This window comes from Oryctolagus cuniculus, chromosome 2, assembly GCF_051225735.1.
Source record: "Oryctolagus cuniculus isolate XC-2025 breed Fujian yellow rabbit chromosome 2, ASM5122573v1, whole genome shotgun sequence".
Lineage (NCBI taxonomy): Eukaryota > Metazoa > Chordata > Mammalia > Lagomorpha > Leporidae > Oryctolagus > Oryctolagus cuniculus.
In genome coordinates this window covers 144,357,285-144,934,000 of record NC_142868.1, presented here as the reverse complement: position 1 = coordinate 144,934,000, position 576,716 = coordinate 144,357,285, and the positions used below count along the sequence as shown (strand labels likewise).

The following is a 576,716-nucleotide window of genomic DNA, read 5'->3' as shown; positions in this document are numbered from 1 at the left end:
TTTGAAAAATGTCTTGTTTAAGTCCTTTTCCCATTTCTTAACTAGGTTGTTGGTTTTGTTTTTGTAGAATTTCTTGATTTCTTTATATATTCTGATTGTTAATACTTTATCAGTTGAAAATAATTTCTCCCTCTTGTCCTGATGGTTGATGTACAATGTAATACTTTATCCATTTTAGTATTTTTTTTTGTTCTAGTACCATTGGTTGAACTCTGTAATTAACACACAATTATTCTTAGGTGTTTAAATTTTAACTGAAAAGTGATCCCTGTTAGGAATTTGGAAAACATTATGCTGAGTGAAATAAGCCAATCCCAAAGGGACAAATACCACATGTTCTCCTTGATAGGTGACAACTAACTGAGCACCAAAAAGGAAACTGTTAAAGTGAAATGGACACTATGAGAAGTGGTGACTTGATCAGCCCTCATCCTGACTGTTGATGAACAACTTAATATGTTATCCCTCTTAGTATTTTTTGTTTGTTTGTTCTACTTAATACTTTTGGTTGAATACTGTAATCAATACACAATTCTTCTTAAGTGCTGAAACTTAACTGAAATGTGATCCCTGTTAAGCATAAGAGTGGGAATAAGAGAGGGAAGAGATGTACAATTCGGGCCATGCTCAAGCTGACTTACCTCAAACAGTAGAGTTAGAAACATACCAGGGGACTCCAATTCAATCCCATCAAGGTGGCATGTACCAATGCCATCTCACTAGTCCCAGTGATCAATTTCTGTTCACAATTGATCATAATGAAAGGAAAAAGAACCAAAGGGATCACATAAACAAGAATAGTGCCTGCAAATACTAGCTGATAGAATAAAAAAGGGAGAGAATGATCCAACATGGGAAGCGGGATACACAGCAGACCCATAGAATGGCAGATGTCCTAAACAGCACTCTGGCCTCAGAATCAGCCCTTAAGGCATGCGGATCCAGCTGAAAAGCCCATGAGAGTATTTCAGGCATGGAAAGCCAAGACACTCTGGGGGAAAAAAAACCTAAATGAAAGATCTCTGTGAATGAGATCCCAGTGGAAATAACGGGTCATCAAAGAAGGTACCTTTCTCTGAAGGGAGGAGAGAACTTCCACTTTGACCATGGCCTTGTCTAAATATGATCAGAGTCGGTGAACTCAGGGGGCTTCCATAGCCTTGGCAGCTCATGACAAGAGCCTAGGGTGATTACTGATGCCATAAACAAGAGTGTCAATTTGTTAAGTCAACAACAGGAGTCACTGTGCACTTACTCCTCATGTAGGATCTTTGTCCTTAGTGTGCTGTACATTGAGACTTAATGCTATAACGAGTACTCAAACAGTATTTTTCACTTTATGTTTCTGTGTGGGAGCAAACTGTTGAAATCTTTACTTAATGTATGCTAAACTGATCTTCTGTATATAAAGAGAATCAAAAATGAAAAAAAAGGAAAATAATTTCTCCCATCTGTCAGTTCCCTCTTCACTTTCCTGAGTGTTTCTTTGCAGTACAGAAGCTTCTCAATTTGTTTTTTTTTAACATTTTTTTAAAACTTTTATTTAATGAATATAAATTTCCAAAGTACGACTTATGGATTACAATGGCTTCCACCCCCATACCATCCCTCCCACCCACAACCCTCCCCTTTCCCACTCCCTCTCCCCTTCCATTCACATCAAGATTCATTTTCGATTATCTTAATATACAGAAGATCAGCTTAGTATACATTAAGTAAGGATTTCAACAGTTTGCTCCCACACAGAAACATAGAGTGAAAAATAATAGATGATTTTTTTTTAAATGATGATGAAATCAGATCAGACCTATTGTCATGTTTAATCCCAGTGAGAGTCAAGTTGGGAGTTGATAATTTCTTTTCTTTTCTTTTCTTTCTTTCTTTTTTTTAATTTTTTTACAGAGGATCAGTTTAGTATGCATTAAGTAAAGATTTCAACAGTTTACACCACCATAGAAACACAAAGTGAATTATATTGTTTGAGTACTCGTTATAGCATTAAATCTCAATGCACTGCACATTAAGGACAGAGATCCTACATGAGCAGTAAGTGCACAGTGACTCCTGCTGTTGGCTTTACCAATTGACACTCCTGTCTATGGCATCAGTAATCTCCCTATGCTCCAGTCATGAGTTTCCAAGGCTATGGAAGCCCTCTGAGTTCTCCGACTCTTATCTTGTTTAGACAAGGTCATAGTCAAAGTGGAGGTTCTCTCCTCCCTTCAGAGAAAGGTACCTCCTTCTTTGAAGACCTGTTCTTTCCACTGGGATCTCACTCACAGAGATCTTTTGCCAGAGTGTCTTGGCTTTCCATGCCTGAAATACTCTCATGGGCTTTTCAGCCAGATCGGAATGCCTTTAGGGCTGATTCTGAGGCCAGAGTGCTATTTAGGACATCCGCCATTCTATGAGTCTGCTGAGTATCTCGCTTCCCATGTTGGATCACTCTCCCCTTTATTTATTCTATCGGTTAGTGTTAGCAGGTACTAGACTTGTTTATGTGCTCCCTTTGACTCTTAGTCCTTTCATTATGATCAACTGTGAACTGAAATTGATCACTTGGAATAGTGAGATGGCATTGGTACATGCCACCCTGATGGGATTGAATTGGAATCCCCTGGTATGTTTCCCACTCTACCATTTGGGGCAAGTCAGCTTGAGCATGTCCCAAATTATACATCTCTTCCCTCTCTTATTCCCACTCTTATGTTCAACAGGGATCACATTTCAGTGAATTTTCAACACTTAAGAATAACTGTGTATTAACTACAGAATTAAACCAGTCATACCAAGCAGAACAGACAAAAAAACTACCAAGAGGGACAACGTACCAAGTTGCCCACCAACAGTCAGGGCCATGCTGATCAAGTCACTGTTTCTCATAGTGTCCATTTCACTTCAGGAGGTTTTCTTTTTTTGGTGTTCAGTCAGTTGTCACCGATCAGGGCGAACATATGGTATTTGTCCCTTTGGGACTGGCTTAGTTCACTCAGCATGATGTGTTCCAGATTCCTCCATTTTGTTGCAAATGACTGGATTTCATTGTTTCTTACCGCGGTATAGTATTCTAAAGAGTACATATCCCATAATTTCTTTATCCAGTCTACCGTTGATGGGCATTTAGGTTGGTTCCAGGTCTTAGCTATTGTGAATTGAGCTGCAATAAACATTAGGCTGCAGACCTCTTTTTTGTTTGCCAATTTAAATTCCTTTGGGTAAATTCCAAGGAGTGGGATGGCTGGGTCGAACGGTAGGGTTATCTTCAGGTTTCTGAGGAATCTCCAGACTGACTTCCATAGTGGCTTGACCAGTTTGCATTCCCACCAACAGTGGGTTAGTGTCCCTTTTTCCCCACATCCTCACCAGCATCTGTTGTTGGTAGATTTCTGCATGTGAGCCATTCTAACCGGGGTGAGGTGAAACCTCATTGTGCTTTTGATTTGCATTTCCCTGATTGCTAGTGATGCTGAGCATTTTTTCATGTGCCTGTTGGCCATTTGGGTTTCCTCTTTTGAAAAGTGTCTATTGAGGTCCTTGGCCCATCTCTTAAGTGGGTTGTTGGTTTTGTTTTTGTGGAGTTTCTTGATCTCTTTGTAGATTCTGGTTATTAACCCTTTATCTGTTGCATAGTTTGCAAATATTTTTTCCCATTCTGTCGGTTGTCTCTTCACTCTCCTGACTGTTTCTTTTGCAGTACAGAAACTTCTCAATTTGATGCAATCCCAATAGTTGATTTTGGCTTTGACTGCCTGTGCCTCCTGGGTCTTTTCCAGAAACTCTTTGTCTGTGCCAATATCTTGAAGGGTTTCTCCAATGTTCTCTAGTAACTTGATGGTGTCAGGTCGTAGATTTAGGTCTTTAATCCATGTTGAGTGGATTTTTGTGTAAGGTGTAAGGTAGGGGTCTTGCTCCATGATTCTACACGTGGAAATCCAATTTTCCCAGCACCATTTATTGAATAGACTGTCCTTGCTCCAGGAATTAGTTTTAGATCCTTGATCAAATATAAGTTGGCTATAGATGTTTGGGTTGATTTCTGGTGTTTCAATTCTGTTCCATTGGTCTATCCATCTGTTTCTGTACCAGTACCATGCTGTTTTGATTACAACTGCCCTGTAGTATGTCCTGAAATCTGGTATTGTGATGCCTGCGGCTTTGTTTTTGTTGTACAAGATTGCTTTAGCTATTCGAGGTCTCTTGTGCCTCCATATGAATTTCAGCACCATTTTTTCCAGATCTGAGAAGAAGGTCTTCGGTATCTTGATTGGTATCACATTGAATCTATAAATTGCTTTTGGGAGAATGGACATTTTGATGATATTGATTCTTCCAATCCATGAGCATGGAAGATTTTTCCATTTCTTGGTATCCTCTTCTATTTCTTTCTTTAAGGTTTTGTAATTTTCATCGTAGAGATCTTGAACGTCCTTGGTTAAGTTTATTCCAAGGTATTTGATTGTTTTTGTAGCTATTGTGAATGGGATTGATCTTAGAAGTTCTTCCTCAGCCATGGCATTGTCTGTGTATACAAAGGCTGTTGATTTTTGTGCATTGATTTTATACCCTGCTACTTTGCCAAACTCTTCTATGAGTTCCAATAGTCTCTTAGTAGAGTTCTTTGGGTCCCCTAAATAAAGAATCATGTCATCTGCAAAGAGGGATAGTTTGAGTTATTCCTTCCCAATTTATATCCCTTTAATTTCTTTTTCTTGCCTAATAGCTCTGGCTAGAACCTCCAGAACTATATTGAATAGCAGTGGTGAGAGTGGACATCCCTGTCTGGTCCCAGATCTCAGTGGAAATGCTTCCAACTTTTCCCCATTCAATAGGATGTTGGCTGTGGGTTTTTCATAGATTGCTTTGATTGTATTGAGGAATGTTCCTTCCAAACCCAGTTTGCTTAGAGTTTTCATCATGAACGGGTGTTGTATTTTATCAAATGCTTTCTCGGCATCTATTGAGATAATCATATGGTTTTTCCTCTGCAGTCTGTTAATGTGGTGTATCACATTGATTGTCTTGCGCACATTAAACCATCCTGCATACCAGGGATAAATCCCACTTGGTCTGGGTGGATGATCTTTCTGATGTCTTGTTGCATTCTATTGGCGAGAATTTTATTGAGGATTTTTGCATCTATGTTCATCAGGGATATTGGTCTGTAATTCTCTTTCAGTGCTGCATCTTTTTCCTGCTTAGGAATTAAGGTGATGCTGTCTTCATAGAAAGAATTTGGGAGGATTCCCTCTTCTTCGATTGTTCTGAATAGTTTGAGAAGAATTGGAGTCAGTTCTTCTTTAAATGTCTGGTAGAATTCAGCAGTGAATCCATCTGGTCCTGGGCTTTTCTTTGTTGGGAGGGCCTTTATTACTGTTTCAATTTCTGTCTCAGTTATGGGTCTGTTTAGGTTTTTGATGTCTTCCTGGTTCAATTTAGGTAGGTTGCATGTGTCCAGGAATGTATCCATTTCTGATAGATTTCCCTGTTTGCTGGCATACAAGTCCTTGTAGTAATTTCTGATGATTCTTTTTATTTCTGTGGTGTCTGTTGTTATGTTTCCTTTTTCATCTCTGATTTTATTGATTTGGGTCTTTTCTCTTCTTTTTTTAGTTAGTTGGGCCAATGGGGTGTCAATTTTGTTTATTTTTTCAAAAAACCAGCTCCTCGTTTGGCTGATTTTTTGGAATGTTTTTTTGGATTCAATCCTGTTGATTTCTTCTCTGATTTTAATTATTTCTCTTCTCCTACTAGATTTGGGTCTGGTTTGCTGTAGGTTTTCTAGATCCTTGAGGTGAATTGAAAGCTCATCTATTTGGTGCCTTTCCAATTTCTTGATGTAGGCACCTATTGATATAAACTTTCCTCTTAACACTGCTTTTGCTGTACCCCATAAGTTTTGGTATGTTGTGCTGTTATCCTCATTTACTTCCAGAAAGTTTTTGATTTCTCTTTTAGTTTCTTCTATGACCCATTGTTCATTCAGGAGCATGTTGTTCAATCTCCATGTGTTTGCGTATGCTCTAGGGATTCCTGAGTTGCTAATTTCCAACTTCATTCCTTTATGGTCTGAGAAGCTGCATGGTATGATTCTAATTCTTTTGAATTTGCTGAGACTTGCTTTATGGCTTAGTATGTGGTCAATCCTAGAGAAGGTTCCATGTACTGCTGAGAAGAATGTAAAATCTTTAGCTGTAGGATTGAAAGTTCTGTATATATCTGTTAGATCCATTTGGGCTATAGTGTCGTTTAAATCTACTGTATCCTTGTTGATCTTCTGTCCTATTGATCTGTCTATTTCTGATAGTGGAGTATTGAAGTCCCCCAGTACTATTGTATTGGGGTCTAAGTCTCCCTTTAAGTCAGTTAATAAATCTTTTAGATAAACTGGTGCCCTGTAGTTAGGTGCATATACATTGATAATTGTTATATCTTCTTGCTGTATTGATCCCTTGATCATGATATAGTGTCCCTCTTTGTCTCTCTTAACAGTTTTTGTGGTAAAGTTTATGTTGTCCGATATTAAGATGGCTATGCCCGCTCTTTTTTCATTTCTGTTGGCATGGTATATCTTTTTCCAGCCTTTCACTTTCAGTCTGTGTGGATCTTTATTGGAAAGATGTGTTTCTTGTAAGCAGCAAATAGATGGGTTTTGTTCCTTAACCCAATCAGCCAATCGGTGTCTTTTAACTGGACAGTTCAGGCCATTCACGTTCAATGTGACTAATGATAAGTGGTAACTTTGCCCTGCCATTTTCCAAAGATAAGTTCTAATATATGCTTTGAATTCCCTGTGATCTTTTGCAGTGAGGTTTCCTTCCTTTACCTTCTTTCATGTTGATGACCGTGTTTCTGTGTTTCTGTGTGTAACACATCTTTAAGCATCTTTTGCAGGGCTGGACGAGTGGCAACAAATTCTTTCAATTTCTGTTTGCTATGGAAAGTCTTTATTTCACCTTCATTCACAAATGATACCTTTGCAGGATATAATATTCTGGGCTGGCAGTTTTTCTCTCTTAGTACCTGGGCTATATCTCGCCATTCCCTTCTAGCTTGTAGGGTTTCTGATGAGAAGTCAGCTGTGAGTCTGATTGGAGATCCTCTGAGAGTAATCTGATGTTTCTCTCTTGCACATCTTAGGATCTTTATGTTTCACTGTGGAGAGTTTAATTACAACGTGTCGTGGTGAGGATCTCTTTTGGTCATGTTTATTAGGGTTCTGTGAGCTTCCTGTACTAGGATTTCTCTGTCCTTCTCCAAACCTGGGAAATTTTCTGCTAATATCTCACTAAAAAGGCCTTCTAATCCTTTCTCCCTCTCCATGCCTTCAGGAACTCCTAGAACCCAAATGTTGGGTTTTTTAATAGTATCCTCTGGATTCCCAACAATATTTTTTAAATTTCTAATTTCCTCTTCTTTTCTTTTTTTTTTTTCCTAGATACTTTTTTTTATTTTTTATTTTATTTTTTATTTTTTTAAACTTTTATTTAATGAATATAAATTTCCAAAGTACGACTTATGGATTACAATGGCTTCCCCCCCATACCGTCCTTCCCACCCACAACCCTCCCCTTTCCCACTCCCTCTCCCCTTCCATTCACATCAAGATTCATTTTCGATTGTCTTAATATACAGAAGATCATCTTAGTATACATCAAGTATGGATTTCAACAGTTTGCTCCCACACAGAAACATAAAGTGAAAAATAATAGATGATTTTTTTTAAATGATGATGAAATCAGATCAGACCTATTGTCATGTTTAACCCCAGTGAGAGTCAAGTTGGGAATTGATAATTTTTTTTTTTACAGAGGATCAGTTTAGTATGCATTAAGTAAGGATATCAACAGTTTGCACCCCCATAGAAACACAAAGTGAAATATATTGTTTGAGTACTCGTTATAGCATTAAATCTCAATGTACAGCACATTAAGGATAGAGATCCTACACGAGGAGTAAGTGCACAGTGACTCCTGTTGTTGACTTTACCAATTGACACTCCTGTCTATGGCATCAGTAATCTCCCTATGCTCCAGTCATGAGTTTCCAAGGCTATGGAAGCCCTCTGAGTTCTCCGACTCTTATCTTGTTTAGACAAGGTCATAGTCAAAGTGGAGGTTCTCTCCTCCCTTCAGAGAAAGGTACCTCCTTCTTTGAAGACCTGTTCTTTCCACTGGGATCTCACTCGCAGAGATCTTTTGCCAGAGTGCCTTGGCTTTCCATGCCTGAAATACTCTCATGGGCTTTTCAGCCAGCTCCGAATGCCTTTAGGGCTGATTCTGAGGCCAGAGTGCTATTTAGGACATCTGCCATTCTATGAGTCTGCTGAGTATCTCACTTCCCATGTTGGATCACTCTCCCCTTTATTTACTCCATTGGTTAGCGTTAGCAGGTACTAGACTTGTCTATGTGCTCCCTTTGACTCCCAGTCCCTCCACCATGACCAACTGTGAACTGAAACTGATCACCTGGAACAGTGAGATGCCATTGGTACATGCCACCTCGATGGGATTGAATTGGAATCCCCTGGTATGCTTCCAACTCCACCACTTGGGGCAAGTCAGCCTGAGCATGTCCCAAATTATACATCTCTTCCCTCTCCCATTCCCACTCCCATGTTCAACAGGGATCACATTTCAGTTAATTTTCAACACTTAAGAATAACTGTGCATCAATTACAGAACTAAACCAGTCATATTAAGTAGAACAGATAAAAAATTACTAAGAGGGATAATGTATTAAGTTGTTCATTAACAGTCAGGGCTATGCTGATCAAGCCACCGTTTCCCATAGTGTCCACCTCACTCCAACAGGTTTCCCTCTTGGTGTTCAGTCAGTCGTCACCGATCAGGGAGAACATATGGTATTTGTCCCTTTGGGACTGGCTTATTTCACTCAGCATGATGTGTTCCAGATTCCTCCATTTTGTTGCAAATGACTGGATTTCGTTGTTTCTTACCGCGGTATAGTATTCTAAAGAGTACATATCCCATAATTTCTTTATCCAGTCTATCGTTGATGGGCATTTAGGTTGGTTCCAGGTCTTAGCTATTGTGAATTGAGCTGCAATAAACATTAGGCTGCAGACCTCTTTTTTGTTTGCCAATTTAAATTCCTTTGGGTAAATTCCAAGGAGTGGGATGGCTGGGTCGAACGGTAGGGTTATCTTCAGGTTTCTGAGGAATCTCCAGACTGACTTCCATAGTGGCTTGACCAGTTTGCATTCCCACCAACAGTGGGTTAGTGTCCCTTTTTCCCCACATCCTCGCCAGCATCTGTTGTTGGTAGATTTCTGCATGTGAGCCATTCTAACCGGGGTGAGGTGAAACCTCATTGTGCTTTTGATTTGCATTTCCCTGATTGCTAATGACCTTGAACATTTTTTCATGTGCCTGTGGCCATTTGGATTTCCTCTTTTGAAAAGTGTCTATTGAGGTCCTTGGCCCATCTCTTAAGTGGGTTGTTGGTTTTGTTTTTGTGGAGTTTCTTGATCTCTTTGTAGATTCTGGTTATTAACCCTTTATCTGTTGCATAGTTTGCAAATATTTTTTCCCATTCTGTTGGTTGTCTCTTCACTCTCCTGACTGTTTCTTTTGCAGTACAGAAACTTCTCAATTTGATGCAATCCCAATAGTTGATTTTGGCTTTGACTGCCTGTGCCTCCCGGGTCTTTTCCAGAAATTCTTTGCCTGTGCCAATATCTTGAAGGGTTTCTCCAATGTTCTCTAGTAACTTGATGGTGTCAGGTCATAGATTTAGGTCTTTAATCCATGTTGAGTGGATTTTTGTGTAAGGTGTAAGGTAGGGGTCTTGCTTCATGATTCTGCATGTGGAAATCCAGTTTTCCCAGCACCATTTATTGAATAGACTGTCCTTGCTCCAGGAATTGGTTTTAGATCCTTGATCAAATATAAGTTGGCTGTAGATGTTTGGGTTGATTTCTGGTGTTTCAATTCTGTTCCATTGGTCTATCCATCTGTTTCTGTACCAATACCATGCTGTTTTGATTACAACTGCCCTGTAGTATGTCCTGAAATCTGGTATTGTGATGCCTGCGGCTTTGTTTTTGTTGTACAAGATTGCTTTAGCTATTCGAGGTCTCTTGTGCCTCCATATAAAAGACAAAGAGCAGACGCCATCTTGGACATACGTCATAAGCAGAGCGACCTCAGGTCTGCACCGGCCCTGAGCCTAGCAGAAAAACCTGACTCTGGGCGGGGCGAATTAACAGGAGATTAGGACCTAGTAAATTTGTGGTGCTACTGAACTGAGACTGTGAAAAAAGAGACGGTGGGGGAGAGAACTCACGGAATTCACGTGAGCACTCTCCAGAGATGCTACAATTCCATAACTTTGGCAACCCAGTGGGAGGCTGAAGGAGAATTTGAGCCCACTCTGAGGGCCGAACAGATTCCCTGTGTGGTCCTTGGGAAAGAGCTTCCGATCTCTGGCTCCTGTGGGTATATCATTTGCCTGCTAACTACCTCCAACTTCGTTCAGCTGTGCAGAATAACTTCCCTTTTGAATCAAAAAAAAAAAAGAGAGAGAGAGAGAGAGAGAGATTTACCACACCTAACCTGGGAGTGTCACCTTTGGCACACCAAACAGAGCTCTCAGGCCACACCCATCTCAAGCCCTAAGGCTCCATCAAAAACAGATAGTCCACTTAATCTAGAGTCATAGTATAACAAGAAAAAGCACCACAGTGAAGAAACCAAATATCTCCAATATGCCAAATAACAAACGCAAAAACCGAGGTAATAAAAACAAGGAAGTCACCATGAAGCCCTCAAATGAAAAAGACACCCCAATTCAAGATTATGAAGATGATGACATAGAAGAAATGCAAGAAGCAGATCTCAAAAAATTGATAAGAACATTAAGAAGTTCTCAAAAACAAATTCTTGAACTACAGAAATCCTTAATGGACAATATAGAAAATCTCTCTCGTGAAAATGAAATATTAAGGAGGAATCAAAATGAAACGAAACAACTAGTACAACAGGAAACTGGGATAGTGACTGAAGTGAAGAATTCAATAGATCAAATGAAAAACACAATAGAGAGCCTTACAAACAGAATGGGTGAAGCAGAAGAGAGAATATCGGACTTAGAAGACAGAGAACAGGAAAGGATACAGTCAGACCAAAGAAAAGAAGAGGAAATTAGAAATCTAAAACATATTGTCGGGAATCTTCAGGATACTATTAAAAAACCCAACATTCGGGTTCTAGGAGTTCCTGAAGGCATGGAGAGGGAGAAAGGATTAGAAGGCCTTTTTAGTGAGATATTAGCAGAAAATTTCCTCTTCTTTTCTTTGGTCTGACTAGGTCCTAATCTCCTGTTAATTCGCCCCGCCCAGAGTCAGGTTTTTCTGCTAGGCTCAGGGCCGGTGCAGACCTGAGGTCGCTCTGCTTATGACGTATGTCCAAGATGGCGCCTGCTCTTTGTCTTGCTCGCCCTTGAGAGGTGAGCGGAGAGAGAGAAACCCGTGTCCATACCAGTCACCTTTTTTTTTCCTCTCTCTCTCTTCCAGGTAGCCTGGTGAACTCCCCCCCCCGGGGGGTCGTTCCCTCTAGTCTCCTCTCTCCGCTTGCCTGCGGGTGTCTCGGGCTATTGAGGTTCGGCTCACCTCGTGTTCCAGCGCTGGTGTGTTGAGTCTGCCGCTGGTGTCCCAAACTGTGGGCTCCCATGCTCTCCTCGCAGGTCCGCTGTGAATCACGTGTTCCGGAAGAGTTTCTTCTGCTGTTTCCTCCCCTACTCTTCCTTGAACCTGCAGTATCTCCACTTTTATTAAACTATCTCTCCCCGGACTATCAGTGTGCTCCCTTCCTATTCCGCCATCTTGCCTCCTCCCTCAATTTGTTTTTTTTTTTTTTTTAAGATTTTATTTATTTGAGTGTAGACTTACAGACAGTGAGAGGAAGAGACAGAGAGAAAGGTCTTCCTTCCATTGGTTAACTTCTCAAATGGCCACAATGGCCAGAGCTGTGCCAATCCGAAGCCAGGAGCCAGGAGCTTCCTCCCAGTCTACCATGTGGATGCAGGGGTCTAAGCACTTGGGCCATCTTCTGCTGATTTCACAGGCCATAGCAGAGAGCCTGATTGGAAGAGCAGCAGCCAGGACTAGAACTGGTGCCCATATGGGATGTCGGCGTTGCGGGCGGAGTATTAATCTACTGCACCATGGCACTGGCCCTGAAGCATCTCAATTTGTTGTAACCCCATGGGTTAATTTTGGCTTTGATTGCCTGTACCTCTGGGGTCTTTTCCAAGAACTCCCTCCCTGTGCTAGTGTCTTGTTGGGTTTCCCCAATGTTCTCTAATAATTTGATGGTATCAGCTCATAGATTTAGATCTTTAATCCATTTTGGATGGATTTTTGTATAAGGTTTAAGATGGGGCTTTGTTTTTGTTGTGTACAATTGCTCTAGCTATTCAAGGTCTCTTTATTTCAGCAGCATTTTTTATATCTGAGAAGTATGTTTTATTTTGATTGGTACTGCATTTAATCTGTAAATTGCTTTCAGAAGAATAGACATTTTGATAATATTGATAGTTCCATCCCACGAACATGGAAAATTTTTCCATTTTTAATATCTTTTTATTTCTTCTTTATATATTTCTTTCTTTAATGTTTTGTAATTTTTGTTATAGAGACCTTTGACATCCTTGGTGAAATTTATTCCAAGGTTTTTTTTTTTTGGTAGCTACTGTGAATGGGATTGATCTTAGAAGTTCTTTCTCAGCCATGGCATTGTCTGTGTATACAAAGGCTGTTGACCTTTGTGTTTTTATTTTATATCCTGCTAATTTACCAAACTCTTCTATGAGTTCCACTAGATTGTTGGTGGAGTCTTTTGGATCCCCTGTATATAGAATGATGTCATCTACAAATAAAGATTGTTTGACTTCCTCTTTTCTAATTTGATCCCTTTGATTTCTTTTTCTTGCCTAAAGCTCTGGCTAAAACTTCCAGAAGTATATTGAATAGCAATGGTGAGAGTGGGCATCCTTTTCTGGTTATGGATATCATTGGAAATGCTTACAACTTTTCCCTATTCAATAGGATGCTAGCTGTGGATTTGTCACAAATTTCATTAATTGTGTTGAGGAATGTTCCTTATTTTTATCATAAAAGAGTGTTGTATTTTATCAAATGCTTTCTCTGCATCTATTGAGAAAATCATATGGTTTTTGTTCTTCAGTTTGTTAATGTGATCTATCATATTTGATTTTGTTAATGTTGAACCATCTCTGCATACCAGGGATAAATCCCACTTGGTCTGGGTGAATGATCTTTCTGATGTGTTGTTGGATTTGATCAGCTAGAATTTTGTTGATTTTTGTGTCAATGTTCATCAAGGAAATTGGTCTGTAGTTCTCTTTCTCGGTTGCATCTTCTCCAGGTTTAGGAATTTAGCTGATGCTGGTTTCATAGAAAAAATTTGGGAAGATTCAATGGTTTTGAACAACCTGAAAATAATTGTAGTTCTTTAAATGTCTGGTAGAATTCAGCAGTGAAGCCGTCTAGTCCTGTGCTTTACTTTGTTGGAAGGGTCTATATTACTGATTCAATTTCCATCTTGGTAATGGGTTTGTTTATGTTTTCCATGTCTTCATGGCTCAGTTTTGGTAGGTTGTATATATCCATGAATCTATCCATTTCTTCTAGGTTTCCGAGTTTAATGGCGTACAGCTCTTTCTAGTAATTTCAAATGATTATTTTTCTTTCTGTGGTGCCTGTTGCATTTCCTTTCTCATCTCTAATTTTATTGATTTTAGTGTTCTCCCTCCTCTTTTGGTTTGTTGGGCCAATGTTGTTTCAAATTTGTTTATTTTTTCAAAAAAATCTGCTCTTCATTTTGGTGATCTTTACTATTTTTTTTATTTCAGTTTTGTTGGTTTCTTTTCTAATTTTAATTATTTTGTTTCTCCTACTAGTTTGGGGTTTGATACTGTTGTTTTTCTAGATCCTTGAGATATATTGATAGCTCTCTTATTTGGTGCCTTTCCAATTTCTTGATGTGGGCACCAACTGCTATAAACTTTCCTCATAACACTGCTTTTGCTGTTTTGATATGTTGTATTGTCATCTTCTTTTGTTTCCAGAAATCTTTTGATTTCTGTTTTGATTTAACACTGACCCACTGTTCATTCAGGAGTGTGTTGTTCAGACTCCATGTGTTTGCATATGTTCTAGAGATTCCTGAGTTGCTGATTTCCAGCTTCACTGCATTGTGGTCTAAAAAGATGCATGGTATGATTTTATTTTTTTTGAATTTGCTGAGCCTTAATTTGTGGCCTAGCATGTGGTCAGTCCTAGAGAAAGTTCCATGCACTGGTGAAAAGAATATGTATTCTGTGGTTGTAATGTCAAAACTCTGTAGGCATCTGTTAGGTCCATTTGGTCTTTAGTATAGATTAACTCTGTTGTTTCCTTGGTGATTTTCTGTCTGGTTGATCTGTCCATTGCTGAAAGTGGGGTATTCAAACCCCACATTACTATTGTGTTTGAATCTGTATCTCCCTTTAAATCCATTAACATTTATTATAAATAGCCAGCTTCCCTGTAATTAGGTACATATACATGTATAATAGTCACATCTTACTGTTCAATTGATCCCTTAATCATTATATAGTGCCCTTTTTGTCTCTTCTAATAGTTTTTGTGTTAAATTCTATTTTGTCTGATACTAGGAATGGTTACACCAGTTGGTTTCTGTTATCATGAAATATCTTTCTCCATCCTTTCACTTTCAGTCTGCATGCATCTTAGTTGGTGAGATGTGTTTCTTGTAGGCAGCAAATAGGTGGGTTCTGCTTTCTAATCCATTCAGCCAGTCTGTGTCTTTATTAACTAGAGTTGTTGAGACCATTTACATTCAGGGTGACAATTGTTAAGTAATGACTTTGCCTTGCCTTATTTCCATTAATAGTCCTAATTTTTTAGTTTGGGTTTCCTTTGTAGTTTTTGGATAATTTTTTGCCTTAACCTTCTTTTGTAGTGATGTTCCTATTTCTGTGTGTAACACATCCTTGATCATCTTATGTAGGGCTGGTCTTGTAGTTACAAATTCTTTCAATTCCTGTTTGTTATGGAAGGTCTTTATTTCACCTTCATTCATAAATGAGAGCTTTGTAGTGTAGAATATTCTTGGTTGACAGTTATTTTCTCTTAAGATTTGGAATATATCTTATCATTCTCTCCTTGCCTGTAGGATTTTTGATGAGAACTCTGGAGTGAATTGATTTGGCATTCCTCTGAACAAGATTTGGTGTTTCTCTTGTGCGCCTTTTAGGATGTTTTCTTTATGTTTTATTGTGGAACATTTTACTACAATGTGTCGTGGTGTAGATATTTTTTGTTCGTGTCTATTGGGAGTTCTGTGTACTTTGGATATCTTTCTTTCTTTCTACAGATTGGGGAATTTTTCTGTTGTTATTTCATTAAGGGGGCCTTCTAATTCTTTCCATGTATTCAGGAACTCCTAGGACCTGTATGTTGGCTTGTTTGATAGTATCTTGTAGATGTCCAACAGTTTTTTTCTCATTTCTTCTTCTTTTTGGTCTGACTTTAAAATTTCCAGAAATTTGTCTTCTAGTTTTGGTATTCTTTCTTCTGTCTCCCTATTCTGTTGTTATGGCTTTCCACTGCATTTTTATTTCATCTATTGAATTCTTAATTTGCAGTATTTCATTCTGACTTCTCTTTAATATTTTAATTTCATGGGAAAACTTTTCATTTAGTTTGTGAATTTTCTTTTGATTGTGTCTATGTAATTAATTCAGATAAATTTTATGAATTCCATATCTGGCATATCCTTGATCTCTTCATTTTAACTTTCTACTGTTGAAGTGTTGTAGTCTTCCTTATTCTTTGCTTTGCTTTTTGGCATTAGTGTATTTTTTTTTAATCTGGTTGCTTTTCACTTTGATTTGTGTCTTTGTGGTTTAGTCTGATATCTATACTTTCAGTAAGTACCAAGAGGTGTGTGCTCAATGCGGCTTGTGTGCTCTGTTCAGTATTCTTGGGTAGAGCAGGTATCCAAGGTAAGGCCCCTGTGGGGCTTTGTAACTTTCTTCTGGTTACTTGGTTGGATGAGGTTGTTAACTTCTGTTTGTGTGAACTGCCCTTCTCCTCACAGTTACGGATGCCCCAGTGTCCGTCTCTGGTATGTTCAGCTCTATAACACACTGCCTAACAAACTGTACCTCTAATCTGTGGAGAGTTTCCTATGGGCACGGTTTCCTGTGTTATGAGCTGCTGTGGGTCTGTGTGTTGTGAGTGGGTGTGCAGAGCCACCATTTGTTTTAAAACCATCCTTTCTCCACTGAATTGCCTTTGTACTTTGGACAAAAATCAATTGGGCATCTTTGTATTGGTCTGAATTCTGTATTCTGTTTTACTCATCTATTTAATCCTTTGCTAACATCTTAATTTCTTGATTAGTTTAGCATTAGTGTGGGGGATAGGAAACCACAATCCATGAGTAAAATATTGTTGTGAATAAAATTTTATTAGAATGTACTCCCATCCATTCATTTACATGTTATCTACTTTATTACTGTAATTAAAGTTAAGTAGTTGTGATAGAGACCACACACCTGAAAAACCAAAAATGTTTATTAATGGCCCTTAACAGAAAAATATCTGCCCACTTTTACCTTAAACTATCCTAAAATCATGCGTGATTTCTCCAATATTATTTGTTTTTCAAAATGCTATCATCAAATACCCTTAGTTTTCCTTAAAAAATTGAGTAGTTTAAGCCATTATTGTCTCTGCTGAACTCCCCCTCATCTCAGCATCATAGTCTTTTTCTCACCCTTCTAGGACATAATGTCATGAATGTTAGGCCTTTTAGCATGGTCTCACAGGCCTTTAAGGCTATGTTGTTATTTTTAACATTTTTCTCTTTGTTATTCATTGGATATTGTCCTTTTTAAAAAATTTTTTTTGAGAGGTAGAGCTACAGAGAGAGGGAAAGACAGAAAGTTCTTCCATCTGCTGGTTCACTTCCCAAATGGCTGCAAGAGCTGGAGCTGCATCTATCTGAAGCCCTAATCCAGGAGCTTCTTCTGGGTCTCCCATGCTGGAACACTGGCCCAAGCACTTGGGCCATCTTCCACTGCTTTCCTAGGCCATAAAAAGAGCTGGATTGGAAGAGGAGAAACCAGGACATGAACTGGCGCCCATATGGGTTGTTGGTGCCACAGGTAGAGGCTTAGCCAAGTATGTAACAACACTGGCCCTGGATATTGTCTTTTTGAAAAATTTAAAAACTTATTTGAGTGGTAGAAAGACAGAAAGATAGACATAGGAAGAATTCATATCTGCTGGTTCACTCCCCAGTGTTCACAACAGTTAGGACTGGGCCAAAGCCAAGAACTGAGAATTCATCCCTTATCTCTCATACAGGTGGCAGAAACCCAACTTCTTGAGCTATCTCCACTGCCTCCCAGTATCAGCATTAACAGGAAGCTGGAGTCAAGAGCTAGAGGTGGGCATTGAACTCAGGGATTCAAATATGAATGTGGGCATCTTAACCTCTAGGCTAAACATGTGCCCTCATTGGATAATTTCTAATGATCTGCTTTGAAGTTTACTGATATTCCTTTCATACCTTTATTTTACTATTATTGAACCTATCAGAGATTTTAAAATATTTTTGGCTATTGTATTTTGCTTTTTAAAAAATATTTTGAAAGTTAAGCACATTCTCCACAAATATTTTGTTTGTTTGAAAGGCAGAAAGTCACAAAGAAACAGAGATTTCTCATCGGCTGGCTCATTCCTCAAATGCCTGCCAGAGCCAGGGCTGTGCCAAGCTAAATCCAGGAGGTAGGAACACAGTCTGGGTCTCCAGTATGGGTGACAGGGATCTAAGCACTTGAACCAACACCTGCTGCCTCTCAGGGTATGCATTAGCAGGAAGCTGGATTTGGAAGAGCTATCTAGAACCCAGGAAGTCTAACATAGGATGTCGGCCTTTCAAGTAGCACCTTAACCACGATGCAAACACCTGTTCTTGTCTTTTGTTTTTCATTTGTTTCTTCTCTGTAAATTCTATTTTTTCATTTGTTTTAACAGTTTTGATTTTGGCAGTGAAAAAATGTGCCTGTTTCCCCTCTACCAGCCCACTCTCCAAATGCTCAAAATTGCCAAGGAGGCTGAGGCTGGAAGCTGGAAACTCAATGTAGGTCTCCAGTATGGGTGGTGAAACCTAATCACTTGAGTCATTACTGCTGCTTCCTAAGATGTGCACTGGCAGAAAACTGAAATGAGGAGCCAGGACTGATAGTCAAACCCAAGCACTCCCATGTGGGATAGGGATGTCCTAAATGATGTTGTTATTCCTGTTGTTGTTTTTGATTATCTTTCCTCAAGTGAGCTGAGCTTTTTCCCAATCTCTTTATATGCCAAATAATTTTGGATGCCCTGAGCATTTTAGTTTGGTCTTGCTGAAATTCTGTGGTGAATATTGATATTTTTGTTTTAGCAGGTAATTATGTCATTGGATTTAGACTTGAAGTGACAGTGCACATCTGTAAGCTGTGATTCCAGCATCAATTCAGTTTACCAAGGATTTGCAGTGATATTTCTAAGTGCTTTTTTGATTTGACAGGTAGAGTTATAAACAGTGGGAGAGACAGAGATAAAGGTCTTCCTTCCATTGGCACTGCACCAATCCAAAGCCAGGATCCAGGTGCTTCCTCCTGGTCTCCCATGCAGGTGCAGGGGCCCAAGCACTTGGGCCATCCTCCACTGCCCTCCTGGGCCACAGCAGAGAGCTGGACTGGAAGAGGAGCAACCGGGACTAGAACTGGCACCCATATGGGATGCCAGTGCCGCAGGCGGAGGATTAACCAAGTGAGCCACAGCGCCGGTCCCTTATAGTGCTTTTTGATGTTACTTGCAGTGATTTTGGTATGTGTGTCACTCAGTGACCAATATGTGTGACCTTCGTGATAGTAATCAGATAGTTTAGATCTGAAAGTGTTTTGTTTTCTTTTGACACATATTTTAATTACAACTGGTATCAGTCTTACTTTAGAAATGAAAAAGTTTAACTACCCAAAGCCTTTAAGTGCTGGTGTTACCTCTAACACACACTTTTTATGGTGAGTCAGCAGTAATCCATGCCCCTCACACCCTGAATTCCTAGAAGCTGTTAAGTGGGTTCTCAGTGTAGAGATAGGGATGTAGAAGAAGTCAAAGAATCTACATTCAGATCACCAGAGGACAGCATATATTTTACCATTTAATGAACCACATGGCTTCAAGCAACTAGGACACAGCCCACCTCCATCCACTCCATCCTTATTCTTCTCCTCAGCTCTATTGCTAAAGAATTTGGCCTTTACAATCATAAGCTGCTTTGGGAGCTCTCCCTTGCCCAGAACTTTGTAATAGCCTCATCATACTACAACAGTGTCTAGTAATAGCAATAGATAGAATTAAAAAGGAGAGAAAGTTGCAACATGGGAAGCAGTCCACACAGCAGACTCATAGAATGACAATCGCTTTAAGTAACATTCTGATCTCAGAATCAGCCTTTAAGGACTTCCTGGGCTGGCTGAAAAGCCCATGAGAGCATTTCAGGCATGGAAAGCCAAGACACTGTGGCAAAAAATGTTTTACATGAAGGATCTCTGTGAATGAAACCCCAGCAGAAAGAAGTGGCCATCAAAGAAGGATGCACTCTTCTCTAAAGGGAGGTGAGAACTTACACGTTGCTTGTGGCCTTGTCCAGATATTGATGGAGTTTGTGAACTCAGAAGGCTTCCATAGCCTGACAGCTTATGTCAGGAGCCTTGGGTGGTTACTGACATTATACATAAGGATGTTAATTGTAAAATTAACAACAGGAGTCACTGTGCACTAACCCCCCATGCAGGCAGGAATCTTTCCTCAATGAATTTTATTATGAGAGTTAACTGTAAAACTAGTTCTCAGGGTTTTTTTTATGTGTGGGGGTTTGTAAATTGTTGAAATTTTCCCTTAGTATAGAGTTGGTCTTCTGTGTACAAAGTTAATTGAAAAGGAATCTTCATGGAGAATGGGACTGTGAAGGGGAGAGGGAGGAGGAGGAGGGGTGGGAGTGTGGGTGGGAGGGCACTATATTCCTAAAGTTGTACTTATGAAATCTGTATTCCTTTAAAAATAAATTTAAAAAAAGGATGCATTCAGGTCAATGTGGAAAATTCTGTAGGACAAATAACCAATTTCTTCAATAAATGTAATAACCAATTTCTTCAATAAATGTATAATATATATTATATATTAAAAATGGGGTTAAATCATAGTAAATAGTGACAATTTTATTAAAAAATAAAAGGTATAAAACAGATACATTTACTTTATATTAATAAAATATCTAAGTTCAACTGCAGAAATTCATAGAAGGAGCAAAATGTAAATCAATTTGATTTGCAGTGTGGGAAGCAGTCCTATTTTTTCTGACTAAATTGTCTAATAGCATGATATAACATCTTTAACTTCATATTTGACTTTCATAGAGGGCCATTTTTTAGAAAAACAGACCAGGACTTTGGTCCTTTTTACCAAGGGCTTCTATCAGTACTTTGATAGCAGATACATGTCATTCTTTTATTCATTGTCCTTGTGGAATTTTATTAATTGGCCTAAGTTCCATAATTTCATTTTACATGAGACCTGAACATTTCTCCAGTGTTTCTTGATTGACTTTCTGAACTGTAATTTCTATTTTTCAAGGTTTTCAGTTATTTTGAAATATACTTTTGTAAGGGATGGCTAACACTTTTCTGTAACAGCATAGCCAAAATGAGAGCTTAAATTATGTTTTCACAGGTAGGTTTAATTTGCTGTGGGCACAGTAAACAGGCAAAACCTCGCTTTCAGACCAAACAAAGGGAGAGAAAGTTTTAAAGTGAAGATATAGCTTTTCTCATAGGCATTGTCTATTTCAAAATAAACCGCTATTAGAACATGCCTGTGACTACAGACTTCTAGTTTAGGCCACCGAAGATTAGAGATAGGACTTGAGAGCACCCCCTTGACTTGCATCCTCTGGTCTGCTTTAACAAAAACCAGGAGGAAAAAGAAAGCTAGGCAGCAGAAGCAATGTAAAGATAGGTGGCAGGCATATTAAAGCCTGTTCTATACAGTCATCTATCAAGGAGAACCAACAGGCCAGTCCACTGCACTGGATTTTGATGTGGAAAGCCAGGGTTTAAGCAGAATTCAGCTTATGAAGAGCCCTGGAAGCTCTGCCAGCAAAGAGTTGGATCACTGGAAATAGAACTGCCCTGGAGTCGAAGGACACCCAGGTCAGAGCCACAGATCTTGCTGGCTCCAAGCTGAAAAGCCTTTCACTCAGCCTAGCTTCCAAAGTGACCACTGCTGCTGAGGTGGTGGCCAAGTAGGGTCAGTAACATTGCAGGCAGAAGAAGTCACCTGCCTTTACCTGGCCAGCTCTTCTCCCAGGCCAGCTAGATAATGGAAGTCAACAGGGTGCCTTACCAAGGAGGTACCCCATGTGAAGAGATAGGTAGGTCTGGGCATCCTAACAGACAAGGCCTTAAAGCCCACCAGATTATTATCAGGCCCCTTTTGTCACTTTCTGCTTGCCTCTCAATTGGAGAACTTATTTGTGGCTTAGACAGCACCTCTCTTAGGTCCTCTAGTAATGACTCTGTCCTTTGTTCTAGACCCTGTCAAGCCCACTTGGGATCTCATTCCTTTATATTCATAGCCTCTACTCTAATGTCAATGGCTCTACTCCCAACCTGTATATATTGATGATCCTCTTCCCCACTTAATGTTGTATGCTTGTTCAGAATTTCTCTACAGACAAACCCCTCTACCTGCAAAAAGATGAGTGGCTTTTCTCCCAGTCTTGATTGGGATCAGCTTTAAACCACGTCCATTAAACAGTCTTCACAAGGGTCCAGAGCCCCCCCCCCCGCCATTTCCTCTCCTCTATGAAATCCTCTCATTACTTGGTTAATGCCTCTCTTTGGATAACTGGTTGCTATTCTCACCCCGGCTTTTATACTATCTTGTCTGTTTAAGTGTTTATAGGAGGTGATAATGGAACAAACCAAAGCCTTTACTCATCCAGCAGTCAACCAAATGCTGCTACAGGGATATATTTAGCTCCCCACTCAGGAGACAGCAGCTTGAGACATCGCCCCATGCCAGCGAAGAGTACCTTGTCACCCCGTTTCAACAGGAAATAGCTCTAAAGATAGATCATCGTCCCTCTATCCCTCCTGGACTTTTGGGACTAATGTAATCCCATACAACTCCTGCTTTATAAAAAGCAAAAAGGGGAAATGTTAATAAAATGGTGTATCCTGACACCATCCTAGGCTCTAGCCCCCACCGCCATTGCTGGAAGCCAGGTAGCCACATGGCCCAACCACTGGTGTCAGCCCCACCCACATCTTAATGGGATTCCCTCTCCTACTTCCCTGCCTGCCTCCCAGCAAAGTTTTAAAAGGACCTGCTCCAGAATATGTGGCTCTGTTTCTCTCCATCTCCTGATCTCTCCCTGTCTCTCTCTCTCTCTTATGCTCTCCTCTCACTTTTCCTTCTTCGGCCCTTCCTTCATGTCTGTCAGGTTTTCTCCAATAAACCCTTTCCCTTGCAGAAAAAATATATATACTTTTGCATTGTGTTGCTATTTGGAGTGTTTAAGTAATAATCAATGAAAACATATGAACTAATACTTCATGTGTAGGAATTAATGATAGTATCACTGGGTATGTGTCGCTCCCCCTCTTCGTGGAGGAACGACACAGGACCCTGCGCTGTTCTTTCGTCTGCTCGGCCCTCCCCGGGTTTGCTGCTGGTTCTTCCCGGGTTGGCTGCTGGTCCTTCCCGGGTTGGCTGCTGGTCCTTCCCGGGTTGGCTACTGTCCCTTCCACCTCCGTGGAAGGGCGGTTCCCCCTGCCACATTCCCCACTTCCACAGGGGAGCGGCACACTGCCGGCCGGCTCTCTCGGGGGCTGCACAGGTGTTCCCCTTAGATGTTCCTGGTGCATGCCGTCTCTCTCCTCCTTTATAGTCCTCCTCTGCCAATCCTAACTTGGCTGCCCACACGCCGAGTACGCTGCTCTCCTCCAATCAGGAGCAGGTCCTGCAGCTTGTCAAGTTGATGAGAGGCAGCTGTGTAGAAGCTGTTGCCTCCTCTCCCAGCGCCATATTGTGGGAGAGCAGATGCATAGAATAAGTCTTAATTCCAGTAACTTAGTCTAGTCCGAGTTGTTCCCCAAAGGTATGGATTTTTAAAAGGAGACTGTATTTACAAGAGTTAATTTATTATTAAGTTTTTCATATTATGTGGACTGTTGAGCTCTATGTAAACTCAGAGCTACAGGGTCTCAGATAATGAAGATATCAGTAATAATATCTTCTATAGCTGAAAGTTTATAAAGTTAAGAGTATAAAGACTTTATATATGAGGTTATACATTCATGTTTTTCCCTTAACTTAGTTAATAAAAATAAAATGATACATTCCTGGACAAAACACTACTCCTTATTTATTTTCCAGCTTTGGCTTTTCTATGGTTTTTATTATTCCGATTTTATTACCAAGGAACAAAAGTTCTATAGAAGAGCTATGATTCTATAAATCTGTTCATTTCCCACATTTTTTTAGGACATATTAAACCCATAGTAAAATGTAACTTCTCTTTCTTTTTTTTTTAACTTTTATTTAATAAATGTAAATTTCCAAACTACAATTTATGGATTACAATGGCTTTTCCCCCACAAACTTCCGTCCCATCTACAACCTTCCCATCTCCTGCTCCCTCTCCCATTCCATTTGCATCAAGATTCATTTTCAATTATCTTTATATACAGAAGATCGATTTAGTATATATTAAGTAAAGATTTCAATAGTTTGCGCCCACACCGAAACACAAAGTGTAAAATACTGTTTGAGTACTAGTTATAGCATTAATTCACATTGTACAGCACATTAAGGACAGAGATCCTACATGAGGAGTAAGTATAGAGTAACTCCTGTTGTTGAAATAACAAATTGACACTCTTGTTTATGGCATCAGTAATCTCCATAGGCTTTTGTCATGTGTTTCCAAGGCTATGGAAGCCTTTTGAGTTCGCCAACTCTGATCTTATTTAGACAAGGTTATAGTCAAAGTGGAAGTTCTCTCCTCCCTTCAGAGAAAGGTACCTCCTTCTTTGATGGCCCGTTCTTTCCACTGGGACCTCACTCGCAGAGATCTTTCATTTAGGTTATTTTTTTTCCAGAGTGTCTTGGCTTTCCATGCCTAAAATACTCTCTTGGGCTTTTAAGCCAGATCTGAAAGCCTCAAGGGCTGATTCTGAGGCCAGAGTGCTGCTTAGGGCAGCACTACAGTTCTATGAGACTGCTGTGTATCCCGCTTCCCATGTTGGCTAATTCTCTCCCTTTTTTTTTATCCTATCGGTTAGTATTCGCAAACACTAGTCTTGTTTGTGTGATCCCTTTGACTCTTAGACCTATCAGTGTGATCAATTGTGAACAGAAATTGATCACTTGGACTAGTGAAATGGCATTGGTACATGCCACCTTCATGGGATTGTATTGGAATCCCCTGGTACATTTCGAATTCCACCATTTGGGGTAAGTCTGAATGAGCATGTCCCACATTGTACATCTCCTCCCTCTCTTATTCCCACTCTTATATTTAACAGGGATCACTTTTCAGTTAAATTTCAACACCTAAGAATAATTGTGTGTTAATTACACTGTTCAACCAGTAGTATTAAGTAGGACAAAAAATACTAAAAGGGATAAAGTATTAAGTTGTACAGCAACATCAGGACAAGGGCTGATCAAGTCACTGTTTCTCACAGTGTCCATTTCACCTCACCAAGTTTCCTTTTTGAGCTCGGTTAGTTGTCACTGATCATGGAGAACATATGATATTTGTCCCTTTGGGACTAGCTTATTTCATTCAGTGTGATGCACTCCAGATTCCTCCATCTTATTGCAAATTACCGGATTTCATTGTTTTTATTGCTGTATAGTATTCTATAGAGTACATGTCCCATAATTTCTTTTTTTTTTTTGACAGGCAGAGTGGACAGTGAGAGAGAGAGAGAGAGACAGAGAGAAAGGTCTTCCTTTGCCATTGGTTCACTCTCCAATGGCCGCCGTGGCCGGCGCACTGTGGCCGGCGCACCGCGCTGATCCGATGGAAGGAGCCAGGTGCTTTTTCCTGGTCTTCTCATGGGGTGCAGGGCCCAAGCACCTGGGCCATCTTCACTGCACTCCCGGGACACAGCAGAGAGCTGGCCTGGAAGAGGGGCAACTGGGACAGAATCCGGAGCCCTGACCGGGACTAGAACCCGGTGTGCTGGCGTCGCTAGGCGGAGGATTAGCCTAGTGAGCCACGGCGCCGGCCTCATGTCCCATAATTTCTTTATCCAGTCTACTGTTGATGAGCATTTAGGTTGATTCCCAGTCTTAGCTATTGTGAATTGAGCTGCAATAAACATTAAGGTGCAGACAGCTTTTTTGTTTGCCAATTTTATTTCCTTTGTGTAAATTCCAAGGAGTGGGATGGCTGGTTTGTATGGTAGGGTTATATTCAGGTTTCTGAGGAATCTCCAGACTGACTTCCATAGTGGCTTGACCAGTTTGCATTCCCACCAAAAGTGAGTTAGTGTCCCTTTTCCCCTACATCCTCATCAGCATCTGTTGTTGGTAGATTTCTGCATGTGAGCCATTCTAACCGGGGTGAGGTGAAACCTCATTGTGGTTTTGATTTGCATTTCCCTGATTGCTAATGACCTTGAACATTTTTTCATGTGCCTGTTGGCCATTTGGATTTCCTCTTTTGAAAAATGTCTGTTGAGGTCCTTGGCCCATCTCTTAAGTGGGTTGTTTGTTTTGTTTTTTGGAGTTTCTTGATCTCTTTGTGGATTCTGGTTATTAACCCTTTATCTGTTGCATAGTTTTCAAGTATTTTTTCCCATTCTGTCAGTTGCCTCTTCACTCGTCTGACTGTTTCTTTTGCAGTACAACTACTTCTCAATTTGATGCAATCCCAAATGTGAATTTTGGCTTTGAGTGCCTGTGCTTCCGGAGTCTTTTCCAGGAAATCTTTCCCGATACCTATATCTTGCTGGGTTTCTCCAATGTTCTTTAATAATTTGATGGTGCCGTGTCATAGATTTAGGTCTTTAATCCATGTTGAGTGCATGTTTGTGTAATGTGAAAGGTAGGGGTCTTGCTTCATATTTCTGCATGTGAAAATCCAATTTTCCTAGCACCATTTATTGAATAGACTGTCCTTACTCCAGGGATTGATTTTGGATCCTTGATCAAATATAAGTTGGCTGTAGATGTTTGGATTGATTTCTGGTGTTTCTATTCTGTTCCATTGTTCTATCCATCTGTTTATGTACCAGTACCATATTGTTTCAATTACAACTGTCTTGTAGTATGCCCTGAAATCTGGTATTGTGATTGATTTTTGTGCATTGATTTTATATCCTGCTACTTTGCTAAACTCTTCTATGGATTCCAATAGTCTCTTAGTAGAGTTCTTTGTATCCCCTATATAAAGAGTCATATCATCTGCAAAGAGGGATAATTTGACTTCTTCCTTCCCAATTTGTATCCCTTTAATTTCTTTTTCTTGCCTGTTGGCTCTGGCTAAAACTTCCATTACTATATTGAATAGCAGATGAGAGTGGGCATCCCTGTCCGGTACGATCTCAGTGGAAATGCTTCCAACTTTTCCCCATTCAATAGGATGCTGGCCATGGGTTTTTAATAAATTGTTTTGATTGTATTGAGAACTGTTCCTTCTGTACCAGGTTTGCTGAGGGTTTTCATCATGAAAGGGTGTTGTATTTTATCAAATGCTTTCTCTGCGTCTATGGAGATAATCATATGGTTTTTCTTCTGCAGTTTGTTAATGTGGTGTATCACATTGATTGTTTTGTCAACATTGAACCATCCCTGCATACCAGGGATAAATCCCACTTGGTCTGGCTGGGTGATTTTTCTGATGTGTTGTTGCATTCTATTGGCCAGAATTTTATTGAGGATTTTTGCATCTATGTTCATCAGGGAAGTTGGTCTGTAATTCTCTTTCAATCCTGCATCTTTTTCCAGCTTAGGAATTATGGTGATGCTGGCTTCATAGAAAGAATTTGGGAGGATTCCCTCTTCTTCGATTGTTCTGAATAGTTTGAGAAGAATTGGAGTTAGTTCTTCTTTAAATGTCTGGTAGAATTCAGCATTGAATGCATCCGGCTGTGTGCTTTTCTTTGTTGGGAGGGCCTTTATTACTGTTTCAATTTCTGTCTCAGTTATGGGTCTGTTTAGGTTTTTGATGTCTTCCTGGTTCAATTTAGGTATGTTGCATGTGTCCAGGAATCTATCCATTTCTGATAGATTTCCCTGTTTGCTGGCATATAAGTCCTTGTAGTAATTTCTGATGATTCTTTTTATTTCTGTGGTTTCTGTTGTTACGTTTCTGTTTTCGTCTCTGATTTTATTGATTTGGGTCTTGTCTTTTTTTAGTTGTTGGGCCAATGGGGTGTCAGTTTTGTTTTTTGTCAAAAAAAGCTCATACTTTGGGTGATTTTTTGTAATCTTTTTTTGATTCAATTCTATTGATTTCTTCTTCTGATTTTAATTATTTTTGTTCTCCTAGTAGATTTGGGTCTCATTTCCTGCAGATTTTCTAGATCCTTGAGATGCATTGAAAGCTCATTTCTTTGGTGCCTTTCCAACTTCTTGATGTAGGCACCTATTGATATGAACTTTCCTCTTAACACTGCCTTTGCTATATCCCATAATTTTTGGTACATTGTGCTGTTATCCTCATTTACTTCCAGAAAGTTTTTGATTTCTCTTTTGATTTCTTCTATGACCCAATGTTCATTCAAGAGCATGTTGTTCAGTCTCCATGTGTTTGCATATGCTCTAGGGATTCCTGAGTTACTAATTTCCAACTTCATTCCTTTATGGTCTGAGAAGCTGCATGGTATGATTCTAAATCTTTTGAATTTGTTGAGACTTGCTTTATGGCCTAGTTTGTGGTCAGTCCTAGAGTAGGTTCCATGTACTGCTGAGAAGGATGTAAATTATTTAAGTGTAGGATGAAAACTTCTGCAGATACCTGTTAGATCCATTTGGGTTATGGTGTTGATTAAATGTGCTATTTCCTTGTTGTTCTTCTGTCTGGTTGACCTGTCTGTTTCTGAGAGTGGAGTATTGAAGTCCCCCAGTAGTATTGTATTGGAGTCTCAGTCTCCCTTTAAGTTCCTTAACATACCTTTTAAATAAACCAGTGTCCTGGAGTTAGGTGCATATATGTTTACAATAGTTACATCTTCCTGTTGAATTGATCCCTTAATCATTATATAGTGCCCCTCTTTTCTCTCTTAACAGTTTTTGTGTTAAAAATCCACTCAACGTGGATTAAAGACCTAAATCTACGTCCTGACACCATTAAGTTATTAGAGAACATTGGAGAAACCCTTCAAGATATTGGCACAGGCAAAGAATTTCTGGAAAAGACCCGGGAGGCACAGACAGTCAAAGCCAAAATCAACTATTGGGATTGCATCAAATTGAGAAGTTTCTGTACTGCAAAAGAAACAGTCAGGAGAGTGAAGAGACAACCAACAGAATGGGAAAAAATATTTGCAAACTATGCAACAGATAAAGGGTTAATAACCAGAATCTACAAAGAGATCAAGAAACTCCACAAAAACAAAACCAACAACCCACTTAAGAGATGGGCCAAGGACTTCAATAGACATTTTTCAAAAGAGGAAATCCAAATGGCCAACAGGCACATGAAAAAATGTTCAAGGTCACTAGCAATCAGGGAAATGCAAATCAAAAGCACAATGAGGTTTCACCTCACCCCGGTTAGAATGGCTCACATGCAGAAATCTACCAACAACAGATGCTGGCGAGGATGTGGGGAAAAAGGGACACTAACCCACTGTTGGTGGGAATGCAAACTGGTCAAGCCACTATGGAAGTCAGTCTGGAGATTCCTCAGAAACCTGAAGATAACCCTACCGTTCGACCCAGCCATCCCACTCCTTGGAATTTACCCAAAGGAGTTTAAATTGATAAAGAAAAAAGCGGTCTGCACCCTAATGTTTATTGCAGCACAATTCACAATAGCCAAGACCTGGAACCAACCTAAATGCCCATCAATGGTAGACTGGATAAAGAAATTATGGGATATGTATTCTTTAGAATACTATACCGCAGTAAGAAGCAACGAAATCCAGTCATTTGCAACAAAATGGAGGAATCTGGAACACACCATGCTGAGTGAAGTAAGCCAGTCCCAAAGGGACAAATACCATATGTTCTCCCTTATCGGTGACAACTGACTGAACACCAAAAAGGAAACGTCCTGAAGAGAAATGGACACTATGAGAAATGGTGACTTGATCAGCATAGCCCTGACTGCTAATGGACAACTTAATACATTATCCCTCATAGTATTTTTTTTTGTCTGTTCTACTTAATATGACTGGTTTGATTCTGTAATTATCACACAGTTATTCTTAAGTGTTGAAAATTAACTGAAATGTGATCCCTGTTAAACATAAAAGTGGGAATAAGAGAGGGAAGAGATGTAGAATTTGGGGCATGCTCGGGCTGACTTGCCCCAATTGGTAGAATGGGAAACATACCAGGGGATTCCAATTCAATCCCATCAAGGTGGCATGTGCCAATGCCATCTCACTATTCCAAGTGATCAATTTCAGTTCACAATTGATCATAATGAAAGGACTAAGAGTCAAAGGGAGCACATAGACAAGTCTAGTATCTGCTAACACTAACCGATAGAATAAATAAAGGGGAGAGTGATCCAACATGGGAAGTGAAATACTCAGCAGACTCATAGAATGGCGGATGTCCTAAATAGCACTCTGGCCTCAGAATCAGCCCTAAAGGCATTCGGATGTGGCTGAAAAGCCCATGAGAGTATTTCATGCATGGAAAGCCAAGACACTCTGGCAAAAAGATCTCTGTGAGTGAGATCCCAGTGGAAAGAACAGGTCTTCAAAGAAGGAGGTGCCTTTCTCTGAAGGGAGGAGAGAACCTCCACTTTGACTATGACCTTGTCTAAACAAGATAAGAGTCGGAGAACTCAAGGGGCTTCCATAGCCTTGGAAACTCATGACTGGTGCATAGGGAGATTATTGATGCCATAAACAGGAGTGTCAATTTGTAAAGTCAACAACAGGAGTCACTGTGCACTTACTCCTCATGTAGGATCTCTGTCCTTAATGTGCTGTACACTGAGGCTTAATGCTATAACGAGTACTCAAACAGTATATTTCACTTTGTGTTTCTATGGGGGTGCAAACGATTGAAATCTTTACTTAATGTACACTAAACTGATCTTCTGTAAAAAAAAAAAAAGAAATTATCAATTCCCAACTTGACTGTCACTGGGATTAACCATGACAATAGGTCTGATCTGATTTCATCATCATTTAAAAAAATCATCTATTATTTTTCACTTTATGTTTCTGTGTGGGAACAAACTGTTGAAATCCTTACTTAAGGTATACTAAGCTGATCTTCTGTATATTAAGATAATCGAAAATGAATCTTGATGTGAATGGAAGGGGAGAGGGAGTGGGAAAGGGGAGGGTTGTGGGTGGGAGGGAAGTTATGGGGGGGAAAGCCATTGTAACCCATGAGTCGTACTTTGGAAATTTATATTCATTAAATAAAAGATAAAAAAAAACAGTTTTTGTGTTAAAGTGTATTTTGTCTGATATTAAGATGGCTATCCAGCTTTTTTTTGTTTCTGTTGGCATGGAATATGTTTTTCCAGCCTTTCACTTTCAGTTTGCATGCATCTTTGTTGGAAAGATGTGTTTCTTGTAAGCAGCAAATAGATGGGTTTTGTTCCTTAATCCACTCAGCTAATCTGTGTCTTTTAACTGGAGAGTTGAGGCCATTAATGTTCAATGTGACTATTGATAAGTAGTAACTTTGCCCTGCCATTTTCCCAAAGAAATTTTCTAATATATGCTTTGAACTTCCTGTGATCTTTTACTGTGAGGTTTTCTTCTTTTACTTTCTTTCATATTGATGGCTGTGTTTCTGTGTGTAATACTTCTTTAAGCATCTCTTGTAGGACTGGATGAGTGGTGACAAATTCTTTGAATTTCTGTTTGCTATGAAAGGTTTCTATTTCACCTTCTTTCGCAAATGAGAGCTTAGCAGGATACAATATTCTGGGCTGGCAGTTTTTCTCTCTTAGTACCTGGGCTATGCGTCACCATTCCCTCCTAACCTATAGGGTTTCTGATGAGAAGTGTGCTGTGAGTCTAATTGGAGATCCTCTGAGAGTAATCTGACATTTCTCTCTTGCACATTTTAGAATCTTTTCTTTATGTTTCACTGTGGTGAGTTTGATTACAACATGTTGTGGTGAGGATCTCTTTTGGTCATGTTTACTAGGGGTTCTATGAGCTTCCTGTACTAGGATGTCTCTGCCCTCCTCCAAACGCAGGAAGTTTTCTGCTAGTATCTCACTAAAAAGGCCTTCTAATCCTTTCTCCCTCTCTTTTCCTTCAGGAACTCCTAGAACCCGAATGTTGGGTTTTTTTAACAGTATCCTGTGGATTCCTGACAATATTTTTTAGATTTCTAATTTCCTCTTCTTTTCTTTGGTTTGTATACTTTCCTGTGCTCTGTCTTCTAAGTCCGATATTTTCTCTTCTGCTTCACTTATTCTGTTTTTAAGGCTCTCTAATGTGTTTGTCATTTGATCTATTGAATTCTTCATTTCATTTTGATTTCTCTTCACTATCATAATTTCATGTTCTGGTAGTTTCTTCATTTCATTTTGATTCCTCCTTAAAATTTCATTTTCCCGAGAGAGATTTTGTATCCTGTGCAGTAAGGGTTTCTGTAGTTCAAGAATTTGTTTTTGAGAACTTCTAAATGTTCTTATCATAAATTTTTTGAAATCCGTATCTTGCATTTCTTCTATCTCTTGATCTTCATAATCTTGGCTTGGGGTGTCTTGTTCATTTGAGGGCATCATAATGTTTTCCTTGGTCCTGTTTCTTCAGTTTCTGCATTTGTTGCTTGGCATTCTGGAGATATTCTTGATTTCTTCTTTTTTTCCTTTGCTGTGGTGGCTTTTCTTGGTATACTATGACCCTAGATTATGTGGACTTTCTGCTTTTGATGGATCCTTAGAGGCTTGTGATGGGTGTGGCCAGCGAGCTGTGTTTGGTTCTTCAGGGTTAAGGGTGTGCCAAAGGTGACACACCCAGGTTAGACGTGGTAAATCTGCTCTCACTCTCGCTTTCTCTTTTATTCAGAAGGGAAGTAAATCTGCACAGCTGAGCAGAGTTAAAGGCAGTCAGTGTCTGAGCTCTGGCGCCTGTGGGTATAATATTCATCTGCTCTGTCCCAAGGACCACACAAAGGAACTGTTCGGTCTTCAGTGTAAGCTCAAATTCCCATTCAGTCTCCCACCGGGTTGCCAAGATTGTGGTGTCTCTGGAGAGTTCTCACGTCTCCGGTACTCCATGAGTCCTCTCACGTACTCTCTGTTTTTTTATTTTTCACAGTCTCAGTTCATTAGCTCCACACATTCCCTAGGTCCTAACCTCCTGTTACTTCCCTCTCCACCAAAGTCAGGTTTTTCTGCTTGGCTGATGGTGGATGCAGCTTTTATGTGTGTCCAAAATGGTGCCTGCTCTTTGTCTTGCTCACCTTTGTAAGGTGTATGGAGAGAGAGAATTGTGTCTATACTGGTCCCTTCATATATATATATATATATATATATATATTCTCTCCTGTAGTTAGGCTGGTGAACTTTCCCCCCCGGCTTTCAAGCTTTGTTCCCTCTAGACTCTTCCTTCCGCTTTCCCGCCAGTGTCTTGGGCTACTGAGGTTTGGCCTCACCTTCCTTTCTAGTACTGGTGCGTAGATTCGGTGGCTGGGGTCCCGAGCCATGGGTGCCCATGCCTTCCACATAGGCCCAATGTGTCCCACTAGTTCTGGAAGAGTTTCCTCTGCTGTTTTTTCCCTAACTCTTCCCTGAACCTACAGTATCTCCACTTTTATTAAACTGTCTTTTCCTGGACTATCAGTGTGCTCCCTCCCTATTCTGCCATCTTGGAGCTCCCTCCGTTAACTTCTCTTCCATGAAGCTTTAGTGGGTCAGAAAAAAATTTAAAGACATGGATCAGATTTAGGTTTGATATAAAATGGAAATTATTGTTGTTCTTTAGTTCTCTTTATAACTTTATCTTGATAAGGTTTCTTAAACATAGCTGTAGATTAAGTTAAAACCTGTAAATATTTTTAGGGTCCTGATTGCTGATAACTTTTTATTTTTATATTTTAAAAGAACTTAAGATTGTCTAGTTTCTTTGGAGATAAGTTAAAAAGCATCCAGTTTTAGTCATATACCAGAGCTTAAAGATATTTTGTGGCTGGCTTTGTGGCACAGTGGGTTAAGCTGCTGCTTTCAACACCAGCATCCCATATCAAAATCCCAGTTCAAGTACTGCCTGCTCCATTTCCAGTCCAGCTCCCTACTAATGCACCTGGGAAAACAATGGATGATAGCCCAAGTATTGTGCCCTTTCCATCCACACTGGGGAGCCAGGTGGAGTTCTAGGCTATGGGTGTTGCCTGGCCTAGTTCTGATTGTTGTGGAGTGAATCAGTGGATGGAAGATCTCTTTCTCTTGTGTCTCCCTCTCACTCCCTTTCAAATAAATGAAATAAAAAAAGATTGATGTGTAGTGAGTTACAGATAGTAAGTGTAAAATAACTAGTGGGAATGAACTTAACCAGCTCTATTTCATATACAATAAAGGTATCTTAAGAGCTTAACACACTGAAAATGCTAAGTATACTACATTTATTTTGGTTCAAGATGCAGAAATGGACTTCGTAGACATATACCATATGTTCTTCTCTTATGCCAAGTTAACAAGAATTAAAAGACTGAGATGAAAAACAAGGTCAACTTAGCCTGCGCCAAATTAGACAACAGAATAATTGTCAGATTTTCTGTTGGCAGGGACAGTTTGTTTTGAGCCAATCTTCATGAAGTATAGGCTGTAATTTTTTTCCTGGTAAGTTTACTGCCAGGCACTCTGTTGACAATTTTTTGTTTTGTAAACACTGAAAATTTTCATCAATTATATTGTTTATAGGCGTGTACACATTATGATACTGAATATAGGGTATTTTTTGTTCTAATTTGAAGGAAAATTGCTAAGATAGGAATAAAATGATACCAAGCCAAGTTTAACAACTTTTAACAAGCTAGTATTTAATTTGGAGTTTCTTAGATATAAATTCAGATTAAAATATAATAGGAAACTATCAAGTATTGCCACTAATTTATGACAGTAAGTATTAGTATAGATAAATTATTGAAAATACAAGTTTTGTTTCCTATACAATTAAAAAATCTTAGAACTTGAAAAGGATAATCTAATACAAGTGAGAAAATTGAGGCAACTAGATAATTGACTTACTTGAAGTAGAATAACTAGTTTAAGGGCATTACTGAATCTATTTTTAGTTTAGTCCTATGATCCTTTAAAAATGTTTTAATTAATTAATTGACAGACATCTTTCATCCGCCCATTCATTCCCCAAATGTCTGTGACATCCAGAGCTGGGCTACACCAAATCTGGAAGATAGGAGCTCTGTCCAGGTCTCCCACATTAGTGACAGGAACTTAAGTACTTGCCATCATCTTCTGCTTGCCAGGTGTATTTGCAGGAAACTGGATCAGAAGCAGAGATGAGACTGGATCCCAGGTACTAGGATATGTGATGACAGCTTCCCAAGTGATGGCTTAACCTGCTGTATCACAATGATAACAACTCCAGGATCATTTATTTTAGTCATACGTTGCCCTTCTCACTCTAATTTTTCCCCATCCAAGTTGTTCTTTCTTTTTTAAGTTGTCAGTTCTAAATATGAAAAACAAACCATTTAAATATAATATAAATGCATTTGAATAAAAGTAATAATGACCTATGAAGAATAAAATCTCAGCAAGCCAGCTGAAAAAGATGAAAACAAGCCATATGAATATAGTATTAATGACATAATTCCAAAGAGGTCTCATAAATTCACAGAAGAATCATTTATAATTTAGGTGTTAACTACATTATTCTGAAAGCTCTTGATTCTTTGGTATATCTAAAATGCCTATTTTATAAACTAGAGAATCAATTTTCTTGTCTTTATGAACTTTTTAGAAGTCACTATGTTCTTTGACTTCATGGCCTGCTTCCTATGTTTTCAAAGCCAGCAATGTGTCCTCACATTGAATCACTCCAATGATGACTTTTCTTCTTTTTCCATATTTAAGGATTACAGTGACCCTATCTGTATAATCATTAATATCCCTATTTAAAAGTAATATGATTAGCAACCTTAATTCTTTTTTAAAAAAGATTTATTTATTTATTTGACAGGCAGAGCAACTAAGAGATTTTCTACCTTCTGGTTCACTCCCCAAATGGCTGCAATAGCCATGTGTGAGCTAGGCTAAATCCAGAATCCCGGAAAATTCTACCGAGGTCTCCTATGTGGGTGGTGAGGCCCATTGCCTTCCCAAGAGCATTATCAGGGAGCTGGATCAGAAGGCAAGTAGCTGGGACTCAGACCAGCACTCATGGGATGCCAGCATTGCAAGCAGCAGCTTAACTTACTGTGCCACAACACCAGCTGTAGTAACCTTAATTCTATCAGCTACCTTATTTCCCTCCTGCCCTGTAATTCACAAATCCTAGAGATTAGGACATGAATGTCTTTGGGAGCTATTATTGTGACTATTATGACTGCTACACATTTTGGTGTCATTCAATGCCCTCTCACTGCAGTGAATTCCTAATTGCATGGCTTACTGAAGTCCTAAATGAGTTAATATTTTCTGCCCCATTTCAGTGTAGCTATATTGGCTTTTTGTTACTTGAACGTCTCCTACTTGTTTCTACCATAGTGTCTTAGCATATATGGTTTTCTCTCCCAGTCACCTCATCACATTTTCACCTTGTCAGTCAGGTTTGAACTATCATCTTGTTGGTGAAGATTTCTCTGATCACCAATTCTTTGTGTGTTGCTTAGTGCTTACCATTAATTAAAAGACTTTTTTGCTTGTCTCTTGCCTGTGTCATTGCTCTTTCCAGCATACTTGAGTGAGAAATCTAAGAGACCAATAAGCCTAATAAAAATATATTGCCTATCTACTATGTGTACCAGACATTTTAGTATGTTTTGGGGATAGCTGTGGTGGTTCCTGCCTTCAAGGAGCTTATAGATTAATGAGGAAGCAGATATTAATCTAATAATCATATAAGAGGATAAAATTATAAATGTGACAACTTTATAAGACTTTATGTTTTAATATCTAATACGACTAGTCCTGCCTGATTTTCTTTTTAGTGTTTTCCTACTTTGTATGCTGGTTGTATTATAGGAACTTTAATATTAACTTGTGTAACTCCAAAAAATGTTTTTTGTTATTTTTATTGGGATTACATTGTTTATTAACTTAGGAGGAGATGACATTTTTATAATGTTTAATCACCCTATCCAAGAAAAGATATCTTTGCATTGTTCAAGGCTATGTCTTTCAAAGTGTGTTAAAGTTTTCCTATTATAGATTTTTACATATTTGTTTATTCTTAAGTATTTAATTTTCTTCATCGATATTTAAATAGGGTGTTCTCTACCATCATGTCCTATTACTGATGATTGCTTGTATATGTTCTGTCAATTATATCCTCCATTTTATTGAATTTTTAAAACTATTTGATTTAGTTTTATCACCGGTTCTCTGGGGCTTTCAGTTATATTGTCACAACATTGCAAAAGGAATTTTATCTTCCTTTTTTTATTTTTTTATTTTTTTTTATTTTTTTTAACTTTTATTTATGAATATAAATTTCCAAAGTACGATTTATGGATTACAATGGCTTCACCCACATACTGTCCCTCACACCCACTACCCTCCCCTTTCCCACTCCCTCTCCCCTTCCATTCACATCAAGATTCATTTCAATTATCTTAATATACAGAAGATCAGCTTAGTATACATTAAGTAAGGATTTCAACAGTTTGCTCCCACTCAGAAACATAAAGTGAAAAATAATAGATGATTTTTTTTAAATGATGATGAAATCAGATCAGACCTATTGTCATGTTTAATCCCAGTGAGAGTCAAGTTGGGAATTGATAATTTCTTTTTTCTTTTTTTATTTTTTTTACAGAGGATCAGTTTAGTATACATTAAGTAAAGCTTTCAACAGTTTGCACCCCCATAGAAACACAAAGTGAAATATATTGTTTGAGTACTCGTTATAGCATTAAATCTCAATACACAGCACATTAAGGACAGAGATCCTACATGAGGAGTAAGTGCACAGTGACTCCTGTTGTTGACTTTACACATTGACACTCCTGTCTATGGCATCAGTAGTCTCCCTATGCTCCAGTCATGAGTTTCCAAGGCTATGGAAGCCCTCTGAGTTCTCTGACTCTTATCTTGTTTAGACAAGGTCATAGTCAAAGTGGAGGTTCTCTCCTCCCTTCAGAGAAAGGTACCTCCCTCTTTGAAGACCTGTTCTTTCCACTGGGATCTCACTCACAGAGATCTTTTGCCAGAGTGTCTTGGCTTTCCATGCCTGAAATACTCTCATGGGCTTTTCAGCCAGATCGGAATGCCTTTAGGGCTGATTCTGAGGCCAGAGTGCTATTTAGGACATCTGCCATTCTATGAGTCTGCTGAGTATCTCACTTCCCATGTTGGATCACTCTCCCCTTTATTTATTCTATTGGTTAGTGTTAGCAGGTACTAGACTTGTTTATGTGCTCCCTTTGACTCTTAGTCCTTTCATTATGATCAATTGTGAACTGAAATTGATCACTTGGAATAGTGAGATGGCATTGGTACATGCCACCCTGATGGGATTGAATTGGAATCCCCTGTTATGTTTTTAACTCTACCATTTGGGGCAAGTCAGCTTGAGCATATCCCAAATTATACATCTCTTCCCTCTCTTATTCCCACTCTTATGTTTAACAAGGATCACATTTCAGTTAATTTTTAACACTTAAGAATAACTGTGTATTAATTACAGAATTAAACCAGTCATATTAAGTAGAACAGACAAAAAAACTACTAAGAGGGATAATGTATTAAGTTGTTCATTAACAGTCAGGGCTATGCTGGTCAAGTCACCATTTCCCATAGTGTCCATTTCACTTCAGGAGGTTTCCTTTTTGGTGTTTAGTCAATTGTCACCGATAAGGGAGAACATATGGTATTTGTCCCTTTGGGACTGGCTTATTTCACTCAGCATGATGTGTTCCAGATTCCTCCATTTTGTTGCAAATGACTGGATTTCGTTGTTTCTTACTGTGGTATAATATTCTAAAGAGTACATATCCCATAATTTCTTTATCCAGTCTACCGTTGATGGGCATTTAGGTTGGTTCCAGGTCTTAGCTATTGTGAATTGAGCTGCAATAAACATTAGGCTGCAGACTGCTTTTTTGTTTGCCAATTTAAATTCCTTTGGGTAAATTCCAAGGAGTGGGATGGCTGGGTCGAACGGTAGGGTTATCTTCAGGTTTCTGAGGAATCTCCAGACTGACTTCCATAGTGGCTTGACCAGTTTGCATTCCCACCAACAGTGGGTTAGTGTCCCTTTTTCCCCACATCCTCATCAGCATCTGTTGTTGGTAGATTTCTGCATGTGAGCCATTCTAACCGGGGTGAGGTGAAACCTCATTGTGGTTTTGATTTGCATTTCCCTGATTGCTAATGACCTTGAACATTTTTTCATGTGCCTGTTGGCCATTTGGATTTCCTCTTTTGAAAAATGTCTATTGAAGTCCTTGGCCCATCTCTTAAGTGGGTTGTTGGTTTTGTTTTTGTGGAGTTTCTTGATCTCTTTGTAGATTCTGGTTATTAACCCTTTATCTGTTGCATAGTTTGCAAATATTTTTTCCCATTCTGTTGGTTGTCTCTTCACTCTCCTGACTGTTTCTTTTGCAGTACAGAAACTTCTCAATTTGATGCAATCCCAATAGTTGATTTTGGCTTTGACTGCCTGTGCCTCCCGGGTCCTTTCCAGAAACTCTTTGCCTGTGCCAATATCTTGAAGGGTTTCTCCAATGTTCTCTAGTAACTTGATGGTGTCAGGTCGTAGATTTAGGTCTTTAATCCATGTTGAGTGGATTTTTGTGTAAGGTGTAAGGTAGGGGTCTTGCTTCATGATTCTGCATGTGGAAATCCAATTTTCCCAGCACCATTTATTGAATAGACTGTCCTTGCTCCAGGAATAAGTTTTAGATCCTTGATCAAATATAAGTTGGCTGTAGATGTTTGGGTTGATTTCTGGTGTTTCAATTCTGTTCCATTGGTCTATCCATCTGTTTCTGTACCAGTACCATGCTGTTTTGATTACAACTGCCCTGTAGTATGTCCTGAAATCTGGTATTGTGATGCCTGCGGCTTTGTTTTTGTTGTACAAGATTGCTTTAGCTATTCGAGGTCTCTTGTGCCTCCATATGAATTTCAGCACCAATTTTTCCAGATCTGAGAAGAAGGTCTTCGGTATCTTGATTGGTATTGCATTGAATTTATAAATTGCTTTTGGTAGAATGGACATTTTGATGATATTGATTCTTCCAATCCATGAGCATGGAAGATTTTTCCATTTCTTGGTATCCTCTTCTATTTCTTTCTTTAAGGTTTTGTAATTTTCATCGTAGAGATCTTGAACGTCCTTGGTTAAGTTTATTCCAAGGTATTTGATTGTTTTTGTAGCTATTGTGAATGGGATTGATCTTAGAAGTTCTTCCTCAGCCATGGCATTGTCTGTGTATACAAAGGCTGTTGATTTTTGTGCATTGATTTTATACCCTGCTACTTTGCCAAACTCTTCTATGAGTTCCAATAGTCTCTTAGTAGAGTTCTTTGGGTCCCCTAAATAATCATGTCATCTGCAAAGAGGGATAGTTTGAGTTATTCCTTCCCAATTTATATCCCTTTAATTTCTTTTTCTTGCCTAATAGCTCTGGCTAGAACCTCCAGAACTATATTGAATAGCAGTGGTGAGAGTGGACATCCCTGTCTGGTCCCAGATCTCAGTGGAAATGCTTCCAACTTTTCCCCATTCAATAGGATGTTGGCTGTGGGTTTTTCATAGATTGCTTTGATTGTATTGAGGAATGTTCCTTCCAAACCCAGTTTGCTTAGAGTTTTCATCATGAACGGGTGTTGTATTTTATCAAATGCTTTCTCGGCATCTATTGAGATAATCATATGGTTTTTCCTCTGCAGTCTGTTAATGTGGTGTATCACATTGATTGTCTTGCGCACATTAAACCATCCTGCATACCAGGGATAAATCCCACTTGGTCTGGGTGGATGATCTTTCTGATGTCTTGTTGCATTCTATTGGCGAGAATTTTATTGAGGATTTTTGCATCTATGTTCATCAGGGATATTGGTCTGTAATTCTCTTTCAGTGCTGCATCTTTTTCCTGCTTAGGAATTAAGGTGATGCTGTCTTCATAGAAAGAATTTGGGAGGATTCCCTCTTCTTCGATTGTTCTGAATAGTTTGAGAAGAATTGGAGTTAGTTCTTCTTTAAATGTCTGGTAGAATTCAGCAGTGAATCCATCTGGTCCTGGGCTTTCTTTGTTGGGAGGGCCTTTATTACTGTTTCAATTTCTGTCTCAGTTATGGGTCTGTTTAGGTTTTTGATGTCTTCCTGGTTCAATTTAGGTATGTTGCATGTGTCCAGGAATGTATCCATTTCTGATAGATTTCCCTGTTTGCTGGCATACAAGTACTTGTAGTAATTTCTGATGATTCTTTTTATTTCTGTGGTGTCTGTTGTTACGTTTCCTTTTTCATCTCTGATTTTATTGATTTGGGTCTTTTCTCTTCTTTTTTTAGTTAGTTGGGCCAATGGGGTGTCAATTTTGTTTATTTTTTCAAAAAACCAGCTCCTCGTTTGGCTGATTTTTTGGAATGTTTTTTTGGATTCAATCCTGTTGATTTCTTCCCTGATTTTAATTATTTCTCTTCTCCTACTAGATTTGAGTATGGTTTGCTGTAGGTTTTCTAGATCCTTGAGGTGATTTGAAAGCTCATCTATTTGGTGCCTTTCCAATTTCTTGATGTAGGCACCTATTGATATAAACTTTCCTCTTAACACTGCTTTTGCTGTACCCCATAAGTTTTGGTATGTTGTGCTGTTATCCTCATTTACTTCCAGAAAGTTTTTGATTTCTCTTTTGATTTCTTCTATGACCCAATGTTCATTCAGGAGCATGTTGTTCAATCTCCATGTGTTTGCGTATGCTCTAGGGATTCCTGAGTTGCTAATTTCCATCTTCATTCCTTTATGGTCTGAGAAGCTGCATGGTATGATTCTAATTCTTTTGAATTTGCTGAGACTTGCTTTATGGCCTAGTATGTGGTCAATCCTAGAGAAGGTTCCATGTACTGCTGAGAAGAATGTAAAATCTTTAGCTGTAGGATTGAAAGTTCTGTATATATCTCTTAGATCCATTTGGGCTATAGTGTCGTTTAAATCTACTGTATCCTTGTTGATCTTCTGTCCTATTGATCTGTCTATTTCTGAGAGTGGATTATTGAAGTCCCCCAGTAGTATTGTATTGGGGGTCTAAGTCTCCCTTTAAGTCTGTTAACAAATCTTTTAAATAAACCAGTGCCCTGTAGTTAGGTGCATATACATTGATAATTGTTATATCTTCCTGTTGAATTGATCCCTTAATCATTATGTAGTGTCCCTCTTTGTCTCTCTTAATGGTTTTTGTGGTAAAGTTTATGGTGTCTGATATTAAGATGGCTACGCCTGCTCTTTTTTCATTTCTGTTGGCATGGTATATCTTTTTCCAGCCTTTCACTTTCAGATCTTTGTTGGAAAGATGTGTTTCTTGTAAGCAGCAAATAGATGGGTTTTGTTCCTTAACCCAATCAGCCAATCGGTGTCTTTTAACTGGACAGTTCAGGCCATTCACGTTCAATGTGACTAATGATAAGTGGTAACTTTGCCCTGCCATTTTCCAAAGATAAGTTCTAATATATGCTTTGAATTCCCTGTGATCTTTTGCTGTGAGGTTTCCTTACTTTACCTTCTTTCATATTGATGACCGTGTTTCTTTGTTTCTGTGTGTAACACATCTTTAAGCATCTTTTGCAGGGCTGGACGAGTGGCAACAAATTCTTTCAATTTCTGTTTGCTATGGAAAGTCTTTATTTCACCTTCATTCACAAATGAGAGCTTGGCAGGATATAATATTCTGGGCTGGCAGTTGTTCTCTCTTAGTACCTGGGCTATATCTCGCCATTCCCTCCTAGCTTGTAGGGTTTCTGATGAGAAGTCAGCTGTGAGTCTGATTGGAGATCCTCTGAGAGTAATCTGATGTTTCTCTCTTGCACATGTTAGGATCTTTTCTTTATGTTTCACTGTGGAGAGTTTAATTACAACGTGTCGTGGTGAGGATCTCTTTTGGTCGTGTTTATTAGGGGTTCTGTGAGCTTCCTGTACTAGGATGTATCTGCCCTCCTCCAAACCCGGGAAATTTTCTGCTAATATCTCACTAAAAAGGCCTTCTAATCCTTTCTCCCTCTCCATGCCTTCAGGAACTCCTAGAACCCGAATGTTGGGTTTTTTAATAGTATCCTGTGGATTCCCGACAATATGTTTTAGATTTCTAATTTCCTCTTCTTTTCTTTGGTTTGACTGTATCCTTTCCTGTTCTCTGTCTTCTAAGTCCGATATTCTCTCTTCTGCTTCACCCATTCTGTTTGTAAGGCTCTCTATTGTGTTTTTCATTTGATCTATTGAATTCTTCACTTCAGTCACTATCCCAGTTTCCTGTTGTACTAGTTGTTTCGTTTCATTTTGATTCCTCCTTAATATTTCATTTTCACGAGAGAGATTTTCTATATTGTCCATTAAGGATTTCTGTAGTTCAAGAATTTGTTTTTGAGAACTTCTTAATGTTCTTATCAATTTTTTGAGATCTGCTTCTTGCATTTCTTCTATGTCATCATCCTCATGATCTTGAATTGTGGTGTCTTTTTCATTTGAGGGCTTCATGGTGACTTCCTTGTTTTTATTACCTCGGTTTTTGCGTTTGTTATTTGGCATATTGGAGATATTTGGTTTCTTCACTGTGGTGCTTTTTCTTGTTATACTATGACTCTAGATTAAGTGGACTATCTGTTTTTGATGGAGCCTTAGGGCTTGAGATGGGTGTGGCCTGAGAGCTCTGTTTGGTGTGCCAAAGGTGACACTCCCAGGTTAGGAGTGGTAAACCTCTCTCTCTCTCTCTTTTTTTTTGATTCAAAAGGGAAGTTATTCTGCACAGCTGAACGAAGTTGGAGGTAGTTAGCAGGCAAATGATATACCCACAGGAGCCAGAGATCGGAAGCTCTTTCCCAAGGACCACACAGGGAATCTGTTCGGCCCTCAGAGTGGGCTCAAATTCTCCTTCAGCCTCCCACTGGGTTGCCAAAGTTATGGAATTGTAGCGTCTCTGGAGAGTGCTCACGTGAATTCCGTGAGTTCTCTCCCCCACCGTCTCTTTTTTCACAGTCTCAGTTCAGTAGCACCACAAATTTACTAGGTCCTAATCTCCTGTTAATTCGCCCCGCCCAGAGTCAGGTTTTTCTGCTAGGCTCAGGGCCGGTGCAGACCTGAGGTCGCTCTGCTTATGACGTATGTCCAAGATGGCGCCTGCTCTTTGTCTTGCTCGCCCTTGAGAGGTGAGCGGAGAGAGAGAAACCTGTGTCCATACCAGTCACCTTTTTTTTTTTCCTCTCTCTCTCTTCCAGGTAGCCTGGTGAAGTCCCCCCCCCGCCGGGGGTGTTTCCCTCTAGTCTCCTCTCTCCGCTTGCCTGCGGGTGTCTCGGGCTATTGAGGTTCGGCTCACCTCGCGTTCCAGCGCTGGTGTGTTGAGTCTGCTGCTGGTGTCCCGAACTGTGGGCTCCCACGCTCTCCACGCAGGTCCGCTCCCCTTCCAGCGCTGATGTGTAGACTCGGAGCCCTGGACGTCCCAAGTCTCCCCGCTGTTTTCTCTGTGGCACGCACTCCCCTTCGAGCACTGGCCGGAATTTTATCTTCTTTACCAATTCTTATGTGTCTAGTTCAGAGACCAGCAAAATTTTTCTGCAAAGGACCAAATAGTAAATATTTAAGATGTTATTAGCCATATGATCTCTGTCTCTACAACTAAGCCATATACAATAAACATCAAGTGCTATGTTCCAACAAATCTTCATTTATAAAAAAAAAAAAACAGTAGATGAGGTTTGCTCTGGACAGTAATTTGCCAACCCTTGCTCTAGTTGATTTATTTAAATATATTGGTGAATGCCTCTTGCACATTGTTGACTAGTAGTATAGATAGTGGGCATCCTTCCCTTATTTCTGATCTTATCTTAAACACTTCCCCATTAAGTAGGATATTGGCATTACAATCAGGTTACATATATTTTCCTATTTTCTTGAGTATTTTTATCGGGAGTAATAGTTGACTCATAGGCTTTTTCAAGATCTGCAACTATATAATTTTTATCAACTTTGGTTTATTAGTGTGGTATGTTATTAATGAATTTGATAACATTTCTGAGGATACAGAGTTGATTCATAGATCTGGTTGTTGGATTTCATTTATTAATATTTAATGTTTTTACATTTCTATTCATATATGATACTGGTCCATAATTTTTAGTACTATGGAAAGTTTTTGTTTTCAGTGCTTTGGAACAATTTGTAGAGCACTGGGAGTATATGGATTTTTAGGTTTGGTAGAATTTCTTCTGTTAAACCATGTAATCCTGGTGCTTATTCACAAGGTAGTTCCCTGATAATGGAAATTGGTATGGTGGCCACTTTTGGCAGTCTGCATTTTTCTAGGACATTATCTTAGCCTAGATTTTCAAATTTATTTGCATAGAAATATATAAAATAGTTCCTTATGATTAAAAATATCTGCCCACTTAAATAATTTCTCCATCTACCATTTCTTCTTTATGTTTATATTTTGTCTCTTGATAAAGTGTGTCTGTTTTGTTAATTTTTTTTCAAATATCTGGAGTGGATTTCTTGATTAAGTACATACTGTTTTTGTTTTGTTTTGTTTTTGGTGTGTCTTCTTTCTTAGGTATCAATAAACTATGATCTGTGGGCCAGCTACCTATTTTTGTAAATAAAGTTTTCTTAGACCAGGGCCATATCAATTGATAATGCATATTCTATGCTTGCTTTTTTTGATTGATTGATTTGTTTGAAAGGCAGAGTCACAAAGAGGCAGGAGCAGAGAGAAAAAGAGACATTTTCCATCTGCTGGTTCACTTCCCAAATGGCCACAACAGCTGGAGCTGGGCTGATTGGAAGCCAGCAGCCAGGAGCTTCTTCCAACTATGTGAGTGCAGGGGCCCAACAACTTAGGCCATCTTCTACTACTTTCCCCAGCCATAGCAGAGAGCTGGGTTAGAAGTAGGGTAGCCAGGACTCAAACTGGTGTCCATATGGTATGCTGGCACTGCAGGCATTGGCTTTACATACTACCCCACATCCATGGTCTCTGTGCTTACTTTTTAGCTACAACAGAACTGAGAAGCAGCAGAGAACATAGTGCTCACAAGCCTAAAATAACTACAATGGCATCATTTAGGAAAAAAATTAGCAATCCCGGTTCTGCTTCATTAATTTGTGCTTTTATCTTTACTATTTCTTGTGATTTATTTTGTTTTAGTCACCTATAAGATTTTGAGTTTGAATTAATTAATTCATTTTATTCTTTTTTTTCTGAAACAAAATATTGAGTGCTGGGACTTGGCACTGTGGCCTAGTGGGTTAAGTCTTTGTCTGCAGTGTTGGCATCCCATATGGGCTCAGGTTTGAGTCCCAGCTGCTCCACTTCTCATTCAGCTCCCTGCTAATGTTCCTGGGAAACCAGCAGAGGGTAGCCTAAGCCCTTGGTCCCTCACACCTTGTGGGAGACCCAGAAGAAGCTCCTGGCTTCAGTCTGGCCAAAGCCCAGTGACTGTGGCCATTTGGGGAGTGAACCAGCAGATGGAAGACCTCTTCCTCTGTCTAGTGCAGTAGACTCATTAATATAACAAAGTCTTCACACTTTTTGGTGTAAGGACTCAAGCCCTCACATTTGTGGTTGATTTTTGACAAAGTTGCAAAAGTATTTCAATGGGAGAAAAGGATTTTTACAATAAATGTTACTGGGAAACTTGGACTTCCATGTACCAAATAGTGAATTTAAACTCATATCACAGCATACATAAAAGTTAACTCAAAAGAGACTAAAATGTAAGAGCCCAAACTGTAAGACTTCTAGAAGAAAACAAAATAATCAGAATCTTCAGGTTAGAAAGAAAATAACACAAAAATCAAAATCAATGAGAGAAAAAAATTTCCAAGTTCAGTTTCACCAAACTTTGAAGTATTTTGCACTTTAAAAGACATCATTAAGAAAACAAAAAGGTTGGCCGGCGCCACGGCTCACTAGGCTAATCCTCTGCCTGCGGCGCTGGCACATTGGGTTCTAGTCCAGGTCAGGGTGCCGGATTCTGTCCCAGTTGCTCCTCTTCCAGTCCAGCTCTCTGCTGTGGCCCGGGAGTGCAGTGGACGATGGCCCAAGTCCTTGGGCCTTGCACCCATGTGGGAGACCAGGAGAAGCACCTGGCTCCTGGCTTCGGATAAGCATGGTGCACCGGCCGCAGCTGCGCCGGCCATGGTGGCCATTGGAGGGTGAACCAACGGAAAAGGAAGACCTTTCTCTCTGTCTCTCTCACTGTCCACTCTGCCTGTCCAAAAAAAAAAAAAAAATTAAAACAAAAAGGTGCACTTGGAGAAAATATACAAATGCGATATTTGCTAAAGGACATGTATTCACAATATGTAAGTAAAGAAATCTTTTTTTTTTTTTTTTGGACAGGCAGAGTGGACAGTGAGAGAGAGAGAGACAGAGAGAAAGGTCTTCCTTTGCTGTTGGTTCACCCTCCAATGGCCGCCGCGGCCGGCGTGCTGCGGCCGGTGCACTGCGCTGATCCAAAGGCAGGAGCCAGGTGCTTCTCCTGGTCTCCCATGGGGTGCAGGGCCCAAGCACTTGGGCCATCCTCCACTGTACTCCAGGGCCACGGCAGAGAGCTGGCCTGGAAGAGGGGCAACCGGGACAGAATCCAGTGCCCCGACCAGGACTAGAACTCAGTGTGCCAGCGCCGCAAGGTGGAGGATTAGCCTAGTGAGCTGCGGTGCCAGCCAGTAAAGAAATCTTACAATTCAATAATAATACATTCCAACTAAAGAATGGACAAAAGATTTGAACAGAGTTGAGCTTTTGGCATAGCTGTTGATATTTCTTGGGACACCCACCTCTCATGTTGGAGTACCTACCTTTTAGTCTTGGTTCTGCTGCTGAATCCAGATTCCTGCTAATGTATATCCTGAGAAGCAGCAGATGCTATATCAAGTAGCTGGATCCTTGTCACCTACATGGGAGACCTGCATTGAGTTCCAGTCTCCCTGCTTTGGCCTGGCCTAACCCTAGTTGTTGCAGGCATTTGGGGAGTGAATCAGCAGTTGGGATAACATTCTATGTCTCTGTTTCTCTGCCCTTCAAATAAATAAATAAATAAATAAGTCTTATATAAAAAGATTTTGAATAGAAATGTCACCAAAGATACCTTTCTCTCCCTGTCTCCCTCATTCTTTATGTGTGTGTGTCTGTCTCTCCTTCTCTCTCTGTTACTCTGCCTTCCAAAAAGAAATTTTGAAGAAAATGAAAAGCTTGGAAGCCTATAAACCTAAAATGATTATACAAAAAGCTTGCTGACCCTTGCTTGAGGGCATTATCATCTTATATATGTATATCATATAATTAACCTTATAGTTATCACTGTAAATAATACTGTATCACTGTAAGTAACATGCTTTTAATTTCACATTCATTATTTCCAATTTACCTTAATTCTTTGTGACTAGCTGGATAGGTATTTAAATTATCATTTTTTAAATTTCAAAAATGGTAGGCTCATAGTAAAGAAGTATGGTTAGATAAATTATTCAACTGCATATTTCAAACATTAATACTCATTAATGTAATCTCATAATCCTATTTAGCAGCAAAATAAAGAGTTCATGTTATTATAATTTCATTATTCTAGAGTATTCATTCAATAATAATCTTTTGAGTATTTATTTTTATATTTGAAAGGCAGAGCGAGAGAGACAAAGAGATATCTTGTATCTGTTGGTTCATTCCTCAAATACCTGTGATAGCCAGAGCTAGTCCAGGCAAAAGTCAGGAGCCAGGAACTCCATCCATATCTCTCGTGTGGGAAACAGCAGCTCAAGTATGCCAGCCATCAATTGCTGCCTTTCAGGATGCATTACCAAGAAACTGGTTGAGAAGCAGAGCAGTTAGGACAAACCAGCACTCTGATAATGGGACGCTGACACCTAGTAGCAGGCTGACTTGTTGAGCCCCTATACATGCCCCCAGTAATTTTTTTCTCTTTACTGTCTTAATAATTTTAACCATTTAAAAAATTCTAACTTATATAAGGTGAACAGATTTCATGTATTTCGTATATAGATTTAAGAGCACAATGACACTTCCCACCCTATCCTCCCTCCTGCCCACGCTCCCACCCTCTCTCTTCCTACAATCTTATTTTTTCTTTTAATTTTTATAATGACATATTTTGTTTACTTTATAATCACAAGCTTAACCCTCCACCAAATAAAGAATTCAACAAAGTAGTAAGTAGAAAAACAGCTGTTCTTCCAGAGTATAGACAAGGGCTGTAAACAATAATTAAATTTTAAAATGACAATTTTGCTCATATACATTATGTTCTTTAATACTCTGTATATTAGTTACCACAAATCAGGAAAAATACATGATATCTGTCTGGTACTGGTTTATTTTACTAAGCATAATCATTTCCAGTTACATCCATTTTGTTGCTAAAAAAACAGGATTTCATTCTCTTTTGTGGCTGAGTGGTATTCTATAGTGTATCTATACTACATTTTCTTTATCCAGTCATCAGTTGATGGACATCTCAGTTGATTCTGTATCTTAGCTAATGTGAACTGAGTTGTAGTCATATGCTTATTTCATTTCATTTGGATAAATTTCCAAGAGGGGAATGGCAGGGTCATACGGTATATCTATTTTCAGATTTCTGAGGAATCTCCATACTGTCTTCCATACTGGTTGTACTAGCTTACATTACCATGAACAGTACATTAGGGTACATTTTCCCCACATCATCACCAGCATTTTTTATTTTATTTTTTGATGATAGACATTCTTAACTGGGGTGAAGTGAAAATGTGGTTTGTATTTGCATTTCCCTGATGGCTAGTGATCTTGAGCATCTTTTCTTTTCTTTTTTTAAATTTATTTGACAGGTAGAGTTACAGAGAGACAGAGAAAAAGGTCTTCCTTCCATTGGTTCACCCCCAAATGGCCACTATGGCCGGTGCTGTGCTGATCTGAAACCAGGAGCCAGGTGCTTGTCCTGGTCTCCCAGGCGGGTGCAGGAACCCAAGCACTTGGGCTATCCTCCAATGACCTCCCAGGCCACAGAAGAGAGCTGGACCAGGAGAGGAGCAACTGGGACTAGAACCCGGCACCCGTAAGGAATGCCGGCACCGCAGGTGGAGGGTTATCCAAGTGAGCCACGGCGCCAGCCCCTGGGCATCTTTTCATATGTCTGCTGGCCATTTGAATTTCATCCTTTGAAAAATACCTGCTCATGTCCTTGACCCATTTCTTTTTTTAAAAAAACTTTTATTTAGTAAATATAAATTTCCAAAGTACAGTTTATGGATTACAATGGCTATTTCCCCCCATAACTTCCCTCCCACCCACACCCCTCCCATCTCCCGCTCCCTCTCCTGTTCCATTCACATCAAGATTCATTTTCAATTATCTCTAGATGCAGAAGATCGATTTAGTATATATTAAGTAAAGATTTCATCAGTTTGCACCCACACAGATCATAAAGTGTAAAATACTGTTTGAGTACTAGTTATAGCATTAATTCACATTGGACAACACATTAAGGACAGAGATCCCACGTGAGGAGTAAGTACACAGTGACTCCTGTTGTTGACTTAACAATTTGACACTCTTGTTTATGGCGTCAGAAATCTCCCTATGCTCTAGTCATGAGTTTCCAAGGCTATGGAAGCCTTTTGAGTTTGCCAACTCTGATCATATTTAGACAAGGTCATAGTCAAAGTAGATGTTCTCTCCTCCCTTCAGAGAAAGGTACCTCCGTTTTGATGGCCACATTCTTTGCAGAATGATCTCACATGCAGAGATCTTTCATTTAGGTTTTTTATTTTTTTCCCCAAGAGTGTCTTGGCTTTCCATGCCTAAAATACTCTCATGGGCTCTTCAGCCAGATCTGCATGACTTAAGGGCTGATTCTGAGGCCAGAGTGCTGTTTAGGACATCTGCCATTCTATGAGTCTGCTGTGTATCCGGCTTCCCATGTTGGATCATTCTCTCCCTTTTTGATTCTATCAGTATTCGCAAACACTAGTCTTGTTTGTGTGATCCCTTTGAATCTTAGACCTATCAGTGTGATCAATTGTGAACAGAAATTGATCACTTGGACTAGTGAAATGGCATTGGTACATGCCACCTTGATGGGATTGTATTGGAATCCCCTGGTACATTTCGAACTCCACCATTTGGGGCAAGTCCGAATGAGCATGTCCCACATTGTACATCTCCTCCCTCTCTTATTCCCACTCTTATTTTTAACAGGGATCACTTTTCAGTTAAATTTCAACACCTAAGAATAATTGTGTGTTAATTACACAGTTCAACCAATAGTATTAACTAGAAGAAAAAAATACTAAAAGGGATAACGTATTAAGTTGTACATCAACAGTCAGGACAAAGGCTGATCAAGTCACTGTTTCTCATAGTGTCCATTTCACCTCACCAAGTTTCCCTTTTGAGCTCAGTTTGTTGCAACTGATCAGGGAGAACATATGATATTTGTCCCTTTGGGACTGGCTTAATTCACTCAGCATGATGCGCTCCAGATTCCTCCATCTTGTTGCAGATGACCGGAGTTCATTGTTTTTTATTGCTGTATAGTATTCTATAGAGTACATGTCCCATAATTTCTTTATCCAGTCTACTGTTGATGGGCATTTGGGATGGTTCCAGGTCTTAGCTATTGTGAATTGAACTGCAATAAACATTTAGGTGCAGACAGCTTTTTGTTTGCCAATTTAATTTCCTTTGTGTAAATCCAAAGAATGGGATTGCTGGGTTGTTTGGTAGGGTTATATTCAGGTTTATGAAAATCTCCAGACTGACTTCCATAGTGGCTTGACCAGTTTGCATTCCCACCAACAGTGGGTTAGTGTCCCTTTTTCCCTACATCCTCATCAGCATCTGTTGTTGGTAGATTTCTGTATGTGAGCCATTCTCACTGGGGTGAGGTGAAACCTTATTGTGGTGTTGATTTGCATTTCCCTGATTGCTAGTGATCCTGAACATTTTTTCATGTGCCTGTTGGCCATTTGGATTTCCTCTTTTGAAAAATGTCTGTTGAGGTCCTTGGCCCATCTCTTAAGTGGGTTGTTTGTTTTGTTTTTTGGAGTTTCTTGATCTCTTTGTGGATTCTGGTTATTAACCCTTTATCTGTTGCATAGTTTTCAAGTATTTTTTCCCATTCTGTCAGTTGCCTCTTCACTCGTCTGACTGTTTCTTTTTCAGTACAGAAATTTCTCAATATGATGCAATCCCAAATGTGAATTTTGGCTTTGAGTGCCTGTGCTTCTGGGGTCTTTTCCAAGAAGTCTTTGCCAGTACTTATATCTTGCAGGGTTATATCTTCGGTTTCACTGAAGACAGGCACGAATTAACACCAATAAGTCTCCCCACAATACGGCAATGAGAAGACTTGGGTTCGGTTTGCCTGATAGGACTTGTAAGCACCTGCAGGCAGTTCTAGCAGAGCAGAGCATGCGCTGCAGGGCACCAAACACAGGCACGCATCAGCGCCTAAAAACCTCCTCACAACATGGCGAAGAGAGGACCCGGATTCGGTTTGCCTGATTGATAGGACTTGTAAGAACCTGTGGGCAACTCTAGCAAGCAGAGCAGAGTGTGTGCCATGGGGCACCGAAGACAGGCGCGTATCAACGCCAAAAATAAAAAGAAAGGGGGATCTGTGGGGAGCAACTGGGAGCAACTCGGACTAGACTAAGTTACTGGAATTAAGACTTATTCTATGCATCTGCTTTCCCACAATATGGCGCTGAGAAGGGAAACAGCTTCTACACAGCTGCCTCCAGTTCAACCAATAAACTGTGGGACCTGCTCCTGATTGGAGGAGAGCAGCGTACTCGGCGTGTGGGTAGCAGAGTTGGGATTGGTGGAAGAGGACTATAAAGGAGGAGAGAGACGGCATGCACCAGGAACATCTAAGGGGAACATCTGAAGGAACACCTGTGCAGCCCCCGAGAGAGCCAGCCGGTGGTGTGCCGCTCCCCTGTGGAAGTGGGGAATGTGGCAGGGGGAACCGCCCTTCCACGGAGGTGGAAGGGTCGGTAGCCAACCCGGGAAGTACCAGCAGCAAAGCCGGGGAGGGCCGAGCAGACAAAAGAACAGCGCAGGGTCCTGTGTCGTTCCTCCACGAAGAGGGGGAGCGACAATATTGAATAGCAGTGGTGAGAGTGGGCATCCCTGTCTAGTACCAGATCTCAGTTGAAATGCTTCCAACTTTTCTGATTTAATAGGATGCTGGCCATGGGTTTTTCATAAATTGCTTTGATTGTATTGAGGAATGTTCCTCTGTACCCAGTTTGCTTAGGGTTTTCATCATGAACGGGTGTTGTATTTTATCAACTGCTTTCTCGGCATCTATTGAGATAATCATATGGTTTTTTTTCTGCAGTCTTTAATGTGGTGTATCACACTGATTGTTTTGCGAACATTGAACCATCCCTGCATACCAGGGATAAATCCAACTTGGTCTGGGTGGATGATCTTCCTGATGTGTTGTTGCATTCTATTGGCCAGAATTTTATTGAAGATTTTTGCATCTATGTTCATCGGGGATATTGGTCTGTAATTCTCTTTCTCTGCTGCATCCTTTTCCAGCTTAGGAATTAACGTGATGCTGGCTTCGTAGAAAGAATTTGGAAGGATTCCTTTTCCTTCGATTGTTCTGAATAGTTTGAGAAGAATTGGAGTTAGTTCTTCTTTAAATGTCTCATAGAATTCAGCAGTGAATCCATCTGGTCCTGGGCTTTTCTTTGTTGGGAGGGCCTTTATTACTGTTTCAATTTCTGTCTCAGTTATGGGTCTGTTTAGGTTTTCTATGTCTTCCTGGTTCAATTTAGGTAGGTTGTTTGTGTCCAGGAATCTATCCATTTCTGATAGATTTCCCTGTTTGCTGGCATACAAGTCCTTGTAGTAATTTCTGATGATTCTTTTTATTTCTGTGGTGTCTGTTGTTACGTTTCCTTTTTCGTCTCTGATTTTATTGATTTGGGACTTTTCTTTTTTTAGTTAGTTGGGCCAATGGGGTGTCAGTTTTGTTTATTTTTTCAAAAAACCAGCTCCTCGTTTGGCTGATTTTTTGGAATGTTTTTTTGGATTCAATCCTGTTTATTTCTTCTTCTGATTTTAATTATTTTTGTTCTCCTCGTAGATTTGGGTCAGGTTTACTGCAGATTTTCTAGATTCTTGTGATGAACTGAAAGCTCATTTATGTGATGCCTTTCCAATTTCTTGATGTAGGCACCTATTGATATAAACTTTCCTCTTAACACTGCCTTTGCTGTGTCCCATAAGTTTTGGTACATTGTGCTGTTATCCTCATTTACTTCCAGAAAGTTTTTGATTTCTCTTTTGATTTCTTCTATGACCCAATGTTCATTCAGGAGCATGTTGTTCAGTCTCCATGTGTTTGCATATGTTCTAGGGATTCCTGAGTTATTAATTTCCAACTTCATTCCCCTATGGTCCAAGAAGCTGCATTGTATGATTCTAATTCTTTTGAATTTGCTGAGACTTGCTTTATGGCCTAGTATGTGGTCAATCCTAGAGAAGGTTCCATGTACTGCTGAGAAGGATGTAAATTATTTAAGTGTAGGATGAAAAGTTCTGCAGATACCTGTTAGATCCATTTGGGCTATAGTGTTGTTTAAATCTACTGTCTCCTTGTTGATCTTCTGTCCTGTTGATCTGTGTGTTTCTGAGAGTGGATTATTGAAGTCCCCCAGTAGTATTGTATTGGGGGTCTAAGTCTCCCTTTAAGTCCCTTAACAAATCTTTTAAATAAACCAGTGCCCTGTAATTAGGTGCATATACATTGATAATCATTATATCTTCCTGTTGAATTGATCCCTTAATCATTATGTAGTGCCCCTCTTTGTCTCTCCTAACAGTTTTTGTGATAAAGTTTATGTTGTCCGATATTAAGATGGCTATGCCCGCTCTTTTTTCATTTCTGTTGGCATGGTATATCTTTTTCCAGCCTTTCACTTTCAGTCTGCATGCATCTTTGTTGGAAAGATGTGTTTCTTGTAAGCAGCAAATAGATGGGCTTTGTTCCTTAACCTGATCAGCCAATCAGTGTCTTTTAACTGTACAGTTCAGGCCATTAACGTTCAATGTGACTATTGATAAGCAGTAACTTTTCCCTACCATTTTCCAAAGATATTTTCTAATATATGCTTTGAATTTCCTGTGATCTTTTGCTGTGAGGTTTCCTTACTTTACCTTCTTTCATATTGATGACCATGTTTCTGTGTATAACACATCTTTAAGCATCTTTTACAGGGCTGGAAGAGTGGCAACAAATTCTTTCAATTTCTGTTTGCTATGAAAGGTCTTTATTTCACCTTCATTCACAAATGAGAGCTTAGCAGGATACAATATTCTGGGCTGGCAGTTTTTCTCTCTTAGCACCTGTGCTATGTCTCGCCATTCCTTCCTAGCCTGTAGTGTTTCTAATGAGAAGTCTGCTGTGAGTCTAATTAGAGATCATCTGAGAGTAATCTGACGTTTCTCTCTTGCACATTTTAGAAACTTTTCTTTATGTTTCACTGTGTTGAGTTTGATTACAACATGTCGTGGTGAGGATCTCTTTTGGTCATGTTTACTAGGGGTTCTATGAGCTTCCTGTACTAGGATGTCTCTGCCCTCCTCCAAACCCGGGAAGTTTTCTGCTAGTATCTCACTAAAAAGGCCTTCTAATCTTTTCTCTCTCTCTCTATGCCTTCAGGAACTCCTAGAATCTGAATGTTGGGTTTTTTAATAGTATCCTGTAGATTCCCTACAATATTTTTTAGATTTCTAATTTCCTCTTCTTTTCTTTGGTTTGACTGTATACTTTCTTGTTCTCTGTCTTCTTAGTACAATATTCTCTGTTCTGTTTCACTGACTCTGTTTTAAGGCTCTCTAATGTGTTTGTCATTTGATCTATTGAGCTCTTCATTTCACTTTGATTTCTCTTCACTATCACACTTTCCTGTTCTACTCGTTTCTGCATTTGATTCCTCCTTAAGGTTCTTTTTCTCGAAGGAGATTTTCTATCGTGTCCAGTAAGGAATTCTGTAGCTCAAGCATTTGTTTTTGAAAACTTCTAATTGTTCTTACCATAAATTTTTTGAAATCCGTATTTTGCATTTCTTCCATCTCATCATGTTCATAATCTTGAATTGGGGTGTCTTGTTCATTTGGGGGTGTCATAATGTCTTCCTTGTTCTTGTTTCCTTGGTTTCTGCATTTGTTGCTTGGCATTGTGGAGATATTCTTTGGATTCTTTTTCCCTCGCTGTGGTGTTTTTTTTTTTTTTTTTTTTTTGTTATACTATGACTGTATAAGTGGACTGTCTGGTTTTGATAGAGTCTTAGAGGCTTAAAGTGGGTGTGGCCAGAGAGCTCTGTTTGGTTCTTCAGGGTTAAGGGTGTGCCATTGGTGACACTCCCAGGTAAGGCATGGTAAATCTCTCTCTCTCTCTCTTTTTTTGATTCAAAAGGGAATTAATTCTGCACAGCTGAGTGGAATTGGAGGTAGTTAGTAGGCAAATGATATACCCATAGGAGCCAGAGTTCGGAAGCTCTTTCCCAAGGACCACACAGGGAATCTGTGCTGCCCTCAGTGTGGGCTCAAATTCTCCTGCAGTCTCCCACTGGGTTGCCAAGGTTACTGAATTGTAGAGTCTCTGAAGAGTATTCACGTGAATTCTGTGAGTTCTCTCCCCCACCATCTTTTGTCACAGTCTCAGTTCATTAGCACCACACATTCACTAGGTCCTAATATCCTGTTATTGCAGCCCCCCACCCTGAGTCAGGTTTTTCTGCTTGGCTGAGGGTGAGTGCAGACCTGAGGTCACCCCGCTTATGATGTATGTTCAAAATGGCGCCTGCTCTTTGTCTTGCTTGCCTTTGAGAGGTGAGCAGAGAGAAACTCGTGTCTCTATTGGTCACTTTTTTTTTCTCTCTCTTCTAGTTAGCCTGGTGAACTTTTCCCCACTGGGTTTCAAGCCTCATTCCCTCTAGTCTCCTCTTTCCGCTTGCCCACCGGTGTCTCGGACTATTAAGGTTTGGGTCACCTCGCGTTCCAGCGCTGGTGTGTTGATTCTGCCACTGGTGTCCCAAACTGTGGGCTCCCACGCTCTCCATGCAGGTCCACTGTGAACCACTAGTTCCAGAAGAGTTTCTTCTGTTTCTTCCCCTACTCTTCCTTGAACCTGCAGTATCTCCACTTTTATTAAACTGTGTCTTCCCAGACTATCAGTGTGCTCCCTTCCTATTCCACCATCTTGCCGCTCTCCTGCTCATATCGGCATTTATAGAATTTTTTCTCTTTGGTTAGATCTGTGGCTCACAGGCATGCAAAGTACCCACCCACTGTAGCCCTGCTCACTTCTCTCAGTTGTGCTTGGCAGGTTCCAGATTCCTGCAAGGGGCGCTTTCCCTCTGTAGGGGTGGTTCCCCATTGTGGTGCCATTGGCACAGTAGTTGGGGCAGATGCCCCCTGCCTATGTCAAAAAATGGTGTCAGCTCTTGTGGGGAGGGGGGAGGAGGAGAGACAAACCACCTTTTTTCTGCCTCTGTGCAATTGGTTGCCTGCTCTTTTGGGGGATTTGCGTACAATTCCAAAAGCAGTTCACTAAGCTCTCCCTCTCATTGTATCAGCAGCACTGTGGGCCCATGGAGTCTCCTCTCACCTGGCTTATCAGGATCCTCCCCAGATCAAAGTTGGTAAAGTTGGTAGGTCTTCTGTTTTGTATTTGTTCTCTCAGCACAGGTCTGGATAGCCTACACTACTCTGGCATGGTCTTCCTCCGTGGCTCTCCTGCAGCTTTTTACTAGGGGTGTACTCTCTCCCATTTTTTAAATATTAATTTTGCTCTGCATAAATCAGATGATCCTGTCACTATTCTGCCATCTTGGAACTCCCATCCTGTGTTGATTTTATATCCTGTAATTTTACAAACTTTCTTATGAGTTCCAGTAGTCTCTTAGTGGAGTCTTTTGGTTTCCTATATATTGGATTTTGTAATTTGCAAACAGGAATACTTTGACTTCCTCCTTTCCACTTTGTTTCCCTTTGATTCTTCTTCTTCTTCCTACTGGCTGTTGCTAAAACTTCCAGAACTATTGAATAGCAGTGGTGAAAGTGAACATCCTTATGTGGTTCCAGAGATTAGTGGAAACACTTCCAACTTTTCCCCATTCAATAATATGCTGGCTGTGTGTTTTTGTTATATATTACCTTGTTGTCTTAAGGAATGTTACTTCTATACCCAATTTGCTTTTTATCATGAAGTGATGTCGTATTTTATCAAATGCTTTCCTTCAATCTATTGAGATAACCATTTAGTTTTTATTCTTCAATTTGTTAATATGATGTGTCAATTTTATGGATTGTGTATGTTGAACCATCTTTGCATACCAGATGTAAATCCCAGGTGGTCCCAGTGAATTATCTTTCTGATGTGTTGTTGGATTTGGTTCTGTGTTATTTTGTTGAGGATTTTTTGTATCTCTGTTTATTAGGGATATTGGTCTATGGGTATCTTTCTTAGCAGTATCTTTCTGTTTTGGGAATTAATGTGGTGGTGGTCTTATAGAAAGAGTTTGGAAGGATTCCTTCCCTTTCAGTTGTTTTGAATACTTTTAGAAAAATTGGAATTAGTTTGTCTTAAGGGTTTGATATTATCATATAAATTTCAAACACTAGTTTCAGTTTTTCTCATTTTTCTTTTTTTTTTTTTTCTCTGAGATAGTTCCAAACATTGTCTTTTGTGTTGGATATTCTTTCTTCTGCCTCACCAACTCTGTTGTTATGGCTTCCTGCCCCCCCCAACCTCCATATTTTTTATTTGACATACTGAATTCTTCAGTTCTAATATTTCAGTTTGATTTCTCTTCAATATCTCTATCTTCTGGCAACATTTTTTTATCCTTGTCCTGTATGGATTTCTTTTACTCATGAATTTTCTTCTCACTGTTTTTAGTAATCTTATCATTCTTTTGAATTCCCTTTTAGGCATTTCACTAATGTCTTTGACTTCACACTTTAACATTGAAGTGTTGTTGTGTTCCTTTTTGGAGTCATATTGTCTTCTTGTTCACGTTTCTTATATTGCTACATTTATTTTTAGGCATTTGTGGAAGCACTTGTCAGTTTTCTTCTTGATGGCTTTTATCTTTGAAATATTCCTCTGTAGTTTAGTGGAGTGTCTGCTCCTTCAGTGGATATTCAGAAAGGTGTGCTTGGTGAGACCAGCGAGCTCCACTGGTGCAAGAGGGTGGTACAAAAGTCCAGGTTTACACCCCAGTTAGGCATGGTATATCTCTTCAATTGTCTGCAGTGGAGAGGGTAAGATCACATTGGTTGGTGTGATAACTGCCTCACCTTTTCTCTGCCAAGGTGATCAATGCCCACAGTGAGCCCAGAGTGGCTACACACCCCATCCATGCAGGCACATGAACCATAAAAATGATCTGTGCTGTACTCAGTGTGAGCAGAGAACCCTCTGCACTGACCAACCCCAGGCACTCAGTGAGCTCTGAGCCTCTGAAACCAGACACAGTGATTACCAAGAGACCCAGTTATACCCCATGCCCTATTATACAAAGAATTCCCTAGTCCTAGTGTGTATGGTTCTCACAGTCACAGGGATAAGGGCATCCACTCTCAGCTCCATGAACCTTCTCAAGTCCACAGAGAGAGCTGAGGCATTCCCAGAGCTAACTGCCTGTTATTCTGCCTAAGCAGTTGAGTTTGGGCACCTGTGAAAGAGTGAGGGGAGTGGAGTGCCTCTCAGTCCTAAGTAGGGATCAGCCCCTGCCAACCCTTCAGGACAGAGTCAAAAGTCAGTGAGGACCACAGATTTATCCCTCAGATAAAATATCCTAGTTGTGTACAAGCTGTGGAATGCTGTACTTGTCTTATTAAAATGGTGCTTCTTCCCTGCTAGTTGCTGGGAGACTTTGGGGGAGGGGTTAGGAAGGAGGCAATGTGCTCTCCTTTCAGAGGGTTAATTGGGCACCCTGCCCCTGGCCAGCCCTCCAGGCTGGACTCAAAGTCAGTGTGGCTCACAAGGTTCTCCCTCAGGCAGTATCAGTATGACAGGGGTTGCTGTAGACTCCTCTCACTTCTAAGAAGGTGATGTCCTCTTCTGACTGATTCTGATGCCAGTAGGAACAGAACAGAGGTGTACTGCCCAACTTATTGCTGAGCATGGCACTTTGTGGAAGTCAGGGAGGGGAAGGAAGCAAGGCTATTTCCCTCTTCCAAGCATGGCAGTTGCTTAAACTCCCATCAGCTCCCCAGGCTGAGATAGAAGTCAGTGTGTGACTGTAGAATTCCCTCTCAGCTAAAACTGTGAGTGTCAGGGTGGGCAGCAATTTCTTCCTTCCTTGACATGGTATGATTGTAGCTCATTGCCAGCAGCTGGCTACAGTGTTGTCGTCTTCTATTTTCTCACCTTTTGCTTCATTGTTTTTTTTCCATTTGAAAATTTCTGTCAGCCCCCTGGAAATGTGGTCCTTCCTTTATTCTTTTCATATCCCAGAGCATCTGGAGTTTCTGTGACTGTATCCTAGTCAGCCATCTTGGATTCAGTCCCCAACAATATTTGTTTTACATTCACCTCTGCCTCCATCATGCCTATTCTGTGTGACGAAACTGCAGTAAAGTCTTAGCCATGAAAAAAATGCAGATTTTTCCCTTGATATTTTGAAATATACTTGCTTAGCTATTAGCTTGCATTTGAACCAGGAATATTAAATAGCTTATTACTAAATACTTTCCTTTACAGAGCAATTTTTGTCACTAAGGACTTTCCTATATAGAGCAATTTCAACATATTTTACCAATGAGAGGAACCATTCAGTGCTGTTTGTTGATTATGTGTGTGAAATTAACCAAAGGAAGGGAGATTATCTGGAAAGGAGTCTTCCTCTTGAGGTGCTAAAGATAAGCCAACAAAAGCTTCATTTAGCATATCCCCTCTGTCCAAGGGGCCCAGGAGTTCTGTTAAAAAGATGAAAATATGAGTCAAATACAAATATGATTTCTACTCACCTCATAAGATTATAGAAAATCTTTCATATCCCAGTGGAGCTTTTTTTATTTTGTAAATTTTCTATGTAACATATAATAAAAATCTTATAGTCCCTGTCCCCTTATTATTTCTGTAACTTTTTTACTTACCTCATTCAGTGGAGTTTGATAACTGAAAAATGAATGCTTTCACGTTCATATATATGTGTGTGTGTGTATGTGTGTATATGTATATATATGTATGTATGTATTTAAATATTTATTTATTTATTTGAAAGAGAAAAAGGGAGAGACAGAGATAGATCGTCCATCCGCTGGCTCACTCCCTAGATGGCTGCAACAGCCAGGGCTAAGTTAGGCTGAAGCCAGGAGCCTGGAAGCACATCAGTCTCCCACATGGGTGGCAAGGGCCCAGACACCTGGGCTATCCAATGCTGCTTTACCACTATGCCATAATGCTGGCCCCTATTTTTAAATATTTATTTATTTTGAAAGTCAGAGTTACAACGAGAGAGAGAGAAATTGATTGATTCTATCCACTGGTTCACTCCCAAGTTGACCACAGTGGCAAGCTCTGGGCCAGGATAAAGTCAGGAACTAGTAGCTTCTTCAGGTCTCCCATGTGGATGATAGGGGCCCAGGTACGTGGGCCATCATCCGCTGCTTTCCCAGGCAATTAGCAGGTGGCTGGATTAGAAGTGGAGTAGCTGGGATATGAACAGGTGCCCATATGGGATGTGGGCCTCACAGGAAAAAGCTTTATCTGCTGTGCCCTAACACCAGCCCCATCACATTCAAATTTTAAATCCCATCTTTCTTATTTATAGTATTTTTTGCCAGAGCCTTATTCAGATATTTTTTATTAGCCGATTACTGGAATATTTTATTATCTTGAGATGCTGTAAGAAGTGGATTATTTTACTCTATCAAATACAGAACACAATTTGAAAAAGTAAAAATATCCAATATTTTCTTTCAGTTAGCATTTAAAGTGTATAGAATAGAGAAATATACTTCTACTTCATTCAAATGTATAACAGTATTAGAGAAATAATGGTGACTTTGACAGGACATTGTTTAAAAAAATTATGAGACATAACTGAAAAAATATTTTTTTAAAGATTTGTTTTTTGAGAGGCACAGTTACAGACAGAGAGGAAGAGACAGAGAGAAAGGTCTTCCATCCATTTGTTCACTCCCCAAATGGTCGCAACTGCTGGAGCTGGGCCAGTTGGAAGCCAGGAGCTGGGAGCTTCTTCTGGGTCTCTCACACGGGTGCAGGAGTTCAAGCACCTGGACAATCTTCTACTGCTTTCTTAGGCCATCACAGGGAGCTGAATTGGAAGTGGAGCAACCAGGACTTGAACTGGTGCCCACATGGGATGCTGGCACTGCAGGGGGCAGCTTTACTTGCTACACCACAGCACAAGCCCATGAACAATGTTTTTGTTATGACAAACAAACCTTATTAAAAATTCAAAAAATTCTTAGGGCTACTGTATATGTGTATGTGCATGTGTGTAATTGCAGAGAAAACATTTAATTTTTATAACTTTCAAAATATACATTTCAGTAGTGCTAAGTGTATTTGCAGTATTATATACTGTGTCTCTAGAGCTTTTTCATCTTCAAAAACTGAAATTATACCTGTTAAACATCAATTTCCCCTTTCCTCTCTGTAGCCTCTGATAACCACCATTTTATTGTTTTTATGAATATGATGATTTTAGATACTCATGTGAGTGACATTATACAGTATTTGTATTTTTAAAAATTTATTTATTTGAAAGGTTGATTGAGAGAGAGAGAGAGAATATGAGAATCTATCTTTGATCCACTGGTTCACTACTCAAATGGCCATAACAGCCACGGATGAACCAGAGCAAAGCCAAGAATGAGGAACTCCATCCTGGTCTCCCCCACATGCGTGTCAGGGGCCTAAGCAGTTGGGCCATCTTCCACTATCTCCCCAGGAGCATTAGCGGGGAGCTGGTTCAGAAGTGGAGCAGCCAGGTCTTGAACCAGCACTCTAGTAAGTGGCTTAACCCACTGTGCCACAATGCCAGCCCTCAGTATTTGTGTTTTTCTGATTGGCTTATTTCACTTAGCATTATGTACTCAAGGTTTATCCATGGTGTAGTACATGACAGGATTTCTTCCTTTTTAAGGCTGAATATCAGTATACTCATTGTGTGTGTGTATGTGCATGTGTATACACACACACATAGCACATTTTACTTGTTCATCCATTTATGGAGATTGTTGATACTTCTACCTCCTTACTATTGAGAATGATTGTTATGAACCTGGGCATGCAAATATCTTTTTGAGAACCTGCTTTCAGTTATTTTGGATATATACTCAGAAGTAGGATCACCATATCCTACTATAGATCTATTTTTGTTTGAGGTAACAGTGCACAGAGATTCTAATTTCCCCATATCTTCATCAACACTTGCTATTTTTTGGGGGGGGGAACCATTCATCCTAATGGGTGTGAAATAATGTTTCATTGTGGTTTTGATTTTCATTTCTCTAATGCTTAGTGATGTTTAGCATCTTCTGCTTGTTGACCCTTTGTTTTATTTTAATTTATTTGAAAGGCAGATGGACGGAGATGGAGCTCTTTCATACTCTGATTCCCTCCCCAAGTGCCTGTAATAAGCAGGGGTGGGCCTGACCAAAGCCCAGTTTGGTGGGTTTCCCATGTGGGTAGCAGGGACACAAATTACTGGGCCATCACTTGCTGCTTCCCAAGGTGCACATGAGGAAGAACATGGAATTGGAAGTGAAACTGGAATTCAAATCCTGGGACTCTGAGACATTCCAGAATGGGCTGTGAGTGTTCCAATCAGTGTCTTAAGTGCTGTGCCAACCACCATGCCCCTTGATGACTCACTCTCTCTCCCTCCCTCTCTCTCTCTCTCTCTCTCTCTAAATGTCAATTCACATCCTTTTTTCATTTTCACTTTTTTGTTGAGAGTAAGAGTTGTTTATATAGTCTAGATACTTAATCCTTTATCAGATACATGATTTGTAATTTTTTATCAGAAAAGACTTATTTAATGGGATGTTTTAGAACTTGATCCCATGTAATTTTACCTAGTAGAGCATATGCATATGGCATGATTTTTAGCACTTTATAAATATACAAGAGATGCCTCTTATCCTCAGTTTCACTTAACTGCTGGCAACTGTGGCCAAAAATATGAGTATTGGGCTTGACCCTTCAAAGAGAGATTATGCTCAAATAACTTTCATTACAGTACCTAATGATTATGCCTAATTTACAGGTTAAACTTCATTGAGGTATGGATGTACTGGAAAAAAACACAGCATAAACAGGGTTTGGTACTGTGCTGGTTCTAGGCATCCATTGAGGTCTTAGAATGGAGCCAAGGTTGGTAAGAGGGGAAACTGTAACAGTTCTCAGAGGAATCCTCCCTTCCAGCATCCAAAATGACAGTTGACTTGCAGTCATTTGCAGGACGCTGACTTGGAGGGCAAGGATGCACGCAGGGCTGGGCTGAATTCCCTGTCCCAGGGACTGGGCAAACTTGAGGTAGAGCAAGTCATAACATGCTGGTCGCAGGCACATTGACTGCCCTCATGATTTATAAATATTTTCTTCCATTCCACAGATTGTTTTTATACTTTGATACTTTATTGTGTCCTTTGATGCAGTTTTAAAATTTGATACCATCCCATCTCTAGTACCATTTTTCCACATTTGCTTTTGGTACCATATCCAAGAAGTCACTGCCATGTCCAATATCATGAAATCTTTGTCCTAAGAGTATCATACTTTTAGGTTTGTATTTGGTATAAGATAAAGGTCCAGCTTATTCTGTTGCATGTGGCTATCCAGGTTTCTCAGTACCGCCTGTTGAAGACATAGTCATTCTTTTTCCACCAAATGGTCTTGATATACTTATTTAAAATTATTTGACCATATATTTAAGAGTTTGTGTTCTCAATTTTGTTCTATTTCATTGGTCTATAGATCTTTTTTTTTGGGGGGGGGGTCTCTATTGTTTGTTTTTTAACTATTTGTGACCTTGGAGAAGTCATTTAATCTCTCCGAGCTTGTATTTTCATATCTGTTTAACATAAGTGGTACTTTAGTTGATCACTGAACTATTTCTCACTTTGAATTTGATGAAGTAGTCAACAAAGAAGAGATACACTTGGTGAATACAATTAAAAGGACAAACACTAAAGAATGATTAAGATAGTCATACTTGTTAGGTAGGTAAGATAGAATAATAATTCTATATAAATTGTGTAACTCAATACACTATTTATATATTGAGTTACACTATTTATACATATAGAATCTCTACTTTTCATAATGACCATATAAAGTAGGTATCATTACCCAATTTGCAGATATAGAAACCGAGGGTCAAAGAGATTAATTGCCTTGCACTGAACCAATATCTATTAAGTGGCAAAAAATGTCAGGATTCATACTTGAGATGGCTGGCACAAAGCCAATTTTGTTCTATTTCAACAAAACACCTGAGTTAAGAGAGAAATACACTAAGGGAACTTACTGCTATTATACATGGGTCTTCTGAAATAAATGGCATTACTTCTTTGGTGATAATATAAATTATTCTTTAAATATATCTATTCTTTTGTTAGCCTTGTCCCTTCAAAGGAGGTATTCTTTCCAACCTAAAATCTCCAGAGGATTTTCAGGGTAAAACACAATTCAAGATGTGCAATCACATGGAAGAATGAAAATCTTTTATAATATTATTTGTTAAACTGAGAGCTCTACTTAACAGAAGCCATTAAAATATTTACAAAGTAGCAGCTGCTCTTGTAAAAAACGACAGGTTTTTAGAGGCATAAAAATAAACAACTTGATGAGTACAAGATAAGCCATTTGACAGCTTCTTTGTGTACATTGCACAATATATAGAAAATTCTGATATTTACATAGCAATTATACTATAAAGCCTTTTAAGTTAAAAGGACACAGAACCAGTAAGAACGGAACTTTTACAAGAATTTTTCATACTGTTCTTTCAAACCATCTAGGGAGCCCCCAAACATAATGTTTTAAGAAGGGTTAGGTTTTTGATTAAAAAAATAAGCTTTGTTCTTAGAAGTTAGTTGTATGTGGATGAACCTTGGTTGAACTCAGTTGAGTTCTCTCTTGTACTTGAATTTGAGTGAGACCTCTTACTAAGATCATTAAAACTTGCGGTAAATAAATCAACAGAGAAAATCAAAATATGTTAACAAACACGTTTTAAAAGTAACTGAATGTTTGCATTTTACTTCTTTTTAAAAAGTTTATTTATTTGAAAGGCAGACTTACAATTTAGGAGAGATAGTCAGAGATCTTTCATCCTCTGCGTCACTTCCCCTTGGCTGCAACAAGTTAGGAGTCTTGAATGACATCCAATTCTCTCACGTGGGTGGCAGAGACCCAAGTACTTGAGCCATATTTTGCCTTCCCAAGCACATTAGCAGGGGGCTGGATGGCAAATGGAGCAGCTGGGACTTGAATCCGCACTTCCAGATGGGAAGGCAGTGTCATAAGCAGCAGCATAACCCACTGCACCCCAAAGCTGGCCCCTATGTCTTATTATTTAATCTGTTGTGGTACAGTGGGTTAAGCTGCCATTTGCAATGCCAGCATCCCAAATGGGTACCGGTTCATGTCCTGCTGCTCCACTTCCAGTCCAGCTTCCTGGTAATGTGCCTGGGAAAGCAGTGGAGGATGGCCCAAGTGCTTGGACCCCTGCCACCCATGTGGAAGACCTAGATGAACTGCCTGGCTCCTGGATTCAGCCTAGTCCAATCTTGGCCTTTTACACCATTTGGGGCATGAGCTAGCAAATGGAAGATTCTCTCTTTCTATCTGTCTCCCCCCCTTTTTGTAACTCTGCCTTTTACCTTTCAAACAGTTTAAAAAAAATCAGAGTCTTAGGATTATATTTCAGTAGTATTGGTTTTCTTTGGTTGAAATGTAATGGCAAGACACTAGTTATTACAGTTTTATTTCTATGATGGGTCTTCAAAAAACTCATGGAAAGATGTGTATTATGAAAAAAGTGTGCATGAATTGCAAAATTTTTTAAATAAAATTTATTCTTCAATCCTATTTTTCTTTTTTAAAAAATGGCTTGTATATTTATTTATTTGAAATGCAGAATGAAGAGTGAGAGAGAGAGCCTCCATCCAATGATTCACTCCCAAAATGGCTGTCACAGCCAGGGCTAGGCCAGGCTGAAGTCTGGAGCTGGGAACTCTGTCTGGGTCTTCCACATGTGTGGCAGAGGCTCAAGTACTTGAGCCATTATCCACTGCCTTTTCAGGCACATTAGCAGGAAGTTGGATTGGAAACAGAGTAGCCAGGACTTGAACCAGCATTCCAGTATGGGATGGTGGTGTGGTAAGTTGTAGCTTAACCCATTGCATCATAACACTAGCCCATCAATCCCATTTTCCATTAATTTTTTGAAGCACCCTCTTACATATTGGTAAATTTTAAGTCTTGACGAAATGATTTAGTAATAGCTATCACATTTTAAGGATTTTTAAAACTATTATTAGAAATATTCTCATTTTGGGGATTTTCATCTAGTATCTAAATTTTTATTAACATAACTAGGAAGAAAAAATTTTAATTGGAAGACAAGTCAAAAGCTGTAGATAGTCTGTGTTTTGTATGAACAAATTAAAAAACTGCCAATTAATAAATGGTACTGAGTCAGTATAATTACTGACAACTATCTGAGGTTTAGTCTAGGTTCTGCATGTAATCCACTTGATCCTGTAAAGTTTCAGTGGGTATTACAATTGTTGGTAATTTATCCCCATACCTTTATATTTTGGGGTTCATAAGAATACGTTGTCACTAAGTTTTGTTGTAGATGCTGTCTACATGAGGTTCACTATGCTAATTACTCTTTCTGTTTTGACAGGTTACTGGAAGACTATAGCACTATAGTGATTCCATCTTTTTCAGAATTCTCTGGCAGCACTGATTTTAATAAAAACAGGTAATAATCCAAACATCTATCCATAGGATTCTGGTTAAACAGATTATAATATATCCATACAACTGAATAATCTCTTTATAAAAAAGTGGGGCATGAGCGATCAGACTACATATACTGCTTTATAACCTTCTAAAATATTTTTTTAAAAACAGCTAGTAATATATCAAGGGGCTGGCACCATGGCACAGTAAGTTAATCCTCTGCCTGGGGCTCCAGCATCCCATATGGGTGCCGGTTCTAGTCCCAGCTGCTCCCCTTCCAATTCAGCTCTCTGCTATGGCCTGGAAAAACAGTAGAAGATGGCCCAAGTCCTTGGACCCTTGCAACCGCATGAGAGACCAAGAAGAACTGCCTGGTTCCTGGCTTTGGGTTGGCGCAGCTCTGGCAGTCGTGGCCATTTGGGGAGTGAACCAAGAGAAGGAAGACCTTTCTCTCTGTCTCTTCCTCTCACTGTCTGTAACTCTACCTCTCAAATAAAATCTTAAAAAAAAAACAGCTAGTAATGATCTTATTACCATTATGTGAAAGAAGGAAATCTAGAAAATCTATAATATTTTAAGATTCCTTTCTTGATGAATGGCATTATACAGAACTCTTATTTTCTAAATTAACATTACTGACATTTAAATTTTATGTATTTCATATGTATTGTTCTAAGAAAGAATAATGGTTAAAATAGTGGTTTTGTATAAAATACGCATATACAGTTATATAATATTTACATATTCTTATAACTGGTAACATTACTTTCCTCTGAGAGGAACTTTGTAATTACAGAATAGACTTGAGAATAGAACTTTTAACTAGAATGTATTTTGTACTTTTTGAATCCTAAACCATGTGAGTATCATTATTAAGAGAAATATAATTTAAAATTTCAAATATTACATGAATTAAAATTGTGTGAAATTAATGTTTCATAAACTGAGAACTCATCTAAATAGGTAATTTAGAAAATGGTTGGCCAGCGCCATGGGCTCACTTGGCTAATCCTCTGCCTGCAGCGCTGGCATCCCGGGGTTCTAGTCCTGGTTGGGGCACCAGATTCTGTCTCAGTTGCTCCTCTTCAGTCCAGCTCTCTGCTGTGGCCCGGGAAGGCAGTGGAGGATGGTCCAAGTGCTTGGGCCCTGCACCCACGTGAGAAACCAGGAGGAAGCAACTGGCTCCATGCTTTGGATCAGCGCAGCGTGCCAGCTGCAGCATGCCGGCCATAGTGGCCATTTGGGGGTTGAACCAATGGAAGGAAGACCTTTTTTTCTGTCTCTGTCTAACTCTGCCTGTAAAAAAAAAAAAGAATCATATCATCTGCAAAGAGGGATAATTTGATAATTTGACTTCTTCCTTCCCAATTTGTATCCCTTTAATTACTTTTTCTTGTCTAATGGCTCTGGCTAAAACTTCCAGAACTATATTGAATAGCAGTGGTGAGAATGGGCATCCCTGTCTAGTACCAGATCTCAGTGGGAATGCTTCCAACTTTTCCCAACTCAATAGGATGCTGGCCATGATTGCTTTGATTGTATTGAGGAATGTTCCTTCTATATCCAATTTGCTTAGTGTTTTCATCATGAAAGGGTGTTGTATTTTACCAAATGCTTTCCCTGCATCTATTGAGATAATCATATGGTTTTTCTTCTGCAGTCTGTTAATGTGGTGTATCACATTGATTGATTTGTGAACATTGAACCATCCCTTTGTACCAGGGATAAATCCAACTTGGTCTGGGGGATGATCTTTCTGATGAGTTATTGCATTCTATTGGCCAGAATTTTATTGAGGATTTTTGCATCTATGTTCATCAGGGAAGTTGGTCTGTAATTCTCTTTCTCTGCTGCATCCTTTTCAGGTCTAGGAATTAAGGTGATGCTGGCTTCATAGAAAGAATTTGGGAAGATTCCCTCTCTTTCAATTGTTCTGAATAGTATGAGAAGAATTGGAGTTAGTTCTTCTTTAAATGTCTGGTAGAATTCAGCAGTGAATGCATCCGGCCGTGTGCTTTTTTTGTTGGGAGGGCCTTTATTACTGATTCAATTTCTGTCTCAGTTATGGGTCTGTTTAGGTTTTCGATGTCTTCCTGGTTCAATTTAGGTAGGTTGTTTGTGTCCAGGAATCTATCCATTTCTGATAGATTTCCCTGTTTGCTGGCATACAAGTCCTTGTAGTAATTTCTGATGATTCTTTTTATTTCTGTGGTGTCTGTTATGTTTCCTTTTTCATCTCTGATTTTATTGATTTGGATCTTTTCTTTTTTGGTTAGTTGGGCCAATGGGGTGTCAATTTTGTTTATTTTTTCAAAAAACCAGCTCCTCGTATGGCTGATCTTTTTAAATTTATTTTGGATTCAATCCTATTGATTTCTTCTCTGATTTTAATTATTTCTATTCTACTAGTTTTGGGTCAGGTTTACTGCAGTTTTTCTAGATCCTTGAGATGCACTGATAGTTCATTTATTTGGTGCTTTTCCAATTTGTTGATGTAGGCACCTACTGCTATAAACTTTCCTCTTAACACTGCTTTCCATGTATCCCATAAGTTTTGATATGTTTTGTTATCATCATTTGCTTCCAGAAAGTTTTTGATTTTTCTTTTGATTTCTTCTATGACCCAGTGTTCATTCAGGAGTATGTTGTTCAGTCTCCATGTGTTTGCATATGTTCTAGGGATTCCTGAGTTGTTCATTTCCAGCTTCATTCCATTGTGATCTGAGAAGATGCATTGTATGATTTGATTCTTTTGAATTTGCTGAGACTTGCTTTATGGCCTTGTTTGTGGTCAATCTTTGAGTAAGTTCCATGTACTGCTGAGAATAATGTGTATTCTGCAAGTGTAGGATGAAAAGTTCTGTAGATACCTGTTAGATCCATAATTTGGTCTATAGTGTTGATTAAATCTGCTGTTTCCTTGTTGATCTTCTGTGCAGTTGATCTGTCCATTGCTAAAAGTAGAGTACTGAAGTCCCCCAATACTATTGTATTGGAGTCTAAGTCTCCCTTTAAGTCCCTTAACATATCTTTTAAATAAACTGGTGCCCTGTAATTAGGTGCATATCTGTTTATAATAGTTACATCTTCCTGTTGAATTGATCCCTTAATCATTATATAGTGCCCCTCTTAACAGTTTTTTTGTTCAAGTTTATTTTGTCTGATATTAAGATGGCTATGCCCGTTCTTTTTTCATTTCTGTTGGCATGGAATATCTTTTACAACCTTTGACTTTCAGTCTGCATGTACCTTTGTTGGAAATATGTGTTTCTTGTAGGCAGCAAATAGATGGGTTTTGTTTTTTAATTGATTGAGCTTTCTTGCCTGTTAACTGGGGAGTTGAGGCCATTAATGTTCAATGTGACTATTGATAAGTAGTGACTTTGCCCTGCCATTTTTCCAAAGATATTTCTAATATATACTTTGATCTTCCTGCCATCTTTTACTGAGAGATTTCCTTCCTTTACCTTCTTTCATATTGATGACCGTGTTTCTGTGTGTAACACATCTTTAAGCATCTTTTGTAGGACTGGACGAGTGGTGACAAATTCTTTGAATTTCTGTTTGCTGTGAAAGGTCTCTATTTCACCTTCATTCACAAATGAGAGCTTTGCAGGATATAATATTCTGGGCTGGCAGTTGTTCTCTCTTAGTACCTGGGCTATGTTTCGCCATTCCCTCCTAGCTTGTAGGGTTTCTGATGAGAAGTGTGCTGTGAGTCTAATTGGAGATCCTCTGAGAGTAATCTGACATTTCTCTCTTGCACATTTTAGAATCTTTTCTTTATGTTTCACTGTGGTGAGTTTAATTACAACATGTTGTTGTGAGGATCTCTTTTGGTCATATTTATTAGGGGTTCTATGAGCTTCCTGTACTAGGATGTCTCTGCCCTCCTCCAAACCTGGGAAATTTTCTGCTAATATCTCACTAAAAAGGCCTTCTAATCCTTTCTCTCTCTCTCTATGCCTTCAGGAACTCCTAGAACCCGAATGTTGGTTTTTTTAACAGTATCCTGTGGATTTCTGACAATATTTTTTAGATTTCTAATTTCCTCTTCTTTTCTTTGGTTTGACTGTATACTTTCCTGTGCTCTGTCTTCTACGTCCGATATTCTCTCTTCTGCCTCATTGTTTTTAAGGGTCTCTTTACTTGTTCTATTGAATTCTTCATTTCATTTTGATTTCTCTTCAATATCTCACTTTCATGTTCTACTGAATTCCTCAATTCATTTTGATTCCTCCTTAAGATTTCATTTTCATGACAGAGATTTTCTTTCATGACCTGCATGGATTTCAGTAGTTCATGCATTTGTTTTTGATTACTTCTAAATATTCTTATAAATTTTTTGAGTTCCATTTCTTGCATTTCTTCTATCATTATCTTGTATTGGAGTATCACGTCCTTTTGGGAGTGTCAATTTGTCTTCCTTGTTCTTGTTTCCTTGTCTTTTGCCTTTGCTGTTTAGCATTGTGGAGATATTCTTGGGTTTCTTTTTTTTTTTTTTCTTGCTGTGGCAGCTTTTCTTTTTATACTATGACCCTAGATTAAGTGGACTGTCTGCTTTTGGTGAATCTCTAGAGGCTTGTGGTGGGTGTGGTCAGAGAGCTCTGCTCAGTTCTTTAGGGTTAAGGGTCGTGCCTAAGGGGACACACCAGGTTTGGCATGGTAAATCTTCTCTCTTTTTTCTCTCTCTTTTTTTAATCAGAAGGGAAGTAATTCTGCTCAGCTGAGCTATTCTCCTCAATGGCGACCAGCCCAGTGGATATAATTTTTTTGCTCTGTCCCAAGGACCAGACAAAGGATCTGTGCCATCCTCAGTGTAAGCTCAGATTCCCTGCAGTGTCTCTCACCGGGTATCCAGGGCTGCCTGAACTTGTGGCGTCTCCCACCGAGAGTACTCACGTCCTAGCCACATTGTGAGTTCTCCCACACACCCTCAGTTTTTCTTTCACAGTCCTGGTTGATAAGCTCCACACATTCACTAGGTCTTAGTCCTCTCTTATTACTCCCCACCAGAGTCAGGTTTTCATGTTTGGCTGAGGGCAGGCACAGCCCCAAGCTGGCGCAGCTGTTACTTATATCCAAAATGGCAACTGCTCTATTGGCTTGCACACCTCTAAGGTGAGTGGAGAGAGAGAATCGTGTCCATACCGTCCCTTTTATTTTCCCCCACAGGGCTTCAAGGCTTGTTCCCTCTAGACTCTTTTTGCTGCTTTTCTGCCAGTGTCTTGGGCTACTGAGAGGTTTCACCTCACCTCTCTTTCCAGTGTTGGTGCATAGGTTAGGCAGCTGGGGTCCCGAGCAGTGGGTGCCCATGCCCTCCACATAGATCCACTGTGTCCCTCTAATTCCAGAAGAGTTTCCTCTGCCATTTTTTCTCTAACTCTTTGCTAAGACTACACTATCACCACTTTTATTAAATTATCTTTTCCTGGACTATCAGTGAGCTCCCTCCCTATTCTGCCATCTTGGAACCTCTCTTAGCACTTCTGTTATGATCAATTGGCTTTTTATTTAACTTTTATTTAATAAATATAAAATTCCAAAGCACAGCTTTTGGATTACAGTGGGTTTTTCCCAACATAACTTCCCTCCCACCTGCAACCCTCCCAACTCTCGCTCCCTCTCCCATTCCATTCACATCAAGATTCATTTTTCAATTATCTTTATTTACAGAAGTTCAAATTAGTATATACTAAGTAAAGATTTCAACAGTTTGCACCCACACAGAACATAAAGTGTAAAGTACTGTTTGCGTACTAATTATAGCATTAATTCACATTGTACAACACATTAAGGACAGAGATCCTACATGGGGAGTAAGTGCACAGTCATTCCTGTTGATGATTTAACAATTGCACTCTTGTTTATGGTGTCAGTAATCACCCTAGGCTCTTGTCATGAGCTGCCAAGGCTATGGAAGCCTTTTGAGTTTGCCAACTCTGATCTTATTTAGACAAGGCCATAGTGAAAGTGGAAGCAGACACTGGTCTTGTTTTTGTGATCCCTTTGACTCTTAGACCTATCAGTGTGATCAATTGTGAAATGAAATTGATCACTTGGACTAGTGAGATGGCATTGGTACATGCCACCTTGATGGGATTATATTGGAATCCCCTGGCACATTTTAACTCCATCATTTGGGGCAAGTCAGCTTGAGCATGTCCCAAATTGTACATCTCCTCCCTCTCTTATTCCCACTCTTATTTTTAACAGGGATCACTTTTCAGTTAAATTTCAACACCTAAGAATAATTGTGTGTTAATTACACAGTTCAACCAATAGTACTAGAACAAAACCAAAAAAATACTAAAATGGATAAAGTATTACATTGTACATCAACAGTCAGGACAAGAGCTGATCAAGTCACTGTTTCTCATAGTGTCCATTTCACCTCACCAGGTTTCCCCTTTGGTGCTCAGTTAGTTGTCGCCGATCAGGGAGAACATATGATATTTGTCCCTTTGGGACTGGCTTAATTCACTCAGTATAATGTTTTCCGGATTCCTCCATCTTGTTGCAAATGACCAGATTTCATTGTTTTTGACTGCTGTATAGTATTCTATAGAGTACATGTCCCATAATTTCTTTATCCAGTCTACCATTGATGGGCATTTGGGTTGGTTCCAGGTCTTAGCTATTGTGAATTGAGCTGCAATAAACATTAAGGTGCAACAGCTTTTTTGTTTGCCAATTTAATTTCCCTTGGGTAAATTCCTAGGAGTGGGATGGCTGGGTTGTATGGTAGGGTTATCTTCAGGTTTCTGAGGAATCTCCAGACTGACTTCCATAGTGGCTTGACCAGTTTGCATTCCCACCAAGAGTGGGTTCGTGTTCCTTTTTCCCCTTTCAGATAAATAAATCTTGGAAGGGATTGGGAGGGGAGGAAAGTGCAAAGTGGGATTGGGGAAGGGAAGGAAAGGAAAACTCACTGCAAGAATTGGCTATACAAATTCAGAAGGCTCTGATATTTTAAATGTAGCATGTACATTATTTATATCTCTTTAGTATTAAGACTAAAAATCAGAACAGTTGGGACTGGCACTGCAGAGCTGGCATCACATATGGGCACCAGTTTGAGTTCTAGCTGCTCGACTTCTGATCCAGCTGCCTGCCAACATGCCTGGGAAAGCAGTGGAAGATAGCCCAAGTCCTTGGGCTCCTGTACCCACATGGGAGACATGAAGATTTCCTGGCTCCTGGTTGGCCTGGCCAAACCCTGGCCATTAAGCCACTTGAGGGGTGAAACAGCACTGCTCCTACCCTTATCTGTATGTAACTCTTTCAAAAAAAAAGATAAACTATGATTGTTTTTTTTTTTAAAGAAGAACAGTTATAACATTAATATGTTGAGATAGGCATTATAGAAAGATGTAAAGTAGAACATCACAAATTCATAATGTAGGGATGAATGGAGTGCATGTGTGGTATTTTATATCTGTTTTTCCCTATGTTATGATCAGTGTTAAGCTTGTATTTCAAAATAGTTTGTTATAAGCAAAAGTTCTTTATTTGCCTCATGATAACCACAACGGAAGATTATAAGAGAAGCAGAAAGAAAGGAACTATAATAGAACTGGGAAATAGTTATCACAATGGTAGTACTAAGACCTTACCTATCAATAATTACCTAAAGTATAAGTGAATTCAATTCTCTAATTAAAAGACAAACAATGACTGAATAGGTTTTTTTAAAAAAGACTATCTGCTGCATACAATAAACTCATTTCACCTCTTAGGGCATGCATAGACTGAAAGTGAAAGGATGGAACATGAATTTCCATGTAAATGGAACCCAAAGACAAGAAGGAGCACCCATACTTATTTTCAGATAAAACAGTTTTTAAATCAAAAGCAGTATGAACAGAAAAGGAAGGTCATACCACAAAAGAGGTCAATTCAGCAAGAAGAAATATCATTTGTAAACATGTGTATTTATACTCCAGTATTGGTGTACCCAAATACAAGCAGACCTAAAGAAAAGTATCACAATACAGTAAAAGTAGAGAATGTTAACACCCCACCTTCAATAATAGACAGATCATACAGAGAAAAAGTCATCATTGTTAAATTATACTCTAGATGAAATGGATCTAACAGAGATCTGTAAAACATTCAAGCAAGTAGCTTCAGGTCATGCATTCTTTTTACCACACATGGAATATTCTCCAAGACAGATCATATGATAATTACCAAATGAAAAAAAATCAGTATTTTTTCTAACCACAAAAACAAACTAGATATAAATGATAAGAAACACTTTGGAAATTAAACATTGCTTTCCTGAACAACCAATGGATCATGAAAGTTAAGAAATTTTAAAAATTATTAAAACAACTGATTATGGAAACACAACATACCAAAACCTGTGAGATACAGTAAAAGCAGTACCAAGACAGAATTTTCAGGCAATCGGGCCTATATCAGTAAAACAGAAAAATCTCAAATAAACAACCCATCACTTGCATGTAAACAACCTAGAAAAATAAGAACAAACCAACAGAAGAAAAAACCAAACTAGTAGAAAAAAAATTGAATACCAGAACAGAAATAAGTAGAAACTAGAAAAAAAATTACAAAAGATGAGCAAATCAAAAGAGCTGGTTCTTAGGAAAAATAAAACTGACAAACCCTTAGACTAATAAAAAGAGGAAGATGACTCAAATAAAATCAGGATGAAAAGGGAGAGATTACTACCGACATCACAGAAACACAAAAGATCATTAGAGATTACTGTGAACAACTAGATGCCAACAAATTTGATAACCAAGAAGAGATAGATAGATTGCTGTGAACACATTACCAAAACTGAATCATGAAGAAATAGAATTCCTGGACAGGCTAATAATGAAGAATCAGCAGCAAAAAGTCTCCCATCAAAGAAGAACCCAGACTAGATAGCCTCACTACTGAATTACACCAGAAATGTTTTAAAAAATATTTTATTCATTTGAAATGCAGAGTTAGAGAGACAGGAAGGGAGAAATAGAGACAGCACCTATTTAAAAAAGAAATGTGAATGGATCCAAAGGGAGACATAGACTCCAATACAGTAGTAATGCAGGACTTCAACACCCCACTTTCATCAATGGAAAGATCAACCGTATAGAAAATCAACAAAGAAACAACAGAACTAATCAACACTGTGGACCAAATGGACCTAACTGCTATCTACAGAACTCTTCATCCACAGTTGCAGAAGACACATTCTTCTCACCAGTGCATGGAACTTTCTCTTGGAGAGACCACATGCTAGGCCATAAAGCAAGGCTCAGCAAATTAAATAAAAATCGAATCATACTATGCATCTTCTCTGACCACAATGAAATAAAGATGGAAATCAACAAGAATCTCTAGAACAGATGCAAACATATGGAGAGTGAAAACAACATGCTCCTGAATGAACAGTGGGTCATAAAAGAAATCAGAAGAGAAATAAAAACATTTCTGGAAACGAATGTAGACAACAATACAACATATAAAACTTATGGGATACAGCAAAAGCAGTGTTAAGAGGAAAGTTTACAGCAATTGGTGTCTACATAAAGAAATTGTAAAGGCACCAGATAAATGAGCTATCAGTGCATCTTAAGGCCCTAGAAAACGATGATAAACCAAACTCAGAATGAGTATGAGGAGTGTAATAAACAAAACAAACAACAACAACAACAACAAAGAAGGTCAGTGAAAGGGCCTGTGTTGTGGTGTAGGAGGATAAGCCTCTGCCTCTGGTGCCAGAATCCCATATGGGCACTGGTTTGTTTCTCAGCTGCTCTTGGAATCCAGCTCTCTGCTTATGGCCTGGGAAAGCATTGGAAAATGGCCCAAGTTCTTCGGCTCCTTCACCAATTTGAGCATCCCAGAAAAAGTTCATGGTTGCTGGCTTCAGATCAGATCAGGCATAGCCATTGTGGCCATCTGTGAGTGAAACAGTGGATGGAAGACCTGTCTCTCCTGTCTATAACTGTACCTCAAAAAATATATAGAATCTTTAAAAAAAAGATCAGTGAAATTAAGAGCTGGTTTTTTGAAAAACCAAACAGAGTGATACACCATTGGCACAACTAACCATAAAATAAGAAGACTCAAATCAATAAAATCAGAGATGAAAGAGGAAATAGAACAACAGATACCACTGAAATAAAAACAATCATCAGGAATTACTATGAAGAGCTGTATGCCAACAAATTGGAAAACACAGACGAAATAGATTGTATATGTCCAGGAATTTATCTATCAAAATTGAGTCATGAAGACATAGAAAACCTAAACAAACCAATACCAAGATAAAGCCTGAATCAGTAATATAGACCCTCCTAACAAAGAAAAGCCCAACACTTGATAGCTTCACTGCCAAATTCTACCAAACATTTAAAGACAAGCTAATTACAATTCCTCTCAAGCTATTCAAACAGTTGAAAGTCAGGGATAATAAATCTTTAAAAAAAAAAAAAAAGAAAGGGTTGGTGCTGTGGCATAGGGGGTAAAGCCGCCTGTGGTGCCAGCATCCCATATGGTTGCCAGTTCAGGACCCGGCTGCTCCACTTCTGATCCAGCTCTCTGCTATGGTTTGGGAAAGCAATTAGAAGATGGCCCAAGTCCTTGGATCCCTGCATCCATGTGGGAAACCTAGAGGATTCTCCTGGCTCCTGGATTTGGATTGGTGCAGCTCTGGCCATTGTGGCCATCTGGGCAGTGAACCAGTGGATGGAAGATACCCCTCCCTCCCTCCGCCCCCCCATTTAACTATGACTTTCAAGCAAAAAAAAAATAAATCATTAGAGGGAGGGAATCCTCCCATACTCCTTCTTTGAAGCCAGTACCTTAATTCCTAAACCTGAAAAAGACACAACAGACAAAGAATTATACTCCAACATTCTTGATGAACACAGATGCAAAAATCCTCAGCAAAATACTAGCTAATCAAATCCACAACATATCAGAAAGATCATTCACCTGCACCAAGTGAGATTTATCCCTGGAATTAAGGAATGAGTCAGTATTTGCAAATCAATAAATTTGATACATTACATTAACATAATGAAGAACAAAAACCATATGATTATTTCAATCAATGCAGAGAAAGCATTTGATCACATGCAATGTCATTTCATGATAAAAACCTTAAGCAAACTGAGTATAGAAGCAACATTCCTCAATACAAAGTAATTTATAACAAATATACAGTCAGCATCTTACTGAGTGGAGAAAAGTTGGAAGCATTCCCACTAGGATCTGAAACCAAACAAGAATACCACTTTCACCACTGCAATTCATTACAGTCATGGAAGTTTAAGCCAAATCCATTAGGCAAGAAAAAGAAATGAAAGGGATACAATCAGAAAGTAGGAAGCCAAATTATCCCTATTTGCAGATGACCTGATTCTATATACAGGAGATACAAAAGACTCTACTAATAGATTGTTGGAACTCATAAAAGAGTTTGATAAAGTTTCAGGATATAAAAAGAACCAAAAAATATCAATAGTCTTTGTATACACAGACAATGCCATGGCTGAGAAAGAATTTCTGAGATCAGTCCCATTCACAGAGCAACAAAAAATTAAGTACTTTGGAATAAATTAACCAAGGATTTCAAAGAGCTCTACGGTGAGAATTACAAAACATTAATGAATAAAATTAAAGAAGACACAAAAATATGGAACACTCTTCTGTATTCATGGATTGGAAGAATTATTATCAACATGTCCATATTACCCAAAGCAATTTACAGATTCAATTCAATACCAATCAAAATACCAAGGACATTCTCAGATCTAGAAAAAAATGCTAGCTGGCGCTGCGGCTCACTAGGCTAATCCTCCGCCTTGCGGTGCCGGCATACCGGGTTCTAGTCCCGGTTGGGGCGCCGGATTCTGTCCCAGTTGTTCCTCTTCCAGGTCAGCTCTCTGCTGTGGCCCAGGAGTGCAGTGGAGGATGGCCCAAGTACTTGGGCCCTGCACCCCATGGGAGACCAGGAGAAGTACCTGGCTCCTGCCATCGGATCAGCACGGTGCGCCAGCCATGGCGGCCATTGGAGGGTGAACCAACGGCAAAAAGGAAGACCTTTCTATCTCTCTCTCTCACTGTCCGCTCTGCCTGTCAAAAAAACTAAACTAAAATTTATATGGAAACACAAGAAAGCCCAAATAGCTAATGCAATCTTATAAACAAAAACAAAGCTGGAGGCATCACAATACCAGATTTCAAGACATACCACAGAGCAGTTAGAATCAAAACAGCCTGATATTAGCAATACACGCACATGCACGCACACGCACACACACACACGTAGACCAATGGAACAGAATAGAAACTACAGAAATCAATCCATGCATCTGTAACCAACTTATCTTTGACAAAGGAGCTAAAATCAATCCCTGGAGCAAGGACAGTCTCTTCAACAAATGGTGCTGGGAAAAATCGGTCTCCACATGCAGAAGTATGAAACAAGATCACTACCTTACACTTTACATAGCAACCCATTCAAAATGGATCAAGGAACTAAATCTATGACCCAATACCATCAAATTACTGGAGAACACTGGGGAAATTCTGCAAGACATGAGCATAGGCAAAGCATTCTTGGAAAAAAACCCAGTGGCACAAGCAACCAAAGCCAAACTTGACCAATGAAACTACATCAAATTGAGAATCCTTTGCACTGAAAAAGAAACATTCAGCAAAGTGAAGAGGCAACTGACAGAATGGGAGAAAATGTTTGCAAACCGTACAACTGATAAAGGATTAATATCCAGTGTCTATAAAGAGCTTAAGACACTTAACAACAACAAAACAATCCAGTTAATAAATGGGCAAAGGATGAACAGGCATTTTTCAAGAGAGGAAATTTATATGGCCAATGGACACTTGAAAAAATTCTCAGGATTAGTAGTCATCAGGAAGATACAAATCAAAACCACAATAAGGTTCCATCTCACCCCAATTAGAATGGCTCTCAAACAGAAATCAACAAACATAAATGTTGTCAAGGATCTGGGGAAAAAGGTACCTTGGTCCACATTTAGTGGGAATGTAAACTGTTGCAACCAATGTGGAAGACAGTATGGAGATCTCAGAAATGTGAATATAAACCTTAAATAAAACTTTTAAAAGGAAGAACTAATACCAAATTTTCTTAAATTGATTTAAAAAACAAAGAAGAGGGCAATGTTTAAAACTCATTCTACCTTGAGACCAAAAGTAGTTAAGGACACACACACACACCCCCAAAAAAGAAACATATACGCCTACATCTCTGATGAATATAGGTACAATAATCCTCAACAAAATAGTAGCAGATTGATCTAACAGCGTATTAAAAATATTATTCATCATGATTGAGATATATCCCAACATGATACAACATATGTGAGTCAGTAAATATGACATACTACATATATCAATAAATATAGAAAAAGCATTTGAAAAAAACATTCAACATCCATTTGGGATAAAATCTCTAATGTAGAAGGAACATGCGTTAACATAATAAATACCTTATAAAGCAAGCTAACAACTACCATCATATGGAATGGGAAAAAGCTGAAGGCTTTGTCAGAACTGTTGAAAAGAAAAAAAAGATGCCCAGTTTTACTAGTTTTATTCAGTATAATACCAGAAGTCCTAGTCAATGCAACAGGGCAGCAAGTGCAAGGAAGAAAGGGCATCTAAACTGGAAAAGACAAAGTCAAATTGTCACTGTTTGCGAATGACATGATCTGATTTATATAAAATTTCAAAGACTCCACCAAAAAATTATTACAAATAATAAATTAATCCAGTAGTTATACAAAACCAACTTACAATCAGCAGCAATGCTATATAACAATAGTGAATTATCTGAAAGGGAAATAAGAATGACAGTCCTATTTCTAATAACTGCAAAAATATGATACACATATCAAAGAGGTGAAAGCTCTACATTGATAACTGTAAAACTTTGATGTAAGAAACTGAATACAACACAAAGAAATGGAAAGATATCCTATGATCACATATCAGAAGAATCAGTATTTAGATTGTCCATATTACCCTAAGTGATCTACATATTGAATGCAATCCTTATCAAAATACTAATGATATTTGCCGCTCCCTTGCCTGCAAAGGAACGACACTGTTCGCAGCTTATCGGTCTTCAGTAGACTTTTAATGAGAAAAATTAAAAGTGACAGTGACAGAGAAAGAATGAAGGGAGAAGAGTGGACAGAAAAGCCCCCTCCTTCCTCAGCACACAGCTTATATACAAAATCTGGCCAATTGCAAGCAGGCTCAAGTCCATGCACGGAACACTCCAATCCGCTGTCTGTTCACGCAGTGTGCACGCGTCCTCGGGCCAATCAGATGAGGTGTCACGCAGCAGGCAGGCTCACCGCGCGGTCCTCAGTGCCATCTTGTTGTTTACAACATTCTCAACTCCTCTGGAAAGTCCCGACCGTGGGAAAGCATTGCCCTAACCGAAACTGGCAACATTCACCTTGTGATAAAGACACAGCAACAGCTATCAGACCGACCTTGACGTGGGGGCTCCATGGCTGTGCATCCCATGGAGCCCCACAGATATTCTTAACAAAAGTAGAAAAAATGGTCCTGAAGTTCACATGAATTGCAAAAGACACTGAATAGCCAAAGCAAACTTGAGGTAAAGGAACAAAAAAATCATACTACCTGACTTTGAAATATATCACAAAACTATTATAATTAAAACAGCTTAGCATTGTCATAAAAACAGGCACAAAGACTGGTGAAATAGAATATAGATCTTAGAAACAGATTCAGGAAAGATGGCTGTATAGCAGCGGGATATTCTGAGTTGTACAGGGAAAATGGATAATTAATGAGTAGAAGAGATATAAGCAGGCAGTGCAATCACAGAAAGTTAACGCAGAGTGACCTGGGAGTTCACCAGAGAGTGCCCAAATCCACGCCAGGGAAAATGGAGAGGTGCCTGAAGTGAAGAAAAGGAATGGCAGAGACCCAAAGAGACAGCTGCCACGCCCTCAGTGAACCAGGTGAGAGGGTGCAAACCCACCGAGAAGCAGACATGGATGAGTGGGGAAATTTAGTGAACAGTGCTCAGTGCTTTAAGTGGGAAGAAAGAGATTCTGGGGGATGGGCAGAGAGGTTGAACATGCCTCAGTGTCTTTCCCCTCCCCGCAACTGGAGCTGCAGCCAGTGGAGAGAGGCCATATTGATTATTTACATTTTTTTATTTGCTCAAATTTTTATTATTAACCTTGGAACAATAATAATAATTCCTTATAGGTATATAGCATTTTACAGCTTTGAAAGAACTTTCATGTACACCAGTTGCACCCTCACATCATCCCTGTGAGATGGGCAGGGTAGGTGTTAATTTCCTATTACTAGTGAAGAGAACAAGGCTCAGAGGTGAATTAAGGTCATACAGTTGGTAAATGATGGAGCCAGGTCTAGAACTAGGCCTTCTAACATGCTGCCTCCCTGAGAACATTCAAGTAATGACATCCTGTGCTACATAATGAACAGTTCTCTCCTTTGGTGTGATCAATTTGTTCTTTAAGTTTAATAACATATTCCCTGAACATCCAAAAACATTCAAACTGTGCTGAGACATTTCTCTCTGATGAGACTCTCTTATTAGATGTATCAGGCACCATCCTAAGATGAAACTTTCATTTAAGTTTTGAGGATCCTTGGCTATAAATTCTAAATTATGTTATGAAATGTTATTTCAGAGAAGTTTACAAGTTTTTCTACACTGAACTTAAACTAAACAAAAACAAGGGATGCCTATATTCTCAAGAGCTTTGCAATCTTTCCCAATAAGATCGTTAGAGGTGTACAAATGGAAAGCAGGGAAAGCAATTATTACATTACTAGCAAACCTATGCAGAGTGCACCTAAATTTAAGTTGCTTCAAACTTCTTTGTTTTCCTTATTGGCATTACAGAGGAAGGAGAACCATTAGTGTCAACTCCCAGGTTTGATCCCTTCTTATATGTGACATCCTTAGCTACAAGCTAAAGATATGAACTGAATTATACCAATAGGAGTGTTCAGGCAGTAGTGATTAAAGCATGTATGCATGTGGTAGAAAAGAAGTAAATGCTCTCAGTGGTTTTGCCTAGGTCTAGTGTAAATACTTAATCATGGCAGATTTTAAGCTTATAGCCTCTCCTTGTTAAATTTAGAAATGTCAAATATGGTGGAGTTATCAACTTGGAATACAACAGTGAAACAAATGTAACTGATCCAGAACTACCTGTCAAAGCAGATTAAAGCTCAACCGGCAAAAAGGCCTGATAAAGCCCAACTGCTCTGGTCTGGAGTGAAAAACAAAGAGCAAATGCAAATCTTCAAGTTAAAGTGAACCATAGACCATCAGGCTTGCAGAGCATATTTTCAAAATATGAAAATGACATTGATCTGTATTATCAGGAATGATTTTTAAAATTCCAGTTACAGCCTTTAAATTTAAGAGCAACAAGGGAAAACAAACTTACAGGGTAACCTTATAGAAAACAGATGGAATACCCGGTTAGAATGGCTCACATTCAGAAATCTACCAACAATAGATGCTGGCGAGGATGTGGGGAAAAAGGGACACTAACCCACTGTTGGTGGGTATGCAAACTGGTCAAGCCACTATGGAAGTCAGTCTGGAGATTCCTCAGAAACCTGAATATAACCCTACCATACAACCCAGCCATCCCACTCCTAGGAATTTACCCAAGGGAAATTAAATTGGCAAACAAAAAAGCTGTTGCACCTTAATGTTTATTGCAGCTCAATTCACAATAGCTAAGACCTGGAACCAACCCAAATGCCCATCAACAGTAGACTGGATAAAGAAATTATGGGACATGTACTCTATAGAATACTATACAGCAGTCAAAAACAATGAAATCTGGTCATTTGCAACAAGATGGAGGAATCCGGAAAACATTATACTGAGTGAAATAAGCCAGTCCCAAAGGGACAAATATCATATGTTCTCCCTGATCGGCGACAACTAACTGAGCACCAAAGGGGAAACCTGGTGAGGTGAAATGGACACTATGAGAAACAGTGACTTGATCAGCTCTTGTCCTGACTGTTGATGTACAATGTAATACTTTATCTATTTTAGTATTTTTTTGTTTTCTTCTAGTACTATTGGTTGAACTGTGTAATTAACACACTATTATTCTTAAGTGTTTAAATTTTAACTGAAAAGTGATCCCTGTTAAATATGACTGGGAGTAAGAGAGGGAGGAGATGTACAATTTGGGACATGCTCAATCAGACTTGCCCCAAATGGTGGAGTTAGAAATGTACTGTAGGACCCCAAAAGCGGTGTCCTCTTGTGACGACCCCAGAAACACAGACTCCGGACCAGACGATGCAATAGAACAGGAGGTAATTTTATTTCATTTGTACAAATGGGCCCCCTACTGCTGCAAGCAGCAAGCAAGTGAGAGGAGCCCCGAGCAGCTATCTCACACAGCTTTTAAAGGGCAAAACCACAAAATTAACATATTATAGGCTGGCGTAAGTTCATTGGATAATTTTCAGTAGCGGGCCTTGTATGGCAGTCTAAAGTGGTAATGTCGGTGGAAAAGTACTAGGTCAAAGGGATACATTAGGGGAGGGGGTTTCTAGGAGAGAGGAATAGGTTGCTATGTGCCTTGTAGCTTTTTTAGTTAACCTTGAGCAAGCGTAGGGAAGGGGCTTATCTACAAGGCAGGTGTTCTGCGTATCTCTGGTCAGTAGCTGACTGCTTTCTCTGTGAACCGGTTTACTCCCCATTTCCCAAGGCCGTCTCTGGAACGGTTTGTCTCAGGAGCCCCATTTTTTTTTATGGTGGCTCTTGGCTCCTTTCATTCCCCCATTTTCTCTTTGAACTAATTTTAATCTTAAAATTGTGTGCCGTTAATGAGGGGTTTTAATACGGTCACTGGTGGCCAGGGCTTGATAGTGTTGCGTGAGGACTAATGCCAATGATCAGCAAGCCAGGCCTTAGCATGTGGGCCCATGGCCAGCCATGGGTCCCTACATTTCCCCCTTTTTTTATTAAATTGAGAATGGCCTCTGTCTTAGGTTGCCCTCAGTCATCTCTGTCCTTACCCGTCATCGGTAACTCTGGCAGCTTGGCCTAGAGCCCTGTCTTAGGTTGGTACAGGATGCTGAGCGTCTTACCCGTCTTTGAGTACCATTCCAGCCCAACATTAGGTGAGAGATGAAACATACAGCCAAATATTAATTATTTTGATTACAAAGGAGGCTTGGTACGAAGTTTTAAATGATGAATCTCAGTCCATTCATACTATAGGGAAGTCAGCATAAAATGCAGAACACACAGAATACATCCCATACAAAGTAAGAAGAGCAGTAACAGTTCAGCCAACATTAATAACCAATGAATCCATTGAAACCCTTTAAATGAATAGTGGGTTAGTAATAAACATATGTTGCATTTCACTCTTAAGTTTATCAATAACAGACTCTATATATGGCACATTGTTAGTAATGTTAAAATAACATCCCCCAGGTACAGATTTACAACTTATATGATTTTTTTAACAGCAAGTAATTGTTAGCTGTATGGCTTAAAAGCACTCCTGAGTGAACTTGATCCAATTCTTTGGCTATATTGGATAGCACAGTAGCAGTAAGATTGATTGCTTTGGTCACTAAACATGTAAGCCTTCATAGTCCACGATTATTTCCAAAAGCCAGTCCAGGAACACTTACTACTGATGCAGCCATGGCAAGGGCAGTGTCCTCTCCTATTAGGATGATTGTTATTGTAGTCTTCAGGTAAAGCACGCCACTGACGTGCTCTATCCGCTGCTGTAAATACAGATGTTAGCATCAGGGCCACACGGCCCAGGGAGCAATTGCAGAAAGGCATGTTGGTTACATGGAAAAGCCCATCCCTTAGGAGCCCTTGTCCCATACCAGTACTGGATCAGGTCTATTCCATTGATTGGTGATAGGATCCCTTCATTTTACTATTGCTCTTTTTACAGCTGTTTTTAAGCAGTTAGAATTCAACAGAGACATCAAGAGAACATAATAGATTACTTTAACTCATTGCTTTAACAGAGGATCAGATTTTGATTTTATGTCAAAGAAAATAACCAAAGATTTCTTCTTCCCATAACATTTTGCGACTTTCTCACACCTTCTGTAACTTGCTCAAACCTTTCTCTTCTCCCCCCCCTTTTTTTCATTCCAGTATAAACCAACCATTAAGATAAACAATTTTTACAAATCATATCCTTTTAAAAGTATCTCTTTTTTTAACTTTCCTTATCAAGAACACGCTTTTATGTTTGTGACCTTTTACATTAAAATGATGGTATCTGGGACTGTAGCAGTCAATGGGAGAGTAACTTTGTTTAATTCCCTGTAATTCACAGTCATTTTTCAGGTTTCATCTGATTTCTTAACATGCCAAATTAGATAATTCCTTTTAGTGATTATGGGAATCATCACTCCAGCACTAAGATAATTTTTTTACTGTTTTAGATATTTCCTCATATCCACCTGGAATTCTGTATTGTTTACACTGAATAACCTTAGTTGGCCCTGGCAGCAGTACAGGAGCTTGATATAATTTTTTTACCACTATCTAGCAGTTTGACTCCAAAGGGCAGCATTTTTTTTTCCCAATTTACATTTATCCTGTACTTATTTTTCTAATTGCTTACACATGCATCAGTATGCAGATAACAAAATCCATTCTCACCTCCCCAAAGCCTATAGTTCATCCCCCTTTTCCACCGGCACTGATAGCAAAACCTCAATAACTTGTGGAGGCTGTGCACTCTGTAACTTGCCATCCCAATTCTCACTCGATTCTGAGCAGAGAGCCCATTCCTTCACCAAAGAGGCGAACTGAAGGTCTTTTCAGCCAGGAACATCACAGGTTACACATGCAACTTCAGTTTTTCTTTTAAAGAAAGGCATTGCTTTGCATACTTGCAGATCCTGCCAACTACGCCAATTTGTGACAGTAAATTACTTTTTAGCTGTCTGCTGTGCACAGACTTAGTTACTTTTAATCTGCAAGAAATACGCTGCAAGCCTTGTAGTGCACACTAAAATTATTTACAGGAAAGATGGTAAAGGAGCATAGATTAACAGAATGTTGCAATAAACATGGCTCCATTGCTTTAATGATACTATAGCAAGATGGTCCACTGATCCCTGTAGGGAGGGCCTGAGGCTGGCCCTGCTTCCAGTTTCCTGAACTCTGTTTTTTTTTTAATGAATTACCTTTTTTATCAGTTTTGGAGTGACATTTATTGGCCCAATGCCTTTCCCTTTAGCACTGGAAGCAAATCCCAGGAAGAGCCTTATTTTGATTTTTGACTTCTGGACAATTTTTGTACATGTCCCTGTTGCCCACATTTATAGCACCCTCATTTATCAGGCATAGCCCTCCTTGATGATTTTTGTAATGACATACCAAGCAGAGCGTCAGGTCCTGAATGTCCTGTTATTAATCCATTTTGTTAATTTTTCATTAAAGGGACTGTCACAGAACACCTCAATCACAGTAGCCAATTGATCATGTAATCATTACGGGCATATTTAACATTCAGCTTGACTGCGTGTTCCCCCAGGATGAAACAGCAGCAACAGAGGCTTGCTCCGGCTCCCCCCTAAAGCCTCCAAGGACAAGGGTGGCTCATTGCCAAGATTTTAGGCAAGCAGTGCGTCCCATCTCGGGTCTTGGCCAGAGAGCCGAGACATGAAGCATGCCCACCTGTTTATCAGAAAACATTCCTTTATCCTCCTCCCCGGGAACTGGCCAGGCTCCCAAGGAGCAGGAGAAGGTCATTCGGCAGCAAAGTTTCTTGGTTACCAGAGCCAAATCTAGGTACAAGCCTCTCCAGCCCAAAAATTTGTCCTTACATTTGGCCCTAGAGTTGCATTGAGAGGTAGACATAATTAACACATTATAAGAATACAATACACATTTTTCATACAAGTATACATCTAGCAATCAAACACAACAATAAAAACAGATGGGGGAGACAGTAAGAGATAAAGGACAACAAAAACAGTGACACACAGAACACAAATCACAAGCCGCGCGGCAACAGACCAAGACAAAACCGAAACTATCAGAAGGGAGCGGCAGTCTAGCCAGGCTCTCCCCTGGAAGAAAGGAAATTCCCTCTTTCCCTCCTTCCCAGACCACCACCGGAGCGTTCTCCAGGGTTGAACCAGGGGTCTCAGGACACGTCTGAAATCACAAGCCGCGCAGCAACAGACCGAGACAAAACCAAAACCAGAATTTCAGAAGGGAGCGGCCGTTTGGCCAGGCTCTCCCTTTGAAGAAGGGAAACGCTCTCTTTCCCTCCTTCCCAGACCACCACTGGAGCGTCCTCCAGGGTTGGACCAGGGGCCTCACGACACGTCTGTCTCCCCCTTTGGTCCAGTCAGTACTGAGCCTGTACAGGCGCCCCAGGACGGATTCCACGTCGTCCTGGCAGACAAGGACAAACAGTACAAACCACAGTTACAACAATACACAAATAAGCAAACTTACCTCCGTCTGGCCGATGGAGTGTGGGAGTCTGGGGTCCCCCAAATCCCGGACGAGCCCCCATATGTAGGACCCCAAAAGCGGTGTCCTCTTGTGACGACCCCAGAAACACAGACTCCGGACCAGACGATGCAATAGAACAGGAGGTAATTTTATTTCATTTGTACAAATGGGCCCCCTACTGCTGCAAGCAGCAAGCAAGTGAGAGGAGCCCCGAGCAGCTATCTCACACAGCTTTTAAAGGGCAAAACCACAAAATTAACATATTATAGGCTGGCGTAAGTTCATTGGATAATTTTCAGTAGCGGGCCTTGTATGGCAGTCTAAAGTGGTAATGTCGGTGGAAAAGTACTAGGTCAAAGGGATACATTAGGGGAGGGGGTTTCTAGGAGAGAGGAATAGGTTGCTATGTGCCTTGTAGCTTTTTTAGTTAACCTTGAGCAAGCGTAGGGAAGGGGCTTATCTACAAGGCAGGTGTTCTGCGTATCTCTGGTCAGTAGCTGACTGCTTTCTCTGTGAACCGGTTTACTCCCCATTTCCCAAGGCCGTCTCTGGAACGGTTTGTCTCAGGAGCCCCATTTTTTTTTATGGTGGCTCTTGGCTCCTTTCAGTACCAGGGGATTCCAATGCAATGCCATCAAGGTTGCATGTACCAATGCCATCTCACTAGTCCAAGTAATCAATTTCAGTTCACAATTGATCACACTGATAGGTCTAAGAGTCAAAGGGATCACACAAACAAGACTAGTGTCTGCTAATACTAACTGACAGAATCAAAAAGGGAGAGAACGATCCATCATGGGAAGCAGGATACACAGCAGACTCATAGAATGGCAGATGTCCTAAACAGCACTCTGGCCTCAGAATCAGCCCTTAAGTCATTCAGATATGGGTGAAGAGCCCAAGAGAGTATTTTAGGCATGGAAAGCCAAGACACTCTGGAAAAAAAAAAAGACCCTCTGTGAGTGAGATCCCAGTGGAAAGAATGGGCCATCAAAGAAGGAGGTACCTTTCTCTGAAGGGAGGAGAGAATTTCCACTTTGACTATGACCCTGTCAGAATAAGATCAAAGTAGGTGAACTCAAAAGGCTTCCATAGCCTTGGCAACTCTTGATTAGAGCCTATGGAGATTACTGGCACCATAACAAGAGTGTCAAATTGTTAAGTCAACAACAGGAGTCACTGTGCACTTACTCCTCATGTGGTATCTGTCCTTAATGTGTTGTCCAATGTGAAGTAATGCTATAACTAGTACTAAAACAGTATTTTACACTTTACGATCTGTGTGGGTGCAAACTGATGAAATCTTTACTTAATATATGCTAAATTGATCTGTATATAAAGATAATTGAAAATGAATCTTGATGTGAATGGAAGGGGAAAGTGAGCGGGAGATGGGAGGAGTGCGAGGGGGAGGGAAATTATGGGGGGGGAAGCCATTGTAATCCATAAACTGTACTTTGGAAATTTATATTTACTAAATAAAAAATACAAAAAAAAAAAGAAAACAGATGGAATCTAGAAAGGGAGTTGAGGTGGTAAGTTAGGAATAATAAAAAACTTAAATACAATCAAAATGGATCTATAATCCTTCTAAACCTACCCTATCCAAAAATGTTCCTTAAATTGAGAAATTTGGTCAAAAAAGTTAGTGACGGTAAAAGTGACTATTTTATCTTACAAAAGAAAGTACTATGTAAATGTGGATTACAAATTATGCTGTTAAAAATTAGTCTACTGACCAAGCAGTAGAAATTGAAACTTAAGACTTGCTGTCAGTGATACATGGTGGAAATCTGCTTTCCCACATAAAATTGCCATAGTAGGCCTCCACATTAATGAAACTATTAAGAAACAAGTACTTGAAGCCTAATTAAAAACTGTACTCTTAAAGAACACTAACAGTTTCAATTAATATGAAAACATTGCAGCTACATTCTTCTAAGACAAAACTTAAGATACAGAATGTTCAAATTCAGTATTCTGGAATCAAAAACAACTTCACTTTTGAATTGTTTCTAGACTAGACTATATTCACATAGTATCATTGTCAAATTCACAATAGCTAAGTCATGCCCATCACCCAAAGACTGGATAAAGAAATTATGGGATATGTACACTATGAAATACTACATGGCAGTAAAAAAAAAAAAAGATGAAATCCCGTCATTTGCAACAAAATGGAGCAAGCTGGAAAACCTCATACTTAATGAAATAACACAGTCTCAAAGAGACAAATATCATATGTTTTCCCTGATTTGGGGGAATTAATAGCACTCCTAAAATGAAAGCTATAGAAGTGAAATTGACACTTTTAAAAATCAAAGACTTGGATAGTCCTTGACCTGACTGTCGAGGGACAGTTTATTATTGATACTTTATATTTTTATATCCTCTTTTTTTCCTGTTTTCTTCCTTTTCCTTTTCTCTTCTTCACACTGCATGTTGAAATCTTTTTTTAACACAGAGTTAATTATATGTATTTTAAGTCAATTGGGAAAAGATGCCAGTTAAAAACAAGAGGGGAAATAACAGAAGGAGAAGGTAGTCTGTACCTGTAAAGCAGTATAGGTCTACATACAGTCCTACAGACTTACCTCTAAGGGTACAGACTAAAAACTAGACATGGAACTCCAAACACATAAAATTCGGTGGTATAAATGCCATCTTAACTGTTAAAATGATCATATTAAATGTTAAAGTCAACATATAGATAGGCTTAAGTGTAAAAGTGATCATTTACAAGTGCCTGGTAATAATAATGTAATTAAAAAGGAAGGAAAGCCCAACATGGGAAGCAGTCCACACAGCACACTCCTAGAATGCCATTTGCTGTAAATGACACTCTGACATCAGATCAACCCTTGAGGCTTCCTAGTCTGGCTGAAAGGCCTGTAAGAGAATTTCAGACATGGAAAGCCAAGACTCTGAGACAAAAAATATCCTACACAGAGGATCTCTGTGAGACCTCAGTGGAAAGAATGTGTCATCAAAGAAGGATGTACTATTCTCTGAAGGGAGAAGAGAACATCCACTTTGCTTATGGCTGTGTCCAAATACCGATGGAGTCTATGATCACAAAACACTTCCATAGCCTTGGAAGCCCATGACAAGAGCCTTGGGTGATCACTGACATCATAAATAAGAGAGTTAAATGTTTTTTTTTTTAAATTTTATTTATTTATTTATTTATTTATTTATTTATTTAAGAGATAGTGAGAGGAAGAGACAGAGAGAAAGGTCTTCCATCTTGCTGGCACCCCAAATGGCCACAATGGACGGAGCTGCACAGATCCAAAGACAGGAAACGGGAGCTTCCTCCAGTCTCCCACACTGGTGCAGGGACCCAAGGACTTGAGCCTTCTTCTACTGCTTTTCCCAGGCCATAGCAGAGAGCTAGATTGGAAGAGGAGCAATCAGGACCTGAAACAGCACCCATATGGGATGCTGGCATCACAGGCAGAGGATTAACCCACCGTGCCACAGTGCCAGCCCCAGAGTGTTAACTATTAAAGGAATAACAGAAGTCACTGTGCACTTACTCCCCAAGTAAGACCTCTGTCCTTAATGAGTTGTACCATGTGAATCAACTGCAAATTTTGTTCCCAAACTTGACTATATGTTGTGTGGGTGGGTGGGTGCAAACTGTTAAAATCTATGCTTAACATGGAGTTGGTCTTCTGTATATAAAATCAAACTAAAAATGAGATGGGAGAGGGAGAGGGAGGTGGGATGGGAATTGGGGTGGGAGGGTGAGTATGGGGGAAAGAACCACTATATTACTAAAGTTGTATATATGAAAAATGCATTCATTAAATAAAAACTTAAAAAAAAAGAAATAAACACACATCGAAAGCCAATTGATCATACACTAGCAATCAGGGACATGCAAATCAACACCACAATGAGGTTTCACCTCACCCCAGTGAGAATGGCTCAAATACAGAAACCTACCAACAACAGATGCTGATGAGGATGTGAGGAAAAAGGGACACTAACCCACTCTTGGTGGGAATGCAAACTGGTAAAGCCACTACAGAAGTCAGTCTGGAGTTACCTCAGAAACCTGAATATAACCCTACCATACAACCCAGCCATCCCATTCCTTGGAATATACCCAAAGGGAATTAAATTGGCAAATAAAAGAGCTGTCAGCATCTAAATGTTTATTGCAGCTCAATTCACAATAGCTAAGACTTGGAATCAACCCAAATGCCCATCAACAGTAGACTGGATAAAGAAATTACGGGGGAGAAGGTCCAGCAAGATGGCGGAATAGGAAGGGAACACACTGATAGTCCGGGAAGACAGTTTAATAAAAGTGGAGATACTGCAAGTTCAAGGAAGAGTTGTGGAAGAAACAGCAGAGGAACCTCTTCTGGAACTAGTGATTCATGGTGGATCTGCATGGAGGGCACGGGAGCCCATAGCTCGGGACACCAGCCGTGGAATCTACGCACTAGCGCTGGAACACAAGGTGAGCCAAACCTCAGTAGCCTGAGACACCTGCAGGAAAGCAGAAGGAGGAGCCTAGAGGGAACGAGGCTTGAAGCCCCGTGGGGAAAAGTTCACCAGGCTAACTAGAAGAGAGAGAGAGAGAGAGAGAAAAGGGACTGGTATGGACATAAGTCTCTCTCTCTCCACTCACCTCTCAAAGGCGAGCAAGACAAAGAGCAGGCGCCATTTTGGACATACATAAAAGCTGTGCGACCTCAGGGCTGTGCCCATCCTCAGCCAGCAGAAAAACCTGACTCTGGGGGTGGGTGAAATAACAGGAGGTTAGGAAATAGTGAATGTGTGGTGCTAATGAACTGAGACTGTGACAAAAGAGACAGTGGGTGAGAGAAGTCACGGAGTTCACGTGAGTACTCTCCAGAGATGCTACAATTCGGTAACCTTGGCAACCCAGTGGAAGACTGCAGGAGAATTTGAGCCCACACTAAGGGCAGCACAGATTCTTTGTGTGGTCCTTGGGAAAGAGCAGGCAAATGTTATATCCACAGGAGCCAGAGATCAGAAACTGACTAACTTCAATTCCGCTCAGCTGTGTGGTATTACTTCCCTTCTGAATCAGAGAGAGAGAGAGAGAGGGAGAGATTTACCACAGCTAACCTGGGAGTGTCACCAATGGCACACCCTTAACCTGAAGAACCAGAGCTCTCTGGTCACACCCATCTCAAGGCTCTAAGGCTCCATAAAAGCAGACAGTCCACTTAATACAGTCATAGTATAACAAGAAAAAAACACCACAGCGAGGGAAAAAGAATCCAAAGAATATCTCCACAATGCCAAGCAACAAACACAGAAACCGAGGAAACAAGAACAAGGAAGACATTAAGATGCCCCCAAATGAACAAGACACCCCAAGCAAAGACAATGAAGATGATGAGATAGAAAAATGCAAGATACAGATTTCAAAAAATTTATGATAAGAACATTTAGAAGTTTTCAAAAACAAATTCTTAAACTACAGAAATCCTTACTGGAAGGATAGAAAATCTCTCTCATGAAAATGAAATCTTAAGAAGGAATCAAAATGAAAGGCAGAATCTAGTAAAACAGGAAAGTGTGATAGTGAAGAGAAATCAAAATGAAATGAAGAACTCAGTAGATCAAATGACAAACACATTAGAGAGCCTTAAAAACAGAGTCAGTGAAGTAGAAGAGAGAATTTCAGACGTAGAAGACAGAGCACAGGAAAGTATACAGTCAAACCAAAGAAGGGGAAATTAGAAATCTAAAAATATTGTTGGGAATCTACAGGATACTATTAAATAACCCAACATTCGGGTTCTAAGAGTTCCTGAAGGCATGGAGAGAGAGAAAGGATTAGTAGGCCTTTTTAGTGAGATACTAGCAGAAAATTTCCCAGGTTTGGAGGAAAACATCATAGTACAGACATCATAGTACAAGAGACATCACAGTACAGGAAGCTCACAGAACCCCTAATACATGACCAAAAGATATCCTCACAACGACATGTTGTAATCAAACTACCCAGAGTGAAACATAAAGAAAAGATTCTCAAAAGTGCAAGAGAGAAATGTCAGATTACTCTCAGAGGATCTCCAATTAGACTCACAGCACACTTCTCATCAGAAACCCTACAAGCTAGGAGGGAATGGTGAGACATAGCTCAGGTACTAAGAGAGAAAAACTGTCAGCCCAGCATATTATATCCTGGCCAGTGCCATGGCTCAGTAGGCTAATCTTCCACCTAACGGTGCCGGAACACCAGGTTCTAGTCCCAGTTGGGGTGCCAGATTCTGTCCCGGTTGCCCCTCTTCCAGGCCAGCTCTCTGCTATGGCCCGGGAGTGCAATGGAGGATGGCCCAATTGCTTGGGCCCTGCACCCCATGGGAGACCAGGAGAAGCACCTGGCTCCTGCCTTCGGATCAGCGTGGTGCGCTGGCCGCAGCACACCGGCCGAGGCGGCCATTGGAGGGTGAACCAACGGCAAAGGAAGACCTTTGTCTCTCTCTCACTGTCCACTCTGCCTGTTAAAAAAAGAATATTATATCCTGCAAAGCTCTCATTTATGAAGTTGAAATAAAGACCTTTCGTAGCGAACAGAAATTGAAAGAATTTGTCACCACTTGTCCAGCCCTGCAAAAGATGCTTAAAAACGTGTTACACACAGAAACACAGCCATCAGTATGAAAGAAGGTAAATGAAGGAAACCTCACAGCAAAATATCACAGGAAATTCAAAGCATATATTAGAAAATATCTTTGGAAAATGGCAGGGCAAAGTTACTACTTATCAATAGTCACATTGAAGGTTAATGGTCTCAACTCTGCAGTTAATAGACACAGATTGGCTGATCGGGTTAAGGAACAAAACCCATCTATTTGTTGCTTACAAGAAACACATCTTTCCAACAAAGATGCATGCAGACTGAAAGTGAAAGGCTGGAAAAAGATATACCATGCCAACAGAAATGAAAAAAGAGCACGCCATTTTAATATCAGAAAAAAATAAACTTGAACACAAAAACTGTTAAGAGAAACAAAGAGGGGTACTATATAATGATTAAGGATCAATTCAACAGGAAGATGTAAGTATTATTAATGTATATGCACCTAATTACAGGACACTGGTTTATTTAAAAGGTATGTTAAGGAACTTAAAGGGAGACTGAGACTCCAATACAATAGTACTGGGGGACTTCAATAATCCACTCTCGGAAATAGACAGATCTACTGCACAGAGGATCAACAAGGAAACAGTAGTTTAAATGACACTTTTGCCCAAATGGATCTAACAGATATCTACAGAACTTTTCATCCTACACTTAAATAATTTACATTCTTCTCAGCAGTACATGGAACCTACTCTAGGATTGACCACATACTAGGCCACAAAGCAAGTCTCAGCAAATTCAAAAGAATTAGAATCATACCATGCAGCTTCTCAGACCATAAAGGAATGAAGTTGGAAATTAGCAACTCAGGAATCCCTAGAGCATATGCAAACACATGGAGATTGAACAACATACTCCTGAATGAAAATTGGGTCATAGACCGATAGAATAAATAAAGGGGAGAGTGATCCAACATGGGAAGTGAGATACTCAGCAGACTCATAGAATGGCGGATGTCCTAAATAGCACTCTGGCCTCAGAATCAGCCCTAAAGGCACTCGGATCTGGCTGAAAAGCCCATGAGAGTATTTCAGGCATGGAAAGCCAAGGCACTCTGGCAAAAAGATCTCTGTGAGTGAGATCCCAGTGGAAAGAACAGGTCTTCAAAGAGGGAGGTGCCTTTCTCTGAAGGGAGGAGAGAACCTCCACTTTGACTATGACCTTGTCTAAACAAGATAAGAGTCGGAGAACTCAAGGGGCTTCCATAGCCTTGGAAACTCATGACTGGTGCATAGGGAGATTATTGATGCCATAAACAGGAGTGTCAATTTGTAAAGTCAACAACAGGAGTCACTGTGCACTTACTCCTCATGTAGGATCTCTGGCCTTAATGTGCTGTACACTGAGGCTTAATGCTATAACGAGTACTCAAACAGTATATTTCACTTTGTGTTTCTATGGGGGTGCAAACGATTGAAATCTTTACTTAATGTACACTAAACTGATCTTCTGTAAAAAAAAAAAAAAAAAAAGAAATTATCAATTCCCAACTTGACTCTCACTGGGATTAAACATGACAATAGGTCTGATCTGATTTCATCATGATTTAAAAAAAAATCATCTATTATTTTTCACTTTATGTTTCTGTGTGGGAACAAACTGTTGAAATCCTTACTTAAGGTATACTAAGCTGATCTTCTGTATATTAAGATAATCGAAAATGAATCTTGATGTGAATGGAAGGGGAGAGGGAGTGGGAAAGGGGAGGGTTGTGTGTGGGAGGGACGGTATTGGGGGGGAAAGCCATTGTAACCCATGAGTCGTACTTTGGAAATTTATATTCATTAAATAAAAGATAAAAAAAAAAGAAAATTGGGTCATAGAAGAAATCAAAAACTTTCTGGAAGTAAATGAGGATAACAGCATAACATATCAAAACTTGTGGGATACATGGAAAGCAGTGTTAAGAGGAAAGTTTATAGCAATAGGTGCCTACATCAAGAAATTGGAAAGGCACCAAATAATGCATCTCAACCTAGAAAAACTGCAGTAAACCCGACACAAAACTATTAGGAGAAGAGAAATAATTAAAATCAGAGGAGAAATCAATAGGATTGAATCACAAAAAACAATACAAAAAAATCAGCCAAACGATGAACTGGTTTTTTGAAAAAATAAACAAAATTGACACCCCATTGACCCAACAGCTAAAAAAAGAAAAGATCCAAATCAATAAAATCAGAGATGAAAAAGGAAATGTACAACAGACACCACAGAAATAAAAAGAATCATCAGAAATTACTACAAGGACTTGTATGCCAGCAAACAGGGAAATCTATCAGAAATGGATACATTCCTGGACACATGCAACATACCTAAATTGAACCAGGAAGACATAGAAAACCTAAATAGACCCATAACTGAGACAGAAATTGAAACAGTAATAAAGGCCCTCCCAATAAAGAAAAGCACACGGCTGGATGGATTCACTGCTGAATTCTACCAGATTTAAAGAAGAACTAACTCCATTTCTTCTCAAACTATTCAGAACATTCGAAAGAGAGGGAATCCTCCAAATTCTTTCTATGAAGCCAGCATCATCTTAATTCCTAAGCTGGAAAAAGATGCAGGATTGAAAGAGAATTACAGACCAACTTCCCTGATGAACATAGATGCAAAAATCCTCAATAAAATTCTGGCCAAGGCACCGTGGCACACTAGGCTAATCCTCCGCCTTGCGGCGCTGGCACATCGGGTTCTAGTCCCAGTCGGGGCACTGGATTCTGTTCCGGTTGCCACTCTTCCAGGCCAGCTCTCTGCTGTGGCCAGGGAGTGCAGTGGAGGATGGCCCAAGTCCTTGGGCCCTGCAACCCATGGAAGATCAGGATAAGTACCTGGCTACTGCCATCATCAGCACGGTGCGCCGGCCACAGCATGCCGGCCGCGGTGGCCATTGGAGGGTGAACCAATTGGAAGGAAGACCTTTCTCTCTGTTTCTCTCTCTCACTGTCCGCCCTGCATATCAAAAAAAAAATTCTGGACAATAGAATGCAACAACACATCAGAAAGATCATCCAGCCAGACCAAGTGGGATTTATCCCTGGTATGCAGGGATGGTTCAATGTGCGCAAATCAATCAATGTGATTCACCACATTAACAGACTGCAGGAGAAAAATCATATGATTATCTCAATAGATGCAGAGAAAGCATTTGGTAAAATACAACACCCGTTCATGATAAAAACCCTAAGAAACTGGGTATAGAAGGAACATTCCTCAATACAATGAAAACAATTTAGGAAAAACCCACGGCCAGCATCCTATTGAATGGGGAAAAATTGGAAGCATTTCCACTGAGATCTGGTACCAGACAGGGATGCCCACTCTCACCACTGCTATTCAATATAGTTCTGGAAGTTTTAGCTAGAGCTATTAGGCAAGAAAAATAAATTAAATGTATACAAATTGGGAAGGAAAAAGTCAAACTATCCCTCTTTGAAGACGATATGATTCTTTATTTAGGGGTTCCAAAGAACTCTATTAAGAGAATACTGGAACTCATCGAAGAGTTTGGCAAAGTGGCAGGATATAAAATCAATGCAGAAAAATCAAGAACCTTTGTATACTCAGGCAATTCCACAGCTGAGAAAGAACTGCTAAGATCAATCCCATTCACAATAGCTGCAAAAACAATCAAATACCTTGGAATCAACTTAACCAAGGCCATTAAGATCTCTACTATGATAATTACAAAATCTTAAAGAAAGAAATTGAAGAGGACACCAAAAAATGGAAAAATCTTCCATGCTCATGGATTGGAAGAATCAACATCATCAAAATGTCCATTCTCCCAAAAACAATTGATAGAGTCAATGCTATACCAATCAAGATACCAAAGACATTTTTCTCAGATCTAGAAAAAATGATGCTGAAATTCATATGCGACACAGGAGACCTCAAATAGCTAAATCAATTTTGTACAACAAAAAGCCGGAGGCATCACAATACCAGATTTCAAGACATACTACAGGGCAGTTGTAATCAAAACAGCATGGTAGTGGTACAGAAACAGATGGACAGACCAATGGAACAGAATAGAAACACCAGAAATCAATCCAAACATCTACAGCCTACTTATATTTGATCAAGGATCCAAAACCAATCCCTGGATTAAGGACAGTCTATTCAATAAATGGTGCTGGGAAAATTGGATTTTCACATGCAGAAGCATCAAGTAAGACCCCTACCTTACACCTTACACAAAAATCCACTCAACATGGATTGAAGACCTAAATCTATGACAGAACACCATCAAATTATTAGAGAGCATTGGAGAAACCCTGCAAGATATAGGTACCTGCAAAGAATTCTTGGAAAAGACCCCAGAAGCACAGGCACTCAAAGCCAAAATTCACATTTGGGATTGCATAATATTGAGAAGTTTCTGTACTGAAAAAGAAACAGGAAAGTGAAGAGGCAACTGACAGAATGGGAAAAAATACTTGAAAACTATGCAACAGATAAAGGGTTAATAACCAGAATCCACAAAGAGATCAAGAAACTCCACAACATCAAAACTAACAACCCACTTAAGAGATGGGCCAAGGACCTCAACAGACTTTTTTCAAAAGAGGAAGTCCAAATGGCCAACAGACACATGAAAAAATGTTCAGGATCACTAGCAATCAGGGAAATGCAAATCAACACCACCATGAGGTTTCACCTCACCCCAGTGAGAATGGCTCACATACAGAAATCTGCTGATGAGGATGTGGGGAGAAAAGGACACTATCCCACTGTTGGTGGGAATGCAAACTGGTAAAGCCACTATGGATGTCAGTCTGGAGATTCCTCAGAAACCTGAATATAACCCTACCATACAAACCAGCCATCCCATTCTTTGGATTTACACAAAGGGAATTAAATTGGCAAACAAAAAAGCTGTCTGCGCCTTAATGTTTATTGCAGCTCAATTCACAATAGCTAAGACCTGGAATCAACCCAAATGCCCATCAACAGTAGACTGGAATAAGAAATTATGGGACATGTACTCTATTGAATACTATACAGAAGTAAAAAAAAGAACAACAATGAAATCCGGTCATTTGCAACAAAATGGAGGAATCTGGAGCATATCACACTGAGTGAAATAATCCAGTCCCAAAGGGACAAATATCATATGTTCTCCCTGATCGGTGACAACTAACCAAGCACCAAAAAGGAAACCAGTTGAAATGAAATTGACACTATGAGCAACGGTGACTTGATCAGCCCTTGCCCTGAATGTTGATGTACAACTTAATACGTTATCCCTTTTAGTATTTTTTTCTTCTAGTTAATACTATTAGTTGAACTGTGTAATTAACACACAATTATTCTTAGGTATTGAAATTTAACTGAAAAGTGATCCCTGTTAAATATAAGAGTGAGAATAAGTGAGGGAGGAGATGTACAATGTGGGACATGCTCAATCAGACTTGCCCCAAATGGTGGAGTTCGAAATGTGCCAGTGGATTCCAATACAATCCCATGAAGGTGGCATGTACCAATGCCATCTCACTAGTCCAAGTGATCAATTTCTGTTCACAATTGATCACACTGATAGGTCTAAGAGTCAAAGGGATCACACAAACAAGACTAGTGTCTGCTAATACTAACTGATAGAATCAAAAAGGGAATGATCTAAATGGGAAGCGGGATACATAGCAGACTCATAGAATGGCAGATGTCCTAAACAGCACTCTTTCCTCAGAATCAGCCCTTAAGGCATTCGGATCTGGCTGAAGAGCCCATGAGAGTATTTTAGGCATGGAAAGCCAAGACACTCTGGGGGAAAAAAAAAAACCTAAATGAAAGATCTCTGCATGTGAGATCATTCTGGAAAGAACGTGGCCATCAAAATGGAGGTACCTTTCTCTGAAGGGAGGAGAGAATTTCCACTTTGACTATGACCCTGTCAGAATAAGATCAAAGTAGGTGAACTCAAAAGGCTTCCATAGCCTTGGCAACTCTTGACTAGAGCCTATGGAGATTACTGGCGCCATAAACAAGAGTGTCAAATTGTTAAGTCAACAATAGGAGTCACTGTGCACTTACTCCTCATGTAGGATCTCTGTCCTTAATGTGTTGTACAATGTGAATTAATGCTATAACTAGTACTCAAACAGTTTTTTACACTTTGTGTTTCCGTGTGGGCGCAAACTGTTGAAATCTTTACTTAATATATACTAAATCGATCTTCTGTATATAAAGATAATTGAAAATGAATCTTGATGTGAATGGAATGGGAGAGGGAGCGGGAGTAGGGAGGATTGCAAGCAGGAGGGAATTATGGGGTGAAAAAGCATTGCAATCCATAAACTGTACTTTGGAAATTTTTATCTACTAAATAAAAGTTAGTAAAAAAAGAAAGGCAAAGTTGCAGAGAGAGGTTGATTTCTCAACCGCTGGTTCGATCCCCAAATGGCTACAAAGGCCAGGGTTGGGCCATGGTGAAGCCAGGAACATGGAATTTCATCCAGGTATCCAATGTGGGTTGTAGGACCTCAAGCACTTGGACCACTTTCTATTGGTTTTGTCGGGCATTAGCAAGGGACTAAATCAGAAGCGGAGCAGCCAGGACATGTACCTGTGTCTGTATGGGATGTCACTATCACAGGTGGCAGCTGACCCACTGTGCCACAACATGGTCTCCACCAGTGACTTTTCTATCTTCCAATAATGTCTTCTTACCCAGTGGACTCTCACTTTAATTTGAAGAACTCCGTTTAGCATGTGTTGCAAGTTTAGTCTAGTGGTGCTAAATCTAATAAATTCTTTAAGTTACTGGCTTGTCTGGGAATATTTTTATTCCCCTCCCCGCCTCCCTGCCCCCATATCTGAAAGATAGCATTTCTGGGTATTCTTTTTTTTTTCCTTCAGTATTGTAAAAAATCCGATCTGGTTCTCCATGGCCTGTAAAGTTCTGCTGAGAATTCTGCACTAAGGCAAATGGGATACTCTGATATGTTTTGTTCTTTTCTGTTGCAACTTTGAGCATCTTCTCTTTAAACACAAAGAGCTTGATAGCAGTTAAGTCTTAGAGTAGACTTAGAATCAGACTGGCAACGTCTGACCTCCTTTCCTGTAATTTGACTGTTTTATCTTTCTCTAGGTTTCAGAAGTTTTCTCTTAGCTCTTTGAATAATTTTTATACCTATTTGGCATCCTCAAGTTTCTAATGAACACCAGTAACTTGGATGTATTCTCTTAATGCTGTCCCAAAGTTTCATTCCTTTTCATTCCTTTTTTTTTCTCCTCTGATGGTATATTTTCAAATAGCCTGTCTTTGAGCTTTCTGATTCTTTCTTCTGTTTGATCTGTCCTGCTATTGGTGCCCTCTATTATGTTTTAAATTTTGGTTAGTATACTTTTCAGCTCAAGGATTTTATTTTTATAAATTACTTCAGTCTGTTTCTGCTAGAGAACTAAATTGTTTCCCTGTGTTTTCTCGAATTTCAGCAAATTTCCTTAAAACATCCATTTTGAATTCTCTATCCAAAAGTTTGCTATAGCTAGCAGTTGCTATATAGTTGGTTTCTGGTGCTTTACTTTGTTAGGTGAGGTCATGGATCCCTGAAATATCTTCGTGCTTATTAGAGCATGATGTCATCTGCATAATGAAGGATCAGGTATTTATTCCAGAGTTCATACTCTTGCTTTGTTTGTACCTGTCCTTCAGGAATTCTATGCAGTCTGTTTATTTCCTCCAAGCCTGTAGGGACTTCTGCTATTTCAACACTAAATGGTGCCCTATATTTAAGGTTGCCATGAGTCTGTAGCTGGGATGTTGTCACTTTTTAAGCACTGGATGGGGCCTTAATACCTAGGCTTTCTTAAATCTCCAGTTGGTGTGTTTTTTTGAAATGAACTAAAGAAGTTCATTTCCAAGATGCATTGCTGTGCTCATTTTCCTGCCCCAACTCCAGCAGCTGGCGTCTTCCCCCAGCCACCTCACAATGGCATGCAGCAACCAGTTAAGAGAGGGCAGGTACCATTTTGGACCTAAGTAGGTAGCAGCTGCTGCAGTCTTGTGCATGCACCCAGCAACTGGTGGGGATAGTCATCATCCTGTCAGCAGGGGCAACAGCAGCAGCTCAGTGCATGAACTGGGAATTGGAAGGGGAGGAGCCATTCCAACATTAGTACTGGTTTAAGAGACTCTTGTACATGTGCAACACAATAGTGAAATGAGTATGGTTACAGCCCTGTTTTGCACGCATGTGATCCATGATTTTACCAGAGAGAAAAATCCACGTTCCTCACTGACTTCGAGTCTGCTGGGGTCGGGGGGCTGGACACACACATATGACTGCAAGGTGCCCCCAGCCTCAACATATCACAGGTTCTGGGGCTAAGGACTCAAAGAAACAAGGCAGAGCACCCACAGGCAGCTGGCTCTGGAAATGTCCCCGCCTCTTTGTGCATGGGACTGGCTAGCAAGGCCGAGTGGATCCTCTGCATGCCATGATGGTGGGAGCCCTGAGTGCTGAGGCTTTGGAAATTCTGAGATTATATCAGAGGGTGCAGGGCATAGCTGGGCAACTGGGAAATCACTGTGGGCACCTCCTGTTCAGAGTTCCTTGATTACCTTGGGTGGGTCATTGTAGCAGGATCTGTACCAACACTGAGAACTGCTTTGTGGAGTTCGTGCAGAAGCATGGATGAGGGTTGCACAAACTCTGGGCTAACACCCGGACATTGAAGGTGTGATTATGCCAACAGAGGTGACCATAACCCCCACTTTGTTAACAAGAGATGCCCAACCATGACCAACATGGGTGTCAGTCTGGATACTTCTCCCACCCTAGAGCACTGACCACAGCTCCCTGGCCACACCAGCATACACCTCTGGTTATTCATTGAAAGAGAAAATACTCCACTAAGCCACAGAGGCATAGTTCAAAGATAAAAGGCATCAGAAAAAAAAATACCAACACATATCTCCACAAATGCCTAAAAATAAATGCAGAAATTCAAGAAACAAGATTAAGGAAGACAAAAGCCCCTCCCCCAACAAAGGAACACAACATCACTTCAATATTAGAATGTGAAAATGAAGAGATTGGTGAAATGCTGAAACGGAATTCAAAAGATTTATCATAGGATTACTCAGAAGCAATGAGAAGAAAAGCCATGAATTAAAGAAATCCATACATGACATGAATGAAGATTTTTCCCATGAAATTGAGATTTTAAAGAGAGATCAAAATGAAATACTAGAAACAAAGAATTAAATACATCAAGTAAAAAATGCAGTGGAAAGCCTTAACAACAGGCTTGTTGAGGCAGAAGAGAACGTCCAAGCTAGAAGACAAATCTTTTGAAAATTTTCAGTAAAAAAGAAGAAGAAATTAGAAAAATTAAAAACAGTGTTGGGATTTATGGGATATTGACAAATGACCCAACATATGGGTCTTAGGAGTTCCTGAATATGTGGAAAGACAGAATGGATTAGAAGATCTTTTTATTCAAATAATTGCAGAAAACTTACCCAATTTGGAGAAAGGGACATTTAAATACAGAAAGCATATAGAATTCTTAAAAGACATGACCAGAAAAGATCTTCAACACAACACATTGTAGCCAATCTTTTAACAGTAAAACATAAAGAAAAGATTCTAAAATGTTCATGAGAGAAAGACCAGATTACTTTCAGAGGATCTCCAATTAAGACTCACAGCTGACTTCTCATCAGAAACTACAGGCTACAAGAGAATGCAGAAACATAGTCCAAGTCTTAAGAGAAAAAACCTTCTAACCCAGAATACTGTACCCTGCAAAGCTCTCTTTTATGAATAAAGGTGAAATAAAGATCTCTTGTAACAAACAGAAATTGAAAGAATATTTCATCACTTGTCCAGCCTTATGAAAGATGCTTAAGGATGTGCTGTACATGGAAACAGAAGACAGTCATGATGATGAAAGAATGTGAAGGCAGAAAATCTCCCAATAAAACTACAAAGGAAATCCAAAGTAAACAATAGCAATATTTATGGAAAAATGGCAGGGCCAAGTCATTACTTAAAATAGTAACCTTGAAGGTAAATTGCCTAAACTCTCCAGTTAAAAGATACAGACTAGCTGAATTGATTAAAAAGACCAATCTATTTGCTTCTACAAGAAACAATCTCACCAACAAGGATACATACAGACTCAAAGTGAAAGGATGGAAAAAAGATATTCCATGCTAACACCAAAAAAAGAGCTGGTGTAGCCATCCTAATATCAGACAAAATAGACTTTAACACAAAAAGTGTTAAAAGAAACAAAAAAGGGGAATATGTAATGATTAAGGGATCAATTCAACAGGAATATGTGAGTATAATAAATGTATATGCAACTATTAACAGGTGCCTGTCTATTTAAAAGAAATGTGAATGGATCTAAAGGGAGACATAGACTCCAATACAGTAGTAATGCAGGACTTCAACATCCCACTTTCATCAATGGAAAGATCAACCATATAGAAAATCAACAAAGAAACAACAGAACTAATCAACACTGTGGACCAAATGGACCTAACTGCTATCTACAGAACTCTTCATCCACAGTTGCAGAAGACACATTCTTCTCACCAGTGCATGGAACTTTCTCTTGGAGAGACCACATGCTAGGCCATAAAGCAAGGCTCAGCAAATTAAATAAAAATCGAATCATACTATGCATCTTCTCTGACCACAATGAAATAAAGATGGAAATCAACAAGAATCTCTAGAACAGATGCAAACATATGGAGAGTGAAAACAACATGCTCCTGAATGAACAGTGGGTCATAAAAGAAATCAGAAGAGGTCCTTAGCCCATATCTTAAGTGGGTTGTTGGTTTTGTTTTTGTGGAGTTTCTTGATCTCTTTGTAAATTCTGGTTATTAACCCTTTATCTGTTGCATAGTTTGCAAATATTTTTTCCCATTCTGTTGGTTGTCTCTTCACTCTCCTGACTGTTTCTTTTGCAGTACAGAAACTTCTCAATTTGATGCAATCCCAATAGTTGATTTTGGCTTTGACTGCCTATGCCTCCCGGGTCTTTTCCAGAAATTCTTTGCCTGTGCCAATATCTTGAAGGGTTTCTCCAATGTTCTCTAGTAACTTGATGGTGTCAGGTCATAGATTTAGGTCTTTAATCCATGTTGAGTGGAATTTTGTGTAAGGTGTAAGGTAGGGGTCTTGCTTCATGCTTCTGCACGTGGAAATCCAGTTTTCCCAGCACCATTTATTGAATAGACTGTCCTTGCTCCAGGAATTGGTTTTAGATCCTTGATCAAATATAAGTTGGCTGTAGATGTTTGGGTTGAAAATGTTCAAGGTCACTAGCAATCAGGGAAATGCAAATCAAAACCACAATGAGGTTTCACCTCACCCGAGTTAGAATGGCTCACATGCAGAAATCTACCAACAACAGATGCTGGCGAGGATGTGAGGAAAAAGGGACACTAACCCACTGTTGGTGGGAATGCAAACTGGTCAAGCCACTATGGAAGTCAGTCTGGAGATTCCTCAGAAACCTGAAGATAACCCTACTGTTCGACCCAGCCATCCCACTCCTTGGAATTTACCCAAAGGAATTTAAATTGGCAAACAAAAAAGCGGTCTGCACCCTAATGTTTATTGCAGCACAATTCACAATAGCCAAGACCTGGAACCAACCTAAATGCCCATCAACGGTAGACTGGATAAAGAAATTATGGGATATGTACTCTTTAGAATACTATACCGCAGTAAGAAACAATGAAATCCAGTCATTTGCAACAAAATGGAGGAATCTGGAACACATCATGCTGAGTGAAATAAGCCAGTCCCAAAGGGACAAATACCATATGTTCGCCCTGATCGGTGACAACTGACTGAACACCAAAAAGGAAACCTCCTGAAGTGAAATGGACACTATGGGAAATGGTGACTTGATCAGCATGGCCCTGACTGTTAATGAACAACTTAATACATTATCCCTCTTAGTAGTTTTTTTGTCTGTTCTACTTAATATGACTGGTTTAATTCTGTAATTAATACACAGTTATTCTTAAGTGTTCAAATTTAACTGAAATGTGATCCCTGTTAAACATAAGAGTGGGAATAAGAGAGGGAAGAGATGTACAATTTGGGACATGCTCAAGCTGACTTGCCCCAAATGGTAGAGTTAGAAACATACCAGGGGATTCCAATTCAATCCCATCAAGGTGGCATGTACCAATGCCATCTCACTATTCCAAGTGATCAATTTCAGTTCACAATTGATCATAATGAAAGGACTAAGAGTCAAAGGGAGCACATAAACAAGTCTAGTACCTGCTAACACTAACCGATAGAATAAATAAAGGGGAGAGTGATCCAACATGGGAAGTGAGATACTCAGCAGACTCATAGAATGGCAGATGTCCTAAATAGCACTCTGGCCTCAGAATCAGCCCTAAAGGCATTCGGATCTGGCTGAAAAGCCCATGAGAGTATTTCAGGCATGGAAAGCCAAGACACTCTGGCAAAAGATCTCTGCGAGTGAGATCCCAGTGGAAAGAACAGGTCTTCAAAGAAGGAGGTACCTTTCTCTGAAGGGAGGAGAGAACCTCCACTTTGACTATGACCTTGTCTAAACAAGTTAAGAGTCGGAGAACTCAGAGGGCTTCCATAGCCTTGGAAACTCATGACTGGAGCATAGGGAGATTACTGATGCCATAAACAGGAGTGTCACTTGGTAAAGTCAACAACAGGAGTCACTGTGCACTTACTCCTCATGTAGGATCTCTGTCCTTAATGTGCTGTACATTGATACTCAATGCTATAATGAGTACTCAAACAGTATATTTCATTTTGTGTTTCTATGGGGGTGCAAACTGTTGAAATCTTTACTTAATGCATACTAAACTGATCTTCTGTAAAAAAAAAAAAAAGAAATTATCAATTCCCAACTTGACTGTCACTGGGATTAACCATGACAATAGGTCTGATCTGATTTCATCATCATTTAAAAAAAATCATCTATTATGTTTCACTTTATGTTTCTGTGTGGGAGCAAACTGTTGAAATCCTTACTTAATGTATACTAAACTGATCTTCTGTATATTAAGATAATCGAAAATGAATCTTGATGTGAATGGAAGGGGAGAGGGAGTGGGAAAGGGGAGGGTTGTGGGTGGGAGGGACGGTATTGGGGGGAAGCCATTGTAATCCATAAGTCATACTTTGGAAATTTATATTCATTGAATAAAAGTTAAAAAAAAAAGAAATCAGAAGAGAAATAAAAACATTTCTGGAAACGAATGTAGATGACAATACAACATATAAAACTTATGGGATACAGCAAAAGCAGTGTTAAGAGGAAAGTTTATAGCAATTGGTGTCTACATAAAGAAATTGTAAAGGCACCAGATAAATGAGCTATCAGTGCATCTTAAGGCCCTAGAAAACAACATCAAACCATACTCAAAATGAGTAAGAGGAAAGAAATAAAATTAGAGAAGAAATAGGTAAAACTGAAACAAAAAAATACAAAAGAGCAGTGAAATGAACAGCTGGTTTTTGAAGAAATTAAATAAAATTGATACACCGTTGGCCAACTAACCAAAAAAAAAAAAAAAAAAGAGGGAGAAGACCCAAATCAATAAAATCAGAGAAGCAAAGGGAAATATAACAACAGATACCACAAAAGTAAAAATAATCATATATACAAAAAATTTGCAAAACCTAGAATAAATGGATAGATTCCTGGCACATAGAATCTACCATAATTGAGTCATGAAGACATAGAAAACCTAACTAGTTAGGTCCAGTAAAGAAATGGGCAAAGGACTTGAATAGACATTTTTCAACAGTGGGAATTCAGATGGCCAACAAACACTTGAAAAAATGTTCAGGATCACTAGCCATCAGGGAAATGCAGATCAAAACCATAATGAGGTTTCTCCTCACCCCAGTTAGAATGCTTGTGAAATGGTGGTGAAACAGGTATCCTAATCCAGTATTGGTGGGAATGTAAACTAGTACAAGCATTATGAAAGACAGTATGGGATACCTCAGAAATATGAACATAGACCTATCATATGATCCAGCCATGCCATTCCTGGGAATTTACCCAGACATTAGCAAATGAGTGATCTGTACCCTTATATTCACTGCAGCTCGGTTAACAATAGCTAAGATATAGAATCAACCCAGATGTCCATCAAATGAAGACTGGATAAATAAATTATGGTATCTGTACACTATGGAATACTGCACAGTGGTAAAAACAATGAAGTCCTGTAGTTTGCAAAAGGGATGTAACTGGAAATCATTATATTTAATGAAATAAGCCAGTCTCAAAAAGACAAATACCATATGTTCTCTGTGATCTGTAGTAACTGAGTACCTAAAAGGTAATCTGTAGGAGTAAAATTGACACTTGGAGATGCGATGATTTTTACCAGCCCTTGTCTTGACTGTGAGGAACAGTGTTTGCTTTCTTCTTCTTCATATTGCTTGTTGAACTCTTTACTTAGTAGACGGCTAATCTTATGAGTGTAGAGTTAACTGAAAATAGAACTTTGTAAGAAAAATAAGAATGGGAATGGGAGAGGGAGTAGAAAGAAGGATGGGTTTATGGGTGGCAGGGAGGACAGGGTGTAAAGTATCATATGTTCCTGAATCTGTATATATGAAATTTGTATAACTTAGATGAAATAAAAAAAAAAAACAGGAGTCACTAAACAATGGTCAAATCCAGTCTTTTACCTGTTTTTCTGTAATCTGTGAGCTAAAATTGGCTTTTACAATTTTTCTGGTTGGAAAAACATCAAAAGGAGACTTTTGTGTGATATGACAACATTAAATGAAGCTTATAATTGTGTCCATAGGTAAGTTTTGTTACAACTCAGCCTTAAATGCTTATTTAGTATTGTCTGTGGTTACCTTTTCAGTACAATAGCAGAGTCGAATAGTTGTTACAAACTGTATGGCCCACTAAGCCTAAAATACTTACTGTCTGACTCTTTACAGATAAAATTTGCTGACTTATGCTGTAGAATATTTCATTAACCTAGAAAAGCTGGTTACATTATAATTGCAGTTTTTAATCCTTTCCACTTTTTTTAAAGTTCTGACAGAGTGATCAAAGAAACAATTGGTTTGAGTCTCAATTACTAAAGCTTATTTTCATTCATAAGCTAGGTGAATTCCTGAGACCAAAAAAATAAAATCAAGTATTTGAAATAGCTTTCTTTGTGCTGAACTAAAATCTTACCTCACAGCTGTCATCTTAGAGTAAAAAGGAAGACTAACATATCATTTTGTGCTAGGCCATATAATTAATGGACCAGTGAACACATTGATGGGTTTAGATGAAAAGTGACTGAAATTTGAACTATTAGCTTTCCCTTTCTTGTTACTTCAAAACTAGTTTGGGCTTTACACATCAACTTACAGGTGTTTATCTTTTCTTACTTGTCAGATAAATAGACTTCCTGAGACATAGTTTTGTGGTCCACTTCAGAAAGGAAAACCCAAGACTCCCACAATTGAATCCACCAATAAAGACTAGACCACTCCGTGTCTTTTAAGATTGCTTTTATGAACATATTCTCCTGAAATGAAAAATTAGAAGTATCACTACTGAATACCAAGTTACTGAGCAGTTATACAGAGTCATTATTTGAACATTTGAGCATGGACCTGAATTTGACTTGATAATTTATGGTAAAAGAATTAAAATATGCAATACCTATGTAAAAGCTAAACTTTAAATCATTACTTTATTGAATTTTAAACCACAAAAATTTGTTGCAAGTAAGATTTTTGGTCAAGGAGGAATGAAGAAATGATGGAGGGTTTTCACAGAGTATATAGTTTTCTGTGCAGTATGAGGGTTTTTTTTTGGTTGAGTTTATATTGTTTTCATTATTAAGAGTAAGGTATCAAATTATATTCAGAAATGAATACTCAGAATATTAGAAAGAAGTTAGTTACGATATTCTAATTCTTTATTTCAGTTCAAAATTGTCACAGATATTTAAAAAGTGTGATGTGAACATATGATTGTTTCTATTTTAATATTTTAAAGTAAACGTGGGCATTTCTCATAAAATATAGCAAGAGTTAAAAAGATCATTCTACAGTAAGAACTAAAGTTAGTAAAGATCACCAATGAAGCTTTTGTATAAATAGCAATTTTAACACAGTATATTAAAACTTGTCACAAAAGTTAATAGAATGATTTTCTTTAATTTGAAACAATAGTTTCTGATTTATAAAGAAGGTTAAATTAGATAATTGATGGTTAAATTTATAATTTATATGTATGCAATAGTATCATAAATCTTTTTTGCATTGGTCTTTTCTATTAGGGTTTGTGATTGGGTTTTTCCATTTGGATACTTTTATGAGCCAAAGCACAGGAGTATTTTCTGAACTTATCTCTAGGCACTAAAACAAAAGAAATAGTAGTATAACCTGACTTGTTTAAAACATCACTATTCTACTCTGAATGACAGTTTACAATTTACAATTAGGGTGTGGCTAATAAAGTCACTGAAGCAGACATAAGCATAGGTTTTCCTTTATATACACTCCTGGCTTGTCAATCACATCTTCTAAATGCTTTGTTGCACAGGCATGCTGATAACTAAAACCACATTTTATCAGTATTTTGCCCAAAGGCTTTTAAAAGGCCATTCAGCCCTATCAGTTTGAAAACTCCAGATTAAAGTTACTCAAGCAAAGACATTAATTTCACCTAAAAGAGTAAAATCCTTATATTTTCAAGCTAATCTGTATAAGAATGATATAAATTATTTAATAAAATTATTAAAACATTTGTTGTAAAGTACTTGTTCTGTCTTTATATACTTTTTCTACATAGTAATTTTTACACATCTGGAAGATGTTAATATGAGTGACTTAGGATATATCATTTTCAGTGTTCTCATGCAGATTTATGTATATTAAAAGCTAAGCAACAGCAAAAATCTATGACTATATTCCCTTCTCCTGCTGCTCCCAAAATGGCATCCTTAGTACTATCTTGTTGGTGACAATTTGGTACATAGTTTTAACTTAAAGGCAAAGACTGGGGTTGCAGGAACATAATTGAATCCAATAAAACCTGTGCATATGTTTAGCACTTTGTAGTTCTAGAAAATAGGTTCCCATTAGCAGATTTCAAAGCTGGACATGGGGCTATTGGGAGTTTGTTACTTCTTGCAAACATTCTTAGATTGAAGTGTGGACTAAGAAAGCAATGAGAGGTAGGGAGCAGCACAGAAGGAGGTGAATCTGACTGCACATATATGGTTGTAGGCCAACTATGAGATGGCTGGTTACATTTATGGCCCTGAATGGCTAGAGGGTTTTTAACTATAATATATAGTATATATATATATATATATATATACACACACACACACACAGATGTTTCCTGCAAAAGTCTCTCCAGGACTGTTTCCTGGTAACTATTATCTGTTGCTTCACACAGTAGGTTTATTCACACAATAAGTATCTTTGCCTTAGTCCTTCCTAGCTATTGACTGGTGAGGGCTTGTGACATTATCCCATGGTAGGAAGAAAAAGTAGGTATTGAAGTAAAAATCACTATGCAGTAAAATTCTGTGTAAATGAACAAACAAATTATTATATATAATTCAAAGATCACATAAGGGAGCCAGGGGTATTATCGATATCATATGAATTTGTAGAGATATATTCTAGGACTGAGTTAATATATGTACTCATTGTCTCTTTGCTTCCTTTGAATAATGACTAGAATGCATACTTTCCCCTGCTGAGGATGTGAACTGTGGAGTAAGGGATGCGGCTGTAAGTTAATGGTGAGAGAAAACTTGGATGAATGTACTGATAGTAGCTAGGAGCCAGTAGGCCCACACATCCTTGAGGAAGACAGATTTGTTGTAATATCCTTAACAGTGGTTTCCTAAATATATTTTGGAGGCAGTTCAAATGTAGCAACTTCTTGGACCTTCTAGGTCTTGTGGGAGGGACACAATTCACAGGTGTTGTACATTGAATGGCAAGCTAGAATTTCAGGCTAATAACCCTCCAGTGAAGGACTTAACAATTGACCTTTTCTTTTAGATACAAAGAAGTGTGTTGGCAGATGATTTCCCCATCTTTTGACCTGCATTCCTTATCTCTAGGGGCTTATCTCTAAAACAAATTAAAATTGGAAAACTTTTAAAGGCAGAGAGAGATCTCCCATTTGTTGATTTGCTTCCAAAATGTTCAGAATAGCCAAGACTGGACCAAGCTAAAGCTAGGAGCTTGGAACTCACTCCAGCTCTCCTATGTGACCTGCTACCTTCCAGGGTGCACATTAGCTGGATGCTAAAATCAGGAGTAGAGCAAGACTTGAGCCCAGGCACTCCAGTATGGAATGCGGATATCTTAAGTGAGCTCTTAACTGCTATACCAAGTGCCTGTCCCCTTTATAATGGTCTTTTTTTTTTTTAATTTAATGAGCATAAATTTCCAAAGTACAGCTTATGGATTACAATAGCTTCCTCCCACCCACAAAGCTCCCCTCTCCCACTCCCTCTTCCCTTCCCTTCACATCAAGATTAATTTTCAATTATCTTTATATACAGAAGATCAATTTAGCATATATTAAGTAAAGATTTTCACATTTTGCTCCCACACAGAAACACAAAGTGTAAAATACTATTTGAGTACTAGTTATAGCATTAATTAAACACCTAAGAGTAATTGTGTATTAATTACAGAGTTCAACCAATAGTTTTAAGTAGAATATAAAATGCAACTTTTGTATTGTTGTGGCTTCCCCCCACAACCAACCTCCCTCCCTCCCGTGGCCCTCCCCTCTCCCACTCCCTCTCCCATCCCACCCTTCATTGAGTTTCATTTTCAATTACCGTCATATACTGAAGATCAACTTAGTATATATTAAGCAGGGATTTCAACAGGCTGCACTCACACAACCAAACCAGGTATAGGGTATTGCTGGACTAGTAGTGTTGTTTTTGAGTTTCATAGTTAAACACATTAAGGACAGAGATCCTATGTGGGGAGCATGAACCCAGTGACTCCCGTTGTTGATTTAACAATTGGCACTCTTATTTATGATGTCAGCAATCACCCGAGACTCTTGCTATGAGCTGTCTAGGCTATGGAAGCCCCTTGAGTTCACCAACTCTGAATTTGTTTAGTCAAGGCCGTATCACAGTGGAGGTTCCTTCCTCCCTTCAGAGAAAGGCGCCTCTCTCCTTGATGGCCTGATCCTTCTGCTGGGGTCTTGTTCACCAGGATCTTTCATTTAGATTATTTTTTTGCCACCATGTTATGGCTTTCCATGCCTGTGAGACTCTCATGGACCCTTTAGTCAGATCCGAATGTCCCAAGGGTTGATTCTGAGGCAGGAGTGCTGTTTTGGGCGTTTGCCATTCTATGAGTCTGCTGTGTGTCCTGCTTCCCCCGCAGGATCATTCTCTCCCTTTTGATTCTATCCTTCATTATTTGCTTACACTGGTCTTATTTGTGTAATCTCTTTGACACTTACCCTATCTTTTTGATAGGTTGTGTATTTATACTTATCACTTTACCAAGTGTGCTGACATTGGTACCTGCCTCCTTGGTAAGGTTGAGTTGAAATCCCCTGGCACATTTCTAGTTACACCATTGGAGGTAAGTCCGAGTGAGCATGTGCCAACCTATATATCTCCTCCCTCTCTTATTCCCACTCCTATGTTTCATAGAGATCAATTTTCTGTTAATTTTTAAACGCTTAAGAATGGTTGTGCATTGATTGCAGAGTTCAACCAGTGGTCTTGTGTAGAGCAAACCGAGCAACAACAACAACAACAAAAATACTAAAGGAACAAAATAGTAAGTTGTTCATCAACAGTCTAGACAAGGGCTGCTCATGTAATTGTCTCTCATGGTGTCTATTTCACTTCAATGGGTATCATTTTAGGTGCTCGTTTAGTTGCCATCGATCAGGGAGAACATGTGATATTTGTCCCTTTTGGACTGGCTTATTTCACTCAGCATGATGTTTTTCTAGCTTCCTCCATTTTGTTGTAAATGCCCGGATTTCATTTTTTTTTTTACTGTTGTATAGTGTTCCATAGAGTACATATCCCATAGTTTATCCAGTCATCCGTTGATGGACATTTAGGTTGATTCCATGTCTTAGCTATTGTGAATTGAGCTGCAACAAATATTGAGGTGCAATGGCTTTTTTCTCCCCTTTAATTCCATTTGGGTATATTCCAAGGAGCAGGATGGCTGGGTCCTGTGGTAGTGCTATATTCAGGTTTCTGAGGACTCTCCAGACTGTCTTCCATAGTGGCTTTACCAGTTTGCATTCCCACCAACAGTGGATTAGTGTCCCCTTTTCGCCACATCCTCGCCAGCATCTGTTGGTTGATTTCTGTATGTAAGCCAATCTAACCGGAGTAAGGTGGAATCTTATTGTGGTTTTGATCTGCATTTCCCTGATGGCTAGGGATCCTGAGCATTTTCTCATGTGTCTGTTGGCCATTTGGATTTCCACTTTTGAAAAATGTCTGTTAAGGTCCTTGGCCCATTTTTTTATTGGGTTGTTTGTTTTGATTCTGTGGTGTTTTTTGATCACTGTGTAGATTCTAGTTGTTAATCCTTTATCTGTTGTGTGGTTTGCGAATAACGTCTCCCCTTCTGTTGGTTGCCTCTTCGCTTTCCTGTTTCCTTTACTGTTAAGAAACTCTTCAATTTGAGATAATCCCATTTGTTTATTTTATCTTTGATTACCCGTGCCTCTGGGGTCTTCTCCAGGAATTCTTCGCCTATTCTGATATCTTGAAGGGTTTCCCCTATGCTCTCAATTAGTGTCATGGTGTCGTGGCACATCTCTAGTTCTTTGATCCATGTTGAGTGGATTTTTGTATACGGTGTAAGGTAGGGGTCTTGCTTCATATTGCAACATGTGGACATCCAGTTTTCCCAGCACCATTTGTTGAAGAGGCTGTCCTTGTTCCAGGGGTTGGTTTTAGGTCCTTTGTCGAATATGAGTTGGTTATAGATGTTTGGATTGATCTCTGGTGTTTCTATTCTGTTCCATTGGTCTATCCATCTTTTTTTGTACCAGTACCAGGCTGTTTTGATTATAACTGCCCTGTAGTATGCCTTGAAGTCTGGTATTGTGATGGCTCCGGCTTTGTTTTTATTGTAAAGGATTGCTTTAGCTATTCTGGGTCTCCTGTTTCTCCATATGAATTTCAGCATTGTTTTTTCTAGGTCTTTGAAGAATGACTTTGGTATTTTGATTGGTATTGCATTGAACTTGTAAATTGCTTTTGGGAGAATGGACATTTTGATGATATTGATTCTTCCAATCCACGAGCATGGCAGGTTTTTCCATTTTTTTGTGTTGTCTTCTATTTCTTTCTTTAGTGTTTTGTAATTTTCATCACAGAGGTCTTTGACCTTCCTGGTTAAATTTATTCCACGGTACTTTATTGTTTTTGTGGCTATCATGACTGGGATTGATCTTAGTAGTTCTTCCTCGGCCCTGGCATTGTCTGTGTATACAAAGGCTGTTGATTTCTGAGCGTTGACTTTGTATCCTGCTACTTTACCGAACTCTTCTATGAGTTCCAGTAGTCTCTTATAGGAGTTTATCGGGTCCCCTATATATAGTATCATGTCATCTGCAAATAGGGATAGTTTAACTTCCTCCTTTCCCATTTGTATCCCTTTAATTTCTTTTTCTTGCCTGATGGCTCTGGCTAACACTTCTAGGACCATATTGAATAGCAATGGTGAGAGTGGGCATCCCTGTCTGCTGCCAGTTTTCAATGGAAATGCCTCCAACTTTTCCCCATTCAATATGATGCTGGCCGTTGGTTTATCATAGACTGCCTTAATTGTGTTGAGGAATGTTCCTTCTAACCCCAATTTTCTTAGGGTTTTCATCATGAAAGGGTGTTGTATTTTGTCAAATGCTTTCTCTGCATCTATTGAGATAACCATATGATTTTTGTTTCTCAATTTATTAATGTGATGTATTACATTGATTGACTTTCGAATATTGAACCATCCCTGCATACCAGGGATAAATCCCACTTAGTCCGGGTGAATGATCTTTCTGATGTGCAGTTGTATTCGGTTTGCCAGAATTTTGTTGAGTATTTTTGCATCTATGTTCATCAGGGAGATAGGTCTGTAGTTTTCTTTCTCTGTTGTGTCTTTTCTGGGCTTAGGAATTAAGGTGATATTGGCTTCGTAGAAAGAATTTGGAAGGATTCCCTCTCTTTCAATCGTTTTGAATAATTTGAGAAGAACTGGGGTTAGTTGTTCTCTAAATGTCTGCTAAAATTTGGCAGTGAAGCTATCCGGGCCTGGGCTCTTCTTTTTCGGTAGTGTGTTTATTACTGCTTCAATTTCTTCCATGGTTATGGGTCTGTTTAGATTTTCTATATCTTCACGGCTCAGTTTAGGAAGGTTGTATTTGTCCAGGAATCTATCCATTTCTTCCAGGTTCCCCAATTTGTTAGCATACATCTCTTTGTAGTAGTTTCTGATGATTCTTTTTATTTCTGTTGTGTCTGTTGTTACATTTCCATTACTATCTTTGATTTTACAGATTTGGGTCTTCTCTCTCCTTTTTTTTGGTTAGTTGGGCCAATGGTGTGTCGATTTTCTTTATTTTTTCAAAGAACCAGCTCCTAGTTTTTTTGATCTTTTGTATTTTTTTTGTTTCAATTCTGTTTATTTCTCCTCTGATCTTTAGTATTTCTTTCCTCCTTTTGGATTTGGGCTTGATTTGCTGCTGTTTTTCTAAATCCTTGAGGTGCATGGAGAGTTCATTTGTTTGGTTCCTTTCCAGCTTCTTGATGTAGGCACTAATTGCTATAAACTTTCCTCTTAGCACTGCTTTTGCTGTGTCCTACAGGTTTTGATATGTTGTGTTATCATTTTCATTTGTTTCTAGAAATCTTTTCTCTTTTAATTTCTTCAATGAACCACTGTTCATTTAGAGATCATGTTGTCCATTCTCCAAATATCTGCATATGGTGTAGAGATTCTTGGGTTGTTGATTTCGAGTTTCACTGCACTATGGTCTGAGAAGCTGCATGGTATAGTTTCAATTTTTTTGAATTTGTTGAGGCTCCCTTTATGGCCTAGCATATGGTCAATCCTAGAGAATGTTCCATGTATTGGGGAGAAATACATGAACTCTGCATCTGTGGGGTGGAAGGTTCTGAAGATATCTATTAGGTCTATTTGGTCTATGGCGTCAATTAGCTCAGTTGTTTCCTTGTTGAATTTCTGTCTGGTTGATCTGTCCATTGGTGAGAGTGGGGTGTTGAAGTCCCCTGTTACTATTGTAGTTGAGTCTATATCTCCCTTTAAATCTTTTAGTAATTCTTTCAGGTAGCCAGGCGCCCTGTAATTAGGTGTGTATACATTTATAATAGTGATGTCTTCCTGTTGGATAGATCCTTTAATCATTATATAGTGCCCTTCTCTGTCTCTCTTAGTAGTTTTTGTGTTAAAGTCTATTTTGTCTGATATTAGGATGGCCACACTAGCTCTTTTCTGATTTCCGTTAGCTTGGAGTATCTTTTTCCATCCTTTCACTTTCAGTCTGCGTGCATCTTTGCTGACAAGGTGTGTCTCCTAAAGGCAGCATATAGATGGATTTTCTTTCTTGATCCAATCAGCTAGTCTATGTCTCTTTGTAGTGGAATTAAGACCATTCACATTCAGTGTGATTACTGTTAAGTACTGTCTTTTCCCATTCATGTTTCCTTGAAATGAGCTGTTTATGTATTTTGAACTTTGTTTGTGGGTTACTCTACATTCAATTTTTTTGTAGTGAAGTTCTTGTTTTTGTATTTCTGTGTGCAGCACGTCTTTGAGCAAGTGTTGTAGGGTTGGACGCGTGGATATAAATTCTTTCAGTTTCTATTTGTCATGGAAGATCTTTATTTCCCCTTCATTCATAAATGATAGCTTTGCAGGGTATAGTATTCTAGGTTGGCATTGTTTGACTTTTAAAACTTGAAATATCTTGCCATTGTCTCCTTTACCTGTAGTGTTTGTGATGAGAAGTCTGGGGTGAGTCTGATTGACTTACCCCTGAATGTGATTTGTCGCTTTTCTCTGGCACATTTTAGGATTTGTTCTTTGTGTGTCACTGAGCTGAGTGTTGCTACAATGTGTCATGGTGAATTTCTCTTCCGGTCTACTCTGTTTGGAGTCCTGGCTATCTATTGTATTTGTGTGTTGTTATCCAGCTGCCTTTGTTTGAAGTTTTCTGATATTTTCTCATTGAAGACACCTTCCAATCCATTCTCTTTCCACCCCCCTCAGGGACTCCTATTAACCGAACATTACACCATTTGATTGAATCTTGTAGGTCTCTGACCGTATTTTTTAATTTTTTCTTCCTGCACCCTGACTGTATTATTTCTGGAAGTTTGTCTTTGAATTCTGATATTCGGTCTTCTACTTCATCTGTTCGATTTCCGAGGGATTCCACGGTGTTTTTTATATGGTCAATTGAGTTTTTCAGTTCTAGTATTTCATTCTGGCTTCTCTTCAGGATCTCTAATCCTTGGGCTTGTTTTTCATTCGGCTCTTGACACTGTTTCTCATTATTTCTAAGTATTCTGATTATTAATTTTCTGAATTCTTTTTCTGGCATGGTTTCAACTTCTTCTTCAGCCTCTGTTATGGTTGGTTTAGCCTGCTCCATTGGCATGTTTATATGTTCTTCTATATTCTTATTGTGGGTTTTTGTTTTGTTTTTTGGCATTCCATCTGGGTGGTTTTTCAGGTTGATTTCCCTCTGCTATAGGCTGCTGTGAGTCTGTACCAATATCCAGTGTAAGCAGGCTGCTCTACACAGCCTGAACGTAGACAGACAGGATGGCTGCTCTCTGCCCGCTGCAGCTCTGATTATGGGTTGGGCGGCTCCTGTTGATTCCTCAGTTCTGGATCCTGCCCTTTTCCCGCAGGCGCTATTCAATTTTTTTTTCCTTTTAACTTGAGTAGACGGGCGTCAGGGCTTTGAGCTGCCCTCCCTCGATGCCCGCCCCTGCGCAATAAATGTCCTGTCGCTCCGCTCCACCTTTGGGCTCCACCTCTGAAGGTTAGTGTTGAGGCAAAGACAGTTCTCCTTTAAGCCCGAATGTAAACAGACAAAATGGCTGCTTCCCGCCTGCTGCAGCTCCGAGGAGGCGCCAAGAGATACTGGCTTACTCAGTCTCTCAATTAGTACCCCTGAATCGTGCACTCTTTCCGCAGGCGCCACTCACTCTGTTCCGTTTTCTATTTCCTCCCCCACTCAGTCGTGTGTGTCTCAGTGTCCGTCTCAGGGTGGGTTGGGGGAGGGGCGGCGGTGGCTGTTGCCACGGTGCTGGGCAAGCACCCCATCTCACCTCAGCTTCCAGCGCTGGTGCGTACACACTCCTGCTGGTGTCCTGCGCCTCAGGCGTCCGCGTCCTTCTCACGGGTCCACCCTGTCTCCCCAATTTTGGGAAGAGCTTCTTGTTCCCCAAAACTACAAATTCTCACCCCTCTTTGAACCTTCCCTTCCCGGACCTTCGGTGTGCTCCCTCCCTATTCCGCCATCTTCCCTGAAATTTATAATGGTCTTGATTAGATAGGTATTGCTGTGTGGAGATATCCATTGTTGTTGATTCATAATTATCTCCGTTAATGAAAACTCTGTGAAGAATTTATGACCTGAAATCAAGTGAAAACTTATACAGGTTGACTACTGCTTATCTGAAATGTTTGGAATCACACATGTTTTAAATATCTTTGGATTTTGGAATATAAGTATATGATGAAATATCTTGGGGATAGAACCCAAGTATAAACATGAAATTCATGTATGTTTCATATATACCTATTTATGTTTTTATTTATGTTTTCATATATACATATAGCCTAAAGGTAATTTTATATAGTATTTTTAGTGTACCCATATTTTGACCACTCTATTACATGAGTGGTTATGTGTAAATTTTCACATGAAGATCATGTTGACACTCAAAGGTTTTGGATTTTGGAGCACTTTGGATTTCAGATTTTTGGATTTGGAATGCCCAACATGTGCTCTTATGAGAAGGTTCAATTTAGCAGAACAATGAGGTTAGGAAAATTAAGGATGAAATCATGAATATGAGGAATGTTTAAATATTTTTGATGAGGGTTGTGGGTTGTCTCTATCTGGATTATCTAAGTTTCAACCATATATATGATTACTCCTAATGTAAAAGATCAAATTTTAGATCTTGGGGTCTGACTGAAGGGCCTGATATATTTAAGAGCACCACAAGTTAGTTTTAGCTTAAGAGTGTCTGGTGGGCTATTATGGCATAGTAGGTAAAACTGCCTCCTGTAATGCTGGCATCCCATATGGATGCCAGTTCAACTCCCAGCTATTCCACTTCTGATCCAGGTCTTTGCCAAATTGCCTGCGAAGGCTATGGAAGGTGGCCCAAGTGCTTGGGCTCCTGCATCCACATGGCAGACAAGGAGGAAGCTCTTGGCTCATGGCCTAGGCTTAGTCCGGTCCTAGCCACTGCTGCTATTTGGAGAGTGAACCAGTGGTTGAAGATCTTTCTCTCTCTGTGTGTGTGTGTGTAACTCTGCCTTTTTCAAATAAGTGTCTGGAAGTCTTTTCAAGTTAAAATTCTACCATATGAGTCCAGCTTCAAGACTTACACTATCAGAAGGATGGGCTGTTGGTACAATAGGAGTTGCCCATTATAAGATTTTGGGATAAAACAACGATCTCATGTACCAAGGTCACAGATCAGGGATAAAGAAATGAGGGTCTCTGGCCAAGCACCAGTATTTAATTTGCCATACTAGTGACAAGGTAATTCATTTCTTTCCTTGTCTGAGAAGCTCTCATGGGAAGTCCTTTGTCTCATCCCAAAGTTGCTGCTGAGAAGTCCAATGCCATTCCGATCCTGTTTATTTTAGTGTCAGGTTTATTGCTAGAGTTATAAAATTTTAATTTTACAGTGATACGCCTTAATTGGGGGGTCTATTTTATCCATGCTGCTGAGTACTTTGCATCTCTCTCTCTCTAAGATATATTTATTTGAGTTACAGAGTGGGGAAAGGCCAGAGGAGACAGGAGACACACACAGAGACAGAGAGAGACAGAGAGAGAAAGATTTTCCATCCACTGGTTCACTCCCCAAATGGCCACAATAGGGATTAGGCCAGGCCAAAGCCAGAGCCAGGAGCTTCTTCTGGGTCTCCCACATGGGTAGCAGGGGCCCAAGCCACTTAGACCATCTTCAGCTACTTTCCTAGGCACATTAACAGGGAGCTAGGCCAGAAGTGGAGCAGCCAGGACTCAAACCGGTGCCCAAATGGGACACCAGAGGTACAGGTGGTGGCTTAATCCACTATGGCACAGTGCCAGCCCTGCATTTTGCAACTCTTGTAATTCACTTTCAAAAGTTCTATTTTTTTTAAAGATTTATTTATCTGAAAGTCAGAGTTACGAAGAGAGAGGAGAGGCAGAGAGAGAGAGAGAGAAAGTCTTCTATCTGTTGGTTCACTCCCCAGTTGGCTGCAACAGCCAGAGCTGTGCCAATCTGAAGTCAAGAGCCAGAAGCTTCCTCTGGGTCTTCCACGTGGGTGCAGGGGACTTAGGCCATCTTCTACTGCTTTCCTAGGCCATAGCAGAGAGCTAGATCAGAAGTAGAACAGCTGGGTCTTGAACCGGTGCTCATATGGGATTCCAGAGCCTCAGGCAGGTTGTTAACCCACTGCACCACAGCACCAGCCCCTCAAAAGTTCTATTTTAACATTGTTGATTGTTTCCTCCCCTTTATCTTCTTTTTGGGACTGATTATTTAAATGGTTACTATACCATATTTTTATTGCTTATAATGGTTTCTATTTCCTGAAAGATTTCAGTCAGTTGATCAAAAAACTTTTATACAGTTTAGGATCATATTTTTATTTCTGAAAATACCTTTTAGTTCTTAGTTTTTTTAAAATAGCTTCCTGTTCTCATTTCATGGATATATTATCTTCTCTAACCACTCTGAGAATACTGATGATAGTCTTTTTTATTCTTTTGAAGCATGCTTTCTATTCTCTGTCATGTTGCTGTTTTTACTCTGTCTATAAATGGCTTTTTTGAAGTGTCTTTACTCTTGGTTATCTGATAAAGTGGCAGACTAAAAAGATGAACTGGAAACTCAGAGAGCTTGAGTAGATTGGAGCTACACATAGGGTAATTTGGGGGTTAAGGGAAGATTATGTGTTGGAGAACTCAAGATGTTAGAAATTTTTACTACTAGTCAGATTTGTTTTGAAGTCTGCTGCCTAGAAAGTTAGATACTCTGTCAGTGAAAGAAAGCCAGGGATCGTACCATTCCTCACTCAGTTGTACACTGTCACTTCATTCCCATTTTTGTGAAATGTTACTCACCCTAGAGTCTCTTATCCTCTTCCTCAGGAGTAGAGGAAGGCAGTCATCCAGTAGGCTGAAGATCAAACTGCTTCCTACATGGCTTTCTCCTTTATTGTCCTTTTTAACCACCTCCTTTCCTAACCTGATTTCATAGTTAATCTGTATTTCCAATTCTTCAGCTTTTTAAAGAGTCTTCCATTATACTTTGAGAATTCTAGTGAACAATCTACTTCTCTTGAGAATTTTTAAAATGCTTATTAATTTTTCATCTATTTGAAAGAGAAACAGACACTTTTTATGCTCAGATTTACTCCATAAACAGCCACAACAGTCAGGGCTGGGCCAGCCTGAAACTCCTTATTTTTCATGAACACATCACATAATTTCCCAAAGTCTTTGCTTTTGTTATTAAGTCTTCTTTGTGTGTCTCTCAAATGCAGCCTTGTAAAAATAGATTCATGAACCACTTATATTAAAAAAGAAAAACTCACCTCTTCATCATTGTCCAAGTATTTTCTCCTTCCTTTGATTCTTTGTTCTTTGTAGTATTTATTCTCCATATGACATAACACAAAGGTACTTCAAAAAGTTTTTGGAAATCTTGGTGCAAAAAATTCAAATTCATGTACAGCTTTTTTCATAACATGCATTTCCATGAACTTTTTCATAAGCATGCATTTCAATTTTTTTTGCTCAAATTATCCTTTTATTCCATTTTCCACAACTTTTTGTGGTATTCTGTTTTCTAAAAACTTATTTTAAAGATAGAGTGACAGAGAAACAAGGAGGAGAGAGGGAGTGATAGCAGAGGGATTGCTGAGGCTGGGCCAGTGCCAGGTCAAAGCCAGGAGTCTAGAACTCTCTCAGAGTCTCTCAGTGTCTTTTCCCAAGGACATTAGCAGGGAACCATATGAGAAGCAGAGCACCTGGTAACCGAACCATTCTCTATGATACAGGATGCCAGCATCACCAACAGCAACTTAACTTGCTGTACCACAATTCTGGCCTCTGTATCCTCTTATTTATGTCTACCTCTTTGCATTCAATTGTAAGGCTTTTATCTCCTTTCTTGCTATTTCTGTGATGCTTAGAACAATGCTTGGTACAAGCAGAATTCAATAAATACTGAATAAACAAAATAACAAATTAATTAAGGCTATAATGACAGAAACCACGCTCATTTATATAGTACTTACTCTGTGCCAGTACTATGGTAAGCATTTTAAACATATTAATCCATTTAATTCATACAACAATCCTTTGAAGTAAGTATTATTACCGTCATTTTACAGATGAGGAAGCTCAAGCACACAGATGTTAAATGATTTATCCAAGATTACCTAGATGGGAAGTAGTAAGACGGGATTCGGACCTAAGTAGTTGGCTCCAAAGACCACATTCAAAATGATTCTACTGTACTGATGCTTGTCTGAGTCACAACCAGACTTCAGAGTTCCAGACATCAGGTGACACCAGGCAAAGTCTGTTAATCCTGGGGAGTCAGTAGATTTGGAGAAGCCAATTGAAAAAGGAAATTATGAATCAAGGGGCCAGCTTAATAATTTAACAGCTGGTTAAAATGCCACCTATGATGCTGGCATCCCATATGGGTGCTGGTTCAAGTCCCAGCTGTTCTGCTTTTAATACAGCTCCCTGCTAACATGCCTGTGAAAGAAGCAGAGGATGTCCCAAGTGCTTGGGTTCCTGTGACCCACATGGGAGACCCTTGTGGAGTTCCTGGATCCTGGCTTCAGCCTGGCCTAGCCCTGACTGTCATGAACATATATTGGTTCACTTTCCACATGGCTGCAGTAATCAAGGGCTGGGCCAGGCTGAAGCTATGCCACAACACCCAATTCAGTGTTATAAAATGCCAGTTCTCCACAAATTGATTTACAGAGTGAATGAAAACCCAAAGTTCTAACAGTATTTTTTTTCACTACCCAATCTTCTCTAAAAATTAAGAGTCATTTTAAGTTCATACCAAAATTAAGTAAGAGGTATAGACTTCTAATATACTTCCCTGCTCCCACATATGTATAGCCTTCTGTCTTACTAACCTTCCCAACATCATTGGTATATTTGTTAAAACTGGTGAATCTACATTTACCTGTCACCCAGAATCATAGTGTGCATTAGGGCTCACTGTTATTTTTTTTTAAAGATTTGTTAATTTACTTGAAAGAGTTACAGAGAGGCAGGGAGGCAGAGAGAGAGAGAGAGAGAGAGAGAGAGAGAGAGAGTCTTCCATCTGCTTGTTCACTCCATAAATGACTGAAATGGCTGGAGCTGGGCCAATCTGAAGCCAGGAGCCAGGAGCCTCTTCCAAGTTTCCCACATGGGTTCAGGGGCCCAAGGACGTAGGCCATCTTCTACTGATTTCCCAGGCCATAGAAGAGAAGCTAGATTATAAATGGAGCACCTGGGACTCTAACTAGTGCCCATGTGGGATGCCAGTACTGCAGGTGGAGGCTTTACCTGCTGTGCCAAGCACCGGCCACCATCTTATCGATTGTCTTATGGGTTCTGACAAATGTCCAGTGAAATGTTGTCTATCATTAAAGTATCCTAGAGTAGTTTCAGTGATTTAAGAAATGTTCTGTGGGGATGGTGTTGTGACATAGTGGGATAAGCTACCTCCTTTGCTATCCAGATCCCATATGGGCATTGGTTCACATCCTTGCAGCTTCATTTCTGATACAGCTCCCTGCTTATGCACCTGGGAAAGCACTGGAAGATGACCTAAGTATTTGAGCCCCTGCCACCCATGTGGGAGAATTGGAAGAAGCTCCTGGCTTCAGGCTCCCACCTGGTTCAGATCTGACTATTGCAGCCATTTGTGAAGTGAGCAAGCAAATGGAAGACTGTCAAACTTAGAAAAGGAAAACATAAAAAATACTAAAATATAGTATCTAATACTAGCTAATGGAATCCAACAACACAACAGAATGATCATTTGTCTGAATCAAGTGGAATTTACAAAACAAAAAAGAAGAAACAAAGGAAAAACCTTCCATGTTTGTGGATTTGAGGAATTAATATTATCAACATATCCATACAACCAAAAAGCATTTTATAGGTTCACTGAAATCCCAATCAAAATACCAACGACATTCCTTGCAGATCTGGACCAAGTTTCTAAAATTCATATGAAATCATGAAACCCTGAATACTTTAAGCAAGAATAGCTAAAGCCATCCTAATCATTAAGAACAAAGCAGAGGCATCACAATACCAGATTTGAAGACATACTACTGGGCAGTTATAATAAAAACAGCCTGGTACTGGAACAACAGACATGTAGACAATGGAACAGATTAGAGAGCACAGAAATTAATTCACACATGTATCACCAACTAATCTTTGACAGATGAGCTAAAATAACTCCCTGGTGAAAAGACAGTCTGTTCAACAATTGGTGCTCTGACAAATGGATCTCTGTATGCAGAACTATGAAACAAGCCCCCTACCTTAAAACTTATGCAAAAATAAACTCATAATGGATCAGGGATCTAAATCCAAGACCTGAAAACATCAAATTACCAGAGGAAAACATTGGGTAAATACTGCAAGTCATTGGCACAGGCAAATTCTTGGATAAGACCCCAGAAGCATAGGCAATAAAGGCAAAAAGAAACAAATGGGATGACATCAAACTAAGAAGCTTCTGCACAGCAAAGCAAACACTCAGCAAAGAGGCAACCAACAGAATGAGAGAAAATTTGCAAACTATACATTTGATAAAGGATTACCATCCAGGATATATAAGGAGCTAAAAAAAACCTCAACAATAAAAAAATAAGCAATTCATTTAAGAAATTAGGTAAAGATATGAACAGAAATTTTTCAAAGGACGTAGCACAAATGGCCAACAGACACATGGAAAGATGAACATAATGGAACTGAAAAATGCCAATCACCTAGTTATGCTGCAGGCATCATTACAGCATAGCACACTGGATTACTCACATGTTAACAGTGATTCTGGTTTAAGCAAAACTTGTGCTGCCAGCTGTATAAAAAGTATAGCTTATACAATTATGCATAGTACATAATCCTTGACAGTGATAAAATTGCTAATTGTTTATTTATCATACTATATTTTAAAATAATTTATTTTTATTTTTATTTCTTGACAGGCAGAGTAGACAGTGAGAGAGAGAGACAGAGAGAAAGGTCTTCCTTTGCCATTGGTTCACCCTCCAATAGCCGCTGTGGCTGGCGCACTGCAGCTGGCGCATCATGCTGATCCGATGGCAGGAGCCAGGTACTTATCCTGGTCTCCCATGGGGTGCAGGGCCCAAGCACTTGGATCATCCTCCACTGCACTCCCTGGTCACAGCAGAGAGCTGGCCTGGAAGAGGAGCAACCGGGACAGAATCCGGCGCCCCAGCCGGGACTAGAACCCGGTGTGTTGGCGCCGCAAGGCAGAGGATTAGCCTAGTGAGCCGCGGTGCTGGCCTTAAAATAATTTTTAAAAAACCTTGTTTCTAGTTGAAAGGTGGGGATGGGGACCTTCCATACTCTGATTCACCCCCCAAAAGCCCCCATTCAGAGCTGGGCCCAGCCAAAGCCAGAAGCTGAGAACTCTATCCAGCAAGCATTTAAGCCGTTATACACTGCCATACAGGATGCTTTACAGGGAGCTGGACCAAAAGAGTGGAGCCAGGACTGCAATGGGCACTCCAACAGCAGATGTGGACACTGCAAGCAGAAGCTTAAACACTGTGCCACAATGTTGGACCATAAAGATTATTTTAGAGCATACTTTTACTCATGAAGAAGTTTTACTGTAAAACAATATGGTGTGTTACAACAGCAGCAGCCTCATATATCTTGTGCTTATTGTGAGTGGCCTATACCACCTAGATTAAGTGTGCTCTGTGATATTTACACAGTGATGAAATAATTTATTAAGACATTTCTCAGCATCCTATGGGTGACACATGACCATTTGTTAATAATTAAAAATATCAGTTTTTAGAAGAAAGTATTTTTTTAACATTTATGTTTACTTGAGATGTAGAGTTATAGACAGAGAGAGAGGTGTTCCATCTGCTGGTTCACTGCTTAAATGCACGCAATGGTAAGAGCTCGGCCAGGATCTTCTTCTAGCTTCTCCCACATGTGTGCAGGGGCCCGGGCACTTGTGCCATTTTCCACTGCTTTTCAAGCCATCATCAGGGAGTTGGATTGCAAGTGGATCAACTGGGACTCGAACTAGCGCCCATATGAGATACTTGTGCCACAGGCAGATGCTTAACCTACTATACCACTGCAATGACCCCAAAAGACAGTATTAAAAAATAGAAAATGGGGGCCAGTGTTGTGGCATATTGGGTTAAGCCACCACCTGCAATGCTGGCATCCCTTATGGGCACCAGTTCAAGTCTTAGCTGCTCCACTTCCCATCCAGCTCTCTGTTAATGCACCTGGGAAAGCAGCGGGAGATGATCCAAGTCCTTAGGCCCCTGCACCCACATGGGAGACCTGGAAGAAACTATTATGCCTGGCTTTGGCCTAGCCTAGCTCTCACCATTGTGGCCATTTGGGGAGTGAACCAGTGGATGGAAGCTCTCTCTTTCTCTCTCTCTTCTCTGTGTGTGTGTGTGTATGTGTCTCCATTTCCCTCTTTGTAACTCTGCCTTTCCAATAAATAAAATAAACCTTAAAAAAAACAAAAAAGAAAATGTGACCCAATAGTAGGAAGAAATGTTTGCAGTACATACATCCAACAAAAGACTTGTATAAGGAACATATAAAGAACTGCAAAGTACAAGACAAAGGCTGATGACTCGATAGAACACTGGACAGAAGTCTTGAAAGGGCACTTCACAAGAGCTATTTATATCCAAATGTCCAATAAACAAAAATGTAGTCAACCTCATGAGTCATATGGAAATGCAAATTCAATTAACAATGTAATATTACTATTTGCCCTCCAGAATGAGTAAAATGTACCAAGTGTTAGCAAATATGAGAATTAAATGGAATGTTCACGTTCACATGCTGACAGAATATAAACAGCTATAGTTATTCTGCAAAAATGTTTGATGATACCTATTAAAACTGAACATATGCATTTCATAAGACTCAGCAATTATGAAAGTCCAAGAATTATACCCAAATTAAATCACTATATTAATTCACAAAGGCCATGCAGAAGAATGCTTATATTACCTTTAAACTAGAAACCATCCAAATGTTCATCAATGACATGAATAAACAGTGAAGTACAATAGCATTGCATATGTAACAATATGGGTACATTTCACCAATAAGTCAGAACCACCTACTTCAACACAGACATGAGGATCCAAATAGTCATTACTATGTAGCACCCTAACTTACAAATATATGTGTGTACATATTTCTAGGTAAGGATACACAATTCTCTTTCAAAACTAGGTAAAAGGAAGTTATAGTATTAAATGAAAAGAGAATTTATCCTTTGGAGGTATGAGAAGGTGGGACAAAGGAGCCTTTTGGACTACAGGAAAAACTGTTTCACAATCTGGATACCAGTTACATAGGTATGTTCATGTAGTCAAAATTCTTTGAGTTTTGTATACTCTTCCAATTGTATGTTATACTTTACCATTTTTTAAATTTAAATTTTATTTAAGGAATGCAAACTTCATGCATTTAATATATACAAATTTAGGAAGATAGTGATTGTTACCAACCTACCCTCCCTCCTACACTTTCTCCTCATCTCTCTCCAATTCTCACCTTTTTTTTTTTTTTTTTACAAAGATCTGTTTTCAGGTAACTTTATATTCAAAAGATTAAGCAAACACTAAGAGTTAAACAAATAGTATGAATATAAACAAAAAAGGTTCCTCAACAGTCGAGTCAAGGACTATTCAGAATTGTTGCATCTCAAAGTGGCAGTTTAATATCTACTTTAATAAGTACTTATTTTCCTATGATAGAAACCCAATTTGGCACTTCAGAAGTTTTGATTTTATTTGAAAGGAGAGAGAGAGAGAGAGAGAGAAATCTTCCATCTGCTGGTTCACTCCCCAATTGGCCAAAATGGCTGGAGCTGTGCCATTCCGAAGCCAGCAGCCAGGATCTTCTTCCGGGTCTCCCATGTGGGTGCTGGGGCCCAAGGACTTGGGCCATCTTCTACTGCTTTCCCAAACTATAGCAGAAAGCTGGATTGGAAGTGGAGCAGCCGAGTCTCGAACCAGCTTCCATATGGGATGCCGGCACTGCAGGCGGCGGCTTTACCCACTACACCAAAGCCCTGGCCCCAGTAAATCTTTTAATTTAAAACATTTTCAATTTATTTAATCATACTTGAAAAGCACAGGCACGTAAGGAAAGAGGGAGGGTGAGAAAGACATATTGGACCAACACTGAGATCTCTTCCATCTGCTGTTTCACTCTCTACATGCCCCCAACAACTGTGGCTGGGCTAGGCTGAAGTCAGGAGTCCTGTTCTGAACTTCTGTCTCCCATGTGGATAGTAGAATCCAAGTTCTTGAGCTGTCATCTGCTGGCTCCCAGGCAGGCATTAGCAGGAAGCTAGAATAGAAAGTGGAGCTGAGATTCAAACCCAGGCACTCTGATAAGTGATGTATGCATCCCAAGTGGATGTAACCACTGCACCAAATACCTACCTCCAAACCTAACTTTTTGATCAACTCATCTACCTCTATCCCTTTTGAAACCTCTTCATTTGTGGCAGGAGTTTGTGACACCAGCTAAACTGCAGAAGCTTTAGGGGAAAAAAGGAGAAGCACATCGAAGTACATTGAGGAAAACATTATCTTATCACTTGAATTGTTTGGCAAAGCAATTGATGTATAGCTCCCACTGCTGGAAAGCACTCTAACCCAGAGAACCTAGAGACTCCTTCCCCTTCTTCATTTGCCAGATACTCCTTTTTTTCTGAGTAAAAGACTTAACTAAACTTTTGTGCATTTTTTTAAATGACAGAACTAATTTAAAACCTTTTTGAAGGTACTGTTTTCAAGAAATTTTTTTGAAATTACTGACCTGAGTCATCACTGTGATATGTCATACCTTGTCACATCAAGTTACCTTACGCTGAATAAACAAAAGGAAGGTTATAACAACTTAGCATGCATACCTCCTGATGTGAAGATATTTGCCAGCTATTTCTTCTGCTTAAATGAATGCAATTTCAAATACCTTGGCTTGGAAAAACTTTCAATTTTACAAAATAATGAAACAGTCTTTTCTGTATATTACTATAGCTCATATGTTTATAAGTACTGCTAATTCTAGAGATGGAGACTTTTACTAGAAACAGTATGTTTCTCTTTCACAATTTGTCTTTTATCTTTGCACATGAAGCATGCATACAAACTTAGTTTAATTTCCTTCTTAGAAGCAGTCTTACACAGAATATGGTACCTAGTGCAAGAGGCATTTAACCAGAAAATTAAAAAAAAAGTGAAATTTAACAGGAAATGTATACAGGAAATGAAACTTAAATCAAAACACCATTTATCATAAAAAAGCATTATGAAGATCTCCGTGACCTAGAAGGACTCTAGATACTTTATTTCTGAATACTAAGGCTACATGAATTGAAAAGTTCAGATGGATATTAAGGTCATGTAGGAAAAAGAAAACAGAATTTTGCTCAATGAGGAAAATTAATCCCTCTACATGCACACAATCAACTCTTTCCATTAATGTAAATTATTTAGCTATAGTAAGATGATTTCCTAAACAGTGCTTAATCTTCAGTCTCATGTTTTACTGCAAATAGAACTTTAAATCAAAATGTCCACTGAGTGAATGGTTTGGTTTCCTTTAGTTCTAAGGGAATTGCAGAAGTTTCCCATTTTATAAGTAAAGATACTGCTTAAATAGAGGTCGAAGGTAAGAATGTGGAGTTCTACATTAGTATTATAGACTGTCACCTTATCACCAAAGTGTAACACCCAAGGTATTACAGAGACTGTATGAGACAAAGCCAGGTTCCTGCACTGTGCTATGGAAGTGATGAAAGCACCTGCTTTTGGCACTGTTAGTATAATATGGTAAACAAAGGGACAAAGGAAATCTTTCTTGTTAACTTCTTAATGCCAAACACTTTTTAAAAAGCCCAACTGTAATAAATTAGTAATAAGCAATATGGCAGCAAGGAATATAGGAAAAGGCAGATGATTGAAATAAAAAGGCAGAATGGCAAAGTGATTGTAGTTATATAGGTATGGTTTTAAATTCTGCCTTTGACACTCTGAGTCTTTGCGTTCTCATTTATAAATGTGAAAACTTATATTTAACTCTTATGGTTATTGTGAATATGAAAAATGACTATCATAGTCCTTGGCATACTGCCTGGAAAATAACATGTACTCACAAATGTAGTTATTTTTTCATGAAGATGGGTTCCTTTATTCTTGTAATAATATTCCATTTTTAGAATTACCATAAAAGAACCTATGAAGCTACTTCAAAAAGTTAGTGGAAAGTGTTTATTATGAAAAAACTATACACGAATTCTAAAAATTTTTGCACTAAAATCAACTTAACGGGGCCAGCTTTCAGGTGCAGTGAGTTAAGCTGCTGTTTGTTATGCCCACATCCATCTTAGAGAGCACAGTGAAGTTCCAGCTGTTCTGCTTCTAATCCAGCTCTGTGCTAATGTGCCTGGGAAAGGCAAAAGATGGTGCCCAAAGTACATGGGCCCCTGATACCCACATGGGAGACATGGATGGAGCTGTTGGCTCGTGGCTTCAGTGTGGTTTGGGCCTGGCCATTGCAGCCATTTGAGGAGTGAACCAGTGGCTGGATGACTCCTTTTCTCTCTGTCTCTCCATCTGTCATTCTGTCTTTCAAATAAAATGTATTTTTAAGTGAATTCATCTTTTAATTCAATTTTCCATTTTGTTTTTGAGTATGTCTTGAAGTATAAACAATCTTTGTGTAACATACTTTATTTTTTTTTAAAAAAATATTTATTTGAAAGGCAAAGAGATTAAGGGAGGAAGGGAAAAAGGAAGAGAAACAGATTTTTCCATCTGTTGGTTCATTCTTCAAATACACATAACAGTCAGGTGGGGCCAGGCAGAAGCCAGGATCCAGGAATTCATTTTAAGTCCCCCAGGTGGGTGGTGGGGAACCAAATATTTGACCATCTACTTTTGCTTCTTAGGGTGTGCATTAATGAGAAGTTAGAATCAGAAATGGAGCTGGGACTTGAACTTAGGCACTCTACTATAGGATGCAGCATCCCAACGGACATCTTAACCACTGAACCAAATGCTCACTCTTGTGCAAGTCTCTATGCATCGTACCTTTTCTTTACTGTAAAACAGCTATGTTGTGAAGTTGTTGTAATCATTAATGTAATACACTACCATGCTCAATATATCCTTCAATATATATTAAGCACTTGATACATAGTGGCTAAAATCACAAAACCTGGATATTAGTTCTAATTTTTCCACTGATCGCTATGTTAACTTTGTACAAGTCACTCAGCCTTTTAGTTTCATCCAGAAAATTAACAGTACCTGTCCTGTTTATATTTTAGTGTTGTTGAAGTAATAAAAAGATGTAGATAAGATATGCAGGTACAGTTAAATGAATTCATTGTTAAATAACATGGCAAGCCAAAATGGTAGCTGCCATAGTATCATATATAATCACTTTGTGATTATAACAATAACTAGTGTTTCTAGTATCAAATCACCATAGCTATTAAGCCTTCATTCTTTAGAGGTTATATTGTCTCAGAAAATTGAGGCACTAGAAGGTGAAATAATTTGATGCCACTCTTCAAACTGGTACAGAATAAGGCCGTAGCTTCTGGGACTCAAGAATTACTGATGCCATCTGGCTGCATTCTCCAACAAGGTAACCACTATTGCCTGTTGGCACTGAATCTTGAAATGTAACTAATGTGAATGGGGAACTGAATTTTAAATTTTTAATTTTCGTTAAATTTAAAACCTGGTATTTTCAGAATTCAAAAATTATCATATAATATTTAAATAATAGAATGGTTCTGGCCGGTGCCAGGGCTCACTAGGCTAATCCTCTGCCTGCGGCACCGGCACCCCGGGTTCTAGTCCCGGTCAGGGCACCGGATTCTGTCTTGGTTGCTCTTCTTCCAGTCCAGCTCTCTGCTGTGGCACGGGAAGGTGGTGGAGGATGGCCCAAGTGCTTGGGCCCTGCACCCACATGGGAGAGCAGGAGAAGCACCTGGCTCCTGGCTTCAGATCAGTATGGTTTGCCTGCCATAGCGGCCATTTGGGGGGTAAGCCAATGGAAGGAAGACCTTTCTCTCTGTCTCTCTTTCTCACTAACTCTGCCTGTCAAAAAAAAAAAAAATAGAATGGTTCTAATTAGAGAATCGATACCCAATACTCAATCAATACCCAAGAGAAAGATTTATGTTTATGGTAATTAAGAATTAGTACAATTTATTATTATGTCACATTCTGTGATTGACATTATGTTTTTACAAAGAAAGGAATGAAGGTTTGATAATCATGATCTTCTTGTAACTTTATTGAAAACTGTACATCTATGAGGTTATTAAAGTACTGTGGTCTTTTCGAATAGACTTCTGCAGCCAAGAAAACTAGTTAATCTTTGATGTTATTATTATTATGAAGGGTTTGGAACCGTATCTTAAGGCACATATGCCCATAGCTAGGGAGGTATAGAGCAAAACAGATCATGACATAATACAGGAATATAGGTGAAGTGTACTCGAGTAGGTTGGCATAAATATATCTCCTAAGGTAAACAAGTAATATAACTAATTCTCAAACACAGTAAAGGAAGTTAAACAGTTAACCATATTTTCAGTTCGTTATAGAATTAAAAACATCTTTTGAAGATTAATTTTAGAAGAGTATCATATAAGTATTTATAAAAGATATTTAAAGTAGAAGAGCAAATCTTTCACTCATATCATCTGGATATAAATTTTATACATTTGTTAACAGTACCATGATTTTATTGTAAAACTAAAAAGTCATTTCAGGGAAAAGACAACATCAAAAATTCAAGCTTTTGCATGATTTTTTAATGACATAGGAAAGTGGTCATAATATACCATTGGGTAACACATAAAATAGTCTAATTTTATCAGCTATCTCAGGGTGACAATATAAGGAAGGATCTTTATTCTGTATCCTTTATATGCCATTCTCCGAAGTTATTCATTAGACAAAAATAAGCTTTTATATCACAATTTTAAAATACATTTTACAAGGAGTTAAGAACTTAAAAGCTACAGTTTTTTTTATAGAATAGTATCTGAAAGATCATAGATGTGATAAGTATATTTTGAAATATAATGCATTTGGAAGAATTTCATAATATGCAAATGTGTAATGTGGCTGGGATGTCTTTGAATAGGATTTCTTTTATATTTTTATTTCTTTGCATATTAGGATATATAAAAGAAGTTGTTTCTCCATTTTTCTTTTCTATTCCTAAATACTGTTCTTCAAATCTCATTGTAACTGGTTGATTGCTAGCTGTCTCTCCAATGACTTTTGCTTTTATAGTAACAGATGTTCGGCAGAGTATATGATCACTCCACCAAGTTATTTCCAAGATTTTCCTCGTGCAACTTTATGAACTGGTTATGTCCAACAGGATATGAGCAGAGGAAATGTGTAACAATTCTGGGTTTTATCTTGAGCACGAAGAGTATGCCCTCCTTCTTGTAGACTGGAATGCAAATCTTTAGTGCTGTAGATGATGGCTATATACCCTAGATATGGCAAAGCAACATGATAGAAGGAGTCTGTAATCTGATACCATGCTTGTGGCTTACCAGTCTTGAACATGTCCCAGAACTGCTAGGTAAGAAGGAAGAAAATTCTTTCTTTGTTAAGGGCTCACAAGCACAAAAACTTGTTTTAGAACCACCTAGACTATTCTATACCTTATACATCTTTGTCATTATATCACCACTAGTGCAACTCTTTTAGAGCTGACCAACAATGAAGGTGCAAGAACATAGATTTTACTTTATAGTTTGTATTATGAAACAGACAGATATCAATCTAACTTCTCAGGCTTACACTGGAAATAATTATAAAAATGTAGTTTTCTATTAAGGAAAAGCTTATTGGATTCCTATTCCTACTATGTTTCTGATACAAGTGGCTTATTAGATTCCATATTTAATAAATAATGCCAAAATAGGTAGGAATTAAGATATAACCAAGAAGAATCAATCAATGTCATTATTTTACACCTGTTATATCTTTATTTAAATTTTTTTTGAGAGGTAGAGTTACAAACAGAAAGAGTGAATTAGAGAGAAAGGTCTTCCATCCGCTGATTCACTCCCCAAATGGCCACAATGGCCAAAGCTGGGCTGATCCGAAGCCAGGAGCTTCCTTTGGGTCTCCCATGTGCGTGCAGGGGCCCAAGTACTTGACTATCTTTGACTGCCTTCCCAGGCCATAGCAGAGAGCTGGATTGGAAGAGGAGCAGCCTGGACACAAACCGGCACCATATGGGATGCTGGTGCTGCAGGGAGATGCTTAGCTTACTATTCCACAGTGCCAGCCCCTACTTGTTATATCTTATCACCCAAGAATGTTTGTTACATATATTTTAATTTTTAAAGGCACTGTTAAGGATTCCAAGGTGGCAGAATAGGGACAGAGTGGTCAGCTCTAGGTTAGGGGAAAATAGCAACAACAACAACAACAACAACAAGCAGAGAAAGTAAATTCTCAGGGGAGAGCAGGAAGGAAAACTGCAGTGGCGATTCTGCAGAAGGAGGAGTGATGCTATGGACCTGTGTGAAAGGTACAGAGACGCAGCAATGAGCATGGACAGAACAAATGAACCCAGCAGCACTGAGCTGGAGAAAGCACCAGCTATGGAGAGCAAGGTGAGATTGGACTGCAGTGGGCTGTGCCAGTGGTGATATACCCAGAGGGTGAGTCTAGCAGACTACACTGTCTTTCAATACAGCTCAGATTCCTGAGGAGACAAGGGTACATACTCGCCCAGAGGGGGAAAAAAAAGGACATGTTTCTTTCTCCCCATCCCCCAACAATGACACCTGGCAACCAGCTGAGAGAGAGGGCAGACAGGTGCCATTTTGGACATAAATAGGTAGCAGCTCTACAGAAGCTATTGTGTGCATACCCAGAAACTGGCAGGGACAGACACCATCTTGTCAGTAGACGCAACTGCAGCAGCTTAGGTGCAACCGGCAGGTCCAATGACCATCTTGTCAGCAGAGGCAACCTCAGTGCAATGGACCCAGGGCTGGGGGGGTAGCCATTACGACATTAGTACCAGCTACAGATACTCTTGCAAGTGCCGAGCATGACTGTGAAACAGTTTGAAGCTTGTGGGTACTGTGCATGCACATGATCCAGAGATTTTACCAAAGGGGAAAAATCCACATTCCATACTGACTTTGAATCTGGCTTGGAAGACTGGAAAGGGGCTGGGTACCCACCTATGACTATGAGATTCCCCCAGCCTCTCAACATATGAGAGATACTGGGCTCCAGGGCTCAAACTGCCTAGGTGGAGCACCCAAAAGCACCTAGCTCTGGCATGTCCCAGTCTCTATGTGGATGGGACTGGCTAGCAGGGCAGAGTGGATCTTCACCCTGACTCTTGGAGCCCTGAGTGCTGAGCCTATGGAGACTCTGACTGCATGAGAGGGTGCAGGGTGTAGCTGTGTCTCTGGGTAATCACTGTGGGCAGCTCTGCATGCTCAGAGCTCCCTGATGCTTGGGGTGGGTCAATGCAGCAGCATCCATTAAGGACTGCACAGATCCTTAGGCAGTTTGTAAGGAAGCGCAGATGAGTACTGCACTCACTAAGGGCTAACATCCAGTCATTGATCACTTAGAAGAGAGGAGGAACACAACACTTTAATACTAGAATGTGAAGATTAAGAGGTTAATGAAATATATGAAGCAGACTCAGAAGCAATGAAAAGGAAATCCACTAATTAAAGAAATCCATACATGACATGAATGAAAATTTTTCCCACATAATTGAGATTTTAAAGAGAAATCAAAATGAAATACTAGAAGTGAAGAATTCAATAGATCAAATAAAAAAATGTGGCAGAAAGCCCTAACTTCTGCTTGATCAGGCAGAAGAGAATATCAAAGCTAGAAGACAAATCTTTTGAAATTTTTCAGGCAGACCAAAAAAAAGGGTCTTCAGAGTTTCTGAAGGTTTGGAAAGAGAATGGATTAGAAGACCTATTTAGTGAAACAATTACAGAAAACTTCCCAAATTTGGAGAAAAGAAAGCTACATCCAGAGAAAGCAAATAGAACTCTAATAGACATGACCAGAAAAGATTTTTAGCATGACACATTGTAGTCAAACTTTGAACAGTAAAACATAAAGGAAAGATTCTAAAATGTGCATGAGCAAAAGGCCAGATTACTTTCAGAGGATCTCAAATTAGACTCACAGCTGACTTTTCACCAGAAAGCCTACAGGCTAGGAGAGAATGAGGAGACATAGTCCAAGTCTTAAGAAAAAAAGCAAAACAACAAACAAAAAAGCAAAACAACAACAAAGAAAACAAACCCAAAAACCTATCAAACCAGAATACTGTACCCTGCAAAGCTGTCATTATGAATGAAGGTGAAATGAAGACCTTCCAAAATGAACATAAATTGAAAGAATTTATCACCACTCATCCAGCCTCATGACAGATACTTAAGGATGTGCTACACCGAGAAACACAGAGGATAATCACAATTATGAAACAATGTCAAAGCATAAAATCTCCCAGGAAAAGTACAAAGGAAATCCAGAGCAAACAATAGGAATATTTATGAAAAAATGGCAGGGCCAGGTAGTAACCTGGAATGTAAATGGCCTAAATTCTCCAGTTAAAAGACACAGACGGGCTTAGTGAATTAAAAAACAAGACCCATCTATTTGCTGCCTACACCTCACCAACAAAGATACACACAGACTGAAAGTGAAAGGATGGAAAAAGATATTCCCTGCCTAATGGAAAGCAAAAAAGAGCAGATGTAGCCATTCTGATATCATTAAAAATAGACTTTAACACAAAAAGTATTAAAAGACAAAAAGAAGGGCTCTATGTAATGATTAAGGAATCAGTTCAACAGGAAAATGTGACTATAATAAACATATATGCACCCAAAGACTCCAATACAACAATAAAGGGGGACTTCAACATCCTACATTCATCAATGGACTTGTTAACTAGACAGAAAATCAACAAAGAAACAGATTAGGTAACCCAGACCAAGTGGGATTTATCCCTGGTATGCAGGGATGGTTTAATATGCGCAAAACAATCAATGTGATACACCACATTAACAGACTGCAGAAGAAAAACCATATGATTCTCTCAATAGACGCCAAGAAAGCATTCGATAAAATACAACACCCGTTCATGATGAAAACTCTAAGCAAACTGGGTTTGGAAGGAACATTCCTCAATACAATCAAAGCAATCTATGAAAAACCCACAGCCAACATCCTATTGAATGGGGAAAAGCTGGAAGCATTTCCACTGAGATCTGGTACCAGACAGGGATGCCCACTCTCACCACTGCTATTCAATATAGTAATGGAAGTTCTAGCCAGAGCTATTAGGCAAGAAAAAGAAATTAAAGGGATACAAATTGGGAAGGAAGAACTCAAACTATCCCTCTTTGCAGATGATATGATTCTTTATTTAGGGGACCCAAAGAACTCTACTGAGAGACTATTGGAACTCATAGAAGATTTTGGCAAAGTAGCAGGGTATAAAATCAATGCACAAAAATCAACAGCCTTTGTATACACAGACAATGCCATGGCTGAGGAAGAACTTCTAAGATCAATCCCATTCACAATAGCTGCAAAAACAATCAAATACCTTGGAATCAACTTAACCAAGGACGTTCAAGATCTCTACGATGAAAATTACAAAACCTTAAAGAAAGAAATAGAAGAGGATACCAAGAAATGGAAAAATCTTCCAAGCTCATGGATTGGAAGAATCAATATCATCAAAATGTCCATTCTCCCAAAAAAATTTATAGATTCAATGAAATACCAATCAAGATACCGAAGACCTTCTTCTCAGATCTAGAAAAAATGATGCTGAAATTCATATGGAGACACAGGAGACCTCGAATAGCTAAAGCAATCTTGTACAACAAAAACAAAGCCAGAGGCATCACAATACCAGATTTCAGGACATACTACTGGGCAGTTGTAATCAAAACAGCATGGTACTGGTACAGAAACAGATGGATAGACCAATGGAACAGAATTGAAACACCAGAAATCAACCCAAACATCTACAGCCAACTTATATTTGATCAAGGATCTAAAACCAATTCCTGGAGCAAGGACAGTCTATTCAATAAATGGTGCTGGGAAAGCTGGATTTCCACGTGCAGAAGCATGAAGCAAGACCCCTACCTTACACTTTACACAAAAATCCACTCAACATGGATTAAAGACCTAAATCTATGACCTGACACCATCAAGTTACTAGAGAACATTGGAGAAACCCTTCAAGATATTGGCACAGGCAAAGACTTTCTGGAAAGGACCCGGGAGGCACAGGCAGTCAAAGCCAAAATCAACTATTGGGATTGCATCAATTGAGAAGTTTCTGTACTGCAAAAGAAACAGTCAGGAGAGTGAAGAGGCAGCCAACAGAATGGGAAAATATATTTGCAAATTATGCAACAGAAAAAGGGTTAATAACCAGAATCTACAAAGAGATCAAGAAACTCCACAAAAACAAAACAAACAACCCATTTAAGAGATAGGCCAAGATCCTCAATAGACATTTTTCAAAAGAGGTAATCCAAATGGCCAACAGGCACATGAAAAAATGTTCAAGATCACTAGCAATCAGGGAAATGCAAATCAAAACCACAATGAGGTTTCACCTCACCCGAGTTAGAATGGCTCACATACAGAAATCTACCAACAACAGATGCTGGCGAGGATGTGGGGAAAAAGGGACACTAACCCACTGTTGGTGGGAATGCAAACTGGTCAAGCCACTATGGAAGTCAGTCTGGAGATTCCTCAGAAACCTAAATATAACCCTACCGTTCGACCCAGCCATCCCACTCCTTGGAATTTACCCAAAGGAATTTAAATTGGCAAACAAAAAAGCGGTCTGCACCCTAATGTTTATTGCAGCACAATTCACAATAGCCAAGACCTGGAACCAACCTAAATGCCCATCAATGGTAGACTGGATAAAGAAATTATGGGATATGTACTCTTTAGAATACTATACCACAGTAAGAAACAACGAAATCCAGTCATTTGCAACAAAATGGAGGAATCTGGAACACATCATGCTGAGTGAAATAAGCCAGTCCCAAAGGGACAAATACCATATGTTCACCCTGAATGGTGACAACTGACTGAACACCAAAAAGGAAACCTCCTGAAGTGAAATGGACACTATGGGAAACGGTGACTTGACCAGCATAGCCCTGACTGTTAATGAACTACTTAATACATTATCCCTCTTAGTAGTTTTGTCTGTTCTACTTAATACTATTGGTTGAATTCTGTAATTAATATACAGTTATTCTTAAGTGTTCAAATTTAACTGAAATGTGATCCCTGTTAAACATAAGAGTGGGAATAAGAGAGGGAAGAGATGTACAATTTGGGACATGCTCAAGCTGACTTGCCCCAAATGGTAGAGTTAGAAACATACCAGGGGACTCCAATTCAATTCCATCAAGGTGGCATGTACCAATGCCATCTCACTAGTCCAAGTGATCAATTTCAGTTCACAATTGATCATAATGAAAGGACTAAGAGTCAAAGGGAGCACATAAACAAGTCTAGTACCTGCTAATACTAACCGATAGAATAAATAAAGGGGAGAGTGATCCAACATGGGAAGCGAGATACTCAGCAGACTCATAGAATGGCGGATGTCCTAAACAGCACTCTGGCCTCAGAATCAGCCCTTAAGGCATTCCGTTCGGGTTGAAAAGCCCATGAGAGTATTTCAGGCATGGAAAGCCAAGACACTCTGGAAAAAAAAAAAAACAAAAACCAAAAACCAAAAAACAAAAAACAAAAAAAAACAAAAACAAAAACAAACAAACCTAAATGAAAGATCTCTGTGAGTGAGATCCCAGTGGAAAGAACAGGTCTTCAAAGAAGGAGGTACCTTTCTCTGAAGGGAGGAGAGAACCTCCACTTTGACTATGACCTTGTCTAAACAAGATAAGAGTCGGAGAACTCAAGGGGCTTCCATAGCCTTGGAAACTCATGACTGGTGCATAGAGAGATTACTGATGCCATAAACAGGAGTGTCAATTGGTAAAGTCAACAACAGGAGTCACTGTGCACTTACTCCTCATGTAGGATCTCTGTCCTTAATGTGCTGTACATTGATACTTAATGCTATAACGAGTACTCAAACAGTATATTTCACTTTGTGTTTCTATGGGGGTGCAAACTGTTGAAATCTTTACTTAATGTATACTAAACTGATCTTCTGTAAAAAAAAAAAAAAAGAAATTATCAATTCCCAACTTGACTGTCACTGGGATTAAACATGACAATAAGTCTGATCTGATTTCATCATCATTTAAAAAATCATCTATTATTTTTCACTTTATGTTTCTGTGTGGGAGCAAACTGTTGAAATCTTTACTTAATGTATGCTAAACTGATCTTCTGTATATAAAGAGAATCGAAAATGAATCTTGATGTGAATGGAAGGGGAGAGGGAGTGGGAAAGGGGAGGGTTGCGGGTGGGAGGGACGTTATGGGGGGAAGCCATTATAATCCATAAGCCGTACTTTGGAAATTTATATTCATTAAATAAAAGTTAAAAAAAATAAATAAAAAAATAAAAATAATTATTAAACAATTAGAGCAAAAAGATCCACTGTACAGTAGAAGAATGGGAAAGACATTAAAAAGAATTCACAAGGCAAATAAAAAAACAGTTCTAAACTCAAAAAAAAAAAAAAAGAATATTTGATTAGGTAATAGGAATACCTGAAAAATCAAATAGTTAAAAAAGCAGACCAGTGCAGATGCAGTAACATAGTATTTTAAGCTACCTCCCACTTCTTGCCAGCATTTCTTATGAGCACTGGTTCCAGTCACCAGCTGCTCCACTTCTAATCCATCTCCCTGCTAATGTGTCTGAGAAAGCAGAAGAAGATGGCCTCAGTACATGGGCCTCTGCTACCCATATGCAAGACCTGGATGGATTCCCACACTCCTGGGTTTGGCTTGGCCCAGTCCCAGCATTGTGGCCATTTGGGGAATGAACCAGCAGACATAAGATCCATCTCTCTGTCTCTGTCTCTCTGTAAATCTGTATTTCAAATAAATAAATCTTAAAATACATCATCAAACTCTCAATTTAGTAAAAAAATTTATAATATTTAAAAGGCTTATGTATTTAGTTGAAGGGCAGTTAGAGATTTCATCTGTTGGTTCATGCCCCAGATGGCTACAACAGCCATGGCTACGTCAAGCCAAAGCCAGGAACCTGGAACTTTATTTGGGTCTACGCATGTGGATGGCAGGGGGTCATCCTCTCCTGCTTTTCCAGTCTCATAAGCCGGCTGCTGAATTGGGAGTGGAGCATCCAAGTTTGCAATTGGTGCTCATGGGTGATGCCAGCATCTCATGTGGTGGCTTAACCTGCTGTGCCACCATGCTGGCCTTTGCGGATATTTTAAAAATTTATTTATTTATTCCAAAGATAGAGTGACATGGAGACAGGGAGAGAATCACAGAGATACTCCATCTGCTGGTTCACTCCTGAGGGCTGGGCCAGAAAGAAGCCAGGAGTTGGGAACTCCATCTAGGTCTCTCAAACGGTTGGTGAGGATTCAAGTACTTGAGCCATCATCTACTGCTTCCCTGGTACATGAGCAGGGAGTTGGATGGGAAACACAGTAGCCAGGACCAGAAACACCTCTCTGATATGGAAGGTAGGCATCTCAAGCAGTGGCTTAATCCATTATGCCACATTGCTAATCTCTATGCTGCTTTAATTTACATTATGATTATACTATTAGTAGTAATACCAGATTTCTACTTGTATCTTTTTCAAAGTAATTTAACATCTAAATCACATTCTCTACATGTCCTTCTTTGTTTTAGCTCTCCTTCTCTTTTGTCATTCTACGAAGAAAGGTAATTAAAATTTGCATTTGGAATTAAAGGAAAGAAAATGCAAAATGGAATTGAATATTTTAAGTTTCTTACTGCTATGATTAAATGCTTGTTAACTCTTGTTTTATAGGCATTAAGCATATGGGTATGTCATGTCAAAGTTTACTACAGGCTTGCCCCTTCCAAGCTAGTATGTACTTCATATATGAATAGTATACCTGAAGTAAAACAAGGCTGTTTAAAGGAAGAGAATAAAACTAAAAGCTAGAAAAACTATTATAAATTTATATTTTGTATACATGATACTACAAGTGTACATCAAAAAGTTCCTGAAAGAATGGAATTAAGAGAAAAAGTTATTTGGGTAAAAAACTTTTTGAAACCTATGCATAATTTTAAATATTTATCCTCCATTGCATTTTTGAAGATCCTGTACATACATGCATGTGTTATTCATTTCACATATTACACTGAAAAACAAATTACCAGAAAAATATTATAAATGGGCTTATCGCTTATTGGTTAGAAGTAAATATGAGGATTTTATGTCTTCATTCTCATTTAAAAATTTTTTTTTGCCCATAGAAATCTTTCATTGAATGAGTACAAATTTCATAAGTACAACTTTAGTGATTCTTCCCACCATACTCACCCTCCCAACCTCACTCCCTCCCCACACCTACTCCCTCCCCACACCTACTCCCTCTGCCATTTCCAGCCCCATTCTCCACTAAGATTCATTTTCAGTTAGCTTTATATACAGAAGACCAACTCTAAATACTAAGTAAAGATTTCAATAATTTGCACACACACACACATAAAATGGAGAACAAGTTTTAGAGTTAATTCTCATAATACAACTCATTGAGGATAGAAGTCCTGCATGGGAAGTAAGTTCACAGTGACTCCTGCTGTTAAATTAGCAATTAACACTCTTATGTATGATGTCAGTGATCACTGAAGGCTCTTGATATGAACTACCAAGGCTATGGGAGACTTTTGAATCCACCAAATCTGTCAGTATTTTTAAAAAAGATTTATTTATTTGAAAGAGTTAGAGAGGTCTTCCATCCAGTTTTTCACTCCCTAGATGGCCTCAATGGCCACAGCTGTGCCCAGAAGCCAAGAGCCAGGAGCTTCTTCCAGGACTCCCACATGGGTGCAAGGGTCCAAGGACTTGGGCCATCTTCTACTGCTTTCCCAGGCCATAGCAGAGAGCTAGATCAGAAGTGGAGCAGCCGGGACTTGAATTGGCGTCCATATGGGATGCTAGCACTGCAGGCAGCGGCTTTACCCGCTATGCCACAGTGCCAGCTCCAACTCTGTCAGTATTTAGACAAGGCAATAAGCAAAGTGAGGTTCTCCCATCAGAGAAAAGTACCTTTCCAGTGGGATCTCTCTCACAGAGATCCTTCATGTAGGATTTTTTTTTTTTTTTTTTAACCAGTGTCTTGACTTTCCATTCCTGAAATGCTATCATGGGCTTTTCAGCCAGACCAGAATGCCTTAAGGGTTGATTCTGAGGTCAGAGTGCTATTTAAAGTTACTGTGATTCTATGATTCTTCTGTGTGGATTACTTCCCATGATGGAACATTCTCTCCTTTTTAATTCTATTATAACTAGACCCTTAATCTTATATCTGCTTTAGCTGTATCCCAGTTTTGATATGTTGTGCTGTTGTTTTGTTTCCAGAAACTTTTTGATTTCTCTTTTGATTTTTTCTGTGACCTGCTCTTCATTAAGGAGCATGTTGTTCAGTCTCCACGTGTTTGCTTATGTTCTAGAGATTCCTGTGTTGCTGATTTCCAGCTTCATTGCATTCTGGTCCAATAAGATGCATGGTATGATTTCAACTTTTTTTTAATTTGCTGAGACTTGCTTTATGGCCTAGCATGTGCTCAATCCTAGAGAAAGTTTCATGTACTGGTGAGAAGAGTGAGTATCCTATAACTGTAGAATGACAAGTTTTGTAGATATCTGTTAGGGCCATTTGGTCTATAGTGTTGATTAACTCTTCTATTTCCTTGCTGATTTTCTGTCTGGTTGATCTGTCCTTTGCTGATAATGGGGTACTGAACTCCCCATTATCTTTGTATTAGAGTCTATGTCTTACTTTAGATCCCTTAACATTTCTTTTAAATAGCCAGGTGCTTTGTGATTAAGTGCATATATGTTTATAATAGTTACATATTTCACAATTCCTGTTAAATTGACCTCTTAGTCATTACATAGTACCCTTCTTTGTCTCATTTAACAGTTTTTGTGTTATAGTCTATTTTGTCTGATATTACTATTAGGATGGCTACACCAGCTCTTTGGTTTCTGTTAGCATGGCCTATCTTTTTCTATCCTTTCTCATTCAGTCTGCATGCATCTTTGTTGGTGAGATGTGTTTCTTTTAGGCAGCAAATAGAAGGGTTTTGTTTTTGAATCCATTCAGCCAGTCTTGTCGTTTAATTGGAGAGCTGAGGCCATTTACATTCAAGGTGACTACTGATAAGTAATGACTCTGCCCTGCCATTTTTTCATAAATATTCCTATTTTTTTTTTTTTACTTTTGATTTCCTTTGTACTTTTATTGGGAGATGTCCTTCCTTTACCTTCTTTCATAGTTATGTCCATGTTTCTATGTTTCTTGTGCAGCATATCCTTAAGCATCTTCTGCAGGGTTGGATGGGTAGTGACAAATTCTTTAAATTTCTGTTTATCTGAGAAGGTCTTTATTTCACCTTCATTTATAAATGAGAGCTTTACAGGGTACAGCATTCTGGGTTGACAGTTATTTTCTCTTAAGACTTGGAATACATCTTGCCATTCTCTACTAGCCTGTAAGATCTCTGATAAGAAGTCTGCTGTATGATTGCAGATCCTCTGAAAGAATCTTTTCTTTATGTTTTACTGTTGACAGTTTGATTACAATGTGTTGTGGTGTAGATCTTTTCTGGTCATGTCTATTAGGAGTTCTTTGTGCTTCCTGTACTTGGATATCCCTTTCTTTCTCCAAATTAGGGCAATTTTCTGTTATTATTTCACAAAAAAAGGCCGCCTAATACTTTCTCTCTTTACACACCTTCAGGAACTCTTTTTAAAAAAAATATATATATATATATATATATTTTATTAGACAGGTAGAGTTATAGACAGAGAGAGAGAGACAGAGAGAATGGTCTTCCTTCCGTTGGTTCACTCCCCAAATGGCCACTACAGCTGGTGCTGCGCTGATCTGAAGCCAGGAGCCAGGTGCTTCCTCCTGGTCTCCCATGTGCAGGCAGGAGCCCAAACACTTGGGCCATCCTGCACTGCCCTCCCGGGCCACAGCAGAGAGCTGGACTGGAAGAAGAGCAACCGGGACTAGAACCTGGTGCACATATGGGATGCCAGCACCATAGGCAGAGGATTAACCAAGTGAGCCATGGCGCTCGCCCCCAGGCACTCTTAAAATCCATATATTCATTCATTTGATAGTATCCTGCAGATGACCAGCAATGTTTTTTAGTTTTCAAATTTCTTCTTCTTCTTTCTTCTTCTTCTTTCTTCTTCTTTCTTCTTTCTTCCTTCTTCTTCCTTCTTCTTCTTCTTTTTTTTTTTTTTTGCTGTGGCATCTGTATTTGGACTATGTCTGAGTGGATTAGTGGGGTGTCTGCTTTTAGGTAGTACTTAGAGGCATGTGGTGAGTGTGGTGAGTGTGGCCAAGGAGCTCTGTTCAGTGCTCCAAGGTGAAGGTTGTGACTGAGGTGATAACCCAGGCTTGGCATGGTAAATCTCTCTCTCTCTTTTTTTTTAACAGAAGGGAAAGTTTGTTCTTGTTTTTTGGCATAGACTAAGCTGAACTCCTCTCCTCAAAGGAAACCAGTGCCTGTACCCTAGCTCCGGTGGCTATATTATTTGTCTGCTCTGCCACAAGGACGACACAAAGGATCTGTGCAGTCCTCAGTGTAAGCTCAGATTTCCCAGCAGTGCCTCTCGCCAGGTAACCAGGGAGCCCTGAACGTGTGGCGCCTCCCACAGTGACTGCCCAAAGTCCCAGCCACACCCTGAGTCCTCCCACACAGCCTCAGTATTTTCACAGTCCCAGCACATAAGCCTCCCAAAGTCACCAGCACCAAGCCCCATCTGTTCTCCCCATCAGACTCAGGAGTCTCCACTTTGCTGGTTGCTGGACATGGACCTGAGCTGGCACAGCTGTTTCATATGTCCAAAATGGCGCCCTATGTCTATCCTTGTTCCAGGATGCCATTGCAGGGTGACTGGGGGGAGGGAAACTGTGCCCCCCCTTTATTTATTCTCTTCCAGTTTGCAAGGTACACCACCCTCACAGGGCTCTACACTGGATTCTCTCTAGGCTCTTCCTGATTTTGCAATCTGGTCTCACCTCACTCTCCAGTGCTGGTGTGGAGGCTCCTGGCTGTTGGGGTCCTGAGTTGTGCATGTCCTCGCCCTCCATGTAGGTCTACTGTGTCCCTCCAATTTGTGTAGAGTTTCCTCTGCTGTTTTCTCCCTAACTATTTCCTGAGACTGTACTCTTTCCACTTTTTAAAAAACTATCTTTTATAAGAGTCGGTGAACTCAAAAGGCTTCCATAGCCTTGGAAACTCATGACTGGAGCATAGGGAGATTACTTATGCCATAAACAAGAGTGTCAATTGGTAAAGTCAACAATAGGAGTCACTGTGCACTTACTCCTCATGTAGGATCTCTGTCCTTAATGTGCTGTACATTGATACTTAATGCTATAACGAGTACTCAAACAGTATATTTCACTTTGTGTTTCTATGGGGGTGCAAACTGTTGAAATCTTTACTTATTGTATACTAAACTGATCTTCTGTATATAAAGAAAATTGAAAATGAATCTTGATAAGAATGGAAGGGGAGAGAGCAGGAAAGGGGAGGGTTGCAGGTGGGAGGGAAGTCATTGGGGAGGGGGGGAAGCCACTGTAATCCATAAGCTGTATTTTGGAAATCTATATTCATTAAATAAAAGTTTAAAAAAACTATCTTTTATACTACAGCAGCGAGCTCTCTCCCTACTCTGCCATCTTAATCCAATCTTCCAAGTTATTCTAATCTTTCTAGTGCAGCAGTAAGAATTCTCTTCTTTGCACATTTTTGACCTCTCATGTTCTTTAATTTGTCACAGTGGTTTCCAAAGGTCCTGAATTAACTTAAAACTGATAATAGACATTAAGGTTCTCTCACTGTGTGCAGCTGATCTAAATGCTTTAACTCTGCTAACCTACTACATGTTATGGGCTGTAAACTGTCTCCCACAATTCATCTGTGAAGTATTAACTGCCCAACATCCCACACCCCTGCTGCCACAAACACAACCTAAGAAGTCTAGTTGAAGATAGAATCATTAAAATGGTGATTATGGTAACGAGGCCATTTATTCGGGTCTTAATGTAATATGAATTTTGTTCTTAAAAAAGTTTGGGTTCCACGGGTAAACTATACTTCCTACCTTAAAAATCTGAGAAGAAGAAAACGGTCTTTAGAGAGAGAACATTGATGCAAGTTCAAACAGCTTTCAAGTGTCTGGTTCCAGCTTTTCGGATGTACAATTGTGACCCTTTCATACTAGCATTTATCGTATGATCCCAATGACATACTTCTATTTTTATTTAAGCTATTTTGAGATCAGTGTCTTTCAGCAGTGTGTGCGGTTGACTGGGAGCTTAGTCCACTACATTTAAAGGAACAACTTGCTTTTCTGAATAACTTAATGTTTTGCTATTGGGAGTTGTTTTTATGGCCTTTTTATTACATTTTCCTTCCATTACTGCTGCCTGTTGTGTTCATTTTCTTGTAGTGACACATTTTCATTCCATTTAGGTATGTTCTGTAGTTACCTTATTTGTAACTATCATGGGGATAACAAGTAAGATTCTAGAGTTAGAATGATCATTTGAGGAATAAAACAGCAGATGGGAAGCATGTGCTCTCTGTCACTCTGCCTTTCAAACAATACATTTTTTTTAAATCTAATTTGAACTGACACCAAGTTAATTTCAATCCTATACAAAAACTATATTCTTTTTTTAGGGAATTCCTTTCAAAATTATTTATTTGAAAGGCAGAATTACAGAGAGAGAGAGAGAGAGAGAGAGAGAGAATCTTGCATCCTCTGGTTTACTCCCCAAATGGCCACAATGGTCAGGACTGGGTTAGGCCAAAGCCAGGAGCTTCCTCCAGTCTCCCACATGGGTGCAGAGGCCCAAGTGCTTGGGAAATCCCCTCCGCTGCTTTCCCATGCATGTTAACAGAGAGCTAGACTAGGTTGGAAGTGGAGCAGGCAGGACTTGAAGCATGCTGCAGACAGCAGCTTTATCCACTGAACCACAGGGTGGACCCCCAAAACTATATTCTTATACAGTGTTTTCTTTAGCCCCCTATTTTATGTTACTGATACCATAAATTATATCTTTATACATTGTCACCTACTCACATAGGTTTATAATTATTTTTATGCATTTTTATTTTAATTCTTGATTGAAAGTAAAAAGTGGAGTTACAAACCAATATTATAGTAAAACTGGTTTTTATATTTGCTGAGTATTTACCTTTACTGGAAATCTTTATGTCTTTATTTAGCTTCAAGTTACCATCAACCATTCTCTCATTCCAACCTTCTGGGTTCCATTTAACATCTCTTGTTAGGGCAGTTAACAGGAATTTTTTACGTAACAGTAGTATAAATGCATGAATTCTGTGCCTCTATGAATTATTGTTATGTGTTTTAACTGTATTTTTCACAAAGTGAATTCTAAAAATATTTAGTTCCATGAAAAGTTAGAGCTAATGCATGAAATGGACAGAGATGAGGGTTCTGTGGCTTTTTACAGTATATATATACATATTCTTTTTTTTTTTTTTGACAGGCAGAGTGGATAGTGAGAGAGACAGAGAGAAAGGTCTTCCTTTGCCGTTGGTTCACCCTCCAATGGCCGCCACGGCTGGTGCGCTGGGGCTGGTGCACCGCGCTGATCCAAAAGCAGGAGCCAGGTGCTTCTCCTGGTCTCCCATGGGGTGCAGGGCCCAAGCACTTGGGCCATCCTCCACTGCACTCCCTGGCCACAGCAGAGAGCTGGCCTGGAAGAGGGGCAACCGGAATAGAAATCCGGTACCCCGACCGGGACTAGAACGTGGTGTGCCGGCGCCGCTAGGTGGAGGATTAGCCTATTGAGCCGCAGCGCCGGCCTTTTACAGTGTGTGTGTGTGTGTGTGTGTGTGTGTGTGTGTATATATATATATATTTTTTTTGGACAGGCAGAGTTAGACGGTAAGAGATGAGAGAGAGAGAGAGAGAAAGAGAGAGAAAGGTGTTCCTTCCATTGGTTCACTCCCCAAATGGCCGCTGCAGCCAGTGTGCTGTGCTGATCTTAAGCCAGGAGCCAAGTGCTTCCTCCTGGTCTCCCATGAAGGTGCAGGGCTCAAGCACTTGGGCCATCCTCCACTGCCTTCTCGGGCCACAGCAGAGAGCTGGACTGGAAGAGGAGCAACTGGGACTAAAACCCAGGGTGCCAGCGCCTCAGGCGGAGGATTAGCCAAGTGAGCCGTGGCGCCGGCCTTTTTATAGTATTTTTTTTTTTTAGAAATACTAAGCTGATCTTCTGTATATTAAGATAATCGAAAATGAATCTTGATGTGAATGGAAGGGGAGAGGGAGTGGGAAAGGGGAGGGTTGTGGGTGGGAGGGACGGTATGGGGGGGAAGCCACTGTAATCCACAAATCGTACTTTGGAAATTTATATTCATTAAATAAAAGTTAAAAAAAATAAAGTATTTTATTTGCAATAATTCTGACCACAAAAAAAAAGAAATACTAATACAAATAATTTTCTTTTGAACTTCTGAAACTGTTTCAGTTGAATCAGAAATTGTCTAGGATATTTACTAGTATTACTATTTCCTGGGAGTGGCCATACAAAGTTTATTTTGTAGAGTACGGAACTACTGTACTGAGGAACCCAATTAGAATTGCTTTAGAGCAGTGGCTCTCAATTCTTAAATTTCAACCTATTCCATTATCCATATAAAAATTCACCTACAGCCTAGTTTCTATTTCAGAGCTAATCTGTGAGGATGAAATGAAATGTTTCTCATCATTCTTAATGGAGAATACCATATTACTATAAAAATTGTCACAATTCTGAAAACTATAGATTCATATTTAATTGTAAGAAATATAGATTTCATGTTTTCTTTTCCCAGTTTCCTCTAATGGTAGCATTTTAGAAAAGTTTTGTACAATAACACAATCAAAATATTCATATTGACACAAATTAATGTAATGTTTTTTATATTGGAGGAACAGTGTTATATGTGCCATATTGTAAATAACTAGATTACAAAGTAGTACATGTCCAAATCTGTCCTTTCCAAAATTTGAGACATTCAGCCATGAGGTCCACCTAACGTTCACATTATCAAAACCTTGCTGTAAGACTAAAGGAAAATTATAGACCAATCTCTCATGAACATAAAATCACAAATTTTTTTTTTTTTTTTTTTTTTTTTTTTGACAGGCAGAGTGGACAGTGAGAGAGAGACAGAGAGAGAAAGGTCTTCCTTTGCCGTTGGTTCACCCTCCAATGGCCGCCGCTGCAGCCGGCGCACCGCGCTGATCCTGGCAGGAGCCAGGAGCCAGGTGCTTTTCCTGGTCTCCCATGGGGTGCAGGGCCCAAGCACCTGGGCCATCCTCCACTGCACTCCCTGGCCATAGCAGAGAGCTGGCCTGGAAGAGGGGCAACCGGGACAGAATCCGGCGCCCCAACCGGGACTAGAACCCGGTGTGCCGGCGCCGCAAGGCGGAGGATTAGCCTATTGAGCCACGGCGCCGGCTCTATAAAATCACAAATTTTAAAATCAAATTCAGAAATATATAAAATACATCATAAATAAGAAGTGTTTATTGAACATCTCTCTCTCTTCCTTTCTGTAACTGTGCCTTTCAAATAATAATTTTAAAAAAAGCACTGGATTTGGAATGAAAGAAAATTAAATTGTCCATATTTTTAGAGGACATGATCAGAGCAATCTACAATTAACATTAATAGTAAATTTAGCACTGTAGTTGGATATAAGGTCAGTATACAACAACCAATTATGAATACACCATAAATAAACACAAAGTAAAATTTAAAAATAAAGTTACCCTATATAAGGCAGAAAAAGTAATACTTAAGATGAAATTAAGGAAAGATGTATAAGATCACTACCATGACAACTATAAAAATTTTTAAAGAAAAAAGGCTTAAATAAGTGGAGGTTATATCATGGATTGGAAAAGTCAGTATTATAAAGAAATAAATTCAGCCCAATTTGTCTACATATTAAATGGAATTCCATCCAGAATTTCAAGTCATCTCCATTTTTTTTTTCTTGAGCAGCAGTCAGGTTGATTTTGAAATTTATAAAGAAATGTAAAGCACCAAGAACATTTAGGGCCATCTTAAAGAAGAACAGAACGAGATTAACAGACACCAAGATTTAAAGTCAGGGTTGCTTAAAGCAGTGAGATATTTATACAAATACAAGCAGACTAATGAAATAGAACAGAGTCCAGAAATAGTAAAAAATTATACTAACATACATAAGTATAGTGTCTTTACAAGATTGGCCTGCCCTCACTGATGCTTGGTATTGTCTTTCTTTTTCATTTTAACCAAACTGGAATTATTGTTTACTGCTTATAAGAAAGCCCATTATGAGAAGTATTATGGAAAACTGGAAGGAGCTACTAATGCTGAACAAATACATATCCTCTTTGACAGGAATGCCACTTCTGAGCACAAACTCAGTAGATCTATGTTTCTATGTCCATTAACATATAGAATACTACTCACAGTAGTCCAAGCTTGAAACAACCTAATTTATCATAAATAAAATGAATAGTTTATATTCAAACAAAATACTGTTATTTAGCATTAGTGAGTTACAACTACATGTAAAATATGCATGTCATAATGTTGAGAAAAAGGAGCAAATTACAAAAGAATATATGTATCATTCTCTTTACTTAAAGTGAGAAAAAAGGCCAAATAATCTATAATATTTTAAGTCTGGATATTGGGCTAGAAATATGGTATCTTGAGAAACAGTTTCTGAAGGAGGACTTTTGGAGTCCTGGTAATATATACTATTTGGTTTTTCATGTATGTAAATTAAGAAATAGCTTAAAATTACCTATTTGTTCCAAGTAGCATCATTCAACTTTTCTTTTGGAAACTCTTGCTTTTAACTGTGTTTACAGAAACTATGTGTAATACTTACTTGTGGATTCTCCCATGTAGATTGACCTACTGCTGAAGTATTATTTTTTTGCTTATTTTAGGGGAGAGTGCAAATGTAGTCTCCTTCTAACATACGTTATGCAGTCAAGTTTCCCACATTTGGGGAAATCACAGGGGTCAGCACATCCAGAGAGTGCAATAGTTAAGCCTCACCCTGGGAAAACCACCATTGTGATAATGGTACCTCCCCTGCTAGGTAAGCATTGAAGTACTCTTTTGATGTCTTACATGATTTGGTCTCTTGCTTACATCAAAGAACTTCTTTGAAAGCCAAAATTTTAATCATCTTCTGCTTTGAGAAAATAATTGAATTGAGGAATATGAGAAAAACTGGCTTTGGTCCCCAGTGTGATGTGGGCTGCAATGAAGAGCATCATGGGAAGGCATAAAACCACCATGAGGGAACTAGACTCTTTTCCTGCTTCCATTTGGAATTGTTAGTCACTCAGTTTTCCAAACAAAAATGGAGCAGAATATCAATCTAAATGGTTATAGAATAGTGTCTGTGTCGAGGGGAAGTATTCTAGGTCAAAGGCTAAGTCTGTGAAATGAAGCAGAGAAAATCAGAATCATAGGAGTTCAACAGAAAGATACTTCCTAGATAGGAGTCAGGGCTCAAAGAAGGAACCACCAGCTTTTGGGCTAGGAATTAACAACTAGCCACAGTACCTGATCAGAGAATACAGAGGCACAAGATGCATTTGAGGAAGAGTAGAGTTTCTTCATTTTTTTTTTTTTGAAGTTTCAGGATAATCTCTTTACATTAGCTTTCACCCTTACTAACTTTAAATGGCTTTATAATGCAAAGATGATCTTCATTTTATCTGATAACCTAGTACAGGAAGGGGGAACCTCCAGTCCATAGGTCATAAAAGGCCTCCAAAATAATTTGGTTGGGCCCTGCAAGGCAACCCCAGGTGGGACTAGAAATTCAATGAATCTAGAGTACCCTACTTTTTAAGCTGATAATTTTATGTGGCCCATAAATGATGTTATAAGTCTCCAAATGGCCCCTGGCAGTATAAATGCTTCCTACCCCTGCCTCAATGGAAAAGAATAACTAAGGGAAATCACCAGAAAATTAGTTCTGAATTAATCTAGTGTGTTTTTCTAAATTAGCAGATGGACAGGGATGAAAGACACTTGTATTCCTGTCACATATCATAATTCCTTTGAACATGGTATGGTTTCATTATTTAGTTAAAAGTGACTTATCGTAACACATATAAATTATACCTAACACACAGAGTTGTGGAGGGGATTACATTAGCCAGTATCTGTAAATTAGAATAGTGTCTTGTCCAAATGAGCATTCATTAAATATTATTAATTATTAACATGAAGAGGCACATCAATATCATTAGCAAGTAATAAGATCTGGTGACAGATCAACTAAAGTTATGCTTCCCTAATATGGTTTCAGTAACAAGTAATCTTTATAAAATATTTATTTATTTGAAAGGCAGTTACAGAGAGAGGGAAAAATAGATCTTCCATCTCCTGGTTCAGTCCCCAAATGGCTATAACATCTGGAGCTAGGCCTTTCTGAATCCAGGAGCCCAGAATCCTAACAGGGTCTCCCACGTTGGTGCAGGGGCCCAAGGACTTAAACTATCCTTCACTGCTTTCCCAGGCACATTAGTAGGGAGCTGAATAGGAAGTGAAGCAGCCAGGACTTGAAAGGGGGCCCATATGGATGCCAGCATTGCAGGAGCCAGGTCAACAAGCTAAGCAGCAATGCTGGCTCCATGAATAATCTTTGTTTTAGGAATAAAGATTTGAAGGTCATCTGTACACCACTTGGATTCAATTTGGAACTCTTTCAGTTTATGGGGAGGAAAATGGAACTTTCTTTCTGTTAAGTAATTGTCAGCCCAGGTGTTTAGGCTTAGAGCTGCCTTGTGGTAAGGTGTTGAGTCCTTCAGGATTACTTTGAAGACTAGCTTCTACAATGGTAATGTCAGTGAAAAGCTCCTAATTTGTCCCTTTGGCTGTAAGCAGAATTACAAAAACAGAGCACAAGATGATTTATCTAATGGAAAGGTTTGCTTTGATATTTTCAAGAAGCATGTGGCCAGCACTGTGGCACAGCCAGGTTAAGCCACCGCCTACAACACCAGCATCCCATATTAGCGCTGGTTTAGGTCCTGACTGCTCCACTACCAATCCAGCTCCCTGTTAGGGCACCTGGGAAAGCAGCAGCAGATGGCCCAAGTGCTTAGGTCCCTGCCACCCATGTGAGAGGCCTGGAGAGAGTTCTAGGTTCCTGGCTTTGGCCTGACCTAGTCCATGCTGTTGCAGCCATTTTGGAAGTAAACCAGCAGATGGATGATCTCTCTCTGTGACTCTGCCTTTTACATTAAATAAATAAGTAAATAAGAATGTAAATTTTAAAAAAGGGTACAAAGTGAAAATCTTATTAAACTTATTTGTTTCATTGGAGTTCCACAAAGAAACAAATTCTTTTAAAATCCTGAGGATTCCTTGCCTAATCTAGAAATAAGAAATGCCAAGAATATGAATTGAAGTGTTCAAGTATTAATACTGACAGATTTAGTGACATTGGATAAAACAAGTTTAGAAAAAGGAGGTTCATGTTGATAAATAACTTATTTTTCTCTATTGAAAAGTATAAGTGGTACTTAAGATTCAGTCTGGCCTTTTCATCTGTCTTCTTTGGAGTACCACACTGTAAAACAACTCAAGCAGCTTCCAAATAAAAACAAAATACCCATCAAACCCAAAGTCCCATGTGAGAAACTTTGATAAAAGAGAATTCTTTTGATATGACATGCCTATGTATATAAATGATTATATAGATTTATATATTAATTTTAATAACAGCACTGATGGTAATTAATTCCTTTTCAAAAACCTTAAGAAAAGAACGATTTATCAGTTCTAACCTGTATATCAATATTATACTATTTTTCAAGGCTTAAGTCTTTTTTTTTAAAAAAGGCACTGTCTATACAAAGAAGATAATTTAAATTAACCAACCATGCCCTACAAACGTAAATAGAAATAACACTGAGTATTGATTAAAACAAAAAGTACTTAAAAAACCAACATTAATGCTTACCAACTCCAGAGGTTATTGATTCTGCATCAATGTCACTAGCTCTTTTTCTTGCCACTTCAGCTAGTGCCAATTCACCCTTATCTAGTGCAAGGTAATGGATATCCTTTGGAAATAAAGCAAAATAAAAGATTAATCCAAAATGATCTGTGGGCAAGTTACAAAGAAGACTCCGAAAGAAACAATGTTCAGATTACAAAATAGACAATGCAGAGGAATAATTTTTCTAATTAATTTTTCAGTTTTCTCATATAATTTTTTTTCTGATTTAGAGATTACAGCTCTAACCAAAGGCAGTGACTTAAATAAATTATTTTATGCCTTAAGGAGAAAATTCAAGTTTTTCATACAGCAACTGACATACTTGGTTTTGCAGGGAATAAAAACCTTAGTTGCTAGCTTTCTTTGGTGAGATTTTGATATCTGAGGGAGCATCTTCAGGATTATTATTACAGACGTGCATTTTTATGTATATTGTACATATTTGTTAGTATTAATACTATTATTATTATTTTGAATTCCATCAGTATCTACTAAATACCAGGCCCTGTTCTGGAAGATAGAGATCAATTATAGTATCATGTCTCAACAAGCTGGGAGCTCCATGGAGAGACAGACCACTAAACCAATAGCTAATTACATAAAAGTAATATCAGTTTTATGGCAGATATATTCACAGAGTGGACCCAAAGAGGAGGAAATAATCCTTGATTTGATTCTTATAGGATGAGTAAGTATTATACTAGGACGGAAAAGGGAGAAAAAGTTAGAGAGAATGAATTATATCTGGTGTATATATTGAAAAAAGCTTGAGAAGACAAATCTCTCAGGCAATGACAAGTCTTTCAATATGGAAGGGGAATAGGATGCGAGAGAGAAAGCTATGGAAAAATAGTAATGAACAAGTAGGTAAAGCCACTAATTCCTTTCAGTATACAGAATGTGGAAATGAATATTTTATTGCAATGAAAATGGATAGACAATGAACAGCTAGGTTACAATGAAGAAATAAATATAAATGGACTATAATCATGGAAAGATATTTTATGTTAGTATTCAAATAAATGCAAAGTGAAAAATGTCATTTTCAATTTGGATATGGTTTTGAAAGTTAATATTTACTGGCTGCAAAGTTTTGGGGAAACAAGTATTTACATTCAGCTATGGATTGGTAGAGCAAGTGTCAGCAAACCGGTCCATGGGCCATATCTAGCCTGCATTTGTACAGTTCTCAAGAATAGTTGCAACATTTTTAAAAGGTTGGAAAAACCAGGCTCAACCTCTATTAATGAACTCTGAATGGCTTTGGAAATTAGCTTTTGCTGTAGACTTGAAAATGTTTCAAGCTAAAATTACAAGACTAAACAGTCCTTATATGTGATACTTATATGTGAAACATACTGTGATAAAGTCATTTCAATGAGAACTAACATTTTTTGAATTGCAAGTAACATCAGGCCTGCACTGTCAAAAGTTAAAAAAAAAAGTGATATCTCCTTTCCTATACAAGTTCCTAGCGATACATTTTCTAATTTCAAACTACAGTAATGTTTTTCAGACCTCTATGCAAGTGCAAAGGAAATTTCCATATTCCAAAATCCATTTAACTGTGCAATTGAGGAACTTTAATTGGAAGTGATTTGCAATGTAATGACATGCTAAAAGGCATTCTAGCCTTTTAGCTAACAGAATTCTAAAAATGCCTTACAATCTGTGAATATGCTCAATTAAAACCATATGCTCATGGACTGATATCAGTATTTGGCAGTACCTATGTATGTGGAAAGACATTTGCAAAGGTGAAATATGTAAAATCTCATTGTAGATCAGAAGTAACAAGGCAGTTGTAGATTTTTCATGATAGGGAATATTAGCTTTCAGCCCTAATTAAGTGCAATGTTATCCCCTCAAAAGAATTCTGTTCTTCACATTTGTAGACCTGTGCTACCAAAATTGCACTCGATTATTATATTCTTAATTTCTTCAATACACTTAAAAAATTAGTTTTCTCTCTAGTTATAGAAGTACCTATGGGACAATTCCAAGGTGGCAGAATAAGGAAAGGATGCACTGCTTTAGGTTAGGGGAAAATAGTAAAAAAAAATGTAGAGAAAGTACATTCTTAGGGGAGAGTCAGAGAGAAAATTGCAGTGGAGTGGAGAATCTATGAATGACAGAAACTGTGGACCTGTGCAGAAGGTACAGATGCACAGCAACAGCACGGACACAATATACAACCCAGCAGCCGAGCCAGAGAAAGCAACAGTTTTGGAGACAAAGGTGAGATCACACTACACTGGCCTGTGCCACTGATGATGTTGCTGGAGGGAGATCCTGGTAGGCTACAGTGTCTTTGAAAACTGTCTTGTAGCCCCATGGGCACAGGGTGCCTGCTACCCCAACTAAAGAAAGGAGCATGTTTCTCTCTCCCAATACCCCCACAACAACACCTGGCAACTGGCAGAGAGAGGGCACCATCTTGGATTTTAATGGCAGCTGCAGCAGCCTTGTAGGCATGCTGGCAGGGACAAGAAGCATTCTTGACAGCAATAGCAGAGACAGCATCTTCGATGCACAACCAAGAAATGGGCAGGGAAAAGGAGCCATTCTGACATCAGCACTAGCAGCAGAGGCTGTTGTATGCTGTGCAGAAAAGGCGCCATTTTGACACCAGTCATGGCTGTGGCAGCTCAGGTGTGGGTCTGAGAACCAGAGATTTTGACAGAGGAAAAGTCTGTGTTCCCCACTGACTTTGATTCTTTTTTTTTCTTTTCTTTTCTTTTTCTTTTCTTTTCTTTTTTTTTTTTTTTTTTTTTTTTTTTTTTTTTTTGATAGGCAGAGTGGACAGTGAGAGAGACAGAGAGAAAGGTCTTCCTTTGCCGTTGGTTCACCCTCCAATGGCCGCTGCGGCCGGTGTGCTGTGGCCGGCGCACTGCGCTGATCCGAAGGCAGGAGCCAGGTGCTTCTTCCTGGTCTCCCATGCAGGTGCAGGACCCAAGCACTTGGGCCACCCTCCACTGCATTCCCGGGCCACAGCAGAGAGCTAGCCTGGAAGAGGAGCAACTGGGACTGAATCCGGCGCCCCGACCGGGACTAGAACCCGGTGTGCCGGCACCACAGGCAGAGGATTAGCCTATTGAGCCACGATGCCAGCCCCCCACTGACTTTGAGTCTGGAAAGGAGGGTTGAAGGGGGCTGTGAGGTGCCCCCAACTTCTCAACATATCTCAGGCTTTGGCAATCTAAACACCCAGGTGTAGCACCCACAGGCAGAAGACTGGGAATGCCTCAGTCTCGCCATGGATGGGACAGGCCAGCGGGGCAGAGTAGATCCTCTGTGCCCTATGTACTCAGACTGTGAGAGCCCTGTGACTGCATGAGAGGACATAGTGTAGCTGGGTATCTGGAAATCACTGTGTGTGGTCCACACTCTCAGAGCTCCCTGACTGCCTAGAGTGGGTCACTGCACTGAATCTGTGCTCACATTGAGAACTGCACAGATCCTTTGTGCAGTTCATGCTGCAGCATGGATGAGTATTGCATCCACTGTGGAATAACAACCGGACACTGATCAGCTTGTACAAAGGAGGTGATCATACCCTCTTTTCTATTAACAAGAAAGATTCTACCATGCCCAACTTTGGTGTTAACTTGGATACTTGCCCCGCTCTGGAGCATTGACCAGGCCCTCTAGACATAGACATTCCACTAAACCACAGAGGCATAGTTCAAAGATAAAAGCTCTATAGAATAATATACAGCAGTGAAAAACAACGAAATCCAGTCATTTGCAACAAAATGGAGGAATCTGGAACACATCATGCTAAGTGAAATAAGCCAGTCCCAAAGGGACAAATATCACATGTTCTCCCTGATCGGTGACAACTAACCAAGCACCAAAAAGGAAACCTGTTGAAGTAAAATGGACACTTTGAGAAACAGTGACTTGATCAGCTCTTGTCCTGTTGATGAACAACTTAATACTTTATCCCTCTTAGTATTTTTTTTCTGTTCTACTTAATACTATTGGTTGAACTCTGTAATTAATACACAATTTTTCTTAAGTGTTTAAATTTAACTTAAAAGTGATCCCTGTTAAATATAAGAGTGGGAATAAGAGAGGGAGGAGATGTACAATTTGGGACATGCTCAAGCTGACTTGCCCCAAACAGTAGAGTTAGAAATATACCAGGGATTCCAATTCAATCCCATCAAGGTGGCATGTACCAATGCCATCTCACTAGTCCAAGTGATCAATTTATGTCCACAATTGATCATATTGATAGGTCTAAGAGTCAAAGAGATCACATAAACAAGACTAGTGTCTGCAAATACTAACTGATAGAATAAAAAAGGGAGAGAACGATCCAACATGGGAAGCGGGATACACAGCAGACTCATAGAATGGCAGCTGTCCTAAACAGCACTCTGGCCTCAGAATCAGCCCTTAAGGCATTCGGGTGTGGCTGAAGAGCCCATGAGAGTATTTTAGGCATGGAAAGCCAAGACACTCTGGCAAAACAAAAACAAAAACAAACAAACAAACAAAAAAAACTATATGAAAGATCTCTGCGAGTGAGATCCCAGTGGAAAGAACAGGTCATCAAAGAAAGAGGTACCTTTCTCTGAAGGGAGGAGAGAACTTCCACTTTGACCATGGCCTTGTCTAAATATGATCAGAGTCAGCAAACTCAAAAGGCTTCCATAGCCTTGGCAACTCATGACAAGAGCCTAGGGAGATTACTGATGCCATAAACAAGAGTGTCAATTTGTTAAGTCAACAACAGGAGTCACTGTGCATTTACTCCTCATGTAGGATCTCTGTCCTTAGTGTGCTGTACATTGTGATTTAATGCTATACTAGTACTCAAACAGTATTTTTCACTTTGTGTTTCTATGTGGGTGCAAACTGTTGAAATCTTTAATATATGCTAAATTGATCTTCTGTATATAAAGATAATTGAAAATGAATCTTGATGTGAATGGAAGGGGAGAGGGAGCGGGAGAGGGGAGGGTTGCAGGTGGGAGGGAAGTTATGTGGGGGAAAAGCCATTGTAATCCATAAGCTATACTTTGGAAATTTATATTCATTAAATAAAAGTTTTTAAAAAAAGCCATCAGAGGCAAAAAGAAAAAAAAAAACACTTGCACGCAAATATCTCCACTAATGCCTCAAAATAAATGCAGAAATTCAAGAAACAAGAATAAGGAAGACAACATGAAACTCCCCCCCAATCCTGTGATGGAACACAACACTTCAATACTAGAATGTGAAGATGAAAATTAAGAGATTGATGAAATGTCTGTAATGGAATTCAAATTCAAATATAATCATAGGATTACTCAGGAGAAATGATAGCAAATCCATGAATTAAAGAAATCCATACATGAAATAAATGAAAATTTTTCTCATGTAATAGAGATTCTGAAAAAATCAAATATTAGAAATGAGGAATTCAACATACCAAATAAAAAATAATGGAAAGCCTTAACAACAGACTTGGTAGACAAAATAAATAATATCTGAACTAGAAGACAAATCTTTGCATATTTTTCAGACCAAAGTAATAAATTAGAAAAAATAAAAACAGTGTGGAGATTTATGGGATACTGACTAAGAATCAGCCCTAAAGGGATTCCAATCTGGCTGAAAAGCCCATGAGAGTATTTCAGGCATGGAAAGCCAAGACACTCTGGCAAAAGATCTCCGTGAGTGAGATCCCAGTGGAAAGAACAGGTCATCAAAGAAGGAAGTACCTTTCTCTGAAGGGAGGAGAGAACCTCCACTTTGACTATGACCTTGTCTAAACAAGATAAGAGTCGGAGAACTCAGAGGGCTTCCATAGCCTTGGAAACTCATGACTGGTACATAGGGAGATTACTGATGCCATAAACAGGAGTGTCAATTGGTAAAGTCAACAACAGGAGTCACTGTGCACTTACTCCTCATGTGGGATCTCTGTCCTTAATGTGCTGTGCATTGAGATTTAGTGCTATAACGAGTACTCAAACAATATATTTCACTTTGTGTTTCTATGGGGGTGCAAACTGTTGAAATCTTTACTTAATGCATACTAAACTGATCTTCTGTAAAAAAAAAAAAAAGAAATTATCAATTCCCAACTTGACTGTCACTGGGATTAACCATGACAATAAGTCTGATCTGATTTCATCATCATTTAAAAAAATCATCTATTATTCTTCACTTTATGTTTCTGTGTGGGAGCAAACTGTTGAAATCCTTACTTAATGTATACTAAGCTGATCTTCTGTATATTAAGATAATCGAAAATGAATCTTGATGTGAATGGAAGGGGAGAGGGAGTGGGAAAGGGGAGGGTTGTGGGTGGGAGGGACGGTATGTGGGGGAAGCTATTGTAATCCATAAGTCGTACTTTGGAAATTTATATTCATTAAATAAAAGTTAAAAAAAAAAAGAAGACCTATTTAGTGAAATAATTACAGAACTAAAACATAAATAATTAGATTATCTCCCCTAATCTGGAGAAAGAAAGGGACCCCCAAGTACAGGAAGCACATCGAACTACTATTAGACATTACCAGGAAAATATCTTCACCGTGACACATTGTAGCCAAATTCTTAACAGTAAAACATAAAGAAAATATTCTCAAATGTGTATGAGAGAAATGCCAGATTACTTTCAAAAGATCTCCAATAGGACTCATAGCTGATTTCTCATCAGAAACCCTAAGGTTAGGAGAGAATGCAGAAACATAGTCCAAGTCTTAAGAGAAAAAAAAAAAAAACCTGTCAACCCAGAACTATACCCAGAAAAAGCTCTTACTTACGAATGAAGGTGAAATAAAAATCCTCTATAACAAACAGAAATTGACAAAATTTGTCACCAGTCTTCCAGCCTTAATAAAGATGCCTAATGTGTGGGAGCAAAATGTGGAAATCTTTACTTAACATACGCTAAATTGATCCTCTGTATATAAAGATAATTGAAAATTAATCGTGATGTGAAGGGGAAGGGGAGAGGGAGTGGGAGAGGGGAGCATTGTGGGTGGGAGGGAAGTTATGGGGGGGGGAGGAAGCTATTGTAATCCATAAGCTGTACTTTGGAAATTTATGCTCATTAAATAATAAAAAGAAAAGATGCTTAATGATGTGCTACACACAGAAACAGAGAAAGATAGTCATCACCATGAAAGAAAGTGAAGGCAGAAAAATCTCCCAGTAAAAGTACAAAGGAAATCCAAAGAAAACAATAGGAATATTAACAAAAAAATGGCAGGGCCAAGTCATTACTTATCAATAGTAATCTTGAATGTAAATTCTCTAATCAAAAGATAGAGGTTGGCTCAATGGATTAAAAAAGAAGACCCATCTATTTGCCACCAACAAGAAACACATCTCACCAACAAAGATACATGCAGACAAGGTGAAAGGATAGAAAAAGGTATTCAAAGCTAACTGAAAGACACTAAGAACAGGTGTAGCCATCTCAATATCAGACAAAATAGATTTTAACACAAAAACTGTTAAAAGAGACAAAGACAAAGACAATATGTAATGATTATGGAATCAATTCAACAGGAAGATGTGACCATAATAAATGAATATGAGCCCAATGCCAAGGAGCCTGGCTATTTAAAACAAATGTGACTGGATATAAAGGGAGACACAGACTCCAACACAATAGTAATGGGGACTTCACCACCACTTTCATCAATGGACAGAAAAACAAGACAGAAAATCAACAAAGAAAAAACAGAGCTAATTGACGCTGTGGACCAAATGGACCTAACTGATACATAGAGAACTTTTCATCCTACAGTTGCAGAATACACACTCTTTTTATCAGTGCATGGAACTTTATCTAGAATTGACCACATGCTAGACCATAAATCAAGTCTCAGCAAATTCAAAAAAACTGAAATCATACTATGCATCTTTTCTGATAACAATGGAATGAAGCTGGAAATTATCAACTCAAGGACCCATAAAATATATGCAAATACATTGCTCTCAACAACATACTCTGAAATATACAGTGGTCAGAGAAATCAAAAATTTTTCAGAAACAAAGATGACAATACAACAAATGAAAACTTATGGGATACAGCAAAAGCAATGTAGAAATTTACAGCAATTGGTCTCTATATTAAGAAATTGGAAAGGCACCAAAATAAATGAATTATCAATACATCTCAAGGATCTATAAAACAGCAACAAATCAAACCCAAAATTAGGAGGAAATAATTAAAATTAGAGAAAAATATAAAATTGAAACAAAAATACAAAAAATCAGTGAAATGAAGAGCTTGTTTTTTGAAAAAATAAACAAAATTAATACACCATTGGCCCAACTAACAAAAAAAAGAGGGAGATCCAAATCAATAAAATCAGAGATGATAAAGGAAATGTAACAACAGATACCACACAAATAAAAAGAATCATCAGGAATTACTACAAAGAGTTCTATGCCAACAAACTGGAAAACCTAGAAGAAATGGGTAGATTCTTGGAAACATACAGTCTACCAAAATAGTCATGAAGATGGAGAAAACCTATATAGATCAATAATCCAGTCAGAGATTGACTTAATAATAAAGACCCTCCCAACAAAGCAAAGCCCAGGATCATTTGGCTTCTCTGCTGAATTCTACCAGACTTATGAAAAACTAATTCCAATTCTTCTCAAGCTATTCAAAACAAATGAAAAGGAGGGAATCCTCCCAAACTCCTTCTATGAAGCCAGCATCACATTAATTGCTAAACCCCAAAAAGATAAACACAGGGAGAGATCTATAGATCAATCTGCCTTTTGAACACAGATGCAAAAATCCTCAATAAAAAACTAGCTAATCAAATCCAACAACACATCAGAAAGTTCATTTACCCAGACCAACTAGGCGGCATGCAGGGATGGTTCAACATATGCAAACCAATCAATGTGATATATCACATTAACATATGCAAACCAATCAATGTGATATATCACATTAACATACTGAAGAATAAAAACCATGTGATTATCTTAATAGATTCAGAGACAGAATTTTATAAAATAAAAAATCATTTCATGATGAAAACCTTAAATAAACTGGGTGTAGGAGGAACATTCCTTGATACAATCAAGTCAATTTATAAGAAACCCACATCCAGCAATTTATTGAATGGAGAAAATTTGGAAGCAATCACTTTAAGATCTGTGACCAAACAAGAATACCCACTCTCACCATTGTACTGAATAAAGTCCTGGATGTTTTAGCCAGAGCCATTAGGCAAGAAAAAGAAATCAAAGTGATGCAATCAGAAAGGAGGTAGTCAGACTGTCCTAAATGTGCCTGAATAGTCAGACTATCCCTATTTGCGGATGACATGATTCTGTATATATAGAAAATAAAAGACTTCACTAAGAGACTAATGGAACTCACAGAAGAGTTTGCTAAAGTGGCAGGATATAGAATTAACACACAAAAACAGTATTTGTTTACACAAACAATTCATGGCTGAGAAAGAACTTCTAATGTCAATCCCATTTACAAAAGCTACAAAAAAATTAAATACCTTGGAATAAATTTAAACAAGGAGGTCAAAGATCTCCACAATGAAAATTATAAAACATTAAAGAAAGAAATTCAAGAAGACACACAAAAAAGGAATAAACTTCCATGTTCATGGACTGGAAAAATTAATATCAAAATGTCTATACTATTGACAACAATTTATAGATTCATTGCAAGCCCAATCAAAATACTAAGGATATTCTTCTCAGATCTAGAAAAAATGATACTAAAATTTACAAGGAAACAAGAGAACCTGAATAGCTGAAGCAATCTTATACAACAAAAATAAAACCAGAGATACCACAATACCAGGTTTCAAGACATACTACAGGGCAGTTTTAATCAAAACAGCTTGGTACAGGCACAAAAATAGATATGTATACTAATGGAACAGAACAGAATCCACTCATTTACAATAAACTAATCTTTGATAAAGGAACTAAAATCAATCCCTGGAGAAAGGACAGGGAAAATTGGAATTCCACATGCAAAAATATGAAACAAGACCTTTACTTTATGCCTTGTAGAAAATCAATTCAAAATGGATCAAACATCTAAGTCCACAACCTTTAACTTACCTTGTGTACCTGTCGTGTGCAACAAAATAGATGCAACTGGAAACCATTAAGTTAGTGAAATAGAGCAGTCTATGTTTTCCTTGATCTATGGCAATTAATAGGGTACCTAAAAGGTAATGTATACGAGTGATATTGACATTTTGAGATTCAATGATTGTTTACAGCCCTTGTCTCAACTATTGAGAAACAGTGTTTTTTTCTTTTTATTATTTGTAGAACATTTTACTTAGTGTAGGGTTAATCTTAGGAGAGTAAAGTAAACTGAAAATAGATCTTTGTAAAAATTTAGAGTGGGAATAGGAGAGGGAGAAGAAAAAGGGTGGGAACATGTACAGGATAAAGGGTAGAATGGAAGTATCATTATGTTCCCGAATCTGTATATATGAAATACATAAAATCTGTATACCTTAAATAAAATTACAAAAAGAAGTACCTACAAAATAACTTCAGTTTTGTTTCTTGACCCACAAGCCTATAACACTGGTATCTGGCTCTTCATAGAAAAAGTTGTTGGACTCAAATTTTAATACTATAAGTTTAGAACTCACATACACTTTGGAAAATCTTCCTAAGGAAACTAACAGATGATGTATATCCAATATTGGTGATTAATTGGTATTTATAACAATGAATGACTAGAAGCAACTTAATGTACATCAATTGAAATAATCGTTACTTTTATCTTTTAATCCAAGAGTGGCATAATATTTTAATAGATCCTTATATTCAATGAAGAAGCCACTAATAATTTAAAAGTAAGTAATATTATATTCAACTTACTAATATTTAAAATTTTTGCCTCTATGTTCCTAACTAAAAATAATATGAGACCTTTCTGACTTGGAATGTCCAGGAGAGGTATCAAGATTATATTAGCCTTATAAACTGAATTAGGTGGCTTTATTTTTTGCTGGTGAAATTTGTAATGATTCTTCTTGGAAATAAGCAAAACATATGGCAATATATTTTATGATAAATTACCAATCACTACTTAATGACATAAATGAACACTCAGAATATATTTTCTATGGCTGGGAATGCTGTGCATCACAAAGATGTAAATTCTGATGTAAAAATCAGGGAGTTCCAATTAAAACTCCCTCAAGGTTTGCCCTAGTACTTGACAAGTTGATCTTAAAATTTAAATGCTAAAACAAATGGTCAAGAATATCCAAATCCTACTGTATTTCACACTAAGACTATATAGCACTGACATACAGAGACATATATCAAAGAAAGAGAAACATACATATATAGTTTTATCTGTGGGATACTTATGTATCTTACATTTAGAGTATTTTAAGTGTTGATTCTAAGATATACTGCCTGAAAATTATTTTTGAATATTTTCTCAATCTCACTTTATTCCTTCTTTCTGTGATTTTTCTCTTTATTTTCAAAATTTTTATAGAGAACTAGGGTCATTCATCTCAACAGTGTAATCTTTAACAGTTCTTTAATTATTTTTACATCTCCACCATGAAGGTTTTCATTCCTTAATCTATCTGCTTGAAAATACACTATACAGTCTGTTTTCTGATATACTTCAAGCTTTGTCTATATTCAAATATATGAATGTGGCCTCCAGCAAAATGCAATAGAGAGCATATCTCAACAGTTTCATGCTCCTCAGTTTTACAGAGTTCATGAATATTTAGGTTCTGGTGCATGACATGTCTAGTATCTACATTACCTCTTCATTAGCTGTTTTCTGCCTTCATTTGTCTTTAAATTTCAGATAGTTTTAACTCTGGAATTTAGTGTGACTACTGGATTTCTAACTATGTTTACAAACTTTTGGGAAACAATCATATTATAAATGAATAAAGAAAATATATGCTGTATACTTCGTTTTCATGACCTTTACTTAAGTAGATCAGGACATCTGGGGAAATAAAGCTGTTTGAAAGACTAAAGATAAAATACTGTTAAGTCATACTACGTTAAACAGATATCCACTCTCACAACTTCTAATCAAAGTCCTAGCCAGAGCAACTAAGGGGAATAAAGAAATTGCATTCATGTATCAAAGGAAGAAGTGGAGATGTCTATGTTTATTGATGACATGAATTTATATATTGAAATTGCTAAAGACTCCACCGATAATATAAACCAATCAGTAAAGTTTTAGGTTACAAAATAAACTTTCAAAAACATTATTTCTATATACTAACAATGAGTGAGTTGAAGAAAAATTAAGGAAACAATTCTATTTCTAATAAAAATAAAATAAAATAATTATTTAGGAATAAACTCAATCAAGAAGTTGAAAATTTTGTACATTGAAAATTATAAAATATTGAAGACACAAATAAATATAAAAATATCCCATGCTCATAGACTAGAAGAATTAATACTGTTTAAATGCCTAGACTACCCAAAGTGACCCCCAGAGTCTATGCAATTCCTACAAAAATTCCAATGTACTTTTTCACAAGAAAATTGAAAAAAACAATCTTAAAATTCATAAGGAACCCAGAAAGATCCTAAATAGCCAAAGCATTTTTGAGGCAAAAACCCCTAGAAAACTGGAATAACAGTGCCTTTTGTTTTTTTTTGTTTTTGTTTTTTTTTTTTTTTTTGTTTTTTTTTTTTTTTGGACAGGCAGAGTGGACAGTGAGACAGACAAAGAGAAAGGTCTTCCTTTGCCGTTGGTTCACCCTCCAATGGCTGCTGCACTGTGGCCGGCGCACCGCGCTGATCCGATGGCAGGAGCCAGGTACTTCTCCTGGTCTCCCATGGGGTGCAGGGCCAAGGACTTGGGCCATCCTCCACTGCACTCCCGGGCCACAGCAGAGAGCTGGCCTGGAAGAGGGGCAACCGGGACAGAATCTGGCGCCCCGACCGGGACTAGAACCCGGTGTGCCAGCGCCGCAAGGCGGAGGATTAGCCTAGTGAGACGCGGTGCCAGCCAACAGTGCCTGTTTTAACACTGTATAATAGAGCTATTATACTCAAAATGCATGATACTGGTGAAAAAATAGATAAACTATGAAACATAATAGAAAACTCAGAAATAAACTCAATGGTTGATTTTTGACAAAAGAATCAACAACATACAATGAGCAAAGAACGCTGTTTAATAAACCGTGCTTGGAAAACTACATGCATAAGAATAAAACTGAGCCCCTAATTCACACAATAAAAAAATCAACTCAAAGTACATAAAAGACTTAATGTAAGATCTGAAACTGTGGAGCTACTTAGATTTCAAAATCTATGGAGAAAAGAGATTCCCCCATCCCACATTCCTTTAGGGGATGTCTCGTGGACTTGTGAGAGTAGGGTTACTTCTAAATTATCAGAACTGTAGAATTACCAGCAGTACCTCCAGTCTGGCCAAACTATAGGGATAACGCTACAACTCAGGTGAGCTCCTGGGTGAACTGAACTCAGCAGAGCTATAGGGCACATGGTATCTAGGGCCTTGGAGCCAAGCTCTGTAAAACTAGGATGCAGAATGTGGAGAAGGGCACTGTGGCATAGTAGGCTAAGCCGGGATGCCCTTAAGGGTGCAAGTTTGTATCCAAGCTGCTCCCATTCTGATCCAGCTCTTTGCTTGTGGCCTGGGAAAGCAGTGGAAAGTGGCCCAAATGCTTGGGCTCTTGCAGCTGTGTGGGAAACCCAGAAGAAGCTCCTGGCTCCTGGCTTCAGATGGATTGACTCAGCTCTGGCCATTGGGGCCATTTGGGGGGTGAACCAGCAGATGGAAGACTTTTCTGTCTGTAATTCTACCTCTCACATAAACAAAATCCTTTTTTTTTAATGTTTTTTTTTTTTTAATTTATTTGACAGGTAGATTCATAGACAGTGAGAGAGACAGAGAGAAAGGTCTTCCTTCGTTGGTTCACTCCCCAAATGGCCGCTATGGCTGGCGCTGCGCTGATCCGAAGCCAGGAGCCAGGTGCCTCTTCCTGGTCTCCCATGTGGGTACAGGCACCCAAGGATTTGGGCCATCCTCCACTGCCCTCCCGGGCCATAGCAGAGAGCTGGACTGGAAGAGAAGCAACCGGGACTAGAACCTGGCGCCCATATGGGATGCTGGTGCCGCAGGCATAGGATTAACCAAGTGAGCCATGGCGCTGGCCCATAAAATCCTTTTTTTAAAGTAGAGTAAAAGATTGTTCTTGCATTTTAAGATTCAATATTGTGGGGTCGGCGCTGTGGCACAGTGGGTAAAGCCGCCACCTGTAGTGCCGGCATCTCATATGAGCACCAGATCGAGTCCCAGGTGCCCCACTTCCAATCCACTTTTCTGCTATGGCCTGGGAAAGCAGAAGAAGATGGTCTAAGTCCTTGGGGCCCTGCACCCATGTAGGAGACCCAAAAGAAGTTCCTGGCTTCAGATCGGCACAGCTTCAGCCATTGCGGCCATTTGGGGAATGAACCAGAGGATGGAAGACCTCTTTCTCTCTCTCCCTCTCCGACTCTGCCTCTCTGTGTAAATCTGCCTTTCAAATAAATCTTTTTTGAAAAAAGATTTAATATCCTCATTGGGTTTTGGACTTACTGGAGATTAGTTACTCCTTTCTTCTTTCCTATTTCTCCATTTCTGGATTCTGGACTTTTCAGTTGGTGCTAGAACAAGTTAAGACTTTTGGGGCTATTGAGTTTGTATGAATGTATTTTGTATGTAAGAAGGACATCAATTTTGGAGGGTCAGGCGTGGAATGCTATAGTTTGAATGTGCCTTGGAAACTTAATCCCTAATGCAATGGTGTTGGAGAGATGGGACCTTAAAGAGGTGACTGAGTCATGAAGACTCTGTCTCATGAGTAGATTAATGCCATTATCCTAGATGTGTGATGATTATCTCAGGAGCGGCATTCTTAGAAAGTGTGGGTGTGATACTTGTCCCTCTTTTTCTCTCTCATGCTTTCTCACTGTACTATGTGATACTTGATCTAGGACTTAACAGCCTCCAGATCTGTGAGAAATAAATTTCTTTTCTTTAGAAATTACCTAGTCTCAGGTAGTTCATTACGGCATAATTAAACAGACTAAGACTCCAAATTTTCATATTTTTGAACTTAGTTATATATATCTTCTAATCATTTTAAAAGTTCTTTTGGTATTCCTATATATCGCTATATACTGATACTCAGGATATATTTAGTAAAGGAAGTAAGGACGGAAGGAAGGAAGAAAGGGAGGGAGGGAGGGGGAGTCAACACATTGTAAAGGGAGTCTAGCTTGGGAGGTAAGGTGTCCACAACTGACATCAGAGTGTGCCTGAGTTTGATTACTGGTTCCTGTTCTTTTTTTTTTTTTCTTTAAGATTTATTTATTTATTTGAAAGTCAGAGTTACACAGAGAGGAGAGGCAGAGAGAGACAGGTCTTCCATCCGCTGGTTCACTCGCCAGATGGCCGCAACGGCCAAAGCTGTGCCAATCCAAAGTCAAGAGCCAGGAGCTTCTTCCAGGTCTCCCACAAAGGTTCAGGGGCCCAAGGACTTAGGCCATCCTCCACTGCTTTCCCAGGCCACAGCAGAGAGCTAGATTGGAAGTGGAGCAGCCAGGTCTCAAGCGTGCAGGCACTTCAGGCCAGGGAGTTAACCTGCTGGTTCTGGACCCAAACCTATTATGAATGTTGACTCTGGGAGGCAGTGGTTATGACTTAAGTAATTTAGTTCCTGCCATCTTTGTGGAACATCTGGATAGAGTTTCCAGCTCCCAAGCTTCAGCCTGCCCAACCCTGGCTGTTAGAAGCATTTGAGAAGTGACCTAGCAATGAGAACACTGTCTTTCTACCTCTCAAATTAAAAAATTCAACATATGCCACAAAATATTCTTAGTATGCCAAATTTTACCTAACAGCAGGGATGTAGATGTATATATATATTAACAAATTTAATTATTTATTTTCTATAAATGAAGGATAGATCAAAAGCAAATAAAAATGACAACCCAAAGAGAAGGAAAGAATGTAAAGGAAGACTAGATTGAATCTAGACCTAGACTTCTCTGAATGTCTAAGGTTAAAGATTTAACCTTAGAATCATATATTTTTACATACATAATTATAAAATAAAAAAGTTCTCAATATATTTAATAGTTTATCAAGTTTTGAACAAAATTTAGACTGTTGTTTTGTGATCATAAGAAACCTTAGGGGGAAAAAAACCCACTCTCTATACATAATTTTTTTTTTCTGATTCAGGCATGTTCAAGATCATAGTTTATTATTTCTTTAGATAAAAAGTATATATACTTTGGAATCCCTTAAAATTCAACTCTAGAGTTACACACCATCTAGTACCTTTGCAAAGAATGTTAACCAAAAAAATTGTTTGACTTCTGAAAGCCACACTATTAATATGAACTATGGTAATAAAAATATGTTGTTTAATTTGTTCTATGTATATTATACATTATCAAACAATGGTGGTACAATAAACAATGATAAAGAGTAACTATATAAAAATTAAAACGTAGCAGATCTTTGTTATGAAATTCTTAATCATCTGAGTTGTAGTCATTACTTGCTACCAATTTGCATGAAACATCTGCTAGGACTGATATTTGATTTTTCCCCCCAAGAAAATTTGAGTAGATAAATGACATTTCAGAGCAGACATTAATTTACTTATGGACAGAAAAGGAAAAAAAATATATACTTAAGGTTAGTACTAGTCACAAGCCTCCGCCCCACAGAAATCTTGTCTGAATCAGTATATTTAGTGAATGTCCAAAAGACAAGATGTAGCCGAATATTGTTATTATACTCACTTTGTCAATCTTTATCTTTTAATGAATATATTTAAACGATTCACATTTAAGCCTTTAAATAAGAAGATGGTTTTCATCCTATTTCACAATGGTTACTGTTCCTCTTCCCTGTCATAGCTAATAAATGATGTTTCTAAGCCCTCTACTGTGAAAAGTTGGTGGGATTCCTCAAGATAAAGCAAAGTATTGGATCCCTAAGTCCATGTTGCCTGGGAGTTTCCCATTCATGGTAGGAATGGCCTCCAGCCACTGGGTAAAATTGCCTTCACACAAAGTTACCCTCTAAGTGCTTCAGCCAGGGCTCTGTTCCAGATAAGCAGGTCCCAGCTGTGATTCCAGCTTTACGACCTTTGATGATTCCTGGGTGCTCATTGCATTGTAACTGCAACTCTTTAGTGTACCCAGAGAAGCTGTTGATATTTGTTTTTGTTTAGCTTATTATTGTTGTAATGAGGAGAGTAATGACTTTCAAGTCTTTTCATTTCGGAAATGATACTTGAAAGAACTTACACTTTGAATATGACATTGTCTAAATAAGATCGGCGTTGGAGCCTCGGGTGATTACTGACGCCATAAATAAGAGTGTCAATTGTTAAATCAACAACAGGAGTCACTGTGCATCTACTCCCCATGTAGGATCTCTGTCCTTAATGTGTTGTACTATGTGAATTAGCGGTATAACTAATACTCAAACAGTACTTTACACTTTGTGTTTCTGTGTGGGTGCAAACTGTTGAAAACCTTACTTAGTATATACTAAATTGATCTTCTGTATATAAAGATAATTAAAAATGAATTTTGATGTGAATGGGATGGGAGAGGGAGCGGGAGATGGGATGGTTGCAGGTGGGAGGGAGGTTATGGGGAGAAAAAGCTGCTATAATCCAAAAGCTGTACTTTGGAAATTTATATTTATTAAATAAAAGTTAAAAAAATAAAAAAAGAAAAAAAAATACAAAGAGTGGGAATAAGAGAGGTAAGAGATGTGCAATTCGGGACATGCTCAAGCTGACTTACCTCAAACGGTAGAGTTAGAAACATACCAGGGATTCCAATTCAATCCCATCAAGGTGGCATGTACCAATGCCATCTCACTAGTCCCAGTGATCAATTTCTGTTCACAATTGATCATAATGATAGGACTAAGAACCAAAGGGATCACATAAACAAGAATAGTGTCTGCAAATACTAGCTGATAGAATAAAAAAGGGAGAGAACGATCCTACATGGGAAGTGAGATACACAGCAGACTCATAGAATGGCAGATGCCCTAAACGGCACTCTGGCCTCAGAATCAGCCCTTAAGGCATGCGGATCTGGCTGAAAAGCCCATGAGAGTATTTCAGGCATGGAAAGCCAAGACACTCTGGGGAAAAAAAAATAACCTAAATGAAAGATCTCCGTGAGTGAGATCCCAGTGGAAAGAACGGATCATCAAAGAAGGAGGTACCTTTCTCTGAAGGGAGGAGAGAACTTCCACTTTGACCATGGCCTTGTCTAAATATGATCAGAGTCGGTGAACTCAGGGGGCTTCCATAGCCTTGGCAGCTCATGACAAGAGCCTAGGGTGATTACTGATGCCATAAACAAGAGTGTCAATTTGTTAAGTCAACAACAGGAGTCACTGTGCACTTACTCCTCATGTAGGATCTCTGTCCTTAGTGTGCTGTACATTGAGATTTAATGCTATAACTAGTACTCAAACAGTATTTTTCACTTTATGTTTCTGTGTGGGAGCAAACTGTTGAAATCTTTGCTTAATGTATGCTAAACTGATCTTCTGTATATAAAGAGAATTGAAAATGAATCTTGATGTGAATGGAAGGGGAGAGGGAGTGGGAAAGGGGAGGGTTGTGGGTGGGAGGGACGTTATGGGGGGGAAGCCATTGTAATCCATAAGCTGTACTTTGGAAATTTATATTCATTTAATAAAAGTTAAAAAAAATCCAAAAAAGAGATTCATAGGCAAAAAGTGCCATGAATGGCACAGCTCAAAAACTTCTGAGACCCGTCAGACTAATATCTTTTCTCTCTCCTTTTATGAAAGGTCTATTTTGCCATCAAATAACGATGACTGAGGCAAGTGAGGAGCACCAGGTACACAACTAATTAAATCTTGCAAAATGGGGTAGGGGTGGCCAGAGAAGGAGCAATTTATATGCAATTCAAACTATATACAGCATAAGTGGAATGTAGTCTATCCCAAACTGGCCTTGTGAAATAATTGGAACTTTATGATTTAATGGTTAAAATTTTAACAAGTGTAATAATATAATAAATTTACAAGGGAAGAAAAATCCAAGGGGTATTTTATGTTAAGTATTTGCTGTTTCAATTTAAAAATAATTTTGCTAAGTACACATCTCTCAACTGAGGTCTACATATAAAAAGTCCTAATATAGATATATACCTTTGGTGAGTTGAAGGCTTTTTTGTGACTCCTGTCTGAACTGTAGGCAGAACATTAGATGGACATGCACATAACCCACTGTATTTTAATTAAGGGCTTTCTGTTTGTGAAGAACCACAATGTTTGACTATCATGGCATAATTTTTCAAGCAGGTGGCCTGCACAAGCCAGTTCATTTTATTTGCTATATCACAGCTCTCACTTGTAGTAGTCTATTTTTTTTCCGAACACTAAGATTTAGGAAGAGAAGGTGATTTTTCTTTCTGCAACAGATCAGCTTCTGCATTTTTCTGTAATTTTTATAGCTTGTCCAGTTATTCTATTTATGGAAGCAGCCAACTATTTGAGAGGATTTTTAACACCTTTATGTCCTTATTTGTAGAATTAGATGTCTTTTTTGGGAAGATTAATAGAATGTTCCTCTATTTATTACAAAAGTTCCTTTTTTTTTTTAATCATAGAACCTCATGGTACCAAGGCACTTCAGCCCAGTCCTGGTGCTGATAAACTGCTAGGCAGTACCCCTCAGCTCCTGCAACAGACTCTACTCAGACATCTGAATGCAGCTACATACCCTACATACTGACATAATGGAATAGCTTTACCCCTACTCTCCAGTGTGGGCCTCAGTCGAGTATTTTTTTAAAAAAAGAAGAGGTGTATTTCTTTAGCAGTTTATACTTTGTTCTGTTTGGGAGAATTTAAAGTTGGAAGTCTAAACTAGGCTAGTTTGATTCATTAGAGCCAAAAATGTCTGTATTAATAATTTTTTACAATGGCAATTATATATAATAAATGGTAACTCTTAATTCATAAGTTATCAGGTATAAAACTCCATTATATAAACAGTGCCAAGGGAGCAATTCCATGTCAACTTGATCACCAAGAATGTGCCTAGGAGTGGCAGATGTAAGCCACCATGCAAAAATCATGCCAATGCAAGGCAAACTACCCAAGGGAAGGCACAGATGGCTGGAGAGCAGAAGTTATAGGTCTTTTTATAGCATTATCAGATGGCAGAGTTGACATTCCAACTGGCCCTGTGCCAATGGCCAAGGTAATTAGAGATGCCAACAAGAGAATGTTCAGAGAGCATACTCATCCTCGTGTCATCCAACTTGGAACCAAAGAAGCAATTCTGAGTAGCTTTTATGCCACAATGAGTAAAGCAAAATCAGTAGCTTTATACTATAGTAATAATTACGTTGGAGAGGTTACCTGGATTTCCAAAAGCAGAATAAAATCCTACAGACAACTAAAATCGACATTTCTGTGACCAAACAATTAGACTTCCAAACCACAGTTTCTACCTAGAGAAATCATGGGCAGTGAAGAGTCTAGAGCTGAAATGATAAGTGAAAACTTCTATTTTTAAAACAATATGAAAGTTAAAGAAAAGTTTCAATAACAGTACAAAGGTCATTTTTTCCCTAAACTATTTAACAATAACTTTATAGTACATCTTTGAACATTTCTGTGTTAATTTTCTATAAAGCCTTCAAAATGATTATTGAAATTGATAACATTACAACCATTTAATCACTGAGGTTTCACCAATTGTTCCTTCCAATAATGCTTTTTTTAATTTATTAGTTTTTAAAAGATTTATTTATTTATTTGAAAGTCAGAGTTACACAGACAGAGGAGAGGCAGAGATAGAGAGGTCTTCCACTCGTCCGATGGTTTACTCCCCAGATGGCCGCAATGGCCAGAGCTGCAGCGATCCGAAGCCAGGAGCCAGGAGATTCCTCTGGGTCTCCCACGCAAGTGCAGGGGCCCAAAGATTTGGGCCACCTTCCACTGCCTTCCCAGGCCATAGGAGAGAGCTGGATGGGAAGTGGAGCAGCCAGGTCTTGAACTGGAGCCCATAGGGAGTGCCAGCTCTTCAGGCCAGGGCGTTAACCTGCTGCGCCACAGTGCTGGCCCCTAATTTATTTTTTGAAAGACAGAAAGACACAGAGACATAGAGACACAGAGACAGAGAGAGAGAGAGAGGGAGAGGGAGACAGAGAAAAGGGGAAGGGGAGGGAGGGAGCAAGAGGGAGTGAGAGGTCTTCCACCTGCTGGTTCAATCTCCAAATGGCCGCAAAGGCCTGAGCAAGCTGTTCTGAAGCCAGGAACCAGGAGCTTCCTCTGGGTCTCCCATGTGGGTGCAGGGGCCCAAGCACTTAGGCCATACTCCACTGCTTCCCATGCCATTAGTAGGGAGCTGTGATGGTAAATGGAGCAGCCAGAACTCGAACCGGTGCCCACATGGGATGCTGGCGCTGCAGTCCAGGGCTTTAACCTGATATGCCACAGTGTTGGCCCCATCCAATAATGCTTTTTATATCACCAATTAATTCTTAATGAATTACTTGTTAAGCCTCTTTACTCTTCTTTGGAATACTTTAGTCTCTTTCTCTTACATGAACTGGGCAGTTATAATGAATAAATGGATACTTACTAACATATTCCTCAGTGTGAGTTCAACTAGTGCTTCCTCACAGTTAGATTCAGGTTATGTATTTTTTTCTGAAAGGGGGCAGGAATGCTACAGAAGTTTTTAATATATAAGGTGGCAAATTATGGTGATTTGTTCCATTATTGATGACAATCATTTTAATTACTTGATTAATGTAAATGTCCAACTCCCTTCTCCACAGAAAAATTACCTTATTTATTCCCTTGTAAATAATACACATCTTGAGAAACTACTTGAGACTAGGCAAATATCTTATGAAACTTTCTCACCTTCATTATAGCATCCATTAATGATTCTTGGCTTATTATTATTACTCTGCCAAATTATAATTGTGTAATTCTACATTTATTATTTGGCTTTATTACTTATATCAGTATGGACTCATGGTGTTTTACTTTATACTATGTATTTATAGTTATCCCACACATTTTGATATACTGAGTTTTCCTTAAAGTTCAATTCAAATATTTTCCTAATTTCTTTGTGATTTTTTTCTTCTAGCCATGAGATTTTGAAGAAGTTGTCTAATTTTCAAAGAGTGAAAAACCTTTTAGGCATCTGAAATTAGTGACTGGTAGTTTAATTACTTTGGTATCATATTTTGATCTTCTAGAATATATTAAATCCTATTTTATTGGTTATCATATACTTTATGTTTGGTAGATATGCCACATACAGTAGAAAACTATATTCTGCAGTTGTTGGATGTAAGTTAAAAAAAGAATCAGGTCAAGTATATTCATTTTTTTGTCTTGATTTTTAGTTATTTGTCCAAATATTTCTGAAAATCATTTGGCCACTGTAATATGCAATCTTAACTTCCTACAGCAGTCTACTTATCATTAATATTGTTCCACTTCAGGAAAAGAGATACATACCATTTATCCCTTCCTGTGTTGTCATTCACTTCATGCCTATATATGTTGTAAATAATACAGTTTGTTATTTTTGATTTAAAGAAATGTCTTTTAAAGAAATTTTAAGATGAGGAAAAAAGCCTTAGTCAATATGTCTAGCATCTCCAGGTCTCTTCTTTTCAAGCCTCATTTTGTATGATTTTTGTTTCACCTGAAAAACTTCACTTACCTCTTCTTATGGTGCAAATCTATTGGTGAATTCTCTCACTTTCCATTTATTTTTAATGTATCTTTATTTCAGTCGTATTTAAGGATCATTTTTCACTGGATATAAGATATTGTGTTAAGAATTTTAATTCTTTTCAGTCCACCAAAATTATTCCATTACATTTTAGCATTATTATTTCTGATTTGAAGTGAATCATAATTCATTTTAGTTGCAACTCCTTTAATATACTTATTTTTGTTTTGTGGATATTTTAAAGATTTTTCTTGCACTTTCCAATAATTTGGTTATGTGGTGTCAACATCTTGGACATAGTGATTAATGGTTTGCACCAATTATACATATTTTAGACATTTTATTTTGTTCTACAAGTCATTATTTTTGCAATACTTCTCCTTTTCTTCAAATAGTATGGTTTCTGTTAATCTGTTCTAAATTTACTAACCTTTTATTATGTCCAATCTTCTTTTTTTTTTTTATTTTTATTTTTGACAGGCAGAGTGGACAGTGAGAGAGAGACACAGAGAGAAAGGTCTTCCTTTGCCGTTGGTTCACCCTCCAATGGCCGCCGCTGCAGCCGGCGCACCGCGCTGATCCAATGGCAGGAGCCAGGATCCAGGTGCTTTTCCTGGTCTCCCATGGGGTGCAGGGCCCAAGCACCTGGGCCATCCTCCACTGCACTCCCTGGCCATAGCAGAGAGCTGGCCTGGAAGAGGGGCAACCGGGACAGAATCCGGCGCCCTGACCGGGACTAGAACCCGGTGTGCCGGCGCCGCAAGGTGGAGGATTAGCCTATTGAGCCACGGCGCTGGCCTATGTCCAATCTTCTAAGCCAATCCAGTAAATTTTTCATTTTAGACATTCTATTTCAAATGGAGTTCTAGAACTTCTGTTTTGTTTTTAATTTGATTTTTAACACTTAAGGTTTATTTATTTTATTTCAAAGGCAGAGTGACACTCAGAGAGCTATATCTTCCATCTTTTGGTGCACTCCCAAAATGTGCACAACATTTGGGGCTGGGCTAGGATGAAGCCAGGAGCCAGGAATTCCATCAGTGTCTCCCACCTGGGTGGCAGGGATCCAAGCCCTTATCATCTGCTGCTTCCAGAGTGTGTATTAACAGGGAGTTGGATTGGAAGCAGAGGTGAGGCATGAATTCAGGCACTCTGATGTGGATGTGGGCTTCCCAAACAGTAGTTTAACCATCTGTGCCATAATAACCATTTTTTGACTTCTTTTTGTAACACAGGTAGCTTCCATGTTTCTTATTAATATCCCTATGTACTCAGTCATTATACTCATCTTTTCCTTTAAAATCAAGCTCTAAAGTTCTTCTTTGCTTATTTAAACAAATGGGTTACTTAAGGGTTGATTACTATTGGCTCCTTTTAATATTCATTATAGATTATGGGGCCAGTGCTGTGGCATAGCAGGTAAAGCTGCCCTCTCCCATATGGGCGCTGGTTCGAGTCCTGGCTGCTCCACTTCTGATCCAGCTCTCTGCTGTGGCCTGGGAAAGCAGCAGAAGATGGCCCAAGTCCTTGGGCCCCTGCACCCACAAGGGAGACCTGGAAGAAGTTCCTGGCTCCTGACTTCAGATCAGCTCAGGTCATTGTGGCCATTTGGGGAGTGAACCAGCGGGTGGAAGACCTCTCTCTCTAATAAAAAAAATCTTTACAAATATTTATTATAAATTATATTTTTCTGCTTATTCACACAACTAGCAATGTGTTACTGTATGTTATACATTGTGGGTGTTGCACTGTAAGGAGTCTGGCTTTTTAAATTTTTATTGATGTGAGAAGCAAAGAGGCAAAGGGAACTCCCTTCTCAAATATCTGCAACAGCCAAAGCCAAAGCCAAACCCAGGAGCTTCAGACTCTATCCAGATTCCCCATGTGGGTGGCAGGCACCTGATCACTTGACCCATCAACAATGACTCTTAGGGTCTGCATTAACATGAAAGTCCTGAGTTGGTGTAAGAAATCCAACCCAGGTACTTTTTTTTTTTTTTTTTTTTTGGTGACAGCAGAGCTAGTGAGAGAGAGAGAAAGAGAGAGAGAGAGAGAAAGGTCCTCCTTCCATTGGTTAGCCCCCCCCCCCCCCAAATGGCCACTATGGCTGGCACGCTGTGCCAATCTGAAGCCAGGAGCCAGGTGCTTTCTCCTGGTCTCCCATGCAGGTGCAGGGCCCAAGGACCTGGGTTATCCTCCACTGCCTTCCCGGGCCACAGCAGAGAGCTGGACTGGAAGAGGAGCAACCAGGACAGAATCCGGCGCCGCAACTGGGACTAGAACCCGGGGTGCTGGCGCTGCTGGTGGAGGATTAGCTTAGTAAGCTGCAGTGCCGGCCGCTACTCTGGCCCCCACTGGTACTCTGATGTGAGCTGTGGGCATCTTAACCAACTTCTTAACTGACCCACTCCTATAATGTCTTTTTTTAAAAAAGTACTGAGTTTCGTTCTAGCATAAAATTAGAGGTCAATCCTTTTTGATACTGCGTAGCTTTATGTTATGCTTTGCTTTTTTTTTTTTTTAAGATTTATGTATTTATATTTGAAAGTCAGAGAGAAAGTTACAGAGAGAGAGGAGAGGAAGAGAGGTCTTCTGCTGGTTCACTCCCCAGAAGGCCACAATTGCCGGATCTGCGCTGATAGGAAGCCAGGCACTTCTTCCAGGTCTCCCACACAGGTGCAGTGGCCCAAGTGCTTGGGCCATCTTCTACTGCTTTCCGAGGCCACAGCAGAGAGCTGGATTGGAAGTGGAGCAGCCAGGATTCAAACCAGCACCCGTATGAGATGCCAGCACTGCAGGCAGTGGCTTTACCTGCTATGCCACAATGCCGGCCCCTATTTTATGCTTTTTGCAGGAAGGAGATTTATTTCAGTTGTATACATGGTCTTAAGATGTATGACAGCCTTATTCTTAAGGCATTTCTGGGGTTTCATGTAAATACCCAGTGAGCTTGCTTCAGTTTGGGCAAGTTAGAATTGCAGCATTTCTCAGAACTATGAACCTCTAACATCTCCATTCAACTTTCCATCTTATAGCAGTGGCTCTTTGCTAGTTTATTTACAGTCTAGCCCTCCATCAAGGACCCAAAGAGGATTACCATAAGATTTCTGGGTCTCCCCTCTTCATACAGATTCTCCTCTCTGGGATCTTGCCCCACAAATTCTAGATCCTTCATCATTCTTGAATTCTAAAATTTATCTCTGGTTCCTTACCTGAGTGACATCACTGGTTTCTGCTTTATAAATTGCACAAAGTACTCATCGTGTGTTTCTTATTTCACTGCTTATTGTCTAATGCCTAACTACAGTAATCTCATATATTCTGTCCAAATATAGTAGTTCACAGAAGGCAGGCAAGTCTGAAACCAGTTTGTCTATTACCTGAAAATGAGATTCCTACTACACCCACACCCTTTCCTCACCAGTAGTTGAGCCAATATTAATTATATCAACACTCCTCTCTTCATGGATCTTAGTGGAAGACAACTATGAATGACAGAGACCAACGAGAAGTGGATATTCTAGGAGTGGAGCTTGGGGATGGACATTTTAAAAAATGTTAACATCTTCTCAGTTAATATGACACCCTAAGACTCAACTCTTGTGTCTCTCGAGCTGGAGATGGATTCTCAAGAAAAAAGTTATGCTCCTGGAAAATACACTGTCTGGTATAAGCCCTATCTATCTCTAAGGAAATCATGCATAAATATGTGGAACCATTAGTAAGGAAACAGTAAAATGGTCTAGTGGGACTACTTTTATATTCCTTTTTATTTTTGCTGCACACAATAGACATTTTTCCCTTTTAATACAGATTACTATTAAGAATTTTTATTTGGGTGAATCATCTTTCCAACAGGTTGGGGGTCTGTGAATCATTCAAGCCAGTCAGATGTCATTCTGCAGCAAGAAATCTTTGTTAATTTCAGTGAAAGAAAAAAAATAGCCTTGTGGAACTTATGAGTGATCATCAAGTCATAAATCCCTAAGCTTTCATATTAGAAAGCAGTTTGTCTTAATTCCCCCTGGAAATACACAGTTTTAGAAGGTGCATAGGAAAAGAAAAAAGGGGGAGGGGAGAGAGGGAAAGCTTTCTACTGAAATCCTTTGGGCCCGGCCTACTCTGGCATCTGTGGGAACTCATGACCTTCCATGTGAACTTGGTGACCAGCTGACAATCGTGCTTAATGATACAAGTGTCAAGCTTGGAAATTTAAATAAAGAGTTCTGTTCCAAAAAAAAAAAAAGAAAGCAGTTTGTTATCACTGAAAATGGCATGGGGCCAGAGTCGTGGAGTAACAGGTTAAAGCCAAAGCTTGCATACCGGCATCCAATAAAGGTGCTGGTTGAGTCCTGGTTGTTCCACTTTTGATCCAGCCCCTTATAATGCACCTGGGAAAGCAGCAAAAGATGGACCAAGTGCTTGGGGGCCCCTGTACCCAGAGACCTGGAAGAAACTCCTGGCTCCAGCTGGCACAGCTGCAGTGGGAGAATCAGATGGAGCCTGGGTTTGGGGAGTGAACTAGCAGATGGAAGATCTTTATTTCCCTAGCTTCTCTGTCTGTAACTCTGCCTTTCAAATAAATAAAATCTTTTTTAAAAATGGCATGAAGTTTAGAGTCAAGCACAACTAGGTTTCATTCAAAACTCTTCTCAGTTTTCCTTATAATCAGTTTTATCAACTCTAAAATGGACATATTAATTCAAATTGTTAGAAATCTTATGAAAATAAAAGAAAAATAACTTACACTGAACATGATACATAGATGATCAATAAATTTAGGTCCTTTATCTTTGTGAGATGTAATGATTTTCTTGTTGATAATCTGAAAACAGTTGTCATGCCCTTAAACAAGATAGTCTATAAATTTAAGTAGGCATAACTATCATTATGAAATTGTCTATTATCAAAAAGAAAGATGTTTATTAATAATCTTATAAGATTAATTGGAAAAACTTTTTTTCATTCGGAAAACAAATTAAAACTTGAAAAAAAATTTAGGGGTTTCACTTCAGTGCGTTTACTATAATTTGGAAATAAAACATAGTGTATATAATATTTTATATTTCATTTGATGTTGGGGCACAAAATTGATATGTCATGCTTAAAAGTAAAACTAGTGACATTTAAGTATTTTACTGATTAAAAGTTCAAACATAACAGCAAACTGCAAGGAGTTATCTGAAATGGGAAACTAGCTAGTGTCAAATTTTTAACACTTCATTCACCTCCCAAAAATGTTATTATAGAATATCTGTGGCCGGCGCCGCAGCTCACTTGGCTAATCCTCCACCTGTGGCGCCGGCACCCCGGGGTTCTAGTCCTGGTCGGGGCGCCAGATTCTGTCCTGGTTGCCCCTCTTCCAGGCCAGATCTCTGCTATGGCCCGGGAGTGCAGTGGAGGATGGCCCAAGTTCTTGGGCCCTGCATCCGCATGGGAGACCAGGAGAAGCACCTGGCTCCTGGCTTCAAATCAGTGTGATGTGCCGGCTGCAGCGCTGGCTGTGGCAGCCACTGGAGGGTGAACCAACGGCAAAGGAAGACCTTTCTCTCTGTGTCTCTCTCTCACTGTCCACTCTGCCTGCCAAAATAAATAAATAACTAAAAATAAAAATAAAAATAAAATAAAATAAAAAGAACTAAATGGGGGCCGGCGCTCTGGTGTAGTGGGTTAAGCTGCTGCCTGCAATGCCAACATCCCACATGGACACCAGTTTGAGTCCTGGCTGCTCCACTTCTAATCCAGCTCCTTGATAATGTGCCTGGGAAAGCAGCTGAAGATGGCCCAAGTTCCTTGGCCCTTGTACCCATATGGGAGACCTGGATGAAGCTCCTGGCTCCTGGCTTTGGATTGGCACAGCTCCAGCCATTGTGACCATTTGTGGAGTGAAGCAGCAAATAAAAGATCTCTAACTCCGCCTTTCAAATAAATAAATTTTAAGAAAAAAAAAGTACTAAATGTATTCATCAAAGTAGTAGGAAACCAATCAACACCCAAAAGTCAGTTTCATTTCTATATACTAATAATGAATAATCTGAAAAGGTAGTTGCACAAAACAATCTTGTTAATAGAAGAGGATAACAAAAAATGGAAAAATCTTCCATGCTCATGGATTGGAAGAATCAACATCATCAAAATGTCCATTCTCCCAAAAGAAATTGATAGATTCAATGTGAACCAATCAAGATACCAAAGACATTCTTTTCAGGTCTAGAAAAAATGATGCTGAAATTCATATGGAGATGCAGGAGACCTCGAATAGCTAAAGCAATTTTGTACAACAAAAACAAAGCTGAAGACATCACAATACCAGATTTCAGGACATACTACAGGGCAGTTGTTATCAAAACAGCATGGTACTGGTACAGAAACAGATGGATAGACCAATGGAAAAGAATAGAAACACCAGAAATCAACCCAAACATCTACAGCTGACTTATATTTGATCAAGGATCTAAAACCAATTCCAATTCCTGGAAAAGGACAGTATATTCAATAAATGGTGCTGGGAAAACTGGATTTCCAGATGCAGAAGCATGAAGCAAGACCCCTACCTTACCTTACACAAAAATCCACTCAGCATGGATTAAAGACCTAAATCTATGACACGACACCATCAAATTATTTAGAGAACATTGGAGAAACCCTGCAAGATATTGGCAACGGCAAAGACTTCTTGGAAACTACCCTACAGGCGCAGGCAGTCAAAGCCAAAATAAACAGACTCATAGAATTGCATCAAATTGAGAAGTTTCTGTACTGCAAAAGAAACAGGTGAGTGAAGAGACAACAGACAGAATGGGAAAAAATATTTGCAAACTATGCAACAGATAAAGGGTAAATAACCAGAATCTACAAAGAGATCAAGAAACTCCAAACATCAAAACTAACATCCCATTTAAGAGGTGGGCCAAGGATTCAAAAGAGGAAATCCAAATGGCCAACAGGCACATGAAAAAGTACTCAGGATCACTAGCAATCAGGGAAATGCAAATCAAAACCACAATGAGGTTTTACCTCACCCCGGTGAGAATGGCTCACATTCAGAAATCTACCAACAACAGATGCTGGCTTGGATGTGGGGAAAAAGGGACACTAATCCACTGTTGGTGAGAATGTAAACTGGTAAAGCCACTATGGAAGTCAGTCTGGAGATTCCTCAGAAACCTGAATATAACCCTACCATTCAACCCAGCCATCCCACTCCTTGGAATTTACCCAAAGGAAATTAAATTGCCAAACAAAAAAGTACCATAATGTTTACTGCAGCTCAATTCACAATAACTAACACTGGAAATCAACCTAAATGTTCATCAACAGTAGAATGGATAAAGAAATTATGGGATATGTACTCTATAGAATACTATACAGAAGTTAAAAACAATGAAATCCGGTCATTTGCAACAAAATGGAGGAATCTGGAAAACATTATGCTGAATGAAATAAGCCAGTCCCAAAGGGACAAATATCACATGTTCTCCCTGATCAGTGACAACTAACTGAGCACCAAAAAGGAACCTGTTGAAGTGAAAGGGACACTATGAGAAATGGTGACTTGATCAGCCTTTGCCCTGACTGTTGATAAACAACTTAATACTTTATCCCTCCTAGTATTTTTTTGTGTTTGTTCTACTTAATACTATTGGTTGAACTCTGTAAATAAAATACACAGAATAAAATACACAGTTATTCTTAAGTGTTGAAACTTAACTGAAAAGTCCCTGTTAAACATATGAGTGGGAATAAGAGAGGGAAGAGATGTACAATTTGGGACATGCTCAAGCTGACTTGCCCCAAACAGTAGAGTTAGAAACATACAATGGGATTCCAATTCAATCCCATCAAGGTGGCATGTACCAATGCCATCTCACTAGTCCAAGTGATCAATTTATGTTCACAACTGATCACACTGATAGGTCTAAGAGTCAAAGGGATCACAGAAACAAGACTAGCATCTGCAAATACTAATAGAATAAAAAAGGGAGAGAACGATCCAACATGGGAAGCGGGATACACAGCAGACTCATAGAATGGCAGCTGTCCTAAACAGCACTCTGGCCTCAGAATCAGCCCTTAAGGCATTCGGGTGTGGCTGAAGAGCCCATGAGAGTATTTTAGGCATGGAAAGCCAAGACACTCTGGCAAAACAAAAACAAAAACAAACAAACAAAAAAAACTATATGAAAGATCTCTGCGAGTGAGATCCCAGTGGAAAGAACAGGTCATCAAAGAAGGAGGTACCTTTCTCTGAAGGCAGGAGACAACTTCCACTTTGACTATGACCTTGTCTAAATATGATCAGAGTCAGCAAACTCAAAAGGCTTCCATAGCCTTCGCAACTCATGACAAGAGCCTAGGGTGATTACTGATGCCATAAACAAGAGTGTCAATTTGTTAAGTCAACAACAGGAGTCACTGTGCATTTACTCCTCATGTAGGATCTCTGTCCTAAATGTGCTGTACATTGTGATTTAATGCTATAACTAGTACTCAAACAGTATTTTTCACTTTGTGTTTCTATGTGGGTGCAAACTGATGAAATCTTTACTTAATATATACTAAATTGATCTTCTGTATAAAAAGAGAACTGAAAATGAATCTTGATGTGAATGGAAGGGGAGAGGGAGTGGGAAAGGGGAGGGTTGCGGGTAGGAGGGAAGTTATGAGGAGGGGGGAGCCACTGTAATCCGTAAGCTGTACTTTGGAAATTCATATTCATTAAATAAAAGTTAAAAAAAGACAAAAAAATCCCATTTACAATAGAATCAAAAGAAAACAAAATACAGAGGGATTAATTTTCCCTAGGAGGTGAAAGACTTTAACAATGAAAACTGCAAAACATGGGTGAAAGAATTTAAAAAGACATATAAATGTAAATATGTCTCACATTTGTAGATTGGAAGATTTAATTTTGTTAAGATGTCAGTACTACCCAAAATGAACAACAGAATCAGTACAGTTCTATCAATATACCAATGATGATTTTTCAGCAATAGAAAAGCCTTCCCTAAAATTCATAGGTAATTCCAAGGGAGTCTAGATTTCCAAAGTAATCTTGAAAAACAACAAAGCTGGAGGACACACAGTTCTTGATTTGAAAATCTACACAAAACTATTAACAAAGTAATGTGGTACTGACACAAACATAAAGACCAACAGAAAAGACAGAAAGCCCACAAATAAACTCTCACCTATATGGTCAAATGATTTTTGGTAAAGGTACCAAAAAAAACTTACCAATGTACACTCCCCCTATCTGGTTAACATGACCTGCTTCTAGGTATCTAGCCCAAAGTATCCTTCACTAACAGACTAAACATTTTTCTGTGTTTATTGGTCAATTGCATTTCTTATTTTCTGAGTTGCCCAATTGTGATATTTGCTACTTTTTTATGGGGGAGTTTTACTTCTTATGGGTTATTGGTTTTTTATATTAGGTATATAAGCATTTTGCACAGGATATGCTATAAATGTTAAGCTGATTAGACCAACATAATTTATTTAACCTTTTCCTAAGTGATCTGAAATGCTACCTTAAGTACACACTAAATTCATATACATTTCTAGGCAATATACAAATACAGTAAGAAATACAGTAAGCATGAACAAGGCAGACAATGTGACTCCATGAAAGGAACTCAACAACACTTCAATATTAGAATGTGAAGACAGAGATGACTAAAATGCCTAAAGAGGAATTCAAAAAATGATCAAGATTACTCAAAAGAGAAGCAAACACATGAGCTAAAGAAATCCAAACATGACGTGAATAAGAAATTCTGCAAGGAGATACAGATATTGAAGAGAAATCAAACTGAAATATTAGATATGAAGAATTCAGCAAGTCAAATAAAAATATAGTAGAAAGCCTTAACAACAAACTCTGTGAGGCAGAAGAAAGAATATCTTTGGAAACATCTCAGACCAAAAAAAAAAAAAAAAAAAAGATTAAAGAAAAAGAAAAATTAGAAAAGCTGAAAATGCTGTTCAAGATTTATGGGATACTATCAAACAACCTAACATACAGGTCTTAGGAGTTCCTGAAGGTGTGGAGAGAGAATGAAGTAGAAGACTTATTCAGTGAAATAATTGCATAAAAATTCCTTAATTAAGAGAAAAATATGGACATTCAAGTACAGGAAGCATATAGAACTTCTAATAGATAGCAGAAAAGATCTTCACCATGACACATTACAAACTTTCAAAGGAAAACAAAGAAAAGATTATAAAATGTGCATAAGAGAAACAACAGATTACCTTCAAAGGATCTCAACTAGACTGACAGCTGATTTCTCGTTGGAAACTCTTTAAGCAAGGAGAGACTGAACAGACATAGTCCAAGTCCTAAAAGAAAAAAAAACTGTCGACCCAGAATACTGTACACAACAAAGCTCTCATTTATAAATGAAGGTAAAATAAAGACCATCCAAAACAAACAGAAATTAAAAGAAATTTGTCATCACTCATCCAGCTATATAAATGATACTTAAGGATATGCTACACATGGAAACAGAAAAAAGATAGTTATCATTATGAAAGAATGTGAAGGCAGAGAATCTCTTAGTAAAAGTACAAAGGAAACTAAAAGAAACCAATAGGAATATTTATGGAAAAGTGGCAGGACCAAGTCATTACTTATCAATAATCACCTTGAATGTAAATGGCATAAATTTTCCAATTAAAAGATACAGACAGACTGGCTGAATGGATTGATAAACAAGACCCATCTATTAGGTTCCTACAATAAAACAACTCACAAACAAAGATACACACAGACTGAAAGTGAAAGCATAGAAAGATACTCCATGCTAATAGAAAGCAAAAACAAGTAAGAATAGCCATCCTAATGTCAGACAAATTAGACTTTAACACAACTGTTGAAACAGACAAAGGGCATTATGTAATGATGAAGGGATAAATTTAACAAGAATGTGACTAAAGTAATGTGTATGGACCCAGTGCCAGGGCATCTGGCTATTTTAAAAACCTATATTCATAGATCTAAATGGAGACAAAGACTTCAGGACAATAATAATGGGTGACTTTAATATGCTACTTTCATCAAGGGGCAGATCAACCAGACAGAGAATCAACAAAGAAACAACAGAGCTAATCCACACTGTAGACCAAATGGATCTCATAGATATATATAGAACATTTCATACACACTTACAGAACATCCATTCTTTTTTTAAATTTTTAATTTATTTTTTATTTTTTTAAATAAAACTTATTGAATAAATATAAATTTCAAAAGTACAACTTTTGGATTATAGTAGCTTTTCCCCCCATAACCTCCCTTCCATCTGTAAACCATCCCATCTCTTACCCCTCTCCCATCCCATTCTTCATTAAGATTCATTTTTAATTATCTTTATATACAGAAGATCAACTTAGTATAAACTAAGTAAAGATTTCAACAGTTTGCACCCACACAGATACACAAAGTATAAAGTACTGTTTGAATACTAGTTTTACCGTTAATTCGCATAGTACAACACATTAAGGACAGAGATCCTAAATGGCGAGTAAGTGCACAGTGAATCCTGTTGTTGATTTAACAACTGACACTCTTATTTATGATGTCAGTGATCACCTGAGGCTCTTGTCATGAGCTGCCAAGGCTATGGAAGCCTCTTGAGTTCGCCAACTCTGATCTTATTCAGACAAGGCCATAGTCACATTTAATAAACTGAAGAATAAAAACCACATGATTATTTCAATCGATGCAGAGAAAGCATTTGATAAAACTCAACATCTTTTCATGACAAAAACCTTAAGCAAACTGTATATAGAAGTAATATTAATCAACAAAACTAAGGCAATTTATGACAAACCCAAAGCCAGCATCATAGTGAATAGTGGAAAATTGGAAGCATTTCCACTAAGAACTGGAACCAGGCAAGGTTGCCCACTTGCACTACTGCTATTCAGTATAGTGCTATAATTTTAGCCAGAGCCATTAGAAAAGAAAAAGGAATCTATGGGATACAAATTGGAAAGGAAGAACTCAAACTATCCTAGTTTGAAGATGGCATTATCCTACATAGGGGGACCAAAAGATTCTACTAAGAGACTACTGGAACTCATAAGAGAGTTTGGTAAAGTTGTAGGACATAAAATCAACACATAAAAATCAATAGCCTTTATGTATACTAATAATGCCACAGCTGAGAAGGAACTTGTAATATCAGTACCATACACAATAGCTACAAAAAATTTAAATACCTCGGAATAAATTAAACCAGGGGTGTAAAAAATCTCTACAATGAAATTTACAACACATAAAAAAAATAAATAGAAGGCACAAAAATGGAAAAACTTTCCATGTTTGGGATTGGAAGAATTAATATAACTGTCTATAGTACTGAAAGCAATGTAAAGATTCAATGCAATCCCAATCAAAATATCAATGACATTCTTCCCAGACACAGAAAAAATAATGCTAAAATTCATATGGAGGGGCCGGTGCTGTGGAATAGCAGGTAAAGCCACCATTTGCAGTGCTAGTATCACATATGGGTGCTGGTTCAAGACCTGGCTGCTTCACTTCCAATCCAGCTCTCTGCTGTGGCCTGGGAAAGTAGTAGAGATGGCTCAAGTCCTTAGGGCCCTGCACCGTGTGAGAGACCTGGAGGAAGCTCCTGGGTCCTGGCCTCGGATGAGCACGACTCTGGTCATAGCAACCACTTGGGGAGTGAACCAGCAGATGAAAAATCTCTCTCTCTGTCTCTGTCTGTCTCTGCCTCTCTGTAACTCCACCTTTGAAATAAATAAATCAATCTTTTAAAAAAATTGTATATGGAGACACAAGAGACCCTGAATAGTTACAGGAATTTTAAACAACAAAACAAAGCTAGAAGCACCACAATACACATAGATTTCAAAATATATTACAGGGCACTTATAATCTTAACATTCTGATGCTGGTACCAAAATAGATATGTAGACCAATAAAACAGAACAGAAACCCCAGAAATTAATCCATGCATCTACAACCAACTAATCTTTGATAGACAAGTTAAAATCAATCCCTGGAGGAAAGATAGTCTCTTCAACAAATTGTGCCAGGAAAATTAGATCTACACATGCAGAAGAGTGGAACACAATCCCTACCTTATACCTTATAAAAAATCAACTCTAAATGGATCAAGGAGCTAAAGCTATGACCTAATACCATTAAAATACTAGAGGAAAGCATGAGGGAAACTCTTCAATACACTGGCATAGGCAAAGACCCCAGAAGCATAGGCAATCAAACCCAAAATAGACAAATGGGATTATACCAAGCTAAGAAGTTTTCTGCAAAGCCAAGAAAACACTTAACAAAGTGAAGAGGAACCAACAGAATGGGAGACAATATTTGCAAACTACCCAGATGATAAAGGATTAATATCTAGGATCCATTAAGAGCTCAAGAAATTCATCAACAACAAAACAAACAATCCAGTTAAGTAATGGGCAAAGGACATGAACAGGCATTTTTCAAAGGATGAAATTCAAATGGCCAAGACACACAGAAAAAATTTCTCAGGATCACTAGCCATCAGGGAAATGCAAATCAAGACTACAATGAGGTTCCACCTCACCCCAGTTTAGAATGGCTATTATCCTAAAATCAAAAATAATAAATGCTGGTAAGGATGGGGGGAAAAGGTACCCTAATACCCTGTTGGAGGGAATGGAAACTAGTACAAACATTATAGAATACAGTTAGGACGTTCTGAGTTATCATACAATCCAGCCTCTCACTCCTGGGTTTTAGCCAAATGAAATTAAATAAATGTATGAAAGAGTTATCTGTATTCTCATGTTTCTTGCAGCTGACTGTACAATAGCTAAGATATGCAATCAGCCCAAATGTCCAATAAATGATGACTGGAAAAAGAAAATGTGACATATATATATACCATGGGATACTAACGCATAAAACAGAACAAAATCCTGTTTTTACAACAAAATGGATGTGACTGGAAACCATTATGCTTAAATAAGCCAGTCCCCAAAAGACAAATATTATATGTTTTTATCTTAATGTGGCAATTAATATAAAATACAAAAATATATAGCAATAAAATGGATATCTTGTGATATGACTTGTTTTTAGCTCTTGTGGAAATGTGGTCTTCGTACTTTTTATGTATTATTATGGTTATACTCATGTGGAACCATGGTCTTCCTACCTTTTACTTATTATTATGGTTACTGGTGAATTAAGCCTGTGTTTATAGAGCAAACTGAAATTATGATTTTGCAAAAATTAAAGAAAAAAAGGAAGGAAGCAGGGTATTGATACAGAGAGAGGGAGGGAGGAAGTATGGTTATCTTCTTAGAGCTATACATATAGAATTCAAGAACCTGCTTTCTTTATATGAATAAAAATTTTAAAAATCATACAACTAAAAACAGAGAGCCTAGAATTGAATCAATAGTCTAGATTTTTTTTTTTAAATCAATCAATATGAGGCAATAGGGATGCAAGGAAGGAGGGTGGCAGTCAGAAGGCAGCAGTAGAACACTGGTCTTGGGAATGAGGACCCAGGGAAGGATGTTACTGTGTAACACCTCTCATCCTGCCTAGCAATTCCTTCTTCCTGTGACCAAAGAACAGTCATTGTGATATACGGATGAACATTTAGATGGCTACAGCTAGGCCAAGAGAAACAACTCATGCTGTATGAATATGGTGAGAACCAAGAACATTCTGACTTAAGAAAGTAAAAGATTCTATGTGAAAATATGCATGCCCACTTTCACCTTCAGAGTAACCACTGGTAACAAAAACTTCACAGGTGAAGGTAGAACAATCTGCCAAAGCACAGAGCTACGGAGGCTTCCATAAATATTTTGAAAGCCAAGGGTGAGCATTTGGCTTAACAGGTAGAACCTGGGTTAGTATGGCAACATCACACACTGGAGTCCCTGGGTTCAGCTCCAGCTCCTGAGTCCAGCTTCCTGCCAATGTAGACTTTAAGAGGCACTAGTGATTATGCAGGTCATTAGGGTCTGGCCACCTATATGGAGACCTGGATTATGTTCCCAGTTCCTGGCTTCACACCCTTACTCACCGTGGCATTTAGAGAGTAAACTGCAGATGAGAGCTCTGTCTCTCAAATATAAAAACATAGGAGCTAGTGCTGTTGCGCAGCAGGTTAGGCCACCATCTGCAGAACTGGCATGCCATAAGGTCACTGGTTCAAGTCCTGGCTGCTCCACTTCCAATCCAGCTCCCTGCTAATGTGCCTAGGAAAGCAGAGGAATATGGTACAAGTACTTGGGGTTCTGCACCTACATGGGAGACCTGAATGAAGATTCTGGTTCCTGGATTCGCCATGGCCCAGCCCTGGCCATTGAGGCCATTTTGGAAGTTAACCAGCACATGAAAGATACCTCTTTCTCTTTCTTTCTGTCTTTTCCTATAGCTCTTTCAAATTAATTAACTAACCAATTAATCTTTATATAAAAAGATGTGTGTTGTTTCTAATAGATATATAAAATAGTATATTCATATATATATATATGAATGCAAGCATTTGCTTTGGAGTTCTGGAACCTTCTAAGCAACAATAGCACCAGTTTAATCCCATTGGTCATTACCAGAATTGGCCATTCATCAAGTATGGAGACTTCCTGAATATACCCTTTTCCAGGAGGCAGAACCTGCTCATAAGAAATAATATACCACAACTAGCAGGCTAGAGTCATTTATGGAAACTGGAAAGAAGATGTCAAAAAGCAAGCCAAAAGAAATGCTGCTGAGAAATTTCTTGCCAAATATTTCTTCAGAGAAGCACATTTCTTTAACAAATCTGTGATAGGATATTCTTTAGGATGTACTTGGCACTCCTTGAGGAATTCTCCTGGGGAAAAGATCAACTTATTGAAAAGAAGTCTCTTTAGTATTTCAAATACAGATTACATCCAGCTGCTTAGTGAAACTGCCAGCAAACAAGGTTTCAGTATAACATATTTGGATATAAAAGAAATAAGTGCCAATGAACATTATCAATGTGTCACTGAACTGTCAGCCAGTTCCATCACAGTCTGTCATGGCTCAGGTGCCTCTATAGCCATGTACAAAGTAAGGCAGTCCATAATACTTTGCAGTAGTTATTTTTTTTTTAAACCTAACAGCAGAAAGAAAGTACTACTGGAACCATTTAGAAAATTCTTGAGAGCACATAAAAAGTATCCTCTCTCAAGCCTTCCCTAGGAAAACATATACTGTAATGTTAAGTTTGTGTGTTGTTTCTAAATCTTTTCATAGGTTGCATTAACACTCCAAATCTAGTTATTTCCTGTACTATATGTTTCAATTGTGCTAAAAGGCAGAGTGTAGTCCCCATTTTACATTGCCATGCACACAGGAGGAATAAACTGCTGACAATGATTATGATGAAACAAAACTGCTAGTAACAGTCATCTTACTGGTGCTTAAACTCTTCTTTGTCTAAGGCTTCATGCAAAGAATTTGAAGAAAATCCTTAGAATTAGAGGGTTGAGAGACAGTACTAACTTACATTTCAGGGAACATGATTGGTCTGCTATGTATGTGAATCTATGTGATGAAGAGCAGTTGTGATAATGGGACTCTGTTCATTTCATTAAAGAGATTACTGACAGAAAAGTTCAGTATGAGGTCCTGTACCTGAGGGAATGTGGCTGGAAGGGCCCACTTTTTTATGTACTTTATATTCTACCTAAAAGACTTGTCTCTTTTCAATATTTTCTCCACACTACAGCCTAGGAAGTAATGCTAAATAAGGAGTCAGCAGACTGTGGCCAGATCTGATTTAGATTCACAGTACTTTTTTTCAGTTTTGATATTTGGGAAAAAAAAAACAACAACAAGAACTGTACTACTTCACACTTAAAAATTCTATTATTTCATATTTATATTCATACTCATATGAAGATGTTTTCTTGAACATTATCAAACTATTTGTTTATGTATTGCCTATGACGGCATTTGTTCTGCAGTGGCAGAGCTGAGCACTGCACAAGGGACTGAATGGCTTGTGAAATCTAAAATATCTGCTACTTGCTCCTTTACAGAAAAAATTTGCAGACCCCAGGTCAAAACAATAATATCACTGTCCTGGGAAGCTTTAGCAGTCTGGAGAGTGAACCAGCAGATAAAACACTGTCTCTCTCTCTCTTTCTCTTGCTGCGACTTTCAAATACATAATTAAGTCTTTTTTTTTTTAAAAAATCTACTTCATTGTGGAGAACATACAGCCTTTACAGTTTTCTTGCATTTAAGAAGCTTTTGTTCCAGTGTTTCTTTGATAACAGCAGAAATCCTGTGGAGCAGAATATGCTGGAAAATCAGGAAAGGATCCTGCTTTTATTCATCTGACATCACTGTGCCATTCTGTGGAAGATCTCAGCAAACAAGAAGCTGATACAGAATACACAGATCTGTAAGGTACTGGTTCTCCAGTTAATATATGGGAGAACTATAATGTGTGTTCCTTTAGAACCTCTTAGATCCACTTTGCACTGTGGTTTGCTTTAAGTGAAGACATTTGTAATTTGTTCCTTCTTACTAAAATCTAAGGGAAGGTCTGAGTACATCCAAAGTCTATGGGGCTCTCTGTTTGCCCTATGTTGATTTCTGAAGCTGCATTTCTTCAGAACAGATTAGAAAGACATTTAAGCGTATTAGACAGAAAGGTGTCAAATTCTCACAAGAAGGAACATGAGGAGAAAAGTTCAAGAATTATAAATTCTTAGAAAACATAAAAGATCCTTTGGACCCTGGCAAGCCAAATGTCAACCAGTCAAAAGATACTAGATGGCTATTGACTAGTTCCACGAAGGCAAAGCTTCAAGCCAAGATGGGATAATGCTTCCGCACCATGTGTCTAAGGCTGCAAATGACACTAATCCTTTTTAATGGTCACAGAGGCTGACAACTTACTCAGCTTTAGAACTAAAGGACAAAATCATCTTTGAGGACTCACCATAAACAGGTCACGTGCACCAATGTCAACAGCTAGCAGGAATGCCTTTTCAAATCTCTGGTGCCTAGAAGGAGCAAAGAAATGTTGCATAGATATTAGTTTTGAAAAAAAAAACTATATAAAAGGAGAAACCTGTTTATTTAATGTATTTATATAATACCGTTCATTTTTCCAATGGGAAAAACATTTTCAAACTGGCCTGTTATGATCTTGTATATGTGAAATGTTACTGCACTCAGAAGGAGCTGTGGCACAGCCCTGTGGAGGTCTTCAGTGTAATTTTTCATGAGCATAACCTCAAGTAGACACTGTTGAAGGTGGTGAAATGATAGCTTAGAAAATAAGTTTATCATAATTTTCACTTGATTGTGTTTTATAAGAGAAACGTATGGGTGTACTGAAAATATAGAATAAGACCAATGAATGAATTGTACAATTATATAGTTTTGTGTTTCTTAGGTAAAAGTTAAGAAATCAAATCTTGGAATACGGCTAGAGTTCTGGTGCAGAGGGTTAAGCTGCAGCTTCCAACACTGGCATCCCAAATCAGAGCACCAGTTTGAGCACTTGCTGCTCCGCTTGTGATTCAGCTTCCTGCTAATGTGTGAGGGAAGGCAGTGCACGATGACCCACCCAGATGCCTAGGGTCCTGCCACCTGCCTGGGAGACCTGCATGAATTTCCAGGCTCCTGGCTATGGCCTTGCTCAGCCTAGGTTGTTGCAGCCATTTGGGGAGTGAACTAGTAAATTGGTGAGCGGGAAGATCTTTCTTTCTCTCTGTAACTCTGCCTTGCAAATAAATAAATGAGTAAGTCAATGAATCTGTTTTTAAAGAGCCTTGTAAATATTATTTTTTTCACTTTTATTTAATGAATATAAATTTCCAAAGTACAGCTTATGGATTACAATGGCTTTTTCCTCCAATAACTTCCCTCCCGCCTGCAACCCTACCATCTCCCGCTCCCTCTCCATTCCATTCTAACTATGATCAGAGTCGGCGAACTCAAAAGGCTTCCATAGCCTTGGCAACTCATGACAAGAGCCTAGGGTGATTACTGATGCCATAAACAAGAGTGTCAATTTGATAAGTCAACAACAGGAGTCACTGTGTACTTACTCCTCATGTAGGATCTCTGTCCTTAATGTGTTGTTCAATGTGAATTAATGCTATAACTAGTACTGAAACAGTATTTTACACTTTGTGTTTCCATGTAGGTGCAAACTGATGAAATCTTTACTTAATATACACTAAATCGATCTTCTGTATATAAAGATAATTGAAAATGAATCTTGATGTGAATGGAATGGGAGAGGGAGCAGGAGATGGGAGGGGTGCAAGTCGGAGGGAAATTATGGGGGGGGGGGGAAGCCATTGTAATCCATAAACTGTACTTCGGAAATTTATATTTACTAAATAAAAAAAAGAAATTGAAAAGTAGTAAATTAAGGGGGATACACTGCAATGTGCTCTTCTTTCTAGGTGAGAAGTAATGATAGATATTATCAATAAAATGGAATAACTGACACAGACACATAGCAGCATGGAGAACGAAAAATAACAAAAGGAGTTCCCACTGCTTTGTTTATAAAATGTACTTTAAAGATTATCACAGGACTGAAAACAAGTAGAGAAATATCTAAGGGTATGACATCCTTAACCATAAAGACCCAACCAAACAAAATCCCTTGATACAAACCAGAGTTAAGAATTCCTGAATAGACAGCAAATAAGGAGAGGAAAGCAAAAAGATAAAGCTACTCCAAGGTCTGTCATTCTCAGGAGACTAAGCCCTAAATAACTCTCAATGCAAAGGTGGTCAAGCTTCTGATTCATCTAAGTTCAGAGTCTAAACTCAAGACTTTGGAGTAAGTTAAAAGATAAAAGTCACCCAAGTTTATAGTGTCTCCAACTTAGAAACAAATATTCATATCTGCATTAAAGTTTTTCTGATAAAAATTTCCAAGGATTATCATAAATTAAAATCAAACAAATATGAATTCACAAAACCATCAAAAACACAAGAAAATTTCTTTTTTAAAAAATTAGATCTTCAGGGATTTCAGTAAATTGAATTCTTAAAGTCTGAACATAAAACATTTTAGCCTAAAATACTTACTTTTAAAGTTTTATTTAATCAAAAGACAGAGTGATAGAAAGCAGGACAGAGAGAAAGAGATCTTCCACCTGTTGGTTCACTTCCCAAATGGCCAGAACGGCTGAGGATGGGCCAGGCCAAGCCAGGAGTCCAGAATTCCATCCAGGTTTCTCTGTACGTAGCAAGAACCCAAGTACTTGAATCATCATCTGCTGCCTCCCAGGTTACACTAGCAAGGAGTTAGATCAGAAGCAGAGCAGCTGGGATTTGAACCAACACTATGATTTGGGATGCTGGTGTTGCAAGTGGCAATTAACCTACTGCACCATAACACTGTCACCCAAGCATAAAATGTTTAAAGAAATAAATTATGTAATAATGAAAACAAGAATTTAATATGAACCAATAAAAATTATTAGGTAAGAAGAATAAAAGAGAACTTTTATTTTAAGAGATTTTATTTATTTATTTGAGAGGTAGAGTTACAGAGAGAGAGGAGAGACAAAAAGATCTTCTAACTGCTGGTTCACTCCTCAAATGGCTACAATGGCTGGAGCTGAGCTGATCCAAAGTAAGGAGCTAGGAGCTTCTTCTGGGTCTCCCAGGTAGGTATGGAGGCCCAAGCACTTGGGCCATCTTCCACTGCTTTCTCAGGCCTTGAGTAGAGAGCTGGATCAGAAGAAGAGCAGCCAGGACTAGAACTGGTACTATATGGAATGGCAGCACTACAGGCAGAGGCTTAGCACACTACGCTATAATATGGCCCCCAAAAGAGAGTATTTAGAAATGTAATTTAATCACTAAAATTAAATGACACAAAGAATTAGTGAACTAACAGATGTATACACAGAAGAAAAAGAAGATTAAAAAACAGAGTAGGGGCAGGCGTTATGCTGCAGTAGCTTGGGCTGCCTCCTGGGACAGATGCATCCCATATCGGAGTGCTGGTTTGGGTCCCAGTCACTCTGCTTTGATTCCAGCTTCCCAGTAATGCACCCTTGGAATGCAGTGGATCACAGCCCAAGTACTTGGGTCTCTACTACCCATGTGGGAGACATGGATAGAGTTTCCAGGTTCCTGGTTTCAGTTTGGTCCAGCATGGGCCCTTGTGGGTACTGGGGAGTGAATGAACAGATGAAAGATCTCGCTCTCTTGTTTTTTCAGCATTTATCTCTCATTTGACCGTTCTGCCTTTCAAATAAATAAATCTTTTTAAAAATATATATAGGGTTCTGGTCACCGCTACAGCGCACTAGGCTAATTCTCCACCTGCGGCACCAGTACTCTGGGTTCTAGTCCTGGCTGGGGCACCGGATTCTGTCCCAGTTGCTCCTCTTCCAGTCCAGCTCTCTGCTGTGGCCCAGGAAGGCAGTGGAGGATGGCCCAAGTGCTTGGGCCCTGCACCTGCATGGGAGACCAGGAGGAGGCACCTGGCTCCTGGCTTCGGATTGGGAAGACCTTTCTCTCTGTCTCTCTAACTCTGCCTGTCAAAAAAAAATAGATAGATAGATAGATAGATAGATATAGGATATATATATATATATATACAGGGTATATATACATATATATAGGGTGTGTGTGTGTGTGTGTGTGTGTGTGTATAGTTCCAAGATGGCCAAACAGGGAAATGACGTACTGATTCAGGCAAGGGGAAAATAGTAACAAAAAAAGTGGAGGAAGTACATTCCCAGGATAGAATTGGAGAGAAATCTGCAGTGGAAATTCTACAGAAGGAGGAAGAATACCACAAATTATCAAGGAAGGTGTAGACCCACAGCAATGAACACAGACACAAGACACAATCCCTGCAGCTGAGAGCTGGAGGAAGTGCCAGCTTTGGAGACCAAGGGGAGAGCAGACTGCAGCAGCCTGTGCCACTGGTAATATGCTAGAGGGAGAGTCTGGTGGAGCAAGTCTTTGAATGTGGCCAGAAACTGTAATGGGGGACAGGGTACCCGCCTAACCCAGCAAAAAAAGGGCAAATTTCTTTCTTCTCATGTCCTCACAAAGATTCCCAGCAACCATCAGTGAGAAGGTACAATTTTAACATCAGTGGCAGCTGTGAAGGCTCCAGTGCATGCCCAAAAACTAGTGTCAAGAAAGTGCGCTTTTGACAGCAGTAGCAACTGCAGTCTCTTGTGTGCATGCCTGGCAACTGGTGGCAATGAGGCACCATTTTGACAGCAGTTGTGGTTGTGGTGGCTGTTGTACATGTGTGTGATCAGGGGATTTTGCCAGAGGGAAAAATCCATGTTTCCCACTGACTTTGAGTCTGGCTAGGAGGATTGATGGGGGCTGGGCACCCATGTAGGGTTGTGAGGTGCTCTCAGCCTCTGAACATAAACAGGCTCTGGGCTCAAACCACCAGGTGTAGCACCCACAGGCAGCTAGCACTGGAAATGTCTCTGCTTCCTCCATGGATTGGACAGGCTAGTGTGGTGGAGTGGATCCTCTGTACCCCATAACTGTGAGAGCCTTGTGCACTGAGATGGTAGGAACTCTGTGACTGTATAATAGGATGCAGGGTGTAGCTGGGTCTTTGGGTAATCACTTCGTGTGGCATCAGAGGCTCAGAGTTCCCAGACTGCTGGGGTGGGGGTCACTGCAGTGTGATCTGTGCTTACACTATGGAGTGCACAGATCCTTTCTGTGGTTCATGCTATAGTGTAGGGGAGTACTGCATCAACTATGGGCTAACCGAATGCATTGATCACCATGGAAGAGAAGAGGTGAGGGTGTGATTATGCCAAGAGAGGTGATCATACCTTCCCTCTGCTGCAACAGATTTACCACACCAAACTTAGGTGTCACCTTGGATATTTATCCCACCCTGGAGCACTGACTAGAGCTCCCTGGCCAAACCTAGCACATGTCACTGGATATTCACTGAAAGAGTAGACACTCCACTAAGCTACAGAGGTAATCAAAGATAAAAGGCATCAGAGGAAAAAACCAACAAATATCTCCACAAATGCCTAAAACTAATGCAGAAATTAAAAAAAAAAGAATAAGGAAGACAACATGACTTCCACAAAGGAACACAATACTGCAATATTGAAATGTGATGAAGAGATTGATAAAATGCTTGAAAATGAATTCAAAAGATTGATCACAAGATTACTCAGAAGCAATGAGAAGCAAATTCATGAGTTCAGGAAATACATATATGATATGGAAGAAAAATTTTCCCATAAAATTTAGATTTTTAAGAGAAACCAAAATGAAATATTATAAATGAAGAATTCAAAAGGTCAAATAAAAGATACAGCTGAAAAGCTTAACAACAGACTTGGGGAGGCAGAGAAAGAATATCTGAGCTAGAAGACAAATCTTTGAAAATATCTCAGGCTAAAAAAAAAGAAGTTAGAAAAGTTAAAAAATGTTAAGATTTATGGGATACTATCAAATGACCCGACATATGGGTCTTAGGAGTTCCTGAAGGTGTGGAAAGAGAGAATAGATTAAAAGGTCTATTAGGTAAAATAATTACAGAAAACATCCCTCATCTGGAGAAAGAAAGACATCCAAATACATAAAGAACATAGAATTCCTACAAGAAGTGACAAGAAAAGATCTTCACCACTGAACATTGTACTCAAACTTTCAACAGCAAAACATGAAGATTCTAAAAAGCACACAAGAGAAATGTCAGACTACTTTCAGAGGATCTCCAATTAGACTCACAGCTGACTTCTCATCAGAAAATCTACAGGCTAGGAGAAATGGAGAGACACAGGCCAAGTCTTAAAAGAAAGAAACTGTCAACCCAGAATATTGTACCCAGGAAAGCTCTCATTTGTGAATGAAGGTGAAATAAAGATCTTCCATAACAAACAGAAATTCAAAGAATTTGTCACCACTTGTCCAGCATTACTAAAGACCCTTAAGGATGTGCTACATAAAGAAACACAGAAAGACAGTCAGGGGCCGGTGGTGTGGCACAGTGGATAAAGCTGCCACTTGCAGTGCCGGCATCCCATGTGGGTGCAGGTTTGCGTCCCGGCTGCTCCATTTACAATCTAGCTCTTTGTTATGGCCTGGGAAAGCAGTAGAAGATGGCCCAAGTTCTTGGCCCCTTCACCTGTGTGAGACTTGGAGGAGGCTTCTGGCTCTGCATCAGTGCAGTTCTGCCATTGCGACCAGCTGGGGAGTGAACCAACAGATAAAAGACCTCTCTCTCTCTCACTCTCTCTCTCTCACTTTAACTCTTTCAAATATATAAATAAATAAACCTTTTAAAAAATACAGTCATCATTATGAAAGAATGGGGAGGCAGAGCCAAGATAGCAAGAGGATGTTCTGAGTCCCGGGGGGGGGGGGTGTGGGGGGAACAGATAGTTAATTAAGGAAAGGGGATACAGACTGGCTACACAGCCTCAAGAGTTTCCCAAGGAGAAGCCCAGGAGTTCAGCAGAGACTGAGCATGGCCACTCAGAGGGAGCAAAGAGTCACAGAGGCACAGCAGAGGTGCAGTGGCAAAGCTGAAGGGGCATACTGACGCCACACCCTTCCCATCCCCCAGCAGACCAGGTGAGATGCGAGGTCGCAAGTCCACGGAGCTGCAGTTAGCAGCTGCAGGAGAGCCAGGCAAAGTGTGTGAAGTTCCAAGGGGGAAGAACAGGTGAATGGACGGAGAAGTGGGGCACACTCCTGCCCATCCACATCTCCCCCTCTCCGCAACCGGACTTGCAGTGAGCTGGGAGAAGCCATATTGTCTGTTTATATCTCTGAATATAAACAGGGTGCTACCACATTTGCCTCCCAAGCACACGGTCATCAATTACAGGGGGCTACTTCACAACACCCCCCACCCCACCCAGGATACGAGGATCACAACATTTCAAAGTAATTTCCCCACCACTACCAGAGCAACTGTACATGGAGAGAAGTTCTAAACATTGAAATCTCTAGCTCGTTTCAGACACCAGAGCCTGGCCCAAGTAGGTGAGGCTTAGAGTACCAGTGCTCTGCTATCTGGATGCATCACCATCAAGAAGTGATCAGGACTTTCAGAAGCAGGGCTGCATGTTTCCACTAACAATGCACAGACACACAGCAACTCATAGCAGAGGGAAATCTCACCACAAACACCAAGACACATATTAAAAATTAATGCAACCGGAAATGCCAAAAAACAAAGGGAAAAACTTTAATAAGACTAAGGAAGACAATATGAGCCTCAGAAAGGAACACTACATCTCCTCTTGAACAACAGAAACTGAAGAAGAGATTGAGATATGCCAGAAATGGAATTCAGAAAATTAACCATCAGATTACTTAGAAGCAATCAGAAACAAATTCACAATCTAAATAAAAAGTGTTCCCAAGAAATTGAGATATTGAAGAGAAGTCATAATAAAATACTAGATACGAAGAATTCAGTAGATCAAATAAAAAATACAGTGGAAAGTTTCAATAATAGAATAAATGAAACAGAAGAATATCAGAACTAGAAGACAAATTTCTGGAATTAACACAGTGAGACCAAACACAAGAAGAAATCAGGAAACTGAAAAACATGGTTGGAGAGCTGCAAAATTCTATCAAACAATGCAACATATAGATCCAAAGAATTTCAGAAGGCATCAAAACAGAGAAAGGATTAGAAGGCCTTCTTAATGAAATAACAAGAGAACTTCCTTCTTCTGGAGAAAGAATTCAGGAAGTACACAAAACTCCCAATAGACACGACCAGAAAAGCTCTTCACCTTGAAACATAGTGGAAAAGCTCTCCTCAGCAACACATAAAGAAAAGATCCTAAAATTTGCATGAAAGAAATGATAAATCACATTTAGAGGAAACCCAATTAAAATTACCCTGGACTTCTCATCACAAACCCTACAGGCAAGGAGAGAATGGCGACACATACTCCAAGTCCTAAGAGAAAAAAAACCGTCAACCCAGAATATTATACCCTGCAAAACTCTCATTTATGAATGAAAAAAAAGTAAAGATCTTCCACAACAAACAGAAATTGAAAGAATTTGTAACTACTCGCCTAGCTCTACAAAAGATGCTCAAAGATGTTCTACACACAGAAACTGGAACATCACTACAAAAGTATATGAATGGCCGGCGCCGTGGCTCACTAGGCTAATCCTCCGCCTAGCGGCGCCGGCACACCGGGTTCTAGTCCCGGTCGGGGCGCCGGATTCTGTCCCGGTTGCCCCTCTTCCAGGCCAGCCCTCTGCTGTGGCCAGGGAGTGCAGTGGAGGATGGCCCAGGTGCTTGGGCCCTGCACCCCATGGGAGACCAGGAAAAGCACCTGGCTCCTGGCTCCTGCCATCGGATCAGCGCGGTGCGCCGGCCGCAGCGCGCCAGCCGCGGAGGCCATTGGAGGGTGAACCAACGGCAAAGGAAGACCTTTCTCTCTGTCTCTCTCTCTCACTGTCCACTCTGCCTGTCAAAAAAAAAAAAAAAAAAAAAAAAGTATATGAATGCAGAAAATTACCCAGCAAAAACAAACAAACAAACAAACAAACAAAAGCAAATGAAATCCAAAGTACATAAACAGAAATAATTACAGAAACATGACAGGGCAAAGTCGATACTTAACAATAGTCACATTGAATGTAAATAGTCTCAACTTCCCAGTTAAATAACTGGCTGAATGGATAAAAAAGAAAACCCATATATTTTCTGCCTATAAGAAACACATCTTTCCAACAAAGATGCTAACTGACTGAAAATGAAAGGATAGAAAAAGATAATCCATGCTAACAGAAACCAAAAAAGAGCTGGTGTGGCCATCCTAATATCAGACAAAATAGACTTTAACACAAAAATCATTAGGAGAGATAAAGAAGGACACTAAATAATGATCAAAGGATCAATTCAACAGGAAGATGTTACTATTATAAATGTATATGCACCTAACTACAGGGCACCTGGCTATTTAAAGGAAATGTTAATGGATTTAAAGGGAGATATAGACTCAAATACAACAGTAATGGGGGACTTCAATACACTACGTTCAGCAACAGACAAATCAACAAGACAGAAAATCAACAAGGAAACAACAGAGTTAATCGACACCATAGACCAAATAGACCTAGCACATATCTCATAGAATCTTCTACCCTACAGCCATAGAGTACACATATTTCTCTCTAGTACACGGAACTTTCTATAGGCTTGATCACATTCTAGGCCATAAAGCAAGTCTCAGCAAATTCAAAAAAATCAAAACCATACCATGCAGCTTCTTAGACCACAATGCAAGGAAGCTGGAAAACAACAACTCAAGAATCTCTACATCATATGCAAACAAATGGAGAATGAACAGCATGTTACTGAATGAACAGTGGGTCACAGAAAAAATCAAAAGAGAAATCAAAAAATTTCTGAAAACAAATGAAGATGACAATATAAACATACCAAAATTTTTGAGATACAGCAAAAGCAGTGTTAAGAGGAAAGTTTATAGCAATTGGTGCCTATATCAAGAAACTAGAAAAGCACCAAATAAATGAGCTATATGTGCACCTTAAGGATCTAGGAAAAAAAAAAAAAACTGCAAACCAAACCCAAAACCAATAAAAGGAAAGAAATAATTAAAATTAGAAATGAAATCAACAAAATTGAAACAAAAAAGTAAAAATCACCAAAACAAAGAGCTGATTTTTTGAAAAAATAAACAAAATTGACATACCATTGACCCAACTAATCAAAAAAAGGGAAAAGACCCAAATAAATAAAATTAGATATGAAAAAGGAAATTTAACAATTGACACCAGAGAAATAAAAAGAATCATCAGAAATTACTACAAAGAGCTGTATGCCAACAAACTGGGAAACCTAGAAGAAATGGACAAATTTGTGGACATATGCATCCTGCCTTAATTAAGCCATGAAGACATAGAAAACCTAAACAGACCCAAACCAAGAAGGAAATTGAATCAGTAATAAAGGCCCTCACAACAAAGAAAAGCCCAGGACCGGATGGCTTCACTGCTGAATTCTATATGACATTTATAGAAGAAATAACTCCAATCCTTCTCAAGATATTCAAAACAATTGAAAGAGAGGGAATCCTCCCAAATTCCTCCTATGAAGCTAGCATCACCTTAATCCTTAAATCCAGAAAAGATGCAACAGAGAAAGAAAACTATATACCAATTTCCCTGATGAACATAGAAGCAAAAATACTCAGCAAAATTCTGGCCAATCGAATTCAACAACACAACAGGGAGATCATTTACCCAGACCAAGTGGGATTTATCCCTGGTATGAAGGAATGGTTCAACATCAGCAAATCAATCAATGTGATACATCACAGTAATAAACTGAAGAAGAAAAACTGTATGATTGTCTCAACAGATGCAGTGAAAGCATCTGATAAAATACAAAATCCTTTCATTATGAAAACTCTAAGCAAATTAGGTCTGGAAGCAACATTCTTCAAGGCAATTTATGACAAACACATGGTCAGGGTCCTATTGAATGGGGAAAAGTTGGAAGCATTCCAATTGAGTTCTGGGACCAGACAAGAATGCTCACTGTCACAACTGCTACTCAGTATAGTCCTGGAAGTTTTAGCCAGAGCCATCAGGCAAGAAAAAGAAATAAAAGGAATTCAAATCAGTAAGAATGAAGTCAAATTATCCATAATTGCAGATGATATGATTATATATATAGGGGACACAAAAGACTCCACTAGGAGATTACTGGAACTCACAGAAGAGTTGGGTAAAACAGCATGATATCATCAACAAACGAAAAACAACAACCTTTGTATACACAGACAATGCCATGGCTGAGAAAGAACTTCTAATATCAGCCCCATTAATGATAGCTACAAAAAAATTTAAATGCCTTGGAATAAATTTAACCAAGGAGGTCAAAGATCTCTATGATGAGAATTACAAAACTTTAAATAAATAGAAGACACAAAAAATTTGAAAAAACTTCCAAGTTCATAGATCAGAAGAATCAATATCATCAAATTGTCGACTCTCTGAAAATAATTTACAGAATCAATGCAATACCACTCCCAATACCAAAGACATTCTTCTCAGATGTAGAAAAAATGATGCTCAAATTCATTTGGGAACACAAGAGGCCTCGAATAGCTAAAGCAATCTTATACAACAAAAACAAAGCCAGAGGCATCAAAATACCAGATTTCAAGACATACTACACATCAGTTATAATCAAAACAGCCTGGTATTGGAACAAAAACAAATGTAGAGTCCAAAGGAATAGAATAGAAATGCCAGAAGTCAATCCAAGCTCCTACAACCAACTGATATTTGACCAAGCAACTAAAACCAATCCCTGAAGCAAGGACAGTCTCTTCAACAAATGGTGGTGGGATAACTGGATTTCCACATACAGAAATAGGAAGGAGGGCCCCTACCTTACACCTTACATAAAAATCCATTCAAAATGGGTTAAACACCTAAATCTATGACCCAATACCATAAAAATGATTAGGGAACATTGAGGAAACCCTGCAAGACATTACATAGGCAGAGTTCCTGGAAAAGACCCTACAGGCACAGGCAATAAAACCCAAGATGAACAAGTGGGATTACGTCAAATTGAGAAGCTTCTGTACAGCAAAAGAAACTGTCAGGAAAGTAAAGAGGCAACCAACAGAATGGGAGAAATTATTTGCAAACCATGCAGCTGATAAAGGATTAAGAAACAGAATGTAGCCGGCGCCGCGGCTCACTAGGCTAATCCTCCGCCTTGTGGCACCGACACACCGGGTTCTAGTCCCGGTCAGGGCGCTGGATTCTGTCCCGGTTGCCCCTCTTCCAGGCCAGCTCTCTGCTGTGGCCCTGGAGTGCAGTGGAGGATGGCCCAAGTGCTTGGGCCCTGCACCCCATGGGAGACCAGGAGAAGCACCTGGCTCCTGCATTCGGGTCAGCGCGGTGTGCCAGCCGCAGCACGCCGGCCGCGGCGGCCATTGGAGGGTGACCAACGGCAAAGGAAGACCTTTCTCTCTGTCTCTCTCTCTCTCACTGTCCACTCTGCCTGTAAAAAAAAAAAAAAGAAACAGAATGTATAAAGTGATCAAACTCAACAACAAAACAAACAACCCAGTTAATCAACGGGCAAAAGACTTAACACAGATATGTCTCAAAAGAGGAAATCAAAATGGCCTACAGGCACATGAAAAAATGCTCACGTTCAATAGCCATCAGGAATATGCAAGTCAAAACCACAATGAGGTTTCACCTCACCATAATTAAAATGGCTTTCATACAGAAATCAACAAACAACAAATCCTGCGAGAATGTGGGGGAAAAGGTACCCTAATCCACTGTTGGTGGGAATACAACTAGTAAGGCTACTATGCAAGACAGTATGGAGATACCTCAGAAATCTGAATATAGCCCTACCATACAACCCATCCATCCTACTCCTCCGAATTTACCCAAAGGAAATGAAATCAGCAAATACAAGAGTCATAGGCACCTCCATGTTTATTGCAGTTAAGACATGGAACCAACCTAAACACCCATCAACGGAAGACTGGATAAATAAACTATGGGAAATGTACTCTTTGAAATACTACACAGTGGTTAAAAAAAAAAAAAAAAGGAAATGAAATCCAGCCATTTGCAACAAAATGGATGATTCTGGAAAACATTATATTTAGTGAAATAAGCCAGTTCCAAAGAGACAAATAACATTTGTTCTTCCTGATCTGAGATAACTAATAGAACACCTAAAAAGTAGCCTGTAGAAGTGAAACTGATATCATGAGAGGCAACTACTTGAACAGCCCTTGTCTTGACTGTTGAGTAACATTTTATTATTTCAATTTAAAATTTATTTTTGTTTTTACTTAATATCATTGGTTACTCTTATTTATTTATTTATTTATTTAACAGGTAGAGTTATAGACAGTGTGAGAGAGAGACAGAGAGAAAGGTCTTCCTTCCATTGGTTCACTTACCAAATGGCTGCTATGGCCGGTGCTGCGCCAATGCAAAGCAAGGAGCCAGGTGTTTCTTCCTGATCTCCCATGCAGGTGCAGGGGCCCAAGCACTTGGGCCATCCTCCACTGCCCTCCCGGGCCACAGCAGACAGCTGGAATGGAAGAGGAGCAACTGGGACTAGAACCCTGCACCCACGTGGGATGCCAGTGCAGCAGGTGGAGGAATAATCAAGTGAGCCATGGCGCCGGCCCACCATTGGTTACTCTTAACATTGAATTAATCATAGGTGTATTAAGTCAACTGAAAATAGATCTCAGTAAAAAATAGGAGTGGGAATGAGAGGGAGGAGCTGGATAGTTCAGCACACATTCACATGAACTTACCCCTAAGGGTAAAGCTAAAAACTTGCCATGGGACTACAAATCCCATAAAGCTGGATGGTACTAATACCATCTTACATGTTAAAGTGATCACCTTAAGTATGGAATTGATCATACAGATAGGATTAAGTGTCAAAGGGGTCACATAAATACCAAGTGTTATAAACAAGTGTTATAAACAAGTGTTATAATCAAGTGTCTGGTAATAACAATAGATAGAACTAAAAAGGAGAGAAAGTGCCAACATGGGAAACAGTCCACGCAGCAGTTCATAGAATGACAAAAGCCCTAAACAGCACTCTGACCTCAGAATCAGCCCCTAAGGCATTCAAATCTGGCTGAAAAGCCCATGAAAGCATTTCAGGCATGGAAAGCCAAGATACTGTGGCAAAAAATGTTCTACATGAAGGTTCTCTGTGAATGAGACCCCAGTGGAAAGAAGGGGCCATCAAAGAAGGATGTACTTTTCTCTGAAGGGAGGAGAGGACTCCCACTTTGCATATGACCCTGTCTAAATAACGATGGAGTTTGTGGACTCAAAAGGCCTCCATGGCCTTGACAGCTCATGTCAAGAGCATCAGGTGGTCGCTGGTGTCAAAAATAAGTGTCAACTGTTAAATCAACAACAGGAGTCATTGTGCACTTGCTCCTCATATAGAACCACTGTGCTTAATGAGTTATACTATGAGAATTAACTGTAAAACTTGTCAAACTGTACTTTATATTTTGTGTTTCCATCCATGCATAAGAGCTCCAACTTTGTTCTTTCTCAAGATTGCTTTAGCCATTTCAGGTCTGTTTCTATAAAAAAATTCCGATTATTTTTTCTATTTTTGTGAAAAGCCATTTGACTTTGGATAGGGATTGCGCTGAATCCACAGATCTACTTTTAGTAGCACACTTAAACATAAACATCATATACCAATCTATGAACTCAGGATATCTTCCCATGTAATTGTGTCCACTTCAACTTCTTTCATAAATATTTTGTAATTATTCAGTGTGCAAATATTTTACCTCCTTTGTTAAATTCATTCTATGTTTGTAAATAAGATTTTTTTCAGTGAGTATACAAATATATAACTGATTTTTATGTTGATTTTATAGCTAGCACATTTACCACACTTTTAGTTTTAACAATTTTTTTCTATGGACTCAGAGTTTTCTATATAATAAATTATGTTATCTGCATCATATCAACTTTACTTCTTATTTTCTCATTCAGACGTCTTTGGTTTTCCTTGCCTAAATGCTATAGCTAGTATTTCTAGTACTATGTTGAATAGAGGTGGGATGCGTGGACACCCTTGTAATATTCCTGGCCTTGGATGAAAAGCTTACATTTTTTCACCATTTAGTATGAAGTTAGGTATGAGATTCTTACATATGGCCTTTGTTATATTAAAAGTTCAGAGATTTTTTTTAATCATGCAAAGATGTTGAATTCTGTCAAATTTTTTCCTATCTCTATTTACATCTATTTTTATCCTTCTCATTGCTAATGTGTGTATCACAACTCTGATTTGCATATGCTAAGACATCTTGCATTGCAGGTATAAATGCTGTTGATTATGGTAGAACAATCCATTTGGCATGTTGTTGAATTTTTTTTTGCAAGGATTTTGTGAAGATTTTTGCTTATTTGTTCCTCAGGTATATTGGCTAGGAATTTTATTGTAATGTCCTTATCTGTCATTGATACCAGAGTAATGCTAGCCTACTAAAATATGCTTGGAAATGTTCCCTCCTGTTCAAATTTTTTGAAGAGTCTGACAAGGATTAGTGTAAATTCTTCTTGAAATGTTTAGTAGAGCTTCACAGTGAAGCATCTGGTATTGGATTTTATTTTTCCCCCTGGAGGAATTTGATTACTGATTCCATTTCTTCCATTATTGATCTGCACAGATTTTGTATTTTTTCATCATTCAGTCTTGCTAGGTTTTTATCCATTTATTCTAGGTTGTCCAATTTGTTGGAGTATAATTATTTATAGTACTCTTATAATCTTCTGTATTTTCTGTACTATCAGTGTTAAAAGTCACCTTTTTCATTTCTGATTTTGAGTCTTTTCTTATTAGTTAAGTTTGCCAAGTTTGTTTAATCCTGTCCAAAAAAAAAACCCACTCTAAATTTAATTGATTTTTTAAAAAAATTGTTCTAGTATTTTATTTATTTCTGCTCTTATTCTTTATTTCCTTCATTCTACTAACTCTGGGATTAGTTTGTTTTTCTGTTAAAGGTAGGTTGATATCTTTCAGTTTTCTTTATATATTTTTTGTAAAATAGTTACATGTTTATATTCATTAATATATAGATAGCAGATTTCATGCAATCTGATATGATTCTAAGAATATAATAATACTGTCCTCCCACCCTCCCTCCTCCTTAATGTAGTCATCTGTCATTAAATCTTCCCTTCACATAAGTTTTGACAAGTTGTATGTCCAATTTCATTTTGCTCAGGTGTTTATTATGAAATTTCCACATACTTGGTAATTTTACAGTTTTCCTCCTTCTACTCATTTCCAGTTTCATACCATTGTGGCTGGGAAAAATAAGTGATATGATTTAAGCCTTCTTAAATTAGTTAAGACTTGTTTGATAGTTTAACATATGATCTGTTCTGGAGAATATTCCATGTGTACCTGAGAAGAATATGTGTTCTGTTGATGCTGAATAAGATGTTCTAGATGTTTCTGTTAGAAACATTTGGTTTAAAGCATAGTTCAAATCCAACACTTCCTCAGTGTTTTTGTTTTGTTTTTGTCTAGACGATCTATCAAAAATTTAAACTGAAATACTGAGGGCTAGAGCTATGGCACAGAGGGTTGAATTGCTACCTGTGACACTGGCATCCCTCTGAGTACCAATTTGGATACCAGCTGCTCCACTTCTGATCCAGCTTCCTGAAACTAATGTGCCTGTGAAACCAGAAGATGGACCAAATGCTTGAGCCCCTGTCATCCAGGTCTCATGTGGGCCCAGACCCAGCCATTGCAGCCATTTGGGTGGTCAAATGGGACGAAGATTTCTGTCTCTCCCTGTGTCTCTATAACTCTGCCTCTCAAATAAATAAATCTTAAAAAAAAATTTGAGATATTGATGTCCCTATCTATTACTATATTGTGATTTCTCCCTTCAATTAGTTAATATTTGTGACAGCAATAATATCAGCATGATCCATTGTTATATTTTGTTTATTAATTGATGTCCTTGTCATATAATTACATTTTTGTCTCATTAATTTTTTACTTAAATTCTATTTTGTCAGATTTAAGTATGACTACCTACTCTCCTTTGATTTCCATTTGAACAGAAATATTTGAAGATATATTTATTTATTTGAAAATCATAGCTATACAGAGAGAGAAGAAGAGGTAGAGAGAGAGAGAGATCGTCCATCTGCTGGTTCACTTTCCAATTGGCCACAATGGCTAGAGCTGCGCCAATCGAAGCCAAGAGCCAGGGGCAGAGAGCTGAATCAGAAGAGGAGCTGCTAGGACTCGAACTGGCACCCATATGGCACTGCAGGTGGTGTCTTTACCTGCTACTCCACAGCACCAGCCCCCAAAATCTCTTTTCTATTCCTTTAGTTTCATCCTATAGGTGTCCTCAGGGCTTGGGAGAAACTCTTCTAGGCAGCATATTTCATATTTGGATTTTTTAAAATTTCATTAATTTCTATTAGAAAATTTAATCTATTACGTAAGGACATCTTGTTGCTTTCTTGTTCACTGTTTTCCAGTTCTTCTGCAGTTCCTTTGGTCCTTTCATTCCCTATTGCTATTTTTCTTTGTGATTTGGTATCTGTCTGCAGTAGTATGCTTTGAATCATAGGACATTTTCTATATCTATCTTACCATGATCACAACTTTTAAATCACACAGAAATTACGCTGATACTCCTCTTTCCTATTTTATGCTTTTGGATGCCACAGTTTACAACTTTTAATGCTGTGGACTTGTTAACAAATTATTGTAGTTATATTAAAATATATTTTTCTTTTAACCTTTATAAATATTAGAGTTAAAAGTGACATCATTATTTCAGTAGTAGAATATCCCGATTTGAGTATATTCTTACCTTTACCAGCAATTTTTATGTTTTTATGTTACTAATTAGAATCTCCATTTCTGTTTGAAGAACTTCCTTTAGTACTCCTTGTAAAGTAGATCTAGTGGTGATGAACTCCCTCAGCTTCTATTTGTATGGAAAGACTTTCTGTATCCATGTTTTATCTAGAAAAATTACCATGCAGAAATGATCTTGTTTGACAATTTTTTTCTTTTAGAATCTTGAATATATAATTTCATTCTCTCCTGCCTACAAGGTTCCTGTTGAGAAATGTGTTGATGGTATTATAGAGATCACTGGTACCTCAGTCTCTTTTTCTCTTGCTTTCAAAATTTTCTGTCTTTAATTTCTGATAGCTTTATAATATAAAGTATCTTACTGAAGACTTTGTGGGTGGGTTGAACTTGCTGATGGACCTCTGAGCTTTATGTGTCTGGATATCCATCTATCTCCCAAGAACTGAGAATTTTTCAACCATTATCTCTGTAAATAAGCTTTGTGCTCCTTTCTTTCTACTCAACTTTTAGTATTTCCATGATGCCTATATTGATGCTTCATGATGTCCTACAAATCCCATAGGCTTCCTTCATCCTTTTTATTCTCTGTTCTTTTTGTTCCTCTGAGTGGATAATTTCAGTTCATCTATCTAAGTTCACAGGTTCTTCTGCCTGATCAAGACTGCTGCAGCAATCTATACTATATTTTCCATTTCATTCACTGTAGTCTTCTATTTAAAAAGACTTCTTTATTCAAAAGGCAGAGTTACAGAGAGAGAGAGATAAAGAGGAAGAATCAAAGGGAGAAAGATCTTCCAGCTTAGTTCACTCTCCAAATGGCCTCAATGGCTATGGCTGTAACAAGCCTAAGCCAGGAGTCAGAAGTCAGGAACTTTATCAGGGTTTCCCACGTGGGAGGCAGGGGCCCATCATTTGGGCCAACTTCCACTGCCTTCCCAGAGAGTTGGATCAGAAATAGAGCAGGTGGAACTCAAACCAGTGCTCATATGGGATGCATGGCATGGGCTGTGACTTAACCCAGTGTACCACAACACCAGCCCTAATTCATTCATTATACTCTTCTGTAGAAATTTTTGTTTGCTTCTTTATTAAAATAACTTCTTTAGGTTTATTGATCTGTTTTCTTCAAATATTGTTTTCTCTTATATCTCAATGAAACTGGAATTCACTTTGCTAACTTTAAGTGAAATAAGTCAACCCTACCTATTACCTGTGTGCTCATTTATATATTTTGCTTGGCCTTGTATCTCTCCTGTTTCCTTCTTTTTCAGTCATGCTACTTAAACTTTGCTAGAGCATATAATATACATTAATATTTGATCTTTGACTATATATTAATATTTTATCCTTGTTTTTACATTTTTTAAATTTATATACTTGCAAAGCTTCAGCAAATCCCTTGTTTCATGATCCTGGTCCTGTATTAAATCCCTTAGAAGGATGCATACGTTCATCTTTCCTCAAAGCTTATTTAAAAAAAAAAAAAAAAAAACCAGATTTGACACCATGTAGAAATTCTAAGTTCATCCCTTTTTTCCTTGAGTATCTTGTAGCTATTTCACCAGTGTTACATTACCAGCAAAAAATGTGATAATAACATAATTATGTTTTCCCTTTTCAAAAATGATTTAATGTTTCTTACCTGGAGGCTAAGAGAATATTTTAGCTAGAAAGTCCATTTACTAGAATATTTCCTGGAACTGTCTGGGTAGACTTTGTACATTGTAGGCTCCTTCAATATATAAACTCAAGTCATTTATTTCAGAAAAGATATGCTGAATGCTTTCATCACCTATTGAGCTACTATTTATTTACAATAAAATTCACCTATTTTAAGTAAATAGCACAAGTGTTTAGATAAATTACATAGACATAGTCACATTACCATAACCACAACCAATGTAATAAAATCCATGGAAAATGGGTTGTATCTTTTTATTCTATTTTCCATGAACTTTTTATCTGAAAGGCACAGAAAAAGGCTCACTTCCCAAACATCTGCAACAACCAGGCCAGATCAGGTTGAAGCCAGGATTCAGAACTCAATCTGGCCATGAGAGTCTCACAAGCATGGAAAGCCATAACATGGTGGCAAAAAACAATCTAAATAAAGGATCCTGGTGAACAAGACCCCAGAAGAAGGAACAGGCCATCAAGGAGAGAGGCGCCTTTCTCTAAAGGGAGGAAGGAACCTCCACTGGGATACAGCCTTGACTAAACAAGTTCAGAGTCGGTGAACTCAAGGGGCTTCCATAGCCTAGACAGCTCATAGCAAGAGTCTCGGGTGATTGCTGACGTCATAAATAAGAGTGCCAATTGTTAAATCAACAACGGGAGTCACTGGGTACATGCTCCCCACATAGGATCTCTGTCCTTAATGTGTTTAACTATGAAACTCAAAAACAACACTACTAGTCGAACAATACCCTATACCTTGTGCAGTTGTGTGAGTGCAGCCTGTTGAAATCCTTGCTTAGTATATACTAAGTTGATCTTCAGTATATGAAGGTAATTGAAAATGAAACTCGATGAAGGGCAGGATGGGAGTGGGAGTGGGAGAGGGAGAGGGGAGGGCCACGGGAGGGAGAGAGGTTGGGGAGGGGGAAGCCACAACAATACACAAGTTGCACTTTGTAAATTCACATTTATTAAATAAAAAAATAACTATATATAACAAACAAAAAAAAAAAGAAAAAAAAGAACTTAATACTTTACCCTTTTAGTATTTTTTATGTTCTACTTAAAACTATTGGTTGAACTCTGTAATTAATACACAGTTACTCTTAGGTGTTTAATTAATGCTATAACTAGTACTCAAATAGTATTTTACACTTTGTGTTTTTATGTGGGTGCAAACTGTTGAAATCTTTACTTAATATATGCTAAATTGATCTTCTGTATATAAAGATCATTGAAAATTAATCTTGATGTGAATGGAAGGGGAGAGGGAGAGGGAAAGGGGAGTGTTGTGGGTGGGAGGGAAGTTATGGGGGGGGAAAGCTATTGTAATCCATAAGCTGTACTTTGGAAATTTATGTTCATTAAATAAAATAAAATATAAATATAAAAAAAAGAACTCAATCTGGATCTCCCTGATGGCTGGCAAGGACTTTACTACTTGAGCCATCATCTGCTACCTCACAGAGTGCACATTAGCAAGAAGCTGGAATTGGGGAGTGAACCAGCAGATGGGAGATCTCTCTCTCTCTAGCTCTGTCACACAGCCTTTCAAATAAACAAGAAAATATTTTAAAAAAGTATATGGAAAATGAATATTTATTAATAAAAATTTAAGGATATAATTTTTTGCACCAAAATAAACTTATCACCTATTCAACAAAGGATTAATATTGAAAAAATATCAGCAATTCAAAAAATTCAACAAAAAACCAAGCCAGTTAAGAAATATGCAAAGGACCTCAACAGACAACTCTCAACACAAATCACTGACAAATATATGAAAAAGAGCTCAACTATACTAGCCATCAAAGAAAGGCAAAAATTAAAAACCACAATGAGATCTTATCTCAACACTGACAGAATGGCCATTATCCAAAAGACAGAGAATAACAAATGTTGGTGAGGATGAAGAGAAGGGAGAACTCTTGTACATAGTTGGTAGGAGTATAAATTAGTGCAGATACTGTGGAAAATAGTATGCTGATTTCTTAAACAAACTACAAACAGACCTGCCACATGACCCAGCAATCCCACCAGTAGGCATACACCCAAAAGATATGAACACGTTGTATCAAAGAGATACCTGCTTTACCAAGTTTATAGAAGCACTGTTCCCAATAGCCAAAATATGGATCAACGAAGATGTCCATAATCATATACACTGATAAAGAAAATGTGGTATGCACATACACACACACACACACACAATGGAATATTATACAGCTATAAAAAGAATAAAATTCTATCATTTGCATCAAAATGATTGCAACTGTAGGATATCACGTTGAATGAAAAAGCCAGGCACAAAAAGACAAATGTCACATGTTCCTATATATGTGGGAGCTAAAATTTTATAAAACAAGAGATCCAAGGTGGCTGAATAGGGTTTAGCCATACGAACTTCAGCTGCTCTGGCATATAAAAAGAACAAAGGAAGGACTAAGTTTCCAGGGATCTGACTGACAGAAATTTTCAGCAATGGAGAAAACAAACAAACAAACAAACGACTCTGTGGGACAGGAGGAGAAAAGAGAGAGACTACTGCAGATAGCCATGGAAGAAAGAAATTGCCATGCACCCTGCTGCTTGCAGTTTTAGCTGAGAGGGAATGCCATAGTCACCCACTGATTTTTACTTCAGCCTGGGGAGCTGACTCCAGTCTCAGCAACTGGTAGGTTTGGAGCAGGGAAGCCACATTACTTTCCCTTCCTCCCTTCCCCCAACCACACAGAGCACTGTACTTGGCAGCAAAAAGCTTTTTTTTTTTTTTTTTTTTTTTTTTGCAGCACACCTCTACTCCCATACTAACATCACAGTTAAAGTCAGGACAATGCATGGGGCAAAGGACAGATCCCCTGCATCCTACAATGGTGGGAGTTTTTGGACATTAGCCTAGAGCTACAATCACTCACTCTACAAGAACAGAAGGATTTGCCTAAGCTGCTGGGTCCTAACACCAGAAGCAGCCCATACAAAAACCTACTCCCACCCTGGGAGATCTGGGTAATGACCCACTATATCCTGCAAAACGAGGACCAGAAGAGTTCATTCTAAATTTCCCACTGGAATCTACCTAGTGGACATAGGGAAGAACATACCTGCATTCTAGATCTCTGGACTCATACTCTCTGCAGTAAAATCTGTATACCTTCTAGTCACCTTGTAGGACTGGAACTTGGATCATTTCATTTTCTGTAGTCCCAATACCAGGGATGTTGGTATTGTAAGCCACAGTTGGATTCTTCTAGTAGGATCTAAGGAAGTGTTCTTCAGTATCACATAGTCCTAGAGCCACAGCAATTGGTTTCACAAGCCCCAGCATCATCACTCAGGCTTCTTAGTAGGACAAGGGGGCAGCCATCCTTTTGTCACTCTCAGCACCAAGTAGAAGGCCCTGGCTATCACATTCACCAGGAAGACTGACATCAAACTCTCTGCGGGCCAAAGACATACACCCAAGGAGACCATTTTCATCTCAGTCACACTTCTATCCCTATGAACTGCAGCAGACTAGTCCAATGTGTCACTTATAGACATAGCTGACACTAAGACAAAAGAAATCACTCAGAGACTACACTCCTAGGCTCACTTAGAACCAAAACCAAAGCAACAGACCAAGTGATACCATGCATTGCAGCTAAACCATAAACTCCTTTCCAATAAAACCTACCCCATAAAGAAGAGGGGACAAATACACCAGATGGATAGATGTCAATGCAGAGACACAGGAGACATGAAGAAGCAAGTTAACATGTGTCGCTCCCCGTCTTCGTGGAGGAACGACACAGGACCCTAAGCTGTTCTTTTGCCTGCTCGGCCCTCCCCGGGTTTGCTGCTGGTTCTTCCCGGGTTGGCTACAGTCCCTTCCACCTCCGTGGAAGGGCGGTTCCCCCTAGCCACTTTCCCCACTTCCGCGGGGGAGCGGCACACCGCCTGCCGGCTCTCTCGGGGGCTGCACAGGTGTTCTTTCAGATAGATGTTCCTGGTGCATGTTGTCTCTCTCCTCCTTTATAGTCCTCTTTCACCAATCCCAACTCTGCTACCCACACGCCGAGTACGCTGCTCTCCTCCAATCAGGAGCAGGTCCTACAGTTTATTGGTTGAACTGGAGGCAGCTGTGTAGAAGCTGTTTTTACTCCTCTCCCAGCACCATATTGTGGGAGAGCAGATGCATAGAATAAGTCTTAGTTCCAGTAACTTAGCTTAGTCCAAGTTGCTCCCCACAAACATGATGCCTCCAAAGAACACAATGGTCCTCCAGAATTAGATTCTGAACTGAAGGTAATCTATGAAAAGACAGATATACAATTCAAAATAATGACTGTAAGGAAACTCAAGAGAATACAGAAATTCAAGAGAATACAGAAAGATTAAAGAAAAGAGGAAATTAATGAGTAACATGAATAAAAATATTACTAAGAATTCACTAAGGAGAACCAAATAGAAATTCTGGAGATGCAATCTTTAATCAGTGAAATAAAAAACACAATTGAGTGATTTAAGAGCAGAATAACAGACCAAGCGGAACAAAGAATTTCTGACCTCGAGGCAAAAATTTTTAAATAACTCCATCACATAAAAAAGAAAGAAAATAATTTAAAAGAATGAAGAACATCTACATGAAATATGGGGTACCATGTTTAAATGACCAAATATTTTAGCATAGATATTCCTGAAGGAGAAGAAAAGGAAAAAGGCATTGAGAACCTGCTAAATAAAATTCTAGATGAAAATTTCCCAGGCCTTGAAAGAGATATGGATATCTAGATATAAGAAGTTCAAAGAACCCCAAACAGACTCAACCAAAAAAGATCTCCAAGGCATACTGTCATCAAATTATCAAAAGTCAAAGACAAGGACAGAATCCTAAAGGCAGTAAGAGAAAAGCATCAAGTGACATATAAAGGAAAACCAATTAGATTAACATCAGACTTCTCAGCAGAAACCTTACAGGCCAGAAGAGAGTGGGATGATATATTCAAGGTGTTAAAAACAAAACACTTCCAACCAAGAATATTAAATCCAATAAAGGAGAAATAAAGTATTTTCCAGAGCAAAAACTGAGAGAATTCACCACATCCACACCAGTTTTAGAAGAAATTCTGAAGGGCATCCTGCTTTAGAAGTAAACATCATGAATATACATAACACTACCAATTCACTATCAGTGCAGGTAGAATCATTATCCAATCAATAAAATGACAGGTCTTAGTTATTATCTATCAATAGTAACCTTGTATTTAAATGGATTAAATTCAGCAACCAAAATACTTAGGTTGGCTGAATTGATAAAAAACCATGACCACACTATATTTTTGCCTACAAGAAACTCACTTAACAACGATACACACAAATTGAAATTAAAGAGTTTGAAAAGATATAACAGGCAAATGGAAACTAAAAGCATTCAGGCATAGCTATCCTGATATCACATAAAACAGACTATAAATCCAAAACAGTTAAAAAATATAGAAGGAGGCCGGCACCGCGGCTCACTAGGCTAATCCTCTGCCTGTGGCGCTGGCACACCGGGTTCTAGTCCCGGTCGGGTGCTGGATTCTGTCCCGGTTGCCCCTCTTCCAGGCCAGCTCTCTGCTGTGGCCCAGGAGTGCAGTGGAGGATGGCCCACGTCCTTGGCCCCTGCACCCGCATGGGAGACCAGGAGAAGCACCTGGCTCCTGGCTTCAGATCAGCGCGGTGTGCCGGTCGCAGCATGCTGGCCACAACAGCCATTGAGAGGTAAACCAATGGAAAAGGAAGACCTTTCTTTCTGTCTCTCTCACTGTCCACTCTGCTTGTCAAAAAAAAAAAAAAAAAAAAATAGAAGGACATTGTGTTTTCATAAAAGGTTTGATTCAGCAAGACATAATAATCGTAAGTACATATATGCACCCAACACAGACCATCCAGATATATACAGCATATACTATTAAACATAAAGAGAGATATACTCCATTACAATAATAGTGGGTGACATCAACACCCCACTCTCATTGATGAACAGATCACTAGACAGAAAATCTATGAGGACACATCATAGTTGACATGTACTAACAAACAAGGGGACATAACAGACATTTACAGGATATTTCACCCAACAGCTATAGAATAAATTTTTTTCTCATCAGTACATGTAACATTTTCAAGGATGGACCACATATTAGGCCACAAATCAAGTCTCAGCAAATGAAAAAAAAAAAAAACCTGAAATTAGGGGCTGGGGCTATGTAGTGGGTAAAGCCAAAACCTGCAGTGCCGGCATCCCATATGGGTGCCAGTTCAAGTCACAGCTGCTCCACTTCCAATCTACCTCTCTGCTATGCCATGGGAAAGCAGTAGAAATGGCCCAAGTCCTTGGGCCCCTGTCCCCACATGGGAGGTCCTGAAGAAGCTTCTGGCTTTGGCTCGGAACCAGTGGATGGAAGACTTCTATTTCTCTCTGCCTCTGCCTCTAACTCTGCCTTCAAATAAATAAATAAATCTTTAAATAAAAAACAACTGAAGTCATACTGTCTATTTTCTCAGACCATAAAGAAATAAAACTAGAAATGAACAAGAAGAACAACAGAACACTCATCAATACTTGGAAATTAAAAAACATGCTACTGAATAATCAATGGGTCACTGAAGAAATTTAAAAAGGCAATCAAAAATTCTGTTGAAATAAATGAAAATTAAAACACAACATGTCAAAACCTGTGGGGAGGGGTTGGAGGTATGGCGCAGTAGCCCTGGCCTGCAATGCCGGCATTCCATGTGGGTGCTGGTTCAAGTCCTTGCTGTTCCACTTCCTATCCAGCTCCCTGCTAATATGCCTGGGAAGGCAGCAGAGGATGGCCTGGGTGTGGGGGTCCCAGAGGAGGCTCCTGCCTACTGGTTTGATTTCAGCTCAGCTCCAGCCGTTGTGGCCATTCTGGGGTGGACCGATGGATGGACAATCTCTCTCTCTCTCTCTAACCTCTCTCTGTAGCTCTTTCAAATAAATAAAGAAGATACTTCTTAAAAAAAAAAAAAACCTGTGGGGTGTAACAAAATGGTCTTAAGAGAGAAGTTTGCAGCATTAAGTGCTTACATTAATATACACACACACATATATTATATATATATATATATAAAATTAAAGACCTAATGATGCATCTTGAAGACTTAGAAAAACATGAACAAACCAAGCCCAGAATCAGTAGGAGATGAAAAATAAAAAGGATCAGAGCAGAAATAAATGAAATTCAAACTAAAAAAATACAAAAGATCAAAAAAATGGTGATTTTTTTGAGAAGATAAACAAAATAGATAAGCCTCTAGCCAGACTAACAAAGAAAAAAACAGAACTCAAATAAATAAAATTAAAGATGAAAAAGGACACATTACAACTGCCACCACTGAAATAATACCATTTGTTGAACTCTTTACTTACCATTGAAATAATCATAGGTATCTAAATTCAATTTAAAATAGATCCTAGTAAAAAATAGGAGTGGGAATGAGAGAGGGAAGAACACATTAACACACAGTTCAGCACACATTCACATGAACTTACCCCTAAGGGTAAAGCTAAAAACTTGCCATGGGACTACAAATCCCATAAAGCTGGATGGTACTAATACCATCTTACATGTTAAAGTGATCACCTTAAGTATGGAATTGATCATACAGATAGGATTAAGTGTCAAAGGGGTCACATAAATAAGGCCAAGTGTCTGGTAATAACAATAGATAGAACTAAAAAGGAGAGAAAGTGCCAACATGGGAAACAGTCCACGCAGCAGTTCATAGAATGACAAAAGCCCTAAACAGCACTCTGACCTCAGAATCAGCCCCTAAGGCATTCAAATCTGGCTGAAAAGCCCATGAAAGCATTTCAGGCATGGAAAGCCAAGATACTGTGGCAAAAAATGTTCTACATGAAGGTTCTCTGTGAATGAGACCCCAGTGGAAAGAAGGGGCCATCAAAGAAGGTTCTCTGTGAATGAGACCCCAGTGGAAAGAAGGGGCCATCAAAGAAGGATGTACTTTTCTCTGAAGGGAGGAGAGGACTCCCACTTTGCATATGACCCTGTCTAAATAACGATGGAGTTTGTGGACTCAAAAGGCCTCCATGGCCTTGACAGCTCATGTCAAGAGCATCAGGTGGTCGCTGGTGTCAAAAATAAGTGTCAACTGTTAAATCAACAACAGGAGTCATTGTGCACTTGCTCCTCATATAGGACTACTGTGCTTAATACTACGAGAATTAACTGTAAAATTTGTCAAACTGTACTTTATACTTTGTATGTGTGTAAATTGTTGAAATCTTTACTTTTTATAGCACTGATCTTCTGTATATAAAGTTAATTAAAATGAATTTTAATGAAGAATGGGATGGGAGAGGGAGTAGGAGGTGGGACATGAATGGGGGTGGGAGGGCGGGTATGGGGGGAAGAACCACTATATTCCTAAAGCTGTACCTATGAAATTTGTATTCACTAAATAAAAGCTCTCTTTAAACAAGAGAAAAACTACTATGAAGAACTATATGCAAAACTGGAAAACCTCAAAGAAATGGATAAATTCCTTGATTCATATTATCTACCATGATTAAATCAAGATGATATAGAAAATCAGCAGACGCATAACAAGCAATGAGACTGGTAGTCAAAAGTCTTCCATCAATGAAAAGTTCAGGACCTGATGGCTTTACTACTGAATTCTACAAAACATTCAGAGTATGTAACTCCAATACTCTGCAAACCAATACTCTGCAAACTATTCTGAGACACTAAATAAGGTAGAATGCTGTCAAAGTCTTTTATGAAGCCAGTATTACTTTGGCACTAAAACCAAAGACATGACAGGAAATGAAAACCATAGACCTATGTCCTTAATGAACATAGATGTAAAGATTCTCAACAAAATACTAGCAAATCGAATCCAAAATTGCATCAAAAAAATCACATCACAATCAAGTGAGATCTATCCCATAAATGCAAGGGTGGTTCAGCATCTGCAAATTAATAAACATCATAAATCACTTCAATAGAATGAAAAACAAAAACCATGTGGTCATCTCAACAGATGCAGAGAAAACATCTGATAAGATTCAATACTCCTTAATGATAAAACTCTTCTACAAATCAGGTACAGAATGAACATCCCTCAAAATTATAAAAGCTACAGATCACAGACAGACACCAAATATCATACTAAATGGGGGAAAGCTAAAAGCATCCCCCCCCCTCATATCTGTGAAAAGACATTTCAAGTATATTTTGCATTAGCATGAGACAGAAGATTAGTTTTTCCTCCACAGAGATATATAACCTGTTGTATTACCATATGCTGAAAAGACAATTTATTCTACATTGAATTACATTGAATTGACAATTTAGTAAAAACAAAACCAAACCAAACAAAAAACAACTGTAGTAAGTTTTGAAATCAGGATGTGTCAATTCTGTAATTTGTTCTTTTTCAAGACTGTTTGGGCCCCTTTGTAATTTCATATTAACCTGTGGGTTAACTTTTCTCATTTCTGTCCCTAAACAACCACTTGAATTTTGGGAGGGGTTGCATTGACTCTGTAGTTTGCTTTGGGTAACACTACCATTTTATTAAGTTTTTCCATCTGTAGACATGGGATGTCTTTATGCTAATTAGCCTTTTTTATTTATTTCAGCAGTATTTTGTAGCTTTTGATATGTAAATATTTCTTTGGTTAAATTTATCTCTAGGTATTTTATTCTTTTGGATATTTTGTACATGAAATGGCTTTATTAATTTCCTTTAAAATTGTTCATTGTGAAAGATCTCTGTGAGTGAGATCCCGGTGGAAAGAAGGGGCCATCAAAGAAGGAGGTACCTTTCTCTGAAGGGAGGAGAGAACTTCCACTTTGATCAGGGTCCTGTCTAAATGATGTCAGAATTTGTGGACTCAAGAGGCTTCCAGCCTTGGCAGCTCATGACAAGAGCCTCAGATGATCATTGACATCATAAATAAGAGTGTCAACTGTTAAATCAACAACGGGAGTCACTGTACACCTCCCCATGTAGGATCTCTGTCCTTAATGTGTTGTACTATGAGAATCAACAGTAAAATTAGTCTTTAAACAGTACTTTATACTTTCTGTGTCTGTGTGGGTGCAGACTGTTGAAATCTTTACTTAGTATAGAGCTGATATTCGGTATATAAAGAGAATTAAAAAATGAATCTTAATGAAGAATGGGATGGGAGAGGGAGTAGGAATTGGCATGGTTTGTGGGTATGAGGGTGGCTATGGGGGGGAGGACTGCTATAATCCAAAAAGTTGTACTTTCAAATTTATATTTATTAAATAAAAGTTTTCTATTAAGAAACAAAATAAAATTGTTCACTGTTAGTTTATAAAAATGCTACTGTTTTTGTATGTTTATCCTGAAACCTGCAACCTTTCTCAACTCATTCATCAGGTCCAGTAGATTTTCCATGAACTCAGTTTTTTCTAACAGAATCATGCCATTTGCCAATAGTGACAGTTTAACTTCTTTTCCAATTTGGATTCCTTCCACTTCTTTTTCTTGTCTAAATGCTCTAGTAAAGACTCCTATTTTGAATAGCAGTGCAAGAAGTGGACATCCTTGTCTTGTTCCTGATCTTAGAGGGAAAGCTTTCTCTTACCATTGGCTATGACATTACCTCTGAGCTTTTATAAATGGTTTTTAAGTTTGAAGAATTTCAACTATACTCCTATGTATTGAGTGGTTTTAAATAACTCATTTTTTAAAACTTTTTGTTGTTTTATTTATTAATGTAAAAGTCAGAGTTACACAGAGAGGAGAGGCAGAGAGAGAGAGGTGTCTTTCGTTGGTCGGTTCACTCCCCATTTGGCCACAATGGCTGGAACTTCCAGGAGCAGAATTCTTCTGGGTCTGTCATGCAGGTTCAGGGACCAAGTATGTGGGCCATCTTCTGCTTTCCCAGGCCATAGCAGAGAGCTGGATCAGAAGTGGAGCCGCTGGGACTTGAATCGGCACGCATATGGGATGCCAGCACTGCAGATGGCAGCTTTACCTGCTATGCCACAGTGCTGGCCCATATATATACTAACTCATTTAATCTTCACGAAAACTTTATCAGATTGGTACTACTATTAACCCCACAGTACTGATGAGAATCAACAGTTTAATTAATAATTGCCAGATAAAATACAAGACACTTGGTTAAATTTGAATTTCAGATAATTTCTTTAGTATAACATGAATATACTTAAAAAGGTTTGTGGTAAAACAGAATTAAAAGTTTTGTAGTGGGAAAAAAGAAAAAAAAAAGAAAGAAAAAAAAGTTTTGTAGTGGGGTCAGTGCAGCGGCACAGTGGGTTAAAGCCCTGGCCTGAAGTGCTGGCATCCCATATGGACACCGATTCTAGTCCTGGCTGCTCCTCTTCTGATCCAGCTTTCTGCTATGGCCTGGGATAGCAGTGGAAGATGGCCCAAGTCCTTGGGCCCCTGCACCCACATAGGAGACCCCAAGGGAGCTCCTGGATCCTGGCTTCGGATCAGCACAGCTCTGGCCTTTGTGGCCATCTGGGGAGTGAACCAGAGGATGGAAGACCGCTCTCTCTGTCTCTACCTCTCTGTGTAACTATCTTTCAAATAAAAAAAAATAAATCTTTTTTTAAAAAAGTATAGACAGGGCAAGAATATAGCTCTGAATTCTAAAATGATCTTCCTTTAAAAAAAAAGTTTAGTGTCGGTATTTGCCCTAATAGATAAGATGCCACTTAAAGACATCTGTTTCTCATTTCAAGAGTCCCTGAGGGACTCCCACCTGCTGTTCACTTCCCAAATGCCCACAATAGCCAAGCCTGGGACAGGTTTAAGTCAGAAGTAGGATCTCAATCTGGGTCTCCCATGTAGATGGCAAGGATCTAGGTTCTGAGTCATCAACTGCTGCACCCCAGGTACTCATTAGCAGGGAGCTGGAATCAGGAGCAGAGATAGGACCTGAACCCAAGCACTCAAATACAGGATGTGGACATTCCAGGTAGTGACTTAACCACTATGCAAAACAGATGCCCCCATTAGCTTTTTATGCACAGATTTCAATTTTTTTATACCCAAATAAACATCTCTTATTTTCACTTTCTTTTAAATATACTCACTTTCTTTTAAAATATCTTCATATGTCTCATAATACTAAATATTAATATATAAATGCTAATAGTAAACAATGTCTTGTTATCTGAATTTCAAATTTAACCGGATATCCTGTATTTTTGCTAAATCTGGCAAGTTGATAATTCCCCTGCGTCCTCTAGCTACTCATTTGTATAGGAGGACTGGGAACCCAAGTCTGGCTCTAAATTCATGCTCTAACAGTATTGCTCTGCTGTCACTAAAAAAGAATTAACTACTTGTTGGCTTATAGATCCTTCTTCAGGTCTCTGATTTCTAGGCTTTCGGATTTCGAGATTAGAAATGCCATACTGCAGTCATTACAAAAGAAATCAAAGGGTGTAGTAGGTAGAGCCACTGCCTGTGATGCCAGTATCCCATATGGGTGCCAGTTTGTGTAGTGGCTTTTCCACTTTCAATTCAGCTCCCTACTGATGGACTGGGAAAAACAAAAGAAGATGGCTCCAGTGCCTGGATACCTGCCATCCACACGGGAGATTCAGATAAAGTCCCTGGCTTAATCCTGCTTGTTATGCCCATCTTAGAAGTGAACCAATGATGGAAGATCTCTCTTACTCTCTCTGGGTCTAGATCTCTAGGTCTCCTTTTCTCTGTACCATTTTCAAATAAATAAATATCTTAAAAAAAAAAAAAGAAAGAAAGAAATCAAGCAGCTCCCATTTTTCACTGTCATGTCAGAGACTAGATCCAGCAACCTCCTCTACGGTTTCTACAGTATGTTAGAAATACCAAATTCCATTATTTTTGACCCTATATATATTTTTATTTAATGTTACTCAAAAGCTAATGAGAACTAGACTGTCAGCTATATACTTATTTTTAAAGGGTGCTTTTGAAATATCTCTAATGCTTGAGGTCCTGTGTTAGGACTAACAAAGTTAGAAAAATTATTGACATGAAAGGTTAGAAAAACTATGACTTAAATAACTCTACCAGGAAAGAAAGCCATGAACATAATGGTTGTTATCTATCACTTAGTAAGTACTTAATACATAGTGGTCACTTCATATATATTATAATCTTGACATTTTAATTAAAGGTTGATAAACTCTTCATCTGTAAAACCGAAATAAAAGTTTCAGTAACTTGCCCAAAGTTATGTACCCAATAAATTATGAAATTAGTTCTATTTGATTCCAAAGTTTGAACTTTTAAAAAATTACTGCATGCTACTATGCAACTGACTGAAATCTCAGGTTGTCAGTGACATAGCAGAGCTGACATTTAAGAGTCAGGGGAACATTCGCAACCAGTGCTTCCTCTATACTTACCACAGGGACTATTCATGATGATAATTATTGTTGACCATTATTATGATGGAATGCAATCAATCACATTGTATTTAAGAATTTACTAAATATATTATTCCTGTTCTTTTTTTTTTTTTTTTTTTTTTTTTTTGGACAGGCAGAGTGGATAGTGAGACAGAGAGAAAGGTCTTCCTTCCATTGGTTCACCCCTCAATGGCCGTTGTGGCCAGTGTACTGCACTGATCTGAAGCCAGGAGCCAGGTGCTTCTCATGGTCTCCCATGCGGGTGCAGGGCCCAAGGACCTGGGCCATCCTCCACTGCACTCCCAGGCCACAGCAGAAAGCTGGACTGGAAGAGGAGGAGTGAACGGGACAGAATCCGGCACCCCGACTGGCACTAGAACATGGGGTGCTGGCGCTGCAAGCAGAGGATTAGCTTATTGAGCCGCGGCACCGGCCTAGAATTTACTAAATATATTATTTCTAAAACATTTTCCAGTCAGCTAGGAGTAAACTGGTAACGGATGGACACTATTACCATAAAACATAGTAGAAACCATGCATATATATTTAATTCTGCTTATACCGGTTCTGATGATAGTTTATTATGCTATAACTACAGATATTAATGACACCATAAAAAGTACTAAGAGAATAATTGTATGCCAATTAAACAGTCCAAAATAAGTTGAAACACAAAGCTCCAAACTAACCATGGCAGCAGGTACAATTTAAAGATAAGAATACCAGTAAAAAGATAGGACCTGATGGGGCTGGTGCAGTGCTGTATCGAGTTAAGCCACTACCTGAAGCACTGGCATCCTAGCTGGGCACCAGTCCAACTCCTGGCTGCTCCTCTTCCAGTCCAGCTCCTTGCTGATGGGTCTAGGAAAGCAGGAGAGGATGGCACAAGTGCTTGGGCCCCTGCACCCACATGGAAGACCTGGAAGAAGCTTGTGGCTCCTGGCTTCAGTTTGGTCCAGCCCCAGCACATTGCGGCCATCTGCGGAGTAAACCAGTGGATGAAGATCTTTCTCTCTCCTTCATTCTAACTCTGCCTTTCAAATAAATAAAATAAAAATTAAAAAAAAAAAAGTGACAGGCCCTGGCAAAGGAGAAGTTTAACTGTTTCACCAAGAATACGCAAAAAATCTAGAGTAGTGGTCAGGCAGGATATCACAAGCATATGAATACATTTGGCTCTAGACATCAAAACTTTCCATAAAAGCTGAGTTGATGAAACACCAGTATTAACTATTTCCCTGAAAGCATGCTGGGTGAGATGTCTATAAAAGCACTGAGAAGTGTTTCTCAGTGCCCCTTCATGGAAACTACAGCTGAGTTTGCCTCAAATTTGTCCTATTGATAAAGCAGGAGCGGTCTGTATGCCATATGTTGAGTAGAGGGATGACATTTTGTGATTAATCACTGTTAAAAATTCACATGCATTAATTGTTCATATTAAATATTGTCTGTACAATATAAAGAGAAGTGCCTGATTTATTCTAGGATCATATATAAATCATAGAAGTTTATTGGAAGTTCTGGTGCTTTACTAGAAATTATAACCGATGGGTTTTCTTTGGGTCATAAATTTCAAAAGTAAAATAATTTAGATCATAGTTTAAATGTATGTAAGTGTAATTTATTATGTCTAAGTCATAAAGTACTGAACACTTATTTTCCTCTATTTTTATTATTTTAATTAATGTAAAACCCAAAAAATTTCTCTCTAGTCTATACTGAATCAAATTAACCACTGGATATAACCATTTCCTACCCTTAAACTATCTCTCTATATATGAATTCTTTATAAAGAAATTATTTCTGATTATTCAGTGAAAAAATAAAATATGTAAAAATAAAGTCTAATTAGCATTTCTCATTATAAATACTGAATGCAGGGGCTGGTATTGTGGCATAGTGGGTAAAGTTGTTGCCTGCAATTCCACCATCCTATATTGGGGACCCGATCATGTCCCAGCTGCTCCACTTTCAATCCAGCTCCCTGCTAATGGCCTGGGAAAAGCAGCAGAAAATGGTCCACATGCTTGGGCCCCTGCTGCCCATACAGGAGACCTGGAAGAAGCTCTTGGCTCCTGGCTTCAGTCTGGCTAGCCCTGGCAGTTTTGGCCATCTGGGGAATGAACCAGAAAATGGAAGATCTCTCTCCCTCCCTTTCTTTTTTTCTCTCTCCCTTTCTTTTCTCTCTCTCTCTCTCTCTCTCTCTCTCTGTGTATGTGTGTCTCCCTCTCCCTCTGTAACTCTGACTTTCAAATAAATAAATCTTAAAAAAAAAATACTAAATGTAGTCTGCATTCTCCGGAAATAAAACCCTAAGTTGGCTTCTTTCCATTTAATCTCTCTTATAAAAGGTGTACAAACCTACATTGAAATGATGCAATTGAAGTTTGAAATAATTTGGATCAAGAATAAAGTCTTATTTTTATCCTTCAAGGAGGAAAGTGAAGAAGAGGAAAGAGAAAAAGCTGAGTAGAGCACCTGGCACCCTGGGTCTTCTCACAGCAGGGATCTGTCTCTTAACAAGAAAACAGCAGGATCATTCCACCAAGTAGCAAGCTCTCCTGATTCACATTCAAGGATTCAGCTAGATTCCAGCCCTCCTTTTCAGAAAGATGGAAATGGAGGCATTTTTGGGCAGAGGATTTCCTCCCCTTCACACTGTGTTTCTCTTTTGTATGCTCCCTTGCCTCCCAACAGCTGTTTCAGGGCCACCAATCCCACCAGCCCCTGATAGCACTGCAAACAGCAGAGGGCTGAAACCCTTTCTCTGCAGAATACAGTATACAATATGTAGAAGAGGAGGGACTGTGGTGCAGTGGGTATAACTCTGCCTGTCTGCTCAATTTTGGCCCTAAATTGGACTTTTGCTTTATGTAGGTATTTACAGGAAGCTTTTGGAGTCTCCTGGCAATGTCAGCTATTTTTGCAGCACAGAAAAGCAAGTTAAAAGCTTCCATGATAGGGACTGGCAAGCATTAAGCTGCCATCTGCTTATATGGGCACCGGAGTGAACCAGCAGATAGAAGATCTGTATCTGTCTCTCTGATTCTGCCTTTCAAATAAATAAATAAATCTTTAACAACAAAAAGCTTCCATGATGCTTTGTTTACCTACATAAATGCCAACAGTCAACACTTTCTTAGATGTTTTCTCCCACCACTGTATTCTAGCCTGAATTTTGTTAATAAAATGTTGTTTTTCAAATAATTAAAATTGTAAAATGTTTGTCTCTATGTAATTTTAAAAGCTGTCAGAACAGTGTTAAGTTTTTAACACTTCTCTGTATTTCTTTTTTTAAATTTTTTTTTAAATTAATTAATTTTTTTTTTTTGACATGCAGAGTGGACAGTGAGAGAGAGAGAGACAGAGAGAAAGGTCTTCCTTTGCCGTTGGTTCACCCTCCAATGGCCGCTGCGGCCAGCGCGCTGAGGCCGTCGCACCGCACTGATCCGATGGCAGGAGCCAGGTACTTCTCCTGGTCTCCCATGGGGTGCAGGGCCCAAGCACTTGGGCCATCCTCCACTGCACTCCCAGGCCACAGCAGAGGGCTGGCCTGGAAGAGGGGCAACTGGGACAGAATCCAGCGCCCCGACCGGGACTAGAACCCGGTGTGCCGGCGCCGCAAGGTGGAGGATTAGCCCAGTGAGCCGCGGCGCTGGCCTTTTTTTTTTTTTATTTGACAGGTAGAGTTATAGACAGTGAGAGAAAGAGAGAGAGAAAGGTCTTCCTTCCATTGGTTCACTCTCCAAATGGCCGCTATGGCCGGAGCTGCAGGAGCAGGGGCCCAAGCACTTGGGCCATCCTCCACTGCCCTCCCAGGCCACACAGCAGAGAGCTGGACTGGAAGAGGAGCAACCGGGACTAGAACCTGGTGCCCATATGGGACGCCGGCGCTGCAGGTGGAGTATTAACCACGTAAGCCATGGCGCCAGCCCCTCTATGTTTATTTCTTAACAAAAAGGGGAGAGTAACGTAATTTCTTCTCTCAATGAATTTTATGTAATTATAGTGATAAGTAAGTTCATATATGGCAACAGCTATGAGTATACTTCAGAAATCAATGTGAAACCATTTTCAATGTTTAGTGTTCATACCTTTTAATAATATTTTAATTTGGTAGTATAACAAAATACAACTGAACAGATTATATCATGAGATGAATAATGTGGCCAACTATAGAAAGTTGTATGTGAAAAGTCAGCAACTGGAAGCCTGAATATGGTTCAAGGTTCTTAGTTTAACCTGGGTTCAAAAACAAAACAAAAAGAGAAGCCTAAAGCCAGTGTCTCCCATGGCCTTTCCTTGGCTTCCAATAAGGCCACAGACACAGACATACACATACACACACACACACACACATATGCAAAACAACGATACATTCTCTACCTTGAGGATACTGGCTCTATGCTTTGGAAGCTGGTATTCATTCATCACAAGTATGGTGCATATGCCATTAATCTACTGACTCCAGCTGCATCACAGTCAGTGTGTAATGATAGTGATAGTAATGAGAAACTAGTAATGCACTATCCCTTTTGAACGTAATTTTTTTGTTAAATCATGACTGTATTTAATTCATGTAATAATTCAGTCCCGTTCTATTCCATGTTTTCTTCATTTGTAGAATTCCAGACTATTTTAAAAATTTTACAAACTTAAGGACAAAAAGCCAACAAAAATAATTAGAAAATAGATAAAAGATACAGACATTTCACAAAAGAAGATATACTAATGGTAAATAATTATATGAAAAAAAGTTCAACATTATTATCTGTAGGGCAATTAAATTACAGCCACTGTATACCTCAGAATTACTAAAATAAAAAGTAATGGCAGCACAAAATACAGAGAAGGTGGAGAAACTCAGTCAGTTCCTCATGGCAACATAAAATACAGCCACCCTGGAAAACAGATGTGCAATTTCTGAAAAGTGAAACTTCAACTACCATACAACCCAGCAAGTACCTACTAGGCATTTATCCCAGAGAAATTATAACTTATGTCCACATAAAAAACAGTACACAGAGGAAACTCAGATTAATATGTAAATAGTTAAACAAACTGTGGTATATCCATACCATAGAATATTACTCAGTAGCAAAAAGAACAGAACTACTGATACATGCAACAACTTGGATTAACAGCAAAAGAATTACATTGAGTGTAAAGAGCCAATCTGCAAAGGGTACATACGGTATAAACTCATTTATGTAACATTCTTGAAATGACAGATCTATAAAAATGGAGAACATGGTGCGGGCATAGTGGCACAGTGGATTAAGCCACCACTTTAGATGCCTACATCCATATTGGAGTGCGTGGGACAGACTATAGGTTACTCTGCTGGTAGGTGCTGCTGCACCTGGCAGGCAGCTGATGATGGTTCAAGCACTGAGTCCCTTCTCCCCATACAGACGATCTGCTGGAGTTTCAGGTTCCTCTCTTTGACCTGGTCCAGCCCAGGCTATTGTAGGCTTTTGGGGCGTGAACCAGCAATGGATGGTCTTTCTCCCTTTTATTCTTTCAAACAAAAAAACAAATAAATCTTTAAAAAAATAGAGAATTGGGATTGCCATGGGGTCAGAGCGAGTGGGGTGAGAGGAATGTATGGTTATAAAAGGGCAATTAAAGAATCCTCATGGTGACAGAAATGTTCTGTATTTTGACTGTATTAATGTTAACATGCTAATGTAATATACTATAATTTTTATAAGATATTATCATTAGGGGAAGCTATATTAGGGTAACTAGGATCTCTGCATTATTTTTTACATTGCATGTGACTCTACAGTTTCTCAAAACTGAAAGATTAATTTTAAAAAATATTAGTTCTTAATAAACCTTGATGGTTGCTCCTATTCAAACAATGACCTAGAACCTAAGAGACAAAGATGCCTTTTTGTCATCTCATTATACACTGATGGGAGCCTTTTATTCCTGCCCATCACCTTTTCCCACGTTTCTACACACTAACATACAGAAACAGTGCTATCTCATAAGTGGGCCCAATCTACCACTGTTAGGGCACAGCTAGGATTATCCCATACCCTCTATGTTTGGTCACTGCTTGACCCAATCTCATATACTAAACTATCAATTTCTTAGTGCCAGTAGTCCATTGACTCGAAAAGTTCTTATTTTTAATGTAATTAACAAAGCATCACAAACAGAACTTGTTTTTTTATCATCCTTCCCTTTTCGTTTTTATACTCAGGCTGCCTGTTCCAAACAACACTAGGTATCTCTTGCTATTTAGTTTTAAATTGGTGAACTTTTTCTGTGAAGAATCAGACAGTAAATACACTTTGATGGATACACAACTTCTGCCACAATTAAACTCTGCTATTATAGTATGAAATCAGCCATAGATAACATGTAAACAAACAGGCTTGGCTATCTGCTAATAAAGCTGTCTTTACAAAAATGGGAGGTGGGTTGTAATTAGTTGACCCGTTTTATAAGCTCAGCCTTGGCATTTGCAGCCAAAGCAAAGTTCCCATGACATGCAGTAACTTGAAATGGGGAGAAATACATACTGTTGTAAGGATTAAATAACTTTGTTGCAGTGGTTAAAACATCACTTAGGACTCCAGCATCCCATATCAGAGTGCCTGAGTAGGAGTGGTAGCTTCACTTCCAATTCTAGTTTCCTGCTAACGTGCACCCTTGTTGGGGGTAAAAGGTGATGACTCAAGTACTTGGGTCCCTGCCAGTCAATAGGGAAACCTGTATTGAATTCCAGACTCCTACCTTCTGCCTGGCCCAGCCCTGGCTGTTGCAGGCATCTGGGAAGTAAACCAACAGAAAGAAGATCTATATATGCCTCTGTCTCTCTGCCCTTCAAATAAAATTTTAAAACTTTAATTAAAAGCCAGATGGCATAAATCTGAGTTCAGCAAACTTATGGCTGACATGGAGGAAAGAATTAATACAGGTATGTGCTTCCTTAGCAAGGTCTTCACAGCACCTGCATTCTAGTATGTGGTATACTCTGAGAATTTAAGATCTTCCTCTATATGTAACCCTACAAAATGACAGCAATCTACTACAAAGATACAAATACAGTAATAATATTCAATTCCCCTTCATCAAGAGCTTTCAAATAATATTTTGTCTTTAAAAATAATTTATTTCCCCAGGAGGAAAAGAAAGCTAGGCATCAGAAGAAATGTAAAGACAGGTGGCAGGCCCATTAAAGGCTACTCTATACAGTGATCTGCCCTTGTAAAGACCCAACAGGCCAGTCCACTGCAGTGGCTTTCAATGTGGAAAGCCTGGGGCTTCAGCAGAAGTCAGCTTATGAAGAGTCCTGGCAGCTCTGCCAGCCAAGAATTGGATCACTGGAAATGGAACTGTCCTGGAGTCGAAGGACACCCAGGTCAGAGCCACAGATCTTGCTGGCTCTAAGCTAAAAAGCTTTTCACTTGGCCCAGCTTCCAAAGTGACCACTGCTGCTGAGGGGACAGCCAACTAGGGTCAGTAACATTGCAGGCAGAACTGTAAACTTCCTGTTAGAGATGCTACCTGCCTTTACTTGACCAGCTCTCCTCCCAGGCCAGCTAGGTAATGGAAGTCAACAGGGTGCCTTCCCAAGAGGTTCACATCTCCCTTATGATGTACCCCATCGACCAGATTACTACCAAGCTCCTTCTGTCAGTTTCTATTTGCCTCTCAATCAGAAAACTTAGTTGTGGCTTAGATAACACCTTTCTATGTTCTCTAGTAATGACTCTGTCCTTTGTTCTAGACCCTTTCAAGCCCACATGGACCTAATTCCTTTATAATCACAGCCTCTACTCTTACATCAATGGCTCTATTCCTGACCTGTATGTATTGATGGTCTTCTCCCCCACTTAATGTTTTATGACTGTTCAGAATTTCTCCATAGACAAACCCCTCTACCTGCAAAAGTTGAGTGGCCTTTCTCCTAGTCTTGGCTGGGATCAGCTTTGGACCACATCCATCAAAGAGTCCTAACAAGGGTCCAGAAACCCCCCTCATTTCCTCTCCTCTATGAAATCCTCTCATTACTTGGTTAATGCCACTCATAGGATCACTGGTTGCTATTCTCACCCTGGCTTTTATACTACAGTGTCTGTTTAAGTGTTTACAGGAGGTGATAATGGAATAAACCAAGACATTCAGCAACCAGGCAGTCAACCAAATGTTGCTACAGGGATATACTCAGCTCCCCACCCACGAGACAGCAGCTTGAGACATCACCCCATGCCAGCGAAGAGTACCTCATTGCCCCATGTCAGCAGGAAGTAGCTCTAAAGACAGATCATCATCCCTCTGCCCCTCCTAGACTTTTGGGACTAATGTAATCCCATACAACTTCTGCTTTATAAAAAACAAAAGGGGGGAATGTTAGGAAATTGGCACAGTCTTATCTATGGCAGGATGCACCCTGACACCATCCTAGGCTCTAGCCCCAGCTGACATTGCTGGAAGCCAGGTGGCCACATGGCCCAACCACCAGTGTCAGCTCCAGCCCCACCCTAATGGGATTCACTGCTCCTACTTCCCTGCCCACCCCCCAGCAAAGTTTTAAAAGGACCTGTTCCTAAACATGTGGCACGCTCTCTCTCTCCTTCTCTCCATCTCCTGACCTCTCTTGATCTCTCTTATGCTCTCCTTCTCCCTCTTTTCCTTCTTTGCCCTTTCCTTTCAGTCTGTCAGGTTTCCCCAATAAACTTTTTCCCTCACCAAAAAATAATAATAATTCATTTGCTTTTGGTCACAAAACACAGGAAGTTGCAAAGGTAATGCCCATGACCCACTGGTTGTCCATCTTCTCAGTCTGTGCACCTATAAAAAATGTTAAGTTTGCATTCGTTTTTGATAATAGCCAATCACTTAGCTTAATAATTAGATACTGAAATTTTTTTTGGCCCTTCTTATCTCTTCCTTTTGAGAAATGACTTCTTCTTTCCCAATTTGTATCCCTTTAATTTCTTTTTCTTGCCTAATGGCTGTGGCTAAAACTTCCAGAACTATATTTAATAGCAATACTGAAAGCGAGCATCCTTGTCTGGTTTCAGATCTTAGTGGAAATGCTTCCAAATTTTTCCTCATTCAATATGATGCTGGCTGTTGGTTTGTTGTTTATTGCCTTGAATATGTTGAGGAATTATCCTTCGGTACTCAATTTGCTTAAGATTTTTATCAGGAAAGGATGCTGTATTTTATCAAATGCAATCTTAGTGGCTGGCACTGTGGCATAGTAGGTTAAGCCTCCATGTGCAGTGCCAGCATTCTATATGGGTGCTGGTTCAGGGCCTAGCTGCTCCATTTTCAATACAGCTCCCTGTTATGGTCTGAGAAATCAGTGGGAGATAGCCCAAGCTCTTGGACTCTTGCACCCACATGGGTGAACCAAAAGAAGCTCCTGCATCCTAGCTTCGGATCAGCCCAGCTCTGGCCATTGTGGCCATCTGGAGACTGACCCAGTGGATGGAAGACCTTTCTCTCTTGTCTCTTTCTCTGTCTGTAACTCTGCCTCTCAAATAAATAAATAAATAAATCTAAAAAAAATGCAATCTTAACGAAAACAAAGCTGAAGACATCACAATACCATGTTTTAAGACATACTACATGGCAGTTATAATCAAAAAAGCCTTGTACTGGCAGAAAAATAGAGCAATGGAAAAGAATAGGATCCCCAGAAATCAACCCACATATAACCAACTTATATTTGACAAAAGAACTAAAACCACTCCCTGGAAAGGACAGTCTCTTCAATAAATAGTGCTGGGAAAATTGGATCTCTGTGTTCAGAATATGAAACAAGACCCCTACCTTACACTTTATATAAAAATTAACTCAAAATGGATCAAGGATCTAAATCTATGATCTGATACCATTAAGTCACTACAGAACATTAGGAAAACTAGGCCATACCCTGACTGTCACACCTCATTAGCTCAAAAAGGGTAGCCCTAAGAAGAGCCAGATGTACAAAATTTGTTCATAGAATGGCGTTCAAGTTACTTCTGTCAATTTTGTTTGGTTTCCTAATTTAAGGATTAGTATCACAAATTTCTTAAAATTGTCATTATGATAAAAGATCCTTCACTCTGTCAGAAAAATTTAAAGAGATCTCAAACCCATGGCTTTCTTCTCAACCATTCTTAACTAGGCAAAGATGAAAACAAACTCGTTCAAATATAAAATCACATCTTTTGAGGTGCTTACTGTGAAAGGATTTGAGATGTCTACTACTGTTCCCTCCAGCTTATTTTTTCCTTTTTGCTATTTCATCCATTCCCTAAATAAGGGTCTGTTGAGATGCATGCAGACCACTTTCTAAGGGTTAAACAATCTTTAAACCTGAGTCCCAGATCAAAGAGCAAAAGTCTCACGGACTCCTTCAGTGATTCATAGTTTTTATATTTCTGAAGATTAATTAAACGTTTATATAATCAATTATTTTATTTTATTTTAAAGTTTTTTTTTTATTTGAAAGAGTTACAAAGGGAGAGAAGGAAAGGTGGAGAGAGAGAGGTCTCCCAACTGCTGGCTTACTCCCCAACTGGCTGCAATGGCTGGAGCTGTGCCAATCAGAAGCCAGGAGCTAGGAACTTCTTCCGGGTCAACCACGTGGGTGCAGGGGCCCAAGGACTTGAGCCATCTTACACTGCTTTCCCAGGCCATTGCAGAGAGCTGGACTGAAAGTGGAACAGCCGGGACTCGAACAGGCACCCACATGAGATGCTGGCACTACAGGTGGTGGCTTTACCTGTTAAGCCACAGCATCGGCCCCTCAATGATTTTAACTTAAGAAAAAAAAATGGGGGTACCGGATTCTGTCCCAGTTGCCCCTCTTCCAGGCCAGCCCTCTGCTGTGGCCTGGGAGAGCAGAGGAGGATGGCCCAAGTGCTTGGGCCCTGCACCCCATGGGAGACCAGGAGAAGCACCTGGCTCCTGCCTTCGGATAGGCGCAGTGCGCCGGCCGCGGCAGCCATTGGAGGGTGAACCAACGGCAAAGGAAGACCTTTCTCTCTGTCTCTCTCTCTCACTGTCCACTCTGCCTGTCAAAAAGAAAAAGAAAAAAAAAATGTATTTTAAAAAGGGACTAAAGGAGCCAGTGCTGTGGTGTAGTAGGTTAACCCTCTGTCTGTGGTGCCAGCATCCCATGTGGGCACCAGTTCATGTCCTGCATCCTCCACTTCTGATCCAGCTCCCTACTAGTGGCCTGAGAAAAGCAGTAGAAGATGGCCCAAGTGTTTGGGCCCATGAATCCATATGGGAAACCCAGACGCTCCTTGCTCTTGGCTTCAGCCTGGCCATTGCAGCCATCTGAGGAGTGAACCAGCGTTGGAAGATTCCTCTCTCTGTGTCTCTCCTCTCCCTTTCTGTAACTGACTTTCAAAATAAATAAATAAATCTTCAATAAAAAAAGGACTAAAAACAGAGTTGGGTGAACAGTGATGAAACCTCACTGATTAAAAACATGTTGGGGGGCCGGCACTGTGGTGCAGCAGGTAAAGCCATCCCCTGAAGTGCCTGCATCCCACATGGGTGCCAGTTCAAGACCCAGCTGCTCCACTTCCAATCCAGCTCTCTGCTATGGCCTGGGAAAGAAGCAGAAGATGGTCCAAGTCCATGGGCCCCTGCACCCATGCAGGAGACCTGGAAGAAGCTCCTGACTCCTGGCTTCGGATCAGTGCAGCTCCAGCCGTTGCAGCCATCTTGGGAGTGAACCAGCGGATGGAAGACCTCTCTCTCTCTGCCTCTCCTTCTATTTCTGTGTAACTCTGACTTTCAAGTAAATAAATAAATCTTTAAAAAAAATGTTGGGACTGTAGTTTACTTTGTGGGAAAAACATTAATTATTAATTTCTTTAATGGTTATAGTGCTATTCAGATCTTACTTTTCTCTAGCTAATTTTTATCATTTTTCCATTAAAATTTATTTATTTGAAAGGCAAAGCATGAGATATAAAGAGCAAGAGAGATATCTTCTATCAGCTGGTTCACTACCCAAATGACTGCAGAGTCAGGGCTAGGTCTGGCCAAAGCCAGGAGTCAAGAATTCCATCCAGATCTCTCACAGTGGTGGCAGGGGCCATCATCACTCACTGCCTTCAAAGGCATATCAGCAGGAAGCTGGATCAGAAGTAGAGTAGCCAGAACTCCAACTGACACTCTGATATGGTATGTGGGTGTCCAAAGCTTACCACACTGTGCCCCAGCATCAGTTTTTATTTTAACAATTTTTCAAGTTTGTTGTTATGAAGTTTTTTACTGTATTCCCTTTATTATTTTTGTGTTTTACATATCTTGTTTAAAAACAAATATTTACTTTTATTATTAATGTTTAAAAATTTTGGTTTCTGTTACTTTCATTTATAAACTCATCTTTATTACCTTCTTTCTGCTTCCTTTGGGTTTATCTTACTAATACTTCTTGAATTTCTTAAATTTGCAATGCTCACTGAGTCTTTTTTTGTTTTCCAATATAAAAAATTTTAAGATATATACAGTAGTTCCATATATAAATCTGTGGATTCAGTTCTACAACCTCACTGTGTGCTTTCTATTTTCCATCTCCTTCCTCAGCATGTTCCACCTGCCCCCAATTCTTACCATCTTCTAAACTGTTTTTTTCTGTATCCAAAATTTTCCCTCTACATGTTTGAAAATTATATATACTATTTCTTCTGGTGATTACCTTAGAAATTCTGTGATGTTTATTTTACTTAATAATATCTAGTATTAGAGGCTGTTGCTATGGTACAGCAGGTTAAGCTGCTGCTTACAATGCTGGCATATCATATATCAAAGTGGCAACTCAAGTCCACCTCTTTGGGTTCTTATCCAAGTTCTCTGCTAATATGCTTAGGAAGCCAGCAGAGAATGGCCCAAGCACTTGGGCCCCTGTCACCCATGAGGGACACTAGAATGCTTCATGGCTTCACCCAGGCCTGACCTAGCTATTGTATTCATTTGAGGAATGCACCACCAGACAAAAAACCTCTCTCCCCCTCTCTCTGCTGCTCTGCCTTTCAAATAAATAAGTACATAAATAATTTTTTAAAATCTGCTAGCAATTATTATCTTTTCATTTGATTATCATTTATAGCCCCTGCCTAAATTTCTGCTGAACTAGGGTCTTTACTTGCTATTTAGTGGAGCATTAAGCCTTTGACTATAAGGTAAATTAAAAATACGTTATCTCAAAAACTTACAAAGAAACAAAGAAAGGAGAGGGAGGGAAGTATTATATTCTTCAAGTTGTATCTATGAACTATGTCAAATCTGTTCTCTTTGTTTTAATATCTCATTAGCATAAGCATTGAGAAAAAATAAAAATAAATATCTTGATCTTTACCTTGATCTTTATCCTGAACTTAAATGAATATTTCAACTTTCCATTCCCCTTTGGATTTATATGTTATTATTTTTCAGAACTTCATTTGATCTTAGTTTTTAACCCCTTGAATTAAACATTAGAGTATATGCTTTACATGATTAACTTTTGTTTAGATTCCCACAAGTTTTTCATTGTTTTTCCCCCACCATTCTTTTTTGCATCCCTTATTTTCCTTACTTTTAGTTCTCTCAGGAAGGGTGCTACCTTTCAAGATCATAGATTTAAGAATCTCTGATCCAGTCTTCCACTCTGCTTGAGCCTTCAGCTTTATCTCTCTCTTTTTTTTTTTTTTTTTTTTTTTGACAGGCAGAGTGGATAGTGAGAGAGAGAGACAGAGAGAAAGGTCTTCCTTTGCCGTTGGTTCACCCTCCAATGGCCGCTGCGGCCGGCGCGCTGAGGCCGTCGCACCGCACTGATCCGATGGCAGGAGCCAGGTACTTCTCCTGGTCTCCCATGGGGTGCAGGGCCCAAGCACCTGGGCCATCCTCCACTGCACTCCCTGGCCACAGCAGAGGGCTGGCCTGGAAGAGGGGCAACCGGGACAGAATCCGGCGCCCCGACCGGGACTAGAACCCGGTGTGCCGGTGCCGCAAGGCGGAGTATTAGCCTAGTGAGCCACGCCGGCCCAGCTTTATCTCCTAACCTGAGTCCACACCCTTTTTACACCAAGCAACTCACTGCCAGGTACCAGCACAAGCCCTCAAGGCAGAATTTGAGTTGCTTATGCTTATGGAGTCAAGCATCCTTGCCATTTCAACCTCTGAGTGTTTCCCTTAATTTCCTGCCAGCTCAACAATGTTTTCAATAAATATTTTAAATATAATGTCTAGAATTTTTATCTGACCAGGAAGTTTTTCTTTGAAGATCGTTCTATATTGTTCTCTGAATGTCCTTAGGTAACTTATTTAGTATTCATATTCTCTGAAATGATTTCATATAATTGTTCTATTTACTAGGTATGCTCCATTAGTAAAAAATATCACTGAAAAAGCTATTTAGAAATGGAATTGGTTAAGAACGGCTAGTCACAAAATGACTTCTTTTGCTTATCATATATATTTTACATAAGATGATGCATTTCCTAAAGACTACTTTTTTCTGAATTTTAAGTATAAATACTTCTCCAGTATAATATATATTTGCCTCAACATCTTATTATGAAAATTTTGCAAACATACAGCAAAGTTGAAGGAACACATACGTATCTCCTCAATTATGTCATTATCACCTTACAATATTATTTTATCATCTATCCATCCATTCATCCATCCATTTATCCATTTATCCATCAGCTCATTTTATTCTTTGTTGCACTGTAAAGGAAAATGAAAACATCTTCACATTTCTCAAGGGAGACTTCATAAACATAGTATTTTTGTTACTAGATAAAAAAAATTTGCTGTTCCAAATGTTTGCTTATTATTTTATAAACCTTTTAAAAGCATGACTCTCTGTGCCATAGTCACATAAAATCATTTGTGTCAGAAAAAGTAGTCTTATAGTTAGGAAGGGAAAAAAATAAGTAAAAGTGAATTAAGATGAACTCTTTACAATACATTTTCATGTTAATAAACTAAGCTTCATTTGAAATGTTTTTCCTTTCATTTCCTCAATACTTAGGAATTCCTATTATACTTTTTTTGTTTATAATGGAATGGTCTCATTTGTTAATACTTCTCTATTTAGCACTTCAGTAACTATTTAATTTCATGGATACAGAAAGGTGAACAATTGTATTCTCAACTTAGGTGAGGCAGAATTGTATTTGCTTTCTTTTCTTTTAAGACTTACTTATTTTATTTGAAAGAGAGAGTTACAGAAAGAGGAGGACAGAGAGAGATCTTCCATCCACTGGTTCACTCCCCAAATGGCAGCATCTGGCTGGGCTGGTCTGAAGCCGGGAACCAGGAGCCCAGGAACTTCTTTTGGGTCTCCCATGTTGGTGCAGAGGCCCAAGAACTTGGGCGCTTCTGCTGCTGCTTTCCCAGGCGCATCAGCAGGGAGCTGGATCAGAAGTAGAGCAGCCAAGACTCCAACTGGCAACCATATGGGATGCCAGCACTGTAGGCAGCTTACCCCTATACGCTGCAGGGCTGGCCTCAGTAATTGCTTCCCGCAGCTAAGTGCCTTCCAAATTACTGATTGAATGAACTTGACCATATCATCTCCTTAAAACTTAGTATAATAAACATTTTACTTAACAAGTATATTAAGATTATGCTTCTACTGCTTTCTGTCTTTACTGTTAGGAGCAATTATTTTTATTTCTAGAGAAATTTTCTTTATGAAAATTGGTCAGTTTGAACATATACAAAAGATACAAGGAAAAGACATGAGAAGTACATTTTTAAGTTCAGATTTCTTTGAATCTGAAGGAAAGCTATCAGGTAATTTTTTATATTTGCTAAAGACTGAAACATAAAAAGATGTCCATGGAATTCCTCTACTGTCAAGACAAAACCAAAATTGTAAATAAAACATTTTAACAATCTTTAACTTAAAATTGCTTATGATGTGGGGCCAGCATTGTGGTAGAGCTGACTGAGCCACCATCTGGGACACCAGCATCCCATATCAGAGTGCTGGTTCCAATACAGGCTACTCCTTTTCCAATTCAGCCTCCTGCCTGGGAAGAGAGCTAAAGATGGCCCAAATACTTGGGCCCTGCACCCATGGGGAAATCAGGATGGAGCTCCTGGCTCTTGGCTTCAGCCTGGCTCCTAGCTTCAACATGGCTCTGACCTGGTTGCTGAGGCCATTTGAGGAGTGAACCCTTCCCCTTCCCCTTCCCCTCCCTCTCTCCCTTTCCCTCCCCCTCCTCCTCTTCTCTCTCTCTAGCTTTGCTTTTCAAATAAATAAATAAATGAGTTTTTAAATAATTCTTATCATGGTCTTTACTGTTTAGGATGATTATATCATCTAATAACTTTTTCAGATTATTAAAATAATCACTAGCCTAAAGACAATTCTAGCCTTCACAAATACAAAAGGACATTTGGCTTTTTTTTTATCACCCCCAGGCAGGAGAAATTCTGGCAGCAGATTAAACAAATGATTGATTTTAACTTAAGCTATCTCGTTTAATTTCTTCTTTCTAAAAAAAATTCTACTTATCTGAAAGGCAGTGTGACAGAGAGAGCAAGAGTGAGAGCATATGCATGAGACAGGGAGATCTTTCATCTGTTGGTTCACTCCCCAAAGGGCTGCAAGAGTCAGGATTGGGCCAGACTGAAGTCAGGAACCTAGAACTCCATCTGCATCTCCCATGTGGGTGGCAGAAGCTTAAGTGCTTGGCATCTTCCACTGCTTTCCTAGACAAATTAGCAGGGAGCTGGGTTAGAAGTGGAGCAGCTGTAACTTGAACCAGTGCGCATGTGGGATGTACCACAACACCATCTCCTCATTTTATTTCTTGTAAATTTACTTTTCTTTTTCATAATGCTATGTATAACCTACTAGCAAAAAAACTATTAAGGTGCTGATGTTGTGGTATAGTGGGTAAAGCCACCACCTGTAATGACAGCATCTCACGTGGGCACTGGTTCAAGTCCCAGCTGCTCTACTTCCAAAACAGATCTGTGCTAATATGTCTTAGAAAAGAAGCATAAGATAGCCCAAGGGTTTGACCCTTGCCACCCCCGTGGGAGACCCGGATAAAGCTCCTGGCTTCAACCCATCCCAGTGCCTGCCATAGCAGCCATCTTGGGAGTGAACCAGTGGATGAAACATCTCTGTCTCTCCCTCTTTCTGTTACTATGACTTTCAAAATAAATAAATCTTTTTTCCTTAAAACAAGAATAAACACTCATTGTAACTGAAATAGAAAGCACTCAAAAAGAGAAACATGACAAACTAGAAAACCCCAATGGAAAATATTCAATTCCAGATGAAAAGCTAGAATCTAATAATAGTCACATCATCAAAGTACATCCAATAACTAACTAGAAAACTGCATATGAGGACGGCCAATGAAGAAAAAAAATTGCACATTAGAATATGAGCTTCCAAGGGCCAATATAAGGGTTATAAAACATGATGCTTATAGAAAAATAACTTCATGAAATTAGAGAGGTTGGAGACAAAGTGAAGACACTACGTTACCTACAAAATGTCTTTTTCATTCATGTTCATTTTGGGAGCTCTACAGACACGATACAAATTCATTAATTATCCTCAGAAATAAAAAACATTAGATATGGTGAAGCTCCAACTTCCTACATTATATGAGAGGACAATGCACAAAATTTCTACAGTAATTCTGAAAGCAAAGGAAACCAATTACTGTCCCAGAGCTTTATCGCAATTCATACTTTTAGTTAAAAATGAAAATATTTCTCTAGTGCCAGGAATATATTTATACTGACTTTACATAGCTGGTATTTTGCTTTCATATTAAAGTAGAAGGTATATTAAGGAATACTGATAATGTAAAATCCTAAACAATAATCAAATATTTCCTTAATAGGAAAACTGAACAAAGAATACCAAGAAAAGTTTGTTTTTCTTCAAGAGTTAGACTATTAGTAAACAGTCATGTTATACAGAGTATGCTAATTAAAGAAGTTGACCCCTGAAATATGTAACTTTTAACACAACCTTAATCAATCCAAAAGTATCATTCACCTGAGCAAGTGATGGAAGAATCTCCTTGCATATTTGCTGATTTGGTCTCTATATTCCAAAACAGTTGAATCCAGAAGTGGTCTTGTTGGAGCATAGAAGGTTCCAAGGCTTGCCTCAAGCTGTGCTGTGGAATTCAAACATAGCAGCGTTAAAACAAGTGAAACTCCTTCAATTACAACAGAATACTCATGTTTGCAGTCAGTCAGGTTTTGCAAACTTGGATGAAATGTGAGCTTGTTGCAGGAAAGACGAAATTAAAATATGACAGCTGGTACAAAAACAAACCTATGTATAAACTTTCACTTGAGGCAAAGCTGACAATGACTCTGAGCAACAAAAAGCTGTCAAAACTGAAGAAATCCATAATGAACCAACCTCTCACCACAAATGGGTAATTAAAACAGTGACTCATCAAAGTAACACAGTTTGAACTAGTATTTCCAGTAAAAGCAACTCACAGTGTGCTCAACATTTACTATCTTTAGCTGAAAGGAGATAACTAACCTTTTTCACACTGGAAATTGCAATCAGTATAGTAGAAATGTTTCTAAAAATAATTCAAATTAAAAAATGGTCTAATTGTAGGAAGAACAACTGTCACAATTTTAAAAGAACAGTGGAGTCCCTAGATCTTCCTCTCTAAATACTACCCTAAATAAGATTCTTGGTTTTGTCCAGGGGTGAAAGTTAACACCCCAAAGAGGGAGAGAAAAGGACTGGAGAGCAAGTTTTGATAAACCAGAGGACTAGAGAATAGGAAAGAAGGCACATTTTATCTACTTCACAATGTTATCAGACATGCCTATGAAGATGTGCCTCTTCCCAGCAATACCTGAAAGTTAAGCAATTACCATAATGGTGAGAGTAGGAGTATGTATGGGAACACCACAGCAGCTCACAGTAAGACTCTTCAGATTCTTATGCTACCAGCACTGGGTTGAATAAACAATTCTTTATTTAGCAAAACTCTTCAGGTTTAGGCATATTTGGGTTTGAAAGTATTAAATACCTCATCAGAGTAATTGCTATGCAGTTGGCAAAGCTGTTGGTAATTTCGTTTTAAATCTCAAATCTAGACAGTAAAGTAAGATGAACTTTAGGGGTATTTTCTTTCAAAGCAGCAGTCAATTTAGATTAAAATTGAATACAGCAAAGCTATTGTGAAAACAAGCCAGATTCTCTTGCCATTGCTTGTTTTCTTGACAGCATGTTTCGTATATCTGAAATGTTCGAACCTACATGGAATACACATAACTCCCAGCACAGTTACAGATTCATTAGATAGCCCAGCTTGATGTTTAAGGCAGAAATGAAGATCTCAAAGATAACCACAACACAGCTACAAATAAAAGCTCACTGGGTTCCACTAATAAAAGGAATACAAATTACCATGTCAAATTTGTTAGATTCAGACAGAATAAATCTCAACAGAAAAGAATTCTGAATGTTTTAGAAATGTGTTTTTGCAGTTACTTGGGGGGAAATGCACATATCTACTTAAAATGCACATATTCTGATAACCCAGCATCACAAAAGCATTTTATTTTAATAGCCTAGTATCATACAAGCTTTTTATTTTGCTATCTCCCCAATATGGTCCTTTGAAAATATTCTTTATTAAGGCAAGAATCTGATAATGTCCATTTGTTTATTCCCTAATAATCTTTGTTACAACACAGTAATCTTACAACAAAAATTCACTAAGGTGCTAGTGATTTCTCAGGGTCCTGACAGTCAACATTTTATCTTTTCCATAATTCTTCTTGAATTGTAAATGAAAGATATCTTATATAGATTGCATGAATCATAATGGGTTTTCTTTAGGGATGTTCCCAATTTTGACAATGTATTAATACTAAAAAATAATTATCTGAGACAACTCTTTAAGCAGAAATATTACAATAATACCTTGTTACCTAAAATCTTGTTGTTATAAATTTTTAAGATTTACTCATTTATTTATTTATTTGAAAGGCAGAGTTACAGAGAGGCAGAGGCAGAGAGAGGTCCAAAGGTCCTCTATCCACTGGTTCACTCCCCAAATGACTGCAATGGCCAGAGCTGGGCCAATTCAAAGCCAGGAGCTTCTTTCAGGTATCCCATGTGGGTGCAGGGGCCCAAAGACTTGGGCCATTTTCCACTGCTTTCCAGGACATAGCAGAGAGCTGGATCAGAAGTGGAGCAGCCAGAATCCAAACCCGGCCCATATAGGATGCTGGTGCCACAGGTGGTAGCTTTACCTGCTATTCCTCAGCGCCAGCATCCCCATTATAATCTTTTAAACACATTCATTGAATACTTATGTGGGCCAACCCCTGTGTTGGCATTTTCTCATTGTAGAAATCTTGGATCTACATAGTTGCATTTGGACTACCTCTTAAAAGCTCATTCAATTAATATTAAATAAATATTTATTATGTGTGTTCTGTGAGTTGGGCCAAGTTCCTGGAGGAGCTGAACTACAATGAGATGTCCTCTCTACTAAACTGAAAGTTATTTCCAGAATTTTATCCAAATGACATGCTGTCCATTTTGGAAATGTAGTAAAATGGAACAAGAATATGAAAATGCAAAAAAAATGGTTAAGAAAGAAAAATATCCCTAGTAAGGACCTTTTGACATATTTCTGATTTTCCCTATCTTGTAAATTACATAAAGCAATTTCTCATTGGCTATGATTTCTAACTATTAATACCAATATTTATCACAACTATATGAAATAAAGATGCAAGTGCTAGAATGTCTAGATGCATTTTAAATTAAATAAGAAAAAATAAACTAGATATTTGGCAAATATACAGATATATTTCACCACTATATGTGACATATTCTCCTACCCTCTCCCTTTTAAACAATTTCCAATCTATCTTTTGAAAATAAACATCTGAGATCCCTATGGGAAAAATTCCCTACTGAGCAAAGATAGAGAAATCCAAGACAGGCAGAAGGGGAGGGATATCGGAACTACAGAATAGAGGAAGGAAAGCAAAAAGGAACAGCCTGACTACAATTCTGACACACATTTTAAAAGTGAGTATTAAGGACTATACCTGGATAGACGAGTTGGGGTGACAAAAAAAAAAATAAAATAAAATACACATGATGTCTCATGTGAGAGAGGAAGGAATAGACACTTTTTTCTACCAGACCCCAGAGTATATGAAATTTTGATCAGTTGGAAATCTGGACATATTCCACATGTGAAGTTAGACTGAATTTTACAATGACTGCATTGTGAGATCCAACATAAGCATATACAGAAAAGCTGTTCTTTATGTTGACAAATACTATACAGTAAAAACCATATGAAAGCAATTATTTGATATTTGATCAACACTAACATTTTTGTCATTCAATCTTCAGTGTCGTAATTCAAAGATATTTTCAAAAGATTCAATAAAATGTACTTCATGCATATTCAGAGCCCATTTATGAAATATATTTCAAGTCTGACCTTCTCTCTCTGGAGTAAGCTTTTGTCTGAGAAGGTGGTTTACAATGGCACTCATGCTGATAAAGCACTGGTGGCCCACAGTGTCCCAGTTCATGCTGCTCAGGATGTTAATTGCCTCACAGATCTCATCGCAGTGAATGTACTGAAAGATGATGTCTACCAGGCCCAGCTGTCCTCGAGTGAAGACACCTGTGACAAAATATGTAAAACTGTTAATCTTTTAAAATAAAGAGAGTAACTGAAACAGAGTTAACTTTTCCATAAAGGAAGGAAAACAGTACTAATTTTTTACATAAGGTGCTAGAAATATGGAACTGATTCCCTTCACACCTAATACTTGCTATGAAGTATCTTGGCATAACATAAACACATTTGTTTATTCTTTTAACATAAGAGAAAACCAATTTTAATGTTAGAGTATTAAACAAAAATTGGGGGAAAAGCATTCTTTTCTGGTTTTATTTTATCATCTTTTATCAAATAAGGCTGATTTCATCTGAAATTAACAATTTTACTAACAATTTCTGTGTACAAAAATGACAAAAGCACTTAGGCTTTAAAACAAGCTTTTGTTCTGCTTTGTTTCCTAATCTTTTAAAAACTAGCTGGCCGCAAAATCTTTTTTTCTTCAGCCAATCTACAAAAATTTCACAGTACAAATAATCATAAAGCTAAATGAGGAAATGTGAAATTACTTTGTAAGTTAGTAGTATAAAATATTACCACAATTCTTTTATTACTATAACCATTATCATTGAACAGGAATGATTATAGGCTTCAGGATTTTTAAAAAAATATATTAGTTCATGAGAAAGATGCTGAAATTCTTCATACTAACTTCAAGTCACATCAAAATGAAAACTTGTGCTATTTAACAGGACTCAACTTGATAGGGAATCTGGGGAATTGCCCTAATTGTATTAAGTAGTAAAACTACTATTCCTTTTGTGTTGGGAAAAAAATCAACAAATGTGACTACCCGAAAATCTTTATGAGGCTGTAATCAAGCACTGGAAGTCCTCATAAATCAGGGTGGCTTCTTGGCAGTAGATATTAATGTGTAGGAACTTTTCAGAAAGATCTGAAATCTGTTGACTCCATCTATACCTTAAGCAATACTTCTAGTAGCAACAGAAAGAAATGATCTGTTGGGAAAAAAAGCTAGTATACACTCATAACCAAATAGTTCAAAGATGATAAAGACAAAGTCTTAAAAAAAAAAAAACCACATTGAAAAAAAGATACATGACTAAAGAGAAACAAAGATACAGGTGATTGCAGAGTTTGCATCTCAATTTATGCAAGCTGGAAAACCTTTTTCAAGAGCTAAAAGGTAAAGTAAATTAACCCTTGTAATTAAGGATCCAAAACTGATGAAGAAACAATTCTTAAATGCACCTAATTACAGTGCTCTAAAATAATATAACAAAAAGAGAAAAAGGACAGAACTAAAAAGATAAATAGAGCAACATTTTTAGTTTAAGATTTTAGTACTTCTTTTCACTAGTCAGTAGAACTAAGCAGAAAATCTGCAAAATCAAAAAATATTTGAAAAACATAGCCATGAATTTGACTTAATGAACATTTACAAAACACTTCATTCAAGGACAAAAAAACACACTTTTTTTTTTTTTTTTTGACAGGCAGAGTGGACAGTGAGAGAGAGAGACAGAGAGAAAGGTCTTCCTTTGCCGTTGGTTCACCCTCCAGTGGCCGCCGCGGCCGGCGCGCTGTGGCCGGCGCACCGCGCTGATCCGATGGCAGGAGCCAGGAGCCAGGTGCTTATCCTGGTCTCCCATGGGGTACAGGGCCCAAGCACCTGGGCCATCCTCCACTGCACTCCCTGGCCACAGCAGAGAGCTGGCCTGGAAGAGGGGCAACCGGGACAGAATCCGGCGCCCCAACCGGGACTAGAACCTGGTGTGCCGGCGCCGCTAGGCGGAGGATTAGCCTAGTGAGCCGTGGCGCCGGCCAAAACACACATTTTTTAAAGTGCACACAAAACATTAACCAAGATAGAGCATATTATGGGAAATAAATTAAGCCTTCATATATTTCAAAGTTTTAAAATCATACAGAGTAGGTTCACCGACTAAAATAGAATTAAGTTAGATATCCTATAATAGAATTAAATTAGATATAAATAATAGAAATATATCTTAAAAATCCCCAAATTTTTAGAAGTTAAGCAATATGTTTTTAAATAACCTCTGGTTCATAAAAGAATCACTAAGTATATTAGAAAATATTTTGAATTGAATTAAAATAAAAATATAACACATCAAAATTTTTGAGATGTAACTTTTACATTGATTAGAGGAAAATTTCTAGCTTTAAATATTTCAATTACAAAAGAATAAAAGTCTGAAATCAGCAATCCAATCTTCCACATTAAGAACCCAGGGAGGGGCCACGGCTGTGGCACAGAGGGTAAAACTGCCATCTGCAACTTCAGCATCCCATATGGGTGTGAGTCCAAAACCTGGCTGTTGTACTTCTGACCCAGCTCCCTGCTAATGTTTCTGGAAAACCAGCAGATGGCCCAAGTGCTCTAGCTCCAGCCATTACAGCCATTTGGGGAGTGAACCAGAGGATAGAAGGTATCGGTATCTCTCTTTCTCTCTCTCTCTGGTAATTGACTTTCAAATAAATAAATAAATACATCTCTAAAAAACAGAAAATAACCTAGGAAAGGGTGGGCGTTGTGGCAGAGGGGGTTCAGGAACCTCTTTTAAGATGCTCACATCCCAGATTGGAGTACCTGGGATCAAGTCTCACTTGTGCATCTGATCTAGCTTTCTACTAATGTACACCCTAGGAAGACAGCAAATGATGGCCCAGATACTGGGTTCCTGCTACCCACTTGGGAGACCTAGGCTCCTGACATTAGTCTGCCCCAGCCCAGCTACTACAAACATTTGGGGAGTGAACCAACAGATGAAAGATCTCTCTCTTTCCCTCTGTCTTCTTCTCCCTCTCCCTGTCACTCTCCCTTTCAAATAAATAAATAAATCTTTAAAAAGAAAAAAGAAACATGGCGAGGGGGAGATTTAGGCTATTCTCTGAATGAGTTGACGATGAATGCCAGCAGACTTGGATCTCAGCTAAAGGACATTAGTCCAATTACCGAACTTCCAGCAAGTGGGCCTTTTCAAAGTCATGATCTTCTTTGGAAAGGCTTTTCTTTCTGCAAAATGAACTTTTACTCAGTTGCCCTCTTGAATTATCAGGAAAAAAAAATTTCAGCTTAATCAAGATAAAATGAATTTTCCCAGAGAAACATTCAGAGTCTATTCTACTAAAATTATAAATGGAATTCAAAGCAGTGAAGCAGGTTCAGAGTCTTCCATTCCTTATGAGCTCAAACCATACAATGGGTATTTTGAGAGGTAATGATGAGAAAAATAGATTTCAAGATATCCTTAATGATCCACCACAGGAGAACTACAATTGATGATGGAACATAAATATACTGTAATACAATACCCTGTTCATGAAAGGAAAAGGGCTGCATTTTATTGATATTTGTCTTCTTACTATAATTTGATGTTTGTAATATCAAAAATACTGACACATAAAAAAGAACCCAACAACCCAAGAAAGAAGAGCAAATTAGACTCGAAATAAAAACATAGCAGGAAAAAAGTAATAAAGATAATAAATAGAAAATACAGAAAAATCAGTAAACTGATTTTTGAACAGAAACTGGTTCTTTGAAAAGATCAATAAGATTAAGAATCTTTTGCCTAAATTGAGAAAGAAAAGATAACACAATTACCAATATCTAGAACAATCGCCCTAAAACTATAAACACATATAACTTTATACAAACAAAACATAACTTAAATGAAATAGATTTATTCCAAGGCCCAAGCTAGTCAAAACTCACTCATGAGAAGAGGTAATAGATTGCCTGAAAAGTTTTACATCATTTAAATTTGAGCCCAGTGTTTAAAAACCCTGAAACATACACACATATGTCCAGATGACCTCACTGGTAAATTCTGTTAAATTAAAAGAATACTATAAACTATACACAACTCAAACTTTAAGAGCAAGGGAGTACCTTTCTGTGGGGAGCAATTCGGACTATACTGTTACTGGAATTAAGATTTATTCTATGCATCTGCTCTCCCACAATATGGCGCTGGGAGAGAAGTAAACAGCTTCTACCCAGCTGCCTCTCACCAACTTGACAAGCTGCAGGAGCTGCTCCTGATTGGAGGAGAGCGGCGTACTCGGCGTGTGGGCAGCCGAGTTGGGATTGGTGGAGAGGACTATATAGGAGGAGAGAGACGGCATGGTGGTGTGGGTTGGTTGGAGAGTGCGTTGGAGAGTTCGCGGGGAAGTTCGTTACTTCGTTCTTTCTCATTTCTCTCTACTCATTCTTGCTTTGGGAGTTTGCTGTTTACTTATTCTTACTTTACTATAGAAAGGACTTGTAAAAAAAAGGGAACAACAAGCGCCCGGTCCGGTGCGGCTCCTCCGCGTGCGGAGGAGCAGCACCTTTCAGTTTATTTTGTAAGATTAGCGTTATTCTGACAGCAAAAATCACAAAGATATTATAAGAAAATAGGGGACCAGCACAGTGACACAATCAGTTAAGCTAACAATTATGATTCTGGCATCCTATACTGGAGCGCTGGTTTGAGTTCCAGCTATTCTGCTTCTGATCTAGCTTCCTGTTAATGCACCTGGGAGAGCAACAGCAAATGGCCCAATAGTTGAGCCTCAGCCACCCACATAGGAGATAGGCTGCTGGCTTTAACCTTGCTCAGCCTGGCTGTTTGGGGAATCAACCAGCTGATAAAAGAACTCTGTCTGTCTGCTGTCTCTTTTTCTCTGTCACTCTACTTTCAAATAAATACATCTTTTAAAAAAGAAGAAAAAACAAAAACACAGATCAATATCCCTATAAACGAATATAAAAAGCTGCAAAAACATATTGGTAAATCCAGAAATATATAATAAAAGATTTAAAACATCACGAAAAAACGAGATATCACAAATGCCAGACTGGCGAGATAACCAAACAAGCATGCAAAGAGCATGCCTGCTCTTCTATAGGAAGAACCAGAACAACAAATTGCATTTCAAGGTAAGTGGCCAAGAAAGAATCCTGGAAGTTAGCAAGGGAGAAACAGAAGCCCTGTAAGACATAGAGATCTGGGATAGTGGCATAGAAAGTAGAATAAGGCACACTGGCAACTGTGACTCCAGTTCCCTAGCCAAGGGCACCTGCTCTCCCACCATTGCAGGGGAAAGGTTAAACAGGATAGTACAAGTAGAGTCCAGACGGTCATGCTTGAGGGCAACACCATATAAATACTTTGCCCTCAACTCCACCACTGAGCCTGAGGGTGTGTGATCCACATTCCACATTCCACACACCTCAACCCCCAATGTTGCCACTATTGGCCTGCCCATGGCTCATGGTTCTAGTTGGCCTGAATGTATGCAGGCCACATCACCCACCACTGCTGACACTGCTAAGGAAATGGTCACTATACCCCATGTTCTTGGCACAACTACTGTCATTGCTACAACTGTCACACAGTAGATGGCCCCATCTTCACTGCTTTGTGCACACATTCACCCAGGCCACTTCTGTAAGGTTCTCCAACCCTGCTTCCATATGCATCATGCCCAAGTCATCGAATATAGCTAAACAAACCACAGAGAGATAATACTATGGCTCTCAAGTAGAACCAAAGTAAACACAGCCTAACAATTCAACACTCTCAGACATCTTCAGAAGAAACCTACTGACTACAAAAACTACCTTATAAATGTGGCAGAAACAATTTATTCACCAGAAATCCAAATCCCAACATCAAGATACAAAAGGTATGAAAAACAAAGTAAGGCCGGCGCCGTGGCTCAAAAGGCTAATCCTCTGCCTGCGGCGCCAGCACACCTGGTTCTAGTCCCGGTCAGAGCGCAGGATTCTGTCCCGGTTGCTCCTCTTCCAGTCCAGCTCTCTGCTGTGGCCCTGGAGTGCAGTGGAGGATGACCCAAGTCCTTGGGCCCTGCACCCACATGGGAGACCAGAGGAAGTACCTGGCTCCTGGCTTCGGATCAGTGCAGTGCACCGGCCGCAGCGCACTGCCGCAGCGGCCATTGGTGGGTGAACCAATGGAAAAAGGAAGACCTTTCTCTCTGACTCACTCTCACTGTCCACCCTGCCTGTCAAAAAAAAAAAAAAAAAAAAAAAGAATACTGATGAAAGAATTCAAAAGAATGAGTCTAAGGAGACTCAAAAAGTCCCAAGAGATTAGAGAAAGACAACTGAATTCATAAATGAATGAGAAATTTACTCAAGAGTTAAAGATCATGAAAAAGAATCAAACAAAAATTTTGGAGATGAGAACTTAAAATTTTAAAGAACTTAAAATCAAATAAAAAATACTGTTCAAAGCGTCAACAACAGAATAGATCAAGCAGAAGAAAGAATACATGAATTTAAAAGATGATCTTTTGAAATATCCCAGACAGACAAAAAAAAAAAAAAAGAATAAAGACAGCCTCCCATACATATGGAACACCATTAAAGGCATATGTATTTGAATTTTGGGGGTCCTAGAAGACAAAGAAAGGGGAAAAACTATAGAAAAGCTACTGAATGAAGTAGTAGATGAGGGACCAGTGCTGTGGTGCAGCAGGTTAATGCCCTGGCCTGAAGCGCTGGTGTCCCATGTGAGCACCCATTAGAGATCCAGCTACTCCACTTCCAATCCAGCTCTCTGCTGTGGCCTGGGAAAGCAATGGAAGGTGGTCCAAGTTCTTGGGCCCCTGCACCCATGTGGCAGACCCAAAAGAAGCTCCTGGCTCCTGGCTTCAAATCTATGCAGTTCTGGCCGTTGCAGCCAATTGAGGAGTGAACCAGCGGATGGAAGATCTTTCTCTCTCTCTCTCTCTCTCTGCCTCTCCTCTCTCTGTGTAACTCTGACTTGCAAATAAATAAATAAATCTTTTTTTTTTTTTTAAGTAGTAGCTGAAAACTTCCTTAATGTTAGGAATGGATATAGACTTCTAGGTATAGGAGATCCATGACCAAACTGGACATGGCCAGAAAAATTTTTTTTTTGAAAGAGTTAGACAGTGAGTGAGAGAGACAGTGAGAAAGGTCTTCCTTCCATTGGTTCACTCCCCAAATGGCGGCCATGGCTGGCGCACAGTGCCGATCTGAAGCCAGGAGCCAGGAGCCTCCTCCTGGTCTCCCATGTGGTGCAGGGGCCCAAGCACTTGGGCCATCCTCCACTGCCCTCCCGGGCCACAGCAGAGAGCTGGACTGGAAGAGGAGCAACCGGGACTAAAACCCGGCACCTATGGGATGCCGACGCCGCAGGTGGAAGATTAACTAAGTGAGCCATGGCGCTGGCCCCCAGAAATATTCTTACATTAAAGTCAAACCTTTAGAAATATAAGACAAAGAGAATTCTAGAAACTGCAACAGAATAGCACCAAGTCACATTTTCGGGAATCTCCATTAGACTAATAGCAGATTTCTCAGCCAGAAACATTATAGATCAGGAGAGAATCAGATTACACATTCCAATTCTGAAAGAAAAAAAAAAGCCTGCCAACAAATACTATTCTTTTCAAAACTGAAGAAATAGACTTCCTATGACAACCAAAAAATCAAAAACTGAGGAAATTCATTAACACCAGACCAGCCTTAGAAAAGATGCTTAAGAGAATCAAACATTCAAAAGTAAATGAAACTATCATCATGAAAACATGTGAAAGTATAAAATCCACTAGAAGAGAAGATATACAAAAAGGAAATAGAAAAAAAATCAAACCTTACCAGTATAGTAAACCACAAAGATGAACAAGGGAGTAAGAAAAAAACAAAGGATATTCAAGACCAACAGAAGAAAACAAAATGACAGAAGTCTTTACTTATCAATAATAAAACTGAAAAAACTGAATGTAACTGGACTAAATTTTCCTAATGAAAAGATACAAACTGGGGAATTGGAAAGGCAGGCACGTGGGAAGCTGACCTGGGGTGGGCCCTTTCCTGCAGACCCTGGAAACTCTGGCTGCCACCTTGCCACGGTTCTGTGCTTTGGGGTGGAAGGTGGAGAGACACAGTAGAGTTCAGACACAAAAGTACTAGGGCTGAGCCACTGGGTTACAAGAGATGTGGTCTAAAGGATGCAATGACTATGAAAGACTTCTAAGAGAACAAGTATCTCCTCACAGTCACCCTAGTGATGGCTACCACACAATAGTTAATATTGTGCCAAAGAAATCATCACTTCTAGACAGACTTGGTGAAGGAAGTGACAATAGGTATTACAGTCATACTGATTATCAAGAATATGATGAGTACCAGTTTTTCTCATCATGGAAGAAGTGGTCTTCCTCACAGAGGAGCTGACTCTGGCTACTAGTGGGCAAGTGATGATCACTCTGCCACCCGGCTGTCTGAATACAGGGAGAGGCAAACAACAGAGCCCTTACTTCCTCTTCCTCCAGAGGCCCTGTAACAGAAAGCTCCCTCCTTCACAAGGAACATGAGATGGCTTTAGAAGAAAAGGTTTCTACTCTTCCCATTACATCAGAGATTGGTCTCATCATAAAAGAGAGGCACTTTGGGCCAGCACTGTGGCATAGTAGGTTCAGTATCTGTCTGTAGCACCAGCATCCTCTGTCAGTGCTGGTTCAAGTCCTAGCTGCTCTATTTCTGATCCAGCACCCTGCTGATGGCCTAGGAAAGCAGTGGAAGATGGCCCAAGTACTTGGGCTCCTGGCTCCTGGCTTTGGAGTGGCCTAGCTCCAGCCATTGCAGGGTTCAACACTGGGGAGTGAACCAACAGATAGAAGAACTCTCTCTTCCTCTCTCTAACTCTGCCTCTCAAGTAAATAAATACATCTTTAAAAAGAGGGGGGGGGGAGAGAGAGAGAGAGAGAGAGAGGGAGGGAGGTACTCCATTTCCTCAAAGAATCACCTGTGTAGGCAACAGGATTCTCCCCACTGCAAATCCACTTTCCAGCTACTCTCTGGAAAGAAGAAAAACATACTCTTTCCATCAGTCTCGGCACAGAAGCAGACACCTGTCCAGTCTTTGAAAACATCAAGATACTTCGCCTTCAAGTTCTTCAGCAGTTCCGTCATCAAAGATGCTGGACAAACCCAGCAGGCTGAGGAGGAAATTGGTAGGACTATGAGCAAGTAAGCTGCCGAGAAGATGGAGAAGGCAGAAGAAAGCAACTTGCCAGAAATTTCCGAGTATGAGGCAGGATTCACGGCACCATTATTCACTGAGCAGCCAGAGGAACCTGAATCCAATACAACTAGGGGGACAGAACTATTTGAAGACAGTTAACCACTCACTCTAAAGCTACAGCAACCAAAACAAAAGAGACTGAGCAGATTTACCAGCAAGACTGTGAAACCTTCAGGATGGTTCTCAAAATGCTGAGAAAGATCCTTCTTTAAAGAAGTCCATACAGTTGGCACTGTGGCAGAATTTACGGGAAACAGGCAAGCAAAGTGTTGAGGACCTTAAGCATTTCAACAGAGTATGACACTTCTGCTAAAGAGTTCAGAGTCTTTTAGAAAATTTTGTGCTCAGAAAAGTGTTTCTTGATCCCCCCATCCCTGGATTGTATAAATCCTTAATATATGGCATTTTTGCAGTAAAGAGACATACTTTATGATAGTTGAACACATTTCCATATCAAATAAAGATCTAAAATTAAACATCTCAACTGGAACAGTCTCCACCTGCAGAGCCACCCATCCATACTCTTCCCCCACAAGGTAACGCTCGGACACTTAGTTTTTCAAGCTTTGAGAGCACAGTCCTGGGAAGCCATGTTCTGTCCTCATGCTGTGGTGTCCTTCTCATGCATGGTTTTCTGTTTGGTCACAAGTGGAAGGCACAGGTCATAGATTTTCCAGTTCAGCTGTAGATGCCACAGGAGAATGTTAGAATTCTGAGTTGCAATTTTCTTGGCATCTAACTTGTTTTCCTTGGGCTATGTGACTTAATATGTTGAAGTGTACTGCCTAATAAATGGAACACTTGGATGTCTTAGAGAACAATTCTCACTCAGTGATAAAACAGAGCACTTAAAATCTTGGCAAGACACCTCAGAATAAAATCCCTTTTTCCCACTGAATGGACTCAGTGTCTCATCATGAAAATAATACTGAACACCTGACGACTCTCACACTGTTTTGATTCTTAAACATACAAGATTCATGGAAGGCAGTGTGAGGTGAAAGAAACAGGATATTTGAAAAAAGACAGTCTATGCAAACATAAAACAAAAGTAGGACTAGTTACACTGGAGAAAACAGACTTGAAGACAAAATTTTGCATATATAAATGACCAAAAGATCAATTCGGGGCCTGCATCGTGGCTCACTTGGTCAATCCTCTGCCTGCGGGGCCGGCATCCCATATGGGCGCTGGGTTCTAGTCCTGGATGCTCCTCTTCCAGTCAGCTCTCTGCTGTAGCCCAGGAGGGCAGTGGAGGGTGGCCCAGGTGCTTGGGCTCCTGCACCCACATGGGAAACCAGGAAGAGGCACCTGGCTCCTGGCTTCAGATCGGCGCAGCACCAGCTGTTGCGGCCATTTGGGGGTGAACCAATGGAAGGAAGACCTTTCTCTCTGTCTCTCTCTCTCTCTCACTGTCTATAACTCTAACTGTCAAATAAATAAATAGCCGGCGCCGCGGCTCACTAGGCTAATCCTCCACCTTGCGGCGCCGGCACACCGGGTTCTAGTCCCGGTCGGGGCGCTGGATTCTGTCCCGGTTGCCCCTCTTCCAGGCCAGCTCTCTGCTGTGGCCAGGGAGTGCAGTGGAGGATGGCCCAAGTGCTTGGGCCCTGCACCCCATGGGAGACCAGGAGAAGTACCTGGCGCCTGCCATCAGATCAGTGCGGTGTGCCGGCCGCAGCACAGCGGCCATTGGAGGGTGAACCAACGGCAAAAGGAAGACCTTTCTCTCTGTTTCTCTCTTTCACTGTCCACTCTGCCTGCCAAAAAATAAATAAATATTTTTAAAAATTTTTTAAATAAAGATCAATTTAACAATGTAAATATCTTGCTTGTGCACTTAATGCCAAAGCACCTAGTTTTATAAAACAAATATTTAAGCTAAAGAGAGATGAGAGCTATACATTTAGTACAATGGTTAAGACTCTGCTTGGGACACTCACATCCCATATCAAAATGACCAGGTTCAAATCCAGATACACTTCTGATTCCAGCTTCTTTCTAATGTGCATCCTGGGAGGCAGCAGGTGATGCTCAAGCAGTTGGATACCTTTACTCATGTGGTAGACCTAAACTGAAAACCTGGCTCCCAGCTTCAGCCTGGCCCAGCCCCAGCTGTTGCAGGCACCTGGGGAGTGAACCAGCAGATAGAATATCACTTTCTGTTTGTCTCTGTCCCTCTGCCTTTCAGATAACATTGAAAACAAACAAATAAATAAATATAATTTAAAGGGGGACAGAATAATGCAGGACTTCAATACTTCACTTCTATCAGGGGACAGATCATGTAGACACAACTCAACAGAGAAACATCAGAGTTAAACTACACTATAGATCAAAGAGACTTAACAGAAATTTACTGAACATTCCATCTAACAGCTGCAGAATACACATTGTTTTGATTAGGAGATGGAACATTCTCCAGGACAGACCACTTATTAAGCCCCAAACCAAGTCTCAACAAATTCAGAAAAATCAAAAATGTATCATGTACCTTTTATGACCACAATAGAATAAAGCCAGAAATTAAAAACAAAACAAATTTAAGAAATTATGCAAATAGAAGCTAAAAAATATGCTAATGAACAAACAGTGGGTCAGTGAAGAAGTTAAAAAGAAAATTTTAAAATTTCTGGAAACAGAGACTGCCATTGTGTCCTATGGGCTTAAGCTACTGCCTGTAATACCAACATCCTATATGAGCACTGGTTCCAGTGTCAGCTGCTCTGCTTTTGATCCAGCTCCCTTCTAAAGCCCTTTGGAAAGCAGCAGGGGATGGCCCAAGTGTAAAGTCCCACCCATGTGGGAGGGTATACCAGCTAGGGCACCCATGTGGGAGACTCAGAAAAGTTTCTAACTCCTGGCTTTGGCCTAGCCAAGCCCTAGAAGTTGCAGCCATTTGGGGAATGAACCAGAAGATGGATTATCTTTCTCTCTCCACTTCTAACTCCTTTCAAATAAATAAACCTTTAAAAGAAAAAAAGAAGATCAATGAAGAGTTGTGCTTTTTTTCTGGAAGACAAACAAAATTAAGGAACCTTTACCTAGACTAAACAACAAGATCTACAAACACAAGATTTCATTTAAACGTGAAAATCAATCAATACGATCCACCATATGATAAGGTAAAAAAAAAAAACATAAAATAATTTTAATAAATGCAGAAAAAGCACCTGAAAAAAAAAACTTAACATCCACTCAGGGTAATTTATCTCAGTGGGCTAGAAATGGAAGGGAACTTCCTCAATCTTAATAATATTATATTTATATTGAAGAACTGAATGCTTTCATCTAAGATTGGAAACAAAGCAAGAATATCTTCAGTTATCACTTTTATTTAAAACATATTTTACTGGATGCCCTAGCTGGTATACCTAGGGAAGAAAATGAAATAAAAAGCATACAGTTTATATAAGAAGGTGTAGAAGTTTTTTTTTTTTTTTTCTCCAGATTTATTTATTTATTTGCAAGTCAGAGTTACACAGAGAGAGGAGAGGCAGAGAGAGAGAGAGGTCTTGCATCCAACCGATGGTTCACTCCCCAGATGGCCACAACAGCCAGAGCTGCGCCAATCCAAAGCCAGGAGCTTCTTCTGGGTATCCCATGCGCGTGCAGGGGCCCAAGGACTTGGGCCATCTTCTATTACTTTCCCAGGCCACAGCAGAGAGCTGGATCTGAAGAGGAGCAGCCGGGACTAGAACCAGCACCCATATGGGATGCCGGCGCTTCAGGCCAGGGTGATAACCCACTGAGCCACAGCGCCAGCCCCCGATGTATAAGTTTTAAATCCATTTTTTTATTATCACCTATATAGTAAATACTAAAGAATTTACAAAAAAAAAAAAAAAAGATCTCACAACCACTCTGAATGAGTTTAATACAATAGCAGAACAAAGGTTCTATGTTTTGAAAATTTATTTCTACATAATACCAATGAATATAATAACATCTAAAATCATGAAATAGGAATAAAGTTAATAAAATACTTACAAGATCTTTACACTTAAACTATAAAACACTTCAGAAAGAAAGTAATGAAGAACTACACAAAGAGATACTATTGTTCATGAATAATGAGGCTCAATCTTGCTAATTTTTTATTCCATCCCAAAATGATTGACATACTCAATATAATCACAATCAGGGCTAGCACTGTAGCTTAGCAGGTAAAGCCACCGCCTGCAGTGCCAGCATCCCATATGGGCATTGGTTCAAGTCCTGGCTGCTCCTCTTCTGATTCAGCTCTCTGCTACAGCCTGGGAAAGCAGCAGAAAATGGCTCAAGTTCTTGGGCCTCTGCACCCTCCTGGAAGACCCAGAAGAAGCTCCTGGCTTCTGGCTTTGGATTGGCCCAGCTCTGGTTGTTGCGGCCATTTACGGAGTGAACCAGTGGATGGAAAACCCCTCTCTCTCTTTCTCCCCCTTTCCCTCTGTAACTCTGCCTTTCAAATCAATAAATAAATCTTTAAAAATATATATAATCACAATCAAAATCACATCAGGTTTTTTTGTAGAAACTAATCAGTTTAAAATCTGTATAGAAATGCAAAGAATTTAGAGTAGCCAGGACAATATAAAAAAGAACAAAGTTGGGAGACTAATGGTACTGATTTCAAGACTCACAGTAATTAAGAAAGTTATGGTGCTTGCTTAAGTACAGGTATATTGCACTTGATCTTAGCCAAAAAGCCGAGAAGTGATAAGTACAAGTATATTGCTTAGCGGAAAAGAATGCAATCTATTAATAAACATATACAAATATGGTCAAGGCATTTCAACAGGCGAAAAGGATATTCTTTCCAACAATTGGTGATAGAAAAATTGATATTTAAAGAATTAATTTCAATCCATATCTTATATCATATGCAAAATAATAACTTGAAATATACCATTAACTGAAATGCAGCAGCTAAAACTTTAAAACTTCTAGAAGAAAATCTTAATGACCCTGAATTAGTTTTCACAGGTAGTGCACGAAAAGTACAATAAATAGATTAAGGAATTGGATTCCATTAAAATGAAAAACTTCTACATAAAACACACCATTAAGAAAATGAAAAGGTAAACTATGGGCTTGAAGAATATATTCACCACCCAAGTATCTTGCAAAGGCCTTGTATTCAGAATATATAGAGAACAAAAAAAAAAAAAAAACCTCTTACAACTCAATAGTAAGGGAATAAATAATCCGAGTAAGTCTAGGCAATAGATTTGTATATGTGCTGCCGAAGCAAGCACATAGGCAATAGATTTGAAGATATACTTTAGCAAAGAAAATATATGGTAATTAAGAACATGAAGAGACACTCAATTCAAACAGTCATCAAGAAAATGAAAACTGACTCCACTACACACTCACTAGAATTGCTAAATTAAAAAGACCAATAATATAAAGTGTTGGGATGTGGAGCAACTTAAATTCCCATAAATTGCTGACACTCGATAGTATAATTACTTTACAAAATAGTCATTTTCTTCTGAGGTTAAACATACAATTAAAATATGGTCCAATCATTGTCTTCTCTGAAGTTATTCCCAAGAGAAATGAAAATAAGTTTTCATTGGCCGGCGCCACAGCTCACTTGGCTAACCCTCCACCTGCGGCGTTAGCACCCCAGGTTCTAGTCCCAGTTGGAATGCAGGATTCTGTCCCGGTTGTTCCTCTTCCAGTCCAGCTCTCTGCTGTGGCCCGGCAGTGCAGTGGAGGATGGCCCAAGTGCTTGGGCCCTGCACCCCCATGGGAGACCAGGAGGAAGCACCTGGCTCCTGGCTTCGGATCGGCGCAGTGCGCCAGCCGTAGCGGCCATTTGGGGGGTGAACCAACGGAAGAAAGACTTTTCTCTCTGTCTCTCTTTCTCACTGTCTAACTCTGCCTGTCAAAAAAAAAGTTTTCATGCAAAAACTAAGTACATTAAAGTATACAGAATTTCCAGTCATATCAGCTTAACCCTGGAAACAACCCAAATGTCCACCAACATGGGATAGAATAAAAAAATTGTGGAATATCTGTAGAATTGAATACTACTCAGTAACATAAAGGAAAATTTTGCACATACACACTAATATGAAAGACTCTCAAAATTAATGCTAATTACAAGTACCAAGATTCAAAAAAATCTATATAATCCAATTTCTATAAAATTCTAGAAAAAATAATCTATAAAGACAGAAAGGATAACACTGTAATCTTTGAAAGAGGTGAGGATTAACTAGAAAGGCCTTTGGAAGACTTTTTTGGAATGACAGAAATGTTCCAGATCTTGTTTATGGTGGTAATCATGTAGGTTTGTTTGCTGTTCAAAACTCGTTGAAGTGCACATTTTAAATGGGTGTATATTATTTATGTAAATTATATATCATTAAGCTTGATTTAAAAATTCATCACCATTCTAGTTGGGAGAATGTAGGATGCTTTCTGATATAAAAGTTCATTTCAAATGATATGAGATTCAAATTTAAGATGACTAGGCACTTAATAAAGAATCTGCCATTTCTTTCCAGCAATACTAATTATCACTTGGTTAAAGTGTAATATTGATATAACTTATTACAAATAACTCTTTTGGGGAGGAAATATACCTTCAAAATTCTAACAGAAAAACCTGTACTTTTTTTTAAGATTTATTTTATTTATTTGAAAGACAGAGGCAGAGACAGAGAGGTCTTCCATCCACTGGTTCACTCCCCAAATGAGCACACAGCCGGAGCTGAGCTGATCTGAAGCCAGGATCCAGGATCTTCTTCCAGGTCTCCCATGTGGGTGCAGGGATCCAAGGACTTGAGACATCCTCTGCTGCTTTCCCAGGTGCCTCAGTAGGGAGCTGGATCAGAAGTAGAGCAGCCAGGTCTCAAACTGGTACCCATATGGGATGCTGGCTCTACAGGCTGTGGCTTTAACCTGCCGTGCCACAGTGCTATTCCCAAATCTATATTTCTTGAAAAGTTTCTTTGAAAGAGCAACACTTGAAGCCAGCGCTATGGCAAAGCAAAGAAGATGCCAGCTACCCATATGGAAGCTGGTTCAAGTCTTAGTTGCTCCACTTCTGATCCAGCTGTGCTAATGCACCTGGGAAAATATTGAAGAAGGCCAAAATGCTTGGGACCCTACACCCACGTAAGAGATCAGGAAGAAACTCCTGGCTCCTGGCTTAGGATCAGCCCAGTTCCAGCCATTGTAGCCATTTGGGGAGTGATAGAAGATCTCTCTGTGTCTCTCCTTCTCTCTCTGTGTAACTCTGCCTTTCAAATAAAATAAAATAAATCTTTTTTTTAAAAAAAAGGACAGTCATACACATCATCTATGATTCTCAAAATTCTATGGAGAGGGGATGCTAGCTTTAATTCTTGTTTAACATTATCAGTTCAACATTTTAACTTTTTCCCAACTTTGCAAGCTGAAAATACTGGGGAGACATGCGGGGCAAATGGAATATTATTAATATCACCATGGAAGTAGTGATGGTGAGAACACATGCCATGGTTGGGAAGCTTCTCTAGTGTGGCACAACTGAGAGGCAGAAACAGGCTTAACAACCACTAAAGTATTTCAAGATGGAGAACCCATGACCAAATCTGTACTGTTAGAATGACCATTCTAGTAGCAGTTCAGGGGATTAGCTGGATTATGGAATAGGAAGATTAGGAAGCAGAAGAGTACAAATAGAGGGTCTCTGCTTGATTATGGTAAGACAGGAAAGGTCTAGATTAAAGTAATGACAGTGAGACTGAACTGAATGAGATGTTTTGATAGTATTTAAAAGACAGAACTGATGAGATTTGGTCACTGATTATACACGGAATTAGGCTTGAAGGGAAGATTCTAGGATGACTTCCATCTGAATAATTTTGCCATCTAACAGAGAATACAAGAAGAACAGCAGGTTTGTGGAGAAAATGGTCACTTTATATCTAATCATGAGTTCGAGGCACTTGTGTCTATCCATGAATAGGTATCTAGCAAGCCAGGAAAAAATGTGGATATGGAACCAGGAGTGGTCTGGGATGGGGCCAGAAACGGAAGTGTTTTGTTCTGGTTACTAATGCTGTAACAGGACACCACCACAGCCTGGGTAAATTACAAACAATTGGAGTTTATTTGGCTCACAGTTCTGGAGGCTGGGAAGAGCCACATCTGGTGAGGGTCTTCTTGTTTTATAAAATACAGCAGAAGGACAAGCAAAAACATGCCTGACAGAGAGGAAGACTGAGGATCAAACTTAAACACACTATGAGGATAACTAACTCTCAATAGTGGTTTTAATCCATTACTAAGTGGAGTTCTCATACCCTAATCACATCTTATTACTGACAAGTAAATTTCAACATGAATTTTGCAGAAGACATGCAAAGCACAGCAAAATAATTAAATTAAAAATAAACTCTCAGGGCTAACATAGGGTAAAGCTGCTGCCTAGGACACTGGCATCCTATACAGACACCAGTTCGAGTCCCACTGCTCTACTTATGATTCAGCTCCCTGCTAATGTGCCTGGAAAGCAGTGGAGGATGACCCAAGTACTTGGGCCCCAGCACCCAAGAGGGAGACCTGCATGAAATGCCTGGGCTCCTTGCTTTGGACTGGCCCAGCTTCAGCCATTGTGATCATTTAGGGAATAAACCAGCATATGGAAGATCTCTCTCTGTCTCTCCCTCTCTTTCTTCCTCTCCCCATAACTCTGCCTTTCAAATAAATAAATAAATCTTAAAAAAAATAAAATAAACTCTCAACCTATACAAAATGAGACAAGAGCTAAAAAATGGAATCTTGGAGAGCCTGAAAATTTTCATGAGTAGGTAGAACAATATCATAAAAAATGTGGTATAAAGTTCCAATTCAGGTTCATAGAAGACAAACGTGAAGAGAGTTCTATGACAGTGGAAGTAGTCAACAATCAAGTGCTGGAAAGTCATTAAGAATATAAGTAGGAAGTTACTGGTAAGCTTTCCGAGAGCAGTTCGAGGACAATCCTGAAGCCACAAACCAGAATATAGTGATGAGAAGTGAAAAAGCAGATAAAATCAGTGCTCACTATTATTTCAATGTTTTTGGCTACAAAACAAAAGTGAACGTTTAATTTTTAATAGACAGGAAACAATTTTAAGGAAGTTTTGTTTGTTCTTATGATATGGCTTGGATCTGTTTATACGCTGATATAGTAAGATTAAAAGGGGCTGGGGAAGGTGACAAAGTAAAAATGTCAAAGGGAATGCTGAGGGATCCACAGTGCAGTCCTTGTATAAGCAGTCTTTGACCAGAGGAAGGGCTCCATTCTCACTGAATTGAGAGGGTGGTTGGGTGCTTGATTGGGTGGTGAGAAACAGATAAACTTTAAAAACTATCAATTAAAAGGCGAAGTCCTCTGTTGAGAGGGTAGGGAGTTGACTTTAACAGATCAGTGATAGGTACTGATAAGAATGGAAAAGCTTTATTATCTCAGGAGCAAGGTTAGGACCTCCCCTTTTGAACACAGATATATGTGGAAATATTGGATAATGATTGCCACAAAAAAGAAATTTTGAATACTGCACAAATCTATCTAAAGCAATATTTCTTGGATTTTTGTGTAAGAGAACAACACTTATGGCTACCTCCTGAGGAAGACATGTTCTTCAAATTCTTTTTTTTTTTTTTTTGACAGGCAGAGTGGACAGTGAGAGAGAGAGACAGAGAGAAAGGTCTTCCTTTGCCGTTGGTTCACCCTCCAATGGCCGCCGCGGCTGGCGCGCTGCGGCCAGCGCAGCGCGCTGATCCGATGGCAGGAGCCAGGAGCCAGGTGCTTTTCCTGGTCTCCCATGGGGTGCAGGGCCCAACCACCTGGGCCATCCTCCACTGCACTCCCTGGCCACAGCAGAGAGCTGGCCTGGAAGAGGGGCAACCGGGACAGAATCCGGTGCCCCAACCGGGACTAGAACCCGGTGTGCCGGCGCCGCTAGGCGGAGGATTAGCCTAGTGAGCCGCGGCGCCGGCCATGTTCTTCAAATTCTAACAACAGAGGTTATGGCCTTTTAATTCCCAACATATTTTATATGATCATTGTAAGGATTAAGTATGGAAGCTCTAGCCCTAGAACAGTTTTCCTTCAAGATTACATTAACTGACCTAATCTAAGAGTCAAAAATCTTAGTGTACTGGCATCCACCACTGCCACATTTACACATGACAGCATTCTATTTTAAACTATGATCTATGATCTAGCTTTACAATTTTAACTGGTAAGCTACACCTTTCATGTCAAATTTTCCAAAGACTTGCATAACAAGCATCTGAAAAAAATCTCATAAATACTCCCTGGTGGGGAAACTGCACATGCAACTACCTGTTTATATATGCAGTAACTTGAATTATACATGAAAATTCCACAAGGATGCCCAGAATCAGCACTGTGTTAATTCAAGAAGTATATTAATTTTTTGGATGTATTTAGTAGCAGATCACAAGAAAAATCTGTTCTTTAAATTGAGTTTTCTTAAAGAAGAAAGTGCTAGTTAGAAACCACTATTTCAAGGAATCTACTCTTCCCAGGAAAAAATAATTTGTAATAAATATTACCCTTATAATACATTAAAAATGAAAAATAAAACTAAAATTTCTTGGAAATTTCACATTTCCATCTTATAAAGAGGCTATAAGACTGTACTATTTCTCTATTCTTTAAACTTGAGTCATATTGAAAATAAGATTTAAATGATAAATGTCAGTTGTAGAAGTTATCACCTTTTCACCGGAATGCTTGACTTCTATTGGATAATTCTCTTCCAAGAGACCTTCTTGGGAAAAAGAGGTGACAGCCAACTCATTGCCTAATTGATTTAGGAACAGTGCCCAGGGAGACAGTCCAATTAAGTTTACTAGCTGGCAATTAGCAGGAAGCCCTCTAAATCCCTACACTGAGAGCCTGTTTACTTTAGTAAGAAGGCAAATGTGCTAGAGATAGAAAGAGAAAGCTGTGCTTTTTGCAAAGCTGTTGTGAGTAGGCCCACAAGGGAGGGCTGAAGAAAAGCTAGGTACATGTGAGCAGAGAGCCTTCTGTTTGACAGAAAACTGAGTAATGTAAAGGGTGAGAGGGACAGGGACAGAGATAGTTTTAACAGACCAGCAAAACATCAGACATCCACTTTAATTAGCGCTGTGTATGAAGACACACACTGTTAAACATGTAGCTGGGCAAAGCATAACTGTACTATCCTATAATAAATGAGATTCCAAACATTTTTTTCTGGGACAATATTAGCATGATGAAGAGATTTAACTGCAATTTTGTTATGTGGAAGGAACATAGGCCTCACATTTTATGCATTATATCTCCCAGCTTAATATAATTTTCACTAGATTCCATATGTTCAATTTCAGAATCAAGTGGATTCATTAAAAAAAAAAAAAAGGTACACTGAAAGCCATTAAACAAACATTATAATGTCTTTAAAAACTTTAACTTGGTACCACAGAGCCAAATCCTTATGAGGTTTTAAAATGTATTAACTTTTCTTTATTTTCAAGTAGTCATAATGCAGATTAATGAAAATTCACTTTCAAATCTAAGTGAGCTTCTTTCAACAACATTAAATTATATAAAACAACCTAGTTATTACTATTTCAGGGAATAACTAGTAATACAAAACTGTAAAAGGCAAATGAATCATCAGCAAAAAACTTCATGTTAAAGTATTCAGGCTTAGATATATTAATATATAATTTTATAGATATTGATAAATTCTTTTGAATATTTTTATCTAAAATTGAAACAAAAATTATTTTTAGCAAATTTTAACTAAACATCTGTTTCCTTTTTTTTTAAACACTTCACACAGTTCCAATCTGGAAAGCAACAGACACCAAAGTTTTATAGAAAAACTATTATATTCCTACAACACAGAATTTGTCCATGGATATAGGTACTTTTTTAATTGTTCACTACTACTTCTTATGGAATTCCGTAGCAGGACACTTTATTTTAGAAATTACCAAATGTGAAAGTTTGGGCTTTTTAAGCATCATGATAGACAATTAGCACAATTTTCAAAGTCTTCAATATCTTTGGCTTTTAGAAAATTTCTTTGGCTTTTAGAAAATCACCCACATGAATGGTAAAAATACTTATGGGATAATAAATGGAAAATTTACATTTCAACAATAGTTTTATTTCCTTAATTATGTCACCATCACACACACTTTAATTTGCCCACTCAACTTCCAACTTACCAAGTTTAAACAGAAGCACACCCATAGGTCCTCGGTCAAACCTGATGAAGAGGAGATCAAAGATGTCTCCAATTTCTGACTTCTGAGACACAGCGTGAGGTGCTATCCACTGCATTTGAACAAGACTGCTAGAAACAGCAAAGAATTTATTGAATTGCAAAGTCTTCTTGGGTAAGAGGTCTTCAGCCAGGAGCTGGACCTTAATAGGGGACAGAGCCATATCAAAAATTTGCAGCTCTCCTTGATTGCTACCAATTAGCAGAATGGTACCACTTGGATGGCAACTTATTAATGAAGGTAAAAGTTCAGCCTGGGCTAAGACAGTCACCCTACGGTGAGTTTCATATAGAATTACTGAAGAATCTTCACAGCCCAGTATCAGTTTTTCTTCAGTAATGTTCCTGCAGCAGCTGATGGCCTTTGATTTTAGTGGTATTCTGGTGACTGATACACACTGCATTTTGTTTCTAATACATTCATAGATGCAACTGTCAGCCATGGGCTCTTTGTCTACACTGATGGAGCGTTCCACTGTGAGCACCTGATATGGCTGTTTGGTGCCAAAGCAAACATCCAATGGATCCCATTCTGTTCGGACAGAACTCAGAATCTGTAAAAAATGTATCAAATATATTCAGATAAATCTTGGTTTTTCTTCAGCTGTCACACACAGCTCTTGAAATTAATCCAGAAATCTATTAAAGACCATGAATTCTCACATAAAATATCAGCAATATCTAAGTATGTAACAGTACATAAAGCATATATATATCATATAGAGAACATATTCACATATACAAATATATGTGGTGTAGCTGCAGGAATTAAACTGTAAGATTTTAACATTAACACTTTGTTTTGGAAAGTCTAAATCACTTAGACATATACCACTGTGGTGGAATGAGAAGGCCATGCCAAGATGGCCGCTGGCAAGCAAGCATCAGTTACTCAGGAATGGCTTCAAAAACCACCTGGCAACAGGCTGTGATGTGATGGCTTTGGATACTGCCTGGCAACAGGCTGTGATTGGTTAGGGCATAAACCGCTGCTTGACTGGATTGGCTGCCTTGGCTATTTAAGCTGCTGTACCAACTGAAATAAACGAGTCTGCAGGCTGCTTGCCTCTGGCCTGCTTTCACCTGACTCCCGGGGTCTGTGTAGTGACTCCGTGCCTTTTGTCCTCACCATGCTCCTCCTCTCAGAATGAACCCACCTCAACACACCACAATAAGTAAAAATTAATAAGGTAGACTTTTAAATTTTAAAATAATATGGTTAGCAGAATATCCAAAATGTTATAAGTTAGAAAGAGAGAATAAGTTAGCCAATCATCTTCCCACCACCCACATTTCCCAATTCTGAAATTACTGGTAAATTACTTGCCAGAAATTTGTGTTGGGCTGGCAAAGGAAAAACTCTAACACTCTGTCAGCAGCCTTACAGAAATATTTTATTATTAGAAAGGATAAGGATATGAAGGATGGTTAAGTAGACAAATGACTGATAGAAAGAAAAAGTGTTATGTACCAGTTTTAAAAGTTAAAAAAAAAAAAAACAGTCTCTTTCTGTATAACTCTTTCAAATAAATAAATAAATCTTAAAAAAAACCACACACACAATGCAGAAGAATAAACAATGAGCCATTCATTTTATTTATGTATAAATGATGGGGGAGGATAAGAACCAGGAGAATGGTATAAAAGAGTATTTTCTAACACTTTACTTTGCCAAAAGCTACAAAATTAGACATAGAAACATTAAATAGCATGCCTACATGTGGTGAAGTTATATAGAACTACACATACACACAAAAAGGTACACATAAAATCTGATTAAATCTGACTGAGATATGTATCTGAGTTACTCGTATTACACAAAGGACAATTTTCTGTATTTGACAATGTATTACAATAATGTAAGATATTATTGTTTGTGAAAATAGGGGTGAAAACACACAAATTTGTACTATGAGGGCATTTCACACAGTTCATGGAAAAATGGATTTAAACAATAACTTTATTTTGGTGCAAAAAATTTTTAAATCCATACATAGCTTTTTTCTTAAAAACACATTTTCCATGAACTTTCTGAAGACCCCCTCATATTTAGGTAATTTCTTATGAATCAAACTGTTTCAAAATTAAAAGTTGTTCTTTAAAAAAAGAAAGCACAAATAGCTTTGTTATAGAGTACCAGATTGTAGAAAGTAGAGGGAGTTGAATGACTTTTTAAAAAAATTCATCCTACAAATCATCACCAACTTATTCTTCCTCAACTGTGTGCTTTTGCTTTCTTTCCTCTGTTCACACCCTTCACTGGTAACTAGAATGATCTGGATATGCTTTGAGTGTTTCTCCCAAGGGTTCATGTATGGGGAATTTGTTCCGCAGGATGACCATGTTGGGAACTGATGGACCTTTAAGGGGTACCTAGAGGGAGTTCATTGGGGCTGCTGATTTTAAAAGGGATTTGTGATAGTTTTTGTGGGCCTCTGCGTTAGTTTTCTCTCTTCTCTCTCAAATTGTTATAAAAAAGCTCCTCCCCTCACTCTGGCTACCTAGTTCACAAACGCATGCTCCAGAGCCAGTGCTAGACCATGCTACCGAACCTAGAGAACCTTAAGCTAAATAAAACCCTTTCCTTCTATAAAAATTAGCCTTTCCCGGTCGGGCTGGAAGGCCTGCAAGAACATCTCAGGCATAGAAAGACAAGATTCTGTAGAAAAAAAACATCCTACACGGAGGATCTATGTGAGACCTCAGAGGAAAGGAAGCGTAAAGAAGGAGACACTCTACTCTGAAGGGAGAGGAGAACAACCTGTTTGCTTATGGTCGTGTCCAGATACCAACGAAGTCTATGGTCACAAAAGGCCTCCATAGCCCTGGTATCCCATGACAAGAGCCTTGGATGATCACCAACATGATAAAGAAAAAGAGTGTTAATTGTTAAAGGAGCAACAGTAGTCACTGTGCACTTGCCCCCCAGGTAGGACCTCTGTCCCTATTGAACTGCAATATGAGAATCAACTGCAAATTCTCTCCCCAAACTGTATTCTATATGTTGTATGTGGCCATGGGGGCAAGTTGTTGAAATATATGATTAGCATAGAGTTGGTCCTCTATATATAAAGTCATACTAAAAATGATCCATAATGAAGAAGGAGATGGGAGAGGGAATGGGAGGCAGGATGGGAGCACGGTGGGGAGCACGGGGGAAAGAATCACTGTATTCCTAAAGTGTATCTATGGAAAATGCATTCATTACATAACAAAAAGTGAGCCTTAAGTATTTAATTAAGTAATGAAAAACAGACTAATACATTTGTACAGAGTATGAGTACTGGGTAAAGAATTAAATATTTACTCCCTTCCCTTTATGCAAAACTCATCTAACTTCTTCACTCCCTCAAACCCTCCTTCCTACTTTCATTTTTGTTCAATTAATATTTGAGTATAGCTATGTTTCAGGCTCTGGTTCTGGGTACTGAGGATACAACAGTGAATAAATTCTCTCCTTCAGGGGCATACAGTTGTAGGGGATAAGACACAACATCTTTTCCTCACCCATTATAAGGTTCATGGTTGACATTCCTATAAGAAAAGATAGATTCAAAAGAGAAAAACACAGTAACTTACTTAAGCAAAGTTTTACATGACATGGGAGGGAGCCTTCAGGTACAAAGACCCAAACATCCAAGAGAAACTTTATTAGGTTTAACGAAGAAAGGACTTGCAGATTCCAGTGTTGTCTACACTCTCCCTTCCCATTCTACTCAGTTTAAACAAAAATTCCTGGCATTTTTCAAGCTCTGCAACTTTACTTGTGTCTTTTGCTGAAATCCACACTATTCACAAAGAGAGACTCTGTTTTTCCAACCAATTGTACCTGTACTTGAAGAAGTAGACCTATTTAAAAATAAAAGATTAATTTATTTGAAAGGCAGTTTCAGAGAGAGAGAGATAGAGCGAGAGCGAGAGATCCATCTTCCATCTACTGTTTTATTTCTCAGTGGCTGTAACAGCCAGGAGCCAGGAGCCAGGAACTTCATCCAAGCACTTGGGCCATCTGCTGCCTTCCAGGCAAATTAGCAGGGAGCTGGACTGGAAGTGGAGCAGCCAGGACTTGAACTGGCACCCATATGGGATGCTGTCGTTGCAGGCAGCGGCTTTACCTGCTATGCCACAACACTGGCCCCTAGATTTTTTTCTTAAAGATTTATTTATTTTTTTGAAAGTCAGAGTTACACAGAGTGAGGAGAGGCAGAGAGAGAGAGATCGATCTTCCATCTGATGATATACTCCCTAACTGGCCACAATAGCTGGAACTGCGCCAACCTGAAGCCAGGAACCAGGAGCCTCTTCTGGGTCTCCCACGTGGGTGCAGAGTCCCAAGGACTTGGGCCATTTTCTACTGCTTTCCCAGGCCATAGCAGAGCTGGATAGGAAGTAGAGCAGCTGGGACGTGAATAAGCTGGCACCCATATGGGATGCTGACACCTCAGGTCAGGGCATTAACACTGTGCCAAAGCGCCGGCCCCTGGCTCCTAGATTTTTTTAAAAATGTCCCAGTTTTCTGGAATCCTAACAGCTGGGAAGCATCTCTCTTTTCTTTACTCCCACCTCCATATTGCCTTACCATCCCCCACATGGCCAATGCCTCTCTCATGACATTTAGCCTTCTATTTGCTTCTGATGTTCAGTCATATGTCCTCATTTTCACTGCAGAGTAAAAACATAAATTGGTCTATTTTCTAATTCTTTGTATTTATGTACCAGCAAGCCAAAAGCTGTACAGGTGGTAAGTACGCAGTAAGGTTTTTTTTTTTTTTCTTACAGGCAGAGTGGAGAGAGAGAGAGAGAGAGAGAGAGAGAGAAAGGTCTTCCTTTTTTGCCATTGGTTCACCCTCCAATGGCCGCCGCGGCCACCGCGCTGCGGCTGGCACACCACGCTGATCCGAAGGCAGGAGCCAGGTGTTTATCCTGGTCTCCCATGGGGTGCAGGGCCCAGGTACTTGGGCCATCCTCCACTGCACTCCCTGGCCACAGCAGAGAGCTGGCCTGGAAGAGGGGCAACCGGGACAGAATCCAGCACTCCAACCGGGACTAGAACCCGGTGTCCCGGTGCCACTAGGCAGAGGATTAGCCTATTGAGCCGCAGCGCCGGCCCACAGTAAGGTTTTTCAAACTATGAATTTAAGAGGCAACAACACTGTAATGGCTGTCAAAATATCATACTTCCAGAAAGCTTAAAGTTTTTGCAAAGAAAGCCTTAGAGTAGATAAATACCTATCAGTCTGTACTCAACAGACAGAGGGGCAGCTGAAAAAGAGGGGCCCAGCTAGCTGGCAGTCTTAGCTTAGAACAAGTTAGGCTTACGGTCCACAGAAAAGGGTCACAGTGTTCCTGGTTTCCAAAAGCCTGGGGGAATTTCTCTAAGAGATTCGGTATTCACCAAGAAAAAGGGAAAAAAGGAAAGTATGATGATGGACTACATGGGCCCCTCCCCAATGCCAGTTCCAGATTACTCCAAAAAGCTAGCCAAGGCCAGAAGGCCACTTGCTGTCTTCTCAACTATGTGATAATCAATGACTGAAACTCATTTCAGGGTAGAAAAATGTCATACAGAATAATTAGAGACTATAAATATACTTTTCAGGACAGATCTATGCCATTTCAGTATGCATGCATTTTAATAAAGAGTAACTCTACCACCGGCACTGTGGCATAGCAGGTAAAGCCACCATCTTCAGTGCTCAAATGGGTGCCAGCTCAAAACCTGTCCACTCAACTTCTGATCCAGTTCTCTGCAATGGCCTGGGAGAGCAGTAGAACATGACCTGAGTGCTTGGGATCCTGCACCCACATGGGAGACCCAGAAGAAACTCCTGGCTCCTGGCTTCAGATAGGCCCAGCTCTACTGTTGCAGTCATTTGGGGAATGAACCAGCAGATGGAAGTGAACCAGCAGACAGAAGATCTCTTTCTCTGCCTCTGCCTCTCTGTTACTCTTTCAAATAAATATTAAAAAAAAAAAAAACCAATAATCCCACCAAAAATAATAGTAAGAAAAGCACTTTTCATACAATGCCTTCTTTAATCTTTTTAATATCCCAATGGTAGATACTCCTTGCTATCTACATTCTAGATATAAGGGAAATGAGGGTCCATGACATGGTGTGAGTTGCTCTTGGTCAAAAAGTTAATTTGTGATGGAGCTGTAGTTCAGGTCTGACTACAAAAGCCAAAGTTCCTACAGGACACACTTCCTGGTAAGTACAGATCATTTATAAGTTCGTGTGACTCTATCAGCTCTTCTTGTATGATCAGAGAGAAGGGATAAGAACCACAGGGCACTGGGAACCTCAAGTATGCAGAGGGATCTCAACAGAGGGAAGAGTAAGAAAGTTCAAGACAAACATGTAAAGAACAGAGCCTGTTAACTTTGGAGTGGGAAAGAAAGAAGCTTAGGCTGTGCCATTCTGTCTGGAAGTGAATAATATGCATAACTTTGCTTTGCATACTGACAAAGTTTAGAAGGAGAGATTTTAATAAGCAGACTCTTTTAAAGATGTTTAATCTGAATTGATTTTTACCAAAAATAAAGAGCATTCTTTTGTAAATTTAGGTGTAAAAATATTTCTCAAATGAACCAAAGAAAAACTAAACTATCTCCTCAAAAGAAAAATTTAAAAATACTGTTTTACATCTGTTTATATAGAAAATAAAGTAGAAAAAAAAAAGAAAATAAAGTAGAAAACTAAATTCCTTCTATGAAGGTGCAAGGTCTTTGAAAGTATATGAAGAATATGCATAGTCAACTTTATGTAAGGGAACATGAAAAAGTTAACAGAAAAATGGAATTAAACGATAAATTTATTTTGGTGCAAATATGCATTTTCCATAAACTATGTTTAGTATCCTCCTACGACTCAAATAGCACCAAGATGTTAGCATTAATATCTAAAATATCTGTATGTTTAATGCATTTTATATACTTGGGTTCATAATTTAACTTACAGTTAGAACTGACCCTGTATAAAAGCCACAAACAACACTACATATTAGAAGTGGCATATTAACAGAAACTGATAGGTTTTGGCAGAAGACATCCCTGAAGTCTCCAGCAAGACAAACTCTTAGAACTTCAGTTTTCTCTTCTCTAAAGCAAGGATTTATCACCAGTGTCCTAGGATTGCTATAAGAATTAAAAATAATGTTAGCTGCGAGGCTGGTGCTGTGTAACAGTGGGTAAAGCTGCCACTTGCAGTACTAGCATCCCATACACATGCCAGTTCGAGTTCCAGCCGCTCCACTTCCCATCCAGCACTCTGCTATGGCCTGGGAAAGCAGTGCAAGGTGGCCCAAGTCCTGTACCTACATGGGAGCCCCAGAAGAAGCAGTGACCAGAAGAAGCAGATAGGAGACCTCTCTCTCTCTCTCTGCCTTGCCTTCTCTCTCTGTGTAACTCTTTCAAATAAATAAATAAATATTTAAAACAATAGTTATATAACTACTAAGCAAGGAACAGAGGCATGCTCAATAAAATACAGTGGCTATTTTTGTTACTAAAGAGGAAGTCCTGGATTCTATGAAAGGATAGCTGATGAAAACAATGAAAGACACGAGTACTAACCAAAATCCATAGTCAGTTATGAATTTATGGCTGATCCATGTAAGTACAAACTGTAAAAGTAGAAGATAATTTTTAAAGGATATATTCTACTTCTTTGAAAGGCAGAATTACAGAGAAAGAAAGAGGGAGATAGAGAGAGAGAGAGAATCTTCCATCTTCTGGTTCATTCCCCAAGTGGCTTCCAGGCAGAAGCCAGGAGCCAGGAGCTTTATCCAGGTCTCCCACATGAGTGCAGGGGCCCAAGGATGTGGGCCATCTTCCAGTGCTTTTGCAGGCCATAGCGGAGAGCCTGATCAGAAGTGGAACAGCTGGAACTCAGACCAGTGCCCATATGGGATGCTGGCATTGCAAGCAGCAGCTTAACCTGTTACATCAGAAAACCAGCCCTGAAGACAACTTTAAATGTACAAAATATGTGGCTTGGAAACTAATATTAAAATAATTTTTTTGACAGGCAGAGTGGACAGTGAGAGAGACAGAGAGAAAGGTCTTCCTTTTCTGTTGGCTCACCCCTCAATGGCCACTTGCAGCTGGCACACCGCGCTGATCCGAAGCCAGGAGCCAGGTGCTTCTTCCTGGTCTCTCATGCAGGTGCAGGGCCCAAGCACTTGGGCCATCCTCCACTGCCTTCCTGGGCCACAGCAGAGAGCTGGACTGGAAGAGGAGTAACCGGGACAGAATCCAGCACCCCAACCAGGACTAGAACCCAGAGTGCCGGCGCCGCAGGCGGAGGATTAGCCTATTGAGCTGCGGCGCTGGCCAATGATTTCTTTTTTCAAGATGTATTTATTTATTTGAAAGGCAGAGTTACAGAGAGGCAGAGGCAGAGAGAGGGAAAGAGAGACAGGTCTTCCATCTGCTGGTTCACTCCGGCAGCAGCAGCAGAAGCTGCGCTGATCAGAAGCCAGAAGCCAAGAGCTTCTTCCGGGCCTCCCATGAGGGTGCACTGCTTTCCCAAGCCATAGCAGAGAACTGGATTGGAAGTGCAGCAGCTGGGAACCATATGGTACCCATATGGGATGCTGGTACTGCAAGCGGTGGCTTTACCTGCTACGCCACAGTGCCTGCCCCATGATTTCATTTTTTAATGATATTTAGCATTGTTGGCATATGGCAAAGGCTCAATAAATACTACTGACAATACATTTTTCATATGACATATAAATTTTTTATCTAATTTCATGATTTTAAATTTATTTTTGTTAATACTTAAATGTTTTAAAGACAACTGTGATAGTATGAGAGTGAAACAAACATTTCAGTACATGAAAATAATGGATTTTTATACTGCCATAATAAAGGTAAATGCGAAAATAAACAAGAAGTAATGATAAATAAATAATAAAATTAAGTCTGCACAGTGAAATGTTGAAAAATAATTTGACTGATATGGTGCAGACCCTTCCTGCAAAAGTATGGGTCAATGAAGAATGGTGAGGGGCCGGCACTGTGGCTCAGTAGGTTAATTCTGCACGTGTGGTGCTGGCATCCCATAAGGGCACCGGTTCTAGTCCTACCTGCTCCTCTTCCAATCTAGCTCTCTGCAATGGTCTGGGAAAGCAGTAGAAGTACCCAAGTGGTGGGGCCCCTGCACGTGCATGGGAGACCAGGAAGAAGTTCCTGGCTTTGGATCAGCCCAGCTCCAGCTGTTGCAGCCATTTGGGGAGTGAGCTAGCAGATGAAGACCGTTTTCTCTGTCTCTCCTTCTCACTATCTGTAACTCTACCTCTCATATAAATGAATTTTAAAAATTATTTTAAAAAATGATGATAGTATTTGAACAGTACCTAAATGAGATATTAATATTTTTAAATTAATTTAATTTAAAAATTCTAAAATTTATTTATCATTCTGAAGTCATTTTGTGTTGAAAAAGTAGTGAGGGGCAGGTATTGTGTCCAGGCAGGCGTGGGTCCTCCTCCTTGCAACACTGGATCCTGTCTGAGAGTACTGGCCTGAGTCCTGGCTACTTGACTTTGGAGTCCAGCTTCCTGGGAGGTAGCTGGTGATGCCTTGAGTACCCTCTGCCCATGTGGGAGACCTGGATGGAGTTCTGAGCTGGCTTTGGCCTGGCCCAGTCTCGGCTGTTATAGGCATTTGCAGAGTGAGTCAGAAGATCAAAGAGTTGTCTCTATCATTCTGCCTATCAAGCAGATAAAAATAAACATTTTTAAGTACTTAACACAATCAGGGAGAAACAGGTCATCATCAGAAAAAAGGAGCTCAGATAAAATAATATGATATAGATTAAGAAAATTTAGCTGGGGCACATGTTTGGCCTAGCAGTTAAGAACCCTATGTTCCATATTATAGTGCCTGCATATGATATTTGGCACTAGAACCTGATTCAAGCTTTCTGCGAATGCAGACCCACATACGAGACATGGATTGAGTTTTCTGCTCTCAGGTTCTGCCTTGACCCAGCCCCAGCCATTGTGAGCATTCAGAGGTGTGAACCAGTTGATGGGAGTTCTCCCTCATTCTGTCTTGGTCTTTCTGTCCCTCAAATAAATAAAAATCGGGGAGGAGGGGGGGGAGAAAATCTACTCATTGCATTCTCCCAGGAAAATGCTAATGTATGGATAAAAAAAAAAAATCCACACACACAACCATAGCGAGAGCTATGGCACAGAAGATTAAAGTCCCAGCCTGTGGTGTAGGCATCCCATAGGGGCTATGGTTCAAGTTCTGGTTGCTCCACTAACAATCCAGCTCCCTGCTAATGTGCCTGGGAAGGGAGTAGAGGATAGCCCTAATCCTTAGACCTCTGCACCCATGTGAGAGACCCAAAGAAGCTCCTGGCCCATCCCTAGTCATTGTGGCCATTTGGGGAGTGAACGGAAAACCTCTCTCTTCTTGTCTCTACCTCTCTCTGTAATTCTATTTTTCAAATAAATAAAGTACTTTAAAAAATATATATGAAATGCAAATACAAGCATTTTCAGCAGGCTTTTTAAGAATTTTAAAGTATATCCTATTGACTGAAGAACTATATTAAAGAAAAATATGTTACTGCTTTCAGGTTTTAAGATTTCCTGTTATAGATTCTTGAAAATAAGTTGAAGAGACCAAATACAATTATGTAATTATTGCAAAATATCCAGAAAAGAGAGTTTTAGAAACTCAAACCTATAATTACTAAAAATATATTTCATTTTATATTTATGCAGCTAGTTTTTCTCCCAAAACGAACTTAGATTGAAGTTCTAGTCATGAAATGATCAAGGCCAAGATATGATAGTAAGATAAAAGAATGGCTGGCACCGCGGCTCAATAGGCTAATCCTCCACCTGCGGCGCCAGCACACCAGGTTCTAGTCGGTTGGGGCACCGGATTCTGTCCCGGTTGCCCCTCTTCCAGTCCAGCTCTCTGCTCTGGCCCGGGAGTGCAGTGGAGGATGGCCCAAGTGCTTGGGCCCTGCACCTGCATGAGAGACCAGGAAGAAGCACCTGACTCCTGGCTTCGGAGGGATGAGCCAACAGAAAAGGAAGACCTTTCTCTCTGTCTCTCTCTCTCACTGTCCACTCTGCCTGTCAAAAAAAAAAAAAAAAAAGTAAAATAAAAGAATGAAAAATATGGTGTGTAGTAAAGGAAAAAAAATGCTAAATGACAATGCCCTGAAGAAAAGAACAAAGAAATCATCCATGGCCAGTGCCGCGGCTCACTAGGCTAATCCTCTGCCTTGCGGCGCCGACACACTGGGTTCTAGTCCCGGTCGGGGCGCCAGATTCTGTCCCGGTTGCCCCTCTTCCAGGACAGCTCTCTGCTGTGGCCAGGGAGTGCAGTGGAGGATGGCCCAAGTCTTGGGGCCCTGCACCCCATGGGAGACCAGGATAAGTACCTGGCTCCTGCCATCGGATCAGCGCGGTACGCCAGCTGCAGCGCACTGGCCCCGCTGGCCATTGGAGGATGAACCAACGGCAAAGGAAGACCTTTCTCTCTGTCTCTCTCTCTCACTGTCCACTCTGTCTGTCAAAAAAAAAAAAAATCATCCAGAAGTAGAGGGCTATGTTTGGTGACAATCACGTAATCAAGGTTAATTTGAAGTCTACTCCTTGCTTCTTAAGACATAGTTATTGTTACCCTATACAAACTTCATCAAGAATACCTTTGGTCTTAATCCTGTCTTATGTACTCCCCAAAGTTGGCAAGTTCTGAAATCTAGTAACACTTTTAAAATTTTTTAAATCTATGTCAGAGATTTCAGAAACCAGTCAATAAATTTCAAATGGGACTGCCTATGATACGGAACAGGGTAAAAAGACCTAACAAAGTTACAGTTTATAGGCCAACAATAAGAAGCACACAGGGGTGGGAGCTATGGCCCAACAGGTAACGCTGTACCTGCAATGCTGGCAGTGTGTCATATGCCAGTCTGTGTCCAGGATGCTTCTCTTCCAATTTAGCTCCTGGCTGATGGCCTGGAAAACGCAGTAGGAGATGGCCCAAGTGTTTGGGCCCCTGCCACCCATGTGAGAGACTTGGATGGAACTCCTGGTTCCTGATTTCAGCCTGGCCCAGCCCTGGCTGGCTGTTGCAGCTTTCTAGGGAGTGAACCAGCAGATAGAGGTTCTCTGTCTACCTATCTGTCCCTCTCTCTCTCTCTCTGTGACTCTTTCAAATAAGTAAATAAGTCTAAAAAAAAAAAGAAGGAAAGAAAAGCATAGATTAGAGAATGAACAGATGGAAAAATAAAGACTTTCACAATGTGCAAAGTCAACTGAAGGTGAAAAAGCCGAAGGGAAATATTTCTCCTTTAATTCTAAGGCAACAAGGAAGTCCAAAGATGAAAAAGAGAAAAACAGGCAGTACCTCAGCTGGACCATAGGCTGTGCAAAAGAAAAAAAAAAAAAAAAAAAAAAAAAAAAAAAAAAAAAAGAACAGCAACAAGTGAAAACTTCAAGTTAACAATAAACTGAAAAGATAAAGAGGAGGCCAAAAGGTCCTGGAATTTCCCAGTTTCAAAGATAAACAGGTTGTCATTATCAATCCTAAAATGAACCATTTTAGCTAAGTTTAAATCAGTTAGCTTTTAAGTTAAAAATCATTTGAAAATGCAACGCTGAGATGATTCATATTAAGAATAAAAAGAGTTAAATTTGACGAAAGAAGACAGAATTTATCCAACAGTCATCAAAGGAAGAGCAGTATAGGGAAGGAACAACATAATCAGTCAATATGATAGATACCATTCCGGGAAGATATTTTAAAATTATGAAAGATCATAAAGCACAAAAGCAATCATAGGCAATCAGAGATTGGCTCAAGATTCCTGTGTAAATATAAACATTCCCTTATCCATACTTTTTGGTAAGTGAAACTTATAAACTTATATTTTGTTTTAATAAAATCCTCCAGTCCACATAAGTGCTTATTATAAGAGCCAACATAATATGGTAAAAAAAAATTTCATTAAAGGATTCACAAGTAGATCGATGAATAAGATAGAGAATCTCAAAATGGATATAGTTGACTGATACTTGACAAAGAAGCAAAGGCAATTCAACGGAAAAACAACAGTCTTTTCAACAAACAGTGCTAGAACAAATGGATATCCATATGCAAAAACATGAATCAAAACCCAGGCCTTAAAAAAAAAAAACACACACACACAGGCCTTATACTTCTTTGCAAAAAGTTAGTTCGAACTATTGGCATTTTTTTTTTTTTTTTTTTTAATTTTTTATTTATTTTTTATTTTTTTTTAACTTTTATATAATGAATATAAATTTCCAAAGTACGATTTATGGATTACAATGGCTTCCCCCCCATACCGTCCCTCCCACCCACAACCCTCCCCTTTCCCACTCCCTCTCCCCTTCCATTCACATCAAGATTCATTTTCGATTATCTTAATATACAGAAGATCAGCTTAGTATACATTAAGTAAGGCTTTCAACAGTTTGCTCCCACACAGAAACATAAAGTGAAAAATAATAGATGATTTTTTTTAATGATGATGAAATCAGATCAGACCTATTGTCATGTTTAATCCCAGTGAGAGTCAAGTTGGGAGTTGATAGTTTCTTTTCTTTTCTTTTTTTTTTTTTTTTTTTTTTACAGAGGATCAGTTTAGTATGCATTAAGTAAAGATTTCAACAGTTTGCACCCCCATAGAAACACAAAGTGAAATATATTATTTGAGTACTCGTTATAGCATTAAATCTCAATGCACAGCACATTAAGGACAGAGATCCTACATGAGGAGTAAGTGCACAGTGACTCCTGTTGTTGACTTTACCAATTGACACTCCTGTCTATGGCATCAGTAATCTCCCTATGCTCCAGTCATGAGTTTCCAAGGCTATGGAAGCCCCTTGAGTTCTCCGACTCTTATCTTGTTTAGACAAGGTCATAGTCAAAGTGGAGGTTCTCTCCTCCCTTCAGAGAAAGGTACCTCCTTCTTTGAAGACCTGTTCTTTCCACTGAGATCTCACTCACAGAGATCTTTTGCCAGAGTGTCTTGGCTTTCCATGCCTGAAATACTCTCATGGGCTTTTCAGCCAGATCCGAGTGCCTTTAGGGCTGATTCTGAGGCCAGAGTGCTATTTAGGGCATCTGCCATTCTATGAGTCTGCTGAGTATCTCACTTCCCATGTTGGATCACTCTCCCCTTTATTTATTCTATCGGTTAGTTTTAGCAGGTACTAGACTTGCTTATGTGCTCCCTTTGACTCTTAGTCCTTTCATTATGATCAATTGCGAACTGAAATTGATCACTTGGACTAGTGAGATGGCATTGGTACATGCCACCTTGATGGGATTAAATTGGAATCCCCTGGTATGTTTCTAACTCTACCATTTGGGGCAAGTCAGCTTGAGCATGTCCCAAATTATATATCTCTTCCCTCTCTTATTCCTACTCTTATGTTTAACAGGGATCACAATTCAGTTAAATTTCAACACTTAAGAATAACTGTGTATTAATTACAGAATTAAATCAGTCATATTAAGTAGAACAGACAAAAAAACTACTAAGAGGGATAATGTATTAAGTTGTTCATTAACAGTCAGGGCTATGCTGATCAAGTCACCGTTTCCCATAGTGTCCCTTTCACTTCAACAAGTTTCCTTTTTGGTGTTCAGTCAGTTGTCACCGATCAGGGAGAACATATGGTATTTGTCCCTTTGGGACTGGCTTATTTCACTCAGCATGATGTGTTCCAGATTCCTCCATTTTGTTGCAAATGACTGGATTTCGTTGTTTCTTACTGCAGTATAGTATTCTAAAGAGTACATATCCCATAATTTCTTTATCCAGTCTACCGTTGATGGGCATTTAGGTTGGTTCCAGGTCTTAGCTATTGTGAATTGTGCTGCAATAAACATTAGGCTGCAGACCGCTTTTTTGTTTGCCAATTTAAATTCCTTTGGGTAAATTCCAAGGAGTGGGATGGCTGGGTCGAACGGTAGGGTTATCTTCAGGTTTCTGAGGAATCTCCAGACTGATTTCCATAGTGGCTTGACCAGTTTGCATTCCCACCAACAGTGGGTTAGTGTCCCTTTTTCCCCACATCCTCGCCAGCATCTGTTGTTGGTAGATTTCTGAATGTGAGCCATTCTAACCGGGGTGAGGTGGAACCTCATTGTGGTTTTGATTTGCATTTCTCTGATTGCTAATGACCTTGAACATTTTTTCATGTGCCTGTTGGCCATTTGGATTTCCTCTTTTGAAAAATGTCTATTGAGGTCCTTGGCCCATCTCTTAATTGGGTTGTTGGTTTTGTTTTTGTGGAGTTTCTTGATCTCTTTGTAGATTCTGGTTATTAACCCTTTATCTGTTGCATAGTTTGCAAATATTTTTTCCCATTCTGACGGTTGTCTCTTCACTCTCCTGACTGTTTCTTTTGCAGTACAGAAACTTCTCAATTTGATGCAATCCCAATAGTTAATTTTGGCTTTGACTGCCTGTGCCTCCCGGGTCTTTTCCAGAAACTCTTTGCCTGTGCCAATATCTTGAAGGGTTTCTCCAATGTTCTCTAGTAACTTGATGGTGTCAGGTCGTAGATTTAGGTCTTTAATCCATGTTGAGTGGATTTTTGTGTAAGGTGTAAGGTAGGGGTCTTGCTTCATGATTCTGCACGTGGAAATCCAATTTTCCCAGCACCATTTATTGAATAGACTGTCCTTGCTCAAGGAATTAGTTTTAGATCCTTGATCAAATATAAGTTGGCTGTAGATGTTTGGGTTGATTTCTGGTATTTCAATTCTGTTCCATTGGTCTATCCTTCTGTTTCTGTACCAGTACCATGCTGTTTTGATTACAACTGCCCTGTAGTATGTCCTGAAATCTGGTATTGTGATGCCTCCGGCTTTGTTTTTGTTGTACAAGATTGCTTTAGCTATTCGAGGTCTCTTGTGCCTCCATATAAATTTCAGCACCAATTTTTCCAGATCTGAGAAGAAGGTCTTCGGTATCTTGATTGGTATTGCATTGAATCTATAAATTGCTTTTGGGAGAATGGACATTTTGATGATATTGATTCTTCCAATCCATGAGCATGGAAGATTTTTCCATTTCTTGGTATCCTCTTCTATTTCTTTCTTTAAGGTTTTGTAATTTTCATCGTAGAGATCTTTAACGTCCTTGGTTAAGTTTATTCCAAGGTATTTGATTGTTTTTGTAGCTATTGTGAATGGGATTGATCTTAGAAGTTCTTCCTCAGCCATGGCATTGTCTGTGTATACAAAGGCTGTTGATTTTTGTGCATTGATTTTATACCCTGCTACTTTGCCAAACTCTTCTATGAGTTCCAATAGTCTCTTGGTAGAGTTCTTTGGGTCCCCTAAATAAAGAATCATGTCATCTGCAAAGAGGGATAGTTTGAGTTCTTCCTTCCCAATTTGTATCCCTTTAATTTCTTTTTCTTGCCTAATAGCTCTGGCTAGAACCTCCAGAACTATATTGAATAGCAGTGGTGAGAGTGGACATCCCTGTCTGGTCCCAGATCTCAGTGGAAATGCTTCCAACTTTTCCCCATTCAATAGGATGTTGGCTGTGGGTTTTTCATAGATTGCTTTGATTGTATTGAGGAATGTTCCTTCCAAACCCAGTTTGCTTAGAGTTTTCATCATGAACGGGTGTTGTATTTTATCAAATGCTTTCTCGGCATCTATTGAGAGAATCATATGGTTTTTCTTCTGCAGTCTGTTAATGTGGTGAATCACATTGATTGATTTGCGAATGTTGAACCATCCCTGCATACCAGGGATGAATCCCACTTGGTCTGGGTGGATGATTTTCCTGATGTGTTGTTGTATTCTATTGGCCAGAATTTTATTGAGGATTTTTGCATCTATGTTCATCAGGGATATTGGTCTGTAATTCTCTTTCAGTGCTGCATCTTTTCCCGGCTTAGGAATTAAGGTGATGCTGGCTTCATAGAAAGAATTTGGGAGGATTCCCTCTTCTTCAATTGTTCTGAATAGTTTGAGAAGAATTGGAGTTAGTTCTTCTTTAAATGTCTGGTAGAATTCAGCAGTGAATCCATCTGGTCCTGGGCTTTTCTTTGTTGGGAGGGCCTTTATTACTGTTTCAATTTCTGTCTCAGTTATGGGTCTGTTTAGGTTTTCGATGTCTTCCTGGTTCAATTTAGGTAGGTTGCATGTGTCCAGGAATCTATCCATTTCTGATAGGTTTCCCTGTTTGCTGGCATACAAGTCCTTGTAGTAATTTCTGATGATTCTTTTTATTTCTGTGGTGTCTGTTGTTACATTTCCTTTTTCATCTCTGATTTTATTGATTTGGGTCTTTTCTCTTCTTTTTTTAGTTAGTTGGGCCAATGGGGTGTCAATTTTGTTTATTTTTTCAAAAAACCAGCTCCTCGTTTGGCTGATTTTTTGTAATGTTTTTCTTGATTCAATCCTGTTGATTTCTTCTCTGATTTTAATTATTTCTCTTCTCCTACTAGATTTGGGTCTGGTTTGCTGTAGGTTTTCTAGATCCTTGAGGTGAATAGAAAGCTCATCTATTTGGTGCCTTTCCAATTTCTTGATGTAGGCACCTATTGATATAAACTTTCCTCTTAACACTGCTTTTGCTGCGTCCCATAAGTTTTGGTATGTTGTGCTGTTATCCTCATTTACTTCCAGAAAGTTTTTGATTTCTCTTTTGATTTCTTCTATGACCCATTGTTCATTCAGGAGCATGTTGTTCAATCTCCATGTGTTTGCGTATGCTCTAGGGATTCCTGAGTTGTTCATTTCCAACTTCATTCCTTTATGGTCTGAGAAGCTGCATGGTATGATTCTAATTCTTTTGAATTTGCTGAGACTTGCTTTATGGCCTAGTATGTGGTCAATCCTAGAGAAGGTTCCATGTACTGCTGAGAAGAATGTATAATCTTTAGCTGTAGGATTGAAAGTTCTGTATATATCTGTTAGATCCATTTGGGCTATAGTGTCGTTTAAATCTACTGTATCCTTGTTGATCTTCTGTCCTATTGATCTGTCTATTTCTGAGAGTGGAGTATTGAAGTCCCCCAGTACTATTGTATTGGGGTCTAAGTCTCCCTTTAAGTCCGTTAACAAATCTTTTAGATAAACCGGTGCCCTGTAGTTAGGTGCATATACATTGATAATTGTTATATCTTCCTGTTGAATTGATCCCTTAATCATTATGTAGTGTCCCTCTTTGTCTCTCTTAATGGTTTTTGTGGTAAAGTTTATGGTGTCTGATATTAAGATGGCTACGCCTGCTCTTTTTTCATTTCTGTTGGCATGGTATATCTTTTTCCAGCCTTTCACTTTCAGTCTGTATGGATCTTTGTTGGAAAGATGTGTTTCTTGTAGGCAGCAAATAGATGGGTTTTGTTTTTTAACCCAATCAGCCAAACGGTGTCTTTTAACTGGACAGTTCAGGCCATTCACGTTCAATGTGACTAATGATAAGTGGTAACTTTGCCCTGCCACTTGCCAAAGATAAGTTCTAATATATGCTTTGAATTCCCTGTGATCTTTTGCTGTGAGCTTTCCTTCCTTGGTTTCCTTCCTTTACCTTCTTTCATATTGATGACCGTGTTTCTTTGTTTCTGTGTGTAACACATCTTTAAGCATCTTTTGCAGGGCTGGACGAGTGGCAACAAATTCTTTCAATTTCTGTTTGTTATGAAAAGTCTTTATTTCACCTTCATTCACAAATGATAGCTTTGCAGGATATAATATTCTGGGCTGGCAGTTGTTCTCTCTTAGTACCTGGGCTATATCTTGCCATTCCCTCCTAGCTTGTAGAGTTTCTGATGAGAAGTCAGCTGTGAGTCTGATTGGAGATCCTCTGAGAGTAATCTGACGTTTCTCTCTTGCACATTTTAGGATCTTTTCTTTATGTTTCACTGTGGAGAGTTTAATTACAACGTGCCGTGGTGAGGGTCTCTTTTGGTCGTGTTTATTAGGGGTTCTGTGAGCTTCCTGTACTAGGATTTCTCTGTCCTTCTCCAAACCTGGGAAATTTTCTGCTAATATCTCACTAAAAAGGCCTTCTAATCCTTTCTCCCTCTCCATGCCTTCAGGAACTCCTAGAACCCGAATGTTGGGTTTTTTAATAGTATCCTGAAGATTCCCGACAATATGTTTTAGATTCCTAATTTCCTCTTCCTTTCTTTGGTCTGACTGTATCCTTTCCTGTTCTCTGTCTTCTAAGTCCGATATTCTCTCTTCTGCTTCTCCCATTCTGTTTGTAAGGCTCTCTATTGTGTTTTTCATTTGATCTATTGAATTCTTCACTTCAGTCACTATCCCAGTTTCCTGTTGTACTAGTTGTTTCGTTTCATTTTGATTCCTCCTTAATATTTCATTTTCACGAGAGAGATTTTCTATCTTGTCCATTAAGGATTTCTGTAGTTCAAGAATTTGTTTTTGAGAACTTCTTAATGTTCTTATCAATTTTTTGAGATCTGCTTCTTGCATTTCTTCTATGTCATCATCCTCATAATCTTGAATTGGGGTGTCTTTTTCATTTGAGGGCTTCATGGTGACTTCCTTGTTTTTATTACCTTGGTTTTTGCGTTTGTTATTTGTCATATTGGAGATATTTGGTTTCTTCACTGTGGTGCTTTTTCTTGTTATACTATGACTCTAGATTAAGTGGACTATCTGTTTTTGATGGAGCCTTAGGGCTTGAGATGGGTGTGGCCTGAGAGCTCTGTTTGGTGTGCCAAAGGTGACACTCCCAGGTTAGGCGTGGTAAACCTCTCTCTCTCTCTCTCTCTCTTTTTTTTTTGATTCAACAGGGAAGTTATTCTGCACAGCTGAACAAAGTTGGAGGTAGTTAGCAGGCAAATGATATACCCACAGGAGCCAGAGATCAGAAGCTCTTTCCCAAGGACCACACAGGGAATCTGTTCGGCCCTTAGAGTGCGCTCAAATTCTCCTTCAGTCTCCCACTGGGTTGCCAAAGTTACGGAATTGTAGCGTCTCTGGAGAGTGCTCACGTGAATTCCGTGAGTTCTCTCCCCCACCGTCTCTTTTTTCACAGTCTCAGTTCAGTAGCACCATAAATTTACTAAGTCCTAATCTCCTGTTAATTCGCCCCACCCAGAGTCAGGTTTTACTGCTAGGCTCAGGGCCGGTGCAGACCTGAGGTCGCTCTGCTTATGACGTATGTCCAAGATGGCGCCTGCTCTTTGTCTTGCTCGCCCTTGAGAGGTGAGCGGAGAGAGAGAAACCCGTGTCCGTACCAGTCACCTTTTTTTTTTTTTCCCCCTCTCTCTCTTCCAGTTAGCTTGGTGAAGTCCCCCCCGCCCCGGGGGTCGTTCCCTCTAGTCCCCTCTCTCCGCTTGCCTGCCGGTGTCTCGGGTTATTGAGGTTCGGCTCACCTCGCGTTCCAGCGCTGGTGTGTTGAGTCTGCCGCTGACGTCCCGAACTGTGGGCTCCCACGCTCTCCACGCAGGTCTGCTCCCCTTCCAGCGCCGATGTGTGGACTCGGAGCCCTGGACTTCCCAAGTCTCCCCGCTGTTGCACTCCCCTTCGAGCACTTGCGCGCAGCTCCGTCCCTCGGCTCGGCTTCCGCGGCTCAGTCCTGCGGCTCGGTCCTGTGGTTCGGCTTTCGCGCGCGGTGGGCGACCTTGTTCTCCCAGTAGGTCCTCCGATTCACGCCCACTGGATCCAGAAGAGTTTTGTCTGCAATATTTTCCTGGTTCTTTTTTTCTGAGGCTACCGTAACTCCCCTTTTATTAAACTAAATTTTCCCGGACTATGGGTGCGCGCCCTCACTATTCCGCCATCTTGGCTCCGCCCCCCACTATTGGCATTTTTTATGACCATAAACATGGTAACTCTGATTCTGGAAAGGTAGCAGTGTTGTTGTTTTTTAATCTCTCTAAATCCCTATATAAACAGACAATTCAAGGTGAGGATTAAAAGAAAGGGCATTCTATGTACTAACTACATGATCCATTACCATAGATAAAGTACACTACTTAAAATGGGATAGGGAGAAACAAGAAAACACAAAATTTTTGACTGTTCTTATTAATATGATTAGCCTGAGACTGTTAATTGTCAACTATGGGATAAAATAAGTTAGTAATTACGGGATATTCCAATTGATACCTGTGTCCCTGTAAACTAAAACTTGGGGCATAGAAGTGAGAGACACAGATACACAGAAGGGTTAAATTTAAAACTCTGTAGTCGTAAAGTTAAGGGTACCAATATGGACTTGTTATAATATGTACATGTATAAATCTCTAATTCCTGCTAAAAAAGTAAACATAGAAAACAATACAAAAGCAATATCCTAACATCCTTAATACCCTGCCTTGGGCTTAAAATACCATTTTCCATTAAAGGAAACCAGCAAGTCTTGAAGAAGTGGTTAATTTCAGGCCTAGGACAGGAAATGTACAAGATGAGTATGAAACATGTTGTTGTATCAGATAGTATGGAAGCTACCCAAGACTGCTAAGGTCATGATAAAAAGAGAAATCAACTTGAAGTGACTCTCACTCTGCAAAGATGGATAATATGAGCTTCTGATAAGGTAACAATTTCAATTTATGAAACCTATCAAGTTGAAGTTAAATCCATAAAGTACAAATGCTATTTTAAAAATACAAGCTAATTAGTCAGTATCAGAGAGTAGCAGGGAATCAATCCATTATACTGAAAACTAGTAAACAGAAAAGAATCAGATACTTATCCTGCTAATCCTATATGAATATAACAATAGGAAAACTAGTAGGAGGTGAGTGGAACTGTCTCTTTATAAAGGTATCCCAAGTAATACATTACATAATTATAATATTAACATTTTGCAACCCTAATAAATTAATAGATCTGAGCACTGAAAATCAATAGCTGCTAATATCAAAAAGAGAAACAACTAAGAGAGAGAGAACCTGAAATTATGTGCTTCCTGATTAAAGAACACACCACCCCATAAGGTCTTGCCAATACTGACTACTAATTGCAGAATTTCCAAAAGATAAGAGAAACATGTTGAACCATGTCATGAATACACAAACAAGATGCAGACTGGGGCATGACAGTTTCAATAGATAAATGTTAAAGAAAACAAAGGGACAGATGAAGAACATAAAAATTAGAAGAGACTTAAGATACAAATTAAAATATGCTAAGATAATATTAAACTATGGCTCCTGGGAGTGCACATTTAGGAGATAAAAACTATATGAGTACACAGGAAAGTGACTGAGGTTCCTTTGGGTGGGGACAGGGTAGGGAACTAAGATTATCACAGAGCAACAGCAGTTCTTCCAAGACTTGCAAAGCCATTTTTCTTGGCTTGGTTGGTGGATGCTGAGGGGTTTCCCTTTTAATAACTAATAAAACTGTACATTTATTTTGTGTGGTTTTCTTTACATATGCTTTATTTTACAACCAGCATCCCTAAAATATAATTGTTATTTGACTGAAAGCTAACACAGTACATGTATGTCTTTGGAAGACCTATTTCCTAAATATCTTGGCTTTTCAGTTGAATGTAACTGTAATGTTCTCTGAATGCCCTTTTGTCAAATTCCACTATATCCACAGCTGATCACATTATTACAGTCAGTTACTGCTTCTGAAAATTACTGCGAAGTAGCTTTTAATTCTTAGGAGAAAAAAAAATTGTCTCCATGAGGTTATATTTCCCTCGCCCTGACAGCAGCTTTTAAAGTTTAATAGTTCCGCTAATGTGGTTTTGAATAATTTGGCCAACAAAGTCAGGTGACCTTTTGTGAATAAGGTATCATGAAATTACCATCACTCAGAAAGTTTATCAAATTCACACACCTAAAAAGTTAAAATACCTTCCCAAAGACAAAAGTTACAGAAGAATATGTCATTATCATATTACTGAGAAGCCAATGAATTAGGTAGACAAAGAGAGTAAAAACTTTGCAAAAAAGTATAAACAGTATGTAGAAATTTGGGGTCCACGCTTTGGCGCAGCGGATTAACGCCCTGGCCTGAAGTGCCAGCATCCCATATGGGTGCCGGTTCTAGTCCCAGCTGCTTCATTTCTGATCCAGCTCTCTGTTATGGCCTGGGAAAGCAGCAAAAGACGGCCCAAGTCCTTAGGCCCCTGCACCCTTGTGGGGGACGGGGTGGGGTGGGGGGGAAGCTCCTGGCTCCTAGCTTAAGATCGGCACAGCTCTGGCCGTTGCGGCCAACTGGGGAGTGAACCATTGGATGGAACTCCCCCACCCTCCCCCCGTAACTCTTTCAAATAAATAAATAAATCTTTAAAAAAAAAAAGAAACTTAAATGAAAATGACTACCATATTATATATGTTAATCCACATATACACCATCAAAACATGTTTAATAAATGTATTAATACTTTCTTCTGTACTACAACATATTTTTCAAAAATTTTTTTCTTAGACTACAAAACTTTTCTACTCTGTGCTTCTAATTAAGATAGGGACTATTATTTAGAGTTTTATGGTGTGAAATTAGACCAGCGATTTTCTAATATCCATAAAGTAAATTTAAAAATCTTTCTCCTTTGAAAGATAGATAATTCAGTCACAGGGAGCTTATTTCTATGTTTCCTTTGTTTTCTTTTTTTCAAAGTTGCTTGGTAAGCCAATTTTCTACTTAAAGTCTACTGTTAAGACTCTCATATGGTTAAGTATGTAGGCTTTATCCTTTCCATGGTCTGTTATGCAAAAAAGATGGCTTTAATTTTTTTTTTTTTTTTTTTAGTTTGCTGTAAAGCAGTAGGTCTGGACTTGGATGCACATAAGAATCATCTAAGGAACCCATAAAAGATTACTGCTGCCTCCTCCTCCTGCAGATATTCTGATGAAGCTGGTTTGGGTGGGTCCCTTTTTAAAAGCTCTGCAGGTGACTGTAATGTGTTGCCAGGCTAGGAACTATTCCTCTAGGATCCTGCCACTGTCTAAATAAAATTTTATTATCCTTTCGTGATCGAACCAGGGTGGGCAATGTTTTTTAAAAATTCTATAGCTTAATAGATCCAAGGATTACATTTCTTTTTTATGAGGCAGCTATTTTTTAACTTTGAATTTTTTGAGTTTAAGGGCATTTTTATTCTCATCAGTTCAAGAAGTTCATGAAGTCCCTAGCTGTTAGAGAAAAAATGTTAAAGGGATGTGCCTTAATACTACTTTCATAGACCTGTAGTTTTAGTTAATGATACTCTAGAAAATTTGCTATACTTCATAATGATTATGTATACATACACAAAAAGAATATTAGTTCACTAGAAACTTCTTCCAAAAGACATTACCTTTTCACATACTGAGATTTACATGAGGATCTAAAAAATAAACTTTTTCTTTAAAAATACACTTAATGGGACCAACGCTGTGGCACTGTAGGTTAAGTCTCCACCTGCAGTGCCAGCAGCCCATATGGGCACTGGCTCACGTCCCAGCTGCTCCTCTTCCAATCCAGCTCTCTGCTAACGGCCTGGGAAGTCAGTAGACGATGGCTCAAGTGCTTGGACTCCTGCACCAGCATGGAAGACCCGGAAGAAACTCCTAGCTCCTGGCTTCAGGCAGGCCCCAACAGTTGTGGCTTTTTGGAGAGTGAACCAGCAGATGGAAGGCCTCTCTCTGCTCCTCCCTCCTTTTTATATAACTCTCCCTCTCAAATAAAAATAAATAAATCTTTTTTAAAAATACACTTCTTTTATTGTTTTTGCTTCTTTTATCTTCATTTTGGTCAACACATAATAAATAATTGCATGTATTTATGGGGTCCAGTGTGATGTTTGAATTCATGTATACATTATGGTCATTATCATATCTATTACCTTAAACTTTTACCATTTGTTTGTGGTAAAAACATGCAAAACCCTTTCTTCTAGATAGTTTGAAGAATATATGCATTATTGTTAACTATGGTCACCATACGATGTAGTAGAACATCAGCACATATTGCTTTCATCTAATTTTAACTTTTTATCCTTACCTAACCTGTCTCTATCCCTCTCCTCTGCCCTCTAATCTCTCTAATTTCTGGTAACCCTCATTCTAGTCTCAGCTTCTATGTGTTAAATTTTATTAGAGTCTGTATATGAGATTATGCTGTATGTGTTTTTCTGTTCCTGGCTTATTTCATTTAACACAATGCCTTTCTAGTAGCTGAATATTATTCCTTATCTCATGTTCATGGATTAGAAAAGATTAGAAAAATTAATACTATTAAAATGTCCACAATACCCAGAATGATCTACAGATTCAATATAATTCCCTATCAAAAATCCTACACTATTCTTCATAGTATTAGAAAAAAAATAATTCTAAAATTTGTATGAAAATACCAAAGACCTCAAGCAGCAAAAATAAAGTTGGAGGCAGCACAGTACCTGACTTCAAAATATACTACAACACTATAGTAACCAAAACAGCATGGTACACACATAAAAACAGACACATATGCCAATGGAACCAGAATTGACAGCTCAGAAGTAAGTCTACATATTTACAGCTAGCTGACTTTTGACAAAGATGCCAGGAGTATACAATGGGAAAAGGGCAGTAGCTTCAATAAATGGTGCCCACGCAGAAGAGTGAAAACGAAAACTTTACAAATTTTTCCAACACATTAATTTTGAAAGATTAACTGAAAGAGACAAACCCCAAAAACAAAAGTTCTTGTCAAAAAATGAACTGTATATCAGCATATTATAATTTAAGAGACTTAATGCAATCAACAGTGAATGAAAAAATTATGCAAATATCATATACAACTTTTTAAAAATATATTCAAACATAAAGTGGAGGATTTTCTAGAAACATAAATTATAGAACAGTATTAAAGGAAAAACTACAATTCTCAAAATCTAAACAACTCTTTAAAATAAAATCAGAAAATTCTACCTTCCTTGAGAGATATACCACATCCAGACAGCTCTACAGTAAGTTTTACCAAAACTTCAAGTTTCAGATAATTATTTTTGTTACTGTTTCAGGAAGGATTAAAGGGAAAAGCTAGCCAAATCACTTTAGAGGACAAGTACAATCTTTATATCAAACCTAGAAAGGGTAATAAAGAAAGGAAAACTGTGTATCAATCTTATTTGAGCACATAGCAAAGCATGTTTAATCTTTCCTCTTTAATATCTCTTTAAGTAGAATCAATCACTCCTTTTTGGCTCCCATTGTAATTTACATACCCACAGCACCATTCACACCTTGATGCACTTAAATGTTTTCATCTATGTCTCTCACTGATAAATACTAATATCCTTATAGGAATCAACACGTTTCTTATTCATATTCCCTAGAATGAAATACAGTGCTTATACTATGGTCATGCTCAACAGCCACTGAGTGACATGGCTATTTCAGTTAGAAATACCATTAATGTGCAAATTCAGGAAGTGGGGAAAAAAATAAGGCAGCTAGCAAATTCATTTTGCTAGGTTTACATGACTTTAAGGAACTAACATAGGAAAGGCAGGTTAAGGCCAATTAACAAGGAGTTTTTAGTGATGAGACAGAGTTTAGTTTTAGGATATACTGAAGATATTTGAGCAGTCAATGGAAAATGAGATCCATGCTTCAGAATCCAGATAAGCAGTGTTTTGAGCTATCGGGGACCTGGAGCTGAACTAGCTGGTTTAAATCTATCCTTTTAAAAATAAGAAAATTAAAGCCATACAGGTTAAGTGTTCTACCCAAAGCCACACAACACAGAATTACCTAGAAACAGGCAGAAGCTTAAGGGGAGTAAACTAAAGGTTACACAGTTAGTATATGGCCTAAACAACAGGCAATTCCAGGTTTGTTCAATTGCAAAGTCCATGATCTAGATGACACAGGGCACTAAGGCAGTAGACCATATGTGTACCCTTTCAGGACAATTCTAATTTCATATTAAAGCACTCATTTCAAATCAATATAACTGGAAAAACATAAACCTACAAGCTAACTTATTTTTACTTTTATTATAATGTTGAAAAAATAACAGAATTCTAGTAAGTTTAATTATATTGAGTCATTCTGATGAAGTGTCTTACTCAATAAACTTCTACACCTCAGATCAATAAAATGGTAGACATGAATATGGAGTGAACAGGTACAGAGCACACCCTTAGCCTCACAAGATCTACAGCTAAAGCACTAAAATTATCTTATCTTACTCAGAGTAACAGAACTGGAAAATTTCTAAAACAAAAGAAACTAAAAAATCTATAGGAAATTGATGAGGATTCCAAAGGAAAATATATAAACATACATACATGTCAAAAATATTAGGACTCTTCAGTCTTAAAAGACAACATGAAAATTTATAAAATCAGAAGTCATAGGTAAGGATATAGAAAATTTAGACCTCTTAATTTCATTTCACAATACTAATTCTGGAAAATATTCCTTGAGGTATAATGGATAATAGATTTAGGGGAAAATATAGGAACATACTACTTTACCCAGGTAAAACTTAAAGTGGGTAGGAGAGAGCTTTCTTTTTAGAGTGCTAAAACAGAAAGGGAATTTTATACTCAAAGCACTGGTATAAACTAAAAATACATACAGTTTAACATATGAATGAAAGATCAAATTATTGCCAGGAATAGACAGAATGAGGTTTTTTATCCTTAATTCATAGATTAACCCTTTTGGTGCTCCTATCAGAGACAGGATACTGGACTGAGCAGTCCATCTCTACAGCCATGCTTATATAGTCTTTATATGCTTATACTCATATCTTTATCTATCTATAGATATAAGCTTTAATCTTAATCACTAAAAACTGGAAGCACATTCTTGCCCTAATGATAGTCTGGCACCACATGTCTTGCACAAAACAGGCATTTGACTAATGTTTGTTAAGTAATTGAGTGGAATTTGAAGAAGGTAATTAGTTAGACAGCTTTTAAAAGCATGAAATCATGAGCAAATATTAGTACTAATAATAATCAAAATAGTGAACAGTGAATCAGAGTTTATTTTATGAAGGTATTGCTTGACATACATATACTGACTCATTTGTCTTCATTAACTCTATTTTTTCAAAAAATGAAACTGTAGAACACAGAGGTTAGTAACCTGCTCAAGGACAGAGAATTAGAGAATGGCACGGTTAAGTTTTGAAACTGGAAGCCTGTGTTCTTAATCACTACATGACTCGAGATAGCAGTGGAATTTGTCCAGGTACCCTACAGACATGACACATTTTAGGATCTCATTTCATCTTCAATTTTCCTTTTTTGAACATTTGAAAAAAATGTTATAAGTTTAAAAAGCATTCATATTTATTTCAGAACAGAAAAGCCAATAATCCTGTTTTATCTGCACTTCATTTAAAATATATGTATTTATTTCATATTTACCTCAAGTCTTCCTTGAGCATAGCCCAGGAGCAGCAGATTGACTCTGTCCTTCTCAGAAGAAATGGGGGCCCAAGGCCAAGCATCATCGTTGACTAGTGGCCACCAGCAAACAAATATATCCTGAACACAATTGATAGCTAGATGACGTTCTGTTTTCCTGTTTACTGGGCCAGGTATTTCATAATAGGAAATCTAATAGTTAAAAAAAAGAAACAATTTTCAAAAGGTGCAAGATTCCCAAAGTATTCCAAAAATGAAGCATCAGTAAATATAGATACATGCAAGTAAATATGCATGCTAAACGTGCTTATGAAAGTCTCAGAATTTACCAAATTCTTTTGACACATATATAAAAAAGACATATGTTCAAATTCTCCCCATTTTTAGCAGAGGAGAGGAAAAGAAGAAATCTAAGTTAGGGAGGAATTGGATGCAGAAATTCCAATCAATACCAAAATGTACAGTCATGGTTGCTTGACAGCATCGACCTACACATAGGATTTAGGACCAGCTGTATTAAATGACAAGTTCAGTACTGCTGACCAAGAGTGTCTGACTGCTGTTTAAGATGTAACACGTTAACAATGACTGACAACAATAAAAGGAAAAAACAACTTGAAGCAAATATCTCTTTAAAGAATATATGAGACATATACACATATATTCTGCATAAAAGGGATAAGCCATAGCATCATGCGTAAAAGTTTATGCAGCTTCTGAGAATTCTGCTTCTCTTTCTTAGAAAGGATTTGTAGAATTTATTATTCAAACTATGTTATTTTGGAACATGGTTATTTGAAAACATAAGCACGGCACCATCTGGGTGACACATGCCAAGGAAATATAGATTGCACCGTATTTCTGCTTAAGGAATTAATGGAAGGTTGATAGCTTGGAAGAAAAAAAAAACTATCTTGCCATTGCTGGTCAGCAATAATCGAACCACTTTCTGGGGATTAAGCGCATGGCTAAGCCTACTGGACCAGACACTAGCAAAGGGCAGGGGGTCTTCTTATCAGAGAAATGCTTCTGGAGCCAGTCTCACTACATGACAGATTGCTTTCATATTCCTGTCTGCAAGGCAACAAAGGATGGCAGTAATGCGATAATGCCAGAGTGCAATGGGTGTTAAGAACCCGTTGCATTTATGTATTGTATTTAGTAAATAATCAGGCTCATCCAAATTGTGATCTCACCACTCAACCAAGGCCATTAAAATCAAGGTTAATGCTTTAATAATCCTCTGCTATTTTTTTGCAATATGGTCAAAAGAAACCTTTTTCTATTTGCATGGCCATAATATTATTGACCTCTTCATCCTCTGAATGCACATCAAAAGGAACTGAAATCAAAGTAATTACCAGTGTTGTTCTCTCATGGTAAACATTTAACTCCTTGCACTGTCCCTTCACTGGTAAATAAATTGAATTGGATTTTTAAACTATAGGCAGGGAAACTTGTTAAAGGTCAACAGTTTCAGGATATTTACTCTGAAAATTTCTTTGCCACAATTATTTCAGTCTGAAATAATTAAATTATGGCACAGCTGTAAAGAAAAGCCAAATATAACACACTCGACATGACTTCCTGTTTTAAAACCCAAGTGGGCAATGACAGACAACACAGATGTACTTTATGCTTTCAAGTGAAAATTCTTATTTTTAAGCATTGCATATCATTAATTACTTAAGAGAAATATAATGGAATTGCTATGTACTTAAAAATAAACTACATTATTTTGATGTCCAACTTGCTATGTAAGCATGTTAGAATTTTCTAGATAAGAAAACATAATTAAATGAGTGGCTGGTATTTTCAGTTCTTACATGATGCAAATCACTTATGTTTTTTGAAATTTCTTATTTCCTAGGAATTTTAATAATATCATTATTCTATTATGATAAATAAGAAAGTAAAATAAATAAGAATTTTAAATAACCTTCCAATGGACAAATGACAGTTCTGATTAAGCATTAATAACCTCTATTTTAAATATTGAACCAGAAAATGAAATTCATGGACTTTCCAAAGGGAAACAGACATGATCTTCCTAATTCCTCTAATCCAAAGGCAGAAACAGTGAGCAATTCTCTTATTTAAGGTATGAAGGACCCAAGCACTAGCTGTTTTCCACATCTTTTCACAAAAGAAATTGACATTCAGTTTCTTTTGGTTCTTATTAACAGGTAGCTACTACTGTTCAGTTGGTAAGACTTCACCATGCTACCCTAAAATGAAGAAATTAGTCATATAATATTTTATTCAAGAGCAATAATGGTACTTAGTTTAAATAGTGTGAGTTAATGCATACTAGTGCACTTTAAAGGAAAATACTATCAAATAAAAAATATTTCAAATACATCTACAGTTAGCCATTCTGGAAAATGACATCCCTTTAAGAATGCTAATATCATTTTTTTTTGACTAATTAAATTTGATATATGACTACAGCTACTTTGAAGTCAAAGAAAATCAGTATTATACAAAGCTTCTAGAAGCTTCACAATGCTGGTAAACAAACTCTGATTGTAATATATTACCACAATGAAAGCCTTACTTGATATGTTTTATTCCATTTAAAAAATCCTATTTATAATAATAGATGTTTCTACTAAATAAAGCTAAATTCTTTCAAAACCATGATCACTTTTCAATAATACATTAATAATACCAAAAGATTAGGTTAAATACTACTTTTCAAAAAAACCACCAATTTCAAACTACAAAACTCTCTGCCCTTGCCATTGATACTACAGGTATGGCTTAAGTATGCATCTTTTTTAAGGAAGCTGTATATCAGCTCTGTTCCCAGTGAACAGTGAACTGTCTCAAATCCACGTCACAGAGGCTGGATCAATCTTGCAAACACAAGTCATTGCTGAAAAGAGGCCTTGAACTGAAACAGCCTGGAAAATGTATTAGATACTCATCCTAGCAAAAAGTATGCCTTTCCAGCAGTTAAAATATAATGTGGGAAAACTTAAACACATCATTTAAAATAAAAATCCTGACTTAACAGATGTAAGATCCCTGATAAAAGAAAACAAGTTACCTGGAGTTAGTGAAGGGAAAGATACTAATATATGAAGGAGATTTCCTTTTGCATTTTCTCCAGTTATGTTTGGGGATAACTGATGGCTGGGTTCTTCCCAATTCTTGTTTATTATAAGACACTTACAAAGTTTAATAGAAAAGTATATCTTCTTTTGTTTTTTGTGAGGTAGTAAACAGAGAAGCTACATGGAGTCTTAGGAAAAATGAGAATGGTGTATAAACTACCACCAGCAAGAAAATCCCTATCCAAAGTGTAACTTGCCTCTGCTAACCTTTGACGTCCATAACCATTATCATGTGCCATTGTTACACCATGCCTCAATAGTAAGTAAAAAGACAAACTTATGAGAGGCACTCTTGGGTGAGTCAAACTTAACTCTATAACAATTCTGTTTTTTCTAAAATCCAGAAGTATTCAAGAATAATGAGCAACTCCTGTGATAACTCTAATATACACTAATAATTAACAATATGACTATATAAGTTAAAATCTCCACCTTATAATCCAGAGCTGAGAGTTTTTCCAGTCTTTTGTTTATATCAGGAGAATCCATCTTCTTGGCAAACTGAATAAAACATAGCTTGTTTTGTGCCAAAAATGATAAGATGATGAAACTGTCTGTGAGAAGAGCTAAAGAAAAAAATTTGATAATATAAAGTCAGAGTCAGATAGGAATATTTTTTCACTGAAATAATTTAAAAAGCTATTAATAAATATTAATTAAAATTGCTAAATTCTCCTAAATATCATTATGACATTTGAAGATATATTAAAGCTAGTAGGAATAAACAATAAATATCTAATCATGCATGGATTTGATAATTTTCCTATTTTCTGTGACTCCTTCAACATACATGGATGTTTGAGGACCATCATCAAATAAGATGTACTTGGAACCCACACTAGAAAATCATAAAAAAAAACTATTTCACACATGAACATAAATTTAGATCAAAAAACATTTACTCTTATTTGTGCTTAGACTTTCATTCTATGTTTATCTTACATAATTCATCTAAGAATAAAGTAAATTTATTAGGGATACCAATCTCATTTTTAAAAATTTGTCTTCAGTGAAATCTTCTTTTGAGGATATACAAGCTGAATGAAATAAACTGTACCACGCCTAATACGCATATTACTTAATGTGCAAGAATAAGAGGTTAGCAAAAATACTTCCATAGTTTCATTTCTAAAGCATAGATAATTAGTAGATAATTAATAAGGTAGATAATTAATAATCATGGTTACATGAGGGATCATATTATATAAAATTGTTGATAAAAACACAATAGGAATTTGAGAAGTGCTTTGTATTGTTCCTAGCATGAAGAAATTACTGAATGTTTTATACATTTTTCTTTATTTCCACACCACACCCCTGGCAGTGCAAGCAGTGACCAACAGTAGATCTACACAATTACAGGAGAATCTGGAGGACTGCCAAGAAATCACATTGTTATCATGATCCCATGAGAGTGTATTATTTTGGGTACAAATAAAAGAAACAAGTGAAAGAAGATAACTCAGAGACACGAATAGTGTTGGAAGTCTTCTTTTAATTCTTATAAAGGAGCATCAATATGACAAAATCATCACAGTCAATATTTCATTTGCAGTGTCAACAAAGGGGTCAACTATTAGGCATACGAAAATGGAACCTCTTCTTTAGGGAAGTTTCCTTAGCACAGTATTCCTGTAAGGAAGGGGAAATGGCATGCTTACAATCCTACCTACCCCCCGGCTTATTATTATCAGTAATGTTGCTAATTATAGCCATCCTGCAGAGTGCTTTTCTTTAAGATTATGCACTTGTATGTGATTTATTCAGAGGTAGCTAGTGAGCGCACAGCAGACTGAGGGTTTCTTTATTCTCACCTCTGTCCTTTCTACTAGACCAACCCTTTATTATTCAGTCTAAGAAACTGACCATTTTTCAATCTTTGATGATAATGTAATTTGGTTTTAGACCTTTGGGCTTTGGGTAAAAGAACAGAACCTTAAAAATTCAGGAATCCGTGCAGAATAGTGGAAAGAAAATGGGTTTTGCAGGCAGAACCTGTGTTCAAATCTCTGCTTAGTTACTGTCTGACTCTATAATGCTGGGCATGTTCCTTAGCAGCTGAGCTCAGCTTCCTTATCTACAAAAATGGAAATAAGAACCCTTGTGAAATGAAAGTTAGGATGGCACCCAGTGCAGAGCCTTTAGAGCTCAATAAATGTCAGTATGCTTCCTTTTCAATAAATGGCTTAAACTCTTTTTCTTATGTACTTTGCACCTAGCATATATTGTTAGTAGTTTCACTTAATAGAATCTGATTTATCCAGTATATTTAGCATTGAGGATTGAAACTTAGAAAACACAGCTCAAAATCTCTGAAAAGTGAGTGTATTCACAGACTTTATTTTTAAAAAAATTTCCTGTAAGAACTGAAACAACGATTTTTGTTTTTACTGGCTGCACTGGTCTATTTGTAACAGAGGACTAATTACGAAAGAATAAAAAACTATTCTATAAATATGTTCACATTCTTTTAAAGAAAGTAAAAAATTCTTAGAATATGAGCCTAATACTTGACAAGAAAATAAAAACTTTGATATTAAACATTAGTTGAAACTTGCATTGGTCCCAAGGGTTGTAAGTATGTTATTACAAGCAATTACTTGTTGTGTTTGCAAGTCCCCAGTGGTAATAATTAGTCTACCTGTTGACACAGTATTTTTCCTGTCCCACTGTTAATGTAGGCAATTGATTTGCACATGGGGGTAATTACCATCACTGATGGTGTCTGAGATGAGCTTCCCCACCAGGCTTCTGTCAATCACCACTTTCTCCAGCTGTGGCCCAGAAAGGCTTAGGGACACCAGCACACCTGAACCAAAGAGGAGCTAAAACCAGGTAAGGGGAAGAAAGGGAGGAAGATAAGCTGAGGATTAGAATCTTTTAAAAAAATCTGTCTCCAAATGTACAATTTATACAGATTATTTACACACACATCTATACTATGAAACTATATAAAGAATTTTGCTTCACTGAAAAACAATCACTGACATTCTGAATAAAATGATAGGTGACTAAATGATGCAATGTAATAAGTTCATTGATTAAAACTATACACAGAAATCTAATTTAATCCACATTCGTCAGAAGTCTAATCTTCTTAAAACTTAAAAAGGACCTGTGCAGAAATAACTGTTGTGTTTTACACTGAAAAAACGTAATGTGTTCTATTAAAATAATTTGAAAGATTACTATTTGTATCAGAAACTAAAAGAATATTTCTTGAGGTTTCAATAGTTATTACTACACATTTTAGAAGAGATGGCAGAGTTAATATTTTGATTTATTTGAAATTTAAACCCAATTTACTTCCAAAAGTAAAGATCTTGTCTAAAATATCAAAATATATGTAAATCAAGGCAATTAAGTGAAATGTTAAGTTTTAAAATCATAAATCACACCATAAATAATTTCACAAGGAAAAATAAACAAATACAGTAACACATACAGGCTTTATCAATATCAACGTACAAGCAACCACCCAACAAAAGATGATTGGATATAACCATTATAATATTATACTCCTCCTTTCCATTTGTGGCAGCATAATTCATTCATCTCCAAATGTTTAAAACTTCTGAAAGGACTATGCATATGTGTATGCTTGTTATCTATAAGATTATGAAATACCAGCATTGGAAGAAATTGCTTCACCTTCAAGGCAACAGACTCAAAGTTGATGAATCATGGAATAGCATATAGTACAAGAACAAACAAACAAACAAAAACAATTGTGAGTAAACTGATCAGGAACATGCTAGCCAAACCCAAAGACAACTAAGATTTTAGACAAAACAGGGAATCCCCCACCTACCTAGGCATCATGTCCCAGCTAGGGACAATCATCCTGTGTTAAGACGCACCTGGACATGTGTGAAGTAAGAGCAGCATGAGGTGCCAAGGTAATAGAAAGACAGACTACTGTTCCACACTGCCTAACAGGTTCCAGGCACATGAATCAGAAAAGAAATGAAGGGTCCCTTTATATGTTCCATTAGAATCTTTGTCCTGGTCACCAGAAAGCTGTTACTTGATCAAACATGCTGTTTTATTTCATTATAATGCCTCTGAAGGGGGTAGAGGAGGAGGAGGGTACTTAATCATTGTTATGAGTTTTGGGGACTAGGAAGAAAAGGCACATTTGTTCCAAGAATTTCAAAATACTTCACAAATTAATCTCTACTGAATTATATTCAACATGCAACAATTATATTCAACATGCAACAAACCTTGATGGAAAATACTGAATACTGATACCTCCCTTTTGGGGAATTCCCCCAGAGCAACATAGCATGCAGTCTTCACTTCTCAAATTCTTTCTTCTTAGGGGCTGGCGTTGTGGCACAGTAAGTTAAACCACTGCCTGCAATGCCAGCATCCCATATAGGCACCTGTTTGAGACCTGCTATTCCAGCTCTGATTCAGTTCCCTGCTATTGTGCCTATGAAACCCCCTGTACCCACATGGGAGATCCAGAAATTCCTGACTCCAGTCTTCAGCCTGGCCCAGCCCTGGCTGTTGCGGCCATTTGGTGAGTGAACCTGCAGAGCTAAGATATTACTTGCTCTCTGTCTCTTCCTCTCTGTATGTAACTCTTTCAAATAAATAAATCTTTGAAAAAAAAATTCTCTCTTCTCAGGCAACTTAAGGGTCACTTTTCATATCTAGATTTTCTCCCCTTCCTCTTTTGTTACAAACATATCTAAAAATAAAAGTTATTTTCTATTTATTTTTATCTATTAAAACCCTTTACCTGTACTTTTAAGCACCTCTTCATTACCCATTGACTACTAGCTCCTTAAATATATATTTTCTAGGCCACAATTATCTTTTCATCTTCAGTGTCCAGAACAATATCAAGCACACAGTGTGTATGCTCAATAAATGGGTAGCAGAAGAATCTTACTAACTCATCATACTATCACATTATACAATTATAAGGAAACTAGGCCTAATCTTTTTTAAATAATTATTTTATTTATTTGAAAGACTGAGTTACAGAGAGAGGTAGAGAAAGAAAGAGGTCTTTTATCCACTGGATCAATCCCAAATGGTCGCAAACAGCCAGAGCTGAGCTGATTCAAAGCCAGGAGCCAGGAGCTTCTTCCAAGCATTTGGGCCATCCTCTGCTACTCTTCCCTGGTGCGTCAGCAGGATCAGAAGTGGAGCAGCCGGGACTTGAACTGGCACCCACATGGGATGCTGGCACTGCAGGCCAGGGCTTTAACCTGCTGTGCCACAGCACTGGCCCCAGGCCTAATCTTATGCTTCCACATGACATGAATGTTTCTTCTGCAGCACCCCATCTAGCATCCAACACATACTTCAATATTTTTTATTTTTTATTTATTTATCTGACAGAGTTAGACAGTGAAAGAGAGAGAGAGAGAAAGGTCTTCCTTCCGTTGGTTCACCCCCCAAATGGCCAGTACGGCCAGCACTGCACCGATCTGAAGCCAGGAGCCAGGTGCTTCCTCCTGGTCTCCCATGCGGGCGTAGGAGCCCAAGCACTTGGGCCATCCTCCACTGCCTTCCCAGGCCACAGCAGAGAGCTGGACTGGAAGAGGAGCAACCAGGACTAGAACCTGGTGCCCATATAGGATGCCAGCGCCACAGGCGGAGGATTGACCAAGTGAGCCTCGGCGCTGGACCCATACTTGAATATTATCAGTGACCAGGAACTGACTACCTCAAAGAAAAACTATCCTATCACCAGGGCAGTTTTAAACAACTGAAGGATCACTCATTCATTTTAAAAGCTTTATTTATTTTTATTTATAAGAGAAAGCATGCTTCTATCTGCTGGTTCACTTGCCAAATGCTCACAAGAGCTGGAGCTGTGCCAGGACAAAGCCAAGAGCCCACAACTCCATCTGGGTCTCCCTTGTGAGTTGGAAGGGGTCCAACAACTTAAGTTATCATCTGCTGCCTTCCAGGGTGCACATACAGGCTGCTGGAATCAGAAGCAAAGCAGGGACTCCAACTTGGCACTCTAATATGGGATGTGGGCATCCTAAGGAATGACTTAACTTCTGTACCACAATACTTTTTCATCCTTCATTATTCAACAAAACTGAATATTGATTATATGCCAAACACTAAATTTAATGGCACAAAAATGAACCAAATATAATCCTTAAAATAGATTAAATATAATTTAATATAAAGAAACAGAGATAAAATAAATAAGTGGAATAAAGCACTGTTACACGTCCTATTAAGGAATATATACTGGGTACATTAAGGGGTATGAGAAGGTCTTGAGCTTGAGATTAAAGCTAAAGCTGCCTTCTTAGAAATTAGCACCACAGCCCCAGTTTCTCAATACCACTTATTTCAATATTCAAAGATAATACCCATGGTTAAGAGCATGGACTCTGAAATCAGAATGAAATCAGCTTTGGCTCTACTTCTTATTAGATATGTGACATTGAAGGAGTTATTTAACCTTTTTGTGCCTTCATTTTTCTCATCTGAAAACAGGGTTAATATTACCTAATTGAGGGAATGAAGATTAACTAACCTTTTAAAAACATTTTAACTAACATTTTAAAAACATTTGGAATAATGCCTGGCACATAGTGTTTGCAGTTGTTATTATTATTTAGCACCACCACCACCACCATCATCATCAAACATTCCTCATATATATGTTCTCACTATTCTATCTGGCACTCTGAACACATTCTCTTATCTTTTTAAAAAACCTTGTACCTAGGAAGGACTAAATATTAGCATGGGACACCGGGCTCCAAATGAGTTCTAATCAGCAAACAGCAGTATCTTTTTTCACCTTTCCCATTTGATACGACATCAAAAGGATATGGTACCCAAGACACTTGCAAGTTCATAATTTTTTAAAAAGATTTTATTTATTTGAAAGGCAGGCTGGCACTGTGGTTCAATAGGCTAATCCTCCGCCTGTGGCGCCGGCACCCCGGGTTCTAGTCCTGGTTGCCCCACTTCCAGTCCAGCTCTCTGCTGTGGCCTGGGAAGGCAGTGGAGGATGACCCAAGTGCTTGGGTTCCTACGCCCTGCACCTGCATGGGAGACCAGAAGTACCTGGCTCCTGGCTTCGGATCGGTGCGCTGGCCGCAGCATGCCAACTGCAGCAGCCACTGGAGGGTGAGCCAACGGTAAAGGAAGACCTTTCTCTCTGTCTCTCTCTCTCACTGTCCACTCTGCCTATCCAAAAAAAAAAAAAAAAAAAAAAATCAAGGCAGAGTTACAGAGAGGCAGAGGCGGAAGCAGAGGCAGAGAGAGATATCTTCCATCTGCTGGCTTACTCTCTAAATGCCACAACGGCCAGAGCCAGGAGCTTCTTCCCGGTATCCCACATGGGTGCATGGGCCCAAGGACTTGGGCCATCTTCCACTGCTTTCCCAGGTCATAGCAGAGAATTGGATCGGAAGAGGAGCAGCTGGGACTCGAACCGGCCCATATGGGATGCTGGCACTGCAGGCGGCAGCTTTACCCGCTACACCACAGTGCTGGCCCCCATACATTCTTTTTCATTACTTCCTGTTCTTACCTCCATTATCATGAAATAACCTGCCTCCAATAAGCAAAGTTGCTCTTTCTACACATAACCATGTGCATTGTCATGGAATTAATTCTAAAGCCCACTTTTGTAGTATGGAGAAGGAAAGTCCGGCCTGTGGAAGTAGGGTGAAAGAGGGAACAAAAGCTGGAAAGGATTAAAAGGGGAAGGTGTCAAAGAGCAGCAGGAAAGCATGCACACATCAGGCAGAAAAAAACTGATCTACACATGGAGACTGGGAAGAGATCAGGGACAATGGGTCCTGCCTGGGGAGCCTGGGAATTCCTTCAGAATCTTTCTCAAAGGATATGTGTAGTCAATTATTCATAATTCATTCATTCACCCACAAACACATGATCTAACACAGCACACCAACAAGGCACAGTTCAAGGTGCTGACAATACAGCAGTGAAGAAGAGACAGTCCTTGCTCTCCCTGTCCTCAAAGAGTTTGCAGTCCTGTGTAGACAATAAACAAACAGTATGAACATAATGTCAAATAGTGATAGGAACTATGGGTAACAAAGAAAGCACTATAAGAATGGGGATTTTAGGAGGATGCTTTTTTAGGCAGAATGACTAACAAAGAAATATAAAGACCTCTTCATGTAATGATACTTGACAAAGAATCAAATTAAGTAAAGAAAACAGCCATACAACTATCTAGAGATGGGGAATTCAGGATAGAACAAAAAGTGCAAAACTCTAAGGTCAAAATGTGCCTGGGATGAATGAAGAGAGATGGGCCATTGTTGCATGAGGGAAATGAGTGGGAGAGAAATATTCACAAAAATGAAATCACATAGGCAGCGAAGGGTCAGGTTAGGTTGGACCTTGCTGATGAGAAGCTACTGGGTTTTAAGCCGCAGAGAATTATCTGTTTTAAAGGGGATCCAGGCAAGAGTAAAAGCAAGGAGACTGTTAGGAGGCTATTGCAATGGTATAGACAAGAGAAAATGATAGCACTATGTAGGAAATGATATGTGAACAGATTTCAGATACATTTTAACGAAAATATCCACAAACTTGTTGGTAGAATGTATGTGACACTTAAGAGAAGATTCAAAAGTTTTTGGCCTGAGCAACTGGGTTGACTGAGACAAGGAATGCTAAAGGAGAGGGCAATTTAGATTGCAGAGAATAAAAAGTTGGTTTTGGACATGTTAAGTTTAAGGTATCTGTGGACACTCAGGGAAAGATACCCAGTACATAATCAAAAATGAATCTGAGGAGCCAGCACTGTGATGCATTAGGTTAGAATTCCAGCTGCGGCATCAACATCCCATGTGGACACTGGTCCAGGTCCCGACTGCTCCTCTTCCGAGTCAGCTCCTTACTAGAGGCATGGGAAGACTGTGGAAGATGACCCAAGGGCATGGGCCCTGCACCCACATGGGAGACCCGGAAGAAGCTCTTGGCTCCTGGCTTCAGATCAACTCCGCTTCAGCTCTTGCAGCCATCTGGGGAGTGAACCAGCAAACAGAAGACCTCTGTTTGTCTCTCCTTCTCTGTGTCTGTAACTGTGCCTCTCAAATACATGAATCAATATTGTTAAAAAATGAATCTGAAATTTGTGAGGGCATGCATCTGGAGATATATATTTGGGAGTCACCAGCAATATACAGGTGGTATTTAAAGTCATGGGAATGGGCAAACTATCCTTAAAACATGAGTGGAAAAAGAGAACAAGTCCACAGTCTGAATTGTGAGGCATTCCAAACTTCAGAGGTATTCAAAGACCGGGTTATCTTTTTACTGAAACTAAGTTTGGGGGCTGGCAGCGGGTTAAAGCCCTGGCCTGAAGAGCTGGCATCCCATATGGGTGCCAGTTCTAGTCCCAGCTACTCCTCTTCCAATCCAGCTCTCTGCTATGGCCTGGGATAGCAGTAGAAGATGGCCCAACTTCTTGCACCCACATGGGAGACCTGGAAGAAGCTCCTGGCTCCTGGCTTCAGACTGGCACAGCTCCGGCCATTGCAGCCATCTGAGGAGTAAACCAATGGATGGAAGACCTCTCTCTCTGTCTATAACTCTGTCTTTCAAATAAATAAAATAAATCTAAAAAAAAAAAAAAAACCTAAGTTTGGTTGTTTCTTAGGATCATTGTAAGTCTGCCACTTCAGATCTTTAAATGTCCTGAGGCCCAGAGACATTCTGATTTCAGAGTGTAAAGCCATAAAAACTAATAAACTAATTAACGCATTTCATAAAACAGCAAAGTTTCCAAGTACTACTGCCAAAGATACTCCTGCATATGGTAATAAATATAAGTAGAATTAGGGGGAAAAATGGTCTGAAACTCAGGGAAAGAATATTCCAGCTCAGACAGGAAAGAGCCAGTCTCACCTCTGCCTATTTCTCTAAAGTGATTAGTCCTTATGCCCTCCAGAATGGAAACGGCTTATGCAGAATATGGGAGGGAAAAGAAAGAAATAAGGCACTAAGATAGTGTTGCATTTTATGGCAAGAGACTGGAGGATTCTGATGGCTCAGGAAATGAAAAAGAGCAGGAAGAATGGCAAAGGAAGGCACATATGAGGCAGATCTAAGCTTGAGGAAAGCCCCTTAGGACGAACCAATGTGAAGGCTAGTAGGTCTTCCAGAAACTATCCTGACTAGATTGTTCTTCGTGAAAGAGAAAACTAAAGCAAAACTAGGAACTGAGACTTCCTTTTCTCTGACATCCCTTCAGAAGTACCTCCTTATTATTCCTGCTCTGTGTCTCCTTCCCTTATCTTTATCATTTTCTTCCGTAAGCTCCTACCAGAGTGACATGCTTTCTCTTTAAGAAACTTGGAAATGATTCTTAAGATCTTAAGGTAATTCTTCACAACGGCTTCTCTTAACCCTAGGATGTACAGTACTTGATTTGAGTACTTAACTGGAAGTGAAACGAGACTTGAATAAAAGAGAAATTTTTTCCAGATGGTATCACTAATCAAACTAAGACATAATTAACATAAAAATTTGAGTCATTTATTCAGTAGGTAAAAAAAAGAAAAAAATGTGAGTGCCTCTGGTGTGCCAGTGTATATAGAAGTAGATACATGGTGAATATAGCAGACAGGTATTGATAGAATATGTAAAAATTATGGTAGAGGACCTCATCTTAGGGAAAGATATGTTAGGATGGATGACTGCATTGTAGAAGATACAGTTTAGAATCCAACAAGAAGAAATTAACACCACACAAGTGGGAAGTACTCAAGTACTGAAGAACTAGTATAGTAAGTACTTATGAGTGAGCTTTTTTATAACAGTGACACAAACAAATCCATTGAATTCTATATTCTCATTGAGAAAAATCCCATTTAAATCCATGAGATTATTAGCATACTTGAGGAGAAATGAAAAGTAGAAGCATATAGGGTCAGTACTAAAAATCAACAATAGGTAATAGGTTCAATCCCTAACCAGCATGCAGCCAAGATTAATCCCATGTGGACATTAAATGTAATGTGGAGGCAGCAGGTAGGAGACACTATAAGCTAGAGAAGCAACAAGGTATTAGGACTCCTGGAGCGAATTCTAGGGCCTGAGCAAATATTTAAAGTATTACAGAGCCACTCTCCTGGAGGCCCAGTGAATTTGTATTATGATAGTATACAACAGACCCTAGGATGAATTCTGGAAAAACTCAGAGAACTGCAAGCAATTTTATATTAGGAATATCTACAATGAAAAGTAGGATCACTGATCATTTTAGTAGATAACCCGCTAGAAAAGAGATAAAGTGTTTTCTGTAATTTATTCCTTCACTCAGCAAATATTTTCTGACTATAGAGGGACACCACGACTGACTAATCAAATAAAGGAGAAACAAAAGTGAATGTAGTTAAGACAAATAATAATTGGCTCCCCATAAAGAACTGACTTAAAAAGAAAAAGAATTGACTTAAGGATAGTAACAGAAGGACAAGAAATGAATAGCTATTTTTCTAAATAGAAAGTTTTAACAGTGGGGTTTCCTAAAAATCTGGTTCCAAAAGATATGTGTGATGCTAATCAATATATGGAATAGATACATGTCTGAAAATCTGCCTAAGTCTACATCAATTTAAGATCTCACTTTCTTACTTATTCACATTACAGAACAAATGAAGCTACATTTTAATCCCTAATTTTAAATTGAGTTATTATATATATACTTATTATATTAAAGTATATACAATACATATTTACTATTTTATATAGTCACATAAAGGAAATGGGAACATTTCTAGAAATATTTATAATCATAGTCAAATCACAAAAAACAACATCCAAAGGTATATCTTGTATTTGTCGGTGTTTTTAAAGATCTAAAGGGATAAATAAGCAGTGGTAAGAAATAAATAGCAAGGTGTACTAGATAATATATTGCTTTCTTACAGTATTTTATAACTCACAGAACTTTTACATATGTTGTAACAAATGAAAAATACCAGTAATTAGCACACAATAACTATGCAATTTAAAAGGATAAAATAATAAAAGTTAATCCTCATATAAAATCCCAATCAGAAGGGCAAAGCAAATAACCAAAGGTATCATAATTAGTGAGAAAGTAGAGACCATGAAAGGGAAACCAAGACAGCTCTACTAATGACATTTCTATATTCTTTGCCCGTAACTGAGGAGCTAATATCCTTAACTCTCACGTCTCAGTTGACCTCCATGCAATAACCAACTGGGTTTTCACCTCTCTGGCTCTTCCTTCTAGTGGTTCTTATCTGGGGGTGCTTTTGTCTTCAAGGGGACATGTGGCAATATTTGCAGACACTGTGGTTGTCACCACCTGCATGTATTAGCCATCTCCAAGGAGTTTCACCTGAAGAGAGAGCTTGTAAATGAGTTGCTGTGAAGGTAAATGTGTTTTACATGTCTCCATCAGACAGACTGCTGGGCTCCACAAATTCTAATCAACACTTTTTTCACCTAAGGAAAAGGTAATGAGATAAGCAGTTCTCCCTCATGAATGAGGGCCTGCTTAGATATCTGAAATGGAATGGTGGGCATTGCATAGTCCAAATCAGGAGCTCAGAGGAAATCTCTGTGTGTCTTAACTATGTTCAGGACTCTGATGACTAATGCCTGTTGTCAAGAAAGAGCCCCAAGGCAAGTTTAGAGCTACCTTAGATTGATAGAAATATCCTGTTAGAACAGCTCCTTGCTTTTGTTCTTATTCTCTGATCACCAATCAGCTATCTTATCTATAATTTAGTCTCCTGAGTAATTCATCCATCAGTGGGAATGCCCCCGGCAAGTGCGCAATGTCTATGATGCCAGATATATCTTGCATTTAAAATTGATAAATTACCATACCAGTTAATAAATCAGTTGCTTCTAAGTTTGGCTATTGTGAATGTTGTTAGTACAAGAAAAAAAATGCAGATAACATAAAAGATAGATAAGTTTAATTAATCAGAAAATTTCTGCCCACATCAATGATACATGTTGAAGTGGAAAGGAAACTTTTAAAAGTTATAGATCTACGTATATTTTGCCATCCCACTTTATGAGGGAAAAAATTTAGTGTGCTATATATGCACATATGCATATAATTAGATGAATATAAGAAAATGTGAGAAAAATATGCTCAAAACTATTGCTAGTAGGTAGACTACAGACATGGGGTTAGGAACTACAATCTTATTGGGATATAGATTTTAAACGATGACATTAGGGATGATGTCTTTACTTTCTATATGTTGCTTGGTATTTTTCTATTATTTCAAAAAAATAATCTTGGAGCTGGCACTGTGGTGAAACAGGTAAAGCTGCCACAGGTAAAGCTACCACCTGCAGTGCTGGCATCCCATATAGTCACAAGTTTGAGTCCCAGCTGCTCTACTTCTGATCTAGCTCTCTGTTTGGCCTGCAAAAGCAGAAGAAGGTGGCCCAAGGCCTTGGGTACCTGCACCTGCATGAGAGACCTGGAAGAAACTCCTGGCTCCTGGCTTTGGATTGGCACAGCTCCAGTTGTTGCAGCAAATTGGAGTGTAAACCATGGGATGGAAGACCGACCGACCTCCCGACCTCCCTCTCTCTCTCTCTCTGCCTCCCCTTATCTCTCTTTGTAACTCAGACTTTCAAATAAATGAAGTCATATATATATATATATATATATTGAATTTAAAATAGATCTTAGTATAAAATAAGAGGGGGAATAAGAGAAGGAGGAGGTAGTTTCTAACTATAAAGCTGCAAAATGACATCTCAATTGTTAAGGTGATCATAATATGTGTTAAAGTGAACATATAGATAGGATTAAGTGTTAAAGAGACCATATAAATAGAATCAAGCGCCTGGTAATAACAAGACAGAATTAAAAAGGAGGGAATGTCCAACATGGGAAGCAGTCCACAACAGACTCATAGAATGACAATCACTTTAAGTAACACTCTGACCTCAGAATCAGCCCTTAAGGCATTCAGATCTGACTTAAAAGCCCATGAGAACATTTCAGGCATGGAAAGCCAAAACACTGTGGAAAAAATATCCTACATGAAGGATCTGTGTGAAAGAGACCCCAGTTGAAATAAGAGGTCATCAAAGAAGGACGTAGTTTTCTCTGAAGGGAGGAAAGAACTTCCACTTTGTTTATGGCCTTGTCTAAATACTGATGGAGTTTGTGGTCACAAAAGGCTTCCATAGCTTTGGCAGCTCATGGCAAGAGCCTCAGGTGATCACTGAGGTCATAAATAAGAGTGTTAATTGTTAAATTAACAATAGAAGTCACTGTGCATGTACTCCCCGTGTAGGACCTCTGCCCTTAATGAGTTGTACTATGAGAATTAACTGCAAAACTTATTGTCAAATAGTACTTTTTACATTGTGTGTATGTGTGCAAACTGTTGAAATCTTTACTTAGTATAGAGTTGGTATTCTGTATACAAAGTTAATTAAAAATGAAACTTAAAGAAGAATGAGATGGGAGAGGGAGTAGGAGGTGGGACAGGAGTGGGGTAGGGAGGTGGGTATGGGGGGAGATCCACTATATTCCTAAAGTTGTACCTATGGAAATAATATTTATTAAATAAAAGCTGTAAAAAAAATGAGATGTCACCTCATTCCATTTAGAATGGCTCTCATACAAAAATCAACCAAGACAAATGCTGGTGTGGATGTCAGGGAAAAAAAAATCAGGCCACAATGTATTTCTTATTTTATAGTTTTGAAGAGGTGCTACAAATGTGTTTTTGAAAAGTCAGAATAATACAATGCAGAGTGATTCCTTACTGAAAGAATCAGATAGGCCAATGAACTGAATACCTCTCACTCAAAATTTGTTTTAAAAAAAAAGTAAAAACAAGAGCCAGCACTGTGGCACAGCAGCTAAAGCCGCCACCTGCACTGCCAGCATCCCATATAGGTACCAGTTTGAGTCTTGGCCGTTCCACTTACAATCCAGCTCTCTGCTATGGCCTAGGAAAGCAGTGGAAGATGGCCCAAGTCCTTGGGCCCCTGCACCCATGTGGGAGACCCAGAAGAGGCTCCTGGCTGCTGGCTTCGGATTGGCACAGCTCCGGCCGTTGAAGCCATCTGGGGAGTGAACCAACACTTGGAAGACCTCTCTCTCTGTCTCTACCTCACTCTGTAACTCTTTCAATTAAATAAAGTAAAATAAATTTTAAAAAAGTAAAAACATCTTTTTTCATTATATTGCTTTGATTGTTCATCCACATCCAACTTCTTATTAAAAATATTACCACTGGCCAGCGCCACGGCTCACTAGGCTAATCCTCCACCTTGCGGCACCGGCACACAGGGTTCTACTCCAGGTCAGGGCGCCGGATTCTGTCCCGGTTGCCCCTCTTCCAGGCCAGATCTCTGCTGTGGCCAGGGAGTGCAGTGGAGGATGGCCCAAGTACTTGGGCCCTGCACCCCATGGGAGACCAGGATAAGTACCTGGCTCCTGCCATCAGTTCAGCACGGTGCACCAGCTGCAGCGCGCCGGCCGCGGCGGCCATTGGAGGGTGAACCAACGGCAAAGGAAGACCTTTCTCTTTGTCTCTCTCTCACTCACTGTCCACTCTGCCTGTCAAAAATAAAAAAAAAAAATATTACCACTAACAATTGTACCTACTAAAAATTAGTGATTGCCAGAATCATAGGCAATAAAAGCAAAAATAGACAAACAGGACTACATCAAGCTAAGAAGCTTCTGCACAGAAAAGGAAACACTTGACAAAGTGAAGAGGCAACCAACAAAATGGGAGAAAATAACTGCAAACTATGCAAATGATAAAGGGTTAAAATTCAGAATCTATAAAGAGCTCAAGAAACTCAACAATAATAAAACAAACAATTCAGTCAAAAACGGGAAAAGGAAACAAACAAGCATTTCTAAATGATGAAATTCAAATGGCCAAAAACGCATGAAAAAAATGTTCAGGATCACTAGCCATCAGAGAAATACAAATCAAAACCACAGTGAGGTTTCACCTCACTCCAGTTAGAATGGCTATAATCCAAATATCAAAAATAATAAATGATGGTGAGAATGTGGTAGAAAAGGCACTTTAATCCACTGTTGGTGGGAATGCAAACTAATACAACCATTATGGATGACAGTGTGGAGATTCCTCAGAAATCTGAAATAGATCTACCATATGACCCAGCCACCCCACTCCTGGGAATTTAATAAAATGAAAGGAAATTAGCATCTGAAAGCATTATCTCTAACCTCATGTTTATTGCAGCTCAATTCACAATAACTAAGATATAGAATCAACCCAGATTCCATCGACTGATGATTGGATAAAGAAAATATGATATACTTTATGACTTTATTACTCAGACTTACCCCTAATGGTAGAGCTAGAAACGTGCCAGGGGATTCCAAATCCCATTAAGGTGGCAGGTACCAATGCCATCTTACTAGTTAAAGTGATCAGTTTACGTTCATAATTGATCATAAAAAAAGGCTTAAGTGTCAAAGGACTCACATAAAGAAGACCAGTATCTGCAAATAATAATTGATAGAATTAAAAAGGAGAGAACAATCCAACATGGGAAGCAGGATACACAGCAGACTCATAGAATGGCAAATGCCCTAAATAGCACTCTGCCCTCAGAATCAGCCCTTAAGGCATTCAGATCCAGCTAAAAAGCCCATGAGCATTTCTCAAGCACGGAAAGCCAAGACACTGCGGAAAAAAAAAAAAAAAAAAAAAAAAAAAAAAAAAAAAAAAAACCCTAAATGAAAGATCTCTGTGAGATCCCAGCAGAAAGAACAGGCCATCAAAGAAGGAGGTACTTTTCTCCAAAGGGAGGAGAGAAAATCCACTTTGATTATGGCCTTGTCTAAATAAGATCAAAGTTGGTGAACTCAAAAGTTTTCCATAGCCTTGGCAGCTCATGACAAGAGCCTCGGGTGATTACTGACACCATAAATAAGAGTGTCAATTGTTAAATCAACAACGGGAGTCACTGTGCACCTACTCCCCATGTAGGATCTCTGTCCTTAATGTGTTGTACTATGAGAATCAACGGTAAAACTAGTATTCACACAGTACTTTATACTTTGTGTGTCTGTGTGGTGCAAACTATTGAAATCTTTACTTTGTATATACTAATTTGATCTTCTGTATATAAAGATAATTAAAAATGGATCTTAATGAAGAATGGGATGGAAGAGGGAGTAGGAGATGGGATGGTTTGTGGGTGGGAGGCAGGTTATGGGGGGCGGGGAACTGCTATAATCCAAAAGATGTACTCTCAAAATTTATATTTATTAAAGTGTAAAAAAAGAAAATGTGGTATACATACATATGGAATACTACTCAGCCATAAAAAAGAATTAAATCCTGTCTTCTGAAAGAAAATTCATGCACTTTATACTTATTGAAATAAGCCAGCCAACAAAAGACAAATAACATATATTTTCCTGATTTGTAGTAATTAATATACAAGCACAAAACAATATAATGTATATGACCAAAACTGACATTTTGAGACTTGAATACTGTTTATAGTGTCTATACTCTGGAGGAACAGTGGTTTTTCTACTTTCCACTTATGAATTCTTTGTTTTGTGGTGGTTTAAGGTTGCAATTATAAAATAAACTGAATGTATGTCGCTGTAAATATTTTTAAAAAATAAGAAAGTAGGAGGAAGGCGAAAGCATGAGCAACAGAGAGGTTAAGGTGGGAAGTATCAGTATGCTCTTTTTTTTTTTTTTTTTTTTTGATAGGCAGAGTGGACAGTGAGAGAGAGAGACAGAGAGAGAAAGGTCTTCCTTTGCCGTTGGTTCACCCTCCAATGGCCGCCGCTGCAGCCGGCGCACCGTGCTGATCCGATGGCAGGAGCCAGGAGCCAGGTGCTTTTCCTGGTCTCCCATGGGGTGCAGGGCCCAAGCACCTGGGCCATCCTCCACTGCACTCCCTGGCCATAGCAGAGAGCTGGCCTGGAAGAGGGGCAACCAGGACAGAATCCGGTGCCCCGACCGGGACTAGAACCCGGTGTGCCGGTGCCGCAAGGTGGAGGATTAGCCTATTGAGCCACGGCACCAGCTCAGTATGCTCTTAAATCTGTACATATGCAATATATGAAATTTGTTCACCTTATATAAATAAAATTAAATAAGTAAAATGAGGGTTTGAGGCCAGCACTGTGGCATAGTAGGTAAAGCCACCACATGCAACACTGGCATGCCAGTGTTGGTTCTTGTCCCAGCTGTGCCATTTCCAATCCAACTTCCTGCTAATGGTATGGGAAAAGGTTGTGGAGGATGGCCCAAGTCCCTTGCCACCCATTTGGGAGACCCAGAAGAAGCCCCTGGCTCTTGGCTTCAGCCTGGCTCAGCCTTGTCCACTGCAGCCATTTGGGGAATGAAATAGCAAATGGAAGATTTCTCTGTTATATTTAACCCTGATTTTCAAATAAAATAAATAGATCACTTAAAACATGGATTTTAAGCATTCAGTATGTTTGGTCAAGCCACCAGTTGAGATGCCTGCACCCCATATCTGAGTCCTTGGGTTGAATTGAAATCCATCACCACTGCCCCCAGCATCCTCATTAGCAGGAAGCTGGAATCTGAAGCCAGACCAAGAGATCGAAACTAGGCACTCCAATGTGGAATGCAGGTATCCTAACTGCCACCTTAACCCCTAGGCCCACTACTAAATTTCCAATTATTAACTTAATTTTTTGAGTAGATAATACAGTCATACAATTCCAAGAGAAAGCAAAGGCAAATTATACAAAAATATTGTCTTTTTTTCCATCACTGTATCTCTTCCACCTGTGTTTCTCCAGGCCTTCTCTAGTTAATCAGTTTCCAGTTTCTTATCTATCCTCCTGAGTCTTAGAAGGGTTTAAAGTACAGAAGTAACAGATTTGTTTTTAAAAAATTATTTTGGCTACAATGAGGAGAATATTAGAGCAGACAGAACAGTTACGAAGTACTTACGTAGTCTAGAGAATAAACAAAGTGAAATGGCTCTGAAATCAGGTACACAGGAAGACATGGAGCCTCTGGAAGGTGTGATGTGACAGAAAATAAAATCACGAAGAATAAGATACTAGTTGGATATGAGGGGAAGGGAGAAGGTAGATAAAGAGGATAATTTTGATAAGTGGATAGCTTCAGGTTTCTGTCTTCTGTAAATGGATGGAAGGCACGGCCATTCAGGGATTGAGAACATTTAAGAGGTGTGGATAGGCTCTGAGTTCCATTTCCAAGATACTGTGTTTGTCTTATCTTTGTGGTGCCCAGGGAAGATATCAAATAGGCAGTTGGATTTATAATTTTGTAGCACAGGAGGAAAGTCTGAGTTCTAGAGAGAAGCCTTTGAACCGTGGATATAAATTTGATAACCCTGAAGTTCAGAGTGGAGATAAGATGGCTTAGAATTTGGCCTTGAAGAATTCTAACATTCAAGGATGGGCAAAAGAGAATAGGCCTGAAAAGGGTATGGAGAATGGCTGGAGAGGTAGAAAGAATACTGTAGGAGAAAAGTATCATGGAAAAGAGCATAAAAATTTTTTTTAACAATGGAAGAAGAGGGCTGTAGTTAGTAACATGAAATGCTGTCGTGTACTTAAGATGAGAACTTTTAAAGAATCTATTTGACATAGTAATACAGAGGTTTTCTGTAATCTTAATGTAAAACTTTCAGTGTAATAATCAGGTGAAAAGCACAGAAGTTTGCTGAATGATAAATAAGCAGTAACAAAATGGAGATTCCAAATTCAAACAGTTTTTTAGAATTATGATTTTGAATGAAAGGGATGACTTGCTGGTACATGGAGGAGAATATGGTATTGAAGAAGAGGTTTTTGTGTTGTTGTTGTTGTTGAAATAGAAGAGATAAGTCTACTTAAAAGTTCACAGGGAATCTCAAAGAACTCGGAACAACCAAGGCAATTTTTAAAGAGAAGAACAAAGTTAGAGGACTCTCATTTTCTGACTTCGAAACAAATTAAAAATCTAAAGTAATCAAAGCCACTAAGGAATTAGCATAAAGACAGACTAATAAACCAATAGAATAGAACAGAGTGGGCAGAAACAAACTCTCACCCACTCCTACATAGTGAAACAATCTTTCACAAGGGTGCTAAAACCATTCAACAGGGAAATGACACTCTCTTCAACAAATGATGTTGAAAACTGCCTATTCACATGCCAAAAAAATAAAACTGGGCCCCTACCATATATAATCTATAAAAATTAACTCCAAATGGATTGAAGACATAAATATAAGACTCAAAACTATAAAATTACAGGGCAAGTGCTGTGGCGTAGCAGGTAAAGCTGCTATCTGCAGTGCCAGCATCCCAATCCAGCTCTCTGCTATGGCCTGGGAAAGAGTAGAAGATGGACCCTGCACCTGCGTGGGGGACTCGGAAAAAGCTCTTGGCCCTTGGCTTCGGATAGTCACAGCTCCAGCCTTTGCAGCCATCTGGGGAGTGAGCCAGAAGATGGAAGATCTCTCTTTCCCCTCTCTTCTCTCTCTCTCTCCTCTCTGCAGAACTCTTTCAAGTAAATAAATAAATTGTTGAAAAAAATATAAAACTTCCAAAAGAAACCAACTTCATGATACTGGAGTTAGCAATTATTTCATGGATATGACACTAAAAGCACATACAAAATAAACCAGAATTGGACAAATTAGATTATATCAAATGTAAAAATTATTGTGTATTTATGAATCTAACCAACAAAATGAAAAGGCAACCTACAGAATGGAAGCAAATATTTGTAAATCATATATGTAAAAAGATTAATTTCCAAAATGTATAAAGAACTCACACAACAAAAAAAACAATTCTAAAAATTTATATTAAAGTGACCGAAGACTTTAAAAGGCATTTCTCCAAAGATTATTTACACATGACCAACAAGCATATGAAAAATGTTCAACATCACTATTCACTAGAGAAATGTAAATAAAAATCACCCATTAGGATGGCTACTAAGGAACTAAAAAATGGAAAATAACAAATATTGGTAAGGATGTAGAGAAATCAGAACTCTTAGAGAGACAGTAATATAGTGTAAACACCATGAAAAAACCAGTTTGGTGTTTTCTCAAAAAATTAAACACAGAACCACCATATGACTTAGCCAATCCCCATTCTAGATATTTATCCAAAAGAAAGTAGAACTTGAAAAAAGTGCATAGAAAAATGGAACTAAAAATAAATTTACTTTGGTGTAAAAAAATTTTGAAATCCATGCATAGGTTTTCATTATGCATTTTCACACACTGTTTTTACACACTCCTCAGCGAAAAGAAATATCAATAGTTCAATTTATTAAATAAATTGAAAAAAACTGCTAAGTATGTAAGCTCTAACAACTTAACATTTGGAATCATGATACACAGATATTGAAAGGAAAAGAATTTTATTTGGTTCCTAAGTAACTAGTTTCTAAATGCGTGTGTATACTAATAAAAACTGGACACTACACAACTTCTGAAACTTTGGAATCAAATTATACACACTTCCCCTTATTCCCTTCTATGTTAATTGCGTGGTAATTGCTTTATTTTAAAAAAGATTCATTGATTTGAAATTTGGGGCCAGCGCTGTGGCACAGTAGGTTAATGCCCTAGCCTGAAGCGCTGGCATCCCACATGGGCGCCGGTTCGAGTCCCGGCTGCTCCACTTTCGATCCAGCTCTCTGCTATGGCCTGGGAAAGCAGTAGAAGATGGCCCAAGTCCTTGGGCTCCTGCACCCACGTGGGAGACCTGGAGGAAGCTTCTGTCTCCTGGCTTCAGATCGGCACAGCTCCAGCTGTTGCGGCCATCTGGGGAGTGAACCAGCGGATGGAAGACCTCTCTCTCTCTCTGCTTCTCCTCTCTCTGTGTAACTCTTTCAAATAAATAAATCTTTAAAAAAAATAAAGAAAATCAGAGTTACACAGAAAGTGAAGTAGAGGCAGAGAGAGAGAGAGAGCGAGAGTTCCATTTGCCAGTTCACTCTCCAGATAGCCACAACGGCTATAGCTATGCCGATCCAAAGCCAAGAGCCAAGAGCCTCCTCCAGGTCTCCCATGCAGGCACAGGGGCCCAAGGACGTGGGCCATCTTCTGCTTTCCCAGACCATAACAGAGAGCTGGATCGGAAGTGGAGCAGCCAGGACTTGAACCAGTGCCCATGTGGGATGCCAGCACTGCAGGCACCGGCTTTACCTTCTATGCCACAGCACTGGCCTTGGTAATTGCTTTTTATCACAGCTTCATATAGATATGACAGTCTCTAAAGAATGTAGTACAATCTAATGTACAAACTTTGAACTACCTAAAGCTAACTGTTCACATGTCTGACAGAAGTCTCTTGTGTTTTCCTTGAACATTTTAAATATCTTGCAGCACCTCTCTGAAATTACCAGGGTACCTTGGTACAGCTTGGGAACTTTGGATTAAGGGAGAAGGCTTGGTTTCAAACACGAGGTTAAGATTGTTCTACTGTGGCAGAAGGAAGGACATTGAAATAGGGAAATATTATGCTAAGCACATAGTGGCAACTTGGGCTTCATAATTCAACCTGGGATTCCACTCACACAAATGAGACTAAAAAATGCAAGTACTTCTTCACTGTTGGGAACCATTGTGGCATATTGTATATACAATGTTATTTTATGAAAAGTATAGTTCTAACTGCTTTTCATTTCACAGTCACTTATTAAGCTGTTTGCCTAAAAATTTTATAGTTTCTTTTAAAAATTATTAAAAGAACTCAAAGGCATGCATTACAATTTGACTAAAGTACTTCATGTGTTTTCTCCACCAGTTAAACTGACATTCAAATACATATTTTTAAATATAAAGTTAAGTTCCTGGGTTTCCAACCTCAGATGCTTAGTTATGTCTATCTGACATATTCCAATCCATGCATCTAATATGAAGTTCTACATTTGAAATAGATCACTTAAGTTTCTAAAAAATCAGTACAAGGGGCTGACATTGTGCTACATTGGATCTAGCCACTATGTGCAATGCCAGCATCCCCTATCAGAGTCCCAGCTGCTCTGCTTCCAATCCAGTTCCATGCTAACATGCCTGTAGGAGCAGTACAAGATGGCCCATGTACTTAGAACCCTGCCACCCATGTGGATGTCCCAGATACATTTGTGGGCCACTGACATTAGCCTGGACCAGCCCTAGCTGTTGCAGCCATTTGTAGAGTAAAGCAGCGGATGGGCAATCCCTGCACTCCACTCTGCCCTACTGCCGTTACTCTTCCTTTCAAATAAATAAATAAATCTTTTTAAACAATCAGTATGAGTATTCAAATATATTGTTTTCTCATTAGCTAGCTACGTAAGTAAAACTTTAGTGACTCTTTAAAAACTAGATAGATGCTCAGTATATGCTTGTTTTTACTTTGTAAAACACATGTTGGGGGCTGGAGCTGTAAGATAGCCAGTAAAGCCACTGCCTGCAGTGCTGACACCCCATTTGATCACTGGTTCGAGTTCTGACTGCTCCATTTCCAATCCAGCTCTATGCTATGGCCTGGTAAAGCAGTAGAAGATGGCCCAAGTGCTTGGGTCCCTGCACTAGCATGGGAGATCGTAAGTAGCTCTTCGTTCCTGGCTTCAAATCGGCCCAGTTCTGGACATTGGAGCCATTTGGGGAGTGAACCAGTGGGTGGAAGACCTCTCTCTCTCTCTCTCTCTGACTCTGAACTCTCTAACTCTGCCTGTCATATAAATAAATCTTTAAAAAAAAATGTGAAAATCAACAAGAGAAATTACAAAATTCAGATTTTGAATTTATGTAAGTTTATACAAATTTACTATGACAATATATGAGTTAAATTCATAGTTTTGAACAAGCACACTATGTAACAAAATACCTTGAAGCTTCTAAAATATTTTTAGAAACAAATGCCAAGGGTAGAGCCAGGAAATTGAGTTTCTTTAAAGAAATGCCTTAAAATGAAAATAATAAAACAGCAGAATCATTTATGAAGAGAACAGAAAAGAAATGTTGATTAGTGATACAAATATACTATTTTTTTTTTTTTTGACAGGCAGAGTGGACAGTGAGAGAAAGAGACAGAGAGAAAGGTCTTCCTTTTTCATTGGTTCACCCCCCAGTGGCCGCTGCAGCCGGCGCACCGCACTGATCCAAAGCCAGGAGCCAGGTGCTTCTCCTGGTCTCCCTTGTAGGCGCAGGGCCCAAGGGCTTGGGCCATCCTCTACTGCACTGCCAGGCCACAGCAGAGAGCTGTACTGGAAGAGGAGCAACCGGGATACAGATATACTATTGTAAAAAAGATGAAAATCTTGTGTCATAACTACATTCCAAAGCTAGGTTCACATTTTACTCTATTCTTTAGAATAAATAATTGATGTATCAGTGGATTATCATAGGTCATCAAACCTGAAGTAGTACAGACACATGTAAATTTTTTGTTTTTTCTGGAAAGGAATGTATTTTTGCCTAAGACTAAGTATTAGGGTATGATATTAAACTCACTAGCTGAACATTAGGATTTGATTCCTTGGGCAAATACTGTGATACAGCATATTGGACCACTTGCTTGTGGTACCCACATCCCATATTAGAGTGCTGGTTCAAGTCCTGGCCATTCTGTTTCCAATCCAGCTCACTGCTAATGCTTTTCTGGCAGGCAGGGGATGATGGATCAAATGCTTGAGTTCCTGCAACCCATGTGGAAAACCCAAATGGAGTTCCTGGCTCCTGACTTCAGTCCATGTTACAGTCATTTGGGATGTGAATTAGCAGACAGATCTCTCTGTCTCCATCCTACATCCCCACTCTGCTGTGTCAGTCTGCTTTTCAAATACATGTATCTTTTAAAAAACTGTATTATTCAGATACAGTATTGTACTTGGGCACAAACACATGCATGCACACAACTTCTGATTTTAGTACAAATTTTTTTGAGTGCAATGGCCATGAGTATGTACCACTTAGAGCTCTTCCAAGAGGAACTGAAGCTGGGGACAGAAACGACTGACAGAGGCTACACTTTCCGCAGGGGCCTCCATAAGTAGCTGGCATGGAGGGATTTGCAGCCAGTCCTACCTTGTCCAACAGGTGACTTCTCCAAGGGACAACATGTGGCTTGGCTGAACTTTCTCAGTACTGTGCTGCAGCATGAGCTCTTTCTACTCTATCCTCCTTTCCTCCCTGTCCTTTCACAGGTTTCAGACCAACATTCCAGTCAAAAGGCTCTTCCCACCTACTACTCCTCCTCCCTTTCTTACTATCTTTCACATATCCAGCATTAATCTTTTGCATGGTCAGTACCATCTTGGCATCTGCTTCTCTGATGATCCAAGTTGACACTGGTCATGTTTAAGATGCATGTGTTAATTGTTAAATGTAAAAAATACATTAAAATAAACAGTTGCTTATGGCCTATCCTCTTAGAGCCTCTTATCTTTCTCAAAGATAACCATGTTCAATTCTCATAGTGGTTCCTTCTGTTTCTATCCCCCACTTCTAAATAAGAAGTTGCATCAGTTAAAAGTGCATTCATGTGTATGTAATACTAACCTGAGAAAATCATTCATCAAATGGGCACTTGTTTTACACAACAAAAGAAGTCTGATTCACAACCCTTTAAATATATCATGTTGTTTTCCCTTTCATTTTATTATATAAAGGCTTTTTTTTTTTTTTTTTGCTCTTCTCTATATCTTTGGTTTATATTGGTCTTTTTTTAATCATTAGGTCCTTTCAAAACTACAGTTCAGGGAAATATACTTCTATTATTTTTTCTTCCCTTCTATTATTTCTATTAGTTAGATACTGGACCTTCTACTGCGCTACTTTTCTTATTTCATCTATGGCTCATAATTATATCCCTTTTTCATTCTATTCTTCATTATAAGATATTTCAATTTTGCCTGTTAATTCTTCATTTTTTTAAATTTACATGCTCATATTCTTAATCTGCCAATGTTCCCTTTTCGTTATTTCTTTTAAAAAATAGCATAGCAGGGGCCAGCACTGTGGCACAGTAGGTTAATCCTCTACCTGCGGCACCGGCATCCCACATGGGCACTGGTTCTAGTCCTGTTTGCTCCTCTTCCAATTCAGCTCTCTGATATGGCCTGGGAAAGCAGTAGAAGATGCCCAAGTGCTTGGGCCCCTGCACCCATGTGGGAGACTCAGAAAAAGCTCCTGGCTCCTGGCTTTGGATCAGTGCAGCTCCAGCCATTGCAGCCATTTGGGGAGTGAATCAGCGGACAGAAGACCTTTCTCTCTGTCTCTCCATCTCACTGTCTGTAACTCTTTCAAATAAATAAATAAAATCTTTTTAAAAAATACCATAGTATACTTGCTTGAAAAACCTCTTATTTCTCTGTGGATACTCATTTTCATTCTCTTAATATCCTTCTGTTTATTGCATTGCCCGATTCTTTTCATTTTCTCCTTATTTCACCCTCAGACTTACAGATACCAGATTTAGATGAAGAATTCCCTCTAAAGTATGATCTCTGGCTCTCTGTTTATATTTAAAGGTGAGTAGAAAGTTGATGTGCATGGGCAGGTTTACTAACTTCAGTTTCACTGTAAGATTAATTGGCAGATTTACGGTTTTTCAAAGGAACTGCCAAATATTGGTATCTACAGGCTTTTTTTGGAGAAATAGTCATTTTTTCCGGAAACAAGTCCTCTAAACAAGTAACATGGAGACATAAGCCTTGGTAGGTACTGTAGAGGGGAAGCAGCTGGGGAAAATCTCACCATTCCAGATATAGACTTACTTAATCCCCTTATTTTCAATCTAGCCACCTCACTTCTACTTTTTATTGCGTTAAAGTGTTTTCAAGTTCAGAAACCCTCTGTTTTTGGTGTACCCATCCCATCTCATTTGCTCTTTATATAAACTTTCAACATAGCCTCTTATCTTCAGTTGCAGATTCTACTATATATGTATCTTTCTGTGTTTCTGCAGCACAAAACTTTGGCTTCCCACTGACATCTTCTGCTGCAAGCAAAGATGCTTCAGCAAAGGCAGTAGTCTGCAAACCCAGGTACCACGTAGCCTTCTAGTTTTATGACATCCCAAAACTGGTTGGTATCCCCTGTCATCATGGCCTTTTTATTCTCCTTGCCCTCACGATTTTATATATTATTTTTAATTTAAATAAGTAATAAACAGAAATGAGAATGAGCACACAGCTGTAATCATTCGTATTTAATGGGAAGACCTCTGTGTGTTCCAAATGTTATTTTTATTGAATATTTTTTCTTGAATTTTTTTATATTTATGTTTTGCTGAAAAGCAGTACAGTATATATAGAGGCTAAAGGCATAAATTTTGAGGCCTGAGTTTGAATTCTAGTATGGCTTACTAGTTGTGTAGTTAATCTGCAACATCAACTTTCTCATAGTTCTGAAGAGCACAACGACTTAATATTTATCCTGTAAGAAGTAAAAATGAGAATATATAATACTTAAAGTCTGTCTGGCACATAGCAAGAGCTACTTAAATGTTAAATAAAAAATAGTGGGGGCCAGAGCTGTGGAATAGTGGGTAAAGCCACTGCCTGCAGTGCCAGCAACCCATATGGGTGCCGGTTTGATCTCGGCTGCTCCACTTCTGATCCAGCTCTCTGTATGGCCTGGGAAAGCAGTAGAAGATAGCCCAAGTGCTTGGGCCCCTGCACCCACGTGGAAGACCCAGAAGAAGTTCCTGGCTTCAGATGGGCACAGCTCCAGCCTTTGCAGCCAATTGGGGAGTGAACCAGCAGATGGAAGACCTCTCTCTCTTTCTTTCTCTCCCTCCCTCCCTCCATCTAGCTCTCCCTCTCCCTCTCTCTCTGTATAATTCTGACTTTCAAATAAATAAATAAATCTTTAAACATGTTTTTAAAAAGAGAGTTATTTCAGCGATAAAGAACTTTAATTTCTAGAGAATTACAAAATATCAAAATAAAGGATATCAGAGGTAACTAGAATTGTGACTCTGGTTCAAGTTTAAATAATTTTGTACACATTATGGCAAGTGATTGGTGTAGCAATTATGATACCACCTGGGACACTCATCCCATATCAGAGTACCTGGGTTCAAGGCCCAGCTCCAGCTCCTGCTTAGTAGGTAGAAGTATGCATACCCTGGACACAGCAGGTGATGATTCAAGTAGGTGGGTCCTTCTCACCCATGTGGGAAATCTAGATTGGGTTCCCATCTCCTGGCTTCAGCCTGCCCAACCTTGGCTACTGCAGGCATTTAGGGAGTAAATCAGTGGATGGGAGATCTCTGAGTGTGTGTATGCTTTTCAAACAAATAAAATAAATCTGCAAATAAAAGTTTTATATACAGAAATATATATGCATGGCAATTAAAAATATTTTATATAGATGAAATCAGAGTTACATAAAAGGTTCTACACTGACTGGCAGACATGAGATGGCTTCAAATATTTCTCTATTTTGAATATTCACTTTATTGGACATTTATCTGAATGTTTCTCTAGTAGTATACATTATCTAACAGAATTATTTTCTAGTTTGGCAACTGCATACTACAACCAGTATTAATTTTCCTATAATTTCACAAACACTTTATGTTCAATTTAAATATCTGCTTATCTGTGGAGTGGAAAAAGCAGTATATCACTGCTATTTTACTATGAGGTTAAAAAAAAAACTGGGGAATTAGATGAAGAATACATGAGCAGCTTCAACAATATTGGCAATGACCTAATTCATTAATTCAGTATGAAATTCACACATGTATTTTATGACATGAAACATATACAATATACTAATTCCAAATATTATGTATTAAAATAGTTCTACTGACCATGTGATCAGTGTATGTATATCAAGTATATAATCTTTAAAGTAGTTATATATGCATATAATAAAAAGACAAACATCAAATAGTGAATAGGAAGTAATACTAAATGATCAGATAATATGATTCATATTCATTTGGGCTTTTCTGTATTTTCCAAATTCTTTACCTTAAGCATGTCTATTATTTTTATACTTTTGAAGGAAACCACTAAATATTTTTATTTTTAAGCAGGAAAATATTAAGTACTAAACTGCCACATCCTGTGAAAGTAACTTTCACTGGTCCAGGGGGATCCTAGACAATTTCATTCACTTGCTGATCACAGCAGTGAAACTAGCTTTTCATGCAGGTCATGCAGGTCATCAAGTAAACATCCACAGAGAAATCTTTTCATACCCCTAACTTCTAATTATCTAAAGACAAATTATCTCTGGGGCATTTTTCACCATTACTAAGAATACCTTTTCCTTTCTATTTATCTAATTTACATTCTTCCTTCAAAATCCAGCATAAGTCCATTTGCCTCTGTGAAATCTTAAATGCCTTCTTAGCAAAAATCTCAACTTTGGATATGTTTAGATATTATACTGAATATTTAATCTCAAATTACTCTTTAATTTTGCTCAGTAGTTCTGTTTCCCAAATATATTTTAAATTCTTTAAAGGTAAGAGTTTCCATCTAGTATTTTCTGCTGTCCCTAATATAAAGTTTATTGGTGAGCCTCAATAAATGTCTGTTGATAAACAACTTAATAATATTGAGACTTATATGTAATTAAATAATAAAACAGGAAACAAAATCTGCTTTAAGCCTTTTTCAAGCCCTCTGACTTCTAAATCCTTTGATTTTTAGAGAACAAACTTCTCCATGTTCCTCACTATTCTGATTGATCTTTCTCTTTCTCTTACTGATTAAACTCTCCTTTCTTATCCCCTAAATGAGAGGATCCTTGGCTCTTACTTGTTGTCCCAAAATATTTACCTCCTCCAATAAGAATACCCAGTTAGATATTTTTTAATTAAATATTTTCTTTTTTTTTAAAGTCTATTTGTTTTAAATTTATTTACTTGAAAGGCAAAGTGAGAGCATTCTTCCATCTGCTGGTTCACTCCCCAGATCCCCTGGCTAGGCCAGGCTGAAGCCAGGAGCCAGGAACTCCATCCAGGTCTCCCATGTAAATGTAAGGGACCCCACTTGAGCCACCATCCATGGCATCTCAGGGCGCACATTAGCAGGAAGCCGAATCAGAGCCCAGGCAGAACCCACCACATCATATAACACCAGCACCAGTTGGCATGGCTTTAATACCACCTCCTTGTCTGTTTAGTCCCAAATTTTCAACTCCAACCTTTCCCTCCAATTCCATATTTCCAATAATATCATTTAATTATCTTTAGATATTCCATATGTAACTAATGTGAAAACTAGTAAACTTTTTATCTACCATTCTAAATTTCTTCACTGGCTTTCAAAACTCTGCACTTTATCTTCACTGTTCTTAAACTGAAAATGTTACTGCCTCTGGTTCTCAGGTGTACTCTATATCCCACTGCCTGGCTAATCCTTCTTTAAGTCTAATTTTTATAGTATACCCTCTTGTGTAAGTGTCCACAATGTTACAGGAAAATGTTTCAATATCTTAGTGTGACATTCAAAGCCTCCACAAGGAAGCTCCAAATAACCTTTCAAACTTAAAATTAAAAAAAAAAAAAGAACAAAATCCAATTTATTTATTTATTTATTTGAGAGATGGGGAGGGGGAGAGAGAGAGAGAGAGAGAGAGAGAGGTCTTCCATCTGCTGGTTCATTCCTCAAATGGCTGCAATGGCTGGAGCTGAGCCAATCCAAAGCCAGGAACCCAGAGCTTCTTTCAGGGTTCCCATGTGGGTGCAGGGGCCCAAGCATTTGGACCATCTTCTGCTGCTTTCCCAGGTGCAATAGCAGGGAGCTGGATTGGAAATGGAGCAGCCAGAACTTAAACTGGTGCTCATTTGGAATGCTGGCATGACAGCCCAGGGTTTTAACCCACTGTGCCACAGCACCGGCCCCAGGACTTTGTTCGTCAACATGAACCACTGATTCCCAGATGGGCCTACCTCTTCACTACCATACAGAGTTCCCATCTCAGTTGATTCAATTCCTTCTCCTGGAAAACTTTTCCTCAGCTTCACTAAATTTTATAACTGCCTTGATGTCCAAGTAAAATTGTGACTTCTCTGCAAAATTTTTCTTAACTATTTCAGATTATACTGTGCCTATGCTTTCTGTAAATCTCTACCATCTTTTTACTTGGTGTCACATAATTTAGCACTCAATAGCGTCTTAGTGATTTCACATGACTATTCTTGAATAGGTTATGCTGGGGATTCAGTTCATGCCTTACACTTCCTTAGTGATTCCTATAGGCAATAAATACTGTGTGATATGTTTCATGTAAGTAATATTCTATCACTAATAGCTATATCTTGATGCCATGGTTTGTCCACTATTATAAGGAAATTAAATTGATTTCCACATAATTTGAAGAAAAGAAAGATCAGGTTCTACAACTAAGAAAACTGTGATCAAATGACTTCCATAAAGTCATAATTTACCTGACAAGCTTGGAAAATAATTTGTATTTTTCACATAGCCTGTCAAATATTTCATTCCAAGAACTAAAAAAAGAAACTATCTTTACTTGGCATTTTAACATTGTGCCTGGAAATCTCGAATTGTTATGGACAGAAACCAGGGTACAGCTGACTATATTATTCACTTTTATAATTAAATGCACATACATGATTCAAATAATTTAATCTAAAATCAACATACTTGAGGTTACACCTATGTTTAAAGATAACATTGGTTTAAACTGCAATAATCTGAAAATATGAATGTGAATAAAAACACAATACTTGGGGTTGGTGTTATAATATAGCAGGTAAAGTCACCAACTGCTACACTACACTGGCATCCAATATGGATGCCAGATCATGTCCTGGATGCTCCACTTCCAATCCAGCTCCCTGCTAATGCCCTCAGAAAAGAAGTGGAAAATAGCTCAAGTGCTTGTTTCCCCTGCAGCTACATGGGAGACCAAGATGAAGCTCCTGGCTCCTGGCTTCCATCTGGCTCAGCCCTGGCTATTGCAGCCACATGGGGAGTGAACCAGCAGATGAAAGATCTCTGTTTCTCCCTGTCTCTCTCTCTCTGTAACCATGACTTTCAAATAAGTAAATAAATCTTTTTTTAAAAAAAACCTATTTTACAGAATTTTAAAATTCTATCAGGGTGATGAATAATAGTGTTTTAATGCTGAAGTTATTATTCCCTAAGAATAATTTGTAAAAATGGCTTAAGTATTTCAAAACAGCAAAGTATTAAATTTTTTCTCTTAATGAAATTATTTTCAGAAACCCAAACAAAAAAATTGACAAATATATTTAATATCTAATAAAGCTAAAATTTTAACTTATATCTCATATCTTTTAATGCATCTCAAAATATGAATAGGCATCATCTGAAGAAAGAATCTGAACATATAATTTGTATACCAAACAAATGTATAGGTAGGCCTTGACTTGTAATCTGCTCTGGATTTACAAGTGGAAGGAATTTTTTTTAAACTGTATAATTTAGAGATCATTGGATGAACAATTAACTAAATTTTAGTAATGATGACAACCTCTAAGTACTCATTTTTCAGAGAAAGACTCCAAGCTCAGATTACATCCTCTAAAATTTTTTATGTTGTTGTAATTACTTCTCTCATTTCTAAACAATTGGACCTCTTAAAAAAATGAAATTCCTTAAAAAGAAGATAATTAAAGTAAATTCCATAAAGTCTATATTTACCATTTTTTGGAACTAAAAAATTTACATTAATAGAGGAGTGGCCTAATTAAAAAATGGAGGAGTCTGAATGCAAAAGCACCAACATATTGTTCTCTCCTTTTGTAAGAGTTATAAAACATTATGTTGTGGTCAACTGCTGCCATTGTAGGGATAAATTTATGGGGAAATCACTAACAGAACTTAAGCATGTATTATCTTTGGAACCACGAAACTGGAGTGGGATACACAAAAGGAAGACTCATAACTAAGGAAAATTTTACAAGATTTACACCAAATTTAACAGAAAGGGTTAAGGGATTATTATGCTAAAAATTACCTTAAACATCACTTTTTAAATTTAGTTTGATACAAGAGGTCTTCAGGAATAGAACTCACTTACATTTTTAGAGAACTTAGCTAACAGTTCTATCTAGAAACTGAAAAAAGTGAATATATAATGTTAGTAGATGTGTCAAAGGCTTTAAAGTTGTGGGGATAGATCCAGACCTGTGGGCAGGATGGAGGTGAAGCTAACTTCTTAAAATATAACACATCAAGAATGTTCTGGGAGTATAAGATCTATATTTAGGAATATCTTATTCACTACAGAAATAAAGTACAAAGTATTACAAAATCTAAAAAGGGGTAAGTCCTGTTGGAAATGTCAACAGCAGACTCACTGATACAGTAGCCTAAATATTCAATATTGTCAGATAATTGTACATCACAAAAGTAATTTTGTATAAGATTCTGTCATGAAAATGCTTTTTCTGAGTTGAATTAACTCAATAGTGAGAGATACCATTCCTCAACATTTCTCCTACAGGACATATAACCAAACCTGCTATTAATTTAAAATGTAATAAAATCTATCTAAAAAGAACTGTCTATTGGGATGATTATCACATATTTTAAGATGCCTGACATGTTCCAACTTACCCTGAGTGAAAGTAAGGGTGGAGGCCATGAGACACACCTCTTACTATAGGTGGCAGGCTTGCCCTACAGTCAAATAATTCTGAGTCTGTTTTTAAGGTGAGCAATAGCATTAAGAACCACAAGTTGATCTACATAAGTTTGAAACTTTCTGGAGTATATTTTGCATTCAAGTTTTAAAACTGAGTTAAAACTTAATTATTTATGCAAATAAACTATGATTTTAAAATCATTCCACTCTTTGGGACAGCATTTTAAAGTGAATTTAGGAAGTAATATGTTTCTAAAAATATTAATTCAGCTTTGTACATAGTCTCTGGAAAGTAAATACATTCCAAGAGGGAAGGTAACTCAATATTTCCATGAGTAAAGATAGACTAATTTAGACAAAAAATGAGAAAAAACAAGAATCCACTAAAATGACAGTCTATATTCAAGACAGATTAAGATGCTTATAATTACTACAAATGTGATGTTGCAATTCATGGATAGAAATGTGGGCCTACATTGCAAATGAGAATAGTTAAGCATAAAATAAGTCATGCTGTAAATAAGAATTTAAATTGATATGGAACATAGGATTACAGAGATCAGTTATAATTAGTAGTAGTACTGATAAAACATCAATTTCATGGATGACTAATGATTATCTTTTTATCACAAACAAATTTTTTTCTAGGCAAATATTATTTCTGGGCTTATAAGAAAAATCCAAGGCATGTTTATTATTTTGTGATGAATGTTCACTAATTATTCTGTCCTAATCATGTTCTGAATCTAGGCCCATTCAATATTTAGTTCCCCTTGCCTAGGCCCCAGCAGTACTGTCCAACATAACTTTTTACAACAGCAATATTTTGCAGTGTACACTATGATAACATGTGGATGCTAAGCACTTAAAATGTGGCCAGCGTAACTGAGAAACTGAATTTTAAATTTTATTTAATTACTCAAATTGCTATATGTGACTAGTGCTACCATATTTAACAGTGCAGGTCAGAAGGCTCAAAAAATACGAACAAATGTCCATTGTATTAAGTCTCACTCTAATCAGCTTGTTGAATTCCATAAGCATGATTTTTACAAATGCCTTCAAGAGTGGCATGCCAAAATACCTTTTGTCCTGTGGTTCCTTCTTTATTCAAAATATGACTCAATATATGGTAGTTAACATCTAATAAAACATTCTTACAAATTCAAACTAAAAAATTTTGAAGATTTTTATAGCTATTTATAGTATATTGGTACAACTACACTGACTGATGGCTTGTGTCAATCTGTCTAATATTAGTTTCAGAATGACTAGCATTCAAACTATGAAATATCCACTCCTAAAAATTTTTTTCCATTACCTTTCATAACACAAGAACATCAATTACTACATAGTTTTCAGCTCCATTGGTTAAACACTGCAAAAGGTTGTCAAACCATTTTACCTGACAGACATATTTGTTCTTCCATTTGCTCAGCACACACTGACTGTTTTGCATCAGCTCCTGAAAGACAACAGTAAAAGAGAGAGTGCAGTTGGCTACACACATTGTCATCATAGTTAAAGTGCTTCTAATTCACAAGCAAAAGAAAAAAAAAATCAACATGCCACACAAAGATGCAACTGTTTTGGAACTCTTCACTGGACAAAAGCAGAGCTATCATCACCATGAGAGTTGATCCTTTATGAAAATTAAAGCTGTTGAAAGATGTTTTAAAACAGATTTGTTTGTTGCCATTTTTGAAACTTTTTGAAAGATACCTCCAACTCTTTGAGTGAGTCTCGAAGTTTGTCTGGTCGTCTATTTTTGAGCGTCCAAGGATAATCTCGGGCTGGCAAATAAAACATGTACTACAGTTAGTTAAACATGATTTAAAAAAGGAAACTCTGCTTAGCAGTGTGCCTTAGGAAGATTAAAATAAAACACCTCCATAATTGAGAGGAAGTGGGCTTCATTTCTATCATCAAATGACAACCTCTTGAAAAGCTTTGTCACAGGAACAGAATTTTTACCACACAACAATCTCCCTGATCATAATTTTATGATGACAACCAACAAGGCTTAGAGAATCTCTGTGAAATTTTGGTAGGCCTGTGAATATAGTAATAATTATTGGTAAATGACCCATTCTTTACCACTGAACCAACTTTTTCATGTAAATAATTCAATGTTCAATAAAAAAGAAATTCCAAATTCTCCAAGTGGCCTACTCAGATGTGAAAACGCTCATGAATAAAAATATTGTAAGAAAAGAAATAAAATACAAAAATGATACATAAAAATGAATTTTAAATTGAGTATCAAAGCATCATATAATAAAACTAAGGGGAAAATCTGAGGAAAATTCAAGTTTTCAACTGGAACTAAAAATTCTCTTTTAAATTTAGAATAATACTCTATAGATTCGATGAGAATTTATAAATGAAAAGCTCTTTTTAAATAAATTTAATTGAAAGATCAAATTATTTAGCACAGTAACAATGTTAACCTAAAATAAACTGAAAATAGTTCTGCTTTTAAAATTAGTAAAATGCTAAACTCATTATACTATTTTATCAGAAAAATTAATTTTGCTTTGGAGTCTCTTAACCAATAATTCCAAATAAGAGTTTTATATATATGTGTATGTATATATGAGAGTGTATGTGTATGTGTGTGTTGTGTGTGCAATAACTAAGGGTCCTTCAAATAGTTCAAGGAAAAGTAAAATTAAAAGACAAGATCATCTGATACAAAAAACTTTGAAATCCATGCAGGTTTTTCATAATATGCATTTTCCATGAACCTCATGAGGATTCCTCATATATAGACGGATATTTACATTTCAGAGTAGAAATATTATATATCTCAATTCAGCAAATTAAACTGGTTATATAAACATAATTCTGATATGTACAGAATGTGTATAAACTTTAAAATCTGTGTTGCAGCCACTAATACAGTATTTTAAAAATCTAAACATCATTTCAGCCATTTAAAACAAGAGAGCAAGTAGGATTTTCAACTCCAGCTGAATTCCATATAAAAATCTTAAATTACATTTAACTTAAAGTCATTAAAACCATACTACATCATAGACATATTATATATATTTGACATATATCTGAGAACAAAAAAGACAAAAATGACTAAAGTGCTAACATAGATATTTCAAATTTTATATTCTTAAAATGGGCAAACATTAGCAATTCAGGCAAAATATGAATAAATAAATATTATCAGAATTTAAGCATGGTACTTTTTTAAAATATATTAAATATAGTTAATAACAGAGATTTGGGTTTACATAAGCATATCTTACCAAAACTGATAGAGTTCAACAGTCTAAATGACAAAGATCTAAAAACTATAATTCTTACTGTTATGTTTATATCCCTAAAGAATGGTAATTTGTAATTATAAGAAGTTCCCTATTTGTGCAAAAAGCAGAACATTTTAAAACACTGAACTTTCCAATTTTATAATCCAAAAACACATAAAGCAAGCTTACATTCTGCCAGCCTCTGCTTTTCTTCTAAGTTACCATGCTCTGTCGCTGATATTATGGCAGAGGAGATGAAAAGAAGACAAAAATTAGGAATTATTTGTATTATATATATATGTATATATAATATACATTATATATATGTATATATATATAAAATGTACTATTACATACATTGCTGGAATTAATCTATTCAACTTTAAGAGAGTTGGGAAAAATGTCACAATTTGGATATTTTCATTTCATAAAAGTATTTCTTAAATTTGCACTGAAGAGGCTTACGTAGCACAACAGGTGGGCCAATATCCTGAGCTTCCAATCTCATCAGATAGAGAAGGGAACTGCAACCGAGCCCAGAACAGAAGCTGCTTCAGTCTGTCATCAGAACCATGAAGCCGGCCTATTAACTACCAAGCTAAGCACACAGAATGCTCACACAAGCCCCACTTCAACAGAGACCAAAACAGGAAGTAACTCTAGCTAGAAAGACCTTTTGGCCCATCATAAAACTTCTGGGATTAACAGGATTAATCAGATAAAGAAAATTGATCATTCACTCAGAAATGCCTATTTCAGATATCAGGTGAGGATCCGGGAGGCCAGCATCAGTGGGTCCCACGCATTAACAATGCCCTCTACTGGGACACCAATAAATAAACGTGAAGAGACTATCCTGTTATCAGCCTCATCAGCAGTACAATAAAAATGTTCATCTTCTTCTACCATATTTTATCAATATTGCTTTATTTTATACAGAACAGATAGATATCAACCCTCAGCATTTTTCTAAAGATCTGAAGTTACTTTTCTTAAAATTCAAGAATTTATCTAAAGTTCACAAAAATGTGGTTTTTAATGGTCAATATTTTACACTTTAGAATATTTAGTTTATAAGAAATTAATTGAATAGAATAGGCACTTTACCTGATGGATCTTTCTTGTCATAATACTGGTAGATCCCGATGTCTCTATCTATAGAAAAGAAGAAATAACATTAAATTATGATAAAAAGCTCTGGAGAATAAGAAGCCAAACCATATTATATTGGGGGGAAGGGTAGGGAGGAGAGAAGAAACAGTCTCCTTATGTTACTAGAAATAAAATAGCTCAAAAGCATCTGGACATGGGTTCATCTATTCTAGGGATATGCAGAAACTGGAAAGTTTATCAGTCTAATGAAAAAAGATTTACACAAAACTAGAATGGCATGAGGGAAAGATTAGTAAAGAACTGAAATCAAGGAAGACCAAGTTTTCTCTTTCACACTTCCTCTGATATTTTTCACAGGGCGCTACCAAAAGGAACTGCCACTAAGCAATGCCAAATGAAATCAGTGGATGGAAGAAAATGCCCTAACTGTTGGATTCCAAGCTGTGGCTTTCTTTTCTCCAATTTATAGCTCAAAAGTCTAGTTCCCATCCTACAGCGTTTGGGGGAAATCTGCAGGAAAGAAAGGGAGGATTAGAGGAAGGTATGGATAAATTATTATCTGAAACTTGTTTAGATTCAAAAAGCCTTCCAAACCCATTCAAATTCGGATACTCTGCTGGGGCTACTTAAACAGCAAAGCTAGGCTTCCCAGATGTTGAGACTGATTTAACCGAGGAATCTGTTCTTAAAATTTAAATACAGGGAGTACAAAATAATTTTGTCAATTTTTGTCATATCTATGAATAATGAAATATTTCTTTCATTGAAGTAACATTTGTTTTCTTCCATGCAAAATAACTGTTAACTAACATAAGGAGGATACAACTGTCTTGAAAGAAGTGGAAGCAGTAAGGCTGCCCCCTAGCGACTGGCTGCTCCAGACTTCCTCCTAATTGAATAAAACCACAAAAACACATTAATTACTGCTTTAACTAATATTTTACATATCGTTTTTCAAAACAGTCAATCATGTGTACTTACTGTACTTATTTTTATTCATTATGCCATTAACTGAGACACAGAATGCAATTTATGACTACTAGTTAGACTGGAAATATTTAATAAGGATTCAATGGAAAAACTCATGAGTTTAGCTTCTCAGATGTAGATAATGTTTTATTTCTTAACCTGAAATGTGATTTTATAGGTGCATCTACAATACGCCCTTACAATATGTGTACTTTTCATAACAGATGCTCTATCTTAGTTTTAAATGGGGGGTAGGGGTTTAAAGATTTTATTTATTTATTTGAGAAGGAAAGTTACAGACACAGAGAGAGAGAGAGAGAGAGATATTTGGGTTCACTCCCCAAATCGTCCCAATGGCTAGAGGTAGACCAATCCAAAACCAGGAGCCAGGAGCTTCCTCCAAGTCTCTCACCCTAAAGAAGCTCCTGGCTCCCGGCTTCAGATCGGCGCAGCTCCGGCCATTGTGGCCATCTGGGGAGTAAATCAGCAGATCAAAGACCTCTCTCTCTATTTCTAGCTCTCTCTGTAACTCCTGTCTTTCAAATAAATAAAATAAACATTTTAAAAAAGAAAACATATATTACCCCCAAAGAAATGTGAAACAGAGAACATATGAATATAATTGTACATCTTAGCCATATGTTTGGAATGTCACTTTAATATGATATAAAAACTCCTTTATAATTACCTAGCTTGTAAATACTTATGAATGTAAAATCAGTTATTATGAATAATCCCAAGAAAAAATTGAACACATATGTAACTTAAGAGGAAACAAGAAGTAGGCTTTTGTGCTAGCAATTAAGATGCCCCCATATCAAAGTGCTTGAATTTGAGTCTCAGCTTCACTCCTGATTCCTGCTTCCTGCTAATGATGGTTCATATATTTGGGTCCCTGACACCCACGTGGGAGACCTGGATTGAGTTTCTTGCTCCTGGTTTTGCCCTGGCCCTGTCCTAACTGTTGTGCACACTTGGAGACTGAGTCAGAAGATGAGTTCTCTGGGGATAGCACTGTGAAACAGCAGGTAAAGCTACTGCCTAAAGTGCCAGCACCCAAAATGGGTGTTGGTTTGAGTCCTGGTTGCTCCAGTTCCAAGATAGCTCCCTGCCGATGTGCCTGAGAAAGCAGCAGAGGATGGCCCAAGTGCTTGGGCCCCCACCACCCACAGCACATGGGAAATCTGGGGGAGGCTCTAGGCTCCTGGCTTTGGCTTGGCCCAGCCACAGCAACTGTAGCCATATGGGGAATAAATCACCAGATGGAAGATTTCTCTCTATCTCTCCCTCTCTCTGTAACTCTGACCTTCAAATAAAGAAAGAAATCTTTAAAAAAAAATTCTGTCACTATCTCTCTGCCTCTCAAATAAATAAATAAAAAAGTAAAAAAATTAGACCAATAAAAATTTTCAAAACTAAAAATTAAACTCAAATTTTAAAAAAGTCAATAAATAATTAAAAGGAATTGTTTTTCCATTAACCAGTCTTTCATTAAATATAAAGAAAAGAACATCACTGAGGTACAGAATCCAGACTCTAAGCTATTATTTATAATGGTATAACATATTTGAAAAAACTGAAATTGAGCCAGAGCTCATTTACCCTCAATGTGTAAGGTATTCTTCAAAGACCACAGGTGTAGTTCAGTCAAGCAGAAAGACATCTGACGGCAGACGTAATCTCTGTCCTGTTTAAAAAATAATCAAAAAAGTGCCAATTAGTTATCTTCTATTGCCCCCCAAAAAACTAACATACCTTATAAATGACAAAAATAAAGAATCATTTGCCACTACTGATACTTGAGATACGGTCTTTTAGAATAAACATACTTTATTGTATCCTTGGTTAACCATCCAGAAACAAACTAGAAAAAGGGGGAAATATACTTCTTTTTCTGGATTTAATATGACATCACATTGAGCAATGTGGTAAGAATATATATATATATATATGTATATGTATATGTGTGTATATATATATATATATTTGGGTCTTCAATAGCATATGTTTGGTGAAGGCTCTGAGTATATTTAGAATTATTTAGTATTTAGGCATTTTTCAAAAAGTTGTATTTATAAGGAAAAGAAAAATCTGTTAAGTAGTTGTTAAGTTCAAGGACATTTTGTGGTGCATATTTTATATATAAAGCAAATATTTATAATCTCTTACATATAAACAGGCTAATTAAAGGGGAATTTGCAAGGTAAATGATATATAGTTACTATTGTAAGAAATACAATTACTCAAAAGTAAATGGTGTGAAAACACATTAGCATTCAGACTAGTTTGTTAATCTGCAGTTATGATGGATCCAGATCATCTATTCTAACTACATTTTTTTAAATAACTAGACTAGTAAAAATATGCATATTCTATTTCCTCCCATTTTAATAGTAGAGGTTAGTAATGGATACTATTAACATCTTTTTTTTTCTTTAACAAGTAGAACATTATCAATATAGAATGGTTGGGGAAAAGACCAGTCTAAATAGAAAAGAAAAAAAGTCAATATTTTCCATATATTTGAAGGAAATTTACACAATTTTCAAATGTTTGCTTAGAAATACATATGGTACTATATATTAGTAATACACTTAGCAATTTATTGACTTAGCTGAAAAGCAAAGTGACAGTGAGAGGGAGAGAGAAAGGGGAAGAGAATGTTCCTTCCATTTGTTCACTCTCCTAAAGGCCTCAATAGCCAGGTCTGGGCCTGGCTGAACCTAGGAGCCAAGAACTCCCTCCCAGTCTCCCACATGATGGCATCAGTCTAGAGTACTTAACCAGTCTTCTATCGCCTTCCCAGGCAGATTAGATAGAAGCTGGATAGGAAGCAAAGCAGACAGAATTCAAAGCAGCACTCCAATATCCAGTAGGTTTCACAAATAGCAGCTTACTTGCTGTGCCATTTCACCAGCTTCACATACATAAATTTAAATTATGGGCATTTTCTTTTTAAGCTAAAATTCTCTTTACAATAAACTTCAGAATAATAAAGTTTAAGAGGTATTTTAAGACAACTTTCATTGGAGGAAACGTTTTCAGCTTCTTTAATATTAGGAGGGATGAAAAATATTTCCAGCACTGGCACTATGACAAAACAGGTAAAGCCGCTGCTTGCAGTGCCGGCATCCCATATGGGCGCCAGCTCCAGTCCTGGCTGCTCCACTTCTGATCCAGCTGTGCTATGGCCTGGGAGAGCAGTAGAAGATGGCCGAAGTCCTCATGTGGGTCCTCAAGACCCACGTGGAGACCAAGAAGAAGCTCCGGGCTCCTGGCTTCAGATAGGTACAGCTCTGGCCATTTTGGCCAATTGGGGAGTGAACCAGCAGATGGAAGACCTCTCTCTCTCTCTCCCTCTCCTTCTCTGTGTAACTCTGACTTTCAAGTAAATAAATAAATCTTCAAAAAAAATATTTCCTATACTATTCATGCGTGATAATTCAAAAATAATTTTAGATATAATACAAACTTCCTTGGCCCTTCCTGCACCTTTACATTTGACCTCAGTGCACCTACAATTATCAATAAACATGTATGTTCAACTAACAAGTCACACTGTGTTAAGAATCAAAACTTCAGGGGCCGGTGCCATGGCATAGGTTAATCCTCCACCTGCGGCGCCAGCATCCCATATGGGCACTGGTTCTAGTCCCGGCTGCTCCTCTTCCAATCCAGCTCTCTGCTGTGGCCTGGGAAAGCAGTAGAAGATGGCCCAAGTGCTTGGCCCCTGCACCCACACAGGAGACCAGGAAGAAGCACCTGGCTCCTGCCGTTGCAGAAAAAAAAAGCCATTTGGGGAGTGAATCAGTGGATGGAAGACCTTCCTCTCTCTGTCTCTCCCTCTCACTGTCTGTAACTCTACCTCTCAAATAAATAAATAAAATCTTTAAAAGAAAAAAAAAAAAAGAATCGAAACTTCAGTATAAAAAAATGTAGCAGCATAGAAGGGCCCAATCCTACCTACACTAGGGCTGGGAGAAAGCTAAAGACATTGTAAAATATTATGGGTCTCCAAAGAAGCACAGAATCTCAGTAGTTTAATGATTAAATGATGATGATTGGGACCAGCACGGTGGCATCGAATGTTTAAGCCTCTCCCTGTAGTGCCAGCATCCAATATGGGCACCAGTTCCAGTCCCAGCTGTTCCACATCCAATCCAGTTCCCTTCCAAAATGCCTGGGAAAGCAGAGGATGGCCCAAGTTCCTGGGCTCCTGCACCCACTCGGGAGACCTGGAAGAAGCTCCTGGCTTCGACCTGGTCCAGCCCTCACCCTTGCAGCTATTTGGGGAGTGAACCAGCAGATGCAAGGTTCATTCATTCTCTCTCTCTCTCTCTCTCTCTCTCTCTCTCTCTCTCCTTCTCTCTCTCCTTCTCTCTCACTCCATCTCTGCATTCAAATAAATACATAACATAAATAAATAAAAATAAAATGATGATGAATAAAACAGATAATACTTATTCCAAACATGTCAGATGCTGAATCCTCATAGCTGCTTTTTAGGGTAATACCACTAAGAGTACTTTCTTTCCATAATGAAGAAACTGAGGCACAGAGAAGTGTCAGAGCCAGCAGGTAGCATAGTAACTACACAGACTAGCTCTAGAATCTGCTCACAATTGTAGTGCTGTACTGCAGTGGTGTATACAGATGTGCAGGACAAAGCACACACAGTAGTTTGAATAAAAGAATGGCAATTCCAAGGATGGCAACAGATAGAAGTACATGGTGGAAAGTGATGGAAAATGATAGAAAGATGAAGCTGAAAAGAGTTTTAAGGAAACAGACTGTAATAATGATAGCAAACTCTCTTGCAGTGAAAAGTGCAAGTAAAGTGTAAAGTATAAGATGAAACAAAGGATCACCTGATACCTGGTGCTGGCTGCCTACACAACTGTGGAATGGGAGAGCTAGTGAACTTTGAGTAAGTATGACTGTACTCTAGAGAGGATGCAGATCACTATCACCAAGCAGTAGAGAAAAAGATATTAGACTAAATGATTTTTCATTTCACCTAATTGTTATCTTTCAGTATTGTCACCTTGGAAGTAATTTTAATGAGGCTGCCATTACTCCAAATATTCCCAAAGCAGTGTTCTTTAGAATTACATTCAGTTAGTTTCATGAGGCTTATATCAGAATTATTATAGGTACACATTTTAAAAACTAAAATATACTGCATTTTAAACTGCACCATTCTCGCTTGGATAGGTAAGGTCTAAAATGGTCGTTTGAAAAAAATCAGGGGGGCCGGCGCCGTGGCTCACTAGGTTAATCCTCTGCCTGCGGCGCCGGCATTCCATATGGGCGCCGGTTCTAGTCCCGGCTGCTCCTCTTCCTGTCCAGCTCTCCACTGTGGCCCACGAAGGCAGTGGAGGATGGCCCAAGTCCTTGGGCCCCTGAACCCACATGGAAGACCAGGAAGAAGCACCTGGCTCCTGGCTTCCAATCGGCATAGCTCCGGCTGTAGCGGCCATTTGGGAGGTGAACCAACGGAAGGAAGACCTCTCTCTCTCTCTCTCTCTCTCTCTCTCTCTCACTGTCTAATTCTGCCTGCCAAATAAATTTTTAAAAAATCAGTTAACTCATTTATTTTACATATTTTAGCTTAAAATATGAATCCTGGAATCTCACTGCCTATTTAACTATTCTAACTTCTCAGCTCACTAGCTTACCAGCTATAAAATGGGTATGTTAAAGTACCTAACTCAGGACTATTTTAAGGGCACATTTACTCATTACCTTACCACTGCCATTGCTACTATTACTTAACATGAATATCACTATGAAAAATAGAATAATATATAGTAATTTCAGAGTGTGAAATGAATGAATAAGTACTAAGTATAACAGGTGATTTATACTGTAAAAATATTCATATGTACAGAAGTTTCTATATAAGAGAAGGTATGTGATTTAGGACACACAAATGAGTTAATATTTCATTGTAAGTAAGGAATAAATTATGTGATGAAATATGCATATTTTCTGATAGAGAATCAAAACTCATCAACCTATACAGCAAACTAGAAAATTCAAAAATCACATTCCTCAACTTAGTGTTTATTCACAGACCATAATTATGACTTATGGCAATTTGGGTAACGACAAGGCTGAAGTTGAGCTGTGTGTGACTACATAAAATTATTTTCTCATTTAAATGAAATATATATAAAATTTTATATGGGAAACCAAAAGAGTTGAACTTTCACTTGCATATCAAGAGAGGACAACACTTGAAATTCTATTTTTCAGTTTAAGTCAATTCAGTAATAAAGAAGGTTGGTTAAAAGCTTCTCCTGTTAGCAGAAGTAGAAAGTACAGTACAACTTTCTTCATAACCCACATTGGCTATTTATAAGAAATAGAAACATCTTTAACTTGAAAAACCGACAGGTCCACTGCCCATATCTTTACTAAGTTTGGAAGTCCTAAACTTCTCAGAAATTATGGTGTTGGGGAGAGTAAGCAAAACGAGTTGTGTAGAAATCTTCAAATGCCAAGACTAAAGCTGTTAATCCTTTGCATTTGGACACAGGGGAAATTCTGAGAATAGTACAGTATGGAGTCTACGACCTCATTTGTCTTCTAGCTCAATATTCAAGGATTCACATCTATTCCAATAGGCATTGGAAGACTCTGAAAAAGGTACAGACTCTTTGTTAAAATGTTCTGATGTACAAACAATGCTCCCCTAGCTTCTCATTAAAAAGGACACAAAAAAAGGGCAAGAATGACATTCTTATTCTACTTTATAAAGGACACTTCTGCAGCCCTACAGAGAACATATAGTAATAAGGACAGAGAAGTGGCCACAAGGGTGGTGCCCATGAGAAAGAAGGCAGAAAACAACGTCCTCAGTGAGAGTCGTGGTTTTCAGACAAAACAGAATCTATATCCAAGCAGATGTGGTAGTCAAAGAGAAGTGTATACCACCTGGATAAACAGCATCAATAATCAGCAATGGAACAGGTCCAGCAAAACGTGGATGAAGAAAATGGCCGTAAGTAAACGACTCATTTATGAAGACATCAAAACCCTTGTGGACTCCCTAAGGTACATGTGATTGAGGGCTCTATAAGGCATTAGCAGCATGACCAAAGACAGTCAAATTCAGATTATTCATCCTTCTTTTTTCCTGGAAGTCTTGCCATCTTTACAAACTGTACCTTTTTTTTTTTTTTTTAAGAATTTTTTAAGACCTTTAAAATGTCTTGCATTTTACTCAAGAATGCCATCAGTTAAAAAAGAATGCTGATAATTTCCTGGTATGAAAAATCCGCCTGGAGGAAAGTAGTCAAGACTGAGCTTGTATTATTCAAATATTGTATTAGAGCATAAATAGTTGTTTTGAAGGAAGGAAGAAAAGAATTTCAGAAGAATGCTGGATTCTGCATTTTGGGAAGCAGTAGTGGTCAGGGATTTAAAAGGTACTAAAATAGGGGGTGCCTACACAAGGAAACGGAAAAATGCTGCACTCTAAGAATGCCAGTGCATTTCTCTCAGGGATAAACCCAATGCCCATGACATGAAAGAATAAATGTAGCTGTATAGGGCAAAGGGAATGAATAAAAAACATAGCAAAATATCCTAATATTTAATAGGAAAATGAACCATCCAATGAAAAGAACAGCAGAATGAAAATCATAAACAAAAATTAACCCATAATTAAAATTTTCATTTATTTTTAAGTATCTTTTTACCCTTACAATTTGCTTTTCTATTATATAAGGCAGTTGATGGTAGTCTCACATGTCTTAGAAGGCCATCCTCAATCCAAGCTTCTAGTCTACATGAGAGAATATGCAGCATAATCTTTGTAAAGATTCATTTTATTGGATCAGCACTGTGGCACAGCAGGTTAAAACCCCAGCCTGCAGTGCCAGATTTCCAAATGAGCACAGGTTTGAGTCCCAGCTGCTTCACTTCTGATCCACCTCCCTGCTAATGTCCTGGGAAGGCAGCAGAGGATGGCCCAAGTACTTGGGCCCCTGTACCCATGTGGGAGACCCAGAAGAAGCTCCTGGCTCCTAGCTTCAGATTGACCCAGCTCTGGTCGTCGCAGCCATTTGGGAAGTGAATCAGCAGATGGAAGTCCTCTCTCTCTCTCTCTCTCTCTCTCTCTCTCTGTAACTCTGCCTTTCATACAAATAAAATAAATTTTGTTTTAGATTTATTGTATTTATTTGAAAGGCAGAGTTACAGAGAAAAAGAGAGAGAGTTAGAGACAGAGAGGGAGAAATATTCCATATGCTGGTTCATTCCCTAAATGGTCACAAAGGCCACGTCTGGGCATGGCCAAAGCCAGGAGCCAGGAGCTTCTTCAGTTTTCCCAGGTGGGTGCAGGGGCCTAAGGACTTGGGCCATCTTCTGCTGCTTTCCCAAGCACGTTAGCAGGAAGCTGGATTGGAAGTGGAGCAGCCAGGACTCGAACCGGTACAAATATATGATTTCAGCATTGCAGGCAGTACCTTAAGCCACTACACCATAACACTGGCCCTAAACAGCATAACTTAAGTTGAGCTTGACTAGGGTAGGGTAGGCAGTTGGTGTAGTGGCTAAGACCTTGTTTAGGAGGTCCACATCCAATACTGGAGTGCCTGGGTTCAAGGCTCATGCTTACTTTTGATTCCAGCTTACTGCTAATGAACATCCTAGGAGGCAACAGTAATGGCTCAAGTTCCTGGGTCCCTGCCACACGGGATAAGAAGATGAAGTTCTAGGATCCTGGCTTTAGCCTGGCCCAGTTCCAGCTGCTATAGTCATTTGCAGAGTGAACCAGCAGATGGAAGATCAGTCTGTCACCGTCTCTCTCCCTGTTTCTCTTTCAAAGAAATAAATAAATATTTTTAAACAAATGAAACAGGTCTTTAAAATAATAAATAAGAATAAGTAGAGTTTGTCTGAATTTAGGATGGTTATTTTCTTATATGAGGAAGAATCTATGATAGCCCAAATTTTGAAGATCCCAGAAATCCTTTATTTTCTATTTATATCCTCAAAATTCAGCATTTAAAGACTTCCCTTCATTTTGGATAGCTTTAAAGTAAATTAATATTTATTTCTCTTGAGAATAATTTTCACCATATATGCTAAATTTTGAGAAAGTTATGTAAAATTGGATATTCTAACTAATACAATATTCATAATCCTTTGAAAAACAAAATAACTATGCTTAGAAGTAGAGATTACCTGTTACTGAGCTTGTATTATCCAAATGTTGTGTTAGTGCACAAATAATTGTTTTGAAGGCAGGAAGAAAAAAATTTCAAAAGAATGCAAGATTCCATAAAATTCTTGCCTTCTACCAATGTAGTTTAATATGTATGAAGTTCTCTGACTTCTGAAGTCAGCTATTTTCGCTGCTATGGGCAGGACTGAAAGCTTGAGGGCAAATAAAATCCTAATGTAAAACATGGTGACACAGAGAGAATTAAGAAAGAGAAGACACTGCTGTAGTTATAGCAGAGATAAATGATCTCATGGCACCAACACATTTAAAATGAATGTGTGTTGGCAAAAACACAAAAAGCCTAAGGGAATCTTTCTTGAGCGTACACTTAGAACATATACTTGTTACTTATTACCAATAAATTTTCTGAGGAATATCTGTTCACTAATGCAAAAGATACAGCATACTAGATTTTAGCTTGTAAGAAGTTCTGAGTTCCATTCCATAGTAGAGTGACTACAATTATGTTGATCAGTTGTGTATTTTGTTATGGAAAAACAAAACCTGGTTAACAGGGTTTTGGATGTTTTCATTATAATGAAATGTTAAATGTTTGAAGAGAAATATACTTACTATTATTACACATTACACAGTGTATATATGTACTAAAATATCACATAGATGCCAAAAATATGTACAACTCTTATCTCTGTTAAAATCTTTTAAAAGTACAAATTTTTAAAGAAGGTTTAATATTGAGCCAATTGCATAGGAAGACACTTTCTCTGTGTCTCCAAGAATTTCCACTAATGATAATTGGAATAAAAATGTAAACTATGGGCCGGTGCTACGGCTCATTTAGCTAATCCTCCACCTGCAGCGCCGGCACCCCAGGTTCTAGTCCCAGTTGGGGCACCGGGTACTAGTCCTTGTTGCTCCTCTTCCAGTCCAGCTCTCTGCTGTGGCCCAGGAGGGCAGTGGAGGATGGCCCAAGTGCTTGGGTCCCTGCACCCACATGGGACACCAGGAGGAAGTACCCAGCTCCTGGCTTCGGATCGGCGCAGCGCCGGCCGTAGTGGCCATTAGGGGAGTGAACCAACGAAAGGAAGACCTTTCTGTCTCTCTCTCACTGTCTATAACTCCCTCTCTGTTTCTCTTTCTGTCTAACTCTGCCTGGCAAAAAAAAAAAAAAAAAAAAAAAAAAAAAAAAAAAAGTAAACTATGACAAAAATGTTCAAAAATAAAGACTCCTAAATAATATGAATATATTTTAATGGGAAGAGGTCAATTGACTGTAAACCATGATATTTATTTATTAGCCAGAGAGAGAGAGAAAGGCAGACAGAACTCCCATCCTCTGGTTCACTCCCTAGCAGAAAGAATAACAGAAAAGGGAAAGCTCCCAACCACTGGTTCACTCCCTGAATGTCCACAACAGCTAGGCCTGTACCAGGGCCTGCCAGAAGCTCAAACCCAATTCAGGTTTCCAAGGTAGGTGGTAGGTGCTCAATTACCTGAGCCATCACAGCTATCTCCCACAGTGTGCATGGTGGAGAACCAGTAGTCTGCGCAAGAGCCAAGAACTGAGCCTGAGCTCTCCAACATGGGACACGTGTGACTTAACTGTTATACTAAATACACCCTCTCAATAACATGAACTTACCACTCATTAGTTATATTAGGTAATTATCTAATAATCACTAGATAATTCTCAAATTATACAGAATTCAATGTATGGGTCCGCAAACTTTTGTTCAGTGTCATCAACACAGTATTACACTGGAGCCAGCACATGGTATAGTTGGTTAAGACACCATCCGCAGTGCTGGCATCCCATATGGGTGCCAGTTTGAGTCCCAGCTGCTCACTTCCTATCCAGCACTCTGCCAATGTGCCTGGGAAAGCAGCAGAAGAAAGCCCAAGTGCTAGGGCCTTGCACCCACGTGGGAGACCCAGAGGAAGCTTCTGGTTCCTGGCTTTGGCCTGACCCAGCACGGGCCATTACAGCAACTTGGGGAGTGATCCAGTGGAGGATCTCTCTCTGTCCCTCCCTCTAATTCGTACTTTCAAATAAATAAATAAATCTTTTTAAAAAATATAGAGTATTACAGTAATACCTATTAATCATATTCATTAACATATTTAGTCAATGGCATGTTACCTAAAATAAGCAATTTTTCTAAACATTCAACACTTAAACCAAATAACTAAGCAATGATAAAATTTGTGTCAAAGGGCAGGAATCTCAAAATAAGGAAACCTCAAGTCTGAACTAAACTTATCATATCAAAACATTCGAGAACAAGAAACCACTGGCTCATCTGCACTTCACAGAACTTATGAATGATATTTAATTATACATCACAAACACTTTAAGCACCTTATATGTATGACATATTACTGTAATTCACAGATACAGATTTCTTCAGTCTAACGCTCTCCCAACTGAGCTATTTTGCCTCCCTGATCACAGATACAGATTTTTAAAACAGGGTCTTGGGGCCGGCACTGTGGTGTAGTGGGTAAAGCCGCCAACTGCAATGCCGGCATCCCATATGGGTGCGGATTCTAGTCCTGGGTGCTCTACATCCAGTCCAGCTCTCTCCTATGGCCTGGGAAAGCAGCAGAAGAATGCCCAAGAACTTGGGCTCCTGCACCCATGTGGGAGACCTGGAAGAAGCTCCTGACTCCTGGCTTCGGATCAGCACAGCTCCGGCCATCACAACCAATTGGAGAGTGATCCAGGAGATGGTAGTGCCCCCCATTCCTCCCTCCTTCCCTCTCTCCCTCTCCCTTTCTCTAGTTCACCTTCTCTCTGTGTAAGTCTGACTTTCAAACAAATAAAGTAAATCTTTAAAAAAAAAAAAAAAACAGGGTCTCAATTATCAAATAGCTTATAATCCAATATAGTACATAAAATAACCACCAAAACAATACTATGAAGTTTGTGGTAAATGTGTTTATGTTAAGTTTAACAATGTAAACAGTTCTGGGTGTTCAGTTGTAGTTCTAGTTTGATTTTGAAAAATTATCTTATAAAGTAGAGGGTAGTTGAGGATTGTTGGTTTTGCCTTTTTTTTGTTGTTGTTAGGTTTCTGCTAAACACAATAGATAAAAAGGAGGAAACAAGATACAAAAGCATAGAATAGAAAAGATGAAAGGTTTATTTGAGGAATAGTAAGAAATCTGGTTTGATGCACAGGCAGAGGAGATAAACTATACTAAGAAAGTCTTTGAATCTCAAATTTAGGATTAAGACTTAATATTTGCAAGGTAGCTAATGGGAAATAATGAAAGGTTCCTGATGTAGGAAGGTATTTTTTTTCACTTTTATTTAATAAATATAATTTTTTCCAAAGTACAACTTTTGGATTATAGCAGTTTTTTCCCCCCATAACCTTCCTCCCACCCACAACCATCCCATTTCCCACTCCCTCTCCCATCCCATTCACATCAAGATTCATTTTCAATTATCTTTATATACAGAAGACCTATTTAGTATATATTAAGTAAAGATTTCAACAGTTTGTGCTGGGTCAGGCCAAAGCCAGGAACCACACAGATACACAAAGTATAAAGTACTATTTGAATACTAGTTATACCATTAATTCACATAGTACAATATATTAAGGACAGAGATTCTACATGGAGAGTAAGTGCACAGTGACTCCTGTTTGCTGATTTAACAATTGACACTCTTATTTATGGTGTCAGTAATCACCCGAGGCTCTTGTCATGAGTTGCCAAGGCTATGGAAGCCTCTTGAGTTCACCAACTCTGATCTTATTTAGACAAGGTCACAGTCAAAGTGGAAGTTCTCTCCTCCCTTAGGAAGGTATTTTAAAAATTGTAATCAATAAATCAGAAATGTTGTTGGAAAGTTAACTGAGTGCGTGGAATACTGGAGGAATAGAGGCAGAATTAAAAGAGCTGACCTGTTAGAAAGAAAATTAAAATAACTGATAGGAGCCGGAGCTGCAGCACAGTGGGTTAAAGCCCTGACTTGAAGCACCGGCATCCCAATGGACGCCGGTTCTAGTGCCGGCTGCTCCTCTTCTGATCCAGCTCTCTGCTATGGCCTGGGAAAGCAGTAGAAGATGGCCTAACTCCTTGGGCCCCTGCACCCACATGGAAGACCCAGAAGAAGCTCCTGGCTCCTGACTTCAGATCAGTGCAGCTCCGGCCATTGTGGCCATCTGAAGAGTGAACCAGTGGATGGAAGACCTCTCTGTCTCTACCTCTCTCTGTAACTCTTTCAAATAAATAAAATAAATCTTTCAAAAAAATAACTGATAACATTTGCATTCAGCAAAAAGGATCTGAATTTGTGAAGGTGGCAGATGGATTGTAAAAGAAGAAATTCAAGTGATCTTTTGATGAAGAAGTCAATAGCACATCAGCACTGATGAATCATGGAAGGAAGAAGGAAGAATCTGAAGTGACCACTCAGAGCTGAGGACCTGGTTACTGCACAAATAGTAAACCTTACCTTAAACATGCGTCCACTGAACAGGCATGCCTGTATCACATGTGGCTGTTAAAAGGGTACCAAAGCCAGCGCCGCGGCTCACTAGGTTAATCCTCTGCCTGCGGCGCCAGCACTCTGGGTTCTAGTCCTGGTAGGGGTGCCGGATTCTGTCCTGATTGCTCCTCTTCCAGTCCAGCTCTCTGCTGTGGCCAGGGAAGGCAGTGGAGGATGGCTCAAGTGCTTGGGCCCTGCACCCGCATGGAAGACCAGGAGGAAAGCACACGGCTCCTGGCTTCAGATCAGTGCAGTGTGCTGGCAGTAGCAGCCATTTGGGGGGTGAACCAACGGAAGGAAGACCTTTCTCTCTGTCTCTCTCTCACTGTCTAACTCTGTCGGAAAAAAAAAAAAAAAAAAAAGGTACCAGGACACTCCATCTGTTCACAATCACTGCCTCAATTACTCAATCCACACACCTCAATTGTCCTAGCCACTGATCTGGTTACTTGGTATTCTGTCACACTTTAGCTTTGTACCTCAGCTTGTAACTATGGTTCTTCCTCGTCATTCTTCTTTGTCATACTTGGTTCCCAGGAACCCCTTACCCAGACTTGTTCCCACTGGATTTATCTGAGTTTCAAGGTCAGGATTTGGAATGAAACATATATGGGAGGCTGGCACTGTGGCGTAGCAGGTAAAGCTGCTTCCTGCAGTGCAAGCACCTGATATGGGCACCAGTTCAGGTCCCGGCTGCTCCACTTCTGATCCAGCTCTCTGCTAACATGGAAGAAGCTCCTGGCTTCGAATCAGTGCAGCTCCAGCCACTGTGGCCAACTAGGGAGTGAACCAGCAGATGGAAGACTATTTCTGTCTCTCCTTCTCTCTTTGTGTAACTCTGACTTTCAAATAAATAAGTCTTAAAAAAAAACATATATGGAAACTGGTTAGTCTAGAAGAAGAGCAAGTTTTGCTCAAGTTATTTTTAAGACTTTTACTTATTTATTTTGGAGGTAGAGTTACAGACAGTGAGAGGGAAAGACAGGGAGAAAGGTCTTCCATCCACTAGTTCACTCCACAACTAGCCAGAGCTGAGCCAATCAGGAGCCAGGAGCCTCTTCAGGGTCTCCCACACAGGTGCAGGGGCCCAAGCATGTCAGCCATCTTCTACTGCTTTCCCAGGCCATAACAGAGAGCTGCATTGGAAGAGGAACAGCTGGGAGTAGAATGGTTGCCCATATGGGATGCCAGCACCGTAGGCAGAGGATTAACCTACTGCGCCACAGTGTCAGCCCATTGCTGGTGTTATTAAGTGGAATTCAAGACACAATGGGAGTTTAAGGTAAAAGGGAGTCACCTGGATAGATACCACCAGCTGGTAGCTAGAAATATAGAACTAGGGCCTAGACTACCTAAAAATTATTTGGGAGCAAGGGAAACTTCATAGCCCAGCAGGTTAAGATGCCATCTGCAAAATCAGCATTCAATATTGAAGTACCAGTTCAAGTCTCTGCTGCTCTGCTTCCAATCTGGCTCCTTGCTAATGTACCTGGGAAAATAGCAGGTGGTGGTCCAAGTATTTTGGGCTCTTCCACTCATGTCAGAGACTAGATGGATTTCCAGACTCCTGGCTTTGACCTGGCCCAGTTGTAGGCACTGTAGACGTTTGGGAAGTGAACGAGTGGATTGAAGATCTCTTTCTCTATCACTCTGCCTTTCAAAGAAATAAATATTTTAAAAATAAAAATTGTTTTGGAATTTTCTAAATGAAAAATAAAGTTAAAGCAACTAAATAAGATCCTCAGAAGGGTAATAAAGTCAAGAATAGATGTTGTGTTAATTCTTCTACATGGAGACAATGAAAAAGATAGACTAAAGGGTGAGCATTTGGCAAAGCAGATTAAGACACCACTTGGGATCCCCACCAGACTTCCCAGGTTCCAGTCTCTGCTCCACTCCCAATTCCAGCTTCTTGCTGATGCCCATACTGGGAGGCAGAAGGTCACAGCACAAGCAGCTGGGTCCTTATCTTGCATGGAGGAGATGCACATCAACTTCCCGACTCCTAGCTTTGACCTGGCACAGCCCTGGCTGCTGGGGACATCTGAGGAGTGAACCACTGGATGGGAGATTGATCTCTCTCTAATATCTCTCTCTAATATAAAAAATAAATACATAATTTTATAAAAATAAAGAAAAAGACTCAGATAATACTGTGTTAGGAAAGCCAGGGAAGAGAAAATGTGTATGTGTGTACGTGTGTGTGTCTGTGTCTGTGTCTGTGTCTATATGTAAAGCAGTTTTATAGGAATCTAACATTGATTTTGAATTTTAATGTAGAGATGACTTCAATGGTTTATTGAGAAGTAATGTTTAAGTAATACATAGAAATTAAGTCTACTAAATAAGGTGTGGTTCTACTGTTCTGAATGCTGGGCTCTGAGCCAAAAATGCCTTCATTTTGATCCTGTTGCAACAAACTTACCCCAAACCATTTAACCTCTCTGCCTCAATTTCCCCACCTACAAAAATAGGGATAATGATATTGACCTACATTTGTAAGGGTGTTGTAAGGATTAATTAATGCTGTTTAATGCTTTGAAGATGAAAAGTGTTGAACATTATTAGTGGGTATTACATAACTAATTATATGTAATATAAAATTTATCCTTTAATTTTATTCAAAGAGTTATCAAATAAATGTTCTAGCTCCTCTAGTGACATTTACTCTTTATATGATCATTAAGTAATTTTAAGTATACCTATATCTTTTCTATAAGTGTTATAGCACAAAAAGTTCTAGATGGGTTCAGAAACCTAGAAAACATTTTCAACTTAAATGATAAGTGTAAATATTCAGGACATGTACCTGATATTAAGTAAATGCCAAAGCTAATATCTTTGATAATGAAATTTTAGATTTAACACATAAAACTACAGAATTAAATGATACAAGCAAAGTCCAAAAGCACGAAGCATTATGGTAAAAACTCTCTCATATCCCTATTTTTAACACTGGTTCAGAATGTAAATTGAATGAACAATTTTTTAAATCTATCAGACCTTCTTTCTGGGCTTTTGTGTCTTCTTGATTTTCAAAATTACAGTATCAAAGTATCTTACTATTTTAAAAATGCAAATAATGTATAAGGAAGCATTTTATGTAAAAGTGAACCAGTCCCTTTCCCTACTCTAAAAGGAGCCACTGCACAGTATGGCACATGGCCTTTCGGATTTCTTCAATATATTTAACAAACTGTCCACACCCAGGTTGAATTGTTTTGTATTTCTGTAAAGACAGAATTTTACTACACATACAACTTCCTTTTTTCACTAAACAACACAGCATAGATATTCTCTCTGATAGCATATACAGATATACCTCACTAACAGCTGCAAGATGTTCCACAGAGAGGCTGGCACTGTGGTGCAGTGGATTAGACTGCCATCTTCAGCAGCAGAATCCCATATGGTCACCAGTTCGAATCCTGGCTGCTCCACTTCTGATCCAGCTCTCTGCTAATGGCCTGAGAAGGCAGTGGAAGATGTCCCAAGTTCTTGGGCCCCTGCAAGCATGTAGGAGATTCGTTAGAAGCTCCTGCCTTCTGGCTTCAGTCTGGCCCACCCTCAGCCATTGCAGCCATTTGTGAAGTGAACCAATGGATTGAAGATCTCTCTTTTCTCTCTCACTCTAACTTTATCTTTCAAATAATAGTAAAGATGCTCCACAGAATATATCATAACTGACTTAGCCATTCCCTTAATAAACAATCTATTTCTAATTTTGCCTTGCAAACAATAGTACCTGAAAATATACATACATACACTTAATGTTTTGACAAACACTGCCAAAGTAACCTCAGAAATTTTTGTGCCAATTTACATTTCTACCCAGAATATGCACTTTTTCCTAGAACCTCAAAGACAGCACATAACATTAATAAAGTTTTAAATTGTTGCCAGTCTGGTAGGTGAAAAACAGATTCCTGTAATTTTAAGATTTATTTTTTCATTCATTAATGAGATCAAATATTTTTCATGTATTTTTAAACAACTGTTTTTCCTCTATAAATTACCCATTTCTACCTTTTGCCCACCTTTCTATTAAATTCTTTATCCCTCTGTGCATTGACATTCTTTGCTATATATATGACATATTTAGCCATTTAATATTTTTCATCAACTTTTATATGTGAAGAAATTGAGAGAATATAGAATAGACATTTTTTACAAATTGGGTATAACATAACAGAAAGCTCTTTGAACTCAGATCAGTTCGTGTTGTATAAAAATGCCAAAGAGATCTAGGCCCATGGCCAGAGGGTGGTTCACCACAGATGTTAACAATTGGTCAGCAGTTATTTTTCGATAAGGCAAAAGGTAACACTTCTATACTGCAAGAGAACCTGTGTATCATTCTTACTAAAAGAAGTTGGAAGAAAGTCTGTACCTAGAGAGAAAAACTGGAATCCTTTCACTTTTCTGAAACAAGCTATGGCAAAAGCAGCCTGTTATACCTAAAATTTGGAAAATATTTCTCTAGGGCATTGTTCAAACTGTTTAATTTACTTAGTTAAATAGATCTTGTCAATTTAACATTTTCCACATTGTAAGCAGTTTTGACATTTAGACAATTTATCAATGGCTTCTTCATTGTGGCCTACTTCCTCCTCTTCTTTCTACTCATTACACACAACAAATTAAATTTCACTAATATTTAAAGATCTGTGCTGACCTTTGCATAGCCATTTTCTAGGTTCCTATTAATACAAACATCTTGTTTGCTGATGCCCATTTTAAATATTTTCCTGCACACAATTTTCCATTATTCCAAAGAGACGTCTATGTAGCTGAAGCTCATTTTTTCCATTATCTTGCAAAATAACTGGAATAACATATTAGGCATTTTAAGAGGGGAAAAGGTATTCTTACATAAGCAAATAATAATAACAGTAAAAAATAATAATCTTCTCTCACCACTACCCCCAACCTTACTCAACTTCAAAAGTAAGTACCCACCTTACTCAACTTCAAAAATATAGACTTAATTGTTTTTAAGATGTACCACCATTCCAGCAATAAAAAGATAACAAAAATACAAATGTTGGCAATATGATAATGATAATTAATTCTAGATTATAAGTCTATAAATATAATTTTATGTTACATTTAGGATAAAAATTACTTTGAAGGGAAAATAAATTGAACTTCATAAATAATTCCTTAACAGCCGAGTTAAATAAAGAGAACACTTAAATGCTCTTATCTAAACCACTGCTTAAATACCAAAATAATTTGTCAATTTAGAGTTACTGTTTTAAAAAGCATATAAATCAAAGACTGTTGTGAAGTGAGCAAGAATGAAAGAAAAGATAGAAATCTCTTCTCTACAAATAGGAAAGACAGTGAAAATTTTGAAGTGGCCTGCAGCTATACCACCTCAATCTTGTCAGATTTCACTTGTCAACACTGATGACAGATTGCCAACCGTTCCTCTAAAAAACAAATCCAGTAACTGTTGAAAGAAAGGACTTCAATTAAAAAGTAGACTATTTCATGGAACTTCATAGTTGTATATTTTAAAATCTTTCTTTTTCAAAAGAGACTTGTAAAATGTTTTTCTATGGCTACTATCAAAACTTGCAAGTTAAAGAAGTCTCCTTACACAAAACAGTGAAAAGTGGAAACATTTTTAAATATATGCTAAATGCATTTTATATTCATTATTTCATTTACTATCCACAGGAACCAAATTAAAGTATGTAAATTTGTATGTGTGTGCAAACACACACACACACACACACACTTTTCTACACAGGGAACAGCAGTTTTTCCAAGAAGCCTGCTCATGTGCCTCCTCTCCTACAAAATCAACTCTGACTGGCCCTAATCCCCTCAATTTAATGGTCTAGGGAGGGAAAGCAATTAGCACAAGTTCAATCAGCTTGGGACAGGAACAGTTGGGTCTAGAATTCCTGTCTACAGACTACCTATGTCAGACTGCTTCTAGTCTACCTCCCCTCTGCTCAAGATGTCCTAAATGGAGTCTTCTGATACCTGAGCCCAGTGTCAGGTTAGATTTGTATAATTAACCCGTGGCAAAAGATACCAATGAAACCCATTTTCTGGCCAATTTTCTTTTGCTTAGATAGCTCTTGGAGAAAGTTACTTGAATGCCTATTTAAGGACTGTTTGATTATTATATCAATAGTTTATAAGTAAATTGATGTGCCTAAAATATCTGATTAAAACTGGTATTTCTAGGCACTAAATATTGTTCCCACTATATGTTTAGCAGACTTCATAGATATAAAAATAAGCTCCAATATGATTTATTAAGTTATCAATATCTTCCTTTTAAGTTATTGTATTAGATGAGAGAAGCTTTATTTCTATTTTGACTACTCTTATTTGGTAGCAGATCCAATGAAGTCCTCTGCCTTCCCTTCACCTCAGTCTCTATGACAAGTTCTTAATGGAATGTAAACAAGCACAAATGCTCACAATTTATACAAATTCTATTGTGAATCTTTTATTATTGTGATTGCATCTTCCATCATATTCTTTCTTCTCAGGTTGGTTATTTTAACCTTTAGTAATGCTTTGTTACAGGGTTCTTTCCCTTTAGTATTTTGTTTCAAGGATGAATGAAGAACCAAAGTAGATAATTTAGGAAAGAACAGCCTTTTCTTACTGAAATGAAGGCATGTGAATAACCACCAAAGTCCCCTGAGAAGAGATTAATTTCACCTCAATATATTTAACACAGGTATACAGAACCACGGCTTTAAACGTTAAAAATTACCTAATGCAGTAGGAAATTATTGTCTGATATTTGTAAACCAGTAGACTAAAATAAGGAAAATCTTGGATTATGATGCTTTGCCCTAAAGCCCAAAAAATTGTAAATTAGTAATAAAAAAGAGTTTCCTATAGTTTTAAAATTGTACCTAAATTATTGAGGCATGAATGGGAAAATGCATTTGAAAATCTTTGACAAATGGTAATTGTTCAATAAATATGTTTCTTTTTCATGAGCACCAAATGGTCATAAAATGAGTCTAATTTCTATAATACTTAAAATATTTTCTAATTATTTTGAAGTTTTATGGGACATCATTTTCTAATTATTTTTAGTTTGGTTCATATTAAGAAGTGTCCACTCAACCACTGAGTCAGGTATCATGGCAGGCATCAGGGACCTGAAATGGGGGAAAAAAAAAAAAAAGTCCTTGTCCTTGAGAGGGTGAAAACAGTGACATCAGAGTATGACAAATAAAACAGAACTATGTCCAGGAAGAAAGTACAAAGAATAAAGTTATTTTTTCTAGCACTTGACAATCTCAATCAGAAAAAAAAGAAATCATATGTAACAATGCATGGATTTCGAGGTTATTTGTGTCAAAACAAATTTTTTAATTCCATTTTTCACAAATCTTTTGAAGTATTCTCATGCATTTTCAGAACCTGAAACTTCTTCAAAGAGAATGAAACATATGACCAACATGCATCTACTTTATTTCCCCAATTCTAAGATCAATATTATTCACACTTGATGGTTTCCAAAATTTTACTTACCTTATAATCAGAGGGTATGTTTAATAGTATCGACATTTTTCAAAAGAACTTGATGTTAAATCAACAGTACCTTATAACCAACGGTAAATTAGATGTGAGGAAACATGGTATATGTCAATGCTAAAGACTTACTGTGGTAACAAGAGCAGCTAGCTACAAGTGACTTGACAACTTACTTAAAACCCTGCATAGAGAACCATCCCAGCAGGGGACTGAACACATGCAGTTACTTTTAGTCCCTTCCAAACTCCCACCAAAATGACAATAAAGCCATTAAAAAATCAAACTTATAAAGCAAAGAGGCAAAATAGATTCATCAAAATGTTGGAGGGTAAAAAGCAGATAGGCAAGAGGCAACTGAGAACAGATTCAAGAAAGCAGAAAGCCAAGCACTTATGTGAGGTGGATGGTTAAGGACCAAAAAGCACATGCATTGGAACTCTAGATAGGCTCAGAACCTGGAAGAACCAAGTATTTCTGAAAGAATGGCTGTGCTGGGGGCTGGAGGCTGGCACTGTGGTGTAGTGGGTTAAGCCACTGCCTACGACGCCAGCTTCCCATAAGGACACTTGTTCATGTCCTAGCTGTACCACTTCTGATCTGACTCCTTGTTAATGCATCTGGGAAAACAGCAGAGGTGGCTTAAGTTCTTCAGACCCTGCCACTCAAGAAAAAGACCCAGAAGAAGCTGCTGGCTTCTTCTAGCCAAGTCATTTGGAGAGTAAACCAGAAGATGGACGACCTCCCTCTCTGCTTTTCAAATAAATAAATAAATCTTTTAAAAGGAAGAATGGCTGTGCTTATATGTGAAAGCAAAAAATCTGTCTGAAAGTCTATGTAAATAATCTCTAGAATTCTAGGCATTCATTGCTCCCAGCACCATCAGGTAATGATCATCTCTCTCCACCATAAATGTAAACTTAGTAAGTTCTATCAGAGTAATTTTTCTAATAAAAAATTTTTATTTATTTATTTGAGAAGCAAAAATCTGCAGGTTTACTCTTCAAATGACTGAAAATAGCTGGGGATACACCCAAGTCTCTCATGTTGGTCAAAGGAACCCAGTTACACTTGTGCCATCATTGCTGCCACCCAGGGTCTGCATTGGTAGAAGCTGGAGTCAGAAGCAGGAGTTGGGGGTGGGAGGAATGCTGCATTGTGGCGCAGCAGGTTAAGCTGCTGCCTGCAATCCTGGAATCCTATGTGGTGCCAGTTCATATCCCAACTGTCCCACTTTCAATACAGCTCCCTGCTAATGTGCCTGGAAAAGTAGAGGAAGATGGCCCAAGGGCTACTTCAATGCTAACGGCTTTGGCCTGGCCCTGCTCCAGCTATTGGCAGCCATTTGGGGAGTGAACCAGTGAAAGGAAAATCTCTCTCGTGTGTGCTCTCGCTCTCTCTCTCTAACTCTGCCTTTCGAACAACGAAAAAAAAAATCTTTAAAAAAAAAAAAGCAGCAGCAGCAAGAGTCAGGAACTGAACCCAGGCCTTCTGATGTGGGACATGGGCATTTTAACTACTAGGCTATATGCTTGCTCTTAGACCAATTTCTAAAAAAATAAAATTACTGAGGGTGGAAGAGCTATAAGGAAAAGAAAGAGAAAACAAATTCATGGAACTAAAAACAAGAGAGCCAAAATTTAAAAAATCCAAAATAAGATATAGAAATATTATTGATAAAGTCTCCTAGAAGGAAAAAAGGAACACACACTGTATATCCAATAATAACTTTGATGTCACCCAACAGCCCATGTATCAGAACCTTGATACTCAAATGTCTCCAAGTCCAGGTAGAAAGAAACTACTGCACACCCAGCTACTCGCAGTTTTAGCCGAGAGGGAATTCTATAGTCACACACTAATTTCTACCTCAGCCGGGGGAGCTGACTGGGGATAGTGCAACTGCCAGGACTGGAAGAGGAAAACTGCCTTGCTTCCTTCCCCTGGTCCCACCTCCTGCAGAGCGCCATACTCAGCAGTAAAAAGTTGGGCAGTGCGCCTCTACCAGCACCAGAATCAGTTAGGAGACACCATTTTCTTAGAAGTGGGAGGAGTCTGCAGCAACCCCTATCACTGCTGATACTGCCTGATGGAGAACTTGAGGACCACATCGATTGGAGTGCCCATCTAACCCTGTGAAGGGTGAGCACACTGCCTGCTTCCCATGCTACCCACAAAGGCTCCCAGCAACTAGCAGGCAGGAAGATTCATCTTAATTAGCTCAGAACAGGCTGCCATGGCTCGCGTGCATACGGAACTAGGGGACTTTATCTGAATGATAAGTCTGTGGTACCGACTGACTTTAAGTCTGTCCTGGAGGCTTGCTTGATAGAGCGTAGGGCTCCTACTTAAGCCTGTGAGGCAATTCCCTTCCCTCACTGTATCCCAGGCATCCATATTCAAACTTCCAAGGCAGAACACTGACAGGCAGTTGGCTCTTGCAATAAGTTAGCTCTCTCCATGAATGAAGCAGGCTCATGAGGCTGAGAGTAGATTCCCTGCTCCCTGTGACTGTGGGAGCCCTGCGTACTATGACTATAGGAATTCTATGACTGCACAATAGAGTGTGGGGCATAGCTGGGTTTCTGAGCAATCACTGAGTCTGGCTTCAGAGGCTGGGAATTCCCTGCGTGCATGGCATGGGTCAGTGCCGAGGGTTCTCTGCTCACACTGAGGATCAGACAGATCCTTTGTGCAGTTCATGTGCCTGAGTGGGTGAGGTGTGTAGCTACTGTGAGCTCACCATAGGCATTGATGATCTTGACAAGAAGGAGGTGAGGCAGTGATCACACCAATGTGATCATACCCTCCCCACTGCTGACAACAGAGATCATCTACCATGCCCAACCTGGACACTTGCACCATGCCCAAGCACTCACTAACCAGAGCTCTCTGGCCCCAAGCACCACATGCCTCTAAGGAGCAGACACTCCCACTAAGCCACAGAGGCATATTTCAAAGACAAAAGCCATAAGAGGAGAAAACTAACAAGTGGTTCAACAAACACCTAAAAATAGACATAGAAATATGAAAAACAGGAACAAGGAAGAAAATATGACTCCCACAGAGAAACACAACACTTCAATATTAGAAACTGAAGACAAAGAGATTGATAAAATGCCCAAAAAGGAATTGAAAAGAAGGATCATAAGATTACTGAAAAACAGTAATGCAAATTCATGAGTTAAAGAAATTCATACACAACAAGGAAGAAAAATTTTGCCAGAAGATACAGATGTTGAAGTGAAATCAAAATGAAGCATTAGAAATAAAGAATCCAATATGTCAAATAACACAGTGGAAAGCCTTAATAACAGATTTGGTGAAGAAGAAGAAAGAATATACAAGCTGGAAGAAAAATCTTTGGAAACAGTAAAAAAAAAGAAGAAAATATCAGAAAAACTGAAAATAGTTCTCAAGATTTATGGGATACTATCAAATGACCAAACATATGGGTCTTAGGAGTTACTGAAGGTGTAAAGAGAAAATGGATTAGAAGGCCTATTCAGTGGAATAATAGCAGAAAACTTCCATAATTTGAAAAAGAAAGGCATATCCAAGTACAGAAAGGACAAACAACTCTTAATAGACATGACCAGAAGAGATCTTCACCCTGACACATTATACTCATAGTTTCAACAGTAAAGCACAAAGAAAAGATTAGAGGGGCTGGAGCTGTGGCGCAGCAGGTTAATGCCCTGGCCTGAAGTGCCGGCATCCCATATGGGCAACGGTTCTAGTGCCGGCTGCTCCTCTTCCAATCCAGCTCTCTGCTATGGCCTGGGAAAGCAGTAGAAGATGGCCAAGTCCTAGGTCCCCTGCACCCACGTGGGAGACCCAGAAGCAGCTCTAGGCTCCTGGCTTCAGATCAGCACAGCTCCAGCCATTGCAGTCATCTGGGAAGTGAACCAGCGGATGGAAGACCTCTCTCTCTCTGTCTCTACCTCTCTCTGTAACTCTGCCTTTCAAATAAATTAAAAAAAAATCTTAAAAAAATTGTAAAATGTACATGACAGAAATGCCAGTTAACCTTCAGATATCTATTAGCCTCAAAGCTGATTTCTTATCAGAAACGCTACAATTAGAAGAGAATGCAGATGTAGCCTACGTCCTAAAAGAAAAAAAAAACTGTCAACCAGAATATTTACCCTGCAAAGCTCTCATTTATGAATGAAGATGAAATAAAGACCTTCCAAGACAGAAACTGAAAGAATTCATCACTACTCGTCCAGCCTTAAACATGATACTTAAAAGTAAAAAGGAAATCCAAAGGAAACAATAGGAATATTTATAGAAAATGGTAGGACCAAGTCATTACTTATCACTAATAACCTTGAATGTAAATAGCATAAACTATTAAATTTAAAGATATGGACTGGGGCCAGTGCTGTGGCACAGCAGGTTAAATCTCCACCTGTGGCAACAGCATCGCACATGGGCACAAGCTCCAGTCCCGACAGTTCCTCTTCTGATCCAGCTCTCTGATATGGCCTGTAAAAGCAGTAAAGGCTGGCCCAGGCACTCAGGCCCCTGCACCCATGAGGGAGACCCAGAAGAAGCTCCTGGCCTCTGGCTTGGGATCAGCGCAGCTTCAGCTGTTGCGGTCATTTGGAGAGTGCACAAGCAAATGGAAGAACTTTCTCTCTGTCTCTCCTTCTCACTGTCTGTAACTCTACTTCTCAAATAAATAAGTAAAATATTTAAAAAAAAGAATTAGAAGATATGGACTGACTGAATGGATTAAAAAACAAAACCCATCTATTTGCTGCTTGCAAGAAACACACCTGACCAATAAGAGATACGTAGATAGAAAGCAAAAGGATGGGAAAAGATATCCCATACTAATGGAAAGCAAAAAACAGCCGGGGTGACCATCCCAATATCAGACAAAATAGACTTTAATATTAAAAACTGTTAAAAGAGACAAAGCAGGACATTATACAATGATGAAGGGATCAATTCAACAGAAAGATGACTATAGCAAATGCACCCAATGCCAGGGTGCCTGGCTATTTAAAACAAATGTTAATACATACAAAGGGAGACACAGATTCCAATACAATCATAATGGGTGACACCAACACCTTACTTTCATCAATGGACAAATCACCTAGACAAAATATCAACAAAAACACAAAAGAACTAACCTACACGATGGACAAATGGTCCTAGTTGATGTCTACAAAACATTTCATCTCATAGCTGTAGCATACATATTCTTCTTCTTTTTTTTAAGTTTTAGTTATTTTGAAAGTTTCAGTATGCTAATCCTCCACCTGCAGTGATGGCAACCCGGGTTCTAGTCCCGGTTGGGGCGCCGGTTCTGTCCCAGTTGCTCCTCTTCCAGTCCAGCTCTCTGCTGTGGCCCAGGAGCGCAGTGGAGGATGGCCCAGGTGCTTGGGACCTGCACCCGCATGGGAGACCAGGAGGAAGCACCTGGCTCGAGGCTTCAGATCAGCGCAGCGCGCCGGCCGTAGCAGCCATTTGGGGGGTGAACCAATAGAGGGGAGAATGAGAGAGAGAGAGAGAGAGAGAGAGAGAGAAACAGATCTTCCATTCGCTGGTTCACTCCCCAGATAGAGAGCTGCACTGATAGGAAGCCAGGAGCTTCTTCCGGGTCTCCCACATGGGTGCAGGGGCCCAAGGACTTGGGCCATCTTCTAATGCTCTCCCAGGCCATAGCAGAGAGCTAGATCGGAAGTGGAGCAGCCAGGACCTGAACCAGCGCCGATATGGGATACCAGCACTGCAGGCAGCAGCTATACCCGCCACACCACAGCACCAGCCCCAGAATACACATTCTTTTCATGAATTCATGAAACTTTCTCTCTAGCATAGACTATATGCTGGGCCAAAAAACAAGTCTCAACAAATTCAAAAAACTAAAATCATACCATGTATCTTTCCTGACCACAATGAAATAAAGCTGGAAATTAACAACTTATGAAACTCTAGAAAATATGCAAACACATGGAGACTGAACAACATGCTCTTGAATGAATAGCAGTCACAGAGGAAATCAGAAAGGAAATAAAAAAATTCCTAGAAAAGTACATGACAACATATCAAAAATTACGATACATCTAAGAGTCAAAGGGATCATATAAACAAGTCTAGTGTCTGCAAATACGAACTGATAGAATGAAAAAGGGAGAGAACAATTCAACATGGGAAGCAGGATACACAGCAGACTCATAGAATGACAAATACCCTAAACAGCACTCTGGCCTCAGAATCAGCCCTTAAGGCATGCGGATCTGGCTAAAGAGCCCATGAGAGTATTTTAGGCATGGAAAGCCAAGACACTCTGGCAAAAAAAAGACCTAAATGAAAGATCTCTGCGAGTGAGGTCCCAGTACAAAGAACAGGCCATCAAGGAAGGAGGTACCTTTCTCTGAAGGGAGGAGAGACCTTCCACTTTGACTGTGACCTTGTCTAAATAAGATCAAAGTCGGTGAACTCAAAAGGCTCCCATAGCCTTGGCAACTCATGACTAGAGCCTAGGGAGATTACTGATGCCATAAACAAGAGTGTCAAATTGTTAAGTCAACAACAGGAGTCACAGTCTACTTACTCCTCATGTAGGATCTCTGTCCTTAATGTGCTGTTCAATGTGAATTAATGCTATGACTAGTGCTGAAACTGTATTTTGCACTTTGTGTTCTGTGTGGGTACGAACTGATGAAATCTTTACTTAATATGTGCTGGATTGATCTTCTGTATATAAAGATGGTTGAGAATGAATCTTGATGTGAATGGAATGGAAGAGGGAGCGGGAGATGGGAAGGTTGCACATGGGAGGTAAGTTATGGGGGGAAAAAGCCATTGTAATCCATAAACTGTACTTTGGAAATTTATATTTACTAAATAAAAGTTTTTAAAAAATTACTATACAGGGCTGGCGCCACGGCTCAATAGGCTAATCCTCCACCTAGCGGCGCCGGCACACTGCGTTCTAGTCCCGGTCGGGGCGCCGGATTCTTTCACGGCTGCCCCTCTTCCAGGCCAGCTCTCTGCTGTGGCCTGGGAAGGCAGTGGAGGATGGCCCAAGTGCTTGGGCCCTGCACCCCATGGGAGACCAGGAGAAGCACCTGGCTCCTGCCTTCGGATCAGCGCAGTGCGCCAGCCGCAGCGTGCCAGCCGTGGCGGCCATTGGAGGGTGAACCAACGGCAAAAAGGAAGACCTTTCTCTCTGTCTCTCTCTCTCACTATCCACCCTGCCTGTCAAAAAAAAAAAAAAAAATACTATACAGCAAAGCACTGTTAAGATGGAAGTTTATAGCAATTAATGCCTATATCAAAAAATCGGAAAAGCATCAATAAATGATCTTACAATGTATCTCAAGTACCTAGAAAAAAGGAATACACCAAACCATAAACTGGTAGTAGGAAATAAATAATTAAAATTAGAGAAGAAATAAAAAATTGAAACCAAAATTTAAAAAAGATGCAAAAGATTAGTGAAATGAAGAGCTGGTTTTTTGTAAACATAAACGAAATAGACACACCACTGGCCCAACTAACCAAAATAAAAGCTGAGGGGTGGGGAGGGGGAAGACCCAAATTAATAAAATCAGAGATAAAAAGATTTTACAATAAATATCTCAGATATAAAAACAATCATCAGGAATTATTACAAACAGCTATATGCCAACAACTTTGAAAATCTAGAAGAAATGGATCAATTTCTGAACACACACAATCTAACAAAATTGAGTCATGAAGACATAGAAAACTTAAATGGGCCATTAATCAAAAACAAACAAAAGCCCAGGACCAGATGGCTTCACTGCTTAATTCTACAAACCTTTAAAGACGAACTAATTACAATTCTTCTCAGACTATTCAAAACAATTGAAATGCAGGGAATCCTCTCAAATTCCTTCTATGAGGCCAGTATCACCTTAATTCCAAAATAAGAAAAAGATACAAGAGAGAAAACGAAAAACCAATATCACTAATAAACATAGATGCAAAAATCTTTAACAAAATACTAGCTAACTGAATCCACCGACACATCAGAAAGATAATTCAACTAGACAAAGCAGGATTTATCCCTAATATACAAGGATGGCTCATCATATGCAAATCAATAAATGTGATACATCACCTTAACAAACTGAATAATAAGAACTATATGATGGGGCCGGTGCTGTGGTGTAGCAGGTTAACGCCCTGGCCTGAAGTGCCGGCATCCCATATGGGCGCCAGTTCTAGTCCAGGCTGCTCCTCTTCCGATCCAGCTCTCTGCTGTGGCAGTGGAGCTGCCTTGGGCCCCTGTACCCGCGTGGGAGACCTGGAAGAGGCTCCTGGCTCCTGGCTTCGGACTGCCGCAGCTCCGGCCGTTGCGGCCATCTGGGGAGTAGGCCATCGGACGGAGGACCTCTCTCTCTCTGCCTCTCCTCTCTCTGTGTAACTCTGACTTTCAAATAAATAAATAAATCTTTTTAAAATAAGAACTATATGATTATTTCAACACATGCAGAGAAAGTATATGATAAAATATAACATCCTTTCATGATAAAAACCTTCAGCAAACTGGGTACAGAAGGAACATACTTCAACACAATCAAAGCAATATATGACAAATTCACAGCCAGCATCATTTTGAATGAGCAAAAACTGGAAGGATTACCATTAAGATCTGGAACCAGACAAGGATGCCTACTTTCAGCATTGCTATTCCCTAGAGTCCTGGAAGTTTAGGCCAGAGCCATTAGGCAAGAAAAAGAAATCAAATGGTTACAAACTGGAAAGGAGGAAGTCAAATGATCCCTATTTGAACTCGTAACTAGAACTCGTAAGAGAATTTGATAAAGTATCAGGATATAGAATCAGCACACAAAAGTCAACAGCCTTTGTATACAAAGACAATGGCTGAGAAAGATCAGTCCCATTCACAACAGCTAAAAAAAATTATTACCTTGCAATAAATTTAAGGAGATAAAAGGTCTCCACAATGAAAATTAAAATATATTAAAGAAAGAAATAGATGAAGACAAAAAATTGTCAAATTTTCCAATGTTCATAGATTAGAAGAACGAATATCGTCAAAATGATCAAGTACCAAAAGCAACTTACAGATCCAATGTGATCTCAATCAAAATACCAAGGAAATTCTCAAATCTAGTAAAAATGATGTTACAATAGATATGGAAACATAAGAGACCCCAAATAGCTTAAGCAATTGTGGGGAGCAATCCGGACTAGACTAAGTTACTGGAATTAAGACTTATTCTATGCATCTGCTCTCCCACAATATGGCGCTGGGAGAGAAGTAAACAGCTTCCGCACAGCTGCCTCCAGTTCAACCAATTAACTGTAGGACTTGCTCCTGATTGGAGAGCAGCGTACTCGGCGTGTGGGCAGCCGAGTTGGGATTGGCAGAGAAGGACTATAAAGGAGGAGAGAAACGGCATGCACCGGGTAACATCTATGGGGAACATCTAGCTGAAGGAACACCCGTGCAGCCCCCGAGAAAGCCGGCCGGCGGTGTGCCGCTCCCCTGCGGAAGTGGGGAATGCGGCCAGGGGGAACTGCCCTTCCACGGAGGTGGAAGGGATAGTAGCCAACCCGGGAAGAACCAGCAGCAAACCCGGGGAGGGCCGAGCAGACGAAAGAACAGCGCAGGGTCTAGTGTCGTTCCCCCACGAAGACGGGGAGCGACAGCAATCTTAAACAACAAAAACAAAGCTGAAGGCATCACAATACCAGATTTCAAAACACACCACATGGCAGTCTGGTACTGGCACAAAAATAGACATATAGACCAATGGAACAGAATAGGATTCCCAGAAATAAATCCATACATCTACAACCAACTAATACTTGACAAATAAGCTGAAATCAATCCATGGAAAAAGGAAAGTCTCTTCAACAAAAAGTGTTGGAAAATTTCATCTCTGCATGTAGAAATATGAAAAAAGACCCCTACCTTACACCTTATATAAAAATCAACTCAAAATGGATCAAGGATCTAAATCTACAACCTGATACCATCAAATTACCAAAGGACATTAGGGAAATTCTGCAAGACAATGGCATCATGAAAGACTTCTTGGAAAAGTACCCAGACACCCAGGCAATAAGGGCAAAAATAGTCAATGGGATTACATCAAGCTGAGAAGCTTCTTCACTGCAAAGGAAACACTTAACAAAGTAAAGATGCAACCAACAGAATAGGAGACAATATTTGCAAACTATGCAACTGATAAAGGATTTATATCCAGAATGTATAAAGAGGTCAAGATACTCAACAACAAAACAAACAATTCAGTTAAGAAATCGACAAAGGACAAGAACAGGCATTTTTCATAGGATAAAATTCAAATGACCAACAGACTCATGGAAAGATGCTCAGGATCAGTAGCCACTAGGGAAATGCAAATCAAAACCACAATAAGGTTTCAACTCATCCCAGTTAAAATGGCTATCATCCAAAAGTTAAAAAAAAAAAAATGCTGGGGAGAATGTGGTGAAAAAGGTACCCTAATCCACTGCTGGTGGGAATGTAAACTAGTACAACCATTATGGAAGACAGTATGGAGACTGTTCAGAAATCTGAAAACAGACCTACCATATGACCCAGCCATGCAACTCCTGGGAATCTACCCAAAGGAAATAAAATCAGCCTATTTAAGAGTTGTCTACATCCCCATGTTTACTGCAGCTCAATTCAAAATAGCTAAGATATGGAATCAACCCAGAAGTCTATCAGTTGGTGACTGGATAAGAAAATGTGGTATATATAGTCCATGGAATACCACTAAGCCATTAAAAAAGAATGAAACCCTGTCTTTTGCAACAAAATGGATGCAACTGGAAATCATTATGCTTAGTGAAAAAAAGCCTGTCCACAAAAGACAAAAAAATCTTATGTTTTTTCTGATTTGTGGTAACTTACATACAGAGTACAAAAAAGGTAATATATATAAGTGAAACTGACATTTTGAGATTTGATTAATGTTTATAGCCCTGTCTATACTCTTGAGGAACAGTGGTTTTTCTACTTACTACTTGTTAAATTCTTTATTTAGTGTAGGGTTAAGCTTGTGAGAATAAAATAAACTGTAAGTATGTCATTGTAAAATTAAAAGAAGAATAAGAAAGGAAGAAGAACAGAATGGGAAAGGGATCATTATGCACTTAAATCTGTATATATTAAATATATGAAATCTGTTCACCATATATATATATATATATATATATAAATTTGTAAAGAAAAAAAACCAACAGAAAAAATACCTTATACATGTGGACTTTACTAAAAGAATTATACTTATGCAGAACTTGAGAATTAAGATATAGCAGTTTTATTTAAAAACCAAAAAAAAGCTTTGTAAATAAGAAAAGGTAAATTGGGAAGGTATTTGGCCTACCAGTTAAGATACCACTTGAGACATGTGCTTCCATATCAGAAAGCCCAGGTTTAAGTCTCCGCTCCCAATTCCAGCTTCCAGCTTCCTGCTATGTACACCTGGGAAAGAGCAAGTGATGGTTCAAATGTTTGGGTTCCAGTCACTTAAGTGGATGAACCAGACTCAGTTCCTGGCTCCCAGCCCTTGGCTTCGGCCTGACTCAACACTAGCTGTTGCAGGCAATTGAGGAGCAAGCTGGAAGATGGAAACTCTGTCTTCCTGACTCTCTGTTTCTAAAATAAATAAAAGTTATTATTTCTAAAATAAATAAATAATAATTTTTAAAGTCAACTATTAACTTCAGAGAAAACAAGTTGTAAGAAGAAAAATATAGTCATAGAATAGTACATAGTTACTTAATTTCTACTTTGAAAATTTACAGTAAGAAAAGTAAACATGCAGTACTGATTAACCAAATACTGTGGTATAAATACACTAGAGAGGAGAAAGGAAGCATGTAGGGAAGGGTATGAGGTAGAATGTTGTCAGGATTCAGATCATGATACCCCAAAGTATAGCATTCTGACATGCTGAGTACTTGGAACTAAAGAAGCCTGGAAGACCTTTCAGAAGCAAGGTCTCAGGATAAGTACCTGGCTCCTGCCATCGGATCAGCGCGGTGCGCCGGCCGCAGTGCGCCAGCCGTGGCAGCCATTGGAGGGTGAACCAACGGCAAAAGGAAGAACTTTCTCTCTGTCTCTCTCTCTCACTGTCCACTCTGCCTGTCAAAAAATTTAAAAAAAAAAAAAAAGAAGCAGCAAGGTCGCTTTGATCTTCTCTGGACTTCTCATCTCTCATCCCTATCTCTCCCTGGAAGAAAGTCAGAAAAAAATAGAACTCTTCTTTAAGTCATAAAACTAAGAAAGATCACTCTCTTGCTTTTCTCTTGAATACCCTCTTTCTAGGGGTATCCTGCCTCAGATCCTGGGCGAAGGAACACTGCACAGAGAGGCCAGTAAGATTCTAAACTGAGGGGCCAGTGCTGTGGCGTAGTGGGTAAAGCCCAGCCTGCAGTGCCGGCATCCCATATGGGTGCTGGTTCGAGTCCCAGCTGCTCCACTTCTGACCCAGCTCTCTGCTATGCCTTGGGAAAGCAGCAGCAGAAGACTGCCCAAGACCTTGGACCTCTGCATTCATGTGGGAGACCCAGAAGCTCCTGGCTCCTGGCTTAGGGTCAGCACAGCTCTGCCACTGCAGCCATTTGGAAAGTGAACCAGAGGATGGAGGTCTTCCCTGTCTCTCTCTCTCTACCTCTCCTTCTCTCTGTGTGTAACTCTGACTTTCAAATAAATAAATAAATCTTTAAAAAAAAAAAGAATTTACACCAATAGACCTTGCTGGGTTTCCTCTTTCAGTCTATTATCATTAGATCACACCCTTTTATCCAATCATATTTGTAAGGCCATCCACTCTTCACTGAAGCTATGCATAAAAAGTTTTCCCTGGATTTCTGCATCCTTGATTTCTGATAAAACTTCGACTAAATAAAGTTGTTATCCTTTTTCTTGTCAGCCTGCCTGGTTTCTGGAGTGCTATCCATGACCCTCTTAATGGTAAAGAAGGTATCACTTTTCTCCACTCTTATAGCATTAAGTTATCCTCTTCTAAAGTAAAGAAGCTAATGTCTTAAAAATATTTTAATGAATAAATAAGTGTTTGCATGGTTTTTTACAAATACAGAGGTTTAGAAAAGGCTTTGTTGTACAGCAGGTTAAGCTACCACTTAGGTCACCAACATCTCATATTGAAGTGCCTGGGGTTGAGTCCTGGCTACTCCACTTCTAATGCTACTTCCAGCTAATGTGCATTCTAGGACACAGCAGATGATGGCTCAAGTACTTGAGTCCCCTCTACCCACATGGGAGATGTGAATGGAGTTCCAGGCTCCTGGCTGTTGTGGGAATTTAAGAAGTAAACCAGCAGACAGAAGACTGATCAATCTCTCTCACTCAGCCTTTCAAATAATTTTTAAAAAGATTACTGCCAGTATTCGTATCTCTTTATCCCTGAAGCAGGAGGGTATCAACCTGTTGCATTCTAGAATCACCCAGAGAACTTTAAAATGTATATATGAAGGTAAAGACCAGAAGAAATAACTAAAGAACTGAAACTTGGTGCCTCTGGAGAGTGTGGGGCAAGATGAATGCTGTTACTAGTTATGAGCTTTGAGAACTCTGACTTTCCTCTATGTACCTATGTTATTTGGATTTAAAGAAAAAGTTCCCCATCTCCTACAATGTTCAGAACACATTTGTAGATGGAAATGGCAGCAAACACTGAGTAAATACCTCATACCAGGTGCTTTGCACTCTTCTGTGCTAAGGCCTTTAACGTTTTTGTAAACAGCCTTTATTGTCCTTCAAATTGATGGTCTGTTTAATCACACAGGATGCACTACTGATAAAACTAATCACAACATCCTGACAGGAACTTTCTATGAAAGAATATTTTCTATTAGAAAAATAACTAGAGAGTGGCAAGATGGAGGAATAGGAAGGGAGCACACTGATAGTCCGAGGAGAGACAGTTTAATAAAAGTGGAGATACTGCAAGTTCAAAGAAGAGTAGGGGAAGAAACAGCAGAAGAAACTCTTCCGGAACTAGTGATATACAGTGGACCTGCGTGGAGAGCGTGGGAGCCCACAGTTCAGGACACCAGCGGCAGACTCAACAAATCAGCGCAGGAACGCAAGCTGAGCCGAACCTCAGTAGCCCGAGACACCGGCAGGCAAGCGGAGAGAGGAGACTAGAGGGAACGACCCCGGGAGGAAAAGTTCACCAGGCTAACTAGAAGAGAGAGAGAGAGTAAAAAAAAAAAAAAGTAACCCATACGGACACGGGTTTCTCTCTCTCCGCTCACCTCTCAAAGGCGAGCAAGACAAAGAGCAGGCGCCATCTTGGACATACGTCATAAGCAGAGCGACCTCAGGTCTGCACCGGCTCTGAGCCTAGCAGAAAAACCTGACTCTGCGCGGGGCGAATTAACAGGAGATTAGGACCTAGTGAATTTGTGCTGCTACTGAACTGAGATTGAAAAAAGAGACGGTGGGGGAGAGAACTCACAGAATTCACGTGAGTACTCTCCAGAGATGCTACAATTCCGTAACTTTGGCAACCCAGTGGGAGACTGAAGGAGAATTTGAGCCCACTCTGAGGGCAGAACAGATTCCCTGTGTAGTCCTTGGGAAAGAGCTTCCGATCTCTGGCTCCTGTGGGTATATCATTTGCCTGCTAACTACCTACAATTCCACTCAGCTGTGCAGAATTAATTCCCTTTTGAATCAAAAAAAGAAAGAAAGAGAGAGAGATCTACCACGCCCAACCTGGGACTGTCACCTTTGGCACACCAAACAGAGCTCTCAGGCCACACCCATCTCAAGCCTCTAAGGCTCCATCAAAAACAGACAGTCCACTTAATCGAGAGTCATAGTATAACAACAAAAACCACCACAGTGAAGAAACCAAATATCTCCAATATGCCAAACAACAAACGCAAAAACCAAGGTAATAAGAACAAGGAAGTCACTATGACGCCCCAAATGAAAAAGACACCCCAATTCAAGATTATGAAGATGATGAGATAGAAGAAATGCAAGAAGCAGATCTCAAAAAATTGATAAAAACATTAAGAACTTCTCAAAAACAAATTCTCGAACTACAGAAATCCTTAATGGACAAGATAGAAAATCTCTCTCGTGAAAATGAAATCTTAAGGAGGAATCAAAATGAAATGCAGAAACTAGTAGAACAGGAAAGTGTGATAGTGAAGAGAAATCATAATGAAGTGAAGAATTCAACAGATCAAATGACAAACACATTAGAGAGCCTTAAAAACAGAGTCAGTGAAGCAGAAGAGAGAATATCAGACTTAGAAGACAGAGCACAGGAAAATATACAATCAAACCAAAGAAAAGAAGAGGAAATGAGAAATCTAAAAAATATTGTAGGGAATCTTAAGGATACTATTAAAAACCCAACATTCGGGTTCTAGGAGTTCCTAAAGGCATGGAGAGGGAGAAAGGATTAGAAGGCCTTTTTAATGAGATATTAGCAGAAAATTTCCCAGATTTGGAGAAGAACAGAGACATCCTAGTACAGGAAGCTCATAGAACCCCTAATAAACATGAACAAAAGAGATCCTCACCATGACACGTTGTAATTAAACTCACCACAGTGAAACATAAAGAAAAGATCCTAAAATGCGCAAGAGAGAAACGTCAGATTACTCTCAGAGGATCTCCAATCAGACTCACAGCTGACTTCTCATCAGAAACCCCACAAGCTAGGAGGGAATGGCAAGATATAGCCCAGGTACTAAGAGAGAAAAACTGCCAGCCCAGAATATTATATCCTGCTAAGCTCTCATTTGTGAATGAAGGTGAAATAAAGACTTTTCACAACAAACAGAAACTGAAAGAATTTGTCACCACTCATCCAGCCCTGCAAAAGATGCTTAAAGATGTGTTGCACACAGAAACACAGAAACACTGTCATCAATATGAAAGAAGGTAAAGGAAGGAAACCTCACAGCAAAAGATCACAGGGAATTCAAAACATATATTAGAACTTATCTCTGGCAAATGGCAGGGCAAAGTTACCACTTATCATTAGTCACATTGAACATTAATGGCCTGAACTGTCCAGTTAAAAGACACCGATTGGCTGATTGGCTTAAGGAACAAAACCCATCTATTTGCTGCTTACAAGAAACACATCTTTCCAACAAAGATGCATACAGACTGAAAGTGAAAGGCTGGAAGATATACCATGCAACAGAAATGAAAAAGGAGCGGGCGTAGCCATCTTAATATCGGACAACATAAACTTTACCACAAAAACTGTTAAGAGAGACAAAGAGGGACACTATATAATGATTAAGGGATCAATTCAACAGAAAGATGTAACTATTATCAAGGTATATGCACCTAATTACAGGGCACCAGTTTATTTAAAAGATTTGTTAATGGACTTAAAGGGAGACTTAGACCCCAATACAATAGTACTGGGGGACTTCAATACTCCACTCTCAGAAATAGACAGATCAACAGGACAGAAGATCAACAAGGAGACAGTAGATTTAAACAACACTATAGCCCAAATGGATCTAACAGATATCTACAGAACTTTCAATCCTACAGCTAAAGATTTTACATTCTTCTCAGCAGTACATGGAACCTACTCTAGGATTGACCGCATACTAGGCCATAAAGCAAGTCTCAGCAAATTCAAAAGAACTAGAATCATACGATGAAGCTTCTCAGACCATAAAGGAATGAAGTTGGAAATTAGCAACTCAGGAATCCCTAGAGCATACGGAAACACATGGAGATTGAACAACATGCTCCTGAATGAACAATGGGTCATAGAAGAAATTAAAAGAGAAATCAAAAATTTTCTGGAAGTAAATGGGGTTAACAGCACAATATACCAAAACTTATGGGACACAGCAAAAGCAGTGTTAAGAGGAAAGTTTATATCAATAGGTTCCTACATCAAGAAATTGGAAAGGCACCAAATAGTTGAGCTTTCACTGCATCTCAAGGGTCTAGAAAACCTGCAGTAAACCAGACCCAAATCTAGTAGGAGAAGAGAAATAATTAAAATCAAAGAAGAAATTAACAGAATTGAATCCAAAAAAACATTTAAAAAAAAATCAGCCAAGCGAGGAGCTGGTTTTTTGAAAAAATAAACAAAATTGACACTCCATTGGCCCAACAACTAAAAAAAGAAAAGACCCAAATCAATAAAATCAGAGATGAAAAAGGAAATGTAACAACAGACACCACAGAAATAAAAAGAATCATCAGAAACTACTACAAGGACTTGTATGCCAGCAAACAGGGAAACCTATCAGAAATGGATGGATTCCTGGACACATGCAACCTACCTAAATTGAACCAGGAAGACATATAAAACCTAAACAGAACCATAACTGAGACAGAAATTGAAACAGTAATAGAGGCCCTCCCAACAAAGAAAAGCCCAGGACCAGATGGATTCACTGCTGAATTCTACCAGACATTTAAAGAAGAACTAACTCCAATTCTTCTCAAACTATTCAGACACAATCAAAAAAGAGGGAGTCCTCCCAAATTCTTTCTGTGAAGCCAGCATCACCTTAATTCCTAAGCCGGAAAAAGATGCAGCATTGAAAGAGAATTACAGACCAATATCCCTGATGAACATTCATGCAAAAATCCTCAATAAAATTCTCGCCAATAGAATGCAACAACACATCAGAAAGATCATCCAGCCAGACCAAGTGGGATTTATCCCTGGTATGAAGGGATGGTTCAATGTGCGCAAAAGAATCAATGTGATACACCACATTAACAGACTGCAGAAGAAAAACCATATGATTCTCTCAATAGACGCCAAGAAAGCATTTGATAAAATACAACACCCGTTCATGATGAAAACTCTAAGCAAACTGGGTATGGAAGGAACATTCCTCAATACAATCAAAACAGTTTATGAAAAACCCACGGCCAACATCCTATTGAATGGGGAAAAGTTGGACGCATTTCCACTGAGATCTGGTACCAGACAGGGATGCGCACTCTCACCACTGCTATTCAATATAGTTCTGGAAGTTCTAGCCAGAGCTATTAGGCAAGAAAAAGAAATTAAAGGGATACAAATTTGGAAGGAAGAACTCAAACTATCCCTCTTGGCAGATGGTATGATTCTTTACTTAGGGGTGTGGGGAGCAACTCGGACTAGACTAAGTTACTGGAATTAAGACTTATTCTATGCATCTGCTCTCCCACAATATGGCACTGAGAAGGGAGAAACAGCTTCTACACAGCTGCCTCCAGTTCAACCAATAAACTGTAGGACTTACTCCTGATTGGAGGAGAGGAGCGTACTCGGCATGTGGGTAGCAGAGTTGGGATTGGTGGAAGAGGACTATAAAGGAGGAGAGAGACAACATGCACCGGGGAACATCTGAGGGGAACACCTGTGCAGCCCCCGAGAGAGCCGGCCGGCGGTGTGCCGCTCCCCTGCGGAAGTGGGGAAAGTGGCTAGGGGGAACCACCCTTCCACGGAGGTGGAAGGGTCGGTAGCCAACCCGGGAAGAACCAGCAGCAAACCCGGGGAGAGCCGAGCAGACAAAAGAACAGCGCAGGGTCCTGTGTCGTTCCTCCACGAAGACGGGGAGCGACAAAATGGTGCCGTGACTCGGATATGAAGCCTAGGCAGGGTTTAGTGTCATTCCTCCACGAAGAGGGGGAGCGACATAATGGTGCCGTGACTCGGATATGAAGCCTAGGCAGGGTTTAGTGTCGTTCCTCCACGAAGAGGGGGAGCGACATAATGGTGCCGTGACTCGGATATGAAGCCTAGGCAGGGTTTAGTGTCGTTCCTCCACGAAGACGGGGAGCGACAAGGGGACCCAAAGAACTCTACTAAGAGACTATTGGAACTCACAGAAGAGTTTGGAAAAGTAGCAGGGTATAAAATCAATGCACAAAAATCAACAGCCTTTGTATACACAGGAAGTGCCACAGCTGAGAAAGAACTGCTAATATCAATCCCATTCACAATAGCTACAAAAACAATCAAATACCTTGGAATAAACTTAACCAAGGACTTTAAGGATCTCTATGATGAAAATTACAAAACCTTAAAGAAATAGAAGAGGATACCAAGAAATGGAAAAATCTTTCATGCTCATGGATTGGAAGAATCAATATCATCAAAATGTCCATTCTCCCAAAAGCAATTTACAGATTCAATGCGATACCAAAAAAGATACCGAAGACCTTCTTCTCAGATCTGGAAAAAATGATGCTGAAATTCATATGGAGACACAGGAGACCTCGAATAGCTAAAGCAATCTTGTACAACAAAAACAAAGCCGGAGGCATCACAATACCAGATTTCAGGACATACTACAGGGAAGTTGTTATCAAAACAGCACGGTACTGGTACAGAAACAGATGGATAGACCAATGGAACAGAATTGAAACACCAGAAATCAACCCATACATCTACAGCCAACTCATATTTGATCAAGGATCCAAAACCAATCCCTGGAATAAGGACAGTCTATTCAATAAATGGTGCTGGGAAAACTAGATTTCCACATGCAGAATCATGAAGCAAGACCCCTACCTTTCACCTTACACAAAAATCCACTCAACATGGATTAAAGACTTAAATCTACGACCTGACACCATCAAATTATTAGAGAGCATTGGAAAAACCCTGCAAGATATAGGTATGGGCAAAGACTTCTTGGAAAAGACCCCAGAAGCACAGGCAGTCAAAGCCAAAATTAACATTTGGAATTGCATCAAATTGAGAAGTTTCTGTACTGCAAAAGAAACAGTCAGGAAAGTGAAGAGGCAACCAACAGAATGGGAAAAAATATTTGCAAACTATGCAACTGATAAAGGGTTGATAACCAGAATCTACAAAAAAATCAAGAAACTCCACAACATCAAAACTAACAACCCACTTAAGAGATGGCCAAGGACCTCAATAGACATTTTTCAAAAGAGGAAATCCAAATGGCCAACAGACACATGAAAAAATGCTCAGCATCACTAGCAATCAGGGAAATGCAAATCAAAACCACAATGAGGTTTCACCTCACCGCAGTGAGAATGGCTCACATACAGAAATCTACCAACAATAGATGCTGGCGAGGATGTGGGGAAAAGGAGACACTAACTCACTGTTGGTGGGAATGCAAACTGGTTAAGCCACTACGGAAGTCAGTCTGGAGATTCCTCAGAAACCTGAATATAACCCTACCATTCAACCCAGCCATCCCACTCCTTGGAATTTACCCAAAGGAAATCAAATTGGCAAACAAGCTGTCTGCAGCTCAATTGTTTATTGCAGCTCAATTCACAATAGCTAAGACCTGGAACCAACCCAAATGCCCATCAACAGTAGACTGGATAAAGAAATTATGGGACATGTACTCTATAGAATACTATACAGCAGTCAAAAACAACGAAACCCGGTCATTTGCAACAAGATGGAGGAATTTGGAAAACATCATCCTGAGTGAATTAAGCCAGTCCCAAAGGGACAAATATCATATATTCTCCCTGATCAGCGACAACTAACTGAGCACCAAAGGGGAAACTTGTTGTGAAATGGACACTATGAGAAACAGTAACTTGATCAGTTCTTGTCCTGATGGTTGATGTACAATGTAATACTTTATCCATTTTAGTATTTTTTTTTGTTCTAGTACCATTGGTTGAACTCTGTAATTAACACACAATTATTCTTAGGTGTTTAAATTTTAACTGAAAAGTGATCCCTGTTAGGAACTTGGAAAACATTATGCTGAGTGAAATAAGCCAATCCCAAAGGGACAAATACCACATGTTCTCCCTGATGGGTGACAACTAACTGAGCACCAAAAAGGAAACCTGTTAAAGTGAAAAGCACACTATGAGAAATGGTGACTTGATCAGCCCTTGCCCTGACTGTTGATGAACAACTTAATATGTTATCCCTCTTGGTATTTTGTTTGTTCTACTTAATACTTTTGGTTGAGTACTGTAATCAATACACAATTCTTCTTAAGTGCTGAAACTTAACTGAAAAGTGATCCCTTCTAAATATAAGAGTGGGAATAAGAGAGGGAAGAGATGTGCAATTCGGGACATGCTCAAGCTGACTTACCTCAAATGGTAGAGTTAGAAACATACCAGGGGATTCCAATTCAATCCCATCAAGGTGGCATGTACCAATGCCATCTCACTAGTCCAAATGATCAATTCTGTTCACAACTGATCATAATGATAGGACTAAGAACCAAAGGGATCACATAAACAAGAATAGTGTCTGCAAATACTAGCTGATAGAATCAAAAAGGAGAGAACGATACAACATGGGAAGTGAGATACACAGCAGACTCATAGAATGGCAGATGTCCTAAACAGCACTCTGGCCTCAGAATCAGCCCTTAAGGCATGCGGATCTGGCTGAAAAGCCCATGAGAGTTTCTCAGGCATGGAAAGCCAAGACACTCTGGGGAAAAAAAAAAAAAAAAAAACCCTAAATGAAAGATCTCTGTGAGTGAGATTCCAGTGGAAAGAACGGGTCATCAAAGAAGAAGGTACCTTTCTCTGAAGGGAGGAGAGAACTTCCACTTTGACCATGGCCTTGTCTAAATATGATCAGGGTTGGTGAACTCAGGGGGCTTCCATAGCCTTGGCAGCTCATGACAAGAGCCTAGGGTGATTACTGAGGCCATAAACAAGAGTGTCAATTTGTTAAGTCAACAACAGAAGTCACTGTGCACTTACTCCTCATGTAGGATCTCTGTCCTTAGTGTGCTGTACATTGAGATTTAATGCTATAACTAGTACTCAAACAGTATTTTTCACTTTATGTTTCTGTGTGGGAGCAAACTGTTGAAATCTTTACTTAATGTATGCTAAACTGATCTTCTGTATATAAAGAGAAACGAAAATGAATCTTGATGTGAATGGAAGGGGAGAGGGAGTGGGAAGGGAGGGTTGCGGGTGGGAGGGACGTTATGGGGGGGGGAAGCTATTGTCATCCATAATCTGTACTTTGGAAATTTATATTCATTAAATAAAAGTTAAAAATACAAAAATTTAAAAAAAGAAAAATAACTAGAATTTTTATGGGATAATTCATTTCTTTGATTTTACCATGTTCCATGATGTCATTTGCATTTAAAAATAGATTCAAAACTGTAGAGCTACCCATAGCTGGTATTTATTATTAAGGAGATGCATAGTCAGTGGGATTTCAGGCTACCTTATGGCTATAGGTAAACATTAAATATGCAAATACAGGTACAAATTTCAGGAGTGAGATCCAGAATGAAAATAGGAGGTTTGGAGCCAACCTGTAGGTGAAGACACAGATGTGGATGGAGAGAGTAGATGACAGAGAAGTCTCAAGATGAAGGGAGGGTTTCTTTTTTTAAAATGCAAATGAACTATCAGTTATTCATACCACTCCTGTATTTGCAACCTCTTTTCCCATCTCCTTGGAAGAGGAATTAGCCAGGACCAAAGCTGCAAAGAGCACAGCGTCAGTAATTGATTTCAGTGCCAACTCAGACTGCAGCTGTGTTTCTGTAAACAGCACAGTTCAGGATTTGTCACAGATGGTGCCAACCAGTGAGAAAGTATCTAGGTACTCAAAACAGGACTTACTATTTTTTCAATAGGCAATAAATTCTGTATGTCAACTATCTTCTGAGGAAGGCAAATTTTAAAATATATATAGCTTCAAAACATTTTAAATTTATAGTTTAATACAAATAAGCACATGGTAAGTTTGACACAAGCACTGGTAACTACACATTTTCTTTGAATACTCCAGAATTACACTTTTTAAAACTACATTATTTACTTGAAAGGCAAAGGGACAGAGAGACAGATATACAGAAAGATTTTCTATCAGCTAGCTCATTCCCCAAATGGCCCCAACAGCCAGGGCTTGGCTAGGCCAAAGACAATAACCCAGAACTCCATCCAGATCTCCCATGTGGATGGCAGGAGCCCAAGCATTTGGCCCATTACTTGCTGCTTTCCCAGGCACATTAGCACAGAGCTGGACAGGAAGTAGAGTAGCCAGGAGTCAAACCAGCACTCTGATATGGGATGCTAGCATCGCAAACAGCAGTATAACCTGCTGTGCCACAACATAGCTCCTCCTGAACCTGGCCAATTAACTTGTGTAAAGTACCTAATTTACAAAATAGATGTTTGGACATGATTTAGTTAATTCAACTGTAAATTTCTGTGTTCCGACTTTGTTGCAAATTGTTCAATATGTGGTACACTAAAAAGCAATTTCCATAAAAGATACTCCACAAAAAATTTAATATTATTACAGAGAAATGGTCAATTCTTGAGAACTGTATTTGTATTGGGCACTACCAACCTTTATTTATGAACCAAATAACTGATCATGCTAACAAAAAAAAATGTGAAACTAGCATTTAAAAATTGCATTTACTTATTTCTAAACCTCAGGAAAATTGAGAAATTTCCAACAATTTTACTATTATTCATCGAGGAGAAGAAATTTTTCTTCTCAGCTGATTATAGAGTGCCTACTGTGTACTGAGTGCTTTAGAGGCATTTCCCAAATGGTTATATAATAACCATTTGGGAAAGTATTTAGCTACTTTATACGGAACAGTGATAGGGCTTTAATTCTAACACAAATACATCTGATTCCAAAGCCCATCATTTTGCCAATACATGCTTTTATTGTAGTGTATTTAAAACAATTTTCGCTTACAGTTCTGACTGTTCTGCCTCATGATCCAGCTAACTACTGTCCTCCATAAGGCTTTGGGCTTTCATTCACAGATACCTGTCCCGTCAGGCCAGAGTGAAAAAGGGTGGCCAGCCACCGTGTTGTGAAGACAATCAAATTGTCTATGGGGAAGCCAGGGTGAAGAGGAAGGAGTACTGGCCTCTTGCCAACAACCATCACATCCTTGCCAGCCATATGAGTTAGCAGTATCGGATGTCAATCTGCCATCTCCAGGCCAGCCTTCAGATGACAACTCAGGAGAGATCCAGAGCCAGGTGATCAGCCCATTGTAAATCAGTCTCAGTTATCAGATGCATGGTAACTATATGGATATTAAACATTTATGTAAAAAGAAAAGATCTGATAGTTTCACTTGCTTAAATATGTAAATAATGCATTTTGAATATTAACAACCTTTCCTGTCTTATCATCTACTTTTTTCTTTTCCCAACAACATAGGTACACTATAGCTACACAGAAATGCTTGCTGTTTTACTAATGGGGAAGGAGGCTAAGAAAGGGAGAAAAAAAAGAAGGGAAAAAAAATCTACTTACTGATCATGAGTCTTCCCCACTATCAGTAACTACTTTATGTCCTCTTATATTTCTTCTAAAACATATCTTTATCTTTCTATTTCTTCTATCTCTACTTACTACTATAGTACAGGCCACCATCTTGTATGCTTGAAACACTTCAGTATCTTTCTTAAAAAAAAAAAAAAAAGATTTATTTATTTATTTGGGAGAGAGGCAGAGACAGAGAGAGCATATCTTTCATCTGCTGGTTCTCTCCCCAGATGCCTAAAACAGCAGGGACTGCGCAAGGCTGAAGATAGGAACCAGGAGCTGCTTTCAGATCTCCCACCTGGATGGCAGGGGTTCAGCTATAGGCGATCTGCTACTGCTTTCCCAGGCCATTAGCAGGGAGCTGGATTGGAAGTGAAGCAGCCAGGACACGAGCCAGCACCCATATGGGATGCCGGCATCAAAGATGGCAGCTTTACCTGATACCTCACAAACCCAGTCCAAGCTTTCTTTTTAAAAAAGAAAAAAAAAAGTATTTATTTATCTAAAAGATTCACACAGAGATAGAAAATAGAACTTCCAACCCCTGGCTCACTCCCCAGATGGCCACAACAGCCAGGGTTGCTTGAGGCTGAAGCCAGGAGCAAACAGCTTTCTCCGGTTCTCCATATGACAAAGGCCCAAACACTTGCACAATCCTCTCCTATTTTCCACAGACCATAAGCAGGGAGGAGGATTGAAAGAGCAACTGGGACAGAGACCGGCACTCATATAGGATGCTAGTGTTCCAGGCAGCAGCTCCACCCACTAGGCCACAGCACCAACCCCAACTGTAGTAGCCTTTTGACTGGACTTCCATTTCAGCATTTGAGATTCTATAACCCATTTCTCACAGACATATATAACTATTTTTAAAATCTTAATATATGTTTAATATCAAAGATAGAATTATAAAAATATTTTAAACATATAAACTAGATCACTTGTCTAAAGCACTTTGATCACAGTACTCATCAACTTACATACTTAGAAGTAGCCATTTACTTGCCTCCTCCACAAGACTGTAAGCAACCTGAGTCACAACAGGTAACTTAATACTATACAGCCAGGTTTTTCAACAAAATAGATATTCTGTAAGTATTTCTTGAGATAAAAAACAAATTCTTGTCAGAAAATCTTGTCTCTGCTAAACAAGAACACAAGTCCCTATGGCAAAGCATCAATCTGGTAAATATTTTTGACAGGCAGAGTGGACACTGAGAGAAAGAGAGAGAGAGAGAAAGTTATTCCTTTTACCATTGGTTCACCCTCCAATGGCCACTGCGGCTGGCACACCGCGCTGATCCGAAGCCAGGAGCCAGGTGCTTCTCCTGGTCCCCCATGCGGGTGCAGGGCCCAAGGAATTGGGCCATCCTCCACTGCACTCCCGAGCCAGAGCAGAGAGCTGGACTGGAAGAGGGGCAACCGGGATTAGAACCCGGTGTGCCGACGCCGTAGGCCAAGGATTAACCTATTGAGCCGCGGCGCTGGTGGAATCTGGTAAATTTGTAATCACAACGTATCTCAGAAAAGGCACTTTTTTTCTTTTTCACTTTTTCATTCCTTCAAAATCTCAGATCAAAATAATTAAATTTCAAAGAACTTTATCTATATATAACGTATAGATTATATCCCATATCAGAGTGACTGGGTTCGAGTTCCAGCTCTACTCCCAAATACAACTTCCTGAAAATGCATACCTGAAAGGCACAGAATGAGTTCCAGGCTCCATGCGTTGGCCTGGCCCAACCCTAACTGTTGAGAGAATCTAAGGAGTGAACAGAATTTAAGGAGTGAAATAGAGAGCAGACGGAAGATCTCTATTTATTGCTGTGTCTCTCTGCCTTTCATTTAATAATAAAAAAGGGCTTTAATGTAAAAAAAGAACACTAAGAAATGTGAAAATCCTATAGAATTAGGATGCCATAATGAACTTGAGTCAAACCTTTTATAATTTTTAAATATCTTAAGTCATCACTTTACAACAAAAAATTTGCTTTAAAAACTGGTTTTTGGGGGCCGGCGCTGTGGCATAACGGGTCAAGCTGCTACCTGAAGTGCCAGTATCCCATATGGGTGCCAGTTTGAGGGCCAGCTACTCCACTTCCAATCCTGCTCTCTGCTATGGCTTGGGAAAGCAGTAGAAGATGGCCCAAGCCCTTGGGTCCCTGTACCTGCGTGGTAGACCCAGAAGCTGCTCCTGGCTCCTGTTTTCAGTCAGCCCAACTTCAGCCACTGTGGCCAGCTGGGGAGTGAACCATCGGATGGAAGACTGCTTTCTCTCTGTGCCTCTCCTCTCTCTGTGTAACTCTTTCAAATAAATAATTTAAAAAAATTGATTTTAGTATTCTAAGGGACATAAATTAATATAAACAAGGTTATCCAGTGGCAAAGATGGTTTCCATACTCCAACAACTTTAGCATATATTATAATGTTGGTCTGCTTTCAATATGCTGTATCATTCTGTATATTTTCTTCACAGCCTAATACCAGCCATCAAAATTACTAGTATCAACATCATTCTCAAAAACATTCATTCGTGTATCATTCAAGGAAAATATTTTTGAAGGATATATTATTTTGAAATGTATTTGCAAACTGATAAGAATAGTTATAAAGGTTTGTATTTTTTTTAAGATTTTATTTATTTGTTTGGCAGGTTGAGTTACAGTGAGAGAGAGAAACAGAAAGGTCTTCCTTTTCTGTTGGTTCACTCCCAAAATGGCCGCTACAGCAGGCGCACTGCGCCGATCCAAAGCCAGGAGCCAGGTGCTTCCCCTGGTCTCCCATGCGGGTGCAGGGTCCAAGCACTTGGGCCATCCTCCACTGCCTTCCCAGGCCACAGCAGAGAGCTGGACTGGAAGAGGGGCAACCAGGACAGAATCCAGTACTCATATGGGATGCCAGTGCTGCAGGCGGAGGATTAACCTAGTGCACCATGGCACCAGCCCCAAGGTTTGTATTATTTTAAAGTAATAAAGTAGCTAAAAAGATGAAATTGGCCTGATAGAATTTCATTATCTAATGGTTCTGAGAATCAAAAACCTATCAAAGCTGAATGAAGTAACACTTAAGAAAATTATTCACAGAAACCAGCCGCTTTTATTTTGTTCTGGAAAATCACATGGAATGAGTTGCTATATAACACTGAGGCTAGTGAAAATATTTTCAAAACAAGACAGAGCTCATTCTTAGACTTCACAGTTGGTTTCTATTTCTTAGATTTTTCTCAGTTTTCCCTTTTGCAATTATTGAACTCAAGTATCCCAGATCTTTAACTTACTGTTGAAGAATACTGTTTAAACATGTTACTAAAATATTTACAGAAAACATTTTAGCAAAAATAGTATTTGATGAAAAGTGAAACTTTCCCCAAATGTGCAATTACTGATTTTTTTTTTTTTGCCACCCAAGATATTTTATTTGCAAATGATGGATGATACAATAGACTGTCTCACTAGCAAAAGACATAGACTAGCTTTTAACATATTAAGGACTAAACAAAAATGAGGGGTGGTTTTGATTATGGAGACCGTGATGATTACTGATTTTTAATTATATTTTATTAACATATTTTCTACTTAAGACAGCCTACAATTTACACTTACATGGAAAATTTACTAACCGATTGCAATCTGCTTAACTTTTTGATATCTACAGCCCCCTTTTCATTTGAAATAAAGATCGTACAGATCATACAAGACAAAAGCAGACAGAATCCTCCCATGTTGCCAAATCTTCTGTAACATACAGTTAGAGTAAAGTTAATATGTCTTGGTCTATTCCATGAATGATCATTTGAAAAAAAATCCTACTAGGGAACAACGTGACACAAAGGGTTAAGCTGCTGCTTGCAATGCAAGTTTCCCATATCCAAGAGACAGTTCAAATCCAGGTTTCTCCACTGCCAATTCAGTTTCCAACTAATACACCTGCCAAGGCAGCTAAAGGTGGTCCAAGAACTTTGGTCACTGGTACCTACAGGGAGACTGGGATGGAGGTCCTAACTCTTAGCTTTGGCCTGGCTACTGTGGCCACTTGGAGAGTGAACCAGCAGACCAAAGATCTCTATCTTTCCCTCTCTGTCACCCTGCCTTTCAAATATGTTTTTTTTAAAAAAAACTTGCTAAAATCTTCATTATTCCAACTATCAAATTAATTTTTAGTAATGTATTTCTTTCTAGTTGTTAACTATTCCATTATCTATAGGAAATCTAAGAATGTAGACCAAAAACTCTAGTAATTGTCATCATTTATTATAAATAGATTGATGGGTAAATGTCTTGAGTTATTCAGACATATTTTGCATTCTTTACTATTTAAGCAATTTAATTCATCTTTTTTACTGGTATTCTAAATAAAAGCAATATATTTTATTAAAGTTTATGTTTCAAGAGCTGTGCAATAAATATTTTGAGAAGAAAGCTTTTATTTATTTATTTATTTGACAAGCAGAATTAGACAGTGAGAGAGAGAGACAGAGAGAAAGGTCTTCCTTCCATTGATTCACCCCCCAAAATGGCCACTATGGCCGGAGCTATGCCTATCCGAAGCCAGGAGCCAAGTGTTTCCTCCTGGTCTCCCATGCGGGTGCAGGGGCCCAAGCACCTGGGCCATCCTCCACTGCCCTTCCGGGCCACAGCAGAGAGCTGGACTGGAAGAGAAACAACCAGGACTAGAACCCGGCACCCATATGAGATGCCAGAGCTGCAGGCAGAGGATTAACCAAGTGAGCCACGGCGCCGGCCCCAAGAATAAAGTTTTAAAAACAGGTATTTACAAACTACACAGAAACTATTTTATGTATCATTATTTAAAAGTGGCTCAAAGATAGCCTGCACAAGTATATTTAAAATAAATACAAATTTCCTATATTAAGAAATGGTATTTAATTTTCTAATTATTTTTTAAAAACAATAGACAAATATTTAGTCTACAATAATATTCTTCAAGACATCAAAAAATTTTTTTACAACTAGGTTACTTAAACTCCTATACAATCAGGGCATTAACAACCAGTGCAAAATTATTCTAATGAATTAAAATAGGTAACAGAACACATAAAATTAATTATACAAAATGTCCACCATCGGAGCAGGTAATTATGTATACTCTTCAATACAGTAGCCTACTGGTATGTAAGTCTACCCTATGACTAGCTAAACACAGCAGCTTGTTGATATAGAAGCCCCGTCTTAATGGTTGGCAAAAGAATGGACCTGGTGTTCCCAGGGGCACCTCTAACCCTTCAGACATAAATAAATGCTAATCGTGGACCAGAAAATGTGTGACAGTGTTTTATCATACATGCTTATGAACACGTCTCTGTATGTGACTGCTTATGCTAAATATGATAAGCAGCAAACCAGAAATACGCCCATGTATTTTCCTAATTAAAACATAATTAAATTCTGTATTTCTCTTTCCAATTGGCCCCATTTTTATTTAATAAGCATTTTCACCAAAATGAGTTTCAGTGCATTATATAAGCGATAATCAAACATGGTTTTTCCTTTCACATTATTCTTAATCATGTAATGTTGAAAAGAAACAACATTGTTTTCATAAACACATTTTCCCTACCCCAACAGCCTTTCTTGTTTTTCAAAAGCACTTATTATTAAAAAAAAAAAAAGCAAATATTTAAATACATAGTAAATGAAAATTTCCATTTTGCCTCAGAAGGTATTAAAGCAGCAAACGCTGGGTTTCTTCCCTTCCCATCACAACTCCCGGCCCCCGATCAACAAATACCTTGTTAACATTAAAGATAGAAGTATCAGAGTCATGTAAAAGCCAGTGGCATACAGGCTAGTTATTAACTTCAAACTAATGAGATCCCCAATTTGCTTTTCTGACATCATTTTCAAATTTCTTTGGTTAGCTAAATTTTCAGTCAGCATGTGAGAAATAGCCATAGCAATCCCATTACCTTAATGATTATTTTATGTGTAACTCCCCACACTCCAAACATAAGGCTTGCACAGTTTATATTTAAGGCTTGCATAAGTTACCTCTCAAATATCTAAATAGATTTGTACATATATAAGAAATTCAAATTCTTTACAGAGCCTAACCAAATTCAAATAATGAATCCGTACACATACACATATTTCTACATCAGTTATATGTAAGTGTGTGTGTGTGTATAAATATGTATTATACATATATATATACACCCATACCTCCACACTCTACCGGTCCTCTATGTAGCTAAGAAGTTGAGTTATAGTCATTAAAAGGATTATCCAAAATAAGTGCCTGCATAGCAATATCTTGGACAGGGTTTGAATGAGCTATATATTTAACAGAGCGTGTCAAATGTGAGGATTCCCATTCTTGAGACTATATGTATTACTTAAATGAAACTATTTGAAGCCTGAATACAGCATTCAGTAATACAGGCATGGAAAGGACGCATTTTTTTTTTCCTTCTGAAGTGAATTTGATGCTTCTGAAAGACTGACAGATTTGGAAGAAAAAGTATAGCTCTAAACTAAATTAAGTATTCACAGAACAAACACTGCAGCTGCAAGAGCAATTCAAATTTCCTATCACCAATGTTTCAATCCTCTTTTAAAAGAACGATTTCTGAGGTCAGAGGTTACTCCCATTTTCATGGCTATTCAGCCCCTGGTTAATGTAGCTAACATGGGTGCCATTAAATAGTGGCAATTGCGATAATGGATATATCTGTGAAAGCAGCAAATCATTTTATGAAGGCTGCCAACTACCATAAAAATAGTGATTTCTCAATTCCACAAATTGTTTCTGTAACATTTTCTGAACTGGCTTGCATGACTCAAATACTAAATCCATATTTTTAAAATAAAATATTAATTATACAGTACATCCCAAAAGTTTCAAAGGGGAATGAAAACAAATTTAAAATCAAAATATGTATCCTCAAATAACCCAGAAGCAATAAGTCCAACGGCTTGTATTTAAGAGTAATCCAGTTTCTGATACGTATGCCTGAGAGTCTGCACAAATATATTCATTTCATAGATAGAAAATAACTCTTCCCTTTGAACATCTTCTAATTACTGGTAGTAATTTAACACACATTCTAAGGAAGCTTGAACATATTCTGAAATAAATATATAATAATGTATAATTAATCCTAAGTAATAAAATACTATCACTTCAAAATAATAATACCAAATATCCAAAAGAAAAGTAACTAAAGGTGGTAGTCTTAAAAGTATTATAACATTAAAGGCAAATAATTTCATAAAAAATAAAATTTCATTTCCAGAAATGATGTAGTTTTTATATCATTTTTGTACATGAAAAATTAAGTTAGCAAAGTAATTTAGAGTTCTTATGTTGTCTCACTAGTTTAGTGAACTATAAGAACAGTTTTGTATGACTGTCATATAGAAGACATGATATATTTGTATCTGAAAATATAAAGTTTACATAACTGTCAGTTATAATTGATCTTGATTTTTCTATGATTGCTAAAGAATTCTTAAAATGGAATCATTTACACTGAAAAAATATTGAAAAACATTTGCATATAAATGAAAAATAAATACTACTATTCACAAAATCACTGCAAGACATATATAGCTTCACTTTTTAATTTCCAAACAGAACAGTATTTTAAATTGGAAAAGAATTTAAAAGAATAAAAATTTATAGAATTAAGACTTAAGACTATCTTTGAACATACAGGTAAACCAACTATAATTACTCTTCATTTCAGAAACTGACTCAATTTAATAATTTAATGACTTCAATTTACATAGGAATGCAAGGATTTTTTAAATGGATAAAAGAAGGCAAAATATGCCATGAGGAAATCTACTTTTCAAGTTTTAACTGATCAACAATTACTTGATAAGATGAAATACAACATTACAGATAATTACGCAAATCCTAGGGCATTTTAGAATGATTTGAAACAGTAGAAAATAAGCTTAAGCTTAATTGTAGTCATACAGAAATTCAATATTTAAATATTTATAGATAACCAAATTAGTCCTTTTCTTGGTTCTGTCTTGTTCTTTTGTCGGGGGAGTAAAGCTAGTTGAGCTTACAATACAAATACACCTTTGGGTTCTAAATTAAAAAATAGATCCCATTTGTATCCAAACCAATTAAAGACAAGATTCTTTCATTCTATTTTAACAATTTGAGAGTTCTTACTTCCAAATAGTTTCTTCAAATCATAATTAAAAAAAAAAAAAAAAAAAAAAACCTGCAATACTTCATTATATGGTCCTTGCACAATTGCACCACCTAGTGTTTACTAGGCAGTAATTCTACAAAGTTAATAAAGCTCTGTCAGCATTTAAAACAAAACAAAAATGATGACCACCCCCACCATGACACCACCACACTATGTCAACCATCAACTTTAACTTATCTTTGACTTCTAAAGTATGATCTATTTAAAGCTATCTAAATGTGCTAAAATATATATTCAAAGTATGTTCAAAAAGAACATATATTAATATTTCAAAATAATTACTTTTTAAACTCTAGAATGTTTTAATATCCAAAGTAACAAAGAAAAATAAGAATGGTAGGTGATCTTTCCATGTCCAAAAGCAAAAGCATGGGGCAGGCACTGTGGCACAAACGGCTAAGTCATCACTTCAGACACCCACATCCCACAGTGGAGAGAGTTGGTTTGAGTCCTGCCTACTCCACTTCCAATCCAGTTCCCCGCTAATGCATCTGGGAAGCAGTGGATGATGGCTCAAGTATTTGAATTCCTGAAGTCCACGTGAGAGATCCAGATGGCGTTCCTGGATCCTGGCTTCAGCCTGGCCCAGCCCTGGCTATGGCAGCCATTTTGGAGAGAGAACCAGCAGATGAAAGAGTGCTTGCACATATTCATAGATTCTCATTCTCATTCTCTCTCTCTCTCTCTCTCTCAAATAAGTAATGAATCTTAAAAAAAAAAAAAACAATCTTTCTCTTTTTCTCTACTAATTTGGGTCTTCTAAGGCCAACAGATAGTTCTTACTCCTATTCTCCATCCAGAATCACATTGTAAAAGCTATTTTTGGTTGTGGGGCCAGTGCTGTGGCATAGCAGGTAAAGCCACCACCTGCAGTGTTGGCATCCATATGGGCACTGGTTCAAGTCTCAGCTGCTCCACTTCCGATCCAGCTCTCTGCTATGGCCTGGGAAAGCAGTGGAAGATGGCCCAAGTCCTTGGCCCTACAGCCTTGTAGGAGAACCAGAAGTTGTTCCTGGCTCCTGGCTTTGGATCAGTACAGCTCTGGCCATCGTGGCCATCTGGAGAGTGAACCAGAAGATGGAACACTTCTCTCTCTGCCTCTGCCTCTCCGTAACCCTGCCTTTCAAATAATTTTTTTTAAAAAAAAAAGCTATTTGGTTGTGCATGAAGACAGTCCATCAGCTGTATGTCAGTAGGTTCTTCAACAATTAGATATTTAAATTATGTTTCTGTTACACTGTTGAGTAGTAACTTGCTTAAATGTACCAATGAGTGATAAACTATGATAATTGTATTAAATTTACAATATTAACCCGATGTTTAATAACGGACATGATTACAAGTCATTATTGCCATTCTACATGGTAATAAAGCATAAATGATAAACTGTTCAGATGAATCACTACAGTAAACATTGCCTTTAGTTAAAACTAAGTATCCATAAAACAAGCTAGGGAAAGAGAAAAAAAACCTAGATGGAGCAGAAAGGTACTCTAAGGTCCTTCCAAAGACTTTTTCATCCATTATCTGTACTTGGGAAAATCAATCCTATTCGTTTTCTAACAGCAGGGTGTCATGGTTGTAGATTACAGAATTCCCTGGCTGATATGCATAGCAGTTCTCCAACTTGCCAACCTCCAATGTTGAAAGCCAGAAGACAGCCAAATACAATTTGGCTTACAACAGTAGTCCTAAGTGTTAAAGTATGTAAGTGTGTGTGTGTGTGTGTGTGTGTGTGTGTGTGATAGAGAGAGAGAGAGATAGAGAGAGATAGAGAGAGAGAGAGAGAGAGAGAGAAACATGTGCGCTTCAATACAAGTTGAAGCCTAGACCAGGTTCTCAACTTAAACAGCAGAGGTATGCCATCAATTCTTCTTTGGACACTGATATTTCCCTTTGTCTTCCAGCATCATGCCTCTACCACCGTGCATTTGCTTATTTCTCAAATATACTTTGTGATAATTACACTTTGTTTTGTCTTAGGACAATTTTTTTCAGTTTTTCATCTTTCCTCTAGCTTTATATGCTTTATATAATGTATCAGCCTAAAATTGGACATAAAGAACAATTCAAATGATATCCTTGGTGCCATGATGTTGAACAGAACTCACATTCATCCACAAACATTCAGATATTTATCAGCCACCCTAGAAGCTGAGGGTATATAAAATTATGACACTTGACATTTCCTCAGCAAAAAATGGGACAATGTCTGCAAAGACTGGCTCTGCCGACCCCTCTTGCCTCTTCCAACAGGTTCCTATTCCTTGGCCCAAGAATAAGCTCTATAGTGATATGAGAGGCTCAAATGAGGAAGTATTATGAATATACTTTGAAATTTATCCTGACCTACATAAAACTTTCCCTTTGCTAGACTGATCCAGGTTCTTGCTTCCATGTTCCTATAGAACAACTGTGAAAATAAAATCTCAATCTGATAGAAATGCCTCAAAATCCTAACAGAGGCCCCCAAGGGATTCTGACTACTAAAATGTTGGGGATACTATGCTAACTGAGGCAAACACACAAGAGCAATGCTTGTGAGAGCCCTAGCAATTTAGTAACTAAAAGTAGAAATGTAGGACACATTCATCTCTGTTCCTCCTTTAGAATAAAATGAAAGTAAATAATGCTAGAGTTTTATACATGTATTATTTATTAGATAACCCAGAGCTCTGAACATTAACTTAGAGCAAAAACAGTAATGTAGCTTTTAAATTCAAGAGGAAAGAAGACAAGAGTCCTGGATTGCCCATGTAGGGAATTTAACAGACAATTCATCTCCACCACTAAGGCTTGAATTCTCGATAGCAAAACAGAAGTAAACCTACCCAATTTCTTCCACTGTTGAAGGGCTCCAAGGAAAACTGTCTTGGCAATGAAAGGGGGCTGGAGAACCCTATTTTTTAAATTATTTAATTTGAAAATCAGAGAGGGGGCTGGCACTGTGGCGTAGCGGGTAAAGCCACCGCCTACAGTACCAGCTTCCCATATGGAAGTCCTGGTTGATCCAGCTGCTGTGGCCTGGGAAAGAAGTGGAAGATGCCTCAAGTCCTTGGGCCCTGCACCCGCATGGTAGACCAGGAAGAAGCACCTGGCTCCTGGTTTTGGATCAGCACAGCTCCAGCCATTGTGGCCAATTAGGGAGTGAACCAGCAGATGGAAGACTTTCTCTCTCTCTCTCTCTCTCTCTCTCTCTCTCTGCTTTTCTTTCTCTTTGTAACTCTTTCAAATAAATAAATAAATCTTCAAAAAAAGTAAAAGGAAGGAAGGGGGGGGGGGGAGGGAGGAAGGAAGCAAGCAAGCACGGAAGGAAAGCAGAGAGAGATCTTTCATCCATTGGTTCACTACCCAAATACCCACAACAGCCAGGCAGGGACCAGGCCAAAGTCAGCAGCTAGGAACTTAATACAGGTCTCCCACGTAGGTGAAAGGGATGCAAGTACGTGAATCATCATTTGCTGCCTCCCAGGGTGAACATTAGCAGGAAGATGGAATCAGAAGCAGAACTGGCACATGAACCCAGTTACTCTGATATGAGATACAGGCATCCCAAGTGGCATTCGAATCACTGAGACAAACATCTGCTCCAAGAATCCTATGCTGAGAAACTATATCCCAAATCCAGCTATCACACAGAATTACAGTCCAAATTCTCTTGACATAGGTATTCACAACATCTTAAGTCTCAAAGTAGTCGCAGGCTAGTAAGTGACATCAAGAAGCAAACACAATTCCTCTTAGAAGAATGAATATACTTTTATTCCAGAGCTTAGACATCCCTATTTAATTTTTCAAATTTAAAAACATGACATAATGAAGTGAGAGATCACAAGAAAGAACCAGTAAAAGCAACACGAGTCAGAAAGAAACTCAAAGATTTAATATGTTTAATAATTTAATCAGACACAGAATACAAAACAGCAATGTGTCTACTCAGAGATCTTCCAAAGGCTCGTGGAAAATACAATTATGAAAAAAAACTATGTATGGATTTCTAAATTTGTATACCAAAATAAATCTTTAAATTCCATATTCCATGAACTTTTGAAAGTAGTATCATCTATTTAAAAACCAAAAAAAAAAAATGATTGGAAATACTGCAGAGAACAGTAAAGTATTAAAAAAAGAAGTGTTAGACTAAAAGTCCTAAAAATGAAAAACAAATTTAAATTAAAAACTCAATGAAAAGAATAGCATATTAAAGAGAGCTGGAAAACATGGTGGTTAGTTTAAAAGATGGGTTGAGATACTTAGGATAGTTTAAAATATTTAGAGTGAGAAATTCTATCATATGTCTGTTGTTCAAGAAAAAAAGCAAAAATTGGGGAACAGGCAAAACATTATCAAATACTAAGTTTTTCTAAAATTGATAAAAAATATTAATCTACAGATTCAAGAAGCTCAACAAATCCAAAGCAGGATTTATCCACAGTTGTCCTTTCTGTGATTTAGGTTATTCACAGTCAAAAAGAAGGGTAAGTACAGTACCATATTTTAAGAGACAGACTACATTCATGTAACTTTTACTACAATATAGTTGTAATTACTCTATTAGTTATTTATGTTCATCCCTTACAATCTCTAATTTATAAATTAAACCTAACTATCAGTATATATTTATGTATGGGGAAAAAACACACTATGTATACTATACTACATGCAATGTCAAGCATCCATTGTAGTATCAGACATTCATGGGAGGTCTTAGAATACAAGGGTGAACTGTAAATTCACAATTAGATCACAGTGAAACTGTAGAAGGCCAAAGACAAATGTCAAAATCTATTTTTTTGAAAAAGATTTATTTGAAAGTCAGAGTTACATAGAGAGAAAGGCATGGAGGGAAGATATCTTTCAGCCACTGGTTCACTCACCAGATGACTGCTATGGCTGGGTATGGACCAGGTCAAAGCCAGGAGTCAGGAGGCTCCCTCAGGTCTTCCACATGACATGGGAGGCAGTAGCCCAAGCACTCAAGTCATTCTCTGCTGCTTTTCCAAGGGCATTAGCAGGGAGCTAGACAGGAAGTGGAGCAGGCAGGACACAAACCAGCACCCACATGGGATGCCAGCACTGCAGGCAGCATGTGACACAGCACTGCTATGTTACAACGTTGGCTCCGAATGTCAAAATCTTCAAAGCAGTCAGACAGAATGACCTCAAAGAAGGAGTGGTTAGACTGACAGCTAACTCGAGATGTAAGAGAAGTCATGCACTGAAAGAAAATAACTGACTCTAGAAATTTGTACCCAGTAATATTTATCCATAGTTGGAGGAAACAGTTTTAGACAGACAAATAAGCGCTAAAAGTCTGGTTCCAGCACACTTTCACTAAGACAATTCTGTGAATATAAGTCAGGTAAAAGCAAAGTCATCCTAGATGGGGGCCTAAGATACAAAATGGGTAACTGACAAACAGTTCCAAAAAAAAGAATCAAAATATCAATCAGCTATAACATATAATCCAGGATGTAGGTAAAGGTGTTAAAGGATTCTTATACTTTTTTTTTTCCTTATACTGAGAAAGAAACAGTGATACAGGGGCTCAGAAAATGATACCCCAAAATATGGAATCTTGGAAAAATTAGTATTTTAATAAAGCTGAAGGAAATTGAAAGAACAGAAGCAGGAAAGTCACTCTCTGATCTTCTCCCTCCCTTCCTCCAAAAAGACCCCTACGTGACTGATGTCCTACACTATACTGGAAGGGAAACAATGTCACACAGAGAGGCCAATAAGAATCTGAACAGGCCTTACTAAATTTCCCTCAGTTTACTGCCTTTAGATCGTACCTTTTGTCCTCCAATTATATTGTTTGGCACAACTGCCAGAGTTTCCCTTGAATCTGTGTGTCTTCATTTCTGAAGATTCCCACACTACTAAAAATCTACATTAAATAAATTTGATATGCTTTTCTCTTGTTCCTCTCTTTTGTTACAATGAATCATGTAACAGATGAGGAAAAAATATTCTCTCTCCTAAACAGATAATAATTAACCTTGGTAATGACTCAAGTATTTGGGTCCCTGCCTCCTATGTGGGAGACTAAAACTGAGTTCTCAACTTCTGGTTTGGTTTGATCCAGCCACAATTGTTGAGGGCATTTGGACAATGAACCAGCAAATGGAAGATCAAGGAAGGAAGGAAGGAAGGCAGGCAGGTAGGCTTAGATAAAGTTCAACTAAATGCTTTTTCTAAAACACAACATTTATTCTAAGACTCTATGAATGCTTAATAAAAATAGTCCTAGGTAATAAGAAGTTAGGTAGAATTCATACTGCCCCAAGATTTGAACCCAAGTTCCTGTGGGATGTAGATATTTAAGCCATAGACCCAGCTTTCCAGGATAACACTTGAAATCAGGATCCATGAAATACCCTACCATGCTTTAGATATGATCCAAGTACGTGCCCCACTGGTTCATGTGTTGGAAGCTTGGTTTCTAGTGTGGCAGTCTGGAGGTAGGGACTAGTGAAAAAAGGGGTAACTATAATGCCTCTCAGTATCCTGGTTAGTTTCTATGAGAGTAGTTTAAGAAGGGTTAGATTGGCCCCTCCCCAGCCTCTGGTTTCACCTTCAAAACTGTGAACTACATAAATCTCTTTTCTGTGATTCACTACCCAGGTTTTTTTCCTAAAGATTTATTTATTTATTTGAGAGTTTGAGAGCACGTCCCTCCACCGGTTTACTCCACAGATGATCACAACAACCAGGGCTTCATTACCCAGTTTTGAGTATTTTGTTACAGCTACAGAAAAAGGACTAATACATACCCTTACTATATCAGCAGCAGGACTGCCACCTACAAACCATTCAAACCTTGACTTGTCATTCTGTATTTTCCTCTGATAAATCTTAAGATTTCAGAAACATCTGGTTATAAAGGCCATAATTTCATATCCCAGTTGTCTTCCATTTCGGAATGGCCTTTTTCAAATAAAGACCCATATCTGCGCTTTCACTAGCCAGCCCAAGCACTCAAGTGAAATACAAGTAGCATGCCCCAAATCTACCTCAGGAGCAACTCAGTCACCGTGCCTCCCACAAGGAGTTCCAATAACTGGAGTATTCTCAACTGAGGAGGAAGGGAAGGATGCAGATTCACCAAAAGGGATTTGTCACACCACATCCTAAAGGTTACAGTATGAAATACACATTTACCCTCAGATCCAACAATTCTTCCAGGAATGTAAAATATACAAAAGCGTGTATGTCCAGTGCAATTCACTGCAACACTATTTATAACAGCAAAAGAACAAACAATCCAAATGTCCATCAAGAGAGAAATGGTTGAATTAACCATGGTATATCTACACAATGAGTTCTTTTTAGCTGTAAAAAACAGTATAAAATATCTCTATGTACTCCCATGGCATGACCTCTAAGATAAAATGGTTGGTGAAAAACCATTTAACACACACACACACACACACACACACATGCTTTTTTTAAGGAAAGGATTAGTAAAAACGTAAAAAATGCAGAGTGAGTGGATGAATTAGAGTGGGGAGGAATGAAAGCTGGCTTTCTCTCAATGTATCTGGATGTAGATTTGATTTGGGAACCAAGTAATAGTTTACAAAACCATAAAATGAGAAAGGAAAAGCAGTCCCTAAAAATCAAAAGCAAAATGAAATTCAACCACACCAAGAATTACTTCAAATGACTGTAGCACAGCAATTTTCTGTTCATTCCTACTGAAACAGCCTAAAGGGCAGGGAGAAAGGGTCAGGAGAAATGCTAAGAACTACTAGTCTGCATGACTATACTCCTGGGAATTTTACTGTTATTCTAACAACTGTTTTATTAGTGTTATATGTTTACATAATTATGCTGGAGGCTGGTGGTGTGGTGCAGAGGGTTAGGCCTACCTGCCTGTTATGCCAGCATATCTGAGTGCTGATGAGCACGAGCTGCTCCACTTCCCATCTAGCTCACTGCTAATGTACCTGAGAAAGCAGCGGAAGATGGCTCAAGTACTTGGGCCCTTACAATCCACATGGGATACTCAGATGGAGTTCCAGGCTCCTGGCTTTAGTTTGGCCCAGCCCTGGCCATTATTTGGCTATTTGAGGAATGAACCAGCAGACTTCTTTCCTTTCCTTCCCTTTCCCTTTCTCTCTCTCTCCTCCAACTCACTCCACCCTAACTCTGCCTTTCAAATTAATAAATCTTTAAAAAGTAAGTAATTATGTTGACATTTAGATATGAAACAGTAGCTAAAAGAAAAAAATCCCCATTTTGAAAGGACATATTTTTTAAAATCTAGCTAGTCAAAAATATAATCCCTGCAATAGCAAGGACAGGTTGGGTAAGCTGTTCTTGCATAACTTTAAAGCAATTAAGAACTAAAATATAGTAAAAGCAACACACTGGCATGTTTTTGTTTCCTAAGACCAAATACACACATATGAATGATTTCTGCAAATAAAAGGCATGCATTTGAAAAGGGTGGTATTTTTTATAATCTTCTATATTTCTAGTTGCCCTTTTGTAACCTATCCTTAATATACTCTGTCTTTAATCTTCTTAATCTAGTATATACATAAACAAGTCTTTTTTATTTTTTGCTTCCTTTCTATTATATTATCTAGAGAAAGTTGGGAAAAGCTATTTTATTAGTACCAACATGTAACCTGTATTTGTGCAGTTTTAAATTAAGCATAATGTTGAGAACATCCTTTATAGATTTCCTATTTGCCCTCTTTTATGTTGTTTTTTTTTCCAGTTATCTCCAGAGAAATATACTTACACAAATACATTACAAAAATAATTTTAATTTTCAACAGATTCCAGAAGCAGTAAAATGACAAATTTAAAAGACTTAAAGATCATTATATATACAGGAAGGTAATTCAATTACCAAAAAAAAAAAAAAAAAAAAAAAAACCTACCAGAAACTGCCAGGAAGATTGTGAGGTATAAACACCGTATCTCCTGTTTTGGAGTCTGCAGATTAGTTGAGGAGATGAATACAGATATATACAGTTTATACAGTAAAACAAGCATGCAAAATGTTTAGTAGGAAATGTGTGATTAAATGTTAAATGAAAGCCACTACCAAAGAATCTATAAGCTTATTTAATACACAGAAATCACAATGGACCAAGAGTGGCTAGAAACAGGTTCATGGAAGAAATGGAACACACAATGTTTTGTCACATGAGTAGCAAATATCCAGAAAAAAAGAGGAGAGCATCATACCTAATAGGAATCAAAGTTTTTTTCAGAATAAAATACAAGATTGTCTAAAGATGACTTCTAAAAAGCAATGAAACTAAGAAAATTAGATGGATTACCACTACAGAAGTCCCTGAACGCCAAACTAAGATATGAAAGGAAATTTAATGGCAGTGAATGGAAAGCTTCTAACAGTCTTTTACTGACAGCTAGAGAAAGCTGTAAGATTTAAAAGTATTACACCACTGTAAGGGAAGAGAGACATAAAGTTTGATTTTAACTAGCTTTTCCCAAGAAACAATAAAATCACAAATAATGTGAACTCTTCAACTGTTAAATTCCATTTATGAAATATGATGCTAGCTTTTCTTTTGTCCTCTTTAAAGACTAAGCATTTGTTTCAAGGTTGTGGGAAGTATTTCCCCCTATCCTAGTACATGTCAGAGCCAGTTAATTTTGTGGCTTTGAAGTTGCTTCAAGGTCTGTCATTTGGTTAGTCTGAGGATGAATGCCTCGAGTGTTTTGTCCCCTGGGATGCTATTCTTCCTTAATTCATCTCTTAAGAAATGATTTGTGCATTTTGGGGTGTAGGATTTTTTTTTAAGATTAAAAAAAATAGAGTCTCATGTTGATCTTGTTATAGTCAAGCCATAATTATCCATCATTCATCTCTTTCTCTTTGTATAAATATGCACTCTCACCTTTACATCAATCTGATACTTACAAAACTATTTTGTGTTAAGTATTCAACATAAATAGGGTAATAGGGATACTCAACTTCAAAAAATAGCATTTTTTCCTATCTTTATTGTGAAATAACTCCAAACTAGTTAAACTTACAAAAGTAGTACAGAAAACTTACACAGCCTTAACTCAGCCTCTAGTTAACACATTAACTCTAACAACATTATCTCATACACACAAACACACATATAAATATTTGCTTAATCATTTGAAACAAAGCTGCAGAAATTATTATTCTTTAGTAAGTATACATTTCTTAAAACCAAGGACACTCTCCTACATAATCAAAATATAACAATCAAAATCAATTAGTTAATATCAACACAATTTTGCCGTTTAAGCCAGAGACCCAACTCAAATGTTACCCATTTTTCTGGATCCAATTTGGAATCATGTTTTATATTTTGTTGTTACGCATGTTTGATCTCCTTTAATTTGGAATGTTTCTTGTCTTTCCTTGACTTTGATATTTCTGAAGTGTAAATGCTGGTAACTTTATAGAAGTTTCCTTAGTTTGGATTTTTCTGATGTTTCTTCGGAATCAGATATAGATTTTACGTGCTTCTGGCAAAAATACCAAAGAGCTGATATTATAATCTTCTAGGTTCATTATATATCAGGAGGCATACAATGTCAATTTGTCCCATTTTGGGGATTGATAACCTCCGTCATTTTGTTAAAATGGTATCTGCCATGATTTCCTTCAGTTAATAAGTATTTTGTATTTAAATAAAGAGTAAACAAACAATTTGTTCTCAGATTTTTTTTTGGGGGGGGGCTATAATTCGGGTTTTTTTTTTAAACTTTTATTTAATGAATATAAATTTCCAAAGTACAGATTGTGGATGACAATAGCTTCCCCCCACATAACGTCCCTCCCACCCGCAACCCTCCCCTTTCCCACTCCCTCTCCCCTTCCATTCACATCAAGATTCATTTTTGTTTCTCTTTATATACAGAAGATGTTTAGCATACATTAAGTAAAGATTTCAACAGCTTGCTCCCACACAGAAACATAAAGTGAAAAATACTGTTTGAGTACTAGTTATAGCATTAAATCTCAATGTACAGCACACTAAGGACAAAGATCCTACATGAGGAGTAAGTGCACAGTGACTTCTGTTGTTGACTTAACAAATTGACACTCTTGTTTATGGCCTCAGTAATCACCCTAGGCTCTTGTCATGAGCTGCCAAGGCTATGGAAGCCCCCTGAGTTCACTGACTCTGATAATTTTTAGACAAGGCCATGGTCAAAGTGGAAGTTCTCTCCTCCCTTCAGGGAAAGGTATCTCCTTCTTTGATGACCCGTTCTTTCCACTGGAATCTCACTCGCGGAGATCTTTCATTTAGTTTCCCCCCCCCCCGCCCCAGAGTGTCTTGGCTTTCCATGCCTGAGAAACTCTCATGGGCTTTTCAGCCAGATCCGCATGCCTTAAGGGCTGATTCTGAGGCCAGAGTGCTGTTTAGGACATCTGCCATTCTATGAGTCTGCTGTGTATCTCACTTCCCATGTTGGATCATTCTCTCCCTTTTTGATTCTATCAGCTAGTATTTGCAGACACTATTCTTGTTTATGTGATCCCTTTGGTTCTTAGTCCTATCATTATGTTCAATTGTGAACAGAAATTGACTCATATCTTTTTTAAAAGATTTGATTTATTTATTTGAGAGAGAGAGTTAAAGACAATGGGAGGAAGAGACAGAGAGAAAGGTCTTCCATGCACTGGTTCACTCTCCAAATGGCCACAACAGTCAGAGGGGCGCCAATCCAAATCCAGGAACCAGGAGCCTCCTCTGGGTCTACCCATGCAGGTGCCCAAGTGTCTGAGCCATCTTCTACTGCTTTCCCAGGCCATAGCAGAGAGCTGGATCAGAAAAGAAGCAGGCTAGATTAGAAACAGCACCCATACGGGATGCTGGCACAGGTGGAAGATTAACCTACTGAGCCACAACAGCCCCTCTAAGATATTTCAAAGCTACGCAAATATCATGCTTCTCATCAAACTCTCATCCACTAGTCACAGAATCCATTGATGATTTACCCAAATCAATTATTACTATAGGGATTACCAACAGTGCTTTTTCTAAAAAAAAGATTTATCTGAAAGGCAAAGTTAGAGACAGAGATGGACAGACACATAGAGACAAAGGTAATTTCTTTTAATTCCAATATTTTTTTCTACACTTATTAGCTGGTATTTGACTATAAGATAGAGCTTTCTGTTAAACTCCATTCATTTAAATATATCAGTATATCAGTATATACTCTAGATTTCAATTATTCACTGAGTTAGGTATGTTATTTTTTATTTTTATATTCAAAATGTCCCATATTTGGCTAGTGGAATTCCTTCAAGCTTGCTACTGCGGCTTCAGATACAATTTTACCATTCTTTGAACATTATGTTACTTTCTGGCCTAACAATTTGTCTAAGGAGTCCTGATTTCTGTCAGAGAAATATGATACTTAGAAACAGAGATTGGGCACTACTGTGCTCCTTGCTACTAGACTGTCATTGTTTCTAAGTCTCTCAGGGACCAGAGTTGGAATATATGTAGAAAAACATCACATATACATACATAAAGTCACATGGCATACAGCTGGTTCAATGACTGAAAGGATTCCATTTCTAATCCTAGAAAGATCATGTGAAGAACAAGGTTTTGATGCATATACAACAGTTTTTACAAACCCTACCAAAAAATCTGATGGAAACAGCATAGACAAAGATGATGATCTCCTCTACTGATCCACTAGTCTGAGAAATGTACCATCCAAAAACTGATAGACACACAATGCATATTAACTGGTGTTCTGTGCTGCTGAAAATAGGATTACATAAAAGTAAACATTGCAGTGTAAAAATGAAAAAATTCTATAGTTCTGCAAAGTAAGATTCTTTGTTGATTGCAAATTCTTCAAAGAGAAGGGGCCAACAGATACAAAAGGCCACATAATTCCATATATATGTGTGAAATGTGCAAATGGGGCAAATCCCTAGCAACAAAACATAAATTAGTTACTAGGGCCTGGATGAAGGGGTAAGTGGGGAGTAACGGCTAACACATATGGGATTTTTTGGGGGGGTAATGAAAATGTTCTAGGGCCGGTGCTGTGGCATAGCCCGCTGCCCACGGTGCCGGCATCCCATATGGGTACTGGTTCAAGTCCCGACTGTTCCACTTCCAATCCAGCTCTCTGCTATGGCCTGGGAAAGCAGTAGAAGATGGCCCAAGTCCTTGGGCCCCTGCACCCGTGTGGGAAGACCAGGAAGAAGCTCCTGGCTCCTGGCTTCGGATCAGCACAGCTTGGGCCATTGTGGCCAACTGGGGAGTGAACCAGCGAATGGAAGACTTCTCTCTCCCTCTCTGCCTCTCCTTGTCTCTCTGTGAAACTAACTTGCAAATAAATAAATTAATTTAAAAAAGAAAATATTCTAAATTCAATAGTGGAGATAGTGGCAAACTTTTGAATATACTAAAACTCACTAAATTACATATTTAAAAGGGGTGAACTTTGTGGCATGTGAACTATATATCAATGAAAAGAGGAGGATCAATAATATAAGACTCCTTAATGATGCATCACACATTAACTTTTGGGGATTCTCATGTTGTCAAACTTCTCTGGCTTTTCTGTGCACCAACACAGCAATTTTGATGGACAACATTATCACTGAAGTGGAAAAGTCTCCATTAGAGAAGGTCAACTTGTCAAGAACATCATTAGAGGTTTTAATTTTTTACTTCATTATTTGACAGAAGACTAATTCAGCATGGCAAAATTTTTGGAGCATTTAAAGCATGCTTTGGAGCTTCCTGTTAGAATTCTATAATGTATGGTTTTAGAATTTTCGGTTCAGCAACAGTGCAGTGCATGTTTTTAGGACTCTGCTAATACAGTCTCAATTTCAGTCAGTTTCTTCAATTGCTGGCATCTCCCTTATCTAGGTTTGTCATGAACTAAGTCCAATGTCCTTCAATTTTTACTCCAGTTGCTAATTAAATGTTTCTGGATCTTATTATCATGGTAAACTTGAATTCAGCTAGCCAGAGAGCACAGGTAACACTTTCTTCAATGCTTTCCACTCTCCATGAAAAGAACTGAAACAAACAAAAAAAGTTAAAATTTTGCTATTCAAAATTCCCAAAAATTTAAGTATAAAAGATATTTAAGTAATTACATTTTCAAATGTTTTTCCAAACTGTAGCACTTATGCTTCTGAAGTTATTAAAGCTTAAAACTGTATCAAGACTTTACTTTTAACTTACATAAAAATTAAAATGTAGTTACAGTTAATCAATACTAGCTGTGAAATTCATAAGACCATAACCTACAAAACAATTTGTACCCTTCAATGTGAGAGATGATTTCTATTCCAAAGAATCTGGAAAAGAAATAAGAAATATAATTGTTTGTGTAGAAAATCTAGTAAAAATGACAAAGATCTGATTAAAGATTATTTAACTGATCATTTCTAAATCTGAAAGTTCAATGAAAGGCATACACTGATACTAAAAGAACGGAATTAATAGTTGTGACTCCTACAAATCCTTTGGGGAGGGGTGTAACCTGCAGTACCAAAAGATTAGGAAAATTCCACTGGGACATAAAATGTTGAAGCAGGCAGAGATATAGGAGAGTCAATGATTTTGAAATTTATAAACCCACAAATCTAACTTTTACCACTAGAAAAAAGAAGAGAAAAAATAAGTTATGTTAAAAACAATAGTATACTGGGCAACACAGTTTTTTTCAATAGTCTGGTCAAGAAAGCAAATAGAAAGTTCAGAAAATCTTTTAGGTTTCCTATAACACACAACTGTTAGATGGATACAAATTGGATATACTTTTATTTCAAGCTATTATAAATGCATAAGCACTACTCAAAGTAAAAAAAAAAAATGTTGTTTTTAAGAACTGACTTGCATTATCTGTCATGACAAAGATGATTGCCTGAAATGACCATCAAATAGCTAATAAGCAAAAATGGAAACACCAGACCTTGTCAAGGGCCCTGTAAGGGCAGCTGAAACAATCATGAATACAGTATAGTATATTATGTAAATATAGAGACAAAAGACAAGACTACTCTTGTTCTGCAATGACAAAAACAAAATGATATATGATTTATCCTAAAGCATGAAAGCCAGGAGAAGGATGAGCATGGAATGATTCTCAAGTCTCAGAATATCAGAATTAAAAACAAACCCAGGGCAAGTGTTGTGGTACAGGCAGGTTAAGCCTATTCTTGGAATGCCAGCATCCCACATCAGAGTTGTGGTACAGGCAGGTTAAGCCTATTCTTGGAATGCCAGCATCCCACATCAAGTGCTTGGCTTCTGATCCAGCTCTCTGATAATGATCCTAGAAAGCAGCAGATGATGCCACCCACCAGGGAGACTTGAATGGAGTTCCTGACCCGGCCCAGCTGTCGTGGGCATTTGGGGAGTAAACTAGCACACCGAACATCTTCCTTTCTCTTTTCTAAGTCTCTCTGTGCTTCAAATAATAAATAAATATTTTTTAAGATTTTAATTATGTATTTTCGAGGTAGAGTTACAGACAGAGGGAGGAGAAATAGACAAAGGTCTTCCATCCACTGGTTCACACCACAAAGGTCGGAGCTGGGCATATCCAAAGCCAGGAGTTAGGAGCTTCGTCCAGAATTCCCATGAGGGTGCAGGGGCCCAGGCACTTAGGCCATCTTGTACTGCTTTCCCAGGCCATAACAGAGGAGAAGCCAAAACTAGAACAGGCACACATTTGGGATGTTAGCACCCCAGGTGGAGGCTTATTCCACTACGCCACAGTGTCAGCCCCATAAATAAATCTTATTTAAAAATCTGGCTTACAAGACACTCTTACAACATGAAAAAGAAAAATAAGTTATTATTGTGTTTTTTTATAATAGGCAGAAATATATTAACTTCCCATTGTGAATCCATGACCTAAAATACAATCAGTCTCAGTAAGAGTTAGAATAAATGTACAGATAACCATTAGTCAAAACCAATAAAAAGGCTGGAATATAAACCTTGAAAATACACAGGGATGAGGAACAGGGGGCAGAGAGATTGTGGTGTGGCAGGTTAAGTTGCTGCTTGCAATGCCGGCCTCCTGTAAGGGAGTGACAGTTCAAATCCCAGCTACTCCATTTCCAATCCAGCCTCCTGCTAATGTGCCTGGGAAGGTAGCAGCAGGTGGCCAAAGTACTGCCACCCAGGTGGGAGATCAGGATGGAATTCTTGGTTTCTGCCTGGTCTAGATCTGGATGCTACAGCCATTTGGAGATTAAACATTCATAGTAAAATATCAAGGAGCCACTTAGGAAAACAGAAAGTCAGTGGTTTAGCACTGTGCCTAAATGCAATTCATTTGTGAATTATTCACTCATTGTATCTGAGCAGTGCCTTGTTTGCTGTAAATTCTCAAAAATTTAATGTTAATTATAATATAGCCAGTTAATATAAAAAGCAAGAATTCAACATCTATTGCCTAAAATCCTATATTAGTTAAGTATCTATTTAAAAAATATTAAATTCATAACAGGTTACACAACTAGAGAAAAGTTATAAACCTGGGCTTGTTGAATAAACAACTGCAAACAACTTAAAAGTTGGCAAAGAAGGCTGATAAGCCAAAATTCCATCACCCTTAACCACCTGCAGGTATATACACAGCTATCATCCAATTCTGTCTTCTATACCTTAAACCAGAGGTGGGGAACCTTTTTTCTGCCAAGGGGCATTTTGATATTTATAACATCATTCTCAGGCAACACAATCAACGGAGAAATTAGCCTACTACAGATTTACTGAATTTCAGGTCCACCTGCAGTTGCCTTGGCAGAACCAGATCAAATGATTTCACAGGCCTTATATACCATGTGGACCATAGGTTCCCTACTCCTGCCCTGAACATTTCTAATTCTGTCCACCTCCACTGCCACCATCATCTGCCACCACCACAACAATCTATTACATGCTTAACTCATCTATATCTAGTACCTTCTCTGTGTCGTAAGGCAGATTTTTTAAGATTTAAAATGGATCCTTCCCCCTCCCCAACCTCAAATCTACTGCAAATTTCCATTCTGTTCCCTTTACTTGATTTATGCAAGGCCTTGCATGTACCACTCTGGACTGTTTTTACTCAGAACATTTCTCATACTAAATGTATTGGGGTGGGGGACATTCCACACCAAGCAATTCAACACTCCGGACACGAACTGGGTAACCTGTTGCCCAATTCTATCTTGCCACTACAAAGAGTCAGCATCTGCCTCTACTGGTATTCGTTTTTTTGTTTGTTTGTTTGTTTAAGATTTTTATACTTGTAAGAAAGGGAGAAACAGACAGACAGATCTTCCATCCACTAGTTCACTCCCTAAATGGCCACGCTGGCTGGGGCAGAGTTAGGCTGAAGCCAGAAGTTTCATCCAGGTCTCCCATTCGGATGGCAGAAGCCCAAGTACTTGGGCCATTTCTGTTGCTTTCTCAGCCACATTAGCAGGGAGCTGGATTGGAAGTGCAGCAGTCAGACTTGAACCAGTGCCCATATGAGATGCTGGCATTGTAGGCTGCAGCTTAACCCACTGCTGCCAGCCCCAGCCTCTACAGCTTTTAAAAGCTCAGTCTCACAGGACTATGCTCACTTCAGATGCTGGTCTCAAGTGTAGAGTTGTCACTGGTACTTCTGACCGGCTGGCCATAATTTCAGGGATTCCCACAACTCCCTCCTCAGATTCAGTAATTTGCTAGGATGGTGCCCAGAACTCAGGAAGAACTTCACTTATTGTTACAGGTTTATCATAAAGGATACAACCCAAGTTCAGACACCTGTAAGGGATGTACAGGGCAAGACAGGATGATGGAGGAGCAAGGGAGTAAAGTTTCCATGTCCCCCACTGATGTATCACCTGCCTAGTCCTCAAAAGCTCAAAAACCTGAAAGCTCTCTCAACCCCCTTGCTTAGTGATTTATCAGAATTTCATTAGTGGACACCACTGACTAAATCACTGGCCAGTCAAGCAATCATGTAACCCTCCCTTTGCCTTTCTGGACCAGCCCCCATCCTGAAATCTATGGTCTTCCCAGCCACTACCTACCTCATTAGCATAAAAAAGATACTGATATCACTCCCCAGATTCCTTGGGTCATCCTAGGAGCTTTGTGCTAGAAATAAGGAACAGGCCAGCGCCGCGGCTCACTAGGCTAATCCTCCGCCTTGTGGCGCCGGCATACCAGGTTCTAGTCCCGGTCGGGGCGCCGGAGTCTGTCCCGGTTGCCCCTCTTCCAGGACAGCTCTCTGCTGTGGCCAGGGAGTGCAGTGGAGGATGGCCCAAGTACTTGGGCCCTGCACCCCATGGGAGACCAGGACAAGTACCTGGCTCCTGCCATTGGATCAGCGCGGTGCACCGGCCGCAGTGCGCCAGCTGTGGCGGCCATTGGAGGGTGAACCAACGGCAAAGGAAGACCTTTCTCTCTGTCTCTCTCACTATCCACTCTCTGCCTGTCAAAAAAAAAAAAAAAAAAAAAAAGTAAAAGAGGGATTTGAAAAAAAAAAAGAAATAAGGAACAAAGATCATGTACACTTGTGTTAATTTTCTTTTTCCTTTACACCTGATGTATGTTATGTGTTATTTCACATACATCTAGCTAAAGCTAGACTATGTCACCAATGTAAACAGTAAATCAAGATCCAGATGAATGGGAAAAGCCCAAAGAAATAATGTCATATGTCAGAAGACATATGAAGACATTTGGGAGAGTCTCAAAATTATAATCCTACACATCTAGTATTGGAACACTTGGCTTTCTTTTTTCTGTATCTTTGGTGCTAGGATCCTAAATTCAATTTCCTGATCATAAACATTTGCTACCTAACATGGGGAAGGAATGAGTGCATCAGAATATCAGTGACACTATATACTGAGGCCGCCATAGTGGCACAGTGGGTTGGACTCCCACTTAGAACACCCACTTCTTATACTGGAGTGCTGTTTTGAGTCCCAGCTGCTCCACTTCCAATCCAGCTTCCTGCTAACATGCCTGGAAGGCAGCAGATGATGACCCCAGGTGCCTGTCACTCATATGGGAGACCCAAGTAGAACTTCAAGCTCCTGGCTTCAGCCTGGCCCAGTCTGGTTGCTGCAGACCTTTGGGAAGTGAACCTAGCATATGTGAGATCAAATAATCTCTCTCCCTTCCCTACCCCTTCTGTCACTCTTTCAAATAAATAAAATAAATCTTTAAATAATAATAATATATACATGACTACTGTTCCAAACTCCCCAACTCTAAGGTATATGCTATACTGAAAGATGGAGCTAACATATTTCAGTTTAGTTACAAGTTTCTCAGCACTACTTACCTACAGTAGAGGTAGTATCCCTAAGGAGCAGTTTTAAAAAGACCTCTCAGACTCTTATGCCTTGAACCCTGAGAATCCATAACTATGAAAGATAGCTCAAGAAAAGGAGTGGAGATTTGGCTGAATGACTGACTTTCTGCTCTTCCATTTTTACCACTTACATCAATACTGAATATCTGAGGGGACAGCATTGTGGTGCAGGGATTAAGTCACCACTTGTGATTTTAGTACTGTGGGGAGCAACTCGGACTATACTGTTACTGGAATTAAGACTTATTCTATGCATCTGCTCTCCCACAATGTGGCGCTGGGAGAGGAGCGAACAGCTTCTACCCAGCTGCCTCTCACCAACTTGACAAGCTGCAGGAGCCGCTCCTGATTGGAGGAGAGCGGCGCGCTCGGCATGTGGGTAGCAGAGTTGGGATTAGTGGAAGAGGACTATAAAGGAGGAGAGAGACAACATGCACCAGGAACATCTAAGGGGAACATCTATCTGAAGGAACACCTGTGCAGCCCCCGAGAGAGCTGGCCGGCGGTGTGCCGCTCCCCTGCAGAAGTGGGGAAAGTGGCTAGGGGGAACCGCCCTTCCACGGAGGTGGAAGGGACGGTAGCCAACCGGGGGAAGAACCAGCAGCAAACCCGGGGAGGGCCGAGCAGACAAAAGAACAGTGCAGGGTCCTGTGTCGTTCCTCCACGAAGAGGGGGAGCGACATACTGGTGCCGTGACTCGGATATGAAGCCTAGGCAGGGTTTAGTGTCGTTCCTCCACGAAGACGGGGAGCGACAAGTACTCCATATTTGTGTGTCAGTTCCAGTCCGAGCTACACTGCTTCCAATCCAGCTTCGTGCTAATGTGCTTGGAAGGCAAAAGTACTTGTGTGCCTGCCACCCACGTAGGGCAGCAGGATGGAATTCCTGGCTCCTGGCTTTGCCCTGGTCCAGCTCTGGCCATTGCTGTGTGGCCATTTGGGGAGCAAACTAGCATATGGAAGATATTGCAGTCTTTCTCTCTCTCTGTGTCCCACTCCATCACTCGGCCTTTCAAACAAATAAATGTTTTTTAAAAATTACTAACGGGGATAGCACCGTGGCGCAATAGGCTAATCCTCCACTGGCGGCGCTGGCACCCCATATGGGCACCGGTTCAAGACCCAGCTGCTGCTCTTCCAATCCAGCTCTCTGCTGTGGCCTCAGAGAGCAGTAGAAGATAGCCCAAGTGCTTGGGCCCCTGCACTCCCATGGGAGACCAGGGAGAAGCTCCTGGCTCCTGCCTTCAGATCGGTGCAGCTCAGGTCGTTGAGGCCATTTGGGGAGTGAACCAATGAAACGAAGACCTTTCTCTCTTTCTCTCCCTCTCACTGTCTATAACTCTACTCTCAAATAAATCTTTTTAAAAAATTACTAACTGAAACAAACTACAGAAATAACCGAATACTAAGACTAAAATCAGAACTGTCTTCTAAAACTTTTTTTAAAAATATTTATTTATTTATTTGAAAGAGTTACACAGAGAGAGGTGAGGCAGAGTGAGAGAGAAGTCTTCCATCTGATGGTTCACTCCCCAATCAGCAGCAATGGCCGGAGCTGCGCCAATCTGAAGCCAGAAGCCAGGAGCCAGGAGCCTCCTCCTGGTCTCCCACGTGGGTGCAGGGGCCCAAGGTCTTGGGCCATCTTCCACTACTTTCCCAGTCCATAGCAGAGAGTTGGATCTGAAGAGGAGCAGCCAGGTCTCAAACCAGCACCCATGTGGGATGCCAGGGCTTCAGGCCAGGGCGTTAACCTGCTGTACCACAGCGCTAGCCCCAGTCTTCTACAACTCTCATTTTCAAATTTTGCTTTTATCAAAACATGGTTACTCGCACTGGACAAATACAAACATTATAAATGTGAAATTTAAAAAAAGTGTAAATAATGTTACTTTTATCAGTTTTACCCATTACAATAAAATGCAATTTTTATCTTCAAAACAAGATTAAGAATATAACTATATTGGTTATTCTCACATAGAAATGGAAGAGGTCTTATATGTGGAGAATTTTTAAGAACCCAATAATAGGCCAGCACTGTGGCATAGCAGGTGAAGCCACTGCCTACAGTGCCAAAATCCCATATGGGTTCGAGTCCCAGCTGCTCCGCTTCCGATCCAGCTCTCTGCTATGGCCTGGGAAAGCAGTAGAAGATGGCCCAGGTCCCGCACCCATGTGGGAGACCTAGGGGAGGCTCCTGGCTCCGGATCAATGCAGCTCCAGCCGTTGCAGCCAATTGGGGAGTAAACCAGCGGATGGAAGACCTCTCTCTTTCTCTCTCCCTCTCTCCCTCCTTCTCTCACTGTGTAACTCTTTCAAGTAAAATAAATCTTAAAAAAAAAATCAATAAATATTTTTGCTCTTCCCACCAAACAAAAGCCTGATTTTTCTCTCTTCCTCTTAGCTTTCACTTCACCAATTTTTCCCTTAAGTTTCCTAGTCCAGGCTATAAGCTCTTATTTTTCTTTTCTTTTTTTTTTTTATATGTTTTTCTTTTTTTCTTTTGACAGGCAGAGTGGACAATGAGAGAAGGAGACAGAGAGAAAGGTCTTCCTTTGCCGTTGGCTCACCCCCCAATGGCCGCTGAGGCTGGTGCATTGCAGTGATTCGAAGCCAGGAGCCAGGTGCTTCCTCCTGGTCTCCCATGCGGGTACAGGGCCCAAGGACCTGGGCCCTCCTCCACTGCCTTCCCGGGCCACAGCAGACAGCTGGACTGGAAGAGGAGCAACCAGGACAGAACCGGCGCCCCGACTGGGACTAGAACCCGGTGTGCCGGCGCCACAGGCGGAGGATTAGCCTATTGAGCCGCGGCGCCGGCCTAGTTCCACAATCTTGAAATCAGGCAACCTGAGTTCAAATCCTGGCTCTGCCACTTACACTTATGAAAACTTTGGTAAATTATTTAACATTACCATGCCTTGCTTTCTTCAAGAGTATAATGCAAATAGTAACAGCAACCACCCTATGAGGATGTAATAATGAACACTTGTATTAATGCATGTAAAGAACTCAACACAATATTTTACACATTGTACACATGCAGATTAGATATTGTAATTATTATTTACCTAGGAGTTTCTACATTATTTCAGTATGTTTATAGGCTATTGGTACAATAATCTTATACTTGAATATCTAATCACATAAATTTGTGACTCTTCTCTAAAATGTGGATTCAGCTGTATACCAGCATATTGAAAACTGTTAAGCTCATATTTTGGGATTTTGTTTGAAGATTCACTGATTTGTAAAGCAGGATGAAAGAGAGCGAAGGAGAGACAGGGAGAGAGACAGATCTTCCATTTGCTGGTTCACTTCATAAATGGCTGCAATAGCCAAGGCTGGGCCAGCCTGAAGCCAGGAGCCAGGAACTCCATCTAGGTCTCCCACATGGGTGGCAGGGGCCCAAGTACTTGGGCCATCTTCCAGTGCCTTCCAATGCACTTTACCAGGAAGCTGGATCAAAGGCAAAGCAGCAGGACTTGACCCAGCACTCTGATATGGAATGCCTTACACTGCAAGCAGCAGCTTCACCTGCTACACCACAATGAGGGCCTCTAAACTCTTATTTTGGCAGTACTTCTTTGCATTGTTTTTTGTGGCTGTTCCAGGGATAACAAATACCTGTATCTTCTCAACCAGCTAGCAGTCAAGATTACACTTCATGTAAAAAATATGGAATCTTGAAATGTACTGCCTCAAGTTTTTGCTATAATCATTGTATTAATATTTACATATACTACAAACCTCAAAATACAATGCTATAATTTGTACTTTAAATAATAATATACATTTTAAAGAAAGTGGGAGAAACAAATGTATTTCCCACATATTACCATTTCTGGTGCTCTTCATTCTTCCAAAGATCCAAGTTTCCATCTGGTATCATGTCCTTTCAGCCTGAAGAACTCTCTTCAGTATTTTTTGTAATGTAGGTCTGCTGGCAACAAAATCTCATTTTCATTTATGCAGTGTTATTCTCTTTCCAAGTATTGATTCCCCCTTCAATTTGTGCCTGCTGGTGGTCATTCTCCAGTGCCTTCAGAGCATTGTAGGTTTTTTGCATTTTGTCCAGAATTTATAATGGCCTTCTGCAGAAGGATTAGTTCAATATGAGCTACTCCATCGTTACTAGAATGGTTCATATTTTAAGATGCCAGGAAGTTTCAAATATTCACATATTATTCTTGGACATGTGACCATACGGCAAAAGATGTATTACAATACTTCAAAATGTTATGTTCACAGTTATCAATATTATTCCACTAATTGTCTATTAGGTTATAATTCTATAACATAAATTATTTCCGCATTGTTTCTATTTTTCCTATATATAATATGTGGACTTTACCTCTTTCTATGTAAACTTAATCCACCTGGAAATGCAATCATGTACTTGGTGGCTTCTTGACTGTTTTTTGTTTGTTTGCTTGTTTGTTTAATAAGCACTGAAATCATCTCCAGTTAGCATTAGCAGAAAAAAAAATTTATTGCAAGGAAAAATCAGGTAAATCATAGAGTCAATGAGAGCCTAGAGAACCAGACTCTAGAAGAAACCAAAAGAGGCTTGGCATGGGAAAAGTCCCAGGCCATTTACTCAGGTTCCAAATCCCTAGGATCCCAGTTTATACTCACCCTCACTTCCCACTCCTATATTTCTGGACTCTACTTTGTCTAACCTAGATAATCTAACATTGAACAATCCTACCTTAAGGCAGGACTATTTGACTGGCTCACAATATAACCACAAAGAGTAGACAAGTGGAGGCTACCTCATCATATTTGGTATTCCCCACAAATAAGAAGGGTATGCAAGGCCAGTGCCTTGGCGCAGTAGGTTAATACTCCGCCTGCAGTGTCAGCATCCCATATGGGCACCAGTTCTAGTCCCGGCTGCTCCTCTTCCAATCTAGCTCTCTGCTGTCCCCTAGGAAAGCAGTAGAAGATGGTCCAAGCACTTGGGTCCCTGTAGCTACATGGGAGACCAGGAAAAAGCACCTGGTTCCTGGCTTTCAATCAGTGCAGCTCTGGCCATTGCAGCCATTTGGGGATTGAACCAACGGAACGAAGACCTTCCTCTCTGTCTCTCCCTCTTACTGTCGGTAACTCTACCTCTTAAATAAATAAATAAAATCTTTAAAAAAAGAAGGGTATGCAGCTGTAAGTTAATTCTAATGTGCTATTACCATTTATAAAACGGTTATATAGCCGGTGCCATGGCTCACTAGGCTAATCCTCCGCCTTGTGGCGCTGGCATACCAGGTTCTAGTCCTGGTCAGGGCGCCGGATTCTGTCAGGTTGCCCCTCTTCCAGGCCAGCTCTCTGCTGTGGCCAGGGAGTGCAGTAGAGGATGGCGGATGGCCCAAGTACTTGGGCCCTGCACCCCATGGGAGACCAGGATAAGTACCTGGCTCCTGCCATCGGATCAGCGCGGTGCGCCGGCTGCAGCAACCATTGGAGGGTGAACCAACGGCAAAAGGAAGACCTTTGTCTGTCTCTCTCTCTCACTGTCCACTCTGCCTGTCAAAAAAAAAAATGGTTATATATAAAAGTTATTGGCAAGAGATCAAAAATCAGGACAAATAGCACAATATGAGAATTTTGCAAAAATAACATCTCATGCTTGTATCTTTCTTGGTTCAGGGCTTCTAATTATTTTGGAATTAAAAGTATATTCAACTTAAAATCAGATATAACAAAGCTGTCATTTATAAAACAAATAAGCCAAGGAGGAATTATTTCAGTAAGAAGAGGAGGATACTTACTTTTGAATAATATTCATTGCCAGGCTCCTTCAAATATATTGGCTCTTCCCATACAATTAAAATAAGATTAGATTTACAGAAAAACTCTATTTTCTTCTACTTCCTCAATCAGGACACAAGTTTTAACCTATTAACATTTGTATTTATAACATCACATTATTCACTTGCAAATTCATGTATCTGAAGTGCTTTCCCTCATAAAATTTACATCACTAAATTAAAATACTTGGGTAGACATAAGAACAATTCTCTCCAGCAGCTATTAAAATCAAGGTAACATAAAGTACCACAAATATCACTTTTGAAAAAGAAAGACTGTGAAAGACTAAAATCTAACAGGTATCTTGGCTGGCTTGTCCATTTATCTATCACTGACTAGGCTATTTTATAAACTGTCGAGAGATAACTTATAGAAAATTCAGAGTAATACAAATGATTCTTATACAGAGAAACACAAATTGTGTCCTATGGAATGTAACTGACTATTGTCCAATGGATAGTCATCAGTTTTGCTACTTTCACACTAGTTTCAGCATTTCTTATTTGGCTATAAATACGCAGTAATTTAAACAGCAATACCATAATATCACGAATTAATGAGCAAAATAAAGTCATAGACATGTTCATTTCAAACTTAGAATCACAATCATACTCCCTTTTAAAATGTATCCTTTAAAAACAGTCTAAATAGTAAAGGTTAAAATAGAAAGCTAAGGTGCTGGCACTGTGGCACAGTGGGTTAAAGCTCCAGCCTGTGGCACCAGCATCCCATATGGGTACTGGTTCGAGTCCTGGCTGCTCCACTTCCAATCCAGCTACCTGCTGATGTGCCTGGGAAGGCAGCAGAGGATAGCCCAGGTGGGAGACCTGGAGGAGGCTCATGGCTCCTGGCTTGTGTCTGGCCTAGCCCTAGTCATTGTGGCCATTTGGGGAATGAACCAGTGGATGGAAGACCTCTCTGTCTCTGTCGCTGTCTCTACTTCTTTCTCTGAAACTTTGCTTTTCAAATAAATAAAACAAATTTTTTAAAAAAATCTTTAAAAAATATAAGTATAGAGTGGCTACCAATAATTCTATACTACAACCTTGAAAAATATGGCAAAGGAATGTTGCCTAGAAGACAAATGCTATCACTAAAAAGATATGGGATTTGATTAATTCCTCTGTATTATGTAATATAAATAGCCTAAAAGTGTGTTGTTCTCTGCTGCAAACTTTCTCTCTTCTTCCCTCTCCCCCTTCCTCCCTTTTATATATGCACACTATACACTGTGTAGTATATAGCATACATACTGTACTATACTATATATGCTATAAAACTTACATACTGAACAGTACATATTTATATAACTATGTACAGAGTACACTACATTCAGCACAAGCATACACGCTTATGTGTATATGTATATACAGACAGCATAAAAAATGAAAACTACCCAAGTATTTAAATGAGTAACTGATGAGGGCAGTTGGTAGAATGATTAAGATGCCACCTAGGATGGCCCGCGCCGCGGCTCACTTGGCTAATCCTCTGCCTGCGGCGCCGGCACCCCAGGGTGCTAGTCCTGGTTGGGACGTCGGATCGGATTCTGTCCCGGTTGCTCCTCTTTCAGTCCAGCCGTCTGCTGTGGCCTGGGAAGGCAGTGGAGGATGGGCCAGGTCCTTGGGCCCTGCACCCGCATTAGAGACCAGGAGGAGGCACCTGGCTCCTGGCTTCGGATCAGCGCAGCGCGCCGGCCATAGCAGCCATTTGGGGAGTGAACCAACAGAAGGAAGACCTTTCTTTCTGTCTCTCTCTCTCTCACTGTTTAACTCTGCCTGTCAAAAAAAAAAAAACGCTACCTAGGAAACCTGCATCCTATATTATTACAGTGCCTGGTTGGAGTCACAGATGATCGATCCACTTCCAACCCAGTATCCCTAATTCATGTTGACAGGCAACAGATGATACCTCAACTATTTGGATCCTGTCACCCACATGGGAGACCAGACAGAGTTCTAGGCTCCTGACATCAACCTGGCCCAGCCCTAGCTACTGGGGGCATTTGGAGAGTAAATTAGCAGATGGGAGATCTCTCTCTGTCTCTCAGCCTTTTAAATAAAATGAAAATTAAATATAAAAAACTAATGAGTAATCATTTCTAACACATTAAAAATTAAAAAAAAAAACTATAAATGCTAGATTGACTCCTACATTTTAACTCATCACTTAGTTACTTGTATATTACAATGAGGAATACAATTTGTTAATTGGACATCAAGAATTTATTTTCTCTATAGCGGCACATAACTAAGTAATTTTATCTTTCAATTAGACATAGTATAGAGGACAAACCAAAGTGTTTTTCCTACTCTCATTCACCACTTAACACTTTCAATTAGTTAATTTATTTATTTCAAAGACAGAGAGAGGGAGGGAGAGACAGGGTGGGAGTCAGGGAGAGACAGCAATATCTTCCATCTACTGGTTCAGTTCCTGAAAGGCCACAAAGGCAAGGCTGGCCAGGACAAAGCCAGGAGCCTGGAATTCCATTCAGGTTCCCCACTTGAGTGGCAGGGGCCCAAGCACTCAGGCAATCTTACGCTGCTTTCCCAATTACATTAGCAGGAAGGTGAATAGGAAGTGGAACAGCTAGGAATCACAACAGTGCTCATACAGAATGCCAGAGTCAAAAGCAGCAGCTTATCCTGCTGTGCTATATCCCCAACTCCAACATACTTGCAATATTGCAATACCAGATGTGTGGGGGTTAATTCACACAAACAAAATCAATCCTCCAGTGTATACCAACTAGGGTGTCATTGCAATTTAATGAACTTCTGATACCATCTAAAGATAGCATTAGAACTCGTAGGTTAAGGGCTTGGTCCCTCAACCACTTTTCACACCAATCACAAGTCCCAGGTTATGACTTAGACTTCTGTAAAACTAGCTATAAATTGGAGTTCTCAGAAGTCTCTGCTCAGGTTCAATTAACTTGCTACAGCAGTTCACAGAACTCAAGGAAACACTTACATTTAACCCATTTAGTATAAAGGATATCACAAAGGATGCAGATGAAAACCCAAATGAAAGGCAGACTGAAAGAAGGCATGTGGAAAGCAGTATGGAGATTCTGTGCCCTCTGGTTGTGCCACCCCCAAGGTATATGCACATGTTCAGCCATCTAGAAGCTCTTTGAACCCTATCCTTTTGTGTTTTTAATGGATGCTCTATTAGGTAGGTTGGATTGATTACATCATTATCCATTGGTAATCAACTCAACCTTCAGTCCCTTTAAACTCTGAAACCTAAGGGGTGTGTCAAAGCTCCCACCTTCTAATCACATGGTTGGTTCCCATGGCAACCAGTCCCCTATCCTGAGGTTATCCAAGGGACCCCAACCACTAGGCATCTCACAAGCATACAAAAAGACACAAGATCCCCATAGTTTTAGCAGCACAGTGCCAAGAATCAGAGGCTGAAAACAAATGCATAATTCTTATTATACCATAACAACACACATGGGTTAAATACCCATTAGTTAACACCTTTCTCATAGTCATTGTATAATAACAATGAAACCAGATTTTCAGGCAGAAGAAAAAACAGGTACTTTTAAAGTATTTGCTATAAATTAATTCTACAATTCAGTTCAAACATTCTTAAAGTTATTCAAAATAATAGTAACCAAAATGCTTTTTAAAAATCCTTTGGCAATGAGTTCTATTCAGTTTCGTGACTTAATTCACTCTAAATGCATATTTCAAATTTTTATATTTAATCCCACCTAGTAAGTAATTTAAAAGTGATATTTCCTGAAGCTAAAACCCAGACTTTATGTCTCTAGTGTAATCTTGCCTTATAGTAGTTTTAAATTCAGTAAGTCTGTATCCCCTTCCCAAAGTAGTTAAGGCTGGCCTGGACTTGTTGTAAATAGTTGGTTAAGTCAGACAGCTTTTCAAATGTCAACACCCTTAATTCACACAATGTACAAGGAACGTATTGTACTTTAAAATAAAGATGTGCTTCCTCTTGTGAAATATAAGTTTATCGTTTGAAGAGACTGCTTAAAGAAATGAGATATTTTTGTGTTTTATGGAAAAGACCCTTCCGTTATCCCATATCAAGCATGAGCCAGAGATAAAATGTTTTATGTATGAAAGAAAAAATAACACATCAGTAAAAGATGCAAATCTACAAATCTAATAATCATGTAAGTCTAGGAGATTCTCAAAAATTGTTCTGCACTTTTAATATCTGAAAACAATAATTTTATGTTAAATACATATTTTGCAAGCTCTCTAGAATATCCTCTCTAAAATTTTAAACAAATATACTTGATATGAAAAATAACATCTTATCCAAACATCAAATATTATACTGAGTATTTGAACAGCAAACACAAATAGTCCTAATCCCACTCATAGACTATGCCATTAAATGTTAATGTATTTAAATTTTTTAATTATACACAGAATCAATAAAATATTGTAATTTTAAAAATTAGCTATTAATATTTAATTCATATTAAATAACAAAGAACACATAAACAAGTGATACTCAATGCAGAAAATTTTCAAAGGCAAATCGTACACTGGAAAAAGTCTAGTTCTGGTTTCTGAAAAATGTTAACTGTAAAGAATCTACAATCTACACAGATATTCATAGATGTATTTTGAAGGAAAATACTAAATAATGACACTACAGTAACAGAAAAGCAAAAAGAAACATACTGTGCTATATTTATACCTCTTAATAAAGTGAAGTTATTAAAGTACATTTAACTAACAATCACGGCTTCACGATAATTTTTGTGAGTGATACCAAAATTACCTAAGGGACTGGTCTTCAGACTGGTAGTTAAGATGCCAGTTAACATGCCCATGTGCCACAACAGAGTGCCTGAGTTCAATGCCTGGCTCCAGTTCCTCACTCGTTTCCTGCCAATGAAGATCCTGGAAGGCAGTAGCACTAGCTGATGGCTCAGGTAGTTGGGTCCCTGCCACCCATGTGGGAGATGTGGACTGAGTTCATGGCTCCTGGCTTTGGCACAGCTCTGTCCAAACCAGTGCAGGCACTGGGGAAGTAAAGCAGCAGTTGGGAGGGGTGTATGTGTGTGTATGTGTTTTCCTCTCTCTGCTTCTCAAAATACATAATTTTTAAAATAACAAATTATGAAATCCTTTCCAAGTTTTATAGCAATTTTAAGCATTATAATTTTAAATAACTATCACAGTAGTAACAGTCTGAAAGTAACTCAGGAAGTATACCCCCTAGTTTATATAGGGCAGTGTTTTGGCAAGATGAAAAATAGGATGCAGATACATGTTACCAACCATACCCATAATAGCAACTTAGGAAGATTTCCCTCTCCATCAACCCTACAATAAGGGAGCCACAGAGTACTCCATGAAAATAAATAATATATGTATTCTATGTATTCTGAACATTGTGACTCCTCTCCCACTGTGCTCCACAAATATACCTGGGCTGGGGATGGGTACCTGACATAATCTGGAAGTTGGTGAGCAAAATACAAGAGACCTGGTAGGGGAAACTGTCCAAACAATAACAGTGATAATTCTCAAGCCAACTTAACTCTGTCTTCCTAAGAAACTCAAATAGGAGCAAGAAGAAAAGAAGAAAGATTTTAAAATAACTTTGATTATTGACGAAATACTAAAATCAGAACTGCAAACTTCTGAAGCTAGAAACCAGAAGCTACAAACTTTCTGAGGTTCTAGAATGGCCTATCAATTCTATTCTCCATGAGGCTCACGTAATTGCTGTTTGTGGCACTAGAGTCATAGCACAGGAAGTTAAGGTGAAACTGGCATCCCCTACTGGTGCCAGTTCAAGTCGCAGCTGCTCTGCTTCTGATCCAGCTTCCTGCTGTTGTGCCTGGGAAAGTAGTGGAGGATACCCCAAGTGCTTTGGTCTCTGTTACTCATGTAGGGGACTTGGATGGAGTTCAAGGCTCCTGGCTTTGGTCGGGTCCAGCCCCAGCCATTGAGGCCATTTGGGGAGTAAACCAGTTGACGGACAATCTCTCTGTCTCTCTAATTCTACCTTTCAAATAAATAAATATTTTAAAAAATAAATAAAATTGTCCTATTTGTTCCTGCACAGGAGAAGGAAGGGAAGAACTGGAATCTCACAATGTAACCTTTCCTGAGTTTCCCAGATGCCTTGCCAAGTGGCTGGGTATGTGTGTTTGCTTCTTATCTCTATATCCTTACAATACAGCTTCCTATTGCAAAACATCTGAGGCGGCTTCTGGTCCTAAAAACCAAGAGTGCTAAATAAAAGATCTTCGATTTGATTTTTAGCTCATTTCCTCTCATTGTCATGCCAAATTGGGGGTGGGGGGGAAGGCCACTAACATCCAATTAAAGAAAAATAAACTATTAATGTACTAGTGTAATATACTAAATTAGAATCAGTGAATCCATATGGATTAGAGAAAGAATACAAGATGAGAAGGGAAAACCCGAACTTAAGACAGAATGTAGGGCTGGCGCTGTGGCTCAATAGGCTAATCCTCCGCCTTGCGGCGCCGGCACACCGGGTTCTAGTCCCAGTCGGGGCGCCGGATTTTGTCCCGGTTGCCCCTCTTCCAGGCCAGCTCTCTGCTATGGCCAGGGAGTGCAGTGGAGGATGGCCCAAGTGCTTGGGCCCTGCACCCCATGGGAGACCAGGAGAAGCACCTGGCTCCTGCCTTCGGATCAGTGTGGTGCGCTGGCCGCGGCAGCCATTGGAGGGTGAACCAACGGCAAAAGGAAGACCTTTCTCTCTCTCTCTCTCTCACTGTCCACTCTGCCTGTCAAAAAATAAAAAAATAAAAATAAAAAAAGACAGAATGTATTTAATAAACACTGAAAGAATAACAAACTTTGAAAATCACTTCAGAACCAAGGTAATAATTAACTCTGGCAAAAATCAATGAATGCTAAAACTATAGATAAAACAGGATATAAATGGATTTCAAGGTATGTCCCCACTGATTACTTATTAATTACAAGATGAGAAATTGTAATTTCATAGTAAAGAAGTGATGTGAACAATACCTAATCAAATGAATAACATCACAAATAAGACAAACTGATGTAATGCCCTGACAAGGCCACATCACTTATGTAGTCTCCCTGCCAAAAATACATAACCTTAATTCAATCAAAAGAATATCAAACAAACCCAAACTGAAGGATATTCTATAAAACATCCAGCCTGTATCTCAATGCCATGAAAGACAAAGAGGCCTGATAAACTGATCCAAATTAAAAGGTGACTTAAGAGATAGGACATCTGAATTCAGTATATGATCTTATATTGGGAGAAAATGTTATAGAATATTATTGGAATAATTGGTAAAATATAAACATGAGACTATAAGTAAATTAATCAATGTTCCAAATTTTATAACTATAAGGGTTATATAAAAGAATGTCTTTGTTCTTGGAAAATATTATGCACTGAAGAATACAAGGGTATAAAAAAGCATGTCTGCTACTTAACAGAAAAAAATGTGTAGTGGGGGAGGGTGTGATGACAGGCACACGTGTGATAACGTAATTGTGAATAGATGTTAACAATTGATAAATCTGGGGCCAGTCTTGAGGCATAGTGGGTTAGCCTGACACTAGCAACACCAGCATCCCATATTAGAGTGCCAGTTCAAATTCCCACTGTTCCACTTCAGATCCAGCTTCCTGCTATAGTACCTGGAAATGCAACAGAAGATGGTCCAAGTAGTTGGGCCCTGGCAGTATGTGTGGGAGACCAGGATGGAGTTCCTGGCTCCTAGCTTCTGCCTGGCCCAGACTCGCCTATTGTAGGCATTTAGGGAATGAACCAGAGATAGACAATATCTCTCTTTGTCAGTTGTGCCTTTCCAATAAACAAATAAATGTATCTCTAGAGAAAGAAAAAAAACTGGTAAATCTGACTGGGGGAGTCTTACAAATTCTTTTTACTATTCTTCTAACACTTCATTAAAATTTTTTTTAATAGCTGTGCTTATAATAAAGAGCTCCTGTTTACCAAAAGGTAGGAATTAACAAATTATAGGCATACTGAATCTGTGTTAGAGAAGATAGAGCACAGGAAAGGAGTAGCCAGGAGGTGCCAGCAAACAATTCGAGTTGAGGATACAGAATTCAAAAACTGGAGAAGACAATGCTAGAGTTCTTCACAGAGGCAAATGTCACAGAAAACTCCCAAGAAATTCAGAGGGTTCCCCTAGAAAATTCAGCTAAGTGCTGACACGAAGAGAACAACCAGAAATTATTTCAGCGGTCAGTATTCCTATGGGGTCAGGGATAGTGCCTGTTCCCACCTGCCCAACAGAAAAACTTTGCGATACAGAGTTATTTGGTAGAATATATAAAAAAGCCTTGGCTCAGAGGTGGGAATTATTAGCCCCAGACTGAGTACTTTCTCATATCCTGCCTAACAAACCTCAAAAGCAAGTTATGAAAGATTCAAGGTATTTTTGAATAATTTACTGCATCTCATAATAAAGCTCAAAATTATTTATAGAAAGATGAAAATATCCAGCCCTCAAAGATTTAATAATCACAATGCCTGCTACATAAAAAAATTATCAGGTAGGGTAGGCATTTGGCACAGTGGTTAAGACACTACTTGGGAACCCAACGTCCCATATCAGAGTGCCTGTGTTCGAGTCCTGGCTCCACTCTCAATTTCAGCCTCCTGTTTTATAGGCACTGGGAGTTAACAGGTAACGGCTCAAGTATCTAGGGCCCTGCCACCTATGTGGGAGACCTGAAATCACATCCAGGTTTCTGGCTTCAGCCTGGCCCAGACTTAGCTGTTGCAGGCATTTGAGGAGTTAACCAGCAGATTTGAGATCTGTCTGTCCCTATCTCCTCTCTCTCTCTCTCTCGTCTCTCTGCCTTACAAATACATACAAAAAATTTAAAAATAAAATTATCAGATATCCAAAAAAGCATAAAAATATGACCCTAATTATGTGGAGAAAAATTGTTCAAAACAAAACTAGAACTGAAAGAGACCTTATAATTAAGAGACTGGAATGTTAAGTCACTAGAACTGTATTTTTTATGTTGAGAAATGTAATAGACCTGAAAGATACAAAAAAAAAACTTATTTATTTATTTGCACTTGTGCTGTTTTTTGCTGCTTCCCTAGGTACATTAGTACCTGGAACTGGATAGGAAAATAGAGCAGGCAGGACATGAACCAGGGTCTACATGGGATGCCGGTATCGCAGGCAGTGGATTAACCCATTGGGACACAACACCAACTCCTCAAATCAAACTTATACACATAAAAATTACATAATGTATTAGACATTGTAAATCAAACAATTAGTAGCTTTGAAAACATGATATAGAAATTTATTTACAGGCAGAGTTTACAGACAGTGAGAGAAAGAGATAAAGGTCTTCCTTCTGTTGGTTTTCTCTTCCAATGGCCGCAATGGCCAGAGCTATGCCGATCCAAAGCCAGGAGCTTCTTCCTGGTCTCCCATGTGGGTGCAGGGGACCATGAACTTGGGCCATCCTCCACTACCATCCCAGGCCACCAGGCCACAGCAGAGAGCTAGACTGGAAGAGGAGTAACTGGGACTAGAACCTGGCACCGATATGGGATGCTGGTGCTGCAGGAGGAGGATTAACCTAGTGCACCATAGCGCCAGGCCTGATACAGAAAATTTTAAAATGGAACCTAGAGGGGCCGCTGCTATGGTGTATAGTGGGTAAAGCCGCTGCCTGCAGTGCCAGCATCCCATATGGGTGCTGGCTGGAGACCGGATCCTCCACTTCCTATCCAGCTCTCTGCTATGGCCTGGGAAAGCAGAAGATGGTCCAATCCTTGGGCCCCTGCACCCGCATGGGAGACCTGAAAGAAAGCTCCTGGCTTCAGATCGGTGCAGTTCTGGCTATTGTGGCTAATTAGGGAGTGAACCAGTGGATGGAAGACCTCTCTCTCTCTCTCTCTCTCTCTCTCTCTGTCTCTCCTTCTCTAACTCTTTCAAATAAATAAATAAATCTTTAAAATAAAATGAAAACAGAGTTAAAAAAAATAAGTCAATGAGCTGAGGGACAGCTTCTGCTGGCTTACTACACATATAATTTGAATTCCCACAACAGTGGCAGGATGCAGAGGCAAACAGAAAATATATTTGAAAAAATAATAGCCAAGACTTTCCTAAATTAGTTTAACACTCTAAACTTATGGATCCAGGAAACTCAATTAAAGTCAAGCACAGGAAACATGAAAAGATTACACCATGGCATATCACAAGCAAATTACTGAAGACCAGAGATAATGAACAAATGTTAAAAACAACCACAGAAAAAGACACAAAGAAAGTTACAGTCATTAGGATGACAGCAGATTTCTCATTAGAAACAAAGCAAATTAAAAGACAGTAGACAGGGTGTTCTCTTGGTGCTGCTGTTTACGGTGCCTCTTTAGACATAAATCAGAGTACCAGGGTTCAAGTCCTAGCTCCATTTCCTGCTAATGCACACCCTTAAATGCAGCAGGTGTTGTCTCAAGCAGTCGTGTCCCTGCTACTGACATTGCAGACCTAGATTAAGTTCCTAGCTCCCAGCTTTGGCCTGGCCTAGTCCTGGCCACTGTTAGGTATCTGGGGAATGAACCATTAGATGAAGATATGTATCTCTCTCTTATTCTCTCATCCCACCCCAAACCCCTCTGTCTCTCAAACAAAAATAAATATCAAACATTGGGCCAACATCTCTATGGTAACAAAGGAAAAATTATCAACCTACAGTTCCACACTCAGTGCAATCATCTTTGAAAATAAAAGACAAAACAGATACTGAAAGAGTTTTTCACCAGGCAGCCCACACTGTAAGACATTTATTTTAAAAAGACATACATTATTTTTGGCAGAAATAAAATCACAGCATACTCCTATTAAAAATATGGATCTAAGGGCAGCATTGTGGCATAGCAGGTAAAGCCACGGCCTGCAGTACCAGTATCCTGTATGGATGTTGGTTTGAATCCTAGATGCTACACTTCTGATCCAGCTCTCTGCTAAGGCACCACCCAAATGGGAGATCTGGAAGAAGCTCCTGAATCCTGACTTCAGACTGGCCCAGCGCCAGTCTTTGTGGCCATCTGGGGAGTGAACCAGAGGATGGAAGATCTCTCTTCTCTTCTCTTTTCCATTCAGTCCCCCTCTCTCACCCTCTCTCTAACTCTGCTTTCAATAAAAAATCTTTTTTAAAAAAGTATGGATGTAGAAAAACTCCCCTTTTACCTTTCCTGGCCCACTCAGTGTGGCCTGAACTCTTCTCACTTTGTGAATAAACCCTATCACACTGCAAAAAAAAAAAAAAAAAAGTATGGATGTATACAAAAAAATGGAAGTAATGAAAATATGAGTGAAGATTTAAAATATTGCTTTCTCATTGTTTAAATTTCTCTAAAAGATAATTGGCTGTTTAAACAAAAATATTAATGCAGTTTAGGACTCACAAATTATGTAAAACATATGAAAAACATAGCAAAATGGTAGTAAGGGAGAGAAAATGAAAGTAAATTAATGGAAGGCTCCTAAGATTTCCTTATTTATTTACTTATTTATTTGGAAAGGTAAAGTGACACAGAGGGAAAGACAAGCAAAGAGACAGACATATGCCATCCACTGGTTCACTCCCCAGCTGGCCAAAATAGCCAGGGCTGGTTCACATAGAAGACAGGGGTAGGGGACCTTTTTACTGCCAAGGACCATGTGAATATTTACAACATCATTCACGGGCCATACAAAATTATCAACTGAAAAATGAGCCTTTTATAGATTTATTGAATTTAAGAGTCTCGCCTGTAGTTGCCTTGGCAGGGCCAAGCCAATCCCCACCCTTGCATATCTATGGAAGTACAACTGCTACATTAAACGCCCAGACTTTATGGTTGCTCTGTGTTATAATCCCCATTTTATTAAGACACTAAGGCTTACAGGACCAAGAAATTTCTTCAAGATCACACACTAAGGTAGTAGAGTTAAAACCAATGAGTTCTACTTCTCTCATTTAAAAAGTAAATACTCAAGGTTAGATAGCTCCTGCTCCAGGGAACATGTAATTATCAAAAATAAATCCTGACAGATGTTTTCTCTACTTTTATGTAAAGTTAAAAGAGGAGGTGATAGCAAATGACTCCACTCAAGTCCACCTTTTGATCACTCACTGAAATATGATTCCATGAAGATCACACAACTAAAACTTTGATATTGTTAAAATATCCTACTCTTCATCATTCCGGAAAATTCTACTCAAATATTTTATAGTTGTGCTTGCTTCACTTGCACATATATGTGTATCTGAAAAAGTGTGGAAAAATGAAATTAAAAGATAAGTATATTCAGGGGCTGGCATCATAGCAGAGCAGTTTAAATCGCTACCTACAATGCAGGCATCCGATAAGAGCATCAGTTGAATTCAGGCTGCTCCGCTTTCATTCACTGCTAATGCACCTGGAAAAGCAGTGAAGATGGACCAAGTAATTGGGCTCCTGCCATCCTTATGGGAGACCCACATGGAGTCCCAGGCTCTAGCTCTGGCCTGGCTCAGGCCTAGCCATTGCAACCATTTGGGGAATGAATCAGCAGATGGTAGATCTCTCTCTGTCTTGTACTCTGTCTCTGTGACTCTGCCTTTCAAATAAATAAATAAACCTTTTTTAAAAAAAAAGTATATTTTCGTGCAAAAAATTCTGAAATACATGCATACTGGAATGATACAGAGAAGATTAGCATGGGCCTGTGCAAGGATGACATGCAAATTTGTAAGGCATTCCCTATAATAAGTGTACAAATAGCAGTTAAGTACGATGAGATGTGTATAAATTTTGTCCATGTAAAATAATAAGTAGTAATATAGTGGTTATCACTGTTGCTATAATTTTAAATTAAAAGCACTCTTATAATTACTAAGTCTAAATTTGAAAATCCTATGTTTAAAACTCAGTGAAGTGAATGTAATAATCATTTTGGGACTACTACATATTTTAGAAATTACTTGAGAATACTTTCAAAACATTCTGCAACTCATCTAAACCAACCAAGTAATTCCCAAAATTTTCAGAGTGATTCTTGTATTTTAAAGAAGAGAATAAAGCCAAAATTTATTTTTAGCTGTATCAATTATTTAGCCCTGCAGTCTTTGATTTTAGAAATATAATAATGCAGTCTCTATTTCACAAGTTTTAATCTTGCCTTTTTAAATGAGCCTATTTTTAACCACACTCCATGATCTAAGATGGCTACTTATTAATTACAAAGATATTATGTAAAACATGTATTTTTAAAATGTAGCTGTTTAAGACCAACAGTAAAGGAATCTTTTATATTACTTTGCTTCTTTCAATGAAAAGGAATTGGATTATAACAACACTGCTAGACAAAAGATCTTGAAGGTTTAATTGTATCTCATTTAAAAAAATTAAAACGGGGCCTGGTGTTGTGGTATAGCAGGTTGAGCTGTCACTTGGGACACCTGTATCTTCTGTCAGAGTGCCCAGGTTCTAACTCCACTTCCACTTCCAATCCAGGGAGACAACAAATGTTGGTTCAAGTATTCATGTCGCTGTCATCCACATAGGAGACTTGGAAGGAATTCCTGGCTCCAGGCTTTGACCTAGCCTAGCCTAGGCCATTGTAGGTATTTGGGGAGGGAACCAGTCGATGGGAGATCTCTCACTTTCTATCATTCTGCCTTTCAAATAAATAAACTTTAAATAAATTGATTTTTAACTAGATGCATACCAATTTTACATATGCTACAGAAAAAATAATATGAGTTAAATAACTGAATACTATAAAAGTGTAAGACTTTATGAGTTCCAGGGCCTGTGCTTTAAGAGCAGCAGGTTAAGCTGCCATTGGTAATGCCAGCATTCCATAGGGGTGCCTGTTAGAGTCCCAGCTGCTTCACTTCTGAAACAGCTTCCTGCTAATGGGCCTGGAAAAGCAGCAGATGATGGCCCAAGTGTGTGGGCCCCTGTACCCACATGGGAGACCTATATGGAGTTCCTGGTTCCTGACTTGGCGCTGGCTTGCCCCAAGCTGCTGCAGCCATTCAGGGAGTGAACCTGCAGATGGCAGATCTCTATTTCTCTTTCTCTCTCTCTCTCTCTCTCTAAGTCTCTAATTCTTTCAACTAAAATGAATAAATTAAAAAAAAAAAAAAAAAAAGACAGGGGGCCTGCGCTGTGGCTCACTAGACTAATCCTCCTCCTGTAGCGCCGGCATCCCATATGGGTGCCAGTTCTAGTCCTGGTTGCTCCTCTTCCAGTCCAGCTCTCTGCTGTGGCCCAGGAAGGCAGTGGAGGATGGCCCATGTGCTTGGGCCCCTGCACCCGCTTGGGAGGCCAGGAGGAAACACCTGGCTCCTGGCTTTGGATCGGTGCAGCTCTGGCCGTAGCAGCCATTTGGAGGGTGAACCAACAGAGGGAAGACCTTTCTCTCTCTCTCTCTCTCTGTCTAACTCTATCTGTCAAAAAAAAAAAAAGATAGGGCATGACAAATTCTAGCTTTAAATCATGTAAATGCAATTCATTTTCTCATTTGCCACAGTTCCTTAAAATTAAACTTAAACTAGGCCAAATAGGGGGTATTAGAGAACTGGATTTGGGAACTAAGATACTAAAATATCCACTAAGGGCGGGGGGAGATGCAGGAACCACAAGGCTAGGCTCTTGGCCTAGAGGTGAAGACACTGGTTTTGTTAGGAGGAAGGCAGCAATTAGCCTATGTATGTGTGCAGGGACCCTAAAGAAAACAAAGCACCCTTGGAAAGGAATGCAGCAGCCTCTAGCAGCCTGGGAAGCAAACCCTGGAAGCAGCCCAGTACTCTGCACTACAAAGTCCTGCCCATACCCTAATAACGTTATAGGTAGTCCTAGCCTCCCCTCTATAACCCACTGTCTTGCCCAAGAAAAGCACCCCAGGAGAATCCTCTCTGCCCAGTGCCAAGAGGGCTACCCAGTCAGATATCATTGAGTTTGGGAGGAATTTTACCTATTCCACACCCAGCAAACCCTTTGTCCAGAAGAGGGTAGGAGGGAAGCAGCAACAGCAGAAAGACCTGGACCCATTCCCTTATAATCCCCTGAATGCAGACCACACTCTCAGTGCTCAGTTCTGTGCTGATGCCCACCTGGCCTGTCAGGTGTGTTCTATTAAACTTTGTAACTTTGCTAACCCTGAATAATATGGCACATACTCTCAGATACATCTGGAGAGATGCCCGATCCCATCAAATCTTGCTTAGCATCACTCTCTGGCTCTGAATTCTTTATTGTACCAAGACAAGAAACTCTTGAGCAGCCATCTCCGCTAACAGTTTGAACACCCAAGGCCCACAGCTCATGTCAACATCCCACATTAGAGTACCTGGGTTTGATATCCAGCCCCAGGTCCTGGTTCCAGCTTCTGCTAATGAGGATCTTGGGGGAGCAGGAGTGATGCTCAAGTAGCTGAATTGTTGCCACCCACAGGGAGACCTAGATAGAGTTCCCAGCTCACAGCTTCGGGATGGGAAAATCTAGGAAGTAAACCAATGGATGGTATCAAGATCTCTCTCATTCTCTTTCAAATTAATTAGTTAAAAGGAACAGGAGACTTCAATTAAACGAATTCTATAGCAGGCCATACTTAGTGATTCTTGCCATTTGAGGTGCCGGTTTGCATGTTTCCACCTTCATAGCAAGCATTTTACAACAGAAGTTGAAAGGCCTACAGCAAGGCCATGCAATTACTAAGAATGATGTAAGCCCATTTTCTGGGCTTCCTACACTTCTTTATAGTTCTCAGCAGTTCCATTTACGTAGTCACTAAATAATAACCACAATTTGCATTTATAATCTAAACTGTTTGTAATTCTAACTACAGGCTCAACCCAATCACTACAGCTAAATAATTTGGTTAACAAATTAATAACCTATTTACAATAAAATTGATTATATATAAACTTGTTAAAGTGTCAGATTACATCTGTGAAATCTGTGAAATGCTTATTTCACAACTTTTTAATTTTCCCAACACAATCTGAATGCATTAAAAATTCTGCTTATCTCCTTGCTAGTGTGTCTGGGAAAGCAGCAAAAGACAGCCCAAGTGCTTGAGCCCCTGGCACTCATGGAAGACCATATGGAGCTCTGGGATCCTGGCTTCAGCCCTGGACCAGGCTTGGCTATTGGAACCATTTGGGGAGTGAACCAGTAGATGAAAGATCTCTCTCTCTCCCTCTTCATCACTTGGCAAAGGAACTGCTCAGCTCCTAACAGAAGAGACCTAATCAAAATGGAATCACTTAAGCTAAATACTACATAAGCAATCAAGGAGATAGACCTCAACACAGCCCAATTTATTTCTGAAAACAGGAGATTCCGGTCTACTGAGAAAGCATAATCAAGAGTAACTTATTAGGGACCAGCGCTGTGGCGTAGCAGGCCATTGCGACCATTTGGGGAGTGAACCAGTGGATGGAAGCTCGCTCTCTCTGCCTCTGCCTCTCTGTAACTCTGCCTTCCAAAAACATATTTTTTTTTAAAAGTACCTTCTGCTTTAACTCTAACAAAAAATTAACTGAAGTAACCTGATGTTAACTGACAGTTTTTTGTATATTGTTCTATTGCCTTGTTCCTATGTAAGAAAACCTACTGTTGTCTCACTGCCCAGAGGGAACTATTATTCTTTTTTATATAATGAAGGCTGCCCAGATTCATGAATTGCAGTTAAGTCAATTAGATCAATAACTAAATTTGTTGTCATTTTTTCTTTCAACACACTTAAACTTCACTTCCATAGGTTAATTCTTCAAACTTAAGTATTTTCTTTTTTCCCTCCTACCCTTCTGTCCCTGCCCCAGTGCACACCTAAATTAGTGGCCAAGGTCTAGATGTTCTCACTCTTATCCACCTTGTGCAAACCATAAATTGATCCACTTCAGATATTTCTTGTATGTCAATTTTTAAACAATGACATAATTATATGTATCTTCAGACACATTTATAGGAAGATAACAGATATATTTACATTTATTTAATACTATGTTTTATATACAGAGCAACTGGCAGTTGTCATAATATGTAGTTGTTAGGGGATAAGAGAAAGCATTAACTGATTGTCATTACTTAATAATTCAAATGACTTTCTTTTTGTAGTCTCAAATATGTCAATGTTGAAATATATGCATAAGAATGAGTACGGGGGCCAGGACTGTGACATAGCGGGTAAAGCCACCGCCTGTAGTGCCAGCATCCCATGTGGGTGCCACCTCGAGACCTGGCTGCTCGACTTCTGATCCAGCTCTCTGCTATGGCCTGGGAAAGCAGTAGAAGATGGCCCAAGTCCTTGGGCCCCTGCACCCATGTGGGAGACCCAGAGGAAGCTCCTGGCTCCCAGCTTCAGATCAGCCCAGCTCCTGCCATTGCAGCCACCGGGGGAGTGAACCAGCAGACGGAAGACCTTTCTCTTTCTCTGCCTTTGCCTCTCTGTAACTCTGCCTTTCAAATAAATAAATAAATCTAAAAAAAAAGAGGGGCCGGCACTGTCGCACAATGGGTTAATGCCCTGGCCTGAAGTGCCAGCATCCCATATGGGTGCTGGTTTGAGGCCTGGCTGCTCCATTTCTGTTCCAGCTCTCTGCTATGGCCTGGGAGGGCAGTGGAGGATGGCCCAAGTCCTTGGTCCTCTGCACCCACGTGGGGGACCTGGAAGAAGCTCCTGGCTCCTGGCTTCAGATGGGTGCAGCTCCGGACATTGCAGCCAACTGAGGAGTGAACCAGCAGATGGAACATCTCTCTCTGCCTCTCTTCTCTCTGAGTAACTCTTTCAAACAAATAAATAAATCTTTTAAAAAAAAGGGGGGGGGGGGGTATGTAGGGACCAGCGTTTTGGAGTCACATGCAGAGCTGCCACCTGCAACACCAGCATTCTCTGTGGGTACCAGTACATGCCCAGCTGTTCTACTTCCAATCTAGCTCCCTGCTAATGGTCTGGGAAAAGCAGTGGAAGATGGTCCAAGTGCTTGGGACACTACCATCTACATGGGAGACCCAGATCAAGTTCCTGGCTCCTTGCCTTAGCCTGGCCCAGCCATGGACATTGCAGCCATTTGGGGAGTCAATCAGCAGATGGAAGATTTCTCTGTCTCTAACTCTTTCAAATAAATAATAAATAAAACTTAAAAAAAAAAAAAAGAGTATACTTTGTGTTTGTCAGTCTAGTATCTCCAGGAAAGGACTGGTAATCCACATTGTTAATCGAGGTGGTGAATACAGCTGAATAAAATGAATAGCTATATTTTCTCCCACATTTAAAGCCTCCTTAGGCCCCTTACTAATGACATGTTTTTTTCTCCTTCCTAAGAAATAACAATTACTATGAAATTTGATTTACAAAAGAGTGTGTATTTAATAACAAATTAGTGGCAGGCATGCACATCAGGGAAGACCACCTCCCATATTGAAGTACCTGAAATGGGTCCCAACTATTCTACTTCTGATCCAGTTTCCTCCTAATGCATCCTGGGAAGCATCAGATGATGGAACAAGTACTTGAGTCTGCCTCCCACCTGGGAGACCTAGACGGAGTCAACCTATGGGCTTTGGCCTGGTCTAGCCCCAGCTGCGGTGGGCATTTGGGGAGTGAATCAGTGGATGGAAGATCTCTTTCTGTCACTTTGCCTTCCAAATAAATAAAACTACTAACAGAAAACATAAATTATAAAGCCAACAAAACATTTAAAAGGGTGAGCTCATAACAGAGATAAGGACACAGAGAACAAATATATCAAAATGGAAGTGTTATGGACTAAATTTTTTACCCCTCCAAAATTCATATGTATTGGGATTCTTTCTTGTCTGACAGGATCCTCTGTGTAGTCAGTACTAACAGACGTTGCGCACTTCACAGAGAACCCAAGGGCAAGAGAAATGCTTCCCCTAAGTCACTCTTAACCTTACAGCAGCTTGTTCTAGGTGATGCCTAGTTTAAGTTCAAAAGAACTTTCTGTGATGATGCAACTATTTCATATCCTATCACATGGTTACTGAGCACTTGAAATGCAGCTAGTGTGATTGAAAAAATGTCTTTAATTTGTCTTTATTTTAAATAACCACATGCAACTAGTGGCTTCAGTATCAGACAAGGCAGTTTTAGAGCCTAGGTTTAAAAAAAGTCTCAGGAAAATAAAGAATATGTGTACAATTGGCCCTCTGTACAGACTTTTTCTTGTGATTATTCCCTTAACAAATGAGCATAAAAACTACTTCTATAACATATACACTGTACTTGGTATTGTAAGTAATCTAGAGACTTAAAGCATATGAGAAGATGTACACAAATTATAGGCAAATATACACCATTTTTTATAACGTGAGTATCCCCTCAGATTTTAGTGTTGGATGCAGTCCTGGAACCAAATCTCCATGGATACAAAGAAATGACTATGTTTCTTAACTGCCATTCTAAACCCTACATGCAAACTGCAAATGTGGCTCCATCTCCTACCTTACCTGCCTGGCAGACACATATGCTTGTCCTCATTTCAGGCAGCATCTCATCTGTGAAGTATTGGCAGTATAGAGTTAGTAATTCTTAATTATTACAAATCAAGTCATAGTATGTTGTCATTATTGGTTTACAGATCTGTGTCCCATGCTACACTGGGAATTTCAAGAAAGCCAATGTGTCAGTCATTTCCCAAGAGTCTAACAAGAGTCCTAAAACCCTGGCCCTCTGCGTCACTAGTCAATTTATTAAACCAATCTCCATCAAACCAGAATCAGCTCTTGATTACTTCACACTTGTCTGAAACCTTGTATCTCACCCACAACCATCCTGGAACTGGGGGCTGGTCATGTTTTATGTGTTAAAGGATGTTATACTTCTGTGTACATCTGTAAAATCAGGGAAATGATGCTTATTAAAAGTCAAATGCTGTAGCTCAGCAGGTTAACCCACTACCTGTGAGTTCAGCATCCCATGGCCAAGCCCGGTTGCTCCACTTCCAATCCAGCTCCCTGCTCATGTGCCTGGGAAAGCAATGGAAGAGGGCTCAAGTGCTTGATCTCCTGCCACTATTATGTGAGACCCAGATGGAGCTCCAGGGCAGGTTTTAGCCTGGCCCAGCCCTGTTGTAGCCCTTTGGAAAGTGAACCAGTTGATATAAAATCTCTTTCTCAGTCTCTTCACTCTGTCTTTCAAATAAATAAATTTATAAAAAAAAGTTAAGTGAAAGTAACAAGCAAGTAATTATACAGAGTCTGGAATTCAGGGCCACACATACAAATTTCCTAAGTTTTGAAATAGAGCTAGCATTTGAAGCTATGCAACTCATGAATTAGGTCACTTAGGGACTGAGTGTAGTTGAATACCTGTACCCCACTGTCAAGGACTCAGAGGTTAAAAAAAAAATTAGAATGACTGAGAAGGGACAACTAACGACATAGAGGAAAACTAGGAAAGCATGCAGTCTCAAAGCCAAATGAATACAGTGATTCAAGGAAGACAATCATCCCAGGCACCACAAATACTACTGATAGATCAAGTAGGAAAGCAAGGCCTATATTTCTTTCCCTGGATACCAAATCCTCCAACATGAAATAGAGAAAAAGTGAGATACCACTTTGCACTCCCTTACCAGTAACAGCAAAAAACCAGAAGTTCTAGCAGTGCTACCTGATGTTGGTATTTTAGTCATTTGCATTCTATGTACGCTATATCGGAGCATCACACCTTCCTTTTAATATCCATGTGAAACAAACTTTCATAGACGACAGCAATTCTCTTGGGCAACATTCATTTTAAATGAAAATTAATCTGAGGTTTTGTTTTTACCACTTGAGACTCTTCCTGGCACAACCAGTGTGTCCCATTCAGCTGAAACTCGTTCCTTAGACTCGAAGGTTTGGCGTAACTTTTAAGAATCACGGCGGTTTAACGCGATACAGCTTCCGAAAGAGAACGGGCAAACGTGTCAACGTTCACGGTCGGGCTTAAAGTTAAACTCTGGGGTCCTCAATAAATATTTTTGACTTAACTGTGGAAGAGCTGCATTTTACAGCCGGGGGGGAGGGGGGAGATAGGTGGGAGGGTGCGAACGCCCTCCAGGACACTTACCGTGTTCCCACGCCCCTAACACGGTGTGCCGAGACGGACCCGCGAGCTGGAGGTCACCGACCCGGCAGACCCGCGCATCACCCTTTCTGGACCCTTAGGTTAAGAGAAAAATCCCCTGCCCACCGGCCAGGGACTCACCTGCCTCCGCTGTGGCGAAGACGCGCGGTGAGGGGCCGCCCCAGCAAAGCCCTCGTCTCGTCACCGGACAATGCCCGGGGAGGAACGTTCCTTTCGCTGGGGTAGGAGCCGGCAGGGCGCGGCGTGCTAGCCTGGTCTCCCGGGTCTCTGGGATCCGCTGCCGCCGCTGTTTCCTCAGGTGTCTTCCTCCAGCAGCTTGCGAGCGCGCGCGCTCCTGCCTCGTCGCTTAGCAACCTGCGAAGCTGTCCCCCGTTCCAGACACACCAATCCTCCCCGCCCCTCCAGGGCACGGATACTTTTTTTAAAAGACTGTTTCCGGGTCGAGTCGGCTTTACGCGGCGGAAGGTCTCTTTGCCTCCCACGCTTACTCTCGAGGGAGGATAGTCTCCGCTGCACGCATGTGGGGGATGTAGCTAAGGGGTCTGTCTCTCCTCCCTCAAGTTTCACACGCCTTCCCGCCAGCCAATTGCCGGGCGCCATCAGACAAGTCTTTCCTTCTGAGCGGAAACCATCCGCTCGTCCTCGTGCTCCAATCACAGCGGCTCGCCCTCGGGGACTATTTTGCAGTCGTCCAAGGGCGCAAGGAGAAGGATGAGAATAGAACCTCTGGTCGTGGGAAGTGTAGTTCAACGCAGGAAGGAAATGCCTTGAGGTGGCGCTAGAGCCGCGTCGGCGTAAACTACAGTTCCCAGAGGGCGCCGCGGTCTCGGTACTGCTTTTTCTCTCCTGCCCGGCTCGCCCTCCCCGAGTCAGTTCCGCGGTAGAGGTGACCTGATTCTTTGCAGCTGGTTTTTGCAGGTGCTGAAATTGCCTGCGCAGTTCTCAATCATGGTGAGTTTGGTCCCCCGGCTTCTGCCCACCCGCGGCCTTCGCAGCCTGGTGCAGGAGTCCTCGTCTTGAGTGACTTTTGGGAGGCGGCTCTGCAAGGCGCTGTCCTTGGCGCCGTTTGGAAAGCTTCGGTTCATCTTCTGGGGACTGTCGCAGTAACCCAGTAATGGGGAAGGGGTTGATTTCTAGCTGGGGGGCTCTTAGAAGGACTCTGGAGAAATCAATGTCCGTGGAGAGGCGGGATCCCAATCTTGACGCATGGCGGGGTACAAAATGCCAGTCTATAGGTTTTTTCCGATGAATGACACGGAGTTTGACGTGATCGATAACGGTTTGATGGGAGAGGAGAAGCTTGGGTCCTAGGCTTTTTCTTAAGCCCTCGGTGTTTTCACGGGCTTTTGTCAGAACCTGAGAGCGAAGGGCTCTCGACTTGTAAAAGTAGCGCTTACCAGGTGCTCCCGATTACCATCTGCGTTGTCAGGAGACGTGTTTCCGCCATATCTAATTTCACAAAACGTTATTTAAAACCTGTCCTTTGATTTTTTAGCAGCCCCAGGAAGTGTTGGCATCACTGGCCAAACAACTAGTGCGGACGTATTTTACTGCTCTGTGTTATGAATTCCAGAAGCAGCTCATTTAAATGTAATGCAACTGTCTTGTCATTGAAGATCTGGATCCCTAGGTCTCCATGTCTTGTCCCTGCTGGGGGAGGGGGGGTGGTTCTGACGTAGGAGTAATCTGCGCACGCTTTGAAGGTGACATCTGCCATCCAAGAATTTGCTTCGGTATTTGTGTTTATGATTGAGACTACTTTTTCTCCTTTATTTCAAAATAATACTAAAAGGGATGGGGAGGCAATGTTTGAATGAATTAGAAATTTCCCATTACTTGAAAAGACATGTTTTCAAGACACGGGCATTACTCCTGTACCTGTATAAGAAGGCCAGTGGGGACAGGTACTGAGTTCGTAGTTAAGTATTAAACCTTCATATATACATATATCTTGTTATATTACATAATTGGTCACTTAAATTATGTTTCAGCTGTTAAAGATCATCTTGACAAATCTCTTTACTTCTCATCTTAAAATTGAATTTATTAAGACCCAGAGAGAATGTGGTTTGCTCAAGGTTACACAGGTTTGCCCGAGGGTCTCCTACTCTTTCCATTTTACTGTGTGTGGTACACTTACCAAAGTCAGCCTAAAAATTCGTTTTTAGTAGCTGAGGTTCCAGATGAAGATACAAATGAGGATACCAGGATGTAGAATAACTACTAACTTGTGTTTAGGATATTGGAATTCCAAACTGAGAAGGGAATTTGAAAATTATTTCATCTAATCTTAAAATGTAGACCGATGAGGTCAAATGATTTTCTCAAGGTCACAAAGAAAACATGGGCCTCCTATGGTTTTGGTTTTGCTACACAGCACAGGGAGCCAGGTATCACCCTTGGAAGGTCATTGGGGTACCAGATAACATAGCGTTGCCCATGAGGAAGGGTCACTCTGTGAATTTGCTACAGTTGACAGGAAATTCTCACATAACTCAATCTCATGGCCTCCTCCAAAGATTGTATGAACAATCACTGATTTCAAAAAGAACCATCAAAGCCAATTCAAATTAGGTGTTTTTTTTGGTTTTTTTTTGTTTTTTTGAGGGAGGGAAATTTTTGTGTCCATGAGGAGTAACAGCAAGAATAAATGAAGGAATGTGACTGATATGCTTGTCTTTTGTATTACAGAAGGATATGTAAATTAGAAGGTAAAAAAAATGTGTCTTTCTGTGCAGTAACAGGACACTTAAAGCTGTATGACTAGAACTTGAGCACATGCGCAAAACAGAGCTGGTATCTAAAGGAAGGTCATTAGTGCCCTGCCAAGAGCAAAGACATTCCCGCCTGGATTTTGGCAGGCTGCCCAGATATCTGAGCAAAGAATAGTAACCTGTGTTCACTCTGTAACATTGTGAAAAGCCAGCAGGACTCTTCCACCCTCCTGCTTTTTCAGCAGCACTGTTGCAAAAGAGCAGTGAAAACCAAGTATGTGCTTTCTTTACATATTTCATCATCAAACATTCAGACCCTCACTAGGCTTCATACTACTCTTAACAAGATGGAATTACCTACTTGTGAAAATAATTGCCCAAAGACACAGAAGGAAACTGCTGAGGTAGAATTAGCTCTTGATTAGTTGGCCACAACCCCCTCACTAAAGAGCATGAACACAGTTTTAGAAGCTAACTTACCTTCTAAAACTGAACTCAATCTTTTCTAACCACCTACCTGACTTTTTTGTATGTTAAGCTTTATAGATACTGATAAACACTTCCCCCTCATTTCGTCTACTTTGCTTTACATTGAAGTAGCCTGTGTGTATATTTTTCTTTACCCTTCGTTCTTCAGTAAATGTTTGTTGAACATTTCGAAACTTCAAATTTGAGTCAAAGCAGACTTGTGTCAAGGAGGCTTCACAATCTTAGTAGAGTGACAGACAAGTTTATAGAAAATCACAAGCTATGAGGGTTCTTAGGGACCAGTAATTAGAACACTTAACTACATATTGTTAGTGCTTTGTATGTTAACTTTCAATCCTTAAAACAATACTGTTTGTTAAATAGCTGTTATGAGGGCACTCCAAAAAGTTCATAGACAATGGGATTAAAAGCTATTTATTGCAAAAATTTTTTTTGAAGTCCATTCATATGAAAGGTGTTTGTAAAGTTCATGAAAATACATATTTATGAAAAAAAGATTGCAGTGGGTTTTTTTGGCACCAAATAAACTTGTCTTTTAATTCCATTTATCCACAAACTTTTTGAAGTGCCCTTATTTTATCTCCATTTTACTATGAAAAAACAATACAGAAATGTTGAGTAACTTGCCCAGAAACATCCAGCTAATGAGTTGTGAAACCAGAACTCGAAACCAGAAACTCTGGCTGCAGAAACCATCTCTTCAGCTACTCTTCTCTATTGCCTCTGTAATCATTTTCTCATTTTTATTTCCACCTAAATAACAATAAAAGTTTATTTTTCCTCTTCCGGGTAGTTAAGTTGAGGCATAGTTATTTCTTTAAAACATTTTGAAGTAATATAAGTGGAAAGTTTTAATCACTGTTAATTCCTTGTCCCAGGGTAAAAGATTGTATTGAGCTGATGAGAGTAGGGCATTAAAGCTGTAGTGGCCAGGCAAGTTTGTATTACCAAGAGGATATCAACATGTAAGTCTGATCTTTGCAGTAAAGTATCCCAAAAGAGATGGGTAAGATCATGTAAGTAAATCTAGGATAGCACTTTTAAATCTCCAGATGGTTAACAGTTAAATAATACCATGAAAATACGCAGCCCAAGGACATGTGCTCTCTAAGTTGCTTAGTTAATGGTGATTTACTGGAACATATCAGTTTTTGGGGACATTGTTTTGACTGAGCAAGTTAAGCTGCTGCCTGCAACGCAGGCGTCCCACATGAGTGCCAGTTTGAGTCCTGGCACTCGACTTCCCCTCCAACTCCTTGCTCGTGTGCCTGGGAAGGCAGCAGAAGACGGCCCGAATGCTTGAGCCCCTGCAACCACGTGGGAGACCCAGATGGATTTCCAGGCTGATGGCCTCACCCAGCTCCAGCTGTAGGTGGCCATCTGGGGAATGAACCAGTTGGTGGAAGATTCTCTCTCTGTAACTCTGCCTTTCAAATAAATAAAATCTTTTTTTTTTAATGTTTCTAATAAGCCAGAGGCAACAAACTTTAAATTTTTTCATTTACTTTTTTTTTTTTTTTTTTTTGGCAGGCAGAGTGGACAGTGAGAGAGAGAGAGAGACAGAGAGAAAGGTCTTCCTTTGCTGTTGGTTCACCCTCCAATGGCCGCCGCGGCCAGCGCGCTGCAGCCGGCGCACCGCGCTGATCCGATGGCAGGAGCCAGGTACTTCTCCTGGTCTCCCATGGGGTGCAGGGCCCGAGTACTTGGGCCATCCTCCACTGCACTCCCTGGCCACATCAGAGAGCTGGCCTGGAAGAGGGGCAACCGGGACAGAATCTGGCGCCCCGACCGGGACTAGAACCCGGTGTGCCGGCGCCGCAAGGCGAAGGATTAGCCTAGTGAGCCGCTGCGCTGGCCAAATTTTTTCATTTACTTTTAAAGTATGTGTATTAGTATTAAAATCCTGAATTTCTTTAGGGTAAAATAGCATTGTTTAATGAAATGTTAATGTGTGTTTTTCATTACAGACTGAACCAATCAGAGTCCTTGTGACTGGAGCGGCTGGTCAAATTGCATATTCACTGCTATATAGTATTGGAAATGGATCTGTCTTTGGTAAAGACCAGGTAGGGGCATGTGTCTATAAATTTTAAGTCTTTAGTGTAAGAATAGTATTAATAAAACCCTGTATGTAGTTGCAAACAAGTTTTAAAATGGTGAAGGAATAGGTAGTCCCAATAAACATAATAGGCACATTGCCATAAATAAACTGTCCCTCGGGGCGGGGCATTGAAACACTTTGCAAATCAAAACTATTACACATACTGTTGACTTGGTGCCACCAACAGGTGTCCGTGGAGGTGAGATATCATTAATGACATTAATTGTTAGGGAAGGTCATGGGAGAAAAAGTTGCTGAATCTGCAGTTCCTTGTTTATAAATGGTCTTTTGAAACAAAATAGTCAAACAGGAAGTCTTCCTATTTCAAAGTGGGCACTCCTAATCCACCATATCTGATTATGCTAAAATCCTTCTCTAAAAATCATTTATTCATTGACTTGGCACACATATATGAATTTCTTGCTGTCAGACACTGTATTTAGCTGCCCATGAACTGAAGTGAAACAATAAGAGCAGGCTACAGCATGTCCCTTGAACTCAATATTTCTTTCACTTTAAAATTCACTGATGATGATTCTCTTATGTATTCGTCCACTTTTCATTATTTTAACTAAATACCTGAGAGGAACTTCTTTGAGAAAGAAAAGGTGAGGTTACAGGATCAGGCAGCCCCATAGTCCAGCATGTGGTGGAGGCTGATAAGAGCCAGTAAGTGCCCCCAGTGCCCTAAATATCTCTTAGAAGCTATCATTAGATTAGGCCTTCAATGTTAATCAGCCATTAATATTAAATCATCGAGAGTTTAAATATCTCCATGAGTTTTTGAGGAAACAAATTCCGTTCAACCCATGAGACCTCACTATGTCTATGACTAAACTTTTGCTGGTTTTATAGCATTCCATTTCTGAAAGTGGCTTATTGTTACATACATGAACCAGTTATTACAAAATATATTAAAAATCTATACAAAAGAACTTTATGTGACTGAAGAACATAACTTAACACTGAAAGATAATACCCTTGGTATTTGACAGCCTATAATTCTTCTTCTATTGGATATCACCCCCATGATGGGTGTCCTGGATGGTGTCCTAATGGAGCTGCAAGACTGTGCCCTTCCACTCCTGAAAGGTGAGTTGGAGGGTAGAAGAGAAGGGATTGGACTGTATTTTCTGTCCTAAAAATTGAGTTGATTTTTGTTAAAGGCTCTCAATTAGAAATTATTCCTGAAACATGTTTTGTTTTTGAACTATGACTGTTCATTAAATTGTATACCAAGAATAAACAGTGCTAGCAGTGTGAAGCAACCAGTGCCATGTTGCTATACTTTTTCCCCAACACAGCTATATGTAACTGATTGTACTGTAATATGTAATACTATAATATCACATAAAGCTTATTCACTTGAAGTTGTGTTAGGTCAGACTGTAAACTATTAAATATTTTTCTTTAACTGTACCATCAGCGTGGTCATTTTTCCCCCATGAGGATTAATTGATACACTCCTAGAAAACTGCACAAAGCAAAATATATACACATCCAGAAAGAAACCTTCCTTAAAATTTATATATTCAATAAACATCGGTTAGGGATTATCTACTATCTAAATTTGGTTCCATAGTCCTATAACAGAAAATGTGACCCTGCGTAATATACTCTGTCAGTTCCTTTCCCCACAACTCTTTCCAAATCAGCTTTCTCTGTTTTTCCTATTTGCTTTACCTTCTCTGCTGCATTTCCTGTGCTGTATCTAATGGTTGCAGATTATATTCACCTTTTCTCTGGCACCTGTGACCATGAGAGAAGGGAAGGTTTAGCAAATAAGAATGTATGAATACGATATCAGGAAAAGGAAGGTGGATATTTTTCCCCTAACATGTTCCTGCATATGTCCATTTGGGAACATATAGCAGCCCAACTGACACAGATTCGCTGGCCTAAAACTTTGCCAGTGAAAATGCTGAATCTTGGTCTGGCGTTGTGGTGCACTGGGTTAAACCACCATCTGCAATGCCAGCATCCCATGTGAATGCTGGTTTGAGTCCCGGCTGTTCCACTTCTAATGCAGCTCTCTGCTACTGTGCCTAGGAAAGCAGCAGAAATGGCTCAAGTGCTTGGGCCTCTGCCACCCACGTGGAAGACTCAGGTGGAATTCAAGGGTCTTGGCTTCGGCCTCCCTTAGCCCTGGCTGTGTGGCCATTTGGGGAGTGAACCAATGGGTGGAAGATCTCTCTCTCTCTCTCTCTCTCTCTAGCTCTGCCTTTCAAATAATCTTTTAAAAAGGAAAGAAAAGAAAAGCTGTCAAGGGACTTGAAACTCCAAGTCCCATAAAAAGAAAATGCTGAGTCTTGGTCATAGTCTTATCAAAAAGCAAGTGTTTAAACTCTGGACCAAACTAGCCTAGAATTACAGTCTCACTGTCTCTTGGTGGTAGCTAGTTAATCCTTACTTCAGTGTCTTTCTCTGTAAAATACAAACATTATATGTGATAATAATGTGGATCTCTTAGCATTATCCCTGGCATAATACTCTTCAGTAAACATTTCCTAGTTTTTAATTTGTGATTGGTATCTTAGACCTTAAAGTACTTGTAATTAGGTTAGCTTTTTTGTGTTCTCTGTGGTAATTAGTGTGAATAACAATGTTACATTGAAAGTTGTCATACCTTGTATTATTTATGAGATAAGTGCTCTGGAACTGAAGTAGGGCCGGCGCCGCGGCTCACTAGGCTAATCCTCCGCCTTGCGGCGCTGGCACACCGGGTTCTAGTCCCAGTCAGGGCGCCAGATTCTGTCCCGGTTGCCCCTCTTCCAGGCCAGCTCTCTGCTGTGGCCGGGGAGTGCAGTGGAGGATGGCCCAAGTACTTGGGCCCTGCACCCGCATGGGAGACCAGGATGAGTACCTGGCTCCTGCCATCAGATCAGCACGGTGCGCCGGCCGTGGCGGCCATTGGAGGGTGAACCAACGGCAAAAGGAAGACCTTTCTCTCTGTCTCTCTCTCTCACTGTCCACTCTGCCTGTCAAAAAATAAAAATAAATAAATAAAAAAAATTTTTTTAAAAACTGAAGTAATCACTGAAATAAGGAAAGCAAAATAAATTTTTTGACATTTCTGCTGCAACTGTTGTTAATGTATTATCTTTCTTTTCTTAGGCTCCTGAAATGTATATCAATGTGATATGTAAATGTAAACATTTGCTACAAAGCAAAAGAATTAATGAGTAGATTCAGTGTGAAAAAGAAAACTTCAGACTTTGGTGTTTAAGTAGCTGTGCCTATTTATTGCCATGTCCACAGATGTCATCACAACAGACAAAGAAGAAGTCGCCTTCAAAGATCTGGATGTGGCCATTCTTGTGGGCTCCATGCCAAGAAGAGAAGGCATGGAGAGGAAAGATTTACTGAAAGCAAACGTGAAAATCTTCAAAAGCCAGGGTGCGGCCTTGGATAAATATGCCAAGAAGTCAGTTAAGGTAACCAGTACTGTATTTTATGCAGTGTTTCATTATTAGCCTTTGAAACTTGTGCTTTTAGTATTTAAGTGAAAGCATATTCTACCCTCCCAACCCCCACAGTTCTGTGCAGTGCTCAGTAAACATAGCTACAGAATTTTGCTTGAGGAGCTCTCCCTGTCTGATTTTCTGACAGTGTAGAAATCTACATCAGAGGTAATTCAAAGATATCTTTCCTATTATTGTGACATGGAAATGTAATATTCTTAAACTTAGTAAAGAAGACACAGAACTGATGCCTTTTTGCTATGTGGTAATATTTGTTCAGACATTGGGAGTCGTGTGTGTGATTATGAGGGGAGATGGCTGTAACGTGTGTTTGTTCTTGGCAACGGGAGGTGATGGACTGTGAATCTCAGATTGTCAGTTAACTAGAACTTCACTGTCACAACAGAAAGACTTGCTGGTTAGTGATTTTAATACACTTCCCTGTCTTGACTTCAATAAAAGAAAATTTAAGAAGATTTTTTAAATTGCCAATTATACTGTTCTATCTATGACACTTCATAGATGGCTGAATTTTTGCTTCATGTTCATTTCAAATAGTTAACTTTTATGTAACCATTAATTAAAAATATAATAGAAATGAATTAATTAGAAACCCACAGATCACTCAGTAAAAGATTACAAGGTTGTTTAGGCTGCTTGATTGTGTTATTGTTTACATAATTATCCTACCTCCACAAAGTGTCCTTGTTTGAGGGAAATATTTTCCTAATATTGAGGAATATTGCTAATACTAGAGTACTTGGGGGCAGTGAAGTATCTTGTCTGCAGCGTGTTCCAAAAGGACTCTTCCCCTACCAACCCACAACCCCCAACAAGAGAGGGAGAGAAGTGAAACTAATTCAAGAGTCTACATAAAGGGGATATAGGAGTCAATGTTTGTAATATGCTTGCAGATTTTCTGTAAGTTTGGTGCTGTTTCAAAATAATTCTTGAAGTTTTTTTTTTTTTTTTTAATTATTATTTGTCTATCTGAAAGAGTTACAGAGAAGGAGACGCAGAGAGAGAGGGAGGGAGAGATCTTCCATCTCCTGATTCACTCCCCAAATGGCCCAACTGCCAGGGCCAGGCCAAAGCCAGCAGCCAGGAGTATTATCCAGGTCCCCCACATGGGCACAAGGGCCCAAGGACTTGGACCATCCTCCATTGCTTTTCTAGGCACACCCTCAAGGAGCCGAACAGAAGCGGAGAAGCCAAGTCTTGAACTGGTGCCCACATGGGACGCTGGCCCCCTTATTAAAGATTTTTATAACTTAAAGTCATGTGTACGTTTTCCTATGCCATATTTAATTTCTTGTTTACCCAACCTCCCTAATACAAAAAAATAATCTGACATGTTTTCTCCTAATGATTGAGTCAGTAGATCTGAAAGGCAAGGAGGTAGTAGTAATCTGTATGTATGTTATTAAACAACCCAGGCAATTCTTAGGACTAGGCAAGCTTGAGAAATACCTTAAATTCATTCTCCTGAAATGAACTGCTCAATTAGAATTCCTTTTCTTGGGCTATTTTTATATAAGAAGGAAAATTTTATGCATAAGTCAAACCCTGAGATAGAGCCTTAAATTACTTGTTTTGTTTTGTTTTGTTTTTAGTAAGTAGATAAATACTCTGCCTCTTTCTGGTCACCAAAACAAAATAGACACCTACCTTAAGTCATGGACTTTGCCAACTGGAAAGTGACTTTGATGGCTCTGTTAAAGAACTGTTTTCAGAACAGGTCTTCAAAGAAGGAGGTACCTTTCTCTGAAGGGAGGAGAGAACCTCCACTTTGACTATGACCTTGTCTAAACAAGATAAGAATCGGAGAACTCAGAGGGCTTCCATAGCCTTGGAAACTCATGACTGGAGCATGGGGAGATTACTGATGCCATAGACAGGAGTGTCAATTGGTAAAGTCAACAACAGGAGTCACTGTGCACTTACTCCTCATGTAGGATCTCTGTCCTTAAGGTGCTGTGTATTGAGATTTAATGCTATAACGAGTACCCAAACAATATATTTCACTTTGTGTTTCTATGGGGGTGCAAACTGTTGAAATCTTTACTTAATGTATACTAAACTGATCTTCTGTATATTAAGATAATCGAAAATGAATCTTGATGTGAATGGAAGGGGAGAGAGAGTGGGAAAGGGGAGGGTAGTGGGTGGGAGGGACGGTATGTGGGGGAAGCCATTGTAATCCATAAATCATACTTTGGAAATTTTTATTCATTAAATAAAAAAAAAAAACTGTTTTCAGTAGTGACTTCAAACACTAACAAGGCACAAAAAGGAAGTTTGTAGACGGGAAGATAGAAATCTACAAACTACAGTGATACTTGTGTGTATTTAACTAATGCAAACTTGATACATACAAAGGCTACCTGTTACACATTTTTCAGTCAAATTCTAAGATAGTTTAGGTAATAGATGTTCAGTTAGTAACTCTTTTGTGCCTCCCATCTATCCTAGGTTATTGTGGTGGGAAACCCAGCAAACACCAACTGCCTGACTGCCTCCAAGTCAGCACCGTCCATCCCCAAGGAGAACTTCAGTTGCTTGACTCGTTTGGATCACAACCGAGCTAAATCTCAGGTAAGAAACGTGACTTTTAAATCTTACGTTGTTCAACTTTAAAAACTTTAAACCTTTTTTTTTTTTTTTTTTTTTTTTTTTTTTTTTTTTGACAGGCAGAGTGGACAGTGAGAGAGAGAGACAGAGAGAAAGGTCTTCCTTTTTGCTGTTGGTTCACCCTCCAATGGCTGCTGCGGCCGGCGCACCGCGCTGATCCGATGGCAGGAGCCAGGTGCTTCTCCTGGTCTCCCATGGGGTGCAGGGCCCAAGCACTTGGGCCATCCTCTACTGCACTCCCGGGCCACAGGAGAGAGCTGGCCTGGAAGAGGGGCAACCAGGACAGAATCCAGTGCCCCGACCGCGACTAGAACACTGGTGTGCTGGCGCCGCAAGGCGGAGGATTAGCCTAGTGAGCCGCGGCGCTGGCCTAAAAACTTTAAACTTTTAAAACCTCTCACTTTTAAAATAATTGATCCTGGAGCTGGTGTCATGGTGTCTGCGGTTGCCCACATCCCAAATCAGAGTGTCTAGTTCATGTCTCAGCTGCTCCACTTCTGATCTAGCTGGCTGCTAACACTGGAATTTTATTTTATTTTTTTTTTTATTTATTTTATTTCTAAAGCTGGAATTTTATTTCTAATGATATTTTAGTTGCTAACTATAATTAAGTACTGTTGCTAATGTTCTCTTGCTGCAGTGGTTAAAAATTACTGCTAAAGATAATTCACATGATGATGATACTCTTAGATAAATATTCTAAGGAGTTAGTGACCAGAGGATTAACAACAGCTTCTCAAAAAAAATTAGAAGCCATGCTTCCTCAGATCTGACTATAATTCTGGTACGCTTGGCAGTCACGATAGAGATCTAATTCTTGAACATAACCACTTTCTTTTTCCCTGGCATTTTTCCGACCATCTCTCCTCCTCCACAAGTCATCACAGCTATGAGGTTTTTTTCTGTTTTGCTGTGAGTTTTTTCTTGTAGTGAAGCCTGCTTTATTTAGTTTCAAGAAAGCTGTACTTTTTAACCAGAAGATAGTATGAAGTCTAAGTTGAAAACTTTAACTATCTTTAAACTGAAAAGTGATAAACTTTCAATTTTGGAATACCCAGTGAAGTAGAAAATAAAATTTACATTTGTTAAGTTTCTGTTGTAGGCTGAATGCTTACATGTAATTTTTCATTTAATTCTTACAGCAATCTTATGTAGTATCTGTGAAACTTGAGGTCCAGAGAGGTTAGGGAACTTGCTTGCCCAACTCCAAACCACAGCCTTGTATGTGTTGTTTGATGATATCAAGTATCCTAAGTCCACTTACTAGCTCTGTGACCTTGAGAAAGTGCATTCAAGCTGTAAAATAGAATAATTCTGTCTTCCTCAGAGAGTTGTTATGGGGATTAAAGGAGATAAGATCCATTTTAAGCCCTTATAATGGTGTATGTTTCATAGTCCAATGCCATAAAGCTTGGCTACTATTAATATTATCGATTTTGTTTTTATTACCAAGAGGTATACAGTCTGAGGATAAAAGAGCCACACTTCAGATATCTCCCTTGGTATTCTAGTTAATTTAGAAGATCATTGAATAATAAGTTTAAAATACAAGTATTGGGGCCAGCGTTGTGGCACAGCATGTTAAGCTGCCATGCCACTCTCAATGCCAGCATCCCATATCAAAGTGCTAGTTCAAGTCCCAGTTGCTCCAATTCAGCTCCCTGCTGATGTGCCTGGGAAAGAAGCAAATGATTATCCCCAAGTACTTGGGCCTCAGTCACCCACATGGGAAACCAGGCTAGAGTTCCAGGCTCCTTCCTGACTTCAGCCTGGCCCAGTCCCTGCAATTGTGGCCATCTGGGGAGTGAACAAAGAAATTCTCCTGGAGAGGCAGTAGGGCTGGGTTTGGTGGCTGAAAAGGCATGGGAATTTGTTTAAATGGCTTAGAGACATGAGATTTAGGTACTATAGGACAGTTACAAAGGAAATACATGTGTTAGCAGCTATAGACTGGGATTGCCAGATGGTTACTTAGTTCCTGTTAGGAGACAGATAAAATGACAACCCTGATAAACTTCCTTCTTTACTGTTTTACCTGAGGCCCAGGTGGAGGCAGGCACTTGAAGATTCTATTTCCAGAGGTACTGTGGTGTGACTGTCCAGTGCCTGAAACTGTTCCCCTGTGGGGACAAAAGTCTTGATGGAGGAGCCGGCCCTGTGACATAGCGGGTAAAGCCGCCACCTGCAGTGCCAGCAACCCATGTGGGCATCGGTTTGATTCCTGGCTACTCCATTTCTGATCTCACTCCCTGCTAATGGCCTGGGAAAGCAGAGGAACATGGCCCAAGTACTTGGGCCCCTGCACCCATTTTGGAGAGCCAGAAGCTCCAGGCTCCTGGCTATCTATTAAACTTTAACCATTGTTTTTGGCACATGTTCTGTGTTACTGACTTTGGTAAGGCACTGTTTCAGCAAAATATGAGCTTTTAGGAAGTTTTGAAAGAAGGAGTTTCTCTTATAGATATTGTTTAGTGAGAAAAATAACAAATCTAAAAGTAAATTTTTCGCCGGCGCCGCGGCTCACTAGGCTAATCCTCCGCCTAGCGGCGCCAGCACACCGGATTCTAGTCCCAGTTGGGGTGCCGGATTCTGTCCCGGTTGCCCCTCTTCCAGGCCAGCTCTCTGCTGTGGCCAGGGAGTACAGTGGAGGATGGCCCAGGTGCTTGGGCCCTGCACCCCATGGGAGACCAGGAAAAGCACCTGGCTCCTGGCTCCTGCCATCGGATCAGCGCGGTGCGCCGGCCACGGCGCACCGGCCGCGGCGGCCATTGGAGGGTGAACCAACGGCAAAGGAAGACCTTTCTCTCTGTCTCTCTCTCTCACTGTCCACTCTGCCTGTCAAAAAAAAAAAAAAAAAAAGTAAATTTTTCTTACATGAGTGATTACCAATCTTACATGATGTATTTTGCAACTCAGAGGCCTTAGCTACCTAGTGAATGTTTACCACCTATAGAATTCCCCTGTATATTTGCAAACCAGAGTTCTGTACACATCTGCAGACAGGGTAATTTAACAATAATACCAGTTAACTGGTATTGGGAGAAGAAAATTACTAGGGCTGAAGAATTGGTAAAAAAAAAAAAAAAGTCAACAGGCCCATATGACAGACAGGAAATTGTCAAAGGGAGGGAGGAGCTGTCACCCTCCTTGATTTGGACTAGCTGTGACAGGAGTGACATCAGAAACTACATCTGCTGAGTGTAAAGTACCTGGCCTTTGCTGTTCACACAGAATTGGATTAGTTTAAGGGATCAAAGGAACAAGAGAGGGTGGGCAACCAGAACAAAGGAAATAAGGGGAGCCACAGAGGCCTGTAAGGAGAAGAGGCCTAGAGGCAGTTTGTCTTTGCTGAACTTTGGAGTGGTTGAAACTGACATTCAGGGGAGTTATGGGCTCTCAAGTTCTTAGTAATAAGCCTCTTAGGTTACTTGCCTCAGGAATAAATGTAGATAAAGATGTTTGTAAATATATATAGATATTTAACATTTTATTATGAATTAGATATGTATTACATGATTTTGCACACCTTTAGGCTAATTAAGGATCCTGAGCATGTTCAAGGTAGACTAGGTTAAGCTGTGATGTTTGGTAGAATAGACGTATTGAATGCATTTTCCACTTAGAATATTTTTCACTTATGATGGATATGTAGCCCCACCATAACTTGAGGTGCCTCTGTGTGTGTGTTATATTTAACCTCTTTCCTTCAGGTTGCTCTTCTATAAGATGAGGACAGTTATACTTTAGTAATATGAGTCCCCTTCTAACTCCAAAATTTCATATTTAGGACTATTTGAAGATTAATTTGTATATGGTATACAATAAAATTTCCACATAAATATGGGAAAAGTATCTAAATATCTGATTGCTCAGAACTGCTGAGGAGACATCTTTAAGCATTAATAAAACAAAGATCACACTTACATAATCAGGAAATTTCTTATTTGTATTTGATAAACCTACTGTCATGATAATCACAAATTGTAGATTGCTCTCTGCTCTTAAATATCTACTCCATAATGTTCAAGGTCACAATTGTTAACATTAGTTGTTTTAAGAAACTGCTAGGCAATTAAATTTGTACTTTTTAATAAACCAGTATAACTCTCTGGTTTCAGAGCTTTTTAATTTTCACTTAAGGGCATTTGTCAAGCATTTGTCTAAGTAATGTATTTGTTTTAAATTTAATTAGATTGCACTTAAACTTGGTGTGACTGCTGATGATGTAAAGAATGTCATCATCTGGGGAAACCATTCATCAACTCAGTATCCAGATGTCAATCATGCCAAGGTGAAATTACAAGGAAAGGAAGTTGGTGTTTATGAAGCTCTGAAAGATGACAGCTGGCTCAAAGGAGAATTCATCACGGTAAGGATAATCTAAGCCCTCTTTAACAACCAAGCAGAGAGGACTCTTTAGAGACACACTTCTCTGCTGACCTGACTCTGACCAGAGGATTGAGGACTGGGAGGCAGTGGAGTAGACTTTCAGGCCTTTCATGGTTGGTCTAATGATTCCATACTTTGTTTTGGACTCACACTAAGCCAAATCATCCTATATGATCTGTTGTACAGCAGTAGACATTGAATGTCAAAGGAAAAACTAGAATACCTTATTTTTACCAAGATCCAGTCTTTGGATGAAGTGTTAAAAACATTTTCTTGGAATCTGTGCTGTATCCAGCATGGTAGAGTGTCAGGTTAACCCAAAAGAGGAAGAACATTGCATAGAATAAGGAAGCAGACTCAGATTAAAGATTTTAATGTGGGGAAACCAGGGAGCACTCTGTCCACTGCCAAAGGTAGGGCAGAAGCCTAGATGTCTGGTTACTCCAAGTACACATTATCAACAGTGACATGATTGATTAATCATAAAAATGTGCAAGTGCATGAAAACAGGATTTTATGAAGAGGAAATTTAAACATCGTGAAACAGGGAACAATGTGGAGTTTCAGTGTTTATAAGCAAGATAAAAAGACTCATGCTTATAACTGAATTAGGTGAATAAGTCAGCATTGGGTAATGGCATGACATTAGGGGAGAAACATGAAGACATGGTTGCAGCCTTTCATCCCGAGGTCAACTTGGAAGTGATAAAAGTTTGCTAACATGATGGAGTAACCCTGCTGACTGTCCCTGCCCTACCCTAGACCGTGCAGCAGCGTGGTGCTGCTGTCATCAAGGCTCGGAAACTCTCCAGTGCAATGTCTGCTGCGAAAGCCATTGCTGACCACGTCAGAGACATCTGGTTTGGAACCCCAGAGGTGAGGACTCAGTGATTTGCACAGGCCATTCTTTTATTTTTGTCCCTTGATGCTTTAATGTCAAAAGAATGTAGCCATAGTGGTCAGGCAGAACAGGAGCATTTTCCACCTCAGGTGCCTACTATCTGAATAATCCTAGGAAAGTTACTCAACCTTTCTGAGCTGTTTTGTCACATTATATAACATCACACAAGAAGATTGTGAAGGTTAAATGAGATTATGTGTGGGAAACAACTATCGTGATATGAGAGTTTTTTTCTGCTTGAAATCAGTATTAGACCACAGCTCTCTTATCTATAAAATGAGGATTATATCTCACTGGCCTACTTCACACATGATTTGGAAGAGTGGAACAAGAGAATATCCATAAAAGCTACCTTGTCATGATAGTGTCTGGTGCTAGTGATTGTTCCTTATACAGTAATGAAGTCAGGCACATAGAAGAAAGTGTCTGAGTTTAATTTTGTTAGTTCATTTGTTATTTGACTATGTAAACCAATCCTTATGTACCATAAAAATGTAAAACATTGTAATTTCCAGGGAGAGTTTGTGTCCATGGGTGTCATCTCTGATGGCAACTCCTATGGTATTCCAGACGATCTGCTCTATTCATTCCCTGTTGTAATCAAGGTAAGTGATTGTGTAGTTTCTTCCTTCTGGGTGAAAGAATTTACCTGTTTTTCTTAAGAATGAAATAGTTTAATCTAGAAAATTGTGCCTTTACTAAATTGGACATTTTTCTCAGCTTTGATGCTGTATATTACATGTTCAGGTCATTAAAAGCTTGAAGTTAATATGGAAAGCAAGCTTCAACATGTCTCACTAGACACATTGTATTATTATGCCTCATTAATATTAGATACCTACAAATAGTGTCTTACTTTTAAACAAAGCAGTAAATTTCAGTACTGTTGCTGTTCAGTATAATCATGCCAACGTCAATAGTGAATAAAGTTTTTTTTAAAGATGCGATGGGTTTTAAATTCAGGTGTTGAGTTTTTATCTACATTATCTGTTAAGATATAAACGTCTATTAACTTCTGTGGAATTGGACTTTAAAGCAGGGACATCCCTACATGCACATTCAAATTAGGTTGTTGCTTGCCTAAAGATCAGTTCTGATTTAATTGTTCATCTCTTTCCTGCAATTATTTTTAAGCAGAATAAGACCTGGAAGTTTGTTGAAGGTCTTCCCATTAACGATTTCTCCCGTGAGAAGATGGATCTTACTGCAAAGGAACTGGCAGAAGAAAAAGAAACTGCTTTTGAATTTCTTTCCTCTGCCTGACTAGGCCATCATTTTGATGTTACTAAATGCCCCAAAACTGAAGAATCTAAATGTCGTCTTTGACTCTAGTACCAGATAATAATAATGCTATACTTAAATTACTTGCAAAAACCAACACATTTTAAAGATCGTGTGCTTCTTGGTACAGATTTGTGAGTGAAAATCCATCATCATGCTGTTAGCACTACATTCTAAATAAAAATATATATTCAAATGAAACTGACTCAGACTCTGATTACTAACTAATCTTTAGTTATCTGTTTAGAAAACAAATATGCATGTTTCCCAGCTTATTTAAGAGATTACAATTTTGAAAACAAAACAAGAAACAGCAGGGAGAGGCAGGAAAATTGGAAAATGTTACAAGCTTACACATCATTTGTATTGGAACAGGAAAATTCACCTTATGATATGAATCAGCTTATTGCAGAGTATATTTTTAAACATTACCTACATCAGGCAAACACATTTTGGTGGAGGTTCTTTAAGTTTGCTTGCTTATCTTTTTATTTAAGAGATGAGTTGGGGCCGGCACTGTGGCGCGGCGAGTTAACGCCCTGGCCTCAAGCGCTGGCGTCCCATGTGGGCGTGGGCGCCGATCCAAGACCTGGCTGCTCTACTTCTGATCCACCTCTCTGCTATGGCCTGGGAAGGTAGTGGAAGATGGCCCAGGTCTTTAGGACCCTGCACCTGTGGGAGACCCGGAAGAAGCTCCTGGCTTTGGATCAGCTCATCTCTGGCCATTGTGGCATTTGGGGAGTGAACCAGTGGAATGGAAGACTTCTCTCTCTCTGGTTTTACCTTTCTCTGTTTCTGTCTTGAAAATAAATTTTAAAAATAATTATTTAAAAAAGTGTAGTCAGGATTTGAACCCAAACACTCCATCCAACATGGAATGCAGGCATCCCAAGCAATATATTAACCACTGTATCATGCATTCACCAACATCCCCATCTATTTAGCATTGCCTGTCCCCTGGTTTTGTTAAATTATTTGAACAGGTCTATACGTGATTCCATGCTTTTGTTTTGCTATTTTCTCTGCTGAGAATACTCTTCCCTGTGTTTCATTGTCTTACATGTAGGTGGTCAATATGTGTTTCCTGATGAAGGAGGAGGGGAATCCCAGGAACATTTATCCTAGAACTACAATTATATGAACATACTATCATATGAACATATGACTTATTAAGGCACCACTCCTCTCAAAAAATCTCTAAGGAAGAGGAAAAGCAGGGGCAAAGAAAAGGAAGAAACCAACTAATATAAATAGCTCAGCCAGCCTGATAAAATGGAAACTCCTGGGGGTGTAACTGGTGAAACCAGGGCCTGCAACACCAGCATCCCAAATGGGCACAGGTTCTTGTCCTGGCTGCTCCACTTCTGATCTAGCTCCCTGCTAATAGCCTGAGAAAAGCAATACAAGATGACCCAAGTGCTTGGGCTCCTGCTACCCACATGAGAGGCCCAGTTGAAACACTGGCTCCTGGAGTCAAGCTGAGCACTGTTGTAGCCATTTAGGGAGTGAATCAGTAGATGGAAGATTCTCTGTCTCTCTAACTGACTTTCAAATAAATAATTAAGGCTTTATAAAAGGTCAGGAACTCTTGCAATAAGGAGCTGGGGCTTTCATTTCCCAAAACCCTCAGTCGTGGGAAAGAGGGTGGAAGGCATAATTCTCTGCCTCCTCCTACTCTGTGCTGCCAACAAAGCAAGCTGTAGCCCCAAGCATGGTCCTCCAAAGAGATCTATGGCTGTTAGAAACAAAGCCCAGATGGATGCTAAAAGGAATCTAGACAGAGCACCAATTTTATTCAGTGTACCCTCCCACTTAGTCTTTTTTTTTTTTTTTTTTTTTTTTGAGATTTTTATTTAGTTGAGAGGTAGAGTTACAGAGAAGAGACAGAGAGAAAGATCTTTTATCTACTGGTTTACTCCCCAGATGGGCACGATGTTGGAGGTGAGCCGATCCAGAGCCAGGAGCTTCTTCTGGGTCTCCCACATGGGTACAGGGGCTCAAGCACTTGGGCCATCTTCTACTGCTTTCCCAGGCCATAGCAGAGAGCTGGATTGGAAGAGGAGTAGCCAGTACATGAACCAGCACCCATATGGGATGCCCACACCACAGGCGGAGGTTTTAGTCTTCTACAGCACAGCACTGGCCCCCACTCACTTAGTCTTACTGACTCCTAATCGAGCCTGGATGAACTCTGATTTTGTGCTCAAAGTGCACATCGTTGGTTCTCAGAACTCCAAAGTATGGTGCTTTGGCATACTGAATACTTGAAACCAAACAAGATTAGAAGAACCTCAGAAGCAAGGTCTTTCTGACCTTCTCCTGCCCTCTTGTTTCCCATTCCTTCCTTCCCAGGAGTGAGTCATAGAAACCAGAATTCCTTTCCCCAAAGATGAGCACAGAAAGCGGAATTCCTCTCCCACAAACTAAGACATAAAATCTTATTCCTACTCCCTTTGAAAACCCTCATTCTAGAGAGGTCTTGACACCCATACACACACCCACATACCCTAGGAGAAGAATGCTACACAAAGACAAGAAGAATCTGAATAAATGGGTCTTGCTGGGTTTCCCCTCCTCAGTCCATTACCAAGAAATCATACCCTTTTGTCCAGTCACATTACCATGTGGATGTCCATTAAGCATAAAAATATACAATTTTCCCTGAGTCTTCAAATCTGAAGGGCCGCATGTCGCATAAAAGCATGACTAGGAGCTGGTGCTGTAGTGTAGTGGGTTAAGCTGCTGCCTGCAGTGCTGGCATCCCATATGAGCATTGGTTTGAGTCCTGGCTGCTCTACTTCTGATCCAGCTCCCTACTAATTTGCCTGGGAAAACACTGGAGGATGGCCAAAGTGGGGCCCTGCACCCACATGAGAGACCCAGAAGAAGCTCCTGGCTCCTGGCTTCAGATCAATCCAGCTCAGGCCATTGTGGCCACTTGGGGACTGAAATAATGAATGGAAGAACTCTCTGTGTCTCTCCCTCTGTGTTTCAAATAAAAAATAAATCTTAAAAAAAAAAAAAGCCTATGGCAAAATAAATTAGGATTCTGGCAAGATGGTGAATAAAATGCTCAGGTGATCATCTCTCCCACAGAGACACCAATTTGAACACCTGTTCACATACCAAGTCACCTTCACAAGAACTATGGAAGCCAGATGAGAGTCACAATGCCTAGTTTTAGTATAACAATAAAAGAAGGCACATTGAAGAAAGGAAGGAAGGAGTTGCCTGCATCACCCCTTCCCCCAGCTCCAAGTAGCACAGTATATAGAGATCCGTCCCACTTCAGAGAGGTTGTGTGAATTCTGTCCAGATCTTAAACTTGAAATCTAGTATAGGCTCTGCAACTACTCCCCCAACCAAGACTCCAGCCTCTGGGAAAAAGGGAACTTAGGACCTTGCCTTGGAGTTCAGAACCAGGCAGCACTTGTGATTTCCAGTGCCCACTGAAGCCCAAAAGCTCTACCCCCAGGCCAGGACTCAGAAATCAATCCTCTAGAGTTGCCCGGTACCCTGGTGGGGCAGACACCACACCCCCGTTCCCACGCCCACCCCCATGTATCACCATTAGCCTCACATGTGCCTGGAATATACCCTTCAGATTGCACAGGGCTTGGTGACTGTGAGACCCAGATGTGTTCCAGCTTACTGCCAACCTAGGGGCCAAAGGGGTGCCTTTATCATACCTCCCCTGTCCTTGGTCAGACAGCCAGAAACCATGGGACCATAATGGGACTCAGTGCTAACTGCTAAAACTCACACTGGGCAGATACTAATGGTCTACATCTCTTAGGAAAAATGTCTGTGGGTAGAGCCTCTGGACTTTCCCCAGCATCAGGCAAAGACTTGCACCCAAGTAGGATTGACTTGTTTCGGTAGTTATCACTACCAGCCTCATGTAGAGCTGACCAGCACCCTGAAATTGTGAGACCTAAGATATCCCAGCTTTGCACAGCCTCAATGGCCAGGAGATTGCCTTTATAACCCTTCTCCCATCCTCAGGACAGCAAGGAACCACAGAACTGTGTCTTAGGACTCAGTACCAAGCCCGTCTAGTAAAACTCAACACTAAGCAGATCCTAGCAATCCCTATCGCCCAGCCAGTGCTAGTGGGCAGATCCTCTGGACCTGCCCTAGTGCCAGGTGGAGTGTCATGGTTGTAGTTAAGCAGACCTATGTTCTATCCAGCATCACTGGTAACTAGTTGTAGTGGCCCTGGGTTGTCAGCCTACCTCAGTCCATAGCAGTGTGGACTTTGGCCCTAAACCCTGTAGAGGGTAGAGAGGGACAGCGACTATCGGCTGTGGCCTTCAGTTATGATCCAGCATTGTGGTGTTGGTGGTCACAGGACTGGCCATTTGGACTTAACCTCATTCCCATAAGTTCAGCTCTTTGGGTTAGGCTCCCTCTTTCTGGATGCCTTACCAGTTCCTCTGAGTGGCAGTGGGATCAGTGTGAGCTCAGGGTGTCACTGAGACAAGTAATAGCATGCTGGCAGCAGATTTATAGCAATCTTCGACATAGGGTGCCACCTAGTGCTTAACTTGTGTAAGTTTCCACAGGTTCAGAGAAGAAGCAGACATTTTAGAGAAGCAGACATCTTATAATTTTTGGAAAGACAGCCACAAAGAAAGCCAGATGGTAAAGACTATAGAAAACTAACCAATCCTTCAATGCACAAATAATGTTATAAGCCAATAAACATCAAAAACTCAGGGAATCATAACTTTACCTAACAAAATAAGGTGCCAAAACTCAGATCTCACATTGTAAAATGCTCAGATGAAGAATTTAAAACAGCGATTTTAAGGAAACTAAAAAAACTGCATATCCCATTTCAGAGTGCAAATTGGAGTCCCAGCTACTCCACACCCCACTTCTGATCCAGCTCCCTATTAATGTGCCTAGGAAGCAGCAGATGACAGCTCAAGTACTTGAATCCTGCCACCCACATGGGAGATCAGGATGGAGTTCCTGGCAGCTGGCCTGGCCCAACCCTGGCTGCTGCAGTCATTTGGGGAGTGAAATAGCAGGGAGAAGACAGTTTCTCTCTCTCTCTCTCTCTCTCTCTCTCTCTGCCTATCACTCTGTCTTTCAAATACATACATGCTTATTTAATAAAAAACAAAGAGAACATAGAGAAGTGACTTAATACTCTAACAGAAAGAATTGACAGAGATGAAAATAATATGGGACCAATCAAAGAAATAGAATTGGGCTCACAAGCTGGAGGCCACAAACCCCTGCCCTCTATGTGATCTTACCTGTATCCATCCACGTGTCAATCAGACTACATAACCACTCCTCTTTGGAGGTGGATAAGTGGCTGAAGTGTGCTGATGTGCCCCTTGTTTTGCTGCTTCTGGTGCCTGCTCTCCCGCCTACATGCCCTTTCTCACTGGCAGTCTCTGCGCTGCTCCCTGGAAAAGGCTGGTATGAAACTCCCCATTTACTCTTTCTGACCTGTTTTCCCTTAATAAAGCCGTCCTGGTCATTCATTTTTCAAATAAATCCTGAACTTTACCATGTTACCTGACTCATTGGGGCCAGGGCTAAAAATTCTTATCTAAGCAAATGGCAAGAACCTGAAATATTTAATTTTGGCATAAGGTAAACCATAACAGAAGTATTTTTTTTTTATTTTTTATTTTTTGACAGGCAGAGTGGACAGTGAGAGAGAGAGACAGAGAGAAAGGTCTTCCTTTGCCGTTGGTTCACCCTCCAATGGCCGCCGCCGCCGGCGCACCGCGCTGATCCGATGGCAGGAGCCAGGTACTTATCCTGGTCTCCCATGGGGTGCAGGGCCCAAGCACTTGGGCCATCCTCCACTGCACTCCCGGGCCACAGCAGAGAGCTGGCCTGGAAGAGGGGCAACAGGGACAGAATCCGGCGCCCTGACCGGGACTAGAACCCAGTGTGCCAGCGCCGCAAGGTGGAGGATTAGCCTAGTGAGCCGCGGCACTGGCCCAGAAGTAATTTTTAAAATATGAAACATAAATACTTCAGCTGAAAATTACAATAAAAAATTTAAGAACATGATAGAAGGCATCAGTAGAATAGAGCAAAGAGAAGAAAGCATCAGTCAGGTAAAAGACAAGCTGTTTGGCCGGCGCCGCGGCTCACTAGGCTAATCCTCCGCCTAGCGGCGCCGGCACACCGGGTTCTAGTCCCAGTCGGGGTGCCGGATTCTGTCCCTGTTGCCCCTCTTCCAGGCCAGCTCTCTGCTGTGGCCAGGGAGTGCAGTGGAGGATGGCCCAAGTGCTTGGGCCCTGCACCCCATGGGAGACCAGGAAAAGCACCTGGCTCCTGGCTCCTGCCATCGGATCAGCGCGGTGCGCCGGCCACAGCGCGCCGGCCACGGCGGCCATTGGAGGGTGAATCAACGGCAAAGGAAGACCTTTCTCTCTGTCTCTCTCTCTCACTGTCCACTCTGCCTGTCAAAAAAAAAAAAAAAAAAAAAAAAGACAAGCTGAAAATATACAATAGGAGGACTAAAAAGAAAAAGGAATCAAGAATCAAGAGAAATGAAAGCTTATGGGAACTTTGGGACAGCAAGAAAAAAATATCTGAGTGACTGGGGTTAAAGAGAGACTTGAGAATGTCCAAGAGGCAGAGAGCATGTTCAAAGAGATAATGACAGAAAAATTACCAAATCTAACAACTATTCAGATGCAGGAAGGTCAGAGGTAACCAGTCAGATTCAGCTTAACCAAGTCTACCTCAAGACATTCTAATCAAGCTCTCCAAGGTTAAACTTACAGAGAAGATTCTCAAAATTGAAAGAAAAAAATACATAAAAGGGTCTCAATTTGCCTAACTGCAGACTTTTCAACAGAAACCTCACAAGCCAGGAGGCAGTGGGGTGAGATATCCAAGGTATTGAAGGAAAAAATTTCCAGCCAAAAATAACTGACCCAGAAAAACTATTCTTCAGATATGAGGAAGAGATAAAGACATTCCCTGTCTTGCAAGAAATGTTGAAGGTAGTTTTTCTAACTGAAAGAGATGCTAATGAGTAAACAGAAAATATCAGAAAGTAGAAAACTCATTGGTAAAGTAGCTACACAAATTCAGAATATTCTAGTAGAGTAAGCATTGTATTTAAACCATTCACATCTTTAGTACTGATATGGGATAAATAGGCAAGAAGTTCCTTAGCTCTAAGCAAGCTGGAATCCTTGACAACCCTGCAATGTAACTTTCACTTCTCACTTTACCTGTCAGCTTGATATGCCCCTATTCCCAGAATGCACTGTGTCTCATCTGGGACCAAGAGACACCATGATTACCATATGGAATTTTTTTTAAAAAAAAAGATTTGTTTATTTGAAAGAGTAACAGAGAGATCTTCCATCTGCTGGTTCACTCCCCAGATGCCCACAACTGCCAGGGCTGGGCCAAGCCAAAGCCAGTAGTCACCAGCTTCTTCCAGGTCTCCCATGTGGGTGGCAGGGAACCAAGCACTTGGGCCATCATCTACTGCTTTTCCCAGGTGATCAGCAGGGAGCAGGATGGGAAGTGGAGCAGCCGGGACATGAACCGGCACTACAGGCAGCAGCTTTACCTGCTTCATTACAATCCGGCCCAAACACATGGAATTTAAATGCCATGTGAGGGCCAGCACTGTGGCATACCAGGTAAAGCCACCTGTGGTGCCAGCACCCCCCATATGGGCAGTCCTGAATGCTCCACTTCTGATCCAGCTCTCTGCTATGGCCTGGGAAAGCAGTAGAAGATGACCCAAATGCTTGGGCCCCTGCACCCACATGGGAGACCTGGAAGAAACTCCTGGCTCCTGACTTCAGATCAGCCCAGCTCCACCACTGCAGCCATTTGGGGAGTGAACCAGTGGATGGAAGATTCTCTCTCTGTCTCGCTCTCTCTGCCTTGCTGTAACTTTGCCTTTCAAATAAATAAATAAATCCTTAAAGAATAAATAAACTCCATGTGGCGGTATAATAAAAATCACATAAAGATTCATGCATGCCAAGATCCCACCCTGTTTGTTTATTTAATTAAGACACCATCCACTACCTCATAAGAGAATGAGAAGAGAAGAGAGGCCTCTTTTTGCCCCTGACCATGTGGGAGGTACTACACGTGCTTCCTCTTCTTCCTCTGTCCCTCTCTCCTCATAGGCAATATTCTAGCCCACTCATGATGGGTTTCTCTTTGTGGGGTGGCCCATACTTGTGTGTTAATGTATGCTCACTCTCTCACTTTTGAAATAAAAGCTGTTCTCACTTGGGCATTTTATGTATGGATTCTTATATCTTTGGGGGGCAAGAACCTAGATTAAAGATTAAGTTATACAGGCCCATATCACTATAATGACTAAAAAGCAAAATATTCTAAAATAATAATTATATTAATAAAGAGATAAATATGGAAAAATGTAAAATGGGACATCTAAAATTCAAAATGCAGGGACAAATGGAGCTGATGGAACAAGGCTATAAGCCTCAGCCAATTTAGCTGCTTGACTGAAAGTAGGTAAAATTCCACTTTATCCCTTACCCCACCTTCTTTCAAGAGGCTGGCTCAGCCCCACACCCTGTATTGTTCCCCACCCCACTCCCTGCGTTCTTTTCTAGGTTTTAAAGCCCAAGAGAAACCTGAAAAACCTGCATGGAGAAATTCATTGTCCCCCACCCCCACCTCTAGACCCTATGGTATATAAGGCCTGGGAGCTGGAGGACTTGCCCTCTGTCCCTTGTTCAGTCTGTGCCCATGCAGGCAGTTGGCCACCTCTGTGAATTTACTCTTTCTTGAATAAATTAGTTTTGGCTGCGAGCTCATATCCTGTCTCCTCTCTCTGTTTAGCACCTCTTTTCCCTACAAGAGTGAAAGTGCAAAGTTCTTTATTTGTATTTCTTATCTCTGCTCTTATTTCTTTTTCTATCTTTATAATCAATGTCAAGTTTCTAACATGTGCTTTACCTGATGATAATCAATATGCCAAAGTGCTATATGTTGGAGTGCCATGTTCTGAATCCCTTTGTGTATATGTGTGTATGTGTGTGTATGTATAATTGCTTATTTCAACCATCTATCAGAAAAATACAAAATCCTGAAATCATAATACCAAAGGTACCCTAATCCACTGTTGGTGGAAATGTAAACTGGTACAGCCACATTGGAAGACAGTATGCAGATACCACAGAAATCTGAATATAGACCTACCATATGACCTAGCCATTTCACTCCTGGGAATTTACCCAAGGGAAATGAAATCAGCATATGTAAGAGTTATCTGTATCCCCATGTTTATAGCAGCTCAATTCACAATAGCTAAGATATGGAATCAACCCAGATGTCCAAAAACTGAAGACTGGATAAAGAAATTATGGGATATGTACACCATAGAATATTACACAATGGTAAAAAAAAAAAGGAAAGAAAGAAATCTTGTTGTTTGCAACAAAATGGATGCAACTGGAAAACACAATACATAGTGAAATAAGCCAGTCCCAAAAGTACAAATATCATATGTTCCTCCTGATCTGTGGTAACTAATAGAGCACCTAAAAGGTAATCTGTAGAAGTGAAATTGACACTTTGCGATGTGATGACTTTGAATAGCCCTTGTCTTGACTGTTAAGGAACAGTTGTTTGTTTGTTTGTTTGTTTGTTTTTCATGCTATTTGTTGAACTCTTTACTTAGGATAGAGTTAGTCATGTGTATAAAGATAATTGAAACTAAATCTCAATAAAAAATAAGAATGGGAATAGGAGAGGGAGGAGGAAGAAGGGTGGGAGGGCGGGTAGAGTGGGAAGAGTCACTATGTTCCTAAAGTTTTATTTATGAAATACATGAAGTTTGTATGCCTTAAATAAAAGGTTTCTGGGGTGGGGGAAGACATCATGAAAATGAAAATGAAAGGCAATTTGTTAAAATTCTTCATCTATGATATTTTTCTCTTTTTATTTATAAAAATGCATTTTACATTTCAACTACTAAATCCTTGAGGATTAAAATTATTTCAGTGAATAAGGAGCTTATGTAAACACACCACTTTTGAGTTGGAAATAGGAATGATTTTCTTTTCTGCTCAGATACCAATGTCCTGTTGAGAACAAAATTCCCTAAAATGCTGAAGCAAATGTTTAGAATGAAAAGTCATACAGGGTGGAGTGGAGGAGAAAGCCAGGAAGGCTTTATCTGGAATTTTGAGCTTAACAACTTAAGGAAGAGGAAGGTACAGTCTGCAACTTAGGTAAAGTGGCTTCATTGTTTCCTTCAAAACAAATGGGATACGTGAGGGTGATCAAAAATTTATCTTTAAAAATTTAATTACCCAGAGTTTGGCATTTTTTTTCTTTTTCTGAATTTTACTGCAATTGTCAAATGGTTACTGAATATCTCCTTTTTTTGCCCATCAGATGCAGACCACTACCATCCCGGCACAATTTCTCATTATCCTTGGACTCTAGTTGACATAATTCTGCATGCCTTTGGCTCACTTTGGAAGCATGAAAGAGTTACAAAGAGAAAGAGGGAAAGACAAAGAGAGAAAGAGATCTTCCATCCACTGGTTCACTCCCTAAATGGCTGCAATGGTGGGGTGAGCCAGGCTGGGGCCAGGAGCCTGGAATTCCATACAGTTCTCTCCCATGGGTGGCAGGGCCCCATGCAGTTGAGCCATCTTCCACTGCTTTGCCAGGCTCATTAGCAGGCAGTTGCATCAGAAGTGAAGCAACCAGGACTCCAGCCAGCACTCACATGGGATGCCAGCATCACAGGCTGCATCTTAACCTGCTACGCCACAATACCAGCTTCCACATAGCCTTTTTAGAATGTGTCGTTCCTGGCTGGTGCTATGACACAGCAGGTAAAGCCACCGTATGGGTGCCAGGTTGAGTCCTGGCTGCTCCACTTCCCACCAAGCTCTCTGCTTCGGCCTGGGAAAGCAGTAGAAGATGGTCCAGGTCTTTGGGCCCCTGCATCCATGTGGGAGACCCAGAGGAAGCTCCTGGCTCCTGGCTTTGGATTGGCACAGCTCTGGCAATTGCAGCCATTTGGGAAGTGAACCAATGGATGGAAGACTGACTCTCTCTCTCTCTACCTCTACCTCTCTGAAATTCTGCCTCTCTGGAACTCTGCCTTTCAAATAAACAAATAATCTTTAAAAATTTGTGAAAAAAAATGTATTATTCCTGGTGCCAGCTTTGTGGCACAGCAGGTAAAGTGGCCACCTGGAATGCCATCATCCCATGAGGGCACTGGTTTGGAACTCAGCTGCTCCACTACCAGTCCAGTTTTCTGCTGGTGCACCTGGGAATGCAGCAGAAGATGCGTCAGGTGCTTGGGCCCCTGCACTCACGTGGGTGATCCAGAGGAGGCTCCTGATTCCTGGCTTCCAATCAGCCCATCTTTGGCCATTGTGGCCATTTAGGGAGTCAATCAGCGGATGGAAGATATCTCTCTCTCTCTGACTATTCCAGGTAAACAGATAGATTTTTTTTTTAAGATGTATTTGTTTATTTGAAAGGCACAGTTACAGAGAGAGAGGGAGACAGAGAGAGAGATCTTCCATTCATTGGGTCACTCCCCAAATGGTCACAATGGCCAGAGTCAGGAGCCAGAGATTCTTCCAGGCCTCCCACATGGGTGCAGGGGCCCAAGGACTTGGGCCATTTTCTGCAGCTTTTCCAGATGCATCAGCAGGGAGCTGGATAGTAAGCAGAGCAGCCAGGACTCCACTGGCACCCACATGGGATAACAGCACAGCTTTACCCACTACACCACAGCATCAGTGCCAATTGATAGATCTAAAAAAAAAAAAAAAAAAAAAAAAAAAATCCTGATAGAAAAGAGATCATCTTTTTTTTGACAGGCAGAGTGGACAGTGAGAGAGAGAGAGACAGAGAGAAAGGTCTTCCTTTTGCCGTTGGTTCACCCTCCAATGGCCGCCGCGGCTGGCGCGCTGCAGCCGGCGCACCACGCTGATCCGATGGCAGGAGCCAGGAGCCAGGTGCTTTTCCTGGTCTCCCATGGGGTGCAGGGCCCAAGCACCTGGGCCATCCTCCACTGCACTCCCGGGCCACAGCAGAGAGCTGGCCTGGAAGAGGGGCAACCGGGACAGAATCCGGCACCCCAACCGGGACTAGAATCCGGTGTGCCGGCGCCGCTAGGCGGAGGATTAGCCTAGTGAGCCGCGGCGCCGGCCATCATTTTGTTTTAAACTGATTGTAAATTGTATAATGTGAGGATGGTTTATTTCATCCTTATTTATGCTTAGATTTAAAATTAAACACTATCACTACTGGTCTCCCTGGGTGATTTAAAAAAAAAGAAGAAGAAAGATAGATTTAGAGAGAGGGTTCTTCCAGCTGCTGGTTCAGTCCACAAATAGCCACATCAGTCGGGGGTGGGTCAGGCTGAAATCAAGAGCCTGGAACTCCATATGAGTCTTAGGGACCCAAGCACTTAGGCTTTCATTGCTTTCCCAGGTGCACTAGCAGGGAGCTGATCAGAAGTAACACAGACAGGACTTGAACCGGCACTGAGATGGGATGCCCACATTGAAAGCAGTGGCTTATCCTTCTGCATCACAAGGTGGGCCCCCAAGATTATTTGTTTTTTATTCTTCACCCAACACAGGATAGTCTGCTGGCAACTTAGGGAATACAAAAAACACGGAAGGGCATAAGAGTTTTAAGTGGTATCAGTGTGTTGAGTATAGCTCAGGTATAACTCAGATCATTAAAGAAAATCACCCCAACAGTTTCCTTAAAATGACTTCTACAAAGGAAATTTCAAGGTTTAGAATACTCACCTTTCCTCATCTCCATCTATTCACATTCCTCCTACTGTTGATAACTTGCCAGTTGTCACCATCCCTATAAAGCTCAATCTGAAGAGAATCTTTCTCCTCAAAACTCCCCCAGACGTGTTTGGTACAGCTCCGTGGTTGCTAGTCACATGCTGTCTATCAGCATCACTTCTCTTTATTTATTTTTTAAATAATTGTTTGGGGTTTTTTTTTATACTTTTAAAATTTCTAATTAGTTTTTAACAGACTCAGTGTGATTTGTAGATACAGTTGTAAGAACATAAGAACATAATGATATTCCCTTCTTTCCTCCCTCCCTCCCTCCCCCTCTCTCCCTCCTTCCCCCTCTCTCCTTCCTATCCTCTTTCCTTCTCCCTTTCTTTCTTTCTTTCTTTCTTTCTTTCTTTCTTTCTTTCTTTCTTTCTTTTTTTAGTTTTTGAGATAATACATTTTAAAATTACATTACAGGGCTGGCACCGTGGCTCACTTGGTTAATCCTCCACCTGCGGCACTGGCATCCCATATGGGCACCAGTTCTAGTCCTGGTTGCTCCTCTTCCAGTCCAGCTCTCTGCTGTGGCCCAGGAATGCTTGGGCCCCTGCACCCGCATGGGAGACCAGGAGGAAGCACCTGGCTCCTGGCTTCGGATCAGCACAGCACCAGCCATAGCGGCCATTGGGGGTGAACCAGTGGAAGGAAGATCTTTCTCTGTCTCTCATTGTCTAACTCTACCTGTCAAATTAAAAAATTGCATCACAGTAATAAGGCTTAATACTTTACCAAACAAGAAGTGTATCTAATAAAAAGCAAAAAGATCCTAGTTTAGTGGAAATATAGACAATGGCTATAAACAATAATTGACTGGGAAAATGACCACTTTATCCATATATAGTAAATTATAAAGTAATTATAGATCATTAAAACTATAGTAGTATAACATTCTTAATCATTGATTTCACAAAGATATAAAACAAAGTTTTACAAAACTATATTTATAGCATTTGTTTCTTTTTGTTTGGTTTTTAAATTTTAGCTCCCACATAAAAGGGAGAACGTGTGGTATTTATCCTATGGGTCAGGCTTATTTCATTCAATATGATGTTAAGCATCCATTTTACGGCAAATGGTAAATTTAATTCTTTTTTATAACTGAATAATATTCCTTTGTGTGTATATACCATATTTTCTTTATCCATTCATCTAATGATGGACACTTTGGTTGGTTCCAAATTTCGGCTATCATGAGCAGTGCTGCTATAAACACGGTGGTGTGGGTATCTCTTTGATACACTGTGTTCAAGTCTTTTGGGTATATAACCAGTAGTGGGATTGCTGGATCATATGGCAAGTCTATTTCTAGTTTTTTAAGAAAGTTCCACACTGTTTTCCACAGTGGTTGCACTAATTTACATTCCCACCAATCGTGGATAATGTTCCCCCTTGTCCACATCTTCACCAATATTTTTTACTCTTTGTGTTTTTGGATTTTAGTCATTCTAACAAAAGTAAGATGACTTCTCATTGTGGTTTTGCTTTGTATTTCCCTGATGGCTAGTGATGTTGAGCATTTTTTCATATATTTTTGGCCATTTGTATCTCTTCTTTTGAGAACTGTCTATTGAAGTCCTTTGCTATTTCTTAACTGGACAGTTTTCTTTTTGTTGCTGTTGAGTTTTTTTAATGCTGATATATTTGGGATAGTAATCCTTGATCAGGTAGGTGGTTTGCAAATATTTTTTCCCATTCTGTTGGACATCTCTTCACTCTGTTGGTCATTTCCTTTGCTGGGCTGAGTTTGATATAGTTCTATTTATTTAGTTTTGTTTTTGTTACTGGTGCCTTGGAGTTGTCCAAGAAGTCATATCCTACACCAATATCTTGAAGTGTTTCCTTCCCCTACTTTTTTTCCCAGCAACTTCATAGTTTCAGGTCTTAAATTTAGGTCTTTGATCTATCTTGAGTTGATTTTTATATATGGTGAGAGGTATGGATCTAATTTCATTCTTTTACATATATACATCCAGTTTTGCCAGTACCACTAGCTGAAGAGATTATCCTTAATCTACTATATGGTCTGAGCACTTTTGTCAAAATCAGTTGGCTGCATGTACATGGATTAATTTATGGGCTTTCTATTCATTCCATCCATCTATATATCATTTTTTATGCCAGGATCAAGCTGTTTTAATTGCTATAGTTTTATAGTATGCCTTGAAATCAGGTATTATGATGCCTCCAACCTTGGATTTTCTTGTTCAGGTTGTTGGCTATTTGAGGTCTTTTGTGATTCCATATGAATTTAGGATTTTTTTCTTTTTTTCTTTTTAAAAGATTTTATTTATTTATTTATTTGAAAGGTAGAATTACAGGCAGTGAGAGGGAGAGACAGAGAGAAAGAGGTCTTCCATCCAATGGTTCATTCCCCAAATGGCCACAACGGTCAGAGCTGCGCCGATCTGAAGCCAAGAGCCAGGAGCTTTTTCCTGGTCTCCCACAGGAGTGCAGGGGCCCAAGTACCTGGGCCATCTTCTACTGTTTTCCCAGGCCACAGCAGAGAGCTGGATTGGAAGAGGAGCACCCAGGACTAGAGCCAGTGCCCATCTGGGATGCTGGTGCCACAGGTGGATGATTAACCCACTGTGCCACGGTGCCAACCCCAGGATTTTTTTTTCTAACTGTAAAGAATGCCATTGGATTTTTGATAGGGATTGCATTGAATCTGTAAATTGCTTTTGGTAGTATAGATATTTTAATGAAATTGAGTTTTCTAATCTGTGAGCAAGAACTATCTTTCCTTTTATTGTTGATTTCTTTCATCAATGTTTGATAACTTTTACTGTAGAGATCTTTCACTTCTTTGGTTAAATTTATTTAAATGTATTGATGTTTTTGTGGTTATCGTGAATGGAATTTCTTTCTTGATTTCTTTTAATATGAGTTCATCATTAATATACAAAAAAACTACTGTTTTTGTATGTTTATTTTGTAACCTGCAACTTTACTGAATTGGTTTATCGATTCTAACAGCTTTTTGGTGGAGTGTTTGGGATTGTCCATGTACAACATCATGTCATCTGCAAACATGGATAATTGATTTTTTTCTTTTCTAATTTTGATGCCCTTTATTTCTTTCTCCTTCCTAACTGCTCTTGCTAAATCCTGCAGTACTATATTCAATAAGAGTGGCTAAAGTGGACATCTTTGTCTTGTTCCAGACCTGAAGGGAAATGCTTTCAGCTTTCCCCCAATCAGTATGATTTTGCTTTGTGATCTATAGCTTTTAAAATTTTGAGGAATGTTCCTTCTATACCTAATTTGGCTTTTTTTTTTCCATGAAGGGGTGTTGAATCTTATCAAATGCTTTCTCTGCATCTATTGAGATGACCATATGGTTTTTGTTCTTCATTCTATTGATGTGATTTATGACATTTATTAATTTGTGAATGTTGAACCACCATTTTTGGGATAAGCCCCAAAATCATGATAAATCATGATAAATGATCTTTTTGATGTGGTTTTGGATTAGATTTGCTACTATGTTGTTGAGAATCTTTGCATGTATATTTATCAAGGATATATGTCTGTAGTTTTCGTGTTGTGTCATGTCTTTGGTTTGGTATCAAGTAATGCTGGGCTCATAAAAAAAGTTTGGCAGAGTTCCATCCTTTTCAGTATTTTGGAATAGTTTGAAGAATATTGGAGTTACTTCCTCTTTGAGTGTTTGTATGATTCAGAAGTCAAGTAATCAGATCCTGGACTTTTCTTTGATGAAAAACTTTTGATTACTGCTTCAATCTCATAGCTTGTTATGGTTCTGTTTAAGTTATCTATATCATATTAATTTCATCTGAGTAGATTATTTGAATCCAAGAATTTATCCATTTCTTTGAACTTTTCCAGTTTATTAGCATATAGTTCTTCAAACTAGTTTCTTCTGATCCTTTGTATTTTAGTAGTATCAGTTGTAATGTCTCATTTTTCATCTCTAATTTTATTTATTTGCATTCTTCCTCTTTTTTTCTTTGTTAGTCTAGCTAGAGGTTTATCTATCTTGTTTATCTTTTCTAAAACCAACATTTGGGGGGGGGTGGCACTGTAGTATAGCAGGTAAAATTGCCGCCTGCAGTGCCAGCACCCCATATGGGCAGTCCTGGCTGCTCCACTTCCAATCCAGCTCTCTGTTATGGCCTCGGAAGACAGTGGAGAATGTCCCAAATCCTTAGGTCCCTGTACCTGAGTGGGAGACCCAGAAGAAGCTCCTGGCTCCTGGCTTCAGATTGGTGCAGCTCCAGCCATTGCTTCCAATTGGTGAGTGAACCCAAGAGAGATGGTAGACCTCTCTCTCTCTCTGCCTTTGCCTCTCTGTAACTGCCTCTTAAACAAATAACTCTTTAAGAAGACATAAACAAAAATCAAATTTTTAGGTTTGTATATTATTTTACTTTGAATTTCATTTATTTCAGCTCTGATTCTTATTATTTCTTATTTCTTGCCTCCTGCTGATTTGGAGTTTGATTTGTTCTTGTCTTTCTAAGTCTTCAAGATGCATCATTAGATCTTTAATTTGAGACATTTCTCTTCTTTGAATGTAAGCACTTAATGTTATATACTTCCCTCTAGAATCTGCTTTTGCTGTATCCCATAGGTTTTGATATGCTGCATTTTCATTTTCATTAATTTCAAGAAAGATTTTGATTTCTTTTTTAATTTCTTCAATAACACACTGATCATTCAATAACATGTTGTTTAATTTCAAAGCATTTATGAGTGTTATATTGTTCTTGTTGTTGATTTCTAATTTTATTCCTTTATAGTCTGAGAAGGTACATTGTATGATTTGAAATTTTTTAAAATTTGCTGAGCTTTTTTGGCCCAATATGTGGCATATCCTAGAAAATGTTTCATGTGCCAATGAGAATGTGTATTCTGTAATGTTGGGTGAAATATCCTGTAAATGTCTATTAGATATATTTGCTTGATAGTATGCTTCAACTCCCATGTATCTTTACTGATTTTTTTCTTTTGGTTTGGATGATCTGTCCATTGATGAGAGAATGGTGTGCTGAAGTCACCCACTATTACTGTGTAAGAGTCTATCTCTCCCTTTAGGTCAAATAGTATTTTCTGTATGTATCTGAGTAGTCTTGTGCTAGATATTTATTTATTTATCAATATATAATGTCCTTCTTTATCTCTTTTGACAATTATTGCCTTACAGTTTTTTTTTTAATCTGTTATCAGGATAGCTATGCCTGCTCACTTTTGGCTTCTGTTTGCCTGGTATAGCTTTTTCAAACCCTTCACTTTCAGTCTGCATGTATGATTATTCATGAAGTGAGTTTATTGTAGACATCATATAGTGGGGTCATGTTTTTTTATCCATTCAGCCAAGTTAAGTCTTCTGGTTGATGAATTTCATCCATTTATGTTCAAGATTAGCATTAATAGATAAAAGCTAAGACCTATCATTTTGTTGATTCTTCTGCTCTGTTAGTGAATTTGGTGGTATCATTTGTTTTCATGATGCTTACTTAGATGTCCTTGAGAATTTCTTGTAAGAGTTATCTGGTAGTGGTGAATTTTCTCAGTTTTTGTTTATCTGGAAAATACTTTAGTTCTCTTTCACTTTTAAAGGATAGCTTCACTGGATGTAGTATTCTTGGTTGGAGGTTTTTGTTTTAAGACATTGGATATATCATACCACGCTCTTCTGTCCTATAGGGTTTCCTCTGAGAAGTCTGATGTTAATCGAATTCGTTTTCCTTTATATGTAACTTGATGCTTTTTTCTTACTGTCTTTAAGATTCTCTCTTCATCTTTAACTTTTGACAATTTGAAGACAATATGCCTTGGAGAAGACCTTTTTTGGTTGATTCTACTTGGGATTCTTTGAGATTCTTATATCTGGATGTCCATGTCTCTCTCTCTCTCTCTATCTCTCTCTCTCTCTTTTTTGACAGGCAGAGTAGACAGTGAGAGAGAGAGACAGAGAGAGAAAGGTGTTCCTTTGCCATTGGTTCACCCTCCAATGGCCGCCACGGCCGACACGCTGCTGCCAGTGCACTGTGCTGATCCAAAGGCAGGAGCCAGGTACTTCTCCTGGTCTCCCATGGGGTGCAGGGTCCAAGCACTTGGGCCATCCTCCACTTCACTCCTGGGCCATAGCAGAGAGCTGTCCTGGAAGAGGGGCAACCAGGACAGAATCCAGCTCCCTGACCAGGACTAGAACCCCGGTGTGCCGGTGCTGCAAGGCAGAGGATTAGCCTATTGAGCCATGGCGCCGGCTCGTCCATGTCTCTTTTAAGACCTGGGAAATTTTCAACTATTATTTCATTTAGCAGGTTCTCAATGCCTTTTTCCTTTTCTTCTCCTTCAGGAATACCTATAATATGAATATTTGGTTGTTTAATGGTATCTCACATTTAGTGTAGATTTTCTTCATTCTTTTTAACCCTTTTCTCTTTCTTTTTGTCTGTTTGGGTTATTTCAAAATTCTTGTCCTCAAGGTCAGAAATTCTTTCCTCCACTTGCTCTATTCTACTGTTAAAGCTCTCAATCATGTTTTTATTTCAGTGATTGAAGATTTCATCTCCAAAATTTCTATTTGGTTCTTCTTAATGAGTCCTGTCTCCATAGTAATGTTTTCATTCATGACACTCTTTGATTTGCTCACTTCTTTAATCTGTATATTTGTGTTCTCTTGCATCTTGTTGAGTTTTCTTACAATCATTATTTTGAATTCTATATCTGTCATTTCATAGATTTCTTTCAGTTCGGGATCTAATTCTGGAGGAGTATTGTGGTCTTTTGGATACATCATGCTACCTTGCTTCTTCATATCTCTTGAATCCCTATCTGGTATATTCATCCCTTCTTCTTTATGGAGTAGGTTTTATTGCAAAAGAGTTTATTGTGGGAGCCGGTGCTGTGGCATAGCAGGTTAAAGCCCTGGCCTGAAGCACCAGCATCCCATGTGGGCACCAGATCTAGTCCTGGCTGCTCCTCTTCTGATCCAGTTCTCTGCTGTGGCCTGGGAAAGCGGTGGAAGATGGCCCAGGTCCTTGGTCCCCTGCACCTGTGTGGGAGACCCAGAAGAAGCTCCTGGCTCCTGGCTTTGGATTGGCACAGCTCTGACCATTGCAGCCATCTCTCTCTGTCTCTACCTCTCTCTGTAACTCTGTCTTTCAAATAAATAAAATAAATCTTTGGAAAAAAAGAGTTTATTGTTCAGCTTGTATGCAGGATACCACTTGATCTGCTGCTTTGGCTTTGGTTCTAGGTGAGCCTGGGGTGTAATTTCTGAGGGATTTCTTTTGTCTTAATAAATGTTAGCTGTGTCTATAAGTGACATGGCAGACTAGTCTGGTACAGTTATGGGAACAGAAGTGTGGCTTTGAGATGTATAAGGGTTTCCTTGGGTGTATATCTTTGGTCCAAAGAGAGTTCAGTGTCTGTCTCCCTTGTGAATGTGATAGCCAGGGCTTTGTTCTTGGTGCTGAGGGAGTCAGGGGTGGCAGGTTTCTGCTCCCAATTCATGTGGTTCTAGGACTTTGTGATACAGATGGACCCTTCCTCAGGTCCTGTTAGGAGGCTGCAACTGGTTCTGTGGCTAGGACTAGGAAATATGAACTGGACCCTGTCCCAGTCCTACAGGACTATAAGATATACAGTAGATTTTACTCTGGAAGGTATGAGTCCAGAAACATGGGACATAGGTATATTCTTCCCTATATCCACTGGATAGATTGCAGTGACACTGAGAAAATTAGGATGAATTGTTATAGTACTGCTTTTGCAGGGTATAGTGGGGTCATTACCCAGATCTCTCAGTGCGGGAGTAAATTTTTTTATGGGCTGCTTTTAGTACTAGCCCCAGAAGCTAAGGTAAATCCTTCTTGCTCACCAAGAATACATGAGTGTAGCTCTGGGGCTAATGACCAAACTCCCACAGTTGCAGGAGGCCCACACTTTGCCCTGACTCTATGATGCTGGTAGAACAATGGCATGCTGTGGGACTTTTCCTTGCCAAGTATGGCGCTCTATGGAAATGGGGGAGGGGAAGACAATAAGGTGGCTTCCCTGTCCCAAGCCCAGCCTTTGTTCACATCCCAGTCAACTCTCCAGGCTGAGGTAAAAGTCAGTGTGTGACTGTGGAATTTCCCTCTCAGCTAACACTGCAAGTGGCGGGTCATGCAGCCATTTCTTCCTGTCTTGGTTAGTAAGATGGTGGCTCACATCGAGCAGCTAGCTGGACCACTGTAACAGTGTTTCTGTCTTCTTTTCTCTTGTCTCACGAAGTTCTTATTTTTTGTTTTTTCACCTATTTGTCAAAAATTTCCATCAGACCCCTAGAAATGCAGTCCTTCCTTTTTTCTTTTCATATCCCAGGGCAGCTTAAGTTAGTGTGGCTGTACCCTACTCAGCCATCTTGAATCCCATCACTTCTCTCTGAACCTAAACAACTATTATTATTTACTTTTCCATGGTTCTATGTCTTCTTTCACCAGATTACAACCCTGAAGGAGTAGATCTACATTGTATATTCTCTGACAGTGTCTGGCATAATGATTTGAATGCAGTAGACTTTCAACAATTGTTGATTTAAAAAAACAAGCCCCATGTAGGATGGGTATTCTAGTGCAGCAGGATAAGCTACTGCTTGAGCCACCCATGCCTCTCATTGGAGTTCCTGGGATGGAGTCCCACCTACACTTCCCATCCAGCTTCCTGCTAATGCACACCCTGGGAGCAGCAAGTGATAGTTCAAGTAGTTGGCTCCTCACCACCCACCTGGGACACTTGGATTGATTTCCTGCCTCCTGGATTCAGCCTAATCCAGTCCCAGCTGTTGTGGGCATTCGGGAAATGAACCAGCAGATGGGTGAGCTCCCTGTTTCTCCCTCTGTCTCTCTAGCTCTGCCTTTCAAATAAATATAAATAAATAAGTAAAAAGACTTTAAAAAATAAGCCCAATGCAACTATTTCACATGAAAACCAAGGAGTCATAAAATTAAACATTTGATAACTACTTCATAATTTTCTATTTTGATCTTGATTAGCCTATTTTGTTTTCTAAAATTTTAATATTCAAATATCAAAAAGTTCTATCAGTTTTCCAATAAAAAGATTACTATAAGCATTAGTCAGTTATTTCATCACTATAATTAAACACCTGATGTGTGGTGAAATGAGAAGGCCATGCCAAGGTGGCCGCTGGCAAGCAAGCGTCAGTTACTCAGGAATGGCTTTGAATCCCACCTGGCAACGGAGCCTGCCTGGCAACAGGCTGTGATTGGATGGCTTTGGAAACTGCCTGGCAACAGGCTGTGATTGGTTGGGGCATAGACCGCCCCTTGATCGGATTGGCTGGTCTTGGCTCTATAAGATGTTGTACCAACTGAAATAAACAAGTCTGCGGGCTGCTTGCCTCAAGCCCGCTTTCACCTGACTCCTGGGGTCTGTGTGGTGACTCCGTGCCTGTTGCCCCCACCACACTCCTCCTCTCAGAAAGGAATCCACTGCAACATTGTGGGAAATCAACTGCAACACTGATGAACAAAGAAACAAGTTTATTTTGGCTTACTGTTTTGAAGGGTCACAATACACATTTTGGCAGGCTCTATTAGTTTGTCCCCTGATGAGGCTAGTAAATGGCAAAGGTGGAGCATGGGTAGAAATGAGCCAGGAAACAGAGAGAGTGGTTAGGCCCAACTCAGCTTTTATAATTAACCCTCTTGTGAGAACTTCCTCCTGAAGTCATACTCCAAATGACCTAAACCAGATTCATCTCCTAAATATAATTGGATTAAGTTTTTACCTTTCCAGCACTGTCAACATAAGACTCAAGCATTTAAAATTTAAATGTCTATGTGTTTGGGAGCTATATCCTACTTAAACCATAGCACTAGGAAATGATGAACTTTCATTAAAAACACAAAGCTCATTTAATGTTTGTTTCATTTTTTTACATCAGAGAGAGAGAGAGAGATTTCCCTTCCACTGGTCCACTCCCATAATGCCCACAAAGTTTAGGACTAAGTCATCAGCTGAGAATGCAGTCCAGATCTCCCGTGTGTGTTACAGTAATTGAATTACTTGAGCCACTGCTATCAACTCCAAGAGTTTACATTAGCAGGAAGTTAGAATCAGGAGCCCGAGCCTGGAATCAAACCCACTGAGATCTAGGATGTGGGTTTCTTAACTGACATCTTAACTGCTAGGCTAAATGTCCACCCTTGAAGCTCATTAATTCTTAACATACCTTGAGATTGTCATGATGTTGAATTATGATATTCAAGGAACATTTAACTGACAATTTTTACATTCCAGTCAATGGCCAGACAAGAAAGACACAGAGAAATATGTTTTTTTTTTTTACTAATAAAAGTTTTTAATTAGCTTATTTTGAAAGACAGAGATTTAGACAGAGAAAGATCTTCTATCTTCTGGTTCATTCCCCAAATGCCTGCAAGAGTTAGGGCTGAAAATTGCAAAGCAAGGAGTCCATCTGGGTGTCCCACAGAGTGCTGTTTAGGAAATCTGTCATTCTATGGGTCTGCTGTGTATCTCACTTCCCATGTTGGATCGTTCTCTCCCTTTTTGATTCTATCAGCTAGTATTTGCAGACACTATTCTTGTTTATGTGATCCCTTTGGTTCTTAGTCCTATCATTATGATCAATTGTGAACAGAAATTGATCACTGGGACTAGTGAGATGGCATTGGTACATGCCACCTTGATGGAATTGAATTGGAATCCCCTGGTATGTTTCTAACTCTACCGTTTGAGGTAAGTCAGCTTGAGCATGGCCCGAATTGCACATCTCTTCCCTCTCTTATTCCCACTCTTACATTTAACAGCGATCATTTTTCAGTTAAGTTTCAGTACTCTGGCCTCAGAATCAGCCCTTAAGGCATGCGGATCCGGCTGAAAAGCCCATGAGAGTATTTCAGGCATGGAAAGCCAAGACACTCTGGGGGAAAAAAAACCTAAATGGAAGATCTCCGCGAGTGAGATCCCAGTGGAAAGAACGGGTCATCAAAGAAGGAGGTACCTTTCTCTGAAGGGAGGAGAGAACTTCCACTTTGACTACGACCTTGTCTAAATATGATCAGAGTTGGTGAACTCAGGGGGCTTCCATATCCTTGGCAGCTCATGACAAGAGCCTAGGTTGATTACTGGTGCCATAAACAAGAGTGTCAATTTGTTAAGTCAACAACAGGAGTCACTGTGCACTTACTCCTCATGTAGGATCTTTGTCCTTAGTGTGCTGTACATTGAGATTTAATGCTATAACTAGTACTCAAACAGTATTTTTCACTTTATGTTTCTGTGTGGAGCAAACTGTTGAAATCTTTACTTAATGTATGCTAAACTGATCTTCTTTTTTTTTTTTTTAAACTTTTATTTAATGAATATAAATTTCCAAAGTACAGCTTATGGATTACAATAGCTTGCCCCCCATAACGTCCCTCCCACCCGCAACCCTCCCCTTTCCCACTCCCTTTCCCCTTCCATTCACATCAAGATTCATTTTCGATTCTCTTTATATACAGAAGATCAGTTTAGCATACATTAAGTAAAGATTTCAACAGTTTGCTCCCACACAGAAACATAAAGTGAAAAATACTATCTGAGTACTAGTTATAGCATTAAATCTCAATGTACAGCCCACTAAGGACAAAGATCCTACATGAGGAGTAAGTACACAGTGACTCCTGTTGTTGACTTAACAAATTGACACTCTTGTTTATGGCATCAGTAATCACCCTAGGCTCTTGTCATGAGTTTCCAAGGCTATGGAAGCCCCCTGAGTTCACTGACTCTGATAATATTTAGACAAGGCCATGGTCAAAGTGGAAGTTCTCTCCTCCCTTCAGAGAAAGGTACCTCCTTCTTTGATGACCCGTTCTTTCCACTGGGATCTCACTTGTGGAGATCTTTCATTTTTTTTTTCCCCAGAGTGTCTTGGCTTTCCATGCCTGAAATACTCTCATGGGCTTTTCAGCTGGATCCGCATGCCTTAAGGGCTGATTCTGAGGCCAGAGTGCTGTTTAGGACATCTGCCATTCTATGGGTCTGCTGTGTATCTCACTTCCCATGTTGGATCATTCTCTCCCTTTTTGATTCTATCAGCTAGTATTTGCAGACACTATTCTTGTTTATGTGATCCCTTTGGTTCTTAGTCCTATCATTATGATCAATTGTGCACAGAAATTGATCACTGGGACTAGTGAGATGGCATTGGTACATGCCACCTTGATGGGATTGAATTGGAATCCCCTGGTATGTTTCTAACTCTACCGTTTGAGGTAAGTCAGCTTGAGCATGTCCCGAATTGCACATCTCTTCTAATGAAGAACTGGATTAAGGATTCCTCTGGGTTGCCTTTAGAAATCTCTCTTTTTTTTAAATAATAGGTAAAATCCAACAATTTTATGTAGTACAAGCAAGTGGTATTTATCCCACGTAAGCAAGGCTGTCAGCATTTTAAAAAATCAATAAATTGGACATACTACACAAACTGCAAAAATGTTAAATGGTTACATCAACTTTTGTAAAAGATATTTGGCATAAAAAAACTGAGCAAACAAGAAACAGAAGAGAAATTCCTCATCTAGATAAAGAATATCTACCAAAACCAACTTTAATAGTGAAATTGGACAGTTTTCCCTTAAGTTGGGGAAAGGCGGAAGTGTCTTTTTCTCACCACTACTTTTCAATATTATGGTGGAATTACTAGACAGTGCAGTAACACAAAGAAAGGATACAAAATGCATACATATTGGGAAGGAAGACATAAAACTGCTAGCAAATGTCATTATTGCATGTATAGAAAATTCAAAAGTACATCATAAGTACCCCTGGAACAATGTTAGTGTAGCAAAGTGGCGAATTACATGTACAATTTAATTGTTGTTCCATGTATGGGTAAGAGCTAGGATTTGAAATTTAAAAACAAAATAAAGCATCATTTAAAATTGCATCAGGTTAAAAAGCAAATCCCAATCGGTGTCTTTTAACTGGACAGTTCAGGCCATTAACGTTCAATGTGACTAATGAAAAGTGGTAACTTTGCCCTGCCATTTGCCAAAGATAAGTTCTAATATATGCTTTGAATTCCCTGTGATCTTTTGCTGTGAGGTTTCCTTCCTTTATCTTCTTTCATACTGATGACCGTGTTTCTTTGTTTCTGTGTGTAACACATCTTTAAGCATCTGTTGCAGGGCTGGACGAGTGGCGACAAATTCTTTCAATTTCTGTTTGCTATGAAAAGTCTTTATTTCACCTTCATTCACAAATGATAGCTTTGCAGGATATAATATTCTGGGCTGGCAGTTTTTCTCTCTTAGTACCTGGGCTATATCTCGCCATTCCCTTCTAGCTTGTAGAGTTTCTGATGAGAAGTCAGCAGTGAGTCTGATTGGCGATCCTCTGAAAGTAATCTGACGTTTCTCTCTTGCACATTTTAGGATCTTTTCTTTATGTTTCACTGTGGAGAGTTTAATTACAACGTGTCGTGGTGAGGATCTCTTTTGGTCGTGTTTATTAGGGGTTCTGTGGGCTTCCTGTACTAGGATTTCTCTGTCCTTCTCCAAACCTGGGAAATTTTCTGCTAATATCTCACTAAAAAGGCCTTCTAATCCTTTCTCCCTCTCCATGCCTTCAGGAACTCCTAGAACCCGAATGTTGGTTTTTTTAATAGTATCCTGAAGATTCCTGACAATATGTTTTAGATTTCTAATTTCCTCTTCTTTTCTTTGATCTGACTGTATCCTTTCCTGTTCTCTGTCTTCTAAGTCCGATATTCTCTCTTCTGCTTCACCCATTCTGTTTGTAAGGCTCTCTATTGTGTTTTTCATTTGATCTATTGAATTCTTCACTTCAGTCACTATCACAGTTTCCTGTTGTACTAATTGTTTCGTTTCATTTTGATTCCTCCTTAATATTTCATTTTCACGAGAGAGATTTTCTATCTTGTCCATTAAGGCTTTATGTAGTTCAAGAATTTGTTTTTGAGAACTTCTTAATGCTCTTATCAATTTTTTGAGATCTGCTTCTTGCATTTCTTCTATGTCATCATCTTCATAATCTTGAATTGGGGTGTCTTTTTCATTTGAGGGTGTCATGGTGACTTCCTTGTTTTTATTACCTCGGTTTTTGCATTTGTTTTGTTATTTGGCATATTGGAGATATTTGGTTTCTTCACTGTGGTGCTTTTTCTTGTTATACTATGACTCTAGATTAAGTGGACTATCTGTTTTTGATGGAGCCTTAGGGCTTGAGATGGGTGTGGCCTGAGAGCTCTGTTTGGTGTCCCAAAGGTGACACTCCCAGGTTAGGAGTGGTAAATCTCTCTTTCTCTCTCTTTCTTTTTTTGATTCAAGAGGGAAGTAATTCCACACAGCTGAACGAAGTTGGAGGTAGTTAGCAGGCAAATGATATACCCACAGGAGCCAGAGATCGGAAGCTCTTTCCCAAGGACCACACAGGGAATCTGTTTGGCCCTCAGAGTGGGTTCAAATTCTCCTTCAGTCTCCCACTGGGTTGCCAAAGTTACGGAATTGTAGTGTCTCTGGAGAGTACTCAGGTGAATTCCGTGAGTTCTCTCCCCCACCGTCTCTTTTTTCACAGTCTCAGTTCAGTAGCACCACAAATTTACTAGGTCCTAATCTCCTGTTAATTCGCCCCGCCCAGAGTCAGGGTTTTCTGCTAGGCTCAGGGCCGGTGCAGACCTGAGGTCGCTCTGCTTATGACGTATGTCCAAGATGGCGCCTGCTCTTTGTCTTGCTCGCCCTTGAGAGGTGAGCAGAGAGAGAGAAACCCGTGTCCGTACCAGTCACCTTTTTTTTTTTCTCTCTCTCTCTCTCTCTTCCAGTTAGCCTGGTGAACTTTTCCCCCCCGGGGGTCGTTCCCTCTAGTCTCCTCTCTCTGCTTGCCTGCCGGTGTCTCGGGCTATTGAGGTTCGGCTCACCTTGCGTTCCAGCGCTGGTGTGTTGAGTCTGCCGCTGGTGTCCCGAACTGTGGGCTCCCATGCTCTCCACACAGGTCCGCTGTGAATCACGCGTTCTGGAAGAGTTTCTTCTGCTGTTTCCTCCCCTACTCTTCCTTGAACCTGCAGTATCTCCACTTTTATTAAACTATCTCTCCCCGGACTATCAGTGTGCTCCCTTCCTATTCCGCCATCTTGCCTCTCTCCTAAACTGATCTTCTGTATATAAAGAGAATCAAAAATGAATCTTGATGTGAATGGAAGGGGAGAGGGAGTGGGAAAGGGGAGGGTTGTGGGTGGGAGGGATGTTATTGGGGGGAAGCCATTGTAACCCATAAGCTGTACTTTGGAAATTTATATTCATTAAATAAAAGTTTAAAAAAAATACTTAAGTATAAATCTAAAAAAAAAAAAAAAAAAAAAAAAAAAAAAAAAAAAACCAAACCCACAACCTCACTAAATACTGTCTATAAAAAATTTGCTTCAAGGGGCCAACACTGTGGCACATAGTGGTTTGTACATCCTTTAACATTAGTGTAAAGGTTAAAAGATAAAAGTGTTAGCTATGGGCCTAGTGCTGTGGCATTGTGGGCTAAGCCTCTACTTGCGGCGCCGGAATCCCATATGGCCACCAATTCATGTCCTGTCTGCTCCTCTTCCAATCCCGTTCTCTGCTATGGCCTGGGAAAGCAGTAGAAGATGGCCCAAAGACTTGGGACCCTGCACCCATGTCGGAGACCCAAAAGAAGCTCCTGGCTCCTGGCTTCAGATCTACCCAGCTCTGGCCATTGCAGCCATTTAGGGAGAGAACAGTGGATAGAAGACCTCTCTTTCTCTCCCTCTCTCCATCTATAACTTTACCTCTCAAATCAATAAATAAAATCTTTTCAAAAGTATTAGCTATTATAATTTGATAATGGATATTTAAAGTAAAAAGAAAATGTAAATTGTGACATCACAGGGCAGAGAGGGTCCTCTGCAACTCATGACTATGGGAGCCTTGTGAACTGTGACTGTGGGAATGCTGGTACTGCACAGTAGGGCATGGGGTGTAGCTGGGTCTCTGGGAAAACACTGTGTCTGGCATCAGAGGCTTAGAGCTCCTTGACTGCCTGGGGTGGATCATTGCAGAGGGCTCCAGGCTCACAAGGAGGATTGCACAGATCTTTTGTGTGGTTTATGACCAGTGTGGGTGAGGGTTGTAGCCACTGTGGGCTAACCCCAGGCACTGATCACTTCAGAAGAGAGGAGGGAAGGATGTGATTAACCCAACAGAGGTGATCATACTCCCTTTTGTACTAACAAGAGGAGATCTACCATGCTCATGAAACTGAAATCATACCATGCATCATCTCTGACCGCAATGGAATGAAGCTGGAAATCAACAAGAATCTCCAGAATATATGTAAACATAAGGAGACTAAACAACATGCTCCTGAATGAGCAGTAGGTTATAGAAAAAAATGAACACACATGCCCCTCTGTGACCTCATGCCCCTACCTGACCACACCTGTGTGCCCACTGGCCAATCAGACTAATTAATCACTCTCCTTTGGAAGTGGATTAAAGGCAGGGACACAATGGGCCCAGTCCTTTTGGCGTTTTCCCTTTGCCCTGCGCCTGTGTGTTGCCCTGTGCCTCCAGAGCATATGGCCTTCGAGCTACCCACTCCATCCTTTCTGGCCTACATGTTCCTCCATATGGCTGGCTGCTGGTACTCAGTATGAATCCAGATTTCCCTCTCTTTTAGATAGGGCCCTCACTCTCCTATGCATTTTGCTCACTGAATAAAAAGCTTAACACTTAAAAAAATCAATAAAGAAGTAAAATTTCTGGAATCAAATAAAGATGTCAAAACAACATATCAAAATCTATGGGATGGCCGGCACTGGGACATAGTGGGTGAAGCCACTGCCTGCAGAACCAGTATCCCATGTGAACGCTTGTTCAAGTCCTGGCTACTCCACTTTCCATCCAGCTCTCTGCTATGGCCTGAGAAAGCAGTGGAAGATGGCCCAAGTCTTTGAGCCCCTGCACCTGTGTGGGAGACCCAGAAGAAGCTCCTGGCTCCTGGCTTTGGATCGGTATAGCTCCGGCTGTTGCAGCCAACTGGGGAGTGAACTGTTGGATGGAAAACCTCTCTTTCTCTCTCTCTGCCTATCCTTCTCTCTGTGTAACTCTGACTTTCAAATAAATAAATTAATCTTAAAAAAAAAAAAACAAACTATGGGATATAGCGGCTGATGTTGTGGCATAGTGGGTAAGGCCATTGCCTGCAGTGCTGGCATCCCATATGGGTGCTGGTTCCAGTCCCGGCTGCTCCACTTCCTACCCTGCTCTCTGCTATGGCCTGGGAAAGCAGTAGAAGATGGCCCAAATCCTTGGGCCCCTGCATCCATGTGGGAAGACCTGGAGGAAGCTCCTGGCTCCTAGCTTCAGATCAGCAGAACTCCAGCTGTTGTAGCCAATTGGGGAGTGAACCAGTGGGTGGAAGAACTCTCTCTCTCTGTCCTTCCTTCTCTCTCTCTGTGTGTAATTCTGACTTTCAAATAAATAAATAAAGATGAAAAAAAAGATTCTTTAAAAAAATTTTATGGGATACAACAAAAGTACTACTCAAAGGTAAGTTTATAGCAACTGGTGCCTATGTCAAGAAATTGGAAATGCACCAAATAAATGGGCTATCAATGCATCTCAAGGTCCTAGTATAACAACAAGAAACCAAACCCAAAATTAGTAGGAGGAAAGAAATAATGAAAACTACAGAAAAAATAAAAAAACTGAAACAAATTTAAAAAAATACCAAAGGTCAGTGAAATGAAGAGCTTTTTTTTAATTTTTTGAAAAAAAAAAATTGATACATCATTGGCCCAATTAACCAACAAAAAGAGAGAGAAGACCCAAATCAATAGAGTTAGAGATGAAAAAAGAAATGTAACAACAGATAACACAGAAATAAAAAGAATCATCAGGATTACTACAAAAAGCTATAAGCCGGCTGGCGCCACAGCTCACTAGGCTAATCCTCTGCCTTGCGGCGCCAGCACACCGGGTTCTAGTCCTGGTCAGGACGCCAGATTCTGTCCCGGTTGCCCCTCTTCCAGGACAGCTCTCTGCTGTGGCCCGGGAGTGCAGTGGAGGATGGCCCAAGTGCTTGGGCCCTGCACCCCATGGGAGACCAGGATAAGTACCTGGCTCCCAGCTTTGGATCAGCGCGATGCGCCAGCCGCAGCACGCTGGCCGTGGCGGCCATTGGAGGGTGAACCAATGGCAAAGGAAGACCTTTCTCTCTGTCTCTCTCTCTCACTGTCCACTCTGCCTATCAAAAACAAACAAACAAACAAAAAACAACAACAAAGAGCTATATGCCAAGAAGTCAGAAAATCTAGAAGAAATGGATAGATTCCTGGACATGTACAATCTACCAAAATTGAGTTATGAAGACAGAAAACCTAAACAGACCAATAACCAATTTGGAGATTGATTCAGTAATAAAGACCCTCCCAACAAAGAAAAGCCTAAGATCAGATAGCTTCATTGCTGAATTCTATCAGACATTTAAGGAAGAACTAATTCCAGTTCTTCTCAAGCTATTCAAAACAGTTGAAAGAGAGGGAATCCTCCCAAGCTCCTTCTATGAGGCTAGCATCACCTAATTACCTAACTCAGAAAAAAGATACCAAAAAGAAAGAGAACTATAGACCAGTATCAATGATGAACATAGATGCAAAAACCTTCATCAAATTACTAGCAACACAAATCCAACAACACATAAGAAAGATCATTTATTCAAACCAAGTGGGATTTATCCCTGGTATGCAGAGATGGTTTAACATACGCGAACAAATAAATGTGATACATCACAATAACAAATTGAGGAATAAAAAACATATGATTATCTCAATAGATGCAGAGAAAGCATTTGATAAAATAAAACATCATTTCATGATAAAAATCTTGAGCCAATTGGGAATAGAAGGAACATTCTTTAACACAATCAAGGCAATATATGCCAAACCCACAGCCAGCATCATACTGAAAGGGGAAAAGTTGGAAGTATTTTCACCAAGATCTAGAATCAGACAAAGATGCCCACTTTCACTATTACTATTCAATAGAGTCTTAGAGGTTTTGCCAGGGCCAATAGAAAAGAAAATGAAATCAAAGGGATACAAATTGGAAAGGAAGAAATCAAGTCATCCTTGTTTGCAGATGACATGATTTTTTATAGGGAAACCAGAATATTCCACCAAGAGACTACTGAAACTCAGAAAAGATTTTGGTAAAGTGGCAGGATATAAAATCAGTCCACAAAATTCCATAGCCTTTGTATACACAGACAATGTCATGGCTGGGAAAAAAATTATAAGATCAGTCTCATTCACAATAGCTACAAAAATATTTAAATATCTTGGAATAAATTTAACCAAGGATGTCAGAGATCTCTATGATGAAAATTACAAAACATTAAAGAAAGAAATAGAAGACACCCAAAATGGGACAATTTCCCATATTCATGGATTCAAAGAATTAGTATCATCAAAATATTCATACTACTGAAAGCAATTTATAAATTCACTGTGATCCAAATCAATATACCAACAGCACTCTTCTCAGATCTAGAAAAAAAGATGTTAAAATTCATACGAAAACATGTGACCCCAGATAGCTAAAGCAATATGAAACAATACAAACAAAGCCAGAGGATTCACAATACCAGATTTCACAACATACTACAGGGCAATTATTATCAAAACAGCCCAGTACTGGCACAAAAACAGACTGTTGACCAATGGAAAAGAATAGAATCTCCACAAATCAATCCACACATCTCCAATCAACCTATCTTTGACAAAGGAGCTAAAATAAACCCCTGGCAAAAGCACACTCTGTTCAACAAATGTTGCTGGGGAAATTGGATCTCTGCATACTGAAGTATGAAACAAGAACCCCACCTTATACTTTATACAAAAATCAACTCAAAATGGATCAAGGATCTAAATATATGACCTGATATCTTTAAATTACTAAAGGAGAACATTGGGGAAACTCTGCAAGACATTGGCATAGGCAGAAACTTCTTGGAAAAGACTCCAGAAGCATAGGTAATTAAAGCCAAAATAGACAAATGGGATTACATCAAGTTAAGAAGCTTATGCACTGAAAAGCAAACACTCAACAAAGTGAAGAGGCAGCCAACAGAATGGGAGAAAACATCTGCAAACTATGCAACTGATAAAGGATTCATATCCAGAATCTACAAAGAGATCAAGAAACTCAACAACAACAACAACAACAAAAATCCAGTCAAGAAAAGCAAATACTTAAGCATTTTTTTTTTGACAGGCAGAGTGGACAGTGAGAGAGAGACAGAGAGAGAAAGGTCTTCCTTTGCTGTTGGTTCACCCTCCAATGGCTGCCGCAGCTGATCTGAAGGCAGGAGCCAGGTACTTCTCCTGGTCTCCCATGGGGTGCAGGGCCCAAGCACTTGGGCCATCCTCCACTGCACTCCCTGGCCACAGCAGAGAGCTGTCCTGGAAGAGGGGCAACCGGGACAGAATCCGGCGCCCTGACCGGGACTAGAACCTGGTGTGCTGGCGCCGCAAGGCGGAGGATTAGCCTAGTGAGCCACAGCGCCAGCCAGCATTTTTTTTTATTTAATGAACATAAATTTCAAAAGTACAGTTTATGGATTACAATAGCTTCCCCCCCCATAACTTCCCTCCCACCCACAACACTCCCCTCTCCCACTCCCTCTCCCCTTCCATTCACATCAAGATTAATTTTCAATTATCTCTATTACAGAAGATCAATTTAGCATATATTAAGTAAAGATTTCCACAGTTTACACCCACACAGAAACACAAACTGTAAAATACTATTTGAGTACTAGTTATAGCATTAATTAAACACCTGAGAGTAATTGTGTGTTGTTTTTTTTGTTTGTTTGTTTGTTTTTTTTTTTTTTTTTGACAGGCAGAGTGGACAGTGAGAGAGAGACAGAGAGAGAAAGGTCTTCCTTTGCCGTTGGATCACCCTCCAATGGCCGCCGCTGCAGCCGGCGCACCGCGCTGATCCGATGGCAGGAGCCAGGAGCCAGGTGCTTTTCCTGGTCTCCCATGGGGTGCAGGGCCCAAGCACCTGGGCCATCCTCCACTGAACTCCCTGGCCATAGCAGAGAGCTGGCCTGGAAGAGGGGCAACCGGGACAGAATCCGGCGCCCCAACCGGGACTAGAACCCGGTGTGCCGGCGCCGCATGGTGGAGGATTAGCCTATTGAGCCACGGCGCCAGCTTAATTGTGTGTTAATTACAGAGTTCAACCAATAGTTTTAAGTAGAACATAAAAATACTAAAAGGGTAAAGTATTAAGTTCTTTTTTGTTTGTTTGTTATATAGTTTTTTTATTTAATAAATGTGAATTTACACAGTGCAACTTGTGTATTGTTGTGGCTCCCCCCCCAAAACCTCCCTCCCTCCCATGGCCCTCCCCTCTCCCACTCCCTCTCCCATCCCGCCCTTCATCGAGTTTCATTTTCAATTACCTTCATATACTGAAGATCAACTTAGTATATACTAAGTAAGTATTTCAACAGGCTGCACTCACACAACCGCACAAGGTATAGGGTATTGTTCGACTAGTAGTGTTGTTTTTAAGTTTCACAGTAAAACACATTAAGGACAGAGATCCTACATGGGGAGCATGTACCCAGTGACTCCTGTTGTTGATTAACAATTGGCACTCTTATTTATGATATCAGAAATCACCCGAGACTCTTGCTATGAGCTGTCTAGGCTATGGAAGCCCCTTGAGTTCACAGACTCTGAACTTGTTTAGTCAAGGCCGTATCACAGTGGAGGTTCCTTCTTCCCTTCAGAGAAAGGTGCCTCTCTCCTTGATGGCCTGATCCTTCTGCTGGGGTCTTGTTCACCAGGATCTTTCATTTAGATTGTTTTTTTGCCACCATGTCATGGCTTTCCATGCCTGTGAGACTCTCATGGACCTTTCAGCCAGATCTGAATGTCCCAAGGGCTGATTCTGAGGCAGGAGTGCTGCCATTCTATGAGTCTGCTGTGTGTTCTGCTTCCCCCGCAGGATCATTCTCTCCCTTTTAATTCTATCCTTCATTATTTGCTTACACTGGTCTTATTTGTGAAATCTCTTTGACGCTTACCCTATCTTTTTGATCGGTTGTGTATTTATACTTATCACTTTACCAAGTGCACTGGCATTGGTACCTGCCTCTTGGTAAGATTGAGTTGAAATCCCCTGGCATATTTCTAGTTCCACCATTGGAGGTAAGTCCGAGTGAGCATGTGCCAACCTATATATCTCCTCCCTCTCTTATTCCCACTCCTATGTTTAACAGAGGTCACTTTTCTGTTAATTTTTAAATGCCTAAGAATGATTGTGCATTGATTACAGAGTTCAACCAGTGGTCTTATGTAGAACAAACAGAGAAACAACAACAACAACAAAAATACTAAAAGGAATAAAATAGTAAGTTGTTCCTCAACAGTCTAGACAAGGGCTGATCATGTCATTATCTCTCAAAGTGTCCATTTCCTTTCAATGGGTATCATTTTAGATGCTTGTTTAGTTGCCATCGATCAGGGAGAACATATGATATTTGTCGCTTTTGGACTGGCTTATTTCACTCAGCATGATGTTTTCCAGCTTCCTCCACTTTGTTGTAAATGCCCAAATTTCATTGTTTTTTACTGTTGTATAGTGTTCCATAGAGTACATATCCCATAGTTTCTTTATCCAGTCATCCATTGATGGACATTTAGGTTGATTCCATATCTTAGCTATTGTGAATTGAGCTGCAACAAATATTGAGGTGCAAATGGCTCTTATTTTCTCCCCTTTAATTCCATTTGGGTAAATTCCAAGGAGCGGGATGGCTGGGTCCTGTGGTAGTGCTATATTCAGGTTTCTGAGGACTCTCCAGATTGTCTTCCATAGTGGCTTCACCAGTTTGCATTCCCACCAACAGTGGATTAGTGTGCCCTTTCCCCCACATCCTCACCAACATCTGTTGTTGGTTGATTTCTGTATGTAAGCCAATCTAACCGGAGTAAGGTGGAATCTCATTGTGGTTTTGATCTGCATTTCCCTGATGGCTAGGGATCCTGAGCATTTTTTCATGTGTCTGTTGGCCATTTGGATTTCCTCTTTTGAAAAATGTCTGTTAAGGTCCTTGGCCCATTTTTTTATTGGGTTGTTTGTTTTGATTCTGTGGTGTTTTTTGATCATTGTGTAGATTCTAGTTGTTAATCCTTTATCTGTTGTGTAGTTTGCGAATAACATTTCCCATTCTGTTGGTTGCCTCTTCACTTTCCTGACTGTTTCCTTTGCTGTAAAGAAACTCTTCAATTTGAGGTAATCCCATTTGTTTATTTTATCTTTGATTACTCGTGCCTCTGGGGTCTTCTCCAGGAATTCTTTGCCTATTCCAATATCGTGAAGGGTTTCCCCTATGCTCTCAATTATTTTCATGGTGTCGTGGCACATCTCTAGTTCTTTGATCCATGTTGAGTGGATTTTTGTATAAGGTGTAAGGTAGGGGTCTTGCTTCATACTGCGACATGTGGACATCCAGTTTTCCCAGCACCATTTGTTGAAGAGGCTGTCCTTGTTCCAGGGGTTGGTTTTAGGTCCTTTGTCGAATATGAGTTGGTTATAGATGTTTGGATTGATCTCCGGTGTTTCTATTCTGCTCCATTGGTCTATCGATCTTTAAAAATTAATTAAAATTAAAATTTTTAATGAAATAAAATTAAAAATAATATCTAAAGCTGGATAATTAAAGAATTAATATTAATTTTTCTCAAATTATTCTTTTTTTGACAGGCAGAGTTAGACAGTGAGAGAGAGACAGAGGGAAAGGTCTCCCTTCCATTGGTTCAGCCCCCAAATGGCCACTACGGTCGGCGCACTGTGCCGATCCAAAGCCAGGAGCCAGGCGTTTCCTCCTGGTCTCTCATGTGGGTGCAGGGCCCAATCACTTGGGCCCCTCCTCCACTGCCTTCCCGGGCCACAGAAGAGAGCTAGACTGGAAGAGGAGCAACCGGGACAGAACTGGCAACCCAACCAAGACTAGAAGCCGGAGTGCCAGCACCACAGGCAGAAGATTAGCCTAGTAAGCTGTGGCACCAGCCAAATTCTTTAAAAATAATTGAAGATAGGGCTTGCACTGTGGCATATTGGGTAAGCTGCCACCTACAGTGTCGGCAATATGGGTACCAGGTCGAGTCCAGGCTGTTCCACTTCCAATTCAGCTCTCTGTTATGGCCTGGGAAAGCAGTAGAGGATGGCCCAAGTTCTTGGGCCTCTGCAAATGTCTGGAGACCTGGAAGAATCTCCTGGATCCTGGCTGCGGATCGCACAACTCCAGCTGTTGCAGATATCTGTGTAGTTAGCCAGTGGATGGAAGATCTCTTTCTCTCTCCCTCTGCTTCTGTCTCTCTGTAACTATGCCTTTAAAATAATAAATAAATAAATATCTTTAAAAAATAATTGAAGAGAAGGGAACACTACCAAACTCATTTTATGAAGTCAGCATTACTCTGATACCAAAGTCAGACAAAGATTCAATAAGAAAATTACAGGCCAATATCTCTAATGAGATGGAAAAATTCTCAGGAAAATACTAGCAAACCACATTCAATAACACATTAAATAGATCATACACTATGATCAAGATGGGTTTATGCCTGGTATGCAACGGTGTTTCAATGTATGCAAATCAGCAAATGTGATATAGCACATTAACAAAATAAAGGATAAAATATTATGATCACCTCAATAGATGCAGAAAAAGCAGCTGACAAAATCCAACCTCATTCACAATAAAAGAAAATCTCAACAAATTAAGTACAACAGAATACCTGAGATTGGGTGTCGCTCCCCCTCTTCGTGGAGGAACGACACAGGACCCTGCGCTGTTCTTTTGTCTGCTCGGCTTTTCCCGGGTTTGCTGCTGGTTCTTCCCAGGTTGGCTACCGTCCCTTCCACCTCCGTGGAAGGGCGGTTCCCCCGGCCACTTTCCCCACTTCCGCGGGGGAGCAGCACACCGCCGGCCGGCTCTCTCGGGGGCTGCACAGGTGTTCCCTCAGATGTTCCCCTTAGATGTTCCTGTTGCATGTTGTCTCTCTCCTCCTTTATAGTCCTTCCACCAATCCCAACTCTGCTGCCCACACGCCGAGTACGCTGCTCTCCTCCAATCAGGAGCAGGTCCTACAGTTTATTGGTTGAACTGGAGGCAGCTGTGTAGAAGCTGTTTCTCCCTTCTCAGCGCCATATTGTGGGAGAGCAGATGCATAGAATAAGTCTTAATTCCAGTAACTTAGTCTAGTCCGAGTTGCTCCCAGTTGCTCCCCACAATTGGGTAGTTTATACAAGAAAGAAGTTTCTTTAGCTCATGGTCCTGGAGGCTGGAAGTCCAAAATAGGGTGGCTGCACCTGCTCAGCTTCCAGGCATGGCTGTGACATAACATTGGATAAAAACAGAATGAGTGTCTGGAGAAGAGATAAAATGCAAGGGATGACCTTGCTTTATAACAACTTGCTTTCACTTTACTAATATAATCCTGTAAGAACTACACTAATTTATTCCTCCCATTAGGCCACAACTCCCAATACTGCTGCACTGAAGACTAAACTTCCAACACACGAACTCTTGGGGATGCACTCAAGTCATAGCAGTGCCTCAAAGTGATAAAGGCCATAGAAGACAGCTAACATCATACACAATGGTAAAAAGCTGAAATGTTGGGGTCAGCATTGTGGCGTGGTAGGCTACACCTCTGCCTGCAGCGCCTACATCTCATATGGGCATTGCTTCATGTCCCAGCTGCTCCTCTTCTGATCCAGCTCTCTGTCTATGGCCTGGGAAAGCAGTAGAAGATGGCCCAAGTGCTTGAGCCCCTGTACCCACGGGGGAGGGCCAGAAGAAGCTCCTGGCTCCTGGCTTCAGATCAGCCCAGCCCTGGCTGTTGGGGCCTTTTGGGGAGTGGACCAGCAGATGGAAGACCTTTCTCTCTGTCTCTCCCTCTCTCTGTCTGTAGCTCTACCTTTGAAATAAATAAATAAAATATTTTTTAAAAAAAGCTGAAAAGTTTTCCTATAAGATCAGGAATAAGACAAACATGCCCACTCTCATATTTTCTATACACATGGTACTATAAATCCTATTAGAACAATAGGGCAAAAAAAATCATCCAAATAAGAAAAAACAAGATTATTTTATATAGAGAGAAAATTCTAAAGGCATCAGGAAACATGGCTAGAGCTAGTAAAAAAATTCAACAAAGTTTCAGGATACAAAACAATATATAAAAATCAGTTGTTTCCATACACTAACAATGAACTACCCAGAAAAAAAAATTAGGAAAACAAGCCCATTTAAAGCGGCTTAAAAAAGTACTTAGGGCTCTCTGCTCTCCTCTCTTCTCTCGTCTCTTGCTTGCTCCTCTCTTCTCTCTTCTCTCCTTGCCTCTCTCTCCTCTCTCTCTCTCTCTCTTACTCTCTCTCTTTCTCCTTCTTCACTCCTTCCCTCCAGTCTATCGGGTTTCCCCCAATAAACTCTTTCCCTTACTCTGGTGTCTGGTGTGTTTTGTGGTGACCTTACATTGGTGCCATGACTTGGATCCAGGCTCCCCCAGTGACTTTGCTCTCCCTTCAGGGATCTCTGAGCTGCTCTGGGTCCTGGATTTCTGTCAGTCACAAAACACATCCCGGAACTCCTTCCATGCCACTGAACACTCCATGATCTCCATCCACATACCAGCCTTCCAAATTCTGAGGTAAGACGCGGAATGGGAAATTCTCACAGCGACTTCTACTTTTGAGTTGTGGTCTACTCTTGTCTACTCACCTGAGGCTTTTTTTTTTTTTTTTTTGACAGGCAGAGTTAGACAGTGAGAGAGAGACAGAAAGAAAGGTCTTCCTTCCATTGGTTCAGCCCCCAAATGGCCACTATGGCCGGTGCGCTGCACCGATTGGAAGCCAGGAGCCAGGTGCTTCCTCCTGGTCTCTCATGCGGGTGCAGGGCCCAAGCACTTGGGACATCCTCCACTGCCTTCCCTGGCCACAGCAGAGAGCTGGACTGGAAAAGGAGCAACCGGGAGAATCCAGTGCCCCAACCGGGACTAGAACCGGGGTGCCGGTGCTGCAGGCAGAGGATTAGCCTAGTGAGCCATGGCACCGGCCTGCCTGAGGCTTTTCTACTCTTGTAAAAGTCACAGTACTAGGCACTAACCACAACTCCTACCTAAAGGCTTTTAGTCTCTACAGATGTTGTGTTCCAGGCAACAGTGGGTGTGAGTGACGACTCAACCTCTGCTTCCCTTTTACAGGCTAAGCCCTGGGCTCCAGTGGGCACTTAGGTGACAACCCCACCCTCTGCTCCCATATCCTCTTGTTAGTTAGACAGCTGGGATTCAAGGACGCTTGCAATCCACCCATCTAACTTAAGTCACGATGGGAAATTTTTCCTCCCGCATTCCATCCAATTTTCCTCTTGGTAGCCTCCCAAGTCCCTCTCAAATTGGCTCCAGCCCACAAATGTTGATGCCTCATCTTTCTCTGTACTTGAGAATGGCCCATGACCTTAATCAAAGTGGCCCCTCCATGGCGGCGTGTTTGGCCCTGAGGGATTGGCCCAAAGTTGGAGTGCTTTGATCACTTCTGTGAGTGTTCGGGAAAATGGAATGAGATCCCATATGCTCAAGGTTTTCTATCTTCGATCCAAACCTTCCATCTGTACTGCTCTCTAGTCCAGGTCCTATTGGCCTCCAAAGTTTCCACTAGAGGTCAAGGGCCTAAGCCAAAACCTCTGCCTTATACATTTGTGGCCCCTACTCTCCACTATCTTGACTCATTGTATCTCCCCCTCCCACCCAGGAATTCTGACTTTATCTTAGAACCAGGCCTGGTCCGAAGTCTACTCTCCCTTTCTTATCAGTGATCCTCCGGCAAGTTTGGGAATGACTGTCTCCATGCTTTCACTCTCCAGCCCTTGTCCTCCAACTGGTCTTTTGCCCCTTCTGTGGGGAGCAACTCGGACTAGACTAAGTTACTGGAATTAAGACTTATTCTGTGCATCTGCTCTCCCACAACATGGTGCTGGGAGAGGAGTAAACAACTTCTACACAGCTGCCTCTCGCCAACTTGACTGATGAGCTGCAGGAGCTGATCCTGCTCCTGATTGGAGGAGAGCAGCGTACTCGGCGTGTGGGTAGCAGAGTTGGGATTGGTGGAAGAGGACTATAAAGGACCGGATAACATCTGAGCAGCCCCCAAGAGAGCCGGCCGGCGGTGTGCCGCTCCTCCGCGGAAGTGGGGAAAGTGGCAGGGGGAGCCGTCCCTCCACGGAGGTGGAGGGGCCAGCAGCCAACCCGGGAAGGGCCGAGCAGACAAAAGAACAGCGCAGGGTCCTGTGTCGTTCCTCTGTGAGATGGGGGAGCGACACCTTCCTCTCTTGTTCCAGGATTAGCATAACAGCAAGGGTGTGGTAATCCCATCCTTTTGAGCTCCCAGCCTATTGAAACAAATTGGGTATCTCACCATTCTGATGGCTCTTTTGTTTTATCATGAGAAAGCCAGATAGGAAAATCAGGTCTTCTGACCTCCACTTCTTATCTTTGGTGCATCAACCTCTGGCCCAAGGTCACCTTTGGGAACTGTCTTACATTCCCAAGTGGCTGACTATGATGTCATGGGCCTAAGGTGTTCTTTGGAAAAAGGCAACTGTAACTAGACATGGAGTTTGAAGGAATTTCTCTCAAATCTAGGAAGATCACTACCTTTAAAAATACTGCTTTGTAACTTGCTGAACTTTATTTTGCAATTTATTTTAACAGGTTTCAGGGTAATCAGTACTCAATGAAACATCAATGGATATTAGTATTTATTTTAGGCCGGTGCCGCGGTTCACTAGGCTAATCCTCCGCCTGCGGCGCCGGCACACCGGGTTCTAGTCCTGGTCGGGGCGCCAGATTCTGTCCCTGTTGCCGCTCTTCCAGGACAGCTCTCTGCTGTGGCCAGGGAGTGCAGTGGAGGATGGCCCAAGTGCTGGGCCCTGCACCCCATGGGAGACCAGGAGAAGCACCTGGCTCCTGCCTTCGGATCAGCGTGGTGCACCAGCCACGGCAGCCATTGGCGGGTGAACCAATGGCAAAGGAAGACCTTTCTCTCTCTGTGTCTCTCTCACTGTCCACTCTGCCTGTCAAAAAAAAAGTGTTTATTTTAGATGAATGCAATTTTAATTTTAATTAAATCAGATAATATAATATCAGCATCTTAAGTCATTTAGGTGTAAAAGCTAATTTAAATTGGTTAAAGGCAAATGAGATACATGCATCTAAATGTAAACTTTGGTACTCTCATATGTTATAATCTATAGAAAAACTATTTGGGTTGGTTTAACAAATATGTCTTCATAAATTGTCCATGAAAAATAGTTCAACACTGCTTAGAGTAACTCAGACTGAAATCTGATGTGTTACCTTATTTTAAAATGTTATCTTAATTTGGAGATCTTTAACAGGTTATTTCAAAATGTAAATCAAGGAAATTGGCAGACGGAAAACATCACAAGTAAGAGGGTATGTGGAAGTCACAGAAGGTTATGAAAAAAAGAAATCTTGGATATAAAAGCTTTTAATCTATTTCCCTATGACATAAAATTAGAATCTGATCCTCTGTTAAAGCAATGAGTTGAAGTAATCTATTATGTTCTCTTGATGTCTCTGTTAAATTCTAATTGTTTGAAAACAGCTGAGGTTTTTATTATGAGCTACAGGATATTTAAATATGTGTTATTTTCAAATATTTGAATAATCACCTTGTAACAATTACCAAATTTGGTCTATATTATGTCATGGTGTTAAGGGTAATATAAAATGCTACTGATATTATACATGTCTGAAAGTTAAAAAGTCTAATGATCTGTGTTACTAGACATGATGGTTATCTTAATGAGAAAGCCCCAGAGGCCTAAAAGTGTTAAATGCTTTGTAAAATCCTACAGGAGCTTTCAAAAATACTGTGTGAAGTAAGCAAGTGCCTCTTGTTGGTTAACAAGTTTATAACTGTAAATGTGGCAACTTAAAGTCTTTTGTCATCCCCAGTTTTGTATAGGCTCTGATGGCCTTTTTCCAGCTACTTCTATTGTATTCAGTACTTTGGAATTGCTCTGTAAACAGATGAAGCCAATAATGCACTACAGGTTCCAACTGGAAGAAAGTATGGTTAATTCAGGTTACTAACAGCAGATAGTAATTCAAATCAATTGGTAATTTACAAAAAAAAGATTTTAAGAAGCTATTACTGAAAGTGCTTTACATTATATGTGTATATATTGTATGTCTACATGGGAAAATTTATTAAGCATTTTCTTTTAATTGGCTTATAGGTAAAAGATTGCCCATAAATTTATACAGCTAAAATTAATCAAAGATACATTTTGATTCATGTGACCTGAATCTGTATCAGATGTTTTAAATTTGTTAGTAGAAAGAAACTAAAAATGTTTTATGTTTTTGCTTGAGTTTGCTGGTTAAACAAGCTACACCGTGTTAGATATTTAAGAGATGTTTCCAAATATATGTATTCTTAAAATGTGTAGAAGGCATTGGACTTTCTGGTGAATGTTTTTTAAGTTGTTATCTAATGGTCGAAATTGCTTGCTAAGTTTTCATTTGATACTGCTATTGTCAGTAAGCAATCTGGGACTTGCTCCCTCATTTCTCTATTCTAAGCCTGACTTTTCCCCTCATTTCTCTATTCTCTTTGAGGTAGGAAACTGATTGGCTAACATTTTCTATAAAGCATAGCCAAAATGAAAGCTTAAATAATAATTTCACAACTAGATTTACTTCATCATGGGCATAGTAAACAGGCAAAACTTCCCTTTCAGACCAAAAAGGGAGAGAAAGTTTAAAGTAAGGACATAGCTTTCCTTATGGGCATTGTCTGCCTCAGAAAAACCACTACCAGAACATGTCTGCGACTATAGACTTCTCGTTTAGGCCACAAAGGTTAGAGATGGGACTTGAGCACCCCCTTGACTTGCATCCTCTGGTCTGCTTTTAACAAAAACCAGGAGGAAAAGAAAGCTAGGCATCAGAAGCAATGTAAAGATAGGTGGCAGGCCTATTAAAGGCAGCTGTATACAGTGATCTGCCCTCAAAGAGAACCAGTAGGCCAGTCCACTGCAGTGGCTTTCAATGTGGTAAGCCTGGACTTCAGAAATCAGCTTATGAAGAGCCCTGGCAGCTCTGCCAGCCAAGAGTTGGATCACTGGAAATGGAACTGCCCTGGAGTCGAAGGACTTTAGGTCAGAGCCACAGATTTTGCTGGCTCCAAGCTGAAAAACTCTTCACTCAGCCCAGCTTCCAAGTAACTACTGCTGCGGACAGGATGGCCAAGTAGGGTCAGCAACATTGCAGGCAGAACTGTAAATTTCCTGTTAGAGACGCCATCTGCCTTTACCTGGCCAGCTTTCCTCCCAGGCAAGCTAGGTGATAGAAGTCAACAGGGTATCTTCCCAAGGAGTTTCACACCTCCCTTAGGATGTACCCCATGTGAAGAAATAGGTCTGGGCCTCATAACTTACAAGACCTTAAAGCCCACCAGATTATTATCAAGCCTCTTCTGTCGGTTTCTATTTGCCTCTCAATCAGCAAACTTAGTTGTGGCTTAGACAGCACTTTTCTTAGGTCCTCTAATAATGACTCTGTCCTTTCTATCTAGGCCACTTGGGCCTCATTCCTTTATAATCATAGCCTCTACTCTAACATCAATGACTCTACTCCCAACCTCTGTATACTGATGGTCCTCTCCTCCACTTAATGTGGTATGATTGTTCAGAATTTCTCTACAGACAAACCCCTCTACTTGCAAATGTTGAGTGGCCTTTCTGCCAGTCTTGGTTGGGATCACCTTTAAACCACGTTATACTACGTTATACTACAGTGTCTGTTTAAGTGTTTATAGCAGGTGATAATGGAACAAACCAAGGCCTTCAGCAACCAGGTGGTCAACCAAATGCTGCTACAGGGATATACTCAGCTCCCCACCCACGAGACAGCGGCTTGAGACATCGCCCCATGCCAGTGACGAGTACCTCATCGCACCATGTCAGCAGGAAGTAGCTTTAAAGACAGATCATCATCCCTCCACCCCTCCTGGACTTTTGGGACTAATGTAATCCCATACAATTCTTACTTTATAAAAAACAAAAGGGGGGAATGTTAGGAAAATGGCTCAGTTTTGTCTATGGCACGATCTACACCCCGACACCATCCTAGGCTCTAGCCCCTGCCGCCATTGCTGGAAGCCAGGTGGCCACATGGCCTAACCACCGGTGTTAAGTTCCACCCTCATCCTAATGGGATTCACTGCTCTTACTTCCCTGCCCGCCCCTGGCAAAGTTTTAAAAGGACCTGCTCCTGAACACATGGCTCTCTCTGCTCTCCTCTCTTCTCCTCTCCTCTTGTCTCTTGCTTGCTCCTCTCTTCTCTCTCCTCGCCTCTCTCTCTCCTCTCTCTCTCTCTCTCTTACTCTCTCTTTCTCCTTCTTCGCCCCTACCCTCCAGTCTGTCGGGTTTCCCCCAATAAAGTCTTTCCCTTACTCTGGTGTCTGGTGTGTTTTGTGGTGGCTTTACATTGGTACCAAAACCTGGGACCTTATATTCTACCAGTTTGCAACCTCTGAAATGGTGAAATATTCTGCAGGTAAGGGAGGAAAAAAAGTACTTAGGAATAAATTTAACCAAGGACATGAAGATATGTACTGAAAAATATGAAACATAAATGAAGGAAATTGAAGAGAACACAAATGAAAGAAAATATATCATATATTCATAGATTTAAAAAACTAATATTATTAAAATAGCCATACTATCCAAAGCAATCCATAGATTCATTATAATCCCTATAAAAATTCAACTGGGATTTTTCACAAAAATACAATAACAATCTTTTTTAAAGATTTATTTATTTATTTGAAAGAGTTACACAGAGAGAGGAGAGGCAGAGAGAGGTCTTCCATCTGATGGTTCACTCCCCAACTGGCTGCAACGGCCAGAGCTGCGTAGATCCGAAGCCAGGAGCCAGGAGCTTCTTTCAGGTCTCTCACTTAGGTGTAGGGGCCCAAGGACTTGGGCCATCCTTTACTGCTTTCCAAGGCCATAGCAGAGAGTTGGATTGGAAGTGGAGCAGCTGGTTAACGCCCATATGGGATGTCGGCACTTCAGGCCAGGGCATTAACCCACTGCACCACAGCACTGGCCCCCACAGTAATAATCTTAAGATTTGTGTAGGGGCCGGCGCCACAGCTCAATAGGCTAATCCTCTGCCTGCGGCGCCGGCACACGGGGTTCTAGTCCCGGTCGGATCGCCAGATTCTGTCCTGGTTGCCCCTCTTCCAGGCCAGCTCTCTGCTGTGGCCAGGGAGTGCAGTGGAGGATGGCCCAAGTGCTTGGGCCCTGCACCTGCATGGGAGACCAGGAGAAGCACCTGGCTCCTGGCTTCGGATCACGTGATGCACTGGCAGCGGTGGCCACTGGAGGGTGAACCAATGGCAAAGGAAGACCTTTCTCTCTGTCTCTCTCTCACTGTTCACTCTGCCTGTCAAAAAAAAAAAAAAAAAAAAAAAAAAAAAAAGATTTGTGTAGGGGGCCGGCGCCGTGGCTCACTTGGTTAATCCTCTGCCTGTGGCGCCGGCATCCCATATGGGATTCCATATGGGCGCCGGGTTCTAGTCCCGGTTTGCTCCTCTTCCAGTCCCGCTCTCTGCCTGCACCGGGAGGAAGCACCTGGCTCCTGGCTTCGGATTGGTGTAGCTCCGGCCACAGCGGCCATTTGGGGGGTGAATCAACGGAAGGAAGAGCTTTCTCTCTGTCTATCTCTCTCACTGTCTATCTGTCAAATAATTAAATTAAAAAAAAAAGATTTGTGTAGAACAATTGAAGTCTGAAATAGCCAATGCAATCTTGAAAAAGCAGAACAAAGCCAGTGGCATCATGATTCCTGATTTTAAACTATATTACAAAGATATAGTAATCAAAATAGTTTTGTATTGGCATAAAAAGAGATACACAGACCAAGAGAAAAGAACAGAGAGCCCAGTAATAAAACTTCCCATATACAGTCACTCAAATTTAATATAACATATTTAATATAACATATATATGTTATATATATATATACACATGAGAATATACAATGAGTAATGGATGATCTCTTCAACAAATGGTAACAGGAAAACTGGATGTCTTTGCAAGAATATGAAACTGGAACACCAATTACAAAAATGAACTCAAAAGTGGATTAAAGACTTAAGTGGAAAATCTGTAACTGTAAAACTTCTAGAAGGAAAAGGGAAAAGCTCCTTGACATTAGTTTGACAATGATCTTTTTAATATGATATAAAAAAACAGGCAGTAAAAGCAAAAATAATCAAGAAGGCACTACATTAAACTAGAAAACTCATGTACAGTAAAGGACACAACAAAATGAAAGGCAACCTGCTCAATGAAAGAAAATACATCTGATGTGGCTTAATATTTAAAATGTATAAGTAAGTAATACAATTAATAGCAAAAAAAAAAATAATCTGATTTTTAAATGGGCAAAGCACTTTTTCAAAGATACACAAATGGTCAAAAGGTATAGATAGGGAAGGGTATACAAAACATAAACCATCAGAGAAATGCAAATCAAAACTACAATGAATTATAACTTCACACTTGTTACACTATCTCTTATTAAGTGATCAAAAGATGGCATTTGTTGACAGAAATATGGATAAAAGAGTACCCTTGTACATTGTTGGTGGGAATGTGAATTGGTACAGCTGCTATGGATAACTAGGTGCCGTTTGAGTCCTGGCTGCTCCACTTCCGATCCAGCTCTCTGCTAGCCTGAGAAAGCAGTGGAAGATGGCCCTGCACCGTGTGGGAGACCTAGAAGAGACTCCTGGCTCCTGGCTTAAGGTCAGCTCAGCTCTGGCTGTTGTGGCCATTTGGGGAGTGAACCAGCGGATGGAAGAAATCTCTCTCTCTCTGGCTCTACCACTATCTGTAACTCTGTCATTCAAATACATAAAATAAATCTAAAAAAAAAAAATAGAAGTGGATTAACACAATACTCAATGTGAAAGAAGTAATATTTTCTGTTATAGATTGATTATTATTCTCCTCCCCTAATTCATATGTTGAATGCCCTGGTCTTTGTGGGCACTGGGGATTGAGAGCTCTGTTTCCCTCTCTCTCTTCCTCTCTCTCTCTCTACCTTTCAAATAAATAATTTAAAACATAGAAAGATAATTAAGCGTAAGTATAACTTAGACATAAATCTAACAAAACATATACAGGATTTGTATGCTGAAAACTACAATGCTGATGAAAGAAATAAAAATTCTAAGTAAGTGGAGAGATAGCTGTCATGGATTGGAAGGTATGAAATAATAAAGATGTGGATTCTCTCCAAATTGATAAACATGTCTGACACAATTATTATCAAAATTAGATAATATTATTTCAGAATTTATAAAGGCAAAAGACCTGAAATAACTAACAATAATAAAATGGGAGGAATCTTCCACATAATTTCAAGACTTCTTATACAGTTACAGTAATCAAGATTGAGTATTGTTGGCAGAGGTTAAACACATATACAAATGGAATGGAGTAGAGACTCCAGAAATAAACCCATGAAAATAAGCCCAATTTATTTTTAAGAAAACTTTAAAAGAAATTTAGTGGAGGAGAGATATCCTTTTCAATAAATGATGTTGCATTAGACATACAGAGAGAAGTAAAAGAACCTGTCTATGCTTCATACCTCATACAAAAATTAACTCTTAGTAGATCACAGAATTAAATGTAAAGCATAAAGCCACATAACTTTTAGGAAAGAAATAGGATAACATCTTCAGGATTTAGAGTTAGGCAAACTTTTCTTAGACTTTACATTAAAATCATGACCTATGAGAGGAAAAATGGTAAATTGAACTTCATCAAAACTAATTTTTTTTCTCTACTTAAAATCTTGTTAAGAGGATGGAAAAAAAAAGGTTACAACCAGGAGAAAATGTTTCCAAACTACATGTCTAACAAAGGACTAGAACCTAAAATATATAAAGAACTCTCAAAGCACTACAGCAAAAACCCAAAATCCAATTGGCAAATAGCCAAAGAAGTTATACTGATTTCAAGTAAGAATATAAAGAGTACAGGTGCTTTGTGAATTGTGGGTTAGAGTGCAGATATGGCCAAGTGCAAGAACCATGCCACCCACAGCCAGTCATGAAAATGGCACAGAAATGACATCAAGAAACTCGGTCACAAAGATACAAATCTCTTCAGGGTGCATTTTCCCAAGAAGCACAAAAAGGTCCTAAAAAAGATGTAGGCCAGCCACGCCAAGGCTGTGAGTGCATGCGCTGAAGCTCTCGAGGTGCTTGTCAAGCCCAAGGAATTTAAGCTCACAATCGATCCCAAACGGTGTCAACTGTAAGCACAATCAACTTGCCTACATGGTGTTAGTGCCTGCACTGCTAAGGGTCTTAGGCTGTCCTGGCCAAAGTTCAAGCCCAGGACGCAGGCTCAGATCAAGCACAAGCAGAAGCACAGGCCCCGGCTCGGGCTCAGGCTGAAGCTGTAGCTCCAGTTCTGGCTCAGGCTCAGACTCCTGCTCCCAAAGTACCCAGTTCCCCTAAAAGTCTCTGCAGTAATAGCCTCTGTCTGTCACTGTGACAATATAAGGATGGGTGTGACCTCTGGGCTACCATTTGCATGGGGCTACTGTCTTCCTGGGCTGTTTGTACAAATAAGCCTGAGGCAGGGTCTCTTTTTAAAAAAAGAAGAAAATTCAGCATCATTAGCCATTAGATAAATACATATTTAAATCATGATAAATTAATACTACACAGCTAATAAAATGGCTTCTCTAAAAAACAGTGACACCAAATGGCAAGAATGTGGAGAAACTAGATCACCCACACACTGCCAGTGGGAATGTGAAATGGCTACCAGTGATTTCAAACCAAGTCTGAGACAGAGAGACTCTGACTGGGGTCAGGAATGAGAAGTGAGGACAGTAAGGTAGGGACTCCAGTAGGGGTGATCCAGAGAGATTTCCTGAGAAACAGACATGTACAGCCAATACTCCAGCAGAGGCTGTAGCTTCTTCTATGGGTCTGGAGTGACGAATTGGGGTAACCACTCAGGATGGTACCTCTAAGACCTTTGGTCAAGGTGAAATGGGGATACAATTCCCTTAGACTTGCTCAGGATGGAGGGCCTCTTAAAACACAGATGCTCAGCCCCACTTCCTGAGTTTCTGATTCAGTAGGTTTGAGAATTTGCATTTATTTTTCTTTTTTTGTTTGTTTATTTATTTATTTGAAAGGCAGAGTTACTGAGAGGCAGAGGCAGAGAGAGAGAGAGGTCTTCCATCCACTGGTTCACTCCCCAAATGGCTGCAACAGCCGGAGCTAAGCTGTTCCAAAGCCAGGAGCCAGAAGCTGTTTCTCAGGACTTGGGCCATCTTCCACTGCTTTCCCAGGCACATTATCAGGGAGCTGGATGGGAAATGGAGTCCCATATGGAATGCAGGGCGCTACAGGCCTGGGTTTTAATCCTCTGCACCACAGTGCTGGCCCTGAAAATTTGCATTTCTAAACAAGTTCTCTCTGATGCTTATGCTGATGGTCCAGAGACCACATACACTTTTGACAACCTCTGACTCAGTGAATGACATTATTCTATTGCAAAGCATTTTGAATGGAGGAGGAATTTCCTTTAATTCTTCAGGACTTTCTCTTCCTGTTGAATTTAATGCTGGAGTTTGACATGGCTTATTTCCTTAAATGACCTCATGTTCATCTTACTTGACATTTAGAAAGATAATTAGGATAAAGGGAATAGGATAAGGTCTCAATTAGACTGATGCAACTGTGAATCAAAATAGGAGGAAAGTATGTGATATGAAAAGAATACTGAATTGATGTTTTTATTTCCTATGCTGACCCTTGGCCCAGTTGAGGGTTTCTGGCAGTCCTTCCTGGTAACCATCAATCAGTTTTCTTAATGACTGATCAGTTGTAATGCTCTCTCTGTTGCTTAAGGGTAGGAAAAGAATAGGAACCACAATTCACATGCAATGAGGGATGCAATGCATTGGGATTGGCAAATTCTGTGGTGGAATGATACATGATTACAATTGTGGTATTGTTAGTAGGCGGTGAAGCAACCTAAGAACTTTTCAAATATCTTGCCAGATGCCTTGCCAAGTGGGCTGAAAGATGTACTACAGGGAACTGGAAGTAGCCCAGTGAACTTGGACTTAAAGGGCTTTTGAAATGTATCTCCCTCCAATACCAGGGACAAACTTGAAATCATCTTCAGATAAAGGCAACATTTGTGGAGGTAACAGAACAATAGCTAGGACCACTCACCTTCCTGAATATTAAGAGACACAAATTCCTTTTTTTTCAGGCCACTGTACTTTCGAGTCTCTTAATTATAGCAACTTAGACTTTCCTTTAATAAATATGGGTATGTTATAAATACATATCATAAATATTTGGGGGTGGAAGCAATGAAATGATGAAAGTAAAGGTAGTAAATGGTAAGTGCTAAGTCAGAGGAAGGAGGAAGCCCTGTGAGCTAGGGAATAGCCTTCTGTTTCAGTCAGCATCCTCTAGAGAAACCAAACCTACTACATACACATTTTTATTTTTTCTTCTTCCCAGAGACTTATTTTAAGGAGTTGGCTCGAGTGATGTGCAATGTGGAGGCTGGCAAGTCTGAATCCATAGGGCAGGCAGACTGGCTGGCTGGAAACTCAGGCAGGAGTTACTGTTGCAAGCTTGAGACAGAAATTCTTCTCCAGTAAACCTCAGTGTTTGCTCTTACGGCCTTCCACTGATTTGATGAGGCCTACAACATTATTGTGGATAAACTATTAAGTCAAGTGCTCGAAGATATTAACCACATCTGCAAAAGACTTCTAGATTCCTGCTTGATTAAATAACTCAGTACTATAGCCTAGCTCAGTTGATATGTAAAACTAACCATCACAACTTCTCACAGGAAGTGAAATTTAAGCTCAACCTTGAAAAATGGATAAGATTTCAATAAGCACATGGCTTACATCAGGCTGATTTTCACACACTTATTATCTGGGCATGTGTTCCTGAAGCTGTAACTTTCTTCATAGATCTAAACTGTCTAATTTAAGCCTCGGCTCCATATGGAGAAAGAAATAATTTAAACTCAGTCTGGTTCAATCAGTTAGTGAAATGCTGCAACTCTGAAGGGCCATTTGTTCAGATAATGCAACACCGAATGGCACAAGTGGCTCCTGTGGCCCTGTACACACACAGACACTTGCATTACATTTGTTGAGTTGCTTCTGTGAAAGAAAATTAGCCCAGTAGAAGTTCCCCTGTCTCCCTCGCTCCTCCTCCAACCCACACACACACACAACATCCAGTTAACTCCAGTGCTTTGCATGTGATATCCAGCAACTTGGAAAGCACAAACTCTGGGTGAAGGTGGAGCAAAAAACTTAGGCAATTCACAAATACTTGTGAAATTCAAGTACTTAGTTCTTCCGAGAAACAATGAAACCCTAAGGTTAAGTAGACTTAAATCAAGCAAAGTTGTGGTTTCATTTGAGAAGAGAACGAAGGAATTAATATGCTGGAAATCAAGACTGTCTCTGGGTCTAAAAGTAGGCAGCTATATGGAAGGATCCCACCAGATGGCTCCCCTGCCTGCCTCAAAGTCTCCACCATCTGCTTCAATTTATCAGCACTGAGACTTCATTTCCTTCCGTTAAAGCTCGATCACTTTTTAAATGCTTTAGACTTTCTGAGAAAAAAAGATTTTGATCAAGAGAAAGAATAGAGCTTGTGAGAACATGAAGATAAAAGAATTGAGAAGTGAAATGCTGTTGGCTCTGAAGATAAACTTTGCCAGATTCACTACAATCTAAACTATTCTTACTACCTCACTAGAACACTTAAGTCCAGTTCAGAATGCACCATTGATCTTGGTCCTGTTTATTATCTACTAAAGTGTAGAGAATACAGAGGAATAATCACTGTTAAAGTGGTTTGAATGAAAGACTATGGCTGTTAAAAGAGTAACCACTACAGTTTGCATTCTCCTGCACCCCTTCCTCCACAAAAAAAAAAAAAACTTAAATGAGGAGCAGTCATTTAGCCTAATAGTTAAGACACCAATATCCATGATGGAGTACCTGGGTTTGATTCCCAGTTCTGGCTCCTGACTCCAGCTTCTTGACAATGAAAATATTGAGAGGCAGCAATGATGGCTCAAGTTAATTGGCTTTCTGCCATCCACATGAGAGATCTGAAATGCATTCCTGCCTCCTGATTTTGGCCCTGGCTGTTGCAGACATTTGGGGAGTGAATCTGTGAATGAGAACTCTCTGTCAGTCTCTCTCTCTCTCTACTCTTTGCAAATAAACAAAATTTAGAAAAAACTAGATGTCTAGACAAAAATGAGACTACCGTTTTAAAATATTGCATAATAGGCAACTCAGCACTATAATGTATAAGAGAAGGGGATAAAGCAAGATGTACCCTACATTTTCTCTTTCCTCCTGGATGCAATTTCCTGGCAGTGGCTCAGGAAAGAAGAACCCAAATAGAGGCTGGTGGTCTTGCTGAGTGGAGACAGGGATTATAAATAATGAGAAGGAGGAAGTTTTACAGATGAAATGATCCAGATATCTGCACAGAGGTCTTTTTGAGACTTTGGCAATCAATATGTGCATGCAAAGAATGAAACTCCAGGATGCCAGAAAGAGAACTGGGAAAGAACAGCTACTGGGACAGTGTAAGCCCAGTAGTTCCCAGGGCTCACACAGGAATGGGACTGAATCAGGTTCCTACCCATCAGAGCAGAAAGACGTTGCTGAATACATAGGAAATTCAGCAAAGACCCCAGATGGGTCAAACCTTATTAGTGAGGCTAAACTATACCTAGAGTAAAGCTTTGACACACTAAAAAAAAACTTGAAAAGAACGCTCAGAAAAGATTACACTTGCAGATAACTTCCTGGTAGAACAAAATCAAGCAATTTTTAAGGAAATACAACAATATCCAGCACTTAGTAATGTGAAATATAAGTTCAACATTTGATAAAATTCACTAGAAAACATGCAAACACATATGAAAATGTGACCCATAACATACAGGAAAAAAACAATTGGTTGGTAGAACAAGATTCAGAAATGACAGGTGATGGCATTAATTAGACAAGAACTTTCAAGGACATATCAGAAATAATATAAATATGTTCAAGGATTTATTTTTTCCCAAAGAAATCTTTTATTCAAGGAATACAAACTTCATAAGTAGAACTTTAAGAATATAGTGATTCTCCCACCATACCTGTCCTTCTACTCCTTCTCCTTCTCCCTCTCCCATTCCCAGTCCCATGCTCCATTAAGATTCATTTTCAATTAACTTTATACACAGAAGACCAACTCTATACTAAGTAAAGATTTTAACAATGTCCACACACACACATAACAAAACTGTTTGAGATCAAGTTTTACAATTAACTCTTAATACAGCTCACTGAGCACAGAAGTCCTGCATGGGAAATTAGTGCACAGTGACTCGTGTTGTTAACTTAACAATTATGTTAAATTAACTTTTATGTATGACATCAGTGGAAGCCTTTTGAATCCACAAACTCTGTCAGTATTTAGACAAGGCTGTAAGCAAAGTGGAAATTCTCTCCTCTATTCAGAGAAAAGTACATCCTTCTTTGATGGCCGCTTCTTTCAGCTGGGGTCTCACTCACAGAGATCATTCATGTAGAACATTTTTTGCCTCAGTGTTTTGGCTTCCCATTCAGGAAATGCTCTCATGGGCCTTTCCACCAGACCAGGAAGCCTTAAGGGCTGATTCTGAGGTCAGAGTGCTATTTAAAGCTATTATCATTCTATGAGTCTCCTATGTGGACCACTTCCCATGTTGGAACATTCTATCCTTTTTAATGCTATCTATTATTATTACCACACACTTGATCCTATTTATATGATCACTTTAACACTTAATTCTATCTATATGTTCACTTTAGCACTTAATATGATTACTTTAATAATTAAGATGGCATTTTACCACCCAGCTTAATGGGTTTTGGAGTCCCCTGGCAAGGTTTTAAACTGTACCCTTAGAAGTAAGTCTGTAGGAATATATGCAGAACTATATGCTTTATATTTAAAACTTCCTCCTCTCTCTCTTATTTTTTACTGAGATGCATCCTCAATTGGCTTTATACACATTTGATTAACTCTATGTTAAGTAAAGAGCTCAACAGATAATTTGAAGAAAAAAAAAACCTGTTCCTCAACAGTTAAGACAGTGCTATTCAAGTCATTGCTTCTCGAAGTGTCAATTTCACTTCTACAGATTTCCTTTTAGGTGCTCCATTAGTTATCACAGACCAAAAGACCATATGGTATTTGTCTCTTTGGGACTGGCTTATTTCACTAAGTATGATGCTTTCCAGATTCATCCATTTTGTTGCAAATGCCTGGATTTCATTTTTTTTTACCACTGTGTAGTATTCCACAGAGTACATATCCCATAATTTCTTTACCCAGTCTTCAGTTGATGGGCATTCAGGTTGATTCCACATCTTAGCTATTGTGAATTGAGCTGCAATAAACATGGGGGTGCAGATAACTCTTTTATTTACTGATTTAATTTCCTTTGGGTAAATTCCCAGGAGAGGGTTGGCTGGGTCATATGGTAGGTCTATATTCAGATTTCTGAGGTATTTCCATACTGTCTTCCACAGTGGCTTTACCAGTTTACATTCCCACCAATAGTGGATTAGGGTACCTTTTTCCCCACATCTTCTCCAGCATTTATTGTTTGTTGATTTCTGTAGGAAAGCCATTCTGACAGTGGTGAGGTGAAACCTCATTGTAGTTTTGATTTGCATTTCTGTGATGGCTAGTGATCCTGAACATTCTTTCATGTGTCTGTCAGCCATTTGGATTTCATCTTTTGAAAAATGTCTGTTTAAGTGCTTTGCCTATTTCTTAATGGGGTTGTTTGTTTTGTTGTTGTAGAGTTTCTTGATCTCTTTACATATTCTGATTCTTAATCCTTTATCAGTTGTATAGTTTGCAAGTAATTTCTCTCATTCTGTCGGTTGCCTCTTCACTTTGCTGAGCATTTCTTTTGCATTACAGAAGCTTCTCAATTTGATGTAATTAATGTGTTAATTTGGCTTTGTTTGCCCATGCCTCTGTGGTCTTTTCCAAGAAGTCTTTGCCTTTTCTAATGTCTTGCAGTGATTCCCCAATGTTTTCTAATAATTTGATGCTGTCAGGTCATTGTTTTAGGTCTTTAGTCCATTTTGAATGGATTTTTGTATAAGGTACAAGGTAGGGGCCTTGTTTCATACTTCTGCATATGGAAATTCCTTTTTCCAGCACCGTTTGCTGAAGAGACTGTCCTTGCTCCAGGGATTGGTTTTAGCATTCTTGGTCAAATATAAGTTACTGTAGATGCATGGACTGTTTTCTGGCATTTCTATTCTGTTCCATTGGTCTACCCATCTGTTTTTGTACCAGTATCAGGCTGTTTTGATTATAACTGCCTTGTAGTATGTCTTGAAATCTGGTATTGTGATGCCTCTGGCTTTATTTTTGTTGTATAAGATTGCTTTAGCTGTTCAAGGTCTCCTGTGTTTCCATATGCATTTCAGCAGCATTTTTTCCAGATCTGAGAAGAATGTCTTTGGTATTTTGATTGGTATCTCATTGAATTTGTAAATTGCTTTCAGATGAATGGAGCAGAATAAATCTCCTGTCTGATAAGCTGATCTCCTCTCCTCAAAGGAGGTCAGTGCCTGAGTGCTAGCCCCAGTGGGTATAATATCCTTCTGCTTTGCCCCAAGGCCACACAAAGGATCTGTGCAGTCCTTAGTGTAATCTCAGATTCCCCAATAATGTCTCTAACCAGGGAGCCCTGAGCATGTGGAGCTCCCACAGTGACTGCCCAAAGTCCCAGCCACACAGTGAGCCCTCCCACACTGCCTCAGTTTTTTCACAGTCCCAGCACACAAGCCTCCCATAGTCATGAGCACCCAGCCCCCTATCAGTTCTCCCCACCAGACTCAGGAGTCTCCACTCAGCTGGTTGCTGGGTGCCAACATGAGTTGGCACAGCTCTTACATATGTCCAAAATGGCATCTGCTCTCTATCGGCTTGTTACCGGAAACAGTTGCAAGGTGACAAGAGAGAGAGAAATGTGTCCCTCCTTTTCTTTTTTTTTCTCTCCTCTAGTTTGGTAGGTACACTATCCCATGGGGCTCTAAGCTGAATTCTCTCTAGGCTCTTCCTGTAGCTTTATTGCCAGTGGCTTGGGCTGCTGGAGTCCTGAGTTGTGGGTGTCCATGCCCTCCACGTAAGTCCACGGTGTCCCTCTAAACTGCATAGAGTTTCCTCTGCTCTCCATTGTTGTGCTCTCCATTCCAGCTTCTTGCATTTAATGCACATCCTGGGAGGCAGGTTCCTGCCATCCTCACAGAAAAAGACACATTAGTTCTGGGCTCCTCCTTTTGACCTGACACAGGGAGTGAATCAACACATGGGAGATCACTCTCTCTGTCTCTGTCTCTGTCTCTGTCTCTTCTCCCAGATTTTCAAATAAATAATTTTTTAAAATCTTTATAATATTTGAAGTGAAAATTTCATTGGACAGAAAAAACAGCAGGTTAAACACTAGCAAACACAGAATCAGTAAACCTGAAAAGAAGGCAATAGATACTATCAAAAAAATCACAAAGAGAAAAGCAACTAGACTGTAAGAGTACAAGCAGGTGCTGGTGCTATTACATAGTAGGTGAAGCCTCTGCCTGTGGTGCTGGCATCCCATATGGGCACTGGTTCAACTTCTGGTTTCTTCATTTCTTATCTAGCTCATTACTAATGGCCTGGGAAAGCAGTGGAAGATGGCCCAAGTGCTTGGGCCCCTGCATCCACATGGGAGACCTGAAAGAAGCTCCTGGCTCCTGGCTTCAGAGTGGCCCAGCTCTGGCCGTTGCTGCCATTTGGAGAGTAAGTCAGTGGATGGAAGACCTCTCTCTCTGTCTCTCCCCCTCTCTGTCATTAACTCTGCCTCTCAAATAAATAAATCTTTAAAAAAATACAAGCAGTGGCAGAACATAGGTCCTTTGGCAAGAATAGTGTCATTCTTTCCATTTGAAAATGACTGTGCATCTAAATAGACAATCAAGCTGAGGTATCCACTGGTCAGTGGATCGACTGACATTTTCATGTTGCTAGATACATAGGTGCCTTCTTCCCTCCTTATTCTGTCATGTCTATTCTTTCAGAGGAGGAGCTTAGTCTAAAAGGAAAGACTTTCCACAGTAAGGAACATCTAATTTTTAAAGCTATTTTTGAAAATATTTATTTATTTTCATCTACTTGAAAGAGCAAGAATGAGAGAGAGATTGACTACTTCAGTTCCTACCACCCAAGTGAGAGACCTAGAATTCTAGGCTCCTTGCTTTGGCCTGGCTCAGCCTTGACTGTTGTGGATATTTGAGGAGTGAAGATCTCTGGAAATCTGTCTCTGTCTTTCAAGTAACTAAAAATTAAAATAAGACTAAGTGTGCAGGGAGAAGTCTCCTGGATCTCTGTCCTCTGACTGCTCACACACCTCACTCTCAAGTAAGCATTGTTTTTAGTTTTTGTTCATCCTTCCAGAGATTCTTTTTTTTTAAAGATTTATTTTATTTATTTGACAGGCAGCGTTACAGAGAGAGACAGAGACAGAGAGAGAGGTCTTACATCGCTGGCTCACTCCCCAGATGGCCGCCATCAGCCGGAGCTGCACCGATCCGAAGCCAGGAGCCAGGAGCTTCTTCTGGGTTTCCCACGTGGGTGCAGTGGGTCTCCCACTGCTATCCCAGACCATAGCAGAGAGCTGGATTGGAAGAGGAGCAGCCAGGACTAGAACTGGCGCCTATATGGGATGCTGGCACTTCAGGCCAGGGCGTTAACCTGCTGTGCCACAGCGTCGGCCCCCCAAGAGATTCTTAATGCACACAAAATGCAAAATTTATGTATCTTCTTCTTTTTAATTTTTGCAGAAAAAAGATCACACTACATGTGCTATTCTGGACTTTTTGTTTGTTTATTTAATGGTATATCTTTTTTTTTAACTTTTATTTAATGAATATAAATTTCCAAAGTACGATTTATGGATTACAATGGCTTCCCCCACATACCGTCCCTCCCACCCACTACCCTCCCCTTTCCCACTCCCTCTCCCCTTCCATTCACATCAAGATTCATCTTCGATTATCTTAATATACAGAAGATCAGCTTAGTATACATTAAGTAAGGATTTCAACAGTTTGCTCCCACACAGAAACATAAAGTGAAAAATAATAGATGATTTTTTTAAATGATGATGAAATCAGATCAGACCTATTGTCATGTTTAATCCCAGTGAGAGTCAAGTTGGGAGTTGATAATTTCTTATAATTTCTTTTTTTTTTTTTTTTTTTTTTTTACAGAGGATCAGTTTAGTATACATTAAGTAAAGATTTCAACAGTTTGCACCCCCATAGAAACACAAAGTGAAATATACTGTTTGAGTACTCGTTATAGCATTAAATCTCAATATACAGCACATTAAGGACAGAGATCCTACATGAGGAGTAAGTGCACAGTGACTCCTGTTGTTGACTTTACCAATTGACACTCCTGTCTATGGCATCAGTAGTCTCCCTATGCTCCAGTCATGAGTTTCCAAGGCTATGGAAGCCCTCTGAGTTCTCCGATTCTTATCTTGTTTAGACAAGGTCATAGTCAAAGTGGAGGTTCTCTCCTCCCTTCAGAGAAAGGTACCTCCTTCTTTGAAGACCTGTTCTTTCCACTGGGATCTCACTCGCAGAGAAATACCATATGTTCTCCCTGATCGGTGACAACTGACTGAACACCAAAAAGGAAACCTCCTGAAGTGAAATGGACACTATGAGAAACGGTGACTTGATCAGCATAGCCCTGACTGTTAATGAACAACTTAATACATTATCCCTCTTAGTAGTTTTTTTTGTCTGTTCTACTTAATATGACTGGTTGAATTCTGTAATTAATACACAGTTATTCTTAAGTGTTAAAAATTAACTGAAATGTGATCCCTGTTAAACATAAGAGTGGGAATGAGAGAGGGAAGAGATGTATAATTTGGGACATGCTCAAGCTGACTTGCCCCAAATGGTAGAGTTAGAAACATAGCAGGGGATTCCAATTCAATCCCATCAAGGTGGCATGTACCAATGCCATCTCACTATTCCAAGTGATCAATTTCAGTTCACAATTGATCATAATGAAAGCACTAAGAGTCAAAGGGAGCACATAAACAAGTCTAGTACCTGCTAACACTAACCGATGGAATAAATAAAGGGGAGAGTGATCCAACATGGGAAGTGAGATACTCAGCAGACTCATAGAATGGCAGATGTCCTAAATATTTAATGGTATATCTTAAAGATATTTCCCTTCTGATACATGAATGGCTTTCTCATTTTTTACACAGACAATATTCCATTTATATATGTTGTGAAATTTTACCCAATTTCTAATGAACTCAATGTCTAACCCTGTACATACATCAAGTCACATGAGTAGAAGCAACTTTAGGGTGTTTTCCCAGAATTGGTACTTCCCACCCTTTTACACAAATTAGTTTCATAGAGGACAAGGGATTATTGTGCAGGTTCTGCTAAAAAGAATCACTTAGAAAACCTGTAGGGAATTGGCTGGCACCATAGCTCCTATTTCTCTGAACTTAAAGTGTAGGTCCTTGGTACTTTTTGTTCTCAACTTTGAGTACCAATTGCCAGTTCTGGGAAAACAGGAAGATCCCAAGTGCTACCTTGCTGGGCTAAGCTCTTGCTTTAACAACTTGTTTATTTCCTCTACTCCAGTGAGGGGTGAGGTATTGAACTGCAAGTCTCCCTCCCCTAGATCTGGAACCCTCCACTGGACTGGGCTTGGTTAGCCCCAAAGGTTCAGGCTGGGTCTAGGGCTGGGCAACCATAGAATACAAAATAATTGACATTCATGGAAAATAGGTATTACTAGAAGTCCAAGGTTAAATTCCTGGGATATCAGAGGACTGAGAAGAATCTGACTGGAAGCCAGAAATGGTCCAAAGCCAAGGGCATACATAAACACTGAGATGCATTTCAAGAGCCAAGAACAGCTGGCCAGAAATGACTTAGAAGCCAGAGACCAGACCTAGAATGAAGACTGAGAAAATAAAGTCAAAATCAAAATCTATCCTGACCAACAATAACAATATCAGGAACAATTTTCCAAGTATCCACCATGTGCCAAGCACTTTTGCAGGTGCCAAAGATAGAGCAACAAACAAAACAGACTGTGTTACTGCTCTCCCTCAAGGTGGAGACAGACAATAAGACAAGACTGCCAGGTAGTATCAGTTTGATAAAAGAAGGCAAAGTAGGCTAAGGGGATAGAACAACAAAAGGTGATTCCTATTTAAAGTAGAGTGGAGAGGGAAGGCTTGTATGAGAAGATGGCAGTTGATGAACTGAACGAAGGAAACAACCATGAAACTACCTGGAGAAGGGAATTTCAAGAAAGCACCAAAGAACTGAGGTTAAAGAAAAAGCTGGGAGGTCAGGATGGCTGGAGTGGAGTTATTGATAGGGTGCTGAAGCTGAAGCTGGAGAGGTGGGCAGCAGCTAGGTTATCTGAGGACTTTTGAGCTACAGTAAGAGCTACTCTATTTTTTTTTTTTTTGACAGGCAGAGTGGACAGTGAGCGAGAGAGAGAGAGAGAGAAAGGTCTTCCTTTTCTGTTGGTTCACCCTTCAATGGCCGCCGCGGCCGGCGCGCTGCGGCCGGCGCACTGCGCTGATATGAAGCCAGGAGCCAGGTGCTTCTCCTGGTCTCGCATGGGGTGCAGGGCCCAAGCACTTGGGCCATCCTCCACTGCACTCCCTGGCCACAGCAGAGAGCTGGCCTGGAAGAGGGGCAACTGGGACAGAATCTGGCGCCCCGACCAGGACTAGAACCCGGTGTGCCGGTGCCACAGGTAGAGGATTAGCCTAGTGAGCCGCGGCGCCGGCCAGAGCTACTCTATTTTAAGAGTGGTTGGGAATTACTCAGAGGGTAGAGGAGGGGAGATTTGAGAAAGGCTGATACAGGTCCTGAGTTATATTTTTAAAAAGTCACTCTGGGGCCAGCCCTGTGGCACAGCAAGTTAAGCAACCACCTGTGATGCCAATATCCTATACAGGCACCTGTTGGAGTCTCAAGGCTCCACTTCTGATCCAGCATCCTGTTAATGTGCCAGAGAAACCAGTGGAATATGGGCCAAGTACTTGGGTACCTTTATTCATGTCTGGGAGCCAGAAGGAGTTCCAGGCTCCTAGCTTCAGCTTGCCCCAGGCACAACTGTTGTGGTCATTTGGGGAGTGAATAGAAGGTATCTTTTTCTTTTTCTCTCTCTCCCTCTCTGTGACTCTGCCTCTTAAATAAATAAATCAATCATTTTAAAAAGATACCTGTTCACTCCTCACTCAGGCACCTCAAAGTTTGTAGAGCACAAACTATTTCATTATCAGGGCCCACCATATTGCTTTCCTAAATGCCTGTGCCAAACACAAACTCTAGTTTCCATCCTAAAAGATAAAGGACAATTTATAATCTCTCAAATGCAATTTTTCAACTTCAGAAAACCCAAAGCCAGGTGATGAGTTCTTGGAAAAGACCCCCAAAAGCACAGGGAACAAAAGCAAACCTAGGGGCCAGTGCTGTGGTGTAGCAGGTAAAGCCGTTGCCTGTGGTGCCAGCATCCCATATGGGTGCCGGTTCAAGTCCTGCCTGCTCCACTTCTGATCCAGCTCTCTAATACGGCCTGCGAAAGCAGAGAAGATGGCCCAAGTGCTCCTGCATGGGAAGACCTGGAGGAAGCTCCTGACTCCTGGCTTCAGATCAGCACAGCTCCGGCCATTGCGGCCAGTTGGGGAGCGAACCAGCAGATGGAAGACCTCTCTCTCCGCCTCTCCTTCTCTCTGTGTAACTCTGACTTTCAAATAAATAAATAAATCTTAAAAAAAAAAAAAAGCGGGGCTGACGCTGTGGCGTAGCGGGTAAAGCCGCCGCCTGCGGTGCCAACATTCCATATGGGTGCCGGTTTGAAACCTGGCTGCTCCACTTCTGATCCAGCTCTCTGCTATGACCTGGGAAAGCAGTGCAAGATGGCCCAAGTCCTTGAGCCCCTGCACCTACGTGGGAGACCTGGAAGAACTCCTGGCTCCTGGCTTTGGATCAGCACAGCTCCAGCCCGTTGCGGCCATCTGGGGAGTGAACAATTGATGGAAGACCTCTCTCTCTCTCTCTCTCTCTCTCCCTCTCCCTCTCCTCTCTCTCTGTAACTGTGACTTTCAAGTAAAATAAATAAATCTTTAAAGAAAAATGAAAAGCAAAACTAGACAAATGGGATTATATCAAAATCAGAAGCTTTTGCACAGCAAAGAAAACAATCAATAGAGTGAAGAGACATCTGACTGAATGGCATAAAATATTTCAAGCTACTTATACAACAAAGGAATAATGTCTACAACATATCCACAACTCAAAAAACTCAACACCAAAAAAAAAAAAAACCCAAAAAACAAACAAACAAAAAAACAGTTCATTTAAGCAACAGGCAAAGGACTTAGACAGAGGGTTCTCCAAAGAAGAAATACAAATGGCTAACAAATATATGAAAAATGCTCAACATCACTAGCTATCAGGAAAATGCAAATCAATACCACAGTGAGATATCACCTCATTCCTGTCAGAATGGCTATTATCAAAAAGACAGAAAGTATCAAATGCTGGTGAAGATATGGACAAAGGGGAACACTTACACTCTATTGGTGGGAATGTAATTTAGTGCAGCACTGTGGAAAACAGTGTGGTGATTTCTTAAAAAACTAGAAATAGACTTCCCATATGATCCAGTAATCCCACTGCTGAGTATATAGCCAAAAGACTTGAACACAATTTATCAAAGAGATTCCTGCACCACCATGTTTATAGCAGCACTGTTCACAATAGCCAAAATTTGCAATCAACCAAGGTGTCCATCATCAGATGAATGGATAAGGAAAATGTGGTATCACTCAGCTATAAAAAAGAGTAAGGAGTATCATTCAGCAATAAAAAAGGATGAAATTCCGTTATTTGCAGCAAAATGGATGCAACTGGAGGACAGCATGTTGAGTGAAATAAGCTGGACCCAGGAGGCAAATACCTCATGGTCTCCCTTATATGCAGGAGCTAAAATTTAAAAAACAAACAAAAGGAAATAAATGTCTGTGTATCAGTATTGCTGCAAATATAGTTTTGTAAAGCTTTGTTTTATATCTTTGTGAAACCGACGGTTAAGATTGTTATACCAAAATTTACTGTATATGGGTGAAATGGTCATTTTTCCATTCAATTACTGTTTATAGCTGTTGTCTATAATCCCACTAAACTAAGGTCTTTTTGCTTTTGACTTCTTAAGCTCTTATTTACTGAAGTATTAATTATTTTTAGTGGAATGTAATTTTAACATGTTATCTCAAAAACTGAAAAAAAAAAAAGGAAGGGAGAAGGAAAGAGGGTGGGAAGAGTGAGGATGAGAGGGAGGAAGGAAGGGAATATCATCACATTCTTAGAATCGTATCCAGAAATCACATTAAATCTGTTAATAACTAATTAAAATCAAAATTAAAATAAATTTTTAGGACTAGCGCTGTGGCGTAGCCTGTGAAGCTTGCAGCCTGCTGTGCCAGCATCCCATATGGGTACCAGTTCAAGTCCCGGCTGTTCCACTTCTGATCCATCTCTCTGCTATGGCCTGGGAAAGCAGTGGAAGATGGCCCAAGTCCTTGGGCCCCTGTTCCCCTGTCGGAGACCCAGAGGAAGCTTTTGGCTCCTGGTTTCAGATCAGCTCAGTTCTGGCCGTTTGGGGAGTGAACCAGTGGATGGAAGACCTCTCTACCCCTCTCTCTGCTTCTGCCTCTCTGTAACTCCAACTTTCAAGTAAATAAACAAAATATTAAAAATTTTTTTAAAAGAAAATCCTGTTATAGTATCTTATTCCGTCTTTCATTTTATTTCATAGCACCTAACACTATCTATAGTTATATATTCATTTGTGTGAGTATCTGAGGTATCTTTTACTATGAAACACATATCCCCAAATATTATTCCAGTTTCTAGGGGTCATTTTCCATGGGTTCTGTGAGTACAGCTTAGCTGGGTCTTCTAAAACAGGGTATCTCACAGGTTGCAATCATGGTGCTATCTCAGCAATCCCCAAAACCTGCCTACCACAAGTTAGTGCCTATCCTCCCGCCTCTTCACTTTACTGTAAACTTTTTGAATGGCAGGATTACACTTATTTGTTCACGACTATTTTCCTAGCACCTAGTACAACATACAGCGAAATTAGGACTTAATACCAAAATCAGAATAAATATGTTTACTAACTATAAATACTAATGGCTAAATAAAATAAAGGATATTTCTATTATTGTTTACAGAATGTATTGTTTGAATCATCTGTATTATACACAAACACACTATTTTTTTTCTATTACATCTTTTTGTTGTCATCCTAAGTCTTACTGAAATGCAAGATGCCACAGAGATACAAAGCTACACACTGATGTTGTATTTTGGAGCTATCTATGAAACAAACAAAATTACAGGTGAAATGATAGATGTCAAGTACTACATAGGGAAAAGGAACTTTGCAGACACTGATGCTAGGGTGGGGGAGAGCCAACACCAATGCTCTCTTAACAAATCCTGTCTTGATAGATGAGCAGGACCTGCATGAGTGGAAGTCATGGAGAGCTTCCAGGAGGAAAAAACACCCAGACAAGGATTATTTTTTAAAAGATTTATGTATTTATTCAAATGACAGAGAGAGATGGAGAGAAAGAGAGAGATCAAGATCTTCCATCTACTGGTTCATACCCCAAATGCCAGCAACAGCCAGAGTTGGGCCAGGCTGAAGCCAGGAGACAGGAACTCCATGCTGGTCCTATGTATGTATGTATGCAGGGGTCCAAGTACTGGGCCATCTTCAATATCTTTCCTGGCACATGAGCAGGAAACTGGATCTGAAGCAGAGCAGCTGGGACTTGAACTGGCATTGCTATGGGATGCCAGTATCTCAAGCAGCAGCTTAACCCACTGCACCCCAATGCCAGCACCATAGACAAGACCTGAAAACAAAATTGTATATTCTATGCACAGGGATCCATAGTTGAGCAACTGCCGAAAGAAAGGAGTGCTCTAGGGAGAACTTGAGACAAAGTAGGGGAGGCACAGAATCTTAAAAATGATGGAATTGGTATGGATCTTCATGGTCATAAAATCAAATCATTTCATGTTAAATATGAGGCAGCTGAGGGCATAAAGAGATCAGATGACCTGCCCTATGTGCCACAAGTCAACAGCAGAGTAGGAAGTATCAGAGTACAAACAACATATACTTTGGTGTTAAATACTGGATTTGAGAACCATCTCTGCCATCTATGAGATTGACCTTAGGTAAATAACAACATCTTTTTTTAAAAAAAATATTTACTTTATTTATTTGAAAGGTAGAGTTATATATAGGGAGGGAAAAAGAGAGAGAGAGAGCAAGTAAGCAGGAGAGAGATCAACAGATCTTATATCCACTGGTTCATTCCCCAAATGGCAGCATCAGTCAGAGAACAACAACTCTTAACATCAGTTTTCTCGTCTGTAAAATGGTGCTAAGTCTATACTACTTGAGGTTTCTTTGATAATTAAATTAGCTGGTATTAGGTTTGTTCTACACAATCTGTGTGTGTGTGTGCGTGTGTGTGTGTGTGTGTGTGTGTGTGTAGGGTACTTCAAAAATTCATGGAGGGCCAGCATTGTGTTGTAGCAGGTAAAACTACTGCCTGAAATACTGGTATTCTTTATGGGAGCCACATGTCCCAGTTACTCCACTTCCAATCCAGCTGCCTGCTAATGACCTAGGAAAGGCACTGGAAAATAGCCTGAGTGTTTGGGTCCCTGCTCTCACCCTTGTGGGAGACTTGAATGAAGCTCGGGGCTCTTGGCTTTGGCCTGGCCCAGAGTTGGATGTTGCGGACATCTGGGGAGTGAACCAATGTATGGAATCCAATGTATGTATCTCTCCCTGTCTCTGTAACTCTGCTTTCCAAATAAGTAAATAAATCTTTTTTAAAAAATTCATGGAAATTAAATTAAAACATTATTTGAATGCAACAATTTTGAAATTCATGTGTAGTTCTTTCATATTATGCATTTTCCCACAAACTTTTTGAAATATATATATATATATACACACATGTATGTGCGTATATATGCATATGTATGTATATAGTGTTTGTGTGTGTGTGTTCTGAAAACAGGCATCTCTGAACCAGAGAACAAATCATTTATTACTCACAGAGCATTTTAGCACTGATTTCCCAAGTCTCAAGCCCCACAAGGCAACATGGTAAGGGCCTGATACTACATTTCACATGCAACGGAATTGTATCACAGAAGAAGAATGCCAAAATTTTGAGACTTGGAGTTTATTTAAGGCTTCATTTGCTCATCCTCTCAGAGAGAAAGAGGAGATGAGGAGACTTTACTCTGGAATGTAAGTAAATGCCTCAGAGGGAGATGAGCAAATGCCCCCAGGTAAATAGCTCCAGAGCAGTACTCCACCCCCAGTTTTCTAGGTCTGTTTCTCACTCAGTCATTCTTGAACCAAATCTGTCAGTGCTCTGTTCAAAATGCTCAGATAGTAGTGGTATTTGGTGTAGCAGTTAAGACACTGGTGGGGTACCTATATCCCTTATCAAAGTGCCTGGGTTTGAGTCATGGTTCTGCTTCCAATTCCAGATTCCTGCTGATGTGCACCTGGAGAGGCAGCAGATAATGTCTCAAGTACTTGAGTCCTTCATGGAGACCTGGATAGACCTGTGGGATCCTGTTTTCTGCCTGACCAAGCCCTGTCTGTTGTGGGCATTTGTGGCGTGAACCAGTGGATAAATTATGTTTCTTTGTCTGTCTTTCTCTGCCTATCAAACAAATAAAAATGAATCAATTAAAAATCTAAAAAGTCCATATAGTGCAGAAATGTGAAAATATTAATGGATAATTGCAAACCAACAGGAAGTACCCAGGAATTGAGTCCTTTTATGAGTTGAATAATAGTACTCTTTACTTTCAAACCTTTCCCCTCAGATGCCACTGTTGTTGACAAACCAAAGGCTTACCGGTCACTAGTGGCCAAGGTGAATAGCCCCACTATTACACTGATTGCATCACAGCGTAAAGGCTTTCCTTTGGTCATTTCCTGGATTAGAACTCAACAATCTGTTGGATGCTCTCTTGCCTTCTTCCACATATAATTTTTGCAGATGGAAGATTCTGGAAAGTATATTATGTGTAGTGGGATAAAAATTTTAACTGCCTTCCCCCAAACTTGGCAGCTCCACATGGCTTCATTATTATTTTGAGAAACTGTATTATCAGAGAACAGAGATGCCAAGTTCTTCAATAGCAGCTCTGGTTTGGACTTGAAACATGTATTTGGAAACTACATGATCTTATAAAACCAGTTCCGTGACGTACCTCTTGCCTATCCTAGGACCCAATCCAGATACCTGGAAAGGAAAGGGAGAGAAGACAGCAAAAGTGAATGCTGGTGTAGCTTGGCTCCCAGCCTGGTTCAGACTGAGCACATGGAGAGGAAACAGAAATACACACAGAATCTCCTTTAAAGTGGCAACTGCAGATTACAGACGAGAGGTGAGTGGACCATGGCAACAGAAATGGACAAAGTTGGCCGGTGCCATGGCTCATCCCATATGGGCGCCGGTTCTAGTACTGGTTGCTCCTCTTCCAGTCCAGCTATCTGTTGTGGCCCAGGAGGGCAGTGGAGGATGGCCCAGGTCCTTGGGCCCTGCACCCGCATGGGAGACCAGGAGGAAGCGCCTGGCTCCTGGCTTCAGATCGGCACAGCACTGACCATAGCGGCCATTTGGGGAGTGAACCAATGGAAGGAAGACCTTTCTCTCTGTCTCTCTCTCACACTGTCTATAATTCTATCTGTCAAATAAAAAAGAAAAGAAATGGAGAAAGTTGCAGGAGTGAACTTGGGAGATTTTAAGTTTTTTTTAGGTGGGATGTGTAAGACTTGGTGACTAAATACAGTTTGACAAAGAGGGTGGAGTTCAGGGTGACTTAAGATTTCTAAGTTGGATGTGGTATGATTACAACTTTTAGAAAGAGGTTATAGATTAATTATATGTTGTAATCATGGGATTTTAGTAAAATATCTGTCACCCTTATGCTATTTTGTAACCACTAGAACTGGAATTTTTAAATTTGCTAATGACATTGATTTCATGCATTTGCTGATTTTTTTTCATGTTTTCAATAGAAACAATTTTCCCCTTAGTTGGGGAAGTTGGTAGGACATTTCCCCCATATATCAACATCCACCCCACCTTTAATCCAAGCTGTAATGAAGGGCACTTGAGCATCTGATAGTTCCATGAAATTGAGAAAATACAGTTTAGGAAGGTTTGAGGTCATTAAATCATTACATTTGATTATGCTTGTCTCAAGTCATTTTTAGAGTATGCATGTGGAGATGTCCAGTTGGAATCCACATGAGAGGTAGGGGCTGAAGAACAAATTTGGGAACCATCAGTATATAAGCAGTCATTGAGATAAAAGTAGTAACCATCAAAGTTCTTCGTTTCAAACAACAGAAACCAATCCTGATTGGTTTAAGCAGGAAAATAATTTGTTAGAGGTAATGGGTAGCTCACAGAATCCCTAGGAAGATAAGAGAACCAAGAGTGAAGACAATCTGGCAGGAAACAACTCCCAAATTACATTGCAGGGCTGGGCTCTACCTCTGCAGCTGGTATCATCAACACTGCTAATACGTGGCATGGGGTGCCACTGTGATCTCTGCTGCTGCCGCCACTGGATGTCCTTGGTTGAAGGGTTCCTTCCTTCAGGACCTTCCAACTCAGTCTGGTATGGGTACAACTGAAAAAATGCCTGCGTTTTAGCTACAGGGAGTCTGGAAACTAATAGAAACTAATCTGGTTTCTACAATAGAAGGCTGGGGCTCTTAATGTAGGGAAGGAGGTTTTGCAATGTTCAGAGAGAGAGAGAGAGAGAGAGAGAGAGAGAGAGAAATAGTACTTCTATCTACTTGTTCACTCCCCAAATGCCCACAATCGTCAGAACTAGGTCAAGCCGAAGCCAAAAGCCTGAAACTCAATAATCCAGGTCTCCCACACAGGTGGCAGAGGCTCAAGCATTGAGTGATCATGTACTGCTTCCCAGGATGCATTAGCAGAAAGCTGGATTGGAAGAAGATTAGCCAAGACTTACACTGATCCTCAGATATGGGATGTGCGTGTACCAAGCAGCAGCTTAACCTGCTGTACCACATGCCTGCCCCTAAACTGCCCTTTTTCATAAGGGCGCCAATCAAATTGAGTTAGGGGCTCATCTTATCCCAATATGACTTCTTCCTAACTTAACCAATTATGCCTGTAAGGACCCAATAAGCTCACATGCTTAGATTTGGGGAATTAGGACTTCAGCATATAAATTTCGGGGGACACAATTCATAGCAGTAATCAACTATATGATTGAGACAGAGAGGTCAAGAGGACACAGCCCGCAAATAAGCTACCAGATTTGTCTTTTAGGAGGTTACTAGCTATTGGACAAGAACAATTCCAATAGCATGATGCCAGTAGACATAACGATAGAAGTTGACATGAAGAAGGGGCTTAACGGAGGACATAGAATGAGTAAGCCGACAATTCTCTATGTAAGTTTGGTGTGATAGGAAAGGAAGAGCTCTCCCTACAGAGGAAGGCAAACTCCTTTACCAAGGTCCCTGATGGTGTAAACAGAATTTTTGTGGTTTAGTGGTGTTATTTCCTATATGTGAAATCAAATCTTTAGAAATTTGATTTAAAGTCAGCAACTGGCTTTGGGTAGACATCTGCACAACATGTGGTAGTGTTGCCATAGTGATTGTTACTCTAAGAAATTCAGGGTGGAATATTTATACTGACGCTTCTGTGTTCTAAAATGCGGACATAATTTTAGATACTGAAGACCTTTACATACCTCCCTTCTGAATGTTAATGTTATTCAAATGAGTAATGGAACACTTCAGACACTTATTCATTCCTTGAGAATGAAATGCTTTTCATTTCCTGAAAATGAAATATCTGTTCTGTCTGGAGTTCCTTTTCTAAAATGCAAGAGCTCAAATAATTGCAAATTCAAATAGAGTTTTTGAGCTGTACAGCAGGAAGGAGCTGGGATTTAGAAGGCTGAGTTCAGTGCCTGCTGTGTGTTTTCATTTCTCTTTGCCGGGGCCAGTTTCTGTATTTCATAAACAGAGAAGCTCTGAAAGCAAAGATGCATGACTGAGACATGGAATTGGTTTCCTAAGTATGTTTAAAACCCCAGTTTGAAAAGAAATAAAGCATTCCCTACTGTTTTGGTGAATTCATTTCTCACATGATCCTGCAGGACTGAATTTTGTGCTCCTGGCTACAGGCTGGGAATGGTTAGTCCTGTGTGTTAATGACTGATTCTCCCAGAGCGTGACCACCTGGCTGCCAGGGGCTTTTGAAGTTCCTGCTATAGCCAAGCTTGCTCAGCGCTGGGCATTTTTCACTCCCTTCTGTTTCTACCCCACCACTTTCATCTGCTGAACACCATGAGAGCCTGTGCTGAGCTTGTTGGAATCTTACCACGAATCCTATCTGTAATGAATATGTCCACATTCTCAACTTCACAAACATGCTCTGATGGAAAATCAAGGAAATCAATATTGGCATCTTGTCAAATTTTCCACTGATAGAACCTAACAAATCCACAAAAAAGGAGCTTAGATAGTCACAATGCAGATGCTTCTTAAAAATTTAAGAAGTTTATTTCATTTGATGAGATGTTTGACCTTAAAAAAAAAGTCCACTGAAAGCATCCACAGATGTTTATTAAAATAGTAAGCCTCTCTCGATTGTGGTGATGGTTGCAGGGATATATATGTTCAAACTTAACAAATTATGTATTTTTAATAAGTGCAGTTTACATCAAGTATATGTCAAGAAAGCTGTTAGGAAAATGTGTGGGCCCTTGAGCAAACATGTTTGTTTTTGCTGTGTGGTCTCTCGCTGACATGACTATATCTCAGAATTTGGCCAGGGGTGTCCACACACCCATGTCTACTTATTCACCATGGGGTGAGGCTGCCATGGACTTGTCCTCTAGATCAGGACAGAACCGGAAGTGCTGCTGGGGATGGACATGGTCACACACTTCCCAGTCATGGGAAAGACCTGAACAAAGCCCAGTGACTTCTAGATAGAACTCTAAAATTATGGTTTTTTTTTTAAACAGGTTTTACAGACTGGGATAATAGTCAGTCTTCTTTTTTATTATTTTTTGACAGGCAGAGTTAGACAGTGAGAGAGAGAGAGACATAGAGAAAGGTCTTCCTTCCATTGGTTCACCCCCCAAATGGCCACTATGGCAGGCGCACTGCGCTGATCCGAAGCCAGGAGCCAGGTGCTTCCTCCTGGTCTCCCATGGGGTGCAGGGCCCAAGCACTTGGGCCATCCTCCACTGCACTCCCGGGCCACAGCAGAGAGCTGGCCTGGAAGAGGAGCAACCGGGACAGAATCTGGCACCCCAACCGGGACTAGAACCCTGGGGTGCTGGTGCCGCAGGTGGAGGATTAGCCTAGTAAGTCGCAGTGCTGGCCTAAAATTATGTTTTTAATGTTTATTTATTATTTATTTTTTTTCATCTACTTGAAAGCAGAGACAGAGAGAACAAGAGATCCTTAATCTGCTTGTTCACTCCCCAGATGCACACAACAGCCAGAGCTGGACCAGGCCAAAGCCAGGAGCCTGGAACTCCATCCAGGTTTCCCATGTAGGTAGCAAGGCCCCCAGTGCTTGAGTGTCATATCCCACTGCCTCCCAGGGTGCACATCAGCAGGAATGCTGGATCAGAAGTGGAAGCAGGGACTCAAACTGGCACTCTGACAGAGGATGTGGGCATCCTAAGCTAAGGCTTAAACCACTGCCCCTAAAATGATGTTTTTCTAACACTTGAACATTGTAGCTTACTGCTTTTAGGTTTAGGTCTAGTTATTTTATTGTTACTGTTTTTGTTTTCATTTTATGGCTACTTTTTTTTTTTAGCTTTTATTTAGTGAATATAAATTTCCAAACTACATCTTATGGATTACAATGGCTTCCCCCCCATAACTTCCCTCCCACCCGCAACCCTCCCCTTTGCCGCTCTCTCTCCCCTTCCATTCATATCAAGATTCATTTTCTTTTTTCTTTCTTTTCTTCTTTTTTTTTTTTTTTTTTTTTTTTTTGACAGGCAGAGTGGACAGTGAGAGAGAGAGACAGAGAGAAAGGTCTTCCTTTTGCCGTTGGTTCACCCTCCAATGGCCGCCGCAGCCGGCGTGCTGCAGCCTGCGCATCATGCTGATCTGAAGCCAGGAGCCAGGTACTTATCCTGGTCTCCCATGGGGTGCAGGGCCCAAGCACTTGGGCCATCCTTCACTGCACTCCCTGGCCACAGCAGAGAGCTGGCCTGGAAGAGGGGCAACCGGGACAGAATCCGGCGCCCCGACCGGGACTAGAACCCAGTGTGCTGGCGCTGCAAGGTGGAGGATTAGCCTATTGAGCCATGGCGCCGGCCCAAGATTCATTTTCAGTTCTCTTTATATACAAAAGATCAGTTTAGTATACATTAAGTAAAGGTTTCAACAGTTTGCACCCACATAGAAACACAAAGTGAAAAATACTGTTTGAGTACTCGTTATAGCATTAAATCATAATGTACAGCACACTAAGGACAAAGATCCTACATGAGGAGTAAGTGCACAGTGACTCCTGTTGTTGACTTTACAAATTGACACTCCTGTTTATGGCATCAGTAATCTCCCTATGCTCCAGTCCTGAGTTTCCAAGGCTATGGAAGCCTTTTGAGTTCACCGACTCTTATCATATTTAGACAAGGTCATAGTCAAAGTGGAAGTTCTCTCCTCCCTTCAGAGAAAGGTACCTCCTTCTTTGAAGACCTGTTCTTTCCACTGGGATCTCACTCCCGGAGATCTTTCATTTAGGTTTTTTTTTTTTTTTTTTTTTTTTTTTTGCCAGAGTGTCTTGGCTTTCCATGTTTTTGGCTACTTTCAAGAATAGTTTGATTATACACATCCAAAAGCAGTTCAGAAGCTATTTTCTTTTAGAGATACATTAAATTAATTTTCTCTCCATGGATGTCTTTTGCAGGGTAAGGTGGAGAGTGGAAGGAACAGGAAAACGTAGAGGCACACCATCCTCTGATAGCCCATGGAGAAGAGCTACTAGCTCCAATTCCTATTTGCTCCGCCCTCTGGATTCTAGCTGGTGAAATCAAGTTGTTTTCAAGTTCACCAGATTTCTTTCCCTTAATATTCAAAGAAATTAACTTGAGCCTCATGCTTCATTCCCTTCTGGACATTTCTTAGGACTTCCAGGGGATGTTGAGACTCTGCACTCCTCCTATGTCCCACTTTTCTCTATCTGATTAGTCCTTCTCTAAGATGCTGGACCCTCATTTTGCTTCTTTTTGTTCCAAAACCTAGATTCTTAAAGGCAGGGAGTGCTAATCCAAGACTAAGACAAAATCATGATAATTAACAAATATTTTTCTTTTTTAATATTTATTTATTCAAGAGGCAGAACTACAAAGAGAGAGGGAAAGATGAGAGAGAGAGAGAGAGAGAGAATTACCATTTGCTGGCTCACTCCCCAAATGCCCACAATAGCTGAGATTGGGCCAGACTGAAGCCAGAAGCCTGGAACTCCATCCTGGTCTCCCATATGGGTGGCAGGGTCCCAAGCACTTGGGCCATCGTCTGCTGCTTCCCAGGTCCATTAGCAGGAAGCTGGAACACAAGCATGGAGTAGCCAGGCATCCTAAGCAGTGGCTTAACATACTGCATCACAATATCCATTCCAACAAACGTTTTTTAAAGGATTTTGATGGGGCCAGCATCATAGCACAGAGGGTTAAGCCACCACCTGTGACACCAGCATCCTGTATCAGAGTGCCACTTTGGATCCTCGCTGTTCTGCTTCCAACCTGCATTCCTGACAGTGTGTTGGGAAGGCAGTGGAAGATGTCTCAAGTGCTTGGGCCTCTATCACCCACATGGAGACCAGGATAGAGTTCCAGGCTCCTGGCTTTGGCCTGGCCCAGAGCTGACTGTTGCAGTCATTGGATGAGTGAACCAGTGGATAGAAGATCTTTTTCACTATAAGCTTTTCAAATAAATACATAAATAAGTTTCTTTTTTATTAAAAAAAAGGATTTTGGTGGAGTACAAAGCAGCAGAACAGGTCACAAAGTAAGTTGTCAGACTCTGTCTACAGATTCCACTGGCTACCCACAATTTACAAGAGCACCTGGCAGTTCCTGGCCATGTCTCCCTACGTAGGGATATTTCTCACTCTATCTTAGACCCTTTCCCATTCCTGAGCCTCCAAATTGCAATTCCAGCAACCCCAGGAAATCTGGAAAGTATTAGAATGAAAACAGTATCCACAGAAGAAATCAATCCTTTTATAAAATTGGCAAAAAAATTTTGACTCACTCTGTACCTGGCCTTTCTGGATTTGGTTTTGACACTAAATAAGTGCCATTCAAAATACTCCCACCCAACACCCAAAAGAGCAACCATCTAATCCAAAAGAAAATTCAGATCTGTAGTTGCAGAAAAACAGAGCACTGATAACAACTGTGACATGACACTTTTTATACATGCTAAAAATAGACATCCATGGGCAGGACTCAAGATACAGGCACCTGTGTTTCCCTCCTCTGCTGGCAGTCCCACAGATGGGATGGAAGAAGGTTGTTTATCACACACCCTACACACACATCCCTTCCCTGGGCAAACTGAGGAGTTTGGCTCATTCTTTCCTCCTCTCTTTTCTCACCTCTTCCTTCTTAACACCCCTCCTCCTTTCAACACATTCCTGTCTCTTTCCAAAGCTCATATTTTTACTTAGTTTGTGGCAGATTCTAATAGCCAGAGAGTAGATCTGAATCTGATTTTGGCACATCAACCATAAATTAATACTGTTATAACTTAAAGATACTAGTAGCTTTCTATAATGGCCCTCCTTTTCTAGCAGGGAAGGCTTTGGAAACTGCTGCCAGCATTTTTTTAACTAAACCCTGGGCAACAGCTCCTTGAGATCCAAACAGGTCCAAGTTTGGAAGATTCTAGGTAAACCTGTCCAGGATGCAGAAGTCAGTGATGCTGTCATTCTTTTCTGGTATGATGTAGGTAACAATGTCCCAAGACACACACTCAGGCAAAACATGCGGGGGAAAAGAGTCTCCATTAGCTTCTCTGAACTCCACTTGTACCCTTTGGAACTACAGTAGACAAAACTATGAAATCTGGCAGAATCTAAACAGCAGCTAAGCCCTAAACTGCGCACAGTATATATAGTGTAAATGCAACTTTGACACATGCTTCAATGCAATCTAAGCAATCCAATTCTTCTACAATATTCAATTTTTAATTTAAAGAATATATTATCTTGTTACACACATTTAATAGCTCTTTTCTTAATATGTACATTAACTAAAAAACCCAGAGGTGTGCTTAAGCACTTTTGGCTTTGTTTGGGCCATTGCACTATACAACACAGCACTAATTGCATCACGGCCCATGAATAGAGAGCTACTCCAGGAGTTGTCCAGTGCTCAGCTTGATGACAGGACAAGGAGCTCCTGGTTTGAACTCTGGTCTGCTACTTACTAGCTGTGTGAACTCAGGAAGCTTTTTTCCTTCCCTAGGCCTTATAATCCTCATCTGTAAAAGGGGATGATAACAGTATCCACCCCAGAGGGTTGCTGTGAGAATTAAACAAACTAATTAGGACATGGTAATAAAATTGTTAGGAATTATTGATAAAAAATATCAAATGGGTACAAAAGTTCTGATGCTTTAAATTGTCACATCTCTGAGATCTCAGAGAGCTCACTCTGTAATAGTGGTAAATGAAGTATTTGCACCGGGAAAGAACCAGTTTTTATCACCTGCAGGAGCATAGGTTTTTAAAGGCTCTACCTTGATGTAATTTTATGAACCTTGACTCCCAAGAAGCTCTTTCAGGGTGCTAGGCTTTATGTCCCTGGAGCCTCCACCCAGTTCAGCTGCAGACCTACCATTGCCACAAACCAAATGCTGTCTGGCCTGCCTTGGCTCCAGCCACTTGGCCTATTTACTTTTGCCCTCCCACCCCAATGACTGCCCATTGTAGAGAATTTACATGAACTTTGAACAGAGTTAAGACATAGGGAGAGTGGAATACTGGGACCTAGTGGAGACAGCTACAAGTACCAGGACCAAGTCAAATGGAAAGTGGCTTCTGGTTTTTTTCCCTCTCATCTTGCATGTCAGTTCTGGTTCCACAGGGAGAAGCTACAGAGGCAACAAAACAGCAATGAAGTGGGAAGGAAGGATTATAGGAATGTGATTGGCCAAGGGTGAAGGAAGGGGGCAACCTGGAAAGGAGGTGCTATAAAAAACAGTGAAGGAGAAAGGATGTGAGCTAGAGAAAAGAAGTGATGAGAGGGCACAGCTGCTGGAGACCATGTGCCCAGCCACTGTCTGAAACTAGGTCTGAAACCTAGTCAGAAATAGTGTCTGAGGCTATTAGTTATGCTTGCCTTTGGACTGAGTTAACTGTTAACAACACTCAATAATCTGTTATTACCTGAGGTGATGGGAGCAAACCTAAGCTCACTGTGAAATAGAGAAGGAAAAAAAGATGTAAAAAAAAAAACACTTGAGAAAAAGGCTAAAAAAAGTTACAGCTCTTGGAAAATTAGCAATGAACATGGTTGCCACAGCTACATCTAAACTATTGTGCAGAAAAGGAAGTAAAAGAGGTGAAACCCTTTGCACAGCCTGGTCCCTTAATTCTGTCTTCATTTAGTGTCAGTTTTAAGATTTTAAGAGGGGGGCTGGAATTGTGGTGCATCAGGTAAAGCCACCACTTGTGATGCCAGCATCCCATATGGGCACTGTTCCACCTCCAGTGCAGCTCCCACAAATGGCCTGGGAAAGAAGAGGAGGATGGCCCAAATGCCTGGGCCCCTGCAACCCATGTGGGAGACCTGGAAGAAGCTCCTGGCTCCTGATTTCGGCCTGGCCCAGCTCTGGCCAAAGTAAACATCTGGGGAGTGAACCAGTGGATGGAGAATCTCTCTCTCTCTCTCTGTAACTCTGACTTTCAAATAAATAAATAAATATTAAAAAAAATTTTAAAAGAGATAGAAGTACTGCCCAGATGTCCAGGAGGGCAGTTAGGAACCTCTTCCTTCTGCTGGCATAATTGTCTCCTATGCATGCTACCGCTATGAGAATGTGGCTGCCAGATGTCCGACGATAGGGAGTGTGATTGACCAAACCTCCAGCTCCCGTGCTCTGCTATCCATCATTGCATTTTTCCTGAGGCTGAGTTTTCCATAGGCTGCTTCCAGGCAGTGATCAAGTGCAGCAGGAACACCAAGGCAGTTCCATTTCTGGGAAACATGGGAATCTTCTGATGGCTACTTCAGCTTCACAACTCCTCAACAGCCTAGCTGAACCCTTTTAGACTCTGGACATCTGGACATCTAGGACTCATGCAACCTTCTTTCCCTCTCTCCTTTACCAGAGTCAGACTTTATGAACAGACAGCTCTGTAGTCTTGTCGTTTTCTTTCACAGATGGGCTTTCCTAATAGAATCATTGCATTTTTAATCCTAAATTGGTGTCTGCTTCACAGACTAACATAACCTCTAAGCACCAGCAGAAACAGCAAATCTCCAGACTTTGGGCTCATCACACGCCTTGCAATGCCCTAAATAGATGCTTGTTCAGTTATACTGAGAGAACCTTCACCATACTCTGGGTATGATATAAAAACATTGGCCACCTCAGTAGTCACTCTCATGTCTAGATGGATCTAGGTTTCCGGGGAGAAGTTCTGGTTTTGTCGGTGGGCACTTCCTCAGTCCTTCTCTGTACCAGGATGGAATATCCATTTTTTCAGGCAAAAAGCTTTGTTTTACTCTTTAATTTCATTAGGAAAGAAGTCAGCCAGAGCATCCACTTATTGATTTCTCTAATATAGGGGCTCTAGCCTAAGCAAGACGTGGAGTGCCTGCTCACTAATGAGTCACAGAGGCCTTGCCCTTGAACTGCCTAGTCCAAGAGAAGAAGCCTGTTAGGACTGAAACAGAGAGCCTTGTTTGTCCAACCATTTTTGCAGATTTTGAGCTTTCTTCCTAGTTCCATCAGAAAGCTGACTACTTGGACCTACAAAGCAAAAGCTGAGCTTAGTCTAAGTCTGTGTCCTCAGTGTTGTTTTATTTTTCTGAGAAGCATTGCTTTAATGCATTTGTAATTTCTATATAAATCAGAGCAAATGAATTACAGTGAACACATATTTGAGTATACCATCACAAGAATATTTGACATAGGAAACATGCAAATTATAGTATTTTCTCTCACTTCAAGCAGTTTATTAAATGAGAAGGCTTATTTTTATTTCCTTGACAGACCAAGATTTTTGAATTATTTTTTATTGCATAAAATATATATAATCAGGGGCCAGTACTGTGGTGCAGTGGGTTACCGCCCTGGCCTGAAGCACCAGCATTCCATATGGGCGCTGGTTCAAGACTCGGCTGCCCCACTTCCGATTCAGCTCTCTGCTATGGCCTGGGAAAGCAGTAGAAGATGGCCCAAGTCCTTGGGCTCCTGCACCCACGTGGGAGACCCAGAAGAAGCTCCTGGCTCCTGGCTTCGGATTGGCGCAGCTCCGGACGTTGTGGCTATTTGGGGAGTGAACCATTGGATGGAAGACCTCTCTCTCTCTCTCTCTCTCTCTGTCTCTGTCTTCCTCTCCTCTGTGTAACTCTGACTTTCAAGTAAAATAAATAAAAATCTTTTAAAAATAAATGTTATTTATTATTTAGATATATAATATATATTAAATATTATTTAGATTTTATATATATAATCTAAAATTTATTATTTTAACCAAAACAGTACACTTCTTTGAGAGAATTTCATAAGATAATGAACGTGAATTATTTAGCACCACACCTGGTACATGATAAATCCTTGATGAATGTATATGCATGCAGATGTGTGTGGGTAGGGATAGGGTCGGGGGAGATTTTAAGGCATTAAATTCACTTGGACAGTTGTATCACGTTGAGTCCTCTAAGCCAATATGTGATTAGATGTGCAAAATAATATATTAGGAATATGCCTGTGAAGGACAAAGTGGGAGGAAGTGGGAGGAAGTAGGAAGTGCCTTACATCACAATGTATGTCTAACACATAGACATGGAGAGAATTGGGTAGGAAGAGATTCAAACACAGTGCAGCTCTAAGGCAATTTTGGCCAGGCCAATGGGGAGTCCCTGAATCAAATTTGCCCATTAAAGGAATAGCCATCAGGCAGGCATGGCCTGACCTGAGTATTCTGCACTGTGCCTGATCACTGGGTAAGAGCAGCCAGAGACTGTGATCAATCAACTGTGATCTTCACAACAGACTCTTTTTTTTTTCCAAAAGATTTATTTATTTGAAAGTCAGAGTTACACAGAGAGAGGAGAGGCAGAGAGAGAGAGGGAGAGTCTTCCATCGCTGGTTCACTCCCTAATTGGCTGCTTCTTCCAGGTCTCCCACATGGGTGCAGGGGCCCAAGTCCTTGACCACAGCACCCGCCTCACAACAGACTCTTAACAGGACACCTGAAGAGCACATCTCCATGATGCGCTCCCAAGAAGAGCCTATCAAAACCCTTCACTCATTGACTGAATTTTCAGTGAGCATAAGAAAATACTCGGGGCCAGCACTGTGGCATAGTGGGTAAAGCTGCCACCTGCAGTGCCAGCATCCCATATGGGTGTCAGTTCGAGTCCCACCTACTCCACTTCTGATCTAGTTCTCTGCTATGGCCTGAAAGCAGTAGAAGATGGCCCAAGTCCTTGGGCCCCTGCACCCACGTGGGGACGTGGAAGAAGCTCCTGGCTTTGGATCGGCGCAGCTCCAGCTGTTGCGGCCATTTGGGGAGTGAACCAGCAGAGAGAAGTCTTCTCTCTCTGCCTCTGCCTATCTGTAACTCTGACTTTCAAATGAATAAATAAATCTTTAAAAAAGAAAAGAAAACAACACTTTCTACTTCTGAAAGAAAGCCGTATTTGAGAAAGTCTTCCTGACTGCTGACTGTCTCATCCAACTTGGTTCTCACATGTCTCATAACAACGTCTTCTTCAAACATGGATGAAACTTACTAAGGGCCTGGCATTCTGCATCACCACCAGGGGCAATCTTACCAAATTTTCTTCTAATTGCCCCCATGAATTTGTTGCATTTACCCAATTCCAATTGCAAGGAAATTTGCCTTTCTGCCCATTCTCCTTGGATGTGAAGCTGGGTCTGCCTTATTGTTTCCCAGATGGGACTTTTCCCCAGAATACAGCCCTTGCTCCTCTGTAAGGTTTCATGACCTCAGAGCCTCGGGCCAAACCCAAACGAATAAAGTGAATCGTAGGGAGGCCGCAGAGGATGGCAAAGTACTTGGGTCCCCGCCATCCACGTCAGAGATCTGAATTGAGTTCCAGGCTCCTGTCCTGGCCCAATGTGGGCTGTTGTAGGCATTTGAGGAGTGAACCAATAGATCTCTCTCTCTCACCCTCTCACTCTTGCTCTCTGCCTTTTTAATAAATAAAAATAGATAAGTAAAAATAAATTTGAAACATAACAATATGGTTGACCTTATATATTTCCTTTTGTCTTTGGCTGCAACTTTAAGAAATTAAAAAGATTTTTTTTAATTTCCACCAGATTGCTCTATAGATTTACTACTTCCCAGGAGGTTTTGGGAAATTTGACAAAGTGGCTCAAAGTATCAGGTGGAACCAAAAATACAGAAGAGCAAAAACATTTCTGAAAAAGAAAAGCTACCAAAGGGTATTTCCCTAAAAGATTTATGGCAAAGAATGCTCCATCATGGATAAATAAAATATGGCACATATATAGTGTAATATTATTAAGCTTTAAAAAATAAAGGAATTCTGTCATATGTAACAATAAATGATGGTGTGCTGAGTGCAATAAGCCAGTCACAGAAGGACAAATACTGCATAATTCTATTTATGTGAGGTATTTAAAACAAACTCATCAGAAGCATAGAGCAGTAGAAGGGTAGTTTGCAGGGTCGAGGTCAGGCAGAATGGGTGTTTGTTCAACAGGTACAAAGTTTCAGTTATGCATGATGAATAAGTACTGGAGATCTGCTATACAGTTTTGTACCTACAGTTAACATACTATATTTTACACCTAAAAATCTATTCAGAGGGTAGATCTTATGTTAAGTGTCCACAGGAAAGAAAAAGGGGAAAGGGAGAGAAAGGGAAAAAGGGAAAAGGAAGGGAAGGGATGGAAGGTAGAACACTTCAGTGGTTGAAAATGTACAGAACAGGTGTGCTACCACTGAATTTAATATGGCCCTTGAATTCTTATTTGCCTGTTCATTATAACTTAGTCATTTTGGTTTAAAAGGCAGTTACTTTTGGGTAAATATTTGATTCAGATCTGAGGCTACCCACCTTCTTGACAGGTGTGTGTGCAATCTAACTTACTCTGGGGACTTACCAGAATATCTGCCACGATGTCCCTGCATGGGTCAGGAGCTTCTTGCTCACGTGGCAGCCTCTGTCTAAATGAAAGGCTGGTTCTCACCTTCCCTGGTCTTGGGGATCCTTTTGAACTCCTCATGTTTCCTGCTGTCCTCCAGCTTTCACAACACTTTTTTTTAACCTCCATTGGGAGATCAGGAATTTTCAGTGCCTTAAGAACCACTGGATTGTGAGGCTCTGGCTCCTCGTAGACCTCTCTGCCACATACCTCCCTCAGAGGGGCTCGTCTGCCATCCAGGGAGAATCTCCCAGGGTTCTGGCTGAACTTGCTGAACCAGAGCTTCTCTATGAGTTCTGCAGTCTCAGCTGGTATTCCTTCCAAGTTTCCTAGGATTTTCTTTCACACTCTTGTCACCTGGGCCTTAACCTCCAGTAGGCAGCATACATATGGTGAAGCAGGTCAGGGGGATGGTTCTATAGTAAAGAGTCTATGCTTTATTTAGTTCTCTTCAAAATATCCTCTCTAACCACAGTCCAAACTCTTTCCCTTCTGGGAGGAGGTGGTAGGGAAAACAGTAAGGGCAGAAAAATAGCTATTATATACCATCATGCACTCTTGTCTATCATAATATTTTAGCATAAATTATGCTTAGTTCTCCATAATTGGCATTTGCTTTCTGAATTAGTGTGGGGGACAGGTGTTTGATATAGTAGTTAAGCCCAAGTGGCAGCAAGTGATTATTCAAGTAGTTGGGTCTCTGTTATGCACAAGAGAAGCCCAGATTGATTTCTTAGCTCCTGGCTTCAACCTGGCCTGGTCCTGGCTATTTTGAGCATTTGGGGAGTTAAACAGCAGATGGAAAAATCTCTTTCCATTTATCTCAGTCTCTCTGCCTTTCAAATAAATAAAAATAAACAAAATTTTTAAAAATAAATCTAGTATAGAATTATAGGAAAATCTTATTCTCATTTAACAAAAACTGAATCTTGCAAATAAAAAGATTTCTGGCCATTGTTTCTACCATCTGTTTAAAAATTAATTTACTGAGGCCAGCGCTGTGGCGCAGCAGGTTAATGCCCTGGCCTGAAGTGCTGGCATCCCATATGGGCACTGGTTCAAGACTTGGCTGCTCCACTTCCAATTCAGCTCTCTGCTATGGCCTGGGATAACAGTGGAAGGTGGCACAAGTCCTTGGGCCCCTGCATCAGTGTGGGAGACCTGGAAGAAGTTCTTGGCTTCAGATCTGTGCAGTTCTGGCTGTTGCAGCCAATTGGGGAGTGAACCAGCGGATGGAAAATCTCTCTCTCTCTTTGCTTCTCTTCTCTCTGTGTAACTCTGACTTTCAAGTAAATAAATAAATCTTTTTAAAAAATTCATTTACTATTTTTTAAATATTAGGAGGTAGCCATTTTCTTTTTGAAGGAGAAACATACAAAACAATGTTGTTTATTTTAAATGTAGTAGAGTGATAAAATGAATGACACCATGATTTAATAACCAGAACACTGTCTAATACAATTTATGATTCAGTTACAGCAAATATTGCCAGATATTCTATGATCAATTTTTTCCCTATGGTTTATTATTGCCTTCCTTCTGGTCTGAACATTTTCTCCAGGCCTAATATTTTATATATATATTTGAAAGAGTTACACAGAGAGAGGGAGAGACAGAGAGAAAGAAAGAGAAAGAGGTCTTCTCTCTACTGGTTCACTTCCCAAATGGCCACAACAACTGGGGCTGGGTCAGGCTACAGCCAGGAGCCAAGAGTTTCTTCTGGATCTGCCACGTGGGTGGCAGAGGCCCACATATTTGGGCCATCTTCTGCTGTTCTCTAGATCACTAACATAGGGAGGTGGATCAGAAGTAGAGCAGTAAGTCCCCTTATTTTTATTTAAATGTTATTCAGAAGAGTTCTATCTATCGCTAACAATAGCTGGCTAGGTTATTTTGGAGTAATCTTGGCATTGATAAGATGGATAGTGTTGGAATCAATGATGTCATTTTTGCCATTGAAAAGCATTTCTTAAAGTATGTAAAATCTGACTCTAAATGTTCTCATAATTTTCTTCTTATTTCTTGCTTGTTCAGAATTATTAACACAACTGCTCAATGTAATCCAAAATAAAAGCTTCCAGAAATTGCCAGGTTCTAGTCAACCTTTCTTGCCAAGGGTTCAACTTAATGTTGTTAGCATCTATACTGCATAGGAGCAGTGATTTTAAAAAAAAGTCATAAAACATTGCAAGGAACTAGCATAAATTTTTTTTAAAATTTTTTTGACAGGCAGAGTGGACAGTGTGAGAGAGAGACAGAGAGAAAGATCTTCCTTTTGCCGTTGGTTCACCCTCCAATAGCCGCCGTGGCTGGCGCACCATGCTGATCGGAAGCCAGGAGCCAGGTGCTTCTCCTGGTCTCCCATGGGGTGCAGGGCCCAAGGACTTGGGCCATCCTCCACTGCACTCCCTGGCCACAGCAGAGAGCTGACCTGGAAGAGGGGCTACCGGGACAGAATCCGGTGCCCCACCAGGACTAGAACCCGGTTTGCTGGCGCCACAGGTGGAGGATTAGCCTAGTGAGCCGCGGCACCAAACTAGCATACATTTTTAAAAGAAGATCTAATATAGATGTGTGCAATATCCTAACATACCTATCACCTTTGCATTCAAAAATGGTGGAGACACCAGAATGTATACTTAAAGGTGTCAAGAATGGGTCAGGAGTAGAAATCAGGCAGCTTTTGCTGACTAGATCCATAAACAAAGGACTGTCAGGAAGTGACACATCTGTTCCTTCCCTTTGTATATTTTGTTCTACCTTGTTCAGAGTACTTCTAGTAGGTTATCTTAATTGTCTCCTAAAACAATGTCCTGTGAAGTACATTAGAGAAAAATACTGTAAAAGTGTATTTACAACTGTTGAGTCCAGCTGTGAAGGTTAATCATTGTTATCATCATTCTTTTACAATTGAGGAAACTGAAACACAAGAAGGTCAAGTTATTTATGCAGAGCTGGGAATTTAATTCCTTTTTACCTCATGGTTCTGTATTTTTTGTCACATTGTCCCAATAACTTACTCCTAGAAATACCCTGGCCTTTTGCATTTTATCAGTACACAATGAAAACTTCCAAGTTTTTGATTGCACTAAGGTAAAAATTACAGATGTGTGTAAAATTTATATGTACTGATTCCATTGCAGAGTTGCTGAAAGCAAAAGAATGGGATCAATACAAATATCTGCCAAAGATGGTAAATTACAGGGAGAAATGCCATGGTAATAGGAAAAAAACCCACATAATTCAAGAAAAGTAGAGTATAGAAATGTATATTCTTCTCTCGGTATTCATGGGTGATTGGTTCCAGAACCCCAGTAGGTACTAAAATCCACAGATGCTACCTTACATAAAACAGTTTAGGATTTGCATATAACCTGGGCACATCTTCCTGTATACTTTAAATTATCCCTTGGTTACTTATAATATCTAAAATGATGGAGATGCCACATAAATAGTCATTCTAGTTATTATTTAGGGAATAATGACAATAAACACATATAAATGTAAATCTTTTTTCAAATATTTTTAGTGCACAATTGGTTGAATTCATGGAGTCTGCAGATACAGAGATCTGAATGCAATACTGTATATCTAATTGGGAAAAATCAATGTACATGCAAAACCCTGATTTATTTAGCTCTGTTATAAGCAAGAGTAACATTAACAAGAGCATTTTTGCCCACAACTAAACCTCATGTAAGCACTCTTAGCGCCAAGCTTTTAGCCCCTAATGCTATTATCCACTAAAATTAGCCAAAATCCTCGGAGGAGAGTTGACTCCAGAATCTGGGGTCACAAAGAAATGTTGGGTCCAAAACATCAGACTGTTGCCAGAAAGTAAGGAGAAAGGAAAGGACATGCTTAGGGAACAAAAGTCACTTTTATAAGGGAGCATTTCCTGAGCAAGTTTTGAACATCAAAAAATAAATGGTAGGGGTTGGCACAATGGCATAATGGGTAAGGCTGCTGCCTGCAGTGCTGGCATCCGAGGTGGGTGCCGTTTCTAGTCCCAGCTGCTCCTCTTCCAATCCAGCTCTCTGCTTTGGCCTGGGAAAGCAGTAGAAGATGGCCCAAGTCCTTGGGCTCCTGCACCCATATGGGAGACCTGGAAAAAGCTCCTGGCTCCTAGCTTTGGATCAGCGCAGCTCTGGCCATTTCAGCCAATTGAGGAGTGAACCATAGGATGGAAGACCTCTCTCTCTCTCTCTCTCTCTCTCCTCTGTGTCATTCTGTCTTTCAAATAAATAAATAAATCCTAAAAAATAAATGGTAGTAATAATAATAACAATGGATTATTGGAACAAGTTGAGACAGTAAAAATCTATAAATTCACATTCATGATGAAGGAGAAATGCTAATTAAAAATTTATTTTAGGGGGGCAGAGCCAAGATGGCAGAATAGTGAGGGCGCGCACCGACAGTCTGGGAAAAGATAATTTAATAAAAGTGGAGTTACGGTAGCCTCAGGAAAAGGATCAGGGAAAAACTGCAGAGGAAACTCTTCCAGATCTAGTGGCTGTGACTCAGAGGACCTAAGGGGAGAGCAAGGTCACCCACCGCATGGAAGCTGAGCTTCGGGAGCCGCCAGGGCCACCAGACCTGCCGGACCTGCCGGACACTCCGGAGCAGCCGGACCCGCCAGAGCCGCAGAGTCTGAGCGCCAGTGCTGGAAGGGGAGGTGAGCTAAAAACCTCTTGGTAACCCGAGACATTGGCGGGGAAAGGCAGAAAAAGCCTGCAGAGAACGAGGCCTGAAACCCCATTGGGGAAAGTTCACCAGGCTGGCTGGAGGAGAGAAAAAATCAAATAAATAAGGGGAACCTGCACAGACATTTAGCCTCTCTCTCCACTCACCTCACAAAGCCGAGCAAGACAAAAGGCAGGCACCATTTTACATAAGTAAAGCGGTGCGCGCCATTTTGCATATGTAGAGCGGGTGTCTCTCATTAGCCAAGAAGAAAAACCTGACTCTGGTAAGCAATGAATACCCACAGGGGCCAAATTTCATACATCAAGTACTCTCAATTCCACTCAGCTGTGTGGAATTACTTCCCAACTGAGTCAAAAAAAAAAAAAAAAAAAAAAAAAAAAAAAAAAAAAAAAGAGAGAGAGAGAGAGAGCGAGAGCAAGCAAGAGAACAATCAGGGTGAATCACCTTTGGCACACCCTTAACCCTGTAGAACCAGAGCTCTCTGGCCACAACCATCACAGCCTCTAAGGATCCATCAAAAGCAGACAGTCCTCTTAACCTAGAATCACAGTATAATGAGAAAAAAACAAAGAATATCTCTAATATGACAAACGCAAAAGCCGAGGTAACAAGAACAAAGAAGACACTATGACGCCCCCAAATGAAATAGACACCCCAATTCAAGATTATGAAGATGATGAGATAGAAGAAATGCAAGAAGCAGATCTCAAAAAATTGATAAGAACATTAAGAAGTTCTCAAAGACAAATTCTCAAACTACAGAAATCCTTAATGGACAAGATAGAAAATCTCTCTTGTGAAAATGAAATCTTAAGGAGGAATCAAAATGAAATGCAGAAACTAGTAGAACAGGAAAGTGTGATAGTGAAGAGAAATCATAATGAAGTGAAGAATTCAATAGATCAAATGAAAAACACATTAGAGAGCCTTAAAAACAGAGTCAGTGAAGCAGAAGAGAGAATATCAGACTTAGAAGACAGAGCACAGGAAAATATACAATCAAACCAAAGAAAAGAAGAGGAAATTAGAAATCTAAAAAATATTGTCAAAAATCTTCAGGATACTATTAAAAAACCCAACTAGGAGTTCCTGAAAGCATGGAGAGGGAGAAAGAATTAGAAGGCCTTTTTAGTGAGATATTAGCAGAAAATTTCCCAGGTTTGGAGAAGGACAGAGACATCCAAGTACAGGAAGCTCATAGAACCCCTAATAATCATGACCAAAAGAGATCCTCACCACAACACGTTGTAATTAAACTCACCACAGTGAAACATAAAGAAAAGATCCTAAAATGTGCAAGAGAGAAACGTCAGATTACTCTCAGAGGATCTCCAATCAGACTCACAGCTGACTTCTCATCAGAAACCCCACAGCTAGAATGGAATTGCGAGATATAGCCCAGGTACTAAGAGAGAAAAACTGCCAGCCCAGAATATTATATCCTGCTAAGCTCTCATTTGTGAATGAAGGTGAAATAAAGACTTTTCACAACAAACAGAAACTGAAAGAATTTGTCACCACTCGTCCAGCCCTGCAAAATAGGCTTAAAGATGTGTTACACACAGAAACACGGTCATAAGTATGAAAGAAGGTAAATGAAGCAAATATCACACCAAAAGATCACAGCAAGTTCAAAGCATATATCAGAAAATATCTTTGGCAAATGGCAGGGCAAAGCTACTACTTATCAATAGTCACATTGAACATTAATGGCCTGAACTGTCCAGTTAAAAGACACCGATTGGCTGATTGGCTTAAGGAACAAAACCCATCTATTTGCTGCTTACAAGAAATACATCTTTCCAATAACGATCCATACAGACTGAAAGTGAAAGGCTGGGAAAAGATATACCATGCCAACAGAAATGAAAAAAGAGCGGGCGTAGCCATCTTAATATCGGACAACATAAACTTTATCACAAAAACTGTTAGGAGAGACAAAGAGGGGCACTATATAATGATTAAGGGATCAATTCAACAGGAAGATATAACGATTTTCAATGTATATGCACCTAATTACAGGGCACCGGTTTATTTAAAAGATACGTTAAGGGACTTAAAGGGAGACTTAGACCCCAATACAATAGTACTGGGGGACTTCAATACTCCACTCTCAGAAATAGACAGATCAACAGGACAGAAGATCAACAAGGAGACAGTAGATTTAAATGACACTATAGCACAAATGGATCTAACAGATATCTACAGAACTTTTCATCCTGCACAGAAAGCATTTACAGTCTTCTCAGCAGTACATGGAACCTACTCTAGGATTGACCACATACTAGGCCATAAAGCAAGTCTCAGCAAATTCAAAAGAATTAGAATCATACCATGCAGTTTATCAGACCATAAAGGAATGAAGTTGGAAATTAGCAACTCAGGAATCCCTAGAGCATATGCAAACGCATGGAAATTGAACAACATGCTCCTGAATGAACAATGGGTCATAGAAGAAACTAAAAGAGAAATAAAAAATTTTCTGGAAGTAAATGAGGATAACAGCACAACATACCAAAACTTATGGGATACAGCAAAAGCAGTGTTAAGAGGAAAGTTTATAGCAATAGGTGCCTACATCAAGAAATTGGAAAGGCACCAAATAGATGAGCTTTCACTGCATCTCAAGGATCTAGAAAATCTGCAGCAAACCAGACCCAAATCTAGTTGGAGAGAGAAATAATTAAAATCTAAGAAGAAATCAACAGGATTGAATCCAAAAAAAAAAAAAAAAACATTACAAAAAATCAGCCAAACGAGGAGCTGGTTTTTTGAAAAAATAAACAAAATTGACACCACATTGGCCCAACTAACTAAAAAAAGAAGAGAAAAGACCCAAATCAATAAAATCAGAGACGAAAAAGGAAACATAACAACAGACACCACCGAAATAAAAAGAATCATCAGAAATTACTACAAGGACCTGTATGCCAGCAAACAGGGAAACCTATCAGAAATGGATAGATTCCTGGACACATCCAACCTACCTAAATTGAACCAGGAAGACATAGGAAACCTAAACAGACCCATAACTGAGACAGAAATTGATACAGTAATAAAGGCCCTCCCAACAAAGAAAAGCCCAGGACCAGATGGATTCACTGCTGAATTCTACCAGACATTTCAAGAAGAACTAACTCCAATTCTTCTCAAACTATTCAGAACAATCGAAAAAGAGGGAATCCTCCCAAATTCTTTCTATGAGGCCAGCATCACCTTAATTCCTGAGCCGGAAAAAGATGCAGCATTGAAAGAGAATTACAGACCAATATCCCTGATGAACATAGGTGCAAAAATCCTCAATAAAATTCTCGCCAATAGAATGCAACAACACATCAGAAAGATCATCCATCCAGACCAAGTGGGATTTATCCCTGGTATGCAGGGATGGTTCAACATTCACAAATCAATCAATGTGATACACCATATTAACAGATTGCAGAAGAAAAACCATATGATTATCTCAATAGATGCAGAGAAAGCATTTGATAAAATACAACACCCTTTCATGATGAAAACTCTAAGCAAACTGGGTATGGAAGGAACATTCCACAATATAATCAAAGCAATTTATGAAAAACCCACAGCCAACATCCTATTGAATGGGGAAAAGTTGGAAGCATTTCCACTGAGATCTGGTACCAGACAGGGATTTCCACTCTCACCACTGCTATTCAATATAGTTCTGGAAGTTCTAGCCAGAGCTATTAGGCAAGAAAAAGAAATTAAAGGGATACAAATTGGGAAGGAAGAACTCAAACTATCCCTCTTGGCAGATGATATGATTCTTTACTTAGGGGACCCAAAGAACTCTACTAAGAGACTATTGGAACTCATAGAAGAGTTTGGCAAAGTAGCAGGATATAAAATCAATGCACAAAAATCAACAGCCTTTGTATACACAAGCAATGCCAAGGCTGAGAAAGAATTTCTAAGATCAATCCCATTCACAATAGCTACAAAAACAATCAAATACCTTGGAATAAACTTAACCAAGGATGTTAAAGATCTCTACGATGAGAATTACAAAATCTTAAAGAAAGAAATAGAAGAGGATACCAAAAAATGGAAAAATCTTCCATGCTCATGGATTGGAAGAATCAATATCTTCAAAATGTCCATTCTCCCAAAAGCAATTTACAGATTCAATGTGATACCAATCAGGATACCAAAGACCTTCTTCTCAGATCTGGAAAAAAATGATGCTGAAATTCATATGGAGACACAGGAGACCTCGAATAGCTAAAGCAATCTTGTACAACAAAAACAAAGCCGGAGGCATCACAATACCAGATTTCAGGACATACTACAGGGCAGTTGTTATCAAAACAGCATGGTACTGGTACAGAAACAGATGGATAGACCAATGGAATAGAATTGAAACACCAGAAATCAATCCAAACATCTACAGCCAACTTATTTTAATCAAGGATCCAAAACCAATCCCTGGAGTAAGGACAGTCTATTCAATAAATGGTGCTGGGAAAACTGCATTTCCACGTGCAGAATCATGAAGCAAGACCCCTACCTTTCAGCTTACACAAAAATTCACTCAACATGGATTAAAGACTTAAATCTACGACCCGACACCATCAAATTACTAGAGAGCACTGGAAAAACCCTGCAAGATATAGGTATGGGCAAAGACTTCTTGGAAAATACCCCAGAAGCACAGGCAGTCAAACCAAAATTAACATTTGGAATTGCATCAAATTGAGAAGTTTCTGTACTGCAAAAGAAACAGTCAGGAAAGTGAAGAGACAACCGACAGAATGGGAAAATATATTTGCAAACTATGCAACTGATAAAGGGTTGATAACCAGAATCTACAAAGAAATCAAGAAACTCCACAAGATCAAAACAAACAACCCACTTAAGAGATGGCCAAGGACCTCAATAGACATTTTTCAAAAGAGGAAATCCAAATGGCCAACAGACACATGAAAAAATGTTCAAGATCACTAGCAATTAGGGAAATGCAAATCAAAACCACAATGAGGTTTCACCTCACCCCGGTTAGAATGGCTCATGTTCAGAAATCTACCAACAATAGATGCTGGACAGGATGTGGGGAAAAAGGGACACTAACCCAGTGTTGGTGGGAATGCAAACTGGTTAAGCCACTATGGAAGTCAGTCTGGAGATTCCTCAGAAACCTGAATATAACCCTACCATTCAACCCAGCCATCGCACTCCTTGGAATTTACCCAAAGGAAATTAAATTGGCAAACAAAAAAGCTGCCTGCACCTTAATGTTTATTGCAGCTCAATTCACCATAGCTAAGACCTGGAACCAACCCAAATGCCCATCAACAGTAGACTGGATAAAGAAATTATGGGACATGTACTCTATAGAATACTATACAGCAGTCAAAAACAACGAAATCCGGTCATTTGCAACAAGATGGAGGAATTTGGAAAACATCATACTGAGTGAATTAAGCCAGTCCCAAAGGGACAAATATCATATGTTCTCCCTGATCAGCGACAACTAGCTGAGCACCAAAGGGGAAACTTGTTGAAGTGAAATGGACACTATGAGAAACAGTGACCTGATCAGCTCTTGTCCTGACTGTTGATGTACAATGTAATACTTTATCAATTTTAGTATTTTTTTTTTGTTCTAGTACCATTGGTTGAACTCTGTAATTAACACACAATTATTCTTAGGTGTTTAAATTTTAACTGAATAGTGATCCCTGTTAGGAATCTGGAAAGCATTATGCTGAGTGAAATAAGCCAGTCCCAAATGGACAAATACCATATGTTCTCCCTGATCAGTGACTACTAACTGAGCACCAAAATGGAAATCTGTTAAAGTGAAATGAACACTATGAGAAAAGGTGACTTGATCAGCCCTTGCCCTGACTGTTGATGAACAACTTAATACGTTATCCCTCTTAGTATTTTTTTTTTGTTTATTTGTTCTACTTAATACTTTTGGTTGAATACTGTAATCAATACACAGTTATTCTCAAGTGTTGAAACTTAACTGAAAAGTGATCACTGTTAAATATAAGAGTGGGAGTAAGAGAGGGAAGAGATGTGCAATTTGGGACATGCTCAAGCTGACTTACCTCAAACGGTAGAGTTAGAAACATACCAGGGGATTCCAATTCAATCCCATCAAGGTGACATGTACCAATGCCATCTCACTTGTCCCGGTGATCAATTTCTGTTCACAATTGATCATAATGATAGGACTAAGAGCCAAAGGGAGCACATAAACAAGACTAGTGTCTGCAAATACTAGCTGATAGAATAAAAAAGGGAGAGAACGATCCAACATGGGAAGTGAGATACACAACAGACTCATAGAATGGCAGATGTCCTAAACAGCACTCTGGCCTCAGAATCAGCCCTTAAGGCATGGGAATCTGGCTGAAAAGCCCATGAGAGTATTACAGGCATGGAAAGCCAAAGCACTCTGGCAAAACAAAAACAAAAACAAAAACAAAACACCCTACATGAAAGATCTCCGCGAGTGAGATCCCAGTGAAAAGAATAGGTCATCAAAGAAGGAGATACCTTTCTCTCAAGGGAGGAGACAACTTCCACTTTGACTACGACCTTGTCTAAATATGATCAGAGTTTGTGAACTCAAAAGGCTTCCATAGCCTTGGCAGCTCATGACAAGAGCCTAGGGCGATTACTGATGCCATAAACAAGAGTGTCAATTTGTTAAGTCAACAACAGGAGTCACTGTGTACTTACTCCTCATGTAGGATCTCTGTCCTTAATGTGCTGTACATTGTGATTTAATGCTATAACTAGTACTCAAACAGTATTTTTCACTTTGTGTTTCTATGTGGGTGCAAACTGTTGAAATCTTTACTTAATATATGCTAAACTGATCATCTGTATATAAAGAGAATTGAAAATGAATCTTGATGTGAATGGAAGGAGGGAGGGTGAGGGAAAGGGTAGGGTTGCGGGTGGGAGGGACGTTATGGGGGGGGAAGTCATTGTAATCCATAAGCTGTAGTTTGGAAATTTATATTCATTAAATAAAAGTTAAAAAAAATTAAAAAAATAAAAATTTATTTTAAAATATAACTACCATACAAAAGAAGGATGAATATATGGTTTCAATGTACTTTGTTATTAATTTTAATAAGCAGAATGAATGATCTATATAGATTTTTTTTTAAATTGCACACTTCAAAAACTGTGTGTATATGCACATGCATGCACATTAGATCTTCAAAAAGCTAATGGAAAATGTATACTATGAAAAAAACTATTAATGGGGGCTGGCACTTCGGTGCAGCAGGTTAATGCCCTGGCCTGAAGCTCTGGTCTCCCAAATGGGCAATGGTTCGAGACCCGGCTGCTCTACTTCCAATCCAGCTCCCTGCTATGGCCTGGGAAAGCAGTAGAAAGTGGCCCAAGTCTTTGGGCCCCTGTACCCACGTGGGAGACCTGGAAGGAGCTCCTGGCTCCTGGCTTTGGATCAGCACAGCTCTGGCCGTTGAAGCCAATTGGGGAGTGAACCATAGGATAGAAGACCTCTCTCTCTCTCTCTCTCTCTCTCTCTCTCTGCCTCTCCTCTCTCTGTGTAACTTTGATTTTCAAATAAAAATAAATAAATATTTTTAAAAAGAAAAAACTATTCATGAATTTCAATTTTTTGCACCAAAATAAACTCATACTAACTTATTATAATTATGTCCGAACAAGATCTAGTTTGAAATACTGAAAAGGCTAAGGCATCAGTTTGAGAACAGCCTTTATCAGAGCAACTTGAATTATGCTAAAGTTGAAGGCAAGAACAAACGTTAGGGGCAGGTGCTGGGTGCAGCAGATTAAGCTGCAGTCTGCAGTGCTGACAGTCCATATGGGCGCCAGTTGAGTCCCAGCTGTTCCACTTCCGATCCAGCTCCCTGCTGATGTGCCTAGGAGAGCAGCAGAGAATGGCACAAGTGCTTGAGTCTTCGCACCCATGTTTGAGACCAGGTAGGGGCTCCTGGCTCCTGGTTTGCCCTGGCCCAGCCCTGGCTGTTGTGGCCATCTGGTGAGTGAACCAGTGGATGGAAGATCTCTCTTTCTCTGTGTCTCTCCTTCTCTCTTTCTGTAACTCTGCCTTTCAAGTAAATAAATAAGTCTTTTAAAAAAGAACACATGTTAAATTGACAGCGAAGCTTGTGTGGAAGAATGGTAAAATCATAGATGTTTCACAAAAACTGACAAGGACAATGCTCCAAAGAAATCAGCAATTTGGGGCTGGCACTGTGGCATAGCCGGTAAAGCTGCCGCCTGCAGTGCTGGCATCCCATATGGGTGCCATTTCTAGTCCTGACTGTTCCACATCCGATCCCGCTCTCTGCTATGGCCTGGGAAAGCAGTGGAGGATGGCCCAAGTCCTTGGGCCCCTGCACCCACATGGGAGACCTGGAAGAAGCTTCTGTCTCCTGGCTTCAGGTTGGCGCAGCTCCAGCTGTTGCGTCCAGTTGGGAGTAAACCAGCAGATGGAAGACCTCTCTCTGCCTCTCCTTCTTTCTGTGTAACTCTTGCAAGTACATAAATAAATATTTTTTTAAAAAAGAAAAAAATCAGCAATTTACAAACAGGTAATTCATTTTAGGAAGGAACTAGACAATGTTGAAGATGACATCCACAGCAGAAGACTATCTTTTTCAATTTGTGAGAAAAAAAATGTTGCTAATGCCTAAATTAAAGATTGATGGTTAACAGCAGAACAATGACCAATATCACAGAATTATTTTCAGCTCACACAATTCTGATTGAAAAATTTAATGAGTAAATTTTCTGCTTGATGAAAGTCAAAGTGTTGCACCCAGATCAGTTGCAAACAAGAGCAGAGCTTTCAATGGAAACTTTGAAAGAAGTGCAGCATTTCTTTAAAGAATTCTAACAGGAGATGAAACATGGCTTTTCCAAAACAAGCCTAAGGATGAAACACAGTCCAAGCAATGGCTACTCACAGGTGGCAATGGTCCAGTAAAAACACAAGTACATTGGCCAAGAGAAAAGGTCGTGGCAAGTTTTTTGGGATGCTCAAAGCATTTTGCTTGTTGACTTTTTGGGCTACCAAAGAACAAAAACATCTGTTTAGAAAGAGAGCGTTTTAAGAAAGATAGCAAAGCTTTAGTAGGAAAATGACCAGGGAGGCTTCATCAGACAATTCTTCCTTCTCCACCATGACAAACTCCTGCTCATTCCTGTCACCATCATTCGGCATCCACCTTACAGTCCTGATTTGGCTCCTTCTGAGTTCTTTTTGCTTCCTAATCCTAAGAAGCCTTTAACAAGCACCATTTTTCTTCAGTTAGTAATCTAAAAAAGACTGCATTGACACAGCTACATTTCCAGGATCATCAGTTCTTTGGGGATGCACTAAATAGTTATCATCACTTACAGAGGTGTCTCTAACTTGATGAAGCTTATGATGAGAAATATTTCTCATTTTTAGTTTTTAACTTTATAACTAATATATTTTTAATCTTTAACTTTAATTCAATTTGCTAAAAACTTTTGAAATCCCCTTGGTGTGTATGTGTTTGTCTGTGTATCTGTGTGTGTTTCTATCCTATAAGCAGAAAGCAGTCTACAGAAACTTATCAAATTACAGGATCTACTCATTTTCTGGAAAGTAATACAATTAATTTCTACATCACACTATTACAAAATCAGTCTAATTATTTATTTCTGGAAGGACATTTTATGCAGATTTTGTTTGGACCACAAATCCCTAACTATACCCTCATGAGGAGAACCTGATGTTTGAGCCTGACTACACATTCACAGAAAAACATCTATATATGGAGAACACGGCATTGACCAGCAGATGGCTCTATAGAGCAATAAAAAAATCAGTGGAATGACTAAAGGCTGATACATGTGTAATTAGTTCTAGAAATGTTTTTTACACTATGCATATGGAGGGGGTGGGAGGGTGGGGAGGATTTTTTTATAATCATAAAAAATGTGAATAGTATAAAACATTTAACTTGTTAACTTAACTTAGGCAAGCTAAATGTTTTGATAAAAGTTTAGAAGCAAACACTTTTCAAGTACATCATTATGTTGTTATTCTCTAATTCTACTTTAAAATTTACCCAAATACATACAAAAGCAATTCAACATAGATATCACAAGCAACATATCTGGAATTAATTGCTGCTTTTAAGTACTATCTTCTCAACAATGTAAACCAAAGTCAAGAATATTTAGAGATTGTTATTAAGATCTAAAAGTAATGTTATGTCCAGAAAGATGAGCATACTATAATCTCTTCTAGACAAGCCTTATATGATCTTTAATTTTAAAAATATACATTGGGTAATACAGAATATAATCTTCATCTTGAAAACTATCTCTAGGAATAAATATACAAATAATGGCTTATATTTTAAAAAGGTATATGCTAATTTCTCTTAATGTTCTTATGTATTTCATGTTATTTTATAGTCACAGTTCCAGAGATAACAGAATGTTAACACTATTTTCTCCACATTTTAGTTGCAACCCATCTTGTCTCATTTATTCATCTGAATGAATGACATTTATTGTTCCCTAGCCATGTGCATAGTTTCAGGCACTTTATGTGTGTAAATTCTTTCTCAAAACAACCTATAAAAGAGGTATCCTTATTATCCCCATTCTACAGATAAGACGACTGAGCCATAGTTGAAAATCAGAGAGTTAACAATTAGCATATGCAAACACTAGTGGTTTAGCTCTAATTTTGGTGGTGTTCCATGTATTTATTCATTAGAAAATGTTTGTTGAGGGACCATGGAATACACACAGCTTTCCTAGATGTCATATTAAAATGTGTGCACAATCCTTACCTCAGGGGGTCTGTCATCTGGTTAACGAAGACAATAATATAGGATTTTTAATGGCTTACAAAAGCAAAGTTCATAGACCCACAAACATTAAATAATTCATGGAGAAAACAGTGCAGGGGTGGGCTTTGGGCCTAGTGGTTAAGACAATAGTTAAGATGTGCATGTTTTAGGCCAGCTCCGCGGCTCACTAGGCTAATCCTCCGCCTTGCGGCGCCGGCACACCAGGTTCTAGTCCCGGTCGGGGTGCCGGATTCTGTCCCGGTTGCCCCTCTTCCAGGCCAGCTCTCTGCTGTGGTCCGGGAGTGCAGTGGAGGATGGCCCAAGTGCTTGGGCCCTGCACCCCATGGGAGACCAGGATGAGTACCTGGCTCCTGCCTTCAGATCAGTGCGGCGCGGCGGCCACTGGAGGGTGAACCAACGGCAAAAAAAAAGGAAGACCTTTCTTTGTGACTCTCTCACTATCCAAAAAAAGAAAAAAAAAAAAAAAAAGATGTGCATGTCTCATCCTGGGTTAGACTCTTGGCTCTGGCTCCTGACTCCATTCTCCTCCCAGTGCAGACCCTGGAAGCAACAGGTGCTAGCACAAGTGGCTGGGTCCCTGCTACCCACGTGGAAGACCTGTATTTAATTCCTAGCTGAAGGCTTCAGTCTGGCCCACAACAGGCTGTTGCAGGCATTTGGGGGAGTTAATCAGCCGATAAGAGCTTTCCCTGTCTCTCTCTGCCCCTCCAACATATAAAATGGGGGAGGGTGTTCTAGTGTAGCAGGTTAAACTGTCACTTGAGATGCACACATTCCATACTGGAGTGCCTGAGATTGAGTCTGCCTCCACTTCCAATCCAACATCATGCTAATGTCCATCCTGGGAATCAGCAGATAATGGATCAAGTACTTGGGTCCCTGCCACCCATGAGTTCCTCACTCCTGGCTTCAGCCTTGCCCAGATCTGGCTGTTTTGGATATTTGGGAAGTGAAGTAATGCATGAAAGATCAATCTCTTTCTCTCTCTCTCTCTCTCTCTCCCTCTCTCTCTCTTGCCCTGCCTTTCAAATAACTAATTTTTTTAAATAAGCTTTAAAAAATATAAAAAATACTTCAAATAAAATGTTTTAACAACCTACATGAATGGTAAAAACAGTAATTCAATAATAATATAGCCAGCCTCCTCTCCTCCTAAAAAAAGATTACTAGCATAGGCAGATACGCTTTCATGGACATGCTGAAAGTGGGGAGGTTAGGGGAGGGGCAAGGAGGAAGTAGGAAAGGTGAAACTATAGCTGACCTAGGACCACAGAGACTTAGGAAACAGTCAACAGAGATCTGACCAGAACTGACTCCAAGGCAAGCTGTGGGGAATAAGGTTGGAAAAAGAGATGTGAATTGATCTTTGAATGCTAGGAGTGTAGGGACTTCAAGGGCAAATAACTGCTGACAAATCAACTGTTGAGCTGCTAAAGCATTGTCACTATAGCACTTGTAGGGAAACCATTAGAGCTGAAATACTATCAGCATTATTAACGGTTTGCAACTGTACAAATAATTTATTGATTAATGAGCCTTTCACTAATGCTTATGAAGTGTCCCGAAAAATCCAAAGCTATTTGATTTATGTCTGTGCTAATCCTGTTTCATAAAAATTAATGCTGTTTTCTGCTTTATTTGCAATACTTTCATATTAATTTGTCTTTTTGTATTTTAAAATTCTTCTCTGCACATATTAATCCTTTACATTGTGAGTTCTTCTCTTTCTCTTTCCCCCTCCTTCTCTTTGAATACAGTAAAACTTATTAACATGGGGATTAAAGTTTTATATATATATATCTTTTATGATTAAAAAGTTATGCTTATGACAATAAGATAAAAAGTAATTCATCAATTGTATGAAAGATTACTAGTGAAAAGTATTGCCTGCTGTTATGTAGAGTAGATCAAAGATTGATAAAGTGACTCAATTAGAAATACACATTAGCTGACAACACTGCTTTTGAAAAGATGATATTGGTCGTCCTGTAAAGAGGTAATTCCAAATGTGGGTTGTTGAGAGATGTTATGATCTTTCTTTTGTGTGGATGTAACTTCTTTCTTTTCCCTTCCTCCTCTCCTCAAGTGTTGTTTAAATGAAAGAATATTTAAAAAATCACTCTTGACTTGAGAATCTTACTCTAAGTAAATCAGATGGCACTCTTGGTCCCAAAATCATGACTTCAAAGACTTTGGGAAAGCAAAAAGTAATTTCATTTTATTGACACCCTCTTCTATGTACAGAAAATTTGTCAAAGCATAAAACCTGGGGTATTGGTTCCATGTACTGACACAGCCTAGTTTTACTAAATAATTGGTATCAGAATTTCTTCACCTTTTTGGGTGGGAATCATAGAAAAGGAAGAGAGAATTCTGCAGCTGTGGTCCTTCTTTTAAATTTTTAAATTTATTTTTATTTTTATTTTTTTGACAGGCAGAGTGGACTTAGAGAGAGAGAGAGACAGAGAGAAAGGTATTCCTTTTGCCGTTGGTTCACCCTCTAATGGCCGCCGCGGCCGGCGCACCATGCTGATCCGAAGCCAGGAGCCAGGTGCTTCTCCTGGTCTCCCATGCAGATGCAGGGCCCAAGTACTTGGGCCATCCTCCAGTGCACTCCGGGGCCATAGCAGAGAGCTGGCCTGGAAGAGGGGCAACCGGGACAGAATCTGGTGCCCCGACCGGGACTAGAACCCGGTGTGCCGGTGCCGCTAGGCGGAGGATTAGCCTGTTGAGCAGCGGCGCCGCCCAGCTGTGGTCCTAACCTACCAATTGCATAAGAAATATAGTTGAAATGTACCAGGTACATATTAGTTAACATTGTTAGAGAAAAGGGAAAAGTGACCTTTATAAGATCAATAGCAAATAGATTTTTCAAGTTTAGGCTATGAAATCTAAAGATAAGAAAAAGCAGGAAAAACACTGATTATATTGAAAAGGGTTCAACTTCCATCTGGTCAAAGGTTACAGTTCAAGTTCTGAAAAAGAATGAAACAGAGAGGAAATAGTGAAAAATAAGAAATATGAACTTAGTCACAGAAGCAACAGTTCCAGAAACACCAACTAACAGAGCTGTAGATCCCAACTCACTAACCAAAAGCGTAGAGTATTTTGCACTACCTTTTTTATTTTACTAATTTTTCCTCCTATGAATGGGAAATGAGGAACCAAGAAACAACAAAAGCATGAAATGAATTAGGAAGGGAGAAAATGGAAACTAGAGCATTTATTTCCTCATTTCTCTGTCCCCTGTGCTTCATTTACACATTTGCATATTCCCTTTGAAGACTATATATATTCTTTTTATTATACTATTTATTTGAAAGGCAGAGTTACAGAGAGACAAGCAAGAGAACTTCTATCCGCTGTATAACTCCCCAAATGGACGCAACGGCTGGAGCTGGGCCAATTAGAAGCCAGGAGCCAGGAGCTTCTTCTAAGTCTCCCACGTGGGTGCAGGGGCCCAAGCACTTGGGCCATCTTCTGCTACTTTCCCAAGTGCATTAGTAGGAAAGTGAAGCAGCTGGGACTTGAGCCAATGCCCAAATGGAACATCAGCACTGCAGATGGTGGCTTAACCTGCTACACCACAGTGCCGGCCCTGACTATATATATTCTTAATATCATTCAGTATATATATTTTTTCAGTTTCTTATCTTGAAGGTGAGGCATATAAAGAAAACTTATTTATTTTTAAAGATTTGTTTATTTTATTAGAAAGGCAGAGTTACAGAGAGAAAAATCTTTCCTCCACTGGGTCATTCCACGAATGACCACAATGGACTGGGCTGGACCATGCCAAAACCAGGAGCCTGGAATATATCTTGGTCTCCCCCATCAGTAGCAGGGGCCCAAGTACTTGAGTCATCCTCTGCTTCTTTTCCAGGTGCATGAGCGGGGAGCTGGATCAGAAGTGCCATAGTCAGGACTGTACCAGTGCTCATATGAGATGCTGGTGTCATAGGCGACAGCCCAACCTGCTGTACTACAATGCAGTACCCCAATATAAATTTAATTTTAACTGTCTATATTGTATTTTTATTTGCTAAATGGCATAGTACCAAGAAAGAGCCATTAGTCTTAACAGAAATGTAATTCCCTGCTCTCTTTGTTTTAGGAGTTTAATTGGGTTTATCAACATCCTCCAATGGAAAATTTTTATTGAAGTACAATACACATTCAAAAATATACTTATCATGAGTGTACAGTTCATTGAACTTTCACAAACTGAACATATTCACGTGGCTAGCACACAGGTCAAAATCCAGAACATTATCAACTCCTTAGAAGTCTTCCCTGGATCCCTTTCAACCCACCAAAGTCTACCATTGGAAGTATTGCAGGACTTCTGACAGGACAGACTAGGTCTGCTGATTTTATCATCATTTTTGTTTAAGGATAAGTAGCCTTATGCATGTGTTCTAAAAAGGTTGCCATCTACTTGGCAGAAACAGACCCCTGGCACCAGTTAACTGGAAATGGATGTGGTACTCTTGCCTCCACGTTGTATGTGGATTCTTTAGACAGAGTACTTGTCCAGAAACCCACAGTGGGCAGTACTGGGCAAAACATTCTGGGGAACCTAACATGTAATAAAGGCAGAAGCATAGTTGTGAATCTTCTAGGATATGGTCAAGTGTTGAACTTTGGCCAGAAGGGGTGGAGGACCAAGCTGATGGTTTGCTTAGTAACAATTTAACAGAGTAAGAACTAGGTATTTGACACACAGTTCCTTGTAGATTGCATGAAGGTGACTTCATGAGTCACCATTCCCCTAGGGAGAGTTGCCCATTGATGGTAATCAGAACTGGCTTTGTTGCTTAAGGTTGTTCCACAAAGCCATACAATACCAATAAGTCTATAACTCTCAATTTGTACGTAGGTTACCATTCCCATTCTACACAAATGCATTATAATCATTACTCAGGATAAAAGATAAAGGATCAGAATCCAGAGGAAGGCACCTTTCTCTTCTCATGGGTAGTGGTGGGGGGAATGGCCACAGAATTAGAGCCGTAAGAGAAAAAAGAGCACCTCCAGCAGAATCTTCCTCCCAACCAGCCTGGAAAGATGGAGGCTCCAAGGACTTACCACCAGTCACTGAGTATCTACAAATGCTTCCCTGGATCCAAGCTCCCAGGAGGGAGTCATTCCATGGCAGCTACTGAATGAAGAACCAAAAGTATATGATATGGCTGGCCATAGATCCCTCTCTGACCAGAATATGACAATAATATTGTTAGGTAGGAAGATAGAAATTAGCCTATGTGTGTGAGAGGGGCCTGAGAGAAATGCAAGTGGAGAAGCTCACTTAGGAAGCAACCCACCATCTACACTTCAAAGTCCTGCCCAGACCCTGATAACTTCCAGGTGGTCCCAGCCTTTCCCCTAATTCTCTCTTCTCAGTACCAAATGCATTACCTGGCCTGATAACATGGAACAATAAAACTTCACAGCCCAGTGCCAGGAAACCTGGAATTTCCTAATTTACACTCAGCAAACCCTTTGTCCTTGAGGAGAAGGGGGAGTTGGGAAAGAAAGACTGCAGGAGACTCCCTTAAAAACTGGGGGTCTGAACAGACAGCGCTCAGCTCTCTCAGCCTTCTGGGAGCAGACCGCCTGGCCCACCAGGCATATTCTCTCCTTTTAACCATGTTACTTCGATTTCCCCCAGTCTGAATGACTCTCACTTTGTCCCTTCCATTCTGAAGGATGCCCTATTCTCTTAGAGACAGAGAGAAAGGTCTTCCTTTTGCCGTTGGTTCACCCTCCAATGGCCGCCGCAGCTGGCGTGCTGATCCGATGGCAGGAGCCAGGTGCTCATCCTGGTCTCCCATGGGGTGCAGGGCCCAAGCACTTGGGCCATCCTCCACTGCACTCCCGGGCCACAGCAGAGAGCTGGCCTGGAAGAGGAGCAACCAGGACAGAATCCGGCGCCCTGACCAGGACTAGAACCTGGTGTGCCAGCGCCGCATGCAGAGGATTAGCCTATTGAGCCGTGGCGCCAGCCGGATGCCCTATGCTCAATAAAACCTTGCTACTTTGCTCTCTGTCTCATGCCTGAATAATTTCTTGTGCGAAGACAAGAATCCTGCACGAGTCCTCTCTGGTGACAGCATTACTGGTAGTTCAATTTAGAAAGGATATTTGACTAGATAGTGCCAGGTAGCCTGAGTATTTTCTGAAAAGTAATCTCCCAGTTAAGAGTGAGTTACCAACATCCTCCCTGCCTCTCCAACCAAGCTCAAAACAAAGAAGGTAAACATGGTTCTACTCCCATCATTGTGTTCCTCCTTACTCAGTGCCTATTTTGGCCTGTTAAAAGGCAAGGGAAGCATTAAGGTATTTCCATGCCTGTACAGCACTCTTTTTTTTTTTTTTTAATTTGACAGGTAGAGTTAGACAGTGAGAGAGAGAGACAGAGAGAAAGGTCTTCCTACTGTTGGTTCACTCCCCAAATGGCTGCTACGACCCACGCTATGCCAATAGGAAGCCAGGAGCCAGGCCCTTCCTCCTGGTCTCCCATGCAGGTGCAGGGGCCCAAGCACTTGGGCCATCCTCCACTGCCCTCCAGGGCCACAGCAAAGAGCTGGACTGGAAGAGGAGCAGCCGGGACTAGAACCCGGAGCCCATATAGGATGCCAGCACCACCGGCAGAGGATTAACCAAGTGAGCCACAGCACCGCCCCGCCCGTATAGCATTCTTCACAATAGCCAGTATGTGGAATCAACTGAGCTATCCACCAATGGGAGAATGGATACATATATATATATATATATATATATATATATATATATGTCTTAGAAAAGCTCCTACCTTTTGCCACAACATGGATGAACCTAGAGAACAAAATACTAAGTGAAGTAAGCCATGTTGAGAAATAAAAATACTGTATGACCTCACTTATAAGTGGAATCTTAAAAAAATTTAAAAGAAGTAGGGAATAGAGGTAGAGAATAAAAGTCATTATGATGGTCAGGTTGGGGATAATGAAAAATAAAGAGGTAGGCAACAGGATATAAAGTAGTAAACACACAGGATAAACAAGTGGAAAGATGTACAACCTAAGGACTAATTATGGTGCAATGATTCTCCTGGTTTTTGCTCCATGAACAGATTATAGCTGCTCTTGCCACAGTTTGAAAAGTGTGGTCACTAGAGGTGGCTGTTTGTTGGTGTAGTTGGGTTACCATTGGTCACCTGCATCCTATGTCAGAGTGTCTGGATACAACATCTGGCTCTGCTGCTGACTCCAGCTTCCTCTTAATGCACACCTTGAGAAGCAGCAGGTGATGGCTTGAGTCCTTGCCCCACCATGGGAGACCTTGATTGAGTTCCCATCTCCTGATGGCCCAGTCCAGTCCTGAATGTTGTGCCCATCTGGGGAATGATTCAGTGAATCACCACTCTCTGTCTCTGTTTTTCAAATAAACTAAATAATTAATTTTTGAAACATGTGATTACAATTCTATAACAAACACTTAAAAATCATATAATGACACACAAAGAGAAATTAGTTTAAGGAAACATGGCATAATATTAACAATACTATCTCAAGAGGTCATCTTTAAGTGATTATTATATCCTTTATAATTTTCCATGTTGTCTACATTTTCTATAATAAACATTATGATCTTTTTAATAATAAAAAAAATTCCTGAAACAGAATGGTTTCCTTTGGCAGAATCAGCTTAATAACTGCGATCTTTATTCAAAATTTTCTAGTATGAAGCCACTGACAGAAATCACATCTTGGAAGAACCCTCAAGAGACATGCTCAGATCACACCACACCAATTATTTTGCTTCAAACTCATTACTGCACAAACTCAGTAGGTGAGCTATGTGGCATGCAAAACAAATATTAGGATGCTGAATTTCAGGGCCAGTGCTGTGGTGTAGTGGGTAAAGCCACCACCAGCAGTGGCAGCATCCCCTATAGGCTTCGGGGTCAGTCCTGGCTATTTCACTTCTGATCTAGCTCTCTGCTATCCCCTGGGAAAACAGTAGAAGATGGCCCAAGTCCTTGGGCCCCTGTACCCACGTGGAAGACCTGGAAGAAGTTCCAGGCTCCTGGCTTTGGATCTGCCCAGCTCCAGACATTGCAGCCATTTGGGGAGTGAACCAGAGGATGGAAAACCTCTCTCTCTCTTTCTCTCTCTCTCTCCTTCTCCCTCCCCCCTCCCTCTCTCTCTGCCTTGTAGCTCTTTCAAGTAAATAAATAAATAAATCTTTTTTTTAATCTTGCCAGAAACCTTAAACTTCTCAAACTCAACTCCTCAGTTGGTAGAGATTGAAGCTGGAGGGGTTACATATGAAGTTAAGTTGGGTAACTGGCAGACCCTCATAGAAAATGACATGAGCCCTAGGATACAGAACTCAGCAAGAAATCTCACAAGTCATGTTAATTTTAGTCACAGAATACCAGAGCAACAACTAAAGGGCACTTGAGTGGCTTTTATCTTCTTGTGGCCATAGAAGTTTACTGAGGGAAAAAAAGGAAAGAAGGCTCTGTGAAGGTATTCCAGTAAAGATTTGTGCATATGACTTGGGAGAGTGAGGGAGAAAAATCTGCTGCAGATGATGAAACGGACATGTCATACTCTTTTCCTGGGCCACACCCTCCAGCAGGGCTGGGTTACACTCCATGTCTCCTTGTAATGTGTCTGTGGAGGTGACCCAGAATTCTTGGACATCTAGCTCAGCCTGGATTTCCTCAGGGAACCTATTACTTAGTTGGGCCCCACCCTCTTGAGACATCACAGTGATTCATGTGAGGATAGTGAAGAGGGCTGGAGATCTTTAAGCAAAACTGCTTCCCAGACTTGATCTTTCCAATGGCTACTCCCTAAACAGGGCCAATCAGTGAGCCCTCAGAATGGAGCAGCCAGTCTCAGTAACTCTTTCTCCCAGCTGGGCACCTCCAGCATCTCTCATCCATCCCGTGGCTTTACTTATCTCCTGTCTCACTGATGATGTGCTACCTCTAGTTAGTTCAAAGCCAGGCTCTTCCTGAAGTTGTGAAATGGTAGTACTGTACTTCATAAACTTTCAACAAACTTTTTTCAATGTCCTGATGATGTGGGCAAGAGGGGTATTAATTTTTTTTACTACAGGATCATGTCATGTGCAAAGACAAACATAAAATGCTGACATGAATAAGGTGCATAGAGTAATAAAATTTATTTAAAAGGTGAGAAAGTGAACACTCACACACATACACACACACACACACACACAAACACACGCCGCATGGGTTGTCCCACATAGAGAAATACTCATCATAAGTAGGCTGTGGGCCAGAAGATTTCCCTGAAAGAAGAAAGGGTGAGAGAAGGGAGACAGAGGGAGCACCTGGCAGCCCCTCTAGCCTTGATCTGCATTAGAAGAGACAGCCCCTCCCAATGGTTATTCTTTTTAATAAGGTTACCTCCAGGCCATGTGGAGTTCAATATCCATATTTTGATGGTGTCCTTTAGGTACCAGATGAAGCAGAATGCATTCCAGGAAAGGGGGTATGTTGATTGACAAGTAGGAGTATAGAGTTACGTGGGGATTTGTGACTTCCTGCTCAGCAGACTTAGCTAGCTGCCTGTCTATTCCGTATCACTGAATTTGCATTGGAGAAACAAACCTCTGTTCTTTCACAGAATATCATGATTTGAACTGACTTTTGAAGCGATTTACAGGACTCCAGAAGCATAGATCAAATATGTACACAAATATTTAAAACAAAAGGAACTATGTGATAAAAGCTGCTAGAGTTGCAAAAAAAAGAACCAGGAGGATTCAAAGGGATGTTGTTCCAGTGAGGTGGTGAATAAGGCACTGCTTGTGGTGGTGGCCTTTTAGCTGAGCCTTCAATCTGGGCTGATTTCTACAGGCAGATAAATAGGAATGGAGGCAGAGAGGAAAACCCAGATAGGATAATGTTAAAACAAAAGTCTGGAGTTGTGAATGAATTAGTCACAGAACTGCAAAGTGAGAAGCCCCATTTTCCAGAATAGAATTATCCTATAGTCAAGGTAAACTAGGAAAAGAACCATCAAATCCAAGATGCTGTGATTGCTATCAATTGTAAAATGCACTCTGATTTCAGAAACATTTCAAATGCCTTTTAAAAAGTGTGTCTTAGGGCTGGCGCCGCGGCTCAATAGGCTAATCCTCCACCTAGTGGCGCCGTCACACCGGGTTCTAGTCCCGGTCGGGGCGCCGGATTGTGTCCCGGTTGCCCCTCTTCCAGGCCAGCTCTCTGCTGTGGCCAGGGAAGGCAGTGGAGGGTGGCCCAAGTGCCTGGGCCCTGCACGCCATGGGAGACCAGGAGAAGCACGTGGCTCCTGCCTTCGGATCAGCGCGGTGCGCCGGCCACAGCACGCCAGCTGTGGCGGCCATTGGAGGGTGAACCAACGGCAAAAGGAAGATCTTTCTCTCTGCTTTCTCTCTGTCTCTCTCTCTCACTATCCACTCTGCCTGTCCAAAAAAAAAAAAAAGTGTGTCTTAGAATAACTGAGGAACATAATTTTTTTTAAAAAAAGATTGATTTAGGCTGGCACTGTGGCTCACTAAGCTAATCCTCCGTCTGCAGCACTGGCACCCCGGGTTCAAGTCCCGGTTGGGGTGCTGGATTCTGTCCCGGTTGCCCCTCTTCCAGTCCAGCTCTCTGCTGTGGCCCGGGAAGGTAGTGGAGGATGGCCCAAGTGCTTGGGCTCTGAACCCGCATGGGAGACCAGGAGAAAGCACCTGGCTTCTGGTTTCGGATCGGCGCAGTGCACCAGCCATAGCGGCCATTTTGGGGGGTAAACCAAGAGGAAAGGAAGACCTTTCTCTCTCTCTCTCTCTCTCTCTCTCTGCCTGTCAAAAAAAAAAAAAAAAGATTGATTGATTTATTTGAAAGGCAGAGTTACAGAGGCATAGACTGAGAAAGAGAGAGGTCTTCCATCTGCTAGTTCACTACCCAAATGGTTGGTGCTGGGCTGATCTGAAGCCAGGAGCTTCTTCTGGATCTCCCACATGGGTTCAGGGGCCCAAGCACTTGGGCCATCTTCCACCGCTTTCCCAGGCCATTGCAAAGAGCTGAATTGGAAGTGGAGCAGCAGGACTTGAACCCATGCCCATATGGGATGCCAACATTGCAGGCAATGGCTTTATCTGCTACATCACAGCAACGGCCCTGAGGAGACAAAATTAGCTGGGCTAGTACTATAAATTTCAAAAGCCAGCTAAGGATAGATGGTAAGAAATAGGAAGTCTCTGAAGGCTTTTGAACAACAGTGTCATGCTATGCCTTGTGAAAATGACTCTACTTACTGTGGGGAAGGCTGAGACAGGCTAGGCTGAGCTAGATCCTCTGCATTAGGACAGGCACAAGAGAACTGCAGGAGTGGTAGTGGGAATGGAAACGATCAAGTGAGCCTGTTGCAGGTTACTCAGAGAGATGCAACACGGAAGCTTTAGCAGGTAGAGGCCCAGTGGATTCATATCCAAAACAAATCTGAGCCCCGAATTGCCTTATATACAATCTCAGGTCCTTTGTCTCCCTTATATGGTTACATATATTCTGATTGGCTGCTTTAAGGGTAGAGGATTGCTATTAGGAAATTGTAAAGTTGTGCAGGTGTACATACTAGTTAGGTGACATTGCTCTTCGTTCAGGGAGAGTCCTTAACTTTCCTTTTGATCTGGGAGGGCCCTTAACTTTCCCTTTTGAAGCTCCCAGCCTCAAGTCAAGCACACAGACACGGTGAGTGAGAGAGGAGTCCATGATGAATTCCAGATAGATGATGAGGAAGAATGTGGTATGTTTGTCACTGGAATTTATGTTTCCTACTTAATATTTTCTTGTTGCATACTTTTTACTTCCTTGATTTTTTTAGATGGTAGAGTTTTTATTGTTCCTTTTCTCCTTTATCTTGTGTTTTAAAAGGTTTGACTTTTATCTTACATTGCTAATGGTGGCCCATACATATTTAAGCCTATGTTTTAACATTAACATCAGTAATTAAAGTCACCCATTCTAAACAAAAGACTTAGTTACCTTCTTCCCCATCTTCATCCTTACCCCATGTCATTCAGGCTTTGGTGTTACTGTCACATTTGGAATTTTATTTGGAAGCTAAATTCATATATATTTTATATCCAATCATGGGTACTATTTTGCTATGCAAAAAACACCCAATAAATACAATCAGTATAAAGACATCAAAAATAGATTAAAAGTTACAGAAACTTGCATTTCAAGTCTTGCTATGAATTTGTTTACAGTCCATGTTGTGCTAATTGCTAATAATTCCTAACTATCTAAACTGAAATTGTTTCCATTTTCAATGGTGCTGTAATTTCTATTTCCCCACATTCTATTTTAACTTTATTCTTAAAATTCTTGTGGTTGGATTAGCATATCGTCTATTCTTACTTAGAATAAAGTTTGCAGTTTTAGCTGCTGCACCTTAATTAAGGAAATCAGGAAAGATATTCAGGAGGAGCAGGGAGGTACAACAAAATGTTAGAGGAATCTGGGCCAGACATTTGGGACAGTGGTTACAGCACCACTTGGGACACCTGCAGCACATATTGCTTCCAATTTCAGCTTTCTGCTCATCTGCATCCTGGGAGGCAGCACGATATGGCTCAAGTTCTTGAATCCCTGGCACTCATGTTGGAGACCAGATGAAGCTTCAGGCTCCTTGCTTTGGCCTGGCCCAGCCCTGGCTATTGCGGGCATTTGGAGAGTGAACCAGTGGATGGAAAGTTTTTCTCTTTCTTTCTCTCTCTCCCCCTGTCTTTCAAATAAATTTTTAAAAACTTAATAAATTTAAATAAATGCAACAAGGGTTTTGAATAAAAAGGGCCAAGGCTGAGAGTTGCTGTTGACAAAAATGATTAGGGCTCTTGATTTTGGGAAACTCATGACTTGGAGGGCACTTCGTTAAAACTTTTAAGATCAAAAGGTACAGATGAGTTGAATCTTCTGGTATACTTTTACACTAATGCTGAAGAATTCCTTGAAAGCTTTAAGAAATAGATTTAAAGAGCAAATTTAAAATGTTGTGCTTCTCAAGAGGTAATTTTTCTAGATATCTTTATTTGCACCTCCAGATCTACTTTGGGTCTTTTGCTTCCCTGCTCTGGCCCCAGGAGACTGACCTCACGGACTGCATCAGCAAATCCCTTGGCCCCTAGTTTCAGGTTGGGTTTGGTGAGTGGGGAGAAGTGAATGCCACTGTGGCAGGAGACGGGAGGTGGAGGAGAGTGAGATTAGGGTGCTTAATCCCCAGCTCCCTCCCTACCAGGGCACCTAGCATTGGCTGCTTCTATCTCCTGAAGGCCAGTACTCTTCTCAGGCAGCACTCTCCACATTCTTTCTGCCCCTTCCCATTTTAGACTTGCGGGCAGAAATAGCTCCTGGTTGTTGCTAACCTCAGACACTATTTCTTACTATTTTTTGACCCATGCCCATGCTTTGTAAATAATAACTTTACTAACTTCTCTCCCAATTATCTACATGGAGTCTGCCAGCTATTTCCAGGCCAGTGCTGAACCCTGACTGACACACTAATGGATCTAGAGAGCCTTGTAAATAACAAATGGTAAAGTTCGAAAACACAGATGTAAAAAGTGACCATGGATTAAAAGAAGCTAACCTTGATTCTGTGAAATAGACCAATATACACCATTTTAAGATTGTGTTGTTGGAGGCAAGAAGCACCTACCTGGACTAAATATTAGTAGTAGGCTTTCTTTTTATTATTAGAGAGTGGATACTCCCACTATCATTCATACTGGGAAGTGGATAATCTCCACATGGTAAATAAACTAAAACTTGACTTTAGAAGGAGGGACTTTGTTCTCTGTGTGGACTAGGAAACTTTTTGGTACTGGGCTTTGAGGGACAGGGCACCCTGAAGCAGATTCATGCTGGTCGTTAGTTGTTTCCAGGGTAGCAGCAACACCAAACTTCTGTCTTAATCAGGAATGGCAGCAGGGACAAGAGCAGTTCAGAGAAGGAGATAACTAGCATATTCTGGTAAGGAACTCCAAATAAGGAATTCCTAGACACAAAGGGCATTGCCTCTGCATTCCAGCATCACCAAACAGTGAAAACCAGTACTGAGACCAAAGGAAAAAGTTCCCCTTTCCTGACGCTGAAGTGGGGCAATAGTGACCAGGAGTGAGAAAAATTGAGCAGAGCTTTCCCAAAAGTGAAAGAATTGACTTGAGAAGGCCAGAGGTAAAGTATAAGGGAATTTTGTTTTAGAGTATCTGTGAGGGGCTTTCAACAAGTCCATGGAAATATGTATTATGAAAGAACTATGCATGGGTTTCAAAATATTTTTGCACCTAAATAAACTCATCTTTTAATCTCATTATACCACAGTTGTTTTTGAAATCCCTTATCTAAGGTATTTCCGGTAAAGTTTCAGATATAGTTGAGAGCACCTTGAGAGAAGTGAGTTTCCAGGAAATCAGCTGGTAGGAGAGACTGCTGTGATATTTTTGGTATAAAATGAAGAATGTTTTCCATTGAAGTCATAAACTGGGGGGCTGAGCATACCGGCATCACAGAAATAGCTTCTAAAAGGTTAAATATACCCTATGTGAATTGATAGGAATTTACCGATGGAAGCTGAAACATATTTCAGACCTTTTTAAGAATGATCCTGGAGAAACCAGAGCTCCCTTCCACAAACCTACCTTGGTACTGATACTAGAGTTAGAATATAAGATTATGCAGGTAGGGTAACATTTATGGATTTTTGTTTTCATTGAGGCTTTGCAATTCATTTTCCTTGTTTTAGAGGCAGGAATAATTCTTGGGACTTTCACAAAGCTGATGTGATTCCTATTTTGGTTTCATGGGACTTAGAGTCTCAGTAGGGGCCAAATCAACTGTCATTTGTCATATGAGCCTTGCACGTTTACCAAGAACTTGCCCTCTGCTCTGGCAAGAGATGGAAGAGCATGTGTGCCAGATGAGAGGACATCACCTGACAATCTCTAATATAATTTAGAGCGTTGGCTTAAGTTTATATACGCAGTGAATCCAGGCATCATCCAAAAACACTGCTGTGAGTTATTAACCTGGATTGGATGCATTTCCCAAGAGTTTTTGAAAATATAAAGGTAGCATAATATATTAAGTGTTTTGTAACAGCTCAAGAAAATAAATTACTGAGAAATAAATATTGACTCTCATACAAAGAACAATTGCTCCTCTCCATAGAAAATATTAAACTCTAGGAGTCTAACTAGCCTAGTATCTTAAGATGATAACCTGGGATAAGCAGAGCAGAAACTTAAGG

General features: G+C 39.6%; 2 protein-coding genes, 1 long non-coding RNA gene, 2 other non-coding genes and 2 pseudogenes across 17 annotated transcripts; 5 read left to right on the top strand and 2 right to left on the bottom strand.

The window, feature by feature from the left end:
• The first annotated feature begins 52,261 nt into the window (after nucleotides 1-52,261).
• On the top strand, nucleotides 52,262-68,130 carry LOC149128084 (uncharacterized). 2 transcript variants are annotated; one of them, XR_016229322.1, is made up of 3 exons: nucleotides 52,262-52,785; nucleotides 67,591-67,668; nucleotides 67,936-68,130. It is a non-coding gene; the product is annotated as an uncharacterized LOC149128084 (long non-coding RNA). The 2 variants fall into 2 exon arrangements; XR_016229323.1 differs by having other exon boundaries at nucleotides 67,885-68,130.
• Nucleotides 68,131-124,697: 56,567 nt separating this feature from the next.
• WDPCP (WD repeat containing planar cell polarity effector) lies at nucleotides 124,698-445,911 on the bottom strand. Of its 12 annotated transcripts, XM_051842841.3 has the most exons (18): nucleotides 445,318-445,911; nucleotides 443,574-443,621; nucleotides 439,447-439,597; nucleotides 422,120-422,374; nucleotides 346,885-346,969; nucleotides 344,308-344,355; nucleotides 343,390-343,434; nucleotides 341,660-341,730; nucleotides 341,343-341,402; nucleotides 309,099-309,213; nucleotides 306,821-306,954; nucleotides 303,270-303,461; nucleotides 274,884-275,493; nucleotides 253,447-253,635; nucleotides 249,993-250,116; nucleotides 199,431-199,494; nucleotides 158,653-158,755; nucleotides 124,698-131,701 (listed from the first exon to the last, which is right to left on the bottom strand). In XM_051842841.3, exons 4-18 carry the CDS (start codon nucleotides 422,120-422,122, stop codon nucleotides 131,691-131,693), a joined length of 1,854 nt encoding a protein of 617 aa, XP_051698801.3. In that variant the 5' UTR covers nucleotides 422,123-422,374; nucleotides 439,447-439,597; nucleotides 443,574-443,621; nucleotides 445,318-445,911; the 3' UTR covers nucleotides 124,698-131,690. The 12 variants fall into 12 exon arrangements, 11 of the variants coding, with proteins under 11 accessions (XP_051698801.3, XP_089182490.1, XP_051698814.3 ...); XM_089326364.1 differs by lacking the exon at nucleotides 443,574-443,621 and having other exon boundaries at nucleotides 422,120-422,220; XR_016229321.1 differs by lacking the exons at nucleotides 422,120-422,374; nucleotides 439,447-439,597; nucleotides 443,574-443,621 and adding an exon at nucleotides 196,533-196,707.
• LOC127490475 (U1 spliceosomal RNA) lies at nucleotides 155,611-155,774 on the bottom strand. The gene has a single exon (XR_007918422.1). It is a non-coding gene; the product is annotated as a U1 spliceosomal RNA (small nuclear RNA).
• Nucleotides 196,984-199,410, top strand: LOC138848607 (interferon-inducible double-stranded RNA-dependent protein kinase activator A pseudogene; annotated as a pseudogene).
• LOC103347727 (periphilin-1 pseudogene) lies at nucleotides 256,524-263,017 on the top strand (annotated as a pseudogene).
• On the top strand, nucleotides 436,751-436,858 carry LOC127490421 (U6 spliceosomal RNA). Its single transcript, XR_016230693.1, has one exon. It is a non-coding gene; the product is annotated as a U6 spliceosomal RNA (small nuclear RNA).
• A 152-nt stretch (nucleotides 445,912-446,063) lies between the features above and the next one.
• On the top strand, nucleotides 446,064-463,365 carry MDH1 (malate dehydrogenase 1). Its single transcript, XM_002709844.6, has 9 exons — nucleotides 446,064-446,148; nucleotides 450,368-450,466; nucleotides 451,497-451,593; nucleotides 453,760-453,935; nucleotides 456,435-456,557; nucleotides 460,786-460,962; nucleotides 461,745-461,858; nucleotides 462,399-462,488; nucleotides 463,021-463,365. Exons 1-9 carry the CDS (start codon nucleotides 446,146-446,148, stop codon nucleotides 463,144-463,146), a joined length of 1,005 nt encoding a protein of 334 aa, XP_002709890.1. The 5' UTR covers nucleotides 446,064-446,145; the 3' UTR covers nucleotides 463,147-463,365.
• Nucleotides 463,366-576,716: the final 113,351 nt, after the last annotated feature.

Coding starts and splice junctions, on each gene's coding strand:
- WDPCP (XM_051842841.3), bottom strand. Junction 344,356..346,884: donor GAATACCTTACACATTGAGG/GTAAATGAGCTC, acceptor TCTTTTCTATAG/ATAGAGACATCGGGATCTAC. Junction 309,214..341,342: donor AGAACAAATATGTCTGTCAG/GTAAAATGGTTT, acceptor ACCTGGTTTTAG/CTCCTCTTTGGTTCAGGTGT.
- MDH1 (XM_002709844.6), top strand. Junction 450,467..451,496: donor CTGTCTTTGGTAAAGACCAG/GTAGGGGCATGT, acceptor GGTATTTGACAG/CCTATAATTCTTCTTCTATT. Junction 456,558..460,785: donor ACAACCGAGCTAAATCTCAG/GTAAGAAACGTG, acceptor AAATTTAATTAG/ATTGCACTTAAACTTGGTGT.